This window comes from Lissotriton helveticus, chromosome 1_1 (genome assembly GCF_964261635.1).
Source record: "Lissotriton helveticus chromosome 1_1, aLisHel1.1, whole genome shotgun sequence".
Lineage (NCBI taxonomy): Eukaryota > Metazoa > Chordata > Amphibia > Caudata > Salamandridae > Lissotriton > Lissotriton helveticus.
The window spans coordinates 1,664,054,120-1,664,630,835 of NC_136057.1; the positions used below are offsets into that span (position 1 = coordinate 1,664,054,120).

Genomic DNA, 576,716 nt, shown 5'->3' on the forward strand with positions numbered 1-576,716 from the left:
CAAGCATTTACAATGCAATGGTTTTGCCTTTGTTAAAGTTCGAGCTATTGGCATTGCTCTTGACATTATTTTTATTTATGGTTTTTTTTTTTAACATAAATAAATGGCATTGTCATTTACAATGCCACTAGCTTTATCTCTCGCAAATGACACACACAAACACACACAGAGCCCCCCCACACACAGCCACACAGAGCCCCCACACACACAGCCACACAAAGCCCCCCACACACACAGCCACACAGAGCCCCCCACACACACAGCCACACAGAGCCCTCCACACACCCACACAGAGCCTTCCACACACACCCACACAGCACAAGCAGGCAAAAGGGGCACACGGAGGCACAAGCAGGCAACAGGGGCACACGGAGGCACAAGCAGGCAACAGGGGCACACGGAGGCACAAGCAGGCAACAGGGGCACGAAAACGGAGGCACAAGCAGGCAACAGGGGCACACGGAGGCACAAGCAGGCAACAGGGGCACACGGAGGCACAAGCAGGCGACAGGGGCACGAAAACTGAGGCACAAGCAGGCGACGGGCACGAAAACGGAGGCACAAGCAGGCAACAGGGGCACGAAAACGGAGGCACAAGCAGGCAACAGGGGCACACGGAGGCACAAGCAGGCAACAGGGGCACACGGAGGCACAAGCAGGCGACAGGGGCACGAAAACTGAGGCACAAGCAGGCGACAGGGGCACGAAAACGGAGGCACAAGCAGGCAACAGGGGCACGAAAACGGAGGCACAAGCAGGCAACAGGGGCACACGGAGGCACAAGCAGGCAACAGGGGCACACGGAGGCACAAGCAGGCAACAGGGTCACGAAAACAAGCACAAGCAGGCAAAAGGGTCACAAGCAGGAATTGTAATTTAGACGGGGCTGAAGTGGAGAACGGTCAGTAGGGAAGTAGTGCGGCTGGTGCAGTGGTACCAGGCCGAAAGGTGAGAGGGGCTGTCTGCACCTCAGTTTGGACAGTTTCCAATACCTAACAGGGATTCGTGGGAGGGGGCGTACTTCTTGCTTGCTTTAGGGCTGTTACTTCGGGGACGCAGTGCACGCTCTTGCCTGCTGCCTGCTGCCGCCGGGACACGACAACAGGCAGGGAGAGGACAGGCTGGGAGAGGGCAGGGAGAGGACAGGCTGGGAGAGGGCAGGGAGGGGACAGGCTGGGAGAGGGCAGGTTGGGAGAGGGCAGGCTGGGAGAGGGCAGGCTGGAAGTGGACAAGCTGGGAGAGGACAGGCTGGGAAAGGTCATGGAGGGGACAGGCTGGGAGAGGGCAGGCTGGAAGTGGACAGGCTGGAAGAGGACAGGCTGGGAAAGGGCAGGGAGGGGACGGGCTGGGGGGGCACAGGCTGGGAGAGGGCAGGCTGGGAGTGGGCAGGCCGGAAGAGGACAGGCTGCGAGAGGACAGGCTGCGAGAGGACAGGCTGCGAGAGGACAGGCTGCGAGAGGACAGGCTGCGAGAGGGCAGGCTGCGAGAGGGCAGGCTGGGAGTGGGCAGGCTGGGAGAGGACAGGCTGGGAGAGGACAGGCTGGGAGAGGACAGGCTGGGAGAGGACAGGCTGGGAGAGGGCAGGCTGGGAGAGGGCAGGCTGGGAGTGGGCAGGCTGGGAGTGGGCAGGCTAGGAGAGGACAGGGCAGTAAGGGGGAAGGACTGGGGGTGGGCAGTAAGATAAGATTGGGACAGGGGAAACAAGGTAGTGGGGGTGGTGCAGTAGGACTGGGAGTGGCGGCAGCCGGGACGGAATGGGGGTGGCTTGGTGCTGCATAGGTAGGGACCTGTGGCAGTCGGTATTAGCGTCCACCCCACCCCTCCCCCCAGAATAGGCCTTGGGTGTGAGACAGGCTCCCAGCCTGCCCGCGGGAGACAAGTCACTGCGGCTGTAATGTGAGCCACACACCTGGCAGGCAAACAAACACCAGGCCAGACCTGCAGAGCTATCAGAGGGCGGGGAGGGGTCACTACATCAACCCCCTCCCCACCCAACCCCGGTTTGAAGAAAAAAAACATGCCAGGCTGCCTGGGTTATCAGAGGGGGCGGGGAGGTACCTCTACATCTCCCCCCCCCCCCCACCCCGCCAAGTTTACACCACACATGCCCGGGATGTCTGGGTGATCACAGGGGGCTGATCACTACGCCCCCATCCCTACACGCACAGTTTACCATTCTCCACTCCCGCAGGAGCCACTTCCGTGCATTGTCACCACAACAATACACCTGGGAAGTGAGGCCACGCCCACCCTGGTGCCCTGGTGCGTGCAGGCCCGGGTGGGGCGCAGTGCCACGTTCATTACAGCTCAATGAAGCATCACCGGCGGGACTGGGCACCCCCGGATCACCACAGCCTGGCAGGGACCCCTCCCCCGAGGGCACCCCTGCCGAGGAGGGAGGGGCGGGCAGGTAGAGTGCACCGCGTGGAGCGGGAGGGCACAGAAGGAGGGGCAAGGGGAGGTGTGTGTAAAGAAGGGGGGGGGAGCAGGGAATCAAAAAAGTAAAGAAAACATGGTGAAGAGAAAATTACTACAGTGGGTAAAGAAGGCGGAAGCAGGTGGTGAAGGGGGGCTGGCCGGGGTAAGGAAGGATTAAGAAATTTTTTTAGGAATTATGGAAAGAAAGGCGAAAGAATGAGAAAGCAGAAAGGGGGGGCTAAGGAGCGTCGGGAGGAACTAAAAGCAGAAGACATAGGAGCAGAGGGAGTAGTAAGGGAAAATAAAAAGAAAGAGTGGATCTAGCAGACAGAGTAAAGGAACGAGTCAGAGGAGACGGTTCAAGGAGGGGTAAAGGGGTGTGAGCTTGGAGGGGATGGGTCGAGGTCAGACATTGGGTTAGGAGAGTACAGAAGATATAAACACAATGAGGGTGTAAGAGGTGGGTGTAAAGTGTGCTTCATAAGTTGACTGATTGAATGCTGGGGATAGAAAAGAAGCGTATCAAAGGGGTGAGTGTGAGTAATATTGTAGGGGCAGGGAGGAGTAAAGGTAACATTTGTAAAGCACATGTTCACCCCTGGGTATCTTGGCGCTGCCTAACAGATGCTTATTCTAATCCCACTCAACGGCGCTCATTGTAAGAATGTATTTGTATTTACTATATCACTGACATCACTGCGGGTATTCGAAGCGCTTTATATAGGCAGGTATGAAAAAAACACCAGGTGCAAGTCGACCATGAGTTGACTTAAGACATAAAAAGCACGTTTCCAATACATGGTCTTATACGAACACACGGGATTTGAGTTCAGTGATGTGTGTGTTGAGCAGTGAGGGCGGTGCAGTGTCTGATGAATTATAGAGGATGTATCGACATTGGGCGGCTGATAAGCCGAGCGGCCCCGCACGGATTTCAGCCTGTGGCCATGGGGTCTAACACAGATCCCCGCAGTCGGTACACGCATGACTTCGCCGAGCCATCAACCACGGGGGGGGGGGGGGTTAGAAGAAAGCATTAAAAAAAGGGTGATTGGATCGAGGGGGGGGCAGCAGAAAGGGGGGTGGGGTGCAGACGGCTGGGCAGAGGAAGAAGAGACGGGAGGGAGGAGAGGTGAGAGAGGTGCTGCAGTGGAAGGAAGCACGAAGAGAGATAGTTATTAGCCACCGGGGGGGGGGAATGACGGAGCTAAGAGAAGGGGATGGGGGAAGTCACAGTAATGACTGAAGGCGAGGAGTGACTGCCCTGGCATGAGAGGGGCAGTGTTAACCCCAGTTCACCCCATACCACGCAGGCATGGGGGTCTCTCCTGAGCCCACTCCCCAAAGTGACCCACTCTTTGGGGGAATTGTCACTTCCCCTGATCCCATTAACACTGTTGGACTACTCCAAGCACCCTGGCGCCTTATTCCCTTATGATTGGAGGGCTGGCAGGAGTGTGTGATTGAGTGAGTGAGTGAGTGAGTGTGTGACTGACTGAGTGTGTGTGTGTGTGTGAGTGAGTGTGTGTGTGAGTATGCGAGTGAATGAGTGAGTGAGAGTGTGTGTGAGTGAGTGAGTACTTTGCACCATAGCACGGCTCAAAATGGAATCACTAAAATAATGCGTTTTCTGCTTTTACACCCCGCCATTCCCTTAAACAACACACTGCAGCTTTATAGATAGGCCAGTGCAGCATAGTTTTCATTGAAAGGCATCAGTGCACATTACTTGAGCACCAGTTACAGTCATTGGGGTAGACAGATTCAGTTTAGGCACGAGAAGTGTCGGTGATGGTGCTTGAGCCTCCCGCCATACTCGAACCTGTTTCCTCAGCTTCGCGGTCGGCCGCTCTAGCCGTTGTGCCACATCCTCATTTTCTAGAGCAGCGGGCACACAGAACATGCTGCCTCTCCAGAAACTGTCAGTCTCAGCGTTCACCTGTCCAAAAATAATGCATTATTGTTCCTGAGGTTATGCCTCATTTCTGCCTGCTTCCGTTGTGGAGAGTAGTAAGCCTCTCATAGGGAGGAGGAGGGAATTTCAGTAGAGTTGCGAGAGAGAGTTGGAGAGCCTGAGGTGCTTTCTTTTGTACATTTGTAATGGAGAGTTTACATCTAGTAGTGGAGAGGGAAGAGTCCTTCTCGTGCCGGACAGAGGAGGGTGCACTTTCCGTCGAGGAGAGAGACGCACGCTGCTGGTGGGTGACAAAAAAATGCCCCTCCTGTAAGGGAATTAAATGCTTTGCTTATTGAGGAGAGGGGAGCTTAGGGAGGGAGGGGGGAGAGTTGCTTCTGGGTGGAGAAGAGAGAAGTGTGCTGCTGGAACGAGAGGGTCGGCACCTCTTGGGAAGGAGCGGGTATTTGTAGTGACAGAGTGGGGAGTGCACATTCCAGTTCAGGGAGCGTGCTTCTCTCTCAGCAGAGGCTGCTGCTAGTGGAGGGGGAGAGGTAGCATGTCTAATGGCGGGAGGGCGGCTCCTGCCAGCGGTTGAGAGAGGGGTGTGCCCGTCGCTCCTGCACGTGTGGAAGTTGTGGTGAGTTTCTTGTCAGCGCTGCAGCTCACTTGCAAACACTGTCTGGGCAAGGAATACTCGCAGGTATTCTGGAAGTGATAGGGAGTAGGGAACACAAAGAAAGGCTCCATGACAGCAAAGGAACCATGCACGGAGGCCAAATGTACCCATCTGCCCACAACCCCGAGCAGGAAGGCGGGTGCCGGCAATGCCGGACCAGACTCGGGGGCGTTCCCGAGAACAGGCTTTCGGCTGACGTCACCAAAAGGGAAAAATTCTCGGGAACGCCCCCGAATCTGGTCCGAGATTGACGGACAGAGCCTTCTCCCAATGGCTAGCCTCCATTTATGGAGCTAGCCAATGGGAGGAGGGGGCGAGTCCCTGTTCCCCACTGCAAAACATAAGATTTTGCTAGCGCATGCGTACTTCGTACGCATTGCCAAGCAAAACCTAACAAGCATTTACAATGCAATGGTTTCGCCTTTGGAAAAGTTAGAGTTATTGGCATTGTAAATGACAAAATTTGTATTTATGTGTTGGTTTTGAAAACAGATAAATAAATGGCATTGTCATTTACATTGCCATTAGCTTAATCTCTGCAGTCACTCTGCACTCTCTAGCACTCCCTACTCACTCTGCACTCTCTAGCACTCCCTACTCACTCTGCACTCTCTAGCACTCCCTAGAACTCCCTATGCACTCTGCACTCCCTATGCACTCTGCACTCTGCACTCCCTATGCACTCTGCACTCCCTATGCACTCTGCACTCCCTATGCACTCCCTGTGCACTCTGCACTCCCTGTGCACTCTGCACTCCCTGTGCACTCTGCACTCCCTGTGCACTCTGCACTCCCTGTGCACTCTACACTCCCTGTGCACTCGGCACTCCCTGTGCACTCTGCACTCCCTATGCACTTTCCCGAGCGCATTTCTGCATTTTCGCTTTTCTGTCTGACTTCCTTTCCTTTCCCTTGTCTTCGTTCTTTGCCTTTAACCACGGCCTATCACTCGAATGTGAGATATTAGAAAAGCAGCGCCCACCGCCCTCGAGCCCCGCAGAGAGCTGCGCCGGGGCCCGCTGGGCACGCCGAGGGCACCGTTTGTATCCTGCTGCTATTGGTGGTGACCGGGGCCGCAGAACCACGGTGGGCACCCTCTCCGGATATGCTTCTGTAAACAACGTGAGGCTTTTTTAAATTAAAAGAAACGGAGTATTTTATTGTACCTAATAATTGTTTTAATTAAAATTAAAACAATAATGTATTATACATCTCCCTACAGACGCTTTTCTTTGACGTTTCGTCTGTAAGTAGCGGACTAGTAGTGGTCGTCTGTAAATTTTAACAAAACTAACCCTTAGTAGCGCTTAGAAATGCCAGAAGAGCGGAACGAAGCGCTGTGGGGGTAGCCCTGGTTTAGTTCGTGCAGTTTGGATACAATAAGGGTTAAGTCTGTTTGGCACACGGAGGTGGTGTTGCTTGCACAGGTGCTCCCCTCCCTCGCACAGCCGCCACACCGGCAGAGGGCTGCCTCGCTGTATTTCATTAATAAGGCCAGACTCGCCCCTGCGGAGCGAAAAGCCCACCCGTGCTAAGAAATGAGGGGCATTTGCCAGGGGTGGGGCGGCGAACGCTTTCTTTAAGAGCCTTGTTTACTTCGCGCAACCCGGAGTCGGGGCTGATATTGTGTTGCAGGTACAACGTGTGTGTGCACAATGCGCAGTCACTGCAGCTAGTGACATCGGGGTTCTGAATCGTAGGCCCGGGTGGATTGCTTCGATGAGATCCCGGCTGCCGCTTGTGCACGCGTTGTGTGACTGCTCACAACGTGTCTGTGCGTCCCAATCCTGGAGTGCTCAGTGCTGCAACACAAAATGATGCCCCCGCCGAATGTAATGAAGTACCACTCAGTCTTCCATATCACAGAAATATTAATTGTCCAGGGGCTTATTAGGGCCCCTTGAGGTGCCGTGGGCCTGCAGGCCTGTACTGCGCCCAACAAATACATATTGGCATCTATGCGCACACCTCTCCCCTCGGTGGCATCGCATAATGTAAGCGTCGGATGTTCCCGCTTTATGTATTGAACTCTTACGTCGCCACTACACGCACCGTGTAGTTACTTCTGCTTGTTTCTCTCTCTCAGGGCCTCTAATGAATCAGGTCATTCATTCATTCATTCGCGAACAACTTCTGATTCGCCCGAATGGGTATTCATTCATTTATCTATTCACGTGCACCATACCTAGCGAAGAGGGTTAAAGACAGGGCGGTCCGTGGGCTCAGTCAACCCCTGCGGCCGCAGGTTCGAAACCCCCCAGGCTATCCTCATTCAGGGCAGCCTTTTATCCTTCATGAGTTAACCAATAAGCACAGTGTCCTTGTGTCATCGCCAGCTGCCTTTCATCCTTCTGATCCCGACTCGGGTGCTGTGTTCCTGCCCTTGGTGACAGTACAGTGTGCGTTGTGATATATTGTGTACATTGCCTATAGACACCAGGTGATGGTCGCGCGCTCAAAGGAGCCATGGGGATATTTCCCCTGACGATACTTCCGAGCCAGTTGTTTGTTGCTGCAGACATGTCTACACCTAATATAGCGCTTTAAAGCGGACACTAGGACAATAAATCATTCGGACATAGGGGTGATCAGGCTGCGGGGTCAGGTGGCAGGGAGCGTGGTATTGCTTTGCAATTTACTCCATTGGGCGGGTGCCCTGCGAAAAGACTGTTGCGACTGGACTGTTGTTTCGTTTATGGTGAAAGTGTTTCTACGCGCTTTTCTGAAATCGACGATTAAGTATTCTTTTTCTGAAAGGCTGATTTAGCATTTCGTGTTCCAAAGGTAGACATAATAAGTAACAATAAATTGTTCAATTCTATCACCGGTGGTTTTAAAGTGAATCGGCAAAGCGCTCTTACAAGCGCTATGTAAAACAACGTGTAGTCTTCGAGTAACATGGCTGGTCGCAATATACACCACCAGGCAGGAAACTCCGTACAGGAGGCACCCGACGTTCGATTGGCCGCACAAAGCGTTAGATTTGGGTGAATGAATGTGCGCCCAGTTATATCATAGAATGTAAAATGGATAAAAAAGAAACCGATTTAATAAACACATTAATGGGTACGTCATTGGTTAAGGATCGGCAGCACATCATCACATTTGCCATGACTGTTGTTTTAAAGCGCTTGGAAACGGCAGGACTCCACGAAACGCTATTAATAGCATCGCCGAGATATCGTCGTGCACAGACTTTGACAGTGCACTGCATGAACATCCAGCACACGTGCCTACACGTGCAAACGCATCCTCATCTGGTCACAACAGATGCACGTGCAAGCAGTGGGCACAACTGCCTGTGGAATGCCAGTCCGCGTGGCATGTGCCTCGCTGCCCCCCCCCCCTGAAAGTATCCATGTTCATAACATGAAACACACGTCTGAAGCTTGGCCCTGGGCCCTGGCGAGGGTCGGTGTATTGTGAGCGCACGTGCCTTAAACCTCGGCCGTGGGGCAGTTGGCGCTCCGTTTGTACCCTGTGGGTGTGCGTGACACAGACTCAACGTGTACTTCACAGCTCCTCACACTACCACACAGGTTATCAAGCACATGACACAGAGCTGTGCTGAGGTCACAGGGGCGGCTGCGGGCACGGCTTGCACTTGTGTGGCCCTGCACGATGACCCTCGAAGCACTTGCTTCCAGGGTTCGTTCACTTCATCTTTTCAGATAAAAACGCGGTTTCCGTTCTTTATATCGAAGCTCCACAGGTCGTGGGGATAATTGATGAATCGTGGCCTCCTTCTTTGCGTCGATTCGGCCTCCTGCGCAGCTCGCTGTCCATTCATCGATACATGTATCCATTCATCCAGTGCCTCGCCCAGTGCTGTGACCAGCTGTTGGTTCGTGATTCGAAGCATTAAGGTTGGAGAGGTTTGAGGCGAGGTGCAGCGCCGAGAGGCCGAGGCCTTGGCAGTCTGTGCGCTTTACACGTGCCTTGGGTGCGCTGCGCTCTCCCTGGGGGCTCTGTCACCCTACTGCCCCCAGTCTGGCAGCACCAGGCCCCCGTTCAGCCCCTCACCTGCCGTGGGGTGCGGCTGCCGTCTGTCCGCCCTCTGCTTCATTCGCCCCTATGCTCTCGCAGCCCACCCCAACTCCTGCCCTCGGTCTCTAGCCGGTTCACAGCCCCTCCTCCACTCTCACCTCTGCACGAACCCTGCCCCCTCTGCCGACCTTCACACACCCTCCTCCCCCCCACACTCCAGCACAGCGCCCTCTCCTACCTGCAGCCCCCGCTGCCTCCTCGGGCCCAGGTGCCCCTTCGCCGCCGGCACGCCGCCCCCTCTCGGCAGAGGCGTTGCACACCCCGGATCCACCTTCAACAAACGCATTTCTATCTTCGCCCTAATTTCAGTATCTCCTCATTCACCACTCTCCTGCCCATCACCCCTCTCGCACACGGAGGGGGGGACGGCGGGAGGGGGGACACGGAGGAAGGCAGGACCACACAGCTAAAGGAACGGACAGGAAAGGAACCACTCACCTGGACTTCCTCGGCCGGCGGTCGGCCGCCAAATGGCCCAAACAAACCTCAACCAGCCCAAAAAAAAGCCCCGCCCACCGCCGCATGACGTGGCCAAAAGAGAAAAATTCTCGGGAACGCCCCCGAATCTGGTCCGGCCTTGACGGACAGATCCGGCACCCAATGGCTAGCCTCCATTTATGGAGCTAGCCAATGAGAGCCGGGGGACGTTCCCGAAGTCCTTATTGTAAACAATGGATTTCACCTGCGCCGAAAAGCTGCGCAGAGCGCAGCCTTCGGCAGGCGAAACCCAAAAAAGTGTATATAAGGGGGAACACCTGCTGTTTAGCCTCAGGAAACAAAGCACGACACGACTACTAACATTGAAGACAGACTACACACTCAAGAAACAACAGAAAAAGGTTACTTGTTCAGGATACACAACACGAATAGGAAAGAGGTAGAGTAAAGGATGATGAACTAAAACAATTCTAATGTAAATGCGAGGGAAACTGAGAAAAAAATATATTCTCTTTAGCATTTTTTGTTTACATAGTTTTTTAAAGTCAGGGTGCCAAACATCATGGGCATCAGAGCCCTGTACAGCAGTAGCATACTACAAGTAGGTCGTATAGTAAACAGAACATTGCTGTACATGTTACTAAAATGGCACGAGTACTGTAATCGAGCAGAGTGCAATTTATTGACAGGAACTCAGCAACAAAGAGCTAATGTCAACTCCTTGAGGCGAGACTGATAATTTAGCTTCCTCCGACCTAATAATCCCTTCACTCTATTGCAGATTAATTAGATCAATTTAGTGTCCCTGGTTTGTGTTTCCAATTTTCTCAGGCATGGCACATTTTTGCTATATATTATAAAGGTGCAATACATATATATATAGGGATTCTATATAATACGTTGTTTTACGTAGTGCCACAAGGGAGTCTTATCATTTAATTTGTTCCTTACAGAAAACCAAATTTGCCAGGAGTCTGCCCACTGCAAGTACTCAATAAAAATGTCAGTGTTTATGCAGCATATGTGCTAGTTAGGTAGTAAAAATCAAATGTATAGTATTCATTATGCTGTTCTGCTGTAAAATAATACATTGTAAATAACATACAGCATTGTAGCCAACTGCCAGTCCCTAGACTACGTACAAAGAATAAGTGCAGTGTGGCGGAATCTTAAAAAAAACTGGCTGTGTGTTAACCAGGAAGTTCACCTTTCCCTTGTGATATTCTCTTAAGGGTTTGATCTCCCCTTGGAAGATGTTGATATTAGGTACCTTCCTAATTGAAAGGCACAGAGTTCCAGAGCTTTCGGGCAGTTTTGGAGAAGAACTGCTTCCATGGTTTGTTTTTAATACAACTTAGAAATATTATGTGGATTCCATTCTTCTGGACATGCATGCACCTCAATGACTTTAGTATTAGTAGTAAAATATTAACAGGTCCCAACCACCAAACGCCCTCGAGATATTTCTTAATGCCTTTTATATTTTTTTCAAAAAAATCCTTGCCCATTTTAGCTTGCTATGTTGTACTTCCAGCCAACAGATCCTGGATAATTTAATTACTCTTTCGTTTACTTGAAAGTTTATTTAAAAAATGTAAAAATATATCCCATCCATATTTGACCAAGCTAATGCTTTTATTTCACAATGTATATTTTGAATCATTGACCCACCTGGAAGATTTAACATTCTTGTACTGCTCTCAATTCGATCCAACGTATCTCTTTTTCCTACACAAAAAGTATCTGATCCACTAAGTGCTAAAGAAGGGAGTTTGTGCAAAAACACTTTTAAAAGAGGTGCAAGTGACAGATCTTATTTAACTGAATTAAATTTCGAACTTAACTGTAAAAGTCCTCTGGTATTTAATATTTTTGTGTATTCGTTCTTGATTACATTTTTAGAAAAAAGCAATCTTAAATATATAGAAAGTCTGACTTACTCTATTTTTAACGCATCTAAAAACCAACTAAAATGAACCACTTCTCCCTAAAACACTAAAAATTAAGTTTTTTCCATTTTTATCTTTAAAATGTTTTCTTTATAATATTCTGCTAGAATGTCCAATTTCACTCTGAAGTCCCCCAGACGTATAATCTAACAAAACAAGGTCATCAGCATACGTTAAACAGGGTATATGGATATTGTGGATATGTCCTACCTTAGGAGAAAAGGATCTTGTAGCATTTAATGCACTTGGTAAATCGGTCAGATATAGGCTGAAAAGAATCAGAGCTAATGCACACCCATGGCACAATACATTTGATATATATATATATATATATATATATATATATATATATATATATCTTTTTAGTTAGGCAACCAGAGCCAGAGGGGTCCATTTCTACTTGTATTCAGTTCGATATATATTCATTTTATATTAACATCAGTAAGCTGTGGGAGTCTTTCTAAGATCAGAATTTATTCCATAACTTCCCTCTTTCAACCACATCGAATGCTGTGCGAAAATTTACAAAGCAGCAACATAGCCTTTTATTTAGTTCAATAGACTTATTCACAATCAACCATAGAGCAAAGCAATAATCAGTTGTAGAATGGCCTGCTCAAAAACCTCCTTGTTCTAAAGGTAAACAACAATGAATAGACAGACACCCATTCCTTGATTTTGGAAAATCAATATTTTGGAGAAGATCTTCTCAGCGACATCTCAAAGTCTAATTAGACTATCATTTGTTGAGGTACACCCATCCTCTTTATTCAGTGTAAGTTTAATGTTAGACCCCTCCAAGTATCAGGGATTTCACCTATTTCACTATCCATTGAAATCAAAATTCAAAATTCGTTGCCCACCATTGTTTATTCACTTTAATTATACATAAAGGAACAATATAATGTCCTGCAGCTCTACTCAACTTGAGAAATGATATTGTTTCTTTTATGTTTTCCAAAGAACATAACACTTATGACTCAGTACGTTTTAAGGGACAGACCATAAACAGTTTGCAACTGAAGCACTCAATCATTTTCAGGTATCAAATGTGTTGCAGACCCAGCATGAGTACCAAATATGTTGTTTACCAGACCCCAAAATATTTTCTGTCCCCTAATTCTAATATGTTGCTTATATTGTCTTATAAGCTTCTGATGTGGTCTATGTATACAAGTCCCTACCCTCTTCTAGATGCGAGCTGTGTTTTCTGAAGCACATCCTTAAAATCCCTGCAGTCTTGATCAAGCCACCTTGATGAAGGGTTTCTTGCCTGGATACTCTTCCCATCATTGACAAATCTTATCTGTAATTGTATGCGTGCAAGCACATTAGCAAAAAGGGCTGCATACTAACCTAATTTATCTGTGTAGGAGAAAACTTTAAGTTCGGAAGCTGCCTTTCAACCAAACATGTTTTTATTCTTCTTGGAACATTCATATTTAACAATAGGACATTATCCACTACTTCCTTTAAATAAATCTACCTTGTAAAATACATCGTGATTGCTCCCTCTATGACTTGTTACATTAAAATAAAATAAAAAACTTCAAAACTTCAGAAGGAACAAGCATATGATCCATGGGGCAATGGTGAAACCCATACCATAAAGTTCATCCGCCGATGTATCCAATTCATATCAATCAATTTCTACCTCTCTAATCACACATAATTCTGGCATCTTCTGAAAAAGCACAGTGGGGAGTACTGCCCATGGGATATTATGTATTTCTAGTATGTCATACAAAACCTCATTGACCTTCTTCTGGTATTTTCTTTTGTATTCATTATTGAAATCATCTTCCAGGTGAATTTCAGGTTAAAATCACCTACTATAATCAAAATGCCATCTGGGTAATCTGACCTTACTTTACATAACTGAATTTTGAGTATCTCCAAGAACTCGATCAATCTTGCTTTTACCTCTTTACAGAGATATATATTTGCTAAAATTGTCTTACAATCTTTGTCTGTTATCTTCTAGAGATAATATTTGTAACCATTCACTTTCCACGTCAGTATGTTTTTGCACTACATATTTATCCTTTTGGAAATTTGTGTAAGAGGACACCCACGTAGTCTCCATTCTCCTCAAACATGACCCATTTTACAGAAGTAAACAAAACCATAAAAATTTGTGTTATCACGCAGTCAAGTTTCCTCCAGGAGAATAATATGGTATTCATTTAACTAATGCTCAAATTTGCCGACCCTGCACACTGCAAATATACACATATATTGTGCCTGAAAATTTTAGAATGCGATAATATTCAAAATCCTATGCAGAAAAGTCTGGATTCAGTCAGGTTTCAACATACTCATACTCATTCAAAACAGAATAATAATTGCTGGATTCATGCCAGTAACCAGCACCTGCATTTTGGTAAATATAATTTGCTAAAACAATATGCATATTCTCTCTATTTGTACTGCATCGTAGCGCCGATTTACCCTGATTATCACATTTATAGGAAAGATTTTTTGTTTCCAGTTATTGTTGTACACATACTTGGTTTTCCATTAACCCCTTGCATGCGCGGCGAATTTTCACGCTGTGTGGCCGTTTTAAAGAGTGGGCGGGATCATGACGGCCCCCAGGCGTCATCAGCACACGCCCACCGGCATGCCTGTACACGGGCAGGACGCCACGACAAGCAAATAGACCTTGGATTGGAAGGGATAATACGATTTGATCACAAATTATACATGATTTCACCTTTACTACTTGACGTCATATATGCCATATTGATATACCCGAGGCGTGCTGCCCCATTACATATGGTCGAACAGCCAGGGCAACACGGCATTCTTAAATACTTTCTGACTATTTGGAATAGTGCATACTTCAGAAGGGAAACATCGACGAGGAGTGATCTTGACATTGTGCAGCCTTGACGAAGCCGTAGGTGTCTCGAACCTAGGCGAAACGCGTTGGCGCAAGGAGTGGATTTCTGTGGAATAAAAAGATTTCTTTTGCAAAGAGCGTTGCTTTGGAGTGGAATTTTGGACTCACATATGTGGCGATTTTACTCAATTTCTGTGTGCTCCGAGATCTTGTGTCTCATGCCCACCGTGATGCATGACGGCCGGGGGCTGTCATCAGCATGGAAGGGGTTAAACCTCTGTGTTCCGATAGGACTTCTAATCCCTGGTTATTCAGTAGTTGCATTTCGGATACCTGACATCATTAACCCAAGGAGTTTAACTCATCCTCTGATTTTACATGTCAGATTAGCAATAACACATGATAATAACTCTACTTTGGTCACTTCCCTACTCTCTTCCATGGTCATAAATCCCACGGCTTTCAAATCTAAAGAAATTATATTCACTAAGCTAAGGAATTCATGTCTTAAGTTTTTGTCCAAGATATTTTGGGTGTTCAGATGAATGCTTTGTACTTAACACTTGCATGTTTATATTGACATCTTGCTTTAAGTGGAAGCCAAAAAAGTGATCTTTGCGGTTGCTTCATGCAATTAGTCCGTCAGTTGAATAAAGAATATTCCTTAGCACACCATTTTTAGTAAACAGGGGGACCGTGGGGAGATTAATTGATTAATCACGCATGATGATAGTGTGCGGAAGCTGGTGTTACAATATTTAGGTAAGTTCATTTTTCCGGTTCTTAAATACCTATTCATTCCGAATCGGTATTTATGAATCGGAAAACTGAATGTAGATAAAAAATCGGTAACATTCGGAATCCACACTCGGTAAATACCGATTCGGTAATCTCCGAATCGGTAATATCCGATTCGGTATCACCCATTCAACCCTATGGGCCTCCAGGCCCATAGGAATGAATGGGAGATACCGAATCGGATATTACAGAATCGTAGATTACCGAATCGGTATTTACCGAATCGGTAAAATCCGATCTCGAAAATTCGAATAGAAGACATGTGAGCCAGTTAACCAATCAGGGACACCCACCACACCCCACAACAAAGCAACTGAGAAATCAACCATTCAGATGCAAGTACCACACCCCAGTACCTGGAGGTGGCCACACCCATGCAGGTGCAGAGCTACAGAACTGTTTGGAGAGCTGGAGGGGAGACTGAGGAGCAGGCTGCACTGAGCCCAGCAGAGCATCACCATGGAGTCCCAGGAAGGCCAGAAGGATGGAGGTGATAGAAAAAGGAAGCTAAAATTCAGCACAACTGAGCTCCAGGTGCTGGTGGAGGAGGTAGTGCAGCATTACAGCCAGATTTTTGGGAGACAGTCCCTGCAAGTAGCAGAGTCTGTCAAAAGAAACACCTGGCTGGCGATCCAGAGCAAAGTAAATGCCCTAGGGGTCACACATCGGGAAATTGAAGATATCAAAAAAAGGTGTTATGATCTGAGGATCACCACCAAAAAGAATATTGCAACCCAGAGGAAAGAATCCTCAGCCACAGGTGGAGGAAAGGGCCGTGCACCAAACCTCACTGAATTGGAGCAGCTGGTGGAATCCACCATGGAGCCGGAGTGCATACACGGGATTGAGGATGCTGACAGCTCAGCCAGAGCTGCAAGAAAGAAAGGTAAGATGCATGGACATGAGTCCCCACCCATTCCCTGGCCCCTTCCCCAATGTGGGTGACTGAATCACAATCCAGAACACATGTCAGTACTCACCAGCAATGCATCATGGTAGTCGTAGTCATAGGAACATACATCAAAGCAGCCAACACGGAATTCAGCATGCCATGCCACACTCCCCATACACAAGCAGTTGAGGCTTAGGAAATTGTGTGATAGGAATGTGTTTATTGAAGACACACAGGTGATCATAGTCCATGTCTGCCCACAGGAGAGTCATCGCGCAGTGCAGCGCAGGGAGGGGAGGCGAGTGCACAAGCAACGGCTGCGAGGGAGAAGCCTTCAGACACATCAGGACCCAGCACAGTCCCTGAGGACACTTCCACAGCGCAGGCACCCACAGCATTGGAGGAAGACACCACAGCACAGCCACTGTCACCCCTGCTGTTTGTGACACAGACTCCGGAAGCACCTGCAGTTGCCACAACACCAACCTCAGGGTCCTCTGTGCATGTGAGGCCAAGGAGGCAGGATGTTCCACCACTCAGGATCCTAGAAAGCTCTGATAAGGAAGAGGTGGAGGTTCACACACCTAGCACTCCACCACTGGCTGGCAACGCAGGGCAACAGGGGTCATCGGGATCTGTGCGTGCAAGTGTCGGTGGTCGTAGGGCACTTGAGCGAGACGAGGGGCAGGATATGCAGGGGGTCTTTGCTGGTTTGGAAACCACTATGGTGAAGATCCAGCGCATGCAGGCCAAAGGGATCATGGCAGTGCACAGACAGGTGCGCATCCTGAACAGCAGGATGTCAAACATTGATCGGGGGATATGCTCCATGGCCCTAGGAATGGAGTCCATGGCAAAAGGAATGGAGTCCATGGCAGAGGGGGTGAGGGAAATGGGTGTGCGCATGGGTTGCCTCTGTGACATGCTGGAGAGTGACAAGACAGAAAGGCACAGGAATAGGCACAAACTTAAGCAGCAGAATAAGGCCATCAACCGGCTGGCAACTGCAACCACCCTGCTATGCCGCCGGTCAGTGAACATGCAGACTGACATTGTGCACTGCTGCAGTGACTTGTCCAGGGGGATGGGGAGAGTGACCTCTGCTATGGAGGTACTGCTGCAACAGCAGACAGCCACTGCTGGTAACACGTGTGTCGGGGACACAGAGGAGTCCACAAGCAGGAGTGGATCCAACACGCCTGTACAGGATGTTCGTCGGAGCAGCAGGCTCCATGCAGGAGACCCTGGAACCACTGCGCAAGTTGACCCCCTGCCCCGTAGCTCCCACACCATATTGCGTAAGCGCAGGCATTAACAAATAATCCTGAACACAGGACAGGTCACAGTGATGTGAACTTTGGCCACCCAGTGTGAAATGCGGATGTTGTTTGATTCATGTGGTCTGGTATATGTGAAGTGCAGTAGTGCATATTAAACTGAGTGCTTCAGGAAGTAAACATGCCTGTGTCTCCTAACTCTATTAGAAATATCTGGTTGTGATTTCTGCACGTCTCAGTCTGCCATCTGTTGCTGGCGCTGCTCCTGCTGCATTGTGAACGGCTTGTTCTGTCCCATCATCTATGTCCTCATGATATTTGATTTCTACCTCTGTGCCCTCCTTGGTGGCAAGATTGTGCAGCATGGCGCAGGTCGCAATAATTTTGCAACAGATCATTGGTGTGTACTGCCGTGCACCTCCACTATTATGGAGGCATCGAAATCTGCTTTTAAGCAGTCCAAAAGTGCGTTCCACCACGCAATGTGTTGTTCTGTGTGCCACGTTATAACGCCTTTCACTCCTGGTGGATGGATTCAGGGAGGGGGTGAGGACAAATGAACGCAGGGCATATGCACTGTCACCTGGGTGGAAAATGAAATAATGATTAGTCACATACTCATGATTGATCCTTCTGCATTAACTATCAGGGTGCCTCACAGTTATTTACCTAGCAGGTATCCATCCCCAAAATCACCAGCAACAAGGCGTGTGTATATCCCACTATTCTGGAAGATGTAGGGGTCGTGGGTACTCCCTGGAAATTTGGCAACAATGTCGGTAATGATGTTGGCAGCATTGCAGATCACCTGCACATTGATTGAATGCGTAGACGTCCGGTTTCTATAAATGTGTTCTGTTGCTGCAGGTGGGCATAGTGAGATGTGCGTGCCATCGGTACAGCCTATGATGTGCGGGAAGTGTGCAAGTTGGTAGAAATTGGTTTTGGTCTTTGCTAGTTCAGCAGGTGTGTCAGGGAACTCAATGTAGTGTCCCATCCTCTGCATCATGGCGTCAAGGAATTTCCTGAAGAAACGTGACAGGCAGCTCTGGGACACCCCACCTGCCACAGCAATCACATTCTGGTAGCTCCCAGAAGCAAGAAGGTGTAGGCAGCGCAGCACCTGCACATAGGGTGGGATGGCGTGTGCTCTTGGGGTTGTGTGTTCCAGATATGGGTGGAGGTCCCTGATCAAGTCCAGATTGTTCTGGGGTGCAGCCGGTACCTTTGCAGGATCTCTGGTTCAGTCAGTTGGAAGAGGGTGATCCTCTGCCTATACACCTGCTCCTCCCTTAGTCAGACCCTCTCTCCTGCTGCCTGTATCCGTAGCCGCCTTGTCATTATGTAGAAAGCCGCCATTGTGGTTGCACTGTTGCATTTTGGGGCCTTCTTTTATATCCTGCACCTGGTTTCCACCTGCTTTCATTCCGTGGTAAATACCGACTCTTAAATACCTATGGTATTCGGTATTTTTAGGGTTTCCTACATCTCGATATGCCATTTTTACCATTTCAGATTTACCGATTCGGTAAATAAGAATTCGGTATATTCCGAATGGTGAAATACCGAATCGGTATTTTACCGACTGGTTTTTACCGATTCGGACACTTTTTTTCCACATACATCTCGAAACTCTTATTCCGGTCGGTAAGGGCCGAAATTACCAAATTTCGGCCGTTACCGACCGGTATTTGGCTACCTACATCGGGCCCTGCGTAACCTAGATGTCAACACATTAGGTACAAGGCTACATCTCACGGGAGGTGAGGGAAGATCACTGCTTTCACTTTTCAAGCACTCGTGCTTGTGGCGGCATCCACCTTGCGGGAGCGAGCAGCGGCACGCCACGTTAATTACAAACAGCGCACCGCTGCTCCCTCCCGCAAGGTGGATGCCGCCACAAGCACGGGAGCGAGTGCTTGAAAAGTGAAGACCGATTGCTAAAGGCCCTCTCCTAGAGCAGCGCATGCGCGTTGCCTAGGCGAGACCTAAAAAATGGCTGTCAAATCCAGCACCTAAACTTGCTGTTGACCAGATCATCTCCAGTTTGCGAGCCGCACCCCAAAACTGGCACTTTATTCAGACATGATGTTCATTTTTCACCCTTTAGGGGTACCCAAGACCACTTTCCTTCGGTTTGGCCACCCAGGGCGATGTATAGCCGCGTCACGAGTTTAAAAATGGCTGAAAATCTTTTTTTATCCCTTACCTAGCCAATCAAATTGTGTTAAAATTTGAAAATGTGATTGATAGGATTGACTTCTCAGTTTTAACGGCATAGATCTACAAAAGTGTTTATGAGGAGTGAGAGATAAACTTACCTAGGGACAATGTTCCACAACAAACTCCCAATCCCAACGCAAGCAAAACAAGCCGTAAAGAAGAAAATGGAAACTTAGTGAGAAAAGAGGAACTTTCATGGAAGGACAAGGAAAGAAACGCAGGACTAGTTTCAGGAACGAAACAGATAGAAGAGAAACTGGAGAGTGCAAAGAAAGGGAGACACCATAGAAAGAGAGGACAGACTTTGCAAACTGTGCTACCAGGAGGACTGGACAGTTGGAGACAGGCACACAAGGACACCATCAGGAGAGGAAGTGCATGGAGAGGATGCTTCCATCAGGCTGAGCCTGGCTCTGCATTAATTTGTGCTTACCTTCAGTTATTTTCTCCTGAGGTCAACCCAGGGTGGAATGTTAGCCCATGAGTCTATCCTGGGACTGTGCACCTGAAAATACTCGAATGTGATTGTTTGAGGGAGCTTTTTTACCCGTTGGTAAATGTTGTACCCAGGTACTGGTCCTGCTGTACCAAAACCATCTGATTGAATGGCTGCAAAACTGGGGAAAATGTTGCGGCCTCCATTGCAGGACCCGGGGACTCAGTCCTTGGGTCCTTAAACAGATTTAATAAGGTCCCATAAGGGGACATAATGAGCACACCATGACCCCTAGTGCAGTTCATAGGGATGGCCTCCAAGTAAGTAAAGTAAAATAAATAGGCTGTGTTTGTCGCTGGTACCGTGTCACCCAGCTCGAACTTCCATCTGGCACAGCAGTATCATAGTCGTAGCACATTACTCAAAATAATAATTAAAAAGAAATTCCATGAGCACTAGGTGTTGATTGCTGCAATGTGGGTTGTGGAAGGGCCTTTGCTCATCCCCAGGCGTGAGTGTAGATTGCCCAAGGGGTTTTGCATATGCTTAACTTGTATATGATAATAAAAAACACAGAAATCTGCTGGGGAAAAAAACAAAAGTTAGTGATGTTTATAATTAGGTATGCTAATAAGATCTTAGCTTATATTAAAAAAAACTCCAGACATTGCCTGAAAAAACAAAGGTTACATTTATCCTTTAATTGACTGGTAAAATGAGACAAGAACTAACGTTAAAAAGTGATAAAAATCCAAATTTGCCAGTAGTGGTTTAGTGAACTAACTATAACTTAAACTAATTATAACATTTACTGCTTATGACCTTAAATGTTGCATCACCCATGACTTCTTAAATGACATAATTGATGACATCTCAAATGCAACTGATGACAGCACAACCATTGCAAACGTGTCCTACGGGCTTTCTTGTCTTCATGAACTTTAACAATCTACAACTGTGCCCAATTGTATATCACTAATCAAGTGATAGTGACCATAATCTTTGCCACATGTTGGACCGATAGGATATCTATCAACTCATCCACATTTATTTGATAGTACCTTCATTTTTGCTGGTATTCACCCCAGTAACAAGCCAAATGCTTCCATTGACTTCAATGGGATAACCCACTTTTTAAACCTTGAACAGCCTCCAAAAAGAGGTTGTTCCCCATTCCCCTTAATGGGATCAACCTATTAAAGACATCACTTGACCTGCAGTTTTAAATTAAGCGCTTAAATGGTATGCATTAGCCACTGATCCTGCACCTTCCGCTAGGCCCTACTGCACTCATTTCTGAGATGGACACAGTGGAATACAAACTTAGAGCCATGCTTACAACCAGCGTGTGAATTACATCTTCTCTAAGTGGGTCACCTTTACATTTTAAATTACTCCGTTATCTACAGCGCCTCAAAGTCATTAGCAACTAATTGCAAATAAACATCCTCTACACATAGAATTTGTCTGTAGCACCGCCTAATAAATTTTTTACTTGAGAACATGCTCAGACATCACCTGGTGGATATTGTGAACAGAATCTTTAACTTTTCTCACAGTTTCTTTTGTGACACACTGGTTTTAACCCGCAAACTACTTTAAACATGCCTTTGCAGCCCACATCAGGTATGCTCATCCTTTACTTTGTTTAAATTTTGTTAAAATGTTAACCTTGCTCCTACCACAAGCTTTACTGGTTAGTAAATCGTGCAGCATAAAACCTTCACTGTGCACAGCCACAGTTGCCTCCAGTTCTTATACTGTTTTCATTATATGCACCCACACATTTACACACCGTAATACTATACCTTATATAATTATAGACCTTTTATTACCAACTTTCTATTTTTAAAAGATTGGTTTATGGAGTAATATGGATAGTAGTTTCTTGGATGATGTCATCAGACAATTATCCAGTCCCCCATTTTGGAGTTACTTTCCATGAAATCCATTTCACAGTCACTGAATCCCAACACAGAGTGCCCTCCAGTTTTTGAATTTCAGTGAAAATGTATTTTGTCCTTTCCCAGTGTCTGTGTTCAACTGGCTGCTTATGTCTGATATATTTATAATGTCTAAGAAAATAAATGTTATGTACAATGAGATAATGGCACATTGTAAGAATATTTGAGACACTTGGGTGTAATATAGCTAAGTTATGCATGTTAAAAGAAGGAAGATGTCCAGTGATTTTATCAGTGATGAAATCAATGATGTGAACAATAGAAATGGATACTGTTCCTCTAAGGATAGTGTCTGAAAGGTTTGCTATGTGCAAGCCAAACACCAACTGGTCAGTGGTGGTGACAGTGTTATTGTTGAGAGCACTAGGAATAAGAGGGATGTGGGGATCCCGCTTTGGCGGAACTAGGGTCCTCACACACCCAGCAAGCTAGGTATCATACTTCATCATTTGGACCTGCTCCTCGTTGGGCCGGCGCTGCAATGCCCAACGGGCACCCGCGAAGTGGCTCTTTATCGGAGATCTGTTGTTCCTTTGCCGTATGATGAAGTGCGGGTATGTGGGCCAGGAAGGTGTAGATATAGTGGGGTGCAGTGAATGCGTTTAAAAAAGGGTTGGATATTCCAAATAATTTTTATTCCGGTTGGTAATCCACCTTATTAAAAAGTTTAGAGTGGCAATATCCTCAGGCAGAGGTGGTCAGTTGACCCTATGCTCAACTCTTACGGTCGACATGTTTCTTGCCTCGTGGTTGAAGATACCGTGGCAATTCTTCAGGACCTAAACTGTGACAAAGTGAGATGTGTGTGTATATATCTACACTGAATGGTGTTGCTCAATGTTAACTACCATCCAGGGGGCACTACCATAGTACTCTACTGTAGTGCCAGGCAGAAGACCTCCCTGTATTTAGCGAGGTGCCTCAGCTGGTGCGGGGAGTTTCACGGGCGCCTCCAACGTAGGTGCCCTTGCCGTTGGTGGAACTGAGAGTGCCGACAGATAGAGGGGCACACCATGTGCTCCCCTGCATGCACCGCGTGCACCGAGACACCAGGGGTCCCTGTAGGACCCCTAAGTTTCCTCAACTTCCACCCTTTTAATGGTGGACTCATTGCCATGAAAAGGAGCGCAGTGAGGAAACTCATAATATGCTTGCCGGTGCTGCAGCGACACCACCACACATATTGTGGCCTTGCCAAATAAACCCTCTCTTACAGAATTGCTCAGTTTATTTTTAAGTCACTATTCATAGCTACATTTACTTCAAACTGCACCCAGGGCCCTACACATGCACTTCACCTACGGCATTGGGACTAAAGGTTTCCGATAAGAAGCCTCTCTGAGGGTGCCCGTCTGGCATTGCAGCGACGGCCCGACGAGTAGCAAATAACACCCATTCGGGTGTGTGAGGGCCCTAGTTGCAAAAAGAAACCACCCCCCTGCCTTTGGTTCTTATATATCTGACCTGTTACCCCCTTCTGAGGAACTGCATACCATTATTTGTTACGAACAATATAGTGCAACACGTTATTAATGTTGCGCTCAGACAAAATCTCCCTTGCATGTCTTGATTTATCCGTTTCAAGTACATATGAAGAGTTAGGTTTTGGTTGTGTCAACAAGGAGTGGTTAAGGAGATGAAAAGTGTTCTCTGGGGTCTAGTGGCAACAGATTCTCTTACTTTGCTTATCCAAGGCAATGCCACAGTCTTTCTTTCTTTTGTTCACTGTGGGCCATGAGAGTGCATATTAAAACATACAGTAGTACATTAAAATTTGTTATTGGATAGTTCATAAATTAAGACTAAAAACACATTCATATATATACACCTATTTGCAAGAGATAAAACACTCGTGGCTAAAAATAGAATTAAATCATCCAAGTAGTTATCAAAGGGATTCAGTTAGGTATGTAGTCACAGTTTAGTTATAAAGGTTCTACGTTTTATCCACATTCCATTTAAAAAACGAGAAACAGAATACAATGGGGGGGGTGTCATATTTTAGTACTCTAAAGGCGTTTTCGCAATTACGATATCCCAAATTCCTGCAGATGGGTTTCACCCAGCGATTACGTGACAACTCATATTCTGAACAAAAAAAGAAAACATAGATTTCATTTTCCAATGGGTGTCTGCATGCAGGACACTCAGTGTTTTTGTTCGCGTCCCATTTGCTAGTAAATTACCTGAGTGGCAAACTACCCATTCTTAATTGCATATACAGCTTTCTTGCTTGAGCAGGGTAGATCAAATCAAGAAATTCCTCCTTCTTGTACTCTACTTTTATGTGGAGGAACTGCGATGTCAGTCTTCCAACTGATGAACTAGCATGAAGAATCATCAGATTGTGATATCTATGCTGATTTACCAGGTCAGCCCTAGCAAGGGCCAGACAAGATACCTCCGGTAATTTCCATAGCTCGGGAACGCCAATCCTGTCACAGAGGTCCTTGATGTGGGTTAACCATGGAATTTTCTTAGATTTGGTTGCTACCCACACCTCCTTAAACTCAGTACGATATGAGACCAGCTCCGGGACAGATCGAAGTCTTCTCCAATAGGTAAGTGGCCGTAAGGCCACCTCCTCCTCCACAGGAAGTAACCCTAGGTCGGACCTTAGTGGCACCAGCGGAGTACTGGCTGGTAGGCCAAACAAATTTCTCATGAATAAGTGTTCGACCCTAGCCAGACTCTTGGGCCTATAATGACCCCATAATTCCGCCCCGTATATGGAGGCTGCTCTTGCTTGTACCTTGTATATTTCTACAACGGGGCAGCGGGCTTGAAGGCTAATGTTCTGTACATTTTAGATAGACCACCCGCAGCCTGTGTCAATTTTAAGGCAGACTTGGCTAGCTGGGCATCCCACCCCAAGTGTTCCTCGAGAGTGATACCTAGGTATTCAAGGGGTATGCCCTTCAGAACTGGGTTTGGTCGCGTCTGCCTCGGATGGTTTAAAATCATGAATTTTGTTTTGGCTAGATTGATCTCCAGGCCACTTACCACACAAAAGTCTGCAAAACCATCCAGAATACGTTGGATACCTGTAGATGTTCGGGACAACAGTAAGGTGTTGTCCGCGAACATGAATGCGGGCACCCTGCCTGTAGCTAGTCTCCGGGCATCGGTGTCCTTTATGCCTCACAGATGCTTTATCAGCCCATTGATATAGAGACAGAAGAGAGTGGGAGCCAGCACACATCCCTGGCGCACCCCCCTTTGTACTGGGTATCGTGCTGACAGTTCTCCAGATTTCCCACATCTCACCTGGGCAAAGTTTCCTGAATGAAGCCTTCTCAACACTCCCAAAAGATAGGATGGGATACCAAGATCGTGGAGAACTCTCCACAATTTGTCCCTGGGGACCAGATCAAACGCGGCCCGCAGGTCCACGAAAATGAGGTAGAGGCTACCACCCTCCACACTCACTGATTTCCAATAAAGGACATGGAGTCGGAAAATCTGGTCAATGGTTGACGTACCTGTTCTAAAACCAGCCTGTAAGGTACTCAGGATCTCAATTTCCTCTTCCCAGGTCTGGATTCTTTCCAGGATTATTCGTCCCAATACCTTCTGTGCTATATCTATCAGGCTGATGGGCCTATAATTTGAGGGTTGCAGAGGGCAACCTTTTTTAAAAATGGGAACTATCTCTGCCCCACGCCAAGTCTCTGACGGGTCCATCCCCATTAAGATTGAAAAATCCATCTGATGCACCTTCCCTGGTGGGCGAGCGAATTCCAACTCTCCTATTCGCTGATGACACCCTGCTCATCTCCAAGTCCCCTGTGGGTCTCCAGAGCCTCCTAGACTCCTTCCAGTCCTTCTGTACTCGGAGAGGGCTTATATTTAATAATGACAAGACCAAGTATCTGGTGCTGATTCCCCCTAAAAAACTCGGCCAATCCCCAGTATTGAATTCTGTGTCCTTGGAAAGGGTCGCAGAATTTGCCTATCTGGGCATACGTATTTCTGACACAATGCAGTGGAATCCACACTTACAAAAGATGTTATTAAGCCACAAAAGGGTAGCGGGTGCACTCCTCAAGGAACAGCGCTCTTCTTCAACCAGACCCATTGCCCCGGTCATTGACATTTACAAGGCGAGAGGAGTCAGTTCGGCCCTATACGGGCCGGAGCTGTGGGGTACAAGTAACATAGAACAGCTATCAATATCCGAAAATAAATTTCTTAAGGATCAATGGCACTCCCACAGAGCACTCCTATGGTACCACTGCTACTCGATCTAGGGTGCCATTCGATCAAGGATCTGGCAAGGGTCCGACCGCTTCTACTATGGGCTCGGTTATGGCGTGTGCCAGAACTAGCAAAGTATGCGGAGGGTCTGGCGGAAGTAATGTCGATGTCGGGTTGGTACAAAATTAAGTGGCTCAAAGATGTTAAATCTTTGCTTGGCGAGTTGGGCCTTAGTGATGCCTGGGAAACCAGATCCGCTCACCCCATAGTCGCCCTGAAGAAACTTTACTGGAGATGGGTATCCAGTAAAATCAGCTCTGATCCCAAACTTGGCAGACTAACAGATGAATTCTTGAAGATCAAGGACTTGCCATTCTGGGAACCCTACTTTGATATTATTTTGAAGCCCGTTGATAGGGCTTTGTATTTTAAATTTAGGTTTGGAACTCTCCCAGTTCGCGAACTGACTGCCCGCTGGAAAGTTCCATTCCAAACGTCTCCCTTTTGTCCTATCTGTGAGTCCAGAGTAGAATCTGTTGCACATATCTTGTTTGCATGCCCGGCATACAAATCACAGAGGAACTGCTGATTAAAACCGCTATGCAAAGAATTGGGAACCAGGCATCACATTGTAGCATTGCGTATTTTGATGTCAGATACTCGGTTGTTGTATGTTTGTGGACTGTCGAAATTTTTAAGATGGACATGGTCCATCAGATCCAAAAGGCACCTTGATAGTATCTAATCTGTGATTTTATACCCAAGCTTATGGAGTCTTTTAACCTTTCCTTTTTGTATAGTATTTTTTTATTCTATTTTGCAATATGTATATCTAATTATCTTTTGTGATGTTAAATTATTGTATAATGCCATGCTTTTAAGATATGCTTTTATCGAATAAAGCCTACTACTACATTAAGATTGAATTAAACAGGACACAGAGATAGGGGGCCCATATTGTCGGTTCTGACCGAAATAAATCCCCGGGATTTTGTCAAGCCCAGGCGCTTTATTTGGCAGTAACTTGGCAATGGCAGATTCTACTTCTAATATCGATATCTCCTGTGCCCCCCCCCCCCAAGTCGATACTCATGGAGGAGGCACGGGGACATCGATGCAGAATCGCCATTGCTCGGCTGAGCATATAGACTACCAAAGTGATCTTCCCATACTGCTGGAGCTATATTGGGGCTTACTGCGTTCTTCTCTTCCCTCCCATCATTACTGACAATTGCCCAGAAGGATTTCAGGTCTCTTTGCTGTAGGGCTGACCTCAGTTCTTCCCACTTGTCCGCCTCCCAGGACTTTCTTTCCCTCTCAATCACTTGCTTATACTGTACCCGAAGTACCTTAGTCCTAAATTTGTCCATGGCCTTAATCGCTTTAGTCAGGTCCCTTTTCTTTTTGCGACAATTTGCATTGTACCATGGGTGAGTCTTGACTGTTTTTTCCTTAAGTCTTTTTGGGAAAAAATACCTCTAACATTTTGAAGGCTAGTTGGTTATGGATTTCAATAGGCCTGTTGTCCCTCCCAGCTTCAGGACCCAATGACCCTACCTTAGCCATTTCGCTAAGGTAAGGTAGAATCTGAAGGTATATTTGGGACTGCCTATTAGGAAAGCCCATTATATGGGGCCATTTTACTCTCCGTCTATTGTTGTGGAGAAGGAGAGGTTGTTGGACATGATTCGGCTCAATCTGATTATTGGACAGACCCCAGCTCCCTGGCTTTAAAGTCATGACCAGGGCATTGTGGTCACTGTCCATCCGTTGATGAATCCAAAAATCCAGGACCTTATCCCACGATCTAGATTCAATCATGATATAATCTATAATCGATGTTTGCCCTTCTCTGTTAAAGGTCGCATGGCCAGGTCTATCCGATTTTAATCGTCCGTTGCAAGACCTCACAGATAAGGACAAGGTAAGGGAAGTGATTTGTAGGACCAGCGGGGTCCATGCTTTGACTGGTGGAATTAAAGATTCCGGGATGTTCCAATACTGGTTCTCCTCGTCAGGGTCATCTAGGCCCATATTACTAAGGCGTTCAAACTGACAGTTAAAGTCACCCCCAATGATTATACCATACTCTGGGTCAAGAGTCAGTATAAATTCACTCAATTGTTCGATGACCTTTGACTCTTGCCCACTCTGGGTTGGCCTAGAATAGATATTTATTAGGGCAATGTGTTTATTCCCTGGCAGGGTTAACAAAACACATTGGATATCAGGGGAGTTTGCTGACAACTGTTTAGCTTTGGCTCCCAGATGAGTAGCTACCCAGATGCTTAGCTCACCTGACGGTCTTCCCCTGCCTCCTTTTGTTGCAAGAATATTAAATGTGGCAAATCCACACCGCTGGTTGTTGTCCAGGGCCCACGTCTCCTGCATAAGGCAAATGTCATGTTTATCCATGAACAGGCCCCAGTCTTCGGATATCAATTTGTTTTTTAATCCTGCCACATTCCAGGAGAGTATATTGATGATCCCATTTGCCTCCCTATACATGAGGCTCGCGTTTAGACCACAGTTAATTGGTCTTAGCAATGGGTCGCCCGTTAGCACAGTTTCCCCCCCCCCCCCAAATTACACTACTGGCCCCACCAGTCCCAAATACTCCATAAGTCCTCCTACCGCCTTTATTTGTATTTTTGGGGACCCACCACTCCAGCTAACTGGATCGCCACATTGTTGGCCTCTTTTGTCCCCTAATTTGCATTCATCCCCCAAGAGGCCGTCCTGGATGATAGTACACTTCATCTCAACAAAGCTAGCCTTAACTCCTAGTAGGTTCATGCTATCCGCTACGCAGGGTGGGGATTTCTTAGTCCTCAGCAGTCAGTCCACAGATTCCAGGGTACTGTATCTGTTGTTGTGGTGGAACATGTCAGGTAACAAAGGGCAATTTTGGGGTCCATTCCAGTTGGCATTTCCCAAAAAGGGATTGCCTCCCTGGATTTTCTTAACGCCCAGGTCCTCCCTCCCCTATTGGGTGCTGAATATACATTACAATGAGCACCCGGATAGAAATAGGTTAATAGAAGGGATTTTATTAGTGTTTCTGGGCTACCTGTCCCCAGGTTACATATGTGCTTGACTGTCCAACTATTCCTAAAATTGATCACAACACAGTCACCTTCTATATTTTTCCCCCGAAGCCCCACCCAATCTACTTGTCTGACAAATAGGATTTCACTTGATCCCCGGTTTGGAAGAGGTTTATTGTAATTCAACCAGTGGATACATTTATTTTTGAGGTCACTGTAGTCCTCCATCTTTCCCTGGCTCAAGGAGGGGACCCCAGCAAGAACCACCACATTGGGTATAGATTCTGGGGGCAGATCTAGGCGAGGTAGCGGGGGCCTATTAGTGCCCAGGGTTCTCAACCTATTTCCCGTATTTAGTGTTTGATTAGAGCTTCGAGCCCCCATATCCCCCTTCCCCCCCCCAATCCTTGTAGTTACTGGGGCATCAGGTATGACTGGGTCAGGCTGCAAGGTTGGGTGATTACCCATTGTACCTAGTTGGACTGGTATGACTCTTTCTGCATTTGTAGCCAACAAAATTGTACTCTGGAGGCCTACTTGATTAAGACCAAGGGGACCCCGACCTTTGCTCACAGACTCCACAACCCGCATAGCCTCCCCACCCTGTTTTGGAAAGCACAATGATTCCAAACGAGATAGTCTTTGCTCAATAGAGTTCAGTCTTTCATGGATGGGGAGGCAGGACTCTGTAAATATCTGCTCCATTTTGGCCCAAAAGTCACCCCCACTCTCGGGAGGGGTCATGTCTTCATTAGCTTCAATGGTCAAAGACTCGTTTACTACAGGCTGCGGTCCATCAAGGACAACTACAGTTGGGTCACTCTCTGTATTAACACGTTTCTCCATTTTCGTTTTCCTATTCGTGAGTGCAGTTCCTCCATGCTTTCTTCTAACTACTTGATCGGGCACTTTGCTAATAGCCCCTGAATTAGTGTCCAAGGCCGACCGGATCGACAAACCCAATCTAGTAGTTCCCGGACTTTGGGGGAGTGTAGGTGGATCAATTACTACTGGTGCCACATTGGCTGGAGAACTGTGCAGGCTACCAGCTGCTTCAGCAAGTTGATTACCCTCACCAGCGGGTCCAACAGGTGCAATATCAGCCACTATTTGCATTACGGGCAATTGCATCTGAGGCAAAGTTACAAGCACCGGGGATTGGGCCTTGGCCAGTTTACCCAATGAGGACCTCTTATCAAAGATTGGATCCATGGATAGCCTTTTCTCAGTAAGTTCTATTTCACGCTGTAACATGGACGTAGCCCTAGTTAAAAATTGATCTATTGTCCCAACAACACTTCCAGTAGTTGGCTTTCTCCCCTTCCCCGTACCACTTGAAGCCATATCCTCGTTTAATTAGAACACAGTGTCTCCAGGACTCTATAGCCCGAACAGATTTAGCCAGCAACAGTGCGGTACACTAAGAGCCTTTATGATGTAATGCAAAAAACTAACCTTACTATGCGATTCTGCAAAGAAAATCAAAGAGGGGGGTCCCGTCCCGTCCTCGTTCGTGCTAAGACGGGTCCGCCCTTGGCCCGGGCTTCGCCCGCGCGTGTCCTGCGGTGCGTGAGTGCCTCCCGGTTTTTGTCAGCCCTCCTGCGCTGCGGTGACGCGATCACCGAGCGTCACCCAGCGCCTGCTGGGAGTTGAGGTCTTCTGCACGGCGTGGCCCGGTATTGGCTATCCTGTTCTGCCGTTCCCCTCACGGCTTGGTTGTCACCAGGAATGTCCGAGTATGAGAGCCGTTCCCCTCACGGCTGTATAGACAGGGATTATCAGGTAAAAGTGCCCCCAGTCAAATGTGGAATGAAGCATCTGTTAAACTTTCCCAAACCCAAGTACTATTCGCGGTTCCTGCTCTCCCACGCTCTTCCTCCTAGAGGCAAACCTTTTATTCCTCTTTCTATAATGTGCCCTTTAGTAAAAGTCCATCTATGCTTTTGTTGGTATTATACTCACTTGCTGCAACTTTACTTTACTTTATCTTTTGCAACTTGCAAAGGTTTTTTTAAATCATGCAATAAAATAAAGTAAAGTACTCACTTGCTGCAAACTGTAGTTGCGTTGCCTGATTTTATGCTTCCAAGTCTGGCATCCTTAGTCCTTCCTGTTTGTAAGGGCACTGCAATACATCCATCTTTACTTCCTTTTTTGCCCCAAACAATATTATACACTGCAGACTTTAACTTTCAGAGGTAGTGTGTGAAATTGGATACGTGGCACACTGAAATATATACAAGCACCTAGGTAGAACCAACATTTTTGTTTACAGCTATTCTGTCCGCCATTGACCAGTGCAGCACAGTCCAATAATTTGCATTCTTCTGTATATATTATAGAAGTGCCCCAGAGTTGCACTTTTCACACCCCCAGGGAACTTTGGTATTACAGAAGGGGCCACAGACACTTGTGCGGCCCCTTCTGTAACACCGACAGCACTGGTGCATGCTATCTTCAGAGGGTGTTCCCTCTTTTCCTCTGCACCCGTGCCATATTACAGACATGGCGCAGAGGCAAAGAAGCTCTCAGGATGTGTACTGACAGTGTGCCACCTAAAAGATAGTGCACCGTCAGTGCTCCCCTGATGGCAGTTGTCTGGAGAAGGAGAAAGGGGGTGCCATGGACGCCCCAGACATTCCCTTGCAGGCGAGTGCAGATCTTTATTCTCAACTTAGAAGTGCAGGCGGGTTGACGACTGCACTCTGAAAACACAGAGTGGCTTCAAAGAAGCCTTTTCGTTTTTGCTGCCCTGGGGGCAGAGTATTCATCATAATACGCTGTATTTTCCTTCATAACACCGGGTGCACCTATTAAAAAGTGCGCACAGTGCAATGAAGGAAAATGCGCCCCATGTATAATATGGCCCCTGGAAGTCAATCAAAAGAAAACAAAGATTCTCATTCTGGGTTAGAAAAATAATTAGGTGGGCAGCTGGTATTGTAATGGCAACAAATCTCCAAAGAACAGACATATAAATATCATGGAGTTACAACTGCTGCAAGGTGCTCCCTTGTACACCATAGGGAGGCTGTAGAATCAAACGCCTTAACCCCCTCCCCCCGTCTTCCTTCTTGAAACTGTCCAGAGTGTTGTGGGGGATGAGCCTCGATCCACTTCTGAAGGTAATGAGGGCTAAAATCATCCCAACCTTGGTCTATGGCAGTGAGATCCTGTTAGGGACGGAAGATACGCTTCTACATAATTTGGTCACCAGGATTTACAAGTTTACTCTTCCCTTCCCAAGATCTTCATCAGCCATGCAGATACGATTGGAAATCTGCCTCTTTGATCAACAGATGGGTTTTTAAATATTTGCCACAAATTCCGACTCACCAGGGCTCGAAGTTTGGAAGCCTTATTATGGAATGAAATTCAGTCAGGTTGGGTCAGACATCAGCACTCCCTATACTTGGAGGAATGTTGCAATCAGTTGAATGCCAGAACGCTCTGGTCCTCACACGTGTCCCAAAACACCTTCAAGCAAAACATCAGAAGGCGAGTATGACTTCACTCACGCTAGCTTAATATGGATATTCTGGCAAAGCGCAGGCAGTCTTGGACAGTCATTAACTCTTATCAGCTGAGGCATCAACAACCCCATTTGGCCTGCCAGTACTCTAAATACTGAAAATTAAAGCTCATGGCTCTTAGGCTAGGAGACTGGGCGTTCCTGAAACTAGGTGGTGCAGGCATTCAGAAGCAATAACATGCAGGGGCTGTAGTGTGCACTAGGAATTGTTCCAACACATCATTTGCAGCTGCCCTGCCCTTTTAGACAAACAGAAAGAACTCTTAAGGCCAGAATGGAACAAACTAGCCACTCGCATATGTCGGCATCAATGAACTTAACCTAGAGAATCTGCTATGAACATCCTGCTGGTCAAGTTTGTGATCTTAGCTGTTAATAAGCTAAGCAGGGAGGACACAACCTATAGTGTGGCATCAACCATATGTCCAAACATCTTACACAACGGCGCGTAAAAAAGTGGAATTTGTCTGAGAAAAATCAGTTTTAAAGTTTTATGAGTTTTTAGGTATTTATTTAAGGCATATTGAGCCAAAGTCTGTTTTAGTTTTAAATTAAATAATTGGTTTCTGCAACCAATTCCCATTGAAACAAGTTTTCTGCTATTTTCCTTTGCACCTCGAGCTTTGAACAACACTGTCTGAACGGGGTAGTTTTACAAACTTTAAAAATATAGTTACCACTTCTTTTCCTTAATCCAACTATTGCACTTGGAGTTGTTTGCTTGGTGGCTTGGTACCTGATTCCTTACAGTTGAGGTAAAATTACTTAACTAGTGATGGAGCAGCATTGATAAATTTGAATGCCCCAAAGTTTTTATTTATGTAATTTTAATGTCTTGTTCATGCTGTTTTAGTTTGTAACGGTACCTCGTTCTCTGTATTTCATTTCTGTGCATGCAAACAGTTTTAATAGTCCAAGAATGTCCTGTTCATCTGCTCTTATGTACTGACTATACAGACTTGCTCATCTCTAACTGCTGAGATGTTAACAGAGACTTCTCCTGCATCAGTATTTAGGCCAGCATGATGCCTGCCTTGTCGCCTTCCCTATGTATTATCTGCCTACATTGTATTCTGTAGTACAGCATCTCATTCCTCCCTTTCAAATATTAACACGTAACCTCAGAGGTAGGCCCTATTACCCATAGGGTAAGGTGTATGGTATTTGAAGGTAGACAATGTAGAAGTTTAATAATATACATGCCCTTACAGTGAAAAAATATAAAAGCTATTTTCTTCGTAGCAAAGCTGCCTACTTACTTAGGAACCCACTAAATTACACATCCAATTTAAGTGTAAAGTCGAATTTTGTCTAACTATTACAGAAACATTACTTTAGAGAAGTTACCTTTTACCTGCCTTATGCCTCTGGAGACCTTTCTGTAAGTATTCAACTGTCACTTGACATATTGATGACTCCCCCCTGGTGAGGTGTGAACTCCCAGGACAGGGGCAATGAGCCTTGGGTGTGGGGAGGTTTTGTCCCTACCCCTCCCCCGCTTGACAGGATGTCCTTGGGGCTATGTACATATCTTTGGTGAACTCCAAAATACCTCTCCTGGCACATGCAGCTGTAGCTCACACCTGGGCCTGCCACCCCTTTTGTCCCTCTAATCAGCCAGGCACCAACCCCTGTGGGAGGGAGAGCTGCTCCAGAACTGATTTAGAGTGACCACAGGGGTGGGGCAGGGAGCCTCCACTTTGGCATTAGGGTGTGAAATTCTGCTTGAATGTCACATCCTGTTTGACAGGTCTGCTGGGGTTTTACATAAAATACAATAATACTCTTTTTTCTGAAAGCTCAGCTTTGATTTTCCCAGATTTCTGTGTCTGAGTTTGTTGGGGGTACAGGGACGTCCTAAAATTGGACTTTAGTGTTAGATGTAGGAGGACACGAGATTACCACAGTACACTCCAAGCACACTCTCAGCCCTCGTAGAATGTGGTTGAAGGATTCCTTGCGATAGTTGCAAAGAATATGGTTTGCGAAGGTAGATGTAGGACTCCAGGCACCTTCAAACTATTTTCAGGTGAATACATAATAAACTGAACCTTAACATCATTTGTTTTGTTAGTTCCTCTAAATTCAAAGTCAATAAACTGCTGGTTCAGCTGGAAAGACTGAGAATGTGGTTGAAGGATTCCTTGCGATAGTTGCAAAGAATATGGTTTGGGAAGGTAGATGTAGGACTCAAGGCTCCTTCAAACTATTTTCAGGTGAATACATAATAAACTGAACCTTAACATCATTTGTTTTGTTAGTTCCTCTAAATTTAAAGTCAATAAACTGCTGGTTCAGCTGGAAATAAGATTCCATGAGAAGCTCAGAGTGTTTGTATCGCAATGCTTTTGGTAATTTTCTTAAGCAAAGGACTCCTGAAGTCTTTCCCTGATAACTCTTTTACAGTTTGAATCTGCAATTTGCAGAAGGTCCTGTATGAATGGCAAGTTATGATCCTGGAGAAAGTATTCATTTCATCACAAGGGACACAAGTTAGACACAGGGTTACGTGTCAACTCTTGATATATCAGCCCTCGCAAGGAATGTCCTTTTGCAGAGGCACAATCACAAAAATAGTTGATTTTCTGAGTCCAGTGAACTGCCTCGATTTATGAAAGACATAATTTGAGACTGATCAATGCATGTGGAGTAGAACTTCGTAAATTGAAGAGAGAGCAAGCGTTTTGGATAAACATTGTGCCTATTTTGGCAATCTTTTTATTTAGTACTATTAAAGCGTAGGTCAGAAGAAGGATTAGTTTGGCCCTCAAGCTGTATTAGTTGATCTGATCGCATGCCCTCTGTAAACAATGTCAAAGCTTTTGTAACATTGATGGCCTTTGTATTTAGTGAATTTAAGTGTTGTGCTGCAATAAAGTGTTTGTCCAGATGGAAACTCGGATAGATGTATGAAGTTTCTGACTACACCATATTGTTTTCTAACTTCCATTTGAATTTGTGTGGACCCCCCCTCCCAAGCAAAATTATTTTTGTTTTACTGATATCAGCAAATAGACCAGAGGTTCCGAAACTTATATGGCCTACTGCCCCCTTTTCAGAAAATAAACTACTCAGCTCCGCCCCTGGAAATCAAATATGCTTTGACCAATTTGCGTTCTTTTATGTTTTTATATTTCTACCTATTTCTTATTTGCAACATCTTTCTTTACTATGTCTTACAACATAGTAAAGAAAGATGTTGTTGTAAATGAGACACCTTGAATCTTGAAATGATAAAATTATTTATTAAAAATCAACCTTTGTTACATTAGAATTACACACAGAAAATTAAGATAACGAAGCATAATAGAATAAATATTACAAATAAAAGTAAAATTAATCGAATGCGAAGGATGCTCGTTGCTATCAATTTATTAATGTTCAACTCTATTTTTGTCTTTAGCATTCTTAAATCACTGTGATTAGCTACTTGCAGTCGGTTTCTTTTTTTAGTTAACAGATTTGTGACCACACTTGACTCACTTTCCACTAAATATGATGAAGGAAATGGAATTAAAAACTTTTGTACCATAGTCCATAATCCAGGATAAAGTGTAGGTTTCTGCTTTTGCAGACGGATCTGACGTATTTGAATTTAAATTTGAATTCCTCATTTGCTGTTACTTCTATCAGTTCTTCCTGTAATTTTTGAAGATCCTTCTTTGTTTGTTCTTAAAAAAGAGTCAAAAACCCAATCGGGTATGTTCATTTTTAGAATATCTTCAAATCGTTGATTGAAGTCAGAATGGAGAGTCTCCAACAGCTGACACTAGGTAAGCAAGTCTTCTTTTAGCAATCAGTAATGAAATGTAAGAAGCACGCAACCCATCGTCATCTTGTGTGGATGCTGTTGAAAAGAGTTATGCCAATGTCGGTTGTTTAAAAAATATATATATTTAAGTGCTTAAAAATAAGATAAATCCTTATCTTTTTTATCAGCATGAACTTTTGTCAAATGTTCATGTAGTCTTGAAGGCTTCATAACTTCATTTGATAAAACTTTTTGGCAAATCAGGCACGTCTGTAATGTATTGTTTGTAGATGACTGAATAAAAGCCATAGTTAAAATATTTTCAATACTATGTTGTCTACATTTTTCCTAGGTTCAGCCATGATATTAGCTGTAAAAAAACAAAAACATTTATATAATTCGAAAAAGTGCAATTTATCGTGCCAGAACCAATTTTTTTTTTTTTTGCAATAGTGAATAGCTCCATGACCTAAGGTATAGCATACAGTGGTTTTGCGTAAGACTGTAAAAGACAAACAAACTAAAATACTAATGAAACTAATAAACTGGGTTTTGTTCTTTGCTCAGCATTAGATACTGCCTGAAACAAAACGACAGGCATTCCCGAAAACCATTGTTCCTTCTAGATGTGTACTTTATTTCTTTCCAAGGAAGCTTTACCAAATTTTCAATCGTTTTGAAGAAAAATTCAATTACATTTTTTCACAAAATCAGTCACTTTCAACCTTAAATCAGCTGATTCAGACGCAAATTACTATGATTTAAACTCACAAATTGTGTCTAGTTTGGTGAGTAGGAACGTAAGTGATACATCGGTGAGTTTGATTTAGAACAAATTCCAATAGGGGCGGGGCTTGCACAGAGGCATTTCTTTCAATTACCAATTATTTCACTCAGTTTTCCGAAAACTTGTATCAAGGCATGAAGTGGGCATGACCTTTGTCACGTTGACGTATCGTTCGCTAATCCCGGCTATTCAAGTTTGCAAATTTTGTTGACCTACTTGTGTCTATCTAATCATTTTTGTACTTTTTTGCGACAGTGAAATTTTTCTTTAGTGCAATTAGTGTTAAGTGTTTACGATAGTGGCCAGTGGTGGCTGGTAGGTAACGGTGGAGGGGGGCTTTAGAAAAGAAAAAGACTACCTTGTCATTGCCGGTGGCCAGCCCCCACCTCTCCGACGCAGGAACAGAAAGCACCCAGGCTCCTAGACTCTCTTAGCTAATCACAATGCTGCTTTACAGCGGCTTTGTGATTGATTTGAGTGCCATGGTTCGGCACTCAGACGGAGACTATGAGCCTGTGCATGTTCTCCACCCAGGCTGTACAATTGTAGCCGGTGGAGAACATGCCAAGTGCACATGACGGTTTGGCTGGCCCAAAACGGCCGGCCAAACCAACATGCACACTTGAGGTGCAGCAGCAACCACTACTCCTCCCTCTCCCAGGCTGTGACAAGCCCAGCCCTGCCCCAACCTGCTGTTTACTTCAATGTACAAATGTTCATTTTGTTTTCCAAAAATAAAGCACAGATACTAGAATGGTTACAAATAATATAATATGTTGTTTTTGGGAATGTCAGTTGTGTTGTTCCACGCAGTATATGTATTTGATGTTAAAGTGTCAAATAACAAACTAAATGTATCAAGAAATAATTAATTTAAAAAATACATCAATATGCAATATCAGTTAATAGTTTTAATTTAGTTTGCACTTATTTAAATAATTGTTCCTTATTAACACACGCCTTATTGACCATTTAATACAGATGGTTCAACAAATAGAAATAAATGATAATGGTTAACAGTTTTTTGCGATTTCATTCCCCTATTTTCGACAAATATATTGACTATATACTTAAAATAGTATTGTACGAACACAAGCTGCTACGATTTTATTATTAGTAAGCCATCATCATCAACAAAGCTTAGTAAGCATTAGACTAGAAGGTACAGAAACATACTGTAGACTTGTTGGACAAGGTATAAAAAGACTCACATCTAATTTGCTGTTTTATTGAAACAACAATAATACAGTTTGCTTTGAATGTGATCCGTAATCCATAAAGTTCGAAGATATTGAATATGAATTAAAAATTGTAAATCTTGATTGCACTTGCACTTTTGTTAGCTGCTTGTTACACAATTCAGAAACAATCTAAATTAGATTTCATACATGTTGCATATTTTTAGTATCGTATTGTAAACAAGTCATGATTACACGCACATATTCCTGCCGATGCTGACTGGACTTCCTGACAATGCGCGACAGGCTTGCATGCCAACTCTTGCTTGTTAAGACCTGCCAGCGGATTTGACTGCCGATCGGTACCGTTACTTGTTTTGTTTGTTTATTTGGAAAATAAAGTAATCCCTACGACTCTAACTCTATGTTACACAACAGATGAAACATGTACGAACTATTTTTCAAACTTTACTTCTCTTATCTACTCTTCTTTATTCTTCCACTGCCCCCATATTTTTATTCACCTCCCCCCAATTGCACCAGAGACTACTACCGACCCCCTGGATTGTTCCAGTGCCCACTAGAGGGCAGTATCGCCCACTTTGGGAACCACTGAGATAGACCATTGATCTGGTTATTAATTGAGAGCTGAGAGCTGGCATTGTACCATTCGGTGATTACAGTTAAAATCAAGAACCCATTTTGTAACCTGACATCTAAATAGACTTTTATTTTTTAATTGACTTCTAATGTTTGATTGGCCATTTTTTATTTTTCCTAAGATGAATTTCTTCTGTTTGGATTTTTACAACCTGTGATTTTTGAGAGACTGTAATTGAATCTGAGCAACACTGAGAACTTCAACAAAGCAGAGCTGAAGAAGCTGTGTAAGGATAGAGGGGTGAATATGGCATAAGGAACCAAGATAGTGGAGTACCAGATATCTCTGAGAGCTTGGGAGGAGGTCCATCTGCTGCAGGCCCACATACAGGAGTACGAGAGTGATGGAGCAAAGGATGAGGATGAGGACCAAGAGTGAAAGAATATGGCCTGGCACTGGCCCCTGCAGAGGCTCCTGCCAGGAGAGGATGAACCTACAGAAGCCTGACCTCCTGCCTTGTCCAGAGCAGTGTGTCTTCTCGCATCCTGACCATGGCTGAGATGGAGGACAGACAAGCAGAGAGGGTTCTGAATTTACAACTGGCAATGCTTTCCCAGGAAGAAAAGTTGCTGGCTGCAGAAGAAAAGAAAGCATCTATGGCAGCTCTGGGCACTGGAGTAAAAAAGATTGTTCTTTGGAGGAGAAAAAAAGCCTTTCTGGCCCCAGACAGGGGCCGGAGAAAACTGGACCTGAGAGCCAAGAAGATCTCTGAGTCTAATGAGGATAATGGCAATGCCAATGAAGTGACCAGAGGATGCAAAATAGTCCACATCCCCAAAGACCTGGTGGCTAGCTTTGTGGTGGAGCCTAGGCAAAATGGTCTGCAGCCTATGAGGTAGCCTTGTGCATGCATAGAGTCCTGGAAGAGGAATGAGGGGCAAACCTGTGGATGCCTATGTCCACCACGGTGAGATATGCCCCCATGAAGAAAGCCCTTGCTGTAAAGTTTGGTTTAACTCCTAGAAAGGTTTTGCCTGAAGTTCAGGATTAGCCAGAAGCAGTCCTATCAGTAATGGGTTGTTTTTTCTGGATTAATCCGGTAAGGCACTGGATGGTTCGGTGCAGGGATGAAAAGTAAATGATTATGATGGGCTTTACAATTTAATACTGAAGGAGCACATGATCATTAATTGTTTTGCGGAGTTGCGCCATCACCGTATTTATTTATTTATTTTTGAGTTTTATAGAGCGTGAACTTGACCCATTAGGGTATCAGAGCCCTTTACAGGAATCAGCAGCAGTATACCAAAACTTGGAGGGGGAGGGGGCGGGAGGCTGGGAACAAAGTGAGAAAAAAAGGGACAAAGTAACAGTTTCATTTACAGTTCACAGGGAAACAAGGGTTCAAAGTCAATGGTGGGAAGCCCAGAGGAGCCGGGAGGATAGCGCCTGTGCACTCCCGGGGATGCATAGCAAGGAGATGGGGCAAGATCTCATCTCTTGGTGAGATAACAGGCAGAGTTTAGGCAAGCAATTTGCCCATTAGGAAGGTTTTGGCCTCTTTTTTTGAAGCAAGCCAACAACGGGATTCTTCTGAAGGCGGGCGGAAGTGAGTTCCATGTTCTTGGTGGGCTTCAGAGAAGGGCCAGTTGTAAGTTTTCTTTTTCCTAAAACGTGCAGGTTGGAGTAGGAGGTTTCTGGAGGACCGCGTGTTTCTGGTCCCTCCGGATAGCACAAGTTTCTGGGCAAGATATGCAGGGGAGTTTGTGTATAATGCCTTGTGCGTGATACATGCCATTTTGAGTTCGAGTCTGGCCTGTAGAGGAAGCCAGTTCAGCGCTTTCAAATGTGGTGATGTATGGTCAAACTTCCTTGAGCCTGTTAGAAGCCTGGCGACCACGTTGAGGCAGGCTTTTAAAGGTGCCAGCAAGATCTTGGGTAAATCCGAGAGGGTAGAGCAGCCATATTCCAGACTTGAGATGGCTAATGCCTGAACAGCCATTTTCAAGTCGGGAGTGTCGAGGAAGGGTTTCAGTTTCCTTAGGTTGCTCAGGTGGAATCTGGCTGATTTAGCCATCGAGTTGATGTGGTCCCGCATGTTCAAGTTGCCATCCAGGGTTATTCCGAGGGATTTGGCCGAGTCCACAATGGTTGGAGGGCAGTTTAAGGCTGAGATGGCCATAATCCATATCTGAAGCTCAGGGTTGGTTTTAGGTGGGGATATTAGAAGAAATTCTGTCTTTGCGTTGAGTTTCACTTGGTTGGATGAGAGCCATTGCACATTTTTTTTCAAGGCTTCATTCATGGAGAGAATCTCCTCGATAGAGGTGATCTTGATGTAAATCTGTCATCAGTGTACTTGTGGAACGAGATGTTTGCGGTGTGTAGTACTTCGACAAGCGGTTCTAGGTAAAGGTTGAAGAGGGTGGGGGACAGTGTTGAACCTTGTGGGACTCCAGCAGTGACCGGGGAAGGGGCAGACAAATTGCCGTTAATCAGGAATCTCTGCGTTCGGTTGTGTAGGAAGGACGTAAACCATTCCAGGACAGAGCCACCAATTCCCATCCTGATTTTGAGGTGTTCGAGAAGTTTCTCATGGCTGACCATGTCAAAGGCCGAGGAGAGATCTAGGAGGATTAGGAGACAGGTTTTGTCTTGGTCCAGGGCATGGAGGGCATCATCCACAATGTGGACAAAGGTCGTTTCCGTGCTGTGTCCGGGCCTGAAACCGGATTGGAAGTCATCTAATAGGTGGAAATTGATGATGTGTTGGCTCAACTGCTGTTGCACACACTTCTCCAGAACTTTAGCTAAGAGTGTGATGTTAGGGGTGGAGCTTGCTCGCGACCAAGATGGCCGCTTGAACCCAGAGCTCCGTCTAGTCGTGCAAATATTCAACAATTATCCTGCATCATTTGAAGTTCTATTGGCTCTACGTCCCGGATAAAGTGACAGGAAGCTGAGCGACTCAGGCAGGTGAAACTTTGAGTGAATTCGGCTGTGGCAACACTGAGAACATGCGGAGAGAAGCAGGCGCGGCTCCCGGGCCGCAAAGCCATGGACTGGAGTAGGAGGCGAAACGGAGCTGAGCCACTGGACTCGCGGCGGCGTCTGGCTATGGACTCCGGTGCCCTGGAGAAACGGCGAGTGCCAGAGGGGAGGAGAAGCCGTGGCGGTTGACCCCCTCGGAGCAGGAGTCTGCGGGCACAGTGAGGGGGAGCCTGTGGTGGGTTTGGAGGCCCCCGGAGGAAGGAGAGGCTGCGGCGATTGCCCCCATGGTGCAGGTGTCATTGTGCTCGGAGAGCTGATGTAAGCGGAGAGATCGGAGGCGCCCCCGCGCCGCTGAAGAGACGAGCGGTAAAGCCCAAGGAGTGCACCTGGCAGCCGTGATAACGGAGCGAATGCGGTGAGGCATATTGGTGCGGGGAGCGCAAAGAGGCGGCAAGCTCCCCCGTCCCCCCCGTGCAGCAGACGGTGATTGCATGAGCTGCGGGTGAGGCGGGGTCTGGAGAGGACCTGGCTATGGGAGCAGTAGCTGGACTGGCGGAGCTGTGGGCAGATTGAAACCGGCGGCAGAGGTGTGCCTCCTTAACCCGAATACCGCAATTTGAGAACAGCGGGAGCCGCCCATCCCCTATACACACAGGTGGGAAGCAGTTCCACGAAGGAGACAGGCCCTCATAGGCGCAGCGACTCGGACTGGAGAGCGCGGCGCGGGCCGCACATACCTAACTCGGGGCGCCCCCTCGGTATACCAGGGAAGGGAAGTGCACCAGACGAAGGTAGACCTGCGGTGCAGAGTGGAGAATCGCCCCCTACCGTACCGCGGATCACGGCCCACGGCGGCGCAGATAGTCCGAGAGTGCTACTGCACGTACGCAGGACGGACCCCGCAGTGGGTGGTGGAGGATAAGCTGAGGCTAACCATGGGGGCGAGTGTCCTGCGCCACGAAGAGGCGGAGAAAAGTACCAGGAACAGAACGTTCCCGGTGCCAACTAGAACTGGCCAGCACGTACTAGTTATCCTCCTGAGAAAGTCGCTGAGGGGTGCTGTCCCCCCCACCAACTGCCTTTGTGCGGTGCGGGCAGTCCACGGACGAGACTGGGATAGGGGATCCACGTGCGGGCCCCGTGGACCTCGGGGCAACATGGGAAGAGGAGATAAGACACAGGCTAAACTGTCGTTTGAACAAAAACGCTTGCAATCCCACGACGCAGCTGAAGCAGATGCCGTGAGAATGCCTGCAGCAGAGAGCGAACCCGCCGGCACGGACATACCCAGTTTTCTTTTATCTTTGGAAAAAAAGTTTACAGAGCGGGATAGCGTCGCTGGGCGCGAAAATGGACGCCCTGACCTATAGAATGGCGGAAAGAATGGAAAAGCCCGCAGAAAGACTGGACATGTCGGACAGACGGATCACAAAGGTGGAGGAGGCGCAGACCATAAGAAACTGGGGAAACTCATGCAAACCTTGCAGGATAAGACTGAGGATCTGGAGGCCCGCTCGCAGCGCTGCAACCTGAGAATCACTGGCCTGCCGAACACGCCCCCCAAAGGGAATATGGAACTGTTTGTAGAGAAGCTGTTGGTCACGCTGCTTGGAGAGGGAGTTTTCTCTGCGATGTTCGTAGTGGAACGAGCACATCGATCCCTCGGCCCCCGACCTCGACTGGATGCCCCGCCGCGTCCCATAATTGCAAAACTGCTCAATTATAGGGATAGGGATGCAGCGTTGCGCATGGCACGGGAGAAGAAGTCACTGAGGTTTGAGGGTTCGGATATTGCGATCTATCCAGACTTTACAGTAAGGGTGCAGGAAGCACGTAAATACTTCGCACCAATGAAGAGGCAACTGCGAGACCTGGGTATCGCCTATGCTATGCTGTACCCTGCAAAGTTAAGAGTGAACCGGCAGGGGCGATCCCATACATTCACAGACCCGAAGGCCTTACAGCAGGCACTAAAGGGGTGGTCGAAAGAACAACGCAAAGTCCCGGAGCAGCAGGTGGTTGATGAAGCAACTGGTGGCTCGATGGAGGAGCAGGACTGATAATGCAGAACATCGATCGGGGGGGCCGTGGCCCTGTGATGACTGGTCCCGCTCCCTGCCGGCTGGGGGGGACAGATGGGTGGCACAGTGAAGTGCTAAAATGACGGCGGGCCGTGGCCCCAGTCATAGTTATGGATGGGAGGGAGTAGAGAGCCGCTTATAGCCAACAGTGTGAGCCTGTTGTGGTCCGGACCAGATACAACACTGCCCCCCTCCTAAGGGGTGGAGGGACTCACAAGTGATAGAAAGCGCACTGGTAGGCACCAGGCGTGCATGAGAATTTCTAGTATCAAATGATGCAGATGGGGTGGCAAGACAATGGGGTGTAATGGCACTAGGCAAAGGAAGATAAAACTACATTCTCTGTACATGGAGCGACCTCTGCCCACGCGTGCTAAGCACCCCAAGAACCTGTTGCAGGGTATGTTTGGGTGGAGTGTTAAGGGGCGGGTAGGGTGGGTCTTGGGACACTGTGTGACCATGTTGGGGGAGGTCAACTGTGGGAGGGGATATGGGCAGGACGAGATGCGAAAGGCGATTGGAGAATGTTCAGAGGGATTGTTTTGGTTTTTGCATACAGAGCACAATTTAAGTACGCACAGCACTTTAGAACCTACTATATACTGTGACCTACTCTCAGTCAAATTCTGCAAGCAAGACACAACTAGCTCATTGGAACAAACATTAACAACATGGCGAACAGCAGAAACCGCCCAGTTAATACTATCCTTTAGAGAGAGGTTCGATTCATGGGGCATAAGACTTTCCAGGCCGGTAAAACCACGCTACCCAGGCCCTCTTGAAGCTCGTCCGGCGACAAAAGGGAAAAAAGAAAATCGGATAGAAAGAAAGGAGCAGGCAATTTCAGTACTACGGAACGCTAGAGGGAACAGCCCTTCATCGACAACCCATCCCCTAACTACAACAGGTAACCAAATAAACTCCAAGGATGACGCCGCCTACTGGCGCTGGCTAACAGACACATTAAACAAACAGAAAAATAATTGACCTCCCAAAAAACCTCAAAAGGATAGCACCCAGGAAATCTTCCACCTATTGTCCTGGAATATAGCCGGAGCAAGGAAATGGATGGAAGAAGGCTTGCCCCCTCACAATTGGACAGCATGCGATATCATTGCCCTCCAAGAAACATGGGCATTGGAGGAGCTACCTCTTGTTGGGTACACCCACTTCATTATACCAGCAAGGAAAAATTTCCTCTACGGTCGACCAAAAGGGGGATTATCAGTTTATATCGCGTCGGACATCAAGATTAACTCAGAACAAATAGCCCCTTATGGGCCAAACATGCAATTGATAAAACTAACTATGCCAGGCAGACCAACTCCGACACTACTGGTTAACCTCTATGCACCTCCAAAGGCGAAAGAGAAACAAGCCACATTGGATCAGTTAGTATCCATAATCAGGGATACTCGAAACAATAATCCACCCTGGGAAATCATAGTAACAGGTGATTTTAATTCAAATTTAATCTATACGCCTGAGGATGATGAGATTATAGCAGCTGACAACGAATTTTGGAATGTCAAACCTCAAACTCAGCTGCAAACAGAGCGATTTGAACCAATTGGTCGAAAACTGGTAACTAGCCTGGAATTCCTAGGGCTGCGGTTCCTTAACGGAAGAACCAAAGGTGACAATCCACCACAGTTCACCCATTTAGGAACCTTGACGACATCAAGGCTCGATTATACAGCAGTCTCTCTTCCACTATTGCCATTCGTCCAGCAATTTTCAATAGAACACACCTCAAAAAGTGATCATTCATATCAGCATATTTATTTCAATTTAAAACTGTCCAAATATCATAGTTGCAATACAGTGGGAGATAACCTCCCGACCACTAACTTAAAACGACTTAACTGGACAACGGCCAACATCGATGAGCTGCAGGCAAATGTGCAGAGACTAAAAATAGAAGGGGAGGGAACAACAGGTACCCAAATACAAAAATGGGAGAGCTTTACGGGAAAATTACCAGCAAGTACGTCCGTTCCAAATAAAGCACAGCCTCCAACTAACAAAATTCCTCTGCCAAAGAACCTGGCAAAATTCAAAATAGAGATAAGGAGAAACGCCAGAGCATTAAAAAAGACAACTACATCATCCAAAGACTGTGTCCAAAGACAAAACCTCAAGAAAGAATATAAAAAGAAAATGTGGGAACACAAAAGATCTCCGAAAGATGACTTCTGGGCAAAATTACTCTGCACCGCCAAGAACACCAACTCAAACGCATTTTGGAGGATTATTAACAGCTTAAATCACCCCTCGAACCCAACATCATCCAATGTCCAAGAAGCGGACTGGGTCGCGTTTTTTAACAGAGAGGTTCGCAGAGATAACACTAGACCAGCCTAACTCGGGAGCAATCCAACAAACTACCAATGAAGTGGCCCAAAAAAGAAAAGGAAGTATCACTCCCAGCGGTGGAATTAGAACCTCCTGCATGCAAACATCAAACAATAAGGATGAACGCAGAAAAAATCCATCACCAGACGGGGATCTCTTGGTAACCAGGCCTTACCGTGACGTGGTTAGCCCACGGGAGAAGAAGGACGCAACAAATGAGGTCAAACAAGCAAGGTACAGCGAAGAGGACATAAGAAGAATCATAAGGAAGTCACGTGGCAACGGAGCTCCAGGGCCGAATGGGATCCCTCCAATAGTCTACAAAACTGATCCGGACTTTTGGTGCAGGAAATTAAAAAAATTATTTGAAGAGATAACAACTGTAAACGAAATACCGTCAAGTTGGCAGGGCTCCATAATCTCACCAATCTTTAAAGGAGGAGACAGAACATCCCCAGCTAATTACAGACTGATCGCCCTCCTAGACGTGGAGGCGAAGTACTTTGAATCCCTCGTCCTGGAAGATCTAATAAACTGGTCCGACGACACAAAGAGAATACCGTTGAACCAAACAGGCTTCAGGAAAGGAACTGGGACACTGACAAATATTATGTCTCTCTCAGTGCTAGCCGATAAATATCTTCGAAGAAAACAGCCCCTTCACCTATGTTTTATCGACCTAAAGGCAGCATTCGACAGTGTACATCGGAACATCTTATGGAGGAAATTGCGCAGTTGGCACATCCCGGATAAAATCCTGAGAGGGATCTTACTCCTTTATTCCAACACTTGGATGGCAGTTAAATTGGGGAATGGAACACGGCTCTCAAGGAAAATTCATACCAGCAACGGTCTAAAGCAGGGCTGTGTCCTAGCCCCCCATCTTTTTAATCTTTTTATGGCAGACCTAACACCAAGTCTGAATAAGATCCCATCCCATCCACCTAAACTTGGCTCCTTTCCGCTAACTCATCTATCCTATGCGGACGACGTGGTACTGTTGAACCTAACGAAGATTGGCATCCAAAGGTTATTAGCAGGGCTGGCAGAATTCATAATAAACAACAACCTGGAGATAAACACAACAAAAACAATGCTCATCACCAGGCGGCGGACAGCCAGCGCATACATCTACCTGGAGGGAACAAAGCTAGAGGCCGTGTCCAACTTCAAGTACTTGGGCTTCTACTTTGATAACCGACAAAGCCACCAGCAGCAAATGTCGTACATCACTCAGAGATCAAACTCACTCTCATTTGCTTTTAGATCTTTGGCTAAAAAGCTCTCGGGCCATCATATAAACCTCTACTGGCAACAATAAAAGCAAAAGTTCTTCCAACCCTGTCATATGGCAGTGTAGGATTGCATGGGAAAGACGCAGATCTGCTCAACAAAATGCAGACAGCCATCTTCAAATCCACCTTCCAAATACATCAGGGAGCCTCACCAACTCAGACGAGGTTAGAATTTGGAATAATAAACGAGACACTGGGAAGAAAGTATGCAAGCATTAAGTACTGGTATACACTGAAACAGAACACGTCAGCCTCGGAATTGCACCAAGCACTATGGGAAGAAATAAGATCTGATGTTAATTCCCCATACAATCAGTATCTTGAAAAGGCCATAACTGAGACTGGAACAAGAAAACTTTGGGAACTCAACCTGCCTTATTCGGCGTTCAAACATGCTATAAACAAGTCGACAAAATTCCACTCCCTCTTACTCGATAAAGCCACGTTTATTACCAGAAAACACGCATGGATGGTCATATCAAACTACAAAACACTCGTGGCAGCCCCATATCTAACAATCACATTCCCAGCTCACAGAAAACAGAAATTGATGGGACTCCGTTTGGGGAAATTTCCATCGACTATGGACCAACCAATCTGGGTGCACGACGGACCCAAAATCTGTAGACTATGCGGGAGGAGTAATGAGGACTTCATTCATCTTGTCTGTATCTGCCCGAATCTAGCTCAAGCTCGAAGCTCTCTTTTAAAAAAGTCTATGAACGAGCGGGGCATAAGAACTTGCAGATCTGCAATTATGGCAACCTTGAACCCAGCAGACACGCGATTGAACTGCCTACTACTAAAGTTCCTTGCAGCCCACTCCCAAGCGCTAAAGCACACCCTGGTACCCTGTCCACAAAAGGATAACATAACTGTGGTAGCTCGGGGAGAGAGCTCTCTGGAACTTAAAAGAGAAAAAACCCAAGAACTTCTGCACTAAGTTAAACAGACTGTATTTTAATTACACTTTATTCTATTTTAAATAACAAACTCAGTATTAGACTGAGAATGCTCTAGAACATATCAACAGAGATCGCACTCATATATTAAGAAATTTTAAACATATTAGTCGATTCTTTTTTTAAAATGTATTGTTGTGGTTTTAATTAACTGAAACAATAAAATTTTTCATTCATTCTGTGATGGCACAGATGGCAAGACAGGTGGAGGCGGATAGCGCTCGCAGGGCAGATAGTATAACAGCGCTGACGTGGAATGTCAGGGGGCTCAACGACCACCGCAAGCTGCGCAAAGTTTTGAGCTACCTGCACAGGCAGAATATCGGCGTAGCCATGCTCCAGGAGACCCACCTCCCGCAGGCGAATGCGATGCTGTGCAGCAGGTGACTTGCAGGCAATATAACCTCGGCATCACTACACATGCCAGGGGCGTGCTGACATGGGTGAACCCCAGGACAGCGTACTCACTAGAATTGCTGAGAGCAGATTCGGAAGGGCGTTTTGTAATATCTCGATGTACGAGACGGGGTATTGACTTGGTGTTAGTGAACGGATACGGTCCTGACTATGATTGCGCAGAGTTTTACGCAACAATGGCAACAGCCACTCGTAGATACCACACAGCACAGTTTTTATGGGGTGGGGATTTCAACCTGGTGAGGGACCCGGGCCTGGACAGATCGGCGGGCCCCACACGGAGGCCAGCTGCGGCTGCGAAAATGCTAGACAGCATGATGGTCAGTATGGACCTCGTGGACGTGTGGAGAATACGCAATCCGGAACAGGGAGGATACACGCACTACTCGGCCTTCCACAACATACACACCCGCATAGATTACTGGTTAGCCTCCACGTCGCTGCTAGGCCACACCCGAGAATGTACGAACACTCTCAGACCATTCACTGTTACTGCTAGCTCTCACTACCCCTAAGAAAAGAATACAACCATTTACATGGAATTTTCCGCCCCCTTTCACTCTTGAACGTGGACACCAAGATCTATGCGAACATTTTGGCTAATCGACTAGAATTTCCTGGCTCCGCAGCTAGTGGCCCCGGAACAGGCAGGATTTATTCCGAGTAGAAACCTTAAATATAACATTCGAACGGTTTTCGGGACAATGCAGCATGTAAGGCAGGACACTAAGGCAATAGCGGTATTCTTAGACGGATGTATGACGTTATAACGCATACTTTTACTCCGCAGACCATTACAACGCGACTTTTACACCGCATACCGTTACAACGCATAGCGCCTTGGGGCGCTGGATAGTGGTAAGTATAATTTACTATTCTAACTCCAGTCCCCGTGGACCCTAGGGAAGGTGTTGGATAGTAAATTATACTTATTACCTATCCTAGAGCGCCCCCCAGCGCAATGCGTTGTAATGGTATGCGGAGTAATGGTCGCGTTGTAATGGGTCTGCGGAGTAAAAGATCCGTTGTAACGGGTGTATACCTTCTTAGACATGGAGAAGGCCTTTGACTCCGTGGAGTGGCCGTTCATGAGGCAGGTACTGACGAGGATGGGATTAGGGCCGGTATTCTTGCAAATGATTGGCACCTTGTATAACAGTCCCAGGGCGAGAGTTAGAGTGGGCAATTTAGTAACTGAACCCTTTGCCATAACCAGAGGGACTAGACAGGGCTGTCCTCTGCCGTCCTTGCTGTATGCCCTAGTGGCGGAGCCACTGGCATGTGCGCTCAGAAAATATCTTGGGAACGAGGGCATAGGCTTCCCTACATACAAAATCGTAGTGTCCACTTATGCTGATGATACGCTGCTATATGTACGCGACCCTGAGAATAACTTGCCAGCGGTACTTAGAGAAGTAGTACACTTTGGAGCACTCTCAGGCTTAAGAGTTAACTGGGCGAAGTCCGTAGCTTTCCCTCTCACATCAAACACAAAGGAATTTGAGACGGAGTTCCCTCTGCAGTGGTCTGTGGATCCCGTTAGATATTTGGGAATCCAACTACATACAGACTCGGAGATAGTGCTCCGAGAGAACTATGGTGTGGCCATTAGCAGATTGGAGGATGACGTAGAGGCCTGGTGTCGAGTCCCACTGTCATTGATGGGGCGCATTTCAATCATGAAGATGGTGGTGTTACCTAGGCTGCTGTTCTTGTTCATAAATATCCTCATGGTGCTTCCACGAGTCTTTTTTCAGAGATTGAAACAATCCATGCTTAAGCTCGCCTGGGCGGGCAAACAGGCACGGGTCCAATGGCAAGTCCTTACGCTACCGTACAGTATGGGAGGTCTGGTCACTCCAGACTTTGAGCTGTATTAGAGTCGCACAGGGGCCACATATGCACACCTGGATCCATGGAGACTCGAATATCCCGCATGTCAGAATGGAAAGATTATTTGCAGACACTCTCCCCTTAGCAGCGACAATAGTCAAACCGGTCGACCGTAGAACTGGGATATTAGATTCTATAACTACCACTAATCATGCATGACATTGCCCACTGCAGCAACAGGGAGGAGCACTGCTGTATTCCCCGTCCATGCCGTGGGAGTGGGCCCTCTGGTTGACCCCCTGTAAAGACAAGGGATTGATAAACGCACTTCACGAACTGAACATTCGGACGGCAGGGGACATGTTCCAAGACGGGAAGGTAAAGACCTGGGAACAGGCAAAGAGGATGGCCGGAGCGGGTACCGCATTACAGCAATTCCAATTCTACAGAGTGCCCAGGGCCCTGTTGGGACAGTTAGGTGAGGACCTAGATGAGCCACCGGAGGTGCCGGAACTTACCTATGTGATTAAGGCAAACTCGCCGCTTCAGATGGTAACCAATATCTATAAAATAGCAATGACCCATAGGGAGAACCGATATACAGCAGCGAGGCTTGTATGTCAAAGAGATCTGCAAGTAACGATAGATGATGATATGTGGCGATACTGCTGCACGAACACTAGAAGAATCTCGCTTCATGTTAGGCACTGACTCATACACTTAAAGTACATAAATAGGGTATACTACACCCCGGAGCATCTATGTAGGTATGGGCTACGGGAGGAAGCGACATGCGAGAGATGCTGTGCTCCAACAGCAGACTTCCTACATTTGGCGTGGCTATGCCCGGGAATATACGCATACTGGGTAGATATATTCAGGGAACTGAGTAGAATAGTTGAGGTGACGCTGGACCCGGACCCCGCGGTGGCACTCCTGGGATACTCCAAAAAGCTACCTAGGGTGACGCGCAGACTGGTGGACATGGGCACGCTCATAGCAGAACAAGTGGTGGCACAGTGCTGGATGAGGGGGCCAACACCTACAATTAAGCGTTGGTTGCATGATGTGCTGTACTGCTGCACGCAGTCGGAAAACTATAATGAACTGCTGCTGCCACGTAGCCATCCCAAAAATGTATGGGGTCTATTTGTGGCACAGATACACAGTGGGGAGGAGGAGTCGGAGCCTGCGAGGGAGGACCGTCAAGGTGAGGCTGGAAAGCAACGCCGTGGCACACCCTGAGACTGAGGGGCATTTAGAATGTGAACTAGGGACATAGAGCTGACTTGGGAGATTCTGCCTATTGGTAAGAGTGTACTACGCCTCCTGCCCCCTGCTGGGTTGTTGGCACTAAGGCTGTGTACTTTTTGGGTAAGAGGAGTACTGTTCGCGGCCCCCGGCCATGTCTTTGTGTATGCCTGTCTGCTTTTTATGGTTTTGTGTTATAAAACCTAATAAAACAAATTTAAAAAAATTTAAAAAAAAGAGTGGGATGTTAGAGATGGGTCTAAAGTTGTCAGGGGAGGCAGGATCCAGCAACGTTTTTTTTAGGATGGGGAGGACTTGGCCGGCTTTCAGCGAATCTGGTACGGATCCCTGAAAAAGGGAGGCGTTTATTATTGCAATCCAGCTAGGAATGATAGACTGGGCGGCAGCAGCTAGGCAGTTAGAGGGGAGTGGGTCATTGAAGTGGTTGTTCGGGTGTAAGTTGAAAAGGATTTCTGAGACGGCGTGTTCGCCATAACTTTTGAAGTCGGTCAAGTGTGCTTGTTTCTTGGGAGAAGCCTGTGGAGGCAGCGTGGAGGGGGGAGGCAGATCCGGAAGGGGTTGAGAGTAAATGGCAGATCTAAGTTCGTTTCCTAAGGCTCTGGTTTTGTCAGAAAAGAAGTAGGATAACTCCTCAGAGGATATTAGTGATTTGGGCGTTTCTTTCGATGTTTTGGCCAGCTTGTCTGATTGGTGTATGACCAGTTCAAATAGATTGCGGGGTCTGTTCTTGGCGTTCCCCAGTTTAGAAGAATTCTTTTTTTGAGTTAAGAATGTTTCTGTTATGGGTATTTCTGGCCTGGCGGAGAAGGTTTAGATGTGCGGCAGAGGGGTGCTGTCTCCAGATTCTTTCTGACTGCCAAATGGATATCGTCTTGCTGTTAAGGGACCCATTGAACCAGGGGTTTCTGTCTTTGGTGTGGATTCTTTTTTGTTTTAGCGGAGTGAGGTCAGCAAGAATGTTAGTTATAGTTACCGAGTAATGAACATTAAGGTCACAGACCGATGTGATGTGAGGGGGGGCATCGAGCTACCAGTTTACTGGGATCCAAGTACTTGGTGTCTCTAACCCAGCGTTTGGGAATCACCTGTTGCGGTGCTCTGGTCGTCCGGGTGTCGGGTAGTAGGAAGGTGATAGCGTGGTGGTCAGACCAGTCACAGGGGTCTATAGTTTGACTGTTGGTTCCTTAGCAATGATCCAGTCTAAGGTGGCGCCTTTCGATTGAGTGGGGAGTGAGCAGACTTGGGTTAGGGCCTGTGCGCCTAGGAAATCTTTGATAGCGTTGACATGCGGATCCTTGGGGTAGTTCCAGTGCAGATTGAAATCACCAAGGAAAATGTCTTTGGAGTTGGCGGAGACTTTGGCTGTGATGAGTTCCTTTAGGTGGTCTGTGAAGGCGTCATTAGTGCCTGGGGGTGGTAAAGGATGTGCAGATTGCACAGTTGAGCAGAGTTGTTGCATATGGAGAGTGCTAGGTATTCACAGCAGTCTATGGAATCTGCCAGGAGTTACATGACACAGAGGTAAGAGCAATAAATGCAGGCAATGCCTCTTCCTTTTTTGCTAGATTGCTTATCCAGTCTTGCAATTTTGTTATTGGGAGAGACTAGGAGGTCCAGGCATGGAGATGAGGATTTGTTGTGCCACTATTCGATCAGGATTGCTAAGTCCAGGTTTTGGCTCAGTATGATATCTGCAAATTCTGCGGCATGTTTAACTGCAGAGCGGCAGTTGATTAGGAGGCCAGACAATGGGGGGGTCGGGTAAGCGACGTGCGATGGGGCGGAAAGGAGTACAGGCGCAAGGTTGCTATCAGTCACACTTCTGTTGCGGCGGGTAGCTGATCTGTTGGAGTTGATTGTGACCGTGTATATGGCATGTTCGACCTCCACGACTGGTGGCCTAGGGGCTGCTGGGGCCGGGTTATAGGAGGGAATTTCCTCATCAGTAAGGTCTGGCGGACTCGGGTTGGCAAGGGTGGAGTTGTAGGAAAGGAGGAGGGCTAGAGTATCGCCCTCGGAGAGGTGGCATGGTTGCTTGAGAGGGCGATGATGTCTTGAAGATAACGCTAGAGGGTGAGAAGTGGGCTCTGTGGTAAGGAAGGTGGTTCCACGTGGGCTTGAGCTTAGAGAAGGCGAGTTCAGTGAGGTGAAGGGGGTTAATTAGATCTAGAATGGAATTATGGATGCTTTGCGTTAATTTGGCTGCTCTGAGGTGCAGGGTTTCGATATCCAAATAGGTGGGAGGCGCTTGAGGGCCGGGGAGCAGTGGTTTGGTAGCTGTTCTATTGACAAGCTTTGGGGGCAGGGTAGAGGGGCTGGGTCGACTTGTGTCGTAGGCCAATGGCGGAGTTTCAATCTCAGTGTCGGGGGGAGGAGCTAGCGAGGAGGAGATCAACGATCTGGGGACGAGTCTGTTGCTAGGCCCTTGACGAATAGCGTTGTGGGCCAAAGGAAGCGATTCTGACTCAAGGTCGGAGGGAGGAACTAGCGGGGAAGAGACCAAGGGTCTGGGAGCGATACTGTTGGTTGGCCTAGGTATACTTGTGTCGTAGGCCAAAGGAGGAGTTTCAGACTGAAGGCTGGAGGGAGAGGCTGACGAGGGGGAGTCTAAAGGTCTGGGAGCAATACTAGTTGTGAGCCCAGATAGGGTGCTAAAAGGGTTTGTTGACTTGAGTTGCTGTAGGACAGAGGGTGAGTAGCACACTCAAGTCAGAGGGAGGAGCTTTGGGGGACGAGACCGAGGGTCTGGGAACAGTACTAGTTGTGAGCCCAGGTGGGGCTGTAGAAGGGTTAGATGGAGGTGAGTGGTCGTAGGCCAAAGAAGACAGAAGGAGGAGCTGGCAGGGAGGGGACTGAGGGTCTGGGGACAATCCTGTTGGTAGGCCCATGTCGATATGTGTTGCAGGACAAACAAGGGGTTTTAGACTCGAGGCCAAAGGGGGAGCTGGCGGGGAGGAGACTAAAGGTCTGGGAGTGGTTCTGGTTCTAGACCCAAGTGGGATAATAGAGGAGTTAGGTTGAACTAAATTGTGAGCACTTAGAGGGGTGATTTGTGGGTGGCTGGGCATGCTAGTCGGGGCGAGTGTATGTTAGCCTGCAAGTGTCGTGCACATGGTTTTTGAGGAGGGAGAAAAGGTCCGCAAATTTATTGAGGTTTCTGGTGGTCGCTTGGATCAGGACTATGCCATTTTTGTAAATGGTGATGGTGAAGTCAGCTTGCAGGATTGCAGAGGGCACTATTGTGAGCTTGGTCCCGTACGGTATGGACCTGGTTCCAGGTACATTGTGGAGGTGCACAATGGTTTTGCTCCAAGAGGCTGTTCTTCTGGAATAGAAGATGAGGTCATTTATGATTGTGCCGTTGTCAGCGCTGTATCGTTGATCAGATGAGATTTCAGGATGGAGACTTCACAGCAGTTTTGGGGAGGTTGGGAGGGTACACAAGGGTATAATAATTTTCCCCAGTGGTGGTCAGGCCAGATCCTGCCATGCTGGCTAGGGTGGGGCTGTATCTGGTCAAGGAAGGGTCAGTAAGCGGCAGGAGGGTGAGGTGGAATAGCTCCAGAGAAGCGTCCAAATTCAGTTGTCCGCGCGGGGAAGGTTACTAAGATGTCTCTGGTATTGTCGATGCGTTCATCAGATTGGCTAAGCAGCGAGTCTAGTAGGAGCAGCGTGCCACAGTTTCAGCTAAGGCACATAAGGAACCAGAGGGTTACGCCCATGCTTAAGCGCACAGCCGACAGAGGGAAGTCTGGTGTTGTCAAAGACGGTCATCAAATTGGTTAAGCAGCGAGTCTAGGAAAGGAGCTGCGTGCCACAGTTTCCGCTAAGGCACCTATGGAACCGGAGGATTGGGCCCACGCTTAATCACAGTAACTGCACCCAGGGGCCCCTCTGGCGGACGCAGGGCCCAGCTGACTTGGGAGCGGTTGGGCAGTGGCAGGGGACGAGACTCACCGGTAATGAGGGGAGGTATTCCACGAGCTGTCGCTGCACTTGAGGCCAGTCACGGGCAGCGCAGGACATCGGGAGAGGTTATGCGGGGCGCCATGCTTGGAAGGACCTCTACTGGCGTTGGGGGGCCTCGAGACGCTCACGGCAGCTCGGCAGGCGTCGGGTCCGGATAGGCTCTTATGAGGCAGCCGGTCTCCAGGCGGGTCAGGTCTAGGCGGGTCAGGCCCTGCAGCGCGGGGGCCTAAGGACACTCAAGGCAGCCTGTGCACCGGGTTTGATTAGGTCTCCAGTACGCAAACGGCCTCCAGGCGGGTCGGGCGCGGCAAGTGGAGAAACCCCAGGAAGGCGACTTATCTCCGTCTCTAAACTCGCTGTACCCAGAGAGCTTGGGCATGAAGCAGACCTCTGGACTAACACCTGAGTGTCCAAAAAGATACATTGGAGTACCCCCAAGAAAGGTGGTACAGGTCCTTCTCAACACAGGAATGAGGGAAGCTGGGATGAAACATAGAAGTTCCCCAAAGGGCCCCAAAAGAATTTGAAAGGAACAGCCCTATACCCCTTTTGAACATAAGAGGGGGGTTCAGATTGGCAGAAACCCAGTTCCCCCCTTTTTTTCCTCCCAAGTTTTATGACAGCTAACAGTTAGGGCACAAGCATGGGACCTTGTCTGTACCAAGAAACAATCCTCAGGTGGGTACTCCACAGGGATGTGCAATGTCGCTTTGGGGGGCAGTTGTCCCAAGGGAGATGGGGTAGAGCTTGCCCTAGTGTGCCTTTGTTACGAAAGTGGACCCAGAAGGTAAGCTATGGTACCTGAGGGTGGGAGAACTCACTGCACTGAGGTCTAGGTGTGCCAGCCAGACTATGGTGGTAGGAAATCTGCTTTTCCCAATGCAGTATTTGCCGGAACGGGTATTTAGGGTACCGTTGGCCCATGGGCAGGACTTTTTCATTCCTATGGCTCTGATACCTCTGTAATGGTAAGCTAAGTGGCCCAGAGGAGACTTATTGTCAGTCCCCAGATAGAAATTGGCTGCATTCTTGGCAATAAATTCAATGAACCTCCATCAGTGAGAAAAGAGCTGAGTGGGGCGGTTGCCCAGGGGGCCCCCAAAAAACATACATTTCTGGGGATACTGTCTCCAGACAAAGATGGAAAGTAAGGGTTAGGAGATGGCGGCAATCCACAGTGGGAGGAGCAGTTGGCCAGGTGTTACCTGTTCTGAAGAGAAGAGCACCCCAAGACTGACCATGCTGAGGCGACTTCTTACCTGTAAGTGCTGCTGGTGCTGTCATAGAGAAAAAGAACAGGAAACCTGCCCTAGACAGAACACTGCACAATATAGAGTGTGTCACCCTTGAGGTGGACTGTTGTTGCCCCATGGAAATCCTGCACTGCCAGGAATGCGTTCAGTTTCAGATTACAAGCATGTGGCTGAGATGCCAGCCTCAGGATACTACTGCTAAGATGGCAAGAGTGAGAGTGGAAGGAGGGTTTCTATCACCTGAGGGTGTAGCCACACACTGAGAAACATAAGAGGCCAGATAAACCTCAGAAGCAAGTGAGGGACTCCTTGCAAGCCCCAATGCTGGAAGTGAGGTCTGCTCAGGGCACCCTCTTGGAGCCTCCACCTGCCAGGGTCCTGGCTCTTGACACTGCTAGCTGCCAGAGATTTCCTCGGGTGGGCCAGAATGGACCGCGTCAGCTGTTACCATGGTGGTACTGTCTGCCTACTGGGATGCTTCTTTCATCTGTGAGTAAGCGAAGGTTAGGACTGTCACAGACGGGGAGAAGGTTTCCCCATGGGCCAGTATGGTGGGCTAGGAGGTTGTTAACAGAAGGATACAGAACTGTTCTTCAACATTGGATCTTTTATTGATTCACATGCTTGAATCATTAACCGTCATCAGGTTGGGAATCCCCTGGTGCATTACAATAGTAGTATACAGTATAACATGGCTATAAGCCTGCAACATTTTGTAGAATATCATTTGAAAGCACCCAAACGTCAGCCAATGAGTTGGAAGCTTAATGTCTCCTACTCCCCACAGAGGCCACCATAGATCAGATTTCTACTGCACGTCATGTGTGAGGGAGTCCCCTGGCAGAGCTCTGCTCTGACCTGTCACTGAACCTTAAATATGTTACATTCTTGATCTGCCCTGGATGTGAACCAGCCCTAGTGTCAGCTAAAGTACTGCGAGGTGATGGCAATTTTATCTACTTCTGGACACAGGAGATCTTTATAAATGGCAGCTAACGCTCACCATTGCTGACCGAGAGGAGAAATAACTTTTCAAACCCTGTTCATCATGTGACCTTAAAAACATATACATTAATGATCCTCATTTTCAGTCTATATACTGTCCTCATCCAAATCATAAGGCATCTAAATATGACATTTATAGGAGTTTTTTAACTAAGACTCTTAAGGACGATATCGTCGTCTACGAGACCATCGATGGTGAGTCCATCAGCATTAACTGCGACACCTCAGTCAATGGCAATCCCATCGATGATGACGACAGTGACTTTGCTGTTGGTGAAGATGCCGATGACGTGATCACTACGCCGTCTTTGGTAGCACCGTTGACTTCGATACCATTGAGAGTGGAGGCTGCTGTCACCGACGTCTGTACCGTCCGCTTCAGTGCCGTCAACGATTATACTATCAACGACGACATCATCAAATTCAATTTTGGAACCTCTGTTTACACCATTGAAGGTATCAGTGTTGCCACCAGCTCAGCTTTTACAATCTGATCAATAAGAGGAGGCAAGTGACTATGTTTTGCAAACTATGCAAAGCCAACACAAATGAATGTGAAATATGTTGTGGATTTTGGGGTGGACGCAGAGGAAAACTAATAGTATCCAGACTATGATTACCAACAGGATTATATTCCACTTAGTTCAAGGTCTTGCATACCACCTAGACAACACAGGTAGCCTGAAGTAGTTCATGTGCCTAATGTGAGAAAGTGTCATCTTTCTTGTATTGGTATGCCCACACTTTTTTCTGACTGATGATGTGCTTGACGGAGTGTGCCCTGGGCAGGGAGGTCAACATTACGAACTCCACAGCACCATAATGGCTACACTGAAGACGGACAAGTTTGGTATCAAATTCTCAGCACATTAAATCCACACTGATGCCATTGTGGGATTTAATGAGAAATTCAGCACAGAGGGCATCTTAGAGATGCCCCCTGAAACCTAACCACAATCCACGTCTGGGCTGAGTGGCTGCAGAGGCTGCCACACTGCAGACATGTTGCTGAACCCCTGGGTGGAGAGCCCCCGCTCTCCTGGGCCTGCAACAATCCACATCCTGGGCGAGGTGCTAGGCCTCCTCCCCCAGGATGGGCCGGAGGAAGCTTCAAAGGCATCCCGCCTCTGTGAGCTTCTCCAGACCATTTGCTGTACCCAGCAACTGGCCCCCACCAGTCCTGACCCCCACTCTGGCGGGAAGACTAGCGGGAAAAACTACGTCAGGAAGGGGGGGGGGGGCAGCCGGTGCCAACCCCACCCCTCAGGTGGGGGAGACGAGGTGAAGCACGTCCCCGGGCTCCGGCCATCTTGAAGATGGGGAGCCCTGCCCAGTCACAGCTAGGCTCCTGCCCCCTCCCACAGGAGAGGAGCAGGCTAGGGGGTGTACCCACCCCGGGACAGGGATCTATTGGTCCCTGCCCTTGCCCTACCTGTAACGCCCCTAAAATCAGTATTTTGGGCCTCCCTGTACCTTCCTTCCTTAGATCCCAATAAGAAAAGAAGAAAGAAGATCAAGAGGAAGAAGACCCGCAGTGCAGCGGCTAACTACAGGACGACAACAAGTGACTTGGCCCCAGCCCTACCGGCCTGTCGATCCTGGAACCAACTCCTGCCTAATTCCGGTGACCCCTGCTGACAGCAACCTTGGGACACCCAGAGGACCTGCCTGCCTTGACCCTCTTAAAGCCTGGGACTCCCATCAGCAGAAGCTCTGCTGCAACAACACCCCTGGTGCCGGCCAGGAAGCTCCGGACCAACCCACTCTGCACCCGCCGAGCCCAGCCCGTGCCCGAGTGATCCAGGACCACGAGGACATCCCCCCGGCGACTGGGACCCAAAGTCTAGTGCCCAAAGACCCTCCTTGACGACCCTGACGACACCTACAGCCTCAGGACAGAGGAACTCTCCGACCGCGACCAGCAGGGGGTAAAATTTCCCGACCTCAAAAGACACCCCTGCACCCGGCGCCCCACGGCCGCCTGTGCCCAACTCCTAGGTGCCTACCTATCCTCCAAGACCCCAACTTACCCCTCGAAGTGTTGGTCGCTCCAGAAGATCCTTCGTCCCCGAGCCTGCAGCCTTTGTTCCCTTTTCCAGTTCCTCATTGAATAACATTGAGCGCCCGACGGCTCAAAAGCTCCTGCAACCAGCCGCCCGAGTGCCCCTGGCAGTGCAACCTGTGCCCTATCCTACTTCCCCATTTGCCCTGAGCAAGTGACCAGGAGCCCAGTTCCCACAGCCGCGTGGCCTGTTAGCCAGCAGCCACCAACCGGAGGCCCCCTTTCTCTCATTGGATAACATTGGGCCTAACTACCTCTGCACCCGGCCGCCCCTGTGCCGCTTGGGGTGAAACAACTGTACTTACCTGACCCAGGGGGACCCCTGAGTCTATGCCCAGAACCCTAACTTCACCAGCCAAGTACTCACCTGGAAACCGATAACTCACTCACCTGCCATTGGATAACATTGACTGGATTGACTCAAAAAATCTTTTAAATGTAAAGTTTTGGAAACTAAAAATATTCATATAAAATCACCCGAATTCCGAAGTACTCACCTGTGATCAGGAGAAAAGCCAGTACTGTACCTTGTAGCCCAGTACTGAACCGCAAAAGTAATCCTTACCAGTAACTTGTATTTTCTCCATAGGAATCCATTGTCTGCTTTTCTATTAAATTTCTTCTTTCTACTTTTGAAAACTAGAAATATTCTTTAAAAATCAAATGAAATACTGAAACGTAATTACTTACCTGTTTTGAGTTGAGACCCGAGTGCTGACCCCAGGAGACCAGTACTGGATTACCAAAGTAACAAGAACGTACTTTACCTGCAAACTGAATTTTCTCCCATAACATTGCCATGTTTCAGTTGAAAAGTTCCTAAGTGTGAACTTTTAAAATATCTTTTTATTCCTGAAAAATCACTACAATACCTAAAACGTTTTTGCTAAACTGCTTTCAGCTTAGACCCCAGGACTGAACCTAGGACCCAGTCCTGGAATTACCAAAGTAATCTACAAAGTAATCAATTGTGTTTATATAAGGAAATCCATTGAGCTCAATGCTAAATTGTGTGTAGAATTGTGTTGCCTACTGCAACCCCTGTACCTATTGTCTTTACAAAGTTTATTGCCTTTCTACAAAGTACTCATCTGAGACCTCTCATATTGAGAACAGTATATTTTTTTTGATATCTGTTGCTTCTAGAATTAAAACATCTATATCTTTTGATATAAAAACAATTGGCCTGGAGTTCAGTCTTTGAGTGTGTGAAACCTTTTGCTGACTGAGTGTGTACAACAAATGCTTTACACTGTCCTCTGGTACTGCCTTACTGCTCGACCAAGCTACCACTTTAGAGAGTAAGGTCATACCTGGCTTTAACCTCTGTTATACCTCTGGGGTTTGTGGACTCTATACACCGTGTACCCTATTCTGGTCCAGTATATATAGAGCCACTTTCTCACACCTAAGGGTTTTTGAACTACATCACAACAAATGATGGAAACTTGGCAAAACTTATTGGCCCAACAACCAGCTAACAATCAACAACAGCGTAATCCTTTAATACTGTGGTTCCCAAACTGTGCGCCGCGGCGCCATGGTGCGCCGTTATCAGGAGCCAGGGGCGCCGCGCAGATGTGGGAGAGGAAGTGTGAAAGTCACACTAGGAATGTGTCACTTTCGCCCCCCCTCGCCTCCGTGATGAATAGGTTGCTCTGCCCCTAGTCTCTGCATTTCTGAAGCAGAGCATCACGACGGCGGGGGGTGCACAAACAGCGCACACAGGACTCGGCTACAGACATAGCTGTGAGGCCCGCCTGCCAATGAAGATCCAGGCACTTCTTACTTAAAGGCAAAAGATGATGCCCATAATCCCGCATTTTGGCGCCTGGCAGTTCTAACCATTAAATAGGCAATCAACTCTTTCAGCTGCTGATGAGCTGTGAAAGAGATGCCGGTCAGTGGCAGAAAGGAAGGTGTTGCAGCACAGGAGGCGGTCATGCTCCTTGTGGAGTCATGAGCACCTTTGGTTATTTAGATGCAAATAGCATTGAAAGAGTAAATGAAACTAATTTTTTCATTTTTTTCCCCTCAATTTTTCTATAGAGCAAACCCAACCCAAACATATTGGAGTGCTTTACATGAGCAGCAATGACATTTTATAAGGACATGTTCCTTTTTTAGATACGGAGAGATTAAGTGATTTGCCCAGGATCACAGGATGTTGAGCCAAAACCAGAATCAAACTTGATTCCTCAGTTCCAAAGTGGGTAGCTCTGACCTCAATCTCCATCTTCTCCCCTCCTCTACCCATGCTCAGGACCTGTCCAGGGAGTACACTCTTAATATCTATGTCATATATCTGTGGTTATGCGTAATCAAGAGAGAGAGAGAGGACCAGAAAGCTAGTCCTTATCCCCGGGGTTATATATGATTTAATCAAAAAGAGACTAGCTCATGTTTTACGAAATTTACAAAAAGTAAAAGACTCGAGTATGTTTCGTCATGGGGTGGGAACACCTGGTGAGTGTGTTCATAAAGCCCTCACCCACCAACCTAGTTGGTGGCATGCTTCATCATCGGGCCCACCCAGTGACACCTAGCGTGTCCCGGGTGTGCTTCAACGCCTGATTGCTGCGGAGCAGGTATGTTGCTGAGTGTGCAGTGAAGAGTGTTATGAAAGTGATGTTAAAACGGCTTGGCAGGGGTCCCAGTACCCAAGGGTAAATTAGACTTTAATACCTGGGCCTCCGTCAGCGGTTAAAAATAAGGCTGTTGGATGTTAGAGGCGAGTTACGACCTCCCACATCCGGTGGGTCAACATGTTTCAGCCAGTGCCTTATGTATATGCTGGCTTTCTTCAGGACCTATATTAAAATGAGTGTAATTAAGCTAGTGGGTGTGTAATTCAGACTATGTGTCTACACGCCCTAAAGTGTTTATCTATGTGTGAGAGGGGGGATTCCCTTCTCAAAACACCTGTACATGTAACATATATGGACAGAGACAAAACATACAGGGGAAAAAAGAGTCACTCGGATGTATGGTATTAGACACATCTGGTTGCCGTCACTAAAGCGGGTGGGGTGTAGGCTATAGGCGGCTATGGTGTAATGGTATTGGTGGTACCATTAAGTGAGAATCGCACTTTTAGTTCGGGAGTGGAGTGGCTAAAACACGGATATCACATACACTGTGCATATGTGTCAAGCGGCGCATGAGCTAATTCTTACGCTAGTTTTAGCAGTTTCGGACCTCAAGGTTGAGAGGTGGCAGGGGGTTGACCCTATGGGGAATAAAGGTTTGGCCACACCGATTAAGGAGACCTGTAGGGAAGAAAGATAGCGCTTACCAGAGGTAGTGGTGGTTGTTCTCATACTCACAGCTTTTCTGGGCAGAGCCTGCTCTGGACCTGTAGTGCCTCCTTCGCATACCGGTGAGTAATGGCCGGTTTCGCTGGGTGTTATATACTGTGGTCAATTGGATAACCATGTGCACCTGCATATGTAGAGGTAAGAGTAGAAAGACTCGAAGAGTCGAGTCATTGTGCCTGAGGGAGCCGTTCCGCGATGTGTGCGCATCCGCAGTACCCGTGGGTATAGATGCGCATGCGCGGGGCGGTAGTGTTCCATCCGCGCGTGCACGTCAATTTGTGACTGCGAGGCTCAGGGGTGCATGCGCGGGGCGATAGTGTTCTATCCGCGCGCATGCGTCACTGTGTGACTGCGGTGCTCGGGGGTACAGTGACCATTATTAGTGAGGCAAAGGCCGAGTTATACCTACGCATGCGCAATGGTAGGAACATAGTAGATATGTATGTTGGGCCACAGAGGGTGCGTTATAGATCATAACTTGGGAATGGCACAAGTATGGTTGGGGTAAAAGGGGACATCAGGTTTCAAAATGCTCAGAACTCAGGGGCTCTATCTCGCAGAGAGATATGTTGTCGGGGGAAAGGTAACACGCCCAGTAGGGTGTGACCAACAGAGATGGGTCACGGTGCTGGTATGTGTACTGCAGTTAGGGATATGTCAAGGAATTCCATGGGATGGCATCGTTGAGGCCCTGGGTTGCTGTTGAAAGGCGATATATCCATCGCTGTTCTATACTCAGTAGTTTTTTGTCATTGTCCATTGTGCTTTCTGGAACCTGTTCAATGACCGTCCAGGTTAGGTCGTTGGGTGTGTGGCAGTGGGTAATGAAATGGTTGATGAGCCTGCTGATGTTTTTCCTGCATCTTATAGTACTTCTATGTTCTGTTATTCTCGTCTTGATTTTGCGTGTCGTCTTTCCGACATAGCGGAGACCGCATGTGCATGTGAGTAGGTATATCAAGTTGCGGGAGTTACAATTGGTGTGGCTACGTTGAGTCCAGACCTTGTTCGGCTCCAAGTCCAGGGTTTTGGTGTGTGTCGTGAGGTGACATATGCTGCAATCATTGCAGGGGTAATGTCCAGCGACCTTTGGGAGGCCCCATGCGTTCAAAATAGTATTGGTAGATTGTTTTGGTTGTGGTCTGGGGCGGGTGCTGACCAGGCGATCTTTCAGGTTGTTGCATCGTTTGTACGCAAATCTCGGGGTGTCCCATTTCCTCTGTCCGGAATTGATTATTTTCCAATGTTTTCTGATGATTTTGGTTACTTCATTGGACGCCGTGCTATAGGTGGTAACACAAGTGATGGGTTGGTCGTCTTGGTCTTTAATGACAGTCTCCAGTAAGGCTTCACGGTTCTGGTTCCTTGCCCTTTTCTGTGTTTTTCTGATGATGGCTTTAGGGTAGCCACGGTGTTCCAGTTTGGTAGCCAATTCCGTGGATTGTTTTTTGTAATCGGTAATATAGGTACAGTTTCTACGTATGCGTAAAAACTGTCCGTAGGGCAGGTTCTCTCGAAGTGGGCGGGGGAGGAAGCTCGTGAAATGAAGCAGTGAGTTCCTCGCAGTTGGCTTATAGTAGGTAGTCGTGACCAGGGTCCCGTCCTTGACTGTGATGTCCAGGTCTAGGAAGGGTAGCTGATTGTTGCTAGCCGTGCTAGTAAATTTAAGGTATGGGTCCCTGTTGTTGAGCCAGGTCATGAATCTGTCTAGGTCAGTCTGGGATCCCTGCCAGACCACCAAAATGTCATCTATGTACCTGCGCCAGTTCAGGATATGATGGTTGAAAGGGTTGGTATCTGTCGCTATGTGGGACTGTTCAAAATGGTGGACATACAGTCCAGCTATGCTAGGGGCGAAAACGCTGCCCATGGACGTCCCATTTGTTTGTAAGTAAAGGGTGCCATCATATTCAAAGTAATTTTCTTTGAGAGCTAGGGTTGCACAAGCCATCACGAAATCCCTCGGGGTATGGTATGGCCAGGGGGCTTCCATGAGGATGTCATGGAGTACAGTCAAGGTGGCATCTTGTGGGAGGCTCGGGTACAGACTCTCCACGTCCAATCCTACCAGTAGTTGTGTGTTGGGATTGAACTCCTTATTGCTTATGACCTGTAGGAGATGCTTGGTGTCTTTGATATATGTAGGTGTTCTTTGCACTAGAGGGTTCAAGAAGAAGTCACAGTACCGTGACAGTGGTTCCAGTAAGGAGTTTATGCCTGACACGATGGGTCTGCCAGGAGGGGGGTTAATGCCCTTATGTACTTTCGGTACTGTATAAAAGTACGGGATCCTGGTGTGCTGGGGGCATAGGTAGTCTGCTTCCTGTTTGGAAATGTGCTCAGCATCTGCTGCCCTTTTGACTAGTGCGTGGATCGTGGTCCGTAGTTCTTCTGTTGGGTCATGTTCCAATCTTCGATAATTTCTGTTGTCACTCAGTAATCTGAGGCACTCTATGTCGTAGTCTTGTTTGTCTTGTAAGACGATGCCTCCCCCTTTATCTGCCGGTTTAATGACAATCGTGGGGTTGTCTTGTAGGCGTTGTATGGTCTTCCTATCTTCCCAGGATAGATTGTTGAAGTGGTTGGTAGGATTGAGTTTCTCTATGTCATTGTACACGGCCTGTTCAAATGTCGTGATTTCAGATGGAATGGTAGAGGGAGGTGGCACGAACGTGGATTTTGATCGGAAGCCCGTGACATTGGGGTTTTCATTGACTGGGTCAGTTTCGGGGGTCGGTTTCTCAAAGAAGGATTTGAGTTTGAGTTTTCTGAAGAATTGGGCCAATTCTACATGTAGTTTGAATTTGTCGAGTTTCGTGGTGGGGACAAACGACAAGCCTTTTTCCAGTACCGACTGTTCTTTAATGGTTAGGGGTGTGCTGGATAGGTTAAATACCAATGAGGGTAGGTCATTAGGCCTCATTGTTTGCTGGTTCCTGGTGTTGCCTCTTTCGTCTTCTGGCGTGTGTTCGAGCTCACTGGGTTCTCTTCCCCGCCCCAGTGGACTTGTGGTTGTTGTGGGTTTGATCTTCTTCTGCCCCGTGCTCTTCGGCCCTGTCCTAAAAAAGGAATATGTGGCCCTTGGTTGCCTGCGAATAGTGGCATGGGTCCCGGGGGATACATGGGGGGCAAACCGTAATAGGGATTTTGCATATGACCGAAATTTGGTGGGAAACCGTGGAAGTGTCCTTGTTGTCCTCCTTGCCAAGTGTTTGGCCAGCGTTGTCCGCGTCTCCCTCTTCCTCCCCGTTTGTGTGAGCCAGTGCTGGAATCACTAGAGACAGAACTGTCATCCCCTGAGGAGTTGGACATGTTGGTGTTCTTGGTCTGTGGGGTGTAATCATCTTCCGAGTACGGGTATACTTTGGCATAACTGAATTTTTTAAGGTCTTTGTCGAATTTCTTTATTTTGGCCTGGGTCAAGTATTCCTTGTATTCATTTATGTCTTTATTCTGGTCGTCCAGTTTCTTTTTGTATGAAGTTATGGTGGCCTTAAAGTGGCTTTCTGTGGCTTGGATTTCGATCAGAAACGCCTCTGATAGTCGCTTAGCTGTTTTTATGATAAGAATCATCCAGTCCCTGGTGCAGTGCCAGGCGATCTGGGCCCAGTCCTTCCTGAAGGTGAGGTCATCGAGGAAGATCCTGGGTGCGTTGGTCACTAGAAGTCCCCTAGGAGCCGTATTGGTTCTGAGATATTGAGTCAGGATTGTCCCATGAAGGATAGTGCGTATCCTGTTGCGCTTTTTTTCTGTTAGGCTCTCCCAATCGTTGGTCTGTGCGATGGTGCTTGCGATGTTGAAGTCTGCTGGGAACGATGGGTCAGAGAGGATGTCTGCCACGTCGTTTTCATCAAAGGTCAGACCATGGTGCTGGGATTGCTCTCACAGCTGTGCGCTGCCTATGAGAATGCGTAATCAAGAGAGAGAGAGAGGACCAGAAAGCTAGTCCTTATCCCCGGGGTTATATATGATTTAATCAAAAAGAGACTAGCTCATGTTTTACGAAATTTACAAAAAGTAAAAGACTCGAGTATGTTTCGTCATGGGGTGGGAACACCTGGTGAGTGTGTTCATAAAGCCCTCACCCACCAACCTAGTTGGTGGCATGCTTCATCATCGGGCCCACCCAGTGACACCTAGCGTGTCCCGGGTGTGCTTCAACGCCTGATTGCAGTGGAGCAGGTATGTTGCTGAGTGTGCAGTGAAGAGTGTTATGAAAGTGATGTTAAAACGGCTTGGCGGGGGTCCCAGTACCCAAGGGTAAATTAGACTTTAATACCTGGGCCTCCGTCAGCGGTTAAAAATAAGGCTGTTGGATGTTAGAGGCGAGTTACGACCTCCCACATCCGGTGGGTCAACATGTTTCAGCCAGTGCCTTATGTATATGCTGGCTTTCTTCAGGACCTATATTAAAATGAGAGTAATTAAGCTAGTGGGTGTGTAATTCAGACTATGTGTCTACACGCCCTAAAGTGTTTATCTATGTGTGAGAGGGGGGATTCCCTTCTCAAAACACCTGTACATGTAACATATATGGACAGAGACAAAACATACAGAGAAAAAAAGAGTCACTCGGATGTATATCTGTGGTTCCCAAAGTGTGCGCTGCGGCACCCTGGTGCGCCGTAAAGGGAATCAAGGGGCGCCGCGCCGCTGTGCAGGATGTGGGTCTGAAAATTTTTTATAATTATCCTCAAAATGTAGTGAACCTGCGAGCTGCCAATTTTGGAGCTGGGGAACCGGGTTCGACCCTCGATGTCCGCTCAGAAACCTGTGTCATTCTGGGCAAATCACTTTCCCAGCGCCTACAAAAACAGAATACATGATACATGTATCCTTGTGTAACGTGACTGGTGCTCTTCGGGTTGGGTGCAGGGTCAGGGGTCTGGTGGAGAGCGTTGGGTGGGTGGGTGCGGGGTCAGGGGCCTGGTGGAGAACGTTGGGTGGTTGGGTGCAGGGTCAGGGTCCTGGTGGAGAACATTGGGTGGGTGGGTGCAGGGTCAGGGTCCTGGTGGAGAGCGTTGGGTGGGTAGGTGCAGGGTTAGGGGCCTGGTGGAGAGCGTAGGGTGGGTGGGTGCGGGGTTAGGGGCCTTGTGGAGAACGTTGGGTGGGTGGGTGCAGGGTGGGGGGCCTGGTGGAGAGCAGGGTGGGTGCAGGGTCAGGGGCCTGGTCGAGAGCGTTGGGTGGGTGGGTGGGTGCGGGGTCAGGGGCCTGGTGGAGAGCATTGGGTGGGTGGGTGCAGGGTGGGGGGCCTGGTGGAGAGCGTTGGGTGGGTGGGTGCAGGGTTAGGGGCCTGGTGGAGAGCGTTGGGTGGGTGGGTGCAGGGCCTGGTAGAGAGCGTTGAGTGGGTGGGTGCGGGGTCAGGGGCCTGGTGGAGAGCGTTGGGTGGGTGGGTGCAGGGTGGGGGGCCTGGTGGAGAGCGTAGGGTGGGTGCAGTGTTAGGGGCCTGGTGGAGAGCGTTGGATGGGTGGGTGCAGGGTTAGGGGCCTGGTGGAGAGCGTTGGGTGGGTGGGTGCAGGGTGGGGGGCCTGGTGGGGAGCGTTGGGTGGGTGGGTGCGGGGTCAGGTGCCTGGTGGAGAGCGTTGGGTGGGTGGGTGCAGGGTGGGGGGCCTGGTGGAGAGCGTTGGGTGGGTGCAGGTTCAGGGGCCTGATGGAGAGCATTGGGTGCGTGCAGGGTGAGAGGCCTGGTGGAGAGCGTTGGGTGGGCGCCTTATGCCCTGATGCAGCCGCACTCTGCCAGCTTCTGTCTTTGCCTCACTCCTCGTTGAGGGGTCGTCACTCGTGACTGCTGCATGTTGGAGAGAGTGAGGGGAGAAGGGTGCAAGGCAGAGGGGAGAAGGGTGCATGGCAGAGGGCAGAAGGGTGCAAGGCAGAGGGGAGAAGGGTGCAGGGCAGAGAGGAGAAGGGTGCAAGGCAGAGGGGAGAAGGGTGCAAGGCAAGTTCAAGTTCAAGAATTTATATAGCGCACTACTCACCCATAGGGTCTCAAGGCGCTTGGGGAGGGGGATCATTATTTATCAAATATCCAAGTTTTAAGTTCTTTTCTGAAGGAGATGTGGTTCTGTGTAAGGCGGAGGTGAGTGGGGAGAGAGTTCCAGGTCTTGGCTGCCAAGTAGGAGAAGGATCTACCTCCCATGGTGGATCTTTGGATACACGGAATTGTGGCGAGGCCTTGACTGGAGGATCTTAGTTGGCGGGTGGGTGTGTAGAAGGATAGTCGAGTGTTGAGGCATTCGGGCCCTAGTTTGTAGAGGGCCTTGTGTGCATGGGTGAGGAGACGGAATGTTATTCTTTTGTTGACGGGTAGCCAGTGGAGGTCTTTCAGATGGCCGGTAATGTGATCTTGGCGAGGGATGTCCAAAATGAGTCTCGCTGATGCGTTTTGGATGCGTTGGAGTTTTTTCTGTAATTTGGCTGTCATTCCGGCGTAGAGGGTGTTTCTGTAGTCTAGTCGACTCGTAACCAGTGCGTGGGTGACGGTCTTTCTTGTCTCGGTGGGGATCCAGTGAAAGATTTTTTTGAGCATACGGAGTACGTTGAAACAGGAGGATGAGACGGCGTTGACTTGTTTGGTCATCGAGAGTGAGGAGTCTAGGATAAAGCCATGGTTGCGTGCGTGGTCTGTGGGTATGGGTGCTGAGCCCAGATCCGATGGCCACCATGAGTCGTCACAGGCAGAGGGGGATGATCCTAGGATGAGTCCCTCCCCACCCCCCTTTTTTTTCTCTTTTCCCTGTTTACATGTTCATATTACGGAGCACATGAGACAGCATTGACACTCCTGAGGCCACACTGCGAATTGCTGAGTGGCGGTGAGGAACACTGTACGCAGCGCGCCGCGACATTGCCTACCTCCTTGTGATTAGCACCAAGTGGGTCATGTTTTCACTTTTTTCCTCCCCAGACGTCATTGACACGTGCTGACTAGACTTGAACTGACCCGAGCTACACCCACCATGACCTTCAGTGGTGCCCTTCCCATATGACACCCCACTAGCCGTGCACTTGAGACTTGCGAAGAACAACACTCACATTCACACGCAACTGTACCGCTGCCTCGAACTTCGGAGGCTTTCATTGCCCTGGTGGAAGGTCAAAGATGGAAATAGACGCGGGCGAATCATACTGGGGGGACGTACGGAGGAGGTCTGTAATGTGTCCTGGATGGGCCTCGAGAAATTGGTACCATGCAATGTTCCCACTGTATTTGTTCCTCGCTGTGATTCATATCAATGATTGTTGTCTCGACCTATACCGTGCATAGCTCTGTATTGTTACTGTATGTTGGAATAACAATAAAAACATTCAAACAAAAAAAAAAATGATCCTAGGATGAGCACTTCCGTTTTGTCTGAGTTAAGTTTTAGGCGGCTGTGTTTCATCCATACGGCTACTTCTTTCATGCCTTCGTGAAGATTGGTTTTGGCGGTCTTGGGGTCTTTGGTGAGGGAAAGGATCAGCTGGGTGTCGTCAGCGTAGGAGATGATGTTAAGGTTGTGTTGACGTGCGATGGAAGCGAGAGGACTCATGTAAACATTGAAGAGGGTGGGACTGAGTGATGATCCTTGTGGTACACCGCAGATGACTTCGGTGGCCTCTGATTTGAAAGGGGGAAGTCGGACTCTCTGAGTTCTCCCAGCTAGGAACGAGATGATCCAGTCCAAGGCTTTTCCTCTTATGCCGATGTTGCTGAGGCGTTGTATGAGGGTGCTGTGACAGACAGTGTCGAAGGCGGCGGAGAGGTCGAGTAGAATGAGGGCCACTGTTTCTCCGTTGTCCAGTAGTGTTCGGATGTCGTCTGTTGCTGCGATGAGGGCGGTCTCGGTGCTGTGTTTAGCTCGAAATCCGGACTGTGAGGGATCGAGGGAGTTGTTGGATTCGAGGAAGGCGGCGAGTTGGCTATTAACGGCTTTCTCGATGACTTTGGCCGGGAATGGGAGGAGGGATATGGGTCGGTAGTTTTTAAGTTCAGAGGGGTCTGCTGTGGGTTTCTTCAGGAGGGCGCTGACTTCGGCATGTTTCCAGCTTTCTGGGAAGGTAGCAGAGTTGAAGGAGCAGTTGATGACATCACGGAGATGGGGTGCGATGATGGAGATTGCTTTGTTGAGGATGTGGTGGGGACAGGGGTCGGTTGGCGAGCCAGAGTGGATGGAATTCATTAGGCGGATAGTGTCTTCAGTGTTGATTGGGTTCCAGGCGCTGAGGTTGTTAGAGGGCGGTTTAGGTTCAGAGGGGGGTGGAGAGGATTGTTCGTTGGAACTGTTTTCGAAGCTGTTATGTATGTCGGCGATTTTGTTGTAGAAGAAGGAGGATAACGAGTCGCAGAGGTCTTGGGAGAGGGTGATGTCGTTTGAGGCTGCGGTGGGGTTGGTGAATTCTTTGACGATGTTGAATAGTTCCTTGCTGTTATGTGCGTTGTTGTCGAGTCGATTCTTGAATGCTGATTTCTTGGTGGATCGAATCAACTGGTGGTGTTTGCGGGTGGCTGTCTTGAAGGTGGTCATGTTGTCAGTGGTTGGGTTTTTTCTCCATGTTTTCTCAAGAGTACGGCATAGCTTTTTGGATTTCTTAAGGTCATCGTTGAACCAGGGGGCCTTTTTGCTGTCTTGTTTGGTGTGAAGGTTTTTCAGGGGTGCTAATTCGTCAGCGCTGTGAGTGATCCATTGTTTGAATTTGATGGCAGCTTGGTTTGGGTCCGATGAGGGGGCGGGTGGGTTTTGGTTGAGCGATGAGAGGAGTTGGTCGGTGGTGATTTTGTTCCATTTTCTTCAGGGAATAGGTTGTGGGGGGTTGTGGGTCAAGATGGTTTTGTAGCTGAAGTGAACGCAGCTGTGGTCCGTCCAATGGAGAGCTGTGGTGCGGTCGAAGGAGATGCGTTTGCTCGAGGTGAAGATTGGGTCGAGCGTGTGACCGGCTACATGGGTGGGGGTGTCAACAAGTTGTTTGAGGCCGAGATTGGCCAGGTTGTCAAGAAGGGTGGTGGTGTTGTTGTCCTTTTTCTTTTCCAGGTGGAAGTTGAGGTCTCCTAGTAGAATGTAGTTCTCGGAGGCGAGGGCATGTGGACTGATGAAGTCAGCGATGTCTTCGCTGAATTGTTTACGGGTTCCTGGAGGTCTGTAGATGAGGGAGCCTCTGAGTGTGGTCCTAGGGTCGGTGTGGATCTAGAAGTGAAGGTGTTCGGTGTTTGCAAGGTTATCATCGGAGCTGGTCGTGATTTTGATGGAGTTCTTATGGACGATGGCGATTCCTCCTCCTGTTTGGACGGTGCGGTCTTTTCGGATGATCTTGTAATTGTTCGGGATGGCTATGGCGATGTTGGGTGTTAATGATGCGTTCATCCATGTTTCAGTAAGGAAGGCGACGTCCGGTGATGTAGTGTCGAGTAGATCCCAGAGTTCGGTGGCGTGTCTGTGGATCGAGCGGGTGTTAAGCAGGATGCACTTCAGGTGGTTAGAGTCGGAGTTGTGTTTGGGGTTGGTGGATGTGGTATGGGTCTTGATGCTGGTAAATTTGCAGGAGCGGCAGGCGAAGGGACTGTGGGTACGTCCTGGGACAGCTTCGTAGCATTGTGATGTGCGTCCGGTGTTAAGGGGTAGGAGGGTGGCGGCGTCATACGTTAAGCGGGATGAGTGAGGTTTGCGGGGGCCAGGGGGTCTGGCGCTGGGCGCGGTCCAGGTGCGGACGGGCGTAGATGGGCAGAGGGCAGAAGGGTGCAAGGTAGAGGGGAGAAGGGTGCAAGGCAGAGGGGAGAAGGGTGCAAGGCAGAGGGGAGAAGGGTGCAAGGCAGAGGGGAGAAGGGTGCAAGGCAGAGAGGAGAAGGGTGCAAGGCAGAGGGGAGAAGGGTGTAAGGCAGAGGGGAGAAGGGTGCAAGGCAGAGGGTAGAAGGGTGCAAGGCAGAGGGGAGAAGGGTGCAAGGCAGAGGGTAGAAGGGTGCAAGGCAGAGGGTAGAAGGGTGCAAGGCAGAGGGGAGAAGGGTGCTAGGCAGAGATGAGATGGGTGCAAGGCAGAGGGGAGAAGGGTGCAAGGCAGAGGGGAGAAGGGTGCAAGGCAGAGGGGAGAAGGGTGCAAGGCAGAGGGGAGAAGGGTGCAAGGCAGAGGGGAGAAGGGTGCAACGCAGAGGGGAGAAGGGTGCAAGGCAGAGGGGAGAAGGGTGCAAGGCAGAGGGGAGAAGGGTGCAAGGCAGAGGGGAGAAGGGTGCAAGGTAGAAAAGGGTGCAAGGCTGAGGTGAAGTAGGGTACAAGGGGAAGGGGGAGAAGGGTGCAAGGTGGAGGGGGAGAAGGGTGTAATGCAGAGGGGGAAAGGGTGCAAGGGGGATGGTGATGAAGTTAAAAATGTGCCCCCCCCCCGAAAACATTTCAGCGGATACCCATGATCAGAGCCCACCTCACATAAACTTCTTGTAACGCCACAGAGCTCCTTGAGCCTTTCTCTAGCCTGGTTACTTTTAGTGGGAGTGCTTTATACTACTCTATGTATGCATTGAGATGTACTTTATAAGATCTTTGTGATTGCAAATAAAGTTTTATGACAGTGATGGCTACTCTCTGAATCCTTCATCACGTCTAGGCTTGATTCTTCATGTAAACCAGTGGTTCCCAAAGGGTGCGCGGGTAAAAAAATGGTGGGGAGCCACGGCCATCTGCCAATTAGGTCAAGGGAGCCACGGGTCAAAAAAGTTTGGGAACCACTGCTTTAATAGCTAATCCTCCTCCACAGCAGTCAATACTGCCCCCTCCATCACCTCCAGGAGAACCATCACCGAGAGTTGTTTAAATACCAGTGGTCCCACCAACCTAAAGATGTGGATGACGATGAATTCACTCACTCCATATATTCTGATGTGGGTGAGGAAGAGGGTGAACTTCCACAAGATAATGGCTGTCAAGATGATATAGCTTATGCTGTATTGATTCCAAGAGCGGTACCTGCAAACACAACAATGATGGACAGAATGTGGATCAATGTCACACATTCACCCCAGTCCAAAGATCTGGGCCCAAATCCATCGTTTTTCCACTCCACACCACCCTGGGTTAGACAATGGCGATATGCAAATCAGCGCTGACCCTGTGCCCCATGGGAACAGTCCAGTCCGAACTACAAAAGCCATGTCCTTCCCAGAACGGAAACAAGCATCCGAGGACCGGCCCGGTTTCGAGGTAACACCTCTCATCAGCCCGGCTAGCTTGATTCCAGTGGTGTGGAGTGCCTGGGACTCACGTCTGAGCATCCCCAGTACACTTAGAGCGGTACCTGCAAACACAACAATGATGGACAGAATGTGGATCAATGTCACACATTCACCCCAGTCCAAAGATCTGGGCCCAAATCCATCGTTTTTCCACTCCACACCACCCTGGGTTAGACAATGGCGATATGCAAATCAGCGCTGACCCTGTGCCCCAAGGGAATGGGATAACGCACTTGTGCCATTAGATCCTTTGGATGGTATTTCAAGATTTCATTCTCTAATCAAAAGAGTTGCCAATAAGTTCAATCTTCCTATGCAGTCCACATACCAGCAATGTTTCCTTTATGACTTTCAGGAGCAACCACGAAAACCTGTATGAGCGATACCTATGTTAAATTTTATTTGGTTGGAGGCATCCGGTAAATGAAGACTCAGCTACGGTTCTTGCAGTGATACCTCGCCTGCAGAAGAAGTATAAAACACTAAAAACCAGTTCAGCATGACTCACCTGGCATACTTAGCCATATTCAATTATTTTCTCAGTAGCTCAAAGAAGATTCAATAATCCAATTACACCATACTCTGGTCGGCCAAACAGAGATAGTTGACATATAGACATATTGACATATAGACAATTTAGGCAAAATAATCTCTCGTATGGCAACGACCTCTATCAAGTCACCCAACTCTTTGGCATTCTTAGAGCATTATGTTCACCAGATGTGGCATGGTGTTCCTCCATTGCTTGAACTCGGCCTGGAGGTTAAGAGGGATACAAAAAGAGCTATCGTTAAGGATGGAGAACTCACTTCCTCTTTCGTTATTGAGGCAGCAATTAATTTCTCGAATACCGTTTTTTGTCATCTTCCAGGAGGAGCGATGTTACGAAGGAAAGGTGCAATCAAAGATTTTGGACATGACCTTGGATGGCCTTACTCTTTTCGACCAACATGTGGATGAGGCTCTTCAGGGTCTTAATACAGATACTAATACTGCCAAGGCTTTGGGTCTCATACATTTCTTTTTTGTTTAAACGTTTTTATTAAAGTTTTTAATGAAGAAAGAGTGTACAAGCATAAACAACTTCATTTTTTTTTCATAAACTTTTTTATTGGATTTCATTCTTATACATGTCATACATTAGGCATACCCATGTGTGGAAATCAGTTAGGCCTGTGATTCCTGGGCCTCTGTTTTCCCGAGGTTCCGATGTGCCGTCCAGCGAGATATCCACTGCAGTTGCGCCGCTAAGAAATAGGCAAAAAACACAGTTGATGGACAGAATGTAGAACAATGTCATACATTCACCCCAGTACAAGGATCTGGGCCTAAATCCATCGTTTTTTTGCACTCCACACCACCCTGGGTTAGACACTGGCTATATGCAAATCAGCTCTGACCCTGTGCCTCATGGGAACAGTCCAGTCCGAACTACCAAGCCATGTCTTTCCCAGACCGGAATCAAGCATCCAAGGACCGGTTTCTGGCTATCAGCCTTCATCAGCCTGGATAGCTTGACTCCAGTGGTGTGGAGAGCCTGGGACTCACATCTGAGCATACCCAGCCCACTCGGGGTGAAAATTGCAAAAAACACAGTTGATGGACAGAATGTAGAACAATGTCATACATTCACCCCAGTACAAGGATCTGGGCCTAAATCCATCGTTTTTTTGCACTCCACACCACCCTGGGTTAGACACTGGCTATATGCAAATCAGCTCTGACCCTGTGCCTCATGGGAACAGTCCAGTCCGAACTACCAAGCCATGTCTTTCCCAGACGGAATCAAGCATCCAAGGACCGGTTTCTGGCTATCAGCCTTCATCAGCCTGGATAGCTGGACTCCAGTGGTGTGGAGAGCCTGGGACTCACATCTGAGCATACCCAGCCCACTCGGGGTGAAAATTGCAAAAAACACAGTTGATGGACAGAATGTAGAACAATGTCATACATTCACCCCAGTACAAGGATCTGGGCCTAAATCCATCGTTTTTTTGCACTCCACACCACCCTGGGTTAGACACTGGCTATATGCAAATCAGCTCTGACCCTGTGCCTCATGGGAACAGTCCAGTCCGAACTACCAAGCCATGTCTTTCCCAGACCGGAATCAAGCATCCAAGGACCGGTTTCTGGCTATCAGCCTTCATCAGCCTGGATAGCTTGACTCCAGTGGTGAGTAAGAGTAAGAAATAGGCTTCAAATGACTGGGCGCCCATCCCCCCCCTTATTGCGATGCAGCTGTAAGGTGGATAGGGCGACTCTGCAACAGCCTCTACCCCAGATCAGGGAAATTAGTAATGAATTTAGCTCTTAGAAGAAGGACCGCGGCGGGCTAACCGGGATATTAGCAAAGTAGTAAAGAAGCCGGGGCACCATTATCATTTTGGATAAGGCTACCCTCCCGATGGGAGCCAAAGGTAGGGTCCACCAGAAACTAACTTGACTTTTAAGTCCACGGAGGGCTCTCTAGTGGTTGCCTTCCAGGAGGTCCCGGGGTTCATGGTAGAGTCTGATACCCAAGTAGCGCGGGGCGTCGCCCGTCCATGCCAGTGAGGTTTCTCCTATTCAAATTTCCTTTTGTGGGGTATTCAGGTGTAGGGGATAGATAGAGGATTTCTCCCAATTCACACGTAACCCTGCTGCCCTCTCAAAGTCTGTGAGCGTGGACCAGAAGGTGGTGAGGTCTGCCGCAATATCTCTAACGTAGATGAGGAGATCATACGCATAAAGGGAGACACAATGAGTGCGACCTCCCAGTGGGATGCCCCAATGTACGCTCACCTCCTGCAGCCGTGCTGACAGTGGCTCCATGCGATGGCAAATATGACTGGGGACAGGGGCCACCCCTGGCGTGTGCCGTGCATGATCGGGATGGGAGAGGATATATAACGGCCTGTCCTAACCCTTGTGGTAATGTCGGTGTATAATAGCCGGGTGTACGCTATAAATTGGGGCCCGATGCCCACCCTCCGAAGGGTCTCAAAAAGGTATTGCCACACTAGGGTGTCAAATGCTTTCTCAAGATCCAGTACGAGGCACGCTGCGCGAGGGAATCTGTCCCAGACCCCGTCCTGGACCTGAAACAGTAGACGTATATTTTGGGAGGTGTTTCTCCCGGGGACAAACCCACTCTGGTCCACGTGTACCAGTCTGGGTAGTATCTCTGTGAGTCTATCTGCCAGGATCCTCCCCAGAATTTTGCAATCCGACGTCAGGAGGGTGATAGGGCGGTAGGAAGTTCAGAGTAGAGGATCCAGATCAGGTTTTGGGAACGTTACAAGCACGGATTCCCGCATTGATTGAGAGAGTAGTCCCACTTCCAACGCCTCCCGAAAGATTATGTCCAGCTGCGGGACTAGCTGCTGAGAGAATGCGGAATACAGTTCTATCGGGAACCGCCATGTCCCGAAGCTTTGTTTTTGGCTAAGCAGCGAATGGCGGATTTGATCTCCGCTAGTGTGAAAGGATCATCTAATGTTGTGCGTTCCTCATTCGTGATTTGGACTATAGTGTCTGTGGTTAGCATGTTCTGAATGTGTTCCCCCCGGTCCTGGGTCGGTTCCTTGTAAAGCTCGGAGTAATAGTCATGGAAGGCTGATAAAATGTCAGCCTGCGCGTATACCACTTCCCCCACGGCATAGCGAATGCCGGTAATCGGTTGTGTTTGCGTATCCTGGCGAATAAACCAAGCTAGCAGGGTGGCGGCGCGATTCCCTTCCTTGTGGACTCTAGTGGTGTATGTACGAAAATTATAACGCTGTAGGTCAGTACATTTATTTATAAATTATTTATTATTTTAGTTATTTATTATTATTTATATTATTTATAAATCTTATAGAGCGCACTGTCGCCTTGCAGACATCCTGGCGCTGAGGCTCCATGAAAGGTGGGAAGAAGGGTGTCATAAAGGTACTAAAGAACTCGGACCTTAGGGAACGGCCAGGTTTTCACGCATTTTCTGAACGGGAGAAGTTCCTCAATTTGTCTAATCTCCCAAGGTAGACTGTTCCAAAGTTTGGCCGCTGCCACCCCAAAAGATCATCCCCCTGCCCTGACTTTCTTGAATCTAGATACTCTCACCAACCGGGCCGATGAGGAGCGAAGCACCCTGGTGGGAGTGTACCAGGCAAATTTAGATTGCATTGATCTAGGGCCTAGCCCATGAAGGGCTTTAAAAACAAGGCAGAGAGACTTAAATTGTACTCTCTGCCTGAGGGGAAGCCAGTGAAGTTCGGCCAGAGCTGCAGATTAGATGCTCTTCTAGGCCATCCCAAAGCCATTCTAGCAGCCGCTGATTGGATTCTTTGAAGTCTATCTAACAGAAAGCTGGGGGACTCAAGTAGGAGGGCGTTACAATAATCAAGTCTACTCAAGATTGTACATCTAGCCACTAAAGCACGAGCATAGGTGGGTAATAATGGCATGATCTTTCGAAGGGACCTAATCAGGGCAAAACAGCTAGACACAGTTTTCGCAACCTGAGCCTCCATGGTCAGCTTGTTATCTAGCATGATGCCTAGGTTACGGACAGTTTTAACTGGTAGAACCTTAATCGATGTTTCTGGAGGCCAGAAATTGTCAGGAAAGGGATGCGGGATCCTGTTCCCCGCATAGAAAAGCACCTCGGTTTTGCCAACTTTAAATTGAAGGGAATTATCCTGTAGCCAACCGGCAGTATCTCGCAGACACTCATGAAACACCTCCACCGGTGTCGAGTCCTCACCCTCAAAGGAGAGGATCAATTGAGTGTCGTCTGCATAGTTAATCGTATTGATCTTATATGATTTGATCAATGTTATCAAGGGTTTTAAATAAAGGTTGAACAAAATAGGGCTAATTGCCGAACCCTGAGGAACCCCGTGCGGCACAGCGAAAAACGCAGATTGGAAAGGGGGAAGGGACACAGCCTGCTGTCTGTCCTCCAGAAAAGACCGAAACCAACGCAAGGCACATCCTCTCACCCCAGCCTCACTCAGTCTACTCAGGAGGGTCTCATGGTTGACCGTATCAAATGCGGCAGACAGGTCGAGCAGAATCAGAGCTGCTGCCTGTCCCCTGTCTGCACGTCTTTGAAGCTCATCCATGGCAGTAAACAGGGCCGTCTCCGTCCCATGGGCAGGGCGAAAGCCAAATTGCATTTCCTCGAGCTGCTGATGTTGGTCCAGATGTTTAGAGATATGATGAACTGACCCTGCGTTCAACAATCTTTGCAGGAAAAGGGAGCAGTCCTAATGCCTCCTCGTATGTGGTTTTGGTCTCCACTAGTTGCGTAGGGGGAACTCCTGTTGATCTACCGTTTTAGATAACTGTGCTGCTTGTTGTTCTGCTCTGAGTACCGCCCTTTCTAGTGTTTGTTTCACTCCTGTAATTTGCCTTATGCACGATCCCCTCAGGATCACTTTAAAAGCGTCCCATTCTAGGGCCCTAGTGGGTGTAGTGCTTGCGTTTTCAACAAAATAGTTTTGAATGGTGTCTGATTGCTCGCGGTGGAACACTGGATCCAGAAGGCAGTCCCTGGGGAGGCGCCATGTAGGGATCGGTGGTACGGGTGGCCGCCATTTGAGTGACACTACATGTGCGTCATGATCTGAAATGACCCTGCCCAAGTAATCCGAGTGTCTGATGCGTGGAAGGAGAGACTGTGTGCACATGAAGCGATCCAAACGGACTGGTAAGTTGTGAAAGGAATATATTTTGGTGGTCGGGTGTGTGTGGTGCCAAGCGTCCGCTAGGGACCAGTGGGTAGTCCAGGCGCGGAATGATGCAGTGTGCGAGTGGGCTGGGGAGTAGATGGTGGGGGAGTGGGATCTATCCAATGCGAGGTCTAGGGAGCAATTATAGTCCCCTCCCAGTATCCATGGGTAATGTGTGAATCCCGCCAAGGTATTCGTTAGGGTCTCCCAAAATGGTGTCTGATCTATTTTAGGGGCGTAGATGCTGCCTAAGAGGATGGGCTGCACATCCAATAACCCTTCTAGGAATGCGAAACGACCCTCTGGGTCCACACCTCTACCGGTCTCGCGAAAGGGCCCTCCGGGTTGGATCCAAATCAGTGCTCCCCTCGCGAAGGCGGAATAGGTCGTGGCGCATAAAAGGCCGCGCCATTTTTTCTGAAGTTTACATAATTCCTCTTTGGTGAGGTGGGTCTCCTGAAGGGATATGATCTGTGCCTGCTGCCTCCTAAGATACGCATATATATCGCATAACGTTTCCTGGCTGTGTGCATCCCCCGTACATTTTGGGTTAAAAACTGGAAGTCTGCATGTGCCATGTTGTATACGACATTGTGCCCTCACAGCTCTGGGCCACTGGGGGAGCGGCGTCTCTCATATCGAGCTGATGGATATCACGTGTGAAGCTGTTTGGAGTTGTCGGTGTGCGCCCCTGCCCTCTGAATGGGAGGTAATAAGCGATCATGGTATATGGGGTGGATGAACTAAGAACTGAGGTCGGGAAGCAGTCCCAATACTGGGGAGCGATACGTCCGTACTGGCTCTCTGGAGAAAGGAGAGCGTGAGCAAGCAGGGTGGCGGTGTGTGTATGCGAGGATGTTCCTAGGGCGGGTCTGTGAAGGATCAGGGTGTGTCATCCTGTCCCCGGTCCAGACGGAACATTGTTACTTGTGTAGCAAGGGAGGACTGCAGTTGCAGAGGGGGTCTCGACCAGCCACCAATGGGGCTACTTTGCATCTGTGTGTTGTGAAAGCCTGAGGATAGTGTTTCCATGATAGTCCCCGTTGCGTCACCTTACTCGGTCTCTAACTGATGAGATCTGCTGTCTGGGGGTGACTTGTGGTAGGGTGATCGAGTCTCCCTAAGATGATGTTTCGTCGCTATCGTCTTCGTCCACTGAGGAGAACAGGCACAGGGCTCTGTCGATGTCATCTGAGGGCGGTGAGGCTTGTTATGCTGTCACGGCCAGTAGAGGGTCTCGGCATTCCTGCATGATTTGCTTCAGATCCGGGGAGCCTTGCGCGGGGCTCCGCGCTATATCGTTCTTGCCATTGCGCCCCTTGTTTGGATTACGTTTCCTGGGTCGTGGCACCCTGTGTCTCTGTCTTCGCTCGGTTCCTGACCCGGGTAGCTGTGGGCAGTGCAGGTCCGCCCAGTCCCTGGCTTCCTCCACGCATGTAAAAAATAGAGTAGAGTTGTTGTAGATAATTCTGAGTCTGGCGGGGAATAGTAGGGAATATTGAATGTCATTTGCTCTGAGCCGCCGCTTCACTTCCAGGAAGAGCATTCTCTGCTCTGCTGATAGTCTGGAAAGACCATCACCTGCTTGTCCTCGACCCGGAGGGGGCCCGATCGTACTGCATCCCGGTCTCTGAAGTGGAGGAATTTAGCTAGCATCGGTCGGGGGGGGGGGGGGCTCCTGGCTGGGGTCTTCACCCCGGGACTCTATGGGCACGCTCGATGGAGAAGAAGGCCGACCGGTCGGCAGCTGGAGTAAAGGATTTCACCCATGTTTCCATGTGTCCCACTGGATCTTACCCTTCAGTTCCCTCTGGCAGTCCTAGCACCCGAATGTCGCAGCGTCTTGAGCGTCCCTCTAAGTCAACCATTCGTTCCTCCATGGTGGACAGGCGGGACAGGACATCGCGGATCGTCTTTTGTTGGTGTTTGAATGTGGGTTGCAGGTCCGCCACGATCTTTTCCCCTTCATTGACCTTGTCGGGCAGCTTTTGGTGGTCATCTTTGATGAGGCTGATGTCGGTCGTTAGTGTGCTCAGCCTCTCCTCCATAGATGCCCTGGAGAGTTCGATGGCTGCCAATACTCGGTCTAGTTTGACCGAGATGGACAGGTCGGGCGGGGTCGCTGTCAACTTGGTCCCCGTCTTGGGCCGAGGCATATTTTCCGGCGCCGTCTCTGGCACCACGGTGGGTTGCTTGCCCCTGGGCTTCCCCATCGTGCCTCCTGGGGCGTCTCGCCGCTCTCGGGTCCTGATGTTGTGGTGCTGGGGTCAACGGACCAGTATGCAGGGCCCGTCCTCCTTTGACGCTGTATCGGGGTGAGCTCTGACCCCTGTCTGCGCTGCTGGGCTAGGTAGGTGCTCCAGGCAACCAATTTGGGGGTGGTTCCCCTAGACCGCGCACTGTGGTGTGCACCGTGGGCGTCACTTAGTGGTGCCCTGCCGCCATGGACGCTGGAATCTCCCCCCCACCCTGTTTGCTGTCTTTGTTAGTAGGTGGCCTGTGCAACTAGAGGGGCCCAGATCGGTGTGGTTCCCTAATGTCCTGTGGGACCGATGGGGAAGGTACTGTGTCCCCCTCTCTGTGGTCCGTTGGCTGGTGAGGGCTAAGCACAGCACTGTTTTCCAAGCGGCCCAGTAATCCGACATCTTAGGGTCAGGCAAGTGTCAGATAGAGTTTCGGTGGTGGGGGGGTATCCCACACACTCCCCGGTATCAGGCTACCCCGAGGGGGGGGGGGTTCCCCCCACCACTCACTGTCTTGAATGCTGCGTGGCTCGGACCCAGGCGGTTCAGATCACTGCTCTCTCTCCCGGGAGGATCTGTGGTTGTGTTCACCAGGCGCCATATTGAAGTCAGACAGCCTCGGTAGCAGCGGTGCTCCGTGGTTGATGGCCCGGGGGAGTGACTCAATCTGGTGCCCCCAGTCTGTATCTGCTCTTCCTCCTCACGGTCTCCGCCAGCTGTGGCAATCCGGTAAGTCCGTTCGCCCCCATCCGCTGAGGCTTGCGCGTTGGGGGCTCGGTGACCTGCTTGGTATGCGGGGGGGGGGGTTTCTACGGCGCCTTAGGTGACAAGTGCTGCTTTCGGGCACACAGGCTGCCCCGATGTTTCACAGCCCGGTCTTCCCAGTCTCACTCGCGTGAAGCCTCATGGAAGGCAGACAAAAGCGCGGGCGGCCGCCATCTTACCGCCCAGCGCCTGGTATCTCAAAGGCTTTGCTCTGCTCGCCGAACTGGTCCGTTTCAGCAGGGGTCCAAACACCAGTAGATGCCCTGTGCGTTTTGGTGGCTGAAGGTCCGTTTCTACGACGGGGCTGACACTGTGAAGGAGTTGAAAAGTCCGCACGCCGTGGAGCCTCAGCAAGGCACGACCACCATCGTAGCCCGCTTGGCCACCCAAGCATAAACAACTTCATATGCAGTTTTTCATCATTTAGATACATTAAATTGCCATTATGGTAAACAAGTGGGAATGTAAAGTGTTTGGGTGTGTTTGTTGTCCTCCATACGCGCCTTGCGTGTGACTGGGTGATTTGATCTACAGTGACACTTATGGTTGTTAGACTCTCGTCAGAGTAAGTCCGGCGCAGTTGTGAAAGTATGCTAGTATAGTTTTTAGTACATCAACTAGGGGGGGTAACGTGGGGCGGTGGAATCAGGGAAGGGGAAGAATGGGGTGCAGGGCTGTACCTACGGGTGTTCTTCTGTGGTCTGTGGTTCACCAGTAGTCGCTTCCTCAACATGGCTCATGTGGGCGGCGTATGGATGGGGGGGGGTTGGCTCCTTCCGGGTATTTGTGCGTTGGATATGGGGGGTTAAGGGATATATGACGTCTGGGTGGTTGACTGGGATATCGCGGGTGTCTTGCATGTTTGAACTCGTGTAGGAGGGCTGCCCATTCCATGGAAATAGGGTTGAGACGCATCACCTTTACCTCTTCTAGTCTGATCGCTTCCTCTTCTGGTGCACCCCATTTTATGGTCGCCCCCTCCATGCTTCTATCGGGGAACCCGTGGGAGATCGCCAGTGCTTTGTGATGCTGCGTTTTGCTAGAAGTATAGCTAATACTGCAAATTGTTTCTATTTTTGGCTTTTTCTGGCGTTTAAATATTCCCAGGGCGCACACTTCCCATGTGTTAAAGTTTGTCAGGCCTGTGATTGTCTGTAACGTGGTGTGTATTTCGGTCCAGTAGGGCTGTAGGTCAGGGCATGTCCAAATCATATGCATAAATGTAGCGCTGGGCTGGTGGCAACGGGGATATTCGAATTGCTCTGTAGGATAATGTGAGAAAGTGGCTCTATATATACTGGACAATAATGAAGTACAGTGTGTATAGAGTCCACAAACCCCAAAGGTATAACAGAGGGTAAAGCCTTACTCTCAAAAGTGGTAGCTTGGTCGAGCAGTAAGGCAGTACCAGAGGGCAGTGCAAAGCATTTGTGGTACACACTCAGTCAGCAAAGGATTTCACACACTCAAAGACTGAACTCCAGGCCAATGGTTTTTATATCCAAAGATATGGTTGTTTTATTTTTAGAACCAACAGGCATAGAAATATACTTTGCTAGATATGAGGACTCTCATGTAATTACTTTGCAAGGAAGCAATACCGTTGGTGAACACAATAGGTACAGGCGTTGCTGAAGGCAACTCAAGTCTGGACACACTTTAGCATTGAGTTCAATGAATTGTTACCTTAAAAGTACAGTTGCTTACAGTTCAGATTACTTTAGTAGTCCCAGAAGTAGATCCTAGATTCAGTCCTGGGGTCTAAGCTGAAACCAGATTAGCAAAAACGTTTTAGTTACTGTGGTGAATTTTCATGAATATAAAGCTGTTTTAAAAGTCCACACTTAGAAACTTTTCAATGACAATCTGCCAATGTTATTCAATGGGAGAAAATTCAGGTTGTGGGTAAAGTATGATCGCGTTACTTTTGTAACCCAGTACTGGGCTTCTAGGGCCAGCACTGGGATCTGAACTTAAAACAAGTAGGTAATTGCGTTTCAGTATTTCGTATGGTTTTTAAAGAGTATTTCAAGTTTTCAAAAGTAGACACTTTTCACAGAAAAGCAGACAATGGGTTCCTATGGAGAAAATACAGATTACTAGTAGACCCGGTAAGGATTACTTTTGCGGTTCAGTACTGGGCTGCAAGGTACAGTACTGGCTTCTCCCTTACTTGCAGGGGAGTACTTCAGAATTTGGACTTCGGCTGATTTTATGTGAATATTTGTAGTTTTCAAAACTTCACACAGAAAATTTTCGAGTCAAAATGGGTCAATGTTATCCAATGACAGGTAAGTGAGTTACCGGTTTCCAGGTGAGTACTTGGCTGGTGAAGTTAAGGTTCTGGGTATAGACTCAGGGGTCACCAGGGTAAGGTAAGTACAGTCGGTTCCGCCCCAGCAGCGCAGGTGCGGCTGGGTGCAGAGGTAGGTAGGCCCAATGATATCCAATGGGGGAAAGGGGGTCTTCGGTTGGTGGCTGCTGGCTAGCAGGCCACGCGGCTGTGGGAGCTGGGCTCCTGGTCACTTGCTCAGGGCAAGGGGGGAAGTAGGGTAGGACAAACGTGGCACAACCAGCGGCACTCGGGCGGCTGGGTGCAGGGTGCTCTTGAGCCCTTGGGCGCTCAATGTTATCCAATGGGAAAGGTCAAAAAGGAACAAAGGCTGCAGGCTCGGGGACGGAGATTCTCAAGGGGCGACCAGCACTTCGAGAGGTAAGTTGGAATCTTGGAGCACAGGTAGGTACCCCAAAGGGAGGCACAGGGGGCTGTTGGGCCCTGGGTGCAGGGGTGTCTTTGGGTGTCGAAAAACTTTACACTTGGCTGGTCGTGGTTGGGGGGGCCCTGGTTCTGTGTCTGCAGGCGTCGGCTGGTTCGTCGAGGAGGGTCTTTGGGCACTGGATTTTGGGTCCCAGTCGCCGGGGGGACGTCCTTGTGGTCTTGGTTCGGTTGGGCCCGGCACGGGCTCGGCGGGTGCAGAGTGGGCTGGTCCGGAGCTTCCTGGTTGGCACCAGGTGGGTTGTTGCAGCAGAGCCTCTGCTGATGGGAGTCCCAGTCTTAAAGAGGGTCAAGGCAGGCAGGTCCTCTGGGTGTCCCAAGGTTGCTGTCCGCAGGAGTCGCCGGGATTAGGCAGGAGCAGGTTCCAGGATCGACAGGCCAGTAGGGCTGGGGCCAAGTCAGTTGTCGTCCTGTTGTTAGCAGCTGCATGGCGGGTCTTCTTCTTCTTGATCTTCTTTCTTCTTTTGGGATCGGGATCTGAGGAAGGAAGGTTCAGGGAGCCCCTAAATACTGAATTTAGGGGCGTTACAGGTAGGGCAAGGACAGGGACCAATGGGTCCATGTCCTGGGGTGAGTACACCCCCTGGCCTGCTCCTCTCCTATGGGAGGGGGGCAGGAGCCTAGCTGGGATTGGGCAGGGCTCCCCATCTACAAGATGGCCGGAGCCCGGGGTCGTGCTTCACCTCATTTCCCCCGCCTGAGGAGTGGGGTTGACACAGGCTGCCACACCGCCCTTCCTGACGTAGTTTTTCCCGCTAGTCTTCCCGCCAGAGTGGGGGTAGAACGGGTGGGGGGGGGCAGTTGCAGGGTAGAGCAAATGGTCTGGAGAAGCTCACAGAGGCGGCATGCCTTTGAAGCTTCCCCCTGCCCATCCTAGGGGAGGAGACCTAGCACCTCGCCCAGTATGTGCATTGTTGCAGGCCCAGGAGAGCGGGGGCTCTCCACCCAGGGGTCCAGCAACATGTCTGCTGTGTGGCAGCCTCCGCAGCCACTCAGCCCAGACGTGGATTGTAGGTTAGTGTCATGCTTTGGGAAACCCCTACGCTGCCCCTTTAAGAAACCTGGTATGTAAGGAACCAGGAAACAGGGAACGACGCTTCACGTTCCTGCGTCAAGCTTCCCTTGTTTCCGGTTCCGTTCCTGTTTCCTTGAATTCGTTGTTCTTGGATCTGTTTTGCTGTTGACCGCTTGTAGCGTTCCCCTGTACCAACAGATAGCGGGCTCGCATACGCTCTTGATTTACAGTGCCTTTCTGTCTCTGGCGTACTCTGCGTGGTGCTCCGCCCGGCGGCCGGGCTTTGCTCCGCCATCCGGCCGGGCACTGCTCTGTTCGTACGTGCTCCTAGCTCTCCTCTCCCCTACTCCTTGTGCCTCGCCCGGCGGCCGGGCCTCGCTCCGCCATCCGGCCGGGCACTGCTCCGTTCTCTGCTTTGTGGAGAACGCGTTCACGGCTTAAATTGTGAACTTCTGATTTTTGCGCTGTCACTCAGTTCCACCCGGCGGCCGGGCTTAGCTCCGCCATCCGGTGGGACTTGTTTCCCTTTTTGCTTCCCAGTATTTCTTTTTACGCCTGACAGCCGGGTTTGTGCTCCGCTGTCTGGTGTGGTGTTTTCCCCATTTCCTCTTTACTTAGTTAGTCAGTTAGGTTCTCCTTATTATTTTCCTGTCCTCGTTCTATCCCCACCTTACCTGCAAGGTCCCTATTTCCAGGAGCTTCCACCATCTGTTTCCATTCTTTACTGGAAACCCTGTCCTTAGTGTTTCGTGGCACTCTTGCGTGGATCTGGGTGGGTGCCTCTATTCCTCACTACAGGGAATCACGGTAAGAGCGTTCATGCGCTACCAATCTTTTACCTTATTGTTGTTACAGGTGCATAGATTGTATAGATGTTGTTTGGTTCTCATAGATGGTGATACTTCATAAAGACATCTGCAGAAGAATTAAATGGAAGGCTCTGTGTGTACCAGACGTTATTGAAGGAGTCTTCAAAGGCTGTTCCAAAATAGTCGAAGTAGGAGAGGGGTTGATTAGAGTGCTATCGAACATTCAAAATCTAGACTATAGTACTCCTTTCAATAACTGTGTCATCCTTATTATAGCTCCTGACGCTGTACCTTACTTCCACCTTCATCTGCTAAATCAGAGTCATATTAAGAACCTGGGGTACGTGATATGTTTATGTACATGTATAATCAATATCCCGTTTAATTGGAGTAGAGCTAGAGTGTTTTGTTTCCTCTTGTCATTTCAGCCTTCCTGTTTTCCTGTTACCTTCATTGAAGTACCCCATATTCACTACAAGAGAGTTCCATCAGCCATCATTGTCTTCCCCCTTCTTTCCTTGTTTTGTTTCCCTGTTTTCCCCTGGCGTGTCTCTCGTACTCTAGTGCTTGATAGAGTCGGGAGACCGTAGGGGAAGGCTGCGGACTACTCTTCGGATTCCTGACGCTCCTGTGGAACCAGCCTGCAATCCTTACAGAACGTGAAGCCCAAGTGGTACGTTCTGCCCGAGCGTCATGGATCTCGAAGCAGTGACCCTAGCAGACCTAGCTGGAATGTTAGGTAATCTACAAGTAGAAACGCAAACCCTAATGGCAAGGATGGACGCCCTCCAGAGACAGCAGCCCTCGGGAGCCTCTGGAGGGGGTACATCAGTAGTACAAGTGACTACCCCCCCTGTCATTCCTCTGGCACCACCTGAGAGGTTTACAGGAGACGCAAAACGATGCGCTGCCTTCCTTAGCCAGTGTCAGTTACACTTTTCTTGCAAAGCAGCTTGTTTTCCCTCTGATCAGGCCAAGGTAGCCTTTGTGATTTCTTATCTTAGCGGGTCAGCTGCAGATTGGGCAATTCCGTTAGTTGACAGGGATGATCCTTTGTTACGCAGTTACACGGCTTTTAGGCGAGAGTTCCGCAAATTATTCGACAGACACATGTACACACATTCTGCTGATACCGAGTTACTAGACCTCAAACAAGGTACTCAGGATTTGGTATCTTACATAACCAGGTTTCGTAGTTTGGTGGTCGAATCTGAATGGCCTGAAGCAAAACAGTGTACCATGTTTTATAGGGGTTTGCGAGAGGAATTAAAGGACGCTCTCTCTCAAATAGTAGACCTTCCCACCTCTTGTCCAGATTTGATAGATTTGGTGGTTAAGATTGATCATCGCTGCCAAGAAAGAAGAAAGGAGAGAGGGAAACACGAATACCGATATGCTAGCACTAAAGAGAAGAAGAGTACCCCTGAGAAGGCTGGAGAAGACTGCGAACCTATGCAGATAGGTGTAGTCAGAGGGCCTTTAACTGTAGAAGAGAGACAGAGGAGAAGAGCTCTTAGACTATGTCTTTATTGTGGTAAAGCAGGGCATTTTTTGCGGGAATGCCCGGTGAAACCCAAAGCCACACAATCCAAGGTACAGGGAAACTAGCAAGCCTGGGTTCTTGTGAGACAAGGAACCCAGGTAGGTCTGGTCTTACAGTCTCTTCTTCCGAAATTAACACCACTCCCACGAACCATCTATATATTGCAGTACATATGACTCAGGGGGCGCTTGGTCTACATGTATTGGTGATGATCGATTCGGGGGCGTCTGGAAATTACATGGATCAAGATTGGGCAAAAGAAAATCTGGTAGCCTATACTACAAGAGAGACACCCAGTATAGTTACCACAATAGACGGTAGTCCGCTTAATTCCGGCCCCGTAACCCAATGTACCAGTCCTATTCACATGACTATCGATCCCGATCATCAGGAAGAAGTGGTGTTCGATTTAATTTGTTCACCTCAGTTCCCAGTATTACTAGGTATCCCATGGTTGAGAACCCAAAACCCTGTAATTAATTGGGAAACGTCCACAGTCACCTTTCCTTCTGTTGTATCCTCACCCGTAGCAGGGGCAGTTATAGAAGGCTTGAGTATGAACCACGACAGTCAGGAGCCTAGTACTCCCTTACCACTATGTTACCGGGATCTACAGGCAGTCTTTGATGCTAAGGAAGCTGAGGTTCTTCCCCCACACAGAGTCTATGACTGCCGCATAGATTTAGAGGCAGGAGCTAGGATTCCTTGTAGCAGAGTTTACGCCCTTACGGAAAAGGAGAATGTGTATCTACGGGATTATCTGGATTCCATGCTTCAGAAAGGGTTCATTCGGCAATCACGGTCCCCGGCCTCTTCTTCTTTATTCTTTATTCCGAAACGTGAAGGGGGTCTGCGATGCTGCATAGATTATCGGAAGTTGAATGATGTCACAATCAAGAACCGTTACCCCCTGCCTCTCATCGCCTCCCTCCTTGACAAGATACGCAATGCCCAATATTTCACCAAGTTAGATCTACGTGGTGCTTACCATCTTGTGCGTGTCAAGGAGGGTGACGAATGGAAAACAGCCTTTTGCACCAAGTATGGTCTTTATGAATATCTCGTGATGCCCTTTGGGCTATGCAATGCCCCTGCGGCGTTTCAATTTTTTATCAACGAGGTGTTGAAGGACATGCTTGAGATCTATGTAATTGCCTACATAGATGATTTGTTGATCTTTTCCTGTAACCTAACAGATCACAAACAACATGTTCGCAACGTGTTGGAACGATTGTTTGACAACCGATTATATTGCAAACTGGAAAAGTGTACCTTTCACACTAAAGAAGTACCCTTTTTGGGATATGTCGTATCCCCTAGAGGCCTTAGCATGGATATCTCCAAGGTAGAGGCAGTGTTGGCATGGCCAGCTCCTCGGTCAGTAAAGGAAATTCAAAGCTTTCTGGGCCTAGCGAACTTTTATCGACGGTTTATCCGTGACTTCTCCACCTTAATATCACCTGTCACTGCACTGTTGAGGAAGGGCGTTCCCTTTGTGTGGTCCGATGAAGCAGACAGTTCTTTTCGTCTGCTGAAGAAGGCGTTTACAAGCGCTCCTGTCTTGCGCTATCCAGACCCTGCGTTGCCCTTTGTAGTGGAAGTGGATGCTTCTCAAGTGGCGGTGGGTGGTGTACTGTCGCAAGCGGATGCGGTGACTGGCGAATGCCATCCGGTCGCTTTCTTCTCACATAAGTTCACCCCTGCTGAATATAATTATGCCATAGGAGATAAGGAATTGTTGGCCATTAAGAAAGCGTTTGAGGAGTGGAGACAGTATCTCTTGGGGGCTAGGTATCCTGCTGTAGTATATACAGACCACAGAAACCTCCAGTACCTCAAATCTGCTAAAGCCCTATCCATGAGACAGTTACGCTGGTCCCAATACTTTAGTGAATTTGACTTCACCGTCCAATACAGACCTGGGAGAAAAAACGGCAAGGCGGATGCCCTGTCTAGGTTGGGTTTTGATATTCCTGCAGACCCCATAGAGCAAGTCAACATCATACCCCGAGCTAACATCATAGGACTTGTACAAAATGAGGATATGTTCCTATCACAGGTTAGAGCAAGTCAAGTAGCAGCAGACATGATGCAAGTGGTGGGAGCTCAAGAAATGTCGCTGCGAAAAGGACTGGTACGGGTACAAGGGGGAGTGGTGTTACCGTCGGGAGAGCTACAGGAACAGGTCCTGAAGTGGTATCATTCCCATCCAGTAGCAGGTCATCCCGGTATCAAGAGAACGATTGCAGTAGTGCGTGACCGTTTTTGGTGGCCTACAATGTTGAAAGACATCGAACAGTATGTGAAGACATGTTGTGTGTGTGCTCAGACTAAGGTGTCACGTCTCAATCCGGTGGGCCTTCTTATGCCCTTACCTTCACCTGCAGGCCCATGGCATACCGTGTCTCTTGATTTCATAGTAGAACTACCACTCACAAAACTGAAGAACAATACACTGTTAGTGGTAGTAGATCTGTTCACTAAGACGGCTCATTTTGTGCCTTTAAAGGGCCTGCCCACAGCTGTAGAGTTGGCATCCATATTCATGCAGCACATAGTCCGTCTACACGGTTTTCCCTCTGTCCTTGTGTCCGACAGAGGGGCACAATTTGTGTCACGTTTCTGGAGAAGTCTATGTTCCCTTCTCCACATTGATCTCCGTTTGTCGTCCAGTCACCATCCGCAGTCAGACGGACAAACGGAGAGGGTTAACCAGTGTTTCGAGCAGTACATACGGAATCAGACATTGCAAACCTTGGATGAATGGGATGAATTGGTCTGGTTGGCTGAAATCTCTTACAACCAAAGCACACACTCCTCCACCAAATTCTCACCTTTCTTTTGTTCTTATGGTTATCACCCCAGGTTATTGCCCGCAGAAATCCCTACTGATTGTCCAACCCCGGCTGCCTCAGACAGGGTGGAACACCTACACGTAGTACAGAAGAGAGCACTAGAGAATCTAGAAATGGCAAAGGTGAGATACACAGAGGGGGCAAACTTACACAGGAGACTAGAACCCATTTATACACCAGGAGATGAGGTCTGGCTCTCCACTAAACATCTTTCTTTGGGAGGTCCACGCAAGTTTAGCCCTAAATACATAGGCCCTTACAAGGTGGAGAAGGTGATCAATCCTGTAGCCATCAAGATCATCCTGCCTCCCTCCTTTAAGATCCATCCGGTTTTCCATGTGTCGCTACTCAAACCGGTTGAACCGGGGACTAGGGTTCCTGTACGACCAGCTCCTGTTATCCTGCATGATTCAGAGGAGTTTGAAGTTGGGGCCATCATAGATTCCCGGGTGGTTAGGAAAGCCGTGCAATACCTGGTCCATTGGAAAGGGTATGGCATAGAAGAACGCACATGGGAACCTGCGGCCAATGTTCATGCCCCTCGATTATTGAGGGAGTTTCACCGGAGATACCCTGACAAGCCCAAACAGGGTGGGGAGCATTGTGGGGGGAGTGTACTGTCATGCTTTGGGAAACCCCTACGCTGCCCCTTTAAGAAACCTGGTATGTAAGGAACCAGGAAACAGGGAACGACGCTTCACGTTCCTGCGTCAAGCTTCCCTTGTTTCCGGTTCCGTTCCTGTTTCCTTGAATTCGTTGTTCTTGGATCTGTTTTGCTGTTGACCGCGTGTAGCGTTCCCCTGTACCAACAGATAGCGGGCTCGCATACGCTCTTGATTTACAGTGCCTTTCTGTCTCTGGCGTACTCTGCGTGGTGCTCCGCCCGGCGGCCGGGCTTTGCTCCGCCATCCGGCCGGGCACTGCTCTGTTCGTACGTGCTCCTAGCTCTCCTCTCCCTTACTCCTTGTGCCTCGCCCGGCGGCCGGGCCTCGCTCCGCCATCCGGCCGGGCACTGCTCCGTTCTCTGCTTTGTGGAGAACGCGTTCACGGCTTAAATTGTGAACTTCTGATTTTTGCGCTGTCACTCAGTTCCACCCGGCGGCCGGGCTTAGCTCCGCCATCCGGTGGGACTTGTTTCCCTTTTTGCTTCCCAGTATTTCTTTTTACGCCTGACAGCCGGGTTTGTGCTCCGCTGTCTGGTGTGGTGTTTTCCCCATTTCCTCTTTACTTAGTTAGTCAGTTAGGTTCTCCTTATTATTTTCCTGTCCTCGTTCTATCCCCACCTTACCTGCAAGGTCCCTATTTCCAGGAGCTTCCACCATCTGTTTCCATTCTTTACTGGAAACCCTGTCCTTAGTGTTTCGTGGCACTCTTGCGTGGATCTGGGTGGGTGCCTCTATTCCTCACTACAGGGAATCACGGTAAGAGCGTTCATGCGCTACCAATCTTTTACCTTATTGTTGTTACAGGTGCATAGATTGTATAGATGTTGTTTGGTTCTCATAGATGGTGATACTTCATAAAGACATCTGCAGAAGAATTAAATGGAAGGCTCTGTGTGTACCAGACGTTATTGAAGGAGTCTTCAAAGGCTGTTCCAAAATAGTCGAAGTAAGAGAGGGGTTGATTAGAGTGCTATCGAACATTCAAAATCTAGACTATAGTACTCCTTTCAATAACTGTGTCATCCTTATTATAGCTCCTGACGCTGTACCTTACTTCCACCTTCATCTGCTAAATCAGAGTCATATTAAGAACCTGGGGTACGTGATATGTTTATGTACATGTATAATCAATATCCCGTTTAATTGGAGTAGAGCTAGAGTGTTTTGTTTCCTCTTGTCATTTCAGCCTTCCTGTTTTCCTGTTACCTTCATTGAAGTACCCCATATTCACTACAAGAGAGTTCCATCAGCCATCATTGTCTTCCCCCTTCTTTCCTTGTTTTGTTTCCCTGTTTTCCCCTGGCGTGTCTCTCGTACTCTAGTGCTTGATAGAGTCGGGAGACCGTAGGGGAAGGCTGCGGACTACTCTTCGGATTCCTGACGCTCCTGTGGAACCAGCCTGCAATCCTTACAGTTAGGTTTTCAGAGGGCATCTCTAAGATGCCCTCTGGTGCATTGTACATTAAATCCCACACTGGCATCAGTGCGGGTTTAAGGTGCTGAGAAGTTTGGTACCAAACTTGCCAGTCTTCAGTGTAGCCATCATGGTACTGTGGAGTTCGTGACAACCTCCCAGCACCATATACTCCTAATGGCATCACTGCACTTACAGTGCCCAGGAATGGCCCTGGGTACTGTAGGGGCACAGGGCTCCTGCACCTATGCCCACACCTCTGGCATAGGGCACCCAGCTAGAGGGGTGACAGAAGTATGCTAGGGCAGTGGGTTCTGTGGGCATGACACACAAGGATGTGGGCCATGTCGACTCTTGGTTTAGTTCTGTACTTAGGCACTCAGCCTGCAAAGGCAGTGTGTGGGTGCCAGGGTACAGGGCCCTGTAGAAGAGGAACAGGGCCCTGAGAAGACCCCTGAGGGCGATGCAGCCCTCAGGGTCTTCTCTGGTCACCATGCCCTGGGTACCTAGGGTACCATTTACCAGGGGCTGACAGGTGGCCAGAGATGCCAATTGGGTTTTTAGTTTCAGCACAGTTTTAAGGAAGGAACACAGGCCTTGGGTACCTGGTTGGCAGGAACCCAGGGCACACTCAGTTAAAGCACATCAGCAGTTCAGAAAAAAGTGGAGGCATACCAAGGCAAGAAAGATGGGACTTTCTCACACAACCCCCCACCACCCCCCACCCAAACGAAAGGTGATGACTCGACTAACCTTGCCATAGGGAGTCTTCATTGTCTAAGTGGAAGAACCTGGAAAGTCCATCTGCATTGGCATGGGCAGACCCTGGTCGGTGTTCCACTTCAAAGTCCATACCCTGTAGGGTGAGGGACCATCTCAGTAGTGTTGGATTTTCCCCATTCATCTGCATTAGCCATCGGAGAGGTCTGTGGTCAGTTTGAACCAGGAAGTGAGTTCCAAACAAGTAGGGCCTCAACTTCTTCAGGGACCAAACCACAGCAAAGGCCTCCCTCTGAATGGCACTCCAATGCTGCTCTCTGGGGAGTAGCCTCCTGCTTATAAAAGCAAGAGGTTTGTCTTGGCCTTCCTTATTGGAGAGGACCACTCCTATACCCAGCTCTGAGGCATCAGTCTGCACTATGAACTGCTTGGAGTAGTCTGGTGCTTTTAGAATGGGTGCTGAACACATTGCTTCTTTCAGGGTGTCAAAAGCCTTTTGGCAGCTAACAGTCCAGTTCACTTTCTTGGGTATTTTGTTGGATGTGAGTTCTGTGAGGGGAGTCACAATGGACCCATATTCCTTCACACACTTTCTGTAGTACCCAGTCAAGCCAAGGAATGCCCTGACTTGGGTCTGGGTGGTTGGAGCTGCACAGTCCAGGATGCTCTGGATCTTGGGCTGTAAGGGTTGGACCTGGCCTCCACCAACAAGGTGGCCCAAGTAAACCACAGTGTCCTGCCCTATCTGCCATTTGGATGTCTTGATAGTCAGTCCTGCAGATTGCAGGGCTTGTAGAACCTTCCCAAGGTGGATCAAGTGATCCTGCAAGGTGGAGCTAAAGACAGCAATATCATCAGGATAAGCTGCACTAAAGGACTCCAATCCGGTCAGGACTTGGTTCACCAACCTCTGGAAGGTGGCAGAGACATTCTTTAACCCAAAAGACATTACAGTGAAGTGATCGTGCCCATCAGGGGTAGGGAATGCTGTCTTTTCTTTGGCACCTGGGGCCATGCTAATCTGCCAGTACCCTTCATTTAAGTCAAAAGTGCTGAGGAATTTTGCTGCCCCTAGCTTGTCTATCAACTCATCTGCTCTTGGAATGGGGTGCGATACAAAAAGGGATGATGGACGGAGCGTTTGAACAAATCAAACACTCACCCCCAGTCAACTGATCTGGGTTTAATCCATCACCATTCTTTAGTTCACTCAGCCACCCCAGTTCAGACATGGCTATATGCAAATCAGTCTGACCCTGTGCCTCATGGGAACAGTCCAGCCCGAACTGCCAAGCCATGTCTTCCAAGGACCGGAAACAAGCATCCTGGGACTGGTTTCGGATTCATAATCCTCATCAGCCAGGCTATCTTGAATCCAGTGGCCAAGTGAACAAGGGACTCACGTCTGAGCATACCCTGCCACACTTAGGGCGAACAAAGCGATACAAAAAGGGATGATGGACGGAGCGTTTGAACAAATCAAACACTCACCCCCAGTCAACTGATCTGGGTTTAATCCATCACCATTCTTTAGTTCACTCAGCCACCCCAGTTCAGACATGGCTATATGCAAATCAGTCTGACCCTGTGCCTCATGGGCACAGTCCAGCCCGAACTGCCAAGCCATGTCTTCTCTGGACCGGAAACAAGCATCCTGGGACCGGTTTCGGATTCATAATCCTCATCAGCCAGGCTATCTTGAATCCAGTGAACAAGGGACTCAAGTCTGAGCATACCCTGCCACACTTAGGGCGAACAAAGCGATACAAAAAGGGATGATGGGCGGAGGCACAGGGTCAGACTGATTTGCATATAGCCATGTCTGAACTGGGGTGGCAGAGTGTGCTAAAGAACGGTGATGGATTAAACCCAGATCTTTTGACTGGGTGTGAGTGTTTGATTGATTCAGATGCTCCGTCCATCACCACCCCCTTTTGGACCACTTATGGCTACCATAAGTGTGGCAGGGTATGCTCAGACGTGAGTCCCTTGCTCACTTTGCCACTGGATTCAAGCAAGCCGGGCTGAGGACGGCTGGAATGCCAGAAACCGGTCCTCGGAAGCTTGTTTCCAGTCCAGGGAAGACATGGCTTGGCAGTACGGGCTGGACTGTTCCTATGAGGCACAGGGTCAGACTGATTTGCATATAGCCATGTCTGAACTGGGGTGGCAGAGTGTGCCAAAGAACGGTGATGGATTAAACCCAGATCTTTTGACTGGGTGTGAGTGTTTGATTGATTCAGATGCTCCGTCCATCACCACCCCCTTTTGTACCGCTTTTGGCCACCATAAGTGTGGCAGGGTATGCTCAGACGCGAGTCCCTTGCTCACTTTGCCACTGGATTCAAGCAAGCCGGGCTGAGGACGGCTGGAATGCCAGAAACCGGTACTCGGAAGCTTGTTTCCGGTCCAGGGAAGACATTGCTTGGCAGTTCGGGCTGGACTGTTCCCATGAGGCACAGGGTCAGACTGATTTGCATATAGCCATGTCTGAACTGGGGTGGCAGAGTGTGCTAAAGAACGGTGATGGATTAAACCCCGATCTTTTGACTGGGTGTGAGTGTTTGATTGATTCAGATGCTCCGTCCATCACCACCCCCTTTTGTACCGCTTTTGGCCACCATAAGTGTGGCAGGGTATGCTCAGACGTGAGTCCCTTGCTCACTTTGCCACTGGATTCAAGCAAGCCGGGCTGAGGACGGCTGGAATGCCAGAAACCGGTCCTCGGAAGCTTGTTTCCGGTCCAGGGAAGACATGGCTTGGCAGTTCGGGCTGGACTGTTCCCATGAGGCACAGGGTCAGACTGATTTGCATATAGCCATGTCTGAACTGGGGTGGCAGAGTGTGCTAAAGAACGGTGATGGATTAAACCCAGATCTTTTGACTGGGTGTGAGTGTTTGATTGATTCAGATGGTCCGTCCATCACCACCCCCTTTTGTATCACTTGGAATGGGGTGAGCATCTGTCTTAATGACAGAGTTGAGCCCTCCATAGTCCACACAGAACCTCATCTCTCTCTTTCCACCCTGTTGATGAGGTTTGGGGACCAGAACCACTGGGCTAGCCCAGGGGCTGTCAGAGGGTTCAATCACCCCTAGCTCCAGCATCTTGCTGACTTCAGCTCTGATGCTTTCCTTGACTTGGTCTGATTGTCGATAGATTTTGTTTTTGACAGGGTTACTGTCACCAGTGTCCACATCATGGGTACACCAGCTGGTCAGACCAGGGGTCAAGGAAACGATGCTAGCAAACTGTTGCAAGACTTGCTTGCAGTCAGTCTGTTGTTGTGGAGAGAGGGTGTCTGAAAAGACCACTCCATCCACTGACCCATCTGTTGGACTGGAAAGGAGGAGATCAGGGAGAGGTTCGCTCTCTGCTTACTGTTCCTCATCAGTCACCATCAGCATGGTGAGGTCAGCACTGTCATTGTAAAGTTTCAGGCAGTTCACATGGATAACCCTTTTGGGTGTCCTGCTGGTGCCCAGGTCCACTAAGTAAGTGACCTCACTCTTTTTCTCCAGGATAGGGTAAGGGCCACTCCATCTGTCTTGGAGAGCCCTTGGTGCCACTCGCTCCAAAACCCACACCTGTTGTCCAGGATGTAATTCAACCATGGCAGCTTTTTGGTCATACCAGTGCTTCTGCAGCTCCTGGCTGGCCTCAAGATTCTTGGATGCCTTGTCCATGTACTCAGCCATTCTGGACCTTAGGCCAAGCACATAGTCCACAATGTCTTGTTTGGGTTCTTGGAGAGGCCTCTCCCAACCCTCTTTCACCAGACAAAGTGGCCCCCTTACAGGATGACCAAACAGAAGTTCAAAGGGTGAAAACCCCACTCCCTTCTGTGGCACTTCTCTATAAGCGAAAGGCAGGCATGGCAACAGGACATCACATCTCCTTTTGAGTTTTTCAGGGAGTCCCATGATCATACCTTTCAATGTCTTGTGGAACCTCTCTACAAGACCATTGGTTTGTGGGTAGTATGGGGTAGCGAACTTGTACTGCACCCCACACTCCTTCCACATGTGTTTCAGGAAAGCAGACAAGAAGTTGGTACCTCTGTCTGAAACCACCTCCTTAGGAAACCCTATCCTGGTGAAGACACCCAGGAGGGCCTTGGCTACTTCAGGAGCTGTAGTAACACTAAGGGGAATTGCTTCAGGATACCTAGTAGCATGATCCACTACTACTAGAATGAATTTGTTCCCTGAGGCTGTGGGAGGCTCAAGTGGACCCACAATGTCCACACCTACCCTTTCTAAGGGTATCCCCACCACTGTCAGTGGTATCAGGGGGGCCTTTGGTTTGCCACCTGTCTTGCCATTGGCCTGACAGGTAACACAGGAGCTCACAAACTCCTTCACCCTTTGGTTCATCTGGGGCCAGTAGAAGTGGCTAACTAGCCTTTCCCAAGTTTTGGTTTTCCCCAGGTGTCTAGCTATGGGGGATGTCATGAGCTAAAGTTAGGAGGAACTCCCTGTACTTCTGTGGCACTACCACCCTCCTGGTAGCTCCAGGATTTGGGGTTTCCTGCCTCAGCATACAGTAATCCCTCTTCCTAATAAGCTCTGTGGGTACCACTGACATTTCCCTTTGCTTCTGCAGCAGCTTGATGCCTCGGGCTTTCAAGAGTGGGGCAGTCTCGCTGACCCTGGCACAGCTCTTCCCTAGTAGGTCTCCCTGGGCCCAGGAGTCCAGCCTGGTAAGGCTCAAGCTCCATGGGCTCAGTTCCCTCTAGGGTTTCCAAGTCCTCTCCCTGAGGAGAGGGTCCTGAGAGGCTGGCTGTGTAGAAGCTGGTTCCCCAGTCTCCTTGGTTTTTCTCTTGGTTGGTTGGGCCATACTTTCAGGCTCCAAACCTACTTGTTCACCCTTCGTTTTGCTATGTGCTCTGGTTTGCACACACACCAGTCTAGGGATAGCCAGCATGGCTGCATGGGTTACTTGCTCAACCTCAGCCCAGGCTGAGGTTTCCAGGTCATTTCCAAGCAGACCATCAGCTGGCAATTGTGGAGAGACCACTACCAGTGTCAGGCCATTAACCTCCCCTCACCCTAATGTGACCATAGCCAGAGGGCGTTGGGTGGTAATGCTGTCAGCATTGGTGACTGGGTAAGTTTTCCCAACCAGGTATTGCTCTGGGGAAACCAGCTTTTCCTTTACCATATTGATGCTGGCACCTATATCCCTCAGGGCTTCTAGTCTAGTTCCATTAATGGAGGGGTATTTCAGATACTTGTTACAGTTGGGTGGCCAACCAGCTACATTGGCAACCTCCATTTCCCCCAAGGAGACTAGACTAGCTTGAGTGTATTCGCATATTTCCTCTGGGCACTCCTCTGATCCCATCTGTAGATTTACTGTCCCTGGAGTAGCTGTATTGGGTGCCTTAGGGGCTTTATTGTAGTGGCAGTTTCTGTCTACAGTTAAATGCCCCAACATTTTACAGTTGTTAGAGTAGGCCTTGTTAGGATCAAAGTTTCTTCCCCTATAGGGCTGAGGCACATAGGGAGTCGTTTGGGACCCACCCACCTGTACAGGTTTTTGAGGCCCTTTGGAACACTCAGACTTTTTATCTGGGGGATTTTCACCACCTTTCCCCTGGAGAGGTTTTGTGAACACCTTCTTTTAGTCAACCCAGTGGCTGTCCTTGTCACCCTAGTCTTGACCCAGTGGTCTGCCTTCTTTCCCAATTCTTGGGGAGAAATTAGACGTAGGTCTACCAAATGCTGCAACTTTTCATTTGTGCAATTACTCAAAATGTGCTCCTTCATAAACAAATTATAAAGTCCAGTAAAATCATGCACATGTGTCCAGTTAGCCAACCATCCAGTGTCTTTACTGAGTAGTCTACAAAATCTATCCAGGATTGGGTCTGGGTTTTGTGAGCCCCCCTGAACCTAACTCTGTGCTCCTCACTAAAAACCCAATTGGCATCTCTGGCCACTTGTCAGCCCCTAATAAATGGTACCCTAGGTACCCAGGCCATGGTGACCAGAGAAGACCCCTGACGGCTGCAGCACTTATTATGCCACCCTCAGGGGCCCTGTACCCTGGCACCCACACACTGCCTTTGCAGGCTGAGTGCCTAAGTACAGAACTAAACCAAGAGTCGACATGGCACACATCCCTGTGTGCCATGCCCATAGAACCCACTGCCCTAGCATACTTCAGTCACCCCTCTAGCTGGGTGCCCTATGCCAGAGGTGTGGGCACAGGTGCAGGAGCCCTGTGCCTCTACAGTACCCAGGGCCATTCACGGGCATTGTCAGTGCAGTGATGCCATTAAGAGTATATGGTGCTGGGAGGTTGTCATTACGAACTTCACGGCACCATAATGGCTACACTGAAGACTGACAAGTTTGGTACCAAACTTCTGAGCACCTTAAACCCGCACTGATGCCAGTGTGGGATTTAATGTACAATGCACCAGAGGGCATCTTAGAGATGCCCTCTGAAAACCTAACCTACAATCCACGTCTGGGCTGAGTGGCTGCGGAGGCTGCTACACAGCAGACATGTTGCTGGATCCCTGGGTGGATAGTCCCCGCTCTCCTGGGCCTGCAACAATGCACATCCTGGGCGAGGTGCTAGGTCTCCTCCCCCAGGATGGGCAGGGGAAGCTTCAAAGACATGCTGCCTCTGTGAGCTTCTCCAGTCCATTTGCTGTACCCAGCAACTGGCCCGCACCGGTTCTAACCCCCACTCTGGCGGGAAAAACTACGTCAGGAAGGGGGGTGTGCCAGCCTGTGCCAACCCCACCCCTCAGGTGGGGGAGACGAGGTGAAACACGACCCCGGGCTCCGGCCATCTTGTAGATACCAGCTAGGCTCCTGCCCCCCTCCCGCAGGGGATGAGCAGGCCAGGGGGTGTACTCACCCCAGGACAGGGACCCATTGTTCCCTGACCTTGTCCTACCTGTAACACCCCTAAATTCAGAATTTAGGGCCCCCCTGAACCTTCCTTCCTCAGATCCCGATACGAAAAGAAGATCATGAAGAAAAAGACCCGCCGTGCAGCTGCTAACAACAGGACGACAACAACTGACTTGGCCCCAGCCCTACAGGCCTGTCGATCCTGGAACCTGCTCCTGCCTAATCCCGGCGACTCCTGCGGACAGCAACCTTGGGACACCCAGAGGACCTGCCTGCCTTGACCCTCTTAAAGACTGGGACTCCCATTAGCAGAGGCTCTGCTGCAACAACCCACCTGGTGCCAACCAGTAAGCTCCGGACCAGCCCACTCTGCACCCGCCGAGCCCGGGCTGGGCCCAACCGAACCAAGACCAGGAGGACGTCCCCCCGGCGACTGGGACCCGAAGTCCAATGCCCAAAGACCCTCCTCGACGAACCAGCCAACGCCTGCAGACTCAGAACCAGGGGCCCCCACCAACCACGACCAGCCGAGGGTAAGCTTTTTCGACACCCAAAGACACCCCGGCGCCCTACAGCCCCCTGTGCCTCCCTTTGGGGTACCTACCTGTGCTCCAAGATCCCAACTTACCTCTCGAAGTGCTGGTCGCCCCTGGAGAGTCTCCGTCCCCGAGCCTGCAGGCTTTGTTCCTTTTTGACCTTTCCCATAGGATAACATTGAGTGCCCGACGGCTCAAGAGCACCCTGCACCCAGCCGCCCGAGTGCCGCTGGCTGTGCCACCTTTGTCCTACCCTACTTCCCCCCCTTGCCCTGAGCAAGTGACCAGGAGCCCAGCTCCCACAGCCGCGTGGCCTGCTAGCCAACAGCCACCAACCGAAGGCCCCCGTTTTCGTAGTCTGCAATGAGCCTCCTATGTAGGAGAAATTGTCCCGGGGGGAGCCCACTTCCTTCTGTTAGACCCTCAAAGGTGGCCAGTTCACCCTCCGTAAATAGTAACTCAACTTCTGTGAGTGCGTATTCTGTCCAGACCTGCATGCCTCGGAAAGTGTAATGGTCGCGCTCCTTGGGTAGCCCTGCTTGTGGCAGCAGTGGGGAGTATAGTGGTTAAGCGCGGGAGAGGCGGTTGAGTCTGAGCATACAAGACATCACTTCTTTCACCAGGATCGGATGGGTCGGATTCGGTTTAGTGCCCGGAAGTAAAATTCTATGTACTGCGGGGATCGTCAGGGGACCCGCCTGCGTGTCAGTCTCTTCGATCAGATGCCCCACCGCCCAACGTGATAGCCATTGTAATTGCACTTTCTAGGTTTGGGCTGCCAGACCACCTTGGTCGCGTGGGAGTTGTAGAGTCGCCAGGACAACCCAACGGCATCCTCTCCCCCATATCAGTGATATCAGCAGGGAGTTCAGCTCCCTAAAGAAGGATTACAGGTGGAAAATCGGGACGTTCACGAAGTAATAGAGGAGGCATGGTACCACCACCACCTTTGATAGGGCTACTTTCCCAATGGGGGCTAGGAGTAGTGTGCGCCAGAAGTCAACCTGGGTTTTAACAATCTCTGTAGTGGTTGACCTCAAGGAGATCACTCGGGTGTGATACAGCCTGATGCCAAGGTATCTTGGGCCTCCCTATTCCACACTCAATCAATCAATCAAAGACATTTATAGAGCGCACTACCTACCCATTGGGTCTCGAGGCGCTTGGGGGGGGGGGGCGGTGCCGCTACTGCTCGAACAGCCATGTCTTGAGCTTCTTCCTGAAGGCGAGGTGGTACTGGGTCAGGCGCAGGTTGGCCGGGAGGGAGTTCCAGGTCTTGGCGGCCAGGTAGGAGAAGGACCTTCCTCCTGTGGTGGCTCTGCGGATGCGTGGGACGGCGGCGAGGGCGTGGCTGGCAGATCGGAGGTGGCATTTGGGAGCGTAGAAGTTGATGCGGTTGTTGAGGTAGCTCGGGCCTTGATCGTGGAGAGCTTTGTGTGCGTGGGTAAGGAGGCGGAAGGTGATTCTCTTGTTGACCGGGAGCCAGTGCAGGTCTCTCAGGTGTCCGGAGATGTGGCTGTGTCGTGGGATGTCGAGGATGAGTCTGGCTGAGGCGTTCTGGATGCGCTGAAGTCTCTTCTGGATCTTGGCGGTGGTTCCGGCGTAGAGTGCGTTGCCGTAGTCCAGTCGGCTGGTGACGAGGGCCTGGGTGACGGTCTTCCTGGTCTCTGTGGGGATCCACCAGGAGATCTTCCGAAGCATGCCTAGGATGTTGAAGCATGATGAGGAGACGGCGTTGACTTGTCTGGTCATGGAGAGGGAGGAGTCCAGGATGAAGCCCAGGTTGCGTGCGTGGTCCGTCGGTTTGGGTGCGGTGCCCAGGGCGGGGGGCCACCAGGAGTCGTCCCAGGCGGAGGGCGAGGAGCCCAGGATGAGGACCTCCGTCTTGTCTGAGTTCAGTTTCAGTCGGCTGGTCGTCATCCACTCGGCTACCTCTTTCATCCCTTCGTGCAGGTTGGCTCTGGCGGCGGCGGGGTCGTTGGTCAGGGAGAGGATCAGCTGGGTGTCGTCAGCGTAGGAGATTATGTTGAGGTTGTGTTGGCGTGCGATGGCCGCGAGGGGGCTCATGTAGACGTTGAAGAGAGTAGGGCTCAGCGAGGATCCTTGGGGGACGCCGCAGATGACTTCGGTGGCCTCTGACTTGTACGGTGGTAGGCGGACTCTTTGTGTTCTTCCGTCGAGGAAGGAGACGATCCATTCCAGTGCCTTTTCCTGGATTCCGACGTTGCTGAGGCGCTGCACTAGGGTGCGGTGGCAGACGGTGTCGAAGGCCGCGGAGAGGTCTAGGAGGATGAGGGCCGCTGTTTCTCCGTTGTCCATCAGGGCTCGGATGTCGTCAGTGGCGGCGATGAGGGCGGTCTCGGTGCTGTGGTTGGCACGGAATCCGGACTGCGAAGGGTCGAGGGATCCATTCGTCTCGAGAAAGGCGGCCATCTGTTTGTTGACGGTCTTTTCGATGACTTTGGCTGGAAACGAGAGGAGCGAGATGGGGCGGTAATTCTTGAGTTCGGTGGGGTCTGCTGTAGGTTTCTTGAGTAGAGCGCTGAGTTCGGCGTGCTTCCAGCTCTCGGGGAAGGTGGCGGTTTCGAATGAGGTGTTGATGATGTCCCGCAGGTGGGGTGCGATGACAGCGTCGGCTTTGTTGAAGACGTGGTGAGGGCAGGGGTCGGTCGGAGATCCGGAGTGGATGGAGTTCATCATGTGGACGGTGTCTTCGGTGTTGACCGGGGTCCAGGCGCGGAGGGTGGCGGTGGGTGGTGTTGCCGCGGTCGTGGCGTGCGTCGGTTGCGTGCTGAAGCTGTTGTGTATGTCCGCGATCTTGTTGTGGAAGTGGGAGGCGAGGGAGTTGCAGAGGTCTTGCGATGGGGTGATGTCGTTGTTTCCGGCGTTGGGGTTGGAGAGCTCTTTCACGATGTTGAAGAGTTCCTTGCAGTTGTGTGCGTTGTTGTCTAGTCGGTTCTTGAATTCAGTTTTCTTGGCGGTGCGGATCAGTTGGTGGTGTTTCCGGGTGGCGAGCTTGAGGATGGTCCTGTTGTCCGGCGTGGGTTCCTTTCTCCAGGCTTTCTCGAGGGCTCGGCAGTTCTTCTTGGAGCTCCTGAGTTCGTCGGTGAACCATGGGGCTCTCTTATTGCCGGGTCTGCTGGGCGGGATCCTCATAGGGGCGAGTTCGTCTGCGCATTTGCTGATCCACTTCGAGAGGTTGTCGGCGGCCTGGCTGGGGTTCGCTGAGCTGGCCGGAGGGAGCTGGCTCAGGGAAGCGGCGAGCTGGTCGGCTGTGATTTTGTTCCAGCTTCTTCGGGCAACCTGTTGCTGGTGGTGGTGGATCGTCGTTCTTCTGAAGGTGAAGTGGATGCATCTGTGGTCCGTCCAGTGGAGTTCTGTGGCGTGGCTGAAGGCGATGTCTTTGCTGGATGAGAAGACTGCGTCGAGTGTGTGTCCGGCGAGGTGGGTGGGGGTGGACACCAGCTGCTTGAGTCCAAGGTTGGCGAGGTTGTCGAGCAGGGTGCTGGTGTTGCCGTCGTTGTTGTTCTCCAGGTGGAAGTTGAAGTCCCCCAGGAGGATGTAGTCAGTGGAGGGGAGGGCGTGTGGGCTGACGAAGTCGGCGATGTCCTCGCTGAATTGAGTGCGTGGTCCCGGAGGTCGGTAGATCAGGGTGCCTCTGAGGGTGGTCTTCGGGTCGGTGTGAATCTGGAAATGCAGGTGTTCGGCGGAGGGTGGGGTGTTGTCGGTGCTGGTCGTGATGCGGATGGTGTTCTTGTGGATGATGGCGATGCCTCCTCCCACCTGGTTGGCGTTGCGGTCCCTCCGGGTGATCTTGTAGCCCTCTGGGATGGCGATGGCGATGTCAGGCGCTGAGGAGGCGTTCATCCAGGTCTCCGTGATGAAGGCAACGTCAGGGGCTGTGGCGTCTAGGAGGTTCCAGAGTTCGATGGCGTGTCTGTGGACGGAGCGGGTGTTCAGCAGGATGCACTTGAGGTGGTTGCTGCTGGTGTTCGGCTTGGTGGGTGCAGGGAAGGTCCGGGTGCAGGTGAACTTGCAGGCGTGGCAGCTGAAGGGTCCGTGGGTGTGCTTCGGGGTGGCACGGTGACATCCCGGGATGCCGCCGGTGTTGAGTGCGATGAGGTCGGCGGCGTTGTAGGTTCGTCGGGTCGGCTTCCGTCGGTGGGGGCCAGGGGTCCTGGCACTGGGCGCGGTCCAGGCGCGGACGGGCGCAGACGGGCTTACCTTTTGCGCGCCTTCGGCGCACAATCGGCGCGCCCGCTGCGCGTCAACGCTGCGCGTTCGCACGGTCGCCATATATGGCGAAGTGCGCGGGTGGGCGGAGCAGCTGGGAGGCAGGAGCGGGGAGGGAACAGAAGGAAAGAAGGGGCGGGGTCAGCGGTGGAGGCGGGAAGCGGGGAGCGGGGAGGGCGGCAACAGGCGGGAAAAAACAGTCAATACGGCGGAACAAAACACCAATGAACACAAATACAATTCAACAGGAAAAACGGCGGAAATACAACAATAAGCACAAGTAAGCACAAATGCAAGTCTGCACAGTGAACCAGGGGCACAGGGAGAGGAGCGCTGAACACGGAGCACGCCGCTCGAAGGAGGGGGCGTGGTCACGAGCCGGCAGTCGGGCAGCGAGGCACCAGGAGGGGGGAGCACACGCAGCAGCTGGTGGCCGTGCGGCGCGGGGGTGTCCTAAAGCTAGGTCACACTCACCTGCGTCGCACGGTCGCCATATATGGCCAAGTGCGCGGGTGGGCGGAGCAGCTGGGAGGCGGGAGCGGGGAGGGAACAGAAGGAAAGAAGGGGCGGGGTCAGCGGTGGAGGCGGGAAGCGGGGAGCGGGGAGGGCGGCAACAGGCGGGAAAAAACAGTCAATACGGCGGAACAAAACACCAATGAACACAAATACAATTCAACAGGAAAAACGGCGGAAATACAACAATAAGCACAAGTAAGCACAAATGCAAGTCTGCACAGTGAACCAGGGGCACAGGGAGAGGAGCGCTGAACACGGAGCACGCCGCTCGAAGGAGGGGGCGTGGTCACGAGCCGGCAGTCGGGCAGCGAGGCACCAGGAGGGGGGAGCACACGCAGCAGCTGGTGGCCGTGCGGCGCGGGGGTGTCCTAAAGCTAGGTCACACTAGCCTGACCGTCCCGCCACATATTTTTCTGGTGGGGAGCATCCGGGTGGAGGGGGTAAATCATCGACTTTCCCCAGTTTACGTTTTGTCCCGCTGCCTTTTGGAACTCCTCCAGCGTGGCCTAGAGCGGAGAGAAGTCCATTGTTAAATCCCTAATATAGATAGGGAGGTCATCTGCATATAGTGATAATCTATGAATGCGTCCCTGCAGTGGTATCCCCCAATGTTCCCCTCCCTCTCGCATTCTGATTGCCAGTGGCTCCATTGCGAGAGCGAATAAGAGAGGGGGTAATGGACATCCCTGATGCGTTCTCTGGTCACTTGGAAAGAGAGCGATAGGCATCAGCCTATGCTAACCCGGTAGCGAGGTCTGTGCACAGTAATTTAATAGTACCACTAGGTTGGGGCCGATTCCCACCCGCCGTAGGACCGCAAATAGGTATTACCATGCTAGGGTGTCAAAGGCCTTCTCGTGGTCTAGCACGAGGCGCGCGGCCTGTGGTAAACGGTTCCGCACCCCATCCTGGACGTGGAAGAGCCTGCGGATGTTCTGGGAAGTATTCCTCCTGGGCACAAACCGCAGTGGTCAGGGTGTACCTGGTTGGGAAGCACCTCAGTGAGATCTTGCCTAATATTGTACAGTCCATTGTAAGTAAATTGATCGGCCTGTACGATGATCTATCTAGTGGGGTCCCTGTTTGGTTTGGGGAACTTCACCAGTATGGACTCGCGCATGGATATGGGGAGTGTTCCGGTTTCAAGTGCTGTTCTTTACACTATATCTAGTCTCGGGGCCAATTGGGAGGAAAAAGTGCTGTAATATTCTAATGGAAAGCCATCATGTCCTGGGGCTTTATTTTTGGCACTAGATGGCGGATCGCTCCGTTCATCTAGAGCTGTCCTGTCAGCTGCAGCTAGCTGTGTTATGGTAATCGAGTGCATGATTTCATCTATGTGTTCCCCTCTCTCTGGCTGTGGTTCCCTGTATAATTCCTCATAGTACTCGTGGAAAGATTGTGTGATCTCTGATTGTGTATAAGTGACTGCACCCACTGAGTTCCTAAGGCTGGTAATAGGTTGCATATCTGTATTTTGCCTTATTAGCCACACTAACAGGGGCCCAGCTCGATTCCCTTCTCTATAGCGGTGTAAGCACAGAAAGGCTTTGTGTCTCATACATTATCACAGATTTGGAATCTGCTAATTTTCATGCCTCGCAAAGGTCACAAAGTTTTAGGGGACGATTCAACAAATATGGAAGTCAACAGTCATATTATCCTCAAAGACATTCCAAATATGAACAAGGATACTTCTTTAACCTTAGTCAAAGTCTGCCCTACGGCACATCATCAGGAAGAAAAAGAAGTTCTCCTCAATCACGCATCAAAGATTTATTTATTTTTATTTATTTATTTATGCGATTTTATATAGCGCGAACTTTACCCGAAGGTGTCAGAGCGCTTTACATAGGACCCAGTTTCAAACATAAGGACTGACGGTACAAAAAGAATTTGCAAATTTCTGACTTACATAAGAACCAGTTGAAAACATACGGATTTAGGATTACATGCGTTATAAAAAGGTACAAACAGAGAAAAATTGCAAATGTACAAGAGATAAAGTCACACAAGGAGGAGATACAAATCGATACACTCTAGGCATATACTAGTGAAATCTCTATCTACTTAGGGAGGGGATACACATGGATATACTCTAAGAGTCACATAGGAATGGTAGAGAGCAGAGCGGACTCCTGCATAAACTAGTGATTAGAGTTATCTCTATATACATAGGGAGGGGATATGACTGGATATACAGTCACAGCACCAAGGGAGGGACAGAGAAGGGCAGGAAAGTGAGACAAACCAGAGAGGGAAGCAGATAGTAACAAGTAAGACAGCGAGGACTGTGGGGGGCGGAGCTAGCAGCCGCGGAAAATGGCCGCATAGTCCCGGAGCTCCGTCGACACCATCGTACTATCCTTCAATATCCTGCTGTTACCCACGATCCACGTCTCCCCTTCCCTCCCTCAGTGTCGCGGAACATCAGGGGACTTGATTGCCCGACGCGGAACGGATTCATCCAACCCCGGCGGAGCGGGCGGGCTGCCTCCGCTGGGATCCCTGGAAGGCCTGCAATCCACGGCCTCAAGTGGTTACGTGCCCGCGTTGCGTGCTGCGACGTGCGGCAGAGTCTGAGCAGCAGCGCCGCCGGCTGTCGGGACCCTCTGCCGGGCTCGGAGAGGTGGCAGAAGCGTAGACGGAGGGTGCGCGGCCATCATCGCCTACACAGCGGACCCGACCTTCGCCATCCCCTACGGTGAGGAGTCGGGTGGGGACGGAGTGCAGGCGCGGCCTACCCTGTTCCGGGGGCGCCAGGGACTCGCACAGCGGACTTTGCGGACTTTGTTTGCGGAGGGAGGAGAGTGTAACTCGCTTTCTCCCCCCCCCTCCTCCTACCAATCCAAGGCGCCCTGGCCGGCTCACTCAACCCGAAATCGGCCCCTCGCCTTGGGCCCGCGCACCTCCCCCGCTCTCCCGCGGCTCCTTCACCGCGAGGCCTGGGCCTCGCAGCATTACTGGCGGCGGCTGTACTGTCTGGTGGTTGCTGACCTGCCGCTTTGGCCTCTCTCCTGAAACTCCCTGAAGGACTGCTCCAGTGGCTTACAGACGGCGGCCTTTGGATCGGCTGCCACCATCCCCCTCGCGCAAAGGCGGGAGCATTGCAGGAACCTGCACACCATGGGGAAGGGAGACAGGACCCAGAGCAAACTCCCCTTCTCACAACGGAGAGTCCAGGTGCTGAGCCCTCAGGCACACCAGGATGAGGTTCCGCCTGCAGGTGAACGCCCAGAGGACAACTCGGAGATCAAAACAATGCTCCGCTCCATGGAACTGAATATTCAGACGAATATTGCGGCGCTGGGGACCAAAATGGACGCCATGTCATACAGGATGGACCGCATGGCGGAGCGCCTCGACAAACACACCGAGAGGCACGACATGGCGGAAAGGCGCATCACGGAGGTGGAGGAGGCCCAGACAGATTTGGATACCGCGAGACGCCGGGCGGATGAGTTGATCAAGACCCTTCAAGACAAGACGGAGGATTTGGAGGCACGGACACGTCGCTGCAACCTTCGCATCCTTGGCCTGCCGGAGACCACTCAGACTGGGAGAATGGAACTGTTTGTGGAAAACCTGCTAACTAACCTGCTCGGAGAGGGAGTGTTCTCTTCCATGTTTGTGGTCGAACGTGCTCATAGGTCGCTAGCCCCACGTCCTAACCCGGGTCTTCCTCCGCGGCCAATTATTGCGAAGCTGTTGAATTACAGAGACAGGGACACGGCACTTCGGTTGTCACGGTCCAAGGGAGTTCTACAATACGAGGGCTCGACGATTTCCATCTTCCCTGACTTCACGGCCCGGGTTCAGGAGGCGCGCAAACACTTTGCGCCACACAAGAAACGACTCAGGGACATGGGCCTGGATTATGCCATGCTGTACCCGGCCAAGCTGCGTGTGAATAGGCAGGGACACTCGCACATCTTTACGGACCCTGCAGAGCTGCAAAAGGCGTTGAAGAAATGGGCTCGGGACAAGCCGGCAGAGCAGGTAGACGTTCAGGAAGAAGACGATCAGCAACGTGGAGACAACCAGGAGTAGCCCGGCTATGTCCGCACTATGGTACTGTGCTCTGCCATCTGATCCTTTTTTGAGGTAGAGTTGACTCGGGGTGATCCTGATTTGGTGACACTATACACTGCCGAGATGCTGCGGATAAGAGGGTGTGGGCGGCGGGCACGATTATGGCTCACTGTTGTGGCTGGACTGCACCCAATGTGACTGTTGCTCTCTCTGCTCATTATTTCTGGATGGGTGCTGGTTGCGACACTGGGGGTGTGGGTGGGGGGGGGGGGAGGTGTCCCTTGCATTGCTGGGGATATGTAGAATGTATATCATTGATTTGACGGGGTTACCCATACTTGATGGTGTACGGCGGGGGGTGGGGACTCAGGTTAACAGAGTTGGGTCTTCCTAGACAAGCCTGTAGTGGCTAGCTACCTTTCGCCCACGAGCCGAAGGCTATGGGGTTTCTGGACTTGTGGTTGGGGAGGGGCGGGTGGGATGGGGACCTGAGTGACCGAGTTGGGGGGGGTCAGCTGTGGGAGGAGGGTGGATTGTTGGGGTTTGTTTTTGTCTTTGTATGGTTCTTTTTGTTTTCGATTGAACATGTGCTTTGCCATTCTGTGCGGGAACCTCCCTATATGCACGCGGATATTGCTCCCCTTCCATTTCTCCTGCTTGATTGTATAGCTGCAGTTACTGCTAATCTATTCTGTGACTTTATTATCTTCTGCCATGGCGGGTGGGACTGACACTTCCGAGCTCACGGCAATGAGCGAGCCGGAACCTGCACACCTAAGAGTCTTAACTTGGAATGTACGGGGCCTAAATGATTTCAGGAAGCTTCGTAAAGTCCTCAGTTACCTGCGCAGACATCATATAGATCTTGCATTGTTACAGGAAACACACTTGCCTTTGACTAGCAAAATGCTTCTTCATAAGGGTCTTGTGGATTGCAGTGTAGCTTCTGGGTTCACAACTCACTCGAGGGGGACTCTTATCTGGGCTAACCCATGCTCCAAACTAACACTGACACCCCTGGAAGTTGACACCGAGGGCAGGTATGTCCTCTGCAGATGCAAGGGCAGGGGCCTTGATTGTATGGTAGTTAATGTGTATGGCCCTAACTTTGACTCCCCAGAGTTCTACACGACTCTGGTACAGAAATGCGAGCAGTATGAATGCACAGGGATGCTCTGGGGTGGGGATTTCAATCTGGTTCTTGACCCGATGTTAGACAGGTCTGCGGGACCACATAGAAACCCGTCGGCAGCGGCAGGGGTGCTGCAGACTGCAATGACGCGCCTGGATTTACTTGATGTATGGCGGCATAGGCACCATTCCAGAGGGGGTTACACGCACTATTCCTCGTACCACGAAATACATACAAGAATTGATTACTGGCTAGCGTCGCGTCCTCTGGCTTGCAGGGTAAGGGACTGTCTGATTCTGCCCCGCTCACTTTCGGATCACTCTCCTCTCCTCATGACTCTCGAACTGCCGACGCCCCGTCTCCCCCCGTTCACGTGGCGCTTTCCCCCCTATTCTTTACTAGACGAAGTTTTTCGGGGTGAACTCGCAGAGGAGATCCAAAACTTCTTCGACATCAACTTGGGCTCCGTGGATGACTTCCAAACGCTGTGGGAGACATTCAAGGTATATGTGCGCGGTGTTGCCATGGCCAAACACTCCAGCGTCCTAAAATCCATCAGGCAGCGGCTCCAACTCCTGGAAACACACCTGGCAGAGCTGGAGCAGAGGCTGCAGGCCAGCCCTGACGAGGAAACACTAGTCTCTATTAAAAAGCTAGTAACGGAATACAATGAGGAAGCCGATAGGGAGGTCAAACACTTGGGCAAATATGCTACTGCTCGCGCGTATGGCGAGGGTGGGAGACCCGGATCCCTTCTGGCCAACATGGTTCGCAGCGAAAGGCGACAGCTTGCAGTTGGCGAGTTGCTGTCAAGTACGGGTGAGCTCCTGACTGACGAAGAGGAGATTCTGGAAGAGTTTCGTCTGTTCTATTCAGCTCTTTATGAGGCTAAAACCACCGGCATGGATGGGGCAATTGATGACTATTTAGACTTTATCGAAATGCCACAGCTATCAAACACACAGAGAGAGTTTCTGATGATGCCTATTCAGAGAGAAGAGATCGTTGATGCCCTGAATAGCATGAGCACGGGCAGTGCTCCGGGAGCCGATGGGCTTACGGTCGGCTTCTACAAGGCCTTCGGGGACCTTTTGGTTCCCTACCTGTCGACTTTGTTCGACGGCATATGTCAGGACGGCTGTATGCCGCCGACCATGCGAGAGGCTCTCATTATTACCCTCCTTAAACCGGGAAAGCCCCCGACAGAACGGAGCTCATACCGCCCGCTCTCGTTGATCAACGTCGATGCCAAGCTATACGCCAAAGTCCTGGCGACACGTCTTGCTCTCTTAATCCCGGAACTAGTTGCTCCTGAGCAGGCTGGCTTCATCCCCACCAGGAGTCTTACCTACAACATACGCACTGTACTAGGGACAATGCAACATGTAAAACCGGAGAGTAGGGCGCTAGCTGTATTTCTTGACATGGAAAAGGCGTTCGACTCTGTTGAGTGGCCCTTCATGGTCAGGGTGCTGCGGAAGCTGGGACTGGGAGAACCCTTCCTGCAGATGATAGGTGCGTTATATTATGAACCATCGGCTAGAATTCGCCTAGGCAACAGAGTGTCGGACGCCTTCGCAATACGCAGAGGCACCAGGCAGGGCTGCCCTTTATCACCACTGCTGTATGCACTAGTGGCTGAACCTCTAGCGTGCGCACTGAGGGAATACCATAGTCTCGAGGGAATCAGTTTCCCAACGTACAAGATCTGCATATCCACGTATGCTGACGATACCCTCCTCTATGTTAGGGACCCAGAGCTCAATCTTTCTTCAGTGTTGCGGGAGGTAGTCCAGTTCGGAGCGTTATCGGGGCTGAAAGTTAACTGGAGCAAATCCGTCGCGTTTCCGCTGACCCCGGCGACGAGTAGGTTCGAGATGGAATATCCGCTACAGTGGTCGGAGGATCCGGTTCGGTATCTGGGCATACAGTTGCACCCGGACCCAGACGTACTAGTGAGGGAAAACTATGGGGTGGCCTATTCCAAACTGTCTGACGATATCGATAGGTGGTGCAAATTACCGTTCTCCCTCTCGGATCGCATCGCCCTGATGAAAATGATAGTGCTGCCCCGGTTCCTGTTTTTGTTCAACACCATCCCGGTGACTTTACCGAAGGTATTCTTTAAGACGCTGACCCAAGCTCTCACGCGATTAGCGTGGGGGGGCAAGCAACCGAGGGTACAGTGGCAAATCCTAACACTCCCATTTGAACAAGGAGGGTTAGGTGCGCCTGACCTAGAGAGATACTATAGGGTTGCGCAAGCAACACATTTGCACACATGGACTCACGGGGATCGTAACATCCCCCACGTGATACTTGAAACCCTTTTCGCCGCCCCTCTCCCCACTCCGGCCACAGTGTTTGAACCGACCTCGCGCCGGGTTGGTGCATTGGATTCAATAACAGCGACTAATCATGCGTGGCACTCTTTGGCTCGGAGCCACGGACAGGACCTTTTGTATTCCCCACTGGTCCCAATTGACTGGGCCGTGTGGCTCTCACCTCTACGGGAGAAGGGGGTCCTATGCGCGCTTCGACAATTGGGCATCCTTAAACTGGGAGACCTTTTCAAAGAGGGCACAGCGATCACCTGGACACAGCTGGCGCAGTCAAGGCCGCCTGCCACGCTACTGCAGCGATTCCATTTCCACAGACTCCGCGCGGCATTGCGAGAAGTGTTGGGCGCGACCATGCAGGAGCCTCCGGAAACCCCGGAACTGACGTACGTTATCAAGACGCCATCCCCTAGTCACCTGGTGTCCAGGCTGTATCGAATGGGCCAGCGTAGCGGCCAACACGATACCTCCAAAGCCCGATCGGCATGGCAACGGGACCTGCAGGCAGAAATAAGCGACTCTATGTGGGAATACTGCTGCCGCAATACCAGAAAGGTTTCCATGAACGCACGACATAGACTTATTCATTTTAAATTCCTCCAAAGAGTGTATTACACCCCTGAACGCCTACACAGGTATGGCCTCCGGCAATCAGCGGAGTGCGAGCGCTGTCACTCCCCAGTTGCGGATTTCATGCATCTTGCGTGGACATGCCCGGGCATCAACAGATTCTGGGCTGACGTTTTTGGGGAGCTGTGCACCATACTGGAGACTGAGTTACCGGTAGACCCGGCGCTGGCGCTCCTGGGACATTCTAAAATTCTCCCACCGGCGATGCGCCGCCTTGCAGACCTGGGACTCATAATGGCCCGTCGGCTGGTGGCGAGATGTTGGATGCGAGGTCCTCTCCCGACCAAAGATGGATGGTCCAGGGATATGCTATACGGGTGCACTCAATCACAGCTTTATAGCGAGCTTCTACCCCCTCGCAACAGACCGAAAAATTTCTGGGACCAGTACCTAACATATTCTAACAAAAAGTCTGACGCGGAATCGGGGCATGAGGAGGAGGAGAATCCGATGGGAGAGGAGGACACTGAGGCTCAGGGCTCTATACTTAGTGTTTGAGTGCTTAGTGGAGACCTGGACAAGTAGCCGGCTGACTTTCCGGGGGCGATGGGAAGAACTTCCTAGTGTGTCCTTTCACCGCTGTTTCCAGTGTGTTACCTACAGGGCGGGTTGCCACAGTACACAGGGAGCTCAGAGGTTTGGAGCGGGGGGAGGGTATGTCACGTTTGGGAGGGCGGGTAGGGTGGAGGTATAGGTTTGGAACTCACGCAGAGGCAAGCACTGGGGTAGTTAGGGGGGGTTGGGGGTAAGTTCAGGAGGGGTGGTTGCGAGAGAAGTTATACGCTAGTTTTCAGGGGACGGACATACATTCCATGCCAACACACATATCACACAATGGGATTGGGTGGGCTCCAAAAGAGGGGGCGAGGTCAGGGAGGGTAGGTCATGGAACTTAGGGTGTGTGTGCTCAAACAGTGGAGAAGGGGCAGGGTGTCCATTGTTCTCTGTAGAGCTCCTGCTCCGTTGACCTGCCGATTCCACCATGATGATCTTGTATTTTTCTTACATTGCTGCCGGCCTCCGGGTTGTAGGCATGGAGCTGTGTGTATGTACCGTCACTGAATAAAAGTTTATAACCCAAAAAAAAAAAAAAAAAAAAAAAAAAAAAGACAGCGAGGACTGTGTCAGAGGCATCAGGAGAGACAATAGAGAGGTCACTAGGACAGAGGGGGGAGGTCAGAGATCGCTAAAAAGGCGGAGGAGAAAGGTAGAAGAAGAAGTGAGTCATAAAAAGAAAATGGCGGGGAACACAGAGGTCCAGGTCTGAAAGTCCAGGAAGAGTGCTGCCATAGCCAGCAAGTCCGGGGGGAGAAAGGCAGTCCGCAGCAACGGTTGGGTGTTTACCATCGTGTGTTTATTATGTCCTTGCTGCAGAGAGAGAAATTCCCTTTAGGTTTGTCCCTGGAAGCGCGTGGTCCGCTGCTCACCTCTGTCCCGATGGTGTTGTACACCCCCAGGAGTCTCCAGATATTCAGGATCGGCTCCGTCTGCCGTTTTCAACACTGGACGCCATTTTGGAGTCAGGCGATTGTTGCCGATCGGGGGCTATTTCGTGCTTCAATGCGGTGTTGGGGGCGGCAATCGACTCTCCAGCTCAGATCGCCGCCGATGGATGGGTGGCGTCACTACCATGCTCGGTGTGATCGCGGGGCTGTGGAGCGACGAGGCAGAGACCAGGACAGCCAAAATGGCGGGCCATCACCGATCGCCGCCACCTGCCTCCGTGTGTGCCCTCCAGAACTCGCGTCAGGGAATGGCACTGTCGGAGTGCCGCCACTCCTCCGCTGCGGCCGTATACAAGTGCCCTTGTGCTGCTCCTGGTGCATAGCTCGAGGCACCGGTCTGGACTCCCAGAGCCCCAGCGGGCGCCATCTTGCCACCGGGAGCATGCAGTCCAATTCTCCCCATTCTGTTGTTGGGAGCGCACCCAGGCATGACTTCGCGGCATCTCCCAGCGCTGCATGCGCTCCGTCACCCGGCCGATGTCAGTACAGGTCGGGGCGACGCTAGGAAGCGGGCAGCATGAGAGCCCGATCGCAGAGCCTCAGCAGGACACGTCTGCCTGCTGAGGCTCCTCCTCCTCCTGTAGTAGTAAAGACAACCAGAAGAGAGTTTGAGTCTCTGCCTTTGCCACCTTTCCAGTTTCCTACACTGCAGTTAGAGGTGGGGAGAATTTCCCTGTTTACTCCTGCTTGGGAGGCTATAACCTCAGACAAATGGGTGATGCAAATTGTTATTTCAGGCCATATATTGGAGTTCATTCAGAGACCCCCTGTGAATCCACCCACGAAACAGCATCATCTACATTTGAAGGAGCTTCAAGCTATAGAGACTGTCCACATATTACACAGAAACCAGGGGGTTGACTCCAGTTTTCTGATAAATAAGAAAACGGGTCAGTGGAGAACAATCTTAGATCTCATAAAACTGAACATAGTTCTGAAGAAACAATCTTTTCGGATAGTTACCCATCAGGAAGTCCTGATGACGCATAGAGATTTTATTACCTCCCTGGACCTTCGGGATGTGTATTTAAACGCACGCATTCCTTCAAAGACTGAAAAAATATCTCTGATTCCTGTTAGCGGGATAACATTATCAATTCAAGGTGCTTCCCTTTGGACTCAAATCAGCCCCTCAGGTTTTTACCAAATGCCATGCTCCAGGAGCTGCCTTACTCAGACGAGACTGTCATCAGATGTTCCCATACCTCGACGAGTGGCTCATCAAGGTACCATCAAAGGAAAAGACAAGAAGGCCTATGACAACCTGTATCAAAATGTTAAAGAAACTAGGAAATATCTTCATTGGAGTATCAAACAAAAATCTAGTTCCTGGGTGAATTACATTACACAACCCGGAAAGCCATTTTCACCATGCAAAGAAGTTGCTAATTGTATCAAGGAACATCTCTATAAAACAGCCGATAACAGTGAGACAGTGACAGTCCCTCCTGGGCTTAATGGCATCAAGCAGTGGCCTTGTTACTTTTTGCAGGCTTCGCATGAGGCATGTTCAGTAGGAGCTAGACTCTGAAGGGAAGCAAGTTGAAGGGTCTTGTAAAGATGCAGTACAAGGTACAAGGAGGCTAAAACGGGCATTGTTGTAGTTGATGCTTCCAATAAATCTCACTGCAAGGCTGTCTTTCCTACCTGTATCAAACAAGATGATACTTACAAAAGATGCACCCATGGGTGGATGGGGAGTTCACCAGCAGGAACTCTCAACCAGAGGCCTATGGTCAGTTATGGAAAATACACTTTACATCAAAGTGTTGAACTCTGCGCCATATGTCTAGGCCTGCAAGCATTCCTACTGAGGCTAATAGGTCAACCAGTCCTAGTCAGAATGGACAACACAACGTCCATATTCTATATAGCCAAGTAAAGAGGAACACAATCCAAATCCCTCTGAGACGAAGCTCAGCTGTTGTGGAATTGGGCCATTTCTCACAAGAGTTACAGCACCGTGGAAAACCTGTCAGGTTGCCAGAAGGTTCAAGCGGATGCACTAATTTGACAAAAGTTGAATTGTCGCTAGTGGGAACTATTACAGAAGTGGGTGAATTACATTTTGGATTAATGGGTTCACCCCATGATCGATCTGTTTGCCACTTCGAACAACAGAAAATGCCCGTGCTTTGCAGGAGGTAGTCTACCCCACCTTTTGGTTGGAGCAAAGGGTTACTTAAAATGTGCCCCTTTCTGCGGGGTCACCATATTTTTTTTTGCCCTTTTTGCTGAACCCTATTTTTGCTGGTTGCAGAACTTTACCCCTGCTATCAGTAATAAAGTGATTGCACTCCTTGTAGGAGGCTGGCTTAGTACATTGTGCACACTTATTCAAGTGAAGCATCTTGTACTAATCCAGACAACTCTTATGGTGGTTTCAGTGGTCTTAGACAACCTTAGAAAGCTCTCTATGTGGTAGCTGTGGAAAGCAGAATGTAGGCTTAGTCCAGAAGCAGTGTTAAGCAGCATGTTTTAGCAGTTCTAATCATGTTGTGTAGGTTAAACGAAAAAGAACCACACAGTGTAGTTATAAAAATATGTCTATTTATTACACAACACTCACAAATACATTGGTATATCTTCTACCCGGAGATATCGACATAAATACACAATATTTCAATTGCAAGAGGTAAGTAAGAACAGTACACAGTGGTCTCCAGGGAGAGACCAAACCATATACTAAGAAAGTGGAATGAGACCTGCAAGTGAAGTTGGGACTTGGACCAGGAGACTCATATTAGCTGGGGACACAAGGAACCACCCAAGGTAAGTACCCAGGAATCCCACGGTGGCTGTGTGCAGAGTGGAAAAACAGCTGTGTACTCAATAGGAGTCAACAGGAAAGTCGTGGTTGCCGTTTTGAAGAAGATGGACCCTTCAGAGTGGACCCCGAAGAAACGGAGTGAAAGATAGAATGTTGGAGAGCCACCCCACCCGTGGATAGCCTAGGAACCAGGATACCTACAGCAGGGAAGCCGGGAGCATAGGAGCGAAGTAACGTCTGAAACCGCAGTAGAACAACAATGGAGGACTTCAGTAAAGCGTCACTGGTGAAGGCTGTGCAAGAGTCCGGTGGAATCCAAGTGTGGATTTTTGAAGAGAAGAACCTGCAAGCAGAAGGGATAGAGTCTATGCCACTCAGAGGTGACTAGGAGGCACAGACGATCAATGCCCTCCAATGACAGAAGATGCAGGAGTGACGATGGTCACCTTGTTGCTGCAGCTGTGAGGACCAGGTGATGCTGAGGAAGACCGGGAGCTGTGCACAAGCTGTCCCACTTAGGAAGTAGGGAACCGGGGAATCAGTGTCGAAGAAGATTTTCAGAACAGCGAGACCAGGAGCAGCAGGAGTCTTTCTTGATGCAGTCTCAGTTCTAGGGAAAGTCCAAGAGTTCCGACGGTTTCAGACTTAAGTCTTGTCCCGCGACGAAGCTGAGGATCCACCCACAGGTACGCCTTTCTGTACCCTAAGAAAGGGGTAGGACGACCTAGGGGCCCCTCTCAGAAGATGAGCTGGACAGAGTGGAGGATACTCCCATTTCCTTTGTCCAGTTTCGGGCTAAAGCGGGAGCTAGGGCTCCCTGAACTGGCTCAAACCAAAGTATGCAAGGAGGGCATCAAATGCAGTCAGGTGGCACTGGCAAGTGCCCCCACCCCAGCCCAGTACTCTTAAGTGCTGTCTGCGAGGTGGTTACACCTCCCTGTGACAGTAAACCTATTCTAACTTCCCCTGCTCGAGCTCAGCTCAGCAGCAGGAGAGCAGAATCGTGTCCGTGGTCAGCAGCAGCACTAGCTTGCTAGCAGACCCTGAAAGGCTGTTACCATGAGTACTGGAGTCTTCGTGAAGGAGCACCCTAGTGCATGGAATCATACCTCCAGCACCAGTAACAGTGTTGGAGTATGATTCCAACATGTTTTATACCAAACATGGCCAGGTTCAGCACAGCCACTATATAGTTAGCCATTGCGTAATGACGGATGGCCACTATATATATCAAAGTGACTGACCGCACTTACAAAGCCTGGAGTATCGACTCTGGGATTTGTAGAGGTATCCTGTTCATTTAGGGGCACTGAACACTTATAACCCAGCCCACTGCTTCAGGAGTGAAAGGCCTGCCTTAGGGGTGACTTGTAGGTTTTAAGTATAGTGACCTCAGATATAAATAAACGTTTATCTGCCATAAGTGGTGCTTGCACCAGCTTACACTGGCTGCAATGGCAGGCCTGTAGTCACAATTTTGGTGGTCTCCCATGGGTGGCACAATACATGCTCCAGCCCGTGCGAGACCTCTGGTGTACTTATGCCCTGGGTACCTTGGTACCATATACTAGGAACTTATAGGGGTACACCAACTGTAGAGGTACAAAAGTACTTACCATGACAATATAGGGAGGAAGTATAGGGTCCTAATTAGCAGGATCCCAGTCAGACTAGTCAAAAAACATACTGACACCAGCAAAAGGTTGGGGTAACCATGAAAGCAGATCCCACTTTCCTATACTCTTCCTTTCAGTAATGAACATAAAACAAACGCCCTTGGTCTGGAATAAAAAACTACAAAAAAATCATAAAATGGGCCGGAGATTATTTAGAAAACCCATCACAAGGACAGGGAGTTAAGAGAGAACCACAAGCCCTGCCTAGGATGGGCTACCAGGAAATACAAAGTACCTAATCTAAAATGGGTCATATAAAATCTGCTTTCCAAATTTGTAATCCAAGTAAAGTGCCCTTCCTGGCCGTCAGTCTGTTTTAATGAAAATAAAACAAACGCCCTTGGTCTGGAATAAAAAACTACAAAAAAAATAAAATGGGCAAGAGATTATTTAGAAAACCCATCACAAGGACAGGGAGTTAGGAGAGAACCACGAGCACTGCTTAGGATGGGCTACCAGGAAATACAAAGTACCCAATCTAAAATGGGTCACATAAAATCTGCTTTCCAAATTTGTAATCCAAGTAAAGTACCCTTCCTGGCCCTCAGTCTACTTCAGATCTAAATAACAAGCATCTGAGGTCATGGACTAATGTTTTACAAGCCTGGAATGTGATCTATGGGAAGTGAAAAAGGATTTTACCAATTTTTTCGAGCTTCCAAGTAAAGCATGTCTCCAGACCTATCACTGTAGCCTGGCTTGCAATTTATAACTGCCAATAATCTGACTTGTCAAAATAAACCCATTTTGACAGGCCTAAACCTTAATTTTAAATATCAATAGGTCACCCTAAAGGTTGGCCTTAGTGACCAAAGGGTAGGGTGCATGGTATGTAAAAGTAAAACATGTAATAGTTTAATATTCCACATGTCCTTAATGTAAACAACGTAAAAGCTATTCTCTTTGCATCAAACCTGGCTGCTTCCATAGGGAAACACTGGATTACATTAGAACATGTTATATTTCTAATTTCTGATTGGTAAATACTAGAGAAATAATTCAAGGACACTTTTTAAAAGTTCATCAAAATCCAATTTAATGGTAAACTTGAATTTTGTCTAGCTATTATAGAACAAGCATTTGCAATGCAGTAGGTCTTGCATTACTGAAAGTTTGAGCTGTTGGTGTTGCATTATTATTTGCAATGCCAATAGATCAAAATGTCAGTAATGCGAGACCTATTGCATTGCAAAATGCTTATTTAATCTTGATCTTACCTTTGGGATCCCATGACATTCTTCAGCAGGCCACTGGCCTGTAGAAACATGGCCAAAAGGTTCCCCTTCCAGATAACGACATGGATGGACGCTGCATTTGAGTGTAACGGAAGGGGGAGAGAGGGTGTGTGAGCTGGCCAACCAAAAGAATCAGTTAATGATGTCTGCTGGTAGGGAACCAAGCACCAAAAGGTGGGACAGATGCACAATATTAACGAACCGGAGAAAAGGAATTTGTAAAAGCAACCCAACTTACCAACCAAAACCGGTGGGCGTGTTTTAATTCCCTGAATGCCCATATACTGAATACAGCATGCCTCGCAACGCATGTACTGCCCATGCTCGACCTAAAAAGTACTTTAGAAATGTTAACCTTTGTCTTCCAAAATCCTTTTGGAGTCCTTTGTGTAAGTATTCAACCATCACCTGGCAGCTTTATCGCTCCCTTGTGGTGAGGTATGAACTGCTCCCAGGACCGGGCCAATCGGCTTGGGGAATGGAAAGGTTTTGTGCTCCCCTCCACAGGTCCACCTGGGGGCTCTGCCCATACCCTTATTGCCCTTCAATGGGGTCTTCCCTGTCACAGTCCGATGTATTTCAAACCTGGGCCTGCCTCCCCTTTTGTCCCTCTAGTCCAGACATCTACCCCTGTAGGACGAAGAGCTGCCCCAGAACTGGCTTAGAGTGACTACCGGGGTGGAGCTGTGAGCATCCTCTTTGACATTAGATTGTTAAATGCTGCTTGTATGTCATATCCTTCTTGACAGGTCTGCTGGGGTTTAATATAACATTTGGGGGGCATGTCAAAGGAGGGAACCCGAATGCCAAAACACTTTGTGTGTTGTGTGTATCTACTATCTGGGTGCTGAAAGTTCAGCTTTGAATTTTCCAGACTTCTGTCTCTGGACTTGTTGGGTGTACATGGACTGCCTAAAATTGGACTTTAGTGTTAGATTTGGGAGGACACTAGGAATACCACAGGACACCTCCCCCCCACATATCCCTAGCCCTCAGAACACAAGATTAGTGTGTTGCTGGGGCCTTCAGCCATCTAGCAAAATGTCCAAAGAGGGTTGGATTACCCCTTGAAAACTTTAGCCCATTGGTTAGGGCACCACCAGGGGTCATTCTCATCCACTAGCTAGTTGCAGGCATAAATGTGGCAACTCTAGGCACCCACTTAAGAATACTGCTGGACCTGTGAAGGATCAGAAAAGGTCTGAAACTGTCGATGGAGACCTGAGAAAAGCCCAGAAGACTGGACCTGCTTTCCGTCTCGTACCCAGGATAAAGATGTGAACTCCATGCTGCCCAGGCTCGACCTAAAAAGTACTTTAGAAATGTTACCCTTGCCTTCCAAAATCATTTTGGAGTCCTTTGTGTAAGTATTCAACCATCACCTGCCAGCTTTATCACTCCCCTGTGGTGAGGTATGAACTGCTCCCAGGACCGGGACAATCGGCCTGGGGTATGGAGAGGTTTTGCAATCCCCTCCACAGGTCCACCTTGGGGCTCTGCCCATACCCATATTGCCCTTCAATGGGGTCTTCCCTGTCACAGTCCGATGTATTTCAAACCTGGGCCTGCCTCCCCTTTTGTCCTTCTAGTCCAGGCACCTACCCCAGTAGGACAAAGAGCTGCCCCAGAACTGGCTTAGAGTGACTACCGGGGTTGAGTTGTGAGCATCCTCTTTGACATTAGATTGTTAAATCCTGCTTTATTGTCATATCCTTCTTGACAGGTCTGCTGGGGTTTAATATAACATTTGGGGTGCACTTCAAAGGAGGGAACCCGAATGCCTAAACACTTTGTGTGGTGTTATGTGTATCTACTATCTGGGTGCTGAAAGTTCAGCTTTGAATTTTCCAGACTTCTGTCTCTAAGCTTGTTGGGTGTACATGGACTGCCTAAAATTGGACTTTAGTGTTAGATTGGGAGGACACTAGGAATAACACAGGACACCTCCCGCCACATATCCCTTGCCCTCAGAACGCAAGTTTAGTGTGTTGCTGGGGCCTTCAGCCATCTTGAAAAATGCCCAAAGAGGGTTGGATTACCCCTTGAAAACGTTAGCCCATTGGTTAGGGCACCACCAGGGGTCATTCCCACCCACTAGCTAGTTGCAGGCATAAATGTGGCAACTCTAGACACCGACTTAAGAATACTGCTGGACTTGTGAAGGATCAGAAAAGGACTGAAACTGTTGACGGAGACCTGAGAAAAGCCCAGAAGACAGGACCTGCTTTCCGTCTTGTACCCTGGACAAAGAAGTGAACTCCAAAAGTCTTTAGTCTGACCTCCTATTCAAGCTACATGGAACCAACACACTCCAAGAGACCTTTCATGCAAATGCTCAGCTGATCTGTGGCAACTATACCTAGACTTCAATCTGCCTGCCACCCTGAGAGCTTCTAAGTGCCTGAGGTCATTTGTGGCTTTAGAAGTTATTCTGTGGTGGCTTGGGACTTAAAGGGCTAAAGTCGCTATCAGCTTCAAATTGCACCTAGGTCCTGTTCTACCCCGACCGTTAACTATCACTTGGCACTTTGGTCTTTTCTGCACTATTTCTATTTACAACTTTAAAAGTAATATCTGCCATTCCCCTTATTAGATTTGTGTTGTTTTTATGTAATTTTTATGTCTTACTTAAGAGCACGCATGCGCTGTTGCTGCAAGGGGTATTGTATACAGTACATGGCTTGGAGCCCCCAATACTTACCATTCGCTGGCTTGATAGTCATTCTTATTAACTGCCACCTAATTGGCCACCATACACCGCACGTTACTTTTATTTCTTTTGAGGTATGGACCAAATACTAATTGATTTCATCATCATCAGATTTATTAGGTTTTTCAAACCATAAAAGCACAAAAGACAATATATAAAATACAATAAGGATATGTAAAAAAATACACACACATACATGTAATACATATAAATCCACAAAATTAGAAGGTATTAAACAATATACAATAAAACAATATGATTAAAAAAAACTGACAAATAAAATCATTTAATCTAATAAATGCATCCAGCATAATCGCATGTTAATAACCCAGAGAGTTTCATTTCTGGCTTGACTAAAAAAACCAAAAGGTATTCCTCATTCTTTCCAGACTTCAAGCCGGAGGTGGCCTTGGACTTTGTCTTATGGCCCAGCTCCATTGAAGAGATTTAGCTACTGCGCAAACTACCACTTCCCTTGTCTCCGTGCACAATAGTCTGAGCACCCGGAGAAAATTTCCGCCACCAAGCTGTCTGTAAATATGGGTATAATACAGGAAAGCCTAGGTCAGGCATAGCCAATGCAAAAGAAGATAAAATGTAAAAGAGTCTCTTCTGCCAACTCACATATCAGACAGATGATTCTGCTAGCAGTGTTGCTCTTCCATTTGGCACAAAAGGAACGCACAGGTAGAGTGCCGCATCTTAAATTTTGAAATAACTTTCTGGAAGCTGGGAGAATTAGATAGTGAAAAATTGGTTCAAATTCCACCTGGGGCTTGATGTCTATATTAATGTTTCTAGTTTCCTGTTCTCATTTTTGTCCCTTGAAGGTTTCTTTAAGCTTCACTGGGCCAGGACTCCCCCAGACCTAGCTCATTAGTTTATGTCTTATGTACTTCATCCACCTAATCTTGTGGAATTTGTCTAATTTTGGCATCTCTAGGAAGGCTTTGTTGTAGCTATCAAGGGCCCATGTCGTATTAAGTCTTAGCCAATGCAACAATGACCTTAGCAGAGTTTTTGAAGCCTTGGGCAGAACTCTCACATCATGCTGTAGGGGTAGCAATGTGTACTCTTAGGGAGATCCACCAGTGCTCTAAAGAAGTTGTTTTCCGTTGAGCTAAGCTTAGTTAGACATGTGTGGTCCCAGTGGTCCGCCCCATATAGGGCACTACTCTCAGCCTTCACTCTATACATTTTTAGGGCAGGAGAAATGCACCTACATTTAGAGGATTTATACAGCCTTATGACTGCTGTGGCTTGTGTTAATTTCAAAGATCTGTTGCCCACTTGACAACAAAGACATATCTTTGGAAAATGTTAAACCCAAGTAGTTGAACTTGTTTACCCTTTCCAGGGGGTTTCCCTCTAACATGATGGAACCACTGCAATGCCTGTGTGGGCTAATTGCCATGAATCTAGTTTTTTGATGATTGAATATAAATCGGTCTACCAAGATTTTTAGGCCTGCCTGGGTCTTAGACATAATTAAAGTACCATCTGCAAACAATAACAAGAGTATCTTACCACCAGTCAGCCTAGGAGAGTTGTTTTCACAGTTTTCAAGGTGGGCAACCACATTGTGTAGATATAAAGAAAACTATGTGAGCGCAAAAACGCATCCCTGCGAACATCTTTGTGGACATCAATCTTCTCACTTCGTCCCAGCCCGCCCCAGCGGACCTGGGCATATGTATCCTGATGAAGTTGAATACGTATATCCAACAAGTCTAATGGCATCTTACTGTTCTTCAATGTCTCCCATAGTTTAGAACATGAGACTAGGTCAAACGCGGATTTGAGGTCAACAAACACCAGGTACAAGTGGGATTTTTCATGGAAAACAGTTTTCCAGTAGATGGTCATAAACTGGAAAATCTGATCCACTTTCCTAACCTGGCTTCTGAAGCCCACCTGAAGATGCAACAGAGCACCTTGTTCCTCTATCCAATGGTCGAGATGATCCAATATCTGTCTGCCAAAGAGCTTTTGGGTCAAATTAATGAAACTAATTCATGGGGGAATCCCATGGGCCCTTTTTGTGTACAGGAACAATCTCTGCAGCTTTCTAACTAGGTGGGGTGGCCATTCCTTTTATAATTAAGTTGCTCAGCATGTTCATACAGGCAGCCCAATTGTTTGGGTCAGAAACAAAGAGATCGCCAGGTACTGGGGCCAGCGTCTTTACCTGCCGTCACAGCCTTCATGGCACACAGGGTATCTTTGAAATCAATAACTAAATCACATTGGGGTGTCTGGTCTATAGTTTTTAATTTGGTGCTGCCTTTTACAACACCAAACAAATGGAACAGACTATTAAAGGAGTTTGTGACTATGTTTTATAGTATTGTGCTTCCTTTTATATCACCAAACAAATGGCACTGAATAGTGACTTTGTAAAGTCCCTTAATTTTGGGCAGTAGTGCAGTTAATCTGTTTCCCCTTAAAACCTGTGCCTCGGTTTCCTATGTATTGTGCCTCCTCTCTGTGCATGCAAAGTATGTATCTGTTCAAAGTGGTTCAGTTTAGTGCAGTGCAGCAACTACTCAATTTCTCCTTAAAACCTGTGCCTAAATTATCCTTCTCATACGTATTCCACCGAAAGGGCTTTTAGGCGCCCTATATTCATATGCACTTAGGTGCAAGAGGTGTAGCCTAAAGGCCACAGCAACAGTTCACTCGACTCTAATCTACCCTTCTCAAGTCTGCCCCACTCCACTCCAATCTACTCTACTCCACTCCACTCCAATCTAACCATCTCCTGTCTACCCCACTCCACTCCATTCTACTCCACTCCAAACTACTACTCTCCAGTCTACCTCACCCCAGTCTACCCAATCCAATCTACCCCACTCCATCCCAATCTACCTCACTCCAACCTACCCCCCTCCACTCCAATCTGCTCCGTGCCACTGCAATCTACCCCACTCCACTCTATCCCAATCTACCCCACTCCACTCTACCCCAATCCTCCCTACTCCACTCCACCCTAATCTACCCAACTCCACACCACCCCAATATACCCAACTCCACTCACCCCAATCTACCCAACTCCACTCTACCCCAGTCTACACCAATTAAATCCACTCCACCCTACCCCAATCCACCCGACTCCACTCCAATCTAGCCAGTCAAATCCTCACCACCCCAATCTACCCATTGCACCCCAATCTGCCCCACTACACTTCAGTTTACCCCACTCCACTCCAATTTCCACCACACCACTTTACTCCAATCTACCCCATTTCACTGCAGTCCAACCTACCGCACTCCAACCTAGGCCACTCCACTCCACTCCAGTCTACCCCACTCTACTCCAATCTATCCCACTCCACTCTACCCCACCCCACTCTACCCGATTCTTCCCCTCTCCACTCCACCCAATCTACCCAACTCCACTTGAATCAACCCTACTCCAATCAACCCACCACACTCTACTCCAAGCAACACCCCTCCACTCTACCCCAGTTCACCCCACTCAAATATTCCCCAGCCTGTCTCAATCCATTGTACATCACTCCACTCCAATTTACCCCATCTACTCCACACCACTACAGTCTACCCCACTCCACTCCGATCTAAACCACTCCCATACACTCCACTCTATCTTATTCCACCCCACTCTACTCCAATATACCCCACTCCATTCCACTCCAATCTAGCCCAATAAACTCCACTCCACCTAATTTAAACCACACACTCCAATGTACCCCACTCCACTTTAATCCACCCCACTTCAATCCATCCCCAGTTAACTCAAATCTGTCCTAGTCTATCCCAATCAAATCTACCCAACTCCACCCCAACTCCACCCCAATCTCCCCATTCCACTCCAATATACTCCCCTCCAATATACCCCGCTCCAGTCTACCCGCTCCAGTCTACCCACTCCATTCCAGTCACCACAATCTATGCCACTCCACTCAATCTTCCCCAATCCACTCCACCCGAATCCACCGACTCCACTCCAGTCTAACCCACTCCACTCCAATCTAGCCTTGCCTAGCCCACTCCACTCAACCCCAATCTACCCCAATCCACAACAATCTACCCCAACCTGCTCCAATCTACACTACTCCACACCAGTCTATCCCACTCCACACCAATCTCTCGTATTCCACTCTACCCCAGTCTACACCATTTCACAGCACTGAAATCTATCATGCTTAACTCCAATCTACTCCACTCCTCTCCAGCCCACTCCACTCTAGTCTACCCCACTCCAATATAACCCAATCTACCCCACTCCAATCTGTCTCACTCTACTCCAATCTACTCAACTCCAATCTACTCAACTCCAGTCTACCCCCACTCCACTCTACCCAACCCCACTCTACCCCAATCTTCCCCACTCAACTCCACTCTACTCTACCCCACTCCTCTCCAATCTACACCAATCCACCCACTTTATTCCAGTACACCTCACTCTACTCCCAATTCACACTCTTCCACTCTACCCCTGCCCATCCCACTCAAATCTGCCTCAGTCTATCCCACTGCAATCTACACCACTCCACTCCAGTTTATCCCATCTCCCCCACACCAGTCCAGTCTATCCCACTCCACTCAAATCACCCCAATGTACAACACTCCTGTCTGCCCGATCTACCCCACCCCACTCCACTCTACTCCAATCTACCGCACCCCAATCTACCTCAATCCACACCACTCTACCCCAATCCATTCCACTCCAATCCACTCAATCTACCCCACTCACTCCAATCTACCCCAATCTTTCACACCTCACCCAATCTACCCCACTCTACTCTACCCCACTTTACTCCACTCCAGTCTGCCCCCTCCACTTCAATCTACCCCACTCTACTTCAATCCACCCCACTCCATTCCAATCCACCCCACTCCATTCCAATCCACCCCAATCTTCCCCACTCCACTCTACCCCAATCCACACCCTCTACTCTACCCCAGTCCACTCAAATCTGTCCCAATCAAAGGTCTTACATCGGGCATACCTCACAGGAACAACCCTTGCTCGGATAGGCTCCAGAGCTAGTGCTGCATGTCTTAGAGGGTGTCAGCAAGATGCCTCTTTCTATCATATGATATGGGAATGCCCAGGAGTGAGACCTCTCTGGGAGGGGTCCACGGAAAAAATGCTTGAAGCGCTGGAGAAAACAAATACCCTTACTCCTCAGCTGGGCCTCCTCAATATATGGGAGCTGACAGACCTAACAGAAACTGAACAACAATTTATGACACTGGATTACACACTGGTCAAGAGGGAGATAGCAAGGAGGAAGGGAGTGGCAGATAATCCCTCCCTTCGGCTATGGACCAGGGATTTTGATAAGTGTATGATTGCCGAAAAAGAGGTGTTTAAAATCAGAGGGTGCCCCAGAAAATGGGATAGAAAGTGGGACAAATGGAATGTATATCAAGGAGATTTGTGTGTGTCCCCAACAATAGAATTGGAAATGCACCGGACAAACCGGAGACGGCAAGTTGCACCCTGATCGTGCTAAATGTATTGCATAATTGTATTGTGATGTTTGATGAAATATGCCAAGTATCTGTTAAATATAAACGTGATTTGTTATTGTTTGAATTCAATAAAAAGATTTATAAAAAAAATCTGTCCCAATCTATCCCACTCCACTCTACCCCACTTCACTCAAGTTTACCCCAGTCTGCCCCACTCCACTCCAGTATACCGCACTCCACCCCAATCTATCACATTCAGCTCCAATTCACTGCATCCCAGTCACCCTACTTTTCACCACTCCAATCTACCCCACTCCAATCTAGTCCACTCCACACCAATCTAGCCAAGTCTACCCAGTGCACCACAATCTACCCCACTCCAGTCTGTCCCAGTCCACAATAATCTACTCCACCCTACCCCTCCTCAGTCTGCCCCAAGCCACTGTGCCCCAATCTACCCCATTTCACAGCACTGAAATCTATCCCACTCCACTCAAGTCCATTCCAGTCTACCTCACTCCAATATAACCCAATTTACCCCACTCTACTTCACTCTACTCAGCGCCAACCTACCCCACTCCAATCTACCACACTCCACTCTACCCCAATCTTCTCCACACAATCTACCCCACTCCACTCTACCCTACTCCACTCCAATCTAGTCCAATCCACCCACTCCAATCCAAGTCATACCCCTCCACTCTACCTCAGTCTGCCCCACTCAAATCTGCCCCGGTCTATCCCACTGCAATCTGCACCACTCCACTCCAATTCACCCCATCTATCCCACACCACTCTAGTCTATCCTTCTCCAATCACACCAATCTACACCTCTCCAATTCACCCCAATCTACCACCTCCTACTCTACCTCATTCTACTCCAATCTACCTCACTCCAATCTACCCCAATCCACTCCACTGTACTCCAATCTACCCCACCCCAATATACCCCACTCCATTCTGCTCCAATTTAGACAAATTTACCCCAATGCACTCCACCCATTCTACCCCACTCAGCCGAATCTACCTCACTTAATTCTACAGACAATGCAATCAAATCAACCCCACCCTATCCAATCTATCCCACTTCACTCCAGTGTGCCCCTCTCCATTCCAATCTAGCCCAATCTACTTCACTCCACCCCAATCAAAACCACTCACCCAGATCTACTCCAATCCATTCTACCCCAATCCACTCTACCCCACTTCAATCTACCTCAATCACCCCCTTCCAGTATACACCAATCTACCACATACCAATTTACCCCACTCTACCCCAATCCACTCAAATCTACCCCACTCCAGCCTACACTAATCCACCCCACCCCACTCCACCCCAATCTGCCCCACTCAACTCCAGTCTGCCCCACTCTAATCTACACAACTCTACTCCACTCTTAACACACTCTTCCCTACTCCACTCAACCGCAGTCTACCCCATTCCAGTCTTCCCCAATCTACGACACTCCACCCTACCCCACTCCACTCCAGTCCAACACAATGTACCCCACTCCACTGTGTCCCAATTCACCCCCTCCACTCTATCCTGATCTATCTCAATCCACTCCAACCTACCCAGTCTACCCCACTTCACTCCAGTCCATCCCACTCCAGTCACCGCAATCTACATAACTCTAATCTACCCTACTAACCTCAACACCTGTCTACCCCACTAACCTCAACACCTGTCTACCCCACTCCACTCCTCCCCAATCTACAGCACTCCATTCCTCCCCAATCTACTGTACTCCACTCTACCCTACTCCACCCCACTCTACCCCAATCCACCCTACTCCACTCCAGTCTACCTCACTCCACCCCAATGCACTCCACTCCACTCCAGTTTATCCCACTCACACACTTTTTGCCTGGTACTTGATGCACCTTTGACCAAAGTGTACTGGGTTCCTGCTAACCAGGTTCCCAGTAACCAGTGTTCTTTCCTTAAAACTGTACAATTGTTTCCCCAATTGGATAAACCTGTAGTACCCTCTGTAAGTCCCTAGTCAATGGTACCCATGGTATCTAGGGCCTATGGTAATAAAGAGAGTCCCTAAAGCCATCAGCACTGATTGTGCCACCCTAAGGGACCCCTCACCAAGCACATGCAAGGCCGCCATTGCAGGCTGTGTCTTGATGCAGACAAAAGTGAAAACACGACATGTCACACATCCCTGTGTGCCATGCCCCTAACACTGCATGTGATATTTGTAAGTTGACTGCACTCATGCCCACCTCAGAATGCCTGAACACCATGTCACGTGAACGCCGTCAAACTGCGCCGTAGCAGGAAGGCCTGAGCCTCAGATCGTAGTCCAAGGATCTGGAGGCATTGATTGCTGGCATGACTGAGGGAGTTGGTGAGGGTAATGGCGGCATTTCACGCATACAACACCGCAGCCGGGTGAGCTCTGTGGCATAGCGCAGTAACTGTGTTGGTCCACCTCGGGGAGCCAAGGCAGCATGCGGCATACGGCTGTGTGGCCAGTGCCTCCAGGGCATTGCTGGCATCCTGTGTTTGCCGTTCCGGTGCTATTGCTCCTGAGCCATGGTGGTGGTGGTGTGGGGAGCACTCAACTGACCCCCTCATCATTGCGTAAAACAGTGAAAAAACTGTGAAAGGCAACAAATTCGTTCCTAAGGAGCCTAAAAAGGTGGTGTGCTGAGCAGCTGATTCATTAATTTCCCTTATAATGAGCAAGATTGGACTATTTTAAAGTTGATACTGTGGTGTTTCTGTGGTGGTGGTGGCGTTCTGTTAAGCAGTAAGAATGTTTCTACCTAGATACCTTGTATCCTGAAAAGGGCTACACTCGGTCTCTACAACTGATCGGAAACAAGTGGGCTATCTGGAAAATCGAGATAGTAATGATGTCACAAAAATTCTGCTGTACTCAGGTTTGTTAAAGACAACCTTCTCAAAGCGGAAAACGGGATAAAATTCCAGGGGGTGAAAATATCCAAGACACATTGCACCCTTAAATCGGGGTTTTCTGAAATGCCATGGAGGCCTTGGGGCAAACGAATTTAAATGGGGTCTGCAGGAGGATTATATCCGGCATAGACACATAAAGGAAAAGCAGTGAAGGTAGACTTCAAGTTATTTTGCCCCAAGAGCAAAGATATAAATCTAGGAGCATTCCCTTGCAACAAAATAGGTATGACTGCCCAGACTGGGAAGAGGCCATGGGTGAATGGGCCAATCTAAGTAATGTGGATCAGGGATGTGTTTCACTGCACATCATCAGCTTGGTTTCGCAAGTCTCATGGGTTAAACAACATAATGCGTTGCTGCATGTGTTTAGAGAAATAACAGAGCAGTACTCAATTCTGTGTTTCCAGGAGACATGGATGTGCAGAGAACCCCCAGATAGATGTTTTCTTGGGGGTCAATCGGAAGGCAGTAGGTAATGCTTCAGGACGACCCTCCGGGGGACTGTTAACATTGGTAGCCACTAACATTTCCTCTAGGATATAGGAAGTTAAGAAACAAAGCAATTGAATTCTCTCTTGTGGTATGAAATTAGCAAATGCAAGTAAGGAAAGGAATTTATCATTATTTTGAACATCTATATGCTTGCAAGAAGTATTTCCAACTATAATGGAAGTATAGAATTGTTCAAAGAAGAAGTGCTTAATATAGGTGCACTGTATCCCCGATACCGGATTCTTTTAATGGGGGACTTTATCCCCTTTCCAAGATTGTGGATGAAAAATATAAGCATTATTTAGCTGCTTTTAATATACAACGTGTTTGCTTGTCGTCAAACAAGGCCTCAGGAAAGGATGTAGATTTGTTAGACTTCCTTACATCAAATGGCCTTGTGAGCCTAAGTGGTCGAGTGTCTGCAGACCAGGAAATCATTCCAGTATGACAATCGGAATTGCCCAATTGATTACGTGTTTGAATCGTTATAGGCTTTTGAATTAATTGGAAAAATTGAGGTTCTCCAGCTGTAGGGGACAGATCATTACCCCTTTAATACAACCCTTAATTTGGATATGGTACCTATACAGAAGATCGATTTCCGTATAAAGGTTGAATGTTCAAAGCTTTTAAGAACAAGAATCTCAAAGAAGCATCTAAGCTTATTGAAGGTCCTTCACAAATATGGGGGATTAATATCCAGAAATGTACCCCTGGAGCTTCTACCTCGCTATGATGAAATAATTTTAGAAAGTAGTTTCTTAACTAAAAATAGAAGTGACGGCTTTCAACACCACTCAAAACAAAATTAAGTCCATGAAGAAGGCCAGGAGTAACTGATTTGATAAAGAATTTAGAATTTTAAAACCTAATATTCCGAAGCTTGAAAGACACACAAGATACTCAAGAAATAAAATTGGGGGTCTTCACCTTCTAAGTTTAAAGAAAGAATTTACAAATCTGGGCGCTAGGAAGAAGCGGAAATCAAATGTAAAATGTTGGGAAGTAATGATGGAAAACAGAGACTAAAAATCTGAGGACATTTTGGAGGTTGGTACAGAGTGGGATATCAATTTCCCAGAGACAATGGTCAGGCTTGGTGGGTGAGGATTCTTGGGTAAAATTCCTAGAGGAGGCCTATAATAATGATGCCACATGTATTCAGTGCCTTATAAAAGTCCTTATAAAGGAGGAGACAAAGGAGAGGTTCACTGAGTTAACGATCAAGAACACAATTAAAATGCTAAAACTTACAAGGGCTGCAGATCCTGATAATCTATTGGCGGTAATAATAAATACAAATACTGCATGGTGGACAAGCTTTTTTCATATCCTCTTCCAGGAAATTCTCTTGACAGGAAGATTGCTGGATAGTTAGAAGGGAGCGGTAATCAAACCTATAAATAAATAAAAAAGGCGAGTGTGCCCTCCCAGGAAACTACCGGCAAATAAACCTGTTGGATGTGAGTGACAAGGTCTTTTCAAAAATCCTCTTGGGAATGTTAAAGGAGTGGACAGAAGCAAATTGAATTATCCTGCATGAACAGGGTGATTTTAAGGAGGGTCACTCCATGATTGACCACTGTTTTTAGTTTATTGGCCATTGCTAAGAAATTTATAGATCAGTGTGGGCACAGTCCTGTTTTGTTGATTTTGCTTGTGCATTTGATTCGAGTCTTGTTATGGGAAGCTTTAAAGAAATATGGAATCCTCAAAGACTTCCGTTTAATCTTCCAGAAACTTCACTTGGATAATTGGGCTCAAGTAGAACTGGACAGTGGGGGATCCCTTTCTAAGAGAATTCCTATAAAAATGGACTAAGACAAGAGTGTGTATTGGCACCAACATTATTTTCCCTGGTCTTGGCTGATCTCCCTAAAGTTCTAAGCCAGTTGAATACGTTTAGCCCAAAATTGAATGGCATGCATGTTATCTGTCTTTAATATACAGACAATTTGGTGATTTTTGATTTGACAGGAACTGGTCTTTAGGGAAATTAAGATATATTAGCTGATTACTGCAAAAAGATTTTTTTTAAATAAATATGGAAAAGACCAAAGTGCTCCTGCTATGAAAGTTGAGGAAAAGCTTGGCTTAGGCAGTAGATAAAGTAAAAATAGAGAGAGATAACAAATATAAGTATTTAGGGTGTGGTTCTCCCATGATTTAGGCTGGAAGGATCACCTTGCCTCGACACAAGCCTAGGCACTCTCATTGGTAGGAGACTGAAGAAATTTGACAATCACTATAGGGGGCCGTCCCTGCGGCCATTGCTGGCGGCCTATCAGGCCACAGTTTCAGTATGATGTTGAGGTAGTTGGCATAGGGGGCAAAAAGAGTTGGGACCTTGAAGAAGGAAAGTGCATAAAAAGACTACTCTCACTCTCATCTTCTATAGTTCAGGCAGTTAGATTGGAAATTGGCTTGATGGGGTAGAAACACTTAGCACATGTGGAGATAATAATATTTTGGATACAAATGCATTGTGTGGAAATCTCTCAAATCTCTGCAATGTAAAAGGGGGATATTGCAAAGTGAGCTAACCTAGGCCTGTGGAGTTAGAGGGAGGATCTTAACTTGTTGCAGGGATTTAAAAATAAAAATAGAAGATATTATTCATCAGATAGGGTTGAGTAAGGAGGAGTTGAATAGAACAACAAAGCAGGTCTCCAGGGAGGAGGATCTTATATATGTAAAGAAGGAACAATCTATCTCCCACTTGACAACTTCATGGATGGGAGGTGAGACCTTTCCCTATCTGGAGAGACTTCCCAATATCAAGATGCTTTAAAGTCTCTTGAGATTTAGATGTAGGTTAAATCAAGTTCTGATGTCAGAAAGGCACGGTATTCTGCTAATTGAAGGAAAAATTTGTAATTTTGACCTCAAGACGCAAGGGGATTTAATTCATACCCTTGTGGATTGTCTGTGGTTTTTAGCTTAATGGAAGTCCTTTTGTAACACCTATTTTTTTTAAATAGGATATTAAGGCTGGGGGCAAGCGATTATATTATTGGTTGAAATGAGCTAAGGTGTGATTTTTGCTGTCTATGGATACATTTTTACTGTCCAATTGAGATATTTTTATTCAACTGAGTGAAGTTTTTTTTAATTCTCTGTGATACTTAAGGAGGTGTAGATTTGTATGTGATTGGATGAATTGTGTATTAACTGTATGTTATATTTTGTTTTCTATTGAATGTTTCCTACGAGTCTTATTCGCTACTTGTGCTTTTAAGAATCTTTGTTTAAAAGACTAAGGTCTAAATAAATATATGTGTTGACTGACTCATATTTGTAAGTCACCCCTACAACAGGCCTGATAGCCCTAAGGCAGGGTGCTGAATAGTACATGTGAGGGCATACCTGCGCAAGCAGATATGCCCCTGTGCTGGTTGATAACTGCAAGTAACCAGGGGAGCCATTTTAAAACATGCTTTTGACACTTGTGAAAACGAGTTCTCCAGCTACATGATGGCTTCACTAAAGATAGGCATGTTTGGTTTCAAACATCTCGAACTGATAAATCCACACTCATTCCAGTGATGGATTTACCAATACATGCACCCAAAGGGCACCTTAGCGGTACCCCCGGAAAACCTACCAGCTTCTGATGTGCTCCCTGACTGGCTTCTGCCATCTTGCCACCCAAGACACCGTTCTGACCTCCAAGAGTGAGAGGCTTTGCTTTCAGGAGATCCAGAACAAATTCCTGTTCGGGAATCGGGTGTAACACCCCCTCCCTTAGGATGACCTGCTGATTAGACTTCCTAGGCCGGCAAGCATCAAAGAGCTGCTGCCTTTGAAGTGCGAAAATCTGGCTTCCCCTTACAGGAGAGGAAGCCGACCCCTTTGACACCTGAACAGGTGGGAAAATTAGCTAGTCAGGTAGGCATGCCACCCCCAGGCTAGTACCTCACCTAACGTGGGCTACACTTAGGTGGACACAGTTTTTCATAAGGAGCCATCTTTGTGTGGCATACGTAGGAATTCTGGGACAGGGTTAGGCCCACTTAGCACAGGAATGGTCATATATGGGACGTAGGGGCCCCAAGGATCAGTAGCTCATTGGCTACTACCCTACGCTCCCCTAATGCCCTTAAATTCAGTATTTAGGGGAGTCCCTGGCACCAGAGAAGCAGATCCTGATGACCTAGGAAGAGAGAGGACACAGAAGAGCCGCAAAATCAGAGAGGAGTGAAGAAGCAGCTGACCTGGTCCCAGCCCCACTGACCTGTCTGCATCCCTCATCAAAACTGTGCCAAAGTTGAATCATCCTGCAGCTTTTAACTCCAGAAACTCAGGAGAACTGCCTGCCTTTGATAAAGAACTAAGACCTGCCATGTGATAACAGACCTGTCACCTGCATCTTGCAGCAACTCCAAAAGAAAGGAGTCTGAGGTGTCCGAAACTGCTAAAACCCAACACCTGAAGCCACCACTGCACCCGTTGCGCCAAGCCCGAGTCGAAATGGGCCAGCGGTGCCAACAAGGTCCTCCAGGGCCCTGAGCCATTGTGGTTTCAACCCTCGTGGCCCCTGCGACATCGCCTGCAGCCTCTGCACGCAGGCCCCCTCTACAGTGACTGCTCCATTAAGGAAAAATCCAACACGTAAGGAGATCTCTACACCTGTCATCCCTGAACCGTAGAGGAGAGGACCAAAGGTGTCCCCCATATCAGACCATCAGGAGGTCCAGCCTGACGCTCCTAGCCGGAGCATGCAGCTTCTTTTCACAGAGACTGATCTCAATAGAATAACATTGGAAGTGGCGGCTCCTCCATTGAGGCGTGGGGCGTCGCCTCACTGCTTTCTTGCAGTGCGAGAAGCAAAAACATTTTATGTTTCTGCTTCTCGCACTGCAAAGCAGAAGGAACACCGAGACCCGGCCAGGAACAGAGGCGGCATGGGACCCGGCAGTAAGGTAAGTTTTTATTTTTTTATATTTATTCCTGCACCCCCCCTCCCTCCACCGAGCATGCCGGCCTCGGCTGGGGACAGGCCGGGTCCACACTTAACAAACCCATAAAGAAATGCATACACCAATATGTGTTAAAAGGCTGCTCTCAAACAGACCACCTCCTTTAAATAGGTGTCATTTCAAGCGGAAGCTCCTATAGCACACGTTTTGACAAGAACAAAGCTCTTACATTGCAGGCTGTTTATTTGTATTAATTGATTTCTGCCAATTATATATCCTGGTCCAGGTCATGACGACAGCAAAGCAATTTACAACGAGGGGACAGTTCCCCTAAGAGTGGTTCTTAGAAAGGGATTGTTCTTACTACAGGGGCCATAGGAGATATAGGTTTCAATAAAAGTCTCTTAGTGCATGTTTTTATAAAAAGAGATATTTGAATGAGACCTTCTTTGGAAGGATATGGGCGAATTATTCCGCTCTGAGATCCAGAGTCTTAGTAAATGGGGTTGCTTCAGAACCTTTTAACCTTTCCCGGGGAACCAGGCAGGGGTGCCCATTGCCCCCCCTGCTCTTTGCGCTCAGCATCGAACCTCTCGCGGAGCGCATTCGGTCCAATCCAAAAATAGGGGGGAGGTTCCGTTTGGCATGGATGAACAAAAGATCTCTCCTTTTGCAGACGATGTGTTACTCCCAGTCACGAAGCCGCAATATTCTTTCCCAACAATTCAATCTGAGCTTGCCTCATATGAACAGGCCTCGGGGTTTTAGGTGAAAGTCTCGAAATCCTTCCTTCTTAACCTAACTGTGCCTAAGGTGTCCATGCGGACTATTGAAAGAGCGTCACCTTTTCAGAGTGTGCACAGAGACATCACATATCTTGGTATCAAACTCACCCCCAAGCTAGAGCATCTTTACAGAGCTAACTAGCCGCCCTTGCTGCGCCAGCTTAAAGCTGATCTGTCTAGGTAGAGGACTGCCTATCTCTATAGGATAGGGCGAGTTATTGCCATCAAAATGAACGTTCTCCCTCGCCTGCTATATCTCTTCCAGGGCTTCCCTCTTCCAGTGGATAAGGCACTTTCTTTCTGAGCTGAAAACAATGATTACCAAATGTATTTGGCAAGGGCGGAGAGCGCAACTTTCTAATCGAGTGCTAACCAGGTCGAGAGAAGAGGGGGGGTTTGGCCCTAGCAGACTTATTGGGGTATTATAGAGCAGCTCAACTTAGAGTGATTACGGAATGGTCTCTTCAAGAATCGGAAAAACTTTGGCTTCACATGGACTGACAAATAGTGGGTAGGACTATCTGGGACCTCTTGTGGAAGCAGAAACCCAATCGCCCACGCAATGCCTATATTAGTACCCCTACGGCTACCACCTTAAGGGTCTGGGATTAGCTAGCAAGATCCTCACCCATTACCGCCTTCCCTTCCCCCTACACGCCCATCTACTTCAACCCCGAGTTTCCTCCGGCGCTGCGGGAGGGGTCATTCGAGTCATGGCAGGAGGGTGGCTGTCTCATGCTCTCTCATCTGTTTGAACGGGGCAAATTGATGACCTTTGCGGAATGTGTTAAGGCTTTTCACCTTCAGCCCTCAGAAGAATATCACTACATGCAACTTAAGCATTGGGTTCTACAACCACAGATAATGCAGGCAGCCACTAGGGATGGGATCTACTGCCAATCAAAAAGTTTGAGCAGTCAGGAGCTTCTACGAGGGGGACCATCTCTTTCTTTTATTAACTCATACGGTCTCTGGGACCGCACCACATCCCTAGACACCAAAGGTTCTGGGATTCGATCTTAGCCACCCCACTAGAAAAGAAACAATGGACCTCACTGTATAGGGACATTCCCAAGTATAGTCACTCCGTGTTTTTGAGGGAGGCTCATTATAAAATTATGTATGAATGGTACCTGCACCCTCAGAGGCTACAAACTATCTTCCCTAACTCCTCCGATAGGTGCATGAGGGGCTGTGGGCTACTGGGGGACTTCAAACATATCTGGTGAGACTGCCCGCGCATCAAGCCCTTCTGGAAGGAGGTACCTTCCTAAATTAAACTGATTCTGGGATATTCAATTCCGGACACACTAGAACACACTCTCCTGGGGATTAGGGATCCCAACCTGAAGCGCCAAACACAGATGGAGTGCTCTGTGATGTGGCTCTGCTTCGGGCTGCTAAGATGGCTGTGGCGGCTGCATGGAAGAAAGTGGAGGCCCCCTCTCTTACCCAATGGCATGCCAGGTTATGGCGTGCACTGGCAATGGAAAGAATGGCAGACATTGTGGAAGATTCAAGGAAGGGGTTTGACTATGTGTGGGCTCCCCTGGTGGAATATCTATCAGAGGGGCTGCCCCTGTTTGCATGTCGACCACGGCTGCGAGTTCTCCATCTCTTCCACATCTAGAGCTGCCGTTGGTTCCCCTGATTTGCCGAAGGGGATTCCGGGGGGCATGCTGACCCCCTTTCCTCATAGCCCTGCCTCCACCCGCAATAACATCTGATCCTTTTTTTTTCTTTTTGACCGTGACACCATATTTCGTGTTTTAGTGTTTTTTGTTTAGTTGGGGGGGGGGGGGGGGGGGGGGGGGGTTGGGGGGAGGGGTAGAGATGGATGAAAGCCAATGACTTTGCTTACCTTATTTCACTTCGAGGCGCTATGGAACATGGTTTAATGTAGGCATCAAGTTGCTGATGCACTCGGGTTCCAAACTGCACAGAAAAAAACGTTGCTAGGCAAGCCTAAATAAACATTTGTGCCAGTGTAGAAGCTGGAAAGGGCACCGACAGGGTGCCCTTTCTAGAGTATGTCCAAGGCTCCCCCTGGGCGTCCTTTTGGCACTCCCATTAGTGGTTTAATCACCTTCCATCTGCACCAAGCGCTACATTAGGCATTTTTATTGCACCTTATGCCATCCTAAGGTTGCCTTCGAGTGTTGAAGGGTCATTGTTACCTCTGTCCAGTGCAGCTGAGGCTGACTGTTGCGCTCCCCCTGGGCCCAGTGAAAGGCCCAGGTGTGTGCAAAGGGCAGCACCGAGATACTGCCGTTTTGTAGCAAAAACCGAGGAGCTTGTTCTTTCCCACGGAAACCATCTGGCACGAAGGGCGCCCATTATCGCAACATTGTATTTCACTATATATTCCCACACATTTCTGACTTTTCTGTAGAGTATAACTTGGTTCATGGTAAAACAAGTATTTCTGCCCACCACTCCACGAGTAGGCCTTTTAAAGTGCAGTAGGACTGGGTCTGTAAACATTCTTAACACGCACAGCTGAAACTACTGTAAGTGCTCCTCTGCTTTCCACAACCTTATAATAAATTCATTGCTTGGTGTGCCAAATTAACTGAGAATGTGTTCTCTGATTACATTGTTCTATTTGTAAGTATTTTGATTTTTAGATATTTGATTAATTTCTCCAGACTTAACTAAACAGAATTTTTTTAATACCGTTTTCCTGACATTTATTTTTAATGTGGGAGACTATTCTATATCAGTGACATTTTGCAGAGAAATGTTAGTTTACATATCATGCAACAGCCTTAAAAAAGTTACTTTTAGATCAAAACAGTACCTCACCCACATATGGGAAATGGGGAGGAATCACAGAGATTATTTGCATTAATATTAGTGAGCTGCTGTTGTGTTGCAATATTGAAAACACGTGTCATCACTATCCATGAATATTAAAGATGTAAACACATTTAGAATTTTGGAGGAATGGCTGTGCACTTTCAGTGCCCTGGTTAAAGAGGGCATGAAAGAGCTGAAACAGGACCATATATTCAAAGCTGTTCCTAACGGGCCAGAGGCCCCCTAAATATGTTTGGCCCAGGGCCCCCAAAACCCTTAAGATATCCCAGTTTGCGTGCTCTTTTTCCAAAAAATTCTCGGGGAGAGAACCCCACCCCTCCGACCCCGCCTTAGGCTGTTCCGACTCGCTCACTTGCTGCAGTGCATTCCCACACAATTTTTTATGCCTCTCCACTTTCAAATGCCACCAGCCGCCACTGAGCATTGGGCTCCCAACGCTGTTTTGCACCCTGCTCCCGCCTGCCCTCCTGCTGCTGGTGGCGTACTGTTGGTGCTGCCTTGGACCTTGTCTACCACTCACCTTAACTCCTGGAGATTGGCCCTGTAAGTCGCTGTACTATACCTGTTTGCAGAACTTGTTCTTCCTTCCATAGGATAACATTGCAGAACTCAAAAATTGCATGATGTCCACTTTTTTAACAGAAAATTGTTTATATTTAAAAACGTACTTACTTGAACGATTTCTCTCTGATGCCTAAACATATATAAAGATACTTGCTATTTTTAGTTCTCACGCCTAGTGTAGCAGTGCGCAGCACTGCTCGCGCAGCGAGAGACTTCTTGGAGGGGGTTTGAAAACGGGCCTAGGAATCGCACATGCTTGTGTATGTGCTTTTCCTTTCGTGCCAGGCTATTGGCCTTTGCGTGCGTCTTTTTTATAAAAGACAGCACGCAATTGGCCAAAAGTGGGCGCATTGCTCCGCCCACGGCCTATTGGAGTCTATTACGTGCACCGGCCGTCATGTGGTTTCAATTATCGTGTCCAGACACGGGAACGATAATTGAAACCACATGGCTTGCTGTGGCGCGTGCACCACCCGTTATTAGAAAGAATCTGATAGCACAAAATGCTGTTCTGAGAAACAGATGATGTCTGGCAGCTGAGCAGCAGACTTTGGAACCAGGTGTCCCGGGAATGTGGGCAAATCTGCAACCTCTATTTGCCAAAAAATGTATATATGAAATACCTTTGTAAATATGTTCACACTAGTACAATCGTGTGAAGCTGTAGATTCACCTGTTGATGCATGCCGTCTCGTTTCCTTTCCCGTAATGTGCAGATAAACTCCATTACTATTTTTTTTTAAAACTGTGACCTTCTTAGAGCATGAACGCACAGGTGAATTATTCTCGTCACACATGTTAATGTTTAATCAGAGTGAAGCCGCGCTGTGCTGAGAGGCTGGCAGCAGCTGCGCGGGAGAGGCGTGTTCTAGAGTAGCATGGCTGTCGCTATGCGCGCAGATTGACAGCAGTGGGCGCCAAGCGAACGCACAGACCAGAAAGGTCACCAGCCTGCCACCGAGGAAAGCAAGTGTGCACAGCTCACAAGAGGCGGTAAGGATGCGCACTGTCTGCCACACTGCTAACACAGTCTCAAAAGCTGTGCTGTCGTACGCCTACGGTGCTGTCCTGCCTTTTGGCACAGACCCAATGGACCTTCCAGACGTTCCGGTGATAAGAACTATTTCTAGAGTGCGTGGAAGAGTGAAGGGAGTTGGTCCTAAGCACTTCTATTGGGGTGAGTTTTAGTGCTGTGTGAGGGCAAAATCCATAACCGACGTCGATGTGCACAACACGGTGCACGTAGCTCCTGACATCAATAACAGAGGCACAGGTGTGCACAGCACTGTACACTCAGCGACACAAGTGTGCACAGCATTGTACACTCGGCTCCCGACATCAATAACAGGAACATGGGTGTGCACAACACTGAGTACACAGCTCCTGACGTCAATGACCAGGACATAGGTGTGCACAGCACTGTGCACTCGGCTCCCAACATCAAAAACAGGTACACGGGTGTGCACAGCACCGTGCACACAGCTTCTGTCATCAATAACGGGGAGACAAGTGGAAATCACTGTGCACAGCACTGTGCACACAGCTGCTTACATCAATAAGCGGGACACAGGTGTGCACAGCACTTTGCACACAACGTCTGACATCAATAAGCAGGCACAGGTGTGCACAGCACTGTACACACAGCTCCTGTCATCAATAGCAGGGACACAGGTGTGCACAGCAATGTGCACACAACTTCTGACATCAATAAACGGGACACAGGTGTGCACAGCAGTGTGCACACACAAGCCAGTTCTAGTTTTTTTTTTTTAGCTGTGCTTTTAGTTTCATGGCGTCCGTGCGCCTTTGTTTACATGTGGCTAACCAAATTTACTTTAACAAAGTATTTTTTTTGTAAAGCGACCCATGCCGCGCTTTCACTTTAATGGCTTTAATAAAAGTTTTGTGAAGAGCTGCTCTTCATGCGAACGCTCGCTCCCTGGGCTGTAGCTGCCACCTCCTCCCTCCTGCTTGTGTCAGTTACAGTCCAACTTTCTGCATCAGGCCACTGTTCCCCCTCACTCCCCCATCTATGCCCCTCGTGTCATGTGCTTTGTTGGGTTTTTTTTACCAGGCGCGGTGTCCGCTTCATGGTGTTCACATGTTTTTTTCCCATATTGGGGCAGCCCTCACCCACCCTTAATCTGTACTCCACCTCTACAGTACACATGCCTCTACCGCAATGCCGGTTGCAGCAGTAGGGTTTTCCAATCTTGTGCAGCTAGGAACGAAAAGGAGTGGCCTTCAGTTGTCGTAACATCCTGTATTTCATTTAGATACTTGTAATTTATTGTCAATGTTGGCACATGATTAAAAGTGCTCCCACAACTTACATTGAGGCAAGTAGTATTATCAAGTTAAAAATAAATAAATCACTAAGTGCTATTTAAATTGTTGCTTGTGTAATTACTCAAACACAAAAGTTAAACTTAGAGCTGTTGGCGTTAAAAATGACAATGTTTTTTACTTTTGTTTTTTGATACCAATGGCAATAGCACTATGCAAATATAATTACTACACTGCAAAAAAAGTAAAAAACATTGTCATTTTCAACACCAACAGCTCTAACTTTAACAAATGCAAGACCTATTGCATTGCAAATTCTTGTTATAAATTGGTGTGGATCTCCTTCTTGAGTCATGTGTCACTTATTGATCATGTGTATTTGCAGATGTCTTGCACTGCTCTCTTTTAAGGCTGCTCAACCACACAGTACCCCAAATATAGCTCCTTAGGATTGCTAGATCAAGCACCTGTCCACTTATAAGAGAACTCCTGGACTCGCTAGATGGTATATCAGATTATTGATATATATAAAGAGCCATCTTACTACACCACTCCACTCCACTCTACCCTATTCCACTGCGCTCCAGTCTACCCCCCTCCACTGCAATCCACCTCACTCCACTCCAATCTACCCCACTTCAACTTTCCTTAGTCTACCCTACTCCAGTATACCCAAATCTACCCAATCTATCCCACTCTACTGCAATCTCCCCACTCCAGTCTCTACCCTACTCCACTCTAATAATATAGTCAGGCTGAACAGCAGCTACACTAGCGTAAAACGCATTGCCAAAGCCAATAGCTCTTGCATAGCCGAGACTATAGGCTTTGCCAATGCTTTTTGTTTATTACATTTTACTCTATTTCACTAATTCGTTTCTGGATATTTAATACTGTGCATTTTGACTTTGTTACTGTTTTGGTATTGCGTAAATACTATACACGTAGCCTCTAAGTTAACCTCTCTGCCCTGCACCATAGCTACCAGCGGCTTGAGCTCAGGTTTAATTAATTTCTTCAGTGGTTCACCCTGACAAGGATTATGATTATTACTTGAGGTAGGTACTTAGCCCATCAACTAATTATCCAGTTTCTTGCAGTGACGTAACACATTGTATATTACCATACCAATTTTCACATTGCTCATGTAAAGTTAGGGTGTGGCTTCAAAGTTTGCAGATTGCCCCTGTAAAGCATGTACTGTCATGGTAAAATATGCATTGTCCATGTATAGCACATTGTTTCATGCCAGTTTTTACACATCGATGGGAAAGCACATATTGCATGCTCAGTCTAGGTAGATCACATATACTGCTATAGATTAGTTTTCTCCATGGGAGAGGATGTGGCCTGACAGCTAGAGCATTGACTTCTGAGCTGGAGAACCGGTTCGAGTCTCAGCAGGGACGCTCAAAATCCTGTGATTCTGAGCAAATCTCCCAGTACCTAACAAAACAAGCATTTGCAATATAAAAGGTATCACATTTGCGGCAGTTTAAGCTATTGGCATTGTAAATGAAAATGCCTATTATTTATGTTTTAAAAAGCAACACATAAATAAAAGGCATTGTCATTTACAATGCCAATAGCTCAAACTCTCACAAATGAGAGACCTATTGCATTGCAATCGCTTTTTAGGTCTCGGCCTATGCAGCACGCATGCGCTGCATAGGAGGAGACCTAATGCCATCGGTCTCCTTTTTAAACCGCAACAGTGCACGCGTTCCATTGCTTTCAATGGCAACGCGTCCACGTGTGGCGATTCCCTTGCGGGCTCGAGCGTCGACACCATATGTTTGTATTTAAATTGCAAACATATGGTGTCAGCGCTCGTTCCCGTAAGGTAGGCAGGCGGAGGTCCCTTCCTCTCTCTCTCTCTCCACCCAGCTGCCAGCGCGAGGCGGTTACCTAGCGGGAGCAGCATCTCTACGGATGCCTCCGCTCGTCCTCCCCACCCCTGCACCCGCCCGCTCCCGGGCTCCCAGTCCATCCGGCATGCGCCGCCGGCCGCTCGTGCGCCTCTGAAGGGCAGATTAAATATTTAACCAAGCCACAGAATGGGTTTATTTTCGCATCGCCATTTGGTGTTCAATGGGGGTGAACATGCTGTTTTAACAACTTCGAATTACTTGTATTTTGGGGTGTACTGGTCTAGCCAAGAATGCCTGGAGCAATATTGACCAGTCACTTGACGGTGTGGTGCGTAGCTAGCATATGTTCCATGCCCAGGCGCAGCTGCGGTACCGCATGGCACCCACTCCCCCTCATCGCCCGCACGCATTGCCATTTACAATGCAATATGTCTCGCATAAATGCGAGTCCTATTGAATTGCCATTGCTTGTTTTTACAGCATCCAGCTCCAGAGACGCGGGAGCTGCTCCCTCCTTCCTCCCGTGCCCGCAGATGGCCGCGCACCCTGCAGCCCGACTACAGAGAAGAGGAGGAGGCTGCAGGGGATAAACACAGCTCGCGATAACCTTTTTAATCCCGCTCGTGCAGGCAGGCACTCCAGATCTCCGGCAATGGCGAATGTTTCATTGTTTCCCGAGGGGTACACTCCGATAAAAGCTCCTCCGTGTGCCTCGCATTGAAGCGTGCCTCTGATGGAAGAGAGGACTCTGTGCCGGGATAAAACCCTAAATCTGCCAGGGCAGTCTCCTCCGCCCCCACTCCTGCGACTCTCGAACAAAGTTTCTTTAGTTTTACTTAAATACAGCTTTTTGAGTGCATGTCTCCCTAGGGTTAGCAGTGTTTTGTTTAGTGCAATTTCTGTCCCAGAATGGAGTCATTCATTAAAATAAGGGGAAAATGAAAGCCACGGAAAGCTGGCTGGGAGTTCAATATGACTGACTCAGGCTGCTACAATGTTATGGGTTCGATGCGCGAGTGTTTAGTTATTCATTTATTTGTGGCTGTTTACCTAAAGCAAGTAAGTCGCCTTTTCCATTTTAGAGCTATAAGAAATGACGTACATTATTGCAAAGGGACAGCAACATTTAGAAAATACAGGCTGTCGCTGCAAACAGCCTGCGTTTCCTACTCAAGGGGTTCAGCTGGGACGTATACTGAACATGGTCTGGGGGAGGGACACTTAGAGGCGTTCCCGATTCTCACATATTTAAATGTAGGATGAATACTATACTATTCACGCCAAAAATGTAACTTTTAAAGCAAAACATCAATCTTTCGATTGGGTCTTTATTAAGTTAATGCAGGTTTTTGGCGCTCATCTTTAAAGCTCTCATAGGTCCTTTCCAGAGGGAAGCTCAAACAATTTCATGGCTAGCATCAGGCTCATAGCACTCTTCCTACGCCACTGCTACTTTGTAAAGAGCCGGATGAACTAGGACGGTCTTTGCGTACTGGTCTAGCATCGCAGGCATGAATAACAGCTTTTATCTTTCGCTGCTATGTCCTTGTTTACTGACAAACTTAAAGGCAACGGCGTAATGACCGGTAAATCTTCAAACGTTTCTAGAGCGTGAAGGGCAAAGAGAGGAGTTTGTGGCCCCAGGAAGGTGTAAGTTTGATGGTGTTCACAAACTTCTAATGAATTCTTGTCCTGGAATGACTATCCCCACCCCCACCACCACACTAAAAGCAGAGGAGTCACTCGCACATAACCCCTCAGTGTGACTATCACATGTGGCAAGTAAAGTGATTTCAAAAGTAGCTTTGAACCCCCAAAAAATAAGCCATTTGTGAATGTAAGTTACATTTACATGCACATGTCGGGCTGTGAGTCAAGGCCCCCTGTCCTTTACATAGTTCCAAACGCTGAAAATTATAAGTGACAGACACGTAAAATAGATTACCGCTGACATTATATTACAGAGACATACATAGCTTTGCTCGGCCTCCAATAATTATAGCCAGTTAACACAAGCAGTTTTCAAGGACTTCAGTCAATGGAACAGATCAATTAAAGGGCTTTGTAATTGGGGTACCAAGTTAAAGCATTGCTAGCAGACGTCTGGGTGAATGAAACATCGCTGGACAGAAATGCTTACCCATAATTATTCTCTCTGGCTGAATTATAACGAACTTTCCCTGTGACCGAAAGTTACAATGGCAAAATAAATTCCTACCCTCTGAATTGTCTTATTGTTGAAACTAATCTTACCTCACAACCCAAGTTACAAAAAAGTTTGCGAAATGGTACCTTAAGAGGAAAACTTGGTTTCCACTGTGGGGTTCTAGTAAACAGTCAAGCAGGACTCAGTCACAGGTCATTTCAAATTTGTGGTATCTCTATCCAGAAACCAGTCTGATGGACGTTTTCTACTTTCATTACTTGATGTGACTAAAAAATAGTACCATCTAGACCAGGCTTCTCCAACGAGTAGCTCGTGAGCTACTGGTAGCTCTCCAGCTAAGTGTATGTAGCTTGCCTGTGTCCAGTCCTACCTATTACATTGGAAGCTTTTGCTTGAGTGAATTAATATATATATATATTCCGAAATTGAGTGTGTATATTTGAGACACAAATGTGTTTATTTTCCGAACTCATAACCCAATGAAAAATTACTGAATTTCTAAAATAGTATTGAAAGCTGAGTTCTAGTTGTTGTGAATTTTGAAAATCTGGAGCCATTCCATATTGACAAAGTCTTTTTAACATTAATTCAGGTAACAATTCCTGATGCACTAACGTGATCACTGCAAGTAATCTTGCATATAGTGACCACTGATGTTATCTTGTCTGATGTGGCCACTAAAAATCATCAAATACAATACAGCGATAAAAAAACTCAGTGTGCAAAAAGCTTTATAGTCAGCCCCATGGAGGCATTATCTAGAAGCAAGAGAATAGCCTAGATCTAACATTAGGGGAAGAAGGGGGGTGCTCTGGGGTAGCATCCCTAAACCTCTTAAGTACTTCAAGTCGAGGATACTTAGCTGCTCTACACAATCCAGGCCCCATAATTCTGCACCGAACGTCACATAGCTTACCACTTTAGCATCATATACTTGGAGTGCAGGGCCAATTGGGTAGCTATGGAACAATCAATGCTCTCTCCCAACAACCCCAACAGCTGTTTCTGCTACAAAACCACCTTACTAATATGGGGTTCCAAGACAGCCTTAGACAGCCCCGAAAGGATTTGGGAGGATTCAGGGCCATAAATTTAGTTTTTGCTCTGTTGATTATTAAGCTTTTGTCATCGCAAAATTCTTGAAACATATCTAGTAACTGTTTGAGCCCTCCAGTTGTTTTAGAAACCAAGCTTCACTTCAAAGGTGTGGGAGGAGTGTGGCTTTGGGAACAGATGGCGATTTGATGATGTGCACGCGCATTTTAGGTCAATGCGCTTGCGCATTGACCTAAAAGCGCACGGGCACAGCACCAAATCGCCACAGTTAGTTAAACTTTGTTTAAAGCCCTATAGTCTCGCTTCTCTCAATGCGCATGCGCATTGATAGGTCACGAGACCTAAAAAACACACCGAGATGTGTGCAATACTAAACATACAATCTGTAGCATTTGCAACACCAATTACTCCATATGATTATTTGTGCGAGTTTATATAGTATAAACTCGACCCAAAGGTATCAGAGCACTTTACATGAGTACGAGTTGAGTTACAGATGGACACTTTCATTATGTTAGGCACACGGAGATTAAGTGATTAGCCCAGAGTCACAGGATGTTGAGCGTCGCTGCCAAAGACTCGAACCCAGTTCAACAGCTTCGAGGTTGACAGCTCTAGTCCTTAGGCAACATCCTCTCTTTTTTTCCCCCTCATATCACCAAAGAGCGTCTGCAATAATCAATAAACCGCACAGTCAAACTATCCGCTCAACGGTCACTGCATTCGCCCAGGCCCTTTTTCCATACTGGACCATCACCTTTGCCAGTGACTAGGTGTAATCATTGAAACGGATAACCAACACCCAGGGATCTGTACTAAATTAGGAAGTCAGTCCATATAGTCGGACTAGGGCTCTTTGCCGTACCCTGATCCAACCGGCAGACCCTGATAGCCGTCCTAACCCAATCTTCCACCCTCAGGGGCAAAGGTTCCCTCCATTGTCAACAGATTTCTCTTCTGGCAATAAGGATCAAGTAGGAGAACAAACTTCTATGAAACCGCCTCAGCAACATGCTTACTATTTCACCATCTCCTAGGAGGACAAGCATTGCATTCAATTTGACCTCTCAACACAAGATACCTTTTAGTGCAAATTCTGTTCCACTCCAAAATTCATTCAGGCACAAGCATTTGACAAAAGTATGGACATCATTAGCTCCTAAACAGCCACACCTTACACACTTAGGGGGAGGTCGAGGGGCAAACATGGATATATTACATGGAGTCCAATAAAAGTGGTTTATGGTGAAGGTTAGCAGGTTTGGCTGTAGAGTACAGAGTCTTCAAGAAAATACAGTATTGATATCTCCCGCAAGAGGTGTTCCACTCCACACTGAATTAGGGGGTGGTAGCCCTCTGCTACCAAGAGTCTCTCATACCACCTTGTGACCTCCTTACTCTTAGATCTAATGTCCTGGAGCGAAGACTCCACCTCACAATGGCCCAATCTCCATTTTGGATGCCACAAACCAAGAGGATAGTTGAATAAACCTAAATCTGGGCAGCTCATTACCAGTTTTAGATTGTAATACTTCCCAATTATAAACTCCCTCCGGTGACAACAGATCTGACCATGATGTAACCTCCGCCCTCGTAAGTGGAAGACTTAAAGCATCATTCAGGCATACCACGGTTCTGGGGGAGTCCCAAACTGGAGGTAAGTCTGAATAATAACCAATGTCCCACCTCCTCCTGACGCTATACAATGGGTTTAAGGAAGATCTTAAAACTTTTAATTGGACTTTCAAGAAAGGTAATCCAAGCAGACACCCAGTTGCGCCCTGCATCAAGCTACCAAATACTGAAATTAGAGTAAAACTGCAATTAAGGCATTAGGGGCATGTGCATTATTTATTAAAGAAATTGCTGTTGGAAATGAAGCAAGGGAGACCAGGCTAAATGTTTGTTTCTATCTTCTCACTGCGAAACAAAGTATCCTAAAAGTCCCTGAAATCTGCATTTTTTACCCCAGAGCTTTCTGCGTGGCACAGCAAAGCTTCTTGAGCAGTGTTTAAAGGTCGAGCATACAAGACCTCTTCAATATACTTTAGTATATACTTATATGCGTATGTACTTTGAGGGCTCTGGAGATCAGCCCTAGGACTTGTCTGCTTCCGCTTATGGACTTTGTTTTCTGTTTAACTGCCTCTATTTAACTGTCTTGATAGAAAATGACCAGTAGAGGTCCGTAAAATACCAGAATTGCTTTCTGCTGAGGGACTTTCTTTTTTTAGGGCTACGCCCAGGCGAAAGCTATTGTTTACATTATGGGGACTTGAATCCGCCCCTTCTTCCATCAATCAATCAATCAATCAATCATAGGCATTTATACCGCGCACTACTCACCCGGAGGGTCTCAAGGCGCTAGGGGGGGGGGGTGTCCGCTACTGCTCGAACAGCCAGGTCTTGAGCTTCTTCCTGAAGGAGAGGTGGTCTTGGGTCAAGCGTAGGTCGGTCGGGAGGGAGTTCCAGGTCTTGGCGGCCAGGTGGGAGAAGGACCTTCCACCTGTTGTCGCTCTTCGGATGCGGGGGACGGCGGCGAGGGCGTGACTGGTCGAGCGGAGATGGCGTTTGGGAGCGTAGAAGTTTAGGCGGCTGTTGAGGTAAGTCGGGCCTTGGTTGTGTAGGGCTTTGTGTGCGTGGGTGAGGAGCCGGAAGGTGATTCTCATGTTGATCGGGAGCCAGTGCAGGTCTCTCAGGTGTCTGGAGATGTGGCTTCGTCTGGGGACGTCGAGGATGAGTCTCGCCGAGGCGTTCTGGATACGCTGGAGTCTCTTCTGGAGCTTGGCGGTGGTTCCGGCGTAGAGGGCGTTGCCGTAGTCCAGACGGCTGGTGACGAGGGCCTGGGTGACCGTCTTCCTGGTCTCGGTGGGGATCCACCGGAAGATCTTACGTAGCATGCGCAGGATGTTGAAACAGGACGAGGAGACGGCGTTGACTTGTCTGGTCATGGAGAGGGAGGAGTCCAGGATGAAGCCCAGGTTGCGTGCGTGGTCTGTCGGTTTGGGTGCGTTGCCCAGGGCGGGGGGCCACCAGGAGTCGTCCCATGCGGAGGGTGAGGAGCCCAGGATGAGGACTTCCGTCTTGTCTGTGTTCAGTTTCAGGCGGCTGGTCGTCATCCACTCGGCCACGTCTTTCATCCCTTCGTGTAGGTTGGCTCTGGCGGTGGCGGGGTCGTTGGTCAGGGAGAGGATCAGCTGGGTGTCATCGGCGTAGGAGATGATGTTCAGGTTGTGTTGGCGTGCGATGGCCGCAAGGGGGCTCATGTAGACATTGAAGAGGGTGGGGCTGAGCGAGGAGCCCTGAGGGACGCCGCAGATGACTTCCGTGGCTTCTGATCTGAACGGGGGAGGCGGACTCTCTGTGTCCTTCCGGCGAGGAAGGAGATGATCCATTCCAGTGCCTTCTCCTTGATTCCGACGTTGCTGAGGCGCTGCACTAGGGTGCGGTGGCAGACAGTGTCGAATGCCGCGGAGAGGTCCAGGAGGATGAGGGCCGCTGTTTCTCCGTTGTCCAGCAGGGTTCGGATGTCGTCAGTGGCAGCGATGAGGGCGGTCTCGGTGCTGTGGTTGGCCCGGAAGCCTGACTGAGATGGGTCGAGGGATCCAGTCGCCTCGAGAAAGGCTGCCAGTTGCTTGTTGACGGTCTTCTCGATGACTTTGGCTGGAAACGGGAGGAGCGAGATGGGGCAGTAGTTCTTGAGTTCGGTGGGGTCCGCCGTTGGTTTCTTTAGTAGAGCGCTGAGTTCGGCGTGCTTCCAGCTCTCAGGGAAGGTGGCGGTGTCGAAGGAGGTGTTGATGATGTCCCGCAGGTGGGGTGCGATGACAGCGTCGGCCTTGTTGAAGACGTGGTGAGGGCAGGGGTCGGTTGGAGATCCGGAGTGGATGGAGTTCATCGTGCTGATGGTGTCTTCGAGGTTGATCGGTGTCCAGGCGTTGAGGGTGGTGGTGGGGGCGTTGGTGTGGTCGTGGGGAGCGTTGTTTGTGTGTTGAAGCTGTTGTGTATGTCAGCGATCTTGTTGTGGAAGTAGGAGGCGAGGGAGTTGCAGAGGTCTTGCGATGGGGTGATGTCGTTGGTTCCGGCGTTGGGGTTGGAGAGCTCTCTCACGATGTTGAAGAGTTCCTTGCTGTTGTGTGCGTTGTTGTCCAGCCGGTCCTTGAATGCTGTTTTCTTGGTGGCGTGGATCAGATGGTGGTGCTTTCGGGTGGCGAGCTTGAGGGTCGTCATGTTGTCCGGTGTAGGGTCTTTTCTCCAGGCTTTCTCGAGGGCACGGCAGTTCTTCTTGGAGCTCTTGAGTTCGTCGGTGAACCACGGGGCCTTCTTGCTTCCTGGTCTGCTGGGCGGGGTTCTCAGAGGAGCGAGTTCGTCCGCGCAGGTGCAGATCCATTTCGTGAGGTTGTCGGCGGCTTGGCTGGGGTTCGCTGAGCTGGAGCTGGAGGCTAGCCATTGGAAGACAGCGTTGTCAATCAGTCTTTCCCAGTGAGAACGCGATTCGGGGGCGTTTCTGGGTCTTTTTTTAAGCCCCGCCCTCTCCTCTTCCCATTGGCTGGAATGTTACCTTCCAGCCAATGGGAAGGGGAGAGCACGAAAAACACGCCCCCGAATCACTACACGCACTCCCATCCCACCCCCGTCCATTCATTCCCATGTCCTCGCCCTCCCTCTCTCCCTTGGCCTTGTTTTTTTAGCCGTCTCTCTCCCGCCCGCCCACTGTCCGTGCCTCCTCCCTCCCGCCCACCCACTGTCCGTGTTCGATGCCTTCGGGTAAAGTCCGCTATATAAATATGCATAAATAAAAGAAATAAATAAAATCCCCCTCCCTCCCGTTGTCCTGCCTTCTCCCTCCCGCCCACTGTCCGTGCCTCCTCCCTCCCACTGTCCGTGTTCGATGCCTTCGGGTAAAGTCCGCGCTATATAAATATGCATAAATAAAAGAAATAAATAAAATCCCCCTCCCTCCCATTGTCCTGCCTTCTCCCTCCCGCCCACTGTCCGTGCCTCCTCCCTCCCGCCCGCCCACTGTCCGTGTTCGATGCCTTCGGGTAAAGTCCACGCTATATAAATATGCATAAATAAAATAAATAAATAAAATACCCCTCCCTCCCGTTGTCCTGCCTTCTCCCTCCCGCCCACTGTCCGTGCCTCCTCCCTCCCGCCCGCCCACTGTCTGTGATGCTGTGAGGAGAGGGGAAGGTTTGTGGGAGGGGCAGGCGCGAGACGGCGCGTGCCGTGCCTGGAAAGAGGAGCGTGGTGCGCGAGACCGGGGGACATGCACTTCTCCATCCCAGAGACCGAGACCCGCAGCGGGGAGGGCGGGTCCTCCTACGTGGTGAGTGATTGGGTCCCTGAGGGCGCCCCGCGCCTCTCACCCCTCTGCTTTACTCTGCCCTTCTCACCCCACCTACCTCTGGCTGTCCCGCTGTCTGTCTCGCTGTCTGTCTGCGGGTGTTGTCACCCTCTCCTCCTGTGTCCAGCTGGCGGTGCTCCTTTTGATTATCCTGCATCTCTCGTGCCTGTCACCCCTCTTCTTACCCCGCCCCCCATCATGCCGGTACATGAGCATCCTCCTGTCTGTACCCCCACCCCCCCTCTGCAGGGCCAGTCTCCCCTTCTGCCTACAATAGACTAGAGTCGACTCTGCACTGGTTTGCTGCACATTATCCACGATGCTGAGCAGCGTGACTAAAGAAAAGAAAACATGTTTCTGGGTGCAAACACCATGCATGTACTCGCCTACAAAATGACACAATCACTTTCTATTTCTTTAGTTCCGGATCCAAGTTGGGTCGGTCACTAAAAAAAACAAAAACGCATAAAATCAAGATTTGAGTTTGGAGTTTGGGAGGCTGAAGCAGTGAAGGTGACGGCAACACTGGGGACAGGAGGAGAGGCAATAACACAAGGGGCAAGCCTCATGGGGCGGTGGGGGTGCAGGGAGGCAAAACGGAGGGCGCAGTGTGAATAAGCAAAGTAGAGGGCGCGGGCGGGGAGGACAGCACAAGATACGTTGAGAGCAAAGTGGAGCATCTGAGAGTAAACCGGGGAAAGAACAGCATTGAGTGGGTATGAGAGAAGCACACGGGCAAGACTGCAAAGGGGGGGGAGGTACAGAAGGCTTGTACATCATGGAGTGGGCGGCGTTAAGCACATGGGTGACAGAGAGCAACACCAAGTGCAAGAAGAGAGAAGCACATGAGTGAGACAGCTGGGAAATACACGCATTCTCATGGAGTGTGAAACTCAAATCAAACAAGCGTTTGTAATGCAAAAGGTATCGCATTTACGCGAGTTTAAGCTATTGGTATTGTAAATGGCAATGCCTTTTATTTAGGTTTTAAAACAAAAACAAAAATGAAAGGCATTATTTGCAATGTCAATAGCGCAAACTCGCGTAAATACGAAACCTATTGCATTGCAGATGCTTGTTTAATATTTCTGGCAACTGCCTCTATTTAACTTTCTGGATCGAAAACGACCAGTAGAGGTCAGTAAAATACCAGAGTCACTTTATCACTCTCTAGATTCCAGTCCATGGAAATTGTCTTCCATGAACACCCGTAGACAATGATATTTTTTTCAAATCTTGTATTTTCAGTGATATAACCACAGAAGGCCCTGATTTTATATTAAAAACAGAGCTTTGGACTATACCATTTCCCGCTGAAAGGCAATATTTCTCTCCATGTGTTTGGTGCTTGCTTTCCCTCCATGTCAAAGAACAGTAGATGTTTCAGCACCCATGCTAATGGGCTGCATAGTTAAGTACATATAAGGTCCCAAAGTTGAGACCGATTGCATTGCAAATGCTTGTTGTACTTCCGTCTGCTGCCTGCCTCTCTCCTCTGCCTCAGCTGCTCCTGAGGTTTCAGAGCTTAGTGCGATTGCGAGGAGGGTTGGGGCTGAGCCTTCTTCCATTGCACGCCTCTCCTTGAGTCCTGCTCCCTCTCCCTCCGGGTCTTTGCCCGCCTACCCCGATAGCAGCTTGCATCTTCTACCTCCAGGCTTCCTCTACGCCAGTCGACCGCAGCCACCCCTGCTGGCGAGGAGGAGCGCATAAACATTTTAAAATATAAAGGGATGTTTCACATTTGCAGCGCCCCGACGCGCGGGCTTTAAAATAATTTACGACCTCAGAGATGGGCGTGGAATAACCCGGCGTGAGATAACATCTCCCCCAGAGCCCTAGCCTTTTATGCGAGTGCCGGTAATGAGTGACTCGACTATGTATGGGGTACTCACTGAAGGGAAACCAGAGGGAGAGTCTGTGGTTCAGCAGTCAGAGCTGTCGCCTCAGGAGCTGGGGACCAGTGTTCGAGCCTCGGCTCCACATTCTGTAATTATTAGAAAATCATTTAATCTCCTGCCCGGGATCTAAGCAATTTAAATTAAAAATAAATAAATAAACAGCGATCTTGGAGGGGCGTCAAGCAGTGTTGTGGGGAGGGACAAATAAAAAATGTAAAAACACGGTTGGGGTGGATAAGCAGTGAAGCATCTGAAACAAATGGTGCAGTGTGCCGGAGCAATTCACAGTAAACAAGCCAGCCACAAAGTAAACATAACAACAGAGGGGGAAGTGCAGGAACAGATGTCCTTGGAACGCATCTGATGACTGATTACTAGGAAATCAAGTAATGCAAATGCCAAGTCTGTTCAGCAGGAAGCGGACGCCATTGCTGAAGCTGGCATCCCATGAATGTTGTGTACATTAATTAAGTAAATAGTTCTCAGAACTGCTAATGAAAGCTCCAGAGTAAGGACACATGTACGAGGGCCAGTCGTCATGGGCGGAAACAACATAAGACCGGGAGGTACTAAGGAGGGACTAATAACCCTATTAACAAATCAGAAGCCAACATTTACAAAGGACAATGACACAAGCCAATGAAAAATATAGGCGGAGAGTGGGCGGAGCTTCAAGTCCATACCTAAATACAGCATGTCTCGAAGAGACAGCGCAAGCGCTGCCTAGGCGAGATCTAAAAATTAATGTGTCTGTAAAGCAACTGGTGCTCATGTAAAGCGCTCTGATACCTTCGGGTCTAGTTTGCACTTTATAAAACTCCACCAAAAAAAAATGGAAGATTTCAAGTTGATTAGTTTGACATGACTTTAGCCTTGAAGCCACGTTGAATGGATCATGTAGTCCGAGGTTTTCAACATATTTGACCATTTTTAGGTCTCGCCTGTCGATGCGCATGCGCATCCGCATCGAGCTTGCGAGACTATGGGGGCTTAAACAGTCTTTAACCAACTTGCAAGGAATCGTGGCGATTCCTTGCAGTGCCCGTGAAATTCAAGCTCAATGCGCATGCGCATTGAGCTTAAAAGCGCGTGCACATGCCCCCAGCCGCCTGCCTTGCATGTATTTTCCCTCAGGCGCACTCCTCCCACACCCCCGCTCCACCCCCTCCCCTGCCTGCCGTGTCGCATTTCTTAAGTTCCCTCAGCTGCACTCCAGACCCCTGCTGCTTTCACACCCTCTCCCTGCTCCGCCCCCTCCCCTGCCCGCCGTGTCGCATTTCTCCTCCCCCCTCCCCTTCTCTGCCTTCCCTCCGTCTTGTTTTTTTTTTTTACCCGCTCCGCCCCCTCCCTTTTCCCCGGAGTCACTTATTCCTCTGAAGAAATGACACAATGCTTTTAACAATCTCACAATTTGCACTCGTGTACCACTACCCCCTCTCTTCTCCCCCTTCCTCTCTCTCACTACCCCTCCCTTCTTTGTGTGCGCACGCACCACGTGAAATCCCAGCGAAAAGTTAGCAGCGCTGAAACCCTCCCAATCTCAGCCCGCCAGAATCGCTCTGGATGAAGGCAAAGCTTCTAGTGGCTCCCTAAGCTGTTTTCCTCTTACATACTCGGCTCAATCAGCGCTGCCGCAGGGAAGCATTTTTTTCCATTTATTCCTCTCCGCTCCGCCCCCTCCCTTTTCCCCGGAGTCACTTATTCCTCTGAAGAAATGACACAATGCTTTTAACAATCTCACAATTTGCACTCGTGTACCACTACCCCCTCTCTTCTCCCCCTTCCTCTCTCTCACTACCCCTCCCTTCTTTGTGTGCGCACGCACCACGTGAAATCCCAGCGAAAAGTTAGCAGCGCTGAAACCCTCCCAATCTCAGCCCGCCAGAATCGCTCTGGATGAAGGCAAAGCTTCTAGTGGCTCCCTAAGCTGTTTTCCTCTTACATACTCGGCTCAATCAGCGCTGCCGCACGGAAGCATTTTTTCCATTTATTCCTCTGAAGGAATGACACAATGCATTTCCCGATCTCACAATTTGCACGTGTGTAGTTGAAGTTGATCCCAAAACATGCCCTTTCACGTGAAAACCGTTTCTTCTCCCTTTTTCACAAGCGAGGGATCATCCCAGGTAGGAGGGACCAGAGGGAGAAAGAGAACCGCAACGCCTCATTCTTTTCTCGAACCCTCACTCTCTCTCTGCCTGCATTGCTCAGGTTTCCCTCTCGTCTTTTGTCTAGATCATTTCCATCTGCCCCTTTGCAAAGCTGGTTCCGTCTCTTTTTTGCTTTCCTTTTCACCCGTCTCTTTTCTGTCATTCTGTATTTTCTGTTTGCCTCTCTCAACTACAAAGAATTTGACAACTATAAAATTCACACACAAACATATAAGCCCCTTCATACAGACTCATGAACACTTTCACAGAACAGATGCACCCCCCTCCCCCACCACAAAGCGCGTCCGCTTCATTACTTCATGCGCGGCCTCTCCTTAACCTAATCTACCTCACCATCTATTCTGTGTTGTCAGACTGGAAGGCACCTTCGATGCATCTGCTACTATTTGCTTGACGTCCTGCGCGCTCCTCTCATCCTGTGTCCTACAAGTCCCTTCTTTTATTTTAATTAAATACCGGACCATTTACTTGCAAAAAAAATACAGACTGCAAGGCGCCTTCAGTGCATCTGCTACTATTTGCTTTAACACAAACTAACACTTTACCATACTGCACTTCCTGCTTTCTCCCTCCCTACCTCCCTTTTTCTTGAGTCCCTTCTGCTTTAGCTACATGCCACTACAATTTGCTTGCCATCTTTCGTGCTCTTAACCCTCCCTTTCTCCATTAAGCCCTTATTGTTTTTTTATAATACATCATACCATTTGCACACAATACTACCTTACTCTTACGCAACTGCTACTATCTTCTTCTCTCCCTCCCTGTCTCTACCTACTACAGCATCCATTTTAATATAACAATTTGGAGCTGTACTGCAACTTTTGTATTTCTACTACTTCTCATTATTGTTTACTTGTTTTTATATGTTATTACAATGCTACAATTGTTAGTTATTTCTGTTAAATAACACGACAACACACAAAAACAATTTAGTTCGCCTCTACAAATATGCTCACATTCCTTTTGCCTTCCATAACTTTACTATCAACAAGTTGCTGCTCTTATATCTTTTGCCCCCCACTCTTCCTTATCCATACTCTGCCATTCACCCATACAATCTTCCTTCACACACACAATACTTTTGAAATAACTTTCTCGCATATTACCTTTTAGCACTCCATACTAACAAGCATTTTTGCTGCCTACTCCCACAGTCCCCCGCAGCCCAAACTCACACGTTGCACAAAACTCCATATTGTATTAAAATAGCGTGCCACTTGCCAGCCGCAATTAACCTCCTGGTCCAAGTACGCCCACCCCTCCCCTGGAGGGTTTGAATGCGCATTGTTTGTGTTGAGGAAGGTCACGTGAGCACTCTCTGCAACAGCCCACCCCCAAAAGGCACGTGCTCATCTCCCAGCTGGCTGCTGCTTTGACACAGGCCGACACTTCCTGCCGTGCGTTCCTTGCCCCCACCCCGAAAGAATTTGAGATGGCATGTTTGACCTCCGACCTTGCTTATCCATCCCAGTCCTCTTCTGTTCTTAATTTCAGCTTCTATACCCCTGCACACCAACTGTTTGAAAACCACGTAGGGTATACTTATACTGGGTTAGACTTTGGCACGTCTGTAAAAACTAGGGTCGGGGACAATCGATTATTGCCCGGCAGTATCGCCTCTTTAACCCACGAAATATTAATCAATGAAGAGGCAGGCGCTGGAGACTGGAAAGCAGGAAACAAGGTTTTATTCTCTCCGGAGGAGAACACAGCAAAACAGACAGCAGGTATCGTTCTGAGGTGCTCTAACTACATTTCTGAGGCCTGGCCTCTTATACACTGTTTTATGACTTTATTGCAGATTACATATTCAAGGCAGTGCTTTGATGTACGGAAAGACATTCTCGGAATCTCCCCTTTGGGCCCGTTCCCACACACATTTACAGTTGAGGTCCCCACCCTAGTCACAACAGGTGATGAGTATCGCGCAGCTGGATATTCCGCCTGTTCACGGAATGTGGGGGGGTTTGATCGGATCTCATAGGGTGGGTGCTTTGATCAATTTGGGGGTCCTTTGATGGGGGGAAGCTCCCTACTGTACGGGGAGGGGCAATAAACAGTATCGGCAGAGCTAGGTGTCGGCATGGGAACGAGGGAGGCAAACGGGCACAGGAAGAAAGGGGGGTTTTGCATCGAAAGGGCCGGGGACTATGAAAGGAATGAAGGGAGGTGTCGCGCTGGGAACAGGATGGGGTTCTGAGTCGGGGCTGCGCTGAAGAGGGGTTTATGACTCAAAGCATGTGCGTGCGGGGGGGGTGGGTCAGCGTGCAGGCTTGGTGAGGGCGAAGGGCTATGCCGGGGGGCCAGTGGCATGCAGAAAGGGCTGTTCTGTTCAAGGCACCTAAAATGGCGGGGCGCGCACGACAGAAAGTGTGGCATCAGGGGAAAAGGCAAGATGGCGCAGATAATGTTCACCAAACCGTACTAATTTTCCACAGTCCTCCCTTTAACATATTCAAGACATCTTGCTGGTTCATTTTCTATTCGGGTCTATTATGGTGGGCAGAGGGAAAGCAGTAGGAACCCAGATGAAGGAGTCGTAAACATTTAAGATTTCTAGTCTTAGGAGGCGGGCCTATTGATAAACTTTGATAAACTTGTTTGCAGGAAAGTCATAGAAATGCAATATAAAAACGATTCTGTAATGTGAACTGATAGGTTATTACATATATCAGATTTGGATTGGAGCATAATCAATACAATGGTGGCTGGGAGAGAAATGAGGCGTAGCAGAAACGGTGTTTGAGGATGTCAAAATGTTCGAAGTTCTCAGTATTCTTTGTTGTCTTTCGTTGGCGCTGTGGAGCACCGGCGGTGGAGCTACGGGTCCAGCTCTATTCTAGGTCTCGCGTTGCAGGGCACGACCTTTCCCTCGCATTCCTGGTCGGAAAGGTCCTTTTCGCCCTGTGTCCTTTGAGGTGATTGTCAAAAAGTTCAGATGGAAGAAGGGTGCGTGTGAGCAGTCCTTTTGGGTAGGTCGGCGAAAAAAAGGGGGATGGAGCAGGGCCAGATCGGGTACAGACTAGGGGGACGGCGAATTTCAGATAGGCAGGCTCATGACCGAATTCAGAGAGCGGGGACTTGTCGGCAAACACTGGACTTCGAGCAGGGGCATCAGGTCGGCCCTTTCTTCTCATTTTGTCGAAAACAGTGCCTCGTCCTGCAGCTCTTTTCTGTCGCGGTCTCGCCTTGGCCAATGTCGCAGGTGTTCCATAGTCTGCAGTCAGGCCTCGTGCTCCCACATCCGGTCCTTCTCTCTCCCGACAGCCATACCCTTAAACGAGTTTGAAAAGACAGTCTTTAGAGAATTAGCAGAGGAAGGTAATCACAAAAGTCTATTTCTCTCCCAGCTCCAGGCAAAAAATAAAAACGTCCGTTATATTAGTGCTCACAACTGACATATGAATGACCGATGACGGGTCTGTTGGATTTACTATGACTTTCCTTCACAATTATTTATTACAGTTACGACAGTTCATCTGATGGAGACCCACCTTCGTAAGACGAGCTTGACAAAGATATGCCGTTCTCTAGGGTTTTATATTTACCAAGGGTACTGTGAGCTATCGACATGGTACTAAACAGGTATTTTGCTGAGGGACGAACATAGGCTAAACATTTTATTTTCTATCAATGCCTCCTGCTTTTCAACTAAACATTTTCGCTTTCGACATGGTTCAGTTCTTCACTAGGGTTCATTGCAATGATTTCTTCACCTTTGTCTAGTCTTTTAACTTTGTAAAACATCATTCTGGTTCCTACGTAGCCTCCTACGGCCTGATTACTTAATTAAACAACTATGGACAAAGAAAACTTGTGGCAAGGGCGCAAATTGACCCATCTCTCACAACCGGGAACGTGGGACAGTTTCATAATTCCCGTCTGGAGCAGCTGATACGGGGACAGGGGCGTTCATGGACCATGAGGATGTTTCGATCACCTTTACTGTTAGGGTGTTGCAACAATTCGGGTCGGGGAAGGTCGCGTTTATCTGAGGCGTCTTTTTATAACATAGGAGCCGCTGACATGTAGTTCCCTTATTACGGGTCAGATTAGGGAACCTCAGTCGTCTTACCTGTCCTTTCCCTTACGGTCTAACCTCGGTTTCATCGACTTTTTAGCAGAAAAGGAGAGGTAATGACACGGTCTCAGGGTGATTGTGTTAAAGACAAGTTTTGTGCAAATACTGGCGGTATTTGAAGCCAATTGGGTGGTGTGCTAGGGGTGGCGGTTTGCCAATTTTGGTGCTAGTCCGTTAGGAGAGTGAGAGTGTGGGGGGGGAGAGAGAGAGAGAGAGAGAGAGAGAGAGAAAGAGAGAGAGAGAGAGAGAGAGAGAGAGAGAGAGAGGGAGAGAGAGAGAGAGAGAGTAACAATAGGTTTAGACAGTACACGTGCAACATAGGGAGCGGCCATGCATTTAAGGTAGATTCTATTCAGCGCATTACTCGATACAAGACATTGCGGGTCTGTGTTAGTATTTTGTAAGCATGCGGTACAGGACGGGCGAGTATTAGGTCGGGTACGGTGGGCATGCATTGGAAAAAAGGAAAAGGGGGGGCACCATCGTGTCGCCCTCCTTGCATTCTTGGTCCTTTGACCAGTTGAGTCAGCGCCTCAGTTACACACAAACGTTCTCTCATAGTTTCATTAACACGCGACTTGTGTCCATTCACGCATCATGGGTTAAGGGTGATCATTATTCATCGAGTCATCCCATTTGCTGGTTTGTCTGTTACATTAGTAGTTCGTGGGTGTGCTTAGGTGCCACCTTGCGACGCTAGTCTGCTTCGTGTACCAGACATGGCAAGGCTTCAGGACTTCGCCACGCCTTAGCTGTGATCTCTGATGTAACCTGCAGAGGGAGGGAAAAGAGGGGAAGGGGACAACATACGGGCATATTAAAAGTGTAGATACGAAAGCTTTTTACTTACCTCATACTCGTCTTATCTCCTTGGGATAGAATCCTGGGGGTATGGTTTCTGGGATCGGGGGGGGGGGGGGGCAGTGTGCCCTTATAGGCTGTGAGTAGGAAAAACGTTAAGAAGAAAACCAAAGATACTTAGTGCGAGGTGTCTTGGTTGGTAGGTGTATCTAGCTATCGGGGTCCTTAAATCTCCCTTAACGCTGTGACATTCTAAGGTTCATTAGTTCTTCGATCAACTCTGTTCCCCAGTATCTTCGAGTGTTGTACTTCATAGCATTTACATCGTTTCATATTACCCATCGTTTACACTACGCCATTTCGTTTTTACCCATCCCCAGAAGTCGGGGTCTTTCTCCATGCGCGAGTCCCGGAGTCAGTCGTATTTTTGACGGCGGGGTGTCGTGTCTCAGATTTCGATCCTCCATCCGGGGATGGGCAGCCATCTTCTTTCAACCTTAAAGAGAGAGCAGAGTAGGGTGCACAGAAAAGAATTCTCCCGCCGATCCCACATTTTCTTAAAGTAAAGCATGCAATACCCGTTCATAGTTTCGAAAACCTTTATTTTGCAAAATCATTTCAGCACGTGGATTATGAGGGTGCGGTCATATTTGGCCGGACACGGCAATGGCTAAAGTGCGTACAGTGGGGGGTGTCGTTTTGCAGCAATAAAAACATTAGAAAGTTTTATTCATTCATTTGTAAGAAACTAAAACGTCTATTAATTGGTCGGGGGTTCGGGGGCATTTATTTCATAATTTAGAAGCATAGTCAGAATAGTTGCAATCAGATTTCCTATATGCATACCGTATGCGTGCGTCATAAATGAGGTTATACATCAGCTATAAAAATATAATACACCGTACATTTGTAATCAACATTTTTAACGGGATCCTTTTACAATGTTCGTCGAGTGAGCTCTCCTTGTCTTTTCTAGCCAAGTGTACAAAGGATCATATATGTCTCAGAACATCAAGTTTGTGTTAGTGCGAAGGAACACCACGAGGTGTTCGTAAGTTCCTATTGATACCAGCGCCATTTTGGGCGGGGCCGGTTCAGTCCGGAAGTAGCATCAGGGGGAAATGTTTCCTATACTGGCAGTTGGACCAGAGTCCTTTTCGGCAGTTCAAGAATTCATGCTAACAGAAGGAGTGGCAATGTCATGCCTGTTTCGTTAGTGATCAAGGCAGTCGTCCCTTACCGGAAGCCTGCAGGGGCCGAAGGCTCCGCCGGGGACTTTTGTAGAATCTTCAAGGCTGTGGAGATGCTGTCGGAGATGGGGGCTCGTGCTCCGGTGGGCGAGCGACCGAGTTACATTGCTGTTCAAAGTTACTCTAGCGGCCGAGACCCGCCTTCCAGCAGGCCCAGACGCCATTTTGAGGTCCTGCAGCAGTCACCCTTCGTCGAGTCTGTAAGAGTGGAAGAGGCCCTTCGGAGTGAAAGGAAAAAGGGCTCTGTTTTGTGAAAGCGGGACGTTCGGCTGGGGTGCAGCTGTGGTGCCCTCTCCTGGGAGCGCGAGGGAGGCCCGTTCGCGCCATCTCCCACTCCCGGCGCATCCCAAGCTGCACTCTTTCATGGGCCTGCACGGAAGTCTCTCCACATCCTGTGCTCCACGAGTCTCGTGCTCAGTGCCGTGGGAGTATGGCCACCTGCGGTGCACATTCGGTGCTGCACAAGTATCGGTGCAGCCAGTGTATGTTCGGTGCTGCGCAAGTATTGGCGCAGTCATTGCATATTCGGTGCTCCGAAAATATGGGCACCATTACACGTTCGGTGCTGCGCAAATATTGGGGCACCATCACCTGGCTGGAGGAGTTCGGTGTTGGGCTGGGGCTGGGAAGCCTCCTATCTGTGGAGGTGGGAGAGGCTCGTCCGCGTCGCCTCTCCCTCCCAGCCCCGCTTGGACTAAATCCCATGGAGGTATGAACAGGACATTCCGCCGCCCAGAGTTGCTGCGGCTGTCACGGAAGGGAAAAGAAAAAGGTGTCCCGTCCTTCTCTGGGCCGGGCCTCCTTAGGTTATCGGCTGCAGCCGGACTCAGTTGGCCCCGGTCCCTGGCCATTTGGCGGCCGGGCCGGGGGACATGTGGCGGGACTGCCTGAAACTCCCATGCGCCACCAAGGCCAGGCCGGGAAGGCATGTGGCGGGACTGCCTGCAACTATCCAGGGCCGCTGCGGCCGGACTCCGCGGGCTCCTGCCTCTCCTCCGGCTCCCCCATATGTTAAGATTTCCTGACCAAGAGTTGGCAGCAGGGCCCGCCTTATATGGGTTGTCGCTGGTTGGGCGTAGCCGTAACCCTGCCCTACTTTGGAAGGTTCCAGAATGTGGGGGGGGGGGCGAGTGTTCTGTTGACTTTCATTTTTCTACATTTTTACCGTTCTTGTTCTTAGCATTATTGTTCCTGGTTTGTTATGTAAAAATAAAAGTTCGTGTTTATCAGTGGTTTACTGATTTCGTTTCCTATTTCTTTCTTTCCAGGTTATTTCATGCTAACATTTCTACTAACAGAGTTTAAGTAACACGGAAACACATATAGGGGAATGACATAGATTCATACATCACGTACACACAAACTCAGACGGGGGGCAGTACAAGTACGACATACAAAGACCCAAGACAAATATAAAACAGTGATTATTTGGCCAAAATTATCTTTTTCCATCTGTTAATTTAGAGCTAGGCTGGGTTCCCGTTTTTATATTGTCCGACCTAGGAAAACTCGAACATGCCGCTGAAATCGTTCTGGCGGAACCTGTGCCATCGGGCATAATCAAACGTGGTGGTTCTATCTGGTCTGTCCGTGCGAGTCGGATTTTTCTTTGTTTCGCGCTTTTTCTCATTCTGCCGGCCTGTCATTCCTGTCGGCCCTTTGCCCTTACTCACGCTCAGTAGAGTCGGGCATTGGGCTTTCCAGTGTCCGACATATCTACAAAAAGCGCATTGGTCTTGCCCTAAGTCTGGCCGTCTTTTTCGTAGTGTCGGGGGATAACCTTTGGGTCGTGGTGTCCCGGGGTTGTCCTGTCGGTATATTTCTCTACCTGGTTTGTCCTCGTCTTTTCTCTGTCGTTGCATAGCCTCTCTGCGCCACATACCGAGACTGTCGAGCATAATAGGCGTTGTCTTATTATTGCGAAGGGCTATTTCCAACGTTTCTATTTTATCAAGGTCAAAGGATCCTGCCAGTGGCCACTGTTTGTCTTGACTTTCTTTGGTATACCTGTGCCACAATTTATTATAGGCTATGGTAACTAATCCATAGTTTATGAACATGTCCTTATTAGGGGTGCCTTCTAGTGGAGCTATATGGTCCACCTCTAATACACGGTCCGGGCTGAACCAATTATCAATCAGTGGGGAGAAGACAGACATGACGGCTCGTAACGAGGGACTAAAAAGTCAGCACTGCCTATCTTATCACTAGGTGCAAAGACTAGACAGAATATTCCTATTCTACGTTGTTTGCAGGCAGTGAATACCTCATGAACAAAAAGTAACCAATAACGAGGAACAATCAAACAATCAATAAATAAATAAATAAGATAGAGCAGGATCAATGGGGAGAGTGAGTAGGGCGCAAAAGTCTGCGTCCTCTACCCTTTCACTATCCGCAAAGAGGAATCTGTTGTTTCCGGTTTGCAGACAGAGAATCTCCAGAAGACAATCTGTGAACAGTAGTTCGGGGTCAAAGAACCCAGTTAATCAGTGAGGGAGAGGGAGTCTCCCAAAAACCGTTTAAGAAATAATAGACAACAAGGGGTGGTGATGGACAGAGTCTCTGAATTAAGCAGAGTACTCTCACCCAGTCAAGAGATCAGGGCTAGATCCAACACCGTTTTTTAGCTCATTGCACCATCCCAGTTTCAGAACCTGGCTGTATGCAAATTAGTCTGTCCCTGGCCCAGTGCATCATGGGAACAGGGCAGACCAGACTACAAAAGCCAATTCTTACACTGGGAAGGAAACAAGCTTCCGGTCCCTTTCTCACTGCTCCATCAGGATTCAAGCAAGCCGGGCCGAAGAGGCTGAAATGCCAGAAACCGGTCCCCGGTAGCTTGTCTCCTTTCTGGTGAAGAATTGGCTTGGTAGTTTGGTCTGCCCTGTTCCCATGATGCACTGGGCCAGGGACAGACTGATTTGCATATAGCCAGGTTCTGAGCTGGGATGGGGCAGTGAGATAAATAACGGTGATGGATCAAGCCCTGATCTTTGGACTGGGTAAGAGTGGTCTGCTTAATTCAGACACTCTGTTCATCACCACCCCCTTTTCTGTATCGTTTTTGGCCACTATAGGTGTGGCAGGGTATACTCAGACATGAGTCCCTTTCTCACTGCTCCATCAGGATTCAAGCAAGCCGGGCCGAAGAGGCTGAAATGCCAGAAACCGGTCCCCGGTAGCTTGTCTCCTTTCTGGTGAAGAATTGGCTTGGTAGTTTGGTCTGCCCTGTTCCCATGATGCACTGGGCCAGGGACAGACTGATTTGCATATAGCCAGGTTCTGAGCTGGGATGGGGCAGTGAGATAAATAACGGTGATGGATCAAGCCCTGATCTTTGGACTGGGTAAGAGTGGTCTGCTTAATTCAGACACTCTGTTCATCACCACCCCCTTTTCTGTATCGTTTTTGGCCACTATAGGTGTGGCAGGGTATACTCAGACATGAGTCCCTTTCTCACTGCTCCATCAGGATTCAAGCAAGCCGGGCCGAAGAGGCTGAAATGCCAGAAACCGGTCCCCGGTAGCTTGTCTCCTTTCTGGTGAAGAATTGGCTTGGTAGTTTGGTCTGCCCTGTTCCCATGATGCACTGGGCCAGGGACAGACTGATTTGCATATAGCCAGGTTCTGAGCTGGGATGGGGCAGTGAGATAAATAACGGTGATGGATCAAGCCCTGATCTTTGGACTGGGTAAGAGTGGTCTGCTTAATTCAGACACTCTGTTCATCACCACCCCCTTTTCTGTATCGTTTTTGGCCACTATAGGTGTGGCAGGGTATACTCAGACATGAGTCCCTTTCTCACTGCTCCATCAGGATTCAAGCAAGCCGGGCCGAAGAGGCTGAAATGCCAGAAACCGGTCCCCGGTAGCTTGTCTCCTTTCTGGTGAAGAATTGGCTTGGTAGTTTGGTCTGCCCTGTTCCCATGATGCACTGGGCCAGGGACAGACTGATTTGCATATAGCCAGGTTCTGAGCTGGGATGGGGCAGTGAGATAAATAACGGTGATGGATCAAGCCCTGATCTTTGGACTGGGTAAGAGTGGTCTGCTTAATTCAGACACTCTGTTCATCACCACCCCCTTTTCTGTATCGTAAGAAATAATAGAGTCAGTGGGGGAGAAAGATAGGCGCGACGGTTGCGTTACCTATCCTTCACTGTTTGCAGAAGGGAAAGAGCCTACTGTTTCTCCGCGTGCAGACAGTGAATCTCCAAATAAGTTAACAAAGAGCAATACTAGTATATTTTTTTTGTAAACAATCAAGCAATCAATTATTTTCGCAATCCGTCGTGTTTACACGACCTTACCCGGACCGCGTGGACGGTTTCTTGTCTTCCGAAGCCAGCGCCCGTTCGTCCTCTTTTTCTCGTATTCCTCGTGGCACTCCTAATGGTTCCCAGTCAGGACCGTAGATCACTCGAGAGAGGTCTGTTCGGAACTAGTGAAGTTCGGATGATCGGCTGCCAGACGAGGGTCTATTGGGCAAGAGCTCTCCCGATCGTTGCAGTCGTTCACTCTGTCGTCGGGACCTCTCCCACTGGATCCACGAGTCGCTGATGGGCCCCACGCTTGGGACGCCAATTGTAAAAACTAGGGTCGGGGACAATCGATTATTGCCCGGCAGTATCGCCTCTTTAACCCACGAAATATTAATCAATGAAGAGGCAGGCGCTGGAGACTGGAAAGCAGGAAACAAGGTTTTATTCTCTCCGGAGGAGAACACAGCAAAACAGACAGCAGGTATCGTTCTGAGGTGCTCTAACTACATTTCTGAGGCCTGGCCTCTTATACACTGTTTTATGACTTTATTGCAGATTACATATTCAAGGCAGTGCTTTGATGTACGGAAAGACATTCTCGGAATCTCCCCTTTGGGCCCGTTCCCACACACATTTACAGTTGAGGTCCCCACCCTAGTCACAACAGGTGATGAGTATCGCGCAGCTGGATATTCCGCCTGTTCACGGAATGTGGGGGGGTTTGATCGGATCTCATAGGGTGGGTGCTTTGATCAATTCGGGGGTCCTTTGATGGGGGGAAGCTCCCTACTGTACGGGGAGGGGCAATAAACAGTATCGGCAGAGCTAGGTGTCGGCCTGGGAACGAGGGAGGCAAACGGGCACAGGAAGAAAGGGGGGTTTTGCATCGAAAGGGCCGGGGACTATGAAAGGAATGAAGGGAGGTGTCGCGCTGGGAACAGGATGGGGTTCTGAGTCGGGGCTGCGCTGAAGAGGGGTTTATGACTCAAAGCATGTGCGTGCGGGGGGGGGTGGGTCAGCGTGCAGGCTTGGTGAGGGCGAAGGGCTATGCCGGGGGGCCAGTGGCATGCAGAAAGGGCTGTTCTGTTCAAGGCACCTAAAATGGCGGGGCGCGCACGACAGAAAGTGTGGCATCAGGGGAAAAGGCAAGATGGCGCAGATAATGTTCACCAAACCGTACTAATTTTCCACATGTCAGTAATGGGTTTATGTGGTCAGCGGAATCTTTTTGGTTGTGGAAATAGGGGAAGAGGGTGTTATGCCAGGCACCCTTTGAGGCCTTATTGCCTCCTTGTGCTTTCACCAACACATCCACCATCACCTCCACATCCACCACCACCACATCCACCACCACCACATCCACCACCACCACATCCACCACCACCGCATCCACCACCACCACCACACCCACCACCACTACATCCACCACCACATCCACTACAACCACCACCCCATCCACCACTACCACCACCACCCCATCCACCACCACCGCCGCATCCACCACATCCACCACCACCACATCCACCGCATCCACCACCACCACATCCACCGCATCCATCACCACCACATCCACCATCACATCCACCACCACATCCACCACCACATCCACCACCACATCCACCATGACATCCAACGCCACATCCACCACCACATCCACCACATCCACCACCACTTTACCACCGCATCCACCACCACATCCACCACTCATCCACGCAACGCCACTCACACACGCAACGGCACTCGCACACGCAACGCCACTCACACATGCAACGCCACTCACACACGCCACTCATCCACGCAACGCCACTCATCCACGCAACGCCACTCATCCACGCAACGCCACTCATCCATTTGCAAAACGAAAAAGGTCAAACTCTTCTATTGCGAGACCTATTGCATTTTCAATGCTTGTTGCCTTTTCTTGTGGTTGATTTTCACAGTCACCACAATTTCAAGTTTTGAAAAACTGCATCTTCTGATTTACACGTGCATCTTATTGTTTCCTATTTCCTATTCATGATTGCAACTCTTCTTACATTGACAATAACGTCATTGGACCAGATCGTTTGTCCAAATTTGGTCTGCCTATCCCGTTGTAATTATGCTCACAGGCAAACCAGAGTTATCCTTAGTTCATGCTTTTTCAACAGTGGATTATGGTTTAACGATAATGGCAATCTAACTGCCTTTATTGTAATAGGGCAGTTAGGAAACCGCCACTGCTGCACCCGCCACAAGGCTGGCAGTCCGTGGACCACCAGACTTATAATTGATCCCTTAGAGGGTCTTTGAGTCCGGCCTTCTCATGAGTTGGTCTGGTCTGTTCGACTTTCGTTCACTTTTTGCTTCTGCCTAACACAGTATACAGCATGCGGGAACGGAGCAGCTGACTTCAGCCATTGACTTTCTTGCACTGTGTGGGAGGTATATTTACCCGATTCCATGTGCACATTTGCCTAAGAAGTACGCTTTGTACTTGGGCCTTTGTGCCATCCCTCCATGTCCATTTTGTGTGTTCATCTGTCCTTTATTTTTACTTCTGCACAACATGTCACACAGGGCGGGGCATCTGGTCAGCTCACTTCAACCTTTGGTTCTTTTCCTCTACGAGCAAAATGTCTTACATGATCATAAATGCAAATCCACCTAAACAATAAATACATTTTGTGCTAGGTCTGATGGGCTAATACTTTGCCAGCGCTGTTATATTTCCATTTTTTCCTTTTTTATAGTCACCCTTGTGTGCTTAAACTATGTCTTCTGGTTACGGTATTTTAAAGCTAACCTATCTTTTTGTGGTGATAATAATTATATTTGTTGTGATGAACTTTGAAACTTCACCTGCTGCTAGGAAGCACCCGTGCTGTTCTGTTATAATTATACACGATGGTTAATTTATTTTTAAATTATACATTTTTATTGCAAGCATCTGGTTACGGTGTGAAGATGGCGGAATGTTTTTTTCTTCTTACATGTTATTATGAGCTTGTACTATTAATTCAAACAGTTAACCATAGCTTCAGTCTGCCGTGTTCAGACATTTTAGCTTTGCCGATGCTTGTTATATCATGCTTTCAAGTGTGCCCCTACGAAAGGAAGACTAATATTTTAAAAAGCTCTGGGTTACGAATCAGTCACATGATAGTTGTATTGAATAAACTCTAATTGTACTGATGAATGAATGAATGAAATGCGCACTAACCCAGTCATCTGCCATTTAAAGTTGACCTTTCAAATATAAGGTCGCCCTGTCTGCCATCCAATCTGAAGGCTCTGCTCCCACCAGCTGCTGCAAGTCTGTTGAACTAATATCTATAAATATCAGGGGAGAAAGGCAGTGACTTCTGGTTATGTGGGCATCGCTCGGTCTCTTTACAGTGTGGGCTAAACTTTTCATTACAATATCTCTTTCTTTTGCGTTTTTTTGCATCGTCTCTGTCTTCCGGGTTCGCGGGAAGAAACCCCCACCTGTTACAGGTGAGTTTTTTCTAGCTTCTTTTGTAGCATAACTTTAATTGCAGAAAGAGCAATTCATTTCTGTGGTGTGTTTTTTTAGCTGTTGTCTGAAATCTGTTTGCCCTTACTCGTACGCCAGGAAAATAGTTCAGCGTGTTAAGTGCTCGCTGCTGACATCTGTAGGTTACCTGAAGGTCCGCGGTTTGGTGTCTCTCGCAGTCCGTATCCTTCCATCCCATAGTTTCAAACAAACGTGTACAATTGCTTTGGGAACACACGAACGGTTACCTTTTTTGTAACATGTAACATGCTTTTGTAAAACCATGTTCGCCATTTACGTTGCTAAATTCTTAGTCTGCACAGAAAACACAGGCACTGAATATAGGTCAGTATGACAGAGCGCTCTCATTGGACATCTGCTGGACAAATATGATTACCCTGGTGTGCCTGGCTCGGCCTTTCATCCATTTTGAGGTTCTGAGGTCGATGAAATTGGCACCCCTGAGTTTTGTGCTCTCACACCTTCATCAGAACTCTGGGAATTTGGAGATTTGCCATTGTATACATGGTCAGCTATCATTTTCATGAGTTTGAATATCAACAATTAACGGACTCGTAGAGGACTTTCAAACCTATGTGGTGAGCATGTATAAAATACGGTCTGGTTGATATGCTGTTGGCTCTGGGTCCATGAGGGAGGGCTGGTGCTACCTTAAAGAGGCTTCAGCAACAGCCCTGTAACCTCACCGTGAATGGCCTCAAGAGGGCGTCATATTGAAACAAATGCCTCAAATAAAGGCTTCTTCCTAGGGCAAACGGTGCACTTGAATGTGAAAATGCCATTTTCTCTCTGAAAATCTTTTCACCAGAACTGCCAAGAGGCTGAGTTCTAATGCCAGACTTTCCATATGACAAAAATGTGTAATCCTGCCCAAGTCGATTCATTGACCTGTGCATGTAAAACAAATTGGAAGTCCTAAGTAATGGCTAACTTCAACTTTAAATGTATACACAGAATAGTGAACAATCAATCAATCAATCAGGGGTTTGTATAGCGCAAGGGTACCTCAGGGCTCAAGTTTGAGCCCAACACTTTTCAATCTTTACATGGTCCCCCTGATTAAGTTAATTTCTTCCTTTGATATCAGCACGATTGCGTACGCTGATGATACGCAGTTGGTTCTAGTCCTTGATAAAGACATGGCGAATGCAGAACAAAACCTTAAAAACTGTCTAGCAGCGACATTCACATGGATGAAAAACAACCACCTGAAGTGCAATTCCGCTAAAACGGAAATTCTGCCATTTGGACATAATAACCCATTCTCTCCTCAGAAATGGTGGCCAGAGAATGTGCAAGCTCCTCCTAGCACTATTAGTGCAGCACGAAATTTAGGGATTACATTTGATGATACCCTCTCATTTAAACAGCAAGCAGGGGCAGTAGCAGGCTCCTGCTTTAACATCATAAAGGGTCTAAGGAAATTTTTCGACCTGCTTCCCTTGGAAGTCAGGCGCACGGTGGCAGTGGCATTAATTACATCAAGACTGGACTACTACTGTAACAGCTTATATGCAGGGTCAAATAAAGCGGCCCTTCACAGGCTTCAGATGGTCCAGCATGCGACCGCCCGCCTGGTACTTAGATGGCCCAGAAAGTCCTCTGCTTCGGCTGCACTGGATGCCCTTCACTGGCTCCCCATCCACAAATGTATTCTGTTTAAGGTACTAATCCTCACCTATAGAGCCTTTCATATGCAGGGTCCGATATACCTCTGCAAACGCTTTACACAATATCATCCCTCCCGTAATCTTAGGTCCGCCACAGCCAACCTGCTCGTTGTTCCCAAATTCAGACTTTCTACGAAGGGAGGAAAATCCCTGGCAGTGATGGGCGCTAGGGCTACGAACAAACTCCCTCACTATTTGCGCCAGATCACCTCCGAACAAGGTTTCAGGAAATCGCTTGAGACCTGGATTTACAGCCTCTCGGATCCAGTATGCAAATCATTAGTGTAAGGTCTATTCCCTCTGTGGACAGGACGGCTGCAATCCATCTTTCGGCTGGTTTGAGTAACATCACCAAGATGCTCCTTGGAGTGATAGTGCGCTATATAAATGTCACATCACATCACATCACATCACATCACATCACACAAATACTCACCCGCGAGGGTCTCGGCGCTGGGCGGGTTGAGGGGGGGTTTCTCAGAAGGGTGCTGTGGTCATCTGAAGAGTCTTGAAGTCTCTCCTGCACTGGAGCAGTGTAGGGCTTTGCCGGAGGGGGAGGTTGTTCCTGGTCTTGGTCTTAGCTGCGAGGGAGGAGAAGCACCTTCCCCCCCATTCTGGTCTTATAGATGCGTGGCATGGTGGCCATAGAGAGGTCGGCTGATTGGAGGTTTCTCTTGGGGGTGTGAAAGAAGAGGCGGTTGTTTAGGTATGCTGGTCCAATGTTGTGGAGGGCCTTGTATGCGTGTGTGAGGAGCTTGACGGTTATTCCAATTTCAATGGCGAGACAGTGGAGGTCGCTGAGGTGTTGGGTGATGTGGTTGCAGATGGGGTTGTCTAGGATCAATCTGGCTGCGGCATTCTGGAGCTTTCAAAGGAGTTTTTTGTTGAATCTCGCATAGAGGGCATTGCGGTAGTCCAGTCTGTTAGTGAAGAGGTCATGCATGACAGTTTTCCTGGATTTGGAGTGGATCCATCTGAATGTTTTCCGGAGTATGCGGAGGTTGTTGACGCAGGCTGAGGATACGGCGTTGATCTGGCAGTTCATGGTGAGTGATGAGTCCAGTATTATGCCAAGGTTTCGTGCATGGTCTGTCAGGGTAGGGGGGTTCCAAGGGCGGGGGGCCACCAGATGTCATCATATGCTGAGTGGGTGGAGCCAAGGATGAGGACTTCTGTTTTCTCTGAGTTGAGTTTTAGGCAGCTGTGCTTTATCCACATGGTGACAGTTTCCATCCCTTCTTGGAAGTTGTGCCTGCTGATGTTGGGTTCCTTGGTGAGGGAGAGGATGAGCTGGGTGTCGTTGGCATAGGAGACTATGTTGAGCCTGTGGTTTCTGACGATGGTTGCGAGGTGGGCCATGTAGGTGTTGAAGAGGGTGGAGCTGAGGGAGGATTCCTGGGGTACTACACATCGGGTCTTTGTTGGTACTGAGAGGTCAGGCGGTAGTCTGACTCGCTGAGTTTTGCCTGTGAGAAATGACCATATCCAGTCTAGGGCCTTTCCTTGGATGCCAGCGTCATGGAGGCTGGTGGCTAGTATGCTGTGGGAGAAGGCAGCTGAGAGGTCCAGGAGGACGAGGGCTGCCATTTGGCCATGGTTGAGGAGGACGCTAGTATCGTTGGTTTCGGCATGTAGGGCAGTCTTGGTGCTGTGGTTGCTGCGGAATCCGGATTGGAATATGTGCCGAACATAGTTGGTTTCAATGAAGTTTGCTAGCTGAATGTTGACGGCCGTTTCGATGACTTTGGTTGCAAATGGTAGCAGTAAGATGGGCCTGAAATTCTTGAAGTCCGTTGGGTCTATGGAGGGTTTCTTCAGGAGGGGGTTGACTACAGCGTGTTTCCAGTTGTCAGGGAATGTGGCGGTCTCGAGGTAGCAGTTGATGGTCCGGCATAGTTCGGGTGCGATGACTGGTGACTCTGTGGAAGATGTGGGGGGGACAGGGGTCTGAGGGAGTGGATGCTCTTCATGATGTTCAAGGTGTCTTCTGTCGTAAGCACTAACAACAGAAGACACCTAAACCCTAACACTACAATGATATTTGTAGTGTTATGGTTTAGGAGATATAGTGGCCAGAAGGGCACACAATCTTACAGTTTTGAAGACTTTCCAGTACAGATGGATTTCACACAGGGTTTGTCAGCTACTTGGCAAGAACCCTGGTAATTGCAATCCGATTGTGCTTTTCAGAGATCAAGTGGGACTTGAGAAGTGGACGTAAGAAATGGTTACTGGGAATGACCCATTTACTATTTTGAAAATGTAGTTGGGTGGGAAATGACTAATCAGGATAGGAGTACTGGGATGCATGGCTCTGAAGACCTGAAGACTTTGTCTCAGATGTACATGGAAGCAGCCTCTAGCATATCAAAGTACTTCCTGGTAGTACAGGAAGTATGCTTTTGAAATTACCACCCATCTTACACCTGTCAATGAAACATTGCTTCACCTACTATGTGTCTCCCAGGCCCTTCTAAATCACAGGCAAAAACTATTATGCCCATCTCTAAGATCCTTGCAACTCAGGTCATGTCGTCTAGCCGTAATAGCTTTATTAAGAGGGGACCCAGTACAACTATCACACAAGGCAGTGAGGTTCCTTCAGATCTCCTCCAAGAAGCTGGAAGAGTATAGTACTTGATCCGACAGTTCCCCTTCATCTTGATTTACCAGGAGAGAGCTTCTTTCAGCACAACTCCAACACTGCCCAGTATTAAGAGTTCTACAAAAGGGGACCTGGTGCAAACATTATGCCACGCTGCAAGGTCTCTCAAGCAAGTCTGAACATTGCCGAGTAGTAACAGGTCTGCAAAGAGGGAGCCCGGCGCAACCATTAGGCCAAGCTGCGAGGTCCCACAAGCCAGCCCTTGAGATGCTGGAAAATCCAGCACTAATATTTGAAGGGTTCCTCCAACTTGACCGGCCATCTGAGGGACTATTTTTAGCAGAACTTTAACATCGCTCTGGCAGCAACTCAGCCCAGCTTTAACTAGGCCTGGGCGGTGAATTCTGTTCCGCTTGCGGAATTTGGGTAATTTCGCGATCCGCGGAGAACGCGGAATTGCAAAAACTCTGCGATCCGCAGCTTTGCAGAATTTTTTGCTTGTTTGCACTTTCAAAATACGTGTTCACAAGATATTTCCCCGTGATCACGCAAACAGCGTTCGCAAACAGGTAAAAAGCATCGCACACGGGCGGAACCAGCAATTCCGCGTATTCGTGGAACTCTGCGTGCTCGCAGAGATTTTTTACCGTTTTGCGGAGCTTTGCGTAGCGCGACTACACAAATTCCGCCCACCCCTAGCTTTAACCTGTCTGCGAGATGGCTCCGCCAAATTGCTGGACTGACCGACACTATCATATTAAGGCATAAAACACCATGCACTTTTTCTACAGGTTTAGCACTTCCAAACCCTGGTTTTCATCCTTCACTGAGGAAGGATGGATGTTTTCATTTTTAGATTATTGTCTGTCCATATTCGTGAATTGATGCCTCATTTCCTAGAATGGTATACATTTGTGAAGTCATACTGATGACTGAGCTTTAAGTTGTCCTGGTGCGGCTCCAGCACTCATTGCCTTACAAACGCTTCTATCAATTTATTGTTTTTTGGATCATGTATATTGAAAAGATTTTAATTAATCTATCAATAAAGAATTACTTATACCTTTCAATGCTCCATCTGTTTCATGTTACTGCCCATACACTTTTTCCCTGTCATTACACGGTGCCAAATTGCTCTGAAGTGCCTATGAGCCAGCTTGTGTTCATTATTTATATAACCTAAACATACAGATTGTAAGAGTCCAGGTTAAGTGAAGTGTGTAAACAAATATTTGAAGAAATATTAAAATAGCACATAAATGAATAGTGAGTTTTTTGGATTAAATGAGTGTGGAGGAAGTGAAAGTAGATGGTGGACTTGTGATTGCATTGTCAATCAATCAATCTGTCTTTATTTCGGTTCAAGGAACCATAAAAGAACTTCATCCAGGTGTTTGTTTGTAGTGGGTAACTTGGAACGTAGAACCAGTATTGACAAGATTGAGAGCATAAAGCACCAGAAGAAAAGTGGATTTGCCAACAAAAAGTGAGGCAGTTGTAGGGCAAAGAGGCCAGATGCTGCGCCGGATATGTTCAGGTGATTTTAAACCCAGAAGGTTGCGGAAAGGTAGCCGGTGTTTAGGCTAGGGTTGAGGTGGGTTTGCAATGGAAGTGAGCATCACTTGCATTTTGAAATCAGGCTGGTCACCCCTGATTCATGAAAATGGTTTCCAGCTTCTAGCTTGTTTCCAGCCTCGGCATTAAGCATACTGGGGGTGTAATGCTAGTACTTATTGTAAGAACAACATCTGACTCTATAAATAGTAGCTGCGCTTTCTTCATTTTCCTGTAAGGTCCCCTGTGGTTCAACATTCCCTCTGTGGACTTTGAATCTCAGAAACCACCATGGGGATGGGCAATTGCAATTGTTTTGGGTTTTTTATATTTTGTGCATTGATATTAACAATTAATAGGCTTTTTGCACATGCTTTTACTTAAATAAATGGAATTAACATAATTACAATTGAAACAACAGGCACATGCATCAATATTGAATTTTGCGATTCCTTAATTGCGAAAAATAAGGAATCGCAATTAAGGAATTGCAAAACGCAATGCATCAAGAAATTGCTAAAAAAAATTGCGATTTCTTAATATTCCTTAATTGCGACTCCCAATTTGAGAGTCGCAATTAAGGAATACCTCCCCATTCATTCCTATGGGCCTAGATGCCCATAGGAATGAATGGGAAGACATTCTCAATTTGCGATTAGCAATTAGCGAATCGCAAATTGAGAATGCGATTTCAAGGGTGCAGGGGTGTCCAAAGGACACCCTGTTGCAACCCTGAAATCAATCTGTGCACATATGTTGTGCACTCACATGCCCTTAGGGCATGTGTGTGCACAACATGAAACTTTGAAAAATGCACAAAAGTGCATTTTTCAAAGTTTTCGCAAATTACCATGAGGTTCAACCTCATGGTAATTTGCTCCCCCTAATTGCGAAATCGCAATTTTTTAAAGTTTCATGCATTGCATTTAAGAAATCGCAAAATGCGATTTCTTGAATGCAAACGCAATTTGAGAATTCGCAAATATTTGCGAATTCTCAAATTGTGAGGGCCTTCACCCTTCATGCATTCCAAAAGCAGATTTTGCGATCGCAAACGGCCGATTTTTGTGATTCGCACCGTTTGCGATCGCAAAATCCTTTGATGCATGTGACTATTGGTTCTTAAGGTATGTAGAAATATTATTTTGTTTTAGTTATAGAAACATTTTTCTGCAAAACACCATTTTAGACAAAATGGATGCCATCCCTGTCACTCTCTCCTGCTCCCTTGTGCGCATTTTCTCCCCACAGGCTCCACAGAACCCAGTCAATCTGATGTAGGGTAGTTTATGTCCATTGTTATGATTACATTGCTTTCATTTAATTTCTCACTGTTCCCAGTATCTTATGTTGTTTGTCAGGTTTATTCCACTGAGATCACTAGTCTTTTCATTCACTAAAAGTTTTTGTTGTTTAATGTGTCATATTTGTGTGACCATCTCCGGATGACATTAGCATAGAGATTGTTGAAAAGTTTTTTAAAGAATTGGGACTGTGCTTTTGTATTTAGATACTGACATATAGTATTCCTATTTCCTGATTTACTAAATAATTTATATTTTTGCTCACACCAAGAACATTTTGTCATTTTTCTCGTTTTCTGTGTAAGAATTGTGTATAAGAACCTCTTGATTTTGGGGGTAAGAGAGAGATTTTAGAAGACTTTCCCTTTGTACTAAGGACGCTGTCCGACAATTATCCTGATTTTGCTTCTCGTTGGGGGCTTAGAACATTTCTGAGTTTACATACTCTGTATAAGTTTGTGCCTGATAGTCTTCATGGTAATTACCCTGTACCGCTTAATGTCTGAATTTTGTTAATAAAATCCTTTAACTTTTCATTGATCTAGAACTTCATTATTGAGCAGGCCTCGTTACATTTTTTCATTGTTTTACTCTGCAAATATGATGTTTGAAGAGGAACCTTGATGTGCAAACTAAAATTGTGGGAGAACAAATTGGGTACATTTTGGGGTGTCTACATTTCGGGGTGTCTACATTTTGGGGTATGGTTTCACTCCCACAGGGACCTACTCTAGTGCTCATCAAAATGGCTACAGGCTGCTACTGCCTAGTGCTCACCTACTTTGAGTATAACCATCATCTAGTTATGGTTGGTGGCAGTTTATTGAGTCTTTGGGCACAGTTTTTTTTACTGTAATAAGATCTACCAAATCCCATAAATAACCTTGTATTGTCTCATAACTGCACAGTCTCTTCACCTTCTAGTGATTACAATACAGATACTTTCCTTCAATCCCTATGTGAAGAGTGAGTGAATGCATTTAATGGTTGGGGCCAGTACTGCAGTTGGGCCCTCTTGTTTCTTTATGCCATTACCTGCATCCCTTGAACTTATAAGGAGATGAATGGTAGCTGCCTGGTTCTGGGATGCAATATACATAGCTTTCCTTCCATCCAATTTCCATTTAGTTTTCATGAGACAAGCTGTCCTTCGAAAGCGGCTGGTCTCCTAACATTTGATCCTCTCTTGGAGTTATATACCTGTCCAGTTCCATTGCACTTCTTGATGAGTACTGGGAGTACTTTATATAGTAACACCCCAGCGTTTTCTGTTGACCTGACATAGAGGTGTGTGTGCCTTTTCCCCGTCAGCTGGAACTAAACTGGATGAATTTCTTCTTCTGGATCTTGACCTGAAGCAGGCTGATTTCCTCAGATGTTTGTCAGAGGACTGGAAGCACTCCTTAGTGTACCAAGCATCGTCCCAAGATAAGCCTGCCTGCCCTCCTGAATCCATGATAGTTTCCCAAGATCTGGAACAGCAGATCTGTGGTGTCATGTTGGAAGGCTTCCCAGGGGTGGCATAATACATGCTCCACCCCCTGGTAGGCCTCTGGGGTACCTATGCCCTTGGTACCTAAGGTACCATATACTAGGGACTCACAAGGGTAACCCAGTAACCAATCTGGAGTGTACCTAATGTACATGCAATCAATTTCAAAAGGGAAACAGATAGGCTGGGAACCTGGATAGCAGGATCCCAGCCAAACTAAGTCAAAAACCATCAAAACACTAGGCAAAAAGTGAGGGTAACCATGCAGCCGGGTTCCACCTTCCTAAAGGGATGAGGAGTGTTGGAGTTTGAGGACAAACTGCTGCAGATTGAGGCAGACTATGTGGCTGCCCCCACTAGAGATCGGGTACATAGGATTGAAGAAGTCAGGCGGGAATGCATTGCCCTGGAGCGACAAACAAGAGGTGAGAGGTCAATTTCCAGCTACTCGGGTCGGATCTATGAGGTAGGCAATAATGCCGGCAAACTCCTTGCATGGCTGGCCAGAAAGGAGGACGGGCAGAGCTGAGTTGGGGGCATTTAGACGGCAGAGAGGGAGCTAAGGATGACCCCCCTTGAGTACTGCACTAAAATTTGCAAAAGTATCTAGAATGGCTCTATCAGAGTCAGACTACCACTGGTCAGGGTGACTTGGAGGCCTTTGTGGGGGACCTTCCGGCCCCTTGCCTGGATCTTGACCAGGCTGAGGCGCTTAAGGAGAAGATAACGGAGGGTGAGGTGACTACAGCTATTTCGCAATTGAACAATGGTAATACTCCCGGAACCGATGGCTTCCCGGTAGAATTCTACAAAGGTGTCATATCAAAAGTCACGAAGCTGATGCTTTCCATGTTCAATATGACTATTGAAGTGGGCGTCCTGCCACCCGACCTCCGGGAAGTGACAATTGTTTTGATCCATAAAGTGGGAAAGGTGGGCAAGATTGTGCCTCTTATAGGCTAATCTCCCTTATCAATACTGAAATGAAAATTCTAGCCAAGATTCTAGCAGACCACCTAACACCGGTGATTGACCTCCTGGTCGATCCCAATCAGTCCAAATTCATGCCATATAGGGCCACAAGGCATAACCTGAGAAAGTTGATGGGCTGCTTGGCGCACAGCAAATGCCTGCATTAACTGGGGGTCCTCTTGGTCTTGGTCGCAGAGTAGGCTTCTGACTCCCTGAATGGCTTTACATGATAACTGTCGTTCGAGAAATGGGCTTCGGCCCATATTTCCTATCTTGGATCAGCCTACTATATAAAGACCCTTTAGAGAGGGTCCGGGTTAAATGGGGGCTGTCAAATCGCTTTGGCCTATCCAGGGGCATCAGGCAGAACTGCCTGTTTTGCCCCTATTATTTGTGGTTGCTCTTGAACCTCTGGCGTCATGTATCCTGCTGGATGCACAAATCAGGGGCCTCCGCTGGGACCCGGGATGGGAGTACTTTGTCTCTATTTTATGCTGATAGCATCCTACTATTCCTTGCAAACTCATTGCGTTCAGTACCAAGAATCCTGGACATCCTGGTAATTTTTGGGTCCTATGCGGGGTTCCGTAACAATTTGTGCAAGCCAATGGCTTTCCCTGTGGTAGTGAACCAAGGGTTCCCCTATCTCGGTAATTTTATCACAGCTGACCAAGCCATATACATGCAGGAAAACCTGGAGAGAGTCCTAGAGGCCTACCGCAGGGACGTTGAGAGATGGCAGAAACTACCGCTTTCATTCCTTGGCCGAGCTGCCTTCTGTAAGATGATCTGCCTTCCCAAATTCCTGTACATCCTACAGAATAACCCAAAGGCAGTCCCGGATGCCTTTTTTCATAGGGTGGACAGTGTAATGGGAGTGTTACTCTGAGATGACGACATACCAAGAATAGCCCTTTCACTACTGAGCATACGCCAGGCAAAGGAGCCATTGCCCTCTCGAGACTTCAACTTAACTACTGGGATTTTTGGTCCCAGCAGGAACCTTCCCTGCGAGCAGACCACACCTCTATGGCCCCGGAGGGATACCTCTGTCGACTTAACAGAGGCGGCGGGCTGCCTCTCCTCCCCATCCCGACACAGGTGGTAGTCACTATTTGGCAGATGGGGGCATGTGCACTGGGCTGTGGGGCAGGATGACATTGCAGACCCCTTTTTGGGACTCGGACCTATATCCTAAGCTGCGGGACATTGAGGGTCATCAAAAATGGGACCTGCTGGGGATCTCCCAGTTGGGAGACTTATGGAGGGATGGAGCAATACTCCCATTTAGTGACCTGCAAACTGAATACGAACTGTCGGGGTGTCAGAATTGCGATTCTCATATTACCATGACTAGAGCATCTGGATTTCATTAAAGACACGGAGGCTGACATTATGCATTATTCCTTTAATGCAGTCCAAGCAACTGCTTACATCACAATATTAAAAAGGTTCCAGAATAGAACAATAGCAACACATGAAAGGCATGAGCCATCAACAATCTGCCTCTTTTAAATTTTGAGGAAAATAAGTTCATGAACCTTGAAACATCAAAACGATCTTCTGATGAGCAGGATGAAGGAGAAGGAAGAACGAAGGTAAAACCAAAGGCCAGATGACACACAGTTAAGGAGTGTTACCTGAAAAGAGAAAGAAGTAAATATCTCTTGAATGCAAAAAATAATGTCAAGCTTATCAAGCTAAAAGGAACAAAATATGAAACAAGTATTATTAATAAAAAAGTACAGTAATAAACTGTAACAAAAACAGCATTAAATCATTGTAAGACCACCAAGGGGTGGGATGGGAGGGATAATATCAGCCTCTGTGTCTTTAATGAAATCAAGATTCTCTAGTCGTGGTAATATGAGAATCACAATTCCATTACAAGAACGGAGGCTACATTATGCATGTTGGTAGCTTTGTAAAACAATATCAGACATATGTTCAATAGGCTTGCAATAATGACGTGCAAAGGTGCTAGCATTTGACCAGTCAGCAGCTTTGAAAATGTCGTCCAATTTACCTCCAGACCAGAGAGATTGACTTGCCATAGCATCCCTCTAAGGTAGTGAGCTTGAAATTTCTTTAAGTCAATACCTGCTAAACTCATAACAGTCTTAACCCATCTAGCAATAGAGGTCCAGGTTATGCCTTTGTGGGGTTTAATAAAGGATATAAGTAATTGGTTAACATCCTGAGGGCGAAGAGCAAACATTCTGCGATCATACTCTGTCATGCAGTCCACAACGCAAAGTTTTGGACATAAATCAAAATGTGGGTAAAAGATTGAATCAGACATAGTCTTTGTTCTTCTATAAATCTCAAATTTGACTCCAAACATGTTATAAGATATATTCGTAATCTCCAGGGCTTTGACGTCAGATACCCTTCTGCATGAGATTAGGCATAGTAGAGTAATGGAAACTTTTTTTCTATTGAGGAGAGTATTAACAGGCCAGTTATTGAAAAGATCAAGGATTAGTTTGACATCCCAAAGACTTTCATAATTAGGTTTAGGAGGTCTTCTTAAACGAATCCTTTTCATCACTCTACAAATAATTACATTTTTACCTACCCTCTTACCATTGACACGGACATGACCAGCAGAAATAGCCGATCTATAGCAATTGACAGTTCTATAGCTGAGGCCTTTATCAAATTGTTTAACAAGGAAGTTAACTATGTCAACAATAGGTGCTTCCAAGGAATCCAGGTTCTTTTCCAGGCAGAAACGTACCCAGATTCTCCATATGTTGTTATATCTGTAGTGAGTGCCTGGGGCCCAAGACTCTCTGAGGAGAGTTGCAGCCATCGCCGAAAGTCCTGAGATTTCATTGGATCTCCTGACACTCTCCAGGCAAGAAGGGTTAAACTCCCGTTCTGAATTAGGGGGTGAACTCCTCCGTCTATGTCTTCAAGAAGATTCTCTAGGGTAGGAATTCAGAAGGGGGGATGCAAGCTAGTTCTAGAGTGCTAGGGATGACCAAAAGGGAGTTATTAGGACAAGGAAGCACTGATCCTGTCTCACTATCTGAATAACTTTCTGAATCATGGCAAAGGGAGGGAATGCGTACACCTTAGCTCCTTTCCAAGATTGTAGTAAGGCGTTGACTGCTAGAGCACCCGGGTCGGGCATCCAGCAGAAGTTGTTCTCCAGTTGAAAGGTTAGTCTGCTCGCAAATAAGTCTATCTCTAGAGGGCCCCAGATCTTGTTTAGGGTACTGAACACGGAAACATTCAGTTTCCAATTGCTGTGATCTAACAGGAATCTTGAGTTCCAGTCTGCAGAGATGTTCGATTTCCCAGGAAGGTATTCCGCTTTGAGGGGTCCGCAGATTTGGTGCCTCCCAGATGATTTATATAGGCTACCACTGACATGTTGTCCATCTTTAGAATGACTGACCTCCCCTGGAGAGATTGTTTGAAGCTCATGAGGGTGTTAAGCCCAGCTGTTAGTTCTAAATAATGTATGTGGTGAGATGATTCCCCTTGTGACCAGATGCCACCAATGTTCTGATTGAGAAGGCAAGCTCCCCAGCAATGAAGGCTCGCATCTGATTCTAAAACAAACTCTGGTTTTGAACCAAAGATTGCTATTCTGTTCCACGCGTCTAGGTTCTCGAGCCACCAGGCTAGTTCCAATTTGGCTTCTTGATCCAGATAGATCCGATCTCCGTACCAGAGGCCAGATCTTAGGGCTCTCACCATTACCCTTTGGAGGGCCTGATAGTTGAGGAGACCGAGAAAGATGGCTTGAATGGAGGAGGAGAGGAGACCCAGAAGTCTGGCTAACTCAGAGATAGGTCTTGCTGTTTCAGGATGTGTTTTATTTCCTTCCTGATTTTGGTAATCTTTTTGGAAAGTAGTAAAAGGAGACATTTCAATGTGTCTACTGTGAAACCTAGGAACTCCAGAGATCTGGAAGGGGACAGAATTGATTTTTCTTTGTTTATGATGAATTCTAAACTTTCTAGGAGATCCATCACAGTCTTCAGGTCTTTGGCTAATTATGAAGGATCTTGAGACATTATAAAAATGTCGTCTAAGTAAATGATTAAACAAATGCCCCTTATTCTTAGAGATGAGGAAACAGCTCTCATGACATTGGTGAAGCACCAATGGGGCAGAGGAGAGTCCGAAGGGGAGAGCCTGAAATTGGTGAAGTTAATTTTTCCAGACAAATTGAAGAAAGGGTTGGTGGGATTCGGCCATAGGGATGGTGAAGTAAGCATCCTTTAGGTCCAGTTTGACTAGCCAGTCTCCCTCTAGAAGTAAATCCCTCAAGAGATGGATGCCCTCCATCTTGAAATGTCTGTAAAACAAATATTTGTTTAGTTCTCTTAAGTTTATGACAGGGCTCCAACCTTTGTCTTTCCTTTTTACAAGAAAGAGTGTGCTTAAAAATCTTAACGTTTCTAATGGGACCTCTATTATGGCTCCTTTCTGAAGCATAGAGGAGATCTCCTCTATTATTTTTTGTTGCTCTGGAGAGAGAGGCATGTCTGTCGGAAAAGAAGTTTGTAAAGGTATGTGAGTGAAATATATCATAAACCCATTGACAGTGTTTAAGAACAAAGGATCTTGAGTGATCAATCTCCAATTGTGCAGTCAGTTTTTTAGTGTCCTAACCTCTTTTTGGGAAAAAGAAGGAGAAGGGAGAAGGGAGAGAGTTCTCACTTGCAGGGTTGTTTGAGATGAAGGTTCCACGGGATCTAAATCCTCTGATGCATAGGCCTCTAATTCTCTGGGGGTAAAATTGAGACACATTGTACTGCTGATTCCCTCTTCCGAAACCACAGGATCTTGGAAATGGCCTTTGATTGCAGCTGCTGGAAGAGAGGCCCCGCCTTCTGGCCCACCCAAAAAGGTTAGGATTGAAAACTGCGCATATTTTGCTGTGCTTTGTCTAGGGCGGTGAAAGTGGAGACGTATTTCACCAAGGATTTAATGAGGTCTTCTCCAAAGAGTAAACCTTTTGGGTTTTGTGAGGGTTCTTTATCCGCCATGTCAGATAGCTTTGGATTTATTTTAGTCAGAACAACTATTTGTCTTTCTGCATTAATGCTAGCGTTGGCATTGCCACCCTTATGATTATATCTTTTTATATTGAACCAAAAAAAAGATAAAGATAACTAATAAATACACTTTTTTATATTTTTCTAATTTTTTAGTGTCACTAATGTTTGTTCTTCTCCTCATAATGGTTTGAGGGATTTAATGGTCTGAAGTAGCCCTAGAGTATTTACATTAATGTATTTTCCCTGTCTAGGTGTACTTCTCATCAGTATCAGGGGGCCCCTTTACTTTGCAATTGAAAGTGAAGAATAATCGTTTACACAAAAAACAAAATATTAAGGTTCGATTAAACATCTAAAAATCTTTAAATATATTCATACATTAGAAATAGTACATAAGCTGAAAGAAAAGGCAGGTTAATCTGGTCAGTCATGCAAGGATGGGACTAGGGAAGGGGGTGTAGGGAGATCTCCGTAAATTGGAGATCGGTATAGAGACAGTTGGAACGGGGGGTGGGGTTAAGCCACACCAAGGGAACTTCAAAATAGAAATAAAATTGAATAATGGTAATGAAGGAAAATTAACTTATCTGCTTGGAGCCGCTTTTAAAAGAGGCAGATTGTTGATGGCTCATGCCTTTCATGTGTTGCTATTGTTCTATTCTGAAACCTTTTAATATTGTGATGTAAGCGGCTGCTTGGACTGCATTAAAGGAATAATGCATAATGTAGCCTCTGTTCTTGTAATGAAATTTGAGGTATAACCAGATGAGTTTTCTCCTAGATAGATGTGGGGTGTTGCTGACCAAGATAGTGGAGAAATCCCCACTAGAATATAGGACGTTGAGGTCCCCCCTGACAGACCATGCAGTGTCTCTGATGTACTGTACACTCTTACCAGTCTTCCCTCCCTGGACTCTTTGAGTGAACAGTGGGAGAGAGACCTGGGTAGACTATAAGATGACTGAGGTCAGGCGTGTGGGTATCCCGGAGCAGTTGCGATCCGGGCTGGCTCGACTGATCCAACTTAAGTAACTACATAGGGCAAGCTACCCTCGGAGTCGTACCCGTCTTTTTGGTATGGGTAGCGCTGCCAATGAATGATGCCTATGTGGCTCCCGTTTGCGGGGCACCCTCACTCATACGCTGTGGGGATGTCCACAGATAGGGGCCTATGGATGCAGGTGGGTGATGCGATATCAGAAACCCTGGGTGATAAAGTGCGGTTTACATCTCAATTGGTTTCATTGGGAATTTGGTGCGAACAAACCCTGGACCGATACACCCTACTGTTCTGTAACTTGGTCCTGATGGTGGCCTGCAGAGACATTCTGAAACACTGGGGGGTGCCCACTCTGCCCACCATGCGAGAATAGGAGGAGGGCTTGGATTGGTACATGGGGGCAGAAAAATGAGTGTACCAGAAGAGAGGTTGCCCTCACAAGTTTGAAAAAATCTGGGGCCCTTGGAGGGAGGGGAAAGAGGATGGCTAGGGAACGCCGTAGGATAATTACTTTAATGTTGGGCGAACTAAGCATCGAACACAAGCTGAAAGAGAGGGGCCCCCAAGCCTGATGTGATAACTAGAGGACAGTCATGTTTGCTGCGCTGTTGTCCCGCTCTAGCCTCGGTCCCCGGAATATTTAATGTACTACTGTTTGTGTATTTGCCTAGGTGTTTGCGAATGTTGGGGGGTGTATTACGTTGTTTGTTTATCTCAGCAAAACTTAATAAAGAGATATTGTAAAAAAAAAAAACTCCCACTGGTCTTTTTAATATGATTTGCATAAATAACCATTTTAAGTTGGAAGCGATGTGCTGGGCTTGTAAGGTTTTATACTTTTTTTCAAATAGTTGCCCCTGTCTCGGCGCCTATGGGAAATTCCCTTTTGAATAGACTGTATGAGCATAGCGGATTAGGGGGTCTGCAGTGATGGCATATTGCCTTGTCAAGCATGAAGAGGCTCCGGCCGCGCGCGGATAGGATGTCGCGCGAGCAGCGCCTGTGGGAGAGGGGAGCGCGCGAGCAACAGCAGCAGGTGCCCAACTTGTGCTCTTTCTCCACTCTGCAGACAAGATGTCGCACTCGTCGGATCAGCACCCCGAGGCCCAGACTCTGGGGGTCGGCAAAGCCATCGCCGTGCTCACTTCAGGAGGAGATGCTCAGGGTAAGGCACCGTTCATTCACACTTTTCGTATTGTGGCAACACTTCACCGTTAACTAAGGCCTGGGTAATTTTAATGGCAAAATAATGCAATGAGTGGCAGCGTATCTGGGTGAAAACATTTGTCATTTTGTTGAAATTGCATCATATTGCGGGGGCAGCTTCTTTCCCCTTAATATATTTATTTTACATTACGTACAGTTGAAAGAATACGCCCAGAGCCAGACTATGTACATTTTACAATCTTTTTTTGTGTACATATTTTGCACTAGATGGTATATCTTTGTCTCTGAAGGGAGAATGTTTTCAAGGTGTTTCAGAGTTCGCCCTGTAGAAATTGATGTTCAGTTATTATATAAATGAATGTAGTTTTTTTTTCTGTAGTGTTGGTGAATCTGCAGTGCCCCCATTCAGCAATGCTGCATGTTTCAATCACTGGATCAGTTGTTAACATAGGAAAAATATCCTTTTGATGTTATAGTTTTATTCCATTTTTTCAAACCTTTCGTCCTATATTACAGTCACAGTTTGATGTATCTCTCCTGGCTTTGTATTATGACAGACGTTATTCTGAACGTTTGGCTGAAATATTTGAAGCTAATACATTTCAAGTTCCTCTTTTTAAAATACCTTACCCACGCGTTATTCCTGTTCCCTGATTCAGGGGTAGGTCCCAAAAATAAAGGGCCACAGAAAGAGACTATATATCTTTCCCACTTCTCTTTGCATATCACGTTAAATACATATTTCATTTTCTTACTCATACCACCCTTTCAGACTTTGTATGCGTATATAGAATTTTATTTTCAGCCAGCTTGACCTTTATCAGCGTAGACTACACTTGACCTTGTGACTAGGCGAGTTATGTGACACTTGGACGGTTCAAAGAAGCAGCCAAAAATACTTTGGAAGATGAGATAACACAACTCCCTGCGAGCTCTGACAGACCAGGACAAGCCAGATCATTTCCGCTAGAACGGTTTCAAACAATTTCTAAATGTTAACGTAGGCAGCAACCTTTTGTGATTTTAAGCGACGAGGAAAAAGACCAATTTTCACTAGTTTTTACTTAAGCGGCATTTGTCGAGCGAGTAAACAAACTGAAAGAAATTGTGCCACTTTTTTAAAGTGTTAGGTTTTCTTTTTCTTCCCCCCAACCCCCCGCCCCCCCCCCCCAGTTTTCGAGCGTGCAAAAACAACTTTTCAAGGCAAAGGCACTCTATTTCAAAACCGTGGGGGCTTTTTTTACTACAAACGTTAGGATGTCACGTGACACCCTCTGTAGAGCTTCCAAGCAGGTTCCTGGAGTTAAGAGGTTCCAGTTGCTGTACATAGTTGATCTCTGTCCAAACAAATGCCACCGCATTGATTTAGAGCCTTGAGGGGCTCTCTCCAAGTCGAGTGTAGTAACTTTGCCGAGTCACGTTTGCCAACTTGCGAAAAGCGAGGCACGAGTTTTTCAACATGTCACTTTAAAGGGATCAAGCCAATTGCTGGTATGGGAAAAGAGAAAAAGAAACGCAATCGATAGTTATTTTGGGGGGTTTGTATGGCAAGTACTTCTCTACTTTTGCTGACAAGAGACGTGTGGCTGTAGGCAGAGTGTAGATGAAGGGTAGGAAGTCTCCTGTCTCTGGCCTGATCCAGTATCTCTCGTTAAACAGTAGCATGATTTCCAAATCTCGCCCATATCCTGGTTCCTCTCAGTGTCACCCCTCACCTTCTGGCTTGTTTCAAAATTCCATTAGCTCCTGACTTGACCTCACCCGTTACCTTCCTACCTTGCCCGCACGCTCATTCACCTTGTGCTGATCTGTTGCCTAAGATCGGCTGCCGCAATGACCACCTGGATCTTCTCATTCCTTCTATTCTCTCCCCTCCTTTCTTGTCTCCCTGTCGTACTTTTCCATCTCTCCTGGCCTCGCCTTGGCTTTGAGAAGATCCCCACAAGGATTAGGGTGCTATACAAATAACCAGCAGAACTAACTTCACTGCAATTTGAGATGTATAGGTAGAAAGATAGGCACACATCAGCAGTCAGACATAAAAATGGAACTATACATTGGCAGACAGATTGGATTATGGATATTTATTTTAATTGTGATCCCGTAAGCTTCGGAGACCTTCAAGGCAGATCCTTGTTGAAAAGAAAATACGATTGAAAGATAGTGGACTTAGATGCAGAAAGAATGGAAAAAACTAAAACAGAGCAAGATTTACACATACCAAGGGATGTTTCTTTGTTGTTTTCTTTAGCATGGATCAGGCCCAGTAGGCGTTGGGGTGCTTTACAGAGGGGATAGAGTTAAATATAGCAGAAAAGAGGTGCATAAACACCATTACTCATAAGGCAGAAGCTTACATACATAGCATAACAAATTAGGGGGCTGAGTTCATAGCGATTCGTGGATAAAAGAGGCTTTTTTCGTCAAACAAGAACTAAAATGGCTCTTTGGAAACTGACTGCAAACAGACGATCTGATTGGAAATGTCCCTAAACATGGATGGTCAATAACTCATCAGGTCAAATGCCTTATTCAGAGTAAAGCCCTATCATAGATACCTAGCTATCAGAAATGTGTGTTATGTTAGTGAATACAAATTGCCTTGATGAGGCCTGCTACCCTCATACCTGATTGATGAAGCAGGAATACCCTACATAGTGTTGCTTCTGCTTCATGGACATTATGAGGGGCACCTCCCTGTCATCAAACTTTAGTCAATGATCAGTGGAGGCTGTCCATAGTTGTCTTTTCCTCCTTTTCTTTCCTAAGTGAAGTAGGACAACAACGTTGAAAGCTGGTGGTTGTATGGCTTATTAAAAAAATAATGATTATTATTACTGCATAATTAATTAGTCGTTACGGAAAATATCTTGTGCTGTAATAGCCTCTGCCTTCTATGACCAAAACTGGGCAATTGAAGGTATACACTGGCTAAGATTAAAATCCAGCCTATGTCACTTACCCAATGAAAACAATTTGACTATCTTAATCCCTGTTCGCAGTGCCTGGCCTCTTCAGGCTCTTATTTGTCTCGTTATCAGTCTCAGTTGAGAGGTAATTTAAGGGATTGACCCTCCATTCTCAAGACATGGGCTTAAATAGGTAGCAGTCAGTGAGACAACATCTGGAGCATAGAATAAAATGTGGACCAAGATAATTCCCTGCTTTAAAGCCAAAAGTAGTCCTTTTCAGTGCCAAAAATACATAGCCATCTAGGGACTGATTGATAGTCTTTTGAAGTGCTCTTGAGGTTATCTAAGGTTCTGAGACCATGAGGTACATCAGCCTTACAGCAGGCTTTGGTTCCAGTTGGCCATGGTTTCTGGCCCTGGTGTGATCAACACCAGAACACCATCCAAATTTCTTGATTGTTGTCCAACTTGGCGAGGACTCATCTGAAAACTGGATGTATCACGTTGGTAGGGAGAGACTACAGACTACTATTACCTGCACCACCGCATCTCGGGCAAAATAAGGGGCAGAGTCTGCGCTTCAGCACACTTGGGGCCAGTTTGCTTGCAAGTCTCGAAGGGGCACGTCTCCCAGAAATCCCAATCCTTGAAGTAGGCATTCCAGCATTGCTCCTTTTGGGCTCTGCCTGTGGCAGATTTTCAGATTATCCCCATGAGACAAATGTACATACAGCGAAAAATTGTGAATTATTTACATAGTCAATTATCCTGAACATTTGCTGCCCATGAGGTCATTTGGGTATAGCTGTTGTTTGGAGATAGCGGGAGTGTCTTTGGACCCATCTCACTGTCACTCATTCTCAAGTCCTTCTTCTGCCCAGGGAACAATTTGTATTTTATATCACAAATAAAGACCACTTCTAGAAATTAACCAAGTAAATGTGGATTGCCAAGCAGTACTGTGGGCATCTCACAAAAAGTGATGGACTGGCATCACACACCACCAGGTGTCATGCTTCATCATCTGCCAGTCCTCGCCCTCCAGAAACCCCGTTTGGTGGAGGACGGGCATGCACCTGACGACAGGGATGCACTTTCTAAAGTGAGTGGGGGCCCTAAGGGTGTAGTGAGTTAAAAAGCCATCAAGAGTTCCCCAATGAAACTTTATTTAGTGAGGGAGCCATGTGGGATTTGAAAACAGAAGTGCGGTGAATAAGAAAGCAATTATCCAATCACCGCTGTGTGAGTTTTTAAAAAAAAAGGTCAACATGTTTCAGCCATACTGTCCCAAAGGTACATGGCTTTCATCAGGACCGGGATGGGGGCTCCAATCTTACCATGCTGTGTAGGTAATGCCACTCTGTGGATATGACCTATAGTCCTTATCCACTTCTCTCCAGCAATTTGTATTTTCCATTGAGAACATAGGGCAGTTGTCCGGGTCCTATTTTTGAGAGTATTGGGTGATGGAAGGCACAATCTTAAGAATCATTCTGTGACCCTGTGCATGCGGCCTGCTCTCCCTTTGTATTCTTCTAAAAAAAATATCAGATACCTTTTACATGCCAACTGATAATTTTTCTCTGTCAACCATCCTGACCATCAACACTTGCTCACTCCCTACTTTCGCCTCTTTGATGTTTGAAGCATCCTTAAGGTGAAAGCCATGCAGAAAAAACCTATAGCCTCTTTCCTTGCTTGATTCCCCTTTCTCTCGGTTGTGCAACGGTGCAACGCAGTCAGTTACTTTGCATGCCTTTGCCACGCATTTATTAGCACGCATGTTTTTACTGCGAATATGTATTTACAATGCATGGCAATACCACGCATTCTTTTTAGATTTAAAAACAATGTATTTGTGGGGGGAGACCCCCCAACTTACCGTAAATGTGTGGTATTGGCATGCATTGTAAATACATATTCACGGTAAAAATATGCGTGCTAAAAATGCATGGTAAAGGCACAACGAGGTAAAAACCTTGTTGTAAAGGCTGTTTCCCGTTTCTCTGCTATGTTATGTGTATTTGTAGAACAGGCTAATCACCTGAGAGGGTATCCATGCGCTTTGCAGGTGGCGGGCAGCTGTCTCCTGGTGAGGTTACTCAAAGAGCCAGGTCTTCAGCTTGTTGTGGACCTCGAGAAGCAATGAAGGGTTTCTCTGATGTGATGAAAAAAGTTGTTTCATGTTTTGGGGACAGATTAAAGAAGACGCAGACTCCAGCTGTGGCTTTGTGGATGCAGGGTATGCGTGCTAGTGAGATTCAAGCTGAGCGGGGTTGCCTGCTAGGTGTTTAGAAGTGTATGCAGCTTTTAAAGTATGCAGGGCCGGTGTTGTGTAGTTCTCTTATGTGCTTATGAGCAGTTTGAATTGGGTGTGCTTGTGGATTGGGAGCAAGTGCAGTTCTCTGAGGTGTGGGGTGGTATGGATGCAATGAGGTAGATTGAGTATGGGTCTTGCTGCGGCATTCTGAATGGTCTGGAACCGGTTCAGGAGTTTCTTAGTGATTCCAGCATGGAGTCTGTTGTAATTGAGTCTGCTAGTGATCAAGGCCTGTGTGAACATTTTCTGGTGTCCTCAGGAAACCATTTGAAGATTTTACGTAGCATACTGAGGTTGTGGAAGCATTTTCTTGAGCTGTCATGATGAGCTTCTCATCCATGGTGATTCCAAAATGTATTGCATTAGTGGTGGGGGTGGGTTAGGGTATGAGGTTGGTTGGCCACCAGGTGGGGTCCCAGCCGGATGCTTTCCTTCCAAAAATTGCTACTTCAGTTTGTCTGTGTTCAGTTTGAGGCAGTTGCTTTTCATTGATGTGGTTACTGTGGTCATGCATGTTGCAAAGTTGTTTTTTTGTAGTTAGTGTCTTGTCTGACAGGGAGAGTATCATTTGGGTATTGTCTGCATAGGAGAGTATGTTGATGTTGTAAGATTTGATTAGGTCTGCTAGCTGAGTTATGTAGATGTTGAATAACGGGCCTAGGGAAGATCCTTGGGCGACTCAGCATACAAGGTTCTTTGACTTTGATGTGTAAGGTGGCAGGTTGATTATTTGTGTTCTTCCTGTGAGGAAGGAACAAATCCAGTTGAGGGCTGGTCCTTGTATGCCTGTCTTGTATAGTCTTTTGATTTGGGTAGTGTGGGAGACTGTGTCGAAGGCTGCGGAGAGGCCGAGTAGTTCAAGAGCTACTGTGGCTCCACAGTCTTCCTGATGTTATTGGCTGTTGCAATGAGGGCGGTCTCAATGCTATGGTTCAGCCGGAAACCTGACTGCGTGTTGCCCAGGAGTTGTTGCACTGAGGTAGTGGGAGAGTTGTTTGCTTATGGCTTTTTCTATTACTTTGGCTAGGTAGAGCAGAAGGAAAATCGGGGTGGTAGTTTGCTAGATGTATGGAATCTGCTGATGGTTTCTTTAACAGTGCGTTGACCATCACTTGATTCTAGAGATCCAGGAATATCTCAGAAGTGACAGAAGTGTTCATGATGCGGGTGAGGACTTTGCTGAGTGGTGCGACTCCCATGTTGTAGATGTGGTGGAGGCAGGGGTCTGTCGGTTCCCCAGAGTGGATAGTACACCTAATACTGGCTGTTTCCTACATGGTGAATGTTTCCGAACCCATCACAATATTTTCGTGGGTATTTGAGGGTAGGCTGGAAGCAGTGGTGTATATGTTCAGTTGCAGGTCGAAACTGTTGTATATGGTTTTGATTTTGCTGCTGAAGAATTCCGAGAGGTTGTCACATAGTTCTTGCGAGGGGATGATGCAGTTATTGGTGGCGACTGGTGAAGTAAAGTCTTTGAGGGCTGCAAAGATGTTTTTGCTGCTGTTAGAGCTGTTTGTATTTGCTTAGCTAGGGCCTTCTTTATTTCTTTGATATGTTGGTAGTAGTGTCTTAGGACTGTCTTGTATGTAATTTTGCAGTTTTCTAGATGGTTTGTTCTCCATTTTCTTTAACCGCATGCGTGCGGGCGGAATTCCCCCCGCACGCTGAGATTTATGGATTCGCATGTTACGTGACGAGCTGGGCTCGTCATCAGCGTAGCAGGAGGCTACCTCATGACGAGCCCAGCTCGTCATCAGCGTCGAAGGGGTTAAAGTTGCTTGCAGTGTTTTGTTGCATGGAGTTCCTCGGTGTACCAACTGGTCTGCTTCTGTGTTCTCTGTGCGGTGTTATACCACCCCCCTTTTTTCCTCTTCTACCTCATAGTGCTTTGGAGCAGCATAAAAACAGTCTACTCTTTAGATAAACATGACATAAAAATTGTAATAGCACTCAAGTGCAGATGCTTTCATGGTAGGTCAAGATGTCTGGGGAGGACTATTTGACAGAGGAACTAGGATTGTTTCTGCACATTGACCTTCTCTCATGTGAAAAAATTTAGCCAACTTGTGGTAAGCTACATGTCAGGGACTGTCCGGGACTATGTGGGGAACACAGTCAGGGACTTGGGCAAGGACTGGGAACTGGGTAGAAAATGTACACAGAAAGAGGAGTACAGCGCTGCCCAGGATCAAACAGGGAGTCAGAGGAGAAAAAGGGATCCAAAGGTGAAGCGTGTAAAAGAGAACAAGATGGGTAAGACTTAGAAAGGAAGGGCACTCACGAGGCAATTTAGCATTCAGACTAACTACACCCAGGACAGACGTGCAAGACATATATATAATATAATTTTACCAATAAAGGGGAGTGTGGAATAAAGCACTCAGGAGCTCCACACGGTAAGACTGAAGCTCAGTACGTTTTTCACCCACAATTGCTGTTACAGATACTGACTGCAAATACCCACATTTAAGATATGCTTGCAAAGGTAGGGTATGTTGAGTTTATACCTATGGTGATGTTATAAATGTAACTCAAAGACAATGCTCACAGTGAACAAGATTATTTACAACAAGGGGTGGTGATGGACAGAGTCTCTGAATTAAGCAGAGTACTCTCACCCAGTCAAGAGATCAGGGCTAGATCCAACACCGTTTTTTAGCTCATTGCACCATCCCAGTTTCAGAACCTGGCTGTATGCAAATTAGTCTGTCCCTGGCCCAGTGCATCATGGGAACAGGGCAGACCAGACTACAAAAGCCAATTCTTACACTGGGAAGGAAACAAGCTTCCGGGGACCGGTTTCTGGCATTTCAGCCGTCTTCGGCCCGGCTTGCTTGAATCCTGATGGTGCAATGAGCAAGGGACTCACATCTGAGTATACCCTTCCACGCTTAGGGTGGACAAAATTATTTACAACAAGGGGTGGTGATGGACAGAGTCTCTGAATTAAGCAGAGTACTCTCACCCAGTCAAGAGATCAGGGCTAGATCCAACACCGTTTTTTAGCTCATTGCACCATCCCAGTTTCAGAACCTGGCTGTATGCAAATTAGTCTGTACCTGGCCCAGTGCATCATGGGAACAGGGCAGACCAGACTACAAAAGCCAATTCTTACACTGGGAAGGAAACAAGCTTCCGGGGACCGGTTTCTGGCATTTCAGCCGTCTTCGGCCCGGCTTGCTTGAATCCTGATGGTGCAATGAGCAAGGGACTCAGAGGCTGAAATGCTAGAAACCGGTCCCCGGTAGCTTGTCTCCTTTCTGGTGAAGAATTGGCTTGGTAGTTTGGTCTGCCCAGTTCCCATGATGCACTGGGCCAGGGACAGACTAATTTGCATATAGCCAGGTTCTGAGCTGGGATGGGGCAGTGAGATAAATAACGGTGATGGATCAAGCCCTGATCTTTGGACTGGGTAAGAGTGGTCTGCTTAATTCAGACACTCTGTTCATCACCACCCCCTTTTCTGTATCGTTTTTGGCCACTATAGGTGTGGCAGGGTATACTCAGACATGAGTCCCTTTCTCACTGCTCCATCAGGATTCAAGCAAGCCGGGCCGAAGAGGCTGAAATGCCAGAAACCGGTCCCCGGTAGCTTGTCTCCTTTCTGGTGAAGAATTGGCTTGGTAGTTTGGTCTGCCCTGTTCCCATGATGCACTGGGCCAGGGACAGACTAATTTGCATATAGCCAGGTTCTGAGCTGGGATGGGGCAGTGAGATAAATAACGGTGATGGATCAAGCCCTGATCTTTGGACTGGGTAAGAGTGGTCTGCTTAATTCAGACACTCTGTTCATCACCACCCCCTTTTCTGTATCGTTTTTGGCCACTATAGGTGTGGCAGGGTATACTCAGACATGAGTCCCTTTCTCACTGCTCCATCAGGATTCAAGCAAGCCGGGCCGAAGAGGCTGAAATGCCAGAAACCGGTCCCCGGTAGCTTGTCTCCTTTCTGGTGAAGAATTGGCTTGGTAGTTTGGTCTGCCCTGTTCCCATGATGCACTGGGCCAGGGACAGACTAATTTGCATATAGCCAGGTTCTGAGCTGGGATGGGGCAGTGAGATAAATAACGGTGATGGATCAAGCCCTGATCTTTGGACTGGGTAAGAGTGGTCTGCTTAATTCAGACACTCTGTTCATCACCACCCCCTTTTCTGTATCGTTTTTGGCCACTATAGGTGTGGCAGGGTATACTCAGACATGAGTCCCTTTCTCACTGCTCCATCAGGATTCAAGCAAGCCGGGCCAAAGAGGCTGAAATGCCAGAAACCGGTCCCCGGTAGCTTGTCTCCTTTCTGGTGAAGAATTGGCTTGGTAGTTTGGTCTGCCCTGTTCCCATGATGCACTGGGCCAGGGACAGACTAATTTGCATATAGCCAGGTTCTGAGCTGGGATGGGGCAGTGAGATAAATAACGGTGATGGATCAAGCCCTGATCTTTAGACTGGGTAAGAGTGGTCTGCTTAATTCAGACACTCTGTTCATCACCACCCCCTTTTCTGTATCACAGTGAACAAGAAACACCACCTAGGTAGTCAGCCGTGCCCACGGATTCTGGCGATCGAACAGGAACACGCAAGGCAGTAACAGCAAGAGGGAAGAACTAAACACAAGCACAAAAGACAAGGAGCTAGCAAGGAGGAGTGCTTAACAGGAAAGGAAGGAAATGACAGGGTACACTTGGCAGAAAGCAGGTAACACACATACAAGGCAAAAGAAGCATGACAGCAGAATAGAAAGACGGCAAACTAGGAACTGGAACCAAGGAATTGGGAAGAAAAGCAGGGACTGGAAAGGGATATATAGAAGGTGAGGCTACAAAGGGTATACTAGAATAGTGCAGGTTAAGGAAGCAAGAAAACAAAGTAGCATTGAAGGCACTGCTGGGACAGGAACAAGAATTGAGCTAAAGCTCAGGAGTCTAGGTAGCACTGCAGGCAGTGCTAGTACAGGAATAGGGAATTACTAAGGATTTAGGAGTCAAGGTAGCACTGCAGGCAGTGCTAGTTCAGGAACAGGGAATTAGCTACAGCTCAGGAAACAAGGAGTCAAGAGAGCACTGCAAGCAATGCCAATCAGGAACAAGAAATAGCTGAAGCCCAGGAACAGGAACAAAGAATAACTAAAGTTCAGGAACTCCGGAAACAAGAGCACTGCAGGCAGTGCTAATTCAGGTACAAGGAATAGCCACAGCTCAGGAACTCAGGAAACAAGATAGCACTGCAAGCAGTGCTAATTCAGGAGAAGGGAAACTGCTGTAGTTCAGGATCAAGGAATACTAAGGCTCAGGGGTCAAGGTAGCACTGCAGGCAGTGCTAATTCAGGAACAAGGAAAACAGCAGCAGATTAGGAACAAGGCATAACTAAAGCTCAGGAAACACTGGAAACAAGGATAGCAAAAGCTCAGGGAACACTGGAAACAAGAATCGGTCTCACCGGTAAACAGCTACAATGACCAATCTTGGCCTGAAGGGAGCCGGGGCTTATAAGAGCTCACCGTAATCACATGCAGCAGGTGTGAGCAGACTAGCAGCAGCCAGCCACAGGTGAGCTGCATTCCTCCACCCATGCTTGGCCTGCAGGGGTGGAGACAAAGCAGTGAGCAGGGAATTATGGGTAATGGAGTTTCAGGCAGGAGTAGGCTGGCTTCAAGTATAAGCAGGTTGTCTTTCACAAAACCCGGCATGGATTGGGAATGGATGCCAGTTCCCAATAAGTGTCCAAATGTCTGGAAGTTCGGATATGCATGCAGGGGAGGGTCTGGAAGCTTATTAGAAGACTGGAAAGTCCCAATATGTGGCCCCCTGGTGGTGTGTACGAGAGAACAGGGAGCAAATCGTGACACTACACTTTTTATGCCCATGATGTTCATATACGTGCCAGGATATGCCGAATAGGTACTGTAAGAGCTGGCTTGGGAGCTGGCTTCACTTTAACTGTGACTTGCCAACTGCTTGTCCAATGAAAAGACTTCACTGAGCTAATATAGGAACAGCACCTAGTTACATTGCTTGACCATCATTTCGACATGTGTTTACATTTTGGCGCCCAACCATAGGAGTGGATCAAAGGGTGAAGTTGAGTGATTTCCAGATGGTAGAGCTAAGAACAAAAACATCTTTCCACCTAATCTGGATCCACGCAAAGGTTTGACAAGCCAAGTGGCAGAAGAGTGTTAGACCTGGCCCTCTCTGCAGGGTCCCTTTGCTTTCCATCCCTTACTTTGCTGAACTCGTTTTTTTGGCTTTAGGACTCTGTGCACTTTGTAACTGCTAACCAGTGCTAAAGGGATTGTGCTCTCTCCTCAAAACATTGTAAAATTGACCTTGTAAGACCATGCTGATCCCAATTAAAAAAAAAAAAGGCATAGGTCCCAACCGTCATGTTACCACCCCATTTCGCTTATTGACTCTATCGTAAATATTCTGGGTTGGGTTCTATTGGCCTCCTCTAGAAGATTAGGCCTCAGCAAACAATGTCTTATCTGAGGCCCAGTTTGGTATTAGACCTGGTTTAGGACAATTGAACAATGTTTAAATCTTTATTTAATCTTGGGGCCAAAAATGAATCAGTCCAGTTGACCTTCATTGATCTATCCAGCGCATTCGATCTTGTGAATCGTGATAAGTTATGGGTTCATATGGGAGGGATGGGTGTGGAACCCGAACTTCTAACTCTTTTACTCTGGCTCCATCAAGACCTTACTGTAAGGGTGCATTAAGGACCCTCCAGCGAATGATCCTCATATATTAAGTCCACCTGGGACCTGGGACGTTAGGCAGGGATGCATCTTATCCCCCTTTATTTTCCTGTTATATATACATGGGTTAAATACTTTTTTGAGGTAGAATGGGAAGTTTGTCCCGCGATTAGGGAACAAACCGGTGCACATCGTGCTGTACATGGGTGACGCGGTATTGAGCACCTGCACAGCTAATGGGCTCCAGATTCTTTTAGATTTTCTTTTTTTTGGGGGGGGGGTGGTTTTATATAGCTCGAACTCAACCCAAAGGTATCAGAACACTTTACATGAGCATCAGTTGCGTTACAGACGGACACATTAATTTTTGTTAGGTATGGGGAGATTAAGTGATTTGCCCAGAATCACTGGATGTTAAGCGTCCCTGCCCAGATTCGATCCCTGTTCCCCAGCTTCGAGGTCGACCACTCTAGCCGTTAGGCCACATCCTCACCCCTGTTTACTTAGATTGGCCGAATAAAGTTTTATTTGACTGACTGACCTTGTAAGTCTCTAGTAAATGATACTACATGTACTCAGGGCCTGCAAATCAAATGGTACTAGTGGGCCTGCAATACTCATTGTGCCATCCATTAAAACAGCACTTTAGAAACATGTCTCAGGCCTGACATTGCTGCCTGTAGTGCAGTTTTAAAATGCCATTTAGATCTTGCAAAATACATTTTTTGTCAGGATAAGTTTGGCTCAAGGCTCTAGATCAGTGGTTCCCAAACTGTTTAGAACCATGACCCATTTTTTAGAATGACAAACGTTTGCGACGCATCTACCTTTAATGGATACGAAGAGGGGCGATTTTTTAATGTAACTACAGCTTCGTGTGGTAATGCATATTCACAGACAGCACATTTTCCATTAGAATGGTCACTAACTTTGCACAGGTATGCAGTTTTACTGATAGAAGTACATCGCACACATATGATAATGTGTGAAGGCCGGGTGTCTGCGAGCATTTATCATTTGTGCATCACCAAGTAAAGTGTCTTGATTTGTTTTGATCCTATTAAAATCTCTGTATCCAGCACACTTTAGGATTACAAAAAAAGTTGCTTTATTTTGCTTTCCTAACTGCTGAGCGCATACAGTTCATTTACGGGTATTTACATTTTGTTGTGCTTTGCAAAAACACAACATCCCAGAGCCTCTCCTTTCACATTCCCTGAACTCCAGCAAGATTGTCACATAATTCACTTTAATAACTCCTCTCACTTTGTAGTCAGAGAAAGAAAAGTAACATCGATCCTGCCCCAATTTACCAGAAGACATAGCTTGATTTTGACCTCTGTCGTTGAATCACAGGCAAACACGACAAGTTAAACACAGAATTTAATGGCATTTTTATTTATTGCTCCCACTTTCCTGACTCACCAAAAATCAGCTTGAATCATTACTCACGGTTTGGGAAACCCTGCTCTACATACATGTTAAAGCAGTACTGTGATAGGAAAGATCCCCAAGGGACACCACAGTTCAAAGGAATAGGGGTTGCACTGTAAAAAGTCATTAAGGTGAAAGCTTGTAACCAATTTGATAAGAAACATATGAACCAGGAATGATCAAGTCTCTTATTTAGGCCCTACTTGTGGTGTAACAGGACAGAGTGGTGGATAGCGTTGTTATCTTTTTTTTTTTAAATTTTTTTTATTGAAAGTTCATGCCAATTTAATATACATCAAAGCATAAAAGTACAGGAACACAGAATGCATATATATTAATAAATATATAAATATACATAAACATACAATAAAGGCAGGCGGTGCTTAAAATATCGGAAAAAGAGGATGTTGCATGTAAAAAACAGAGATTTGGAAAAGCGATGATCGTTAAACATGAGACAATCAGGAGAGCATCACCTTTAAAGGGCCCCCAATCTTGACAACCGCCAAGTAGCCACTGGAGCCCAGACTTGCTTGCTTCTCTGGATTTAAACCCCTTCACGGCATACAGTTCTGACTCGATATTGTGGATCCCTAGCATCCTACAGATCCACATTTGAAACGTTGGGACCTCTGCATCCTTCCAAGCAGCGGCAATTAAAATTCTCAAGACCGCTGCTGCTATAAAAATAAGCGCCTCACACTCTATAGTAAAACCCAGTTTAGCATCACAATTATTAAAAGTGTCGGGGATAGGTCTATTTTGACAGCTAGCAGCCCCTCTAAAAAAGCTGCGATTTCCTTCTTGATTGGACCTAGTTTCCCACAGCTTGAAAACATATGTACCACATCGGCTGGCCCGTTCCCACACCTTGGGCAGTTATTATCCAACCTTTTGCCCCAATCAAATAATTTCGCCGGTGTGTAGTATAAGTTAAAAAGCGTCTTAAAATGCTGTGCTCTTAAGTTTGAGGATCGCAAAAATCTTTTATCCATAAGTAGGGCTTTATCCAGATCTATATCCGGATCCCCTAATTTAGAGGCCCAGGCTGTCTCCGTCTTAACCATGTCATCAGGGAGTTCTTGCAAAAGTAACCTGTATATTTCCCTGATTCTGCGGCCACCCCCCTTCATATAATCTAGTAATGCACATCTTTTGGATAAATTTATACAGGGTCTTTTTAATTTTATTGTATTAACCAACTGTATATATTTGAACTCTTGGCACCCCTGAAGTGAGTAACGTGACCTCAGGAGTTCCAGGGGCCTACATACATCCTTTATCATTACTTGGCCTAATGTAGTGATTCCCTGCTTTTCCCAATGTCTCCATGAGCCATCACTGCTTAGATGCGGGAATAGTCCTGAATTCCAGATTGGAGTATATTGATTGTATCTTGGGATCCCTTGATTTTTCTGTACAGAAGACCAAAGCCCCCAGGCATCTTCCAGTATTTTATAGCCTGAAGTCTTAAAGAAACGTTTGTCATATCTCCTTAGCAATACCCCGTACGTTTCCCTTCCTAGGGCCAGCTGAAAGAAGGAAGGGATATCTCCCTGAGTATACGTAATATCGTTGGGGAAGAAAAGTAAGGCCATATCTGTCAGCAAACAGGACCAGCTATAAAACCTCAGATTTGGTATTCCGAGCCCACCCCTTTCCTGAGGAAGAGACATGAGTTTACTTGATCTCCTCACTTTGCCATATTGCCAAATAAAATTCATAAATACTGCCTCCATTTCCTTGATCCATGAATCGTCTATCTTGAATGGGATGGACCTAAACTTATATAACATTTTTGGGAACATCGTCATTTTGATAACGTTGGCCCTGCCTATTATTGACAAACGCAACGTATCTATCCTTTTTAAATCTTGTTTCATTTTTGCCAGTAGCGGTGTAAAGTTGTCTTTAATGATATCTCTTGGGTGAGCATTGATTATTATTCCCAGATAGACTACTGAGTCGACAAATCTATCATCGCGCTTTACTATATTTCGAGAACAGAGTACTTGCGTTTTTGCCACATTTAGGCGATATCCAGATAGTTTTCCAAAGTTGGAGGTGATACTGACTATTTCCCTCATGGCGCTGTCTGGGTCCGTGGTAGTTACGGCTAAGTCGTCCGCATATGCAAGGACTTTAGTGTGGTATCCATTGATGGTAATTGGCTTGATTCTGTTATTATTCATTATAAGGGTTATTAAGGGGTCTATATACAGTGCGAAGAGAATAGGTGAGCACGGACACCCTTGTCTCGTGCCCCTTGTTATTTGGATCTGTCCTGAACTCTCGCCCATAAGCTGGATACTTGCAGTGGGATTAAGATACATGGCCTGAATTCCCTGTAAAAATCTGGGACCAAATCCTCTATCTTCCATCACTCTCCACAAGAAGCTCCACCTAACCCGGTCGAAGGCTTTTTCAGCGTCGAGGAGGACCATTGCGGCCCCCCCCTCCCCGGCAGCATGGATGTCAAATAATGTGATTGCTCTTTTTATATGGTCAGTTGTGCCCCTACCTGGAACAAAGCCATGCTGCCAGGGAGATACTAGGGTCCCAATGATCCTCCCCAGACGCGTTGCAACAATTTTTGCGTATAATTTATTGTCGCTATTTATTAACGATATTGGCCTATAAGAGCCTGGGATCTGTTCCGGTTTACCTTTCTTGTGGAATATCACAATATTAGTTTTGGTCCAAGATTCTGGTATAACTCCTGTGTTGATAACCCCATTAAATAGATCGAGAAGAAGAGGTGCCGTTTCTTTTTTCAGATATTTATATACCTCCAAGGGTATAGCATCTGGCCCTGCTGCCTTACCCGCTGCTAGATCTTGTAATGCTTCTAACAATTCGTCCATGGTAATTCCCTGTTCTAGGGTTTCCCTTTCTATAGAAGTGAGTTTAACACCACTTTCCGGCCAAATTACACCCGGTCCCCCAGTATCCAATGTTTCCTTATACAGATCTTGGTAGAATCTTCTAAAGACATCAAGGATTTCAGCTGGCTTGTTATAGGTTTTATCCCCCTCTTTGATTTCAGTGATAGTATTCTTAGATGTGGCCTGCCTTATACGTAAAGCCAATTCCCTACCTGCCTTTTCCCCGGTTTCATACACCCTTGCTCTTTGGGTTTGATATTCTGCGGCAGCTTTCTTGGCTAATTGCCTCTGTATTTCGGCCTTTAAGCTGTTGAGCCGATCCAAGCTTTGGATACCAGAGTTCCCCTGGCACACATCCTTCCTATGTTCTTCCTCTGCTTCTGCTAATTCTCCCAGGAAGCGTTTCCTTTCTTCCTTCACTTCTTTCCACTTTCGGGCGTTGTAACTGATTGTCTCCCCCCTAAAGCCTGCTTTGAAACTATCCCAGACAGCAATACGGGAGGCACTGTACCTATTTTCATCGAAAAAGGACTGGGACCAATTCTTTACATGCGCTATATAGTTGCTATCAGCTAATAGCTTTCTATCAAACGTCCAAGGTCTAGCTTTTTTTGTATACATATTAATAGCGATTGATAAAACTAGCGGGTTATGGTCTGATATTAACCTTGGAAGCATTTCAATCTCTACATTAGGGAGATAGGTAGCCGATACCAGAAAATAATCCAACTTTGTGTGCTTATTGTGTGGATATGAGAAATACGTATGCCCTGGATCATCTTTTTTTAAGCATCCCCATACATCCCTCAGCCCATGGGACTGGATTATGGAAGACACTGATCTGAATACCCGGGGTTTACGACCTGTATAAGGAGTGTTACTAGCAAAGTTTGCTGAGATATTGAAATCGCCCGATAATATTATCGGGGCTGGCCAGTTAATTAATTCCCTCTCTATATGATCCATCACCCCCGGGTCATCCAGATTAGAGCCGTATATCGAGCAAACAGTTATGCCTAAATTTAATTTGCATACTGCCCATCTTCCAAATGCGTCGGCCTTACTACTTTTTGCCCCCCCTAAACCAGTCCTGCCAATGATTGCTACCCCTTTTATCATTGAAGTCTGTGAAGAGCAGGACAGGATTTCGAACCCCCTTAGATTAAGCCAATGCCTCTTCCAAGGTAAGTGGGTTTCCTGTAGGCATACAATATCAGCACCTATTATTTTGATATACTCTTCTAGTCTACCCCTCTTTTTCCAATTATTCAGACCCCCTATATTCAGGCTTACCACCCTAAGCTTAGACATTACCCTGAGGGAATTTTGACCACCATGCTAGCCAGTCGAATGCCCTCCCAAGAATATCATAGATGTTCTGGTTTCCTTCAAGCTTTTTAATTGCATTAATGTATGTATTCATTGCACGAACTTTCTTTTCTTTTGCTTTCCCCCCCCCCTGCCTTATCCACCCACACACACCAAGCGAACCCCCCCCTGAACCCCTCCCAAAACCCCACCCTTGTGGAGCGCGCAGACTAAGTCTGTGCGTGTGATGGATGCAGACGAGCGGTGGACTTACTGCATACTTTGGTGAACCCTACCTTTAAACAAACCTTGTGCCCACAATATACCACCCCCCAAGAAGAACACGAAAATCAGAGATAAAAAAAAAAAAAAAAAATAGGACAGAAATAAGCTACCAGCAGAATTCCTGCGTTGCCCTCATAGCCTGTGCTTTGCCTCACATGAATTACATCATTCTTTTAGACAGAACATGGAACGGCTGAGATAGAAAAGGGGACAACAATGCTTGCCTTATGAGTTGAGTTGAGTCAGATTCTATACTGTGTCCAGAAAATCTCGGGCTTTAATTTCAGAGGAAAAAAATATTGTTTTACCAAGATGGACTACCTTTAGCTGAGCTGGATTTATAAGATACACCTGTATTCTTTTGTCTTGAAAGGGCTTGATTAGCTGTCTCAATCTCCAGCGCCTTTCAACGGTGGTATGGCAAAAATCGGGCCTTACAAAGAAGAAGCCTCCCTCAAAAGCTCTTTTGGTATTCGGTCTTGCCTTCTCTGCGATGGATTGTCTCAGCAGAAAGTTCCCTATGTAAATCAAAATTGCTCTGGGCTTGTCTTCCGGTCTGGCATTCTGTCTTATTTTAAACGGTGTCCGATGAGCCCTCTGTATTTCGGTTGTCCAATTCCATCCGGCAATATCTGGAAAGGCTTTCTCGAACATTTTGACGATAAAGGCTTTAACATCTTGCCCTTCGCACCCTTCCGGTATTCCGAGGACTCTAAGGTTATTCCTCCTTGACCTGTTCTCCAGATCTTCCAGCTTCCACTGGACATCCTGTGCTTGCGCTCCGAGGGATTCTACTCTGGAGGTGGCAGCCGCCGCCTCTGCTTCAGTGGCAACTATCCTCTCTTCCAGGTTTGAGACCCTGTCTCCTACTGTCACGCAAGCCTTTGAGAGTTTCCTGATCACTCCTTTCATTCTTCTCATAGCTGCTTGAGCCTTGAGATTATCTGATCTTGTCTCTTCCCGGTGTGCTGTGACCCCTTGATGAATTGATTCCATCATTGTCATCATCTGCGCTAATGAGACTTGTGTGGTCTCCTGGCTCTGTACCTCTCTCATCCCCAGGTTTGATTCCTCTTGTAGCGATGCTGTTGGAGAATGGTCCCATGTTAATACGGCTTGATTTTTATGAGCTGCAGCTTTGATAGCCGTTGATGGTAGACCCGATTCCGGGTCGCTATCTGTCTCTGGATTGCTGGCATCAATATCAGAGCTATGTTGATCATCGTCCTCCGACCAATCCGCCTCTTCTGCTACGGAGAAGAAGCTTTCGCTAGGGGTGTTTTCCTTCTCCTTCTCCTTTTCCTGCTCACTCATGCCCCTCAGACTAGCATTTGTTATTGACTTTGCTTGCTCCACTGACGTCACAATAGCCACAGCAGAGTCCTCCGTGAGATCCCCTGGAGCAGAGAGGGTAGAGCCTTCTTTACATCCTCCTGCAGTATCCCCTCCTTGGTTAGACTGATCCTTTTCTGAGATAATATTTACAGTGGTAGAACCAACTGCCTCGACTGGCTCGACTCCCGAGGATACAGTCGAGTTGTTATCTTATGTTATGTTATAAACCTTTTATAAAGCGCACGTACACCGGTTGGCTTCATGGCGCTGAGTCTAGAATTAGCCGAACCCAATGGAAAGATTATTCATAAGCCTGCACAAACAACCATGTCTTAAGACTTTTACTGAAACGCATAAGGTCAGTGCATGACCTGATCTCTAGAGGGAAAGAGTTCCACAATCTAGGAGCTAAGGAGGCAAACCTGCATCCCCCGTGTCGCTTTAGTTTGAAAGCGGGGGTTGTCAGTAGCTGGAGATGGGCTGAGCGCAGGTTATGCGAAGGGGTGTACCTTGATATGAGGCTATCTGTGTATTTGGGCTCCGACCATGTAGGAATTTAAAAAGTAGGCATCCTGTTTTAAAGGCGCTGCATTGGGGAATTGGACGCCAGTGTAGGTTTCTTAAAAGGGGGGGTGGCAGATTGCCACCTGGGTTGCTGGTGAATCAGTCTGGCCGCCTGGTTCTGAACCATTTGTAGCCGCTTGGTTAGACAAAGTGGCATACCCAGATACACTGAGTTAGCATAGTCTAGTTGTGAGACCACCGTGGCTATCACGACCTGTATCAGTGCCCCTTGTGTGAGTAATCGGCTGATCTTTCGCAGCTGGTAGAAGCAGGATGAAATCACCAATCCGACTTGCGATCTTGGATTTGGATTTGGATTTGGATGAGGATTTATAGAGCGCATAGCTACCCTTGGGCATCCCAGCGCTGAGAAAACCAAGTTTATTTCAAGTGGGGTCGGTGCAGGAAAATGTTTAGGGAAAGAGCCAGGTTTTTAATTTTTTTCGGAATGATAGTAAGTTCTGTTCACTCCTCATGGGTAGTGGAAGGGAATTCCACAGTTTAGGCGCGTTATAGGCGAACCTGCGGCCGCCCGATCTTGCCTTTTTTATTCTCGGGATGGAGGCCAGTGCCAGTGAATCAGATCTTAAGTGACGGCTAGCTTTGTGAGGTTTCATCAGGGATCTGAGTATAGGGGGGCCTTTATCCCGTAGGATTTTGTGCGCTATGCAGAGCGTTTTGAACGTGTCATTATTTATAGTGACACCAAGGCTCTTGGCAGAGGAAGAGGGGGTTGGGGGGGTCTGAATTCCCTAGGCCAGTAGTGTGGGACCCAGAAATTGTGGCTGCCCCCTGTCCGAACTAATTCAGTCTTGCCTGGATTGAGCTTTAAGTGGTTGTGGTCCATCCAGTGACGGATGAACAACATAGTAACCTGAAATTCAGAGACTGATTTAGGTGAGTTGCAGTGGCGGCTGGTATTAAGGGGCGAAAGGGGCATTGGCCTACTAGCTTCAGGGAGAATAGAGAGAGAATTTACACCAGCTTCACAAGCTCACTGCTTCGTGCAAATTCTACTTTTTTTTTTGGTAGGGGTGAGGTCAGGGACGAGTCCTCCTGCGCATGTGCTGGGCAAGGGCTATTGCTTGCCCACGAGGCCCACACACGGAGAGTGATGTCAGAACGATGGGAGTGGCCGGAGGAAGCAGCAATGATTATCTTTTAATTTAGGGCGCTTATATTGTAACCCAGGCGTTTTCAGCGGAGCACCGTCCAACTAAATGCTAAGGGGCAGGGCTGGCCTACATTGACACGGTTAAGTGGGTGTCAACAACTGAAACACCCCCTTCATGTTTGCGCCACTGTTTAAGCCTCCTGATTGGACAATGGAACCTGGGGGAGTGGGCTGTTGAAGACTTTGTCTACGCAGCACTAATTTCATTTGCGTGATAATGAGCATGCAGCATGTGTTCGTGTGTTGGCTGTTTACAGTTCAGGAGGGAAACCAGCATAAAATGGTATGGAGCGAGACTCCGGAATTCAGGTACAGGATGCATCGTATTTCTCACCCCCACATAAATGCCAGTTTTCGTTTGACAAATGCTTTACAGTGTATTTATAACATTAACCAATCTGTGCACTGTATGTCAGTTTTCTAGTCACCAACCGCCTCTGTCGCCCAATAGATGTTACAAGGAGTTTACTTGTTGTACACCATTTACACGTTTGGAGGTCTACTGGAAAGTCACTCGAGTGCAAACGTGAGGTGTGCAGTGGGGCTTGCAGACGGAGCCAGAGCTTAGCGGGTAGCGCCGTAGTAGCGGGCTACTGAGCCTCCGACAGCGCGCCCATGAACACGTGAAAGCGGTGAAGCAGTGAAGGGAAAAGCTCCCTTTAGCAGAAGCTGCAAGCTAGCCACAGTCTTAGTTTGCAGGGAATCCACTGGGCGGAAGGAGCTCTAGGTACAGTAGCAACAGGTGATCAACAAGTCCCAGATAGTGTGGCGAGCAGCAGAGCGCCATCTGGAGAGTGTAAGGAACAAATGGGGGGGCCTACAGAGACCCTCTGTGAGGGGAGACAGAGAGTACGTGACTGTGGGCAGAAAGAGAGAGAGAGGCAGAGAATCAGAGGGGGGAGTAGGAGAGGAGTGAGGTTGAAAAAGCACGTGAGAGAGGTGTGAACCCCTGAAGACGAGGAAAAACAAAAGATGGGGCTAGGGTTGCAGGGTGTTCTGGGGATATCCGGGGGTGAGGGGTCTCTATGGTGCAAAGTTGAAACTGCATAGCTGTGTGTGTGCAGGAGGAGGTTGAAGTGGAGGGAGAAGTATGGAGTAAGAGGTAGAGCATCAGATCCATGGGATAATGGAGAAGGGGGAATGAGAAACAGAGGAGAGACCCAAGAGGATAGGGGACGACGAGGTTAAAGGACTCTCAGTATGGTAAAACATAGAGTACCTGGAACAAGTTGGACTGCATTTTCCCAAGACGGACTGCTGCTGTTCTACGTGCCTAGAAAGTCCCCGCTGCAGCCCATGAATCCATAAAGAGACACCAATACTTTGAAAGGGCACTCATGCTATGACTAAGTCTAGGCTATCACTGCTCTGGCCAACTGCTCCACTCCATATTTTACCTGCAGTTCCTGGCTATGGTGCTTATGAAGCTACCTCTTTGAAAGCTCGCTATCAGAAGTGTGTGCCCATCAAGGAACAATGAATAGGCCTCACCTGGGACGAAAAGGGGTTCTGTGGAACTTGTAAAGATCAGATGGGACTGGTAATTTATTTAAAAGGAGGTGGATTAGGGTTTGTGAGTTCATTTGTTTGGCAAGTTCTTGTTAGGTGGTGTGAGGTGAGAGGTTGTTTCATTTATGTTTCTCAGTCTTATAGGACATTTGTGCGCAGTGCATTATATCTGCTTGCTTCTCTTTATGGAGTTCTTTTTCCACTGCTTTTGTTTTTAATGTTTGCTTAACCCTGTTCTCTCTTTTATGGTACATTGCTCCTGATTTTAGTCTGTTTGTACCTAGGCAAATTGGTGTTTAACACCATCGATGCTGGTGACGGAACCACTCCGTCACCAGCCATGGACGCGCTGTGCTGGTGACGGAGTGGCTCCGTCAAGGCCCGGCCGCCGCGCCTGCGCGGCGCTGATTTCGCGCCTGCGCGGCGCGTTCTATTGAGCGGGCGGGGCCGTGACGGAAACACTCCGTCACAAGCACAGCGCACCCGAGGCTCGAGCATGGCGGCGCCGCGCGGCCCCCCTAGCGCTGCGGCGGAATTACCACTGCAGCCAAGGGGTTAATCATCGAATGGCTGTTAAAATCATGTTTACTGATGTGCCCATTGCTCTGTGTAACTGTCATCATCATTAATGCCCCACCACTTTCAAAAGTCACCAGGCACCCCTGGTGAGTTGTCAATGGTAGACATTTATTGTAAATCATCGGCATAGTTGAAGGTGGTCGCTTTCCTTTCCTTCAGGGACTGGATCAGGGGGAGGAGGTAAAGATTAAATAAGTGGGGGCATAGCGAGGATCCCTGTGGGACCCCACATGTTGTTCTACTCTTAGGTACCGTACACTGGGCAATGTGGACCGACTGGGAGCGATCTTCAAGGAAGGAGCTGATCCAGCTAGAGGCTGATCCCCGGATGCCGGCCTTCCTGACACGGTCCCTCAGTATACCATAGTCGACCGTGTCAGAGGCCTCAGAGAGATCTAATAGTACCAGGGCCTGTGGGGGTCTCTCTATCAGCTTTGTCTCGAAGTGTGTCCAAGATCGCCAATATCACAGTCTCCGTAGAGTGGGCGGGACGAAATCCCTCTTGGTGTGAGTCTAGATAGTTGGATTGTTCCATAAAGTTGGACAAGCACTTCGCCACTTGAGCCTCCAGTACCTTAGCCAGGTACGGGAGCAAATAAATCGGGCGATAGTTTACCAAACTCTGGGGGTCTGCTCCTGGTATTTTCAGAAGGGGGATCACAATTGCTTCTTTGAAGGCTTTGGGAACGCGGCCCTGGGAAAGAGACTCATTCAGAAGAGCCAGGGCTGTGCTCGGGAGAAAGGAGAGGGCATCTTTTAGGACATGTGGTGGACAGCAGTCCGGGGGGATCCACATTTTACTTTGGACAGCAGTTCCTGAAAGCCCAGGGTACTGATGGCCGGGAAATTTTCATGAATGGATGGGATCCTATGTGCAACGGGAGGTGTGTCGATGGAGCTGTTATGGGAATACTAGCTTTAATAGTGGAGATCTTTTCAATAAAGTAGTTGCTCAATGAGTCACAAAGTGCTTGCGTAGGTGTGGGTTTGGTTAGGACTCTATCTGATTTAGATAGTCATTGACGATTGAGAAGATTTCCTTCGATCTGTTAAGGATTCTGGAGGCGAAATGGACGGCTTTTGCCTTTATAATAGCCTTTTTATATTCTTTCAGTGCTGCCAGGTAGAGGTATTTCCCTTATGGAGAGTAATTCTGTCTCCACTTACTTTCCTGCGTTGAATGTTGCTGATAGATTTAGAAGCATCACAGTAACCTGAAAATGATCTGCAGTGCTTGGCTTTGGAGCATGAGTCTTGGTGTGAATAGTAATAAGAGTTCATTTCGGTAACCCGGTTAGATAAATAACCACTCATGGATGTTAACTAACAGAACCCTCTTATTTTTAAGTAAGTATTACATGTCCTTTCCCTGTACCACCCTTTCATTTGACAAAGCTTTGCTTCTTCATAGTTTATTTTTTTTTTAATACAAACTTTATTGAGTACTGGGATGGTACATACACATGTATGATTAAACGCAGATGCTTTGTTTACATTTTCCTATAACAAGATGGTAATAGTCGCATACATGTACTTAATTTTCATTATTCAGAACTGTTATCCACTTAATATGAGGTGTGGACGCATTGCATAGATTTTGCTGCTTTATAGTTATTCTTTTACTATAAATACACATATTTACATATATACATATGCCTAGAGCCTGGCCACCCTATCTCTGAGGGGAGCAAAATAACTAACTGCATTTATAAAGTGCCTTGTAATAAACAATGAGTTTCCATGCGATAGAGGTGGTAATGGTTGGTCAAATAGCTGGCCTTCCCAACTCTAATAGCCAATTAACGCCATCTCTTTTCTAGCATCCTGATGCTACTTCCCACTCCCCTCTTCAGAATATTGATGTTCCCTTTGATAGCGATCGTGGGTCACCCGACCAACAATTTCACCATATAGGTTTTGGGCCCATAGGTTTCAAATCACCATATACATTAATCAGGTGACCTCACAAACCTACCATCAGCAACCCTGATTCCTTCCTATTGTATTCTAACGTACCCGACTTACCATCCACCGTCACGGGTACCTAATGACCATGATAGATCAGGGAGCTAGCTGTAAAAGAAAGGCAGGCAAAATACAAACCCAACTTTAAATACCTTTGATATTCATTAAATGACCACAGACAACTGAGAAGTTTTAAAGGTTTTATCTAGAAATCAGTTTCTGAGAGCATTAGGCTTACAGTTAAAAGGCAATCGATAATCAAGATAACAAAAAGAACATAACCATACAAGAAAAATGTAAGGGCAATCATTTAAATTTAGTGTGACAGGGAACACGCTAAGTAGACTTAAAACTGAAACTCAAGGATAGACATCTATAAATGAGCAAACTTATTACATGTACTAGAATTATACTATTGGGACGTACTTTATGAAAACGAGTGGAAAATGTGGAATCCTATACATCTATCGAAAGGGTGAGAAGTGGAACACGCTATAATTCTAATATTATTATTTCAAGAATAGAATTCAGGAAAAACTATGAACCACATCTAAATTCATAAACAGTATGGAGAGAATTGTGCTCTAAAAGGTAGGGTAACATAGGAACATGCTATGGAAAATGCAATGATCATTCAGATTGCGAAAAACATGGAAATTATAACATGTGCAAAGGTATGTCTTTATTGAAGCAAAGACAAAAATAGAAAGGTGCAGTATAGAGTTCTCAGCCCTATCTATATATTTACCTAGAATGGTGTGAAAACCAACCCTGGCCACGGATCAGTCAAGGACAGGAAATACCCCAAGGAATAGCAGTCATCAATGGGACAGCAGGTGCAGAATGGACACCCCAGGACAGGACAGGAAACCCAGATTAGGATCAGGACAGGACCACCAAGGCACGACCAGCACCCGCAGTTTGGAAGCAACGCCTGCGCTCCACCCTCTCTGCAGCTATCAGTCAGAACCCCGATTGGGTTAGCGAACTCCCCAGCAAAGTGCTCCGCCAGCACTTAAGGTTTAGTAAAACCTTAGAGTCTATGGTCAAATTCGGACAGAGTGCTCCGCAGCGCTCTGTAAATTTAGTCACCTATTGAGTGCGTTGGGCCAGTGACAGGTCAGCTATTCAGACAAGTCGGACAATTTCTCTAGCTGAACCTAGGCTAGATATACTGTTTTGGGGTCAGTGTACCACCCCCCAATGTTGCAAAGTGTCAGAATCCACAATTTCGATTGGTCCCAAAGTAGGCTAGGTTAACACACCAATCAGAACAGACTATTGTAAGCCCAAATTTACATTCTAGGGATCCGCCTAGCAGGATTGGGGTTCCCACGAAAAGTTTCACAGAATACAATGAAGAATTACAATTGTTACAAACGAAGAACAAATTCTGCTCCATCCTCCTAGGTCAGAGGTGGCTTTCGCAGGAGCATCTTGACTGTGGCTGCCAGCTGGCTGAGTTCCACTGCTCAAGGACATTTCTCCCTGGCTGCGTGACATGCGCAGAAGGGACCGTCAGAATGGTTCTCGTCACAGTCAGACCCCCCAGTTATCGTGGTACATGAAAAGTAAGCGAAAACAAATTAAAACATAGAAATAAATTAATATACTACACATCATGATTGTATACTTATGGTTTATCACTATAAAAATATACTATGCGGGTTTATATTAGTGCAATACACAATAACACGAGAGCATCTGCACAAGCTTCACCATGTTAATACATAAGCAGCCATCTTGTGGCTATTACGCATGCGCACCCTTTCCCTCCAGAATTACAACTACGTCACGTCACGTGAGTGTAACTAACGCATGCGCAGAAGCAATATTCCAAACGGCGGCCATTTTAAGGACACAGATTAATCGTATTAGTAAAACACATAGGCAAGCATCACTAAGATACACGCGCATTCAAGAAATAAAGGAAAATTAGTACAACATACAATTTTGTTACCGGGTTATAACAGATTCGAGGTTCATGACTCAAGCAAGTCGCGAATGCGAAATCTTGCTCTATCAATCCCCTCTTTGATGATATTTACTATCATCACAAAAATGGAACCAGATGCCAACTTTTCTCACACCTTATGCATCTCAATCTCTTCCAACAAGCGATTCAATTTCTCTTTCACATCTTTATCAGGGTGAGAATTTTTCACTTTTTTGTAAATCTGATTATTCATTTCTTCCAATTCAAGCTCATCCACACTCCGTTTCACACCTCTTCTATTCACAGTGTATTTTTTTGTGTGTTTGCGACATTTGCAACAGACAAATATGAGAAAGATTAGGATACCTATCACTCCAATTGGCATCAGTACCTTGAACAATAAACTTCTACCTAAATTAGCAAACCAATGACCTACATTGGAGAGACCATCAACAAGTCTCTTCCAGGCACTGTCAACCTCCAGTGGTTTGAGTTCCTTTTCCATATTAGTAATGTTTTTCACATATTTTTTGATTTGTACACTTTTGTCCGGTATGTAAGTGCAACAATGTTGCGCCTTCAGCATCCGGCAGACTCCGCCCTCTTTTGCTAATAAGGTGTCTAGCGCAAGTCTGTTCTGCAAAACCATTGATCTGATCGCAACCATTTCGGTATTGACCAGCAAGAATCCATGAGCTGTGTCAGTAGACAACATATCCACTATGGTGGATAATTAGCAAATTCTGTGTGTGTTCAGAACCACTCCCACTCCAGGTATCAGTGCACTAAAAATACTACCCATTATTTCACCTACGCTTTCTCTTTTACTACGCATTAAGCCATTAGTGTTTTCATTGCTTCCAGCAATTTCTTTCACATGGTATATTTTCGGGAAAACAATGCCAAAGTAGCAGCTTCCATACCAGTGATCAGGCAATTTGAAATAAGCCTTGTTTCCACATATATAATAAATTCCGGGAAACACAGGTTCTGACCCATTTTTGAAACCCCAACCTCCAATTACCTTGTAATTGTGTTCACATTGACTGGAACCAATGAAAATGTTATTATAATAACTAGTCTTCTCGCGGTGAAGACAGAGTTTCCCTTTCTTTTCGAAATCCAGCAGCAAAGCAGGACCACTCCCACCATTTGAGGTGCCTTCCATGTTTTCAGCCCATTTAGGAGTTTTCTGTCTCTTATCATTTGCCTTTCTTGGAAACTCTCCCTTCTTTTCTCTGCCATGTTTAAAAATATTTTTTCTTGTTCATGTAATGAACAGGTCAAGTTATCTCTGTGTGCTTCATTTAAGTCTATAGTACCTATTGTCAGAAAGTATTCTCCCATATAACGTGTAACGTCACTTTTAGTATGTACAGGATTCAGATTTCCACGTATAGGAAGTTCAGAAAATATTACGTCTGAATTAGAATAGTAATACTGTGACGGTCCTCTTTTGTAAAATAAACTAGCTAAAATGCTACAGGAGATCCCATAGGTCAAAGGTAGGTGATGATAAGTCACGCCTTCAGCTACAGAAGTAGGTAGCTTCATGCAGACATAGCAGTCTTCTATTTCCATAGTTTCTACATAGTGCACTAAAAGATTAGCAAAAACATTTAACTGTGTCTGGTTTCTAACTCCATGATAATGTAGTCCTTCCTCATCTGATGCTTCTAAGTCTCGTTTTGTTTGTCTGAGTGCTTTTTCACGTCTTTCTACACTTCGCGTTGTCAGTTCTTCAGTGTCAGTAGTGTCAGTCTGAGTAGGGTCAATATTAGTATTTTTGCTTACCATATAAGGAATGAAAACTGTTAGTCCTATCCAAATTATTATCACTAATATTATGCTACATATACATACTCGGCAGAATGTTTTGCAACAACTGCGTCTAGGCCTTCCATTCACGTTTGAATCAGACATTTTCGTTCAGAAGAAGATTTTCTCAACCCCTCTTTGTAACTTTGCACAGTTTGCTTACTCTGCGCAACTTCAGGTTAATTCGTCTTCCTCTTCTGTAGACTGATCAGCAATCGGTTCTCCGTCACTTTCATCAGTTATATCAAGATTCTCAAAATCCTCCAAAATTAAAAATGTCCATTCAGGATCTTGGTATTTTTCGTTCAGTCTTTTTATTCGATCACTCCTTCTTTTGGAACTTTCTCCAGTTTGTTCCGCAATTCGAGGACTTTTCCTTCTTTCTGCAAGTTTTTCTTCTACTGTTTTTATTCTCAGTCTCAATCTTTTAATGTATCTTGGTTCAATATGTTTCTTTTTCTTGAGTCTTTTAGTTGGCACTGTGGTCTGGCTTTCTTCTAATACTCTTTTATTTTCGTTTGTTTGTGGCACTTCTATCTCTCTTTCTTCCCTTCCTGTCTGACTAGTTCCAGGTCTTATATCTGTTTCTTCTGCCTGTTCACTAAGCTGGCCTGGTTCAGGTGAATTTTGGGTTTGGCTTTCGAGTGTCTCTGTTTCTGAGTCCTGAACACGTTCTTCTAATTCTATCTGATCCTGTTCAAGCACTTCGATCTCTTGATTTTCTTCTGCTCGAACGTTTACACTAGTTCTAGTCTGACCCTTTCCAATTTCAGGAGTTAGTGGAGGTGTGTCAATCACCTGTTCTGTCCCTGTCTGACCTTCCTCTTCTTCCTCAGATTTGACGTGAATCTCAATAATCTGAGGGTCTTCACCTGTGCCTATCTTTTCCTCTCTATTCCACTCTCTATCTTCTTGGGTTCGCTCTCTTGTTCTGATTGGGTCTTCGGTCAAGTCGATTAAGGGTATCCAATCATCTGGACTGGTGCTCGGCTGTTCGTCATCAGCTACGTCAGGACCGGCGTCTGCAGACCCCTCAGCTGGACAACCTTCAGCTCCAGGTTCCTTGTCTGGAATCACTTTCTGTGTATGGCTGGCATGGATCCACTTGGGAACGCCTGCACACTTCACTGCTGTCGTGGTCACCAGTATTATTTGGCGCTTTTCTCCCCACCTCGGTGCAAGGCAACTCGAACGAGTATGCTTCTTGATTCTAACCCAGTCACCAGGAACCAACTTGTGGACTGGAGTTGTCGGGTTGGCGACGGCGTCTTCTCCAATCTGGCGAGAGATAGAACGCACTTGGTCACCCAGTTGCTTGCAGTACTCAAGTACCAAATCATCAGTAATGCTTAACAGTTTGTATCCTGGTACCCATGCTTGTCTCATCACTCTTCCCATCAGGATCTCATGGGAGCTTAGGCCTGTTTTCCGGTCTGGAATACTTCTGAGTCCCATCAGCACAAGAGGCAAGGCAATTATCCAGTTCATGCCAGTAGAGTCACACATTTTTGCTAATCTCGATTTTATAGTGCCATTTATTTGTTCTACTACTCCAGAAGCCTCTGGACGATATGCACAGTGCAGCTTTTGTGTGATTCCAAATGCTTTACAGAGCTGATCAATTACCTCATTCTGAAAATGTTTTCCTCTATCTGATTCAATAGTGACTGGAACCCCGAACCTAGGTATTAGTTCTCGTAGTAACATTTTGGCTACAGTTATGGCATCATTCTGTGTGGCAGGGTAAGCTTCCACCCATTTTGAAAACAGGCAGACAATGACAAGGACATACCTTTTTCCCTCACAACGAGGCATGGTAATGAAGTCAATCTGTATTCTCACAAAGGGACCCCCTGATTTTCCAATTTTCCCCAGTTCAACTACTGTTCTTTTACCAGGGTTGAACTGCTGACATGTTAAGCACCTCTGGCAGAGTAATTCCGCTACCTTCCTAAACTTCGGATTATACCAGGTCTGCTGAAACACCAGAACCATGGCATCCCTACCAGTGTGTGAATTTCCATGTATCAATCTGGCCATAGAGGCAAGCAGGTGTCTAGGTAACACAGGCATACCATTTGGGCCCACAATGACACCATCCTCACTTCTTGGTCGACAACCAAGTTTTCTCCACCTTTCTTGCTCTTTCAATGGCGTAGCATGCTGCCAATCTCTCACCTCATCCCAGGTAGGCACTTCTTCAAACACCATAAGTTGGCAGCTGTTTCCAGTCCCTCCCAGTTTGATATTTATGGACATGCGATCTTTAGCACACTGTTTTGCCACTTGATCAGCAAAATCATTTCCCAAAGATACAGCGTCAAGGCCTTTTTTATGGGCAACACATTTGACCACTGCTAATTCCTTTGGTAATTGCATTGCTTCCAGTAAATTTTGTACAACCCTCCCATTCCGAATGGGGGTACCTGATGAAGTCAGGAATTCTCTTTGTAGCCATAATTGGCCAAAGTCATGCACAACCCCATAACAGTACTGACTGTCAGTATACACTGTTATTCTTTTGTCTTTTCCCAATTTGCAAGCCCTTATCAATGCTATCAATTCGGCTACTTGTGCAGACTTTACTCCAAATAAACATGATGCTTCTTTAATGCTGTCTAAAGAGACTACAGCATAAGCAGCGCTTAGGCCTACAAGTTCGTGTCTCATACATGAGCCATCCACAAAAAACTCCTCATCATGTACAGGCAACGGTGTTTCCTTAATGTCTGGGCGGGGTTTAGTACTGAATTCTGTCAGGTCAATGCAGTCATGCTCATTCTCTCCTTCATCTTCTACAATCATTGAGTAAGGGAGTAGGGTGGCTGGGTTCAGGATATTACACCGAGTAATAACTACATTTGCAGCACCCACAAGAATCCTCTCGTATTTAGTCAGCCGACTAAGGGTGAGATACTGAGTCTTCGTTCGGGTCAGTAAAATTACAACTGCATGTGGAACATACACAGTTACAGGATGTCCCATTACAATGGATTCACTCTGCTCTAAGCTCGTGCAAGTGGCAGCTACCGCCTTCAGACACCCAGGTAATCCAGCAGCCACTGGATCCAAAGTGGCAGAATAATATGCCACTGGGCGTCTAGTCAAGCCATGCTCCTGGGTTAAGACTGACAATGCACAATTGTCTCGTGTGTCACAGAACAGGGCAAACTCCTTAGAATAGTCAGGCATGCCTAAAGCAGGGGCTGTACACAGACAATCTCGTAATTTAGTAAATGCTGTTAAGCTTTCATCATCCCATTCAACTGGGTCCTTTGCTCCTTTCTTGGTTATTTTTATCAAAGGCTTTGCCAGGACTGCGAATCCCACAATCCATTGCCTACAGTAACCTACAACTCCAAGGAACATTCTGACTTCTTTCTGAGTGCGGGGTAACTGCATCTTTTGAATTATTCTGACTCTCTCTGAAGTGACTTTTCTGATGCCTTTTTCTATCTGGTGCCCCAGATATTTCACTGACTTTGAACAGAACTGCAATTTTTCAGGGGCCACTTTATGTCCCTTTTCACCTAGGTGATTCAGCAAGGCAATGGTGTCAATCACACAATCTTTATGACTTTTAGACGCCACCAAGAGGTCGTCTATATATTGCACCAAAACAGACTTTCCAGGTAAGACTAAGGATTCAAGGCACTTTTTCAGGATCTGATTAAAGATAGAGGGGCTTTCTGTGTACCCCTGGGGGACACGATTCCAAACATACACGTGACTGTTGAAAGCAAATGAGAAAAGAAATTTGCTGTCTGGATGCAATGGGATCGAAAAGAATGCGTGACATAGGTCTATCACGGTAAACCACTCAACATCCCAGGGAATCTGATATAAGATCACTGCGGGGTTGGGAACAATAGGACAACAAGGGACCACTATTTTGTTTACCTTTCTCAGGTCCTGCACTACCCTGTACTTGCCACTAGGTTTCTTGATTCCAATTATGGGTGAGTTACACGGACTACTCATCACTTCTTGTATGATGTTTGCTTCTAGCAACTTTTGTATTTCAATGGCAACTCCTGCTCTCACTTCGGCACTCATTCTATAAGGCTTGGTATTGGGGTAAACTGCATTTTCTTTCATGGCTATTTGTATGGGATCTACATTTGCCATTAGTCCTACATCCTTTCCAGTAAAGTCCCATACTTCTGGTTTCACTGTCTGTTGAAGTTCTTCAGGTAAGTCTTGTATAGTCATTCTTTTAATTTCTGAGTCAGGTCTGATTAACATTAACTTGTAGATGCCATCTTCGTCTGGGGTCTGAATTTCGACGCCCTTTGGTGTGCAAAAGATAGTACAGTTCATTTTGCACAACAAATCACGTCCCAGTAAGTTCACTGGACTAGTGTCACAAACGACAAATCTATGCATTTCTTTAAAGTTCCCTATTGTAATCTCCATGGGCTCAGTAACTGGGGTACTAATCAATTGATTAGATACACCTACTACCTGGATTTCTTCTCCCGAGAGGGGTAGGTTTGGAACGTCCGCTGTTCTCACAGTAGAACGGGTAGCACCAGTGTCCAACAGAAAGGTGACATCATTTCCATCAGCCTTTCCTTCAATGTATGGTCCTGACTGGTCTACCGGCAAGGAGGCGCCAAGTACACACTCCCCGTCCTCCCCTCTCAGGCCCCGTCAGTACTGGTCGTCACAGAGAAAAGTGTCATTTAATAAATACTGCGAAGTTGCTGCATTTCTGTTCTCATTACCTCCCCAGATTTCTATGTCGTCACCCTGCGGTGATTTTCCCTTAATATTCGGTTTTGGCGCTCGGGGCACTTGGATTGTTTTTACCTGCTGCTGGGTCTTTCTTGGTTTTTCATTCTGCGTCTTTGGAATTAAATCAGGGGTTTGGGTGTTATCATGCTGTAAATACGGACACTCGTCTCGCCAATGTCCAATTTCCCCGCACTGGTGGCAGGGAAATTTCTTTTTAGCTTCTTCTCTGCTCATTTTTACTTTGGGCTTTCCCCCACCCCCTGGGCCTTGATTTTGGGTACTTTTACTCAATTTACTTAATTGCCTTTCCTGCTGTTCTGCGAGCTTTACTTGTGCCCACATCACTTTTTCCTTGAGTGCTTTTTTCTTATCTGCCATCTCGTCCTCACAGTATTTTGCATACTGTAGGACCTCATCTATTTTCTTGGACTGCCAACATATTTTATTATCTTTGATCCACTGACAAATTTCAGGTCTTAAACCATTTACAAACCTGTAAATGAAGTGAGTCATATCCTTCATCTCGATGTTATCTATACCGCTGTATGTTTTAAACACCTGTAACAGTCTTTCATAAAAGGAGTGCACAGTCTCGTCCCTTTCCTGCGTGGTTCTATCTATTTTTGTCCAATCAGTTTCCTTTGCGGGCACTTTTAGCTTCAAATGTTGAATTACTTGTTCATATTTTCTCATCACTTCTTTAGAGGGTTCCCCTGTTCTAGAGTCCCTCGGGTACTCCTCACTAGGCCAAGCTATGGCTATTTTACACTCGGTCCATAAGTCTACCGGAACCACAATATCAAAGAACCCATCCAAATCTTTCCACAGGCATTTTTGAACCTTTACAAACCTTTCCACCTGCCTGTACCAGTCCACAGGCTTCTCTCGTAATTTTGGGAAATCATTTGTAAAGGACACAATATCCTGTCTGGACCATGGAACATGTACGTATTTTCCACCTGGCACTTCACGCATAGGACATAACTGTTCCGGTTTATCAGCTTCCTTTAGAACGAATTGAGGAGTCACTTGTTTAGATCTAGCCTCCTCTTTCTTTTTGGCCCACCTAGCTTTCCACCTGTCCACATCTCCCCATTTCTGTAATACTGTCAATAACTCTTTGACCTGTGCCTTTTTCCCTGACATGTTCAGGTTTTCCAAATCCTTGTCTGAGAAATCTGCTCTGTACGGTTTTTGCAAAGGTTTTGATTTTGAGATATCTATTCCCATACTAGCTGCAGTTTCAGTTAGTTTTTCATGGAGTACCCTGGCATTTCGAGTAAGGCTCTTGCAGATGAATAACAGCTCATCTTCTGAGTAGGTATTTAATCGATCTAATCCTACATTTCCTGCCATAAGTTCTTCTATTTCTACTCTTAGTTTGTAGAGATCTAGAGGTTTCGACTGAAGAGTTTGTTTTTCTAATTCTCGACTCCATCTCTCAATTTCTTCAGGAGTTACTACTGTGACACTCTTAGTTGATTCCATTTGAATCTCCCTCGCATTGAAAGGATTATGTCTTTTCTGCATCCTTTTTCCTGGTTCCCTAATGGGCAGATCCATTAGCGACACTTCAGACTCACATTCACTTGTTAAGTCATCTACAATTAAGGGCTCTGATCTCGGTTGGCCTACAACTGGGGGAATAACTGGAGTTCTTGGACTTCCCTGTCGATCCCCATACAATGGAACCACTGGTCCAATAGTAACCGGGATTGTTAAAGACTCAGGACTTGCATTTAACTGAGAAATCCTCTGAATTATTTCAGCTCTCTGCTTAGCTAGTGCCTCTCGTTCTCTGTCCTCCAATATCCTTTCGACTGAATTGTCATGTAATACTTGTGGGGTTAAAGTTGGAGCACAACTCGGGGCAGTGGGAAGTGTCTCTCTGGGTCCTTCATCATTACTAGGTCTTGGGGGCAAAGTACCTGTGCCTAGGGATCTTGGTTCTTCCTCATATGGAGGGTTTAGGAACGGCATTCCTGAACTGGATGATCTTGCCTCACCTTCGTAGGGAGATCTAGAGCAAAAGTCTCTTTCACGGGAGTATCTTGCGTTCCCGCTAGCTGGCATTCTTGGATAAATATCCCTGGCATCTACGGGACCTAAACTCTCGGTATAGGGAGGTATGAAGCAACCCCCTCCCACACTGGCAGATCTGGCCTCTTCCTGGAGAGGAGGTCTTCGAGAATTATCCCCCTCACTGGAAGGTCTATTTCTTTCATTGTAAGGAGGCGGACTTCTCATAAACAGGTCATCTAATAATTCATCATCCGACTCTCCAATAGGTACCCAATGTTTGCACTTTTCTGTCTTCTTTTCCCCCCCAGGAGGACCACCCACCGGCATCATTGGAAACAGTCATTCTACTATCATATTCTGTCTCCATTGTTTCATCTTTTTGTCTCGAGTCTCCTGTTTTAACTTCGGATAAAATTTAGTTAATCCTTTATCCATTCGGGGCTTATCTCTTTCGAAAGCCTCGATCTCCCATTCTTCTAAAGCTTCGTACTGCGTTAATCTAGGTCTGGGATGTAAATCATTCATTCGGGTTCTTAAATTGAATAGAATTCTGCCGTTAAATGTACCCTCTAACGGAAAAGCCAATACTCCGTCATCTTTCGTGTACTCCACCCAATTTTCCAACCATACACACGAGTGGTACCCTTTATCGAACATCATGAAAGATGCGGGAGTATTCGGCGGCGGAATGACAACACCTTCTCTGGTTCTAATTGGTTTGTCCTTTTTGAAGTAATTCTTTACCTTATTTACAAGGGACAATTTTCTTTTATTTCCGTACATAATGTCGTTTTTAACACCTTTCCACCGATCGTTCTCAAACCCCAAATGTCGTGGATCAGGTCTAGTATGCGGTCTATACGAATGCCACATACGATTTCTGCGAGTGACTTTGTTTACAAAATCACTTCCAATCCAAATGCGTCTTTTATTTTCGTGCGACTAATTAAATGCACGAATCCAAATAATCTCAACCAATGTGTGCGCGGCCTTTCATGAGACAGTTCTCACGCTTCGGCACTCACCCCTTCTTTACAATTCCAGCTCCGCTACACACCCGCTGCGTCTACCAATCCCAGCGCGGCACGGAGTGACGTCAGAGCAGCTTCGCGACTGACTCCCTCCTTCACAAGGTAACGGAAACTTTATTTCTTTCTAAAGTGCTAGTGCTTGGTTATTTAACAACGAATACACATTCGCCACTGTACTCAAGTGTCTAGCCTGGAAAGATTTGTTTCACTGCAAGTAAACTCCTTCCGTCTACTTTTCACACACTACGGATAGATCTCTTCTGCCTACCCTTCACACAAGCATTGGAGAACCTGCTACTTCCCTAGACTCATCCACCTTTCCGGGATATATCCAAGTCTAAAGTTTCACCAGTGAACCCCTTTTGCTTTCACCCAAGCTCCGATGAACCTGCTACTTTTCCGGTGTGACCCTCACTAGGTTATGCCACAATAGGAATTTTGCCAATGAACCTCGTTGCTAACATTTATTCAAACATACATTTAGAAAACCCTAGTTAGTGCTTCCAGTTCTACCTAACCTGCACCAACTTTCCTTAGAGCCAGTGACCTCAAAGCAAGTGGATTCTCTTCACCACTCGCTATTCAATTCCCCGGGGATTCCAGACAAAACACAAAACAGTTTACTTAACGAGTGGGTTAATACATATATCAGTACAATAATAAAAAAAACCAATTTAAAACATTTCATAATTTTTCAAAGCAAACATTTCACGTGAGTGATCAGTCCACGAGAAAGTTTACTTTTAGCAGCCATAAAATGTTATCATAAACTTAGCGGCATCCAGCCTATCTTAGCTTAACTAGTCCTACCTAACTTTAACTAGTCCCTAACCATTACCTCTGCTACCAGAAAATTACTGATAGCGATCGTGGGTCACCCGACCAACAATTTCACCATATAGGTTTCGGGCCCATAGATTTCAAATCACCATATACATTAATCAGGTGACTTCACAAACCTACCATCAGCAACCCTGATTCCTTCCTATTGTATTCTAACGTACCCGACTTACCATCCACCGTCACGGGTACCTAATGACCATGATAGATCAGGGAGCTAGCTGTAAAAGAAAGGCAGGCAAAATACAAACCCAACTTTAAATACCTTTGATATTCATTAAATGACCACGGACAATGAGAAGTTTTACAGGTTTTATCTAGAAATCAGTTTCTGAGAGCATTAGGCTTACAGTTAAAAGGCAATCGATAATCAAGATAACAAAAAGAACATAACCATACAAGAAAAATGTAAGGGCAATCATTTAAATTTAGTGCGACAGGGAACACGCTAAGTAGACTTAAAACTGAAACTCAAGGATAGACATCTATAAATGAGCAAACTTATTGCATGTACTAGAATTATACTATTGGGACGTACTTTATGAAAACGAGTGGAAAATTTGGAATCCTATACATCTATCGAAAGGGTGAGAAGTGGAACACGCTATAATTCTAATATTATTATTTCAAGAATAGAATTCAGGAAAAACTATGAACCACATCTAAATTCATAAACAGTATGGAGAGAATTGTGCTCTAAAAGGTAGGGTAACATAGGAACATGCTATGGAAAATGCAATGATCATTCAGATTGCGAAAAACATGGAAATTATAACATGTGCAAAGGTATGTCTTTATTGAAGCAAAGACAGAAAATAGAAAGGTGCAGTATAGAGTTCTCAGCCCTATCTATATATTTACCTAGAATGGTGTGAAAACCAACCTTGGCCACGGATCAGTCAAGGACAGGAAATACCCCAAGGAATAGCAGTCATCAATGGGACAGCAGGTGCAGAATGGACACCCCAGGACAGGACAGGAAACCCAGATTAGGATCAGGACAGGACCACCAAGGCACGACCAGCACCCGCAGTTTGGAAGCAACGCCTGCGCTCCACCCTCTCTGCAGCTATCAGTCAGAACCCCGATTGGGTTAGCGAACTCCCCAGCAAAGTGCTCCGCCAGCACTTAAGGTTTAGTAAAACCTTAGAGTCTATGGTCAAATTCGGACAGAGTGCTCCGCAGTGCTCTGTAAATTTAGTCACCTATTGAGTGCGTTGGGTCAGTGACAGGTCAGCTATTCAGACAAGTCGGACAATTTCTCTAGCTGAACCTAGGCTAGATATACTGTTTTGGGGTCAGTGTACCACCCCCCAATGTTGCAAAGTGTCAGAATCCACAATTTCGATTGGTCCCAAAGTAGGCTAGGTTAACACACCAATCAGAACAGACTATTGTAAGCCCAAATTTACATTCTAGGGATCCGCCTAGCAGGATTGGGGTTCCCACGAAAAGTTTCACGGAATACAATGAAGAATTACAATTGTTACAAACGAAGAACAAATTCTGCTCCATCCTCCTAGGTCAGAGGTGGCTTTCGCAGGAGCATCTTGACTGTGGCTGCCAGCTGGCTGAGTTCCACTGCTCAAGGACATTTCTCCCTGGCTGCGTGACATGCGCAGAAGGGACCGTCAGAATGGTTCTCGTCACAGTCAGACCCCCCAGTTATCGTGGTACATGAAAAGTAAGCGAAAACAAATTAAAACATAGAAATAAATGAATATACTACACATCATGATTGTATACTTATGGTTTATCACTATAAAAATATACTATGCGGGTTTATATTAGTGCAATACACAATAACACGAGAGCATCTGCACAAGCTTCACCATGTTAATACATAAGCAGTCATCTTGTGGCTATTACGCATGCACACCCTTTCCCTCCAGAATTACAACTATGTCACGTCACGTGAGTGTAACTAACGCATGCGCAGAAGCAATATTCCAAACGGCGGCCATTTTAAGGACACAGATTAATCGTATTAGTAAAACACATAGGCAAGCATCACTAAGATACACGCGCATTCAAGAAATAAAGGAAAATTAGTACAACATACAATTTTGTTACCGGGTTATAACAAATTCGAGGTTCATGACTCAAGCAAGTCGCGAATGCGAAATCTTGCTCTATCACCTTCTCCACGCACCTTCAATATCTTAAAAATCCCAATTTTTAGAATCTTACTGCTGCTATTCCTTCTTACTTTTTGCCCCAATTCAAAATGTTGATGCCTAGAAACCCACTTCAACTCTAATGCCCACACCTCCTCTTAGCATCTTTATACTCTATCACCCCTCATTCTGCATCATGGCATACTATACATGTCTGTTATCTTTCCCCTCATGCCTCCATACTCTCCATGAACACCATGATTGTCGTTTATGTGTGGCGCCGCGGCCAGGGCGACTGACGCTGGAATCTGGGGACCACGGTTCGATCCCCGGCTCCGGCGGCAGGTTAGCCCAGCACCATGTGACTCTGGGCAATAGCTCGCTTAATCTTCCCGACGGCCCCCAGCGCCTAGAGACCCTTACGGGTGATTGTGCGCTTTACAAATGTGGAGTTTACTTTACATGATGTCCTGAAAGTCCATCAAATATCTGTTAAAAATGCATTTTCAATGCGTGGCCTTGGGCTGCAGGTTGTGGTTTGACACCAGTTCATCATACATGAACTGCAGCCACCGATCATAGCAGGTGTATTCAGGGACGTCAGAACTAGTCTGAATATTCTGGTTCCGTGCCTAAACTACTGAACTTTGATCTTGGAGGCATAAAATACTGAGCTCAGCAAATGATACAAAAATGTTAATTATAATATTAGTTCTGCAACCTGAAATATAATGATATGAAATAGGTCTCTCTTTCACTTGCTAGAACTACACACTTGCTTAAAAAAATATATTTAAAATGTTCCCCAATCTCCGTGATCACTACAGAGTCAAACACATTGATAACATTCAAACACAAATTAGACCACTTGTTTATGAGTGCACTCACATTCAAATTGCTCCATAATCCATCATTTAATTATTCTTCAAATATTTTACGTTAACATCCAAATCAATTAGATTAGGCTATATCTTCTATACATCATGGGGACAGTAACTCAATACATTTTGTGCATTTCCCTTCATTTGAATAATCCTTGAATAAAACTACCATCTAAATTAGGTGGGTGGAGAGGTTTCACCACAATGCAGGTGGAGTAATCTTCGCCATCGTCAAACTATGGCACACCTGAATCAAATTCTGGCGGACTGACCATAATCTTGGTGGGGAGGGAACTCCGTCACAGTGGCGATGGAGTATCCTCTCTGCCAACATTTAAATTGGTTCCTTCGTTTGTCATATTCCCTGCGCACATCGGCTTACCACCCGAATGAGTGCGCAGTCTAACAGACTGTGCTGCTAGATCCATACCTACACCTTTCATGATTTACACTGTTAATCTTTTATTTTGACAGACAATATTATTGAAGGCACATACTGCTGTCCCTATTGCTATATACCCCCTGTCTTTTTTGGGAGAGTCCGATTTCTGGCACCTAAATATAGAACGACTTTGTCTGCTGTGCCAAGTGATCAAGCTGGGGCTCAGGTATTTCTACAAGATCCTGCAAGGCTGAGGATTTTGAGATATGGGCATATTTGTTTCTATTTATTGAAAGAGGAATCTACTGATATTTTAAAACAACAGGCAAATATCCAAGATAACCTCTCTGAACATAAGCAGGCGAGTAATACTAGTGATTTTGATTCGTTGTATGATCAATATAATTATGTGGTCATATGGATACTGTTTCATCGCGAGGAGTGGTTTAAGGTTTACTGGGCAAAGTAGTTACATAAGTGTTTGGTGTCAAGGGTCGGTCGGGAGGAGCTGGGCACAAGTGGTTGCCTATACCAGCCTGCAGCTAAATGGAATGATTTTTCCTTATGAGCTTGGGTGGAGGTCAGTGACAGAAGGAGGAAAAGGGGACAAGGGTTGATGAGAATGGGGATCTACAGGGTTGTAGAACTGCACCGCTGGAAAAGGAGAGATGAAGATAATTAATAAGCAAACATGTTTAAAAGGTCAAATGAGTTTGAAATGAAGGTATTGATTGAGAAATGAAGCAAGAATTGGAGTGTTATAGCTCTTCTAAGCTTAATATGTTAAAACATATGTGGTTTAAATAGCTCACTTAAACTGCAGCTAGTAAAAGACGAATTGAGAATGTTTAAGCTTACAATTATGTCTTGTTGAGCTACCCATTGCTTTTAAAGACCACGCTGAATTACGGCAGGTAAATTATGAGTTGATTGCCTACTCAACTCAGCAAGACTCCATAAAGAGAGTAGACATACTTAATTAGAGGTCACGCCCAGTGAGAGCATTTAAAACCAGCGAGGACCAGTTTATGAGATGGGTGATTGCCCAATAGAGATACGCCAAGTATTCTATTGCCTGTGTCCAGTTAATGGTCCTAATTTGGATGACCCTCAAATGTTTAATACAATAGCTGTTGAATTACCTGTTTGGACTGGGGAGATAGTAGTAGTTGGAGATTTTAATTGTGTGCTGAATTATAGAAAGGACTCCACAAATTATAAAGTTTCCCTCAGGATGCCAAAAATTCATAATTTTATTCAAAATTTGATGATAGCCGATGGCCTTTAGAAGGTATGGCGAACTGTAAAAAAGTAACAGCCAGGTTACAAATATTTTTCTTTTGCTCACCAGCATTATTCTCATGTTGACCTGATCTTGGCTGCATATAAATTAATACCTAATATAAATATTGACATTGTTCTAAATTATGATCTGATCGGAATACTTTTTTAATAATGATAGTTATTAAGGACAAACCTTCATATATGAGCTCTCAAAGATTTCCATTTAGGCTCCATGAGGCCGGGTTTAAAAAGGTAATGGCAGTTTCTCTACACAATGTTTTGCTGATAAATCTAGGAACAGTCCTGGACAATTCTCTGGATTCTTTCCACGCATATATAACAGTAGGGGCAATAAAGTTCTTTGTCAATTGAAATAGAGCATAGTGTGCCATAGAGAGACACATATTTACTGATTTAGTGACTGTAGAAACAAAGCTTTCTTGCCCAATTTGTAATAAGGAGTGTAGAAGTAAGATCAGGCGTGTACTTAGAGAAAACAACTGCCCTTTATAGACATGGAAAGCGACTGAACTATGAATATGATGAACCTATTGGTAAAGTTGTAGCTTATAAAGTTAAAGAGATGCAACAACATTATTACACTAAGGACATTGGGGGTGCAGTATAGACCAGCCAAAGGAGATAATGCAGCAATTTGGTTTTTAAAGAATTATATAATGATGGTATTACATACTCTATACTTGCCATAGAGACATATCTAAAGGCAGTAAACCTGAGACAGAGGACCATTTTCTGTATGCCAGAATCTCACTAAAGGATAGCATATAGTATCTTTAACATCTGGTAAAGCTGCAGGGGAGGATGATCTTCCTCTTGCTTTATATAAACCATTCAATCATACACTAGCACCTTTGTTCTGCAAACAATTCTAGGTATAGACCATGGCCATGCTGTACCTACAACGTGAAACATTACCAACATTGCCAAAAAAAGGTAAAATTGTGAAGTGAGGATCATACTGTTCCATTTAGCTAGTAAATACAAATGGTAAAATATAGTTTAAAATTGCACAATACTTCTTGCGTCCATCATTGACACTCTTATTTGTGAGCAGTAAAACGGTTTCATACCTGGGCTCGCTACCACTATGCACACAAACACTGTAATTTCAATATTTGATTTTGGCAATACTGCACATGAACCGGCCGATATGATCATCATAGATATCGAGAAGGTATTCAATAGAGTATCCTGGCCTTTATGTGTGGGCCACCAGGAGAAGGATGGATATAGGCTGAAAGGTCCTGCATAGAGTTCAATACTCTACAGAAATCCTGAAGCTAGAATTGTTATTGATTATCAGATTTTCTAAAGTTTTCTTATTAGTACTGAAACCCACCAGGAATGCCCGATATCTCTTATGTTGTTCTCAATATATTTAAAGCCTTAGCTACAGCATATATTAGACAATAAGTGCATCATTCTGAAGGAGCTTAAATATATAGAGGTGGAAATCACTGCCCATGGTAATGAACGGCTGTGTGCTCCCCAGACGCAATGCAAGCCATTTCCTATATTGAAACTGCGATATTAAGCGTTGGGGAAATTCCTGGCTATAAATTGAATATTAATAAAACACAGTTAATACTGAATTAGATGTCTGAGAATAGGAATACAGAGTCATGGAGTTTGCAGCCTGCGTATCCTCCCTAAGCAAACATGTAATGAAGAAACGAGGAGAAGGATCAGAGGAAACCGGTATAAACAACATTTATTATTCCTGGCCCTGACCATAGCTAAGCGGGATATTGCGCTACTGTGGAAGGGAACCTCCCCCCGACAATAGGGAAATGGCGAACAGAACTGGATAGATGCATGGGAGCAGAGATTGCGGTCTTCCAAGCGAGAGGTTGTACCTTTAAACATTTCATTTTATTTATTTTATTTGTTTACAAAGTTTTATATAGCGCTGGCTAGACCCGAAGGTATCAGAGCGCTTTACATGAGGTTCAGCAAGTTACAGGATACATAGTTATATCAGTTGAATTAGCGAATTACAGGTTACACAGTTACAACCGTTTGAATCAAAGAATCACAGAGGGAGGGGGAGTGAAGTAGACACGAACAGGGAGAAGAGGAAAACAATGTCAGATGACCGGCTGGGTAGGTGACTGCCAAGGGGCCGGACTCCTCTAAAGCTGCATATGACAGCTCCACCGGGCATCGGCCAAGGTTACTCGGTCTCCGCGGTAGGTACAAACAGATTTGGTATCCGTCCAGGGGGCGTCGTCATTGCTCCTTCGAAGGGAGAGAGGAGACACATAACGGGGAGACGAGGAAAAACAATGTCAGATGACCGGCTGGGTAGGTGACGGCCAAGGGGTCAAACTCCTCTATAGCTGCATAGGACAGCTCCACCGGGCATCCGCCAAGGTTGCTCAGGCTCCGTGGTAGGTACAAATAGTTTTGTAATTTACATCAGTTGAATCAGCGAGTTACGGGTTATATAGCTACATCAGTTTGAATCAAAGGATCAAAAGAAGGAGGAGGAGGGGCAGGGAAGGAGACACATACGGGGAGAGGAGGAAAAGATTGTCAGAAGGCCAGCTGTGCAGGTGACGGCCAAATAGGTGCTGGAGAATAGTTACATGAGTTACAAAAGCATAGCATAAACATAAGGTGGAGGGGGTGAGAAATACAACAGGGAGACGAGGAAAAACAGTGTCTGACGTCCGGCTGGGTAGGTGACGGCCGAGGGGTGAACCCAAGCCAAACTCCTCTTAGCTGCATAGGGCAGCTACACCGGTCATCGTCCAAAGGTTGCTCGGGCACTGCAGTACATACAGAGGGTTCTAGATTCTGCCTACGGGGGCATCGTTAAAAAGTTCCATCATGGGTGCCGGTCATGGCGCGGCTCTTGCCTGAACTTAATAGGTGGCATCTGAAGTGCCATACTTGGAGCCGGTGGAGTCTCGCAGTCAAAGATGACCTGCTGGGGCTTCTGCTGCTTTCTCCTGGACATCTCCCACCCGTGGGATTCGGCGCTCGTCACACCCAGGGGGCCCCCCGAATGCAGTGGGAGCTACCTGAGGCGTCAGATTGCGTTCAGTGTGCTCCGCACCTATCCCCCCGGCTTCAGCGCCCTCCTGTCAGAGTCCGCACAAGGCTATATGGCTGAAAAGGGATGGGGATTAACAATAAGCATCTAGTAGTGCCTGTAATGGAAGACCCCTGGAGGTAATAATGTCACACGGCGGCCATCTTAAGCTCAGGCAGTGGGTATGTGCTCCTGTGTATCACTGATCCTTAGTCTTCATTCCCAACTGTCCACGACAAACCAGGTAGCTGTAATTCAGTTCTACGTACCCTCAAGGGACTACAGGGAAGCCTCCTGCACTCCTCCTGTGTGAAGGGATGTAATGTCGCCCGCCATTTTGGGGTCAGGTGGGCCGAGATGTTTGTATTCCTCCTTTACTGTGGCTGAGTTGTAGAATCCCCCGCATCTGCTGCACGAAGCCCACAGTACTATCTCTCCATCTTATGCTACCAACAGGACAGCTCTTTGTGTTGGCGCTCGTATTCCAGACCTTCAAGGTGCTGTGTGGCGGCGGTGAACTCCAGCGAATTGCAGTTGCCATGCAGTGCTGTGCAGACACTCTCCTGTGCAGGGTGCTATGTGGGTGCAGTGGAGCTCGGGGTGTTATTGGGTGTAGGATGCACTACACTGGATGGGGGCCGGTGGTTGCAATGCACAGGGTCCTTAGATTCAGCGCCGAGGCACCCAGGGTGCAGGGCAGGGAGCGCTAGAGTGCAGTACCGGGGGCAGGAGGTTGCAGGACAGGGGGACCTGATTTGCAGTGTGTGGGGCCGACGAGCTGGTCTCCGACTCCATGTTTCTGGTGTGAAGGTCCTGGCAGCCCGGCTCGGGCTTCTCTCGACGTTCTCCCGGGCTCCAGTGCTACCGATCCTGCGGCTCCTCCTGTGGACAGTGCTCATGGCGCCGGTACTCCCGTTCCCGTGCTCCCGATCCCAGCGCTCCTGCTCCCGGTGCTGTGTTCCTGCTCCCGCTGCGGTGCCCCTGACCCCTGGGATATAGTGTCAGAGCAGTCCCAACTGGTCAAGTGGGTTTTATCTGCCATTGGCGCTTTTTAGGTTTCGCTGGAGGGCGGAGCTCTTAGCTCCGCCTCCAGAGAAATCTCTTGATTCCAGTAAGGAAAATGGAAAACGCCCCCCTGTCCCATTGGCTAGCTCCATAAATGGAGGCTAGCCATTGGAACAGACATCTGTCCGTCAAGGCCGGACCAGATTCGGGGGCGTTCCCGAGATTTTTTCCCAGGGCGGAGTTACGTTTTTTCCCGTTCCCTCCCCTTTCACTGATGCGCTGTCCATTTCCGCCCCCCCCTCGCTGTCCTGTGCACGTTTCCCGCCGTCCGTGCCCTCTCCCGCCCCCTCCCGCCGTCCGTGTCCTCTCCCGCCCCCTCCCGCCGTCCGTGTCCACTCCCGCCCCCTCCCGCCGTCCGTGTCCACTCCCGCCCCGATTAATGGTTATCTAAAGCCGGTGCCCACCCGGCATTTGCCCGTAAAAATCAGCCCCCGCCTGCCTACCTAAGGAGAAGGGCCGCTGCGCTGCCTGCAGCGACCCGGAAGTGGTTGGCCGGCCGGCCAATCCCAGCGCGGCCGGCCGGAAGTGCCCGCCCCCGCAGCCCGGGGGGAAGAAAGAAGAAGCATGGCGGCCGGTTTGCAGGGCTCCCGTGATGCGAGGGAGCCCTGCTGCATCTAGGAGAGCCCAGGAGGAGAGGAACCCCGCCCGCGGCCAGCAGGCCCATGTGGCCAGTGCGACAGCTATCCCTTGCATGTCATATTTCTTCCGAGGTAAGTGCTTTGTTTTGATGATTTGGAGCTTTGTTTTCACTAGACGCACTGTAGTTGTAGAGTTCCAAAAATGTTAGGTTTACAAAAAAATAGTACTTTGCGAATATGCTCCAACTCAGCATGGGTTCTTGGGCATATTTTATTTGTAGTTTCATTGCGTCTTGCGATATTTTCAGAGATTTTGGCTTCATTTGTCAAACATGGGTACTTGGAGGGTCTTGTTGTAGTCATTGGAAGGATTAACCTTCTCCGCTCCCCCTGCATCCTTGTCTTCGGATATCTCCGTGGGGGCGGCTCAGCTTTCCTGCGAGCTTTCCAGGAAACCTCCTGTGTGGTGGACATACTTTACTCCACGTGGTCGGGAGACCATGCTGACGTCAGAGGGTTGCGGTTTCATGTGTGCAGGCCTCTGCCAAGAATAGCCTGTGTGACCTGTGAGCCGAGCCTTGCCCGTGCAATCAATGGATCAACAGTGCCATGTTGCACTCCCATGCTCACTTGAGAGGCAAACTGATGCCAGAAAAGGGTCAAGATCACATGATAAAGTCAAGTAAGGAAGGTGGCAGACTTCAGCCCAACCCACCCCTAGCACCCGCATGCACAGCTGAAAACGTCACTGCTTCTTCGCCCAGTCTGTGTCCAGAGGCTTTTAATTCCATGGTGGGTGCTGTACTCGTGACATACTCTCTTGCCTGTCACACTGCGCTCGTGGTGACCTTCCACTGCACCACTCTGCCAAGAATGCCTACCGCTGCATCACACCAGCACACGCTGTTTGCTGTGGGCATTGCACTGACCCAGTAGTTATTATAACTCGTTCAGGGTTAGCAGGCAAGTGTACTTCTCCAAAGCCGGTTCATGTACTCAGAGCTCTGGAAGTACTTCTAGGCACAGTCAAATACATCTTAAGAATTTAAACTGTGTGCACCAAAAGACGCATGCCTACCAGGTAGTATTGCATCATGGAATACTACCTTGTGTAAGTGGTGTGCTCTCCGTAACTGGTGCCAGGTCACTTGATCGCTCAGGAATAGTCTCGCTGGCAAGCACAGCTTTACCAACCACAAAAACCATTACTGAAATGAACTAAATTAATCAATACTGCAATGTATGTAAATGTGGTATTCTATATTTAGTGCACAAATAAAAAAGACAAAATGTACTCTGTGGAAGCAAATTATTGGTGCCCATGCGCTACACAAGCACTTAAAAATGCACTATGAAATAAGCAAAAAAAAATGTAAGTGGACTGTTTAATCCCCACTGAACAGTTCAGCACCTGGATATCCTGCTCTTATCGATTGATGGGTGGGGTCTTGAGAAGGCAGTGCTGGGTTCGTGGTTATAATTATGAAACAACCCAGCTGCCTATTAACTTTTATTTTTAAGTCTGCTGTCTGGTACGGATGCTTGGGAGTAGACAATAGATGGATGGAGTGAATTATAAATAGCAATGTGGTTATATCTGCTGTTAAGTGAGTTGGTGTATGAAGGTCAAAAACTGGAAGGACAGACAAACTGAATGCAGTAAAAACTATGCCCAGGGGATCAGCGTCAACAGATCAAGCATGTATTCCTGAATCAGACTGCATGACCCAGTGTATAGTAATTGTATAGCACTTCAATCCCTGGCGGCACAGCACCCAGGATAATGTGCTGCACGGCTAAACACTTATAAGGTCCTAAAAGCGAAACCTATTGGCTATGCCAATGCTTGTTTCTAGTTGGCGCTGCAGTGCCGCGATGCGTCCGAGTTCTAACCGTGCATCTGCCGCGCTTTTTCTATTTTTTTCCTCTTTTGCGGTATGACGCTGTATTCCCTGTTTCTCTAATGCGTCTCTGGTGGAGCCGATTTGTGATGTTACTGTGGAGAACTGACAAGTTATACGCAGTGCTATAGTGGCGCCGAATCACACCTCTGAGTTAGTATTAATTGTTTTTAACTACTGGTTACTTCCGACATGGCCGCCATTGTCATTCCGCCGAGTGCTAAGTATAGTGCAATGAGCTCGCCGGTATACTTGTCGCATATGGCAGGTCCAGGGGCGCCCTCCAGCAAATGGCAGTATAGCCGCACTCTACATCACTTAAGCGCACTCACCCACTGTCCAGACTGCATTCGGGTCTCCGGTCCGCGAGTTTCAGCACCAACTCGCAGTCAGAGGAATAGGAAAATATGGTCCTGATGGGCAGATTACAGGGGCATAGATCTTCCCCCCCTTCCCTCCCAAACCCCTGATGCATGTGTTTTCCCGTTCGCCCCAAGCCACAACACGACGCATTCATTACCATACCTCAGGCGACACAAAAATGTCAACATTTTTACCAAATTGTATGAGTGATGGAATGGTCCGCGCAAAGTTTTTATTGTTATATCTGTTATTGGCGCTAATTTTGTATGCAAAATTTGGTACTCTTGATTTATCTGATGTGTATATGCAGGGCTGCTGCCCAGATGGTACCATATAAACTCAACAAAATATGTTTTAAAAAAAAGAAGAGAGGAGAAGGAATGAAGATGCATTGTGAATGATTTGAGTTGTGGGTGCAAGAAGGCTGGGAGGAGGAGGGTGTGAGTTAGCAATAGTTCAAAGGAGGTTGTGAAGGGATACTGTAGTTAAGAGAAGCAGGGTGGGAGATACTGTAGGTAAGGGAATAAGAGTACAAAACAGAGTCAGAGATTCAGCTAGGGTTATTGAGTGAGTTTGGAAGTGAATTGTATGGTAGGATGGTGGATTTGCGATGGTATTGTACGAGCGTGTGAGTGTACAGTAGAAGGTTTTAGGAGGATAGTGTTGAAGAATGGTAATATGAGGTTGCAAATGGGCGTGGCATAGCCGTAAGGGCTTAAATGGCAGACACTCAAATGCAGTGCTCCTCTGCTAAAGCACGTTATTCTACACAATTGTATGAGTAACGACTCCACTGGGCCAGACCTGCTCTGGAACAAAGACAGGAGGAGCACCTGGGGGGAGGGGGTTTACTGCAGCGATTGGTAAGCTTCCACTGCGCAAGAGGGGCCTACAGCCTACTGGAGCCTTTGCAGTGCAGCTGCGCCTAAAGACAGCACTGGTCTGTGCCTTACCAGCACTGCCCTGACTTCAAACCTGCCTGACCCTGGCTTGCGATACCTGATGGGACACTTGGCACCTCACAGGCAGCCAACTCAGCAGACAAAGCAGTCTTAGCCACGGAGGGCATTGGGAGGTGAGATTCGCCTGTCTCCACCCTGCAAGTTTCCTCAAATTCTGTAATGGCCGTGCAGGCTCCCTAACTAGCGGGCTCCTTTAGAGTGCCAGTATTGCAACAGTGGCCTCCTTGATCCCCCCCCCTTGTAACATTATAGGTCAGGGACCAGAGGCTGTGCTAAAGTACTTCTGGGACTTGTGGGGCTAAGACCTGTGGAGCGGGAGCCGCTGGGGGATGGGTGTGGGTGCAGCGGATTGGTACATGGTAGTCACCAAAGTGAGAGGGTGATTAAAAGACAATGCTATTGAAGCTTAACCGGATCCATTACCAGAGGGAGCCCCTCTGACCACAGACCAACCTGTGCAATAGCTCTATGGCCCACAACAGTGCTTTGCCACTAGTTGCCTGCACAACTAGGAGGAAATCCCTACTAACAACACTTTCTTTTTCATGGTACTGCCTGCAACATTGAGTGGTATCTTAGCCCAGGCCCGCCTCTGTGCGTGGATTTCTTCTCTGGGTTGGTGTGGGCTGGGCGTGCTGTGGTGGTGGGATTTTTGGAGCTGCTCTCTTGCAATACCACTGGTGCACCACCGCAAGCGGGCCTGCACCCTGCATCCGTTGACTACACCTGCATCATGTGTTGACCTCTCTGCCCGCATCCAGTATCCATTCCACATTGGGGCGACCTCGGGCAACATTGCAAACCCAACCTACCAAGGAACTGACTCGCTCTCCTCACTCGGCCATTAAGGGCAGGGGTAGGCCTTAGGCATGTGCAAGCTGCGCACCTGCACAGGGCCCCCAAACCCCAGGGGCCACCATGCCAATATATATCCTTAATATAATAATCCTCTGAGGATGGATACATATTTGTGTGGTAGCCCCTGGCAGGGATTTGGCGGCCTCCTGCTCTGTTCCACTTCCAAACACCCTGACCCCCCCACCGCCTCTTCACTGGCCTCCGCGCTCCCTGACCCCCTCTTCCGGGGCCCCCTACCTACGCTCCCTGCCCAGGGCCGCCATGAGCCTAGAGCCGCCCCTGCTAAGGGGAGTGCACCACCTCTACCATTGTCCCGTGAAACACCCAACAAGCTGGACCCCATACAGAAAACAATTGAAAGCCTGTGGGTCTGCCTAGGGAATAAAAACAATGTGGGTGAACTGAGTCTTTTCACAACAATCACAGGTAGCTGGCCGAATGTATATCTCAGATGGAGCGTTCACTTCAAGCACTGCAACCACAAGCAAAAGATGCTCAAAACAACTGTTGGACCAGATTAGATACCTAAAGGGGAGTGTGAAAAACGCCAATGGTCATGTCTGCAGGAGCAACATCATGACCGAGAAGCCCGGAATACCTGTGTGCTCGAATGCGAGAACGGAATTGTTTGCTGCGTTTGGACCAACAAAGCCATCAAAAGTATTTAATAGTCGCCCTGTGAATAGCACAGGGTTCGCGATAGCGGTATTTTAATACAACCTGTATTCAGGGAATTTTGTTTTTATCATACTGAAACGCCACTTACTTGCACGTTAAAAATGTTAAACTCACACGCTGCTTAGCGGACTTTCACCCCGATCTCAGAGACATAGAGAGGGTACTTTGGGGCAGCCATCTTGGTTGACAGTCTAGTTGCTGACCAGCTGCACTAGACCGCCTATTTAAATCGGCTTTCGCAGACGCGCGGCACATTAGACAGAGAAGCCCGGAATACCTGTGTGCTCGATTGCGAGAACGGAATAGTTTGCTGCGTTTGGACCAACAAAGCCATCAAAAGTATTTAATAGTCGCGCTGTGAATAGCACAGGGTTCGCGATAGCGATATTTTAATACAACCTGTATTCAGGGGATTTTGTTTTTATCATACTGAAACGCCAGTTACTTGCACTTTAAAAAATTTAAACTCACACGCTGCTTAGCGGACTTTCACCCCGATCTCAGGGACATAGAGAGGGTACTTTAGGGCAGCCATCTTGGTTGACAGTCTAGTTGCTGACCAGCTGCACTAGACCGCCTACTTAAGATAGCCAATGCAGGCGCGCAGCGGATGCGCGCAGCGGGCGTGCCAGAGGCAAGCCTGTCTGCGCCCGTCCGCGACCTGACCGGGCCCAGTGCCGGTCCTGCTGTCCAAATTTCCCAGAACTCGGGCACCCAGGGTACCCTATCCCTCCAACGGCGACTTTTCTATTCTCGTGAAGAGTTGCTGATTATAGACAATCGGGAGACCACCCCGATGAACTTGTTAACAGGTTACGGCAAGCACTTAAACTGTGGCCTAATTAATTGCAGGTCACTCATTAAACACCACCTCGAGATATCCTGTGTGGTCGAAGATTCGGATCTCGACATACTGTTTATAACGGAGACCTGGACCAATGATAACTCCTCACTTGAACTAGGATTGGCGTGCCCATCTGGCTATAAATCACTGCACAGCCCTAGATTGACGGGCAGAGGGGGAGGCGTGGGGATGATTTTTAAGGAGAAATGGAATTGTGTACCCCTAGTGTTGGGTGAAATCAGCGGAATTGAACTGATGGGATTTACTATTCAAGGAACTAAGGGAAACTTACTTTCAGGAATACTGTGTTATAGGCCCCCGGGACAATCTACAAATTACCAGCGCCTATTTGAGAGCATTACGAACTTCGCTCTGACTCACACTAGAGTAATTATACTGGGGGACTTTAATCTCCGGGAGACTGGAAATCTGGCGAAGCACCAGAAAGACTTACAACAGACATGTGTGAATTTGAATTTGCAACAGCTGGTACATCAGAGCACACACCAAGGGGGACACACACTAGATTTAGTATTTGCCAGTGAGAATGGAACATTAATACAAGATATTTTACCCCAAACATGGACTGATCACTATCTGGTCCTTTTCACAACTAGGGTAGGGGCTCAACAGGAAGGAGAAAGGGCCGCAAATACATACAGATTGGACAGGAAGTGGGCCAGACTAGATAGTGACATGGTGCAAGCCCTGATTGTGGAAAATGATCACCCGACCTCCACTGATTCGGTGGAGGAGAGTTATCAAAAGTATTGCAGCGCTATGGTCAGGAATCTAGATCGCCTACTCCCAAAGGGTAAAATTAAAAATAAGGAAAAAAATTCAGCCCCATGGTTTAATGCGGAGCTAAACGAACTCCGCCTTCTTCGTAGAAAGGCAGAAAAGAGCTGGAGGAGACAGTACGAGGATGCAGGTAGGAACCTTTTTAAGCTAGCCCAACTCAAGTATAAAACAGCTATTGCCAAAGCAAAAGCCAATTTCTGTGCCACTACAATCTTGAACTCCACAAATAGTACCAAAACTCTTTTTAGGATTCTTAAGGACATTACTTTGCCCCCAAGTCAATGTAACAAGACAACTGCTTCACAACAGCTTTGTGATGATATTGCAAGTCACTTTCAGGAGAAAATTAATAATATTGTCGGGAATTTAGCACCTCATAATACCCAGCCTCTAGATACTGAACAGAATGAGCTAAGAATCAAGTTAAATGACAATTCTTTATTAACTTCGTTTCAATTATTTACGGAGGATTCTTTTGCCAACATGGCTCTTAGTGTTACATCAGGTTCCCCGGCTTACCCTATTCCTCACAGATTTTGGAAACTATTTGGCAAAGCGCTGTTTCCACAGCTTCGTATAATCTGCAATCAGTCCTTGGAAGAAGGTGTAGTCCCAGCTGCATGGAAGCAAGCAATGGTTTTTCCGTTGCTAAAAAAGCCATCGCTGGATCCTACACTACCTGCCAGCTTCAGGTCGATCTCCCTCCTCCCTTTCCCAATAAAGATCTTGGAAAAGACAGTCAGCGGAACCCTATCTAAACATCTAGAGGACAATCAGTTGCTGAACGCATTCCAATTCGGGTTTCGTCCAGCACATGGGACTGAAACGGCACTGACCACAGTGATGGACAATCTTCGATTGCGCGCCGACAGAGGGGATGCGTCGATCCTCGTCCTTCTGGATATGTCGGCGGCTTTCGATACCGTGAGTCACACCGTGCTGCTACAAAGACTGTGGAACAATGGAGTGAGAGGAAGAGCCTTTGAGTGATTACAGTCCGACCTCCTGGACCGCCAACAGACGGTGACTCTAGGCCAGTTTTCATCAGAAGTCTCTCCTGTCCTTCACGGAGTCCCACAGGGTCTTCAGTTAGTCCCATTTTATTTAATGTGTACCTGGAACCCCTGTTGTCCATCATTAAATCTTTTGATATCAGCATCATAAATTACGCGGATAATACTCAATTGATTTTTTCCTTGGAAGGCAAGCAGGAGACCTCTCTAGAGGCCTTCCAGGAGTGTATGCGGAAAACTGCGGACTGGCTCAGGGCTAACTCGCTACAACTGAATGGAGGGGAAACGGAGGTGATGTATTGCTCAGCCGCAAAAATCTTAAAGCACCCTATGACAAACTTTAGGCTCTCCCCAGAAGAAGATTCTCTGAATATGACGAATACCGTACGAAATCTGGGAGTGCAAATGGACGCCAATCTTCAAATGGTGTCACAGGCCAACAAAACCATCCAAACTGGCTTTAATCTAATCCGCATGCTGAGAAAGCTCCTCCCGTTACTACCAGCTGACTCTCGAGCCCTGGTAGCGAGGAGTTTAGTGCTAAGCAGGCTGGATTACTGCAATGCCCTGTACCTGGGGGCCCCACAGTACATCTTTCAAGGGCTCCAAAGGGTGCAGTCGGCAGCAGCTAAGGTGGCTTTGAACAGACCATGGAGCTCCTCAACATCATTGGCCTTGAGAGACCTCCACTGGCTACCAATAGAAGAACGGGTCAGCTTTAAATCACTGTGCATCGTCTTTAGGGCGGTTCATGGACAGGGACCTTTACCATTACAGGACAAATTCAACTGGTACGAACCCCCTAGACAGTTACGGTCTGCTAACACTGGCCTAATCCTGGTCCCCTGATTTACACGGTCTAGAATGGGTGGCAGGGCTTTTAGCGTGGCATTTGGACAATTATGGAACGAGCTGCCACAGTATCTTAGGGTAGCCAACTGCCTGCCGGAATTCAGAAAGGGTTTGAAGACCCTATTGTTCCCTAGGGGCTAGCTCTCTGCTTCAATCTGCTTCATTCTGGAACTGCAGGTATAACCGTCACTTCCTGTCTGAGCGCCAAGATGCCCGTAGGGTGATAGTAGCGCTATATAAGAATACAATACATACATACATACATACATACATGATAGTGAGCCTCCCAGAGGGAACGAAGGGCCTGACCCAGTGTCCTACCTTTGAACATGGCTTAACAACTCATGCTTCCGCAAACCTGACTCTCTTTTTCCCCACAGAGTGTGCGCATACAGTCCTGGGACGACGACCTCCTCCAGAATCTGCACCACAATCATAAATGATCGATTATTTGTAAAGCTTCTCCACAGCAAAGATCTTGAAGCAATTCTGCAGCATGCAAACCAGAGCTGGCGGAGGTAGCTAAAAGTAATGGGGTCCCCAGACAACACTTTGACAGTGCACCCACAACACATATCTTTTGCTGGTGCGAAATGTGAACTACATGAACTAGGCCTCAAGTATTTCCTATTATTCCAAGCAAAGATCCGGTTCACTGTTCAGGACAAATCTCACTTCCTGAGGATTCATCTGCTGCATGGACTGGGCAAAGCAGTTTCCCTCCTCTTCCCCCTCGCGGGCAACTGAAGGTTGGGAGCACAATCTGTGGGCGCACACGCAAACCATGTTGGCGCCAGCCCAGAGCAACGACTCTTAGTGACACGGCCTCATCTGAGAGTGAAGCGGAAGAAAGCCAGCATTCAGCCCTTATCGCTGCAGCAACGTTTCACAAATGTGTCACACCGCATGACTTTCCACAAACTGGTCCTCCAGTGACTCTGAGTACTCATGTTCACAGCTATCAATCATTGAACTGTGGGGTGCTCCGGACATGACTGCAGATGAACTATTGAAATGTGGGGTTGCGAACTATTGGGTTACCTATAGTCATTATTTTACTCACTGATGCCTACTTAGGTGCAGGGTGATCCTCCTCTTGATGCTAATCTTTATCCCTGCATTTTTTTATTTTTTATTTTACAGAGTTTTATATATCGCAAACTTGACCCGAATCGGGTATCAGAGTGCTTTACATAGCACCTGTTGCAGCATTACATTAGGACACATTCATTTTTTTTTGTTAGGCTCGGGGATATTAAGTGATTTGCCCAGAATCACAGGATGTTCAGCGTCATTGCCGAGACTCGAACCCAGCTCCCTAGTTTTGAGGTCGACCTCCCTAGCCGTTAGGCCAACTCCTCTCCCATGGTTGCGACCTGCACTGTGTCGCCACTTACCTGCAGCACTGCACCTTAATGACAATCGTCGGACCGTTAAACCCCACCCTGTCCCTGGCACTCATCCTAAAAAATAAAGCACTTACCTGTACTTCCGGCTGCCGCCTCTTCTTTCTCCATCCTTTATTCTCCTTCCACAGGAGGCACACAGCCTCCGAGAATCCCGGACTAATCCCAACGCTGCCTTAGTAGCGTTGCGATTGGTCTGATTGTTGAGGTTCGGCACTCAGGCAGGGGCTGGCAGGCTGTGCATGTTCTCCACGCAGTCTGTAATACGACCCGAGATGGCCGGCCAAACCATCATGCGCACTTTAGGTGCTGCCACCACTCCTCCCCCTGTGACAGGGGGAGCCCAGCCTCGCCCTCCTGGCTTTAGCTGCAAGCTGAATACTGAAAACAAAATGATAATAACAAACGTTATTATAATTTTATTTTATGTATTTAGCTTGCAGTTCAAGCAGAGGAGCGATGCTCCTCCACCTTAGCGGAGGAGCCGTTTCTTACAGCAACGCTAATATCAGGGTCTAATGCTTCCTCTCTCCACCTCTTGGTCTTCCCGTATGTTCGGATACATTCTTATACTCCTCCTCCTTATGCCCTTTGTTCACCCCTGTGAACTACTTAGGCCGCACTATATAAGATCACAATCTCTTGCACACGAGATTGAATTCAGGGCTTGTATACCCCCTATCCCTACATGGCACATGCAACCTACAATTCATGAGGACGCTGCCTTTTGTTCCCTAATGAGGATAAAATAGCTGTCTTCTTTTACCTGAACAAGGTCACCATTTCCTCCAGTGTTGTGCAGCGGGAAGCATTTAAGGTGTTCATCCGTGGGCACTATTTTGGCTCCGCGGTGGGCGTGAGATGCACTCTTGGAACAGCTTGCAGTGGGTAAGGATTACTGCACCCGCTAGAAAACAAATGAGTCGCCCAAGCTCATGTCAATGGCTCTCAAGTCGCACTTTGTGCTAAATATGCAGAGCTTCTTGAACGCCTTTGTTCCGTGAATTGTAAAGCGCAAAACATGAAATCCATAAAGCCTTCTCGGAATATTTCCAGACACTTTACTCATCTCTGAAAATAGCGGAATATTTTGTCGGAATCTGGTTGCCGCAGATCTCCCCAGAGCAAAGGATGGAGTTAGAGGTGCCCATCACTTTGGCAGAAATAAAAGGGGCAATTTGCTCATTAGCCATTGGCAAAAACCCAGGCTCGACAGAATTCCCCTAGAGTTTAACTGCTCCTATGCTGCCCTCCTTGCCCCTCAACTAAATAAGCTGTACAACACTCCAGCCCCTAAAGAGCCTTTGCCTCCATCCATGCAGGAAGCTTTGCTGGATTTTGTCCCGAAGCCAGGGCGGGAAGTAATTGAGTTGGGGAGCTATCGCCAGTTTACAATCCTCAACACGGATTACAAGATCCTGAGCAGAATACTATAAAACAGGTTGCTCCCTTTACTCCATCAACTCGTTCACCCCAATCAAAATGGTTTCGTAATAGGTAGGAGCACATCTATGCATCTTCGCTGCCTATATCGAATTGTGGAATATGCTCCACAAGACTTCCCCAGATTAGCTTGCAAGCTTGCATGGTACTTGATTTTAAGAAGGCATTCAGTTCCCTCAGCTGTATTACCTCTTCAAATTACTACATCAAGTGGGGATGCGTAGATGCCTACTCACACTCATTTAATAACTTTAAACTCAGCCTTTCATGTGGGTTCATGTAGGGTAGTGTATTTTGGATGCCATGGAAGTCTGCCTGGGCACTAGACAGGGATGCCTACTTCCCCCTCCTTTTTGCCCTCACCATGGAGGCACTCTCTATCTGGCTGCCCAGCAAAGGGGAAATAGTGGGTATTCCTCTGGAGGATAGAACGTATGTCATCGTATTCTATGCAGATGATATATTGCTTTATTTAGAGGATGTAACTAGTGACCACTCTGACATAACAGCTGCGTTCAAGGCGTTCTGAAACGTGTCTGGTAAACAACTAAACTGGCAGAAATGTTGCCTTTCCCTCTCTCTCCTACGGTTCCAGAGACTGAATTAAATATTGGCGACGGTGCGTTCCAGTGGCAGCCACAATTCCTTCCTTCCCTAGGCATTCACATCTACCATGATGATCAAGACTTGCTTGACTGCAACTTGACGCAAGCTGTTACCACTCTCTGGAGCTAAGTGTCTTTTTGTAGGGCGTTGCCACTATCGGTCATAGGCAGAATTGCTCTTTCTAAGTTGATAACGCTCCCTTGCCTACTTCTTTATTTCATCAGTCTGCCAGCATACCTGGCTACTATCAATCAATATATACTTTATTCGACATAAAACACAATACCATAAAAGAGCAATATATAATAAAAGACAAATATTACAATATCAAAAAACCAAGCCAAAATACATGTGCAATCCGTTCGCAGGTGGAGCCACTTCTCTTATGTCATTCTTATATAAGGTCATAGATAAATAGTCCAGGAGTCGAACAGGTCGAAGTAAATTATTAAGGGGGTAACATATAAAATCGGCAACATAAGATGCACAATTAATTAATCCCTTTATACTTAAAAATACCCTCACCCGCCCAATTCATTGCTAGGACCTTTAACAGGCCAATGCTGCAACCATGTTTATTCACTCCTCATCTTGTATTTCTGAGTCTCATTGGAGACCTTAAAAAGTTTACAGTACAGAAAAGTGTTAAAACCTCTGTGGACAACTTCAGAAACAGTAGGGCCACCTTTGCCTGCTTGAAACTAGCATTCTTTAGAATACTTTTTAAAAATAGCTTCCTAGGGCGCGCAAAGTAGGGACACAATAAAACAAAGTGAAGGGTATTCTGCGGAGACCGGTGGTCGCAGCCGCACGGTCCCTTCAAGTATGTAAATATTGTGTAACCTGCCGGCACCACTAAACTGTGATGTAATAGGTTTAGCCTGAAGTCTGTCATTAAAAATCTGTCTTGGGCATTGTGAAAAAAAGACAAGTAAGGCTTAATACCCAGACAAGATTTGGTCAGAAGGTTTGCTCTCACAGAGGGTTTAATCCGCTCCCTGTCTTCCCTACGGGATAGCACAAGCTTCTGGAATTCCACCTTAACATGCGCCTATCCCGGGGTAACAGTTTTATAGGATGATTTGATTGATTGATTTCTACCTGGCTACTAAATTTATTAGATCCTTAGACACCCTTTTAGGTGACCTGATCTGGCACACCGGGTGACGGAGGATGGAACTTGCTAAACTCGTCTGTCCCGCGGATAAAGGTGGAATAGGAGCACCAAATTGTGAACACTATTACCTCACTTCCTAACTCCAGTGGCTCTGTACTGTATCTAAAGTGCTCCAGCATTTCAATCCAGTGGGTCATGCTGCCTGGACTTCTCCTGGCCACTAATGGTCATTCACCAGTGTTATTGCACAGAACTTCATCTTACTACTTGGATGCTCTCAAATTCACCAGTGGTTCCTCTATCAAGCCTGCTCCACGCAAGAAGTGCATTCGCTTTTATCAATCTCACGCAGTCATGATCTTGGAATGGACACCTTGGAAGGTCTCTTGCAAGAGGGACACATACTATTTTTTTTTACCCTTCTCAGGTTACACCAAATTAATATGTTTTCAAATCCCTACTCACATTTGAAGCATCCACAACACGAAAATGATATAATGCTTGTCTTGTGAAATGACTGTATGTACCATTGCTATAACGTCCTAACACCTGAAGCTTCTGTCTTAATTGTCTGCATTTGTATTCAGTTATGTAGACATCTTAAGAGCTGGTATATACATAACTGTATAAGAGTGAAAGTAAAAAACATTTTTTTTAAATGAGGTTGCAAATGGGCATTGGATGGGTGGCTAATTAGAGGATTAGGGAATAAAAAATGTATGAGGGGAGTAAAGATCTTTGCCCTATTTGGGATTCATAGTGATTCATAGTGATTGGGTGTTCCCCTTTATCTCCAATTTGTTTCTAAAGGCACCATGTATATGTTCACCTACTTGATGCTACTGGAAGTCTAGAGCAGCGGCAGCTGGCAACTAGGAAAGGGAGGGAGGCAGGCGGGCAAAATGGGTGGTGCATGCATGCACGGTGAGTAGCCACTCAAAAATAAATAAATAGCCACTTACCTTGCTTGCTGCAGGACGTCCACACTCCGGTCTTCTGCTCTGTCTCCTCCATGCTCCAGCAAATTTCCCTAACCTACCCTTGCGCTGCTCTCATGCTGGTAACCAGCATGAGAGCAGCGCTAAGATTTGAAGGAGTGGCCTCTCTTTGGGTTCTCAAAAGCACTGGAGGCCTGTGTCTAAGACAGGTGGGTTAGAGAGGTTTCAAATGCGCATGTCTGGCAGGCCGTCATAAGACGGCTAGCCAAAGAGACATGCACACTTTTAACAGTGCGCAGTCAGCCCACCACTTCTCCCTTCTGCTGCTGTCACAGGCCCGCCCCGTCCTGACACAAGGTTCAGGATGAGTGTATTAAAAATAAAATGGTAATTAATTAACTTCCATACCATTTTATTTTTTTTCTCTGCTTTTCTGGGGGCACTTAAGTGGGGCTTCATTCCTGACTCTCATCGAAGAGTCACCCCTTGTCGAGAGAGCAACAATGAAATTGTTTTTTGACTAAATTTGGGAATTGTTCAGGACAAATGATTGGATTGGTACACTTTTCCAAAGATTAACATCCTTGCCTAAAATGTGCCCTTAAAAAAGATGTACTAAGAAATATACAAAATGGGGCATCTTTGAAACAATATGGCTCTCTCTAATTTACAGCAAATAATAAAATTGCAAGTTCAATTTCAAGAATACAGAATCTTCATTTCACTTTTTTTCGAGGCTCAGCTTCTTATCAACTGCATTTACAATCAAGATTGACACTTAGGGCCCTATTATGATGGCGTCCGTCCGCCACCCCTGAGTAAGAGGGACCGTCCGCATGGGCAGCGGCGGTCTCTCCATGGCAATTAGGATGTGACCGCCACCCTGGCGGTCACATCCTGTATTTTTTACATTGCGGCGGGTGCTGCTTGAAGCAGCACCCACCGCAATGTAAAAAATGAAAGCAGTGCATTTGCATGCACAAAGCGCCAGGCACCGCGCGGTGCCTGCCGCTTCGTGCACACAAAGGCAGGGGGGTACCATAGGTACCCCCCATGTGCACCCCCCACCCCCCCTTCACCCAGGGGGCCCGCAACGGGCCCCCGAAGTGAATGTCCGTATGCTTTTCCACGGCGGAAAAGCCGCAGCGGAAAAGCATGTGATTCCCTCCATCCTAATATGGCTGGCGGTGTCTGAAAGACACCGCCAGCCATGTTAGTGCTTTTCTGCCGCGGTCGGAAGGCGACCGCGGCGGAAAAGCTGCGGACAGAATTCAACACCCACCAGCCATCCTAATTTGGCGGTGGGTCTTTGGAGGCTCCGCAGCGGTTTTCCCGCATCCTCCAGGCCGGCGGTGGCTTCCGCCGGCCCGGAGGATGCGGGAAAACCGCGATCATAATCGGCCCCTCAGTTCCTGAGCATTCTATTTTTCCCAACACTTAGAAGATGGTTCTCCCTCTGATTTTAAAACAGTTTCAGTAAATGATTGGCAACCCTTTTTCATAAAGAGTGAAGTCAAGATTGTACCTGTTGACTAAAACTAAAATCAAGATTGAACCTAAACCAGAGAGGCTCCATTGACGATTCAAGGTTTCCGCGTGGACATCAAATCTATCTCAAGAAGAACAAATGCAGGGCACCAAACGTGAATCAGTGCATTTCACGAACACAGCACACACTGCTGCATAACCTTCTGATTCTGAGCTAGAATTGATGCAAAACTAATGTTCCTTGCATTTCTGTATTTTATTAGGTATGAATGCAGCAGTTCGAGCTGTGGTCAGAGTGGGGATCTACACTGGTGCCAAGGTCTACTTTGTACATGAGGTCTGTCTGTCTGCCTGTTGATATCTGCACTGGAGTGTATCCCAAAAATGTGTACCGTATTCGAAAAAAATGTGTATATTAATTATTTGATTTTGCAAACATCAAGTTCTTACTTCTAATAAATGAACAGAAAACTGTAATGATTTGGTGCCTCCAGTGTTCCCTTTTTGAACCTCAGTATCCTATTCAATTACCTTAGTTATTCTAGTGTTACTTAGTTGAAGGCGTACAAAAAGTCTACATAAAGTAGAACAAATGTGCAGTGTTGTAGAGTGTTTATAGCTGTGTTCGTTTTGTACTTCATATTTGAACAGTTTACAGTCACAGCTGACATTTGTACATTCTGTTACAGCATGACAGAGGACAAAGGACACTTTTAGAATTCTTATCATAGGACTTTTAAGTGTTGACATATCTCGTGTTTTTAACCCGGGCTGCAAATTCTGTAAATTGTTAATGTGTGTTACTTTTTTAACTCATATCGCATGGCTTTGAACAATGAAATGATGCTAACTGTTTTAAAGTGCTTTGAGTACTATATTTTTGTTGTTAATTCCACATGCAGGGCTACCAAGGACTAGTTGATGGCGGGGACAATATCAGAGTGGCAACATGGGAGAGTGTTTCAATGATGCTTCAGTTGGTAAGTAGGGATGGTCTTAATTTAGCTTGCACCAATGAGCTTTTGTTACGTTTACAAAGTTCAGTTGGATGGGTTACTCCATCAAAAACTTAACGGATATCCCTTCAGCCTTATTATGAGTGCATTATGTCCAGCGGCACTTGTAATAAAGCGGGCGGCACTTGTAATAAAGCAGGCGGGATATCCAACACATTTGACGAAGCAACCCGTTTGTCACATTTTAAATAAAGCCCTTGGTGATTCCTGAAGGTTGCAAAGCTTTGAAACTTAGCAAAACTAAGCTTTCTGGGGAAATGTCTTGTAAAGGAAGTATTTGCAGAATAATTTTCTGCCAAAATATGTGTGTGAGGAAATGTTCCCTCTAAAAGCAAATTGTTGCTGATTTCTGCAACTGCGAAACCAACTTTTGCAGTTTTTTGTTATCACAATTCAGAGTTTGCAACAGTCAGATAAGTTCAGGAGTTTGCCATGTTTGATAGGGATTTGAGGAAAAAAACTTGCAAGTCTTGAGGAAGGAAGACTTATTTATTTTCTGAAATTATATTATGCCACACAATCACAGTACTAAACCATGTTCTCACCTGTGTGTGCGTTATATTGTCTAATTATTGTTATTATACATTTTCAAGCATTGGCAAAGCCAAAAGATCTAGTTTGCAATTGAGCCCCACTAAACCAGACTCCGGCAATTATTAAAAACAAAACACAACAAATAATGCTTTCTGTATACAACCCATCTACGGGATACATTTTAATTTATGATAATTTAGTTTACCGTTGACATGAAAACTAGTCCATCATGCGTTGCAGTGCAAGTAATCCATAGGCGGCAGAACGATAAACCAAGCCGCTGATAGTATGTGGTCTTAGGGTAATACTCCTCTCGGTAGAGCCAATGCCCAATGTGGTTACATTCTAAAGAATTGATAATAATACCTCTTGCAGGAAGCTGTTGTGTCAAGTCAGACCTAAAGAAAACAGCAAAGCTGGTGAAGGAAAGTACATCTTTGCTTTTTGAGTGGCAATACAAATGAACTGTTGAAATACCTGTAAAAAGCCCTGTTTAATGTGCTACTCACTTGTGCCATATGTAGATGTAACCTGCAACCACCTATAAAGTTCCACATTAGGAATTTGGAGTTACAACATGTTAAAATCAGAATGTGATGTGACCAACCACTACCCCACGAGTTTCCATTGTAGGTGCAGGACCCCATCCACTTTGCACATACGGTTCATCTACATTAAACTCATTTACCCAGTAGCTTTCATGAAAGCCTTTTGTGCATCCAGCCCTCTTAAGCCCTTGTAGTTTAACTTCCCCGGGTCCTTTTTGCAATTTAGATGTGTGCAACAAAAACAAGCATGTACAACATACCTTACGATTGGATAGTCTAGAATAAACAAACATGGTCCTGAAAAAGTTAGGGTGTGAATTTTAATGTAGCAAGGATTCAGCTCAATAAAATGCATAATTGATTTGCTTTTGTTGCAAAAAGTGTTACAATTAATTAATTTTACTATTACCTAAATTTAATGATTCTCCGTTTACCAAACTTAGAAAGGGTGTAAGGCGGACTCAGCCTTGCGCAGATTAAAATGCTTGACCCCAGCTTGTGTCCACCTCAAGTAATTAAGACACTGAGCCATGTTGATCACTGCTCTTGGGTGGAGTAGGCAGGGCAGCCCCACACCTTTGTCAGTACACAAAGCTCATTGATCAGTGAGTGAATATTCGCAGCCCCACAGGGCCTCTTGACACGTTTGTGCATTGAGATTCTACCTCAGTGCGCACATTTCACCTCTTCTCCGTTTTTACCGTGTAATGACCACTCAGCAGTTTTATGTGTCGCATCAATGTAAGGGCACATTTTGTCTTGAGTTTGCAGCTTCCTCTCTCCTTTGGTGCTGGTTTCATTGTTATCATGGCGTTAAGTTTCCAAATTCGATTGTGTTTTGCACTAATGACCATTGCAAAAATTACTCTTTCCTTATATCAACCATGCTTCGATGCAACTGTGCAGCACAAGAAGCAGAACATACTTGTTCATCATATATCTTGCGTATATTTTGCAGTCCATATGAAAACGGACTGACAAACATCATCTCAAAAATGCAGACAAATACAGTCTCAAACGTACATAAAAATCACCCTAAAGATATCTCAACCTGCTTTAAATTCAATTCCTAAATCCAGTCATACACACCTCCCACCTATTGTAGGACTGTGTTAATTGACTGTTCAAACTCCAGTCCAAGTATATTTGACTGTAATTGTCTGTTCACTATTCTAAGTGTAAGTTTAATTTGATATAGACTATAAAGGGATTTACTGCTCTGCAGCCCATGGATATTTTAAGTCGACTTCCATCTGCTAACGTAAGAGCGCTTTGAAGCAGGGGGCTCTACATGTCGCTCCTTGGCTCAACACAAGTGCAGAAACAGTGTTCACACACCCAGATTGTTGAACATCCCCAGCCATGAAAAAGGGCATCGAGTAAAGGCATAACCTTGCAACCACCTTGACCTTTCACTGGGGATCATTGCCATAGAGGGGTAGTCTTGAGTGTAACAGGATCCTGTGTTTGGAGACCATGTGACTGTCTAAAAAACTTAAAATAGCAGAGGGCTGTATCTAAGAGATGCACATGTAAAGGTTCCAGGCTGATATTTCAAACCTAGGGCTAAGTAGGGACAGTAACACGAATTTCTGCTTTTAATTGTGTAATTATGAGTTATAGCCATGTATAAATATGTATCTACGTAAGGAAACACGCTAAGCCGCAACATTCCTGTTGCGTTAGTCAGTGCGGACTTGTATATATTTGGTGTTTGTGTTTAAGTAACGCTGTGAGTCAAATTAGAGACACAAGGACCCCCTTGAGCTTACTCCCTACTTCAATAGCAGCTACTTAGTATTGGACCAGCTGGGGCAAACTCGTCAAAAGGGGACCACACATACTAACTACCTTTGCAGGATCCTGTTCCACGTTTATGAATTGCTAGAGATGAAATGAATAAGTAACGAATTGCTAGTGAGTTGAATGAGCAAGTAGCTACCTTTAGGCAGGGCAAGACCTTCACAATGTATGACAGCCTGCACCAAAGTTTCTCTTCCACTCTTTTACATGAGGGAGGCAGGGAGCACAGCTTAAGTGGTGGCAGTTAGCCAAGGGGAAGTACCTTCTTGCTTAATGTTTACCTACTACCATGTGGTAATATCTTTTTTACACAGAAGATACACTTTAGATTGTAGTACTCACTCTATTTAGACCCAAGTCAGACATTGTAGATACGTAGCATGAATGAACATGACTTCTTAATCGACAGAATCACTTAAAGGTACGCCATTGGTAATTTCTTAAAGGGAAATTTGGCAAAACACTTTTTAAGGTCGAAGCCTACAAGGCGGTGCAGCTATCTTGTTGCGAAAAGACTTCTTAAGGTCATTCTTAAAGCTTCCCAGGGAATGCATTCCACCCATTGTTTACCATTGACTTTGTGGTTTCCAACTAACTCACATTTGCTAGCATTCTGTTTGCTGGCGTTGTTTGTTTTAGGCTGTCTAGCATGTCTTTGGCTCTCCCATGGAGTGTAGCCTATTTGCCATCGCTCCTTGTATTCTTCCACGAGTGCTGTCTGTCTGTAAACAGACCTTTACTTTTTGATCTTATCTTGCCACATTTCCTGTGCATTCAAAGACAGATATCAAATCTCAGGCTGTGTCTTCCAAGCAAGCTTGGTGTTTACTTTTCTTTCGCTGACTTAAATTGAGAGGATTTATGTGACAATCTTGCTGGGGTGGGAAAGGAAAAGGTTTTTTCTAGCACAACAAACTTTAAATGTCTGTAACGGAACTGTGCAAATATTTCAGAATACATCAGAATTAAGAAAGATCAAATGAAGCCCATTTTTTGTAACTCTACAGAGTGTTGGAAACATATTTTAATACGAATAAACCAAATCAATATGCTAGGTGATGTAATTTCCTCACATTATTGTAAAACAGTATGTGCAAATGTAATGGTAATTTCATTTGAAAATGTATTGTGTGTAATGGCAGTGCGTTACCACACCATGCATACTCCACTTTACGCCATTCCACTTTATGACACTCCACTCTACGCCCCTCCACTCTACTCTACTCCTCTCTACACTACTCTGCGCCACTCTATGCCACTTCACTCTAGGCCACTCTACTCCACTCTACGTCATACCACTCTATGCCGTTCCACTCTATGACACTCCACGACACTGTACGCCACTCCACTCTATGACATTTCACACTACCACAGTCCACACTAGGACACTCCACACCACCTTACTCCACTCCATGCTATGCCATTCCACTCTATAACACTTTACTCTATGCTACGCCAGTCCTCTCTGCTCCACTCAACTGTATAACACTTTCCTCCACTCTACGCCCCTTCAGTCTGACACTCTTCTGCGCTCCACTCTATGACCCTGTACTCGACTCTATGCTACTACTCTCTAGGCCGCTGTACTCCACTCTACGCCCTCCACTCTACAGCCCTTCACTCTACAATACTCTAATCCACTGTATGCCACTCCACAACACTCAAATCCACTCTTCGCTACTCCAATCTACGACACCCTACTTCACTCTACACCACTCCGTGCCACCGTATTTCACTCCACGAAACTCCACTTCACTCTCCTCCACTCTCCTCCACTCTACTCCACTCTCCTCCACTCTCCCCCACTCTACTCCACTCCACTCTACACCACTTTGACACACTATGTCATTTTACTCTACAACACTCTGTTCTACCATACTCTACTCCACCTTACACCCCTCCTTTCTATGCTCCTCCACTCTACGACATTGTACTCCGCTCTGGGTCACTACACCCCACTTCACTTTATGCCACTCTACTCTGACAATTTACTCCACTCTAAGCTATGCCACTCTTCTCTACAACACTTCACTCCACACCACTCTGCTCTACAACTTTCCACCTCACACCACTCTATGCCACTCCACTCTATGCCACTCCACTCTATGCCACTCCACTCTACGACACTCCACTCTACGACACTCTACTCTACGACACTCTACTCCACAACACTCTACTCCACTCTATGCCAGTCTAGGATATTCTGCGCCTCTTCAGTGTACAACACTCTACTCCACTCTACACAACTCCCTCTATTCCACTTCCACTCTGTGCTACTCCATTCTGTGACACTCCACTCTACTCTACGACACACTACTCCACTATTGCACTCCCACCACTTCGCTGTACGCCACTCTATGCCACTGTGCTCCACTCCACTTTGACACTGTAGTCCACTCTACGCCACTCTACTTCACTGCACTGCACTCTACTCCACTCCATTACACTCCACTCTAAAATACTCTACTCCACTCTGTGCCCCGCCACTCTACTCCACTGCACTGCACTCTACTCCACTCCACAAAACTCTGCTCCACTCTACAATACTCTACTCTACGCCCCTCCACTCTACGCCACTCTACTCCGCTCCACTCTACACCACTCTACTCCACTGTACTCTACTCCACTAGACGACACACCATTCTAAAATACTCTACACCACTTTACAGCATTCCCTCTATGCCCCTAACTTTTAGCCATGCTGAATAGCAGCCACGCTGGTGTCCAACGTGGCTAAAAGACATTGACAAAGCAAAACAGCTCTTGCATTGGTAAGACCTATTGGCTTTGCCAATGCTTCTTTGTAAAAGGAGTTGATTAATTGAATACTGACAACGTGAGCACTTCTTTCTACTACCTACATTGAGTGTACAGCCACGTGGAGGATTTCAAACCAACACCTTTTATAACCTTTTTAAGGACGGCAATTCTAATTTTGCAAAGAGTGCATTCCTCATTCTCAAGGGCAAGGGAGTTTCGGACCAAAAAGCTGAATTCAGGAGAGTGGTGGACAGTCAGGATGATGCCCATGAGCTCTGGGAGGTGTCCGCTGCCAGCGAGGGTTGCAGGGTTGTTGAATGTTTAAAAAGGTAAAGCCGTGGGGGGAACCAGCATTTATTTTTGGGGACCTACACTTCTTTTTCCTCATCAGGTATTGACCACGAGCAAGAGAGAGGAAGCACACAAATGGGATAGAAGGAGGAAGAGAAAGAGGGAAAAACTGGCACAAAGGGAGAAAGCAGGGACCGGCTGGAAATGAGTAAAGGGGCGGGAGTGTCTGGTAGTGGATTAAAAAGGCATGAGATGGAGTCCGCACTTCGCAGCCTTGCGATTCCTCAAGCTGAATTTTGAGACCTCCGCCGGAAAAGAGTTCTGGGCACTGGCACTCTTTCTTTTACAAATCAAACACAGACTAAGGACTGCATAGATCTCTTACCACCGAGGCATGGGAGCCATTAAAGACGACTGAAATCAGGAAATTGCAGGATCAAAAAGGCCTCTGCTCCCTTGTGATGATGGTGATTGTTCTTTGGTTGCAGGAAGCGTGGAATATACTTGCACACTGAAGGTACTGGTACTCAGACCAAGCCAAAGGTCATCTGTTTCTTAGTGAAAAATCAAGACTGGAATACCAAAAGTACCCACACATACGTTTTTGTGATAAGTGCTTTCCAGACCCAGTCTTCTTAAAGCAAGAGGCTTAAAAGGCACATTCACTGTTCGCACACTAAGCTAGTATGACCAATTCCCTCCGGGTCATTATGGACAGGTTCCAATCTTGGAATTTTGTATAATAAGCCTAATGCCTTGTGGCTGTTTCAATCTTGTTTTGCTTACTTTTATAATTAGACTAACACATCTGAAATCACTGATTTGTTGGGGAAAAGATCAGGACTGGAAAAACTGTCGAAAATGACCTGGAGAGAAGTGCCCACTCTACTCCGAGCTGCAAAGAAGCTTCCCCTCGAGGGCTTGACCCTTTTCTCCTTGTGGTCCACCTTCCTCAGCCAAAGAGACTTCCTGGTGAATAGAGGATGCTCCTGTGCATGCTCGAATGTCCGCTCCAATCCTTGATCCTAGGTATGGACAGGTTATCATCTTCAATGCCTCATTGGACTGCAGTGCAATTGTGAGCCATGGCATGGGCTTGCATATCCGTCTTTACTGGTTCACCTACCGCTGTTCTCCAAGTTCCCCCTATTTACCTCAGCATAATTCCTGGTGACTGCAGGATTTTGTGGGAACTCCATGTCTTAGAAACTCTGTGCTTGCTCAGGCGTCAGCTCCCACTCTTGAACCCAGGGATGGGCAGGGCAATAATCTTTGAACATCTCACCAGGCTGCCCAGCAAGTGAGAGCCATGATCTGCATCCCTTGTGGGTCTGTTTCCATGTCCCTCTTGTCCTCGTTGTATTCCCTGTCCCATCAAGCTGCCTGGTCAAGTCAAATATGGTAGACAAAGTACCAGCGTTTGGCTATTTGCGGTGAGGTTCTCAGATAACCTTGACCGGAAAATTCAAACTGGGAACACAGCTGTCTCTCTATGTAAGAATTCAAATGCAATAGGATTTTAAGGCCAAGTAGGAGTTGAACAAGCATTAAAGGTCGTTCGATCTGCATCATATGGAGTAGGTCTGTGATGTCACAGCCGTAAATGGTGGGTGTGAATAATTTTCTTAGGCAACTTGTGCATTTAAATCAATTAACGCCACTGATTCGGCTGCTTCTTTAGGTTTATTTTCCCTTTACTATTAGGGCTTGCACTGATTTCGTAGGTTTTAAAAAAACAGCTCAAAATGTGGCTGTTGTAATGACTGCTCCTGACTTTTCTGTTGCTTCAATGCCAAGATGCCCCTTTGGGGACGAGTCGTGCACTATACCAAGTATTAATTAACATAGCAGTTCGACAGAAAACAAGCAGAGAATACGCTCAGTTTTGCTATGCATTAGGCTATGGTTCAATCTTAGAGGATTTAGGTACAGACATTATATGGTTGATAGAATGGTGCAACCGGGATGTCGTGCCTTACCATGCATTAGTTATGTTAAGGTTACACTCTGTGAGTTGGAATTCTGGGCAATGTAGACCAACCAGAATTAAATCATGGCATGTCAAGTTGAATTGTAATGAGTAGTCCTAAAGATTGGATATTGCTAAAGACTATTGTGGAAATTATATACCTATCTTAGCCATTATCTGCAAAATAAGCCTTATATCAGTTAGGAGTAATACCTTAGCTTAGATAATCCTGTAGAACTTTGAATGTTGGCATTCCAGTTTCGATCGGAAGTGTTAACCCTTGCAACTTCGTCTTGATTATAAGTTGCACGATATTGATCAGGTGCAAACTCTGCACCCAAAATTAATGGCACAGCGCGGCCACAACACACCAGTACTCTGCAATTACGAGTTAACCCTGCAGAACAATTCGTATTTTTAAAGTGCAAACATATCAACCCCTCAAGGGTTTCAAGGCGCTGGAGGCAATCGGGGCGATTAAGAGAGCTATTGCCCAGAGTCCCATGATGTTGAGGTGAGCTGCCACTGGCGCCGGGGATCAAACCGCGAGCCCAACGCGCTAGTCAGCCGCTCTGGTCGCTGCACCACACCTTTCCAGAATGGGAAACAACTGAACTGACCAAGATTTTGCAGATCGCATTACACAGTATTCCCTAGTACGGTGGGGTTTAAAACTCACTTTGCTCAGGTGTAGGGTGGTGGTGTTGAAGGGAGGGGAGAGCAGAGGAGGGGAGAATGTTGGCTGGCACAGGGATGTGCATTGTCTGTGGGATGGACAGGGGCCTTTGAAAAGGTACAGGCTGTACAGTAGTCCTTTCTCAAGATTACCTTACCAGCCAGATATTCCGTGTGTACCATTGTTCCCGCATCCAGTAAGACCAGGTGAAGGAACAGCAGACCCTTTATAATTGTGCAGAGTGTAGTGCCACACTCCATAGGGGAAGTAATCAGATGTTATGCGCTCCTACCGCTCCACCTTACATGCAGCGTTCAGTGGCCAGATTATACTTGGGCTACATGGAGAGTAAGGAGAAACAAAAAAGAGATGCTTATTAAATGTCTAAAACTAAGTATGGCATATTTATGCTGATGGGTGACTTCAATAGGGGTCAGGAATGTTTTAAGATGTGACTGTAGCTTTATAAATTATATGGTATTCTTTTTAAATTTTGTACTTAAATTAGATAGTGATGAGATGAACAATTGTAATTTTTTCTATGTGTGTTATCTTCATGTAATACACTTTTGTGGCTGGGTTTTAACAGTACAACTGTCAAACAGACCCATTGTTGACTTTCTTAGACCAGCCTCTTTCTGCCATTGGCTTGAGTCGTTGTCATTACATTTTGGCTCAGGGTGGAGTATTCATCTCCTACCTAATGATATCGGCCTTTTGGTTGTATCCTTTGTCTTCTAAGTGAATGCTTGCATTGAAATGAATGAGGGACTACTATACAACTATAGAAGTTTCTGTCCGCATCTGCTGGCTCCCTCCTGTGTGTCTCGCTCTAACATGCTAATGCTACACGCTTCAGCAGGTTAAACCCATACCTTTGGGGTTTGTCAGTGCTTGTTATGTACTGTTGTGATTTGCCTTGAGTACTTTTTAATGCAATAAATACCTTTAGAAGATCATGTAAACATTGAAAAACACCTAGGATTGTGGAAAGTGCAACTATTTTACAATAGGTGGCTCTGTTAGCATCTCCTGAAAAAAATATGCTCCCAAGTTTTGGGGGAGGTGCTTTAAGAGCTAAGAGCGGGTCTTTCTGTCTAGGCAAATCTCTTTGTCTTGGGTTGGACCATCAGAAAAGCAATATTTCTTAAAAGGTTGATTGAACCATTTACACTGATATTCTCTCTAGGGCGGCACAGTCATCGGAAGTGCTAGGTGCCAGGATTTCCGGGCACGAGAAGGTCGCCTCAAGGCTGCATGCAATCTGGTAAAGAAGGGAATAACCAACCTTTGTGTAATTGGTGGTGATGGCAGCTTAACTGGAGCAGATACCTTTCGTGCTGAGTGGAGTGGCTTACTGGCTGATTTACTTAAAGCAGGTAACAGGAAAATTATCCTTGTCTTTACCTGTCTCTAACATGCTGACTTTTTGCATAGTCGTCCTATTGATCAGCTGTCTATGCTCATTGTTGTTCTCATGTTTTCTTGCGTCTGATATGCTGATTTTCCTCACCATTGTCCTTGTGTACCTTTTTCTAATATGGTAGCTTTCCTCTTCCCTGTCTTTCCTCACAGCTGTCCTTGGGATTGCCTGTCCTTAACATACTGACATTCTTTATAGAAACTGATCTTGTGTTTGTCATCAAATCACTGTCTCCTCTTATAGATGTGCTTGGGGTTGCCTGTCCCTGTTCAGAAGTGCATCTGGAACTTTGCCTTTGGAGAAAATCTTCTTTTATTTATCTGCTGCATGAATTCCACTCCACTGACCTTCCCTCCTCCTGTTACCCTCCTTTCTCTCTCAGTGTGTAAACCCATCCTTCTCTCCATCTGTTCACCCTTCTCTTTATCATCCTTCTCACCATCCTTCCATATGTCCATTCATCATCAATCTCCATAATTCCCTCCATCCATCCATTCAATCAATCAATGGGTGGATTTATATAGCGCAACTAGTCACCCGTGAGGTTATCCAGGCGCTTGAGGGTCAGGATGATTCAGGTGACTCAATCAGACAGCCAGATCTTAAGTGCTCTCCGGAATTCCAGTAGCAAGGTGGAGGTCCATAGTTGCAGAGGGAGGTTGGTCCGTGTTTTCACTGTGAGATAGGCGAAGGAGCATCCTCCGCTGCTGCTTCGGTGGATGCAACCCTCTGCCTGCATCCATTCATCATTAATTCATACACCCACCTGCCCATCGATCCATCCTCCTTGCCACCCTCCCATCTTTATCTCCATCCTCCTACCCATATCTCCCTCCATTCCTTTTTTCTTTCATGATTCCTTGTTTTCATTGTTTCCTCATCCCACAGCTCCCTCATACAAATTACCTTGCAGTAATATCTATGACGCTTAACCCCTTCCAGGCTGATGATGAGCTCAGCTCGTCATGAGCGTTACCTGCCGTGCGCTCATGACGAGCTAAGCTCGTCATGAACCGCTGGTTTTTTAAAACCGCCACGCACAGCGGGAAAAGCCGCCGCAGCGATGCGGTTAAAGGAGACTTTAAGAATATTTTAACAGTTTTAGGTTATACATGCTGCCCAATGGCACCCCCAGCCATTTTTTCAAGCAGCTAATTGCATGGATCATAATAACATGCCAGTACATTTTAGCTCCCCAATTATTGCCTGGATGTGAACAAGTAGGAATTCAATGGCTGCCGCAGTCTATGAGGCTAATTAGAATATTGGAATCTTGCGGTCAATGCCACAGACTACAATGGGGCAGTTGACTTATTATGGTTGTAGGGACCAGGTGCCTCAAAGTCGTGATCCTCCTCTCTGTCCGCACCGTCCTCATTGGTGGATTTTGCTATCAATGATGGGATCTTTTAACAGCATGTTAGCCCTTCTGTCAAGGGCTGGCTGGATCTTTGTATGCTCCGCCCACCTTATTATAGCCCTTGTCTGCGACTCTAGGCCATTTGTATGGCCTCAGCTGACTTATTACATGCACACGATTGACAGTGTCGGCACAAAGGGGTAGCAATAGGTCACACATATGGATAGCATCGCTGTGGCAGTTATTGGTGCTTTAGTTTTAGGGCAGTGAACGGTTTAGGTCTACATTCAAGACATTTTGTGGGTTTTTATAAATGCTACATGTGTTCTATAAAAAGAGCTATGGATAACTATTGAGGAATATGTTGTGACTTAACCTCTCCATTCAAGGGCAAGCAGGAACCATTACACTCCTAGCCCCTTTATGCCCTTCATAACCTTTTTATTGTGACTTCTTTATCACATTTCTATGCTAATTTATTTAGTTAATTTACATTTTTCTAGACCTCAAAAGGCAACAAACGTGCTCATAATAATAAAACAGGATGCAGTGACTGCAGCTGTTAGAAAATGTGGGGCTTTGTGGTGCAAATTGGCATTTGACTGACAGGCCAACTTTGTTTTATTTGTTTCCACTCTCCTCTTAGGAAGAATCACAAGTGAAGAAGCCAAAGCCTCTAGCTACCTGAACATCGTTGGCATGGTGGGCTCTATCGACAATGACTTTTGTGGGACGGACATGACGATCGGTACCGACTCAGCTCTTCATCGCATCATGGAGATTGTGGATGCCATTACAACTACTGCCCAGAGGTGCACACTTGTATTATTAGACTTTACCGTAGAGAAAATAAAAGAAACAATCAAGAAGCTGAATCTATCTCGTGCAGCAGGTCCCGATAATCTCCCCGCCATCTTAATTAAAACTCAAATAGATTGGTGGGCAGGATTTTTATCTCATATGTTTGTCGCCATTCTGGACTCAGGGTATATTCCCAAATCTTGGAGAGGGGCCATAATTAGACCCTTACATGAAAAGGGGGAAAGTAAGGATCCAAGGAACTATAGATTAATCAATTTATTGGACATTGGAGAAAAGGTTTTCCCAAAAATAATCCTTGGTAGATTAAAGGAGTTGGTGGAGCGGCGGTCGATAGTCCCAATAGAGCAGGGAGGCTTTAAGGAAGGACATTCTACTATCGATCACTGCTTCGCTCTGTGGGCTGTGGCGCAGAAGTCCATGGAGCTGCAGGGCAAGTTGTATTGCTGCTTTGTGGACTTTCGCGCAGCTTTTGATTTGGTGGATAGGGAGTGTTTGTGGGAGACTATGAGAAATGATGAGGTTCCTGCTGATCTTTTGTTGGTAATCCAGGAACTGCACAGCCAAAACTGGGCACAGGTAATCAAAGATACCTCTGGCGGCCTAACACCTGAGATAGCGATAATTAATGGACTGAGGCAAGGTTGTGTCTTGGCCCTGCTTCTCTTTGCCATATTCTTAGCTGACCTACCCCTTCTCTTGGGCTCTGCCAGAGGTGCAAGCCCAAAACTAAATGGAAGGCATTTGTCCTGTTTTCTGTATGCCGACGACTGGGTAATATTGGGCCAAACCGAGGTGGGTCTTCAAAGGAAGCTGAATATATTCAGCGAATACTGCACCGCAAAACGACTTACAGTAAACATGGACAAAACAAAAATGTTGTGCTTTGGGAAGAAGAATACGAAGTTTAGTTGGTATTTGGGCCAAATTAAACTAGATATTGTAAGGAATACAAATACCTCGGAATATGGCTCAAAAGTTCCCTGAAGTGGGGCATGCATTTGGAGGCACAGAAATTAAAAGCACATCTAGCGATATGTGGACTGAAAAGATTCAACCTCAGTTATGGTGATATGTCCCATAAACCTCTATGGACGGCCTATAAAGCTATGATTCCCGCGCAACTCCAATATGGGTCGGAAGTCTTTTGTATTGATGGTAAAAGCTCCTGGGATTAAGATGAGGGGAAATGTTTAAAATCTTTACTGTCACTCCCCAGCTCGGCAATGATCCAGGCAATCAGACTGGAACTAAGCCTAACCGCATGGAATGTTCAGGTGCAATTAAGTCTCCTCAGATTCTGGAATCGTTGGGTCTTGGGGAGGTCACAAAGGTGTCTCAATGGTGCATGCAAAAAATCCAAGCCAGTGAGTTAAAGTGGGCCAAAACCACAAGAAGTAAACTTCAGGCCATTTGTGACCACCTGAATGTGAAAATAGACCTGAAGACACTACAAATTAATGTAATAAAGAGTGTTCTTGAAATGCAGGGTAAAGACATTTCTAGAGCAATAGACCATGAGTACTTGAGTAAGAAAGATTCTGTAAAATGTATGAGTACCAGTTGGGAGAAAGACATACGCTTTCCTTACATTGACATATTACCAAACCGCTGGTTAAGAATGGAAGCTAAGAATTGGTATTAATCCGGTCATTATAAATAGTGCAATAAAAGCTGTTTTAATGCAACCAGATGGCAAATGCTTGTGTAAGATAGGGATAAACATGTAATATTTTGCACATTTTTATTGGACTGTCAAATATTTTTAAATTTACGTAAATTGTTCCTTCACCCGATATTCTTAAAATATGATGTAAGGGCGCGTTTACAAGCACAGGAGCTTCTTGTTGATATGGAAAATGTAGATATTGCAATAGCCATTGGGAAATATATGCAGGGCGTATATAAGTTCCCTGTCTTATTAGAGGCTTTAAGAGTAGCAATGTGTTTTGTAATTTCAAAAATAAATTATCTGTTTTAAATTGCTATAAATAAAGGTTTAAGGATAATATGACTTTTATTGTTTAAGAATATGATTTTGTGATGTGTAGACTTTTAAAAGATAACGTATGAGCTGTGGTTTATAGATCAAATGGTCTAAATAAACTTTATTTTTGATTGATTGATATTAGATTTTTCTCACTCACACTGATAAAACCCTCTGTGAGGCCCTAGGGTGGCTGAATTGGTCAGTGTATCAGATGCGAGATCTGTATGAATCTCAGGATCACCGCTTTGAATCCCAGAACGAAATTCAGCTATGGAACAATATTTAAACATAAAATCACCAATGGTGTTTTGGCTAGAAGTGCTACAGATGAACAAAATTGACATTATTATGTCCTGTGTCATGCACCGTTCTGATTGTGAAGCTCCTACCACTTTCAGGAGTGCTCTCATGCCTTCGGCTCAGCCTTTGGCATCTGTCGCAGTGGGACTGAATCGTCCATTGCGCACTCTTTTGATTAGCCATCTGTAGAGGTGTTTCTTCAGGGCTGAAGAAGAAACTTTTTCGTGAACGCAATAGCTAGAAAGTGTAGTGAAATGCCACATGCCATTTTTCAGGGTGCCAGCCCCAGGCATTCTGGAGACAGCTTTCCTCCCTTGAAGCGCAATGCTAACAACGTTCTGTGTTGGAGCTCTAAAAACAGACTTTTGCTCTCAAAGCATATGCCACTGTGCTGATAAAGTGCAGCAGAGTCCCTCAAAACTGGAAATAGGTTATTAAACCATAACATTCAAATTCCAGGTAGCTTACTGGGATTGGGGAAACTTCCACAGGTTTGAATAAATGAAAAGTAAATGCTTAGGGCTCACAACCTATAGGATAATAAGCATTGGTTTATCTCACTCGTTTGGAGAGTTTCACAGGATGCCAGGACCCCAGGGAGGGAGAAATATCTACTGGGGACAGATCACATGTTTAAGTAATAGTCTGCGGGGATAATAAAGGGACAACCCCCTGAACTTGGGTTACTGTAGGAAAATGGGTCCAAGTCAATGTGAAATCTTGCTCAATTTTATATTCTGGAGTGGTACTCAGTTGCTAGTATATTTTCCTAGCTGCAGCAGCCTGTGCCATTTAGGCAGATATTAAGCATCTCTCCATACGTATGATGTTCTCTTATACATCCTTCTCTTGTCTCCTGCAAGGACAGACTAGGACGTTTTTCCTCTCCTGAAGTCCTTACCAAGCATCTTCAGGCGAAGTCACTGTTAATAAGCGCATTTTCCTTCGGCGCTGCTAGAGACAGCCACATGGTGAAATATCTCAGTAGCAGGATATCTGAACAAGAATTTTGCATATGATGGATTTTTGACACACTCGATGCTTCATAGTATCATCCAGGCTGGAAATAATACCTTGAAGAAGCTTTGTGCTGATTGTTTGCTGCGAAAGTGCCGAAGCAGCCACAAAACTAGTTCAACGTGCTTGCTGCTAAAGTAAGACATGAAGGAAGGAATGCCACACACATTAATGAGGAACATGAGCAATGAACCACCAACTTCGTAACACAAGCTTACTACCAGAGTTTAGTGGTGTTGCAGCATTGTGAGTGGCATGCATTATTATTACCCACATTCATGATAGCCTTTCCTCAGAAAAAGGAGATATAGTAATGGGCCACACTCATATGGCCTGCAGGTTGAAAAGCTTGGCACAGAAGGTGCATAAGACCAGTGATACACATTTATAATGTTGGAGCACCTTATATGTGAAAAACCTGCAGGTTTAAACCTCAGAAGGATTTCCGTAGGGTTTGATTTTATTGTGATTTGTACGCACTGCCTTTTAATGTGGGGTACATGAGTGGACGGAGACAATATTCGGTCAATACTATGATATTTTGATGGCGTTTTATAATCACTGAATTCTAATGTTTAAAGTGACACAGAGCGTGATCTGGTGCTTTGGATTATATCTACTTATACTTTTCAGTCATGGACAAGTAAAACTGTTGTTCATTTAAAGTTCTCTAATCTCGCTTCCTTCCATGGGTGTGACCACAATACCTCAACCTTTGGTTGTTTGAAAACATTGCATCAATTACAAACCATGCTTGCAGACTATAATCACATCTCATATGACCACAGAGGCATTTGCTCCACCACAAAGATGAATTGTTGCCTAAATACTTAGATTAACTGTTCCAGCCGCAGACCCCCAGATAAAGCAGAGATGGCCCCAAAGCTCTTTACTGCCACCAACCAGAGTATATCCTTATTGTCAAGGGTGGCTGTGCTGTTGAGTAGGTTGCAATTCCGCTTCATTCCTTTGTTCTGCTCAAGCAAAGCAAAGCACCTCAACTTCCAAGGATGTATGCAATTCAGCCTTTGCTTCCGAGCTGATCTCTTTTTTCCTGTCTTCATTAGCGGACTGCCTCACATAGATTTTCACTGGAGTAAACCCAGAGCTGCCCGTGAGCTTTTCAAATTCTCTCCTTCTGTCTGATGCCCTATTGACAATTTTGCACTGGATGAGGCATGCAGATTGCTGAGCTTCTGTGAGTTGCCCATGGGCAAATGGAATTAACAGAGATTTTGTATGGGGATCTCTGTTTTTGCTCCAGTCCATACCCGTGCATCATACATGGTGAATGGTGTAAATCCGATGCATTCACAAGCTCAGTTCAGTTCAATTACTTTATTTCGACAACAAGTCATAAAAGTTTGCTTACAATATGCCAAAAATATTGGAGTGATACAATAAAGTGTGAGTCTTAATCAGAAGCCTGGTAAAAATTTACAACAATATGGTAAATTATGCCAATTCTACATCCTCTTTTGGCAATCTTATGACAATTTGTGCATCAACCTAATAAGCCATTTAAATCGATGGCAGCAATATTCGGTTGGTAGCCTTAGAAAAAGTACGTAATCGTGTAATAATTTACAATTAAATACAATCAATGATTGTTCACTTTTGCTTCTTCTCTCCAATACTATCCGGTAATTTGCAGTATAAAAAAGCAGGAATATTAGATGCAATATGAAAATGATAAAGCCATGGTAGAGTGCATCAGTGTACAGAATTCATCAAATGCAATAAAACAGTGATAAAACCAGAATAAAAACATCGAAATACAGAGGATACAAAATACATCTTGTACAACCACAAATGCCACCTTTTTTATAAGTTTGATAAACTAAAACCTTCACTTAATATTCGCCCTCTGAACCCTGCCTCTAATACCCCAAATTTGGCCCAAGAATGTTGCCACCACACAAGCAAACAGTGTCCTGGCATCGGACTTTAAGATTCTCAGAGCGATTCTATAATTGTCAGTTCCCAGTAGCTTGCAGATTGGAGTAAGCAAATGTTTCCTCGGCATCAGGTATAATGGGCAGGCAAACAGTATGTGGGCTAGGGTCTTTTGAGGATTTTTACTGCCAGGGCAGCTCAGAACAGCCTTGTTCCTACAATTCCATTTGCTAGTGAAATCCTTGAGGAGCTAGGTACCAAACCTGAACTGAATATACAATTTTCTATACCCCGGGTGTTCTATGGAATCAAGGTAGCCTTCCAAGGAGCAATCTATTTGATGAGACATGAAGTCTAGAGTGAGCTTCCCCCAAGCCCTGCTGCTCATTTCCTCCTGGGTTACTCACCCCCACCCCCAGTAAGTATCCTTCACATCATATTTCCGGGGGAGCAAGGTGGGATCATTGGCTACACATAAGTCACCCATCCCAATTGCTGTAAGTAAGTTCTTAACACCTCTCAGCCAGCTGATTTTGTTTGTTCTATCCCTGCGTTTTACATCCTCCAACGCACGTGCATATGGTATAAGTTCAGGGGTCGTGTTGACCCTCAGCCAAAACTGCAAGGGGCACAATCTAGCTTTAGAGACATAAGACTGCCTGTCCATGCCTAACATGAGTGGAAGAAGAGGAGTACTCTGGGGTAGCATCCCTAGACTTCTTACATTTTTTAAATCAAGGTGACTAAGCTCCTCTACATATTCCAAGCCCCATAATTCAGCACCATACATCACAGAGATCATCACTTTAGCATAGTATACCTGCAAGGCTGACCCAGTCGGTTTGGTATAAGATCATCAATGTTCTCTCTCTAAAGCCCCAGAAACCTGTGTGTGTGCTTCAGGACCTTCTTGTTAATATGGGGTTTTCATGACATATTCTCTGCTAGCTTTAGGCCTAGATAGTCAAAGGCGCTGACCCTCTCGAGCTGTATGCTCTGACAAGCATCTTCTAACCTGGTCACGATGTGCCTCACTTCTGAGATATAAAAAGGCTGACATCGCTCTGGGATTGTTGGTGTCCCTGAAAAGAGAGGATATGGCATAGCAGTTCTGGCTGAACTCTACTATTTGAACTGGTGTCAAGAGTGATTTGCAAGTGGTTTGTCCTTGTCTATAACAGGACAGTGAGCAAATAGAAACATGTTGCAATTAACTGTATAGTGATTACATATCAGAAGTTGAAACTAATTAAATCGTTCTATCGTTTATTTGGTCTGGCTTGACAGCGCAGGTGTCGACAGACGATTATGTGAGCATCACTCAGCCCACATGTTGGGAGCCAGGAGTTCATCTTTTGATTGGGCAGAAGTTGTGTGCTTCCACAAAATGAATGAGTGAGCTTTTTGCCTCTGTTGTTGCCGAGCCACCAGACGCCAGGGACAAATGAGTGAGTGTTGGCTGGGGTTAAGCGCGGACCGGAATAACAGGCGTGGAGGCCGTATGTAGTTCGCTATGGTAGCTGGTTTTATTTAAAGTTTGTGATCCGGGTAGCAAAGAAAGGGTGATGAGATCCGGCGTTGCTGATCCCTCGGTAATGTCAGCTGGTTAGGAGGTCTTCGGGCGTCCTCTGGTCACCAGGGGGATCCGGGTGTAGCCTCGGAGGGAACAGAGAGACAGGGCAGTTAGTCCTTAGGCATGGACTGTCAGAGTACCAACACCAACACCCGGGTCGTGAGGGAACAACGCAGACCGTGAGGGCGGGGATGGTAAGGGAGGAATCAGAGGTGTGGGAAAAGCCAAAAAGGGGGGGGGGGAGAAAGTGTCCAGGTGAGGGAGGGGTGGTAGGGTCTATGGTACAACGTGATGTGCAATGACTATCCTAACTATAATACAGTGCTTCAGTGCTCTATCAGTGCGTTTCTATTACTTTACAGATATTTACAACTACCTACAAAGGGCATGGAGAAAAGGTGATAGTGTACTCACGTGCCCCGCCGCAACTCTCCGGTGAGTCACGGCCGCTCTCCAGCCACCTCCTGAGGACTCCACCACTCCTCGGTCCAGACGTCCTCAGCTTCCTCCTCTTCGCTTCTCACACTCCTTCCGCTTTCCGCCTCCAGTTCTCCACGCGCCGTCTCCTGCCACGAGTCCGCTGCTTGGGAGAGTCTCCTCCTGTTGTTGCCGGCTTTTCTGTCTCTCGGGCTGCTCTTGGGGGCGGGACTTCCGGGTACACAGGAGGTCACTTCCGGTTCCGGCCTTCCGGGTCCTCTGGGGTCGTAGGGATCCGTTTCCGGGTCAGTGCACGACCCTGCCGGTCTGTCGGCTTCCTGCAGGGGGAAAAAGAAAGGAGAAGTCCTGGTCATCAGGGACGCAGGAGTGTTAGCGTGTATCGAGTCCCTGCTCGGGCGCCGCCCGGTCGAGGTGAGTGGCGCTTCCCTTCCACAGTGAGCTTTTTGCCTCTGTTGTTGTTTCCGAGCCGCCAGACGCCAGCAACGTGTGAGGAGAGTTGAGAGCCGAAAGGGGTGGACCAGTGAGGATGTGCGCAGCCCCGGTAGCAGATCACAGAGCTACCAGCGCGGAGCGTTTTGGAGACCAAGTACAGCAGCGAAACGGCTGCAGTAAAGCGGAAAACTCGGAAGAAGCCCGTGAGAAGCCCACGAAGAGCAAACCCCCTCTAGCCCCCAAGAGCGTCCGGAGCCCCAGTGCCTGCCTGGAACCGCCTGCATCGCCTGAGCTAACGAGCCCAGCATATCGGTTCGGGCGGCAGGGGGGGGAGAAGCAGACGCGCTACAGTTGCAAGGTAGCTGCTAAGCAGTGGGCATATAAACTGTAATCACGCCCGGGGTAATAAAACCCCTCAGAACTGTAGGCCAGCAGCCTTGCACCCCGTATAAGCGCACGAAGGAATAAAGAATCTAAAGGTACAGCTGGGAGCCAGGGAGTTGGCCACATAAGGGGAAGGGAAGGAAAGCAGACCCCGAGTGGCTGACCCACCCCAGTCTGAAAGAAGAGCAAAGAGTGATTACTTGGCCAGAGTCCAGTAAAAGTGTCTCAAAAGTGCGGCAAACCTGGCTGGCGGGCAAACGGAAAACGGCACAACAGAGGTAAGTGAATGTATGAGTAAAAGAATTACCACATTTATAGTAATCCACCACCCTGTTTAATTATAAACAAACTGCGAACTGGGAGTATACAGGGGATAACTGCACTAATACCTGAGACAAAAATAGCCCTAAATCAAAGGAAGATGGCCCCGAAAAGAAAGCTAAAACTACGCAAGGAAGCTTTGGAAGAAAGTCTGGGGAGGAATGAGCTAATGGAGGGTTCAAGGAAATTGGAAGAGAGCCAGGAAAGCCAGGTCTCCCCCGAGGAGAACAGTAAGGGACGACGAAAGAAGAGGAATGATAAAAGGGCCACAAAACAAGTCCCACAAGCCACGAAGGGTGGCACTTCAACTTCTATCAGGAAAGATAGCACGGTAGCTTCTAAATCAATAAAGGACTTTGTAGGGAAACACTATAAAGTTACAGAGTCGCTTGTAATAAATTTGGAAACTGAGGAGGAGCACCAGGCCGAGAACGAAAAAAACTCGGGGGCAAAGGAGGTGAATCAGATGGAGAAAGATATGGGGGATCCCCTGCTAATAAACCTCTCCCTCCTGTCCCAAAACCAACAAATAGCAGCACCACGCCTTTCATCTTCCCCAAAACTTTTCTCCCTACAAATCTCAGAGAATGTAGGGCAATTGGGAAACGAAAGTCAGAGCACAAGTTTTGTTTGGGGGCTTCAAGTAACCAAGAACTGCAACACTTAAATGGGCAAAATGACAGAATCCAGCAGGTCGTTACTAGAACAGGAATTCAAGCCACCGCGGAGGCACACTACGCCCAGGACTCGGACCTATCTGCTGCACCCACATCCTCCATAATGGACTTACTATTGATGTTACAGAAAACCCTCCAGGGAATCTTAGAAGTAACATTGATGAATAATGGTGTTTTAAAATCACAAAAATTGTCCTTAAAAAAGATTGAAGATGTGCTGGTGGGAATTAAGGGTCAAATGCCGCACATGCTTAGTCCATTGGTTACTCCCCAGCCCACAGAACAAAGCATAGTGAGTGAATCTGCAGAGGCATTGGATAATGTATATATATATATCCAAACGCCCAATGCTGATAAAAAGGCGGTGTAAATTTGTAAGGGCCCATACAAAAAGCAGGCCATGCAAGAAGCGGACCCCTAAAACATCTCCTAAAACATCACATAAGGGAAAAAGGGAGGATACGGAGGCGGAGGAACAGCTAAGCCTAAATGCCTCGCCCAGACCTATGTACCCACGAGACCACTGCAAGTAGAGAGTAAAAGAAACACCCTAAATGTACATAGGAAGAGCTAGAGTTGTAAGGGATTAAATGAGAAACCTCCAAAAATCAAATGTATAAATCTGAGAGCAAACCATCCCTCAGGGGGACAAACCCAAAACCACCAGAGGCAGAGTAACTCTGATGAATCATCACAACTTCAAGAGATAGTAGGAGGGGAAAGCATAATGAGGCCCCCAGGGTGGGTAAAGGGCAGACAGTTAAAATCAGAAACCCCCAAGACAGTATTAAAGGTGGATAATAACAAATGGGTGTACCTGGAACCAGTGCAATCGGGCCAAAGGGGAAAGAAGCTGAGGAAAATTAACCCTCTAAATAGGGCACAGATTTTGACTTCCTTTTCAAAATGCACAAGTCTGGTGGGATTGGCACAAAAGACCTGAGACAGGTGGGCTTCATAGAAAAAACAATTGGCAAGGAAATAACAAAAGTACTACTTCACTCGAACCTGGTAAAAATGGCAATTATAAAAGCAGCTGATGAGATATCCCAAGTGGGAATAAGGGTAATCCCAGAGAGGGAAGTAATGGGAAAAATACACTTGGGAAGTAGTTTCCTAAAATGCCATGCAGGTCTAGGGAGGAGACAGGTGAAGCTACTAAGAGATAATGAAGAAGATGGTAGCCGCCTGAACATAGTGGTAAATAATACAGTAAATGATGACTCTTGGGGTAATTGGAGCCAAAGAAGCTACCCGGGAGAACTTTCCGAGAAGTACATGGAGGGAAGGGCTGAGGATGGCGGTCTAAGTGAGGTAGAATAGGATGGTGGGGTGTCGCACAGTCTAAGTCTCTTATCACGGAATGTAAATGGCTTAGGCAATGAGATAAAACAAGAGTATATAAAGAAGATAGTAAATACAGTGGAAATTGCCTGCCTACAAGAGACCTGGATGTGCGACGACACCCCAACCATCGAGGGTTACCTGCAACTAAATCGACCGGCCAGGAAAAAAAGATTTGGCCGCCCTTCGGGGGGAATAATGACTCTGGTTTCAACAAAAGTATTAAGAGATGTAACTCCCCTAAAGGTGAAATGTAAATGGCTATTGGCTTGTAGTTTAGACCTACTGATCTTAGATAAGAAATACGAAATGGTGACTGTTATAAATGTATATATGCAGTGGGATAATGTGGCAGAGTATGTAACTGAGATGGGGAATTTCAAAGAAGACATAGATTCCTTACTAGAAAAATATGCTACAGATGTACTGCTAATTATGGGGGATTTCAACCATAAGCTATACCCAAAGAAGGTAGATCTCTGGAATAGAGAACTGTTGGATGCATACGGAATTAATCATGCCACCTTCCCAGCATGTGATCCCTCGAGACAGGATATGGAACTAGTAAACTTTTTAGGGGGAGGGGTCTCTTTTGCCTAAATGGCAGAGTTAAAACTGATTGCCCGGCAGAGAAGACATTCAAAATAGGTTTACAAAACTGTCCAATTGATTACGTCTTTATGTTAGCCTGGAATTTCCCTCTAGTACGGGACTTCAAGCTACACCAAAGTGAAACTAGTGATCACAAGCCACTGCAATTAACGATAGACGGGGGAAGAAGGGAGCCCAGAGAGAAAGTGATCCCACAAGAAGTGGAATACCCCAAACGTGCGACGACAAGATTAACAGAGGAGTACCTGGGAAAATTAAAGTCCTTTCAACTTAAGGTCGAACTAGGAGACCTCGGAAGTAAAAACTTGGAATGGTTTTTGGAGAAGATAACCCAAGTAGCTCAGTGCCTCAGGATAGATCTTAAAAATGATAAAAGAAAGGGTACAAGAACCCCAGTAAACCGACTGAAATGGTTCTCTATCGACTACCAATCTAAAAAAAGGGAGATACGGTCAGCATCAAGAAGCCAAAGGAAAAATTTCAACCAAGAGAGACAAAAACACTTAATTAAGCTGAAAGTTGAGTTAAAAAAAATGGTTACTGATGCAAAAAGGTCATACAAAGAGAAATGTTGGGCAAATTTGTTAGAATCAATTAAAGATAAAAACTTAAGACAATTCTGGAAACTGGTAAAAGCAGCTTCCGCCCCAACAGACTGAGAAATGAAATGTGTCGTTAGTGAGGCAGCTTGGGAGAAATACTTGAGGGATTTGTATGAGGCTCGAGCTCCCCAAGGAGTTATAGGGCCCCATCTGTGGCAGGAAATATCAGAAGAACTCAAATTAGATTTCAACGAACTGCAAGTAGAAAAAACAATAAAGAAATTGAAGCTAACTCGTGCGGCAGGGCCGGACAATCTGCCTGCATTAATACTAAAGTCAAAGTTAAAGTGGTGGGCAAGATTCCTCTCTCAGATGTTCCAAATAATATTAGTAGAAGGCACAATGCCATTGAATTGGAAGGGCGCTGTAATCAGGCCAATCCATAAAAACGGTAGTATGGATGCACCTCAAAATTACAGATTGATTAACCTCCTAGATATAGGAGAGGTTTTCTCAAAAATTGAGTTGAATAGATTAAATGCTTGGGCCGACAAGTTTTCAATCATACCCGTAGAACAGGGAGGATTCAGAGAGGGTCTTTACACGATAGACCACTGCTTTGCACTATGGGCAATGGCGAGGAAGTCAACAGAACAAAATCGCAAGCTTTGCTGTTGCTTCGTTGACTTCCGGGCAGCGTTCGATTCAGTGGACCGGGATTGCCTATGGGAAACTCTAATTAAGAAAAATATACCAAAAGACCTGCTGGTTATAATAAAAGAATTACACCAAGGTAATTGGGCTCAGGTAATTAGGGATACTGAGGGGTCATTAACGCCAAAAATACCTATCGCAAATGGCCTGAGACAGGGCTGCGTCCTTGCCCCACAGTTATTCTCTATATTTTGGCTGATCTCCCTGCCTGTTGAGGGCAGTGCAAGCCCAAAAATGGATGGAAAAAAGGTGCCTTGTCTACTATATGCGGACGATCTGGTTATAGTAGACCAGACTGAGTCAGGCCTCCAAAGAAAGTGGAAATCTTTTAGCGATTACTGTGCAAGGAAATGTTTAACAGTAAACTTAGACAAGACAAAGATTTTATGTTTTGGGAAAAGCCCATTGAGTTCAATTGGTTCTTAGGGGATCTTAAATTGGAATCGGTTAACGAATACCGTTACCTAGGGATGTGGTTCGATAAGACACTAAATTGGCACACTCACCTGGAACCCCAAAAAGCGAAAGCACACACATCAATTGCTGGTTTAAAAATGTTTAACCAGGACTACGGGGATATGTCTCACCGTCCGTTACTAAAGGCTTTCAGTGCAATGATACCCCCGCAAGTCCTCTATGGCGTAGAAATCCTTTATTTGAGCGGTAAGGGAGTCTGGGACCTGGAGGAAGGGAAATGCCTGAAAACCCTTTTATCCCTCCCACCATCATCAATGGTCCAAGCAATTTGAACTGAATTAGGAACAAAGTCCTGGGGGGTATAAGTACAAACGGCAGTGATCAGATTCTGGAAACGCTTGGAAGATGTAAAAAGCCAAAAAGAGGCACAATGGTGTAGGAAAGAGATCCAATTTAGTAACTTGAAATGGGCAAAAACATGTAAGAAAAAAATGGTACAGGCTTGTGAGGGCCTAAAGGTGGAGATGTGCGACGAATCGCAACAATTAGTTTGTACTAAGAGCGTCCTGAAATATAATGGGCAAGAAATCTCTAGAAGTTCCGATATGGAATACCTGGCTAAGAAAAAATCTGTAGATTTTATGATGTACTCTTGGTCAAAAGAAAACTGGTTTCCTTATTAGGATATCTTACCAAATCGCTGGTATAGACAGGAGATTCTAAGGATGCGGATTGGGATTAATCCATGGGTGATAAATAAAGAAACTAAATTGAAAATGTTAGACTACAAAGGGTGCTGCAAGTGCAGCTTGGGCACTAAAGGGGATCTAGTGCACATCCTGTTGGACTGTCTAAATATATTAGAACAGCGTAAATTATGGCTGCGCCCAATATTTTTAAAATACGCTATAAGGACACGGGCTCAGGCGCTCCAACTTCTCACGGAAATGCCTTCCATCGAAATTGCAATTGCTCTAGGGAGTTATATGAAGGTAGTACAGAGATCCCAATATGAGAGGAGTACATTTTAGAAATTTTAAAATAATGAATTATATAGCTTGTCTAAGAGAAATGGTTGTTTTAATGTATTAATAATTAAGGATTATTCTAAGAAAGCGATATTTTATTGGTATTTGTTTTTAAGAAATGTACCCAGCGTGTGGAAGATTTTAAATTTATTGTGTAAGATTTGTATCTGTATTTACTTTTTTCGGTTTCGTTGTAGAATATTTTAAAGCAGTAACTATCCCTTTGCACTTGTTTAAAGATTATGATCTAAATAAACATACTTTTTGACTGACTGGCTTCCACAAAATAAGTGCTTGTCCTCCAAACAGCTGTGATCATTTTGCTTATTTATCCAGCTACCTGAGCTTAAACTAGCAGGGGCACACACATGACATTGTGATGCTTAAAATGTCTTAAACGAGATAATTTAAGGCGTTTTTCTCTGGCAGCAGCATAGATGGGAGGAGGGCAGTCATTAACCTATATGGAGTTTTAGGTCTGGCTTGACAGTGCAATTGTCATTTAACCTTTTAATCCACACCTGTATTTTTCTACAATTTTTTGCTTCCACACACATGCATATGCATTATCATGCTATCTATCTGCAATGCTTCACATTACCATACAACATTCCTTTAAAGCCAGGCCTATTGACATTGCCATTGTTTGTTTGTTTTGTTGTTATACTGCACAAAGACTGATTACGCTGGGTTTTCCGGGTACTTCTGAAATTGGTATGTATGACTGATGACGCATGTTCTCCATACTGCCTCTAAACATTTGTGCCCTGTTGTGATCTTTGCAGCCACCAGAGGACATTTGTGCTGGAGGTGATGGGTCGTCACTGCGGGTAGGTGATACTTTTCCTTCATTATTAGTTATTTATACTCTGGATTTTTCTGAACTGGAGTCGTTTGGCACTGACAGGATCATGATTATCCTGATGATGTTCTGTTTTTTGTGTTTCACTTAATTCTGTTGTTCAGGCTGTTTCTAATCTCTCACAATATTATTCTAGGTATGAAACAGAGGTACTGTCAGATAAAGCTAACAGCCTTGGATCTGAAAACTTGCTTTAAATCTAGGATGAGGCCTTGTCTTTCTTGGTTTTCTGGTTGGTAAAAGTTTGTGTTCGAGGCATATGAGCTGCAGATCACACACTATTATGCATAGATCGCCATCTGGTGTTGGGCCCGGATGCTTGCAGTTTGTTATTGTCCTGGAACAAGTCTTTGGAAGTCACGAGATAGGTGACTCCTCCTTTGGACAATAGCGCACATGGGCATCGACTCCATCCTCAGATTGTTTTTTTCCGCCATCTGGCTCGGATGTGTTTGACGCGTTCCAGTTCAGTATCGTTACCGATTTAACTTTTGACGCGCAATCCTTACCCTTCTTCGGTATTATTTTCGATCGTGTTTTCCCTTTTGACGCGCATCTCTACAAGCTTCTACTTCGGTTCCCGTCGTCGAAGCAGGCCTTTGGGCCTAACTGCACCATTAGGCCTTCTTGGCTCATGGAAAGGACTCCCTTCAAAAAGTATCCTCAATGTGGATCCAAGATTCCACACGCCGATCTTCATGAGGTGTGTAACTTCTCCCTTTCACCTCAGCACGAGGCCAAAGACTGTCCCGCTTGTGCCTCTTTCCGCTCCAAGAAAACCATCAGAGATCGTCAAGCTTGAAGAAGCATGGCTCGATCATCGACATCGATACCAGACGACATCTTCCAGGAAGGCATCGATGTGCCGGAGTAGGAGTGGATGGAAGAAGGCACCTTCAGCACCTCCGAAGCCGAGGAATCCGACGTCGAAGACATCACCCCGGGTCGTAAATACTGACGTCGACCCCTCCCCCCCACCCACCCATTCAAAGGCTTTGGTAACACCTTCACCGTCGGGCCTAGGTGCACACCGGGATCAAACTTCCCACGCCCGCCTTCGGGCCCGGCAAAGAAGTCTACACATAAGCCTTCAGGCCATTCGGGATAGAGCCAGCCTGCCGTCGGTGCCAAAACCACATCCTTGGCACTGACAAAAGAGCAACAGAAACCATTGTCTTCGTCCTCGCCGAAACCTGGTTCCACATCGGCGTATTCGGCACCGAAACCAAAAGACACTGAACCTTCGGGTCCGAAAAAATCCTCGGAACCAAGGAAGCCATTGGTTCTGAAAACCACTAATCAACCTTCGGATCCTAACAAACGGTCAAAACCAAAAAAACAACCAGTTTCAAAAACATCTGGCACACACTCCTCCGATCCGAAAAAATCATCGGAGCCGACCAAGCAACCGGTTCCAAAAACTCCAACCAAACCTTCGGAACCCACCAAAGCTCCTGATTCCAACCCAAAGGAGCATAAAACAACTCCAAAAACTGTGCCACACAAGCATTCGGACACCATACTTCAGAGGAGGAGCTTTTTTGACCAGATCCTACACAAAAAACTCTGGAAATAGACCCAGAAACAGGTCATTTTAGGATTAGTCCCTCCAACAAAAGGAAAATGGACAAACCTATACCACCTCCAGTTCCTGCTAAGAAGAAAGACATTGCTACTTCCCCTTTAAGGGTTCCTTCTACACCTCCTCCTCCACAATACATTTCTCCTGTTCCATCTCCAGTACCAACAGAATCTCCTCCACCTCCAGATGATGATAATACCACTGGTGACGAAGGGGATAATGAACCTCTAGGGAAACCTAGTCATTACATCCCAAATGAACCATGGCAAAATAGTGGCACACCAGATGTTCCTAATGTACCACAAGAGGATGTCTACCCATCTAGACCATCCCCTCCAGAGGACACTATAGGTTTCACTGAACTAATACACAGGGCTGCACAATACCACGGGGTAAATTTACATACAGACCCCATAGAAGAAGACTTCCTCATGGACCCTTTTGCAACATCTCAAAGGTCCACCTCCATTCTACCAATTTTAAAAGGGGTAATTAAACATGCTCCTGAAGTCTTTAAAGACCCCGTAAGGGCTAGAGTCATTAATCCTAGAATAGAAAAGAAATACAAGGCTGCCCCAACTGCCTCTGCATACATTAAGTGACAGCTTCCCTTGGATTCCTTGGTTGTTTCAAACGCCAGAAAAAGGGCACACTCTCAAACCTCAAGCGATGCTCCACCACCTGACAAAGAGTCAAAACTCTTGGACGCACCTGCCAAAAGAACAGCGTCACAAGCAGCCAACATATGGAGGATTGCTAACACCCAAGCTTAACTGGCTAGGTACCATAGGGCGCACTATGACGAGCCAGAGACCCTACTACAACACCTTCCAGATAAATATAAAACAAGAGCCCCTGATCTCATACAGGAAGGTAAACTAGTAACCAATACTTCCATTCGGTGTGCTCTAGATGCCGCAGATACTGCCTCCTGAGCCATAAATTCCAGTGTCCTTTTACGCAGACATGCCTGGCTAAGGATATCAGGGTTTAAACCTGAAGTTCAGACTACCATACTGAACCAACCCTTTGACTAAGAACACTTATTTGGACCTACAGTGGATTCATCTTTAGAGAAGATGAAAAAAGATACTGATACCGCCAAATCAATGTGAGCCTTGCAATCACAAGCTCCCAGAAGTTCCTTTCGCGCTCCTCTTATAGGGGCATCTCTAGAGGCTTTTACACCGATAATGCCTCGACTTCATATAAAAGTCCCACACCAACCTCCTCTACCAGAGGTTGTTACAGAGGAGGCTACAGGGGCAATACAGCAAAGGTAGAGGCAAGACTACCAATACCCATACTGCCACCACCTCCAAACAATGATTTACCGCCGCTCCCCCGGACTATCAGACTCCAGTCGGGGGAAGATTAACCCAGTTCCTACCTGTCTGCAACAATATCACCACGGACAGGTCGGTGAGACAAATCATCCAATGCGGTTATTGCCTGGAGCTCACTGCCACTCCCCCCAACATACCACCCAAACAGCGTCCAAAGTCAACAGAACATTTAACGCTTCTAAAAAAAGAGGTGCTTTTCCTACTGCACAAACATGCAATAGAACCAGTTCCCCTTCACCATCAAAACACAGGAGCTTACTCCCTGTACTTTCTGATCCTAAAGAAGGATGGAACCCTGAGGCCCATCTTAGACCTCAGACCATTAAACCTATACATACAATCAGACCATTTTCACATGGTCACTCTTCAATAGGTCCTTCCCCTACTCAAACAAGGTGATTTCCTTGCCACTTTAGATCTCAAGGACGCCTACTTCCACATTCCCATTCACCCTGCTCACAGGAAATATCTTCAGTTTGTAGTGGACGGTCAGCATTATCAATTCAAAGTTCTCCCATTCGGAGGTACCACAGCACCCAGAGTAGTCACAAAATGTCTGACAGTGGGAGCAACCCACTTAAGAAGACAACAGATTCATGTCTTCCCAATACTTGGATGACTGGCTCATAAAAGCTAGGTCACATGCCCAGTGTGTAAATCACACACACACCACAATCCAACTACTTCACGACTTAGGGTTTACAATAAATCTCGGGAAGTCTCAGCTCCAACCATCCCACATCCAACAATATCTAGGTGCCACAATAGACACCTCAAGAGGCCTTGCATATCCCAATCCAGCCAGGATAGAGAGTATGCAGGCGCTTATAACAAAATTCCAACCGCAACACTCACTGCCAGCTCTAGTGTTTATACAACTAATAGGGATGATAGGGCCTCTTGCATATTCATAGTACCTTACGCAAGACTGCAAATGCGCCGCTTACAGGAATGCTTAACACCTCAGTGGAACCAAGCTCACGGTCAGTTAACAGATCTGGTGTTGGTGGACGGCCGCACACATCACTCTCTGCAGTGGTGGAACACCATAAACCTTTCCAAAGGGCGACCATTCCTAGAGCCGGTTCCACAAATCGTGTTAAAAGCAGACACATCGCTCACCTGCTGGGGAGCTCATCTACTACATCACACCATACAGGGCAGGTGGACACCACAGCAATCATTTGGAGTTACTAGCAATATTTCTGGCATTAAAAACATTCCAGAAACACGTATCAAACAAAGATGTTTTAGTCCGGGCGAACAACATAACAGCGATGTATTATCTACAAAAACAAGGGGGGAACGCATCCTCTGCAGATCTCTCAACTAGCACAGAGCACATGGAGATGGGCAATTCCTCAAAACATATTCCTTTTAGCCCAACATCTTCCAGGAATACAGAATCAGATGGCAGATCTGTTAAGTCATCAGGCACAACAGATTCACGAGTGGGAATTTGATCCACAAGTCCTCCAACCATTTTTTAAATGTGGGGACATCCAGAGATAGATCTCTTCGCCACACATTTAAACACAAAATGCCAAAGCTTTGCCGTCAGATATCCACACCCATTGTCTGAAGGCAATGCGATATGGATGAATTGGTCAGGCAGATTTGCATATGCTTTTACGCCTCTCCCACTCATTCCACTAGTGGTATGCAAGCTGCAACAACAGTCACTAACACTGATCTTAGTTGCTTCAACATGGGCCAGACAACCTTGGTACACAACCTTGCTGGAACTATCAGTAGTCCTGCACCAAAAACTACATCTCTCCCCACAACTCTTAACACAGAACCATGGAGAGATCAGACACCCAGATCCAGCAAAGCTCAACCTGGTGATCTGCCTCCTGAAGTCCTAGAATTTGGTTATCTGAATCTTCCACCTGATTGTATGAATGTCATCAAAGAAGCTAGACGTCCCACCACTAAAATCTGCTATGCAGCCAAGTGCTAAAGATTTGTAATATACTGTACCAATAACACAATCGATCCTCTAGATGCATCTATTCAACACATCATATGTTACCTACTACATCTTCAAAGATGTAATCTAGCATACACATCAATCAGATTACATATTGCTGCCATAGTAGCTTATCTGCAAAATAGACAGCATCTATCATTATTCAGGGTACCTGCCGTTAAAGCATTTATGGAAGGCCTCAAAAGAATAATTCCTGCCAGAGTACCATCCTCTCCAGTGTGGAATCTAAACATCGTCCTCACTAGGTTAATGGCTCCTCCATTTGAACCTCTCCATAAATGTGAGCTACAATTTCTTACATGGAAAGTCGCTTTCCTTGTCGCTTTCACATCGCTCGGAAGAGTCAGTGAGCTACAGGCACTAAATATTCAAGAACCATTTTTACAACTTTATCATAACAAAGTGGTTCTCAGAACAAATCCCAAATTCCTTCCAAAAGTTATTGCTCCCTTCCATCTCAACCATTCTGTAGAGTTGCCAGTATTCTTCTCGCAACCACAAACAGTTGCAGAAAGAGTTCTTCATACACTAGACGTAAAACGAGCACTTCTCTACTACATTGATGGAACAAAACCTTATCGCAAAACAAAACAACTTTTTGTTTCCTTCTCACCACCACATAGAGGCAATCCCATATCAAAGTCTGGAATTGCAAGGTGGATCGTCAAATGTATACAGATTTTCTATCACAAAGTAAAACGTACACTTTCTATTCCCATAAAGCTCATTCCATTCGCAAAATAGGGGCTTCCATGGCTTTTCTAAGAAACATTCCATTAGATGATATCTGCAAAGCAGCTATATGGTCTACACTGCACATATTCACAAAACACTATTGTGTACATGTGCAAGCAAAACAACAATCTAGTGTGGGCCAGGCTGTACTCAAAACACTATTTCAGACTACTACTACAGGTACTGGTGGTCGCCGCTAAAGGGACAGTACTGCTATGCAATCTATGCACAGTGTGTGATCTGCAGTTCATATGCCTCGAATGGAAAATGCTACTTACCAGTATGCATCTGTTCTTGGCATGTAGAGCTGCAGATTCACACCCGCCCGCCCATCCCTCCCGGCTACCTTTATCTGTTCCAGTATTATCTTAATTAGATACAACATACATGGACATCTCTTTCTGTTCTCACGAAACTCCATCATTTCCCTTCTTGACGAAAAAACAATCTGAAGATGGAGTCGATGCCCATGCGCACTATTGTCCAAAGGAGGAGTCACCTTTCTCATGACTTCCAAAGAGTTGTTCCAAGACAATAACAAACTGCAAACATCCGGGCCCAAAACCAGATGGCGATCTATGCATAGTGTGTGAATCTGCAGCTCTACATGCCAAGAACAGATGCATACTGGTAAGAAGCATTTTCCTTTCTAAGCTTGATATTTGTAGAGCAGCTCTAAGGACTTCATCACATGCCTGTCTTTTTCAGAGACCAACTGGCATTTATGCTGTGGTTGAGATACATTAACTGTAATACCATCTTTGGTTGTGATTAGTGCAGAAAATCCAAATATTTCCCGGCGATGCATGTAGATTTAGTAGCATTTTTGATTCTAAATTTCAGGTTTCATTTGAATTCCTAACATCAGGCAATACAACTATAGGACCAGCTACCTTCATTTAATTGTAAGTTTCAGCAACCAAAGATGTGCATTCTGTTTTACATGACAGTGTCATAATTAGGGACGTGCACAGCTTTGGTCAGTGAATTCATAAACTTTGCAAGCTTTACAGGTTGTATGACACACACAAATATTCCAGACCTATGTATCTATTTCTATTAAGGCTCATCAGGGTTCTGAGAAGCTTGGAAATGGACACACCCCAATCAACCAATTTCCAATTTCAATTCTAATGTGAGATTCAGAAAGGAAGTTAATACAAGCTTGATGTGGAAGTGGTCAGTCCAAATTCATTCCATGTATCTTTTACTTCTGTCAGGGTATCCGAGCTATAGATCAAGGAGAGCATGTGGTCTGCTCTTTGTGTATAGCTAGAGACACACTGAGTTTGATCCACAGACTTCAAATAATTGAAAGAAAGTGTAGTAGAATTTTCTGCACACTCTTTTCTAGATATTTACATTTTTGAAGACAAAGGGCCAGATGTACAACCCTTTCATTTAGCGCCTCGCAATTTGCGACTCATTGCAAGTCGCAAATTGCGAGGCACTAAATGAAATGTAAAACAATGTTATTACACTGTTTTGCGATTCCTAATGGGGTCGCAAATTGCGAGGCTCATTAAAATTAATGAGCCTCTCGCAATTTGTGAGCCCATTGGGAATGCCAGCCCTCCCAGGGATGGTGGCCTGCTGGGGTCAGTAGATCACCATGTCTGGAACTGCTTTTTTAATAAAGCAGTATTTTAAATGCAGACCGTTTTCCTTAAAGGAAAACGGGATGCATTTAAAAAAGGAAAATAAAACTTTTCAGTTTCATTTTTTTAAGGGCAGACAGTGGTCCCATAACTCACAAAACTTGAAGTAGGTGGTAAACTGCGAGTATTTTGTGGACGCAAATGCGGCCGCAAAGCATTGGTACATAGCATGTTGACTCACAATTAGGAAGGGATGGCCCTTCCTAATTACGAGAGTCGCAAATGCTATTTTGTAAGTCAGTAACTCGCAAAATAGCATTTGTACATGCTGTTATCCTTTTTGTGTCTGCAAACGGGAGGATCTCCCGTTTGCGGCCGCAAAAACAGGTCGTACATCTGGCCCCAATACTCGGTTTTAGAACATTTGTGCAATCATTGCTTGTTGTTCTACCACTCAAAATAATGTAAGCCCAAGAAGGAGAACAGTAAGTTAAAATGCAATCAGTGAGTATAATAATATAACTGACGTGAAGAACATACTTTGTATTCCTTGCAAAAAAAGCCCCCAGACGATATGCCCTGTCTCATTTCTTTGTTCATTGACTGCACTGAGTGCTGAACTTCCCTCTGTCATGTGTGGACAGAACTCTGGGATACTCAGTTGTGTTTGCGTCAAAGATGAGTAGGGATCTAGTCTTCCAAACAACCCAGTGGATGAGGAAGCTGGCATCACTGCTGGAGCATTTCTGTTCACTTTCACCACCCTATGCCAGATGACAAACCCAGATTGTGGCCACCAGATAGCCATTCAACCTTGCAATGACATTAATCCATGATGGAAGAGAGCAGAAGTAGAGAGTTATGCAGAGAGACAGAGTTGACAATGGTAGTGTGCTGGACCTTATTGGCTTTCAGAGGCTCCTCATTTGAGGTATTCTCTTGAAATCCCTTGCTAACATATTCTGCACCTTTACTTTTTAGACCTATAATCCAGAATTTAATCAATAGAATCCCATAGCTTGTTGTGAAGGAAAATAAACTCATGTGGTGTTGTGTGTCATATTTGAGCCTCTCTTTAGTGACATGAATCTGTTTTGAATGTGGCACTGTTTCATATTTGCAGATATTTAGCTCTGGTGACAGCTCTGGCCTGTGGAGCCGATTGGGTTTTCATTCCTGAATCTCCACCTGAAGTAGAGTGGGAGGAACACTTGTGCCGAAGGCTTCTTGAGGTATCAATGCATATTATTAAATGTGATCATTGTATCTGTACTCCTAGTATGACATTTCCATTATTGTCTCTGTAACATTGTGATGAAGTAAATGTGTACATTAATTGCTATTCAGGGCTGGAGAAGGGATATCATGTGTCAAATAAACAACTTATGTAAAAAGAAATTAAAGCAAAGACCTTTATAAAAAATATGATAACGTTGGTTCCTTGGGCTTAAAAGGAAGATCTTCAAATTGTATTCATTCTGAATGGGCGGTGTAATAATCCTGCAGCGAAGAATGGCTAAATTAACTGCTTACACACACTGGACCAAAACCCTCCTTAGCAACGTCGGTTGGGTTCCTAAAAAGTCAGGACTCTCTGAAAATGTATATAAATCTCAGTATGAAACTGTCTTTCACCTTCATATGGCTCACGTCTTTAAACAAGCCATAGTAAGTAATAGCTCTAATGTGACCTTGCAACGACTGGGGTTATGTACCTCATTCTGAAGTGATATGATCTACAATTTCTATCATTAGTTTGGAAACTGATTTTCATCTGATTCTAATTAGGGGCTATCAGGTGGAAGTTGCCCATTGCAATTCATTGGAGGCACGCCCTACTCCCCTAAAAGACAACTGGCAGAGGGATATGACTTATTGTCAGGAACAACTCACCGCATATTGGGACTTGGGGCCTCAGTGTTCCCGGCCTGTTGATATCTGGCCCCCCCTTTGTCTCCTGCATGGCATCACTCACAACGATGGCTGATACTCGAGATAACCCCAGTCCCCAATCATAAGAGGAACTACCCTTAATGTGATCACCATCCACACAGAGTCAATCACGTGCCACTTAGCTGGGGCTTGCCCCAGTAGCCAAATGCTCTGTAGGACATTGAGATGCATTCTGCCCTGTTCCCAGCGCCCCTTGCATGTATGATTGGGAGAACCATACTTCTGCTGTATTGTGTGACATGATTGCTAGTAAGCTTGTCTTATTTCACACCACCTTTCAGCATTAATAGCTTTGCTTATGTGGTGCTCTGCTTGTTTTGTCTCTATACTCAGCTATCAAGGTGTGCAAAACATCTTGAGTCAAGCATTGTTGTAGTCTTACTAGACCATTATATAATTGTACTAGCTGATTAGCATTGAGATTTTGTAAATTAGAGAATGGTGTATAACCAGCCAGCGCTGGCCAGGTGGCACCTTAATTACTAAGGGGACCCGTGCGTACATGACTAAATACGTGTATTAGGGCACCTCGGAACCAATTTTAATGTTGCCAATGAGAAAGTGGAATGTCTAAGAGCTGATACACTCTGTATTGTTGTGGTAGTGCAACGTTAGTGTATTTATGAAATGCTCCTGTTTTAGCATCGACATCTGGCAAATTGACACAAGAACAAAATAATTCAAAGCGATAGGCATCGTGGGCTTCAACTATGAAGATTATGTCACCACCTGCATTGCCAAGGCTATGTTAATTTAAATATGCATGGACAGTAGGTCTGCAATTGTCAGCGATAGTTATAGGCTGCGGTACCGCCATTTGTAAAACAGTAATGGAAACAGAGTGCAAACACTAATATGGGTAATCCTTTTAAAGGTTCAAACTTGAACAACCAGCAGAAACAATGAGGTGCTTCCTAAAATATTGTGGAGGATTATTTCCAAACACCATGTAGGTCTCCGGAGGAGTTGTAAGGGTACTATGAGCACAGAAAAGCACTACTTTTCAGGCTCTTCACAATTGCGCATTGCGCTTGCATCAAGACGCATTAGCGTTTTTAACTTACCCGTTTTGTCTGTGAATTTGGTTTTACTTTAGCTCACAGTTCTCCCCTGTTCTTATTCACCGCCCGCATTGCCGCACTGTAATTGTGCCCTCACCGCTATTTGGGCGGCCCTGACCTTCGCTCTCTGGAATTGGTGGGCGCCATCTTGGGTGGGTGTTAGGGAAGCGTTGCACTACTCCGCGCTCTAGCAGTCCACCTGCGCTCTAGCAGTCAGGTGGACTGGCTAGAGGCAGTTCCTGGCATTCTCTTTAAAGCAAGGCTTGAGGTAGGATCGTATTTTCAGGCTCTTCACAATTGCGCATTGCGCTCGCATCAAGACGCATTAGCGTTTTTAACTTACCCGTTTTGTCTGTTAATTTGGTTTTACTTTAGCTCACAGTTCTCCCCTGTTCTTATTCACCGCCCGCATTGCCGCACTGTAATTGTGCCCTCACCGCTATTTGGGCAGCCCTGACCCTCGCGCTCTGGAATTGGTGGGCGCCATCTTTGGTGGGTGTTAGGGAAGCGTTGCACTACTCCGCGCTCTAGCAGTCAGGTGGACTCGCTAGAGCCCTATTTGAATCAGACATCATGGTGCGCAGCGTGTGCGCGCTGCGTGTGCACCGCAGTGACGCCGGAGTCACGCCAGAGTCCAGCCCGTCTGTGCCCGTCCGCGCTGAGGACGGGCGGGACGGCAGGACGTCTGGTTTTGATGAGGTTGACCCTTCGTCCTTTAGGTATTTGTTACAGGAGTTGTTTAGGCTTAAACCTCATGGACTTTCGTGTTCTCACAAAAGTTCCCCGGACGATTTTTTAGTATCTCTATGCTGTGGATGCTCTTTGGCAGGTCCAGGGGGCTCTGGCTTTCCTCCACCTACTCATTTACGAGAACACCATATTGACTCAGGAGTCAGCGCGCTGAGAGAAGATTGCATTCTCATCAATGCTCGTTCGTTGATTAAAAACAATATTGCTTTCAAGGAACTTGTACTCGACAGGAAACCCTCGTGGGTCTTTGTTACGGAAACGTGGCCAAAGGACTCCTCTGGTCCAGACCTTGTTGAAGCAGTCCCTGATGGGTACTGCCTGGCCCGGCAGGACAGAATGGGCCGTGTAGGAGGAGGGTTAGCGATTCTTTATAAGGACAGCTTCCACTGCCACACTATACCAGACTCTGATCCCAAGGACATTTTCCAAGCCTTGTATTTCTCTCTAACAGGCGTCCACAAGACCTCATTCAATGGGATCCTGGTCTATCGTCCACCAGGCCCTAGAGCGGATTTTGGACAACAGTTGCTCCATGTCCTGGAACCTTATTTTGGTCGCGAAAACCTAACTGTTCTGGGAGATTTCAATTATCATCTGGAGTTGCTGGAGGCCAATGATACTCTCTCCTTGCTGGATGTTATGTCAGCATGTGGACTTACTCAATTGGTGAGAGGGGCCACCCATCGAGCGGGTCATACGCTAGACGGGATCTTCTCAAATGATGAGAGGCTGACGGTAAAAGACCCCTTTTTCCTCTCATGGTCAGATCACTTGGCCGTTCCATTCGATGTGTCCTGTCCGACCTTTGATAGGACTGAAAAAATTTCGAGTAAAATGGAATTACGCAGGAATTTAAAGAATATCACGAAAAGTTCCTTCGTCCCCTGGACTTCTAGTCTGTCCATATCCCAGGAGGACAGCGTCCAGTTGGCGGTCTTACAGTACGAAAAGACCGTTACCGAGGCACTGGAAGAACTGGCTCCCATTCGGTTGCGTTATTCAGCTAGGAAAAGGCCATCAGCCCCGTGGTTCTCGGAGCATCTAAGACTCCTTAGACAGGAAGTTAGGAGACGGGAGCGTTGATGGCACACTAGCTGGGATGTAAGGGACAAGGAAGCCCACAAGATCTTGATAAAGAAATATAAGATGGAAGTAATAAGGGTTAAACAAGAATATTTCACGGCCCTCACCACCTCACTCTCCTCTCCAAAAGAGCTTTTTAGGATAGTGGATTCCCTTATAACCCTCCAGACCCCGGATCCTGTCATTGCCTCACAGGAGCTCTGTAATGGTATAGCCTCCTTTTTGCAGACAAAAATCTCGGATATTTATTCCGCCTTGGAGTTGCAGAGATCTCTTACCAGTGAGCCCCCAGTCCCTGTGGATTTGGATCCTGTTCTTATGGAGAAATTCTCGCCGGGATGTTTGGAATCCTTCCCTCCTCTCTCCTTACAGGATTTAGAGATTCTCCTTAACAAAACCAAATCCGGCTCCCCTCTAGATGCTTGCCCGCTCAAGATCCTTAAGCAGTGTAGAGAATCCCTCCTGCCCCCCCTTGTTGACATCATGAACAGGGCCTTGAGGGAGGGTATTTTTCCTTCTCAATGGAAAAATGCTGTAGTAAAACCTTTAGTCAAGAAATCCTCTCTTGACCCTGGGGTATTCAAGAACACCCGCCCCATCTCACTGCTCCCGGCTCCTGCGAAGATGTTAGAAACACACTTGAATAAACATCTCGCTGCCTTCGTGGAAAGCTCGGGCTGTCTGGACCACTCCCAGCATGGCTTCAGGAGGGAACATAGCACCGAGTCGGCCCTCACCATAGTGCTGGATAATATCCGCACGCGAGTTGATGGGGGACAGACCTCCCTCCTGATCCTTTTAGACCTTACGGCTGCCTTCGACACCCTTTCTCCCTCAGTTTTAACATCTCGCCTGAAGGAGATCGGGGTCCAGGGGGCGGCTTTGGGGCTACTCACCTCTTTCCTCGATCAACGAGAGCAAAGAGTGAAGCTGGGTAAATTCCTATCTCCATCCCTGTCTGTGCAATGTGGGGTCCCTCAGGGGTCGGCGTTAAGCCCGACCCTGTTTAACATATATGTGACCCCACTTGCCAGACTGATTAGATCTTTTGGGATGGAGGTAGTCTCCTATGCGGATGACACGCAGATCCTCGTCTCTCTCTCCCAGTCAGTTACTTCGACTGCCTCCAATTTTAGATCTTGTATGGAGGCAGTCGGTCAATGGATGATCTATAATTCATTGAAACTGAATGGGGAGAAGACGGAGGTGTTGGTGTTTGGAGGAAAGGAGGAGGTATGGTCAGCCGATTGGTGGCCGGACTCATTGGGAGCTTGTCCTGTTCCTGCTCCTTCTGCCAAAAATCTTGGGGTCGTGATCGATTCCACCCTCAGTATGTGTCAACAGGTTAACAGAACTGTATCTACCTGTTGGGGTATCATTCACATACTGAGGAAGATTAGGCATTATCTTTCACAGCAGGCAAGGAAACAACTTGCTGTTGCCCTCATCGGCTCTCGGCTGGACTACTGCAATGCGCTGTATGCGGGACTGAATAAAGGTCTGCTGCAGCGCTTGCAGGTGGTCCAGAACGCAGCGGCCAGGTTTGTTCTGGATCTACCCTGGCGCACTTCGGCTACCTCTGCCAGAAAATTGCTTCACTGGCTTCCCATAGAGGACCGTATATTTTTTAAGACCATGTGTATGACCTACAGGGCCTTAGCAAAAAGTAGTCCTACTGGAATTGGATCCATTTTGTCCAGTTATAGTCCCTCTAGGAACCTTCGTTCCTCTAACAGACTCCTTTTATCAGTCCCTCGCCGTCGGAGAACCAAATGGGGTGGTAAGGCCTTTTCCATCCTGGCACCTAAGTGGTGGAACGCCCTCCCACTGGAACTAAGGTCTCTTCCCACCCTTCAGTTATTTAGAAATGCCCTGAAAACTCGTCTTTTTGTGCGGACATATTTGTAGTTGTGCTTTGCCTTATTTTTTCTGATCTGTTTTGGTAGGCGCCTTGATGCCTTCGGGTTTTAGTCGCGCAATACAAATTGTTTTTTTACTCAGGAGGCCTGTTAAATAAGTAGTTGACCAATCGTTGGTGGCGCCATGTCACAGTGATTCTGTTGGTAAGCATAACTGTGCCTTGGGATGACAGGACGTAGAATCTCTCTACATCAGTATCTCTTGTCCCAAATCCTGGCTAGCTCACAGTGCCTCACCTGAACTCCCAACCTTCCCAGAGTGGCAGGTGATTTCGGCCAACCAGAACATGACCCTCTAGTCCTCAAGGGAACCATGGAAACAGATCCTCACCTTTTGTCTCTCACTCATGCATGCCTTTTGTGAATAAGAGAAAGACATGAAAAAAGTTTACAGTACATTTATTGCAACTATTGCAGACTATTATGAAGTGAATGTGCTGCGATCATTAGGCAGATAAAACTAACAAAGTAAATATAATTACTGTCAGCCTGTTTAAAATAAACATCCCCACCATGGCAAATTACCTATCTGTCCAGGCCTACCCTTACTGTGAGCACACAAGGATATGTAAGTGATCTCTGGGATTGGCAACAGACCCCATACATGATGTATATAGTTAGGTGGTCTGCATCATGAGTGTAAATTCTATTTACGCAAGGCTGCATGTCAGGCTCTGTGGGCGTTCGTTCCAGAACTGATCTCTCTGACGGATTTCTCCTTTTTGCCCTCAACGGTACGAGACACAGTTTATATGATAAAACAGCTGTGTTGGAAAGCTGCAGCTGTGCTACGATGTTATGTTTAAAATGTTAGGAACCGTTGCCGACTCGAACAAAGGAAACAGTTCACCATGTTGTTATGTATTCCAAGCAACCTTGTACAAAATGTGCAGACTGACTCCTGAGAAGAATCACTAAATAACAAATAAAATGTTCAGCCTATTCCTAAAATAATGTCCAGAAAACAAATAAGTTATTTGTGGCTGTGCAAAGAAGAACCAGCCTAAAACATCTAATATGCAAAACTAAGGGAGAACCAAAGTGGTCCCAAAAGGGCAATCACTACAGGTGTTTGCAGTGGAGTTCCAGTTCTTGTCAGTGATGCAGTTGCAGGTTTGGCAGGCTGGTCCGGCGTTGGTGCATGTGCATTGAACTGGGATGGGGATGATGAACTTTATGAGTGTGTAGTCTACCTAGGGGACTGGTGTGGGATTGTTCACTCTGATGTTGCCAGAGGTGGTGAAAATAGAGTCCATGATGTGTCTAGCAGTGTGGGTAGGTCCCTTTACTTGTTGGGTGAGGGCTAGGCTTTCAAGGTCTTCAATTACTATTTTCAAGTTGGGTTTGGTGTGGTCTTCCATGTGGAAGTTCTGGGCTACATGTAGCACATAATTGCTAGAGTCGGGCTTCTGATGCAGCAAAGTCTGTGATGGAGTCAATGAACTAAGTGCATGGTCCTGATGGTCTGTAGATGAGACTGCTGCTTAGGGTGAAGTTGGCTGTGGGGTGGAGCTTGAATGACAAGTGTTTCATTTTGAAGGAAGAATTGACTGTGGAGGTGGCATTTTTGTGGATGATGGTGAATCTGCCTCTGGGCTTGTGAAGTCTGTCTTGCTTTGTGATCTTGTAGCCGGGGTGGATGGCTGTGGCAGTCATGTGCTGATGCGGGGTTTAGCCAGGTTTCAGTAAGGAAAAGTGGTTCCGGGGCTGCAGGTCCCTTATCTCTATGGCATGTTTGGTGAGTGAGAGGGTGTTGAGGTGCATGTGGAGTATTGTGTGGATGGTTGCAGGACTGCATGAGAGTTAGAGAGTGGTGTGTTCGGTGCTGTCATTGAGGGTGCAATGTGCATTTGGTGTGGGAAAATGCATGAAAATGTGCAGGAAGGACAAGGGAAGGCTCCCTTGGTGTTGTGTGGTGCGGTAAGGCGGCAGCATGTAGAGCGGTGGCTGGGGTTAGGGGTGTGGATGGTCACAGCAGGTGTAGGAAAGTGACCCTTTTTGACGGTTGTATGACGATCCATCGGAAACAAAGACCGCGCGGGAGTTTTCATCGCGGTCATAACATCGCAACGGCAGTCACATCGGCAATTTCCTCATCGCACGTTGTTGCGACGCAAATGCGGGCATTTAATTAGTTAGCTTGTCACATCGGCGACTTTACATCGCGCGCCATGACAACGCGATGTTTGAGCCCACACACCACAGCCCAGCACGAATATACACGCACAAACCAATAAAACAACGAAATGTTTGAGCACACAGTTAAATGAACGTGTGAGGTGTGTGCACTGATATAGCTCAGTAGGTTGAGCACCTGCATATGTTTCTGGTTAACATATCAGCGGGGCAAGCTCAATGTTATCCTTCCTAAGTTAACTATATCTATCCGAGTACCACGTATTGTGTGTGGTGGAGCCTCTCTTTATTTCTAGCTAAGATCCGCCCAGAAGTGTTATAAAAAAAATGCATAGTTATGTGACATCCTATCACAGAAAAGCCGGATGGAGCGAAATAAAGAACTACACTTCATAGCGCAGGCCAGTTGTGTCAAAGGACCTTTCAAATTGAGAACTTGAAAAGACCTTTGAAGGCACATTTTCAATTTACAGTGTGCTCTTAAGCTCCATTTTTGCTCGTTAGTGTTTTTAAATTGAATTTTGAAACGCAGGCGTCTGCTTTCATGGTGACTGGTGCACACGTGACGCTTGCCTCTTATGAGTTAAAATATTTTTTTTTGTGGCTCTGATACGTCCTCACTATTATAGTTGCACTTCGATATCCTGGACGCATGAACCATTCTGAATATCCAGTTGTACGCACACACTGTCAACATTATGACAGGTCCTGCTAAAGTCCTTGTTGAATTTAATCTAAAGCTTGACAGCTTGCTCATATTTCCTCAAAATGTGATGTACTCTCCCGTTTTTATGAGTGTTAGGCTATGTGGTGTTCGGAGCAATGGTCACCATCTTAAAACAATGTTTTGCCCAACTTTCAGTAGGGCAGACCGTCAGGGGCATAGCTGCCAGTAGTGCATCTGGTGCAGTGGCACCAGGCCCCAGGACTGTTAGGCGCCAACTTTACGCCAGTTAGTGTTTCCACCAAATCAGGGGATATTGGCCCCAATGCCATTACTTGCATTAAGGCACATATCATCGTTGCTCCGCCCCTGAAGGCCACATTTGTGTATTATATACCTGACATCAGTCAAGTCGGTTCTTGCCCCCTATAGCCTTAGTTTTGCGTTACGCCACGGCACAGAGCTGTATAGATCCCAGTGCTGAAGTAGAGGGTGTTGTAGGTTGTAGGTCGAGTTGGTGTGCATCAGTACAGTTCGGTGGGTCTCAGTACAGAGGTAGCAGGTGGCACTGCCTCTGAGGTACAGCTGCATGTGACTTCCAGCATTAGAGTTTCTGGGGGGATTCAGTCCATGATTGAGGTACAGGCATTTCCACAAGATGGCAGAAAAAGGCAAAATGAATTAAACATCAAGTAAAACCTGACGGGCAGTTATATCTAAATGCAATGGAAAACATTTTCTTTAGACAATTGGAAAACAAAGGTGACCCGCGGAATCCACATGGTAAAATACATTTAACAGCCACTAAATGATACATTAGTTCTGCTGCACACAAAAGTCTGAATGTATGTAGTTTTGATATGATTTCCTATGTCCACAAACGTATTAAAAACACACATTTCTACTATTCCAATCCATTCAAGACCCCTGTTTATTGTGATGGCTTTGTGCAAATAAGCCTTTAAGCAAATCATATTGTTGGCAAATGTCATAAATGTACCCAGAAACAGACAGTAAACCCGCCCCTATAGAACATAATCAAATGTTTATGGTGTCATTCTTCCCTATGAACTAGATGTTCTATGAGAGAGCCTGTATTATTTCTCTTTAACCACCTATGGAGATCCAAATCCAAATTCATAAAAAAAAAACAGATGTGTGCGGTCCCCGCAATGAAAAAAAAGCGTCCCTACAACAGGGAAGGGACACCTCTATCAAGGAACTATCCCCATAATACGTTGGGCGAGAGGGCACAGCACAAACGACTGACAACTTTATGTGTGGGAAAGGCCACTTTAACGCAACAGTTTCACATCACATTATTGAAACCTAGGCAAATGCCTTTACACATCTTATCTCCTCACAATACATTAATGATTACCTACCCCTAATAAAACCCTCTACAATACCCCCAACCCACACTGCCAGTAACTATATTTAAAAGTGTTTAAACCTAAATTAACTTAACTTTCTCTAACACCCACCCATGCATCCATGCATCCATCCATCCGCCAGCACCCATTCACCCATTCACCCATCCATCCGCCAGCACCCATCCACCCATCCATCCATCAGCACCCACCCATGCATCCATCCACCCATCCACCCATACACCCATCCATCCGCCAGCACCCATCCATGCATCCATCCACCCATCCATCCCCATGCACCCACGCCAGCACCCATCCATCCATGCATCCATCCACCCATCCATCCCCATGCACCCACGCCAGCACCCATCCATCCATGCATCCATCCACCCATACACCCATACACCCATCCATCCGCCAGCAGCCACCCATGCATCCATCCACCCATCCATCCCCATGCATCCACGCCAGCACCCATCCATGCATCCATCCACCCATCCACCCATCCATCCGCCAGCAGCCACCCATGCATCCATGCATCCATTAATCCATCCGCCAGCAGCACCCACCCATGCATCCATCCATCAGCACCCACCCATGCATCCATCCACCCATACACCCATACACTCATCCATCCATCCGCCAGCACCCATCCATGCATCCATCCACCCATCCATCCCCATGCACCCACGCCAGCACCCATCCATTAATATTGCCATTTTAACATTGCATTTTAATTTAATCCGATACATTTCTGTTGGAAAAGCACGTTTAAAAGACAGCTGTGTTTGCATTTGTTTTGCGTGACACTGTTTATGCATAAATCCTTGATTTTTCTTTATGAAAAGCCCGTTTCTGCAGCCACCTTAACATCGCATGCGTTGTAATTGCATGCGATGTTAATGTCCTCGCGCGGTCGTAGCATGCGTAGTAATAGCATGCGATGTGAACGACCATGCGATGTTTTGACCCCGATGTGTTGGGTGTTTCCCCTTTTTGACATGGTCACCCCAATTTTCTGCGTGGTATTTGATGCACCTTTGACTGAAGTGCACTGGGTTCCTGCTAACCAGGTCCCTGTGCCAGTGTTTGTTCCCAAAAACAAGGTAACTGTGCAATTGTTCCACAACTGACAAGACCTTTAGCACCTCTGTAGGTCTCTAGTAAATGGTACCTCTGATACCTAGAGCATGGGCACTAAAGAGGGGCCCTAAGGGCTGCAGCATGTATTGCACCACTTTAAGGTCAACACCACCAAACTCATGCAGACTGCCATTGCAGGCTGCCTGGAACAGTGCACACAAAAGTGAAAACATGACATGGCACACACCCTGTGTGCCATGCCCACTGACCCTGAATGCAATATTTGTAAGTCACTACAGCAGGCATTACAGCCCTAAGGCAGAGTGCATATTACATATGAAGACATACCTGCATGAGCATATATTCCCCTGTGCTATCTAGTCCAATTGCTAGATAGTACAAGTGAACAGGGAAGCTATTTTGAGTACATGTACTGACTGGGCACTGGTCATTAGGAGTTCCCCTGCTACATGATGGTTTCACTGAAACCTATCGTGTTTGGTATCAAGCACCTTCTCTTAATACATCCTTACTGATGCCAGTTGTGGCTTTAGTAAGACATGCACCCAGAGGCCACCTTAAAGGTGGCCCCTGAAAACCTACCTTCCTGTAGTGTGCTTTCTAACTGGTATTGACCAGCCTTAAACCACAGTCGCATTTCTGACCCCTGGAAGTGGGAGCCCCTGCTTTTGATGTCAGAAAAAATGCCTGCTCTGGCCAGAGGTGTTGTCACCTCCTCCAAGCATGATGGCTAGTAATCAGCATATCAAGGTAAGAGGCTTCAAAAGCCACTGCTGGCTTGATGTGCGACCTCAGCTTCCCCCAGACAGGGGAAAAAATGCCACCCCCTGCCCAGGGCCCATTTGGTACAAGGACAGGTGAGAAAATTAGCTAGTCAGGAGGCGTGTTCACTGTCAGGCCAGTTACACCCCTAAGGTGGCTACCGGAAGTGAACTCGGAAAGTAGAATTCAACCGTATTGGTTTTTGGTGAATTTAGATACACTGAGTCAGGGCTACTCCCCACAGTCTTTTCTTAATAATCTTTATTCAGTTTTATAGATAAATTCACAAAAGACAAATCATTTCATTTAAAAACAACATATGGAACTCCCCACAGGAAAAGGTCATATAGAGGGTGTAGGTACCCCAAAGATAAGTAGCCCATTGGCTACTACTTTACACTCCCCTTAACGCCCTAAATTGAGTATTTAGCTGGCACCCCTGACACCAGGAACTCAGATTTGATGGATAAAAGAAGAAGAGGACAAAGAAGATCAAGAAGATCGAAGAAGCGAGAACTGAGGACCAGCTGTGGACTTTCTGGCGCCAAACTCTGACTGCCTGCACCTATCCCGACAATCGTGACAAACTGACTCGACCTGCCACTGTGAATCTGCCAAGAACCCTGACAGACTGCCAGCCCTCTGCAAATTGCCGCCAGCAATCTCGCTTGGAATAGAGGAGCTCCTCACCTGCAGCGTGCTGGCACCAACCAGCAAAGTCCGGTCTGCTGCTCTGCTACCCCCCCCCCCCCCCCCCTCACCCCCACCCCCACCCCACCCCAGTTCCACCGACGCAGCTCCCACCCAGAAAGCGGCCTTCATGCTCCAGAAGATCAGATCCATCTCTCCAAAAAGTGAAAAGACTACAGGAAACACCAGAGCCGCCATTTATCAATATCCAGAGTACCGGACCCCTTGTAGCAACCAAAGCCTTTTTGAGTCCAATCCAAACTCTGATTAGAAGATCGAGCAGCTGTCGAGGGACGTCAGCACTGCAGAGACCCACTTCGAGAGTGGCCCAGCTGTCCTGTTTTTGTTGTCCCCTCAACCAGAAACACCAACAATTGTGAGTACATGTGGTGCAGAAGCCCCTCCAACCTAACCACTTCATACCCAAGTGCCCCAGCCCGGGTTCCCAAGGCCCTCACAAACCAAGCTTCCCATTGGGAGATCTTGGACTTGGCCCCAAGTCCCCCCTCTGCAGCCTGTTTCTAGGTGCCCCCCCCCCCTTTGGTGTAGCACGTAAAGCTACCAACTCGAACAGCATCTCTGTATCCGGACGCTCCAGGGCAGGTAAAAACAAACTGCTGGTGGTTCTTTGAACCTTGGCCTCTACCACCTTAAGTCCTGAAGAAGACCCTCGGTAACCTAATGCAATATATGCTTTTTTCCCCATAGGAAAGCATTGCGGTGTAAAGACTTGTTTAAGTGAACATTTTATATACCTGTAAAAATCAACAACTCCAAAAGTACTTACTTGATCACGAATTTCGTGATGTTGAAATTTATATAAAAATACATGTTAATTTTCTTCATTAGTCTCCTATTTATTCTTGAGTTGTCTCTGTGAGTACAACAAATGCTTAGCACTACCCTCTGATAAGCCTAAACTGCTTGTCCACACTACCACAAAAGAGAGTATTTGGGATTACTACTTGCGCCTCTGTAAACCAATAAGGGTTACCTGGACTCTCTGCACAGTGTACCTCATTTTGGGGCTCTATATAGAGAGACAGATTCCTACAGTGGGGAAGCAGCTCAAGGGGGTAGGATCACGGTTCCTGGCCCTGGGTACAGACTGGCTTTCCTTCGGCATGCCAACTGTGCTTCTGCCATTAATTTGGTCTTGGGAAGAGTGTTGTATGTCGATTTAGATTCCGTATGAATTTCCCGATTCATGCCCTTATATGGGTACAATTTGCATTGTCCATATATAGGCATAGAAATCAAGCCCTTATTTAGGCATAGCTCATGCTGTCCTAATACAGGCATGGCTACTTCCATCCATTCATCTACGTAACAATGATTTCTTGGAAATCCAGACTCTTAAGCCGTTAGGGACTTCCTCTTGCTTGAATATTTAATTCTCCAAGAACTCAGCTATTATCCTTGAACATCTATTCCTTAGGGGTTCATTCATGACGCTCATATGCCTGACTTTGCGTCAAAGCTGGCATTCCTAAACACCTTCAAGGTATAAATATACCTTCACTTGCTATAACAAAGCACGGTGTGGTTCGGTGCAGTTCGACTACCTAGTTGCACGACTCAGCTTGGTACAGCAAGTGCTGAAGGAAGCCAACTCTCCAGCTGACGCACTGATCAGAAGCTGTCATACTCTGCCGAGAAATCCAGCTCCAGTGTTTCTGACTCCCCTTGCGGGGTGTTGGGAAATTGAGTCTGTGAAAAAGATACCAACCTCTCTCATTCTAAGGTATGGAGCTGATTAGAACCTAGAGAAACCTTTGGCAATTCTTGGCAAAACTAAACCTATGCTAAAGCCAAACACCTACTTCTTCCCTCGTACTAGACCTAGGTTAGGTACACTGGGGTAGGCGTATTTTAGAAGCACCAGTTGAGTATTTTAGCTTGTGTTATTTATGTATGTATTTTTACATGTCATAGCAACAAACAATGCTATTACAGTAGTATTTATATTACTGTTTACGCTGTACGCATTATACTTAGCATTCTGTCTAACGATTGTAGCAGTTCACCTCTCTTGCATGAGAAAGAAGACTGTTCAATAAACCCCTTTTTATTGAAACGCCCGTCTCTCTATTTCTATGCAAATCTGTAGCAACAAAGCATGCACGATTAACTGAGTAAAATAGTTATCTATTGTTTCCACGACTCTGAAGATATGTTTCGATTCTTGAGGAAACAAAGTTGTTATGTTTATGCAGTTGTCAGAAACTAATACCTTCTTGTTTATTCGAGAAAGTTTCTAGTGACCTCTGAGTTAGCTGTCACTCACAATTAAGTTTAGTGTACTCGATAGAGACATACTGACCTCAGTCCTATGTCAAATCTATAGTGTATATTATTCCAATGCGCAGAGCCTATTGGGAATATAGGAACTACACTACAAGAGGGGCGAGTGATATCACTCCCTGCCCTAGGTGGATGATGAAAAGTTCAGTGATGTCAAGCACTGCGCAGATGGATGATGGGAATCTAGGGATGTCACTTCCTGTCCAGATGGATGATGGAAAATCCAGTGATGTAATTTCCTGTGTAGATAGATGATGGAAATGAGTCCTATTTCTTGTCTTCTTCTTTTAAAGACCGTTTTAGTGGGAAACCAGTGATGTCCCTTCCTGAGCAGACGGATAATGGAAAATCTAGTGATTTTACTTCATGTAAAGACAGATAATTGGAAGCAAATAAGTCCAGGTCCTTGCCCAAATTGCCAGCATGGCCAAAAGACTCACAAATTTGGCATGTATGACAACACCTTTCTGTAGCCTCTATACCTGGTTGGGTGTAGTGGTCCCCCTGGGCACCGATTTGTGCTGTGTTCCAGCTAAATGTTTCATAAACTTTCCAATTTTAGCTGGTTAAACCAAGATACTTTTTTTTCAAAATAAATCAATTGTTCCGTTATTTGTTTGCATTTCATTTATTTTCCTTAGATTCCAATGCATTTCGGCAGAGCTTGCTGCCTTCGTCAGGGAAATAATTTAATCTGTGAACAATCAAAGAAAACACAATCTAAGAATACATTCAAAACAATTGCTTCATTTAAACTTTCAATCAGTTTACCAATTCATTTATTAAATACTATTGTTGTGATTTAACTTCGATCTATACCACATCATAACTTTACTGTTCGATGTCTCTTTAAACCTAACTTCAGGTCGCTTTCTGTTATCGGGTGGGGCTCAACTTAATCTCAAGGCGGTGGTTATTTCCCGCGCTTGCCGTTAAACTAACGTTTTACTCGAGCTTTAACCTTTCGCTTGTTCGCGCTAACTGCTTTTCGTATGTTGTCATTATAACTGAAAACTAAATCTTTTTACGCGCTTATAAATCAACCAATATTCTTTCGGTCGCTCACCTCGGCGTTTTAGTGCCGCTCCTCAATTTCACGTTCTGATTCTGCTTGCTTCCGGTATTTCGAGATACGCGCATGCGCACTGCTTAGCCTATAAGCTGCCACTTTTTTTTCTTTTTTTCTAGCTTTATTGTTATCGCTATGCGTGACGCTCGCTACTACATGAATTAAATATCACTGTGTATATTTTGGTACAATTAAGGATACGCTATTTACATAAATGGTGAATTATAGACATGACTTATTTACAGATAACACAGAAATTCTGTCCGTTCGTTTAATCCGCCTGGCTTCAGGCTTCCCAGGTTATAAATCCAATAGTTTTCTTGTTTCAATAACCTCGTTTTGTTTGTGGCTCCTTCTGTTTTAGATAATGTTTCTAAAACGCACACTCTCAGTTGACTCACATTGTGTTGCATTTTGGTGATTAAATTATTTCCCTGACGAAGGCAGCAAGCTCTGCCGAAATGCATTGGAATCTAAGGAAAATAAATGAAATGCAAACAAATAACGGAACAATTGATTTATTTTGAAAAAAAAGTATCTTGGTTTAACCAGCTAAAATTGGAAAGTTTATGAAACATATAGCTGGAACACAGCACAAATCGGTGCCCAGGGGGACCACTACACCCAACCAGGTATAGAGGCTACAGAAAGGTTCATTACGTATCACTCCAGACGGGGAGTGAGCCCTGGAGCACGAAAAACGCATACTAACAACGATAAAAGCGGTGCACAATCCTACATACACAGAAATGTATGACAACACAACATCCCGGCAAACTCATCACATACATAAAGTGCCAAAGACAACCTCCTTCAACATTAGATCAATATCTGCTACATCACGATCTCTAACATTTCTTAAAACACACACACACACACACAAAACCATACAACACTGCCATTCTCATTGATATAATATTATGGGTTTCTTTTATTGAGTGTTGGCGTGGAATTCAAGAATTTGCCTTACGTTACGGGCTTTCTGAGAGAAGAAGCTTTGGATTTAATCTTGACGCTGCAGTAAAATCAGTTGGCCATGGGTATTATGTAGTTTGCCAGCAGCAAGGGCAGTTTAATGTCACAGGTATCATATCACAACCGGGTTATCCCTCACCCATCAAAGTAAAGAAAGTTCAATGTTGAACATAAGTATCCTTGATCTAGCTCTACATAATGAACTATCCAGCATGGTATTCCCTGGGCACTGCCAGTATGCTATTGAACAACACCTGGGAGTATTCCATATTATTCCCAGGAGTTTTAAAGTGAAGTCAATATCATTCAGCTGCTTCTTGCATTCACCTTTACTGCTCTTGCCATTTGACTTGTGTTTTGGTCAGATGGCCTTTTCTCTGATAGGCCTTCCTTTCTTCCCTGTCCACAAATGATTGTTCTTTGTGGCTCCAGTGAGTGGTTTGATATGATCTGGTAATCCTCTCTTAAACTGGCTGGAATCTGATGGTGCCCTTCTGTGTATCTGCCCATCACTCTCTCTAGCTGGTTCAGGGAAGATAAGCTCTTTACTATAGTACATGGATGAAGTAAAATGAAATATCTGCTCCCTCTGTGGTGCAGCACTTGGACCTCTCACATTGGACCAGTTCCTTCCTTGGTGATAACCTAATGATCTGTTAAATACGCATGCCAGGTGTTGTTGTGCTTGCATATCTCTTCCAGCCATTCGTATGTTGCCAAACCTCTGGTAATGTGCAGGTCACTGCCAGTTCTGATGGCCTCCGCTTGTCTTTTTTCAACTTGGCTGCCTCGCCACTCTAGTTTAGCCTCTGATTTAGGAATGACTTCCTTGTCATTATCCTGGGGACCTACTGGAGGATGCATGGCATGGTCAAAGTGGAGAGGTGCATATTCCATGTTGTATTCTTCAGTGACGGAAGGCACAGCCATTGCGGCTTTAAGTAACATTCATGTGAATTCCATTCCATTACATATGATCTGTTAAGCCAGCAAGGTGGCTCAGCAAAGCCTGCTAGTCTCAAGCTCAAATCCTAGCATGACCAGCCAGCCAAGCTTGTGTACTTTCTAGATTAGGAATTGTATTCAGTTCAATTGGGTGATAAAATCGATTATTTACAGCAATTAAATAGAGCAAGACTTCGGTCTTAAACACTGTAGTGGAAAGAAGTTATTATTATTGTTGTTATTAATGTTAAACATAATTGTCTTTTTTCAGACCAGAGGCCGAGGATCTAGATTGAATATCATCATTGTCGCCGAGGGAGCCATTGATTTACAAGGGAACCCCATCACCTCTGAAGATGTTAAAAATGTGAGTTTGAATTGTTCGCCATCTTGTTAACCTGTTGTTAGCAGCCTTCCATTGTTTTAAGTTGTAATCAGTAGTACACAGATTGCTGCATGATCAAATCCTGATAAGGCTAAGATGTCTTTCAGTCTCCACAGTTTCCTTTAGAGCGGCATTGTATTACGGAGAATGACTGGAAACACTTCACTAGCTGTGTCGTGTGATTGGCGCAACCAGGCACTACCCTGTTGTTACCATGTACTTAGTATTACAAGGTATTCAGACTGTAAACACTGCACTAAGTCTATCATGTGGTTGATGTTCAGCCAGCAGCACTCTGCATGCTGGGAAGAGACTTTTAAGAACCTATGTCCTGATTTAGATCTCGGCGGATGGGTTACTCCGTCACAATGGTGACAGATACCCTGTCCGCTGAAACATAAATCCCATGGGATATAATGGGATTTATATTTCGTCAGACAGGATATCCTTCATCATTGTGACGGGGTTACCAGGCTTAAACTGCGACTCTGATGCTGGAAACCAGGGTTCGAGCCACAAGGTCACGTCCACATCCTGTGATTCTGGGAAATTCACTTAATCTCCCCGTGCCTGAATGTGTAAAGTAAATACGGTGCTCACGTAAAGCGCTCCAATACCTTTGGGTCGAGTTGCGCTATATAAAATATGCACACAAAAAAGATCTAAATCAGGCCCATAGTCTTGTGAGAAGCTCAAAACTTCAGCACAACGAGATTTTGTGCATTGGGTCTAAAGGTCTCCTCTTTATTGGCACTCTATGTGCAATGATGGGCTTGTCTCAGCCAATCCCAATGCTTAAATGCTGGCATTAACTACTACAGACTAGGTTCAGTGAGAGAATGAGGCAGGGCTTTACAGCAGGCAGGTATTGTTGGCCTATTGGTCTGCCTCTGTTTGACATTAGAAAGGGCAGTGTGCTTTCCATGTATCCATTGAATTCAGTTCAGGATAAGATTTGCCCATTCTAAATTCTCTCTAAAGTATGGATATTGGTTTATCTCACCCTACAAGTGCAAGCGGTTCTTTTACTTTGGTGGAGTCTGACGGCTTATTGGGAAAATCGACCCATCTTTCTTGTGGCATAATTTCACGTCTCTTGTATAACACTGGATACACCTAAAATAACAGTTCCAATGTTCCTGTTGTCATGAGGATTCCCGGTGCTGGCATCTCCAGAGTCTGTTCTGCATGAAGGCAGATGGCCTTCTAGATGTTGTGCAAGCACACAAGAGAGCATAAGCAGCTAGAAGAGTTAGATGTGCCACTAGCATTCTAAACAGTTAGCATTGAGGATTATCTAAATGCCTTAACTACAGCGAAATATAGAAGACAGTAGGAAAGGGAACTATAAAGCTTGTGCATAGGACAGATGTCAGGTCTAGCAAAACATATTGTTAATCCTATGGTGCACTGACGAAATGAATGAATGATCAGGGTTCGGTATTTAGTAAAGTCTTGTGCGTGTGATATATTTAATCCTGTTTTAACATATTAATTCTTAAAATTGTAAATAGGTATTTATATTCTTACCAAATTTCTCGGACAGTTTTTATGGTGTTTTAACGGTTGAATTTTGTTGTAATATGTAATTATTTAACTGTCCCGTCTTTTAAGATGAGAAATCGCAATACAGACTTTTTTAATTGAATTGAATGAATGAAACAACATTAATATTGTTTAGATCCAAGGGAAAGGCATGTTCACAAAAGTTCACCCCAGCCAATCTAGAACTAAGCTGTGAGATACCCAAATCGACTTTTCTTGAAGGCATCATTGATTTTCTGCTGAGAAGAAATTACATTTCCAGATGTTGGCCCAAGACCCTTCTTTTGGAATGTTTGTAGAGCTTCTCTTTAGTATTACCCGTGACACATAGGGGGTTTGAAGCAATACATTTCTGGCACCATTTTTCAGAAAGAGAAACTGTTCTCTGAGGAAAAACTCCCTCTTCCCACACTGTTATAGACAGACTGAGATTCGATCCACGCAATAAAGAAAATATATGAAAATATTAGACTACATATAGTCTAACCTTCACTCTATTTTCTTTACTTAAATTGAAGCAGTTCTTAGCAGCCCGTCTTGTTTTAAGAGTTAAATATCAGGTTATTATCGGCAATGGTGCATTTTTTTTAAACTGAATGTATACGGAATCCATTGAATTTTGTATCTGTTGGTAAGCTTTACTTATTTTAGTAATACTACAAAATGAATACGGGGAGAGTCTGACCTTTAAATGTGGCAAACATCTAAGAAAGGAAGGTTAATTAATATAATTGCTGGCTTAGTGAGTCTCCGTGAGTGGGATACGTACATCCTCTGTTCACAATACAGCCAGGGTTCAAGTTGTATGTTACTGATATATTACTGATAAAGTCCAAAAAGACTGAAAGCCTTCTGGGTTACGTCTGTTTCTATGCAGAAGAAAGAAAGCCACATATTTCAGGCTGGACTGTAATATTTGGAGTTGGCCTATGCTGTTCTGCATTTTTTTCACCCTTTCTGTCCTAACACCTGTAAGCTAAAAACAGTGGCAGGGAATGTTGTTCTGAGGACAGTGATCACAAAGCCTTTGATCAAGCATGGCCGTCCATCATTTTTAATATCTTATCAATATTAAGAGAAATTAAAAACAGTGCCTGTATATTTGCTCTCCGTCCTTTTCTCCAAGAGCTTTGACTTGTTGGGTGCTTGTATATATATTGGCGGGTCTTGTTCCCAGGTGCTGTTGCTGGTGGGGAATCTGTATATCTGATTTTAAGTTTTAAAGAAAAATGTATTCAGCTTAAGATGGCATACAATAAAATAAGACAAAGCAATTCAACAAGAGTTACAGTGAAGGCAAGATAAACAAAAGGAGAAAATAGAAGAAAGGAATATACAATGCATAAAAACACAACAATACAGTCTGATCATTTGTCAAGTTTATAAACTTGAGATAATATAAAGAGACGTTTGATAATAACCAGTCTTAAAGATTTTTGTTGGGAAGTCAGGGAGGTTTTAAAACTTCCTGAAGAAGAGGTGGGGGAGCAAAAGTTGTAATGGCAGAATAATCCAAAAATTGAGTGACAGGTGTCCATAAGGCCTTTTGTTTTAACACAAGAGATAAAGGATGCATGTATGCAGTTTCCAATCGATGATTATGACAAACGGCAGACCACCACGCTCTAAAAGACAATTGTGTAAAGTCTTTCCAATTGTGGGTTATTTGTTGGACAGCAAGGGCTAATAACAAATCTAGCATCGGCATATAAAAAGGAGCATTAGCCCAATCTTCAGATACACTTACTAAAAACTCATTGGAAATAGAAAAAGAGACATTGCTTTGTGAAATATGGTAATAAATTGCCGCCAAACTTGTAACCAGAAAGCAGAAACTAGGGGGCAAGTGAAAAGTAAGTGCATCAAGTCAGCTTGTGGTGCAGAGCACGTCCAACAGGTGTCAGGGATATCTTGGTTAATCCTGTGCAGAGTATGAGGTGTAATAAAAAGTCTGTTGTAAATGAAAAAAGTGTTTGTGTAGTGTTAGCAGCACAGGAGGATTTCCTAATTTTAATCCATATTCCTTTCTAGGAATGTATGGCTAATGTGATAGAAAGATCATCTTCCCACTTAAGTTCTGTCTCAGTTTTGGATCTCAAAACAAGGGATACAAGTAAATGAGATAAGATGAAGGATGCCATGAGGCATGTGGGTAGAATATCAGATAATTTTGTAAATGATGGAGAATCTATGGATGAGGTGGATTTTAAATAATTATAAGCTTGAACCATAACCTCCTGTAGAATAAGAAATTTAGTCATGACAGTAGACTGGAGGTTATAAAGATTATGTACTTGAGGAAAAGTAAGAAAATAATCTTGGTCAAATAATTGATGAACCCAGACCAACCACCTAAATTCTCCTAGAATGCCAATTAACAGGATGTCCTTTCACCTTAATAAGATCTGTGGGTGAAAAATGAAATACAAAGGATAAAAATGTGCAAGTATTATTGATAATAGGATTAGCCATTTTCCGAGGTTTCCTTACAAAAGATAAGAATTCTGAAAAAGAATACAGTGACAAGAAAGCTTGTTCTAAATCAACCCATAGCGGAGTATATAGCAAAGAGGGTGCAATCCAATGAGAAGATTGATGCAAAAGGAAGGACTTATGATAGTTTAGAAAATCGGGGCAGTGTACTCCACCATCAGCTTTAGGTTGCTTCCGCTGTGCTAGAGGCATATGCGGTTTCTTGTTACTCCAAAGAAAGCAGATAATATTTAATTCATTTTTTTATAGTATTTAAGAGGAGCACTTAATGGAATATTAGAAATAGTGAAGAGAATCACAGAGACCAACATCATCTTAATTGTGTCCAGTCGGCCCCACATAGACAGATAAAGAGGATGCCATTTACTAGTTAAAGAAGTGATTGTCTGAAAACAATTGTCCATAATAATTGAAATGCAGGACGTGATAGAGGAAGAGAATTGAAGACTGAGATATTTAAGTTGTTTGTGTTGCCATGTAAACTGAGAGGAAGAAAAGTCGGGACATAAAGTAAATTTATTAAGAGGTAGAATCTCGCACTTGTCAGTGTTTAGCTTATAGCCGGAGACAGATGAATAAGAAGCAACTTCTGATGTGAAAGCGGGGAGCGAGGACTTAGGTTGAGAAATTAATAATAAAATGTCATCAGCATATGCAGACAATTTAACCTGATCTAAGAAATGGATGAAACCATGAATGTTAACATTCTGACAGATCCGAGATAAAAATGGTTCCAATGCTAGATTAAAAAGGAAGGGGGAGAGAGGACAACCTTGTTGAACCCCTCTATGTAGGTTAAAAAAAGAAGATATGAGTCCATTACCGCAAATAGCTGCCTTAGGGGAAGAGTAGAGAAGAGAAATGAGAGTCATGTACTTCGGCCCACAACCAAACCAAGTTAGAGTTTGAAAGATGAAGGACCAAATGACACGATCAAAAGCCTTCTCTGCATCTAAAGCAATAGCCGATAGAGAATTGGGTAAGTTTGCAGATCTAGAAATAATATAGGAAAATAAGCGAATATTATCCGACAAAAATCTACCTTTGACAAAACCAGACTGTTCTATGCCTAAAAGATGAGTAAGAAGGATTTCTAGTCTCAAGGCCAAAGCCTTGGAGAAGATTTTATAATCTAAATTAACTAAGGAGATGGGACGATAATTCTTGCAAAAATGTGGATCTTTACCTGCTTTTTGAATTAAACATATATAGGCATCTAAAAAGGAGCCAGAGGATGTAGTAAAGTTGAGAAAAGAATTAATTAAAAACCAACGTTTAGGAAGAAGCAGTTTGGATAAATATGTATAAAACTCAGCTGTAAAACCGTCAGGTCCAGGTACCTTGTCTTTTCTAAGGGAAAGTAATGTAAGTTGAAGTTCTGTTTGGGTAATATCAGTCTCTAAGGAAGAGAAATCAACTTGGACAATAATCCGGCTTTGAAATAAAGGATAAATAACTTAAAATTGGAGTATCTGACGGTTTGTGCTCCGGTGTGTAAAGATCTGTATAACATTGTTGAAATTTAATTAAAATATATTGGTCTTGGTGATGAGAGGAGCCATTATCATCAATAATTGAGTAAATGAATAGTTTATTTTGTTTAATTTTCAGAAAGCTAGCCATAGGTTTTTCAGCTCTATTTTTACCTCCATACTACTTAACACTAGATTTGAGAAGATATGAAGCCACATTATCAGTGGAACTTTATTAAAATGTATTTTGGCTTTAATTAACTGTTATCAGAATTTGTTGGGAATTGGATGTATAGTAAGGATGTTCTGAGAGATTTATTTCATTGAGAAGTAGTTTAAATTAGGATTGTGACAGACATCTTTTTTTTTTTTTAAACAAAGTTCATTATAAAGTCTTGAGCCGAGGCCTTAAATGAATCCCAAACCGTATGAAAATGCATGCCTTCCGTTTGATAGAGGGGGAACAATTCCTGATTAAAAGCAATGAAGGAGGAGGTGAAAGAGGAGTCCAGTAGTAAGGAATTATTATATCTCCTTCTTTTAGGGAAAGTAGATTTAGGTATGATGTCTAAGTGTACAGAAAATGGGGCATGATTGGATATCAGAATAGAGCAACATCCACTAAATGCAAGAATTGAGTGAGATGACGTGATACAAAAACATAATCAATTTGAGATTGTGTATGGTGTACTGGAGAGAAAAAATCGTATTCCCCTAGAATTGGGTTACACAACGGGCACGCATCAGTTAGATTACATCTCAAGATAGCTTGAGTGAAAGTTTTCTATGATTTCTTTGGAACGTATTGCGATGCTAAATGTCTGTCTAAAAAAGGATCAACAGGTAGATGGCAATCTCCAGCAAGAACTAGACTGTCATCTTGGTATTGCAAAAGCTTATGAGAAATTATAGTCCAAAATTTACAATCAGGTGCATTGGGCATGTACATTAAAAAAAAAATTGATGTTTTATCACATTGCATTTTAAGTATTAACCATCTCCCCGCGTCATCCTTTTCCTGAGAAATCAACTGGATTTTCAAAGACTTATGTCAAAGTATTGCAACTCCATGTTTTTTCCTCAGTGCAATTTTGTATTTTCAATATCTGATAAATGAGTCTCCTGCAGGAAAACTAAATGTGCATTAAGTTTTACTAAATGAGTGAGAACACGTTGTCTTTTAACTGGGAATTTAAACCCCGGACGTTCCAGGGAACCATTGTTAAGACCATTGAGAGCAAACAAAATGTAAAAAACAATCAGACCTTGATTGAAAAAGAGCATAGCTAAGCCTGAGAAGAGAAACGAGAGAGTATGTATTACAAAGAATAAGATAAGTTAGAAAATTTGATATAAGAGAGCAACGAAAAAGATATAAAAGAAGAAAAAAGGAGACAAAAGACCACATGGTTAGCAAGAGAATACATTGAACATTAATAACGCGAACTGGGTAAGCAGACAAACAATAAGAATACATACCTACAAAAACCTTGTGAAGCTGGGGAAGGGACCACACGAGGAAGACATCACATCCGGTCCAGAGGGAGTGACATGATGTGGAAAGGGAGGGGATGCGACAGATCATGGGGAACAAGGGTGTCCACGACAAATAGACATCACCTACAGGTTATCAAAAGAACATTTGAAAATATTAATCAGAGAAAAAAAAATATTAGGTAATTATACTGAAACAAGGAAAACTCATCAGCTTCAAAAATACCTTAGTAAATTATAAAAAGCAATGCAAGCAACAATTAAGCTTACCAACTAAAGCAGTCATTTTGTAGACACTGAGGGAACGACGTCCATAACATCAGCTCTGCAGGACGTAATAAAGTCCTGCAAACAAGAAGGATCCTCATATATTGTTTTGTTATCATGAGTACTTTGAAAAAGCATGGGTGAAAAAGACCAAACTAGGCTCCTACGGAGTGAAGTGCAGGTCTCATTCTCAGACAGTCTCTTCTTCTGTCTGCTGTGGCTTTGGTATAATCTTGAGAAAAATATAAAACATTACCAGACCATATGATTTTCTGAATGCGACGCATGGCCGAAATAACCTGCATTAAATTTCGATACTCTAAGAAGTAGAGGATGATGCCTCTTGGTCTCTTGGAGGGTGAAGCAGCCGAAGGAGGACGACGCAGTCTATGAGCTCTCTGGATGTTAAGTTGCTAATTCTCTGGTAACTGTAGGATCTGGGGTAAAAAAGAGTTGAAGAAAGAAATACCATCTGCCCCTTCCATGCCTTCGGGAAGACCATAAATGTGTAGGTTATTACGTCAATTTCGAGGTGTTCGACTTGTCTCTGCAGTGAAGAGACTTGTACCTGCAAGGAATTTACTTTAAGGTATGCTTCATTGAGATATGAGATTTGTTGCTCCACCGAAGACAATCACTCTTCCATGAGTGACCAACTTTCAGTTAAAGTTTGCAATTTAGCATTGGTGTCCTCAATAAAAGGGCGCAGAGCCTTAATTTCTTCCAAAAGTGTGTCAAGGGAGGCTGCCGGAGCAGTTTTTGTAGGGGAAGGTGGGTCTTTCTTGAGCCGTTTAACTTGTGATTTATTGGCTTGAGTTTGAGATGACCCTGCAAGTAAATTATGAGAAGGGGTCATGTTTGACCCTGCACTTGAGGTGAGGTTTTCAATTGCGGTAGAGATGGTTGAGGCTGGCAAATGTCTTCGTAACTTTCCTAATGAGGCCTGAGTTGTAGAAAGAAGAACTTAAGATATGCCCGTGTAATAAAGTCACACACAAAAAGGAAGAAAAATTTGCCAAAATATAAATCCAATGTAAGGAAATGAATATTTTTCCCCAAATAAGTCAACAGCTGATGCAGCAGTTAGAGACTTCATAAACGAGCATGCCATTCAAGAAAAAAGGAAAAGAAAAGCATAGCCTAAAGAGAAAGTCTCCGCAAAAAAGTTTTCAGTAAGCTAGAAACCTGTTAATGTTGATGCAGTAATACAATTCCGTCATCAGCTTGGAGAAGAAAGAACGTCATTTAAAACTTGTCAAAAAGTCCAGGATGTAAAGAAACAATCCTTGCAGGAGCAATGTCTTTAAGAAATTAGGAAACTCCAATGTAGCCATTACCTTTAACGAATAAGAACAGCCTTCAAGGGAGGAGCTTGCCAAATCATTTCCTCACAGAACAGGCTGGTTCCTCTCATGGGTAAAATGGCGGTTGGCTGTGAGGGAGAAAGAAAAAACCCTTCATCCTGGTTTTTGGGCCCCCTTGCGACTTAAAAAGTATAAAATATGTAGCCGCTGTGCATGCCCTATGCAAAATGGGCCACACAGTGGGAAATTAAGTGTGGGAGCTACCCTCGTGCCTCCGACATCTGCGCCGACCTCCTGAGCCTTATGAAGACGCGCCAATCTTCGCCGCGAGGTAAACCACACCCCCCAAATCTGTATATTTGATGTCCAGCATTTTCTTCCTGGTGCTGTGGCTAGTGTGCTGTGGCTGGTAGGGTGGACTGGGAGGTACAAGTGATGGTACAGCCTTTTGTCCTTCGTCCAGTTCCCTCGTTACTTTTGCTTACAGAGGGTAGATAACACTCTCTTAGTTTCCTTAACTCTCCGGTGGTAGCGAGGGGAGAACAATTACGTTTTACTCAGTGGAGGTGGTCAGAAGCGTATCTAAGGTACAAGAGCACACATGTTATTAAATACCTACCAAAATATACTACACATTTACACACAAAAACACAACTTTGGGCAGAAGAGGTCAGTGTTTCTGACGGCACTAATGCCTCAGTGGTCTAAGTTAAAACGTAGCTTATTCACCTGTTCCATAACCAGAACAACAGACTCGTCCCTGGTCACTGATGTGATGACTGACCTTACGGCCCAGCATCTTAAGTCATGAAGTAGAGAAGGGGTTTAAAGTACCAGCTTGGAAAGAATGAGAAGAGGCAGAAGTTATGGACGTAGGCCCTGCGTGGCTCTGGAATGTCCAGTCAAGAATAATGCCATTTACCTTTCTGTCACTCAGATGAACACTCAGGCAAGGCATCCTTGGAGGAAATGCTAAACACAAAGGGTGAGCCTGCTACAGACTTTGTCACGGGCAAGCCTCAGGAAAGAGCCCTGTATAGGTATTGCACAATAAGATTTACTGGATAAAATCAATATGACTATCCAAATGAAACAAGGATGACATGATTTAAAGTGACAAATTGTAGACAGCACTGTACAATTGCTATCAATTTCACAAGAGAGAAACAAGTACTACCTGGAGAGTGTTCACACTTCTCACAAGTCTACCAGCAACAAAGGTTTAGTGAAATGGCACACACTCTCTCAAGTTACCCTCACCTGCTCAGAAGCATCCGTACAATATCATGCCTGGAAAAAGCTCAAGCTCACTGTCCTCTTCCAGATCTTGGACAACAAAAACCTTGTGCATATCTATGTGAAGGTGGCACAGCTCAAAGTGAGGTGCTCCAAAGAGACTAGCCAAAGAGGCGATAAGAGGGCTGTACACCATTAATGGCACCTCCCCTATGGGCAAACAGTGTACATGGCAAGAGGACGTACCAAGCACTTATTCTATGGCCAAGCATCTTTTTAGTGTACTTAACTAATTCATTGGTCCACATAAGAACAACACAAAGAACACATATATAACTTTGCGTTCTCTCTGCATTACCTTCATGTCCATGGATATGAAGAGGTTTTGGTTCAGATATTATCTCACTGTTTTACAGAATCTGAAAACAAAATTGATGTGCTGGTTATATAAAGCATTAGCCTTATTTCTTTCTGATTCTGTGAGATACTCTGAGACCCAAGTTGATGTGTGATGTTCGGACACATCGAAAGCAAACTGTTAATAAGGGGATTTTTGATATACCTTATTCTTATGGCAGATGGTATTATATTCCTTATAGATCACATATTTAATCAGAACTGCTCTTAAAAAGTTGCCACAGACTAAAGCCACCTCCTGGACAGGCTAATGTCTGCACATTTTTTAGTACGGTGCACTTTATTCCTCTAAGGTGGCAGGTCCCTGGCAGGTTATAAGGTGGAGCACAACAAGGGCCACTATACATTAACTAATTAGTCTAGTTTACTTATTTTCGACTAATAGAACAATCAATAGGCCAAGAGGGGATAGCAAACAGCGCTTTAAATCAGCACTCTCTACACTTTATCCTTTTTAACACACAGTAGATCCCTACCAGGCGCAGACGACCTGGACTGCAAGGACCTTATTGTCCATCTGTTTATTCAATCTTGGTTAGCAAGTCCCAGCTCACTCAGAAGTCCTTAGAACGAGCTAGGCCTTTTATAGGGTGGCATAGTACAGGCTCAACATGAAGTAACTTGCCTTATTTTTTGATATACAACCAACTGTATAGGAGGAGTTGACATCACCTGCAGTCGACGTTTTATCCACCTGCAAGCACATATAACTTTGACTCAAGAGCTCATGAGGGCCAGGGGGACATTGCTGCTCCAAGGACTCAATAGAATGGAGGGTGTGGGGGGGGGGGGCAAGGGGGCTACCTCATTGCACATTTTCCTGTAACGATTTTAATTAATCAAATGTAACATTATTTTTTTTAACTTTATTTTCAATTCTATACATAACTTTTACATTTTTCTTACTTTAGTTGGGTTTTTAATAAATCGTAAAAACAATTTTAACTTAAAATACATTTGAAATAATTAAATATTTAATTTAAAATTAAGTTAGTCGTACTGTGGCTTTTTTTGTTTCACATTTCAAATAAATAAATGTATATGAATTTACCTTACTATTTAATGTAATAATATTTTACTATTTTTCATAAAGTTTATAAAACTTTTTAACTTTTCCCTACAATTTACTATAGAGGGATCTCTGCCCCGGTGGCACAGATGTCCGCCTACGTGTGAAAAGTTACTAGTAATAACTTTGCACTCGTAAATATGGCTCCACACACTGATTTCTGGGGGTGGGGACAGGTAGCCCTAAACTGTTTCTTAAATTTAGACTTTCAGATGACGAATAGCCTTAAGTAATAAATGTACTACAAAGTGTAAGAGTAAACGTACATATGTATATTTACTCACGTGCAAGTTTATGTTTGTGAATAGCCTCCTTTATTTGTATGGTGAATCATGCTGTTTTTGAGCTGCTATTTAAACACAAGATTTAACATTTGTTTTGTGTGTTTTCTTTAATTTGTCTTGACAGCTCGTAGTGAAACGACTTGGTTACGACACAAGAGTGACCGTTCTTGGTCATGTCCAGCGTGGTGGGACCCCATCCGCTTTTGACAGAATTCTGGTAAGACATACTGCTTGTACTGTTGAAAAACGTGTTTGTCCAGTGCAGGTGATAGCCCAACCTAATTTGTTTCTCGCTATGCATAATGTGGCATATGGCAAAGAAATCCCCCATATGCTCCCATGTAGCAAGTTACTCCTTGTTAGCATTGCCCACTTCCTATTTCACTTTTCACCTATGCTGAGTACATTTTTAATTATTTTAGAAAAGGAATTGTATTTGTGTGCACCATTCATCATGTCTATTTTGCTTACTCTTATCAGGGAAGTAGAATGGGTGTTGAAGCTGTGATGGCCTTGTTGGAAGCAACACCTGATACACCGGCTTGTGTTGTAAGTCTCTCTGGGAACCATGCGATCCGCCTCCCTCTCATGGAGTGTGTACAAGTGGTGAGTAACAAAGCCAGGCTCCCTGTTTTATTTCAATATATGTCATACCGATTTTAGAACAATAAGCTTTAACCTTGTCCCCTGTGCACTGGTCCGGGTGCTACACCTAACTCTTAATGGTGGTTGTTGAATGACAACACTACTGCAAAATTATATGTTTCCAATGACTTTATCCTCGGTTTGTTTACAATCCTCCAGGGTGACTAAGCCCTGTAAAAGTTTCACTTCAACTCTGACCATGAGGAACCTGTAGTGGACATGTGAGTGTTAGCATGGATCCCTGAGAGGGTTAAATTAGTGAAATCCAGAAACCTTTACATATATATGTAATCTGCTAGCACATGGAAACAGTTGTCCATGTGTTAGCCCAGGCCTAATGTTCCTGCACACTGTGTGGAAAAGTGCCACCTAAGTGCAGCTTAAAAGATATGTGCCCGTGAGGGATAGTGAAATCTTTTGATTTAGTACTGACCCAAACGCTTCTGAATTGGAGAATCGTTAAAATAAGAGAATGGTGAAACGGCCAGATCCCGTTACCATGCTACAGGGAGGAGCCGTGTGGAACACAAGATGAGGTTGAGTAGGACCCGGTCTGGTGAGGCAGCATGGCAACATATAACTGTAACAGCAGTTTTATGACTGAGACCGTTAGAGTGCAAATGAGAAGCAGTACACACTGGAGAGGTTTGAGAATCCTTACCATATATGCCACAGGGAGTGGGAGTAAATTCTTGTACTCTTTAACTCATAATGACATCACCGGGTTGAAGCTTGCCCCACCCTTTGCTCCTCAGCAACCTTCTATTTGTTGACAAGGTGTGAAGGCAAGGACAAGGAGTGGAAACTGCAGCGAGTAAATATTTATCTTATATCTTTGCTTATTTTCTATTCCTGCCACTGTCTTTATGGCCTTTGCGACCAGGGATTAGAATGTAACACCAGGGTTATCCACGAGCAAGGTGCCCTGATTAATGTCTTGTACCCTAGGATCTGATTACAACCTATGTGGTGTGTTGTACCCTGGTTGTACACACGCCTCCTAATTATAACTAGCTCCCTGTTCCCATACCTGTATTCCCGAGGTGCTTTAGCACAGAGCTATAAATCGCTTGAGGCATAGGCCTACTGGACCCTCTCCCCAAAGAAGCACCGAACACCCCTTTCCACACACCAGTGTCCCCTATTGCCCTTCAGCCCCGGCTCGTGCACCAAACTCTTTCCCACAAAAAAAGCAAGTATCCGTGGTTAGTCCTCATTCTGTTGGAATTAACTCGTACTAGCTAGTGCTAGGTGTGGGAATACAAAACGTTATTTCTGGTGACACAGTATCCCTTCCCCTAAACCTGACTGACTTTTAATTAGGGCCTATGTAGGGAGTACTCGGCGAAAAGGTAACCTGCTTTGTGGAATTCAATCAGAGTTCTTACTACTTGTTGGATCTTTTAAACTTCATCTCGGTGAGACAGTAAATGCATATATTAAGTCTCAGCTAGAGGAACAGTGTGTCAGTCAGTCAGTCAATACCACTTTATTCGATTAATAAAAATCATAAAAGTATACTATAAAATACATCCATGATTACAATTTTATAAAACTCCTATATACAAAACAACTTTCTTTCAAAAACATACAATTTCATTATAATATAATATAATAAATAGCCTCTAAAATTCATAATTCTATCATTCCTGTGTTTCTTAATTTCTTGATCCGAACGGCCAATACAAAAAAAATTGCAATATAAAAGATGTTCCGTGGATTATCCAGTAATTGTAGTTTGCTTATGTTATCTAGGTATCACAAATGTTTTATACACATACTCACTCCTTCCCCTAATAATCTTGTCAGCAGTATCCTCTGTTGTAGTCTGCTGCTATGGGTTGCTTGTACGCTACTCAAAAGGAATTCAAATTATATTTGTAGAAGTTATTCCTTAGCTACCAAGTTCCAAGAAAAACATTATTGTTTTCTTGTGGCATAAACTATGACACATTTTAAAAACACATTTAGTGATAGTGGATGCTAAATACAATTTGACATGGAGAGATTCTTGACATTCAAAGGTGATCTTGCATAATGAAACCCAGTTCTGGTGGTCCCAAGTAGAGTACTGTATATAGTTTTAGAAGCCTGATATGGAATTGTGTATATAGTTCTGGAGTCCTCATCAGTATTATTGTGTCCGGTTCTGCATCCATAGTAGTAGTATGCATTATTGTGCCAATTCTGCCGGGTCACATCTGGATTATTATATCCATTTCTGGAGGCCATAAAGACAATAGTGATTCTAGTTCTGGAGGACATGTGAAGTATTATTCAGAGAGCTAGAGGCCTCACTGAAAGTTCCATGGCCGGCTCCGGGGACACTACTCGTAGAGTTGTGCCCAGTTCTGAAACTGTCACCTGGAGGTCCCATCAGAACATTGTTATTGTTACCAGTTCTTTAAGGACATAACTAGAACATTGAGTCTATTTACAGGTACCTCATCTGGAGCAGGGGTGTCCATTGTTGGTGCATGAGCACTAGGCCCACGCCGGAAACTCAGCATGCCTGCTGATAAAGTATATTATTCAATTTAGATCCATTATATAGGTTTATATATTATGTGGATATTCTGACTGTGGCCTTCATTAGCAAGGTTGAACACACATGATTAAGAGTATAGTGTTCTCTTTGGAGACTTATTTAGAGTGTTGTGTTTGCTGCTGGAGGTGAAAACACCACATGGGCAGTGACAGGTGTAGGACAGCCCAAAAAGGGGTACCGCTTTGGGGCAAGTAGTACACCAGGTTTTTCCTGCTGAAAACTGTGCAGGGAAAGATCCTCGTAAGGGTAGCTCTTCCACATGAATTACAAACATGATTCAACCATGTTTGAATCATGACTCAGGATTTAATGAGAGTCTCGTTAGGAAGAGCCATGGTATTTAGCTAGACGAGGCTAGAGACTTAATAGGATTAGTTTTTATCTTTCATCTTACTTCTGTTATGGTAGCTGGAACTCAAGGTCCTTCTGCACCCTTACTCATCTCCTGTTTTCCTTTTCTTGCATCCCTGACTTTATAAAGGGTGGTTGCAGCTTTTAGTCCAAGGACACAAGACAAGTGACACAGTCAAGGTGTATTAAACCCAGAGCTGATTTGACCTCTGAGATGCACTCTGGAGTTAAGGACTGAATGCCTCACAGATTACCTCTCATCTTAGCTTCATTGTATGTCCACTTAAGTGAGGAAGCGATCTCACCTAGAGTAACGCATGGTTTATCAACATGGCGCACCACAGTCCAACTACAGGGGTGACAAATGATAGGCCACAAGTGGGGGATGGTGGCCAGGTTTTTTGGAAATTCACATTGAATGTACTTATATACTGTGATACTTAGTGGCAGTTATTTACTTGATGGTTATCCTGAGAATTTTACATGATCAGACCCACTCAGACCTACTTATGGCACATATGATCATTGTCAGTGTAAGTATTGGTAAATCAAAGTAAATTAAATATCTACACTGCTAAATATTGACAAGTTTATACATTGCCAGTTTCAGCACAATATCTGAGTTAATTCCTATGTTGAAAGCTGCAATTATGTTTTTATGCTTTTAATTCCCTTTTGCACAAAGCCAAAAATGTAATGGTGCGGTTAATTCAAATTTACATGCTTGTATAGGCCTCTGCATCATATGTGGGCTACATGTTGTAGAGAAGGAATGATTCCAAATGTTCTGTTAAGTACACACAAACCCCTTCATGGTTTACCTTATGCATATCTGATCCATAGCACCTCTAATTTAGTCCCTACTGGGCTATTCAGATCCTTTAGCCAAAGGAAGTGCCCATGTTTGCCAATCATATGTTCAATATGCTCACTTCATTGTCCACCTACTTCTGGAGCAATCCCATGATATAAGATCCTTGTGAAACTGATGAAATGTAATCTTTTTAACTTTTGAGAAAAAGACCATCGACTGAAGCCCTCCTTCTGAGGAACCTTTGACTCTATAGTCGACTGGAATTAGAGTTTGCAACTGAATCAGAAAGTACAGAAGATGTGTTGTACTTCCACATTAGCAGTCTTTCATTTTTAGGTCAAGCCTAGAGCAGCGCATGCGCTGCTCTAGTAAAACGACCTCTTGGAATCGCTCTGGACTTTTCACACATGCTTGTGCGTGTGAAAAGGCCTACGGCTTGCGGTTACAAGCAGCAGCGCGCAGTGTGCAATCTGTCATATTTCACGCGCGCGCAGCTGCTTTTACTTCACGGTCGCTTTAACTTAGGTTGTTTCATCAGGATGTTTTCTCACTTTAGCTAGCATATTATTTTAAGTTTCTAAAGTTGTGTTTCAGTTCACATAACACGCTGGATATCTTGGTGTGGTTTTACTCATTTCAAATGTTCCCATAAAAGTTGCAACCACTCACACACCACGCTTCTGGCTTGCAGAAGGTGTTGCAGTTAAGACACGGAGCTAGACCTCTGTTCCTTCCTGTGGGTGGCTTCTTTTCTCCGACCCCCTTTCTGATACAATTAAATTTTTTATTTTTTTGTTGAGTTGCGGATGCTATATTTCGTTGAGGGTCACAGGATTTCTTTTTCTATACCCCCATAAGTTCCTCGCTTTATCCCACCACCTTCCTTCCTATGCATACACTTATTCAGTCATCCAGCTTTAAGCCACATGCTTGGTGGCTGTAACAGTTTCATTGTCTTCTGCTGCCATTCATCTCTTTCTCCATCTAGCCTGAACACCAATCCATAATGGTATGAGAGCAGTCACAAGTTCTTGTTATGGTGTTTTTATTTTTCTGGGCACCATCCTATCACCACTCAATCTGTCACCCACCATCCTTCACCCCCACCCAGAACCTTCCTGCACACCATGGTGCGTTGTTGTCACAAGGTGTTTCTTCCTGTGCCTCCCTTCGCCACACCTCTCCTTGTATGACTTCTGCTACCCTGGAAACTCCACATACGTTGTACTTCCCCCTGCACACCACAATAGCCATGCTGCACCAAATGCTTTAGGTAGTTTTGTTTTTTTAGATGGACCGTCCATAGCTTCATTAATTGCTGTCCCTTTGTTCCGTTCCTGCTTCTTCTGAGCGATCATCCTGATGATGATTTCCAGGCTCATGAGCGCCTCTGTTACTGTGTATTTCTGCTTCATCTGGTTGCAGTAACATGATGATGATGGTAATAATTATCTTTCCTCCTCTGTGGTTCAATAATGTCTCTTTTCTCCCCCATCCCCCTCACTCTTTTTCATTTCTTTGCCTCTTCGTGCCTGTAATGAGGAGTTATCCTGAAGCACTGCACTGTACTCAATGCAACATAAATACAGCCTACATAATACCACTCAGTGCCACATACGTATATGCTACATACTTATACTGCAATCAATGCAACATACACTCCAAAAAATACCACTCAATGCCACATAATTACATGCCATATATTACACTCTACTGAATGCAACATGCACTCCACATAATACCACTCAGTGCCATGCAATTACACGCCACACAATTACACTATACTCAATGCAACATAAATACACTTCACAAAATACCACTCAGTGCCACATAACAACACGCCACATAATTACACTCTACTCAGTGCAACATAAATACACTCCAAGTAATGCCACTCAGGACCACATAACTACACTTCACATATTTATACTCTATTCAATGCAACATAAATACACTCCACATAATAACACTGTGCCACATAATTAAATGCCACAGAATTACACTCTACTCAATGCAACATAAATACATTCCACATAATACTACTCAGTGTGACATAGTTACACACCACATAATTACACTCAACTCAATGCAACATAAATACATCCCACATACCACTCAGTACCACATAATTACATGCCACATAATTACACTCTACTCAATGCAACATAAATACACTCCATATAATACCACTCAGTGCCACATAATTGCACACCACATATTTACACTCTACTCAATGCAACATAAATACACTCAACATAATACCACTCAATACCACATAATTACACGTCACATCATTGCACTCTATTCAATGCAACATAAATACAGTCCACATACCACTGTGCCACATAATTACACACCACATCATTACACTCTACTCAATGCAACATAAACACACTCCACAAAATACCACTCAGTACGACATAGTTACATGCCACATAATTACACTCTACTCAATGCAACATAAATACACTCCACATACCACTCAGTACCATATAATTACACGCTACATAATTACACTCTACTCAATGCAACATAAATACACTCCACATACCACTCAGTGCCACATAATTACACGCCACATAATTGCACTCTACTCAATACAACATAAATTCACTCCCCATAAATGCACTCTATGCCACACACCACCAATCAACATAAATGCACTCCACACCATGACACAATTTCACTAAGCATAATTTCACTCAATACTACAGTTCCAGGCCACACAATTCAACTCTACACATTTCCAATACACACCACATAATTACACACCAAACAACATATTTCAACTCCACTACTCCACAACGAACCTCCAATCCACACCATATAGTGGCATCACCTGAGCACTAAACATCACTCACCACCACCTTTTTGCGTCAGCATCAGGTCAGTCTGCCTTTGGTATCTGGCATCTATTGATTCTCCCCTAGTTTCCGTCCGCTGCTCGTGTTCTAATTAAATTACTGTTTTACAACCTCCACTTGACACTCCTGAGGCACAGCCGGGAGCAAATGTTTGTTGTATTTTAAAAAAAGTAACTTTGAAACTTTGAATTGATTTTAAAACTTATTCCTACCTGCTTCTTGCATTTCTGGGCACTTACTCCCACTTAGCTACCCCCGCACAGCGGAGGTTAACGCTGCCGCGGGCGAGGGAAATCCTTCCTCGGCGCCATCATCGGACCTGACTACAGGCCACGCCCACTCACACGAGGCCACGCCCCCCGCCTTCTTAAGCCGGGCTGAATAAGAGCCCGAGCCTAGGACCTTGACACTCCTGAGGCACAGCCGGGAGCAAATGTTTATTGTATTTTTAAAAAAGTAACTTTGAAACTTTGAATTGATTTTAAAACGTATTCCTACCTGCTTCTTGCATTTCTGGGCACTTACTCCCACTTAGCTACCCCCACGCAGCAGAGGTTAACGCTGCCTCGGGCGAGGGAAATCCTTCCTCCGCGCCATCATCGGACCTGACTACAGGCCACGCCCACTCACATGAGGCCACGCCCCCGCCTTCTTAAGCCGGGCTGAATACGTGCCCGAGCCTAGGACCTTGACACTCCTGAGGCACAGCCGGGAGCAAATGTATGTTGTATTTTTATAAAAGTAACTTTGAAACTTTGAATTGATTTTAAAACTTATTCCTACCTGCTTCTTGCATTTCTGGGCACTTACTCCCACTTAGCTACCCCCGCGCAGCGTAGGTTAACGCTGCCGCGGGTGAGGGAAATCCTTCCTCGGCGCCATCATTGGACCTGACTACAGGCCACGCCCACTCACACGAGGCCACGCCCCTACCACTTCCTATAAAAATGTGTTTCCCTCGGACTCGCAGAGGTCGGGCGAAGCGGGCGCGCCGTTTGCGCACCTAAGGCACGCCCATCTGTGCCCGTCCGGGCACAGCCAGCCCAGGCCCAGCCTCTATACCCAATTCTTCCAAGAATCATCTCACCTACACCCAAGGAAAGCTCCTCTCACTTAACCCTATGAAAAACAGAAATTGCAATTACACCTATAAAGGAGAGAAACCCTTTGCCAACTGCGACCTCTGCAATCCAGCCCTCACCGAGGCAGGATGCCACGGCGTACAGCTCGGCCTCCTTAACTGTAGGTCCCTTCCTAAACATTCCCTTGAGATAAACCTCCTCATATAGGATCTTTCTATCGACATTCTGTTCCTTACGGAAACTTGGCTCACCCCCAACTCCGAATCCGATATCGTTAATGCTCTCCCTCTAGGCTACCAAATCCACTCGCAGAACAGACCCCTCGGCAGAGGAGGTGGCCTGGCAATAATACATAGGGAGCACTTCGCCTGCAGAGCAAATAACGGCAATATCGAAGACTGCGAAAGCTGCCACTTCACCTTACAAATCTCACCTATAATCTCCCTCTCTGGGCTACTCATATATCGCCCACTGGGACCCCCCACCAAGTTCTCCAGCGCCCTTGTCGAAACTGTCACCTTAATGGCAACGACATCCCCAACTTTTTAATCCTGGGAGACCTCAATCTCCATCTACTAGACCCCAAGGACCTAACTGCCTCCGACCTCCTTCTCGACCTCACCTCTTACGACCTTCGACTAGTGAATTCAGAGGCCACTCATGACAAAGGGCATCTTCTGGACCCCATCTTTACCAATATCAACGACCTCAAAACCGCTACCCCCCTCCCACTGCCATGGACCGACCACTTCTTGGTCCCCATTGACTGGCATCTCAACGTTCCGCCACCCCAAGTTCCCAAAACCCGGGTCACTGATAGACGCTGGCCCAAATTCTCGTTTGAAGAATTGGCCTCCAAGCTCACGGAATCCCTTCCCTCCCCAGCTCTAGACCCACTCACTGCCGATGCGCAATTTAACTCCTGGCTCACCCAATCACTCTAATCTCTTCTCCCCAAAACAAGCACCTTGAAACGAGCCAAAAGAGTCAACCCTGCCCCTTGGTACACCCCTGAGCTCAAACTGCTACGAAAGGAGTGGAAAAAGACAGAGCGCACCTGGAGGAAGGACGGATCCATATCCAAAAAAGACGCCTTCCGCTCCTCCATAAGAATTTATAAATCCGCCCTACGCAACACCAAAAGCCAATTCTTTGATGAAAGAATAAAAAAGTCTTCTTGCTCTGCCAGAGAAACTTTTATCATCATGAAAGAATTACTCAAAGTCCCAGACCCTCCCCCAGCTCCTAACACCTCCGAGGATAAATGCCATAAGTTGGCAAAATACTTCGACGAGAAAATCCACAAGATCCTCGCCACTCTACCCCAAGTCAACCTCAGAGCAGACGATAATGGTCTTCCCATATCTGTCCTAGACCCAAACCTTCACCCGGAAATCCCTGACATCTACCTAGATACATTCGGCCCGGTATCAGTAGAAGAGGTCCTGACAACGCTCGCCACAATTAAAAGTGGTTCGCCCAGTGACCCGGTGCCTATGCGCATCCTCAAAAAAGTGGCATCCACAATCGCCCCCCTCCCCTAGCTGACCTCATCAACTCTTCACTGTGTCAAGGAATGGTCCCTCCCAACTGGAAGGCTGCTGTCGTCAAAGCCCTTCTCAAAAAACCTCTGCTGGACCCGTCGGACCTGGCCAACTATAGGCCAATCTCCCTCCTTCCCGTAATCAGTAAAATTACCGAAAAAATAGTGAACAAAAACCTCTCCCATTTTCTGGAGTCCAATAATCTCCTCAGGAACTCCCAGGCTGGATTCCGCCCTGGTCAGGGCACGGACACCGCACTACTGGCAGTGGCTGGCAGTGGTGGAGGAGACCAGATGCATTCTGGATGCAGGAGGATCAGTGGCAGTGATCCTCCTGGACCTCAGTGCGGCCTTCGACACTGTCAACCACCAGGTACTAATCCAACGACTCAGAGACATCAGGGTGGAAGGTACCGCTCTAGCATGGCTCACGTCATTCCTAAACCACCGCTCCTTCCAGGTCTGGGAGAATAACACCCGCTCCTCAGCGATCCCCCTCCAGTGCGGAGTACCGCAGGGTTCTTCGCTTAGCCCTACATTATTTAATGTCTACATGTCCCCACTGGAGGAGGTGGTCATCCCGTTCGGAGTGAAAATCATTAGCTACGCCGACGATACCCAACTGGTAGTATCCCCATCCCATCCAGGAACCGTCCAATCTTCACACCTGCCTTTCCGAAATCTTTTTATGGATGAACAATTCAGCTCTGAAACTCAACGGGTCCAAAACTGAAATCATGCTCCTCGGACAAAAGGGGCCTACCTTTCCCCCAAACATCTGGCCTACATGCCTGGGAGAACCCCCGGTCCCCAAAGAAGAGATCAAGAGCTTAGGAATCTGGATAGAGAAGGACTTGTCCTTCAAAACCCAAGCTAAAAAAACCGCTGGGATTTGTTTCGGTCTTCTCAGATCAGTAAGGAAAATTCTGCCCCTGCTCCCACAAACCTCCCGGAAACTGCTTATCCAAGGCCTGATTCTTTCCAGGTTGGATTATAGCAACGCCATCTACCTGGGAGCACCTGAAGCCACCCTTAACAAACTACAAAGAATTCAGAACGCCGCGGCCCGGCTTCTTACCAACACCCCGGCCAGATCCTCGGCTAAACCAGCTCTGAAACTCCTGCACTGGCTCCCAATAAGAGAAAGAGTAAAATTCAAGGCCCTCTGTCTGGCCCACAAACTCTTACAGGACAAGGGCCCCCCATCCTCAAAAACTTTATCACGTCCTATAAAGCGACAAGGTCCCTCCGTTCGGATCACAAACGCCTCATTACAGTCCACAGAGTGAAAAAGGCTCGCACAGGAGGCCGGCGATTCTCGGTGAACACGGCTAAGCTATGGAACCCCCTCCCTCTCAAACTCAGGACGGAATCCAATCACTCCCGTTTCAGGAAACTACTGAAAACGCACCTCTTCCCCTGATTCATTCCTCCCCTCTCTCCTTGGCACTTCACTGACTCTGCTGTCTTGGTTTTAGCGCTGGGATGCTTCCGGGTTACTATGCGCTCTATAAAACCCACATTCATTCATTCATTCATTCACTCCCCCATTATTTATGTCCCACTCCCCCATAACAAAACAAAAATAACAAACAAGCGTGACAACAGACAGGAAGAAGTTGCTAGCAGTGCAAATACAAAAAAACTAGAAGACATTTTTTATGTTAAACTCTTTTTTTAATCAGGTTGTTCAGTTGTATATAATGTTGTCTTGGTTTGTATAAAGGTAACAAAAATGCTTAACACTTTTGTTATAACTTTTCAACATGATACATTGTAGCAATGCTTTACAACATAGCCAAAAGTACTGGCTAAACACTTAAGGTCCCAAAGGCAAGACCTATTGGCTATGCCAATTCTTGTTTATAAAAGCACCCACAAGGGACAATCTTGTGTTTCCAGCATCCCAAAATGATTGATATCACAGTATTGATATTTTTGGAGGAGGTAATACCAGATCATTGTTCCTGGCACCCATATAGTTGAAATCTTTGTATTGACTTTAAAAAAGGTTATCACAAACGCCTAGCTACATCCACTGGCCGGTGGGACATGACTTTTGTAAAATGCTTTTTTTAATTAACATGAACAACGTAATGAACCCATCAACAACCCCCACCATCCTCCCACACCTCATCCGATCTGAGTATTGAGAATGTGCTAATTTTGTCACATCCCACTCTTAAATTTTATGCCAAGCAACCGTCTCTTCAAGTGACTTGTAGTGTGGACCCCTCTCTGTAGGAGTCTGCAAATATTTGCAAGCAGTTGCTTATCATTCTGTTTTGTGAAGAGCCTTTTTTCACCGGGCACTCTTATAATGAGGTCTTAAGGATGCAAATTAGTTGAACTGTCCATTTCCACCCCATCCAAAATGCTAATCGCACTTCTCAGAAACGCTTGATGTGATCAAGACCGGGGTAACCCGGTCGAAACGCGTCATGTTGGTGAGGAGAAAATAAATCTGCACTTTATTTGAACTAACCTGAGCTGTGGTCCGTTCCTGATTTGAAAACGCCGTTGTTGATGTGCTACAGCTTAGTGGTGTTTCACAGGACTTTGGAGTTTTATATATATATATATATATATATATATATATATTCACTGAAAAAACCATAGGTTTCAGGCCTTATATAGTTAGGAATTAGCATTTAAAAAAAACTTTGAAATTCACTGAAAAAACCATAGGTTTCAGGAGTTATATAGTTAGGAATTAGCTTTTACAAAACCTTTGAAATTCACTCAAAAAACTATAAGTTTTAGTGGTGTTATAGTTAGCTGGGCTTTTTACTCATACAAAACCATTGAAATTGCTCTTATATAGTTAGTTGTACTAAGTATATATCGCGCACCCGCAATCCACTGCTGATGATGTCACATATTAGATCATTCATGACATGGTCAGTGACATCACTGATGACATCTCAAATGACATCACTGATGACATCACTGATGACATCATCCAGTGAATGTGGTTTGCTTCGTTATTTAAATATGCATTATATATATAGCAATTTGCATTGAAGAATGAGTGGATATATATAAATAAATATTTGGATGGAGGATTTAGTAGCAGTGTAATTGACTGTTTACTTGACCAATATATAATGTCTCACTAAATATAGTGGATAGTGACTAAACTGTGTGAATATCTGTATCACTTTGTCAGTTGTTTTGTAAACTGATTCTACAGTTGGTTACTAGCTATGTGAAAGTCTATATTAGTTATTGATTAGTTAACTGAGTATTTGTATGGGAATGTGAAAGTGTGTGTGGTTCGGTGGAGGGTGTGTGACTGTCCAAAGATGTGTGAATAGTTTATTCAGTAGATATATGAAGTTAAAACTACATGTTCTAACAGTTTGGGTGAGGGAATCTCTTTATGGGTGTGGTGATGAGCAAATATATTTCTCAAAGGTACAGGTCCAACAAACTAGAAAAATAAAAGGCAGTGTATGTGTCAGTTGTTGTATATAAATAAGTATACATAAGACACAATGATTGTGTGAGTGACTGTATGGATAACTGTATACTTGTAATAATGATTTTATAATTCACTAAGTATGACTTACTATCTAAATGAATAGAAGAAGTGGTGTTTGTATAAGTGTTTTGCTAAGTAAATATGTAAGTATGATCCATTGTTTGCATAAGTGAGTAGGATGACTTCATATGTGAATAGGATGCGTGCTGTTGTTTAATGTCGATATACATGTATAAGTATTTTTGATAGTGTACTATTGTTCATTGACAGCATGTATGAGTGAATCCATAGGTAAGGGATTAGATGTCTGTATACATGTATGAATCACTGAGTGGATTTTTAGATACTTGTATTGCTGTGACGATGGATTTAAATATGATACTCTGTATTTTACAAAGAGTGATGAAAAATTGTAATAGTGTATGAAAAGGTGTATGTGATTGTCACGTGGATGATGTCATCAGTGATGTCATCAGTGATGTCATTTGAGATGTCATCAGTGATGTCACTGACCATGTCATGAATGATCTAATATGTGACATCATCAGCAGTGGATTGCGGGTGCGCGATATATACTTAGTACAACTAACTATATAGGAGCAATTTCAATGGTTTTGTATGAGTAAAATGTCCAGCTAAAAATAACACCACTAAAACTTATAGTTTTTTGAGTGAATTTCAAAGGTTTTGTAAAAGCTAATTCCTAACCATATAACTCCTGAAACCTATGGTTTTTTCAGTGAATTTCAAAGGTTTTTTTAAATGCTAATTCCTAACTATATAAGGCCTTAAACCTATGGTTTTTTCAGTGAATTTCAAAGGTTTTTTAAAATGCAAATTCCTAACTATATAAGGCCTGAAACCTATGGTTTTTTCAGTGAATTTCAAAGGTTTTTTAAATGCTAATTCCTAACTATATAAGGCCTGAAACCTATGGTTCTTTCAGTGAATTTCAAAGGTTTTTTAAATGCTAATTCTATTAGCGGATAACGTTTAAATATATTAATATCCTAGTGGGACCACCTGAGCAGCCCTAGGGGGTCAGGGTGTTTGGATGTATGACGTTACAACACAGGCTATTACAACGCCTGCCTTTACAACGCGGTTTTTACATCGCATACCATTACAACGCATAATGCTTCTGGGTGCTGGATAGTGAATAGTTTAATTTACTATTCCAACTCCAGTCCCCGTGGACACTAGGGAAGGTTATTGGATAGTAAATTAACCTATTCCCTATCCTAAAGCGCCCCCCAGAGCAATGCGTTGTAATAGTTTGCGTTGTAATGGTTGCGTTGTAATGGTAGTGCGTTGTAAAAGTTTCGTTGTAAGTGATGTTTCCCGGGTGTTTCTACCCTGCCCCCTTTTTGTGTTCTATACGTTTGTTTTTCTGCTTTCTTGTGCCTAATTCCTAACTATATAAGGCCTGAAACCTATGGTTTTTTCAGTGAATTTGCAAGGTTTTTTTAAATGCTAATTCCTAACTATATAAGGCCTGAAACCTATGGTTTTTCCAGTGAATTTCTAAGGTTTTTTAAATGCTAATTCCTAACTATATAAGGCCTGAAACCTATTTTTTTCAGTGAATTTCAAAGTTTTTTTTAATGCTAATTCCTAACTATATAAGACCTGAAAGCCCACCAGGAATCTCCAGTATGCACCAGGGGACTGCATTGCAGAGAGGTGTAATTAAGCCACGGCCCTTTTTACACCTCTCTGCAACGCAGCCCCCGTGCATGTTTGAAGAGGGGGAACTCATTCCCCCTGCATACTGGGGGCCCCTGGGGGCCAACTAGCCCATCTGGAACCTCCAGTATGCGCCAGGGGGCTGCATTGCAGAGGTGTAATGAGGCTATGCCCCTTGTTACACCTCTCTGCAACACAGCTGCCTGGCGCGTTTGCAGAGGGGGAACTAATTCCCCTTGCATAATGGGGGTCCCTGGGGGCCAACTAGCCCACCAGGAGCCTCCAGTATGCGCCAGATGGCTGCATTCCATAGAGGTGTAATGAGGCCACACCCTTTTTTACACTTCTCTGCAATGCAGCCCCCGTGCATGTTTGAAGAGGGGGAACTAATTCCCCTTGCATACTGGGTGTCCCTGGCAGCCATCTTGTGCCTTGTTAGAACCAAGGCACAAGAAAGCAGTGAAACAAAGGTGTGAAACTCGCAAAGGGGCCAGAGTAGAAACACCCTCACCCCCTAGGCCTGCTCAGGGGGTCCCACAAGGACCCCCAAGGCAAACAAAATAATATTTTTTTTTTTAAAGTCGCGGGGTACAAAAAAAAATAAAAAAATATAAAACAACAATAAGAATAAGAAAACAGTTATTTTCAGAACTACCTCCAATTTATATAAAAATGCTAAATTTTTAAAAAACTCTGTCTTCCTTTTTTTTCTCCAGGGTACGCGTACCGGTACGTGTACCGATACGTGTACCGGGGCGCGCACCCCCTCAAAAAAATAAAATAAAATAATGAGTGTGTGCATGTGTGTGGTGTGTGTGTGTGTGTGGGGGGGTGGGTGTGGGGTGTGTGTGTGTGGGGGGTATGTGTGTGGGGGGGGTGTAGGATGTGTTGGTGTGGGTGTGTGTGTGGGTGTGTGGGTGTGGGGGGTGTGTGTGGGTGTGTGGGGGGGGTGAGAAATGTGTGTGTGTGTGTGTGAGGTGTGTGTGTGGGGTGTGTGTGTGTGTGTGTGTGTGTGTGCATGGGGTGTGTGTCAGAGGTGTGTGTGTGGGGGGTGTCTGTGGTGTGTGTGTGTGTGTGGGGGGAGTGAGGTGTGTGTGGGTGGGGGTGTGTGGGTGTATGGTGTGTGTGTGGGTGTGGGGGTGTGGGGTGTTTGGGTGTGGGTGGAGGTGTGGGTGTATGAGGTATGGTGGGGGGGATGTGTGGGGGGGTGGGTGTGTGTGTGGGGGGTATGTGTGTGGGGCACCCCCTCAAAAAAATAAAAAAAATAATGAGTGTGTGTGTGTGGTGTGTGTGTGTGGGGGGTATGTGTGTGGGGGGTGTGTGTGTAGGATGTGTGTGGGTGTGTGTGTGGGGTGTGTGTGTGGGGGGGGGTGTGGGTGTGTGTGTGTGAGAGGAGTGTGTGTGGGGGGGGTGTAGGATGTGTTGGTGTGGGTGTGTGTGTGGGTGTGTGGGTGTGGGGGGTGTGTGTGGGTGTGTGGGGGGGGTGAGAAATGTGTGTGTGTGTGTGTGAGGTGTGTGTGTGGGGTGTGTGTGTGTGTGTGTGTGTGTGTGCATGGGGTGTGTGTCAGAGGTGTGTGTGTGGGGGGTGTCTGTGGTGTGTGTGTGTGTGTGGGGGGAGTGAGGTGTGTGTGGGTGGGGGTGTGTGGGTGTAGGTGGGGGTGTGGGGGTGTATGGTGTGTGTGTGGGTGTGGGGGTGTGGGGTGTTTGGGTGTGGGTGGAGGTGTGGGTGTATGAGGTATGGTGGGGGGGATGTGTGGGGGGGTGGGTGTGTGTGTGGGGGGTATGTGTGTGGGGCACCCCCTCAAAAAAAGAAAAAAAATAATGAGTGTGTGTGTGTGGTGTGTGTGTGTGGGGGGTATGTGTGTGGGGGGTGTGTGTGTAGGATGTGTGTGGGTGTGTGTGTGGGGTGTGTGTGTGGGGGGGGGTGTGGGTGTGTGTGTGTGAGAGGAGTGTGTGTGTGTGTGTGTGTGAGGTGTGTGTGTGTGTGTGTGTGTGAGGTGTGTGTCAGAGGTGTGTGTGTGTGTGGGGAAGGGGTGAGGTGTGTGGGGGATGTGTGGGGTGTGTCTGTGAGGTGTGTGGGGAGGAGTGAGGTGTGTGTGGGTGGGGGTGTGTGGGGTGTGTGGGTGTAGGTGGGGGTTTGGGTGTGTAAGGTGTGGGTGTGTGGGGTGTTTGGGTGTGGGTGTATGAGGTATGTGTGGGGGGTGTATGTGGGGGGTGGGTGTGGGGTGTGTGTGTGTGGGGGGGTATGTGTGTGGGGCACCCCCTCAAAAAAGAAAAAATAATAATAAGTGTGTGTGTGTGTGTGTGGTGTGTGTGTGTGTGTATTGGGGATGGGGGTGTGTGTGTGTGTGTAGGATGTGTGGGTGTGTGTGTGGGGTGTGTGTGTGTGTGTGGGTGTGTGTGTAGGGGTGTGTGTGTGTGTGAGGAGTGTGTGTGTGTGGGTGTGTGTGTGTGAGAGGTGTGTGTGTGTGTGTGTGTGTGAGGTGTGTGTCAGAGGTGTGTGTAAGTGGGGGAGGGGTGAGGTGTGTGTGGGGGATGTGTGGGGTGTGTCTGTGAGGTGTGTGTGTGTGTGGGGGGAGTGAGGTGTGTGTGGGTAGGGGTGTGTGGGGTGTGTGGGTGTAGGTGCGGGTGTGGGTGTGTAAGGTGTGTGTGTGGGTTTGGGTGTGTGGGGTGTTTGGGTGTGGGTGGAGGTGTGGGTGTGTGAGGTATGTGTGGGGGTGTGTGTGGGAGGGGTGGGTGTGGGGTGTTTGTATGTGGGGGTATGTGTGTGGGGTGTGTGTGTGTATGAGTAAAATGTTCAGCTAACTATAACTGGTGTCAAACCTATGGTTTTCTCAGTGAATTTAATAGGTTTTTTAAATGCTAATTCCTAACTATAACTGGTGTGAAACCTATGGTTTTTTCAGAGAATTTCATAGGTTTTTTTAATGCTAATTCCTAACTATAACTGGTGTGAAACCTATGTTTTTTCAGTGAATTTCAAAGGTTTTTTAAATGCTAATTCCTAACTATATAAGGCCTGAAACCTTTGTTTTTTAAATGCTAATTCTATTAGCGGATAACATTTATATATGTTAATATCCGTACGGGACCACCTGAACCGCCCTAGGGGGGTCAGAGTGTTTCTACAAGGCCCCCAAATCTTTTTTTTGTTCTTGTAAAAAAATGAGGTTCGCGCACCGCGTACCGTAAGCGTACCCCGCGATTTTCCGAATTTTTAATTTATTTTTTTTGGGCCTTGGGGGTCCTTGTGGGACCCCCTGAGCAGGCCTAGGGGGTCAGGATGCTTCTACCCTGCCCCCTTTTTGAGTTCTACACGTTTGTTTTTCTGCTTTCCTGTGCCTCAGTCTACCGAGGCACAAGATGGCTGCCAACAGTTTCTGTTTTGGAGTGTTGACAGACATTGGCAGCCAATCAGAATGCAGCTCGCGCACTAGAGGTACGTGTACGGTACGCGTACGTGCGCGTACCGTAAGCGTACGGGTAAGCTCACGGGTAAGCTGCCATAGATATATAAATTTTTTTGAACCTAAATTACTCAAAAACCACTGGAGCATATATCTTGAGACATAGCAAAGGCACATCGGGCTACCAGTCCCTACAATTTTGCCAAGTTTGGTGGTAAACCATTCAGCCGTTCGAGCTAAAAGTGAGTCCGACCGCCCTATGGAAATTAACATGGGGAAAACACGTTTTGGGACCCCCCTTTTATCTCGGCCCCCGCTTGACGAATCCCCCCCAAACTTTCAGGGAAGGACCGGAGCGCCGCGAGGCAAAGTTAAGGAAAAATTCAGGAAGATTCCTCAACCGGCGCCAAAGTTATTCCCAATAGAATGTTGCGATTTCCCTATGGAAAACAATCCTAACTATTTATACCTACTGGCGACCGCCAGTAGGTAATATATAATATATATATATATATATATATATATAAAATATATATATACACACACACACTAGGAAAAATTCATAAATTACTTTGGAATAAGCAAAATTAGTTTCATTCAGCTTGTAATTTGTTTGAATTGTTTTTCATTTCTTACAGACTAAAGATGTCACGAAAGCCATGACTGAGAAACGATTTGTAGATGCTGTGAATCTGAGAGGCAGGTAAGATTTAACGGAATCTGAACTTACCCTTGGTCTTTACAGGCAATTATCACAATATCTTTTTCAGAAAGGGAAGCTTCTGTTTGTGGAGAAAAATGAGTCCCTTTCTATTTTTATGTCACTAAATGACATAAAATAGTACACATCACGCTTAAAAGGCATGATTCTGAAAATCTGTGCCTTAGAATACACTAGTAATCCAGATGAATACATTGTGGCTCAGGAGTTTTTCACCCAGACTCTACACGAACTCAAGCGGGTGAAATTGTAGGGTGAAAACTGCACAGAAAAGCTGAACAACATGCATGAGTTATTCCCCCACCTTGGAGTTACAGATACCGAAGTTACTAGTGATCACTGGCTGCAGGAATCGTGGCCCGATTACTATGCCACTGGTAATCAGCCCCATTGCAAACTGTATAGGATTCAGGTGTCAGGGCAACTTCTAGATAACATTCACCTTCAAGACCCCATAACCTGTGTTGAAGATAGCCACAAGAGATGCATAAATGACTCTTGTAAGCATTGCCTCCTTGTTGCCAGTGCTGCAAATCTGCGTTTCAGGTGCCAGAACTGGAGAGTTCCATTTTGGTGTTAGGGCTTGAAAGCACCATTCAATTATAGGAACAGTGGCAGTAAAGCTCAGCTTCTGATACCATAACAAGAAAGCTGTGTAGCTTGCATTTTATGCAGCTAGGCAACTCATTCAGGCACACATACAAAATTTCAATTCCTACTTCTCTCTGGGCTTATTAAAAGCCAGAATTGATATGAATGTGGCCTGAATCACCCATAAACACCACGTCTTAGCCTCCTCAGCTACCTCAAAGACAAGCTGCACACCTCAGAGGGTGAGGGAAAAACTAAAAAGACAAAGACACTGAAAAAGACATGGTAGTAGCAAGTGTTGCTGTAGATACACATGCTCTCCATTCTCCTGCAATATAGTGTTGTGCTCCGAAGTTTGCAGGGTGGTTTTCTTGGAAGAAAGGCGTTGGAGTCAGGAGATGGAGTATGACCTCACCCCTAGTTGGCAATGCGTGTGGCATCTAACTTCATATTAGATAGATTTTTTTCAGCCTTCAGATTCAGAAGTGTACCAACAGGTCTTGATGCTTGACATGTTCCTCTTTTTTCTTTGAGACCCACACAGTTAAAGTTGTGACCCATAACTGGGGAAAACATTTGTCGTCTGCACTCTTCTTCTTGGCACCCTTTGAAAACCGATGCCATTGATCAACTTGCAGCCCCAGAGTCTTGCTCCCTCTTCGGTGCCAGATGTCTCTTCAGTTAGATTATTTCTTTTGGGAGTTCCCCAGTGCCACAAGAAGAAAATGTGGTCCGACCGGCACAATGTCTGTAACTTCTGCCTCTCCACTGACAGTGCCACATGCAAGCCTGCCTCACCTTTCAGTTGAAGAATATCATACAGTACCGATGGGAGAGGCGTTACGCCAAGCAGAAAATGCATCAACAATTCCCCGGCGATGCACTCAATATTTTCGGAGAACAGGCCCCTCTCAGCTTCGAGGAAGGTGAAAGCACCAGCCCTTCAAGCATTTAGCTCTACCAATCATTGGCCAGTCCAGAGGTAGTGAAATCAGGTGACTCTGACCAGGAGGAATAAGAGGAGGTACCCTCGTCCTCCACAAGTGGCCCTCGAACAAAATTCTACACCAGGGTCATAAGTATGACTGGGGACGACCCCCGCTAAGCCTCTTAAGTGGCCCCACACCGAGGTAGAGCACTTCCTGTTGGGGCTGGGCATTCAGCCTTGTGCTGAAATCATCACAGCTGGTAGGGCATCTGCCGTCTTCAGCTTAAGTCAGCACCTAATAAAGGCCTTGGAGATGACAAATCTCCTGTCCAAGAGCATTGACCCTTTGTGACCATCGAGCTGGAAGATCCTGTATGCTCCGCGACTCCACTATAAGCGGAAGCCCCTTCGATGCTGAGGATCAAGTAATCTTCCACTCCAAGGCCACCATCGACATCAAAGACCCCAGCGACGAACGGGCTCTGATGACTCAGAGCAGCCAATCCTCCAAAGACTGCAGAAGGAGCTGGACATGAGACAGAAAAGACACTTTTTTCACACCTGACTGGGAAGATTGCAGCTAAGCCATATTAAGTTGGCAGAACGTAAACCCTAATGACTTATCTGTCCTCAGTAACGATTCCCTGACTCCCCAGGTGGACATGGTGGATGTGCATGACCTTACAGAGCACTACAATAGCTCCATCTTGAACATTCTTGACTCGATTGCCCCCTACAACTAAAAAACATATCCATCAAAGTCTCTAAACCGAGTTTTCTATAGGTCGGGGAACGAGACAGGGTTGCCCCCTGTCTCCGTATCTATTTGCATTTGCAATGGAGCAGCGTGGGTGCGTATGGGCGCGCAGGTTCAGGTCTATGAATGGGCTCAGGGGTTTTCGGATAGGATCTCCCTGTATGTGGACCTTGTCCTATTCTTCCTCACAGAGGAGGATAGAACGGGCCACGGCTCCTACGTATTATGCAGATATTTGGGGAAACCTCTGGACTATAGATGAATCCCCACAAATCTACTATGTAGTTGCTTGGAGGTCGGTGTGATCTGGGCGGCTAGGCATCGTCGATCGAGATGGCGATGGGAGGACTGAATACTTGGGTGTTTTTATAAAGCATATGCCTGCAGTCGCCTGGGAGCATAATCTATTTCAGGTCTGGGAGCAAGTACGTGATGATATTAAGATCTGGTCCCGTATTCCATTGACCATCTATGGCAGATCAGCCATATTCAAGATGGTGGCCCTCCCTCATCTCACCTATCAGTTGCAGAACCACCCGTATCCGATTCCCCCCTTATTGGTTCGGCAAGTCAACGCGGCCCTCGGGCAGTTCTTGTGGGAGGGGGCAAGGTGCGTGTGGCCCTGTGGACGTGCTTTTTATCTACCTATAGTGGAAAACTAGCATTGTCCGATATCCTGTCCTTTTATCAAGCATCTCACTTACTTGTATTGAACGAATGGTGGTAGGGCAGTCGGAAGGACCCGACATACGCGGTGGAACGGCGGCCTATGGGTGATCACTCGCTGCATGCGGTATTATAATCAGCACCGCTGCGGAGACCATTGCCCCTGGCAACAAAGGTTGTGTTCCCGGTATGGAGGCAGGCACTGCGTAGAATGGGGTGGTGGAATAAGCTGACGCAGGAGACCCCCTTTGGGATAATGGGCGCTTGCCGCAATTAGCTGCTCTGCAAGGTTTCAGAGGGTGGGATCTTATAGGGTTCTCCGTCTTGAGGGATGTTATGAAGGGTCTGGCACTGAAATTGTTCCAGGACCTTCAGGCGGAATTCCATATGCCACGGTCCCAATTTTTCCAAATACCTTCAGTTCCGGCACGCTTTGTCGTCCAGTCTGGTGGGGTTGGAGTCAGTGCCTGAGTTCAGCCCCCTGGAAGCAAAGGTTTTTATGGGGGAACGCCAGGACTGCAAGATATCCAGGATATATCAAACTCTTGTTATTCGCTGCTCCTCCACGGTGCAGAAACTTCGGGAGGATTGTGAGGGGGATTTAGGACATTTGGAGGAGGAAGATTGGGTGGAGGCCCTAGCAGCCCCACCATAGCGGTGCGTCTACGCCTGGTCCAGTTTAAATATTTGCATAGGGTCTATTGCACACAAATGCGATTGGGGAGGGCGGGTTTGGTTGCCTCCCTGATGTGTCTCTGATGTCACAGGGAGGATGGTACGCTGATGCATACAGTCTGGCAGTGTCTTTCTCTGGATCGGTTTTGGAGGGGGGTCTTCACTTGCTTATTGGAGGTTTTGGGCTGGAATCTTCCCCGCTCACCGAAACTAGCACTATTACACGGTCTGGAGGGGATAGGAGGCAATGTCTATAAACACCATCTATTACTGTTAGGTCTTACATTGGCAAAGAGGGATATAGCAAGGGCTTGGAAGGCTCCGAGGCCCCCTGCAGTGGCCGCACGGAAGAATGGTCTGGACTTTTGAATGGGCCTTGAGAAACCTATCTTCATTTCTAGGGGATGCCCCCTAAAACATTTCAAAATATTTAAACGGTGGGCAGACTATCGGGGATTGCTCCTAGACCCGGGTCCTGTAGAATGGGACCAGCGCTTATAAAATTCAGGCTGCTTGGCGGAGACTCTGGGAACGGGGTGGGACCCTGGTGGATAATATAATTATCAATATTTGTGCAGATCTGGTTAGGGTGGATATATAGTGCAATCGGGGGGGGCGTTGGATTTATGTTGTATTTCCTTTAATTGGATACAGTCGCGGAAAATGTCAAAGTCAATTCTATATGTTATGGTTGTGCAGATGTCACTGGGTTACAGGACTCTGCTGTACATGTGCCGCTTGACCAATAAAATGTGTTTAAAAAAAAAAAGAGCGGGGACGTGAGAGGATATGTTAGGTTTGTCCTGCACAACAAGAATTACAACACAAAATGAGAATCCAGCTATATCAAGGAGACTAAACCTTCCCTGGATAAAACAAATGTTCCTTGTGAAACCCTCACTCACTAGGGTTACCGCTTTGTGGCATACTTCTTCATCGCATCTATCCAGTTCCGCTACTGAGCGGAACGTGCAGCGACCTATGGAATATGCGGCAACACTTAAGTGACTATCCAATGATAAAGGGGATGGTGTTAAAAAATAGGAGTGGGGGTTTGTTCTGGAGTGTATCTTAAAAATATCTGGCTAGTAGGTGTATCTTATTTATTCTGGCATCTAGTTAATATGATTAAAAAGGGGGGACTAGGAGAGAAGGATGTTATGCACCTGCTTACCATGCTTGGTAAACGCCTATCTGTGGCTAAGTTTACCAACCTCCTCCCTTTCCCCCTCAGTCCTAAGTACACCCCCAACCTCCTAGAAACTATCCCGAACCACTCCCACCCCTGAAGAAGAACACAAAGTCCTCCCAACTCCTAAAAACTAACTCGAGCCCCCACACCCCTAAAAACAAACACAAACCACCTCACCCCCTAAAAACTAACACAAACTTCCCAAATGCCTAGAAACTACCCCGAACTCCTCCCACCCCCTAAAAACTAAGACGAACTTCTCTCACCGCCTAAAAACGAACACAAACCCCCTCAACCTCCTAGAAACTAACCTGAACCCCTCCACCCCCTAAAAACTAACCTGAACCCCTCCCACCCCCTAAAAACTAACCTGAACCCCTCCCACCCCCTAAAAACTAAAATGAGGCCCCACACACCCTAAAAACAACACAAACCACCTAAAAACGAACACAAATCCTTCAGTCCTAAGTATACCCCAACCTCCTAGAAACTACCCTGAACCACTTCCACCCCTAAAACCTAACCTGAACCCCTCCCAAACCCTAAAAACTAATTGAACCCCACCCCCTAAAAACTATCACAAACCCCCACCTCCTAAAAACTAACCAGAACCCCTCCCATCCCCTAAAAACTAACACAAAGCCCTCCCACCCCCTAAAAACGAACACAAGACCCCCAAACTCCTAGAAACTACTCCGAACCCCTCCCACCCCCTAAAAACGAACACAAATCTCTCCCACCCCCTAAAAGCGAACACGGACCTCTTCAACATCCTAGAAACTACCCCGAACCCCTCCCACCCCCTAAAAATTAACACAAACCCCCCCACCCCCTCAAAACTAACACAAACCCCCACCCCCTAAAAACTTACCCAAACACTCCCCACCCCCTAAAAATTCATCCAAACCCCGCACCCCTTAAAACTCCCCGAAACCCTCTTACCTGTCCTAATCCTGTCCGACACTCCTCTCACCTCAGCCCATCCCGAACACTAGACCAACTTAGCCTTAACCACGCACATGCATGGTTAAGGCTAAGTCGTTGTTCGGGCAAGTCGTTGTTCGGCTTGCGTGACTCTGGAACTCGTTGTTCCGGAGTCGTTGTCCCCTCCGGAGGATGGGGTAGCCTGTAGTCACACTCACTCCAAGGCTCCACCTCTGCCTTGCTACCTACTTGTTGCACTGCCTGTGACAGCATACTCACCTTATGTAAGAATTTCAGTGGCCATGCATTTTGCGATCTAAATTCACAATTCTTCACCTTTTGTCAATTTCTGTTGCAATGCAGTACCATGACTCGGCAGGTTTATTGTATAACAACGACAGCATGAGATAGATGAATTCCAGGGCGACAATGGAGTCATACTTTTTAAATCATATTTTATTAAAGATTTTCACACAATTCAGTACAAGTAACTGCCCACAAGGGTGACATTTCATTTACAGTGTACACAGTGATTTATGATTGTTTGATAGTGAACAAACACATATATCTGCATTCTACCTTCTCCCTCCCCGGTTTGACAATTGCTAATGAGCTGAGGGACCCATGTCCCAGTTCTCTTTCTCAATTCACTTCATATACTGTGTATCTCTGTGCCCTGTACTGTGAGGCAGATCAGCTTACTCTCAGGTGTATCCTCAGGTTTCTTCATTAATGCCTCTACAATAGTCAGGGTCACTAGAATTATGCGATTAAGCAATCACAGCTTTTTTCTCATTATTATAGATTTGCCACATAAATCATCATCTGCCGCAGCATCTGCAATTTAAAAAAATATATTTCGAGCTTAAACAGGTCGAAAGTTACTAAAACATGGTGATATGTTTTTCCGCGCAGTGGAAGACCCTTCGCAGAGGTTACCTGGTCATCTTTCCTTTCACTTACTTAGTTCTGTATTTGGTTGTTAAACTGGTGCTAATGCAGTGAAATTGTTTCTCAGATAGTATTACCATGTTTAGAAAATGATAAAATAATGAAGTAATCCAATCAAAAAATGTGCAACATTACGCTGCATACTTTCTGTTTTCTTGCTGCATAATTTAGTCAACCCTACAGCCTGATTTGCTGCTCCCCTGCCGCATAATACCAGTGGCCCTGGCTTTAGTTCAGTCTCATTCATGTAGCTGTTTTCTAGGCTACAGAACATGGTACTGCTATCTCTGCTGCCACCCTCTCAACCACACCAGAGCTCCATAGTGACTTAGAGAGAGCATCTGGAGATTTCAAGCTCCCTGCTACTCTACAGTTGGCTAATTCTAGTGCTAGATCTATACAGTCACTGTTACACCTCCCCTTTCCTCCATGTGGTAACACCCATAGGAAACATGACTCAAGGGACAACATCACTGGCGTGTCTCCAGGTCCAGTGTCTCTGCAACTATTTTGAATAAATTCTTGTGTATAAGTGGGCAGTCCCTTATCATGTGGTAATCTGAGCCAATCTGAACCCGTCCCGAATATAATGCTTACTCTGATTGTCAATATAGTCCCTGTGTAGAAAGTTAAGTTTGTATAATTTTAAGCCTATTGTTACTGAAAACATGTGCTGCATATACCATATTTCGGACATTGACGTCATCCTTAACTTGCCATTTAAAGTCTGTGGTCCATATTTGAGGTTCACTGACATAAAGTGCAGTTAAAATTTAGAGTTTTGAAGATGCAGGACATCCCCCGAAAAGTGAACTGATGTCAAGTGGCGCTCTCAATACAGCGAGTTGGACATCTGTCACTTTTTTGGAGGTGTCCCCTCTGTCAAACTATAAATGAGGCCGTCTGAGCTCCAGTATGCAAGCTGCCCCTAAAGAATGTATGTGAAAACCTCATATATACCCAGTTTCCTAGACAATACAGTGTTGGCTCTACAGTTAAAAACTGAAAACACACTTGTTTTTTCGGTGGCCTACTTTAGAGGAACTTTCGAAAGCATGAGTGGAAATATATTGCTGTTTTCCCCTGCGTGTAGCATTGCATGAGAGGAGAAGACTGCCTGTGTGATATCACTTCGCTAGGCAAGCACCAACAAAAAAATCCTGGCATTGAAACTGGGTCGTTACAGGCACAACACCCTGTTTGAAGAAGACATTGTTTGCAGTCCGTATGGTTAGACATTTGAGACAGACTTTTATGAGAACATGTCTCTAAGGTATACAGTTTCTTTAATACAGTCGCGATGTGGCATCTTCCAGAGTGAACGCACAAGATGGTGTGTCTCAGTGGCGGCCGCCGCACAATGAAAATGGGGGAGCTGGGAAAGGACGGGGGCGGGAATTGAGGGGAAAAAATAAAAAAAAATAAACGTACCTGCCGCTGCCCTAGCGGCTGCCTTGGTGCTTGACTCCGCAGTCTCTGGGATGGCACAGACTCCTCATCCAATCCAGATGCTGCTCTCATGCTATGAGAGCAGCACCAGGATTGGTCTGAGCGGCCTGCTCTCCACTCAGACACTGCCTGGGAGCCTGCAGCTTTTCTCCAACCTGGCTGTGATGGCAGCTGGGTTAGAGAAATAGAAGTGCCCATGTCTGTTTGGCCGGCCAAACCTACATGTGCACTTCTAAGTGCCCACCACTCCTGCCTGTTATGGCCCAGCCCACCCCTCATGCTCGCACCATCAGCCAGAACCCTTCACAGAAAAATAAAATAATATTATTAATTTTATATAATTTTATTTTTCTGAGACTGACTCTGACCAGTGGGGCGACTCTCCTCTGTCATTTCGGTGAAGCCTCCCCTGGTAGGTCTGCATTTTGGAATTTAAAAAAGATTGATGTTTAGCATTATTGGTCAGATTAGAGTTCCTTGTTTTTTATTCTCTATGTCACTTCAGACAAGGGTCAACCATTTGCAAATCCTCTGGGTCTTGCTCCAATAGGGATGGTCTAGTTTCCTGACCACCCTCTAGCCTGTGGCAATCTGAATGTCTTGTAACAGCACATGGGTTCACTGGGGTTTGCCGGCATGGCCTCACATGAAGCTATCCTATGCCTCTTAAGTTGCAATATGATATTATCCAATGGTGTGTAGGAAACCTCCTCACCCCTACACAACCAGAAAGGAGTTCAATAATTGCAGTTTTATGAAGGACACAAGAAACTTTATAACCCAAGTAAACAGATTGAAGTTATGAACAATCATATCACAAAATATTATTATATTAAGTTATGTATATGATATAATCACTTTTATGCTTACATTTATATGATTATATTTGTATGTAATTTAGACTATTAAATCGGCAGATTATGTATGCTTTTGTTGTATATGAGAAATGTTACTCCTGACAGAAAGTATTAAATGACTAAATCTTTGTTTTTGTTAACCGACAGTCCACAGTTGATAAAGTATTTTCCATATTTTGCCCTAAAGTACAGGAATTATTCATTGTTTACCTTTTTTGCAGGAGTTTTCAGAATAACTGGAACGTTTACAAGGTCCTGGCTCATTTGCATCCACCATCTACTAAGGTATGCCAAGCAAGACATTCTTCCGATTGAAAAGGCACTATTGAAATGGTATTTGGAATCATCTTTTCCTGTTTGTATTGGAACATTTTGGGAATTGTTTGTAATGGAAGGTATTTGGTTTCTGGCAATTTGATTATTGACTAATTTTCTGTGGGATACATCAACCTTTCATTTTTCATAGATATCTATAAATATAAGTTGTTACTGTTGAGTGCTGTAATGGTAATAATAATAATAATTATTATTATTATTAATAATGGTAAGCAGTAGGCTGTGGTACTGAGACCCCTGTTCCATTCCCTGCTTCCCCATTTCACCACATAGTGTGATCCTAAATTACACGGCTATGCCTCACATTTCTCATCTACATTGATTGAAACAATTTACAGACTATACGCCACAAAGAAAATTAAATGTTTACTGAATGGGTCTCTGATCAGCCACACTATTTTAAATTTAATATAAACGCTCAAAACATTTTAGTGTATTTTCTCTCTTTGGCAACAAATTCCGTAAGCCACGCTTCTAAATGGCTTGAGGTCGTTTTTTGACCGTCAAGAACAGATCTACCAAGATGGTTGAATCCAGAGGCGTGAGGGGATAGTTCTTCAAACTGCATAGTCTCATGAAAAAGCAATCAGGGGGAAAATTACATTTAAATCCCTTTTGGGTATAAAAATGATAGATCTGCAGTACATATTCCAGCAGAGGTGAACGTTTTTAACAAGTACTCATACTGGCTGGTGAGGTTCTGGAGTTTGAGAAAAAAAGTTTGTCATATAAATGCATGCAACTGCCTTCCTGCAGTAGTGAAAAGTGGGTAAAATAGGTGGGTAAATTCAAAATGCATGGGGCATGAAAACAGCTGCAAGGCCAAAGTAAAAGATGAAGACAGAGTGGGTCCAGTGGATTTACAGTGGTGGTGCAGGCAAACTAGTGGGACCTGGCAGAGCTTTCCTGCCTATTTTTATTTTTACTTAATTATTTTTGCTTTGTCATAACATGAAAAGGGATCATACATCATAAGCTCACCAACCAGTAGTCACAAGCTTCATCCCTATGCTAAAGGATAGTCCCAATTTCCCTTTACCTGTGTAGGTGGGCATGTAGGTGTAATTAGTGTTAAACATTGCTGAGGCATCTTATCAAAAAGAGCGCATCATCACCTTCAATGATTCAGAAACTTTACCTAACTCCATTATAAACCCCAATAGAGATGTGGTCACATGATAAATAACTTTCACATCCTTGGCTGAGTGATTCAGCTTATTGCACTATTTGTGGCATATATGTCTCTGACTGTATATCTGGAACAGATCATTAACGCATCATCGCTTATCTAATGGGTGTTTATCCTCTCCACTCCTCGATTCTGCTGATAGATATTGTTGCAGGGGGTTCCAAATATCCCTCGGATATGAGTTAATTGTTAGAGTTTCAGTGTATGTTTCCACAGCATCATTACCAAAAATGTAGGGCTTGATTTATAACTTGGCGGAGAGGGAACCCCACTGTACGGCGATGGAGTTTCCTCCCTGCCAAGACTACGATGCATCCGCCCAATTTAAATTTGGGTGGACTACTCCATTCTTCACTGTGGTCAATCTCTCTTGATGGCCCAACGGAATAAGGGCCTTTGGAGGTTTGGCTATATGTCCACCTGCCTAATTTAGATGAGTGGACATAGAGCTGTTTTTCTTATATCTGTCGACATATGGCTCCATCATATTTGATGAAGCAGCCCAGCAAAGTTAAAATGCATTGGCAGGAACTGCTGTAATGGCGGTTCCTGTTAAAGCTTGAAATGCCCGCTGGGCCTGTGGACATTTCATGTTTTGGAAGACAGCACCTCTGTCAGGGCAATTGAGTAATTTACTCCATTGCCCTGACAGAGGATGGGCCCTCCTCCAAATTACAAATTAGGTTGTGAGTCCTTTAACCCATCTGATATTGTGGTAAGAGGGCCTCTACCCCATCTAATGGTTACTCTTTGCTTTGCTAACAAGCAGACACAGTGTTTCCCTGGTTTAGGTATATCTTTGGCATATCCCATTAGTGTCAACACTGGTAAAGCCTCGGCTTGCCAAGTTATCATCTTTGTGAGCATTTCAAACACATGCAACCACCAAAAATCGGCTATTTGTCTGCAAGTCCAGGCTAAACATAGAAAGTCTGCATTAGGATGTCGTTACCTGAGACTGTGTGGCTTAACATCAACGGCAATTGTATGTGACCGATCAGAGTGTAATATATTTGGTGTAGAAATTTGTAATACATTAATCTAATGTATGTCTTCTATTTAATGGTGCCTCACTTGTATGTAGGCAGCAGTAGAGCTACATCGAATTAGCAATGTTCCCTCCTATATCTATTTACCATCTGGACTTTTCCTTCGCGTCTGGCAGCATTCTTACCTCAGACATAAGCTTATAGATTTTTGTTATATGACCTTGTGAAGTATTGGTAATAATAACATTCCCAAGTGCCATCAATATGGGTGGCTCATTGGAAAATCAGGGACTATATAGCATGTCTCAGGTGAATTCCGACCTTTTCCTTTGAATTGTTCAATTGACACGAATACCCAATCAATGTACAAGATATCCCATTTTCACCGGGACCGTATGTCATAACTGTTTCTTAGCCTTCGGCTCTAGGGTTTCTGTCAGTTTTTGGTCATCAAGCAAGAGGAAATTGGGTGAATACATTTTACTCAATCAAGCCATTTGCGTCAATTTATGCATGGCATAGCTGGTATTACATACAATGTCATGTCAGAAAAGAACAAGTTACTTACCTTCGGTAATGCTTTTTCTGGTAGATACTATATCTGCCTGTGGATTCCTCACCTTGTGAATATCCCCCTTGCGTCAGCAACGTTCGGAATTTTTTCTTCGTAGCACGTCGGCGTGGACGACGTCATAGGAGCACGGCATCGCGCGCGACTCCGTCTGACGTCACCGACTCCTTATTAGGCCCACGTCGGCGTGATGACGTCAGTTCCGCCCTTTTTCCGTGCCTTCGAGGCACACGGACGGACCAACGACAGCAAATATGCATATATACAATGTACACAGTACATACAAACCATCATAGCACACAGTGCATAGCAATGGTATCAAAACCCAAAATATATACAAACAATAAAACCAGGTATAGCAGAGTGGACAACGGGGAGGCGGGTGGGCATGTGAGGAATCCACAGGCAGATATAGTATCTACCAGAAAAAGCGTTACCGAAGGTAAGTAACTTGTTCTTCTGATAGATACATCTGCCGTGTGGATTCCTCACCTTGTGAATAGAGTCCCACAGCAGTCCCCACTCCCGGAGGAGGGTGACCACTCTGCTATACCAGGAAATCTTGGAGAACAGAGCGCGCAAAGTGGCCGTCCCTCCTCACCTCGGTATCCAAGCAGTAGTGCTTCGCGAAAGTGTGGAGGGAGGCCCAAGTCGCGGCTCTGCAAATGTCCTCAACAGGTACACCTCTAGACAAAGCAGATGTTGCAGACTTTGCTCTAGTTGAATGTGCTCTAATACCCTCAGGAGGGTCCTTACCCGCAAGGGAGTAGCAGATCTTGATGCACAGGATTATCCACCTGGAAAGTGTGCGCTTGTGCACCGCTCTGCCCTTCCGACAGCCAGCAAAACCAACAAACAGCTGGTCGTCCACCCGGAAGTTCTTAGTCCTGTCCAGATAGAAAGACACCGCCCTCTTAGGGTCCAGACGGTGCAGTCTCTCTTCCTCCTTAGAAGGGTGAGGGGGAGGATAGAAGGTAGGAAGGGTAATGGACTGTCCAAGATGGAAGAGAGTAACCACCTTAGGCAGAAAAGCAGCCCTGGTCCTGAGAACCATCCTTTCAGCATGAATGGTCAGGAATGGGGGCTTGGAACTAAGACCCTTAAGCTCACTTACCCTCCTTGCCGAGGTGATTGCAACGAGGAAGATCGTTTTAAAAGAAAGAAACCTCAATGGACACTTGTGCAAAGGTTCAAAGGGAGAACCCATTAAGAAGGTCAGCACAAGATTCAAATCCCAATGAGGAACAACAAAAGGAGTAGGAGGGAACATATTTGTTAGACCCCTCAAAAACCTTAAAACCACCGGAGATTTAAAAAGAGAGGGCTGATCCGGCAAACAGAGAAATGCCGATAAGGCCGAAAGATACCCCTTGACCGTGGCCACAGCAAAACCTTGCTGCGCCAGAGAAAGAGCAAATTGTAAAATGACAGATAAACGAGCCTTCAAAGGGTCAACATCCTTCTCCCTGCACCAAGAAACAAATTTAGACCACCTATAGGAATAAATGGACTTAGTGGTGTCACGCCTGGCAGAAAGAATGACATCCACCACATCGTGAGGGAGAGAAAAAGAACTCAAGTTGCCCCGTTCAATCTCCAGGCATGAAGGTGTAATGTCTGGAGGTGGGGGTGTAGAACCTGCCCCTCCATCTGAGAGAGGAGGTCTGCCCTGTGAGGGAGACGGAGCGGCGGGTGAGAGGAGAGGTGGAGAAGGTCTGTGTACCACACCCTTCTTGGCCAATCCGGGGCGATCAATATGACTTGGGCCCGGTCTTGGCGAATCTTCCTCAGAACCCGAGGAATCAAGGGTATGGGAGGAAACGCGTAAAGGAGTTGATTTCCCCAACTCAACTGAAACGCGTCCCCCAAGGCTCCTTGCAACGGATACTGGAGACTGCAGAATGACGGGCAGTGAGCATTCTCGCAAGTGGCAAACAGGTCCACCCGAGGAGCACCCTACATCTGAAAGATGTCGTGAACCACCTCCGGGTGAAGCCTCCACTCGTGGTCGGCAGAGAACTGCCGACTGAGACTGTCTGCACGAACGTTCGGAACCCCGGCCAGATGATTTGCCATCAGACAAATCTGATGGTCCTGAACCCAGGACCAGAGACGCAGAGCCTCTCTGCAGAGACACTGCAACCCTACTCCTCCCTGCTTGTTGATGTACCACATCGCGGTCGTGTTGTCCGTCCGGACTTGAACCGACTGAGCGTGAAGGGAAGGGAGGAAGGCCTTCAGCGCCAAACGTATCGCCCGTAATTCCAGAAGGTTGATGTGAAGCAACCTTTCTTCTGGTGACCAAAGGCCCTTGACCTCCAGGTCCCCCAGATGAGCACCCCACCCGAGAGTGGATGCATCCGTTATCACTGTGGCCACTGATGGAGGCAGTTGAAAAGGCTTTCCTTGAGACAGATTGCCTTCCACGCCCCACCAAGACAGATCCGCCGCAGCTTCTCTGGAGATCCTCACTGACTCCCTGAGATCTCCGTTGTGTTGATACCACTGCCTGCGGAGGCACCACTGGAGTGCCCTCATGTGCCAGCGTGCATGACTGACCAACAGAATGCAAGAAGCCATCAGACCGAGCAGACGAAGGACCTTCAGGACTGGAACAACCGCTCCATTGTAGAATAAAGGAATCATCTCCTGTATGTCGTGAATCCTTTGAGGTGGAGGGAATGCACGACATACAGTAGTGTCCAGTACCACACCTATGAACAGGTTGCGCTGGGAGGGCACCAGGTGAGACTTGGGTACATTGATTGAAAAACCCAACCTGTGCAACAACTGAGTTGTCTCCTGCAGATGATGGAGCACCTTCTCCGGCGACTCCGCTTTGATCAGCCAGTCGTCCAGATAGGGGAACACAGGTATCCCCGATCTCCTGAGATGCGCAGCCACCACTGCCATCACCTTGGTGAAAACTCGAGGCGCAGTAGTAAGTCCAAACGGAAGGACCGCAAATTGGTAGTGCTGCGATCCCACCGTAAAACGGAGATACTTTCTGTGCGACTTCAGAATGGGGATGTGAAAATACGCATCCTGCAAGTCGATCGACACCATCCAGTCTTCTTCCATCAGCGCTTGAAGAACCTGAGCAAGGGTGAGCATTTTGAACTTCTCCTGTTTGAGATAGAGGTTCAAAATCCTGAGATCCAGGATTGACCGAAGCCTGCCATCCTTCTTGGGTATCAAGAAATACTGGGAGTAGCACCCTTGACCCCTCTCCTGCTCTGGAACCACCTCTATTGCACCCTTTCGGAACAGAGCCAGGACTTCTTCCTGCAGGAGCAGCAGGTGGTCCTCCGAACAATAACCTTGGCATGGAGGGTAATTGGGAGGGAACTCCTAAAAGGGAAGTGCATACCCATTTTCCACGAGATTGAGAACCCAAAGATCTGATGTAACCGATTCCCAATCTCGTAGAAAATGAGTAAGCCGACCCCCTACTGGCCCCACATGATCCAGAATGGTGGATCTAGGGCTGCTTTGCTGATGCGAGTGGGGGTTGGGTATTATTGGAGAAAGTGGAGGAAGAGGAGTATTGACGCCCACGTCCACGACCCTTCTGTCTACCTCTATAGGACTTATACAGAGGGTTCTGCTGTTGCTGCTGTTGTTGTTGGCCTTGTCTGAAGGGACGAAAAGAGGATCTACCAAAGCCTCTAAACTTTCTAGTTGTCGACCCTCTCATCTGGAGACCCAAGGATCTTGCAGTAGCACGGCTATCTTTAAACCTTTCCAAGGCGTCATCCGCTTTTTTACCAAAAAGGCCAGTCCCTTCAAAAGGCAAGTCCAGCAACGTAGATTGCACATCCGCAGAGAAATCAGAGGATTTTAACCACGCGGCCCTCCTGGTCAGAATAGAAGAGCCCATAATCCTGGCAACAGAATCAACCGTGTCCATGCCACTCTGAATAACCATGCGTGCAGCAGCCTGAGTGTCTGAGACCACCTCATTAAAGTTCTTTCTATCCTCCTCAGGAAGCTTAGATGATAACTGCTTCACAGAATCCATCAATGCATGGACATATCTTCCTAAAAGACAAGTAGCATTGGTGGATTTAAGAGCCATGCTCCCTGAAGAGAAAGTCTTCTTTGCAGACTGATCCAACTTTTTTGAGTCTTTGTCCGCTGGCACTTGAGGGAAAGAGCCTGCAGCCCTGTTAGAACATGCCGCCTGCACTACAAGACTTTCAGGAGAGGGGTGCGAAGAAAGAAACTCAGGGTCACCAGGAGCCACCCTGTAGCGCTTTGCAACAGATCTTGAAACCGCAGGAGCAGATAATGGTCTCTTCCAGATCTCTTTTATTGGATCTGATAAGGTATCAGTGAACGGTAACGTAGGTTCAACAATAGAAGAGGGAGAGTGCAAAACTTCAGTAAGTATGTTGGGCTTGTACTCAACCGTGGGCAGTTTCAAGTTGAGAAGATCTGCAGCCTTCCTAATAACGACGTGATAGGGTGCCACGTCCCTAGAAGGAGCATCAGAAGCTGAAGGTAAACCCCACTCAGGAGAGAGCTCCAGACCACTAGCATCACGTAGGTCTTCAAAGTCATCATCATGATCAAGAAGTTCACCCTCTTCCACATCTGAATCTTCATCTCCCTTTTCTTCCAGAAGACGCTGAGCCCTTCGTCTCGACCACTCTATTCGAATCGAAGTCGACGGATTCGGTAACGACTCCGACGGAGCCGGATTCGACGTCGAGCGAGGAGTCGGGGCAACCGGAGGACGAGACTCATGGACAGGTGTGGAACTTCGATCCAAACTACGAGGTCGATCCGGAGTCGGCAAAGCCACATGCGGAGTCGAAGACCTCGGTGGAGCCGTACCGAGCCAAGGTGTAAGAGGCGCCGGCATAAAAGGCATAAATGGAGCTGGAGCGTATGACTGAGGAATGCCCAAATTGTATGATAATGGACCCATGGGACCAACAGGTGCTCCAGTGGGGTACATCGCTCTGGAATACACCCCAAACATCGCATTGAGAAAATGCGAGGGGTCCTGACCAGGACCAGGAAAGGGAGGGTACGAACCTACCGGATGCTCTAAAGGAGGTCGATCCGACACAGGTTCATTCTGACCCTCTTGGTCCACAGGAGTCTCCATCGGAGTCGGAGTTTTAGGAACTACCTCTTCTTCTTCCTCATGTTCCGAAGAATGTAAAGATACCGGATCCGGTTCCGGTTCCGGAGTCGGGGAACCTCCGATGGACTGAGCAGGAGAAGGAGAAACGAAGTCCTTATGGTGTTTGTGAGACTTCTTCTTCGAATCTGAAGATTCCTTCTCCGAATGATGCTTTGAGCTGTGCTTCCTCCTCTTGTGCTTTCTCTTCGAGGAGCCCGAAGCGTGACCCGAAGTTGACTTCGATCTCGATCTTGATCTCTCTCTGGACCTCGACCTCGCTTTGGATCTCGACTCCGCTCTAGACCTCGACGCCGACCTCGACTTCGATCGAGACTTTTGTTTCGATCTCGAGCGTCTCGACGTCGACCTCGAAGATCTCCCAGCATCTCTTCCCTTTACCTTCGCGAGAAGTAGTTTTGCTTCACGCTCTCGAAGCGCCTTTGGGTTCATCTTAAAACAAGATCGACAGTTCTTGACGTCGTGGTCTGAACCCAGACACCACAAACATTCGCTATGTGGGTCGGTGATTGACATCATGCGGGCACAAGACCCACATTGTTTAAATCCTGTCTTCCTCGACGACATCCTCGATGAAGAAACAAATCGCAAAGGAGAAACAGTAAAGATTAAATAATAGCCAGATACTAAGTATCGAGAAGATCCCGAAAACCGTTAGCGTCGGAGACGCGGAAAAAAGGGAACTGACGTCATCACGCCGACGTGGGCCTAATAAGGAGTCGGTGACGTCAGACGGAGTCGCGCGCGATGCCATGCTCCTAGGACGTCGTCCACGCCGGCATGCTAAGAAGAAAAAATTCCGAACGTTGCTGACGCAAGGGGGATATTCACAAGGTGAGGAATCCACACGGCAGATGTATCTATCAGAATAGTACAGTACTTTGAGCATATTTTTCATTCATAATACAAAGCAGAGACTCAGTAGCAATTGAAACAAGCATTTCCAATGCAATAGGTCTTGCATTTGCGAGAGTTTGAGCCATTGGCATTGTAAATGACAATGCCTTTTTATTTAATTGTTTTGAAAACCTGTGAGCGGTGTGTAAATGTGCACTTTGTCCTTATAGTCGTTGCTTATGAGAAGCAAGGCTGGCAGTTAGAGGCGCAGTTACTGCCATACAATGTTAACACAAACAGCACATTGTGACAGCTTCTGCAGCTACAAAGAACCCATTAATTAAGTAAATACTCCTTACGAACTGTTAATAAATGCTGCCGGGTAACAACACAAGTAAAAGGTTCAGTCCTAATGGGAGGATACAAATGCAGACAAGGCGGTACTAAGGAGGGACTAACAAGCCTAGTCATGAATAAAAAGCAAGCATTTAGAAAGGACAGTAACAGGAGCCAATTGAAAAGATGGGTGGGGAAATGGGCGAAGCTTCTGTTCCATACCTCAATACAGCATGCCTCGCAGAGCAGCGAATGCGCTGCCCAGGCTCAACCTAAAAATATAGGAGACAATGGGCATCCTTGTCTTGTGTCGCTGATAATATTTAATATAGGTGTCAGTTGCCAATTCTAATTCCTCCCATCAGATTATTGTATAATAGAGCTAGTCAGCCAACAATCCCCTCTGCCAACCCCATCCTTCTCAGCATTGCAAACAGATAGTACCAATCAAGAGACTCAAATATATTATGAGCATCCAGCAGTGTAGGCACCGTTTGAAGAGATTGGGTTATATGATGTTTATAGAGCTGAAGGTCCGTAGGTTGTCATAAATCCAGGATGAAGAACAAATCCTGATTATTTTAGGGCTACCAGTCCTCTCATGCGAGGATGTAATTAATTCACTCTAGGTTTGGCAAGAATTAAATTAATCAGAGAGATAGGTCTGTAGGAAACACAATCAGAAGGATTTGTATCTGGTTTTAGGAGAACAGAAATAGTAGCTTCTCAAAGGGAGCAGGACACAGAGCTCATCACCCTTGCCTCTCCGGTCACCTCAAGAAGATGAAGACCCAGTATGTCAGTGTACTCTTTATAGAGTTCTGTGGTCAACACCTCAGATCCCATCGATTTCTTTTCCCCAGTAGTGTTTTTTTAGTCACCTCTTTCATCTCTTCAACAAATAATGGTTCATTCGCTGGTTCTCTTTTGAAGGCTTCCATCCATGCCAGAGTTGTGTAAAAAAGTTAATTTTGCAAGTGTTCACCTCCACAATCCATTTTGGCCATTTATAAAGCTCAGCATAGAATTTTGTAAATTGGTAGAGGCTATCTTTCAAGTGAATGGCACGCGCGCCATGCTCATCGTCTACTTCAAGTACCTTCATTGCTGTCCATCTAGTAATTAATAATCGGGCCAGCGTTCTGCTTAGCCTTTTCCCTTCCCCATAGAGTCTTGCCACTGTGTGTTTCCCTAAAAATCTAACCTCTCTCTGTTTACCTACTGCTCCACCTATGTGTGTGAATATACGACTCCCATCCTCTTAGAATCCCTCTCTATGGTAGATAACGTATTTTTTATATTTCTCAAAACTCCTGTCTGCTTGGAAATACAAAGGCCCCTGATGTATACCTTAGAGGCTTCCCAAACAGTATAGTATTTTGAAACTGAGCTAAGCAATACTTGTGTTGTCTTTGGCTAGGGTACATGTGGCGCCAAAAGTCTACTAGAGAGTTTCCATTATGTTACTCAAGCTTTCAGTACCTTATGAACGGGGTCGTTGTTGATCTGTCCTTTTGCATGTCCAGTATCGTTTTGAAGTATACCCCCATATTACACTTTCTTAGGATTGTTCAGACTCCGTATGTTTCAGGTTTTTAATTTTATTTTCATCGGATCCCTAATCATATACTAGATTCAGTCAACAAGGTCATGTCCATGTGTAGCATCTGAATAATTCCCTGTTTTGCAAATATGCACCCTATTTGTAAGTGTTGCCAATCTGTGCATATTTCCTCTAGTTTCATTCCATTTAATTGACCTGTTTTGGGTGAGTAACGTCCTATTTTTGGTACCCATCCTCCACCCACACCGAATCCCCTTCAATCAGTGATAGACCCCAATATCCCCTCAAATGAAAACTCCCATGAACTTCAAGGGCAACTGCTCAAACCAAAGTGGTATTGTTGCATGTCATGCTCCAGAGTAACAGGTGGCCTACCAGTACGAGGAAATATCCCCAACAATCTCTCCAGCTCCATGAGCACGTCTTACTCCCCTTAACAAATTATGATCTATTGTGTGTATGTAACATACCCTATCTCAAGGGGCATACATTTCTAGTGTCATATCTACTGTTGAGTCGTATCTAATAAGTCTCACATTCTGCTATGAGTGTTAGAAGAGCAATCAGAACTATGCAATCATGTGAGGAGATATCTTATACATCCTTAAAGAGTAGTGAATATCAGCTCTAGCTGCTTTTTTTTATCTAGTTGCATCCATAGGTATCATTTGTTGCTATTGTTCACTGCGTGCTACATCAGAGACGATCAAGGATTACCTCATTCCTACAGTGAGGATTGTTGAACCTTATTCTCTACAAAGGTCACTGTTGCCTTAAGGTTGATGAAAGGATGGGTTTGTTGTTGTGAGTGACCTTCAGTCCGAGTGGGTACAGCATTGCGTACTCCAAGCCACGCCACTGTAATTGGTTTTTACTTGAGTGAATGCCCCAAGAGCCTTTTGGACAGCAATCATGGCATCAGGATATAGCAGTAACGAAGACCCTCCATTGTTTAAGAACTCTTTTCGCCCAGGACAGCTTCAGGGCTGTATTCCAGGTTCTGCAGTTTTTCTATTAGTGATCTAGGAGGTGACCCAAGTAGAGGCTGGGTGCCAGAAAACAGTGAGCATGCTCAACTATATGAAATGGTGAAAAGTTCCTGACACAAACAGTCATCAGCATGATTTCAATGAATGGTGCCAAGGCTCCAATATTTGCAGTTTCTGGTAACCTTATTATGCGCAGATTATTCCTCCTTGAACACACCTCTAGATCTTCATTTTTTGCATGAGTACAGTCCAGCTCTTTCTCCAGTTTTTGTATTTTGTTTTATTCACTTACGTTTCTTTTCAGTTTCTGATATTTTTCACTCTCCAATATTTAGGTGTTTGCTGTGCTTGTCAATTATTTCTTTCATTTTGTCCATCCAGGCGGAAAGGGTATCAATCTTCTTGACTGTAGTTTGTCAGCTTTCCTTCATTTCAAGCAGGACTGTTTTGACATCAGTGACTATTGTGTCACTAGTCTCCCATCACAGAATCAGATGTTGACTTATCCTACCTTCTCGAGGAGGCCACCTCAAAGAATAGTTTTGCTTGCTTCGCCCATCATTAAATGTGTGCTGCCCAGCTGTAGGACTGTTTGTCCACCTCTCCACACTTGCACGTGCAGCACCTTGTCTCTGCTTTGTGTGAGTAGCTATTCTTATTTCTCACTACAATCAGAACCGGTGAGGGAGGTATCTGAACACAGAAACCCTGCTCACCATGATGTCAGAAGCAGACCATGCCAGCACAAGGAGTTGCGTACTTAGCTATTATCACGCCATGGTGAAAGAACCATGTTTTCAGTACACAGTGTTGGTAGCTCAGCACCCTGACCCAGAATACTCTATTGCCTCAGTCTCCTGGCACCTCGCTGTGATTTATTTGCCAGGAACCATGCCCTCTGGCTTTCTCTTAGTTACAGCAGTTCTTTCGGGGGGCGGCTATTTGTCTCCATGTCATCCAGTCGTGGCCTGCTGCACTCCTCCCCAATCTCCTCCTTGATGTGCCAGGCATCCCGCACTCAGTCCTAGCACCCACCGCCCTTCTTTAGGGTGCTACTTCCAGGCTTACTTTCAGCGTGTAGTCATGGTATCGCTAGACCTAAATCGCCCCTACAGGGCCCTGCCCGGGCTTGCCAATCTGCATTTCCATTCTCCCGCCTCACTTTGACAACTTAGTAGTTTCCCCAGACCTCACTGTTTCTCACTTCTCTGGCCTCCATTGTATTGAGTAGCGACCCAATGTGCAGTGGTGCTGTATGCCCAGATCATGTCCAGTTGAAGCTGCCATCCACCAGTAGACTGAGGCCATGCCCATAGGCCTCAACTCTCTTTATTGTCACTCTCTTGTCTGACCTGATAATAGAAGTGCCTCAGTTGGGGTCTATAGTGGAACTGGACCACCTCCTACGACCACTGTGGTTCGATGAGAGTTGTATAGAATTGTTTTCATTGGAAGTGTGGGCATGGGGCACAGAGATGCTCTTTCAAGCAGCCATCATGTTGAACAGATCCCTGGTGTCCCCCTTTTTCGTCTTTCAAGGTATATAAGTTTGTCTAATAGTGAAAATAACTTTGTACAGAGTACACTATTAGACACATTGTCTCCTTGTGCTTGGATAAAATGTATACGTTCTAATTCCTTAAGGCAGTGGTTCTTAACCTTTTGACTTCTGTGGACAGCCACTTAATGATTACCGGAATCCTAGGACAATGACTGAATCATCATTGGAATCAGGGGACCCCCACTGAGTCATTACTGAAAGCTCTGGGCCCTAAATCAAACAAATTCGATAATTTGAACTCCAGTTCACAAAAATAATCAATCAATCAAGGGGTTTGTTAAGCGCAACTACTCACCCGTAAGGGTCTCAATATACCGAAACAAACATTCATCAGACAAATACACAAATGACAAAAAAATTGTATTTAATTTATAAAAAAATATACATTTTCATTTGAATGGGAAGGTTGGGGCTTTTCAGTATTCAACTAAGGCTACCCATCATCCATACTACATACCTTTGGATGCATTTGCACCACTCAATCTGAGGACATCGGCTTATTTTTTTGCCTCCCATAGCAAATGCCTTCAAATTTACATAACAGGTTAACATAGTCAATTTTGCTTCTTTATTTAAATACACTTTATCAATCTGTTGCGGACCCCCTGAATAAGCATAGCAGACCCCAAGGGTCCCAAGACAACAAGTTAAGAACCGCTGCCCCTAAGGCCTATCCTTAGTCTATTGATGCCAACAGTTACAAATTGTGACCGTAGCCCATGGATTCACGGTAGTATTTAATGCTCTGTATATGCTGCAAACACATCATTAGGCACACAGAATACTCGATCCTCATACAAAGCTTCCGTTATGCCATGGTGTTCCAAATAAACAACATCCTTCCGCATTGGCCGCAATGGAGCAGTTATTAGATAATATGTTGAGCAAATAGATTGGTTTACTCTGTTCACCTAGTTTTCCCATGTATTTGTACAGAGTGGCCACACCCTCGCCATCTTGAATGTTGGCGCGCCTGCTGCTGGGATGAACGCCGCGGTGAGGGCAGCCGTAAGGATTGGGATGATAAATGGACACAGGATGCTTGCAGTGCAAGATGGCTTTGATGGCCTTGCCAAAGGAAAGGTATGGTGTCGGTTTTTGAACTCAGTCCAAATACTGATTATCTTTAACTGTAGACTTCTCACTGAGGATAAGGGTAAGCGTAATTTTGCTCTGATATTAACTGCAGTCATTGCCAGAAGAAAAATGCTTTCTATCCAGGTCATCTAGCTTGAGACCATAAAAAACATTCTCCTTAGAAATACTCTTTGTGGCTGTTAATAAAATAAAACTCCTTATGTGTTTATCACTATCACTTTCCTCAGGCATACTCTGAGGGGATAACAACAACTTCTCCCCTCATTGACTAGCGTTCTACCAAGACGCTGCCTGCCCTATATTAATATTTCTATTTTGTGAATGGTGTCATGTCTGTAGTATGTTTATGCTCCCCACACACCTGCACTTCTGCATTTGACGGTAGACTTAAAGTATTCGATATATGTAGTCTTCTAATTAACTGTTTAGTTTATTTGGAAGAAAGAAGGCTTGATATGATGTAAAAAATTACCTCATCAGCTGTGACTCTCTCCCTTGTACATGCATTCCCAGGTCACCAATGTTGGTACTACTTAAAAATTGGTGCAGGATCTCAAATGTTGGCCCATCCTGGAGAAAGCAGACATTGCCCATCTAGTCAGAGGTCTTAAAGTGCTGCCGTTAACTACCGCTGCTTTCACGCAGACTCAAGCGCTGAGGAACCTAAATCTTCCTAAGGCTGTAACAGTGACCCTTGGTTACATGTAGTTCCTATTTATCGCTTCTTCCTTCATCTCCTTGGTGCCTGGAGCTTAGGATCAGGTCTGGCTTTCTCAGTGCAGATATGTCTATCAAAAAACGTGCGCGCTAAGTTTAATTTTGCTCCTTTCTGTTTTTCCTAACAGATTGAGGAGATCGGATGGAGTGGAGTAGGTGGCTGGGTAGGACAAGGCGGCTCCAGACTTGGAACAAAGAGGTAACCATGTGATAGTGCGTTCAATGAAACTGGCCAATAGAAACAGCCTTGTTGGTGTTTACAGCTTGTAAGGTCTGCTACTTAGTTATTTAGTAGGATGCATTAAAGGGCTTCATGCCTCTTTCCTATTTCAGTATAGTGCCAAATGTTAAAGCACATAGTTAGTAATGCAGGTTGGCTCTGTGTGACTGGTTAAGCTGTCTGACTTGATTTCCACATATTATGGAAAAGTCGAATGGGAAAGCCTTGTGCTGGGCAGATCCCAGCAAGCCCACTCCGCTAACCAGAGAAAGGCAGGCATCGGGCTGGTCTTGGGCATCTGACTGAGTGGAATAGTTTATTGTTGGTGCTGTGTTACAAGAAAGAAGTGGGTTTTAACGCTTCTGCTGTATTTGAGAAGTTGCTTTCAGTATCAAGTGAGTTTTGAGGGCTAGAGCCAATGGCCATTTGGGTAGGGCTACTAATTTAACCCAAGACCTGCCAGGCAGCCAGGTGCGCTGCTTAGCACTCAACAAACCACACAGGGCCAACCTCCTACACCGACAGAGCGCCTATAGAGCCTGGGTTATTGGTCTACAACTATGTTCCACCCCACTCCTCTGCTGATGTCTAACACCATGGCACGACCAACTCATCCTGCCGCACCCACTCCACACTCTCCCAGTGGAAATAAGCAAAGCATAATAGGGTTATGTGAGTGCACTGAACTTCACACTCCAAGGGTGCAAGACAGGAAACTGATGGCTATACTATTCACAGCACACTGCAACTAAACTGAAGTTATATCTTCTGATAATTGCATTAATATCTGATTTCATTCAGGGTCCTACCCAAGAAATACTTTGAAGAAATCAGCAAAAACATAAGCGATCACAACATCCAGGGCCTGATAATCATCGGGGGATTTGAGGTGCGTTGCTCGTGGCTGTGTTCTGTTTTGTTCTATTTTCAGAAAAAGCATCGTCAGCATATGTCCTGTTGCTATAAATCATAGCGCTGTCAAAGAGGGAGAGAGCCATTTCTAGTTCCCGGGAGTGTTTTGTATCAGTACTTTAGTTGCACGCTTTGTATAACTTCTTATCTTGTTCATGTGCTAATGGTATTTTATCAGAGGGTTTTTTTTTTGCTTATCAAGAACATGCTTGGAATGGTAGTGGCAAGGGCAATGAGAGCAGAAGACTGGTACACGTGTGTTTATCTCGCATAGTAATACACTGTGCCATTTTCTTCACAGCATCTGATGTGCAGATAAAGTCTGCACTTAGTATTCATGTTAATCAAACAAAAATGTTAGTTGAAAGTCATGCAAAGAGTCAGGGTGTGTAGGAAGGTCCAAACAGGGACAGACCCCCTTCAATTAATGTTTTCCACAATGTTTAATACCACAGTCTCTGAAATCTAAACAAATCCTTTACATGAAAATGTATTAGCTCATAACATACTATTTGCAAAATATGTTTTTGAATGTACTTTTAGAGCATGTGTGTTTTTTCTCTAGTATGTTTAAACCTGTGAGATGCTAAAATGACTATGGGGCATATGTATCAAGCCCTTTTCCCGTTCGCAAACGGGCTGATTCTCAGAATCGGCCCATTTGCATCGCAAATTAGAGAATCGCATAATTTTCGGTCCTGTATTCTGCGATTGCATTTAAGGAATCGCAAATTGCAATTCCTTAACCCCTTCTGCGCAGATGACGAGCTCAGCTCGTCATGAGCTTTACCTGTCGTACGCTCATGACGAGCTGAGCTCGTCATGAACCGCGGGGTTTTAAAAACTTCAGCGCGCAGCAGGAAAAACCGCTGCGCGCATGTGGTTAAATGCAATGTAGGAAGCACAGAAAAATTTCGATTTGGCCTTAAGGAATCGCAAATTACCACCAACTTCAAGTTGGTGGTAATTTGCGATTTCTTAGAAAAATTCACTTTTGTGCATTTTTCAAAGTGCCATGTGGCGCACATACATGCCCCTGTATGTGCGCCACATGTGCACACATCCATGTTTCAGGGGTGAAACTGGCTGTCCTTTGGGCACCCTTGCAACCTTGAAATTGCATTCTCAATTTGCGATTCTCTAATTGGTAATCGCAAATTGAGAATGTCTTCCCATTCATTCCTATTGTCCTCTTAGCCCATAGGAATGAATGGGAAGGTATTCCTTATTTACGAATCTCAATTTGCGATTCGCAAACAAGGAATATGTAGGATTCGCAAAATATTTAGCGAATCCTACATACATTGCATTTTACGATTCTCTAATAGCGATTCCCTAAAAATCGCAATTTGAGAATAGCAAAAATCTTTTTTGATACATATGCCCATAATCAATTCTGTGCTTCCCATCCTCTCCATATTAAATGGGTTTTTCTCACTATGAAATACCCTACGTCATTTTGGCATCTCTTCAGGGATTGATAATGCACAAAGTGTGCGCAGAAAAAGACCACCTTGCCTTCACTGTATATTCTTACCTTTCATGTACCCTGGAGAATCGCCGTATCCGCCCGCTTAGCTTAATTCAACTGCTGTTACCTTCCATGCCTCAAATTGTACATGTGTATATTAAAATGTAAACATTTGTAACTCTATGACATGGAAATGTGTGATGCACTCAATATAACATCTCCCTACTATTGCCCCGTTTACTTTTGCCCACCACTTCATCTCCCCAGCACATTATGATTTCTGTAATTTGGTTCAAACCAGAACCCAAATGCACAATCCTGTTTTATCTACAGTCTATCTTCCCTGAGATGCTCTGAAACATTGTGCTCCGTGGAGCTAGCTGCACTATATTTATAAGCACGGAAGAAAAATACAATAAAAGTGTTTTGGAATCTCCCACATCCCCTTATCAATACTGCTCACTGTGAAAACCCTCTGAGTTCACAGCTCTGATATAATGTAGAGAAAGCATTTGGAAGCATGGTGGATGCTCAAACAGCTGGGATCTGTCTCACTCAGGCTTTCTCTGGAGGTCTGGAGATGATCGAAGGGCGGTCCAGGTATGAGGAGCTTTGCATCCCGCTGGTCGTTATTCCTGCCACCGTGTCCAACAACGTCCCTGGGTCTGATTTCAGCATCGGGGCTGACACCGCACTCAACACCATCTCTAATGTGAGTATCTCCCTCTCCCTGAAATCAAAACAAACCCAGCACAAGGCTGTGGAGGCAAGGGTTGGGGATGTGTTCATCTTCAAGAACCCTATCTGTCAAAATGAATTTAATATCCAGATGGATCTTGCCTTTGTTAAGGCTGGGGGGATGGAGGCAATGTCGACCTGCCTTTTTATATTTACAGCTATTGGATAATGATTATTGCATTGAAGTAATGGCTGGCTTTTTAAAAAGTATATTGAGAGCAAGAAAAAGTATCAATGTCTAACCTCCTTAGAAAGTAGATCAGAATGTATTACATTCTGTAGGACAGCTCTATTTGCAATGTCTACCCCCCCAATATAATATGTTTTGCATTAAGTCTGCTTGTAAATGAATGGACTCTGGAATTGTGTACATCAGTATTTTAGAACATTTTTGCAATGTGTTTATTTGATTGCTTTTGTGATTTTATATGACTAAAATCGAATAACGCTCTTTTTGATTTTATTTGAATTTAAAATCAGTCACTGACGATGTTTACAATAATTGAAATAAGATATACTGTATTGTGAAGAAGTTATGGAAAGACTATGAAGTCAGAACAATTTCAAAGGGGTCCCTGGTCCTGGTGTGTACCAACCAGTTAGCAAAGCTGTAATATTTATTTTCATATTGGCAGCTGGTTTTGAACAAACCGAAGTGGTATCAACATCCATAATTCATGAGAGATGCCTATTCCCATGGAATGATTTCCAGAATTCATGGGAACTACATCATGTCCTTTATATGTGGACACGCATTAAAATATTACAGTTTGACTCACGGTCCTTATGTAGCAGAGGACTTGGGGTGCTATTGATGTGTGTATATTGGTCTGTCGTGGCACACACAACAGTTGCTCCAAAAAACCCATTTGACACGAATTTAGTCAAATCTGAGGGCCATTTGCCACCATTCACACAGTGATGACGTCGTTATTTTCACTTACACCATTGAGGCAAAAAGAGCCTCGGAAATTAGATACCCAGTGAGAATTCTTGAATATTATATAGTCAGTGTTTTCTGAACATGGTACTCCATTTGAATGATTAAACTAAGCTATCCAACGTACAATCAGAGAAGTACAAATACAAATGTACGATGAAAAATGTAAATAAAGCAAGCACTTCAGTTGCAGTGAAAATATACTTGAGGATGCTAAGCACCAAATTCCTGGAGACTTACTCTCCCTTATATAGGTACACTGACTATCTGACCCCAGAATGCTCCTTCAGAGTCCGACTTCAGGCAGGACCATCCTTCCACCTGCCTAAATGGATACTTTTCCAGTCCACACTGGGAGCTAGGCTGTTTCCATGCAGGCCATTAAGCTGCTTTCCTGTGGTTAATCGAAGCCTGCAGCTATTATGTCCCCTCCCCACTAAGCTTTATCCTTCTGAATGATACTTCTGGTTGCAGATGACTCACCTTGTGGATGTTCCAAGACTTTCAGACATCTAGAAACTCTTACAATTACTTCTGCACACCACCAGTTGGCACCTTTGAATTCAGCGGTGACTTCTACATTCCTCAAGACATGACGATATGGAGCCGAATACATGTGCCACCTAGGCAATACAAATAGCAAATAACATAACACACAGGCCCCTGTGACCGCACTAAGAGTTTGTTACACATGACTTAGGCCGGTATCATAAGAGCATGCATCACAAATTAGACACACCTGTAGTTTATGAATAGTGTTAGCTGAATATAGTGTCCACTATTCATTGTGTATTCCTCTGAGAACACTTTGTGCTGCTCATACACATATCAGGCACAGAAAACAGTGTAAGATCCGCGGTATTGGTCAATGCAATCAGGCGGAGTGTAGATTAACTGCTTATTCTGCTTTCCAATAAAATGGTAAATTCTGTTGAAATCTAATAGGGTTATGGGTGTTTGATCTGTACTGCAGTATATTAAGCACTTGACTGCTGTTTTAATTTTGCATGGCAGTATGATCATGGTGCTGTGGTTAATTAAAATTGGGTGCTTACTGGCCTTTTATGGTTTACCTTCATTATTCAAATTACCAGTTATGGTACATTTCTTAACAGGTCTTTCATGTATCCCCTTACTCCCTTCACTATGCTGCCCTGGGACCTCAGTTTGGTTCTAATATTTTGAATGTGTACTGCCTACTAGCCACTTCATAGTTATACTTCAAGACTCTTGAATTTGAAGACCGTATTTCTAATTAAATCTGAACGTTATTTCAGCCAACTTCAGATTTTTGCAATTCAGACTTTGTATACTAACTTCTATGACAACAGGTGCTTAGGACTCCCCCATCCTTTCTCCCAAACGTGATATTGACTATCCATGAGGTGTGGACCAAAACGCATTCTTTTCTCCGCCACATTCATCCAAAGAAGAAGAAAGACTACACCGGTTGGATCCAAGATGTAATAGCTTTTACATTGGTAGGACTAAAGAGTACCATGTAGATGATCAGCCGTATGTCAGGTTAGCTGGTTTTAAGAAAGTAAGGTGGGTTAGAAAAGGACCATAACCCAATGATTTATCCTAGTATCAAGGTGTGTTGACCAAGGGGGCGTGGCTTGACTGCCGAGCGGAATGGCTGCCTGAAAGCGCAGCTCCGCTGATCGAGTAAATAAATCCGCCATCTATCCGTTCTAAACCGACTCTGGGGCTCGGGTCTAGGGTCCCGGACACGGGCGGAGCGACCCCGCTACATCCGTGAGAGACTGCCGGAGCTGCGCCCGACATATCGGTGTGACTCGCCTCCCTGATCCTCCGGCGCTGAAAGGCCTGCGGTAGCGTGTGAAGCCGGGGACTTGCGCTAGAGCTGACCGGCCGGAAGTGGCTAGAGGCCCGGCTACGCACCTGTTGAATACACCGCTGGGGCCGGCGGCTGAGGGCCCGGCTGCGCCCTCTGATTGTCGGACGGCTGGTGGCGGCGACTGGAGGCGGCGACAACTGCACACGCCTTCGCCCCGGACGCTGGTGAGAGGGCGCCTACCAGAAAAAGAGGTGCTGGTCGGCGCCAAGAGTGGTGCGGGCCGCGAGGCCGAGACGAAGAGCGAGGCTGAGACGCATCAGCAGCGGTGAGGAGCGGGTGGGATACCCGGTGTGCATACTCCCGCTGGGCGGACTGGGACTCTGATGCACGTGCCGCCCTTAGACCCCTTCTCTTTGTGGACGTAATTGTGGGGCGCAAGTTGAGGGTGAAGGAGTGCGTACCTCCATTTTGTCCTGGTGTGTGAGCCCTGACGTCGCGGCACTAGAAGTGGGTGCCGTAAGTGGGTCACTGTCTATGGTTTGCCTCCGTGTGTGCTACCATTGTACTACATCGACATATGAACTGCAGAGACTTGTGATTGCCCATGCAGGGACCTTGCATGCAGCGCGAGCAACTATCTTGATGTACCATTGGCTGCCATATCTGCCGACCAGTGCCGCTGACGTTGGGGCCGAGCCACGTTGCTGAGAGCTGGCCCTGGCGCGGGCCACACTAGGCTCGCAAGCGGACGCCGCTGTACATACAGTCGCCTGGGCTGAACGACATCGAGGGTGGAGGGGGGATCCCCGCTGGCCCTAACGGAGCGCGACACAACCAGACGTCGCCATGGGCAAACCAGACACGCGGCAGCCCAAAATAATGTTCGACAAAACGACCAAGAAACCGCCGAACCAGGAACCACCGGATCAGGAGCCTTCAGGGGCGGCCCAGCCTGTACTACCGGCAGACGACATCAAGGCAATGTTTCAGGATTTAAAATCGAGTCTGCAGGGCATAGATGGTAAAATGGACGCACTGGCTGCACGGATGGACGGCATGTGAAGGAGAATGGACAAGCAAGAGGGTGTAGTCGGGGTGCTGGAAACACGTGTGACGGAAACGGAGGAATGCCAATCGGACCTTGACGAGAAACTACGGGGAATGGACAAAGTGCTCTCCCTAATCCAATTGAAGAACGAAGATTTGGAAGCGAGGTCCAGAAGAAATAACGTGCGCATCACGGGAGTGGCAGAATCGACAGATATTGCGAATATGGAACGCTATATAGAGCAGATGATGAAGGACCTATTTGGGGAGAATCTCTCCCCAATGTTTCTGGTGGAAAGGGCGCACCGCTCATTAGGTCCGGTGCCCAAGCCTGGAGCTTCACCTAGAACAATCCTTGCCCGCGTGCTGAACTATAGGGACAGGGACACAATACTGCGGCTGGCACGAAATATGGTGGATTTGCAGTACAAGGGGAATCATATTGCTATGTATCCAGATTTCACGCTTCAGGTGCAAACTGCACGGCGGGAATTTTTGCCCGCAAAAAAAGTGTTCCAGCAAACCGGCACACAATACTCTTTGATTTACCCGGCAAAACTGAGGGTACAGGGACCAGGTAAACCACCTTCTTCACGGACGCAAAGGCGGCATTGAAATTTGCCAAACAGCTTGCTAAAGACCAGAAGGGACAGTCGGAGGCCGGACACCAAGGGGACACTGACCAGCTAAGTGATATTGAATAATGTCCTATATTGTTGGGCGCGACGCCGCTGGGGCCTGTATATTACGGGAGGGAAGATGTAGCACTGCAACTGGACCTGATGGGGCGCTCACTGCTTAACTGAGAATGTATCGTACCTATTATTACATAATCCAGACAGCTCTTATTAGATTGTTGGTGCTTCGCTTGGTTCGGGGGCCGGTGGGCCCTGCAGCGCACGGAGTCGGGCTGCGCTCGATCGCCCTGTCAAAAGTACAGGGTTAGAAGGCACACACCTGCGCACCCCAAGGGATGTCTCCCACTTCCTGTTTCGACCATCTAATGCTGTTGTTATTTGGTTTTGTTGGGCTGATACGGGGGGGATGAATGCACAACCTAATTGGGGGGTTGGAGCGGGTGGGAAGGGTGGACTGGGGTTTAGTTCTGCTGTGTTGGTTCTATTAACCTATGAAAAATCTGTGTTGAATATGTCACTGAAGATCTCCTGTATAGTGGTCACTGGCACTAATGTGAGGAACTGGGGATGGAGCCTGACACGGCCGTGTTTCCGATTGCCCGTAAGGTTGGGGCTTCTAAGCTGCAGTTACAATGTCTCAAGCACTATGCAAATCCGCTTGCCCATTCCTGTTTTAGTATCGTGATGGCCACTGGAAAAGGCTTAGAGAATGGAATGCCCAATAGCTCGACTGGACACGCCGAGTTGAAGTCCATAACATGCTTATCTTGGAATGTAAGAGGTATGAATGACAGGAGGAAGGCGAGATTGGTACATGCCTATTTGTCGAGGAAACAGGTAGATATTTGCATGCTGCAGGAAACACATCTAAATACCACAGATGCCCCGCAACTCAAACACACCAGATGGGGAGAAGTGATACATGCGCCATACTCGAATTATGCCAGGGGGGTGGCGGTCTTGGTCCGCAGGGGCCTACATTGGGTGACACAACGAGTGCTGAAGGATGGAGAAGGGAGGTACACATTGATTCTGGGAGTGCTGTGCGGAATCCAGTTGTTGCTGGTGAATGTTTATGGCCCGAATGATGATAATCCTGATTTTTATGAGAAACTATGGGAGAAAATGCGTCCCTTTAGCGATGCTGCGATCCTGTGGGCGGGTGATTTCAATGTAGTGCTGTCTGACGTATTAGATCGACGGGGCGCTGCCCGCGAACACCACCCGAGGGCGGCTGAGGCACTGGGAAGCATTATCATGGAGGCGTCCCTGGTGGACTCCTGGAGACAATTGAACCCCCACGCGCGGGCGGGTACTTGCATGACGGCTCATAGGGCCGCGTGGTCGAGACTGGATTACTGGCTGCTATCCAGGGACCTACATGCCTCGGTTTTGACGGCAGTGCACTTACCGAGATCGCTATCGGACCATGCGCCCGTGGGTGTGACACTGGCCACTCCCGCTCAGTACGCACAACCATTCAGCTGGCGATTCCCGTCACAGGCCTTACTAGACCAGGTGTTTAAAGAAGAACTAAGAGAGAAACTGGAAGAATTCTTTGAGTTAAACGAAGGGACTGTGGACTCGCCTGGCACGCTTTGGGAAGCCTGCAAGGTGGTGACTAGGGGACACTGTATGGCTCTAAAAACGGGAGTACTCAGGTCCATCAGGAACACATTGGACACGCTGGAGAGGGAGTTGGCGGCTCTAGAGGCTGAGATTACTGGGTCGCCCACTGCTAGTAATAGGGCGGCGTTCAGGACCAAACTCACGCAGTATCAGGAGGAAGCTGAAAGGGAGGTGAAATACTTGCATAAATATGCTCAGGCCCGGAGATATGGAGAGGGGGACCGTCCTGGGAAGACGCTGGCCGCTATGCTTCGTAAGCCCAGAGGTGCGGAATATATTTTGGAACTCGTCACTGACACTGGCGAATCTGTCAGGACTCCGGATGATATCTTGCACACTATGCCCACCTATTACGAGGACTTATACACCTCCAAAATACAACCGAAAGATGAGGTGATAACGGAGTACCGGACACAAATGCACTAGCTTGGTTCAACAACGGTGCACGTGAATATATGGACTTGCCATTAACACAGGATGACATACGAATGACAATAGCCGGCATGCCTTCCGGTAAGGCGCCGGGACCCGATGGTCTTACGGCGTCATTCTATAAAGAGTACACTGACAGCATTGTCCCTAGGCTGCATAGGATGTACATGGAAGCAATTGACACTGGGTGCCTTCCCCCGTCGCTCCGAGAGGCCATGATAATAACGCTCCTAAAGCCAAACAAGGATCCCACGAGGCCAGATTCCTATAGGGCACTCTCACTGATAAATCTAGATGCCAAAATTTATGCTAAACTACTGGCGGAACGCCTGACGCCGATGCTGCCCCAGATAGCGCTATCTGATCAATGGGGATTTGTGGCAGGTAGATCTACCTCGCACAACTTACGCACATTATTTGGACTACTTCATTACCTAGACCCCAAAGTCCAGGCAACTGCTGCCTTGTTAGATGCCACCAAGGCATTTGACTCCCTCGAATGGAAATTCCTACAAGCTCTGTTCACCAGAATGGGATTCAGTAAACTATTTATTCAGAAAATATGCATCCTCTACAACTGTCCTATGGCACGAGTAAAAGTCAATGGAAAGATCTCGCAGCCTATACATATCACTAGAGGGACCAGGCAGGGCTGCCCATTGTCGCCATTACTGTTCGCCATTGCCATAGAACCGCTCGCGGCGAGACTCAGGCAACACCACACCCAGCGAAGTATAGGCTTCACCTCCAGAGGATTATTGGTGTCCTTATATGCAGATGACATGACGATCTTTATGCAAAACCCGGCCGACAATTTTGACCCCCTCATGGGGGAACTAGTGCGATATGGTGGCCTGACTGGCATTACCATAAATTGGACTAAGTCCTCGATGCTTCCGTTGACGGACGGAACGGCGGAATGCTCTACCGAATTCCCCATTACCTGGGTAGAGGAGGAGGTAACATACTTGGGTGTCCACATTAGCTGCTCGGTTCAAGAATTATGGCTACTGAATTACGGCAAGGCAGTGGACTGGCTAGAGACCAAGGTGAGGAAATGGGTCACCTTACCGCTGTCAATGACGGGCCGCATAGCCATAACCAAAATGGTTGTACTGCCCAAATTCCTATACTTATTTGCAAACATACCCTTGCCACTAACCTTATCCTTCTTCAAACGCGTGCGATCTGCGCTTTTGGATCTGGTATGGGCGGGAAAACAGCCGAGAGTGCAGTGGAAGGTATTGACGCTGCCTTTTCGACAAGGTGGACTGGCGGCCCCGGACATTGTGCTATATGCGTATTGCGCTCAGGCCCAATACCTGCACTTCTGGCAACACCCGGTCCCATATCAACCACATGTGGCAATTGAAAAGGACGTTTCGGCACCCACTCCTTTGAACACAACGGTCTACCAAAATTATAAACGCACATCGGAAGATGTGAACACCGTGGAGACAGTTAGATGGGCGTGGCAAAACATAGCAAAACGGGCGAACGTCACTGAACTATATGCGCCGTCTATGCCACTGGGCGGTAACCCGTTACTAGGCCCTTTGCAGGACGCGGCGATAACCGAAAGGGCGCGCCAGTGCGGACTTCTGGTCGCGAGTGACTTATACCCGGACGACACATTTGTGGAACTGGGTGACATCTGTGTTTCGGACACGCCTACAGCATCTGAGTTGCTACTCTATTATCAACTTCGAGCGGCATGCAAGGCGAGATACCCGACGTTCCCAGCGGCGCCGCCAGCGCTCTCAGCACTGGAAGAGGTGCTAGTGAACAAATCCCCGAACAAACTGATTACCAGGATCTATAGGGCAACACAGAACACGGCGCCATGGACGCGACCCGGTTCAAAAACGCAGTGGGAAACGGAGATGGGTCTAAGCATAACAGATAACCAATGGACGTTCTGCTGCAGCCAACTTGAAAATCTATCGCCCAATTACAGGCTGAGACTAATACACTTTAATTTTCTGCACAGAACTTATCGCACGCCAGCGCAGCTCTTCAAAATGGGGTTGTTGGCCGAGTCCCGGTGTTGGCGCTGTGGTGCTATAGATGCAACCTTCTTTCACATCACATGGACGTGTCCTCCCGTGCAGCAATACTGGGTAGAGGTGTTCATGAAACTGGGACACATAATAGAAGAACAGTTGCCTCCTGATCCACTGGTGGCTCTGCTGGGATTGGTGGCCGCTATACCCCGAGCCTCACGGAAATTGGCCGCTATGTTGCTCCTCTTGGCGAAGAGGCAGATTGCACTACATTGGAAACAAGGGGCAGCTCCAGGGGTGAAGGGCTGGATTAACTCTGCCCTATATTGTCGTGATCAATTAACTACATATGGGGAACTTCTACCGCTGCGATCTAGGCCTACTGATATTTGGCAACCCTTGACAGCCTGGTTGACTGTTGTAGACGAGGATGGGTAGATACGGTCATGAGGTAGGCATGAAAGTACTACGATAGACTGGAGCTGAAACGTGGGAGACTGCCTGATGTGACCAGGTGCTTAGTGAACTGGGGATTGACTGGCGAGGTGATTGAATGAGAATAACTCTGTTGGACACGGCCTCGTGGCGTGGTCCGACCCCTTCCGCATGGAGGGCCCAGGACGACATCGGCCCTCCATTTACCTACTATCGACCCCCCTGACACGCACATTCACGAAACCATCGGCGAGAGCAGCCTCCCCGGCCATCTACAACCCCTCCCTGGTACCCCGGCGGAACCTGCTCGCCAACGCTGCCAGCCTGGCAACCTGACCAGGCCACCCTTTCCGGCCGACTCCATCTCGGGGCCATCACGACCTGAAACACGTGGCCGCAGCCATCCCCGGCCCCAGCAAAGCCCCGACATTGAGGCACCAAGATCCTCCTAGGTGGTAAAGTGGCCACTCGACAAGATCCCGGAGAAGGAGAGTTTCGATGGGCCTCCAGCCGCCCCCGGACGCCTGGTATCAATCGCCCTCCAGCCTCCCTGGGCGCTGGCTCCACCCCCCTGCTGGGTGTCTGGACACCTTCCTCCCGGCCCCTCTGACCCCCAGGCGCGAGGGTCCGGACATCAAAGCCCTCCAGTCCTATATCTGGGCCAGCCCTGGATTAGGACGGGAGTTGTATCTGGAGTCGAAGCCCTGCTGACCTCGTAGCGGCTGATCCTGATCCGAACTCTTGCACCTGGAACCTTCGAGGCCCTGCTGACGCTGTCGCGGCCTGACCAAGCTGAACCACCTTCGAGGCCCTGCTGACGCTGTCGCGGCTTGACCAAGCTGAACCACCTTCGAGGCCCTGCTGACGCTGTCGCGGCCTGACCAAGCTGAACCACCTTCGAGGCCCTGCTGACGCTGTCGCGGCCTGACCAAGCTGAACCACCTTCGAGGCCCTGCTGACGCTGTCGCAGCCTGACCAAGCTGAACCACCTTCGAGGCCCTGCTGACGCTGTCGCGGCCTGACCAAGCTGAACTATCTTCGAGGCCCTGCTGACGCTGTCGCGGCCTGACCACGCTGAACTATCTTCGAGGCCCTGCTGACGCTGTCGCGGCCTGACCAAGCTGAACCACCCTCGAGGCCCTGCTGACGCTGTCGTGGCCTGACCCCTTGAACTATCCACGCACCAGTGGGTGCCAAGACTGTCCCGCTACCCCCTTTCCCCGAGACCACGACTTTACGGATCCCTCGATCCTTGCCCGCTATCCTGCCATGAACTTGCTTTGATTACTTATATAAAGATTCTTGTGAATATCCTTCCTGTGTGGCGTCTATCTGTAAGTAGTGTGATTGCTCGGCTGTTACGATTGTAGGAGAGCAGCCTCGCCAAGGAGGCCTCCCTACGGCGCTCGGCCTGTTCCAAAAAGAGAGGTGGGTCTCGGGGCGGACAGTCAGACAACTTCTGTCTCCCCTGGGGTCGCCTTTCCAACATTGGTGGCAAGCGACGGGATCCGAGCCCGCGCAAATCGTACAGCGAGTAACACGTCACTACTGACAGAGACCCACAGCCACGATGACTACTAAGGAAGCCGGAACCACTGCAGAATTCCAGAAAGACCTGTTAGACGAGTATACCCATAAAGAACTTAAACAATTTTGCAAAGACTTGGGTATCGCTACCACCGGACTAAGCACAAAGGACGATTTCAAAGAAGCGCTGCAAACCTGGGTGGAGACCAGAGAGACCCCACCCCAAACGAACGATGACATTGTCCGAGAAGTACCCGTGAGTACCGTCATAGCCCCCATAGAGGAAAGAACCGCCAACAGGGACCCGGGCCTCTCCCAAGAAGACGCCCGGGAGCGAGAGAGGAGTCGGCTCCATGAACTAGAGCTCGCCCGACTCCGGCTGGACGGAGAACTCCAATTAGCAGAAAAGAAAATGGCCCTTGAACAACTGCGATTAGAGGGAGATCTGGAAGAAAGGCGGCGGCAAAGAGAATTGGAAGAAAAAAAACTCGCATACGAACACGAGCGTGGCCTCAAAGAACTAGAGATCAAAGCCAAACTCGAGGAGGCTGGCGCCGCGGTAGCCCGGAACCCTCCACCTCCTACCGACCCAAAGGTCCACATCCCGAAGGATATCGTCAAGGAGTACTACAAGAATGACGATATCCAGCAATGGTTCAAGGCGTACGAAGTTGCCATGACCGCGCACCGCATTCCGCGAAAAGACTGGGGTGCCGGCTTATGGGGGAGATTCGTCAGCGAAGGAAGAGACACCCTGCTGGAGCTGGCCGACGACGTAATGTCCTCCTATGACCACATGAAGGATGCCCTGCTCGTCCGGTATGGCCTCACCCCCGAGATGTACCGGCAGAGATTCAGAGACTGCAAGAAAATCCCCGGTACCACGTGGGTCGAGTACGTGAACTTTTATAGCAGGGCCCTGGAAGGATGGATAAAGGGCAGCAAAGTATCCACCTACGAGCAGCTGTTCGACCTCATCGTTTGGGAGCACCTCTCCAACAACTGCTTTGTGGAGCTCAGACAGCATCTACTCGACAGCAAGCTAACCGAGCTCCGGAAACTCGCCGTCGAGGCGGATCGATGGGTAAGCACCCGGGTCCCCCGAACACCGATAGGAGAAACAGGACCGGGCGGCCGGGGGCACCCCCGCCAGCGTGGAGGCGGAGGAGGACAGAACCAGAGCCGAAGCTTCCCGCCGGCCCCGGGCCGGGGCCCCCCTCAGGGGTCCCCCCCGAATAACACTTCGCCGTCCCTGATCAGAGGAGGGACCCCCCCAGCACGGCCGGGGCCCCACCCGAACATTACTTGCCACAGATGCCAGCGGACCAGTCACTATGCCAATGACCCCCTCTGCCCCATGAACCAGCGCCCTGGCCCCACTGGGCCTCCGACCCGCCAGTTCGCGGCTGCAGCCCTGGGAGAGGAGGGAGAAGAAGACGTAGAGGTCTACGAGGAAGATCAAACCGAGTATGAACCGGCCGCCATGGCCCTAGCCTGCCTGGGCAATAGAGACCTGGTCCCCCAGACCCCGCTACCGAGCAACACTCGAAAATACCGATAGTGGGTACACATCAATGGACGACGGACCGAAGCCCTCGGAGACACGGGAGCCAGTGTGACGGCCGTCCGCTGCCACTTGGTGACCCCCGAACAGATCATCCCGAACGTACGATGCCCCGTGAGGGCCGCCGACAACTCTGAAACTCTATGCCAGATGGCCCGAATCCCCTTCGAATGGGGGGGAGTGTCGGGCACCCTCAAGGTGACCGTCCGGGACGACGCCCCCGTGGACTGCCTCCTTGGGAACGACCTCGAGAGCTCTCCCTGGGCCCAAGTCGAGCGGAGAGAGCACCTAGGAATGATGGGACTACCCGAGTGGGTCTGTGCGACGACCCGATCTATGGCGGCCCGAGCCCCGGCAGCGACCGAGGCCGCCCCGACCGAAGAGCCGGAGTGGCCCGAGCCACCACCCCCTGCCATCCATGAAGAATGTGACTCCGAGACCAGGCCATCGGAGCCCGGAGACCACCATGAGCTCAGCGACATCCCCGAACTCGCCCAATGGCGCCAAGAGGGTGATCCCACCCGAGAACAGTTTCGGCAGGAACAGAAGACCTGCCCTTCCCTCGAGGGGACCCGCCAACAAGCCGCTGCCCAAGCTACCGGGGACACCTCAGGGTCCCACTGGGTCTACTGGGACCACGACCTCCTATACAGTGAACAGAAAATTGCCGAGCTGGGGGCCAGCCGAGTGCTAGTGGTTCCCCTACGATTCAGAGACTTCCTTTTGAACCTGGCGCACGATGTGCCCCTCGCCGGGCACCTGGGGCAGGTCAAAACTTACAGCCGCCTGGTGACCCATTTTTACTGGCCCAAAATGCGCAACGATGTACACAACCACTGCCGCACCTGCCCGACATGCCAAGCCAGCGGAAAGAGCGGGGGGAAGGTGAAGGCCCCGCTCCAACCTTTTCCAGTAGTGACCACCCCCTTCGAGCGAGTGGGAATAGACATTGTGGGGCCCCTGGACCCTCAAACCTCGCAAGGGCATCGCTTCATACTTGTCCTGGTGGACCACGCCACCCGCTATCCTGAGGCCATCCCCCTCAGAACCATCACCGCTCCCGTGGTGGGGCGAGCCCTGATGGGGATCTTCTCCCGAGTAGGATTCCCCCGAGAGGTCGTGAGCGATCGGGGCACCAACTTTATATCGAAGTATATGCGGTCCCTGTGGCAACAGTGCGGGGTCACATATAAGTTCACCACCCCGTATCATCCCCAAGGGAATGGACTTGTGGAGCGGTTCAACCGGACTCTCAAGGGGATCATCCAGGGCCTAGAAGAGCCACTGCGACGCAAATGGGATGTCCTGCTGCCCTGCCTCCTGTTTGCCTATAGGGAGGTACCCCAGAAATCCCTGGGGTTCAGCCCCTTTGAACTCTTGTACGGACACCCTGTCCGAGGTCCGCTCAGCCTGGTCAAAGAAGGCTGGGAAAATACAGTCCAAGACGCACCACCTGATGTCTACCGGTACCTCCTGACCCTCCGAAACCAGACTCGGAAGTTCCGGGCCCTTGCGGAGGCCTACCTGGAGGCCAGTCAGGAGGACATGAAACGCTGGTATGACCAGAACTCCTCCTCCATCGAGTTCGAGCCAGGCCAGCGGGTCTGGGTCATGTCCCCGGTCGTACCCTGTGCCCTCCAGGACAAATGGTCGGGGCCCTTCAAGGTGATCAAGCGCAAGAGCCCCGTCACGTACCTCGTGGACATGGAGTCTCCTCGGAACCCCCTCCGGGTTCTGCACGCCAACCGGCTCAAACCTCATTTCGCCCGCACAGAACTGAGCCTGCTGCTAGCTACCGACGATGGGATCGAAGACGACTCCGAGCCCTTGCCCGACCTCCTAAAGTGCACTGAGAAGGACGGCTCCGTCGAAGGGATCTCTCTCTCTCCCGACCTGACCCCCGCACAGCGCCGAGACTGCCAAGAACTGTTGGGACAATTCACAGATCTGTTCTCCCTCACCTCCGGGGTTACACAATGGTGTGTCCACGATGTCGACACCGGGGACAATCAGCCAGTACGACACCGGGCCTACCGGGTCCCCGACCGAGTTCGGGCCTGCATCCAGACGGAAGTTACCAAGATGCTGGCCCTGGGGGTGGTCGAACCCTCCGACAGTCCCTGGGCCAGCCCAGTTGTCCTGGTCCCCAAGGCCGCCGCATCTGGTACCCCGCCAGAACTCCGGTTTTGCGTCGACTACCGGGGACTGAATGCTGTTACAAGAACCGACGCACATCCCATCCCCCGGGCCGATGAACTGATCGACCGCCTGGGGGTCGCCAAGTACCTCAGTACCTTCGACCTCACCGCCGGGTATTGGCAGATCGGCCTCACCCCTGGCGCCCAGGAGCGATCAGCCTTCTCCACACCCGACGGCCACTTCCAGTTCAAAGTGATGCCCTTCGGCATGAAAAACGCCCCGGCCACCTTCCAGAGACTAGTAAACAAAGTACTGGCGGGGCTAGAAGACTTCAGTGCCGCCTACCTAGACGACATTGCGGTCTACAGCCTCCACTGGGCCGAGCACCTGAAACACCTCTGGGAAGTCCTGACAGCCCTCCGCCGGGCCGGGCTAACTGTGAAGGCCAGCAAATGCCAGATAGGCCAAGGGTCCGTGACCTATCTGGGACACCAAGTGGGGAGCGGCCAAGTGGCTCCCCTCCAACCCAAGATCGACGCCATCGTAGCCTGGGAGCCCCCGGTCAACCAGACCGCCGTCCGGGCCTTCCTGGGGCTCACTGGGTACTATCGGCGTTTTATCAAGAACTATGGGAGCATTGTTGGGCCCCTCACGGAACTGACCTCGAAGAACCGGCCCCAGAAAGTGCAGTGGACACCCGCGTGTCAGCGCGCCTTCGAGACCTTGAAAGCAGCCATGTGTACCGCCCCTGTGCTCCAGGCCCCCGACTACAGCCGAGAGTTTGTGGTCCAGACCGACGCCTCGGAACACAGCATCGGGGCGGTCCTGTCGCAAATTGACTCCGAGGGAACTGACCATCCTGTGGCCTTCATCAGCCGGCGGCTGCTGGCCCGAGAACAGCGATGGAGCACCATCGAGAGAGAGGCCTTCGCGGTCGTGTGGGCCCTCAAGAAACTCAGGCCCTACCTCTTCGGCACCCACTTCCGGGTGCAGACTGACCACCGGCCCTTAAGGTGGCTGATGCAGATGCGTGGCGAAAATCCGAAACTGTTGCGATGGTCCATCTCCCTCCAAGGCATGGATTTCACTGTGGAGCATCGCCCTGGCAGCGACCACGCCAACGCTGATGGCCTGTCCCGGTTTTTCCGCCTCGACGAAGAGAGCCCCCAGGAAGATGGGTGACTCTCCCCGCCTTCAGCTGGAGGGGACGTGTGTTGGACACGGCCTCGTGGCGTGGTCCGACCCCTTCCGCATGGAGGGCCCAGGACGACATCGGCCCTCCATTTACCTACTATCGACCCCCCTGACACGCACATTCACGAAACCATCGGCGAGAGCAGCCTCCCCGGCCATCTACAACCCCTCCCTGGTACCCCGGCGGAACCTGCTCGCCAACGCTGCCAGCCTGGCAACCTGACCAGGCCACCCTTTCCGGCCGACTCCATCTCGGGGCCATCACGACCCGAACACGTGGCCGCAGCCATCCCCGGCCCCGGCCCCAGCAAAGCCCCGACATTGAGGCACCAAGAACCTCCTAGGTGGTAAAGTGGCCACTCGACAAGATCCCGGAGGAGGAGAGTTTCGATGGGCCTCCAGCCGCCCCCGGACGCCTGGTATCAATCGCCCTCCAGCCTCCCTGGGCGCTGGCTCCACCCCCCTGCTGGGTGTCTGGACACCTTCATCCCGGCCCCTCTGACCCCCAGGCGCGAGGGTCCGGACATCAAAGCCCTCCAGTCCTATATCTGGGCCAGCCCTGGATTAGGACGGTAGTTGTATCTGGAGTCGAAGCCCTGCTGACCTCGTAGCGGCTGATCCTGATCCGAACTCTTGCACCTGGAACCTTCGAGGCCCTGCTGACGCTGTCGCGGCCTGACCAAGCTGAACCACCTTCGAGGCCCTGCTGACGCTGTCGCGGCCTGACCAAGCTGAACCACCTTCGAGGCCCTGCTGACGCTGTCGCGGCCTGACCAAGCTGAACCACCTTCGAGGCCCTGCTGACGCTGTCGCGGCCTGACCAAGCTGAACCACCTTCGAGGCCCTGCTGACGCTGTCGCGGCCTGACCAAGCTGAACTATCTTCGAGGCCCTGCTGACGCTGTCGCGGCCTGACCACGCTGAACTATCTTCGAGGCCCTGCTGACGCTGTCGCGGCCTGACCAAGCTGAACCACCCTCGAGGCCCTGCTGACGCTGTCGCGGCCTGACCCCTTGAACTATCCACGCACCAGTGGGTGCCAAGACTGTCCCGCTACCCCCTTTCCCCGAGACCACGACTTTACGGATCCCTCGATCCTTGCCCGCTATCCTGCCATGAACTTGCTTTGATTACTTATATAAAGATTCTTGTGAATATCCTTCCTGTGTGGCGTCTATCTGTAAGTAGTGTGATTGCTCGGCTGTTACGATTGTAGGAGAGCAGCCTCGCCAAGGAGGCCTCCCTACGGCGCTCGGCCTGTTCCAAAAAGAGAGGTGGGTCTCGGGGCGGACAGTCAGACACCTTCTGTCTCCCCTGGGGTCGCCTTTCCAACAAACTCCTAGCAATGTGACCACTTATGGACGTATGGATGAGAGGCCAGGTGTGGCTTGCCCATTGAGATGGCTCCCCTTCCCCCCCACCTCCCCAACCCTTACCTTGCTGCGACCTACCAGACTCACTCCGGTAAAGGTGACAAGACACTGCAAGTACGAAACAATTAGACGTACCACAACACAGAACTATGTTGGTTTAGTTATGAATGTTTGTTTTATAGTTTTTCTTCTCTATTATTATAATGCACAAAGCCGTATTGGAAGTTATGTACAAATGTATGACCACATAATGAGGTCGAATTGAAAATACAGATGCTGCCTGCCTCCGGGTTGTTGGCTAAATAGCGGTGTACTGACTTGTAAATCTGAATAAAAGTCTTTAATCCAAAAAAAAAAAAATAAAAATAAAAATAAAAAGGTGTGTTGACCAAAGAGGATCCTTCTGCGGGCCTTTGAGCTCATTCCACCAGAGCAAAAGCCATGACTTCTGCCCTGGCTAAGGCATTTTGGTTTTGTATATCTCCCAATCATTCACTGTCCTTACTTTCATCAGGCAGTACTCCATAGATTGACAAGTCTGTAGGGAGGATCATGTTGCCCACTCAATTCTGCAAAACTTTCCTCAGAGCCATCTCAATGCAGAAGTGTTTGCTCTGGTTTCGATACACATGGCGAAGAATTTGCATCCAGAAATAAACATCAGAAGAATAAGTTACTTACCGTCAGTAATGCTCTTTCGGTGGATACTCCCTGTCCTGTTAAATGGTCTTTCAGGATTTAATAAGGCTCTACGTTAGATTTAGCACACTGCCAGTTGCAATTATTACTATCGGCTACACTCCATGTCTCTGCAGAAATAAATAAGAATTAAACTGGTGTCAGTGCGCAGGAAGTGCATCTTTATGCAGCTTCGTGTTGTCGTGTACAGAGGTGTGCGTCTCAAAGGAAGCCAGTAATACGTTGTTTTGGTGCACAGGAGCTAGTGCAAGAGTTTTCAAATCCACTCTGGTGCCTGGAGAGAATCACAGGGTGAGAAATCTGCATTTAAACAGATTATACACTAGCAAGAGCATTACCAAGAGTAACTAACGTAGTTCTCTCTGCATCTAAAGGAAGCATAGAGAAGCATACACATGGGACATTCACGTCATATTAATGAGGCAATGCATGTGACCCATCTAAGTCCTCAACTGAACACGCCCAGTGGAGTGAACACTTTTATAAGTATCGCAGACTATCCGCAAGCGAGTTGAAAGTGATTTTTCGTGAGAAATCTTTACTTCCCTGTACTTCCTATAAAATTGTGGAATACTGGTGCAATTCCATCCTTTTACTCTCGCACATTTATGTGGGGCGGGGTCAACAAATAAATGGGACCTCCTATAGGTGTCCAAGTTTACAGAAAATGTTTAGCAAAGTATAGGTAGTGAGTCCAGAAACATCACTGACTCATTTAGTGGTATTGCTCATGTTAGCATTGTCATAATTGATAATCAGGGCAGGCTTTCTATTTAAACCCATATATAAACTTAGCATGAGCACAGGGACCTGAAAAAGCATAAGGTGCGGGGAATAGCGGCCCCTCGGCCGCCCGCATCTGATAACCCTGCTGTTACTGCACATCAGGAGCATTAAAGTATGAATTTGGAGTTCCATATTAGTGTGGAACATGCATTTTAAATCTTTGCGAATATTCACGTGTGGGTGCCATTTATTTACAAAATGACCAGCTAGGGGAATCATTTTGTACACATACGTGACAACCCAAGATGTAAAACTGGCTTTGTGAGTCGCCCATCAGTTCTGAATACAGTTTGACTTTTGATCACGGTAGGCAGAAAAATCATTGTAAATTGGCCAATATTGAATATGCCCAACTACACCGATTAGCTTTGTTCTTGACAAACCAATGAAAATCAAGGACAGAGGAAAGATGAGGAACTGGACAGTAATGTATAGTTTCCCTTGGTTCGGATTAGTACAAGGGATTTGACTTGTATCATATAGGATCGAACTTTGGGTTGAAGACAGAAATGGGGATGTGGAAAAAGTAATGTATTAGCACTTAGTCTCAAATAAGCAATCATGAAGTGATTATTAGGGGAGAATAAATAAGGCATCAAAATGCAAAAAAAGTATTAGAAACTTGACGAGAATTTAATTTTTCCGGCCTGTGTTTTTGTCAGACCTGTGACCGCATCAAGCAGTCTGCAGCCGGCACCAAGCGGAGAGTGTTCATAATCGAGACGATGGGAGGGTACTGTGGGTACCTTGCCACCATGGCTGGCCTGTCTGCTGGAGCCGACGCGGCGTATATCTACGAAGACCCATTTACCATCCATGACTTACAGGTAGGACACAGACCTGCAGCTGCACTAGCTTCACACAGCTGTAGCCAGTCAGGTCCCAATATAGGGGGTTGCCTATAAGTCTAAAATGTGTGTAACTGATATTTTAAATATTACAAGTAATTAAATTGCTAAATGATGGGGTACTTTGTGTTATAAAAAGAAATGTTGCAATAAGTTCTTAATATGTTTCCCTTTCTTTTTGCATGCTTTCGTGGAGAGTGTAAAGAATAACCCGTTTTAAAAGAATCAAACAATTAAAAATTTATATATGATACCAATGTACAGCACTAGCGGTAAAGGTAGGATTTTTTCATTGATTGTTTTGTAGTTTTACAATGAATTCTAAGCCATCCGATGCGCATGCCTAGCTTTTCTTTTCTGCATACCAACAGATTGTTAAGAAATACCATCAGCATCAGGACAAGTGCTTGCTTCAAAAGTCATGCATTGGTGGGGCTGGAGTATGTTTGGGTGGTGTACACGGGTAAGCCAATAATTTGGCAAACTTTGGTGTTTTTTAGCAGCTGTGTCCACAAGAAGTGTCCCTCCTTTGTCCAATAATGGAGAGTTTCTACTGTTAATAAAGTGAAAAAAAGGTGATCCATCACAGTGGATTGTTCAGTCTTGTGTGGTAGAATTCCAGCAGCCTGACAGGTATTTGAGGACGATTTGAAGAAAAATGATTGTCATCTTCTGACACACAGTATCGACTGTATGAGAACAACATCTTTATTGGCGGTTGCTGAAAATTGTCAAATGACAGCACTCCCCTGGAAACGGCAAGGCAGCAGTCCTTGTGTAGGCCAGTCACTTCACAATGGAAATATTTAATGGCACTGCAAATACAGCATAGTTAAAGATCACACAATCCATCATTTGGCCCTAATCAGACATTATGTAAAAAAAAGTGTAATTTCTTTGTCAACCGACTCAGAAGAGTCAAACGTGTCTACCAGGTAATTCCCAAAATGATTTAGCTGGGCATCCAGTGCTTAATTTGAGCCGGTGGTTGCATGTGGGGGCGGGCACCTCCTTTTCCTCATGAGACTTTGATCCTGACCAAGAGAGAGTAAAATACACAATGGGGAAGGAAGTGTTAAGAAAAAGACAGAAAAACTGTGATAAAAGGAGAAAGCAGGAATGAAAACGAATCTGTAAGAGTGAGATAAAAAGGCAAAGACTATCTGGTGGTGAATTAAAGAGACATGAGATGCAATCAAGACTACGCAGCCATGGTATTTGCACTTCAACCGGCGATAACTCTAGCCGCGGGCTTCCGAGCAAAACTGGGGCCCAGCACTCTGTAGTGTTCCAGGTCAGCAATAAATATTCAGGAACTTAAGTTAGTTGAAGAGTAGGTTTATTAATAACCTCAGCCACAGGTTAACAACATTAACTGACAACAGGAACTCCCCACATATTCTAGAATCCCACACGAGATTAGAATATAAGGAGAGGACATTCCAGCATATTAAAGATGCAGTAACAAAAACAGATAAACACCATTACACACTCATTCTTTTACAACCTAAGCACTGGTCGGGACAATATTTAAAATCTTTTAATTTGTGTTCAATTTGTGATCAGTTTATTGTCCTATTTGAAAAAGAGTTCCAAAACACATTTTGATGTGAAAACTTTTGATGGATTGATATATCCAAACTGTAGACTCTGACTTTTTCTCGACATCCATTCAGTTTAGTGGAGCGATACGATAAGGGATGTAGAGAAGGTATCCTGCGGAAACTAGCCTTCAGAAAGCAGCAAGAGCCATGAAGCACAGGTTGGCAAAGGTATTTTCATGAGATAACCAACCAACAAAACCTCCACATATAAGAAGAGAACTGATCTGCATGATATTTCAACTAATGAGACATTTACATAGCCTAGATTAATTGGATATATTAATAACCCAAAAGGTTTGTTGTATTTTGAGAGAAGATCAGCGCCTATTATTATGGATCAATTTTTTTAAAAATAGCCTGGAAGGCAAGCGGTAATGGATTACAAAGGGGTAAATGAATCGTAATTGCAGGAGGTAGGGCACATTTAAGATGTGCTGATGAAAATATCAAATATTAGAAACAATTTTATTTTTGATCACAGATACTGACATTCTAATAAATGCATTACACATCTTGTAGAACAGTAATATCTTTTTTACAGCAGGAAATGACACAATACCGTGGTACTAACATGACTACTGAGAACTGGCACTCTTACTTCCGCCTGTAACTTCACAATAGACACCCAAGCACAACACAATTCCACATCATGAAAGGTCAACATGCTGTCACTACTTCAACCACTTACAATTCAACAACAAAGTACAACTCCTAACACCAAATACCACAAAAGGGAAAGAAAATGTGTAGCTACATGGTGTTAGAGGAGATAGATTAATTGTTTCATATCCTCTTTCAGTTTTTATTATAGAATTCTCAGATGCCTCTAAGTATTCACAGTGAACTATACATAAACAAGTAAAAAGAATAGGACATTTCCCATCTAGTTTGAAAGCAGGACTCTTATTACACGTGGACTCAACTATGATAGAGCTGGCAACTGCATCAGAATTATGAGATTGGAAGCGCTTCCACGTATCTGTTCATTTTGGAATGCCGATTTCAGCTGCCAAAAGCAGCTGAAATCTCCATATGAAAATCTGTGTGGAATGAAGGCTTACCTGTGAATTCACACGAGAAATTATGGATTCCCCAGTAATTCCTAATTTCTAAGGATCCCCATTCTCAGGAAAAACCCTGGCCATCTTCCGGCCTATTCTTAAGGCGAGCCTATTACCTAACTTACTGTTTGTATGACAAAATTGATCCACTCGTTCCACAGAAATTACCAATGTGTAGCACCTAATTATTGTGTGTGTGCCTCAAAAATGACTGTTGTGCATCACATTAATTCTCTTGTCGGTACCACCGAAAGTATCAGATGGTGCTGCATTATTCATCTATCCTGGACACATAAATTGTCACTGCATGGGTCATAAATCTGTTTGTACTAGCGAAATTGCAACTGTGTGGTTCATAATTCTAGCGTCCCACTATATATTCTGCAAATAGGATTAAATGCCACTTAATGTGTTAAACCCCTGTTTCAACTGGGCCATGCTGGACCACAGGTTTCTTTGAAGATTATAGCTGAATTAGTAGCATTTGCTTGATATTTTTGCTATTTAGTTCTTGTTGTTTCGTTCATTAACACTTCTTTGACTGAAGGAATTATTCTGACATATTTTAAAATAGTGGTACGTTTTTTCCTGTCTTAAACCTGAATTAAATATTTGTAACAAAGAATCATATTTCTTCAGACTTTTAAGCCAATGACAATTCTTTGTAAACCAGGCCTTAAATTTGGAGCATCAAAGGATTAATCTGTCTGAGCTTTCTTTGCACTGTGTTTCTTGAAGCATAGATGGTGTTGGTGTGGAAGCCAAGGGACACTGGGATATTTGTGTGAAAGAGTCTTTCATGTTTGCGTTTGTGAGTCATGATTGGTTGTACTGGTGGTGGTGCTGTCTCCGATGCGCATTAATTCTATTTTTGTGTAATGGTGCATGTCGTTGACTGACCATACCTGCTGGTGGTGTTGTGTATCATTGACCTATTTGATGCCTGTCAAGAAATCATCCATTGAGGTATCCAATTCGAGAATGGATCCCTAAGCATTGTTGAGAATGATGGATGGCAGTGAGCAGCCGAAACCTCGCATTCGAGCACATATATGGTCAGCTGTTTAAAAATCTTGCAATCTGTTTGAGTGCCCAATCCTATTTGTCCATGCCCGTGGTGAGGACATTAAGTGTCTGTTGGTCAGTGTTGACAAGTCTTGGAGTAATTGTAGGCTGCAACCTCTGTTTTCAAAGATGCATTAGGGCCTGAAGTCAGTTTAGCAAGTATACTTTTGCATCATATTTTCTTTTTCTACATTACCATTTTAAAATGAATCCCACCATTGTTTTGGGGTGATTAAGTTAGTTAAAAGCCATGTTGGAAAAAAGTGCAATCGGAGTGTAGCACTTTGTTCTGCATGGTGCTTTGACATGCACATGGGTCCGAGCCGTCAAATCCGCATTCCGCTAAGACGGTCATATCTTTTTTGTTTGACACGTATTTTGTGTAACATTCTAAAATGGTTACTGTGTTCCCTGACTCCTAGGGGAATGTTGAACATCTCACAGAGAAGATGAAGACCACAGTGAAGAGAGGCCTGGTGCTGAGGTGAGATAGTCCTCTCTTTTCTTTGGAAATCAATAAAGGCGTAATTGGGAGCCCATTTTAGAAAATCACAGGACAAGGTCTGTTACAGTCTTAAATTGTAATAAGTGTGAGTAATCATTAAAAGAAGTACTTCAAGGAACGAGTGCAAACTGTTGTAAGTGCGGGTACATTGCGGTAGAGCAAAATTTATAAATCTGGACATCCCAATCAAGCTTGTTTGATAAAGTCTAAAGTGATGACCGACTGTTTATGGCTGGCACTCACATACTATTTCAGGCTGCAAGAGTACTAAATAGCATCAACCTTGGGCACTGGTGGTGGACCTCTCTCATCCTAATAGAAGGTAAATGGGATGATGAAGATGTATATCCGGGTCAAAGCACTGTTCTTTTTTTTTTTTTTTCACAACAAAGTTTATTGAATAAATCAAGCAAGGTAGTCAACGTGGCACCCCACAATCAGGAGAAACCACCAAGCATTTGGATACATTACATATTGCAGGATCTGAATCCGATCTAGAATCATTGCAAATCATATATATTAGAAACTACCCCCCACCCCTTCCCCACCCCAACGCCCACCACCCACAACCTATCCCACCCCGTGGTCCCTCCCTAACCCTGTGCACGTGTGAAGAAGAAACCGCATTATGTGAGTACAGTGTGGCCGGCATGGCGCTAGACGCGGGCCCATGCAAAGGAGGAAGTATAGAGCTCCTCCTCAGGTTCAACCGGGGGGTCCAGTGGCAAGTCGCTATAATCAGCCCACTTCTTCCATATCTTAAAGTGCTTGCGGGGGCATCCTCGCGCCTCAAATATCGGTCGCTCCAGACCCATACAAAAATCTAATCCTGCTTTCCATGCACACAGAGGAGGGGCCCGTTCATCTTTCCAAGCCCGTGCCAGGTCTCTCTTGGCTAGGACAAGCCCCAGTAGCAGTAGATGGCGCTTATAAATATTCCCCCCCACACCGTCAAGAACGTGAAGCAATCCTAACCGATGGGTGCGGGGCAGGTCCCAGTGCAGCACTTCAGACAGGCAGTTCCACACACCTCTCCAAAAGCCAGCTATTCTTGGACACAGCCATACAGTATGAAGCAGCGAGCCCACCTCTACCCCACAACGCAGGCATTCCGGCGATGCAATCAGTCCAGCTTTCCACAGTCGCTCGCGGGTAAAATAAGCCCTGTGGAGGATTTTAAATTGAATGAACCTGAGCCTCATTGCGATGGCAGTCCCCCGCGGGGATTCTAGAGCCTCCCGCCAATCATCCTCATCCATGGGACCAACATCCACCTCCCAAGCCGTCCGCAGAGGAAGGAGGTCGGAAGCGCAGTGAGTGACCACCGTTTGGTATATTCGGGATACTTTTTTGTCGCCGAGATCGCCCATGAACAATTTCGCCTCAATAGGGCTGAACTCGGGGAGTGAGTCCAAGTCGGCAATGTATGGTGTTAGTGCATGCCGGAGCTGCAGATAGCGGAAAAACTGGGTCCGTGGCATGTGGAACTCCGTGCTGAGTTCCTGGAAGGACTTGAGAGCAACTACAGACATCACATAACCCAGCGACGAGATCCCGATCGCGTCCCATCCACTGAAGCCCGACAGGGAGGCCAGCGCAGGCAGTCGACCGTTACGCCACAGCGGTGTTTCCGCAGTCAGCTTGCCCCACCAGCCCCTACGTCGCAACGCCTAACGCCAAACGACGAAGACAGTTTTCGTAACTCTAGGCAACTCCCGCCGTAGCCGAGCAGAGTAGAGGAGCATGTGAAGCGTATTGTCACCCATTAGTGTGCGTTCCAACGCATAGGCCGGGTCACCCCTATCACCATACCACCAGTCATTCAGGATGAGCAGGTGAGCAGCTTGGTAGTAGGACATGAGGTCCGAGGTGGCGAGTCCTCCACAGTATGTAGATAAGAAGCACGTAAAGCACTGTTCTTTTGATTACGACGTGTTAACATGATTAAGATGTATTAACGTGAATACATGACCATAGGATGATTTAGAGTTGGACAGTAACCATAAATTCAACGACTGGTGGAGGTAATGATAAGTTCTCTGCTGGAGGATTTTCCGCTGGGAGAGAATCCACTGGTGGAATCCCTCCTCGATATCGAGCGGAGTATGTGAGCTCAACCATCTCTAATGCGCAGAATAGCTCAAAAATCCTGTTTAAGCTAGTTAAAGAATTGTCAGGTGCAACTAGTCAAACTGCCCCCTTCTCCCTCCCCTCCCGGTGCTCACTGAATCACAATGCGAGGATCTTGCTAAGTTTTTCCTTAGTAAAGTCGAAAAAATACACTCTGCATTGAATGTGAAGCAAGTCAATGCAACACAGCAAAGTAAGAACTGGATGGTCACATCAAGAAACACTGTACAACTGGATTACCAGAATACCAAATCCATTAATAAATTAGAAAACTGGTCACCTCTAGACATGACATCTTTCAAACGGCTTCTAGACAGATCTTCTCCCTGTTACTGTGAATGAATGAATAAGGTATTTATTGAGCACACGGTGGCCAAGCGGCTTCCTGGCGCTGAGAGCTCTACTGATCAGAACAGAACTGTGCTGCAGAAATTAGAACTGTCGTCACTGAACTTAATTATGGAGCTACTTAATGCTTCCTTACAAGAAGCAACGGTTCCAGAATGGAAGCATGCCATGGTTCTCCCACTTTTGAAAAAAGCTAATGCGGACCTGGCACAACCATCCAACTTTCGGCCTATTTCCTTACTGCCTGTTTTTTCCAAGATTCTGGAAAAACATATTAACCTACAATTAACTCACTTAGTGGATTCTCAAATGTTTCTGCACCCTTCACAGTCTGGATTCAGAGCAGGGTATTCGACAGAAACTACTCTTCTTGGAGAGACTGAAATGATGCACAACCATTTGGATGCGGGATAGACAGTGGCCCTTATATTGCTTGACTCAAGTGCCTCTTTCGACACAATATCTAATTCCGTATTATTGAAAGCCCTACAGTCCATAGGTGTTAGTAGCCCGGCACTTAGTTGGCTGGCTGACTTTCTGTCAGATCGCACGTTCCAAGTCTTTTCTCCCAAGGCTAGCTCCACAACTCATATATCACCTTATGGGGTCCCGCAGAGCTCGATCCTTAGCCCTTTATTGTTCAATATCTATGTCAGGCCTTTGGCTGATATTGCAGAGGAACCTGGGTTGTCTATCTTTTCCTACGCTGATGACACCCAGATTATTTTTTCCCTCTGTGCGGAACGGGTCTCTAAATCATCTCCTCTTCAGACTGGATTAAGGAATATTGCAGGCTGGATGCAAGCCAACCTGCTAAAGCTTAATGGGGAAAAGCCTGGAGTGCTAATTCTGGGGAAGAACAAGGATCTCTGGAGTTCTCAACATAGGCCCACTGAAATGGGTCCACAACCCCCGCCCACACATCAGGTCCGCAACCTAGACTTTATCATTGATGAACATCTATCAATGAAGCAGCAGGTGGTGAAAGTGGCCTCAACATGCTTCACTATCCTTAAATGGCTCAGAAAAATCATTTGGATGTTGCCTGGTCCCACTCAAAGAACTATAGTCCAAGCTCTTGTCACCTCAAGGCTTGATTATGGCAACATCCTGTATCTGGGAGTCCACAAGGATGTGCTACGCAAACTGCACGTGGTTCAGAATGCGGCCGCAAGATTGCTTTGCCAGGTCCCCAATTCGGCTTCCATCTCAGGATATCTTCGGGACTTCCACTCGCTCAGGGTGGAGAATCGAATTAAATTCAAAGTCCTGAGCTATATGTTTAAGATAAAAACTGGCAAAGCACCACAGTACCTGAATGCCTTAGCTCTTCCTTACTTACCCACTCGTCTGCTCCGCTCCTCCACTCAGGCTAAATTCACGGTCCCTAGGATCAGACTGTTGCAAATGGGTGGTCGGTCCTTTTCTTGCCTAGACCCCTCTTTGTGGAATTCCCTTCCGTTGTCACTTCGAATTGAAACAGTTTATGAAAACTTCCAAAAGGGAGTAAAAACTTGGCTGTTTATTCAATAAATCTATTTTTTTTTCCCTTTTCTCTTGTTCCTGTCAGGCGGCGCCGGAAACCTCCGGGTAGATGTGCGCCTTACAAGTTTAAAATAATAATAATAATCGGCAATGCTCCGCCAGAGGAGAATCCTAGAACACTTGCTACTTCTGCCTGCTCTAAATAAAGCCCTCTTGCCCCAGCAGGTAGAACTTTTTTGCTATTAGGAAACCTTTTTCTCTGATTAAGTTGGATCGGCTTAGCTTGTTCCTGTCTTTGTGCTCGTTTTAAGGAAGGCATTTAGTCTTTAAAGGCCAGTTAGGGAGAGATGTTGTGGGCCGAGCATTTCCTCAATTTTTGTTGACACAAAAACCAGGCCACAGCAGACCCTCAAGCATTAAACAGGCTTTGCATACTTTAGGTGAAACCCTCCCACCTTATTAAATGTTGCTACTTCAACCTGTCTCTCTTTGTTCGCTTCTTAGTGGACCCATGTGTCTGTAGCTTACTTATACATTGATGATTTGTATTAGCAGTAATCTGAAAACAACGCTTTTATTGTATTGATTTACTGTCAGCTGCACACATGACCCTACGCTGAAAGTTTCCTTTAATCATTCCTTTAACAAAGCTGGCACACCTTTCCTCTGCAGCAGTTTCTGTCAAAAGATTATTCCATTCATTGAATATGTCGCTATTCATCTGATCCCAGTGTCTCAGGATCCCACTTCAGGTCAGTGTCAGGACAACAATCTCGATTTGGCAGTCTGCCTCTGACTCAGAGCCAAGAAACCTGCCCTATCCAGATACTAACCAGGCCCAGCCCTACACAGCTTCTGAGATCGGATGAGAACAAGAAGAGGCCAGAGAGGCCAACTCATCTCTTCTCTCCATTCTAAACTGAAGTTTTGAGTCAATTTTTTATAACATTTATAAGTATTAATTGTACATGGAAGGGCAGGCCCGTGTTTTGTACGCTCGATGCTTCGATCTTTCCTGCAGCATGTTGATGACTATCATGTTTATCTTCTGTGCCCCGGTAGGGTAGTAGATGATCGAAGAAGTGTGAGAACCGTCCAGGACCAAGAACGCTGTATCATGAGGGTCTTTTTTGGTAAAGGCCTTACAGTACTCATGGAATAAATGATACAACTTTCAAGACATCTGGATACCTTAAAAGACCAAGTTCTTGTATTTAGCTGTCTGTCTTTTCCATTTCAGCTTCAGGAGCCTGTTACAATGTAACCTCAGATAGTCCCTCAAAAAAAAAAAAAAAGGAATAAATGGGAAAATAAAGCTCTCACCACCCACCACCAATGACCGTGATTGAGACGTGCTTAGCCTTTATATTATATGCATTCAGGCAAGTACCCTTGAACCCCAGAGGGGTGCTTCTGTGAATATACAAAATATACATTGTATGAGTCCCCTGGTATCAGGATTGATTTTAGCTGGAGTGCTCGACTCACTCAAGGACCCCAGCATATTTGCAGGACTTTCCTTGTGTTGTAGTCTGTACCTCAGACCATGGTGCCCTGGGGCATATTACTCACCTCACTCTGCCAGGCTGCTTTCAGCTAGGCACTGTTTGCCAGTCCTCTGCTCCCTCCATTCATTGATGGAATCTCGGTGGCAGCCAACTTCCAAATGGGAATGATGGCAATAAGCTCCTGGATGTCATCCAACTGTCTTAAACTCAATTCTGATAAGACAGAAGTGATGACATTCGGGAGGCTTCAACCCACCTGGTCCCCACAATGGTGGCCTCACCAGATGGGACAACCACCAGAACCTGTAACGAAGGTACGCAACCTGGGCGTTATCTTCGATAACAAGCTGTCATTTCAGCAACATGCTAATGCAGTGGTTTCTTCTTCCTTTTACACACTAAAAAGGATAAAAAAATTAATCCCATACCTTCCTCCTCATGCAGGCAAAACCCTGGTCAGTACTCTGGTATTCTCCAAAACTGACTACTGCAACGCACTGTTTCTCAATGCACAACAAAAGGTCCTCAATAAACTGCAAACAGTGCAGAATGCAGCAGCCAGGACACTGCTATCCATCCCGAAGTTTGCATCGGTCTCCCCCTACATCCGACAGCTGCACTGGCTGCCGGTGAGGAGCCGTATCAAATTTAAAGCATTATGCATAGCATATAAGGCTATCCATGATCACGGACCCCTATTCTTAAGAAGAGCCTTTCGACCGCTTGAACACACAAGAACCTTGCGGTCATCCTCAGCACATTTACTTATGGTCCCCTGTACAAGAAGGGCCAACTGGGGCGACAAACGCTTCTCAGTGGCAACAGCCATTTTGTGGAACACACTCCCTCTACACATCAAGTGTGCTCCGACCCTTCTTAAATTCAGAAAGAAACTAAAAACCTGGCTGTTCCCTGCCTAAACCTCCCTACCCCCTCCCCATGAGAGTTCTGCATCTACAGCGCCGAGACACCCAAGGGTATTTGCGCGCTCTAAAAATTGCCAAAATAAATAAATAAATAAATAAATTGTTTGGCTCACTTATCTTTGATTAGTGGTTCCTCTTCTCTTCTTTCTTGAACGTTGGTATTCCTTGTCTCTTCCTCTCCTCCCTAAACACGTACTATGTTGGTCCCTCATCAAACTTATTGTTAGAAATGAGGGTCTCTAGTTGGCAGAGGTAGGTACCTTTGTCCGAGTAAGGGTCCTTCTTTACAGTCAGGCTAAGGGGGATACTCTTCTAAAATAACCCCTGCTCACCCCCTTGGTAGCTTGGCACAAGCAGATAGGCTGATCTCAGTGGCAGTGTGTAAAGCATTTGTGAACACATATAGTAATACAGTGAAAACACTATAAATGGACACCACACCAGTTTAGAACAATAAGTAATCTTTATCTAAACCAAAACAAGACCAAACGATAAAAGTCCACAACACAGCTTTCCAGATATCCTTAAAGAATAGGTTATTCACTCAAATAAATTTTGTAGCAACAAATACCTCCACCTAGAGTTATAAAGATGTCGTGACAAATGAAAATCCCAAAGTACGGCGCCGACTGCGAAGTGCATGGCGCCAGGCGTGGAGTCAAGCAGTCCCCCACAGAACAGTACCTTGGAAACAGTGAAAGCAAAGACGGTGCACGGCGTCAGGGAGGTGATGCTTTGTTAGCGCCAGGCGGCGTCGGTGCCTTGCTGCGATGCAGGGAAGGTGAGACGTCGGTTCCTTACTGTGTTGGGGAGCTGATGTCACGGTGGCGGCGAGGCGTCAGTTCCTTACAACTGTGCAGGTGAAAGGAAATCTCCTCTTCCTACTGTAAATGCAGCCCAGGTCTATTCAGCCCAGCCCTGAGTCATCAGACTCTTTGGAGCCACTGCACCTCCCCAGCCCCTGACACTCCAAACCGAGACAGTCAATCCACATCCCAACAGAGGCACACTGGATGGCTAAGCAAGAAAATACCTACTTTCTAAAAGTGATATTTTCAAACACAGAATGTAAAAATTACCCTCACTAAAAGATGCATTTTGACATTCTGAGTTCAGGCATACTAAGCTTTATTTTCCTACTTTGTTCCCAGGGGTAGTTAGGATTATTAGATGTTATAAGTAAACTCCCCATTCAATCCTTGCAATAGCGAAAAATGAAATTGGCAGTATTTCACTATCAGGACATGCCACACACAGCAGGGCATGTCCTTTGTTAGCAACAATAATTAATAAGAGGTATATAGTCAAGAAGAATGCGTGCTGTTCTGAAATCAAGTTGCGGTCAAGATCGTGGATCAAAAAGCAAAGAAATTACACTAGGCTGAAAAACTCCCATCAGCCACCATTGTGGCGGAATTTCATCATGTGGGATACAAATGGTTAATCCAAATCTCGCCCAACCTATCCGATGATGGTGCAGAGACGGATGACCGAGGTAACCTTCTAGCCACAGTGTATTTTAAAGTGGTGCTGATAGATGTGCAGTGCTCAGTGAAAATATGTGTAATATAAAAATAACTACTAGGACAGAAAATGTGTTTAATAGGCACTGTTCTAGTGTTAAGATTAAAAATGTGCCTAATAGTTTGGAAATATAACTATAGGGTGGCACAGTGCAGTGTGGTCAACATGTTTCAGCTGTTAGGAATGAAGTATCCAGCTTTCGTCAGGACCGTGATGGAATGGCAACTGCAGAATAAGTGATTTGTACAATATAAATTCAAACAACAAATATATTCCTACCAGGAACTTGGAGCCCCAATGTTAGCTGGCGGAAAATTGGATAAATCGTCCTTTTCCCAGCGTTATGTGGGAAATACCCTCACCTCACCCGGCACCCGCTCGGGATAGAATGAGGCCCAGCTCTGTCCGTCGGTACCTCTGGCCAGCTGTCCTTTGTTACACACACACTGCATCCTGCCCACAGGGGTACCTTAAGCCTACCTTAGGGGTGACTAACATGTAAGAAAAGGGAAGGGTAGGGCCTGGTAAGTGGGTGCACTTGCCAAGTTGACATGGTAGTACTAGACTGCTCACAGATACTGCAGTGGCAGATCAGTCACATTTACAGGCTGCTTATGTGGGTGTCACAATCAGTGCTGCAGGCCCACTAGCAGCATTTGATTTACAGGCCCTGGGCACACACAGTGCACTGGACTAGGGACAGACTATTAAATCAAATATGCCACTTTGGCACTAAACAGCAGTGGCAAAGTGCCCAAAGCATCTAGACCAGCAAAACGGAGTCCAACACACAGCAAAAACACAGGAGTTCAAGGCGCAAAATACAGGAGAAACCCACGCCAATGATGCCAGGTCTAACACTTATCATAACTCCTTGGGACGAGCCTCCTCGGGCTTCCTGATCCCATGTCACATCAGCGGGTCTAGAACTTGGCAGTTTCTGAGACTTCAATCTTGGAGCTGTATCTGCCAGAGGTGAACACGAAGGGACAGAATCATTACAGCGACAGCATCCAGCATCCTGTCAGAGTGCTTTACAGATGAATAAAAAGCACAATATTATACAATCTCATCATTGCTGCTGTAAAATATAAATAAAATCATAAAAATACAGCTGGCTTATGTCAGAGTACCTAAACAAATGTATTACCAGAACTTTTTTTGAAAATGTAACACTTGGGGTATCCAAACCTTCTCCACTCAGTCGTTCATTACCTTTGTGCCCAACTAGAAAAGGCCTAGATGTGAACCTCCAGAAATAGGACTTTGGCAATTTAAAGTAGGCTCCATTTTAGTTCTCCAAATGAAAACTAGTAGGTAGGTTTACTGAAAAATGGTAAAAACGTACTTTTTAAAAGTGGTCTTATCGCCCCCTTAGTGTATCGCACAAAATACTGCATTTTCGAAAACTCAGAAAAACGATTTACCCTCTCATTTGGATGCGCGGAGCAACTGTAGTTAAATAAAGAACTTTTTGTTACAGTTAGTTTCTGTTTTTGAAAGTTACCACTAAGTTTGGTAGTTCCTGCATCGAGTCTTGCGAGCTCCAGTCGATATTCTCCAGTGACATAGAACAAACCAGCGCTTTTTGGGGTGGACGCAGAATGAAGTGGAATTTCCAAGTTGCTCATTTTCAAGAAACAGCAAGGGATTCAAAAACATCTTTTTTTCTATGAACCGCTTTATTTGCATATACAATAATCGTGAAAGTTTCAGAGAAAGTATATGTGCACCACCTCAGAGTGATAGAAGATACGGTGCTTCGTGACCATGTGTATATCAGTAACATGCAGTTATGAGATAGAAGGTGAAAGGAGGAGTAGTCTTCCTGTTATTGGCGATCCTGAGGGTGAACCAGATGATTTAATGTGATTTAATGTGGCAATAAAACACCCCATGACTACTGCGGCAGCCCCTTACACGCTAGATGGACAGGCTTCCATAATCAAGCATTGACTTGCTGTTTTTTTGTGTTACTTTGCAGGAATGAGAAGTGCAACGATAACTACACCACAGATTTTATATTTAATTTGTACTCGGAAGAGGGCAAAGGAATCTTTGACTGCAGGAAGAATGTCCTTGGACACATGCAGCAGGTAAATATGACGGGACATAGACACTTTTTGAGGATGGAATATTCCTCCTTTTAGGCAAACGGATGAATAGGGTTACATTGTGATTTACACGGGATCCCAGAATTTGGTGAAGTGGGAGAGCTGGTATGTTCTGATTTCATCCTCAGCAACCAACACAGTAAACTACATTACCAGCGAGAACACAAACATGCATATTTCCTTATTTGTTGTTCTTATAATAATCCAAAACCACCAAAATAGGGAATCACTGGATCAATCTCAGAATTTTACCATAAACACATATCTATGTAAATCATGAATTACCGAAGTATGTCTTTGAAAACCAGATCCATGCCAGATTTTCAGGATACCCACTTAAGCTAACTTGTATATGAAAAGAACCTAAGTGAAAATTCTCTTTGTATTCGGTGGGCCTTGAAATTCAGGCACAGATCTGGACACTGCGGATATAAACAATTGCCATGTAGATTTCGTAGATAAAAATCTATACCATGTTAATCGCCTCACGAGTCAGCATGTGCCTTAGTGGACCAAGAAAAATAATTCCGGGTTAAAAAACATATTTAAGATGGGAAGCGGATCTCTCCAGGAAGCAAGCCAGCTGTGTACCTGTCTTATCATTTTGGGGACTATCATCGATAGTGGTGACCCTATGTCTTACTATATTTGGACCTCGCTTTCTCAAGGAAGGATGTAGAAACCCAAGCTAAGTTCTAGTTCTTTATATTGGTGTTGGAAGAGATCATTACAGATCACAAAAGGAAACCGCATTCTGCAACCCTAGTGTGGACATGTGAGACAGTCTTTGGTTTGATACGACATGCTGTCCTCCAAGTAGTTGGGGAACTCAGTTTTTTTCCAGGTTCAGGTTACACAAGATTACACACAAAAGGACACGCCTCGTCCAAAAGTGGTGCAGTGGTCTGTGTTAATGGATCTTAACCCCTTCTGCGCTCATGACGAGCTGAGCTCGTCATGAGTTGTGCCGCTCGCACGCTGATGACGAGCTCAGCTCGTCATGTAACACGGCTTTTTGAAAAAAGCCGCGCAGCGCAAAAATAGCGGCCGCACGCATGCGGTTAAAGATCTTTAACGAATACCAGCACAGTTTAGGCACTGGCGCCCCACATCCACTATAACACTGTGCCCGTCTCAAATTCTAGATATGGGGAGATGGTCCGAGGTAGTTTCAACTTGTGTTGAACTTAAAATAGCCAGTATCCCTAAATCTATGATGTTTAGTTCCCATTGTTAGATCTGTTCTGGGCAGAGCTTCTAGTAGGAAGGAGAGGTGTGGCACAGCGGCCAGAGCGGCTGACTTGGGAGCACGGGTACGAGGTTCGATCCCCTGCGGCAGCTCAGCTCAGCATCACGTGACTCTGGGCAATAGCTCACTAATTCTCCCTGACAGCCCCCAAGCGCCTGGATACCCTTAGGGAGATAAGTTAGCACATTACAAAATGTGGAATTATAACATAGCAGGAAAGAACAATGTAAATTGTACTGTCTAGAAATTATATGTGTTCCTCTACATCAATCAATCAATCAATCACTGGATTTGTAAAGTGCACTACTTACCCGTGAGGGTCTCAAGGCGCTGTGGGGGGGGGGGTGCTGCTACTGCTCGAAGAGCCAGGTCTTAAGGAGCTTCCTGAAGGTTAGCAAGTCCTGGGTCCGCCGCAGATGGATGGGGAGGGTGTTCCAGGTCTTGGTGGCGAGGAAGGAGAAGGATCTGCCGCCGGATGTTGTTAGATGGATGCGCGGGACGGTGGCGAGGGCAAGGCTAGCGGAGCGAGCTGGCGGGCGGGGGTGTAGAAGTTGAGTCTGTTGTTCAGGTAGGCTGGTACGGTGTTGTGAAGTGCTTTGTGTGCGTGGGTGAGGAGCTTGAAGATGATTCTCTTGTTGACGGGGAGCCAGTGCAGGTCTCCTAGGTGGGGGGTGATGTGGCTGCGTCGAGGGATATTGAGGATCAGGCGCGCGGAGGCGTTCTGGATGCGTTGCAGCCGTTGTAGGTTTTTGGTCGGGATTCCTGCGTAGAGTGCGTTGCCGAAGTCCAGCCTGCTGCTGACGAGGGCTTGGGTCACTGTTCCTCTGGTTTCGGATGGGATCCACTTGTAGATCCTGCGGAACATGCGGAGGGTGTTGTAGCAGGAGGAGGAGACGGCGTTGACCTGTTTTGACATGGAGAGGGAGGAGTCGAGGATGAATCCTAGGTTGCGTGCGTGGTCCGTGGGTGTCGGTGCTGTTCCCAGTGATGTCGGCCACCAGGAGTTGTCCCAGGCAGAGGAGATGGGGCCGAGGATGAGGACTTCCGTCTTGTCTGAGTTCAGTTTCAGGCGGCTGCTCCTCATCCACTCGGCGACGGCCTTCATTCCCTCGTGGAAGTTGGTTTTGGCAGTGTGCGGGTCCTTGGTGAGGGAAGAGGATGAGTTGGGTGTCGGCGTAGGAGATGATGTTCAGGTCATGCTGGCGGGCCACTTGTGCGAGGGGGGCCATGTAGACGTTGAACAGGGTCGGGCTGAGGGATGAGCCTTGGGGTACGCCGCAGGTAATGTTGGTGGCTTCGGATCGGAAGGGTGGGAGGCGGACTCTCTGGGTTCTGTCGGAGAGGAAGGATGTGGTCCAGTCCAGGGCCTTCTTCTGGATTCCGGCCTCTTGGAGGCGTGTTCTTAGTGTGCCGTGGCAGACCGCGTCGAAGGCGGCTGATAGGTCCAGGAGGATGAGGGCTGAAGTTTCGCCGTTGTCGAGTTGGCGCCTGATGTCGTATGTGGCGGTGATGAGGGCTGTCTCTGTGCTGTGGTTTCTTCTGAATCCGGACTGGGATGGGTCTGAGATGTTGTTGTCCTCGAGGTGGCGGGTCAGCTGTATGTTGGCAATTTTCTCGATGACCTTCGCCGGGAAAGGGAGCAGGGAGATGGGCCGGAAGTTCTTGAGGTCGTTGGGGTCCGCCTTGGGCTTCTTGAGGAGGGCGTTGACTTCGGCGTGCTTCCAGCTTTCCGGGAATGTTGCTGTGTTGAAGGAGATGTTGATGACCTACCGTAGTTGGGGTGCAATGGTTGCGTCTGCATTGTTGAAAACATGGTGCGGGCAGGGGTCGGATGGAGATCCTGAGTGGGTGGAGTTCATGACCTTGCGTGTCTCGTCGTCGTTGACGTGGGCCCAGGAGGTCAGCTGGTTGGTGCAGGTGGCGATCGGGGTGGGGTCTGTTGTGGTCGGAGCGGACGGGGTGTTGAGGCTGTCGTGGATGTCGACGATCTTTCGATGGAAGAAGGTGGCCAGTGAGTCTCACAGATCTTGCGTGGGCGAGATGTCGTTGGTGTTGGCGCTGGGGTTGGAGAGTTCCTTCACTATGTTGAAGAGCTCTTTGCTGTTGTGTGTGTTGTTATTCAGGCGTGCTATGAAGGAAGATCTCATGGCTGTTCTGATGAGGTGGTGATGTCTGCGGAGGGCGTCTTTCTGGGTTGCGTGGCTGTCAGGTGTGCGGTCGTGAAGCCATTTCTTCTCCTGCTTCCGGCATGTCCGTTTGGAGGTCTGGAGTTCTTCGGTGAACCAGGCGGCTTTCTTGCTGTGGTGGTTGAAGGAGGGTTTCCTGAGAGGGGCGAGAGCGTTGGCGCAGTCGTCGATCCACTGTCTGAAGTTACGGGCGGCGGCGGCTGGGTCGGTGGGATCGGCGGGTGGGCTCCTGGCGAGGGTGGAGGTCAGCTGGGCCTCAGTGACCTTGCTCCAGCAGCGGCGGGGCAGCTGCTGGGTGCGGTGGTGCGTGGTTGGCTTCCTGAAGGTGAAATGGATGCAGTGGTGGTCGGTCTAGTGGAGTTCGGTGGTGCTGTTGAAGGAGACGTGGGTGCTTGTGGCGAAGACGGGGTCGAGCGTGCGGCCGGCACCTTGTGTGGGTTCGGTGACAAGCTGTTTGAGACCGAGGTTGTTGATCAGGGTGGCGGAGTTGGCGTCGTTGTTGTTCTCAAGGTGGAAGTTCAGGTCCCCGAAGAGGATGTAGTCCGTGGAGTCGAGTGCGTGGGTGCTGGCGAGGTCGGCGATGGAGTCGCTGAACAGGGCCCGTGGTCCAGGGGGTCTGTAGACGAGTGTTCCTCTGAGGGTGGTGTTGGGGTCGGTGTGGATCCGGAAGTGGAGGTGTTCGGCGGAGTTGAGGGAGTCGTCTGCGAGGGTGTGGACCTGGAGGGTGGACTTGTGGACGATGGCTATTCCTCCTCCGATTCTGTTGGTGCGTCGGTCTCTGCGGGAGATCTTGTAGCCGTCCGGGATGGCTATGGCAATGTCCGGTGCCGAGGAGTCGTTCCATCAGGTCTCGGTCAGGAAGGTGACGTCTGGGGCAGAGGAGTCGTGTAGGTCGCAGAGCTCGATGGCGTGTTTGCGTGTGGAGTGGGTGTTGAGGAGTATGCAGCGGAGGTGGTTGGGTCCAGTTCTTGGAGGCTTGGTGGTTCTGTCACAGGTGAAGTTGCAGGTGTGGCAGGAGAAGGGTCCGTGGGTGCTCTTCGGGGTGGCTTGGAAGCAGCGGTTGTCTCGGCCGTTGTTGAGAGCGTGGAGGGTGTTGGCGTCGTATCGGATTCTGGCGTCGTGGCGTGCGCGGGGTCCAGGGGTTCTGTCGCTGGGCGCGGTCCAGGCGCGGACGGGTGCAGACGGGCTTGCCTTTGGCGCGCCTACGGCGCGCAATCGGCACGTCCGCTGCACGTCTGGGCAGCGCCCGCCATATGAGCGGAGAGGGAGGGAGGAGCAGCTGGGAGGCGGGAGTGGGGCGGCGAGGCGGCGTGGCCGCAGGAGGCAGCGGCGGGGAAAAACTAGGGAACAGGAAGGCAAAAGGGGGTGGGGGGGGTTGCGAGCTGGCGAAACAGGGGTTTGTAGAGGCAGAAAAATAAACAAAATACCCAACTGGCACAAGGCAGGCAGAATCAGGCAAATGAGCAAAGGCTGGCGATCTGGGCCGGAGTAGCGGTCTCAGGCGGCCGCGAACTCGCGCTGGAAAGGCCGCAGCGAGACGGCGGTCAAGGTGGAGTTGAGTGGCGGCAGGGGGGCGATCCGGGCGACATCGGACCTTTCGCCACCTGCACTGCAGGTATACCACCACAGCAGGAGCAGACAGGGAGATGCCTGTCTCACATCAACCGTCTACACATAATAAGGATTACATGACTACTACCAGATTGGTGCTTACAAGTTTGTGTTATGTGACAATTTGGGCATATCATTAATATAAGATTAAACCTTTTTTACTTTTTATTTTACACAGCAGCTCCACTTCACCAATTCAAACAACGATTAGCTAAAATGTTTTCCACTCTTATTTCATGAATTTCACTGTTTCCAAGAAAAGAAGGTATTTTGATTTTCATTCGGTTGTCCGCAGATTTTTCACTATGTTTTTAAATAACTACCACATTATTTCGATTTGCATTGCTATTTTTGGTTAAAGTAAGCACTTGAAGAAAGAGAAAGTAGTTTCAAGAAATTGTTTATGTTGTGTCTTTATTCTGATTTAGTAGTAATTCCCAATACTGGTCTAAAGTTTTTAAATAAAATATTCAAATGATAGCGAAATACTGAAAGCTTTTGGCACATTTAAACAGGTGAACTGCAGTGTTGTCAAACAAGAAGTGTGCTTGTATGTAACAGCAAAAGCAAAAGCAAATGAATGAATTAAATGGAGCTTATAACGCGCGACACCTGCTCCGCAGCCGCAGAGTGCCCGCCGCTAAAGACCCATGAGTGATGAACAGTAATGAAATCTGAGTAAAAAGCCAAGCCTTAAGCCTATTCCTAAACTAAGGTTCCGAGGCCAGAGAACGATGGTCATAAGCGAGCTTATTCCAAGCTCTAGCTGCTGACTAAAAAGAACAGGAGCAGCCACCTTTTCTGGTTAGCAACACCCGCAGAATCTTAAAACCTCATTAGAGGAACATCTCCCTGCCAGGAGTGAAAGGAAGTGTTCTGGCAGCATGATTTTGAGATCCGGAGTGAGACAAAGTTCTATAAGTCAATACTAAAGAACCATCTTCTAGACAGGAATCCAATGGAGAGACCTCAGATAAGGCGAGACTGAAGTTCTAAAAGGTGTCTTAAGAGTGAGATGCTTAACCACATTCTGCACAATCTGGAGTCTCTTGACTAGATGATCCGGGATCCTCAAATACACGATATTGGCATAGTCCAGTCTAGAGGTGATCAAGGCATGGCCAACTCCTTTCCTGGCGACAGTGGAAGAAAGTGCAGGAATTTCGTGAGTGCTCGAAGCAGGCCAAAACAGGTTCTTCCCACTGCCGCCACTTGGGGCAGAAGGTAGAACTTGTTGTCAAATGTTGACCCCCAGATTTTTCAAGATTTCCGCCTGAAAAGACGGAGAAGGGGCTGTAGTGGGCCAGCAAGCAGCCCATCTGTCAGGAGAAAATGATCCAAATAGAAGGATTTCTGTTTCATCCATATTGCACATCATGTGATTGAGCCACATCCAGTCAAATACGCTGTTAAACATGACTAAAGTTGGCCTGTGTTGAGATCCTCCCCCTTATTAAAGGAAAAGGGAGCTGTGTGTCATCCTCATGTGAAACTACCTTGGCTCCAAAAGACTCAACTAACTTCGCCAAATGTGATGGAACGTTAAAAGTAGTAAGGTTCAGTGTTGATCCCTGTGGTACACTCGAGGCAGAGACTTGTAACCCAATGAGAAACTAGCCATCCTGAATGCTTGACCTCTGTTCTCCAAGAAAAATGTAATCAGGGCACAGTATCGTCGCCCCTCCGCTGTGAGTGCAGAAAACGTGAAAAACAAAATGGTAATCAAACAAATGTATTACCATTTTCATTTCAAAATGCTTTATTCGGTTTGTACAGGTACAACCATATAGCAACATACATAAGTACAGTTTCAAATCATATTTATGTAAGTTTGAAAATGAAGCAATTAAAATTACATCAATATCCATGCCAATCTTATTTAAGTCAATAAGATGTTTCACTTGAGTACAAAAGTCAGGTCGCCAATGTAAAGTGCAAAATCTAAAAGACCTATTATATGCATAAAGTGCTATTGACATGTGCAAATATGCAAAATTAGAGGTAAAGTGCAACGTCTGTTAGGTCACTTTAACATTTTAGCAGCAATTTGTTTGCAATAAAGGTTTGTGCAAAACGCCAGTGCAAAAATGCAAAACCGAAAGGCAATCATTACCATAGGTGCTTTCGGTAGATGTAAATATGCAGAATAAATATAGAAGTGCATATGAATAAATACACATACAAACAGTGTAACTCAAATGATAAGTCATGGATAAAATAAGACACATTCGTAACATAAAATGTAGCAGCCAGGGGGTAAACGAGGGTAAACGGGGGAGGGAAAAGTCATATAATGATTGATTTCCTATGCCAGATACATTTTAGGATATAGGTGGCCACACGATAACACACATCCGGGGAAGCCAGATCAAACAACAATTGCATTGCAGCTCTTGTATTGCACATATTATGTTCTAAAAATAATTGCTTCAGATAAAACTTTCTAAAACCAATATAAAAATTACAAAAAAAGTAAAAAGTGGCAGATGCTCTGCTTAGATTTCCCATCACATGGACACAGACATGTCCCGGGTTTTTTTACAGTAGGGAAGGCCACCAAATGGTGGACTATTCCCAGCCTCAGGCGAGCTAGGACAAAGCGATGGGAATTAATGCTAACAAATGTAAGATAGGAGGGGAGACCTGAGCTAAGATTGTACTCCATATATAATTTAAACGTACTTTGCATTGCATACTCCTTCATTCTGGTCCCTTTTGCATGGTCCAAGTAAAAAGATTTGAGATCACGCTTTGTTAAAACTGATTCGGATAATATATCTTTAAAAATGTCCTGACCAAAGAGGGTCTTATACCAGGAATGAATGTGTTTTAGCCAGGGGATTTTCGAGTGTTGGTCGAGTTTAATACAGTCCATAATTACTTCCTGGGTAAACCTGGTTTCTTCTTTGCCCATATGGACCGCCATAGGGACAGGGGACGCAATGCAATCAAATCTGTAACATGATTTATGCCTAACTCTCTGTGAGTAATCTCATTTGAGGCAGAAACAGGGAGGCATAATAGTCGTTTCAAATACTTGTTTTCCTCCCGCTGGATGGACAGGGCAATCTGAGGATTATATCCCCATATCCCTGCTCCATACAGGGCAGAGGACATACATCTTGAATTGTAGATGGAGATCATCTCTCGGATTCTACGGCCCCCCAATTTAGAGGCAAATCTGAAGATGCAATTTACATTTCTGGTCATCTTCAGACCAACACAGGATTGCTCGTTTACCCATCTCCCATCTCCTGAAAAAATAATGCCTAAGTAGCAAAAATGTTGGACAGCCTCGAGTTTATCCCCATCTAGAAAGAAGGACACTTTGACAAACCTGCCTTGCTGTTTGGTTCGCCCGTGGATTCTTGCATCTCCACCAACGCCTCACGGAACCCGCTGCGCGGGTCCCACTTCGCAGAGGGGCGCTCTCCTTCGTGGGCTGTTAGCTGCTGCTGGGGTAAGACAGGGGCTAAGGGCTGCGAGCAAGAGGGCTGGGACTACATTTCCCAGGAGTCCCAGTAACCCCGCCCGTTCCACCTGGGCTGCTCTCCCTCCCCGCCCCCAACGACCGGGTGATTTAATACCGGCTTGGACTGCACTTCGTGGGACACTTTGACAAACCTGCCTTGCTGTTTGGTTCGCCCGTGGATTCTTGCATCTCCACCAACGCCTCGCGGAACCCGCTGCGCGGGTCCCGCTTCGCAGAGGGGCGCTCTCCTTCGTGGGCTGTTAGCTGCTGCTGGGGTAAGACAGGGGCTGAGGGCTGCGAGCAAGAGGGCTGGGACTACATTTCCCAGGAGTCCCAGTAACCCCGCCCGTTCCACCTGGGCTGCTCTCCCTCCCCGCCCCCAACGACCGGGTGATTTAATACCGGCTTGGACTGCACTTCGTGGGACACTTTGACAAACCTGCCTTGCTGTTTGGTTCGCCCGTGGATTCTTGCATCTCCACCAACGCCTCGCGGAACCCGCTGCGCGGGTCCCGCTTCGCAGAGGGGCGCTCTCCTTCGTGGGCTGTTAGCTGCTGCTGGGGTAAGACAGGGGCTGAGGGCTGCAAGCAAGAGGGCTGGGACTACATTTCCCAGGAGTCCCAGTAACCCCGCCCGTTCCACCTGGGCTGCTCTCCCTCCCCGCCCCCAACGACCGGGTGATTTAATACCGGCTTGGACTGCACTTCGTGGGACACTTTGACAAACCTGCCTTGCTGTTTGGTTCGCCCGTGGATTCTTGCATCTCCACCAACGCCTCGCGGAACCCGCTGCGCGGGTCCCGCTTCGCAGAGGGGCGCTCTCCTTCGTGGGCTGTTAGCTGCTGCTGGGGTAAGACAGGGGCTGAGGGCTGCGAGCAAGAGGGCTGGGACTACATTTCCCAGGAGTCCCAGTAACCCCGCCCGTTCCACCTGGGCTGCTCTCCCTCCCCGCCCCCAACGACCGGGTGATCATCGTAATAGCTATATTTTAACGTGTGAATACCGCTGCGCGGGAGCGCGCGGGAGTTCGCCGGGAGAAGCCCGGGACAAGGGCGGGACCGTCTGTGGCCGTCCGGGGCCGAAGGAGGCCGGGCTGGGCCGCCCCCCTTGGTTCACGCACTTGACCCAAGGTACCTGTTTGCTACAATCTGCGGCGAAATATATCGTTGCACTTGAATGATGCCGTCTCCGGCCAAGGAGAGCACACCGTTGAAGCCGGGAGGAGCTAAAAGCAGGACCTTAGAGAATTATTTCTCACGGGCCGGGGGGGAGGGGGACAAAGAGTGTAACCTGTCTCGGCTAAGAGCAGAAAGGAGACGCTCAATAGACAATCTGAAAAATACCCCTCTCGGAGAACAATCTACTACGCCCAGGGAGGAGTTGTCTTTTATAGATGATGTCCCACTTCTGTTGAGGGATCACATGAATACTACACCAGCAGAAGCTATGATCATAGCCCCAGTTACTAGTCCTAGTCCCACCAGAGTGACCATAGACCTAGTCTCCCAACCATTGCGGGACCCCAAGGCCAACACAAACCCACCTATATCAGTAAGCGTGCAAAGATCTCATGGGCCCCCCCCTAACAAACGTAGAAGGAAGTCGAAGGGCGTACAGGGAAGGAACAAATCTAAAAATTCCCGTCTGGACTTTGGGAAGTCTGCTGTCAAACCGCCTGTAGTAGTGGCAAAGTCACAGGCTGATTCTCACTCTAAACCTGTTGACCAGGATAACCCAGCCCCCGCCCCGACAATAAAGGTGGGAACTAATATTGCTAACCTCCCCCTATCTGTTGTTCCCCTGGGGAATCTGGAATTTTTGTTAAGGTCTCTATTATTACCAATCAGCGAGAGTTTAAAAAAGATCGAGACTAGACTAACCGCACTGGAGACCGCAGTAGGTAGTTTGAAAATCCCGGCTGAGCACCAGGAAAGGAATGTAGCACCCAGCTCTATTAACGTAGCCACCGAACAGCCTGTACATAGAGCCTTAAATACACTCCCGTTACATGCAGTAAATACGGTGGGTTCACAACAGCCCGCAAAAATTAACTCCGTACCAACCAGGCCTTCTAACTTTAACATCCCTATTCCCCCGTCTGGCCCGGTCAATTTGGTACAGCAGGCAGACAGTACCACACTGATCCCCCTAATGAAGCTTCCCCCAAGACCACGTAGGCCCAATCTACCCCCCGAGACCAACGATTTTACTGTTGTCTTGGCAGGAGTTCCCCCACTTGAAGCAGGGGAAACTGAGGACTTCTGTGCCTTGAAAAGTAGGGTCATTAAGTGGCTAAACATAAATAGACCTCTCCCACTACACCTTAATAATGAAATCATAATGGTAAGAAGGGTGCCATGGGTGGGGAGAACCCAGAAATCTATTGTTGGGGATTGCATACTGACAAGTTTTAGGGATACAGATACAGTGACCCATATTTGCCAAGGGGAAAACAGATCTAGGGAATCCACAATTCATACCCTTCGGGTGTCTTTCTTTTTTCCTATTAGCCCAGCCCCACTGCAGTTGCAACAAAAGCAAAACAACTGGGAGAGGGTTGGCAGGAGGGGGAGACACCAGGACTCTAATCATAGATCATCATTTGGCCATCAGGAACCTCCTTTTCACACCTATAATCGGTTCAATGGTCTGAATGATTTAGAGGGGGTTGATTGACAGATGGATAATGCCCCTCAGGGTCATATGGAAGAGAGTGCCCAGGTAGAGGTGGTGGGTGAACGGAGCCCTAACGTTCAACTAATTGTAATGTCTGACGTAGGAAATCCAGGGTATGATGAACCGAAAGTTACATTAATAGAATGTTCAGGAGGGGGGTACGGGCTGGCCACGCAAGGTCCGACACAGGAGACTCTATTACACCAACAGGAGGGTTTAAAAGTGCGAGGGGAAGGTATGAAACTGATTTCCTGGAATGTTGCGGGGATAGCGGGCAAATTCTCCAACAAGGATTGGGTCGATTACATTAGAAACTTTCATGTTATATGTCTCCAGGAGACATGGGCGTTGGCAAGTGATCACCACCTACAGGGTTATAAGTGTTTTTTTGTTTCCGCCCGAAAATCTAGATCGGGGAGAGCAATGGGTGGGTTGTCCATCTACGTAGATTTAGACCTCCCAGGCACCTGGTCTTCTCCAGATTGGAGTCTACATGGGATCCAGGTAGCTCGGTTTTTTGGGAAGGGGCTAAGATTCTCTGTCTTTAACATCTATAACTCAGAGTCAGTAAATAATTGTATCCCCCTACTTGCGGATTTAGACCAGAGGCTGGAATCAGAAACAATATCCCAAAAGAAGGGGCAGCCCTGCGGGTTATTATTAACGGGAGATTTTAATTGCCATCTCTGCCCAGCACTGGTCAAGGCAAACTCAGACTGGTCACAATGCCCATTGAAAAAGGGGCCGCACTTCTCTCACACACCAACTGGATCGGCTCTGGACCTCCTACTGCTTAAGTATGACTTAGAACATACTATTAATATGATTAACCCTCAGTCAGATGGCACACTCCCCCCAACTTTTAAGGGTAGGGGCTGCGCGTCCATTATAGATTATATTTTGGTCTCGAGATCCCTGATAAATAAAATAAGCAGGGTAGGGATAGAATGGAGCAGTTTTAGCGATCACAACCCGCTTGTATTGGTGCTCTCGTATAGGGTGGGGGCCGGCACTAACCCCCGTGGTACAATTGAGGAGAAGGCAACGGACCAAGGCAGGCGGCTGAAATGGTCCAAAATAGATGGGGCAAAGTTCTTTAAAACCCTGGGTGACAAGGGTTTACATGCCATTAACGATTGCCTAGATTTAGAAGTTCAGGGAGCAACGTTACTGGATGCATTTGAGCAGATTGCCAATTTGATTGATGGCCTACTTAAGTCCGGTGCACCCTCACGTATCCTGGTCAACCCACGGTGGTTTGACAAAGACTGCTCCAAGGCACTAAGGGAGCTGAAATGCTGCCTGAAGCAAAAACCGAGGGACTCCCAAAAAGTTAGGGCGTGCAGAGTGAATTATAATAATGAAATTAAAAGGAGGAAACTTGCACTGCAGGCTGAAGCGTGGGCAGATTTAAGAGAAGCAGGGGAAAGAAAGGATCTCGCTGGTTTCTGGAGAATTATTAATAACCCGACCTTCCAAGAGAAGGATTCCCCAGATATTGGGGCTAACATCCTCCCTGAACAGTGGACAACATATTTTAGAGGCTTATATAATTATGAGTCTGGTACCTCTGCAGAACCATCGGTATCTATAAGTCAGATTTCCCCGGTGGTATTTTCCCTCAAAGAGATCATAGTAGGGATGGAGGGTTTGACTAAGAATAAAGCTCCGGGTCCGGACGGGATCCCCCCTGACCTATTCCTCAGTAACATAGACTTATGGGCCCCTTTAATGACCAGGGTCATAAATACTGCCATCTCTTGTGACCTTCCGCCATCGTGGTCAAAAGCAATTATTGTGCCAATTTTTAAAAAGGGCAATAGGGACGACCCTAAGTGTTACCGGCCAATCTCCCTTATTGACGTATCGGCCAAACTTCTGGGTAGGGCAATCCTGAATAGATTGTTGGAGTGGACCGACGAGAATAACATCTTCTCGGATACCCAATACGGGTTCAGGACAGGGAGGTCCACTAGCGATCAATGCCTGAACCTTTACATGCTGACTGCCAAATACACTCTGGCCAGTGAAGAACCTATTTATATGGGTTTCATGGACCTGGCAGCAGCATTTGACCATGTCAACAGAGGGAAGTTATGGGACCTGATGTCAAGCATGGGGATTGAGAGTGGTTTAATCGCCATATTAAGGGAACTACACAGTGACACCACGGCCAGGGTCCGATTTAACAGGGAGGGAGGTCTGACTGACTCCTTTCCATGTAAGAGTGGAGTCAGACAAGGCTGTATCCTCGCCCCTTTTTTGTTTTCCCTTTATATTAATAATTTGGAGCAGTTTCTTTTGGGTTTAAAAGCTGATTGCCCTAGGGTTGGCCAGAGACATATTCCTGTCCTGCTTTACGCGGACGACGCGGTTTTGATCGCGCGCACTCCACGAAGTCTACAAATTCTGATAGACGGGTTCGTCAAGTTCATGAGCACCTTGGACTTATTTGTCAACCTGAGTAAATCTTATGTGCTCCTGGCCGGTAAAAAACCGTCCTCTAAGTTCACCTATACAATTGGTACTCATATTATAGAGGAGGTTAAAACGTTCTCCTACCTGGGAGTGACTTTTGATGGTGCTTTGCAGTTTAACTCCCTTGTGACAGAACGCTGTAGTAAAATGATTGCCTCTAACGGGGCAATAGCAGGCTATGGCAGGAGATTAGGTCGTTGGAGCCCGGAACAGGTAATGAACTTGTACCGCTCCGTAACATGCTCAAAAGTAATTTACGGGGCAGAAGTATGGGGATTTGTGAACACCACCAGAATCCAACAGGAAGAAAATAAATACTTGAAATCTGTTCTGAGGGTACCATCCAGCACTGCTGGATTTATAGCACATAGGGAGTTTGGGAGGCCTTATCTGGAGGACCTGTTAAAACTCAGGCCAATTGTGGCCTGGTTAAAAATATGGGCTAACCCAGAAGCGCACTTAAGTAGAGAAATCTTACTGGATTGCTTAGACAGGACCAATTGTATGCGCATCCCCTGGCTCAAATACGTGAAAAAATCCCTAGAAGATTTAGGCTTCGGAAACCTCTTCACGAACCCAACAACAATCTTAGCCCAGCATAAAAAACAAATAGGGGAATTTTTTCTAGAGCGGAAAACCCGAGAAAGAGCTGAGGCAGAAATACTTAAAAAGACTGTGAGGGCACATAACCTGGTGAAGAGTGTGGAGGGTATGGAGCCTTACCTGTACCTAATGCATAACGCACAGGACAGATTCCTAATGTGTCGTTTTAGATTAAATTTATTGTCTTTTGTGTTGGCTTCACCAGCAGGCTTTTCTATGTCAATTGAGCAGAAGGGACCCTGCGGCTGCGACAACAGGTCTCCGCAGGACTCGCTTCATTTTGTTTTGCTCTGTCCATACTACTCTATGCCCAGGCGCAGTTTCCTTGTAAATATTTTAAAAAATGCCCATCAGGAACATGCTAGGGATGCACTAGTCTTCTTGCAAAAAGCCTCCGATCCACTTACCTTGTGTTGTGTAATGAATTTTATTAAGGTTGCGGTCCGATTAAGGATGACCAGGGGCTAGTTATGAAAGTTTTTTACCATCAAATGTATGTTTATGTACTTGTACACAGATATTTTTATCTATGTTAATTTTGTACAAGGATCTTGTTCAATGTTTAATAACTTTTTAAACAATGTATATATGCTTGTGCTTTTATGGTGTTTTTTAACCACCGAATAAAGATTCTTGAAATGAAAAATGACTTGTTTTTCTTCGTTTTCTTTCCACAGGTCATAGTCATTGTCTTGCCCTTGTTGATTTTGAGCTTTCTACCCTGGATAAAAGTATGGAACTTATTAATTAACTTTTGCAGCCCATTCGCGGTCCTGGAAATCAGGACCGCGTCGTCCGCGTATAAAAGGACGGGTATTTGCTTTCCATTAATGATGGGGGCATCAGCATAAGATTCTTGTAAAAATTGGTCAACCTGATTTATAAAAAGGGAGAATAAAAGGGGGGCAAGCACGCACCCTTGTCGGATCCCTCTGCCGATTTTAAAAAAGGGGGTACATTCACCGTCTGTTCCAAATCTAACCTTACTAGAAAGACTACTGTACATTCTGGCCAGGAGGTGAATGATTTCAGGTGGTGCACCCATGGCAAGTAGTGTTGGCCAGAGCAGTGCGTGTTCCACCAAATCAAATGCCGAACTTAGATCGGCAAAGCACATGAACAGGTTCCCTTCCTTAGCTTTTGTGTACTTGCCGATAATAAGTTCCAGGTTCACGCACTGCTCCATAGTTCCTAAACCCCTACGGAACCCGTACTGGATGGGCGAAAGAATATTGTTATCTTCTGCCCAGGACTCTAGTCTCACCAGGAGTACACAACTTAAGATCTTTAATGATGAGTCCAAAAGTGAAATTGGGCGATAATTTCGTGCTTCTGCCCTAGAGCCCTTTTTAAAAAGCGGCACTATGATAGATTGACCCCATGAAGTTGGTAACTTGTCTTCAATAGCAGCATTAAAGTAACGGGTCAAAATGGGGGCCCATAGGGTAATCTCGAATTTATAAAAGTCCACAGGGACCCCATCCGGTCCCGGGGCTTTCCCCCCCTTACTCTTCTCAATTGCGTCAATCACCTCGCTTGATGTCACAGAAAACAGTAATTTCTCCCATTTAAAACAGGTTGGTGTGGCAGTTAAAACATTTGAATTAGAAACAGAAATAAAACCAGAGATAAAATCAGAGTTAAAAATCCCTGTGAAGTGTGCTATCCAAGCCTGACAACTGACATGCGAAGTTAATTCAGGAATATTGTCGTTCTTCAAGAACGGGCTATTTACAGTGTCCCAGAAAAAATTATGATCTTTAGTATCTGCGGCCAGATCTAATTTCGCCCAAGCCTCATCCTGCAATTCCTTCTTCCTTGTGGAGAGGGCAGTTTTGTAGTTATGGCGCTCTTCCCTGATCTTACTCGCGTCTCTTGGAGTGGCATCAAGTGATGTTTTCAGCCTTTTTAATGACTAGGCACAATAGTCATCAAACCACACCGCCATAACCTTCCTTGATTTCCGGGCTTTATGCGTCAGGGATTTCTCAATAGTTTTTGTTATAGTTAGGAAGTTGAATAACAAGGTTCGTGGGCATGGTTTCGAGGTCAGGCAATACTCAACTTCTCTACAACAGTTTGTGATCACGTTGGCAACAAATTGAGTGGGGTCAACTTTAATCCATTTCACCCTCATCCCATTTGGTCTTTCTGCTGCAATGTCCTGGATTGGTTGACCATAGATGTTCTTTTTGGTTCCCCAGCCCAGTAATTCAACGGTTACACTGTTATGATCACTGACCGATTGTTCAATCACCCAGACGTTGATATAAGCTACGGAGCAAGATATCATAATATGATCAATGAATGATTGACAGTTTCTCCCATGAAATGTCGGACACTTGACATTGTTCGAATTCTTGTTGCATTCTAGGAGGTCCAGGTCATATTTAGCAAGTAGGTTATTTAAAGCACTGCCATAGTTATTGTGCGGGAAATGATTATATACACTTGTTTCCCTTCCTGAGTACTCCTCCCTGTGGCCACATGCCCCCTTGAGGGCATAAATACATGTTTTGATGTTGAAGTCTCCTACCCATAGGATAACAGCTGGTTTGGATGTACTTGATAAGATCAACTTCAATGGCCCGCTCTATGTCATAAATAAACATTCCCCGTTTGTGCCCCGCAATGTTGTTATAAAAGTTCACTACTATTAAATCTCTATTTCTGCTGTGGGCCATGCGCAGAACGGAGGCGTGTTCTCCTAGGACAACATGATCACTAACACGAAACTCAGTCAGTGCGGTGGATATCAGGGTCACAAGTCCGCCCTTGGCTCTACCAGCCTGGGATGCCACAGCCTGTACACTAAAAGAAGTATAACCCTCAACATGTACTTCTTCCCTGTCCCAAGTTTCTTGCAGGCAGATTATGTCATAACCCTGTTTAATAAAATCGGCCCATATGGGGATGTTTACCTTAGAGGCTATCCCAGCTTTATTCCACGTAATAGCCCTCAGGTTCTCTTCTACAGCTACTTGGGGTGGATCGATAACTGTTGTGGCTGGTGATGTTATCTGGTTCTCCGGGTGATTTTCACCAGTGCATATGGTAGCATCTATCAAAGTTGGATCGTTAGATTTTGCTACAATGGTGTCTGTTGGTGATTCCTCAACTGTTTTAGCGGCCATCAACCTAAGTTCCTCAGTTATAGATGACTCGTCAGCAAGAGTATCCCCGAGTCAATCATTTTCATCTAAGGAATTAAATATCTGGAATCTATTGGATGTTGGGACTGCATATTGACCATAGATGCTCGTTTCCGGCCCAGGGAAATTAAGGTTATTGAAGTAGTTGGAATTTGATGTTCTGAATAAGTTCAATGGTTGCTGTGGTGTATGTTGGTTATATGGGTCATAAGGAATCAAAGGGTGCCTGATTGATTGCGCTGGTGCCTGCTGTACAGGTGGATGAGGCATATTTATTGCCCTAGGGTGTTTGAAATTCAGCACGGGAATTTTAGATCCCGCCTGATTTCTGTAAAAGTAGTCTAGTGGGAACAGGGTGGTGTTGTAATCATTATCTGAGGGGATTGGCGCGTTCAAGATGGAATCTCTTGCCCATTCAGTCGTTTTGTAGTTTATGATTACACAGTCCCCACTTATTTCCTTTTTACTGTGGCCCACCCACCCTACCCTTTGGGTTGAGAGAATCTGACTTGCCCCTCTTAGGGGGAATCCACAATTGTGGGCAAGCCAATGCAAAATTTTGTTTTTAAGTGTTTCGCTGTTTTCGGGTTGGGAGGGTTTCAATTTCGGGACATTGGCAAGAATTGCCACATATGGTCTTCTTTCTGGGGGAAGATTAATCACTGCAGGAATGATGTTATTATAGCAGCTGCGTGCTGGTGGATTCCCGTTTACTGAGGTGTGACCCGTTGGCACTCCACCTCTTATCCCAGAGGGCCCACTTGTGGTGTTACCTGGGGTATTGATGTATAAGTTAGTGGGCTTACCGAGGGCAGCCGTGGGGACCCCATTTCTAGCGGAAGGAACCTGTGAATTAGTTGTACTAGTAACAGTCATGTTGACCTTATTCCCAAAGGGTGCATGCGAAGGAATTGGAGTGACATGTGGACCCAAATGTTCAAGGATGTCTAATTTAGCTAGACCTAATTTCTCCAAATTTTCCACCTTTTTACAGATCTGTTCAAGTTTGTCATTTAGGGGGGCAATGAGGAGTTTCATAGCATCCACAATGTGACACATTATAGACTCCCCATTGAGTGTGGTGGGGTTGATATTGCCATTTAGTCCCAAATATTGGCTTGACTGCGGTCTGTCTTCCGTTAGCCTGTTCTAATAATGATGAAGTTGCCTTCTTTCTTCTGCCCCTTTGTTTCGCGCACCCCCTACACGGGGCCAGTAATTTTCTATTGCGTGTGCGTCTGGGTCTGGATCTGCGGTGAACAGAACTGTTGCCAGTCGTGGTATCTACACAGCTATTATTGAGTGAGTCAATTGGGGGGATGGGATCATCATTATCACAGGAAATCAGAATTGCGCTGGTCTCAGGCGCATTACTGGGCCCCAGTTCCTTGGGTGGTGTAACATTAATCTGTAAATTGGGAGTTAAGGACAACCGACTATCCCTATCTTGAAACACTACAGGAAGGGTGAAAGGATCTTCCACGTGAGTTGATACAGCCCCTGGGAGACCCGTGTAAGATTGCATTAATATGGAATTGTTTGATAGTGATGTCACATTTATGTTATTTACATTACAATCCTCGGGTTGTGATATCTGCTGGGTTAAACAGGTACTTGGTGGTAGCGACAGTCGTCTCTCGGTATTTTCAATGGCGTTTGCTACCACAACAATTGTCTGTTGAAGCATGCGGTCAATTGCAGTTAACGTTGGTAGCGGTGTTTTAGTTGGGACAGTGTTCTTTGTGACAGAGCGTGTGTGAATGGGCGTTTTTTTAACCGTGTTCTTGGCATTTGACTTGGGCTCCATGGGTGCCATTACAGTGAACTTTATAGATTAAATGTGTAAATACCTTTGCAATAGGCGGCGAAACGGCCAGGGGGTATTGCCCAGCCCAGACTCTGCAGGCCTCTGAGGGCCACAGAGGGCCCGCCCTTTGCCCGGGCTTACCCCGGGCACGGCCCCGCGCGCGGTCCCGCGACGCGGGAAGGCCAGCCCCTTTTACGGCGCCTCTGGGCGCTAAGCCTCTACGCGACTTCCGGGCCAGTCGCGGAGGCTTCTGGGGGCTGTAGTCTGTACTCCCCCGCTCGGCGGCAGTCCCGGTGTTGAAGGGCTGCGGCGGGGGGAGGAGACAGCAGGTGCGGTGTACTGGCAGTAGTTTTCCCTCAACAGGTCGCTCGAGACCCCAGGCAGACGGGGCTGAAGGCAGGTCGGGGTCCCTGGGTGGCAGGCAGCGTGCAGGTAGGCACACACACGGAACTCGGAACTCCGCTGGCTTAGGCGCTATCACACCCGCTCCACCGCAAGTAAGCATGGGCGGATTTTGCGGATCCACGATTCACGGATTTGCGGATTCACGGATCGTGGATCCGCAAAATCCGCGGATTTAGCGGATTTGCGGATTTGGGGCGGGGCTTCCTCGAGTGTGTGGGCGGGGCCAAACGGACGGGGCTTCCATGCGAGCGCACATGCCTCTTGTGTATATTAAAGGTCAGAGATCGATCAGAGCAGCAGATTAAGAGACAGAAGCCCCCTGGTCACAGGAACAGCACGGGGGTTGCGCTCGTGAAAGTCAAAGATGCAAATGCATCTGGCCAGCATCACAGCGGATTTTCGATGGTATATTTGTGAAGAAGGCACATCTGCCCAGCCTCCCAACGCTCACAATTTTTTTTGGGCTGATGAATGAGTCACTGCATTTGCACTTCAACTAGTTCCAGCGACCAAGTGTGTGTTACTATGCAATCGCGCCGAAGTGCGCAGGGGTCCCTGGAGTGAAATGGCCATCATAGTGGGTAAATGGCGGGAAGACGGTGCACACCTCGAGTGTGTGGGCGGGGCCAAACGGACGGGGGCGCTCACGATTATTTTTGGGCTGATGAATGAGTCACTGAATTTAAGCTTCAACTAGGGCACAAGCGTTATTGATATCTGCAAGTGTTTCCTTTTGAGGTTTTTTTTTTTGTGCCAGGACCGTCGTGCCAGAATGAACCCTGCCCTTCATATTTATTCAAGAAGAAGACACCATGTAAATACTTTACGATGGCGCCGGCAAGCTGCCAGCGCCATCCTGCAAAAGTTACTTAATTAGCTTCAACAGGAAGCTCCAACTGATAAAAGCTGTTAGAGCTTCCTGTCAAAGCTAATTAAGTAACCATTTGAGGATGGCGCTGGCAGCTTGCCGGCGCCATCGTAAATTATTTACATGGGGCTTGAACTTTTGACCGCAAAATCCGCTCCGATCGCGGATTGCGGATTCTCGGTAAATCCGCGAGAGTTCGCGGATCGCGGATTTACCGAAAATCCGAAAAATCCGCGATCGGAGCGGATTTTGCGCTCATGCTTAACCGCAAGGCCAGCCCCTTTTACGGCGCCTCCGGGCGCTAAGCCTCTACGCGACTTCCGGGCCAGTCGCGGAGGCTTCTGGGGGCTGTAGTCTGTACTCCCCCGCTCGGCGGCAGTCCCGGTGTTGAAGGGCTGCGGCGGGGGGGAGGAGACAGCAGGTGCGGTGTACTGGCAGTAGTTTTCCCTCAACAGGTCGCTCGAGACCCCAGGCAGACGGGGCTGAAGGCAGGTCGGGGTCCCTGGGTGGCAGGCAGCGTGCAGGTAGGCACACACACGGAACTCGGAACTCCGCTGGCTTAGGCGCTATCACACCCGCTCCACCGCAAGGCCAGCCCCTTTTACGGCACCTCCGGGCGCTAAGCCTCTACGCGACTTCCGGGCCAGTCGCGGAGGCTTCTGGGGGCTGTAGTCTGTACTCCCCCGCTCGGCGGCAGTCCCGGTGTTGAAGGGCTGCGGCGGGGGGAGGAGACAGCAGGTGCGGTGTACTGGCAGTAGTTTTCCCTCAACAGGTCGCTCGAGACCCCAGGCAGACGGGGCTGAAGGCAGGTCGGGGTCCCTGGGTGGCAGGCAGCGTGCAGGTAGGCACACACACGGAACTCGGAACTCCGCTGGCTTAGGCGCTATCACACCCGCTCCACCGCAAGGCCAGCCCCTTTTACGGCGCCTCCGGGCGCTAAGCCTCTACGCGACTTCCGGGCCAGTCGCGGAGGCTTCTGGGGGCTGTAGTCTGTACTCCCCCGCTCGGCGGCAGTCCCGGTGTTGAAGGGCTGCGGCGGGGGGAGGAGACAGCAGGTGCGGTGTACTGGCAGTAGTTTTCCCTCAACCAAACAAATGTATTACCATTTTATTTTCCCGCAGCTGAGTATGAGGGCAGGGTCAGCAGCAGGGAGGCACAGTGTGCACTTCCCTTTAAAGTGTGCATGTCATTTTGCTCAGCTGTCGTACCACGCTAGCCTGATGTGCACTTTAAACACTCCTACATGAGCTATCTTAGACAGCTGAGTGGAGAGCAAGCACAGGCCCCCAGTGCTGGAAGGAGCATTGAACCAGCATACTCCAGCCAATCCTCTTGATTCTCTTATGTTGCCTGAGCAGGATGAGAGCAGCGCCTGGATTGGTAGAGGGGAGTTGAATGAGGCTCTGGGAGCCTGTGCTCCAGCCACCAACTGCTGAGGCGAAAAGTACTGAGCATGAGGCAATGGGTAATTGTAATTGCATTTATATAGCGCCTACCACCCTTGATGAGGTGTTAAATCGCTTTTTTAGCGAGTAGCACCCTACTCCGGAACCCAAAAGGGATTAGTGGTGAATTAGCATAGGGAGGTGTTAAATTATTTAGAGCGGTGGACATGTGAATTTTTAATTTGGATTGAAAAAGGATAGAGGAGGGATAGAAGAGGGAAGGGTTTGAATTTATATATCGCTTGCTACCCCTGATGAGGTGTTGAAGTCAGTCGCGGCTGCTGTCTGGGCCAAATGGCGGGGGAGGGTGGGACAAAAATAAAAACATTTAAAAAAAACAATAACTTACCTGACTCCTGCCACATCGCCCCTCTTCTGGCTCACATGCACGCAGGCACAGGCTCCCAAACTGCCCTGCGGCCAATCCTGTCACAGCATGAGGGCAGCATCAGGATTGGCCTGAGCACCCTCAATTTGCACTCCCAGGGAGACTGAGAGCTTGAGCCTACCACCTCCAGCCTGACAATGTAGCTCGGGTTTGGAGATAGCTTTTCTTATTTATTTATTTTTTTACGTTGTAAGAGGGTTAAAATATTCGCCCCTCCATTTTAATTTGCTGCTGGCCGCTAGTGGATTTAATCCAATCCAGTGCAAGCCTTTCCCCTCCCCCGACCAATACGCTGCAGGGTTGAAGAAGAAGGATGTGAGACACAGTGTCAAACCCTGCAGAGAGTTCCAACAAGATGAGCGCCAGCTTTCCCCGCTGATCCAATGAGCGTTTAATACATTCCGATACCTCCAACTTAGAACGAAATTTGAACTGACTGGGCTGCAAACACTCATTGGTCTCCAAATAATTGGAGAGCTGTTAATTATTGGCTTTCTCCAAAATTTTAGAAAAAAGCAGACCATAACGAAATAGGCCTAAAATTGGCCAAGACACTGGGCTCAGTCTAAGGCTTTTTCGAAAGGGGGAGTAGCTCAGCCTGCTTCCAATTTAAGGGCGCAGCGATAATAGAAACGTTAAGCAGCTTATTTACAATTGGATTAATCACGTCTACAGCTGTAATGAGCAAATCAATACGACAAGGGTCAGTAGGTGAGCGTGACTTCAGATCACAAATAGACTTGGATTCGTCCAAGGAGATCTGATTAAAGGAAAACCGGTAGCATTCTCCGCCGGCTATGATCACATCCTCGCCCTATTTCAACTAATGCTGCTGCTGAGGACAGATCATCCTGGGAAAAGAAAACTTTTCACAAAATCCCAGAGAAGGAGGGATACCCGTAATATTTTTGGAATTTTTTTAAGATTTCACAAGGTTTATTGGAGGTCGCCTAGATTTTCATGTCAAAATAAAAAAAACATTTTAGAAGACTTGATTGCCCCATGAAATGTTCTTGATGCTGCCCTATAGGTCTCTTTATTTTCCTCCTTATAATGGGCCTGCCATCGTCCCTCGGCCCTTTTACAACTTTTGTTTTTGGTCGCAAAGGCTTGAGCGAACCAGGGGGCTGAGGGGTCCCTTCTGCGAGTCTTACTGTTACAGTTAGTAAGGGGCGCGAAATTATCAGTTGCCTTGGCAAACCAGCTGTTAATTTCAGGATCATACTAGATTATTCCTGTGTCATTTGTGAGCAACAGGTTTTGTACACTACACGTTAGGCTTAAGTACATCCATAATCAGTAAACCTGGGATGGGGTATTGCAGTGACACATACATGGGTCCCTCGGTCCCGAATGCAGTCTTTTACTATATGTCTGAATACCGCTTTAGAGGAAATGAGGGATACAAAAAAAAGTCAGAATTCATCCGAATGATACCTCTTTTGCCAGATTTGGCTATTCAACACCTTTATTGCAAAAAACAGGGTTTCCGCACATTTTCAGACCCCTTCCTGCACCCCTAAAAATATACACTTGAAAAATAGTGCAATGGAAGACCCAAAATCCCCTACTTTGTCTTCCAAAATGTTCACATTTTTAAATTTAAGAGACACAGGAAGATGTAGTCTGTGAATACAGCTACTGAAATAGAACGATTGACTTATTTAGTCAATAAAGCATTTCGCAGTCTTGTTGCCTTCAACTTTCTTTATTCTCTCAGTAATGGACGGTTACATTTAGGAACATACCAACAGGGCCGATGTGGGAGTTTCCTCTGGAAGGCTGGAATGGTGGGGGCCGGTTTTGCGCAGTGCTACAATATCGACCCCCAGTAACAAAAGCAGCAGAGCTGGGGGCCAGTTTAGTTGGGCAGCAGTGCTTCACGCTTGCATCCTCGCCCACCCACTTAAGTACCCCATCCTCCCCGGGGGGCAATCAAATTGCCAGGGCTGGTTTGTGTTCCTAATCCGGCCCTGCATACCAAGCACATGGTTCTAGTGCACATTAGTAGGCCGCATGCCTGGGTACAAGGCCACACTGTTTATAAAGACGTGTAGGGACACCTTATCCTGTTTGTCACCAGGCTGAGCCAGTAATAACACTGGCTGCCTGCTGCAGGCATGTCTGGCCTCTAACAGTGTGGGCGAAGCTGAGGGCAGTGGCTGTGTAAAATGATGGAACACAAATGAAGCTTGTCTCTCTGAATGTGGTCAGTTGTAACCCATGCATGATTGGTCTGCAGTCTCCCGTTGTCGCCATGGACTTCCATCCCATTGCGATAGAATACTGTATGAAACCAGGAGACCCAGGCTTGGTTGATCATCCGGGGATCCTCCTTGTAGCCGGCTTCACCCCATGAGCCTTCTCGCTCACTCTGCTTAAGTGCTGAAATAATGAGGCCAGTACATGAAACTGGTGTTCCCTCATGTGCCCTAAATCTATTTGGGAGACACCAAGCTTTCCTAGCCACAAAGCGACTCGACATCGAAGTCCTCATCCATCGCAAGGTTGCTCCCCGAAGAGGTCTCTTGAGAGAACAGCATCACCAAGGATCATCATTATCCTGACAACAAACACAAGAAAAGGGCCACAAAAAAGCAGCTGACTCTTAGAGCCAATCCCTGCAGTTCAGATAGTGTTGTCTGACCCAGGTTCTTCCACACTTGTGGCCTGCTGGATTTCCATAGAGATGCTACAGTCATATGTGACCTGCAGGTCTCATCGAGGATGAGGCACAACATTATCAGCACTTCTCAGTGGGATTTTACCGGGATCTCCAGCAACTCCCTAGCTCTGGAATCCGCAGCAGCTCGTGTGGCCTTGTGTCTGTGCCTAGAAATGTCATTTATAGTGGCAAAAAGCTAGAACCAAAAAATAAAGTAGAAAACTGGGACTCGATTAACTACCCATGTGTGACCCAGGTCTGACATGTGACACATTGAGAACCCTGCACTTCTCAACAGGGCATCCGTACAGCGGTGTCCAACATTGGCGCATACGTTGCTGGAGCCACTCCAGATTTTACGGATCTTTACATTTGCAGTATCCGTCCCGGTTATAGTGCATGGTTAGTACAATCCCTGAAGCAGGCGTTTTTAGCTCATGTCAAAGTTATTTTTATGTAGTTTTGTTAGTTTGTATGTCTGTTGGAACTTCACAAGATTTACATTATTCTAAACCAACGGGTCAAACGAGCTGTGCATGAAGCAAAGGGGCAATTGCTGAGGGTGTGGGGCCAGACACGATTCAACAGAAGGATAGCTCTTAAAGCACAGTAAACACCCCTGGCCAGTAAAGCAGGACCTTGTGATGCTTGGTTGTAGTTCATGGGTTAAGGGACCCTTTCTGGTGTTATTAGCAAGAAGGAAGCCGTAGCACGTGCAGCTCTCATTCTGCTTAAGGAGTCTGTGTGTCCTTGCATATGTACCATACACCTTTTACCATATCAGCTTGCATATAAGAAATACAAATAATCCTTTCTTTTGTCTCTCACAGGGTGGAACGCCCACTCCATTTGACCGAAACTTTGGCACCAAAATGGGTGCAAAAGCGATAACTTGGATTACAGGAAAAATTAAGGAGTGCTCCAGACACGGTAAGAATGCAATGTCCTCGAGTGTCTTCGCAGAAGCATCAGAGCACAGTATCGATTTTCTGTCACACTGACATCTATCTTTCAGGCCGGATATTCGCCAATACCTCCGACTCAGCTTGCCTGCTCGGAATGCGGAAACGAAGCATGGTTTTCCAGCCGCTGACTGAACTCAGGGATCAGACTGATTTTGAGTAAGTATTGTGCCACGCTGCACTGCACCACTGCCTTACTGCACCACTGCCTTACTGCTGACGGGGGAGGGGGCCCTCAAAAATAGGCAATCACATCACAAAAGCCCTCCCCGCAGGCGATAAACAAACTCCAATGTAAACATACATTTTTACTACTGCAAAACATCACTGCACAAATGACTGGCACATTATCACAAACAACAAACTACGTGAAAATATATAAATTAGAACATCAGTGCAAATGAATATAGATCACAAGGAACAGAACCACCCCAGACATGTCTTCCCTCAGTCTTGTTTGGTTGGTGAGTGGGGAGCAAGCATGGAGGGCAATTCATCAAAATCCGTAGTTTAGCGAAAGGGACATCTAATGCCCTTGGGCCTGATGACATTACAGAAAATGAGGTCAAATGATCTTTTATCCTGATTACACTATAGGAAGAGACACCACTAAAGGCGTAAAAAATCTTCAAGTGGAGGAATAATGACATAGCAAGAAGGTTACTAAAGCAGATAAAAAGTTATTTTACCACCTATTTCCCATCAGCCCCTCTCTGTTTCACTTCCCTCAGCTCTTTCTTTCCTAAATGTCATTAAAATGCTGAAGCACCATAAATAGTGTCTGATGGTGAGTTATGCTGTGTGGGTCCTGTGAGAAAGTGGATTATTAGTTGGGGTTGTTGGTACTCCACCACAAGTAATAATGTCACTATTCTAGTTAAGTCCAGTAAAGGTTTCAGTAATTTAAATCTGAGGTTAAACCCAGGTAGCTACGGCACAGAGCAGACAGGCTTACCTTCAGAAAATGTGTAAAGCATTTATAAAAATGGAGAATATGTTAATAAGCAAAATGACAAAAATCCAACAAGGGCAACCAGAGATATACATTTTTAAATAAAAATAGCATCAAAAAGTGCAATGCGCTAACTGCCGACTACTGGTCGTCCTGGACTGGGACAAAGGTAAGTTTAAGGCTAACCGCTGTGGAGCGTGGGTCAGATACAAGTTTCTCCCAGTCAAAGAGTTACCTTCAGACTTGGAAACGTTTATGGAGGAAAAGGTGGTCGTCAACGAGTTGCCGATAAGGTGAGCTGGATACGAAGCAGGGTTCCACAATGGTGGGTTGCTGAAGAGCAGGGTTCCATTGTGTTAATCGATGAAGTTGGGAAAGCTCCGAGCTGCCGAAATCTGTACCCAGGTAGGCCTGTGCGTCAATCAGGTGCTGCTCAGTGTCAGTCCCCGTGAAGCCCTCTACGCTCAGTCGTAGAAACTTTTCTGGAAGCCGGATTTCTTCCAGTGGGTCAAACCAGCAAGTTAAGTCTGATCGAAGATTCAACGTAGATGGCTTCGATCCCTGTGTCTGTCAGATTTCCAGGCAGAAAATTGGCAAACATGTTTTAAGTCCCATCTTTTGCAGTTAAGGCAGGGCAAGTACAGTCTAACACCAGCCAGGGGTTCCAGTACCTCAGAAACAGCACGTGGGGGTCAGAGCTTACTACAACATAATCTAGGGCTGGTCCTACCCACTTTTTCACCTACCCACATTTGCAGCACTTTTGATATCTTTTATTGTAAACTATCCCACAGTTCCCCTCTTTACCTAGTACCAAGATATCATAACCATTACTCCCTTGTACAAGGATCCTATGCCCACTCTAGGCACCCTCTCCTGTAGTCACTCAAAACCAGTCTGGAGGCAGGTCCTCTCCCCCTGAGAGTGGTGCCTGTCTGGCTAGCAGAAAAAGAGAGGAGGCAGGCCTGGGTGTGAGTGTCATCTGTCAGTGACAGGCTAGGCATCCTTTGAAGGCCATGATGGCCATCCTGTCAATTGAAGATCAACCCCTCTGCCTTTGTCTCAGCTTTCGTAGCCACTGCACACCTAATTAAGGAGCCATTTTTCTCTTGGGTGACAGTGAACATTGGCAGAAAGGCACATTTGGCTCAGGCAAGGAAATGATAACTTTATAAAAGTCTAATCAAAACAGTAATATATTTAAATGACTAATAAAATGAGTCCTTGAATCATTTTTCTAGCGACTCCCAAACTGAAGTTAGGCATTGTAAGGTGATATAACATAAAACAGTACTTTCATATGGCATATGGGAGACCCAATCCTGTCACACTGAAAACGACTTTAGAGGTTTTTCACTGCCAGGACATGTAAAAGACAAAAATATACATGCCCTACTTTTTAAATACCATGCTCCCTGCCCTATGGGAATCTAAGGCCTGCCTATGGCGGCGGGGTTGACTAATAAGTATTTAGAAGGAAGGTTGAGGACTCACAAAAGGTTTAAAACTGTACACCCAGCCTGGCAGGTTAGGCCTGGAGATATGCTTTAAAATGTCACTTTTGTATGAACACAATAGGTGTTGCAGTCCACTAGGAACCTCTAACTTGCAGGCAGGCCCTGGATAGACTTGGTATCATATACTAAGGACTTGTAGGTAATTTAAATTGGCCAATTAGGAGTATAGTCAAATTTGACACCTTTTAGGGTTCAGAGCACATGCACTGGGGCCTGGTTATCAGAGTCCGAGTGCACAGAGTCAAAAACCAATAGCATCAGACCAAACAAATTGCGGGTTACTATGCTAAAAGGATGCATTTTCCTACAGGTCCCAAAATAAGGGCAGGAAAAAAAGATGAATCCTCTGTAGCATGCCAAATACCTTGAGGCAAGTCATTCAGAAATTGGCCTCCACTGGCTCCCACAACCCCAAAGAAATACCCATTGGATAAATGGCCAATGCAGCCCTGTTGCCTGCCCTTTATTGCCCTCCCATCCGCACCCCTCCTTAATTTAAGCCATTCATTCTCACTTTTAGTTCTTGGTCCTAAAGTACTCGGGTGCACTGTCACTCGTTTCACAATATATAAATCCCCATAGATGCAGTCATTACATGCAGCTCCTAAAATAATTAAATTTCCATTGAGGATGACTTAATTCTTCATCCATTTGGTGTTAGTGACTCAGCTTCTCTAAAATGAATATTATAAAGGTATTATATGAGCAGTAGAACCACCAAAATTGTGGTAGCAAGAATTATCCTCAGCCTTTTCCTTTTCACCCTCCCCAGGCCTCCCTCTACACGTCATCCATTTTGTCTAAGTTGTTAGGCCTTATTTATTTATTTTAAAATATTTCTAAAACGTGCAATTGCCCGCTGCTGGAAAGAGAACTCACAACCATTTTTATCTACAGAGTGAAAAGCTAGGTCTTAATTCTGCCTGGGCGAAACTGAAATGACACTCATTTAATTTACGTAATGTCAGGAATTTGGCATTATGCTTGTTACCCAAATTTCCCAAAAGTATGGCATTTCTCATAATTAAACACCATTTGTGGTGAGAATTTATCTCAACCGTGCTATTCACTGTGCACATTTTCTGAAAACACAATGGAAGAACAGAACGTGAGAGGCAGTTGTTGTTCTCAAATCAAATTTTGACAAAAAAAGCTCTGTGGACACTTTTCATGTTGAATATAGTATGAATTGATGGATCCGCATTTTGTCTAACTTTGCCATAAAGGCAAATTATGTGAATTTCGCACACCCCTAGTCTTAACTTGCTTCCTGAAACTGAAGGTGTTAGATGAGGGAAAGTACCACCTGCTAGCTGCCTAATTGGCAAATGATCAGCCTGCTTGTCAAGCTTTCTTTGTGTTCTCATTCCTATCCGTCCCCTTGTGCCTTGTACTGTCAATCCTTCATTCATCAGTTCTTCCTGTCTCCAACTCTTTTTCCTTCTTTCATCTCTTCTCCATGTTTTCTCTTTTCAATTCTTCACACCCTCTTTCCTTCTGTCAACCAGTTTCCTCTCTCCTTCCTCAATGTTATTTCATTTCCCTCCTTTGGACCTCTACTTTCATATTCTTCTCTCATTTTCTTCCCTACCGTCCGCTCTCCTTTTTCTGGCCTCTGCCTTTCCATTTCTTCTCCACGGTTGTATCCCACCCTTTTCTCCCCTTAGTTCTTCTTTCTCCTTTCCAACCTACTTGCTGTTCTGGAAACAAAGGCTGAACTGCCCCCCTGTTGCACTCCATACACACATCGTGCTTTTCGTCTTTTGCTTCTGTCCCCATAGCTAGTGGTGGCTCCTCTGCTAAGGCGGAGGAGCGTAGCCCCACTGCCAAGTGCAGCAAAGAAAGGATAAAAATGATAATAACTGAATATTATTATAATTTTATTTTTTCCTCCTGCTGCGGCAGTGCGTGAAGGGGTGGGGCAGGGTGGGGCGGGGCTGCAGGCCACCCAAAACAGCCATGCGCACTCCCCTGTTCTCCATGCAGGCTGCATTAGACCACAATTCTCAGACCACTCGCATTTGAGGATTGTGATTGCCTTAGGGGTGAGAACCTGGCTGCCTGCTTCTTGTTCCGAGCTAGAGTCGGAGATAGGTGAGCAGGAGAGAAGACACGGGACCCGGCCGTGGCAAGGTAAGTGTTTTAAAAATTATTATTATTTTTAAAGCAGCCCGCTCGCTCCCCCCCCCCCACCCGCACCCATGCCAGCCGCCCCTGCCCGTAGCCTGTACCTGTGAATCGACTTCTTGGCACAGTCATGAGTGAGGAGAATGGCCAGGATTTGCCAACCCTCCAAGCTCATGCCCGACCCAACTACTTCCATTCACCTGCAGCTCAGGCTTTTTTTCTCAGGCCTGAAGTTTGAACTCGAGGCTAATCTGCTATAATGTTTCATCTATTAGGAGTGGAAGGGAGATTTTTAAAGTAATAGCTGCCAACAAGTTACTTTTGAGAATGTGCACTCAGCAGTTTCTCCATTCACTGGGAGCATGCATCTGCTTTCTAAAATTTAAGAGGATGAGATGCATGGGCACTGAAAGACAAATAGGGCTCTGGCGCCTTGTTTTTCTCTACTCCTAGTGTTGCCCCAGCAGTTGTTAAGGCAAGGCTCGAAAGGGCATTGCCACAGGTCAAAGGGGCAAAACAGAGATAGCAGCTTCTACCTATTGAGATCCATAAATGACGCCCATCGTGGTGGCATACGCTACGCAAGATATGTATTATTAAAGTGTTTGTTGAACTTGGAAAGGAGTAATGCGAATAAAAAGGTTAGAAAAGTAAGCAGGTCATTTGATAGAGCAGCTTTCGTGGAGAGTATGATGGGAAAAAAGTGATTTCCGTCAAAAGTTCAGTAGAAAAATGATAGTTGTACCCTGACGAATAAGGCATCAAACTTTTTCGGTACTCCAATAAGATCTGATGTAAGGTCATAATTAACCGTGGGCGGAGAACTCCACTCTGCCCAAGGAGTGTGCAGAGATTTGCCTACTCCGCGGAGAATGCGAAGTAGTCAAATATCTGCACACTCCGCAGTGAAGCGGAGTTGACCAGCCCACCCCCCCTATTAAGAATTAATTAAAAGTACATGGAAGATTAAAGATAAAAGACTTACCTCTTCTTTGCCATCTCAGGGTGATCTGCGCATGCACATGCGCAGATCACCCTGAAACAGCAAAGAAAAGGAGGAAGGCAGCCCTGGGACGCTGCAGTGTAGGTAAGTCATTTTTCTTTAATCTTTCATGTACTTTTAATTAATTCTTAATAGGGGGTGGCGGCGGGTGGCGGAACGGAGCTGAGTTTGTCCCCAACTCCGTGGACCTCCGCATAGTCCCACTCTGCCAACTCCGCCCAGGGTTATAATACAAAGAGGAATAGAAAAGTGTGATTCTTATTAAGGTTATTCACTCACAGATCCATACGTCAATAGCATTGTCATGTTGGTCAACATGTGAATAGAGTAGCAGACATTGACCCTCCGCAGTGTCGTAGCGAATATACGTTGATTGAAGGATTCACACCATTACTAACATCGATCCGATTGATTATACTCTTAAAGGCTCTTTATGGTGTTCAGGATTACTCCAAGAGAAGCATCAAATTCAGAGGGACATATTCCAACACCCACACAATATCGGGTCTCCAGCAACACAATTCAGGGATGTCAAGGCCACAAGTACAGCTAAGGGCCTCCATTTGTTTCTCAAGGTGCCTTCATGTGTTTTATAGATATTTAGAAAATTGCAATGATTAGAAAAATGGAGCAAATGATGAACATTAAAAGCTAAAGGTTGCAGAAAGGATGACCTATGAGGGGAGTGTGCAGATATTTTTTGGTATCTGAGCTGGCAGATGGTTCTCCCTTCTAGGTGCAGGGATAGGTCAGGTGGGAAACATGACAAAAACAACACAATCACAATCTCTCTTGTTCTCTTCTGATCTCTCCTTAGCTCTCCCATCTCTTTCTCTCTATAGCCCTCTCTCTTTTTGTATGCTGGTCTTGCTTGTGGTCCAGCAGGACTGGTTCTTTACCAAAGGATGCCCATGTAAACACCTATGCCTATTCCAGAAGGGGTTAAAGTGGCCTCCATAAGCAGCAAATGTTGCTTTAATGTTGGTGAAGTCGATGGGAGGGTTAAAGTATAATTTTAGAAAAGTGACAACATTCTTGCTACAGCGCTGTTTTATGTAAATGTGGTGGGACCGTTTAGGGGGATTGTAAATCTAAAGGAAGCTCATAGTGCATGTTGGAAGTCACCATGACAGAAAGTGGGATAGCCTGTCTTCATGCTTTCTTTATGTAGTCAGATTTCCTGTGTTAAAATGATAGTGAAGGGTTTTGGAGAATTGTCCACACATCACACTATTTATCTGAAAGAAATAGTTAGTTATAGATTCCTTACCTTAGAATTTTCCCCGGGCGTCAGACTGGATCTGAAGAATTTTTCTTAGTTGTACCCCTGCGCGTCAGTAGGTGGCGTCGATCAACTCTGTGTCCATCGTGGTTGCCGGAATGACGTCGCGGTGTCTACTTAGACGCCGCCCCTGTGCGCTGACGTCAGTTCTTTCCATGCCAGCCTAGCGCAGATCCGAGAGATCTACCCCTTTAGTCACTTTTTTACTAAACTTTTTTCGGCATCTTGTTGACTTTTTTCCGAGTTTTTGATTTCTAGTGTGCGAGGGATTTCGCATTGTTGGACCGGCTTCAAGCCTTGCGGGCCCTGTCACAGGCTGCAGTCAGTGACAGACCCGCAGTTCCTGTGCCTTTGGTGTCTGGAGCGCGACCACTAAGTTGTGCTCCAACTGCTGGGCCATGAATCCTAAGTCTTTGCTGGAGCTGTCCCAAAAACTCTTGGATGCCTGGCGGTCGGCTCCGCGTTGTTCCCGATCTCGTTCGAGGGGAAGGTCTCGAGACCGGTCACAGAACCCCCACACCTCTTCCCATTCCAAGTCTTCGAACTCCTCGGGTAAGTCGAAGCACAAGAACGTAAAGAAGCACCGGCACTCTTCGCCTTCTCCCCGTCGCTCGGCTGACATGTCACGGAATCCGAAGCGTTGTCACTCTTAAGGCTCCATCTCCGGTGCCTGATTCAGAGACGACTCCACGCCTCCCCCCGTTTCCGGGAGCCATGGCGTCCCCTGCCCAACTTCATACATTTTACGAAGCTTTTCACTGTATCTTTGGGCTGCCCGACTCTGCCGGCGCACCGTCAGGCCCCATGGAGTCAGATGGGGGCCCTTAGCCTTCAATGCCGGCTGCTCCGGCCCGACACCTGAAGGCCCCCGTAGATACAGGCCTGGATCCAGATCGATGCTGGTCGATCTTACTCGACCTTCCCCAGCGACGATCCTGGCATCAGCCGCGCACCTGGCCGACGCAGTCCCATCCTTATCCCCGAGATGGGCCTGGAGCCAGAACAATGTCGAACCAGTCGCCGGAGGGTACTTTTGTTCCCTTGTTTATCCCTGGTGTTCCGTATTGCCCAGACGATAGTGATGAGGACTTGGAGGGGTCATCAGACCCTTTAGCAGACCAGCTTGAAGAGCCGCACCAGAGAGAGGACCTGGGTGACGCCAGTGACACCCCTCCAGACCTTGGCATGCTTTCTCCCCCTACCTTGACTCCTGCCCTTCAACGAAGACCTCACTGACGTCCTTGTGGGCACCTGGTCCAAGCCCAGCACAGGGGCTCCTGTGGAAAGGACGATTGCCTGCCGCCACCACCTGGCCCCGGGCAACCCAGTTTTCCTCACCTAACACCCTTTTCCCGAGAAGTGGTCCAAGCCTCTTCTTCCAAAGGTGCATTCCCTTCTATTCCCTCAGACGGGGAATCTAAGAAGCTGGATCATCTTGGGAAGCGCATGTTCTCTTCCTCCAGCTTGGCACTGCGCTCCGTGAATACTGCATGCCTCTTGGGCCGATACTCCCATACAATCTGGGATACTGTTGCTCAAGTGCTGTCTCGTTGCCCGGAGGAGGCCCGGGCCGTTCTCTCCCAAGCTGTGGCAGTTGGGAGAGACGCAGCTAAATTCACGATTCGATGTGGTCTGGATACCACTGACTCACTGGGCAGAATGATTGCCACTTCGGTAGGCCTTCGGCGCTATGCTTGGTTGAGGACATCAGGCTTTTCGGGGGATTTCCAGTCAACCTTGCTGGACATGCCCTTCGATGGCCATCACCTTTTTGGTGACAAGGCAGACTCTGTGCTAGAGCGCTTCAAGGATTCTCGAGCTACGGCCAGATCCTTGGGCCTCGCTGCATCTTCCCGTCCACCACAGTCTGCTTTTCGCCCCTTTTGTGGCTACGGAAGGGGCACCCCAGCACGCGCGGCCCAGTTTAGCCACCAGTTCACACAAGCTGCCCAGCCTCTGCGTGGTCTCGGATGTTGGACACAGCGACCTCGTGGGTCCGGAATCCAGCAGGCGGGCCAGTCCACCCTTCCCCCCCCCTGCAGCAGCCTACAAACCCTTCTAGTCCAACCCTTCTGGGTCACCCCCGGCAAGTGGCTGGCAGGATTCACCATCACCTCCCTCACTGGCAATCCATCACGTCTGACAGGTGGGTTTTGCAGATAGTCCGAAGGGGCTACTTCCTCCCCTTCAAAACTACCCCTCCCTCCATGCCACTGTCTTTCGATCGCATGCGGGATGATCATTTGGTGCTTCTTGGGCAGGAAGTTTCAGCTCTCTTGGCCATTGGAGCTATCGAAAGGGTCCCTGTGCCAGAAGTGGGTCATGGTTGCTATTCCCGCTACTTTCTGATGCCCAAGAAAGACAAAGGCCTGCATCCTATCGTAGACCTCAGGCCCTCAGCCACTTCGTCCGGAAGGAGAAGTTCAGAATGCTCACGTTGGCTCACGTCCTGTCTGCCCTCGAGCCTGGAGACTGGATGGTGGCGTTGAACTTGCAGGACACCTTTTTCCATATCCCTGTCCTGCCAGCCCGCAGACTCTACCTACGATTCACAGTAGGCCCGAGCATTTTCAGTTCACTGTGCACCCCTTCGGCCTTACCAGTGCCTCTCAGGTGTTCACGAAAAGTAATGGCGGTGGGCGCAGCTCATCTGCGCAGATCAGGGGTTCCAGTCTTCCCCTATCTCGACGATTGGCTGTTGAAGGCGGGCTCGCTCCAGGCTGTCGTCTCCCACCTCCAGCACTTGCTGGGGTTCAACATAAACGTGCCGAAGTCACACCTGACTGCCTCTCAATCGCTCCTTTTCATTGGAGCTGTTCTGGACACAGTGCAGTTTTGGGCCTGTCCTCTCGAACAGCGAGTCTGGGAAATTCGGGCTATGATACCAATGTTTCAGCCTCTATCCCGTATTTTTGTGAGAATCACCCTGCGGCTACTGGGCCTTTTTCACCTCCTGCATCATGCTGGTAGATAACGCCAGGTGGCATAAGTGGGCTCTGCAAAGGGACCTGAAGTTCCAGTGGGCACAGCATCGGGGGGAATCTTTCCGACTGCGTCCAGATCTTGGAGGGAACTGCTCATCAACTGCAGTGGTGGTTAACGGACCAGGATTGGGTCAGAGGCAGACCCCTCTCCCTTCCCCTACCAGCACTAACAGTGGTGACCGATGCGTCACTCCTGGGATGGGGCGGCATATGAGAGAGGTGGAGATCAGAGGAGTCTGGGCTTCATATCAACCTGTTGGAGCTCTGGTCGATCCGCCTGGCACTGAAGGCATTCCTTCCCTCCATCAAGGGGAAGGCAGTGCAGGTGTTCACGGACAACTCCTCCGCCATGTGGTACTGCAGCAAAAAGAGCGGGGTGGGGTCGTGGACCCGATGTCAGGAGGCTCTTTGCCTTTGGACATGTCTGGAACCTCAGGGCATGACCTTGGTGGTTCAACACCTGCAGGTTCTCTGAACGCCAGGGCAGACAAACTCAGCCGTCGGTGCCTGGTAGATCACGAATGGCGTATTCACTCAGAGGTGGTGCAAGATCTCTTTCAGCGGTAGAGAGAACCTTGGTTAGATCTATTTGCCACCTAAGAGAATGCAAAATGTCAGCAGTTTGGCGCGTTGGAGTTTCCAAGGCTTCACTCGCTCAGCGACGCTTTTCGTCACGAGTGGAACTACAGCCTCCTGTACGCCTTTCCACCTGTACCACTTCTGCCCCGAGTGCTGAAGAAGATCAAGCGTGACAGAGCTCAAGTCATTCTTGTGGCTCCGGACTGGGCACAAAGAATCTAGTGCCATGAGCATGGCCATCGATCCTCCGATCAGACTGCCCCTACGTGAGGATCTGTCACAGCAACAAGGGACGGTCCTCGACCCGAACCTGTCCATCCTCCACCTCCTTACGTGGAGATTGAGCAGCAACAGTTGACAGCTTATGACCTTCTGCCCAAAGTCTCTAACGTCTACTTAGCAGCCACGAGTCCCTCCACTAAGACTTATGCAACGGTCGATGGAACACGTTTGTGACATGGTGCACAGCAAATGCTGTGGATCCCCTCCCTGTCCCTCTTTCTGAGGTTCTGTTGTTCATTCTTTCTTTAGCCCAGCAGGGCTTTGCTCTGGGAACTCTAAAAGGCTATCTTGCAGCCATTTCCAATTTCCTTCAGCTAGCAGATCAGCCCTCTTTACTCAAGTCCCCTATTGTGAATAGATTCTTTAAGGGCATTATTCATCTTTTTCCTCCATCTCCTTTCATAATGCCCCAGTGGGACTTGAACTTTGTCTTGACTTCTCTTATGTGCGCTCCTTTTGAGCCTCTTCGCAACTGTTCTCTTAGGCTCCTCACTCTGAAGACTGCCTTTCTTGTTGCCATCACCTCTGCTCGCAGAGTGAGTGAGCTTCCGGCTCTTTCTTCTAAGCCCCCTTTCTTCTCTGAGCATCTGGACAAAGTGGTGCTTAGGACGAGACCCTGGTTCCTTCCTAAAGTAGTTACACCTTTTCACGTAGGACAAACTATCACTCTGCCCACCTTTTTCCCACCTCCGCACCCTTCCAAGGAGGAGGAGAGACGCCACCATCTTGACCCAAAACGTGCGCTGTACTTCTACCTTGACCGCACTAAAGATTTCCGGGTGGACGATCAACTCTTCGTTGGCTATGTGGGTGCCAAGAAAGGTCGGGCTGCCCAGAAGTGTACCATCTCCCGAAGGGTTGTCCTTTGTATAAAAATATGTTACGCTTTTGCGAAACAGGAACCTCCATTGGAGCTGCGTGCTCATTCCACTAGGGCTATGGCAGCAACTACTGCATTGTCACATGGAGTCCCACTCCTTGACATATGCCAGGCGGCAACACAGGCATATATGCACACGTTCACCACACATTACTGCCTGGACAGTCAAGTCCAGAGGGATGGCTATTTTGCTGGTTCTGTCCTCCAGAACTTTCTGGTGTGAACTTGGCTCGAAGAGCCTCCTCCGGGGTTGGTATTGCTGGGGTATCTACTCTAAGGTAAGGTATCTAAACTAACGGGAAACGTCGTTTACAACGCAGTCGCTACATCGCAATGCCATTACATCACGGTTTTTAAAACGCAAGTCGTTACAACGACTTGCGCTGGATGGCGCTCCAGGACAAGGAATAGTATAATTTACTATCCAACACCTTCCCTACTGTATGTAGACTGGAGTTGGAATAGTAAATTATACTACTCCTAAGTCCAGCGCCCTCCAACGCAAGTCGTTGTAACGACTTGCTTTGTAAAAACCGCGATGTAATGGCATGCAATGTATTAGCATGCGTTGTAATGTCATACAACCATAACTAACTGTCTCTTTCAGATGAACATGTTATTTACCTTCGGTAATGATGTATTCGTAAGAGATGGTTAACGGACCAGGATGTGGTCAGGTTAGTTATAGAGTCCCTACCGCCCCACCCATCCTCCCTGCTCTGCGAACTGACTTCTAGGGATAGGGAATCTCTTACAGGGCCCTAATTGTGGTATACCAGTAGTCCGTGTCTTTCATGGCGCTGCGCTTCTGGCATGGAAAGTCATATCAGAACTGACGTCAGCATGCAGGGGCGGAGTCTAAGTAGACACCGCAACGTCAACCCTGCAACCTCGATGACTGGTGCGGAGTTGACCAATGCCACCTATCAACGCGCAGGGGTACTGCTAAGAAAAATTCTCCAGATCCAGTCTGACACCTGGTGGAAATTCCGAGGTAAGGAATCTATAACTAACATATGTCTCTTACAGTTACATCGTTACCGAAGGTAAGTAACTTTTTCTTTAAGGTCCATATACAAAATTAATTGTGTCTATGCGCTCCCAGTCGAAAACTAATTAATTAAAATTAATCGCATGTTGTGCACCTCAGTAAACAATTTCATTTGTACAATCTCTAGGTCATTGAGTAAGAATGTTTGTTCGACTCTTCTAAAGCCTAGGAAAGCAAGATCATAATTTTCCAGATTTGATGCCCCAATCAAGAATGTCAGACGTTTTTGAGGGTCCCAAGACAACAAGCTCAAAGCACCTGACGCCTTTTACTGGTATTAGCTTTGTTAGATGTTTTGTCATTAATAAATAGCACATGCTTGTTTTACAAGCTCTAAAGAATTATGAGGGGGGTGGCTAAAAATAATTTGGGCATGAGGAATAATGACCACTCTCCGTACCCACCTTCTGAAGGGCCTGGTGCCAAAATAGAGAACCTTCTATCTCCTTGTCAGTGCAGTTTGATTGGAGTTATATTTAGAAGCATCCTGTTGTCAAACTACAAAGCAAGCGATGAATGATAATGTTAAAGTTTGCTCTTTAACTAGGGAGGGATATTGCCTTTTAAGCATTTCAACAGGAAGCAGCTGCCAGCTTGAAATTGATGCAGTTGGCTCCTGGAAGCAGTGAAGACTGCTTATTAGTCCTCGGATGCTGTCTAGTTTCGTGAGTTTGAGCACCAGTAAGATTGTTATAGTTGGGACAGTTTGCAGCCTTTTATTCTGGCCCTGGGGTTCCCTCCCAAAGTCCCGTTAGCCTAATTCAATTTATCGTTAAGGAGAAAGCTCCCAATTATTGTGTGATTAACTTAGTTTGGGCAGTGTCTGTTGTGGTTGTCAGAGACAGAAGAACACAGACTACTGAGGCTATAAGGAATTCAGAATCGAGATGGGAATCCAAGTCTCTCTTATATGGTTTGCTGTTTTCACAAAAGTAGTAGTTAATTTCTGAGGGCTCGTGCCAGTGGCGCGAAGCTTGCGACTAGAGCTCATTCATTGAACCTCTGGTTTGGTAAATTGAACTTTAGACCACTGAAGTCCATCCATTGGGCTGTGTCATTCAGACCTCTTTTCAGAGCCACAAAATGTTTCATTGGGACCTTTCATATCCAGTTTAATCTGCAGTGAAATTGCAATAGGACAACAACCAAAGGCCATTGGCCTCAACAGTAGAAATTAAAACGCTTGTTGAAGATATTGTACAGCGGGGGGAAGTGGAGAAGGCTTAGCATCCCTCACCACATCCATCACTCTACAGATAATATAAGGCCTAGCTAAACCCTTGACAAATCCCACCACTAAGGGAAAATTGTAACCATCTTATTGCTTAGGCCAACACAGCAGCCTCAGACCTAAGACTTGATATTATAAAGTTGTCCACCGTGTTAAATATTGCAGCCAAATCCAGAAGTGCAAGCAGCGACATATTGTTTTAATGGGCAGCTACTACTTTCTGATCAAGTAGTGCTATGAGGAATGTCACTGTACCATGGTGAGTTCCATATCCTGACTGCTGAGGAGCAAACATTTGGTGCGATTTCAGAAAGACTTGGAGTTGTGTACTCACTCCCGTTGATTGTGCGTCGCACCTTTCTTACCTTATTCTACTTTAGGGAAAAGGAGTGATAAGGGCGACAACCTCTGGCTGCCACACCACCGTTCTCCACTGTGTCTGACTGGACATTGATATGCTGATATGGCAGAAGTGGCACTAAAAATGTACTCGCTCAAATGATGGAAGGCTGATACCCTAGAGGGAAAGGTAAAAGAACCAGGGCATAAAACCCCACTCAAGAGAAAATAATATCAAATAGCACATCATATCATTAAAACGCATTAGATCACAAAACTCCAAGTAACTTAAAGAGAAGGGACATGACAAAGACGATCATCAAATGTTGTGATGCAGTAAAAACCAAAAACAAATCCATTAAGTTGCTTCATATGGAAGTTTGCAGTCACAGACCTGGAAACAGCTTCCCTCTATCTTGTTTTTGCTTTTTCCATAATAATGAATGCTAATTTATGTTACACTTTGGACATGTACTTTGGTCCTCCAGCTGCTAGAGATGTTATTCCAGACTCCACAAATGCCTCTCATTCTCCTCTGTTTCTGGTTCAACCTTTTGCCTCCAAAAATCATAGTCTGAAAAAAATATGAACCCTTCGTATCTATAACACTGTTTGGCAAATGAGGAGTGAGGGTGAAGACTAGGCTGGCAAGCATGCAAACCAGTTTATGAAGTGCAATCTTACACTTTTGAGCAGGTGCCTGCACAGGGAGAGCAATGATCACGAGTCTGGATAATATCATGCCTACAGGTATGTGTAGTGGCACAACTTGAATGCGGCTGGGTGAGGCATGTGTGGGGCTATCCACCAGTGCTTAAAATGCAACAAAAAAAGCGCACATTCCCAAAATGTTTCTTAGCAGCTGCCTAACATTTTCAGCTCTTTTCCAGCCCATGGCCTGCATGGACACCCCAAAACTTCTGCCACTCTCTCTACCCTGCTGGCTGTTCAGTTGTGAGTTGAGGGAGTGGGATCCTGGTTGTGTTTAAAAAGGTGCTTCAATCTGTAAATTGTGTCTGAATTATGGCAAGCAAGCCAAACCTTCCTTAAACAGAGTGGGATATGTTCTATCTTAAGAAAGGTTTGAGAAAAGGTGCCAAATAGTGATATTTCAAGCACAAGGTTCGCATAAAAGATCTAACAATTTGGAGGTTCTGAATGGTAAATAATAAAATATTCTAATAATTCTGTAGTCTGCCAGGTAAGCTTTACCGTCCTCAGGATTTACTCAGGCTTACCTTTCCTAAAATATCTTTAAAAAATGATTGGAAAACACTAAACTTTTCAACACATTGGATAACTATCTGTATGCTTTATAGGCTGTAAAACAAAAATCTCACTATGTGATTTGACATGACGTATCATTTGTCAAAATGCATATAGCAAATTTCTTGAGTCAAGAAGGGACATAAACCTTCTAAAATGTTGAAACCATGAAGATTTATAAAATAATTAAAGTGCAATACAGAAGGCACAAAATAATAGTCAAAATGTTTTGTAAATCAGTTTAAGGATTTAGCATAAGGCTGAACCAGATGCAGCAAAGTGTCTGACATGAAGTAAATTCTCAAAGCGAACATTTTCTAAGCCCAAATCAAGATACCGACTGACATAGTTCTGCTCTCATAGTGTGGGGAAACAAGACTGGCTTACCTCCAATTTTAGGATCTTATGTAGTGAAATGCACAGGGAAATTCGCTTTGTCAGCATCAGGTGATCGCACATCATTTTATAGATTGAGAAATCAGAACACAAAATGTAATGCAGCATCAACGAACACCATCCCAACATCATTCTCTAATTTAAATTATTACAACCCGTTTGCCTTGTCATTGGAAATGTTGGTACAAATCTAGTTAAACTTAAAACAATGACAGTCTCCTTTATGAATAGACCTACAGTAGCCTTGAATATTGCAAATATTGCAAAAAGCTTTGATCCAAAGTTCTTCAAGAGCAGCATGTCAACAAAGAGCATTTCATAGGTGCACATCTTGAATGAGCACTATTAGGTCTCGCCCTGGCGATTACAGCGCGAAGCGCTGTCTCGCCGCGAGACCTATAGTCAACGCCTGTGCTTCCCAGGAGACAAGAGATGGGCACGCGCAGCATGCCGGAATCGGATCAGGTCACGCGCTTGAACACGCGCTCCGATTCCAGCATGCTGTTCCGTCACAATAGATCAGGATGCGCGCATGCACGCACACACAGACAGACACACGCGCACACAGACACACACACACAGACAGACACACGCACACACAGACACTCGCGCACAAACAGACACACGCACACACACACACACACACACACGCGCGCGCGCGCACCCTCCCCCCCCTCCCCTCACCGGGCTCTTTCCGCGTGTCCCTCTCTCCCTCGGCAGCGGGTCAGTCTCAGCAACAGGCAGGGCTCTCCACGAGCACGGGAGCCCCGCTAGCTCACACGCTCACTTCCGGCTGACTTCACGGGCACAGGAGCGCGAGGTGGGCTCCCGTCTGCTTCCTGTCTTTTTGCGGCCCCGTCCCAACACAGGTTGCCTGGCTTCCTGTGCAAGCCGGGCTGCGGCGGTGAGTTTTTCAATACGTGACTTATTTTTTACGTCTCGTTAAGTCTGGCACTGGTTCTAGTTTTAAGGTGCTAACGATCTTGCAGCCATCATGGAAACCTTTGCTAGCTGCAAAGTTTGTTAAACAACTTTATAGCTGTTTTTACTTCTGTTTGTTAATCTCTGCTCATAAACGCTATGCAGCGGTAGTTGCATGTTTGTTTTCATCAGTTGAAACCCTTTATAAGTCGATAATCGGTGTGATCGATTACATGGCATCATTTCCAGGTACAGTGCATGCGTGCCACGATAGTTAAAAGAACGGAGGATGTAAATCTGTTTTTCCCGGGGGCAACAAAAGGCAGAGTAGTCGTGTTTTTTTTTTTGTTACTTCAGTTTAGCGTGGCTGTTGGTGCTGCCGCAAAAGTAAGTTGCCTTTGCAGGAGCGTTTCCATTTCAGAAGCGGCAATGCATTTATAGCAGTAGTAGTATTACTGCCCAGTTATAATTCCACAACAGGAGAATGGTCTTCCCATTTGTACCGCAGCTGTCTGTCTGTGTCCGCATTGGGACAGGATGTGGGGTAACAACATCTGCCAACTGTGGAACTGGGTTCAAGTATCGCTGTTGGCTCAACTTCCTGTGATTAGGGCCAAATCACTGATTCGCCACGTCCATAAAAAAAGAATTTGCATAATGCAACTAGTGCTCATGTAAAATACTCCAATACCTTTTGCTCGAGTTCGCGCAATATAAACCCGCAAAAAATGGCCCTGGTCATGCCACTGTGCAGTTATCGCAGTGGAAGATGTATGGCAGCATCCACACTGGCTGCAGCAAGATCAATAGTCCCCAGATTCAAGCAGAAATAATTTTCAGCCCCACGAGCCTTCTCTTACATTAGTTCACGTCATGTCTTTAAGCTATAGACAGTATAACTTGTAACAGACCTGTAAGCCCCAATGTCACTGCGGGAGCCCTCTCCATAGCAAGAAAACAAATAAGCTGGAACTGTGAAGAAGGATTTGAGTCTGGTGCAGACATGGCATGGCATATCACAAATTCCACAGCACATATTACCAGAGATGCCTTTTCCGATCAGGTGGTTTTGAAGACTCGCTAGAACATTTACTTGAAGAATACAACAGGGGACCTGCACTAGTGCGAGAGAGCAAGCATGTATATAGAGCACATGCATTAAGGCATCCCTAAATATGGGTAGTACGGCCAGTAAATAAAAGACAACAGACTTTCTGTCTTGCTATGACCCATTTCGTCAAGTGACGAAGATACCTTGGAAAGTTTTAAAAAGTATTCAGAAACAACAACATTGGTAGTCTGTGTGCAAAAAATTAACTCATTTTGTATTGGATATCCCTTCTGAGCACAGATTTCAGGGCAGCAATACTTTGGTATTCCAGCCTACAAACACCAGCAATAGCCTAGTTTCTTTAAATTATCACTGCACTTACAAAACATAACTGAAAAACATTGCCATTTACAATGTCAAGAGCTCCAACTCCAACAAATGCGAGACCTATTGCATTGCAAATGCTTGTTACATCATGTAAAGATAATCTCCTTAGATTCGTATTGTTTTTGATTCCACTAATGAATAAACGGTTGACACCCTCAAGAGATTTTTTTAAACGTTGTATGGTGACCCTCGGACTGTTAGGCAATGTTATGGGTTCTAACAGTAAAGGCTCTACATACAATACAGGGAACCTTGAGTTTTATTTTGCACTTTACAAGGTGCCCGTCTACTGGGAGTATCACCGGCCATTCCCTAGTGTACTGAAGGACAGCAGTGGAACTTTTTAACTTTCTGATGTATTGTTTTAAAAGTTGACGATCGCATTGGCAGGCTTTCCTCTGTGGCGATTATGAGATATCTGGAGCATCTTTGATTTACACCTTCCATTTTATTCTCCATCCCCAATTTCTTTCAGTGGTGTGTATCTGGAGCATCTTGAAGGTGCATTGGTACAGTACAGTTCATATAGCACTTTATATCCCTAAAATGCTGCAAATCGCTCCCTCAGTTATCTGGTTCCTTGGAAGCCTTTAGTAGTGCTTAGTTTAGAGAGTATAGGGTGGTAACAGGCCTACCTGTAAGGTACTGGGTATGGGGTTTAGCTGTGCTTACGCGTTAAGTGTTGCAGAAAGGTTTGAGTGTGGGTGCGGCCGGGTACGAAGTATGGATGAACTGTGAACTCTATTTCAGCCATCTCAGCAGGGCCCCAGGAAAGTCAGACTTCATCCAGGTCCAGACTTATGAGTCTAAAATGGCGGGTGTAAATAGGCTCTTGTAATCCCAGTTTGCTCCAGAATAAACATCTAGGACTTGGTCCCTTTTATGTTGCTATGGAGTGCCAGACAAAATTAATACAACTTTTGTTTGTGCAAATGTCCCAGTGTCCTTTAAACGAGAGTTTTAACCCCAGGGTTAACCCCAGCACTTGGGCATGTAGGGCTTATTCACACGCCCATCGCGCTGTGCGCGCGCCATTTTTTTGCCCATATTTACAAAGCCACGTAAAGTCACCCTGTGTCACTTTTCAAGGTCTTGTAAATATGGACCTCTTTCATGCATCACTCTGTGTGAAAGGGGCTTTACATGGCTGTTGCTGTGGGTGTTCCCACTGCAAAATCCATGGAACTTGACGCATTCCCAGATTTACAACATTTTGTAAAACTGGATATGCGTCAGAATCCTACGCCTCCCCAGGGTAGGCATGGGAATGGCAGAAGGAAAAATGCTTTCATTTCTCCTCGTTTTTTTTCCTCTTTCTATGTGTGCTCTATTCTGCAGCATTAATGGAATGAGGAAAATGCTATTAATTATTGTTTTTGTGCAGGAAGGTGTCACTTCCTGCACAAACACAATCATCCCTCAGTGCATGCACCCTTGCAAAATTACGCAGGGGTGCCTGCACTGGCGCATGGCAGCCAATTGTGCGCCACCGCATGGGAAATCACAGGGGGATGCGTCGTATTGTTGTTAATAAGACAGATCCCTGTGCTTTGAAAATGACGCAGCACAATGCATCTAAATGGCTTGCGGCACTGCGTCATTTTCTTGTAGATGAGGCCCAAAGTTTTTAATGGCAACTCTTGTAGCACATTTGGGTATATTAATTTTCTATGCCGGTCCCTTGGATGTGCTTTTTTGTAAAACTCCACACGTACACTATATATTTGAAAATTAGAATGCTAGTCATTGTTTTTTTTAGATAGCGCTTGATGCCACACTTCCGTGGTTTCTAACCCCTGTAAATAACTGAAGTTTTTATTATCAATTTTAACGGTATTCAGTCTATCAACGTCGGAACAATGGAAAGCAGTGCCGTTTTTCTTGTATTCGAAATTGTGGCCTTCAGATAACCGCATTATTCAGTAGTATTCAAACCATTGAGCCCTTCAGCCATCTTGAAAACAGGCAAAAGAAGGGTAATTTTTCAGATGTAGTTGAAAAAAGATTGTCAACGTATTCTTTTACTTATGTATTTCAGGCACCGTCTTCCCAAAGAGCAGTGGTGGCTTAAACTTGTCCCGATTTTAAAGATCTTGGCAAAATACAACATCAGCTTGGATACCTCCGAGAAGGCGCAGATGGAGCACATCAAACAGAAGAGGGCATCCGTCGAGTCGCATATATAACCCCGGCAGAGGAGGGGAAATCTGCGCTGAATATCACCAATGGAAGGAGTTTTAGGCCTCTAAGGACCTCAGTATGCATATCTTAAGGGACTATTGCGGCCCATTTAGTTTGACACTCCAAGTATTACTTAGGGCCTAAAGTGTTACGATGAAGTCGGAGTATGTGTTCCCGATGTACGAGATTATATTAGCCATATTGCCATTTGTGTTGTGGAAAATTGTTACTTTGAAAATACACCTTAAAACAAATGCTTGTGTGCAGAATTTAGTATTTCTTCTTATTCCTGCTTTCTGCTGAAGAAAAGGGCATCTCTAGTAAAAGCATGTTTCCTTATGCTGAGCATACCTTGACACTGCCCTCACTCCTGCATTCTGAACTGATTTCAGTGCAGCTGTGAGTTGATTAATAGTCTAGGTCGGATTGGGCTCACAATTCGGCCGAGCACCCCCAAAAAAGTGGCCCACCTTCCCAGATCTATGAAGCAGCACTTGGCTAGTCCAATTGACCTCAGTTTTAGAGAAATATTTGATAAATGATGTACTTTAAAGCTCATAGAGCCAGAAACATTGGTGAAAACCAGAACCACTACATTTAGGTTGGGCAGGCGAGGTGAAATAAAGTAGCCCAAAGGCCACAACTCCTGATGTGGCTATGTTTGCCACCTGCTTGTTTTTTCTAACCAAGCTTACCAGTATTTTAATGTCCTGGCCGTTACGAAAATGAAGAAAATCACTTAAAGCCTTCAATCAATATGTACTTAAATAGTTACCATAAGGTGAATGCAGTTTAAAATGTCGTCTAAGGCTGCTTTAATGATCTGTGACAGATAGTTAAAACTAAACAAGCATTTGCAATGCAGTAGGTCTTGCATTTGTGAGAGTTAGAGCTATTGGCGTTGTAAATGGCCAAACCTTTTACCTATGTGTTTTGATTTGGAGTGTAGTGATTGTATGATCAGTGATGTAGGTGCAGCACTGCCTAGAGGACTGCGAATAGGGAATTACCACTGGGAACAGAGACACAGCTACAGCCCTGCCTAGAGGACTTAGCATGAGGAATTACTCACTGGACCAGAGTAGTAGCTAGCAGCGCTGCCTAGAGGACTTAGAATGATAAATTACAGATGCGACTAAAGAAGTAGCTAGCAGCACTGCACAAAAAGGTACCATAACAAAGGGAGCGGCCGTTGGAGCCAGGACTGAATTATGCAGCTATGGCAGGCAATACGATTCAGGTCCAGCAAGAAGATGTAGAGGAACTGGAAAAGCTAGGACACAGAATGGCCAGCAGCAGAGGCCAACATTATATAGGCCCAGAACGCAAACTAAGAAGAATCTTGTAGGAGGCAGAAGAGGCGAGTACCAGCAGCTGGCTGCTGACATCATCTGAGTCCTGTGGGTAGAGATGATAGAGGCATCCCCTGTCCCAGCAGCTGTGACGTATTGGGCACTCTGGACAAGATTAAGGATAGGCGATTTTTGCAAACAGAAAGGAACGTCAGCTACAAGCTGCGATATAATACGCATTAGCACAGCTTTTTGATCATAAACAGCTTATTCGAGCCGTGGATGTTTCACCGCAAGGCTGCAGGGAGTGAGCTCCGCCAAGCAGGAAATTAACAAAACAAGTAGTGTGTGACACTAACGTATATGGCCCATCATGAAATAATGCATGTAACTGGGGCAATCTCCAGGGCGTGACCAAACCGGCAAAAAGTAGAGACAAATATAAGCTATAAACCAATGAAAACAACCGATTTTTGAAAAGTACATGAAGGAGCCAATCAAAAGGTATGGGCATGCTAAATGCCCATACACTGGATACAGCATGCGCTCTGCTAGGCGTGACCTAAAAAGGCAGAAAAGCCATGTAAAGAAGGAATACAGATGGTTTTATTATTGTATAAAGAATCCTCTTTCATTTTTATGTTCCAGCCTTTGCAGACTCTTCAAACATGATCAAACAGGTTATGTTTTATTCTAGTTTTGTATAGTGTGAACTCGGACCAAGGGCCGCGACTATATGAGCACCAGTCACATTACGGAAATCAAATTCATTTTTAGGTCTCGCCTGATCCAGTGCATACGCATACAAATTGGTATCGGGCCTAATTTAATTGCTCCCAACACGCAACTTGCATGGATTACAGTACGCACACACACACAACCACACACAACCAACCACACAAAACCACACATGAAACCACACCCACAAACAAAACCACACCCACAACCACACACAAAACCACACCCACACACACAACCACACACACAAAACAACACACACAATCTCACACCCACACATACACCATACCACACACCCAACCCCACACACAACCACACACACACACAACCACATGCACAAAACCACACACACAGCCACGGACAACCACACCCACAAAAACACCCACACACATAACTACACACACACCACACACACACAACCACACACAAAACCACACACAACCAAACAAAACCACACACACAACCACAGACAATCACACACACAATGCCCTCAACCACACATACACCCAACCACACACACACCACACACACAACCACGCACACAGCCACAGACAACCACACCCACACCCACAGCAACAACACCCACACACACAACCACACACAATCACACAAAACCACACACACACAACCACAGACAATCACACCCACAACCATACCCACACTCACAACCAGACCCACACACAATCACACACACACAACCACACACACACAACCCCACACACACAACCCCACACACAACCACACACGGCCACACACAACCAAACACACACAACCACAAACAACCAAACACACACAACCAAACACACACAACCACACACACAACCACACAAAACCACAGACAACCACAGACAACCAAACCCACAACCACACCACACACACAACCACACACACACAACCACACACACAACCGCACACACAACCACACCCAACCACATACACAACCACACACACACACACACAACCACACACAGCCACACACACAACCACACACACAACCACAAACATCCACAGACACAACCACACAGACACAACCACACACACAACCACACACACAACCACACAAACACAACCTCACACACACAACCACACACACAGCCACACACACACACAACCACACATGCACAAAACCACACACACACACAACCACACACACAACTACACACACAACCACACCCAACCACACACACAACCACACACACAACCACACACACACATCCACACACACACAACCACACCCACACACAACCACAACCACACACACGACTACACACCGAACCACACACACCACACCCACACACAACCAGACACACACCCAACCACACACACACATACAACCACACACACAACCACAACCACACACACAACCACACACACACAACCACACAGACACAACCTCACACACACACAACCACCCACACACACACAACCACCCACACAACCACACACATAGAACCACACACACAACCACACACACAACCACACAACCAGCCACACACACAACCACACACACACACAACCACAGACAATCACACACACAATGCACTCAACCACACACACATACACCCAACCACACACATACAATCACACACACAACCACAACCACACACACAACCACACACACAACCACACCCACACACACACAACCACAACCACACAGACACAACCTCACACACACACAACCACCCACACACACAACCACACACAACCACACACACAACCAATCACACAACCACACACACACAACCACACACACACAACCACACACACAACCACACACACAACCACACACAACCACACCCACAACCACACACAACCACAACCACACCCACAAAACCACACCCACAACCACACACACAAACCCACACCCACAACCACACACACACACACAACCACCCACAAAGGCACACAGCCACACACAACCACAACCACACACACAACCGCAACAAAAAGTTTTATAAAAAATGGACTCTTTTAAAAATTCTGATTCCACCAGAATCCGAGTCCTCCACAACACCCTGTTTTTGTTGGCTATCAGCTGTGAAAAGGAGACCAATATTGCACCCATTTTTAATATTCTGTATCCCCGGTTCAATTCTGGGGTGCTTTTTTAACTTGTCTCTAATTCATTGCTAATATTACCGTTACTAATTCAAATTGTGTTAGCTTTGGCTTATTTGCAATGCAAACTTTATCTCAATAAGTTGCTGTAACAAGCTGCAAGTCCGCTACGAAAGCCCATTCATTTGCTAATTATTTGCCACATAAGGTTGCAAGACCATAAAGTGGAGTATTCAGGATTTTGAATAGTTTCTTGTTTTAAGATGTTACTCTCTCCTGCGCACCCCACCCCTGTACTAAGGTTACGAGTGATCTGGCACCTGCCTTTCAGAGTTTCTGGCATCCACCCAAGTCTGGCCTGGCACTGGTGCATCCCAGCCTGGCAAACACCGGGTGATGATCTCCACACCTCCTTCTAGACCCCAGCTCACTACTGTTTACAGTCTGTCACTCACCCCTCACCTCCCTGGCACTCACCCTTCACCCCTCAGGCCTGGCAGTCACTCCTCGTACCTGGCACTCACCCTTCTCCCTCTCTGGCACTCAGCATTGACTCTGCGTGACACTCAACTGTCACCTCCCTGACACTCACCCATGTCCCTCCTGGCATTCACTACTCTCCCCCTTGGCACTCACCCTTCACCTCCATGGCACAAGCCCTTCATCCCCCTGGCCTGGTAGCTACCCTTCACCCCTTGCACTCCCCCTTCCCCTCCCTGGCACTCACCCTTGACCCTCCTGACTCTTACGTCTCACATGCATGGCACTCAACCTTCATCTCCCTGGCATTCATCCTTCATCCACCTGACCTGGCACTCGACCTTCACCTTCTTGGCACTAGTCCTTCGCCCCCCTGGCCTGGCAGCTAAACCTCACCCCTGGCACTCATACTTCCCCCTTCTCTACACTCACCCTTCCCCTCCCTGGCACTCAACCTTGACCCTCCTGACTCTTACGTCTCATCTCCCTGGCACTCACTCCTCACCTCTCTGGCACTCCCCCTTCACCCCCATGGCCTGACAGTCACCCTTGTCCCTCTTGGCATTCACTCCTCACCTCCCTGCCACTCACCGTTGACCCTCCTGGCACTAGCCCGGTTTCCCCCAAGAACAAAAAAAAAAAAACATTGGCATAGCCAATAGGTCTCGCCTTTTGGGACCTTATAAGTGTTTAGCCATGCAACAGTTGATGTTGTTGCACCAAGGATATTGTGCTGCATAACTAAATACTTAGAAGGTCCCACAAGCGAGACCTATTGGCTATGCCAATGCTTGTTATTTTAGGCCTTGGGCAATTATGTCACTTGCCTAAAATGATAGGATGTTGAGCTGAGGCTGGGACTCGAACCTATTTCCATAGTTACGAACTCTGACCCTAACATTACATCATGTCAACTTTCCTCTCCGGGAAAGGGAGCTCACAGCGAGGCCTGTGCAAACATACACTCCCCTCTATCAAGCTGGAGCAGAGGTGTCAACAACTGGCCCTCATTGAGGCCACGTCACTTACTCTTCCCCCTTCCCAGTCAAATATAGCCTCAGGGTGATGGCCTGGCAGGGAAGCGGTGAAGAAAAACACAGAGCTGCTGCTGCTCCAGGGGAGCTGAGGTGATGATGGCCCAACGAACACATAACCTGCCCCTAACCAGGCGCCTCAATTTAATAGTACAGCAGGGCAATTGAATACTGCTTCTGGGCATCTGCGCCGGATCCACGGGGAGTGGGTGGGCCGGGGGTGGCAAGCTAAAGTCTGCAGCAGCCAGAACAATACTGGCCTTGCGATGTTGCTGCAAGCTACCTCCTTCAAGCTTGCATGTTCATGATGGTGACCCCGTAAGGCACAAACCCAAGGTGTTGGGTCTGGGACCTAGTTTGTGAACATAGGCTACTGGTCACTATGGTCAGACAACTGCCAAAGAGGAAAGAAAAATGTCTTTCTTGATTCCCCTCACTCACCAGGGTTTCCCCATGGTGACATGCTTCATCATTGGGGCCGTGCTGTAAAAACACGGGTTAACCCAAAAAGTCACTGGGACCTGGGTGAATAGTTGATACAAACAATGTGGTCCCAGATATTAGAACAAATAAATCAAAGGTAAAGTGACTTGAATAAATGCAAGAGAAATTATAACAGCATTGTTTTTAATCACAACGTGAATCGTAAAAACTTCATTCATAAAATAGATACATAGTAAATCACATATAATGCCCCTAAACGGTGGGAGGGAAGGGTGGTGATGGGATAGTGAAGGTATGGGAATTGTAGCAATGGTCACTAAGACCTGAATACACCAGAAATAATAATGGATTAACACAATGGAAAATACAATTCATCAAATAATTCAGTAATCATGCCTCGAATAAAACAGAATCACAAATTATAAGTCAGGGAAGAGGCTGAACACAAGAGGAAGTGTCGACGTTTCGACCCAACAGATGCAGGCGTAGGGTAAACCTTGCTAGAGGGTCTTCATCAGGACAAGGGACGCTGAACGTGGGGCAATGAATCTTAAGTTATTGGGAAAGCGCAGCACATGGGGTCCTATTGCAATGGCTCTCGACAATACTGCACTGTGGCTGCGTCTGATGTAAGTGTACCGGTATGCTATAGACGACGTATCTGGGTGACGGGGTATCAACTGGAGTACCGCTTCTTGAACCGACGCTGCATAGGATGTCGAGGTCAGAGAGCCATACGTGTAATTAAAATCTGTTTTAAGGGAGAGTCATGACCTTAGGCGGGGGTTCCGATGCAATTACTGTCGATGTCAGAAGTCAGACGCCGTCGAGGTGAGACGGGGAGATTTACTCAGAGGTCGTGGTTTAAATGCTGCATCAAGAGTCAGGATCTATAAAGAATGCAGTCAAAGGCTTCTAACGGGATTCAATGGAGCAGCATTCACACCATGATTCACACACACCATGATTCACACCATGCACCATCACCTATTTTTCTATGCACACTCACTGGAACGCTGAGAGCCTGCTCGCACCAATATGGAGCAATCCACCCATATTGATATGCATTTTGGAGGAATAATGTGTACCCCCATTCAAAGGAGGGGGGTTTTATTTCTAATTTCTTTCCATTTATTTTTTCAGATATACTACGAGAAATAGGAATCGTATGTATTTAGACGCATGCTTTTATTAGTAGCAGCGTTCTTCATTATTATTTCAACTGCTTGTTTGTTTGTTTTCCTATTAGGTTAAATTAGGAGTGGCATACACAGGGCTGGCCCCTGTGTGGTCCTGAGGAAGAGCTGGGGAAGCTCAAAACATGTCGACCATACACTGATTCCCTTCTCATCATAGATTGGTACACAGTGTCTACCCCACTTTTAACCATACCCACCTAGGAGCAGGAATAAAAATTAGTTTAGGCCCACTAGAACGGTATTTGTAATCACCAACACCCACTCCACTTCACATTGCACAACACATAGTCCTTCAAAAAGTGCTCCTACGTAACTTCGCAAGTCGTAGCATGCACCAGTTCGTAGAGAGCTGTGATGGCCCCAATGATGAAGCATGTCACCATGGGGAAACCCTGGTGAGTGAGGGGACTCAAGAAAGACATTTTTCTTTCCTGTTTGGCAGTTGTCTGACCATAGTGGCCAGTAGCCTATAATCACGAACTAGGTCCCAGAACTCAACACCTTGGGTTTGTGTCTTACTATACGTTCTGGGAGGGCGACCTAGTCCTTATCCTCCTTCTCCCCCCAATTTTTCTGTACATGATGGTGACCCCACATAACAAAGTCCTTCTGGGGAAGAGACAGTAAGGCTAAAAAGAGGTCTATCATCAGGCCCACAGTAAAGATCTACTAATAAAAAATGCCCTACAAGTGACCTTTAGGCACCAGCCCATCGCCAAAATCCTCGGCTTCCCGCCAATGCTGTTTATAGTGGAGCATGGACTACTGAATGTATTTGATAAGACATTAGATCTGCTGCCATTTTTAAAACAGGGCTTGAAGAAGACCAATACTAGACTCAATGGTTCCATTGAAGATTTAGTCAAATGCTAAATAATACACTGATTGGTGAACAATTATTGTGCTTATCCCATTAGTCCTTTCATGTCTGTTGTGGTGGTGTTCCCAGCCTATTTCTCTAACATGATTTTCCTGCCTCCTGCTCTCATTGTCTGAAGTTGCTCTATTATTGTTAGAGAGAGACAAGAGACCACCACCAAAGGTCTGAATTAGTGTTGTATAGAATCAGTATCACCATTTTAGTGCTCCATTTTATTTTAACATCCTAAAGCTTACATGCCCTCTTCGAGTTATTTCTGTACAACAGACTTTCATATTTCTTCCATACCACTGATGTGCTGTTTTCATTGTTGTGCCATACCACAGACTTGGTTCACTTCTTAGCATGTAGCTACAGACAGCAGTAGATGTCTATTGGTAGCGCTATTGAATTCTACTCTACTAGAGCTGTATCATTGAGCAGATGTTTACATTGTGCAGGTGGAAATAATATCATAGGTCAAGTGGATAGAGTCATCTTTTTTGCTACACACTTTTGCGCGCATGAAATAATGTTATCTTGTACCTATAGTGTGTATACCGGCAAGCCAGACTTGTTGGATTTGCTACTGCTTGTTACTTTATTCTGCCATCACACTAACATTCTTTGTTTAATTTTTTTATACTACTCGTGTGTTTTTAGGACTCACCTTAGATGGCGCATGTGGTGCCTGTTGCAAGACATTTTGTTAGCTTACAGTGGGAATAAAGCCTGCTCATCGTTTACCATTGATTGACCTCCCTGTCACTCTTATTTGCCTGCTTCTTATTTGATGGCCTTTTGAGGGCTTTACTTTTGTGTCCTGAGTTTGTCTCTCCCCTGGAGCATGGACGCATTACTGTGTCCTTACATTGCCTTTTTTTGTGCTACTTTTTTTCTTTTTAGTAAAGCATTCTAAAAGAGTGTGTGTGTTTTCCAGCTTTCACCCTCGTGTGCTTCACTGCCCCGTCGCAACGTTGCTCTGTGTCGGCACGTGCTTCTGTGTCCCCCATCTCTGTGTTGCTTTGTGTCGCCATGTGCTTCTGTACTTCCCCGATCCCTCCCTGTCTTACTGTTGCTCTGTCTTGCCATGCAACTATGTGCTCATCCCGTGCCCATGCGCGTGTATTCCCTCTTGTTGCTTTGTCTCGCTGAGTACTTCTCCGCTCCTGTTTTGTTTCTGTCCTCTGTTGCTCCCCCCTCTGCTCTTGATTGCCATTTTGCTTCCCTTCCCATCCGCATCCTCGTTTTGCTTATGCGCCCCTCCCTGGCATGTTTTTAGGTTTCGCCTGGCGATCAGCTGCGCAGCAGCGTTCGCGCAGGCGAAATCTTTTGAGAACAGTCTGGGGCTTTGTCCCGCCTCTCTGTTCCATTGGCTAGCTCCATAAATGGAGGCTAGCCTTTGGAACAGAGATGCGTCACTCATTCCCCGAGCAGATTCGTGGGCGTTCCGGAGATTTTTACTCATCCCGCCCCCTTTTAGAACGTCATGCGGCGGTGGGCGGTTGTTTTTTTTTGTTTTTTTTTGCCAAGGTTTGTTTTTGTTATTCCTCTGAAGATGGCAGCCGGGCAGTAGCTTACTTGTTATAGCTGGCGCCCCCCCTCATGTAAACCCTCTAGAATCAGCTTGGGTATTGCAAACTGCTACTCTGTCTGAGTTATAGGAAGCATATCAGTGCTAGACAACCGTTTTCTGGACCCCATTTATCATTAAAACATAGTCGTTTAATAGACTGGCCCAAACACACAGCCCCAATCCCACCCTGGAAGAACAACGAAAGGCAACTGCTGGAAGCTGCAAGAGACAGCTCCCGCTCGGACACACTGACTGCAGGTGACGGCGGGAGCGCGGCGGGAGCACCCCACATCCTATGGCCACCATTTTTATGAGGCTGTCACAATCCTCTTTTTCACGTCCCCCTCTTCTACATATTTCTCATTCCTGCCTTCTACATCCCCCTCTCATTTCTCCTTAAATGCTCTCCTCTGTATTCTTTTCCTCTCCTCTCTTTCCTTCCGTTATTCGTGCCATTTCTTTCCTTCCGCCTTCACATCCTCTCTTCTCTCCCTGTCTTTCTCCCCCCTCCATGCCCCTTCCGTCTCTAAGTGCTTGCCCTCGCCCCTCCACCCCCACACCTGTCCGAACAGGTTCTGCCAGGAAGGCTGGAGCTGGCAAGGGGCGGGTCAGTGGCGGGTGACCCGCCCTCTGCCCTTGTGCCCTTTAGCCCCGCCCCCCGGTCTCAGCAGATATTGCCCGGCCTCCGTGGACTCTACTCTCACGGCCTCACGATGGAGATGCTCGCCCTCCTGTGCCTCGTGGCCGTCGCTGGGCTAGGGTCGGCGGTGCCCTTCGCCTCGCTAACCACCCTCCGTAAGTACTCTTACAATCATTTGCTTCTGTAATAGAAAGGGCCAGGCAGCCCCGCTCGACAGTGGTAGTAAACAGGGAATGAGCAGGGGCGCCTATAAGTGAAGAGACACAACTTATGTAACGGTTATACCACATAATATATAGCTATTAATCTCGGCACATCATAAGATTCCGTGTTTATAACATGATGTACAGGTAGGCGACAGTAAACAACCTATCCGGGTGAGGGGAGCGTGCGCTGCTTAACTGTGTATATGAATTCTGGCAGGGTTCGCTCTGCATTTCATCCTTCCGAGTTATTTCCTCATCCAAGAATAGGCGTGAAGTGAAAGTATTGTTAAGTGGGCGTGCTCACTGCGGTTTACTTATTGCCACATATTTAATTGTACATTGCAGCTGCAAGGGATTCTTCCAATAACAGCATCCGAGCAGTGCACAGAAACGCCCTGTGCTTAGTCAAGCACTGGGCCGGGCCGTGCTTTGAATCCTGGTGCAAGTGTAGTGTCCTGCTGGTATCAGTCCCCCCCACCCCTCGCTCTTCCTGGTTGTGCTAGTGTCCGCCCACCCCCGCTCTTGTTCGTTGTGCTGGTGTCCGTTACCCCCCACCCCCGCTCTTCCTAGTTGTACTGGTGTCTGTTACCCCCACCCCCGCTCTTCCTGGTTGTGCTGGGCAGCAGTGTGGAGATGGCTTCCCAGCAGAACAATGGCCGCTTGTGCACTGTCCTTCAGTCGGTCACACTGCTCTTAAAACTTCAGGCCCCCTTCGTGTAAAAGATGTTTGTCATAATGCTGCCCTTATCTAATGTAAGAGAATTTGAGCCCCCCCCCCGCAAAGAATTTACTCATAGCCTCCCCCTAGGTAAGAAAACTTGGTGAATGTGTTAATCAGTAAATATTGCAAGCAAGTTAAACCTCGACAAAATGCTGTTTGATTCTAGGCACCACTGAAGTGGTTTCTTGAGGTGACCTCAGTCGTTGCCTGATGTCACCAGACTATCCCTCCATGGCCCCCTCCCTACCCACTTCCTACAGTGGGAGCCCCCCCCCCGCAGCTGAAGACCACTGATGTACCAGAGCACTACAGAATGATTCATCCAGAGCCATTATTGAAAAACCATGTGTCTGTTTTATTTACAGTCTAAGTCCACTGTAAACAGTAGAGGGAAGTTTAAATTGAGCAGAGTTTGGGGTATGTTGTTCCTGAGCGCAGAACACTAAACGCTGATGCAGAGAACGAAAGGGACAGTGATTTTGTTCCCTTGCTGTGCCCTATGAATGAGATATGAATGAGAGATGTAAGGCTCTGTGTGCAGGGACCTTGCAGACCATCTTACAGCCAACCACGACAGTCACCTCAGCTATCGTCTCTCTAGGTCATGCAGCTGCTCCACACTGCTAGCAAAGCAGCAAAAGGTCAACATATTGTCCCACGTAGAGCTATATCTTCAAGAATCTATCACCTCATAGCCCAAGCTAAAAAGTACACTATTTCCGGTGGCTGGAGTCACACCTTCATCCAGGTCCCCCCCCACCCCCACTCTTCTTGGTTGTGCTGGTGTCCCTCCCCCCCACTCTGTGTGAGGGTGGCTCTGTCTGTGAGAGGGTGGCTCTGTGTAGGTGGCTGTGTGTGTGAGGGTGGCTCTGTGTAGGTGGCTCTGTGTGCGGGTGGCTCTATGTGAATGACTCTGTGGGTGGCTGTGTGTGTGTGTGTGTGGCTCTGTCTGTGTGGCTCTGTCTGTGTGTGTGTGTGTGTGTGTGTGGCTCTGTGTGTGTGTTTGTGCTCTGTGTGTGTGTGCAAATGCAATAGGTCTCGCATTTGTGAGAGATTAAGCTATTGGCATTGTAAATGACAATGCCATTTATTTATCTGTTTTCAAAACCAACACATAAATACAAAATTTGTCATTTACAATGCCAATAACTCTAACTTTTACAAAGGCGAAACCGTTGCATTGTAAATGCTTGTTCTTTTTAGATGCCGATTCAACTCTGATCAGTAACTTAGAATAAAAAACTGGTATGTCGATTATGTGGAATCGCACATACGTCATGCACACCTACAAAATGATGTAGCCTTATGCATGAACATTTTTTAAAAAATTCTTTAGCTATATTGCATAGTATCAGGGATGCTATTGAGCATGGCCAAAACCCTCTGGCAAAAGCCATCACAAAGACGAGACTTAGTAGCTAAGCCAATGCTTATTTTCATTCTTTTGGCTTACTACTGACATACATTATTTTCTTTTAACACCTTACCTATTGTTTGTCTTCCTATTAGACCATCATATTTCCTTTTACCCGGCACCCATGCCACTTGTATGTTACTGTACTCCTAAAGTTCTGTTATAGTCATGGGTTTGGCATATTTTTTCATTTGTTTTTTTCTTATTGCCCGTCCTGTTACATGCATGAGTTGGTTTATACTACTAAGTCGCTGGCCCTCTTAACAAGAAGGCTGGGATATCCCGGTAAGTGCGGTAACATTACTGATGCTCCACTAACTTCTCATTCACTCTACCACCTTATCACTGGCACTTTTTTTACACCATATATTAACGAGTTATTCTTTCTTTTTCAGTAGCCTAGGTCTGACACGCATGCATTTATTTCACTGCAATATATCTTGCAAACTATTTTATGTAACTGCCATATTTCTGACGGAATTGTTTATATTTCTGCCTTTCCACTGCTTTGTTTTCTTTGTATTGTTCACATGCCACTAACGTTTTCCTTCATATTACGCCATATTACTTTTTGCTCTTTTTAGGATAATACTTTTTCATGCCTTCTTTCAAATTGCTTGTCTGATTTAGTCAAAATGCTGACAGGCTTTCTTTTATAGCGGTACTATTCTAGATATGACTACTTCCTGTATGCTTGCATATAACCTATCTGTGTTGTTAGGTATCAGTGCCATGCTTCTGTGGTCAGGTTGCCTCCAAACCCTTGTCATGTTATTTTGCTATGCCATAACATAGTGTTTAAGAATGCTTTTCATAATACCTATATGCCACCATCAATCACCCTTAAGAATCGTGTCTAGAAAACTTTGTTGATAGTGTAGTGTATCCCTCGTGCGGGGAAAGAAGCTCATCACTCCGGTTGCGCCTGGGATAGTGCTTTATTCATTTATCAAGGGAGAGCGCCGGGGTCACTCCCGCACATAGAGCCCCCGGTGCAGAAATGGCTGCCACCGCTCCCGGCATGCCTCAGGCTGTCACGTGGTCTGGAGCACTAGAGCGCTACACCACATATCTCCCCCCTTTAATAATACCATAACAACATGAACTGTAATAATAATAATAATCCACATTTGTAAAGCGCACAATCAACCCCGTAAGGGTCTCTAGACGCTGGGGGCCGTCGGGAAGATTAAGCAAGCTATTGCCCAGATTCACATGGTGCTGGACTAATCTGCCGGCGGTGCCCAGATTCCGGAGTCAGTCGCCCTAGCCGCGGCGCCACACCTCTTCCTCCCATCGATGTAACCCATCGACAGAGTGCCAGGAGGTTCTAGTCAGGCCACTCATACCATAACATATGTCAATAAACTTCTGAGCGGGGCGGGGGGGGGTGGGGGGGGGAAGGGACAGGGGGGGTGAGATGGGGGCACAGCACAACATACAGGGAATTACATATCATATTTTCAATGTGTTTTGGTAATACCACTGCCCTGCCTGTGCGGGAGCGTGTAGTGGGAACTTGTGTCGTGTGTGTCCCTCGTGCGTGCTCTGGTGTCTTCTGTACTCCTCTGCTGGTTGCTATTGAGAGCTGCGGAGGTTTGTCGTATGATGTCTAATTCCCGGACATTCTGGCATTCTTGAGGCTTAAGTTGACGTGTGGCCTCAGGACTCCTCTGTTCTTGTGTGTTGTCATTATCACCTTCATTATCTCTTGTTGTTCCGTTTCTCTGTGTGTCTTGCTCTGGTCCGTCCTCCTCAGTATCCGACTACCAGCTGGTGTTTCCGGTGCTTGTTGATGGGACCTCCTTGTCCCATCCGATCACTTTGGTGCACTTGGCCATTCTGCTGTGGGACCATACTTTGCATTCACTTAATAAGGCGGATCGCGAGTAGGTTTCTTGGACTTGCAAAGGTTCGCTGAACTTGCTGTCGCCTTTCCTACGTAGTTGTGCCAACTTCACTGGACCCAATCCCCTTTTTCCAACAAGACTTCTCTCACCCTGTGCTTCTTGTTGTAGTGGTCCGTGTAAATTTTCTGGGCCTTCTCCAAATTGCTTCGGACCACAGCTGGGGACCACTTGCTCTGTAGCGGCAGGTTCAGCCAAACCCTGTTGTCTCGTGTGAACGGGTCAAGGACACGTAAAATCTTAAACGAACTGTATCCCGTCGTTGTGGGAGTTATGCGATAAGCCCATACAGTATGTCTGATTTCCGTCTCCCAATTCTTTCCAGCACTGATGGCTGCTTGCACGGACCCCTGATCACACGGTTGAACCTCTCCGCGAGGCTGTTCCCGGCCGGGTGGTACACCGGGGTATGTTTGGTGATAATGCTATTCTGTTTCATGAAGGTTGTCCATTTATCAGATGTGAACTGGGGGCCGTTGTCACACTTGATGGACTTCGGAATTCCCTATCTCACGAATGTGGATGTGAGGAAGGCTACAATCCTGTCTGTGTCCGCTTTCTCACACAGTTCCACTTCCGGCTACTTTGAGTATCGATCCATTAAAACGATAGCATACTTGGGTTCACCCCACGAGTCGAGAATGGGGGCCAGAACGTCGACCGACAACTCTTCCCATGAGCTTATGGGAGCGGTGAACTTCCCCAGAGGCGGTCACAGCATGGTCTGTGATTTGTCTGCGTTGCTGCACTGCTCGCAGGCCCTCACATGCTTCTCCACCTGGCTGTCGAGTGCAGACCACCAATAAGAGTGTTTGACGGGGGCGTGGCCACGACGCTGCCGAGCATGGACGCCTGAGCCCTGAGCTCCGGGTCGGTTCCGGAGATTATCCTGTTGAGAGACCCCCCCGGCGGCGCCACCACTCGGGCTTGATCTCTGGAAGTTACGGGACGCCCTGGCGCCGATCGGGAGTGCGCTGGGTCCCGTGGTTGCAGGGGACTGCGCTCCTCGGTGGGAACTGCGGAGGCGGCTGCCGGCCATTTTGCCTGGGCCTAACACTCGCGGCCGATCCCCGGCCTAGATTTCTGTGGGGCCGCCGGAGATTGACCTGCTGCAGGAGGCCGGAGGCCGGCGCTGGCGGGCGCCCTGACCCTGAGTGCGGGTGGTCACCTCCTGGGAGCCCGACAACCAGGATCCGACGGGCCAGGCACCGGAGCGAGGAGTGCCGGGACGCTGGTGCTGTGGAGGGGTTTGGAGCAAGCGGCGGTGCCCGGCGGTGGTGGGCGGCGCTGTGGCCGACTGGCGCTTTGAACCTGCGGCGTCTTCGGCGGGGCGCCGCCGGCCTGGTGCCCGGGGTGCCGATTCAGCTGTGGAGCTGTTGGGCAATGGCGGCATTGTGACTGGACTGGTGGCCGCGAGGATTGTGGGGGCCTGGGTTTGCCTGGAGGGGCCCCTCGTGACCCGCGACGGACCTTAGCGGCAGCGACCCTGACACTGCAGATTCCATGGGGCGGCCATCTGGCCCTGGGGGGAGCCTGGATCCACTCTGCACCCATCCTGGATCTTTGCATTGGGAATTGCCGGCGGGGAGAGCCCGGGAGCGACGTGGGATTACTGGCGGCTTTGGCTGTTGGCTGCGGGGACCCGGAGTGGAGGTAGTCCCATTGGGGGTAGCGGGAGCCGGGATCTGGCTGTGCCTGCTGGCTGCCCTCCCCCCTTTCTCTTCCCTTCACCGTGCTGGACCCTGCCATCCCGTCAGGCTTGCCGGTGGGCTAACGACTTTGGCCCTCTTTGAAGAACACGTTGTGGTGGCCCTGCAGTGTTTGGCATCGACGCGGTCGCCGGCTGGCCTCCATGGGGAAGCCACGGAAGGGGGCGGGCGCAGCGCCGCCGGACCAGGTTGAGGACTCCCTTGACGCCCTTGACCAGCAGCAGTCGGGCGATCGGTCGGCAGGGCTGCAGCAGCAACAGATGGACCAAATTCTTAAAGCCATAGGGGACACGAGGGAGGCGCTGCGCCAGGACATCGCCCAGGTCTCCACGAGCCTTGGCCTTTTGAAGGCGGACCATGGCAAGCTCGCGGACCGTGTCAAGGCCGCTGAACTGGCGATAGAGACACTGGAACCGGCCCAGAAGGCGTCGGACGTCGCACTGGAGGACTTAACTCGTAGGGCAGCAGTTGGAACGGAGAGCGGCTGACGCAGAAGGGCGCAACAGACGCAACAATATCCGCGTGGTGGGCCTACCCGAAAATATTGAGGGGGACGACATGGTTGCGTACCTGGAGAACTGGCTGCGGGACGTAGTGGTCCCTGAGGGCTTGACGCACTTCTACACCTTGGAAAGGGCTCACAGGGTCCCGGCTCGTCCCCTAGCCCCGGGTCGCCCTCCCCGGCCGGTGATAGCTCGGCTGCTCCACTTCAGGGACCGGGACCTTATACTGCGGCAGGCCAGACTGGCTGGTCCTTACAAGGTGGACAACGCATCTGTGTCGATCTTTCCAGACTACTCCCAGGAGGTCCAGCGCAGCCGTTTTTCCTTCGTTGCCGTCAAGAGAGCTCTCCGAGATGAGGGGGTGCAATACTCTCTGCTGTTTCCGGCCCGCCTGAAGGTGCTGGTGGACGGAGTGGCGACGTTCTGTGATTCCCCGGACGACGCTTGGCAATGGTTGGAGCGGTATCGAGCGGGCAAGGATGGCTCGGGTGCCTGGACGGGGAACGCTGAGGCCCGGCCGAGACCGCGCAGGAGCAGGCGTAATCGGAGGAGAGAACAGGGCAGGAGGTCCCCCTCGGCCTCACAGACTGCGCAGGAGAGGAGAGATGCCCTACGGGCGGTGTCGGACATCTCCGGAGCAGCGCCTGAGACTCAGGTGGTGGACTCGGGCTCCAGATTGGGATCGGATGAGGCGGAACCGGGAGGCTCGGATGAGGCTTCGGACAAGGAAACAGGGGGGCTGCCTCAGATCACACCGCAGACAGCTGATGGCCTACTAGATGAGTGACTACGGGACGCTGAGTAATGGACAGTAAGGGGATCTGCTGGCCCAGTGGGGTGGACACATTATAGGCGGATGGGGCCCTGCTCTCTGGGCGGATTGAACTGTGGCTGTGCTCCCTGTGGGGGGTGCTGGGTCCTGGGCCCTGTTGGTGGGGGGTGGTGCTGCAGGGGGGGGGTGGGGGAGATCTACTCTTAGTCGGGATCGACCTCTCCTGGTGGGTCGGGTTTTGGCTGTCCGGAAGGCTGGTGGGTGGTCACCTCCTCGATCTCACGTAATTTGTGAGTCTCTGGTATTTACCAGAGTTTCCCTCGTACTCGGGGGTTGGGTTTGGATGGGTGACAACTGTTTGATGCCTGTTCTGGGGGTGGGTGGGATGGGAGTTGGTTGGGGATGTTTTGGGATTGTTGAGTTCCTGGGTATTGTCAGTGTGCCGAAGAGACTGTGGGGGATTGGACTCTGCTATGTGCCCATTGATGACGGCTAGATTGGAACTGAAGTGCATTACCTGGAATGTGCGGGGGCTCAACTCCATGAGGAAGAGGTATAAAGTACATGCATATTTAGTCCGGAGGGGGGTCCAGGTGGCTTTCTTACAGGAGACGCACTTAACTTTAGCAGAAGTGCAGGCGCTGCAGCGGCGTTGGAGAGGGCAACTCTTCTATACTACTTATTCTGCGCATGCAAGGGGGGTGCTAATCTGGGTGCGGGCGGGTGTCCCCTTTCAGCCATTGACCACTAGAGTGGATCCGGAAGGGAGGTTTGTGGCAGTGTTGGGGAGGCTAGATGGCTGGGATGTTGCGTTTTGCTGTGTGTACGCCCCTAACTTTGATCAGGCTGCGTTTTTATCTGTGTTGTCAAGCCGGCTGCCGGATGTGCTCGCGAGCACGGTGTACATGGGAGGGGATTTTAACTCGGTGGCAGATGTTGAGATGGACCGTTCTCACCCGCCGCTTGCTCAGTCGGTGGTGTGTAGAGTGGACAAGGCTCGGAGGGACTGGCAGGACCGCTGGAGACTCCAGGACGCGTGGCGGACGTGTCACCCCACAGATAGGGATTATTCGTTCTACTCAGTACCGCATGATTTGCATGTGCGTCTCGACACTTTCCTCTGCTCAAGTGGGGCTCAGGAGCTTACGCATGATTGCGAGTACCTGGCGCGGACCATATCGGACCATAACCCTTGCCTGCTCACGGTCCTCTGGACCAGGCAGCGGCAGCCGGTTCCCACATGGCGGCTGAACCCGCTGACGCTGGAGGACCCAGTTTTCCACGCTGAAATGCAGGACTGCATTGAGCGTTACTTCCTTGAGAACTCGGGAACTGCGTCCACTCGAGCAATTGAGTGGGACGCCTTCAAGGTGGTGGTGCGGGGCGCGTGCCTCTCGTCCTCGTCGGGGGTTCGCCGGACGTTGTTGGCTGATGTCACGCGGGAGGAGACCGCTCTGCGGCAGGCGGAGCAGGACAGCCGTGAGGCGGGCGGCAATAGAGAAGAAGTGCTAGAGGCTCGAGAGCGGGTGGCCGCCCAGGTGGAGAGGCTCCGCTGCCATGACTACCGGGAATACATGGTCCGAGCGCATGCGGAACGGGATCGGGTCGGCTCGCTGCTGGCATGGTTGGCTAATCCTGACACTAGGGGCACGCCGATTTTGTCACTGGCTACGTCGGCTGGGGGCATGGTCCATTCGCAGCTGGAGATTAACACTCAGTTCCGGGATTATTATGCGGAACTTTATCGGAGCCGGATGGCGGTGTGCCCTGCGGCACTGGATGCCTTCCTTGAAGAGGCTCAGCTGCCGCGGCTCGATCCAGAGCAGGGAGCCTCACTTGGGGCGGCTATTACACAGGGGGAGATTAGGGCGGCGATTAAGCATATGGCCAGGAAGAAAACACCAGGGGGGGACGGCCTCCCGGTGGAGTTTTATGCGGCATATGTGGATCTCCTGGCACCTCGCCTACACCAGGTCTATGGGGAGGCCTGGGAGCAAGGTAAACTGCCGGCATCGGCGCGTGAGGCGATTGTAATCCCGCTGTTGAAAAAGGGCGGCCTCCCCACGGCTAGAACGGCGTATCGTCCGCTATCGATGCTCACGGTGGACTACAAGGTGTTGAGCAGGATCTTAGCGACGAGGCTGACTGCCCATATGTGTTCGCTGGTACACCCGGACCAGTTGGGCTTTATCCCCACTAGGAACACCTCGACGTGCATACGGCGTCTGATAAGGGTCATGGATGTTGAGGGGGAGGGCCCCGCGGGGGCGGCCGTGCTGTCGGTGGACATTGAAAAGGCATTCGACAGTGTGGAATGGCCTTATTTGTTCTGCGTACTCCTTCGGTTCGGGTTGGGGGATGGCTTTGTCCGTTGGACGAGGTTGCTATATGAGTCGGCTACTGCTAGGGTCCGAACGGGCCGCACCATATCCGCGGCATGCTTGGTCGGTCGGGGCACCAGACAGGGTTGCTCCTTATCTCCGCTCCTTTTCGCTTTGGCGATTGAGCCGCTGGCGGCGCGGGCCCGGCAGGGTCGGTCCTTTGACAGGGTACTGTCCCGCGGCGACTTGCATTATATCTCCTTGTATGCCGACGACCTCTTGTTATTCCTGGCGGATGTGGATGCGTCCGTGACGGGGGCACGGGCCTTGCTTCAGGAATTCGGGACCCTGTCGGGCCTTCGGGTTAATTGGTCTAAGACCCGCCTCTTCCCCTTGACTTCCCGCTGCGCTCAGCCCGAGGTGCTGGATGGCCTGCGCTGGGAACCTGATTGTCTGCAGTACCTTGGAGTCCATATATATCACACCCATTCGCTCCTTTACGAGGGGAATGTGGGTAGGGCCATGAGGGGCATTAGAGGTAGCATGAGGTTTTGGCGCGTCCTTCCGTTATCTATGGCAGGGCGGATAGCTTTGTTGAAAATGGTGGTCCTACCGCGATTACTTTACTTTTTCCGCACGCTACCGGTGTGGATCCCACCCTCTTTCTTCCGAACTTTGCGGTCCGTGGTGATAGGCTTTATCTGGGGTACTGGCAGGCGACGCATTGCCCTGAATACTTTACTTAGGTCCCGAGAGGAGGGCGGCCTAGCCGTGCCTGACTTCGAATGGTATTATTTGGCTGCTCAACTTCAGTGGCTCACGCAGGCGGTGGCGCGGGAATTTAGAGGACCGGACGGACCGCAGGGTCGGATTGTGAAGCGCCACGTTCTGTCCTTTATTGTGCTCCAACAGGAGCTTCGCTTAGAGCCGCTGACTCTTGAAGAGCGTACCCTTCGTAGGTGTTGGCTGCGTAGCCACAGGCGGGTGAGGTGTCGGGCACCATATGCACCGGAGATACCCTTGGGTATGTGTACTGCCATCCCGCATGGCGGGGATTGGTCGGCGCTTGCCTGCTGGGAGGACCTCGGGGTTCACATGCTTGGGGATTTATACCAGGATGGTGCCTTGATGCCGTTCGGTGTCCTGCGGGAGGCCTTCGGTCTGCCGAGGGGTGACTTCCTGTTACATGTGGCTTTGGTTACTGGGATTCAGAGGCGCTGGAAGATGGGGCTGGTGGAACCTCCCACGTCACTGGGCTGCCAGTATGTTGTGATGGCGGCTGGCACTTATAATGCCATCACATGCCTGTACAGGAGGCTGGCGCTGGCTGATCCTCCCCCCCTTGACGGACTGCGGGAGCGCTGGGAAGCTGACCTTGGTCGACAGATACCGGAGACGACCTGGCCTCCACTGGTACGTAGGGCCTGGAAGGGCACCCGTAATGTTCGGTTTCAATTGGTTCAGTATTACACACTCCATAGGGCGTACTGGACTCCTGCCCGAATCCGACGGATCTTCGGAGGTGCACAATCGTTATGTCCGCGCTGCGCCGCGGAGGATGCTGATTTTCAGCATATGTTCTGGTCGTGCACAGGGCTTGGCACATATTGGATTGATGTTTGCGCTTGCCTGAACGCGGTTACGGGCCGTCAGGTTGATGCAGACGCGGGAGCGTGCCTGCTACTCTGGTTTCCCCATACCCCTGCCACCAAAATTACTAGCAAATTCTATGATTTGGGGTTCATACTGGCTAAGAGGGAACTTACTCTACATGGGAAGTCTAGAGGGGGGCCTAACTTTCTGAGGTGGCGGAGGTGCTTCCTGCAATGGGCTATGTGCGAAGGCTCTCTCAGACTGCAATTAGCTAGGCGTACGGCCGCCAACAAGGCACTAGATACTGCCAGGGCATGGAGCGCGCTTGTGATGGATCTGCAGTCACTTTTGGAGGCTGATGAGGGCGAAGAGGCTGGCGAACCGGCGACTCCGGAAGGGGGCGCGGGGCGAGGGGAGGTGGAGGTGGGTGAGGTGGAGGTGGGGAGTTAGACAGTGCACCCGGGGTGCGGAGGGGATAGATTACGTGGGTCCCATGAGCCCGGAGATGGAGTGGAGGTCTTACGCAACATTGGCTCCTGCCTGGCCTTCTCTGCGGATAAGTGACCTGAGGGGAGTACCTTCCGCCGATTATTGGATGGGTTTGACAACAGTAACGAGGGAAGGGAGGCACACTGACATGGGGGGGGTGGGGGTAGAGGGGGAGGCGGGATGTTTTGGATAGGGACTGTTGCTGGGGATTGTAAGGCAGTGATATGATTGTGTGTGCTCCGTACGGACTGTTATGTGAACCAAGATTGTTTGCTGTGTGCACAAAATCAATAAAAAGTTTATAAAAAAAAAAAAAAGAGTGTTTGACTCGACCCTTTATCTTCATGATTCATAAGTGGCCCTCATGCAGGATCATGAGTAGGTGTTCCACCAATTGATGCGGAGGAACCACCTTGTCCCCTCGTAAGAGGAATATGGCATTCTCACTGATAGACAGTTCCTCCCGCACTTCCCAAAATTTCAGAGGTCGGCGTCCAAGTGTCTCTTCTCAGACCACCCCTGCATGACATACTTTTTCATGCTCTCCAGATGGAGGTCTGTCTCGTACGCTGCCTGCCGTTCTTGCGCGCTTATGACCTCTTCCTGATCATCTGTGAACGCTATCGTGTACGCGTCCCAGTCCAAGTGGGTCGGCGCTCCTTCCATTGTCGCCGATTTGCTGAGGTAGTCTGCTACTTTTTTCTTGTTGCCTGGTAAGTATTCAACATCATATACGTAATCCAACAATCTGAGTGTCATTTTTGCAATCCGCGATGTGGCGCTGGCATGGCCGCTGGAAGTAAGAACTTTAACTAGCGGCTTGTGGTCCGTCCTGAGGGGGATTTTGGAACCCCAGAGAAATTGCCGGAATTTTTCCATTCCCCAGACGGCCACCAGCATCTCCTTCTCTATGACGCTGAACTTCTCGTTGGGGGCTAGGGAGCGGGACACGAAACTGATGGTGGTCAAGACGGCTTCCAGACCCTTGTCGCTGGCATCCGTGGTGAGGATGGAGAGGGCCGATTGGTCGAATCCGTGTAGAGGCACGGCATCGCAAATATCGTTTTTGTTTTGTAAGAATTACCCATTGGAGTCGGCCGACCAGCTGAAAGCATTTCTGTCCTTAAGTAACTGACGCAGATGGTGTGTCTTGGTGGCAAAGTTTTTCACAAATTTGCTGTAGAACTTGGCCAATCCTAGGAATGAACAAACTTCTTCTTTGTTCTGAGGAGTGGGTGCAGCCTTGATTGCCTCAACATTGGCTCTCTTGGGACAGATCCCTTTGTCGCTTATTTCGTGGCCCAAGTATGTGACGGAGTGAAGGCCAAACTTGCATTTGTCCCACTCTGCCGTGAGCCTGTTCTGCAATAGAATCCGTAGTGCTGTAGCGAGTTTCTCATCATGGTCATGATTGGTTGTCCCCATGATCAGGATGTCGTCCTGGAAGTATTGCACACCACTGATGTCTTTGAATAGCCTGTGCATAAGTTTCTGAAACACGGCTGCAGCGGATACCAGGCCAAATGGCATCCTCCGGAACCTGTAGCATCCAAATGCTGTGATGAAAGATGTTAGTTTCCTACTTGAGGGGGTGCAGTGAAATTTTGTGATACGCAGCAGTGAGGTCGATGGTCGAAAACCATTTGATTCCCTTGGTCTGGGCCAACATTTCGTTAATTTTGGGCAACGGAATTTTGTCCACTATAATGTTTTTGTTCAGTTCCCTGAGGTCTATGCAGAAGCGCACTTTCCCGTTGGGCTTGCGTGCGACTACCACGGGCGCCAACCATTCGGCGCTCTCAACTGGCTCAATCACACCATTGTCTTCCAGGCGCTGTAGTTCCATCTGCACTGCCTCCCTGCAATTAAACGGGATGTTCCGTACTTTGTGGCATACTGATGTGGCCCCTTCCTTTAGGCAAATTCTTTGCGTAACTTTGGTGAGCGTGCCTATGGTACCATGAAAACAGATGGAAAGTCGTCCTTCAGTGTTCCTTCCTCCGGTGTTGGTGGGTTGTCTGTCATGAGGACTTGGGTTGTGCCTCCTGGATTAAGTTGAATCCCTAATGCCCCTTGGTCCACCCTAAAACAGAGGGTCCCTTTTCTGCCACATACAGTTTCCCAACTGCGGTCCTTCCCTTGAACTCAAAGCAGAGAGGGCGGAAGCCTACCATAGGGATCTTCTCACCTGTGAAGGTGACAGAATGGACGTCCGTGGGGTGTAGGTGAGTACCTAAGGTGTGCATGAAGTCCCTCTCCCAAATGTTGCGTTGAATGATGGTATAGGGGAACCCTGAGTCTGCCACAATGGACACCTGTATTCCCCCTATGGACAAGCAAGAGGGTTTCTTAGTACAGTAGCAATCAATACCTAGAACCTGTTCATCTATGCATAGAATACTATCCTCGTTTGCTTCTCCCTCCAGCCCTTCAGTGTCAGAATCCTGCATAACACATTTGACTGAGGTGTTGCTAGGTTTAAGTCTACACACTTTCCCAAAATGGCCCATCACCCCACAAAAGGAGCATTTAACATGAAATGCTGGACACCGTCTATCATTGTCTATGTGGGCTTGACTGCCACACCTGTAGTACCTAGACTTGTGGTCGCCAGGTGCTTTGTAGGGTTCTACTACTTTGGACATGGGCTTACTGTCGTACTTCGCCCCAACCGGGGGTGGGGTTTTGGCATTGTGGGCTTTGGTGTCAGTCACTCTGTATACTGTGGATTTACTTTCACTATCCTTTTTTGCCGCAGTTGCGCATCTTTTAGATAGTCCGCTTTCTTCACCATGGCAATGATCTCATTGAGAGGGGCATCTCCGCTAACCCACAACATCTCCTGTATATGCGTGTTGACGGTGTGCATTATGATCTGGTCACGTACTGGATCATTGTGGAGGTGGCCGCTAACCACTTCAGCGCAGCTACGTAATCTTCCACAGACTCAGTATCCGTTTGTTTCTGTTGGAAGAAATTATAGCTGTCTATAGCGGTGCAGACTACCGGTTGGTAGTGACTGTCTAAATCTTCCAACGCATGTTGAAATACATCATCGTCGTTGGGGGGTCTAGTCTTTTTCACCATGTCCTTATATACCCTAAGACCCTCCGGCCCCAGATTATGCAAAAGGATATTTATCCTGCATTTGCTGGAAAATGCCTTTTCCCCTTCGTCTTCCAGAGCAGACCAATAATTTAGAAAATAACCCTTCCAGTCCTCCCACTTCATGGCAGGCTTTCCTTGTTTCAGCAGGAAGGGGACTGGGTTGGTGAGAGAAAATGTCTGCGCACATATGCTGGCTGGATGATGGGGTCAGGGTCTGCGGGGCGTATAACAGTGGATGCAGGACAGTGGCTAGCCGGATTGATGGACCGAACAAGCCTGATGCTCTAGGTCGTCGACTGTGTGTAACCCTGGCTCCTCTGCTCCAGGGGGCTGGGGTTGGATTGGCGGGGACACGTCACTCCTCGACCCCGTGTGTGCCCCTCAGGATGCTCAGGGGATTTGCAATGCTTGGGTGTGGCTGAAATAGGCAATCTGCTACCTGGGCCCGCACTGGAGGACAGTCTGCTGGGGCTGCAGTGGGCTGCTAGGCGTAATGCTGGAAGGGATGGGGTCCCCGTGGAGTAGCCACTCACAGAACAGTTCGACGAGCCCACACTGGCACTTACTGTGGTTGTGCAGGTCTACAAAGGCCCGAATTGCAGGGCTGCTGGGCTCTGTATTCACGGTGCTCAGCACTCTGTCAGATGTCCTACTCACGGACATGGGTGCTCTGGGGCACAGTAGGGGATGTCTCGCATGCCCCGTGTCCCTCTGCCACGCTCTCCCTCTGCTCTGAAGGTGCGCGCTGAGCGTGGCGGCACAATTCCCCGTGCATGCGAAGTCAGCGCTGAACAACGCGGCACGCTCACCAGCCTCGTTGCCAATTTGTAGTGTATCCCTCGTGCAGGGAAAGAAGACTCTTCACTCCGTTGCGCCTGGAATAGTGCTTTATTCATTTATCGAGGGAGAGCGCTGGGGTCACTCCCACACTTAGAGCCCTCCGTGCAGAAATGGTTGCCGCCGCTCCCAGGATGCCTCAGGCTGTCACATAGTGTGGATCACTAGAGCGCTACACCACAGATAGTACTTTAGGTCAGCATTAATAACAAGAAAAGAGGATTCTTTTTCAATGTGTCGTATTTTAAAAAGTGCAGGCGCACATTTCAGCCAATGGAGTGAAGGAAGGAGACAGGGGATTAAAATTATATGGTTAAAAATTTTAAACATTTTGTGAATTTTCAGATTCACAAAGTAGCACAACATGTGGCCTCTGAATGAAAAAGGGTGAAGCAATAAGAAATTGGAGATACATGTCAGAATTTATTCGGTAAGAAGTGAAAAAGCACACTAGCACACCTTGCCAGGGGTGCACGAAAATGCAAATTTGAAAAAAGAAGCGTGTAAAGTGAAAAAGTGAGCGTGTAAAGTGAAAAAGTGATGGGAGACAGACCATAACAAACAAGCATTGAAAATGCAATAGGTCTCGCCCTCGTTTAAGTTAAAGCAATTCTGTTTGTAATTAGGTGGCTTTTTAGCTTTGCCTTTAGTAGTGTTTTTCAAACTTTCATGTAAATAACATGCCAATAGAGAAAGAAAAGAACCCTGCCGTGGATACAAGGGCCCAGAGTTAGGGTCCCGTGTGTATAAATACCTTTTTAGGAGCAGAGCCAACATTAGACAATTACAACATTTGTATAGAGTCCATTTATCTCTTTATCATATTATTTTTGTAGTTAGGTTCACACAAAGTGTAATTGGTATAGTCTTGGTTAAATAGATTCAGCAATTTGATCATAAAGGGTAACAATTCATAAATATTAATACTTCACTGTGAAGTCCCACACAGCACCACCCATACCTCATCGATCCTCATTCAAGACTCAATCATACAATATCACTCATACTTATGACTAAAGTTAAAAACCACATCATGGTACATAGAAGCCTGAATGGAAGGTCAGATGGAAATACTCTTCGGCTATGAAGAGATTGAATTCAATAGAAAGCCGGGTGGAAAAAGGGGGCAAGTCCAACAGATGGTTAAGGATCAATATCTTCAAGACTTTAGACGCCTACGCGCGTTTCGGTGCAGCGGCCAAGTTGGGCCACACCTTCATCAGGGCCAAGAGGTACCGTGGAGGGGGGAACAACACAATAGGATGAAGGGTGCCAGGTGGAGTAGATTAGGAATCCCAGCAACAACTAGCGGTCATTTATTTGTATGTTCGAATTCGTTTGGGTGTTCTTCCATCATTCAGACATTTCTCTGATAAACGCCCTGGGTAATTTCTAGGGCAGCTGGGCTACGGCAGGTCGGAGGTTTTTCCTCTCAAGTTTTATCGGTACGAGGAGGGAAGTATGTTCATTTCACATAGGTCATTCCTGTTTGGATGAATGCCCACTAAGCGTCCTCGAGGTTCAGGGAGGCTGAGTCCGGGGTCCAGATAAGGGACAGGATGACGATCTTCTATTTCTAGCTATATTAGTGTTTTTAACCGTCGTTCCTCTTGGTATGATTATCCTAGCCGAGGCGCGAAATCATATCGGGGTCACGGATCAAATTCTTTATATAATCGCCAGGGCCAGAGCTCCGATCTCAGGGGGATGTCATGCCGGGCCGCCGCCTCTTTCAAAAATGCCGGCATATATGTATATGTATGCATGCATTTATATTTGTATTTATATAGATATGCAGATGTACATATATATCTGATAAAGACTACTAGCCGCAGATTCCTTCACGTAGAATTATCCCCAGGTGTGAGACTGGATCCGGAACACCTTTGCCACAGCATCCCTGCGCGCCGGGGGTGGGACGACATCACGCGCCTCCGCCCAGGCGTCGTCTGCGCACGTAATGTCAGAAAGGTCACATAAGACCCGCATCGGCATGCCTATGTCAGATTTTTCCTTTTCCGCGTGCAACGCGGATCCGGTCCTTGCTACGGGCCTGTGTGTCGGGCCCCTTTTTTTCTTCATTCTTTTGGTGGAACATTGTGCGAATGATTTTGGGCTTCAAAACTTGTATGTTTTGTGGGCGTCTTATGTCGGCGACGTACCCACACCTCATTTGTATGTGGTGTTTGGGGGAGGATAACGGCACCACCGACTGCGAGGCCTGTCAGCAGTTGAAGCCGAAGTCGCGGTGGGAGTGCTGCATAAAACTTCTCTCGGCGCGTCTCTCCAGGTTGACATCCTCCCCTCGGTCTGCTTCGGCGGACGGCTTCAGGTTCGGTGGTGGTCGTTGTCCGCGCCCTTCTCCGATGTCACGTGAGCGACGCTCCTCGGTGGGTAAGTGTCGCAGTTTGTCCCCGGGGGCTGGGTTCTGTCCTTCCGGGGGCAGGGACTCTCTGCAGGTGATGCGGCCCACGTGTCATCCTATCCACCGTTCTCCGGTGTTGGGGCGTCGAGAGTCCAGATGGAGACATACGTGACGGCTTTGCAGGCCTTGCTGGCATCTCCCCCTCCTTCACCTCCTGGGGCGTCAGCAGACCCCTCGCTTGGCGCAGGGCACTCCACGGCACTGCAGGTGGCTCCGGCCTGGCGCCGACTGGTTCAGATCCAGGCTTGGAGGATGTGGTGCTGTTGTGGTGTGGCTCCTCTGGGGCACCTCTTTCAGGCCACAGCGTCTGCCTCACTGCAAACTCCTGCGGGAGTCCCTGTGGTGTCGCAGGAGGTCGCCGGGGCTCGGGTCGCATCCCCGAGCCCTTCTCGGTCCTTTGACAAGGTGGATCTGTCTAAGGCCGAGGTGACGACACTACGGCGCCGGCAGCAGCTGACCCATGCGGAGCCACAGGGGTCGGTGCACCCTCCTCATCCCGCTCCTGGTCGTGGCCGGGTGCAGACCCCTCGCCCCTCTCATCCCTCCCCACAGGCAGCTGCCTCGACGGAGGGCGAGTTGGAGGTTGAATCATCCCTGGCACCGCCTCATGGGTTGCCGAGTGATATACGCCTCATTATGGGCCATGCCTGGCGAAAGGCTTTGTGCCACTCCCAAGCCTGTCTCGATCCCCCGTGCAGGTGGCTACCTTGACAGGGGTCGGGTCGGCGCTGGTCCGTCGCTGCCCCTGGGCCAGTTCGACTCCAGCTCCGCTCCGGTCTCCGATGCGGGGTGACTTTAAGGAACCTTGTCCGGCGACGCCGGATGGTGCCGACAACCTGCCTCAGGCTGCAGACTCTATGGCTCCACGCAGGGGTCATACCGCTGATTCGTCTTTGGACGCTCCTTCTTCTCCGGAGGCGGCCTGTATTTTGGTGTCATCCTCCCCGGAGACTGGTTGCCGTGTGGTGTCTTTTTCACCGGCGTCGAAGGGCGGCTTCCCGCCCTTCCTGAGGCAGAGGTGTTCGTCGGAAGAGTGGCAGATCCCTCATTCTTCAGCTCCTTTTGACTTTCAGATCTGGCCCTTGCCCATTCCGCTTGGCTTCAGGGATGACCGCCTTAGTTTGCAGCCATCGCCCACGGAGGAGCTGCTTTACCCACAGTGGGGCCCTACGGAGGCCGGTGCAGCCTTCGCTCATGCAGTGTCCACGGCTGTGGGCATCCTGCGTATGGGTGACCCGGCAGCTCACTTACCGGTGGACCATCTATTGGAGGTCCTCCACCAGGGCTCTGGTGGGAGGGAAATCTTGCTTCCCTTTGAAGGTTCCCTCATTTCTTCCTTGACGGGGGCTTGGAGGCGTCCTGCCTCAGGGGACACAATGCCTCAACATCTTCTGCACCGGCATCTCCCGGCGCCGCGTGATCTGGCGTGGCTTTACCTCCACCCCTCTGCCTCCAGTCCTCTTTTGCGGACTGCTTTTCCCTCCCTGCCACCGCTGTTGCCCCATGTGAGTAGAGGGACTATACAGCCCCTAAGCCAAATGCACAGCTTTGTGCCGCTTTTTAGCGTGCACTTTAAATTCACATTCATTTATCAATTCTTAAATTTGTAAACCATTTTTATCCATATTTTAACTCCTTTTAAACATTTATTTCACTGATTTATCTTCAGTCCACCAATCGGGTTCAGGTGCCAATTTTCAATTTTCTGACATTCGAACTGTGCCATTCCAGGCCTCTTTGAAAGAATGCGATAAATGCAAGAAGTCCTTCGCAAGTAGTCATTTATTGTGCAGTTAAAAAACCCAATGCATTTCGGGCCTCCATGTGCCCTTCTTCGGGGGTCACTACAAATAACAATACAAACAAATTATTAACACTTTGTATCTTAAAAGCGCCACGTCACAACGTAATTTCATCTCTAGATATTAAATCATAATAATCGTAACATTACCCACTGAAGCACTACTTTCATGTGGCTATCATTTTTTTACCTAAATCATCATGCGTCTAATCATTAGTATACAGGGTGTACGTCCTAATATCCAACATCGTCTGTTCTCCTACAACTCGTTCCAGTTTTCTTCCCTCCCATCCAGCGTAAACACAAGCCGTGCCTTTAACACTCTGTGTTCAAAACGATACCTTCGTTGATCAAACCTCACGCGCTGCTTTATATTTGAGCTGTTCAACATGTGCTATACTCGCTATAAATATTATGTTTGAAAATACAAAACATGCTTTCCCTCTTACACATTTACAGATTGCTAAACAGACGTGTACTCCTTCCGCCCTGTCGCTTACCTAATTCAATGATCTACAAGCGTCTCCCGTCCTCATCCTGATTATTCGAGCCGGTATGGCGGGCCATTTCCCACCCACACTTTTTAAAGCCATCCACCCTAGTATACTCCCTCCCAATTCGCCCAAAGTCCAAACGCCTCCTAATACGTCATAATCTTGAGTTCTAGGTAAACCACATTTCCCAGAGTGCATCACTTGAGGAACTGACACTGTCCATAAACTTACAGTTTTTTTTAAAAAAAACACTTTTTTACATGTCAGTACAATTCTACGATCTAGCAAAATAGATACATATAGTTGGTTGTCTTGCGAGGGACTCCGATGTTTGCTCCGATTATGTGAATCATTAAACAATCCTCTTTCACTTCGTATGTTTGTTCCTTTGTGCGGGTGCAATCCCTGGGTAGGGCTTGAGTTATGAAAATTCTTTAAGAGTGGATGGATGCACACCAGTTTTAACCAACGTCTCTTCATTCATCAAATTAATCCACCTTCGATTTGAATTGCGTGCAAATGAGATTATTGAGGCATGCCCTACTGCCACTGGTTAAGAAACATGTGAGTAGAGGGACTATACAGCCCCTAAGCCAAATGCACAGCTTTGTGCCGCTTTTTAGCGTGCACTTTAAATTCACATTCACATTGTTTACGCTGGATGGGAGGGAAGAAAACTGGAACGAGTTGTAGGAGAACAGACGATGTTGGATATTAGGACGTACACCCTGTATACTAATGATTAGACGCATGATGATTTAGGTAAAAAAATGATAGCCACATGAAAGTAGTGCTTCAGTGGGTAATGTTACGATTATTATGATTTAATATCTAGAGATGAAATTACGTTGTGACGTGGCGCTTTTAAGATACAAAGTGTTAATAATTTGTTTGTATTGTTATTTGTAGTGACCCCCGAAGAAGGGCACATGGAGGCCCGAAATGCATTGGGTTTTTTAACTGCACAATAAATGACTACTTGCGAAGGACTTCTTGCATTTATCGCATTCTTTCAAAGAGGCCTGGAATGGCACAGTTCGAATGTCAGAAAATTGAAAATTGGCACCTGAACCCGATTGGTGGACTGAAGATAAATCAGTGAAATAAATGTTTAAAAGGAGTTAAAATATGGATAAAAATGGTTTACAAATTTAAGAATTGATAAATGAATGTGAATTTAAAGTGCACGCTAAAAAGCGGCACAAAGCTGTGCATTTGGCTTAGGGGCTGTATAGTCCCTCTACTCACATGTTTCTTAACCAGTGGCAGTAGGGCATGCCTCAATAATCTCATTTGCACGCAATTCAAATCGAAGGTGGATTAATTTGATGAATGAAGAGACGTTGGTTAAAACTGGTGTGCATCCCTCCACTCTTAAAGAATTTTCGTAACTCAAGCCCTACCCAGGGATTGCACCCGCACAAAGGAACAAACATACGAAGTGAAAGAGGATTGTTTAATGATTCACATAATCGGAGCAAACATCGGAGTCCCTCGCAAGACAACCAACTATATGTATCTATTTTGCTAGATCGTAGAATTGTACTGACATGTAAAAAAGTGTTTTTTTTTAAAAACTGTAAGTTTATGGACAGTGTCACTTCCTCAAGTGATGCACTCTGGGAAATGTGGTTTACCTAGAACTCAAGATTATGACGTATTAGGAGGCGTTTGGACTTTGGGCGAATTGGGAGGGAGTATACTAGGGTGGATGGCTTTAAAAAGTGTGGGTGGGAAATGGCCCGCCATACCGGCTCGAATAATCAGGATTAGGACGGGAGACGCTTGTAGATCATTGAATTAGGTAAGCGACAGGGCGGAAGGAGTACACGTCTGTTTAGCAATCTGTAAATGTGTAAGAGGGAAAGCATGTTTTGTATTTTCAAACATAATATTTATAGCGAGTATAGCACATGTTGAACAGCTCAAATATAAAGCAGCGCGTGAGGTTTGATCAACGAAGGTATCGTTTTGAACACAGAGTGTTAAAGGGACGGCTTGTGTTTACGCTGGATGGGAGGGAAGAAAACTGGAACGAGTTGTAGGAGAACAGACGATGTTGGATATTAGGACGTACACCCTGTATACTAATGATTAGACGCATGATGATTTAGGTAAAAAAATGATAGCCACATGAAAGTAGTGCTTCAGTGGGTAATGTTACGATTATTATGATTTAATATCTAGAGATGAAATTACGTTGTGACGTGGCGCTTTTAAGATACAAAGTGTTAATAATTTGTTTGTATTGTTATTTGTAGTGACCCCCGAAGAAGGGCACATGGAGGCCCGAAATGCATTGGGTTTTTTAACTGCACAATAAATGACTACTTGTGAAGGACTTATTGCATTTATCGCATTCTTTCGAAGAGGCCTGGAATGGCACAGTTCGAATGTCAGAAAATTGAAAATTGGCACCTGAACCCGATTGGTGGACTGAAGATAAATCAGTGAAATAAATGTTTAAAAGGAGTTAAAATATGGATAAAAATGGTTTACAAATTTAAGAATTGATAAATGAATGTGAATTTAAAGTGCACGCTAAAAAGCGGCACAAAGCTGTGCATTTGGCTTAGGGGCTGTATAGTCCCTCTACTCACATGTTTCTTAACCAGTGGCAGTAGGGCATGCCTCAATAATCTCATTTGCACGCAATTCAAATCGAAGGTGGATTAATTTGATGAATGAAGAGACGTTCGTTAAAACTGGTGTGCATCCCTCCACTCTTAAAGAATTTTCGTAACCGCTGTTGCCCCGCCATCCCGTAAGGCTCGATGGCTGGACTCTTGGGGGCGTAACATCTTCGCCTCGACCAGCGCTGCCCTGCGGGCCCTGAACACCTTGTGTGTGCTGGCTTGGGCCTCCTCCTGTTGATGGGATTCGGCTGAGTCTTTGGGATCCGCAGCGTCCCAGGAGGGGGGTCAGGTGGACTCAAGGCATCATGCATTGGATGGCCCGGACCGTGCGGCGTTTATTCTCCGCTCCGCTCCGGACATCTCAGAGGTGCTGGGCCGGGCCATGGCTTCATCAGTCGCTCTCCGTCGCCATGCTTGGCTTCGGGATGGGGTTTTCCCTAAAAATATTTGGGAGCGACTCATGGACCTTCCATTTGATGGCAGCCTGTAGTTCCATGCCCCGGCCGACTCCGCCATCCAGAGGCTCTTGGCAGGGCTCCGTCCTCCTCCTCCGCCTTATCCTCCTCCTCCTCCGTCCCCTCCTCAGTCACTCCTGGGTCGAGTTGATTCTGGGCCTTCTTAGGCCGGTTGTTCTGGCTGTGGAGTGTGTTTCTGGCCATTTGCGTCCTTCCTTGGGACTTTGGCATTATTGTCTGCTGGACTGCCCTTTTGTTGATTATGTGTGTTGGAATTGTTGCGCAGACTTCGCCCTGAGATTAGGCCTTCTGCTTGCTCGGGCTGCTTGCCAAGCGTTTCATGATGTGTTTTTCTTCCCGTGGCTCTTTGTTTTTCCTCTGCCGCAAAAGTTTTTCCAAAGAGGGTTCCCATATTTTGGGACTTATCGTACCCTAGGTGGGGTAGTGGTAGCTATCATATGGCTTGCACTCTGCTGGAGGGTTCTAGTCGCCTTCGGGTGCCTGTACTCCATGGCGTTGTGTAGGTTGCTTTTGCTCCTTGAGGTCGTGTAAACGGCCACTCGTAGTAGTGTGCCCGGGCACCTCCTCTCCCTACTCCTGCCTTGAGGTCTGGGATGATCCTATGTTCTGCCTTGCCAGGCGCCGCCTACTCGGCCTTCCTGGGGCCTTGGGCTGTTCTTCTTGCTTCTGTCAGCTTTGAGTGCCTGCGCTGTTCTGGCTGGCAGGTTGTTCTCCACCTTAAGTGGGTTCGCCTTCTTTTCCCTCGCTTCCTTGGGTCTTCTAGGCTTCTTCTTCCTACCTTCCTTTCTTGGCATTGGGTGGAAGCTGTGTTGCCTTGTGAGGCGGTGGGGTGCTTCGGCCCCTCCGCCCTTGCCCTTGGTTCCTCTTCAGCCTTCTCTCCCTCCTACATCCTTTTGGGGTCGGTGGGGGTCAGCTTGAGGGGGGGGGGGTTCCCTTGCCTGGCAGGGACGAGGTTCTACCTAGTCCACAGATCTGGTTCCCTGTTGGGTCCTCTGTTCTGTATTGGCTGGTGGGTTCCTTTCGAAGACCCTCCTTCCCAGGAGTATTGCTAGGGTATCTATTCTATGTGAAGGAATCTGTGGCTCTTAGTCTTTAGCAGATGTACGAGTTACTTACCTTCGGTAATGATGTATCTGGTAGAGACGATTCTATCCGCAGATTCCTACACGGCCCGCCCATCCTCCCCTATTCTGCGAGGACCCTTAGGTTGGTCTTCGGTACTTGCCACCCGGTGGGGGGCTGTATCTCCTGTAAGTGTCTTCTTTGTTTTTGAAGGGTGGCTCTATCTGGGGGCGGTTCATTCCTCCTTGGTTCTTTGGAGGATGAAGTCCCGGTGTTTTGGTGCCCTGCTGCTCTGGCTACTCCAGGTTTGGGGGGATTGCCTTCTATATCTGTCCTCCCTCTCCTCACTTCCTTCCATTGCTATCCTCTGATTAAGGGTCATTTGGCTATGTCTCGCCCTTGTCCCTTGTGGGTGGTTGCCCTTTCTGTTGGGGTGGCTTTGAGGTTTGTTGTCCCGGTCTGTGTTGGGACTGCTCCCCTTCCTTGCTCAGGATGGGGGTGAAGGGTTCCTATGTGTACCAAGTCCTTATGCATGTTCCTAACCTCCTGGGCACAGGGGTGGGAGGCTGTCTATGTGTTGGCAGGGTGGTTGTGCAGGGCTCTGCATGTTTCTTCTTCTTCTTTCCCTGCTTTTGGTTCTACGGTGTGACACTACTGTGGGTGGTGTTGTTGGTCACCATTTCTTTCCAAATTTTCTGCTTTCGCTCACTGTTCCCATGCTTCCACAGTTTTTTATCTGGTGGTTCCGTGTTGTGGTGCGGAAAAGTTCTCCGAAGAAAACTGACGTAGGCGCGCCAGGGCGGGCCTTATGTGACCTCGCTGACGTCACGTGCTGGGACAACGCCTGGGTGGAGTTGCATGATGTCGTTCCGTCCTCAGCGCACAGGGATGCTGTGGCAAAAGTTTTCCGGATCCAGTCTCACGCCTGGGAATAATTCTACGTGAAGGAATCTGCGGCTAGAATCGTTTCTACCAGATACATTGTTACCGAAGGTAAGTAACTCATACGTTTACATATGTATGTTTATATATATATATATATATATATATATATTTATATATACACATACATATATAAATGCATATGCATATATATACATGTATATACATATATATATATATATATATATATAAAATACACGTTGGTTGACGACGTCGGACTGCTTTCAGGGAGTGGATTCGTGGCGGAAGCAACCACCTTCCGCGGAGTAGATGCACCAAATAGCCAGACTGCAAATCCAGTTCCCAAGAACGGAACAGACGACCAAACGAATCCAATATAAGGCAAAAAAGATTTTATTGAGGCAAACTGATCCGTTCTTGGGAACTGGATTTGCAGTCTGGCTATTTGGTGCATATATATATATATATATATATATATATATATATATATATATATATATATATTATTGTATTATAATTGCATTTATATAGCGCTTACTACCCCTAACGAGGAGTCAAACCGCTTTTTCGGCGAGTAGCACGCTACTCCGGGACCCATAGAGGATTAGTGTTGAATTAGTATAGTGAAACATGCAAGTACATTTTAAGTGGTGGATAGGTTAGTCAGTTATTTGGATTTGGAATGATAGCAGAAGGATAGAGGAGGAAAAAAAGGTTGTATTTATATAGTGCTTGTTACCCCTGATGGGGTGTTGAAGCACGCTATTCAGGAAGCCCAGAAAGGATTAGTGGTAAATTAATATGGTGAAATATGAACGTAATTTCAGTGGTGGATATTAGTCAGTTATTTGTAGTGAGAAGGATAGTGAAGGGATAAAAGGGGAAGAAAGGTTTGCATTCATATAGCACTTGTTACCCCTGATGGGTTTTGAAGCATTTTTCTGACGAGAAGCACACTACTCCGGAACCCACAAAGGAATAGTGTTGAAAATTTGTAAAGTGAAATATGAAGTAATTTGAGTAGTGGACATGTTAGTCAGTTATTTGGGTAGAGAAGGGTAGGTGGTGGGATAGAAGAGGGAAAGAGGTTTGTATTTATATAGCGCTTGCTACCCCTGATGGGGATTTGAAGCGCAAGTAGCACGCTAGTCTGGAACCCATAAGGATTAGTGTTGTGTACACGTAGAGAGGTAGAGAGAGGTAGAGGGAGGTAGAGAGAGGTAGAGGTAGAGGTAGAGGTAGAGAGTAGTAGAGAGAGAGGTAGAGAGTGAGTAGTAGAGAGTGAATAGTAGAGAGTGAATAGTAGAGAGGAAATAGTAGTAGAGAGTAGTACAGTAGTAGAGAGTGAGTAGTAGAGCGTAGTAGAGAGAGAGTAGTAGAGTGAGTAGTAGAGAGAGAGTAGTAGAAAGTGAGTAGTAGAAAGTGAGTAGTAGAGAGTGAGTAGTAGAGAGTGAGTAATAGAGGGAAGAGTAGTAGAGAATAGTAGAGAGTAGTAGAGAGCGAGTAGAGTGAGTAGTAGAGAGTGCGTAGTAGAGAGTAGGTAGTAGAGAGTAGTAGAGAGTGAGTAGTAGAGAGTAGTAGAGAGAGTGAATAGTAGAGAGTAATTGAGAGTGAGTAGTAGAGAGTGAGTAGTTGAGTAGTAGACAGAGCTTTGAATGCACAGGTGTGACTTCATGAAAGATCCGAGTTCACTCGAGTGACAACACAAGAGTTTCTAATCTATTCGCACTGAAAAGCTTTTACTTCATAGGCGGGGGACAAAATGATTTAAATTCACGTGTTTTCAAAAATATTTTCAGTTTACTTGGCGGTATCAGCAAAATTTCAAATTCACATGTATAACGAGAGCTGCTTCAATTAAGCAGGTGTTGCTGAATATCAACCACCAATACATCATTTCACTAGAGTATCACGGATAACGATTGCTGTTCTCAAGGGTGACACCAGTTTAGTTACCCACATTCAATGACATCACCAACGCTTGCAGTTCACCGGCAGAAAATCTAAAAAGCTTATAACGCTAGATAAGCTCACCACAACCTCCAAACCTCTCAAGAACACAGGAATGACAACAACAACATCGGACCAGAAGAGAGACGTCATTAATATTCCCAATTCACAGCTGTGATAAAAGCCTTCCAGCCCCAACAACGGCTATTTACAAGATTTTATGACAGAAGCTTTTATTAAATTATATTTTTCAATCCAGTGAAGGGCCTACCAGTCCCAGAATGCACAATGCTATTTGCTAATGGCCTTTGGGCAGCATGGCGACATTGTTTTACCGAGAGCTAAATGCTTCATTTATTTTTGCTGTTAATTGTGCCTTTTTGAGAAATGAAACCTCAATCGCTAGAGACTGCAGAAACAATGTTCTAGACGGAGATTTAAATAGAACCCACTGAGCATTTTTTTGGGGGGAGGGGTATAATGTTTGTTTTTTTTTAATCAAAAGGTACATGACATTAGGAAATGGGAGATGAGAGACGGAGGCGCGTAAGTGGGAGGAAGAGGCGGGGGTCTTTTTATGTGGAAACAACACAGCCTTGCAGTGGCTAGACTGTGGCATGTTTGGCATTTCAGTAAATAAAATAATAAACACAATTTATTAGTGCTTGGAATTTTTTAGAATGCAACCAGTGATTAGCGTTTATCCGTCTCCATCTCGTTTCCATCGTTTGCTGCACAGTGCGCCTAGAGAAAATGTATTGTGCAGCGGGTGCTAAATAAACTCCTCCCCATCTTCCCCACGCATCAATGCACAAACGCTATAACTCACAGGAAAACATTAAAATCCCCCCTCACCAACAAATATTCATGACTTGCTGCCTCTATGATACGAACGCAGAAAGCAAAAGGGTTAAGATCTCAGCTCTAGCCCCAGTGACACTCGGTGTGATCTTAGTGCACTGGCAGATGGTTTATTTGCTGCGCCGTGGTAGATGCTAGCATAGTGCCACACAGATGCTGCGGTGGGGGAGGCGCATTTGATTTTAATTAAATATTTATCTACTCTTTAGATCTAAAAATGGTTTCGTTTAAACACTCCACTGACTTGCGGGTAACAGTCAGCGCACTGGGAGATGGTGTTACATCGATGCAAGGCAGGGTGGTAAAGCCTTTATATTGATTTATAACAAATTACTTTTGAGTTCGCTGCAAAGGCGCGATTTCCAATGTCTGTCATTGAAATAAGGGACCGTGGCTCATAATACAAATGGATCTGAGTCAATGCGTTCAAATGGTTATTGCTAAAGTTTATAGCTGGGAAAACACGGTGTGGCTGTGCTACTGGCCTCGGCAGTAAACAAATTAAACATACAATGGGGCACGTAAAAACAGATTGGCCAGGCAGAATCCAAACAGATTGGCCAGGCAGCTGCTGTAAACAAGCTGCTGTGTCTCAGAGAGACAGACGGAAGGGGAAACAAATAGTGCTTCCCCAGTAAATAAAGGCACTAGTGTAATACCGCAGGTAAAAGATCCAATCCCGCAGGGCGTAGACAAAAGGAGACAGGGTGGCAACAATAAGGGAGTGACATGCCTTCAGTGCAATCATTGCGCTGCCTTTGGCATAATTCGTGATGCAAAACAACGCGCACAAATCAAAAGTTAAGGAGGAACTGGGACGAGGCTTATGGAAACGTATCGATTCCAAGAAGCCTCGTATGACGAGGCAGCGCATGCGCTGCCTACGTCTACGTCAGGCCGAGACCTAAAGACGGAATACAATAAATGATATGCAAAAACTTGAAAGTTAAAAAGAATTGAAAAAAGAATGCTTCATCCGGTGCCTCAGCAAAGTTTAGCTGATGCATTCTAACCCTATTTTGGCCACCATTTTCTTCCACACTCCTAAAGGTAATATATAACTAGTCTAACAGCAGCGGGTAACGATTGTACTGACCCTTGCCAGTGTAAAACTAAGGAGCCTAGTTAAAGCAAATAATGGGGTAAATATTTGTAAGTGAAACAGAATATTACCCCGTATTACCAGGGTTGTGCGAAGTGTCCATGGGGGCAGGAACCATGGCAGATTTTCGGGATGTGCACACGAGATATATTTTCATATTTAAATGGCCACGCCCATAACCTGATTTCAATGAAAATCGCCAACTATGTAAATGATGTATAATATGATTCCCAGTTTGCTAATTGTTATACCATGGATACATACAGTTCGGGTTAGTTAGCAGTATGCAAACAAACTGCATAGAGAATGTTTATCTTTGCCACGCCTTTACTTTTTAGGTCTCAGCTAGGCAGCGCGCATGCGCTGTCTCTCTGAGAAATTTAGTCATCTATATGGGTGCAGAAACTTTGCTTATTGCTGGATAATATCTCCCTGTTTGCCATTGGTTAACTTTTCTCTTATTTTTGTTAGCCTGCTTACTATTGGGTTTTGATCCGATATGTAACTTCTGTTTAAAACGGAAGCAGCATAGCCTAACTACAATCTCGTCACGCTAATTGTTTTTTAAAAGAAATAGTGCGCAGTAACAGAAGCACGCTAACTTACGTTATACGCATGCGGCAAAAGTATCACACTATGCAAAACAGGAAGTGATGTGCACACACCACTCTTCCGTTTGTTTGTCTCTGGTGATCTTCCTGCTGGCGCGCACTCACGCCATGGGGACGAAGGTCGCTGTAACAATATTGTCGGCTGCTTCTTGGTTTTTCCTCCAGACATCTTGCCTTACCTTGGGTCTTAACTGCTGCTTTCACTGGAATTATCCAAGCAGAGGACACACCAAGCGTTCCAAATTTACATGTACTTACCGCGCCTTTTAGCCGGTAATACAGGAAGCTCCCGGTGCCTTGCTGAATGGAATATGAATTGCTGTGTTTTCCTTCAGTTAGACCCGCAGTCACACCGGCCAGTATACTTAAAAGAGGTGCTAAGCCAATGAATTGGCTTCTTGAATCAAAACAGAAGCTGAGTCTCACATGCGCCGCACTCTGAATAAAACAAATATATGAAATGAAACATGGTTGCGACTGTGCTGAAGAAACGCCAGGATATTCTCCCAAGTTCGGCTGGTCTGTATTCATGGGCAGAGCACTCAGTTCTTGAGCTCCTGTGGCTTCCATTGGCCTTGCCCTGGGGTGCATTACTCAGTCAGCACAGCACACAGGCCCCCGTTGGAATACTGATGGGGGTTTACTCGGATGGAGACAGGCTTCCCGGGCCCTTCCTCAAACATGGACACGCGGTGCGCCTGACATGGACCGGAAGCTACCTCCCCCTCCAGCATAGCTTTGATGACATTTGGCTTGTGTGACAGGCCTATTGAAAATATGTGCCTCAGTAATCGAGCGGGTGGCTTTTATATGGCTCGTGGTAGTGATACGCATTCTGGACTGGCACACCAAGGCATGTCACAGATCGTTTCCATACTGAAATATCCATTATGTTATAGTTTCATACACTGCTCTGGGTATCGGTTAACCTTCACTACCCTTTTTAGGTCTCGGCTAGGCAGCGAGCATGCGCTGTCTCGCAGAGAAATGTTGTAATCTATATGGGTGCAGAAACTTTGCCTATTGCCGGATAACATCTCCCCGCTTGCCATTGGTTAACTTTTCTCTTTTTTTTGTTAGCCTGCTTACTATTGGGTTTTGATCCGATATGTAACTTCCTTTAAAATGGAAGCAGCATAGCCTAACAACAATCTCGTCACGATAATTGTTTTTTAAAAGAAATAGTGCGCAGTAACATAAGTGCGCTAACTTACGTTATATGCATGCGCCAAAAGTATCACACTATGCAAAACAGGAAGTGATGTGCACACACCACTCTTCTGTTTGTCTGTCTGTCTCTGGTGATCTTCCTGCTGGCGCGCACTCACGCCATTGGGACGAAGGCCACTGTAACAATATTGTCGACCGCTTCTCGGTTTTTCCTCCAACATGTACACTCTGGTGTCCCTTGTGCGCCCCTCTTCGCCTCCTGCCTCCGCTCATTAATCCTTTCATTAATGTCTTCAAGGGAGATTCCTGAAATAACTGCCCGCTCTGGTAAACACTTGTTGCCATCTAAATTCTGTTCCTGCCAGCCCCAGCAGCAGCCCGGAGCCTTCTGTTTGTGCACTGCACCCAGGAAGGCAGACCCCGCTCCTAGTGGGTCTCTCACTTTGATGCTGTTAATTGTCCACAAGCTTTACTGTGGCAGGCTGAGAGCTGCAGCTAACCCTTTAAACATGGGATTCAGGGGTGTAACCTAGGCCCTGCCATAATCCAAGGTGAGCTCCCGCAATGTGTGTGAGCCCCTCTTACCCCCCCACCCTGTCACACAATGCAATTGTATTTTAGTTATATAGCGCTAACTACCTCTGACGAGGTGTAGTACCGCTTTTTCAGCGAGTCCGAGAGGATTTCCTTTCATTTTGCGGTATTATACTATGACGCACAAAGGACCACAGAGATCTTTATAGTATTTAGATGTGAGTTGCACATTTTCACAAATCCTTGTTTTACCCTAAATACCTAATGTTTCTGAATAAAGAGTTGGGACGCTCCACGTGAAGTGGCTGCCATGAAATAAGCAGGCTAGTGTCTCTGAACGTTGCAAACAAAGGTCTGTAATCTGAATCCACTCTGTACTTCTGATCCAGGATATGCAGCGATCCCTTGTCCCACCTGATTCAGGGGTGTAACCTAGGGTCTGCCATAATCCAAGGCGAGCAGCCACAATATGTGTGAGCCACTCTACCCACGTCACTCAACGTAATTGCAATTGCATTTATGTAGGCTCACTGCCTCTGATTTCCTTTTGTTTTGCGGTTTTACATTATGACAATGCACACTGAGATCTTTAGAGTATTTAGATATGTGAGATGCGCATTTTCAGACGATTCCGTAGTTTCCTCTAAATACATGATGTTATCCGAATACAGGGTTGGGAAACACCATGTGAAGGGGCTGCCATGAGATAAGCAGGGTTGATGCCTCTAAACTATCTAAACAAAGGTCTGTAATCTGAATCCCCTCTGTACTTCTGATCCACGCAGAAAAAAAAACTGACTTAGTTGGACACTCTTTAAACACATTCCCTCACACGATCACCTCATTTAAATAGACGCATACCAGCTGACTCTATGCTACCTGAACCGCCCTTGAGGTTTCCATATGCAAACATTGTAACGTGGAACTTCGGTGTAGTTTTATTCATATAGGTGGATCAGGACTACAGCTCCCAAACGGCTCTTGGTTGTTCATACAAGGTTTGCTATATGGTGTCTCAGTGAGCCAGATGGAGCAATTTGTAAATCTAGAATACCATAGAAATAGTAAAATGTTGTTATTCATGCTTTTGTCCTTCGGGGAGATCTCACAATATGACTGAATTATCTAACACTCAGTGGTGCCAAATTCAGTCTGATAAAGTAATACCTAATTTGGTAAATACCGCACACACAGTGCCAGCATTTACCATGTGTGATATAACTGAGTACGAAATTAGTGCACATAATTGTGTTCATTTTAATATCAGACCTTAAATGTTGTGTTAAAACTCAGCACAGTTGACAATGTGCCACAAAGCTGTACCGCCTGATTTAAAAGTAAATGATGATAAGAGACATAAAGTTGTCGCCGATTTCCATTTTTAAACTGGTAACTTTAGGAGTGAACCCTCGGGGACAAAAAGCAAGTAAGGGCATGTGCATGACCAGCAATTGTGGCCCAGTGACGCTACTTCTAGCAGCAAGCCACATGTGTGGTGATAGGTCTGCTTTCTCTTCACAGCAACAATAGCTGCCGACTTTGGAGCTGGGGCAACAGGTTGGCTCAACATCCTGTGATTCTGGGCAAATCATTTAATCTCCCCGGGCCTACCAAAATTAATGTGTCCTTATGTAATGTAACTGGTGCTTATGTAAATCGCTCCAATAACTTTGGGTCGAGTTCGCGCTTTGTAAAACTGCAGAAAAAGGGTGAATGATGGGTGCTGAAGATTGGGCTAGTTGGGGGCATGATTGTTGTTTTCCACAAAGGGTAGTTCTTTGCAATGCAATGTATCGCATTTGTGAGAGTATGAGCTATTGACATTGTAAATACCAATACCTTTTATTTGTGTAGTTTAAAAAACCTGCAAGAGGTACGTAAACATGCACTTTGTACTTGCAGTCATTCCTTGCGAGAAGCAACTCTGGCAGTAACTAGGCCTCTTTTACTGCCCGTCTTCCTTTTCGTAAGCAAGGACTATAAGTACAAAGGGCGTGTTAATGCACCGCATGCAGCTTTTCCAAACACATAAATAAAAGGCATTGTCATTTACAATGGCAATAACTCCAACTCTCGCAAATGCGAGACCCATTGCATTGCAAATGCTTGTTTTAACATGCCGCACATCGGTCAGTAAAGGTCTTAAGCTGAAAACAAGCTGCCTGCCAGCATATTTTTCCCAAACATATATTAAAACGCACGAAATAGGGACTCGAAATATGACACGAAACAGAATGACGTTTTTGCGTCTGACATTTTCAAATAAAGTTTACAGGATATTGCACCAGCGATAAACATCTGAAAGCGAGAGAACAAAACGCTCAAACAGAAACAAGATGGGCAAAGAAGATATTCCCACTGGAACTGCTTTCTCTTTTGTTGGTTTTATTTAATGGGCCTGCTTACTGTCTTTTCCTGCGTTTGATGTTTATCTTTATGTGGCAAGAATTACTTAATGGCTTTCCGAGCACACCTTTAATCTTGCCGTATTTGGAAAGTGGCACATTTCTAAGTAGGCCATGGCCTTTGAAATGCCTGTGACATGACTGAGGCATTCAGAAGCTTGTCAGACTGCTTACCAGGCATACTACTAACTACCCCACAATCATGAACGTAAATTCATCAAAATGCCTGGGGTAGCGGAAGTGACATCACACACCATTTGACCTTTAATTTGACTCACACACATGCTTACGCATACTAACACATTCACACACACTCACGCACATAAACACACTCTAACCCGCACGCATGCATACAGCACACATTTAACAGCATTTTTTCCTTACCTTTGCTGCCAGATAGGCTCATATTTCAGCTGATGTACTCCATTTTGTATTACACTAATAGTGAATAATATTATTCCCTATTTATAGCATAAAAATGGACAGAAACCAGGCAAGTGGAACTCCAACCAGCCTCCATTAGGGAGAGCTGCCCCTGTGTTCCAGGCACTGATTGTGCCACCTCTGAGGTGAGGGGTCGCAAAAGCAGTGCCAGGGGTACCAACAGGTCCGGTTCAAGAGGATGGGCCAGGTGGGCCAGGCCCGCCCAAGGAATACCCTGGCCCACCTAAGGGCATTCAGAACTCGAAAGCAAGCGTTTTCCACCTTAATGTTTCACAGGGGTGTGCAGCCCTGTAGGCTTTCCCTTATCATATTTTTCATTTAAGTCTTTTTTATTAATGAGAAAACAGAAGAATACTGATCGTGGACACAGCATGTCGCCTACAACCCTTTAATGAGCCGGACGCGTAGAGCAAATAATCAATCCAGAAGCAAAAGGAATATACTAAGCCAGGCATCATGATAAAAGGGTTACACAGCAAGTCGCCTACAACCCATTTCAGGCCGGCTGCGTAATAAGGCAATCGCAGATTTAAATCTGAATTAGGAGAGAGAAAAAAAAACAATAGGGAACAATAAGAGAAAGAGAGAGGAAGAAATAGGAAGAAGACAAAGAGAAGTAATAGACAAGGGGAGAGAGGTAAGAGAGGTGGGGATACGATCCAATCAGGTCGAAAGGCATGACCTATAACACTAATAACGGCGAGAGGGGGGTGCAGGCGGGTGCAGTGACAAGCTCGCCCTTTGAAATGAGTGGGCGACGCGTCAAGGGAGGTCAGTTGGATTTGTATAGAAAGCCTCTCAAATTCTGGGGGGTGTACAACGTCATCAAAGAGGCGTAGAGCTTGAAGCTTCGGAGGTTGGAGGCAGGCATGTTCCATTTTACAGAGATGAGTGACAAGCTGTTGCCATAGTTAAGTGAAGTGAATCACAGATTGCAAGCGCGCAATGAGCAATTCCATGGTCATAGTGTGCCATAGGCGCGCGAACCAAACACTGATTGGGGGAGGGTCTCTGCTTTCTTCCAATATGGGCAATAAGTTATTTAGCAGCGCCTAACATGTGGAGGGAGATATGCCACTCTTTGCGTGTGAGTGCGCGCAGGTTGTCAGGTTTAAGGCCTAGGATTATTGTAGCTGGAGTCTCAGGCAGCCAAACACCATTTTTAGGGCTCGCCTGCTGTGCGCATGCGCATAGCTGGCGAAGCTCTAGAGGGGCTTAAACAGCGTTTAACCAAGCACGATTACACTGGCGATTCCACGGAGTGCATGTGCTTTTTAGGTCATTGCGCAAGCGCAAGCCCTAAAAAGCGCGTGCACAATGCCACCAGCCGCCTGCCTGCCTGCCTCGCATTACCACATCAAAGGCAGCCCTCCCAGCGCATTTCTCACCCCCTAATTATTCACGGCCGGCCGGCCGTACTTTCAGTTTCACGGCCGCAGGCCATGTCTCCTTTTATGCTTTTCTCTTCGTCTTTTTTCTGTCTCTGATTCTCCATTTCTCTGTGCCTTTATGTTCTCCTCTCTCTCTCTGTCTGCTTTTCTTTTTCTTGCAGCCTCTCTCACTGTCCAGCTTTCTCCCTCAATGTCAGTGTAAGTCCATAATTGTGCGGTAAACACAGCAGTCACAGAATCTTCTAAATCCAATCACCTCACCATTTTTCAATTACCAATTTATTAAAGGAGAGTTAAAAGAAGCTTAAACATTATATATAATTCCAATCAAATCCCAGTGCCAACTTCACTTTTTAGAAAACTGCTTTTTCAAGCTAACTTTCCCAAACTTAATGTATACCATTTAAAATACACAATGGGTACCATGCGTACATAATATGGCCCTACATTGCCATCTTAGGGTTCCTGTGACATTTATAAACCACTCTGCCTCGTCACCTTGTGGTTCATGATATTACTAGAACCCCCTCATGGCAATATCGGGCCACATTACCCAGTTACATGCTATGTTCTCTCTCTCTGATTTTCTCTTTCTTACCGCCTCTCTCACTGGCCAGCTTTCTCTCTCATCGTCTCGCTATCTTCCTCCCTCTCTTTGGCTCGTTTGTCTCTGATTTCTGCATTTCCCACCTCGACCATATATGTCTCTCTTTTCGAGCCCTGGACCTGTTTTTCAGTGCTACTCTCTCGGTGCCTCTCTAAATCACGTCTCCAGCCTCAGTCTGTCTCTCTCTTCTTTGTGATTCTCCCCCCCTCCCTCTATTTCAGGTTTTCAGTCTTTCTCTCCATCTTTCTCTCTGGCTTCCGCTGTTCCCGTATTCTTCTCTCGTCGTCACTCTCGTTCCCTCACTCATTTTCATACCTGTCCATTTTATTTCCCCCTCTTCATCCTTTCCGCTTATCTCCACTTCATTGTTTTCCTCTTTTCCTCCCTCTTTTCATTTTCCCCTCCAATTTTCCTCCTTCCTCTCCCAGTTCATCCTTACTGCTAACCCTTCACCCCAACTAATTCTCCTCCCACCTATCTTCGTTCTCATTATCACTTTCTCATACTTACTCATCTCTCACTCTCCTCACTACAGCACTGCCTCTCTGTCCCCCATCGTCTCTCCCACTCTCACTTTCTTTTCGCAGTCTCTTAAAATCTCTAATGCTCTTTTGCCTTCTCACTTCCTTCCCACACCCACGCACCTGTACTCTAATCTATTGAATTAACTCCCCACACACTCTTTTTGTATCCCTCTCCTGTTTTCTCCTCACCCTCTGGCTTCTCTCTACCCCAGCCCGTCTCCCTCGCTCACTTTTAAAGTTCCCCGCGAGCCTTCTCTTTGGCTGCGGCCAGTGCCTCGCAGCACCCCTTCTCGGCGCTCTCTGGAGCCACCGTCACACCGCTGTGTGGCTCATGGCTGCCGGCGCAGCTGTTAAAAATAGGAATATGTATGTACATAAGCGGCGTTCATTTATGTTCACAGTACCCCTTGGTGTAAACAGAATGGATATCGTTAAAACTCTGACTGTGTTGTCCCACTAGCATAGACCCATGCACACACGTACACGACAGCCACTTTGAGCACGATGGTCACTCAGTTTGCGGTCGATCGCCAGCGCCCCTTCCTTGACCCTGCAAGCTTCCCCCATGCACCCTGGCTGCCCCCTCTCCCACATGCGCGAGTCATGAGCCCACCCCTCCCGCATGACTCTGTCCCTCAGAATCGTATCCCGCGCCTGACCAACACCTCCTGTCCCTCCATGAATACTCCTCCTTTGATGACCTCTTCCTCTGAGCCTGAATGTCAGCCCTGACCACTGGTCATCCCTTAGCCTGAGGATACAGTTTATTGCCCACTACTTTATGCACTCGCCTCTCCTGAAAGAGGCCACTATTGATCATGGCCACCCCACCCCCTGAGACTCGATCAGGCACACACATTCCAATGGAATCAGCAGAACACTCAGCTGCATGACAGCCCCCTCCTATTGCATGGAGGATAAGGGCCCTACTGTAGCCACGTGTTGGAATACCTCCATACTATACAAAGTGTTGATTGTAATAAAAGATGCCTGTGTGCCACAAACCTGTGTATAAAAGACGAAGCCTCAGAGAAACTTGTTAGAGCACCTCCCGAAGACACTATGCGAGTGTCCCAAAGGACAGGCTCTCCTCATGAGTAATAAACCCTGTTCTTGTTTTCCTACTTCCAGTGCCCGTCTCTTTATTTGGCAATTATTCAAGATGGAAACGAAGAGTCGCCCTGCGCCAGCAGCCTGGGCATCCGGGGCGTTATGGGCTGACTTTTCTACACAGCCTTACTACCCATTAGCCGCCTGGCGCAGTCATTCTTGCACTCATGGGCCACGTATAATTGTCCGTCTCGGCTACAAATTGCCTCTCCCCGCAGGCCCATTCGCATAAATCCTGCAAGCTCGTCCAAACCTGCTCCAGAGTGCACGAGAGCGCCGCACGCGCGCCAAGAGCCAATAATGGGTAAATCTCCACTAAATGCTTCCTTCAATTAAGGCAGGGAAAAAAATAATAATCTCCCGGTTTTATGTCACAAAACATTAGCAAATGCAGAATCATTTGGGGGGAGCGGAATGGGGGGTCTTTTGGCAGGGACGCCGTGTTACGTCATGACGCCAGAATGCAGGCTCGTGAAATTCATAGAGGGTTAGTGCACGTTTTGGTGATTCTCCTCCCCCCAGTGTACTTTTTTTAAAAACTTGTTTAATCACATTAACCTTTAACATTTCTCCCCGTTTGGTGCCCTCCCTCTTAACACCAAAATCTACACTCCTCCCACCCCCACTTCCGGGTTAAGTAGAGTGCCCTTCGTCATCGGCCGCCCGGGGTCAGCCTCTCCCGGATCCCCTCTATAGCCGCAGGGGCCACGGTGATCAGCCCACCTCTCCTCCTCCCCTGCAGCAGCTGATCTATCACTGCAGTTCACACCGCTCTGCAGGTAAAGCCCTTTAATGCCTTTGTGCATTTAGAGGTGACTCATTGGTTATGCAGCATTTTCCATTGTTGAGAAAACCAGCCTGAATGCTGTCCTTTTGACCACCAAAAACCCACCCAATAACAACGATTAAGCTGTTAAAAACATTGTTTGCGCTTTGAAGGTGCTCTCCAGCATGTTCAAGAACTATGAATTCATAAAGATTATTAACACCAGAAGGATCACTTCTGACATTTGATTGGTTTTTGCACTTCACTTTACTCATTCAGTACGGCTGTTGGATAGATTTTTAGGTCTCGCCTATCCCACTCACCCTCACACCCCCTCACTCACCCTCACACACCATCACAGCCCCCTCACACTCGCACCCCCTCACTCATCCTCACCCTCACACCCCCTCACACCCCTCACCCCCCCTCACTCACCCTCACACCCCCTCACTCACCCTCACACCCCCTCAGCCTCACAACCCTCTCACCCTCACACCCTCTCACCCTCACAACCCTCTCACCCCTCACCCTCACCAGCATTGCATAACAAAACATAGCATAGCATAGCATAACAAAACACAGCATAGCATAGCATAAGAAAACACTGCATAGCATAACAAAAAAAAAGCATAGGATAGCAAAACATAGCATAGCATAACAAAACAAAGCATAGGATAGCAAAACAAAGCATAGCAAAACAAAACAGAGCAAAGCAAAACACAACACAACATAGCATAGCATAACAAAACAACAAAACATAGCAAAACACAACAAAACATAGCATAACAAAGCATAGCATAACCAAACATAGCAAAACAAAACATAGCAAAACAAAACATAGCAAAACAAAACATAGCAAAACAAAACATAGCAAAACAAAACAAAATATAGTATAGCATAACAAAACCCAACAAAACATAGCATACATAACAAAACATAGCAAATGACAAAGCTATTAATTTAGCTATTTTAAAGAATAACACATAAATAAAAAAACTTTGATTTATAAGACCAATAGCTCAAACTTTCCTAATGCGAGCCCTATTGCATTTTCAATGCTTGTTATATGACTAAGGATCTCGTTCCAATATGAGGTCAAGAGTGGGCAGGACCACCAGATATGGAGAAAGTCACCCGGAGAGCTCGAGCATCTCCAGCAGATAGGGGAAGTTGTGGGAAACATCTTATGCAATCTAAGGGGGTGTAATTCAATTGAGTCATAACCTTATAAGCTGTTTCCCGCTGGGGAATGCAGAGATATACTTTCGGGATGTCGCGCCACAGGCGATCCCACTGGGCGGGAGCGATTTCAGAGGAGCTGTCTGATTGGTAGGTCGCTTCCCACACCGCACAGCACCGCTTGGGTGCCCGTGCCTTAGCCCAGCTGCCGCTGCTGCTGTCAGGGGTTCGAGGCCCTCCCTGCTCTTGCTCGTGTTATGGTATTTTTATTTTATTGTAATTTGTATTGTTTGTAAGTTCACTGTGTGTCTATTGCCCTTGATTCCCCCTTCCCATCTGTGCCGTTACTGAGCCATTTTCCTTTCTGTATCCCTCGCCGTTCTTCTCTCCCGTTCCCGCTGCTGCATCCCCTGCGGCCCCGCCCCCCACTCTCCCATTCACCCGCTCCCACCTCCCAGCTGCTGCTCCCTCCCACCTCCCCTCCTTATGGCGGCCGCTGGGCGGTAGTGAGAGCGACCCTTGACCCTTGGTAGGTCGCTCCCCATACCGCACAGCACCGCCTGTGTGCCCAGCTGCCACCGCTGCTGCTGTCAGGGGTTAGAGTCCCTCCCTGCTCTTGCTCGTGTTCTGGTATTTTTATTTTATTGTAGTTTGTAAGTTCACTGTGTGTCTATTGCCCTTGTTTCCCCCTTCCCATCTGTGCCATTACTGTGACCTTTTCTTTTCTGTATCCCTCGCCGTTCTTCTCTCCCGTTCTCTCAGCTGCGGCCCGCCCCCCACTCTCCCATTCGCCAGCTCCCACCTACCAGCTGCTCCTCCCTCCCACCTCCCATTCTTATGGCGGCAGCTGCGCGGTAGTGAGAGCGACCCTTGACCCTTGGTAACTCGCTCCCCACACCCCACAGCATTGCCTGTGTGCCCCTGCCTTAGCCAAGCTGCCGCTGCTGCTGTCAGAGGTTCGAGGCCCTCCCTGCTCTTGCTTGTGTTATGGTATTTTTATTTTATTGTAATTTGTATTTTTTGTAAGTTCACTGTGTGTCTATTGCCCTTGTTTCCCCCTTCACATCTATACCATTACTGCGCCCTTTTCTTTTCTGTATCACTCGCCGTTCTTCTCTCCCATTCCCGCCGCTGCGGCCCGCCCCCCGCTCTCCCATTCGCCCGCTCCCACCTCTCAGCTGCTCCTCCCTCCCACCTCCCCTTGTTATGATGGCTGCTGTGCGGCTGCGTGCAGTGGGTGCGCCGCTGGCGCGCCAAAGGAAAGCCTGTCTGCGCCCGTCCGTGCCTGGACCACGCCCAGCACCAGAACCCCTGGCCCCCACGATTCCCAACACCGCTACGACACCAACATCCTCCACGCACTCAACACTGGACGAGAACACGCATGCTGCCTGGCCGCCCGAAGTGCATCCAAGGACCCTTCTCCTGCTGGAACTGCCGCTTCACCAGCATTCAACCTGCCAACCCACCGACCAGGATAGAACCCAACCACCTCAGATGCATCCTTCTCAACACCCGCTCCGACCGCAAACACGCCGTTGAACTCTGGGACCTCCTCGACTCAACTTCCCCAGATGTCGCCTTCCTGACAGAGACCTGGCTGAACCCCTCCTCGGCACCCGACATCGCCATAGCTATTCGGGACGGCTACAAGATCACGGGCAGGGACCGCACCAACGGAGCAGGGGGAGGAATCCCCATGATCCACAGGAACACCCTCAGAGTCTCAACCAACACTAACGACACCCTCAGCACCACCGAATAACTGAACTTCAGGATCCACACCGAACCCAACACTACCCTCAGAGCAACCCTCATCTACAGATCCCCCGGAACCTGACCACAGTTCAGCGACTCCATAGCCGACATCGTCAGCACAAATGCCCTCGCCTCCACGGACTACATCCTCCTCGGGGACCTGAACTTCTACCTCGAGAACAACAACGACACCAACTCCACCACCCTGATCGACAACCTCGCCAACCTCAGTCTCAGACAACTCGTCACAACACCCACCCACTCCGCCGGCCACAAGCTTGACCCCATCTTCTCCGCAAGCCCCCACATCTCCTTCAACTACACCACCAAACTCCACTGGACCGACCACCGCTGCATTCACTTAACCTTCCGGAAACCCACCATGCACCACTGCACCCAACAGATGCCGCTGCTGGAGCAAAGTCCCCGAAGACCAGCTAACCACCACCCTCGCCCAGAGCCCACCCGCCGACCCCACCGACCCTGACACCGCCGCCTGCAACCTCAAACAGTGGATCAAAGACTGCGACAACACCCTCGTCCCACTTAAGAAACCCTCCAACAGTCACACCAGCAAGAAAGCCAGCTGGTTCACTGAAGACCGGCTATCAGGACCCTGCTAGACAACGGAGAAACCGCGGCCCTCATCCTCCTGGACCTGTCAGCTGCCTTCGTCACGGTCTGCCACTGCACACTACGAACACGCCTCCACGACGCCGGGATCCAAGAGAAGGCCCTGGACTGGACCACCTCCTTCCTCTCTGGCAGAACACAGAGCGTCTGCCTCCCCCCCTTCTACTCCGAAGCCACAGAGATCATCTGCGGTGTAGCCCAGGGCTCATCCCTCAGCCCAACACTGTTTAACATCTACATGGCACCGCTCACCCACGTCGCTCGACAGCACAACCTCAACATCATCTCCTATGCCGATGACACCCAGCTGATCCTCTCCCTCACCAAGGACCCCCACAACGCCAAAACCAACCTCCACAAAGGAATGAAGGCCGTCACCGAATGGATGAGGAACAGCCGACTAAAGCTGAACTCGGACAAGATAGAGGTCCTCATCCTCGGATCCACCCCCTCGGCCTGGGACAACTCCTGGTGGCCAACCGCACTGGGAACAGCTCCAACACCCACCAACCACGCATGCAACCTAGGGATCATCCTTGACTTCACCCTCTCCATGACTAAACAGGTCAACGCCTTCTCTTCCTCCTGCTTCAACACCCTCCGCAAGATCTACAAGTGGATCCCCACTGAAACGAGAAAAACAGTCACCCACGCCCTCATCAGCAGCAGACTGGACCACGGAAACTCCCTCTACGCAGGAGCCTCTGCCAAACTCCTGAAACGGCTTCAACGCATCCAGAACACTTCTGCGCGCCTGATCCTCGACATCCCTCGCTGCAGCCACATCACACCCCACCTGAGAGACCTGCACTGGCTCCCCATCAACAAGAGGATCACCTTCAAACTCCTCACCAACGCACACAAGGCACTTCACAACACGGGACTAATGTACCTCAACAGATGACTCAGCTTCTACACCCCCACCCGCCAGCTCTGCTCCGCCGACCTCACCTTCGCCACAGTCCCCCGCATCCGAAGAACAACCTCCGGCGGCAGATCTTTCTCCCACCTCGCCACCAAGACATGGAACACCCTCCCCTACGGCAGACCCAAGACCCGCTGACCTTTAGAAGATTCCTCAAGACCTGGCTTTTCGAGCAGTAGCGGCATTCCCCCCACCTACCACCTCCCATCGCCTTGAGACCCTCATGGGTAAGTAGTGCGCTTTACAAATGCTATGATTGATTGATTGATTGATTGCCACCGACGCTGATACGGGGGGAGAGAGTGACTAGCGGGGGATGCTGTAGAACATGGTAAGTGCTGGATATTAGCCCTTTAGAGTCATCTAAGGAGTGCACTATGCGCTCAAAAGGGTTAAATGTCCGGGTGGTTGCCTGCGCCATGGAGGATGTGTGTACCCAATGTCGGAGTTGTATATATTGTAGTCTAGCCCTCTCCAAGAGTTGGAATTCTTCTCTGCACTGGTCGAAGGATTTAAATATGCCACCCAGGAAAAGATCTCTAATCATCCGACATCCACCACCAGTCAAAAAACGCTTGGGGATTTACAGCAGGCAGGAAGTGTAGATTCCCAGCGATGGGGGTATGAGGGGATGGGAAGGTGGTGAGGCCCGTGGGGATGGCTACCTTGTCCCAGACATCAAGCACTGTCCTAGTGGGAAGAGCTATGTAGGCACTACGAGAGCGTGAGGCCCCAAATGGTTCTCCCAGTCACCACCCTGTCCATATGGAATCTCGCTCTCCCTTGCCGTCCATTCTGATATAAAGTAAACATGAGAGGCCCAGTAATACTCCAGCAAGTTAGGACAAGACAATCCGCCCCTATCGAGGTAACATGAGGATTTTGTTGGAAAAGCGCGGCCAGCGCCCTCTCCAGATAAACTCGGTGATTTCGTGTTTGAGGCTTCGGATCTGATGTTGCGGGATGGGAGTAGGAAGGGATTGAAAAAGGTATAAGACTTTGGGGAGTACCGACATTTTTATTGCGTGCAGGCGACCCAGCCAGGAGAGAGTAAGGGGTTTCCAAGTTCTCAGATCCTCTAGGAACGCCTTCTTACAGTCCTGCCAATTAATCTGAGATCAAATGGTGAGGGTAGAGGTTAACTAAAGCCTGAGGTTGCGGATAGAAAAGGAAGACCATTGGTAAGGGACAAGAGACTGGAGTGCAGGGATCTCTTCCTTAGGAATCGTAAGGTTGAGGGCCCAGTATTTCTCGTGATTAATTTTAAGATCAGATGCCAATTCAAAGGACCGTAGTAGGGTCAGGAGGGCCGGGAGGGAGGTGTGTGGGAGAGGTAGTGTGAGGAGAAGATCATCTGCAAAGAGGGCCACTTTATGGTGCTGGCCTCCAAGGGGGATGGCATGATTATCAGGAGTTTGACAAATCAAAATGACAAGGGGTTCCACAACGAGAGCGAGTAGCAGGGGGGAGAGAGGGCATCCCTGCCGTGTGCCTCTATGTATCAAGATGGGATTAGTGAGTTGACCCAAACCCGAGCCATTGGTGAAAGATATGGGGCCATGATTCGAGCTATCATTAAGGGGCCCAGCCCGATTTGGTGTAAAACTGCCTGAAGAAAGGTCCAATCCACTCGGTTGAACGCTTTCTCTGCGTCAAGCGACAGCAGACACGTGGGTATGTTCAAGTGGTGGGCCTTCCCTACCAGGTGCGCGATACGACGTACTTTGTCCGCACCCTGACGATGGCGAGTGAAACCAACTTGGTCAGGTTCAATGAGGCCAGGTAGATGTGGGCCAAGCCATTTAGTTAGTATTTTAGTGTAAATATTAAGATCCGCATTGAGAAGAGCTATGGGGTGGAATGACAAGCAAAGTGTAGGGTCCTTCCCTGGTTTAGGGATTAGGGCAATTTCTGCCATCCCCCTGGAGGGCGATGGCCTGGCATTAGCAGTGAAGGAGTTAAAAAGGCGGATAAGTTGGGTCTGAAGCTGTGGTAAAAACATGCGATTAAAGGATAGGGGGAGGCCATCCGGTCCTGGGGACTTTCCGAGGCGGAGGTAATTCAAGGCAACCGTGAGTTCCTCTTGGGTAATTGGATCTTCCAGTTGTTGGGCATAATGCTGACTATTCGGGTCCAAGGGCAGGCCTCCAGCAGAGTCTGCATCTGGTCTAGGTAGGGCGCTGCTTTGGCATACAGGGCCGAGTAATATGTGTGGAAACCCTTGCATTTGGACGCCTCTGTAGTAGCAAGCGTGCCATGGCCACTTTGGATATTAGCTATGTAGGCCATGGCCGCCCATGCCCGCAGACGCCGAGCCAGGACCCTGCCCACCTTGCCCCCCCCTCGTAGTAACGCTGCTTCAACGCCAGAAGGTCCCGCTCAGCTTTGTTAGTTCTGTGAGCCCGCAGTTGGAATCTCTGACAAAATATCGTTTACAAAAATATCTACCTACAAAAATATCGCAACAAAAATATTGATTACAAAAATATCGACATGCTATCTCTAACAACGTAAGTACAAAAATATAGAAAAAAAATATTGATGTCAAAAATATAGTTATTAAAAAAAGATTGTTTTTTAATTATTTTTTTACTATAAATAAAATAATACTTATAAATGTAATAAACATAGCTAAAAATATGTTATGATATTTAAAATTAATAACTAATACATAATTTAATTTAAAGAAATAAAATTAATAATATAAATATAATACATAGTATATACTTCCTTGATACTAACTTTTAATAACTTATAAATACTAAAACTATTATAAATTACAAATAAATGTATACACATAAAATAATAATACAAATAAAAGTTAATAAAAATGTAAAACAAATTTAAAAAAGTACGTAAATGTTGGATAGTTTAGGGGTAACAATTACTATTCCCACTCCAGAAAGTGCAACAGTAGGGAACGTGTTGGATAGCGTAGGGGTAAAAATTACTATTCCCACTCCAGAGAGTGCAACAGTAGAGAAAGTGTTGGATAGCGTAGGGGTAAAAATTACTATTCCAACTCCAGAGAGTGCAACAGTAGGGAAAGTGTTGGACAGCGTAGGAGTAAACATTACTATTCCCACTCCAGAGAGTGCAACAGTAGAGAAAGTGTTGGATAGCGGAGGGGTAAAAATGACTATTCCCACTCCAGAGAGTGCAACAGTAGGGAAAGTGTTGGATAGCGTAGGGGTGAAATTTACTATTCCCACTCCAGAGAGTGCAACAGTAGAAAAAGTGTTGGATAGCGTAAAAGGTAAAAATAACATACTTATGAATAAATTAATAATTTCAAATAATACAAAAATTAATTATTAAATAAATATAAACTATTTACAAATACCAATACATAATTATTAAAAACATGATTAGCAATAAATATTTAAGTAAAAATAAATTAATAAATACCAGTTAATAATAATAAATTACAAATGAATAATTAATTAACAATAATATAATTAACAAAACAATGAATTATAATAAATTATTACTTAATTACATTTAAATTACTTTCCACCCTATTCCCCTATAAACCCATAACCCGCTAAAGAACATAATTATCAATTAATCAATTAATTAAAATTAATTACCAATTAATAAAAATGAAATACCAATTAATTAGAATTAATTTATATTTCCTAACAATTAATAATTAATTTAGTATAATTAAATTACTTCCCACCCTATTCCCCTATAAACCCATAACCCACTACAGAACATAATAATCAAGTAATCAAAATGAATTACCAATTAATAAAAAGTAATTACCAATGTATTAAAATTAATTTATAATACCTAAAAATTAATAATTAATTTAGTATAATTAAATTACTTCCCACCCTATTCCCATATAAACCCATAACCCGCTACAGAACATAATTATCAATTAATCAATTAATTAAAATTAATTACCAATTAATAAAAATGAAATACCAATTAATTAGAATTAATTTATATTTCCTAACAATTAATAATTAATTTAGTATAATTAAATTACTTCCCACCCTATTCCCCTATAAACCCAGAACCCACTACAGAACATAATAATCAATTAATCAAAATGAATTACCAATAATAAAAAGTAATTACCAATGTATTAAAATTAATTTGTAATACCTAAAAATTAATAATTAATTTACTATAATTAAATTACTTCCCACCCTATTTCACTATAAACCCAGAACCCACTACAGTACTAAAATACAAAATTTACTTAAATTACATAAATAAAAATTAAATACATAATAAATACATAATAATATACATACAAATCATACAAAAATCGATATTAGTAACATCGATATTACTAACATCGATATTAGTAACATCGATATTAGTAACATAGATATTACTAACATCGATATTAAACATATCGATATAACTTACCTTCTATATTTTGTCCCTTCGATATTTACACATCGACATTATTGTATGTCGATATTTAAAACTCAATATTTTGTCTGCCTACCCGCAGTTGACCTTGGAGAATGGCCAAACGTCGTTTATGGGTAGTTAAAGGGCGTTCCTGGTCAAGCTTTTCAAGGGCCTTTATATCTCTAGAGAGATTGTTTTCAAAGAGGTGTGCTTCTCAGGCCCGTGCAATCGCTACAGACGTGATATTACCACAAATTGTGGCCTTGAATGCGTCCCACAGAACCAGGAAGGGGATTTCAGGAATATCATTGATTTCAAATTAGGACCTACTGGCAGCTCGCAATTTTGCTACATCCACAGGGTCCCGGAGAATATGTGGAGGAAGACGCCAGCGGGGCGTATGGGGGGAGCGTGCAGACTGATCTTGCAGAAGGAGCTCAACGTGGGCGTGGTCAGAAACAGAGATGTCGGACATGGAGACGGATACTGTCTCTCCAATAAGGGCATGTGAGATAAAGATATGATCTATACGTGAGTATGAATGATGTACATATGAGTAGTAGCGTACATCGGGAGAATGGTAACGCCAAGAGTCAAGCAGGGTGAGGTCCTTCAATTGTCTTCACAAGGCGGAGGACATGGCCCCTGTCCCATGAAATGATCTGTTACTACGTTCCATGTCTGCATCCCACACCATATTGAAATCGCCCCCTAGGATGAGAGAAGAATCTGCCTGCGTTACGTGATCCCTCAAGAGAGCTCGATGATAGGGATCCTGTGCCTGATTAGGTGCATAGATATTGCATATAGTAAGAGACCAGTGCCCAATCTTGACTCCCACTTTAAGGAAGCGACAATCTTGGCTGCTGAATATTTTAGACTCCCCCAGCCGTATACCAGATCTACATGGTATTGCCATTCCGGCTGTTTTGGAAGAAGCCGAAGCCCAGTATTGGAGAGGATATCGGGGATAGGCCAGTCGAGGGACATCAGCCTTCATCAGATGGGTCTCCTGGATGAGGATGATATCAGGGTGTTGCTGCAACAGATAGCACCATATCTGGTGTCGCTTATTAGGGGAGTTGAGCCCTTTGACATTAAGGGAGAGGATTTTCAGGCAAAGGATAGTAGACATAACCAATTAAAAGTGTGTTGGAGCAATTGCGCCATAAGGGGAGGTGGGGCAACACATTGGCAGGGCAGGGACAAGAGGCTGCCACCTTCATGAGGATAGAATAGTAACCACAAAGAGCACCCCCACCCTTCACAGGGACGGAAAGAAAGAGAAGGAAAGAGAGATAGATAAAAGATGAAAAATAGAAGACACAAAAATAGAAAATGTAACATCCAACTGGGCCAGAGTGTCCTGTTCCAGTCCAGGGACGATCGAGGCCCAACGGCACATGTCAACCCACAGAAGTCACTCTCGAAGGAGCAGGGAGGGGGGCGGGTTTCCGTCCTTAGATTGCACCATCTTGGTGGGAGTTCTGGTGCCAACAACATGGCCTATGTGGAGCTGGGAGGATCCCAGCCTGGGGGATGAGATACCAACACATTAATTGCTGGTTTCCAGTGTGAGCGGCGAGGTAAACTGTCGTATGTGAAGAAGTGTAGCCATATTCTCAAGACGTAAGGGGCTGAGAGCTAGCTGAGAAATCACCATCCTCCATGGAGCGAATATGCTGTATAATATCATGCTTAGCTTGTGAGGAATACTGCTTTCCGGGGTGGGGTAGACGCCTATAGCGACGCACCTTGGGCCAAGATGGTTTTGCAGGTACTTGAGTCAGGGGGGGTAGGCGTGTGGGGGTGGGCAGTGGCGTGAGGGAATGGTGAAGCAGTTGCGCGGCCTCTTGGAATGATCGGATCATCTGGCGTTTGGATTCCCACTGAAAGATGAGCACAAAAGGGTGGCCCCATTGATATTGGATGTTCAAGCTTCTCAGTTTGTCCGTCACAGGTTTGAAGTCCCGACGTCGCTGAAGCGTAGTAGGTGCAAGGTCCTGGAATATCTGTATGGTGGTGCCCTTATATTGAAGCTCTGGCTTAGAACACACCGCTTTAAGGATGGCTTCTTTTTCAGTGAAGAAATGGACCCAGGTTAAAATGTCGGGAACAAAACCCGATCGATTGGAGGGACTCGACACACGATGAGCCAGATCTAGGGCCGGTGGGGAGGCATTGTCATCTCCTCAGAAGTCTTGTAGTAACTCAACGACAAAGGTCATGATGTCCGTTCCTTCAGCTCCCACAGGGACCCCTCTGAGGTGTAGGTTATTACGGCGAGTCCAATTTTCCAAATCCTCCTGTTTCAGCTGACGATCGATGTGCTGCTCTTCCAGGGGGCCAAGCACTACCATAATTGTTCCTGGTCTTCTATTTGTGCGTCCAAGGTCTTTTCGAGGCCGTCCACTCTCTCCCCAATCTTGGTGACTTCCTTTCTGAGCTCCCTGACACAGGAGTGGACCTCAGAGCATAAGGAGCCAAGTTCAGGCCTGAGTTTCTGCATAAAGGCGTCTATGTAGGATTGGGTGACCGATTCAGAGTCTCCCCCAGTCGAAGATGCCATCTCTCCAGAGGCGGCTGTGCCCAGTTTATTCCAGAGCACAGCAACAGGGTTGTTCTTTTGGGCTGCAGTCGTGTCTTTTAATGAATTGGTGCACGTCATCACCCCTCAAGGCCCAGCACTCCCCGGCGCAGAACAAAGCCGTGGAGCTAAGCATTAAGCCGTATAAGCTCTTTCAAGGGCACCAACTGCGCACAGCTGGATTCCAATGAGGGCAGAAAGCAGGAGTGCACCAAGGCCGCAATGGTCAAGATTCCGTAGTGAGTATGTTAGAGGAGTGAGCAGGCGTTGCTACAAGGTACTGTAGAGCCGCCGGCTCCACGTTGCTAGAATGCGTGCTTCCAGGGAGGTAGAGGCGTGATGGCCCAACCCTCTGAGATCTAAAAATTATAATCCCTTTGGGAAAAGATCATACCACACCACTCACTACTGATAGCCACAGAATTTGATACCACCTCACAAACATACATGGGGCAATCAATCAAGAAATACAAAAGTTTATTACTTATCCATAAAATATTAAAATCATGCTAAGAGCTATTCACTCTAATAAAATCAAAATCAATACAATATCTCACAATGTTTTTCTCAATTAGATTACAGTTGCTCTCTATTGCCAATAATGCAAACAGTAATGAAGTGCTATAAGGACAACATATTATTTTCTCATATTATGTTTGAGACATTCCATTATACACAAACATATACATAAAACACTTTATAAATAAAAGTTGACCAAGAAGCGATGCGTTTCGGTCGAAAAAACGGTCCAACCACCTTCTTCATGCACAATGATCACAATTTTTTTTTAAAACAAGTCCCAGCACTTTCAATCTATTAAAACAAGGGAGAGAATGTATTCAAATATCATGTCATTATACACTTTATCTCAGTAGTAATAAACAATTTTAATTTACGATTGTGGGCCTCACACTCGTTCTCAACCAGTGGTATACAACACACCATTTTGAGTTTACCCTTCAGGTCTAACCCCATTTTCAGCACATATCACAACCAGATCAACTACTGTTATATCGTAATACAAGTGGAACTGTGAGCACTCAATCACTCCCATTCGCTCACATAGAACGAGGCACCCAACTCCGCTGATTTATATGCTCATTAACTCCGGGGTATCACCTCCATCTGTGGCTTTTTGTACATTGGAGAAACTTACTGAGCTTGTGGAGTGTTTGGAGGTCCCTGTTCCCTTGGGACCTTGTTGCTGCTTCGTGAGCCTGAGCTGCGTGGCTGTAGAGGAGAGAGGAGCGGAGACCGGGACTGCGAGGACCAGCATTCTGTAGAAGACCCACAGCTGGTTCCTCTTCCCGGCCGTGCCGCGCCCCCTCTCAGAGCCGCGCCCCCTCTCACTGCCATATAACCTCGGCGGGTGCCGCTCGAGACTGCTTTTTGTACATTGGAGCAACTTACTGAGCTTGTGGAGTGTTTGGAGGTCCCTGTTCCCTTGGGACCCTGTTGCTGCTTCGTGAGCCTGAGCTGCGTGGCTGTAGAGGAGAGAGGAGCGGAGACCGGGACTGCGAGGACCAGCATTCTGTAGAAGACCCACAGCTGGTTCCTCTTCCCGGCCGTGCCGCGCCCGCTCTCAGAGCCGCGCCCCCTCTCACTGCCATATAACCTCGGCGGGTGCCGCTCGAGACTGCTTTTTGTACATTGGAGCAACTTACTGAGCTTGTGGAGTGTTTGGAGGTCCCTGTTCCCTTGGGACCCTGTTGCTGCTTCGTGAGCCTGAGCTGCGTGGCTGTAGAGGAGAGAGGAGCGGAGACCGGGACTGCGAGGACCAGCATTCTGTAGAAGACCCACTGCTGGTTCCTCTTCCCGGCCGTGCCGCGCCCCCTCTCAGAGCCACACCCCCCAATACGCATAAATTTGATTGGCCATTGCGCTACGCGGGACGCGCGCGGGACTCAGCCCGGGGCTAAGCCCGGGCAAAGGGCGGGCCCTCTGAGGCCCTCAGAGGCCCAAGTAGGCTGGGCTGAGCCCAGTTATTTTCATCTTTTTTTTATGGTATTGTCCCTTTAACGGTGTTTCACTTGGTTTTTGTTTCCTTGTCTGTCAGTTTTGGCTTTGCACATTTTTTAACTATAATCATGACAGCTAAAAAGCTTCGTTCAGGGAGGCTCTTGTTAGGAAGGTCTTGTGCAAAAACCAGGTCTAACCCACTCAGAAACAAGGAGATTCAAAATTTGCAACTCAAGGGCCAGAGTCATTTATTTCAATTATGGGAGAAGCCCAAAGATAAGAATACTCCCATGGATGTGGATGTAGTGAGCTCTCCTTGGGGGTTTCCTAAACCGGTCCTGGAGGGTCCACCAATAGAAAACAAAATAGACTTGAACTCACAGTCCTGTGTAGAAATTGATTCAACAAAACCCACTGCTTCCCCTATTACTAAATTTCCCTCTCCTAAAACTGAGTGTGCGCAGCAGCAAAACACTCTTACAATCCCCGGGGCCAACCTGATTCAAGAACTAATAGGAGAATCCCCCAAAGGGAAGTAGGAAATGAAGACTCCCAAATGTTGGATATTGACTTGGAACTTTGTGGGCGCTATCTAGTGGATGGATCTTTGAAATTATTCGAGGCCTCAAAAACCCCGCTTGGTTCCATCCCTTCGAGTCTTCGACTCTACACTAGCTCGCCTTCAATTGCATCTCAAGATATCTCCTCCCAGTCCAACATCTCAAAAAGCCCTGAGCTAAATATATCTGGTATTCATCCAACTATCTTCCCTCGCCCAGAGAATCTTGACAAACCTATCTCTGAGTCCCTGATCGCTTTAGAACATCTGCTGTCCTCTATATTACTGTTATTGGGTAAATTTGTGGGCAGTAACGATTGTGTTTTAGAAACAGTTACCCAGATATTGAAGGTCCTCTTAAATAATTCTCTAGAAAAGTTACCGGGTATAGTTCCCCAAGAAGATTTGTTAGGGCCTAAATCTGATGGAGATGTTCCATCAGGATTGGGGCAATTAGAATTCCCCAAATTTCAGCCCAGCACTCCTCGCCTGTTCCCATCAGAAATGAGTTTAAATCTATTGAGCTTTTATCTGTCCCTAAATCCTCTGCACACAACTGTATTGTGGACTTGGATTTTGCAGTTGCAGAAGATAGCGACAAAGTAGTCGACTCAAATTCCGTTAAAGAATTTTTTCCTATCTTCGCCCAAGAGACTAAGGAGAAGGGGGAAAAGGAAATATTGGAAAAGCCAAAAAAGTGTAGAGGAAAAAAGAGGAAAACCTTACGTCGAATTAAAAAAAAGAGACAGAGACAAATAATTTTTGATGAGGTTTTAGATCAATATGTTAAGAGTGATGATAATATTCTTTTGTTGGCTACTGTTGGGATTGAAGATGGTGATCTTAAGCAGGGCCCCAATGTGCCAAGTGAGAATGCTCTTTTTCCCCCTGTTGAGTATGACGATATCATTTCCAGCTGTATGCATCATAATCTTGGAAGCCCCTCATTCGAACCAGGGAAGTCAACAATCCCCTTTCCGCTAGTGAAGATAATAAAAAATGCCCCTGAATTAGCATCTACTCTTAATCCAACTGCCCCTCCCTTTTCTGCCTTGGTAAATGAGGCAGTATACCCTAATAAATCTTCGGTAACGGTAATGGAGGACAGCACTGACACGCTGACGTTGGATTTTCTCCCTCTCTTTGATACCGAACTAATAATGAATAGATCTTGGTTACTAATGTATTTCAAGGAGATGGAGAGTTTGAAGTTAATCCAAACCAGTGATATTGATCTGGTATCTATTTTGAGAGTGGAGGGAAGTTCTTGCACTAGGGTAAGGTTCTACTCTAAACTTATTGTGAACCTTATTCTGAAGCAGGCCGAGAGTTTTCAGAGCCGAGGGATTGATGTAATACCCTTTTTTTCCCTCTGTAGAGTTGATGCCTCTGATCGGAGGGCTCCAGGCTCGAGACAAGCCGGTTCTCCGTTTACCTTTGAGGATTTAAAGATCTCCCTCACTAAATCTAAACGTTTAGTAACACATATAATTCCTCCCTCTTTCCCCCTTAATGGAAACAAAGAAGAAGAGAGTCAGCAATGGAATTGGTTACCTGGCGTCTTATCAGGAAAAACTTCGGACAATCCCAAATTATTCTCTCATCTTTAGCAACAGTTTAAAAATTATTTCATGGAATGCTGCTGGAGCTAATAATTGCCCTGAAAAAACGCAATATCTTTATTCCTTGGGGGCTAACGTGATTTGTCTCCAAGAGACGTGGTGTGTGGACAAAATGATTGTGGGGAGGGATTATATCGCCCTAGAAGGAGGGGCTGTTGCTTCCAAGAGGGGACACGCCAAAGGGGGAATTGCATGCCTACTGTCTAATCGAATAAAGTGGAATTATTCCCACCACTTAGATTCGAGTAACCTCTTTCAGGCAGTGACACTATTTAGTCTTGATAACGTGGAAAAGAAACACCCCCTGGTAATAATAAATGCCTATATCCCCCCTGATGATTGTTTTAATGAAGTGTTAAAACTTGTTTTTGCCTTTATCAAACAAATTAAGGATGCTATCCCCTCCCCTCATGTAATCTTAATGGGCGATTTCAATTGTAAAGTCTCCAATTTAAGCTTGGACCTATTTAGAAATAAGCTCAAAGAGGAAAATTTCCAGATCCCACAAGCCCTTTTTCCAGAAAAAATCAGAACGAATAAGAGAGGGAAATTGCTCCTGCAAGAATTGTCCAAAACGGAGGGTATTATAGTTAACGGAAGTCTTCCCTCTGACACTCCCGCTTCTTTTACGCATAAATCCACTCTTAGTGAATCGATCTTGGATTATATAACTGTTGATTATTGCATTTTTCATCTTTTAAGGGATCTGGTGGTCTCACAGTCTGTTTATAGTGACCATAAGATAATTACTTTAACTCTTTTTATATCTCTGCCTCCCGCTGATCCCTGGTCTCTTAATGGTGATCGGGTCAATTTTGGAGCCAAAACCGGAAGGTGTTTCTGGAACTTTAGTGCCCTGAGGGGTCTGGAACATATTCTAGAAATGACACTAAAAGACCTCCACAATTGGCTAGGGGCTGAATCTATTTCCTTTGAGGGTTTCATGAAGGAGATCACATCAGTCGCAAGAAAATCCAACTCAATTATAAAAAAGTCCTCACTCCCCAGATCGATTATTTTTCTAAATAAGGAAATAAATAAACTGGTTAGGGAGCAATACTTGTCTAGATCCCCCGAAAGATATCGCAAAATAGCCCTTCTAAAAAGAAGGAGACGAAGGGCCAAGATTAAAATAAAAAAAGAAAAAGAGGACTCTTTCTGGATCAGGTTGCGAGAGGCCGCAGTAAATGGTCACGCTAGACTTTTCTGGTCTATAATTGGGGAAGGCTGTGGGACTAGAGTTAATCCCCGTCCTATTCCCATTCCGGAGCAAACTTGGATTAGTTACATTACTAATTTATATGCCAGTAATGGGCCAGCGGTTGAGAATGTGGTATCCTATATTGATAATGATCCTCTAATAGATTTTCCATCTGAAAAGACTATTGAATTAGCCATAAAAGAACTTCGCCTCTCAGGTGCAATGGGGCCTGACGAGCTCCCCATATCTGTCCTGAAGCAGGACCCTGTTTCCTGGAGCAAAATTTTATTCTCTATATTTAGATTTTGTTTTTTGACTAAATCTGTCCCCTCGTCTTGGAAGGGGAGCATAGTGGTGCCTTTGTTCAAGAAGGGTGACAGGAGTGAACCCAAGAACTATCGGCAAATTGCCCTTCTTGACGCTATCGGTAAAGTTTTTTCCAAATGTCTCCTATATTCTATTAACGATTGGGTTGAGAAGAGTCATATTTTGCCTTTAGAACAGACAGGTTTTCGTAAGGAATACGGCACTTTGGACAACCTCACCTCACTACAGATAATTTCTGATAAATATGTAAGGGTTCATGGAGGAAGTGTATATGCGGCGTTTATAGATTTCTCCACAGCATTCGACAAAGTGGATCGGCCGTTGCTGTGGAGAAAACTAGCCGCTCTAGGTATGCCCCCTCTCCTATTAGATTTGGTTAAAGCCCTCCATTCTGACACATGGTGCCAAGTCCTTCTAGGAGGGGAAAGGGGGTTATCCGGAACTATTCCCTCCATCAACCGATTAAAGCAGGGCTGTCTTTTGGCGCCTTTGCTTTTTTCCTTATATATTTCAGACCTTCCTACATCTTTATCCGCTTGTGATGGTATTGCGCCCTCACTGGGGGGAACTCCTATTTCCTGTTTGTTATATGCAGACGATATTCTTATTTTAGACTTAACGCCCAGAGGGTTAAATAATCGTCTACATGCTCTACACCTTTATGCGGAACTCCACTATTTAAAGATAAATATAACTAAAAGTAAAATTATGAGTATTTCAGGGAGGAAAAAAACAAAATATGAGAATTTTGGTTGGTCCGTAGGAGGTCATAGGCTGGAGGTGGTTAAGTCTTATGTCTTCCTGGGGAAAATAATATCTGATAATCTAAGCGACAAGGCTCACATTGATAATAACTCCATGAAGGCCCTTTCTCAAGGTAAAAGCTTGAGTGCTTTGTACTCGGCTACAGGAAGAAGACACTTCTCTTACCTGTTAGATGTTTTTAGGGCAACAATCCCATCATCCCTTCTGTATGGGACTGAAATAGTGGATATAGGGCAATGGGGTTTCTTACACGTTACAGAAGGAAAAATTGTACGGTTTCTCGCCTCCATTAACACTTCCTTCACAGTGGCGTCCCTAAGACTTGAATACGGTATCCGTAGTAGCTGGGTGCAGGGCTTGGCAGGGTTAGTGCGTTGGGTAGCTAGCTTGGCCAGAGGGGAAGTGGGGACTTTAAGACACCTAATGAAGTCAGAATTGTTGGGCACTTTTAGGGAATTTTCCTTGATCGTGAAGAATTTCAGGAGGGCTGTTATGCTCTTACAATTGGAGGAGAGCACTCTTTTTACTCTGTCTTCCTTACAGCTAAAATTACTTTTGAAACAGGCTTCTTGGGATCTTAGTTTCAGGTTGGACAGGAAATCTATCCTTGCAAAGAAGGGAATATCTCCTCTCACTGATTCTTTTGTATTAAAATGCAAGCAACCCTATGTAGCCTGGAACCTCTCTCACGCTATACGGCGCTTTTAGCTGCTTTTGAGGCATGATCTACTCCCCCTTAATAAGCTTAAGGCTAGGTGGTATGGATGTTCGGCAATCTGTAACTTTTGTAATCTGTCTACCCAGGACTTTATACATGTTCTTTTTATATGTCCTGTACTTCGTCCATTTCGTAGTAAGTGGTTAAGACATATTTGTTTAAAATGTAATATCCATACAGCCAATTCTTTCTTATTTGCTTTATATAATCCCCCTAATGAAATGTTCTGTTTTTGCATCTTTAATTTTTTTAAATGTTTCATTGATATCTATTAGAGGGTATTATTAATTGTGTTGCATTGTTTATTTTCGTACGTTGATAACATTGTGTTAATGCCTTTGTATATGTATGAATACTCTGTATTATGTATCTTTTTATGTGGATCTCTTCGGAGTTCCAAAACATAATAAATAAACTTGAAACTTGAAACTCCATCTGTGTCTTTCTAAATCATCAATGACTTCACTAAAAAATGCTGTTATTATGGGGCAATTGTCACCTACAGTATATCGTGCTGAATTTAGTTAGACGGGGCACCCACCTCTGCTGGTTTTTAACTTAATTAAATCAGAGGTATCACTTCCTTCTATATGTTTCTAGATCATCATGGGCTTGGTTAAATATGCTTTTGTTGATGGCAGAGCTCACCAACCCTCTGAGAGCCACGTGTCAGATGTGGAGCAAGCAAGATGAAAGGTGCCCAAATACTGGAGCCGACTCCAACTCCCAAAGCCAAAGGTGGCGCGATACACAGCACCGGCAGATGACTCAGGAGGCAAGGGGTGGGAGTGAGCCCAACTTAACCTACGCAGCCCCCAGAGGTCCAGAGAGAGGCAGGGATGTATCAGAGCCAACAGGACTAGCGGTGGGAAGACGTCCTTCGCTCAGATGCGGACAACTAAGAGGAACATCGAGCAAGGAGTGGAGAGATTGGTGGCGCGCACCAGCTAATCCTGGCAGAGAGGCCCAAGATGGTGGATGCAGAAGCCGGGAGCAAAGAGGGACCTCCCCAAGACACAGATGTCAGCAGTAGTGAACCCTCTCGATCCGGGTCTCACTCTCCCAGGCAAATGGTTTAGCAGCTGAGTGGCAATACTCCGGTGCAGTCGAGCGGGGCCCCAGGGATTCAGAAGGGCGGGCGTGTGGTCCACCAGTAGCAGGGGGCACAACAGTGGAGAGCAAATAGTAGACCTCAGGGGGGACCCCTAGCACTCTGCAGTGGTAGGCTGCAAAAAGGTCCCCGGTGCTCGCTTATCGTAGGCAGCCGGGAGGGAGCAGTTTTTAAAGGAAACGGTCAATGGCAGCAGGCCCGTTGTGTGAAGCTGGAGGGATCAACAGGCTGTGGAGATTGCCGCCGTGGTGCAGTCCCCCCCCAGGTGCCGTCACTGCAGGAACTCAGTTGGAGGGCGGGGTAAGGCTAGCAGGGGGAACAGCCGGCCCTCGCCCAGCAGCAGACTCACCAAACCGGGATACAGCCAAGCGGAGATCGTGTCGCAGCAGATGCGTGGCCGTTCCCTTCACATATGAAGCTCTTCCGACCACTTCTCAGGGCCGCTGTCGGCCACGTGGGATCACCAGGCGATCGCTTAGGAGTGAAGCCGGAGAGGCCCCTCGTCCCTTCGCCGGAGTCTCAGGAACGATGTCCGCTCACACTGGAAGTGGGCCCCCCATGAGGTAGCTTAGCAGGTGAGAGGGCCGGGGGAAGATGTAGAGCGATGCTCAGCCGCCAAGGGGCTCAAGGTCCGGAGCCAACAAGATGGCGGCCGCCGTGATCTGAGCCGGAGGACGAAGGCGGAGTGACCATCCCACCGTGGTCAAGGCACTAGAACAATCGACCGCTCGCCAGGAGGTGCCCCATCCACTCCGCCACCTATGCGCCCCAAATAATAGCGCTGATAGGGTCCCAGCTCCGCTATAGAGGCTTTAAAAGGTGGTGGCAGGCTGGAGCTCCAGTAACGTGCGTGTCACTCCAAACGTAGCGAGACCACGCCCCCCCTTATACATTTTTTAATGAATGGTCCTATTGATAAAGGGTACTTTCAAGCCTAGGGAGAGGTGTGAAGTCACCGTAGTTTAGTAGCTGATATGTTGCACAAATGTAAACAGCAGTAGGTACAAAGTTCCCTGGGGAATAGACAAGAAAGTGTGTATGTTATATAGAAGGAGAGCAAAGGCAGGGGACAAGAAGTTCCCTTGTTGGAACTAGAAGGCCTCACACACCCAGTGAGCTAGATGTCATGCTTCATCATTGGCCTTCTGCTCCTCGTCAGACTGGCGCCGCAATGTCTGACGGACGCCTAACAGGCGATCTTTGTTGGAGTTCTTTTGTTCCAGCCAATGGTTGAGTACGTGTGAGGGGTCAAGTGAAGGTGTAGTCGTGAGGGGATTGTGGTTAAAAAAGGTGAGTCAGTTCACAAGGCCATTTATTCACGTGGCTAAATCCCTTGATTAAAAGGGTGGGAGGGGAGATAGAGACTGTAAGGGGCACAGCGGACTACCTCGAACCCTCTGGTCAGGTCGACATGTTTCTTGCCCAACTGGCAATTCCTCAGGACCTCAAGTGCTCAGTACTACACAGTGATGAAAAAACAATAAAGAAAAAATAAAAGATACAACCTCTCTGGGTCAGTAAGGGGGCAGGCCAAGAGGTCCTGCAGTAGTGTGGTGACCCTAAGGGTGTCCCTAATGGGCGCCGCAGTCTGTTCCCGTGGGGCAGTACGGTAAGGTACGGTACCTCTAGTGCGTGCAGTCAGGGCTCGTAAACCTACCCACACGCATGGCGCTCCGACAGTAGCGCGGAACAGCTGTCCTTACTGACCCAGAGAGGTTGTATCTTTTATTTTTTTCTTTATTGTTTTTTCATCACTGTGTAGTACTGAGCACTTGAGGTCCTGAGGAATTGCCAGTTGGGCAAGAAACATGTCGACCTGACCAGAGGGTTCGAGGTAGTCCGCTGTGCCCCTTACAGTCTCTATCTCCCCTCCCACCATTTTAATCAAGGGAGTTAGCCACGTGAATAAATGTCCTTGTGAACTGACTCACCTTTTTTAACCACAATCCCCTCACGACTACACCTTCACTTGACCCCTCACACGCACTCAACCATTGGCAGGAACAAAAGAACTCCAACAAAGAGCGCCTCTTAGGCGCCCGTCAGACATTGCAGCACCACTCTGACGAGGAGCAGGAGGCCAATGATGAAGCATGACATCTAGCTCACTGAGTGTGTGAGGCCTTCTAGTTCCAACAAGGGAACTTCTTGTCCCCTGCCTTTGCTCTCCATTTATATAACATACACACTTTCTTGTCTATTCCCCGGGGAACTTTGTACCTTCTGCTGTTTATGGTTGACTGGACATGTACACTGGACCCCGTTAAATATCGTCCAGAATTGGTTCCCCTTTTTTGCATTGAATGTTGCACAAATGACCAGCACTGATATCCTGAAAAATGAATTATTATTCTGGACATATTCCATCGTATTTTTAAAAAATCGCAATGCTTTGCAAAGTAAATGCTTTGCAAAGAAACCGGTCCTAGGAAGCATGTTTCCGGTCCAGGGAAGGCATGGCTTGGCAGTTCGGGCTGGACTGTTCCCAAGAGACACAGGGTCAAACTGATTTGTATATGGCCATGTCTGAACTGGGGTGGCGGAGTGGGCTAAAGAACGATGATGGAATAAACCCAGATCTGTTGACTGGGTGTGAGTGTTTGATTGGTTCAGATGCTCCGTCCATCACCACCCCCTTTTGTACCGCTTTGTTCGCCATAAGTTGGCAGGGTATGCTCAGACGTGAGTCCCTTGCTCACTTTGCCACTGGGTTCAAGCAAGCCTGGCTGAAGACGGCTGGAATGCCAGAAACCGGTCCTAGGAAGCATGTTTCCAGGCCAGGGAAGGCATGGCTTGGCAGTTCGGGCTGGACTGTTTCCATGAGGCACAGGGTCAAACTGATTTGCATATGGGCATGTCTGAACTGGGGTGGCAGAGTGGGCTAAAGAACGGTGATGGGTTAAACCCAGATCTGTTGACTGGGTGTGAGTGTTTGATTGGTGCAGATGCTCCGTCCATCACCACCCCCTTTCGTACCGCTTTGTTCGCCATAAGTTGGCAGGGTATGCTCAGACGTGAGTCCCTTGCTCACTTTGCCATTGGATTCAAGCAAGCCTGGCTGAAGACGGCTGGAATGCCAGAAACCGGTCCTAGGAAGCATGTTTCCGGTCCAGGGAAGGCATGGCTTGGCAGTTCGGGCTGGACTGTTCCCATGAGGCACAGGGTCAAACTGATTTGCATATGGCCATGTCTGAACTGGGGTGGCAGAGTGGGCTAAAGAACGGTGATGGATTAAACCCAGATCTGTTGACTGGGTGTGAGTGTTTGATTGGTTCAGATGCTCCATCCAACACCACCCCCTTTGTACCGCTTTGTTTGCCATAAGTTGGCAGGGTATGCTCAGATGTGAGTCCCTTGCTCTCTTTGCCACTGGATTCAAGCAAGCCTGGCTGAAGACGGCTGGAATGCCAGTAACCGGTCCTAGGAAGCATGTTTCCGGTCCAGGGAAGGCATGGCTTGGCAGTTCGGGCTGGACTGTTCCCATGAGGCACAGGGTCAAACTGATTTGCATATGGCCATGTCTGAACTGGGGTGGCAGAGTGGGCTAAAGAACGGTGATGGATTAAACCCAGATCTGTTGACTGGGTATGAGTGTTTGATTGGTTCAGATGCTCCGTCCATCACCACCCCCTTTTGTACCGCTTTGTTCACCATAAGTTGGCAGGGTATGCTCAGACATGAGTCCCTTGCTCACTTTGCCACTGGATTCAAGCAAAGTGGCCCTGTATGTCGGCAGAAATTTTTTTGTTACTGCACTTGACCGGGAGCATGCTGCAATCTTAAAGGGCACACCAGAGAAAGCAAAGTATGTAGCACCTTGGATGCTGATTATTCTGTTAAAAATGTCAAAAGCAGACCGATGCCAATACTTAAAATATTCGATCGATTAAATACGGTGTTGTTTTTTGGCCAGTACCCATTCATCTTCATGGCCCACCCAAGCTTCTTTACGGCCCTCCCAAAGAAAAAATACTAGAACCGGGCCTGCGCACGAAGGGGCAAGTCAGGGGTCGCAGCTGCACCCCCTAAATGACGTCCATGCCCACAACCACCTGCAGTACTTAATCTATAAAAAAAGAATGAATAACAATAATGATAGGACAAGGTACACTGGTTTTAAGTAGGAGCTAACCCCTGGTCCGGCCAAATGCTTGGGTAGACCTTTACCAAAAAAAAAGGCATGAGAGTCATCAAGCCAGCGCTAATGACCCCTTCACACCAGTTACTATTGTGATGCAGTTCAATAGAAATATCCAAACAAATATATTAGGAGATAAAATATTAGTTTAGTATTTATAAATCTTCAGAATCTGTTCATAAATTCATGCAAGTCAAAAAGTTCCTTTAATCTTATTCCTTGATTGGATTACAGAGCCCTCCTAAATCTTTTCGATTCCACCACGTACAATTGTGATTTGTCATTCATATTGGCATAATGTACAGCAAGGGTCAATACGTGTTTCACATAAACCTACCTTCTTTAGGCTTATTATGTGATTATCAAAGAATTTGTATTCTTTTTTCATTTTAAAGTGCCTTAATATGAGGGTGGATGACTAAACGGGCGCGTTTAACAAATGTAGCTGTTTCGTCATTAACAGTTCAAAAGTGGATTTAAAACCATGTACAGAATCCAGATTGTTTCGAAATCACTCTGCATTTCCTTTCTAGTGACTATATGTTAGAAATTGTGCTCCTGGTTGGCTAGGGATTGCACCTAAGTCAGGCAGAACCTACCACTCTAGTCAGGGCAAGTCAGTTATACACCAAATATACCCTATGCTCACCCTCTGGTAGCTTGGCGCAGATAAGGCAGGCTCATCTTCAGGGGCAATGTGTAAAGCGTTTGTACAACACACTCACATAGCAACACAATGGATACACCACAAAAGAGACTCCACACAGGGTTATATAAAAATGGTAGAAATGGGGTTCCTGGTTGGCCAGGGTATGCCCCTAAGCCAGGCAAAACCCACAACTCTAGTTAGGGCAAGTAAGTTACACACCAGAGATAACCTGTGCTCTTCCCCTTGGTAGCTTGGCAAGAGCAGTCAGGCTTATTGTAAAGTGTTTGCACAACACACTCACACCAGTGACACTGAATATACCATAATAGAGACTCCACACAGAATTATTTAAAAATATACTGTATTGTATATAACACAAGACCAAAATGACACAAAACCAATAATTACTTTGTCCAACAGGCTATGGTCAAGCCTCACAATGAGTGCAAGATGTGAACAAAAAGCTTATGTGCTGCAAGAATCGTGGAAAAAATTACTGTGCATATTAGGCAGTCCCTGAAATAGTGCTCGTTATCCCGCCAGTGCAAGGTAAAACTACATCCATCCATATCAGAGCATGAATTGCAGTAGAGTATGAGACCATAACACATGCAGATCACGCACGAATTTGAAATACTGACACGGACTTGCCTGCTGCCTGTTGTCATCACCGGTACCAGCACCTCGCCGCACCCGCTTCGCGGGTGCCGCAGCGCCTGAGGGTGATAGGCGCCTCACACCAGACCGCGCCAGAAGGAGGCATCTACAGAACTTGCGGATAGGACTGCGGAGACCAGCGGGGCTGCGAGCGTAGCAGGGACTCCATTGCCCAGGAGTCCCTGCGTGACCTTCTGACACCTTCCGGTCCACTCTCCCTGCTGGCACGCCCACCGCCCACCAGAGGAATTTAAACTCTGTTTCCCATAGCTCCAGTGGGATCACTCACGAATTTGAAATACTGACACGGACTTGCCTGCTGCCTGTTGTCATCACCGGTACCAGCACCTCGCCGCACCCGCTTCGCGGGTGCCGCAGCGCCTGAGGGTGATAGGCGCCTCACACCAGACCGCGCCAGAAGGAGGCATCTACAGAACTTGCGGATAGGACTGCGGAGACCAGCGGGGCTGCGAGCGTAGCAGGGACTCCATTGCCCAGGAGTCCCTGCGTGACCTTCTGACACCTTCCGGTCCGCTCTCCCTGCTGGCACGCCCACCGCCCACCAGAGGAATTTAAACTCTGTTTCCCATAGCTCCAGTGGGATCACGCACAAATTTGAAATACTGACACGGACTTGCCTGCTGCCTGTTGTCATCACCGGTACCAGCACCTCGCCGCACCCGCTTCGTGGGTGCCGCAGCGCTTGAGGGTGATAGGCGCCTCACACCAGACCGCGCCAGAAGGAGGCATCTACAGAACTTGCGGATAGGACTGCGGAGACCAGCGGGGCTGCGAGCGTAGCAGGGACTCCATTGCCCAGGAGTCCCTGCGTGACCTTCTGACACCTTCCGGTCCGCTCTCCCTGCTGGCATGCCCACCGCCCACCAGAGGAATTTAAACTCTGTTTCCCATAGCTCCAGTGGGATCACGCACGAATTTGAAATACTGACACGGACTTGCCTGCTGCCTGTTGTCATCACCGGTACCAGCACCTCGCCGCACCCGCTTCGCGGGTGCCGCAGCGCCTGAGGGTGATAGGCGCCTCACACCAGACCGCGCCAGAAGGAGGCATCTACAGAACTTGCGGATAGGAATGCGGAGACCAGCGGGGCTGCGAGCGTAGCAGGGACTCCATTGCCCAGGAGTCCCTGCGTGACCTTCTGACACCTTCCGGTCCGCTCTCCCTGCTGGCACGCCCACCGCCCTATACGCCCCCTATATCCAGGGGTCACACTCCCGCAGCGCGGGACGCAGCTCGGGGCGAAGACCGGGCTAAGAGCAGGCCGTTTGAGGCCGTTCGAGTACGGTAGAGTCCGGTCCGGCCCACATCCCTTAGCACCAACTGACCGTATTGTGGGAATCGATCACTCATCATCTCTTACAGGTACCTACTCACAATATAATGTCTACACGAGAGTACAAAAGCAGAGCAGCAAAGGGGAAATTAAAAAATGGCACACTTGATGATTTTCTCCATAGAACAAACACGGCTATAGACTTAGAAATCAGTAAGATGCAGAAAAGGGTTTCCATTGAACTCGATGCTGCCAGAAGGCTTTCCCAGGAACTGGCTACTGCCAAGAAATCCTCGCTTGGGCATCTTGCTCACGCTAAAACACCGGAACGAACCTCTGGACCAGCATCGCTTCTAACACAGGCATTGATCCATCATCTATCAGCCTCACCTTTGATAGCCCCAGCTGCAAACGTAGGATCTTTATGCCAAGCAAACCCCACTTCTAACAAAATATTAGATAGGATGGGAGGGGAAGAGGGGTTTGTTTTATCACCATTAACAACACCAATTGCTGACCGTGAAGTTATGAGCACGAGTATCCCCTCAACCCAAACTAAGGGTTCCAATTATAAGCGGAAGCGTGAGACTACAAGGGCATACTTCAGAAAAAAGGCCAAGGTAGCGAATGCACATTTACTTTCCCAGGCTTTAGTCCACCCTCCCCCTCCTCCTCTGCTTGCAGAAAATAATTGCCCTTTAACAACTGAATCAAGTCCACTGAGGTCGATGGAGGAGCATGAGAGTTTGGTAATTGAAAGTAATAATGATGGGCTTCCACTTTGTATGATCAAAGGAAAGGATGTGGACTTTCTAACGATTGTGTGGGAAACACTGAGAAAACTACTTACCCCACTGGAAATCAGACTGTCTAGTATAGAAACTCAGCTTATGGAGACGGAAAAAAGTATCTTAAATCTGGCTACCCTGACACTTTCTGATAAAAAATCTACTAGTATACCAGCTGTAAGTCATACTTATACCTCAACAGCGGCTGATGTCACTATGCCATCCTCTTCGGTGGTAAAACCTGTCCCTAAACCCCGGCTAAAGGCCCCTGCAAGCACCACGAGTAATAATAATAAGGTATCTGGAGGCACAAATCAGATTCCGGCGCCTCCAGTTCCAGCTCCCGAAGTGCCGGCGCCTCCTGTGCCAGCTCCTAAAGTGCAGGCCCCCCAGAGGCAAAAAAATCGTAACACCTATAAAGCTACTCCACAGAGAGACAGATTTACTAATAATCACTATAGGGGTTATGTTGATCTCCCCCCTGACGTTAGACCCTATGTAACAATCCTCACGGGGGTACCAGAAATCTCACATCAACAGCAGGAGGACTCTGGGTCTTTAAAAAACAAGGTCATCCACTGGCTCAATGTGAACAGGCCATTGCCCAGTCACCTCAGAAGTAACATCCTTATGGTGCGTCGGGTCCCCTGGATAGGGACCACGCACAAATCAATCCCAGGTGACTGTGTAATTGTCTCGTTTGAAGATCCTAACACTGCACATCTTATCCACTCATGGAGCGGCCATGGTCCCTATTCATCCATACTAACCCGACCACTTACCTATTTGTATCCACCGCGGTCCCGCTCCCACATGGGGGCAAGCAAGAATTGGAATACGATCCCAGTACGCCAATCTGTGCAGGGTGGGCAATCCACTTATTGGCAAGATAACTATGGAGGGTGGAATGGGGCTCCCACTTATAACCGATTTGGATGCCTTGAGGATGTCGATTGACTCCACCATGTGGCTTCTGACGTTTCCTCCCTGACTGATTTAAACTATTCTTCTGTTTATCCCCCACCTTGTTTTCCCCTACCAATACTAATGTCAGACAGGGTTATTGAAACACCGGTACCATCTCCGTATCTCCCAAGTGACCATATACAATCCTTGGCGGAAGCTAAGCATCCAGAGAAACAGGTTGCTGACTATTCCATCGTTGAAACACCTACTCACCACAAAGAAGAAGTTGAGTCTACTACCCCCTGTGTACTTGATAACCCCCATGTAATTTCTCCGATGGCTTCAGAGGGTATGCATCTTCCCAAACACTGTCAGGATAGGGTAAACAAGCGTCCACTGTCCTCCAATTTTATCGAGGAAACCGGGATGCTAAGCATGCTCTCGATACTGTCCTGGAATGTGGCTGGCCTACGCAACAAATTTGACTCACCAGACTGGTTGGAGTTTGTTGAGGAATATGACATATGTCTATTCCAAGAAACATGGGCTAGAGAACAATACTCCCATACTGAGTTTGCTACTTTTGAGGTTGCGGCACAATGGACGGGGAGGGGTCGTCCGTCCGGTGGCCTGTCAATCTGGGTAAGCTCTCACCTTGGTTGCAAGGCAACAAATATGGTTACAAACTCACCGGTCCTCCAGTGTGTCGTCCTGGAGTGGGCCTCGGGTGCTAGAGTAGCATTAATCAATGTCTACTCCAGACCGGTTGGAATCACAGGCACATCAGGGACAATTGAGGAGCTGGCCGTGTTCCTTGATTGTACAACTCTCTGCCCCTCACTCATAATGGGGGGGGACTTTAACATCCAGTTTGAACCCCTCCCAGAATATCTGGACGGGGCATTTAACGAAGAAGACGAACTCTGGGAGATACCCGACTTAGCGGGTCCCCCGGTAAAATCATGGTCACCTTTGGCCACCCAAATATTGTCCCTAACTTTATCCCACTCTCTAAGGGCTTGTAACGGGCGGATTAAAGGCGATGTTCCACCACAGCATACCTTCAATAGATTGGGACACGAATCAAGGATCGATTATCTCCTGGTTCGAACCAGGGATTGGAATAAAGTCAGGGACTTCACTATACTGAGCAGGAATGACAGTGATCATAACGCACTGACAATGAGGTTCGCTGCACTGGGTACGCCAACTTTAATTACAGATAATAACTCGCTGCCCTCTGATGGCCTTGTTGCATCTAGCAACAGACGTAGGATTAGATGGGCCACACTTGTGCAGAACTCAATAAATACCCAGCGATTATATGAGTTAGTGGTCCCTGCCCTAGAAAAAGCAAGGGACTTTTTCCTTCAATTACCAACCCCTGACAATTATAGAGTGCTGGGGGATATCCATTCTGAACTCTGCACCAATCTGGCAGAAGTACTGAACCCAGTGGTTAGGAGGAAAAAGGGAAAGGAAAAGAGAGCCACATGGTTCAATGCTTCTTGTAGAAGTGCAAAGGCTGCCCTCCTAGAGTCTTTAAAAAATCGGGACACTTCTAGCCTTATCAGGTGCAAAAGGATGACTTACAAGCTAACCACCCGTAATGCTAAAATAGAGTGGGACCAGCATAATTGGTCGGAAATGACGGCTGCCTTGGCATCCCACGATGCCCGTAAATTTTGGCAGATCGTCAAGCATGGTTCAGCAGAACCTATAGCGGCAGTAGAGGCTAATATTGCTGCAACACTATGGGAAGAACATTTCAAATCTTTGTATAGTGTCACCGACTCTGGCCAACTAAGGACCCCACCTGACACACCAGGGTCCTATTATCAAGAAAGCCTATCTAAGATGGACGGGTTCACCTTGGGAGAACTTAATAGGGCAATTCTCGATCTCGCGCCCGAAAAGGCGCCTGGTCTGGACAAAATCCCGGGTGACCTCTATAAGCAGGAGGTCAAGATCTGGGCCCCCTATTTGAGGGAGCTCTTCAACGCAATCTTGAACGGCATGCCGATCCCCCCGACTTGGCTGGGGGCAGAGATAGTCCCTATATTTAAGAAGGGTTCGCCTCTGCTCCCAGCCAATTACAGGCCAATAAGCCTGATAGATGTTTCCCAGAAACTCTTTACCAGGCTGTTATTGGATCGTCTACTGGAATGGATGTCGGACCATGACATTCTGAGTCCATTCCAGGCGGGATTTAGAAAGAAGATCTCTACCATAGACCAGGTCTTCCGGCTTGCCCTCATATATTGGAAAACGGTACAGTTGGAGGGTGGCAGCCTCTATACTGTATTCGTGGACCTGAGGGCGGCCTTCGACCTGGTCCCCCGCAGAAAACTCTGGGAGGTGCTGACTAAATTGGGGGTACCCGGGGGACTGATGGAGATGATTATTCGTCTCCATACTACCAATTATGCCCAGGTGAGGTGTGGAAAGGTGGGGGGTTTGTCGAATCGGTTCCCCGTTGACAGGGGGGTCAGGCAGGGTTGTGTGCTTGCACCAACCCTGTTCTGCCTCTATGTCAACGGGGTAATCGCTCACCTCGAAGGGATTGCCAATCTAGATGCCCCAAAGCTGGCAGGCAGCAGGGTGCCGGCGATAATGTTCGCCGATGACACCCTGCTCCTCTCAAAATCCCCAATGGGGCTACAGCGTGTCCTAAATGGCTTTGTGGAATTCTGTGGGGAACACGGCTTAGAAATTAATACTTCAAAGACAAAATTTATGGTCTTTAATGCCCCACAAGGATTACGAACTCCCCCTACCATCGGCCAGACTAGACTAGAAAGGGTGCGTACTTTCGAGTATCTAGGGCTTCTGTTAAACGAGAGTATGACCTGGTGCACACATCAACAGAAAGCACTACTGAAACTGACCCAGTACTCGGGAGGGGTTTTGAGGCTCATGGGAAGTAACAGGTCATCTATTAAACCTGTTGGCCCACCACTCCAGATTTACAAGGCACAGGCAAGGGGGGCTGCTATGTATGGCTCTGAGCTCTGGGGGCATGTATCTTCGTCAGAACTACTAAAAGAGGAGAATAAGTTCATAAGGCAGGTGGTACAACTCCCGATTAGCACGCCTCTTGTGCCACTAAGATTAGATCTAGGGCTGCGCCCCTTAAGCGATGAACTGGCACTGCGTCCCCTTCTTTACTAGCGCAGGTTGTGGGCAGTTCCAGAACTGAGTAGTTATAGGCAGGGTCTACAAGAAGTTCTAGCTATGCCAAATGCTGGGAAAATTAAGTGGCTTAAACATATCAGAACTGAGTTGTATGGATTGGGCCTTCGGTCACTCTGGTCTGATCCCTTATCTGTATGTCCACTAATTTAAAAAAAGAGCCTCGCAAAGGCATATCATGATAATAAACTAGCAGTACTCTGCCAACAGGAAACTCTGGGAACACACACAGAGCTATTTTTATTTATTAAGGACAACTATAGATTTGAGCCAGTTTTGGATAAGATATATCCTCCACTTCTAAGAAAATTATATTTACAATGGAGGCACGGGACTCTTCCTACCAGAGCTTTAACTAGTAAGTGGAGTAAACCAACATCTAGTAAATGTCCGGCCTGCGGGGTGGACAACGAAACAGATCTCCACACAGTTTTTTTCTGCCCAGCTTATCACGCCTCCCGTAAGAAATGGATTGTTCCGGTATGCAGAAGTCTGGGCTTTGTGGAGTGCTTGACCGCGCTACGAGTTCTTAAATCGGATCTGACTGAATACATTGTTTTTGCCGTTGCCAAATACTTGGGAGCAATGTGGTACCTGAGAAGTAAACATCTAAAGCTGGACACTGATTATTAACTGACTGTAAATTTGTTCTTGGCTAATTACTATGCACCTGGATGGATTGTGATGTTTTATTATTTTATTTTTTAATACTTTGAAATGATCTATGTATATCTTTTATGGTGATACAATTACCGAAATAAAGATTTTTGATGATGATGACATGCAGTACCATACAGCCGCTGTCCATGTAGGTAAAAGAGGTGGGGCCGGGTAAGGGGGGATTTCGAGGGACAATGCTGAGGGAAAATTAATTATATATTTAATTTTCCCTCAGCATCGTCCCTCGAAATCCCCCCTTACTCAGCCCCACCTCTGTTAACTGCACGGACCGCAGCTGGTACCATGCATCACCATAATACCTAGGTGACAGCGCATCTGCGCACCTTTTAAGGGTTATACAGTAGCTAAACCCCGAACGTAGGGCACAGGAACACCTGCACACCTATGACAGTTATTATGATAATTTCTGGATGTCCATGTAGAGCAAGTTCCTAGGGGGGCCTCCGTCAAGTACTCACTCCTTACGGCTACCCAAAACTGCAAACAAGTGCCCCCAAGGTTTGTGCCAACCTAACTGCTTCTGTGGAGCAACCTCGCTGTGTCCCCCGCATGTACCATTCTATGGCGCCTGCCCGCTAGCACGCAGTGCATCTGCTATACAAAGCACTGTACCCTTCTCCTGGTTCAATCTGGGCAGTGTAAATACATATAGTGCGCAAAGAGCGGTGAGGCCGCCATGCTGGTCTGAGTACCCACAGTGGACCTTGCAGGCTTCCACCCATCAGCCCAGTGCCTTTTGTGGTTCCCTTTCTGGGCCCGAGGGTGCAGATCACATCAGAGACCTCATCTGGTCTCGGGTGGTCGTGCCGATTGAAAGCAAGACTTTAGCCAGCTGCAGATACGACTCCGGCAGTGCTTAATTTGAACCGGTGCTTTGTGCTTAATTTGAACCGGTGCTTTCCCGTGATCAGCACCAGCACGTAATTGCTTTCCGGTGCTCAGCACTGGCACCTAATTGTTAACACCATACTTAGAACAGTCGGCCCCATGGTGGTGCTGCTCATCTAATTTAGAGATGAGCAGAACAACGGTTGTTTATGAATAAAATATACATTAAAACAGTGTTAATACCTGCCTCCCCAGCCATTCATTTAGCTTAGGGGACATAGAATAATCTGAGCTGTCGCATTTACATGCAAGAGAGATGGTTAGTAGTTGTTTTGGTAGCGATGACAAGGGCGATGGGTAGTGCCAGCTGCAGTGGCCTCCTGGTCAGAGCCCTGGCACTTTAATATTTTACAAATTAAGCACTAGACACAAGACACCTCCCTCGGTGGAGTTAGGAGCGCACTACCTGCTGAAATGACAGCCGCGCTGCTTTCTCCTCGACAGCCACAGGGTCGTGGTACCCAGCAGCGCCAGGCTTCTTTCTTGGCTGCGGGGCGACGCACAACCAAAACGGGCTGGTCTCACAGCTCGGATGCTACAGCGATGATCGCTCGGCACGCACTGATTCTCCTTGACCAGAGCATTCACCACATGCTTCTCCTTAAGACAAATCACATGCCAAATTAAGCACTCACCATGTCTTAGTTGCAGGTGACTTGAGAGGCCGTACCCAGAGTCCCATGGCAAATTCTCGGCAGTTACCGATACCAGGAGAACAACTGTGGCACCAAAACAGGGAGCAGGAAGCAGGCCAGCACACTAGTTTCCTCAGCAAAGTGGCAGTCTCTCTAACAGGCAAGCTAGTCAGCACCACAAAGCAAGGTTATCCAAGTGGTGATCTTTCTGGCAGCACTGCAGTCCTCTGTGTAGTATGTAGAGCCAGCAGCATCTGGTTACTAGTCCCACGCATTATCTAAAATCATGGGGTCTGAGCTACTGTATTTATTCTCAAAATGTCTTTGATCTTGGGAGAACTTCAAAAGAACTTTTAGAAGTTCACAATACCCTTGTAAACTCTGCCCTGGTTCAGGAGGTAAATCAGCCCTTTGTGTGAGGGCAAGATGCAACTTATACAAATGTAAGTGTGCCCGCCTTCCTCTCCCAACCCAGGAAGACCATCAGTATGCAGATGAATGCAGAAGCAACCCTGTCACACCCATCCCTCCCTGTGTGATGGCTTTCTGGAAAGTATGCACAAAGTGCAACTGTCAACCAGGCCCAGACGACGATTGGAATCAGGCTGCAAAGCACAAGAGTCCTAAGCACAGAGAAATGCCCACTTTCTAAAAGTGGAATTTCTAAAATAGTAATGTAATACCCAACTATACCAGTAAGCAGGATTTGTCACCACTATTGCAAACATACCAAACATGGCCACGCCACTCCTTTCAGATCAGGAATTACCACTTAAGTACCTGTACGGGAATTCCCAATGCAAGCCTATGAGAGGAGTAGGCCTCACAACAGTGAGAAACCAAAGAGGCTGTATGTCACTACCAGGACATGCACAAAATAAAGGCACATGTCCTACCTTTTACCTACACAGTACCGTGACCATAGGGCTACCTAGGGTGTACCTGAAGGGGGACCTATATGTAGTAAAAGGGGAGTTTTAGGCTTGGCAAGTAACTGTATATATCAAACACAAAAAGATAATGGACGGAGTGTTGAAACCTTTCAACCACTCACCCCCAGTCAAGGGTCTAATCCAGTGGTTCCCAAACTTTTTTGACTTGTGGCTCCCTTGACCTAATTGGCAGTTGGCCGTGGCACCCCACCATTTTTTTACCGGTGGGGGGTGTAAGCCCGACGCCGGGAGTACTTCCAGTTTTCTCCCTAAAATTAATTGGGATGAAGGAATGTAAAAAATACAAACTACAAGCCCAAGAATGCACTATTCACAGCTAAAAAAAAGAGCCAAAGAGCAGCTATATATGTGCCTGTTCTGTGCATTAAAGGAAGCTTGCATTGGTGCAACCTTTGCTGTATCTGTTTTATGGTCAGTTAATGACGCTTTGTGAAACTTTCAATTATGATAAAGCCTGCTAAATGCATGTTCTATTGATTCCCTCGTCCGTTTAGTTCTTCTCCTGCTTTGCTTCACTTCCCCGTTTGATTCTTTCACACTTTGTTTTACCCAGTGTATTCCTTCTTCCACCTGCTGCTTGCCCTAGTTTTCTCAGACAAAGTCTTGGTGTCACTTTTAGTTTCCTGTATGTCTCGTCACTCTGCCGCACTCCTCTTCCCAGAAATAAAACACATGTGGCCCAATCTGGGGTGATTTAACAGCCTCTCTGATGCCCAGTTTGCTGCAGTCTGAGCTGATATCAGCGCTGCGATGTCTCATCCAAGGTAGAAAGGAAGCGCTAGCTAGTGTAAGAAATAGGGTAGTACTAGTTCCAGATAAGGTACTGATACTCATTTAATTTGGGAGGCCTCTTGTACCATACCTGCACCAAGAAGGTGTTGCAGTATAAGACTGCCACAAGAGAACTACTACTTTTTGCAACTATTTTAATATAAATGAATGTGCATGCAATATGTTAATCTTTTATGCTGCATGGCTAACAAGAAAGATCAATAACTATATATTGACATGAGTAGCACAATCGCTCTGAATAATGTATTGAACAGCTAATCAGAGTAAACAGCTTCAAGCATCACAGAGTTTTGAGATATAAAATAGAGATTTGAAGTTTCGCCTTCCTTAAGCAATGAAGGGGGAATAGAAAATAATGTTCTTTGACTGAAGATTTGCACAGAGGAGCAGTCTAGTTTTGGTGCTGGTGACTACAGTCTCCTAATGTCACTAATATGGAGAAATACACGAAGTGAAGAATGAGAAACTGACCGGTTATTTCAGTTTTATTACATGCTTCCTGTCCATCCTTGGAAGAGGATCAGACTGGGGCTGGGCAATTAATCATGGCTGCAATACGGCCCCCTATTTCCACAGCGAGTTTGCCCACTGGAATTTCTGGCTTATGAAATCCAGTGCTCGTTTCTTCAGATGAACGAAGTGCGAGAACAACAGCCAGCATAAATAACTAAAGTGCTGTGTGAAGTTGTATCTGTATCAGTTTTTGAAATCTCTCTCTGTACTGGAAATGTCACTTCTGTGTTTATCCCCCAACATAACTCTCGTTACTACACCAGAAATGTTATACATATGTACCGGTTTGCCTTTTTTGTTCTGCAAAGCGGTACAAAAGGGGGTGGTGATGGACGGAGCATCTGAACCAATCAAACACTCACACCCAATCAACAGATCTGGGTTTAATCCATCACCGTTCTTTAGCCCACTCTGCCACCCCAGCTCAGACATGGCCATATGCAAATCAGTCTGACCCTGTGCCTCATGGGAACAGTCCAGCCCAAACTGCCAAGCCATGCCTTCCCTGGACGGGAAACAAGCTTCCTAGGACCGGTTTCTGGCATTACAGCCGTCTTCAGCCAGGCTTGCTTGAATCCAGTGGCAAAGTGAACAAGGGACTCACGTCTGAGCATACCCTGCCAACTTATGGCGAACAAAGCGGTACAAAAGGGGGTGGTGATGGACGGAGCATCTGCAAGCCACCCTGTTCATTAAGGAATCTGTCCTGTATGGCGAGACTGCAGACCACTGCACATTGTCAAACAGTCACCGTTTATTTTTGTCCCTTTAAACTGGACATGTCAAAATCAATGGAGTCAATGAGAGAGCAGTGTCACTGTCAGCCCTCTTACCAACTTGTAGTGAAGAGGGTCCCCATAGGCGCGGCAGAACACGGGCAGAAATAATGCCAGTCAATCATAGCTGTGAATGTTGAAGCTACGTGAAAGCACGTACGCGCGTTTGGTGACAGTGCACTCCTAGGCTAAACCACGTTCCTAGATTATGAAGGAGGCATTTGTAACTCCACGCTGTTTTTTGCTGTGACTGGAATAAGCTTCACTTGCAGCTTTCATGCTGAAAGGTAGGGTGTTAAAAGATGCACACGTTTTTACGCGCCCACATTCTAAACAGCAAGATTCCAAGCTTCCTCAGCACACGTGGTATCTTTCCCACATTGTGCGCGGCGCCCCTGGCTGCTACTAACGGCGCACTGGGGCGCCACGGCGCACAGTTTGGGAACCACAGGTCTAATCCATTGTTCTTTTTCTCACTATGCCACCCCAGTTTGGACCCATCCATATGCAAATTAGTCTTGACTCTGCTTCTCATGGGAACAATCCTGGACTGGAAACAGGCATCCTGGGATTGGTTTCGGGATATCATCCCTCATCAGCCAGGCTAGCTTGAATCCAGTGGTACAGCAAGCAAAGGACCCATGTCCAGGCACACCCTTAGCCACTTAGGGCGTACATAGCAACATCACAATATAAAGTGATGGACCGAGTGTTGAAACTTTTCAAACACTCACCCCCAGACACAGATCTGGGTTTGATCCATCATTATTTTGCTCGCCACCTCACCCCAGTTTGTACCTACCATATGCAAATCAGTCTTGACCCTGCTACCAATGGGAACAGTCCAGCCTGATCTGCCAAGCCAGTTCCTCCCTAGTAGGGGGATGCAAGATTGAGGGGCGTGCGAGGGACCTCGCTCGGTTCCTCGCTTTCCTCTCTTAGGAACTGGCTGCCCATGAGCGTGCAGTGCAGACTTATCAACACAGAACCTTGCAGCGCCACGGGCTGACTGCCAAATGGCTGGGGTCCACGCCACAGAGCAGCAGCCTCTCGTGGTGCAGAACGTAAAAAGGCTGAGCTGCATGGAAAGCATGTGCGGCGGCTGGAGACACATGGGTTCAGACGGGCTGCCCTCCCTCGATCCATTACCACCCTGCAGGCACAGTGATTTTTTAGCAGGTTGCCCCATGCTGGTGCTAGAAATCCTCCCCACATAGGGAGGCGGTGTACTCTGGACTGCATCAGGCACCCTCAGCGAGCTGGGAAACGCTAGGGTCGTCCCTCAAGCTGGCAGGCACAGGGATTCCTGGACATCAGTGAAGTGCTCACCACCCTCTGAGTTGAAACCACAAGGAGCACAAGGAGCAAATAACATCACTCTCACCACGCACTGACTGATGTAATCACCAGCGCTCGCACTGCGCTGACTTGGAGCACAAGGAGCAATTGCCCACGACTCCTTTTGCAGAGCACACTGCTGCCAGATTTCCAGGAAATGAGTCTCATGGCAGAGATTCTCAGGGACAACCTTTCATGGTCTTGAGGTTGCTAAGAACAAGGGCCAAGCCAGCATGCCCTTGGAGAACACTGGGGACAAAGCGAGGATCAGGCAGGCTGGCCAGCACATAAAGTTTACTTTAGCAGAGTAGCACTCCCTCCAGCAGCCCAGCAGGAGGAAAAGCAAGTAGTTCAAATGGCGGTTTCTCCTGGCAGCACAGCAGTCCTCTGGCCATGTGCAGTCTGTAGAGCCAGCAGTGTTTGGGTCAGAGCCTCAGTACTTATACTAAAAATGTCTTTGATGTAGAGGTGACTTCAAAGGAACCCTTAGAAGTGTGCGGCAATCCCTTTCAAACCAACCCTGGCTCCAAACAATCAGTAGGGGTTAAATCAGACCTTTGTGTGAGGTTAGGACACAGCCTATACAAATGTAAAGTGTGAACTACCTCTCCCAGCCCAGGTAGACTATCAGTCTGCAGATGAATGCAGATGTATCCTCTGTCACACCCAGTCCATCCTGTGTTGTGGCTATCTAGAAAGTATGCACAAAGTCTAGCTGACACCCAGCCCAGACGTGTATTGGAGTCGGGGTGCAAAGCACAAAGAGTCATAAGCACAGAGAAATGCCCACTTTCTGTAAAATATAACTACACCGGTAAGCAGGCTTTATCACCACTATTCTAAACATACCAACACCACTCCTTTCTGATCAGGAATTACCACAGAAAATTAATAAGTGAATTCCCAATGCCTGCCTTTGAGGAGGGTAGGCCTCATAGCAGTGAAAAACGTAATAGGCGTTTTTCACTACCAGGATGCAAAATATAAACATATATGTCCTACCTTTTACTAACACAGCACCCCGCCCACAGGGCTACATGGGGCTTACCTTAGGAATGACCTATGTGTAATAAAAGGGGAATTTAAGGCCTGGCAATTAGTTTTAAATGCCAAGTTAAAGTGGCAGTAATCTGTGCACACAGAACCCTGTGGAGGCAGGCCTGAGACAGGTTTGAAAGTCTACTTCTTTGGGTGGCACAAACAGTGCTGCAGGACCACTAGTAGCATTTAATTTACAGGCCCTAAGAATATGGTATACCACTTTACAAGGGACTTATAAGTAAATAAAATATGCCAAATAGGTGTAAACCAATCATACCATGTTTAGAGAAAAGAGCACAGGCAATTTAACGCTGATTAGCAATGATAAAGTCAGAAAGCCAACAAAAAGAAGGTCAGAAAAATAGGCGTAGGAAGGCAAAAGGCTTGGGGATAACCCTGCAGAAAGGGCAATTTCCAACACTACACAACTGAAAATATGATTACACTCCACTTGGGTACTAAAATTACAGCTCTGACCCACAGAAGCAGAGGGATGACGACCAGGACATCCATCTAAAAGGCATCAGCCGATTCTCCTGGCTGGCTTAATTCCACCTGATTAGTTCCTTTACACAGGGGCCCAAATTTTTTACCAGATTTTAAAATGTGTGTTCAAGCAAATCACAAGGGTACTCATCAATGTGCATCATATTTGGGCAGGTCTTTGCTCTGTCTTTAAGAAAATCTTTAATTGTCTCAGCCTATTTGAGGTTTTCCTCAGTTGCAGCTGGTAGGAAACAGAGACGGTGGTGGGGGAAGGTGGGAGGGGTTAAGAAAGAAAAGCAAACTTACGTGGAGGTTGCCGTTGCAGCTGCCACTTCTCCTCCAGCAGGAAGCACCCAGCCTCCCAGAATCCACTGACCAATCACAACTTTGCCTTAAGCTCCAGTGGCATGGAGAGCACAGGACCCACGTCTGGGCATACCCGTCCCACTCGGAGTGACAAATGCAAAAGGAACAATTGATGGACAGAATGCAGAACAATGTCATACATTCACCCCAGTACAGAGATCTGGGCCTAAATCCATTGTTTTTTTGTTCACCATGCCATTCCAGTTTGGACACAGCCATATGCAAATCAGTCTTGACCCTGCGCCCAACGGGAACAGTCCATTCCGAACTGCCAGGCCAGATCCTCCCTGAACTGGAAACAAGCATCCTAGGACCGGTTTCGGGCTTTCAGCCCTCATCAGCCAGGATAGCTTGACTCCAGTGGCATGGAGAGCACGGGACCCACGTCTGGTCATACCCATCCCACTCGGGGTGACAAATGCAAAAGGAACAATTGATGGACAGAATGCAGAACAATGTCATACATTCACCCCAGTATAGAGATCTGGGACTAAATCCATTGTTTTTTTGCTCACCATGCCATTCCAGTTTGGACCCAGCCATATGCAAATCAGTCTTGACCCTGCGCCCAATGGGAATAGTCCAGCCCGAACTGCCAGGCCAGATCCTCCCTGGACTGGAAACAAGCATCCTAGGACCGGTTTTGGGCTTTCAGCCCTCATCAGCCAGGTTAGCTTGACTCCAGTGGCATGGAGAGCACGGGACCCACGTCTGGGCATACCCGTCCCACTCGGGGTGACAAATGCAAAAAGAACAATTGATGGACAGAATGCAGAACAATGTCATACATTCACCCCAGTACAGAGATCTGGGCCTAAATCCCTCGTTTTTTTGCTCACCATGCCATTCCAGTTTGGACCCAGCCATATGCAAATCAGTCTTGACCCTGCGACCAATGGGAACAGTCCAGCCCGAACTGCCAGGCCAGGTCCTCCCTGGACTGGAAACAAGCATCCTAGGACCAATTTCGGGCTTTCAGCCCTCATCAGCCAGGATAGCTTGACTCCAGTGGCATGAAACCGGTCCCAGGATGCTTGTTTTCGATCCAGGGAGGACCTGGCTTGGAATTTCGGTCTGGACTGTTCCCATGAGGCACAGGGTCAAGACTGATTTGCATATGGCTGGGTCCAAACTGGGGTAGCGTAGTGGGCAAAAGAACAATGGATTTAACCCAGATCTTTTGACTGGGGGAGAATGTTTGCATTGTCAGCATTCCTTCCATCATTTGTTTGCTGTAACACCTGTGTAACCTAGCAGCACCAGTAAGGGAGAAGCCTGTAACTGTAGTGATGTCATTTGTTCTAAAGCATGAAATACTTGTGCCAATATACCTGTATAGCGTCGCATTCCCACGCGAGATACAGGAAGTTTGTCGCTTCTATGCTGCACCTGTCGCATTTATCGTTCTTGCGCAGCTTGTACCTGTACATTTTGGCAGGGGTGTAGTAAGTGCGATGCAGGAATTTGTAATGTGTATTGCACAGGCGGCTGCTAGATGAGTGTCGGAAAGGACCCGATAGGGAGGCCACTAATACGGAACCCTTAACGTAGGATTACGGAGGAAATCACCTGGGTTAGGGACCCACCAGTCGGTCACACGGGTAACTCTTGGAACGGGTCCTCTCTTTTGCAGGAAAGCGGAGGCGGACCAAAAGGAACTGACCTGTTAGAAAGGCGAACCCGGGGGAGGCAGAAGGTGTCTGACTGACCACCCCTAGGTCTACCCCTCCTTCAGAGAAGGGACCGAGCGATGTCGAGAGGCCTCCGACGGGAGGGCCCTCTCCTAGAATCGTACAGCAGAGTAACCACACCGCTACAAATATACACCACACGTAGGTAGATTCTTCAATCTTTATCGGGCAATAAGTATCGTTTCAATATATACAGCAGATCCAGAGATCTGGAAAGTCTCGTGGCAAGGGGCAAGGTAGCGGGACAGTCTTATAGATGGTCGGTTGCAATGGGACCCTACGCACAGCTCTCAATCCTCGTGCTGGGGGGTTCCGGAAGGTTGGGCCGCGGCAGCGCCAGCAGGCTCTAGGATGGTTCAGCGAGCGTGGACCGCGGCAGCGCCAGCAGGCTCCAAGATGATTCAGCGAGTGTGGACCGCGGCAGCGCCAGCAGGCTCCAAGGTGATTCAGCGGGTGTGGACCGCGGCAGCGCCAGCAGGTTCCAAGATGGTTCAGCGAGGGTGGACCGCGGCAGCGCCAGCAGGTTCCGAGATGGTTCAACGAGTGTGGACCGCGGCAGCGCCAGCAGGTTCTCAGGTGGTTCAGCGAGTGTGGACCGCGGCAGCGCCAGCAGGTTCCCAGATGGTTCAGCGAGTGTGGACCGCGGCAGCGCCAGCAGGTTCCAAGATGGTTCAGCGAGTGTGGACCGCGGCAGCGCCAGCAGGTTCCCAGATGGTTCAGCGAGTGTGGACCGCGGCAGCGCCAGCAGGTTCCAAGATGGTTACAGCAAAGATGGACCGCGGCAGCGCCAGCAGTCTCCAGGTAGAACAGCAAGGTGAGTTCGTCTCAGGGTCAGCCGCGACAGCGTCAGCAGGGCTTCTCGACTCCGGGATACAACTCCCGTCCTACTCCGGGGCTGGCCCAGATATAGGTCTGGAGTCCTTTGATGTCCGGACCCTCTCGCCTGGGGGTCAGAGGGGCCGGGATGATGGTGTCCAGACACCCAGCAGGGGGGTGGAGCCGGAGCCCAGGGAGGCCGGAGGGTGATCGAAACCAGGCATGGTTGGAGAGCCATCGAAACTCCCCTCTCCTTGTCTCTGGTGGAGTGGCCACTCTACCACCCGGAGGGTTCTTGGTGCCTCGATGGCGGGCTCGCTGGGGCCGTGGCCGCGGCTGGTCCGGGACCACGTGTCTGTGACGTGATGGGCCCAAGATGGCGTCGGGCCTGGAATGAGGGTCCGGGGTGGGCACCGGACCGGTAATGCTGGGGCGGCCCGAGGGTGCCGTGTCAGTGGTTGTGGGCCGCCGGGTGGCGGATCTGGTGGTTTGGAGGGCGTGCAGAGGTGTGCCCGAGGCCGACCCGGGCTGGATGGAGGGCCGATGTCGTCCGGGGCCCGCCATGCGGGAGGGGTAGGACCACGCCACGAGGCCGGGTCCAACATGACCAATCCGGACGAGAGTGAAAAGAAGAAAAGGCGGATCAAGATGGTGAACGTTGTGACATCACGGAGTCCGGAAGAGAGGAGGAGAAGCTGCGAGGAATCGAGAAGACGGAACCACAGAAGATGCCGAGAGGAGCCGGGGGATTGGGAATTCTACTGAAGAAGCCGGAGACGCAGAGGAATGGTGTGAGGCATGGTGGACTCCTTTCCCCCAGGAGGACGCAAATGCCGACGTAACTCAGGAGAGTTACGACCCGGACAGTAAGTGACACCGTACACGGGGCACGACATTCTCATTGGGAGGGAGGGGGGGGGGGAGAAGACCACCGACGACTTCTAGGTGTGAAAAAGGCCGCTTTATTCGGAACAGGTGCACATTAGAATAATTAAACCTCGGCAATGCCTTACAAAACTAAACCTCACTAACTTTTACGTACTAACCCCGCCCCCCCTCCCCCGCCCCTAACTGGTCATTTGAGCCCCGCCCCAGCATTACAACATTAATAACATACAATATCATATCAACACAATACATATGCTTTATAAAACCAACATCTTTATTAACGCAAACACCCCTGCCTGCCTTTTCATCATTTACTAACCCCCAAAAACTGTAACTGCCCCAACCATAACACCGCTCAACAATCCCCGTCAAAGACCCCCTGTTAACCATCCCATCCTACTCTTTGCCAACCCTGGCCAAACTTCCGCCAAACTCCGCATACCCAACAACGATGCACCAGCTCCCAGCGACAAGACAGAAAAACTTCCCCTGTGCACCAGAACCAACAAAAACGGCCCCTGAAGGAAGGGGACGAATGAAAAATCCCAGAGGGATTAAAAAAAAAACCTTTACAGAGACCCAGGGCAAAAACCCCACCCCGCAGGGGGGGAGAATAACCCAAAATGGGAAAAAAGAGGGAGGGGAAAAACTAACTACGCTACACTCCCAGCCACCAGGTCACCAATGCCAAAATGGTGACCGGGAGTGGGCGCCCAGCGCCTTTAAGCGCTGGGCTGCCTTTGGGCTGCTTTTGGACTATGCCAAAAAACAGCCCAAATCCTAAAATGGCCGCCGTGGTCCCTAATCTCCGCCCCCCCCCGCCCCTCCCAAACAGCCAGGGGGGGGGGAGCCTCCCGGTGGTAGGCCGCCCCCCCCCCAAGCCCCCCTTGGGAGGGAGGGGTGGGGGGGGAAGAAGACCACCGACGACTTCTAGGTGTGAAAAAGGCCGCTTTATTCGGAACAGGTGCACATTACAATAATTAAACCTCGGCAATGCCTTACAAAACTAAACCTCACTAACTTTTACGTACTAACCCCGCCCCCCCTCCCCTAACTGGTCATTTGAGCCCCGCCCCGCCCCAGCATTACAACATTAATAACATACAATATCATATCAACACAATACATATGCTTTATAAAACCAACTTCTTTATTAACGCAAACACCCCTGCCTGCCTTTTCATCATTTACTAACCCCCAAAAACTGTAACTGCCCCAACCATAACACCGCTCAACAATCCCCGTCAAAGACCCCCTGCTAACCATCCCATCCAACTCTTTGCCAACCCTGGCCAAACTCCGCCACCCAGAAAGACAGGGGGGGGAGGTAACTAACCCCCTCTTTCTGCCCCCCAAAACCGGGAACAACCCGAAAATGCCTAACAGATGGCAACCCGGACCGTACCCCCACCTCAGGCCACCCTGTGGTGATCCCGCACCACCAAGCACCGTGACAGCACCTCTCTCAACTCGAGCAAGTAAAGCTCCATCCCCAACCGGGACAGATGAACCCCATCACCCCATAATAACTCCACCGCCTCGAACTTGATGTCCCTGTGACAAACCCTACCAAAACCCAGCTCCCGGCAACAACGAGAAACCTCCAAGTTGACCTTCTTGCGCGCCCGATCAATTGCTCTAGGATTGCGCGCCCCCCTCCAAACTCTCCGGGGCACCAATTCCGTCCACAGACATGGCAACCCGCCCACTGCTCCTTCAACAACGCCAGGTCCCTCTTAATGGCTCTCAGCAACACCACCCCCTTCACCCCACACAGGTCATTCTCGCCCAGGTGTAATAGCAAGACATCCGGGCATTGCCCCCCAACCAACCAGGAATTCAATGACTGAATCAGGTCCCTCCACAACATGCCCCCTTTCCCTCTCCACACAATGTTAAAAAAGCGAGCGTTGAAACCCAGCATCTGTCCAAAATAGCACTCCCGAGCTTGCACCTGAGCCCATTTCACAAAGGAATGCCCAACGATCCATATGTTCAATGCCGGGGAAAGGGGGCCCGCAACCGAACCTGAAACAAGAAAAACAATGTGAACATCATGAAGAGGAGGAAATCGCCAGCGCGTCATCTGCAGTGCTCCGAACGTAGCGCTGGAAACAGTTAGAAGACCATCGCCCCAGCCGCATAATCTCCCCCCTGGACCACCCTCGGTGACTTGCTTCCGTCGCCGCCCCAATCCTGAAAGAATGAGTCTCAAACTGGTCCCCATCCAACCCCAACTCCCGCAAAGCCTTCGGCATAACCATCCGAAGCTGGTAATCCGTCACCCTGCTCCCATCCGAGTGCAAAAACACCCGCCCACCCCCTGTACCCCCAGATACATTCTTCCAACGCCTCGCCCACCATAATGGGCACGTGCATCCCGCAGAAACTGCCTCCAACCAAATCCCTTTGCCCCGACACCTCTGATCGGTTTTTGAACCTGTCAGCCAAATGTGAACCCCCTGCTCCGCTAAGAAAACATCCTGCCACAACAAACCCCCCTTGGCTCTGCCCCCCAACAATTCCGACACCCTGAAAGCCCCAAAAAACATCCAAACCATAAGTGTGGAAAACAGGCAAGCTTCGAAACCGTCCTTGCCCACCGCCGGAAGAACCGCAAGCAACCGTGCCAACAACTGCCACGACACCGGCCTGCGCACCAGAGCCGCCCTGCCCCGTTCCCTGTCCCAACCTTCCAACATCCTTCTTCCCAGTTCTCCCGCCGACGGGGCATAACCCCACCACAACTTACCCATGAAGGCAATACCCGCTAACTTCCCTGCAATCGTCACCTTTGAAAGGCCCCTGTCCATCAATGCCAGCAAAAACTGCACCACGTCCTCCGAGCGTCTCCACTCCTCCACCCGCCTACGCGCACCTGATGCCAAAAAGTCCCCCCACGCCAAAGCATACGCCGCGCGAGTAGAAGCAGACAACGAACCTACCACCAGTTGTACAACCCTACGTTGCCTACATACCACAGATGTTCCGGCATTGGTGTTGGTGCCTCGTCCGCCTCCTTGGCCAGCCCACGGAATCTCTCCCACTGTGAACGAGACAAGGCATCCGCAATGTCATTGTCCACACCAGGAATATGCAGGGCCTTAAAAGCAACATCATGCCTCAAACAACCAAGCACAAACACCCGCAGCAGCTTCAACACCTGTTCGTCCCTGGCCGACTGCCTGTTGATGATTTGCACCACCGTCATGTTATCAATCCGAAACAACACTCTCTTATGTGCCAGATCCTCGCCCCACAAAGTCAAAGCCACCAAAACTGGAAACAACTCCAAAAACGCGATGCTCCGGCCACCATTCTTCCATTGCTCCGGCCAACTCTGCGCGCACCACTTCCCATGCCAATAGACTCCAAAACCATCACTGCCTGCCGCATCTGAGAAAATCTGAACATCCCATGGCAACTCCTCCTCCCTGACCAGTGGAATCCCATTGAACGAGCACAAAAATGTGCTCCACATTTGCATGTCTTCCTTCACACCCACCGTCAAACGCACATGGTGGTGAGGCAAATGGTGACCTGACAGCGCCCTCCCCAGACGTCTGCAAAAAGTCCTTCCTGCTCTAACCACCCAGCAAGCAAAATTGAGATGACCTAGCAAGACCTGTATGTCCCTCACCGTCACCTTGTCCTTAGACAGCATGACCCCCAGCAACAGCAGCATGACCTCTTTCTTCTCCGACGGCAAGCGCGCCTCCATCCCGACCGAGTCAAGCTCAATCCCTAGGAATGACATTGTAGTACAAGGCCCCATCGTCTTCTCCGGAGCTAAAGGCACCCCCAACTCCTTCATCAATGCCTGAAATTTGTCCAAGGCCCACTGACATTCCACCGTGCCCGGTGAACCCACAAAAAAGAAGTCGTCCAAGTAGTGTGTAATCAGCCCCAAACCAGTCTGATGCGTAAAATGCCACTGTAAAAAGGTGCTGAAACACTCAAACAACGCACAAGACATCGAACAGCCCATCGGTAATGCCTTGTCCACGTACCATTGCCCCTCAAACTGTATGCCCAACAGACTCCAGTCATCCGGATGTACGGGAAGCAAGCGAAATGCTGATTTAATGTCGCATTTCGCCATTTCCGCAGTTGCGCCCGCAGTCACCACTAGTGACATTGCAACGTCAACTGAGGAATAAGACACTGAGGCTGCCTCCCCATCAATAAAATCATTGACAGAAAACCCCTCAGGCCACGATAGGTACTGAATGAGCCTGTACTGACCAACTTCCTTCTTGGGCACCACCCCAATTGGTGAGACAATCAAGTCCTGCAACGGCCAATCCGGGAATGGGCCCGCCATCCTGCCTTCACGAACTTCTCTATCCAACTTGTCCTGTACCACTGCCGTGTGCTCGAATGCTGACTTCAAATTTTTGGCCCATCTCCTCTCCCTAGGCCCCTCGTACCCCAAATGGAAACCTTCTGCAAACCCCTCCAACAATACCTGCTTCGCTTCCAGATCGTCATAGTCCCGCATAGCAGCCCTCAGGGATGCCAGGTTAACCGGCGTAGGAGCCTTTAAGCCCAGCCCCTGGAGGTCCCTTATCCCCCCTATGTCCCTGTGCCTGCTGAGGAGGTCCTGCTGCATTACCCCCCACCGGGTGCCATTGCTGTCCTGCCTGCGGCCTGAGTCCCCAACATCTGGCCAGAGGGTGCTTCCTCCCGCTCTGCGAGCATTCATGCCGGAATCTACAATACTCTCGCGTGCACACTCCCTTATTGAACTCCCAGCAAGGACCCGATCCCCCCGGTGTGGCAGCTGCAGACCCCACCCCTCCCCGGGTGGGCTTCCCTGGAAAGGGCCGATAGACTAAGGGCAAGCCACTGGCTGTGAATAACGTCTTACCCCCGCCGACGCCCCCATGGTATGCTGCCACAAATCCGCATCCAGCTCACCCCACTTTGCTTCCTCGTCCCAAGCCCTCCTGGCTCTAAACTCCTCGTCATACTGGGCCCAGGAATACCCTCCCCCTGTGATCTGCACTTTCCTGATTACGTCCATATATTTAAATATGGACACACTACGCTCCAGGAACTTCTCGCAATACACACTAGCATACATTAAGAAGCCTGCCGTCCAGTTCTCAATAGTAAGCGGCACTTTTGGTCTTTTTGCCAGTTCGTACTCTTCCTCCTTTGACCCCCTCCTTGGACCTTACCTCCCTGTGCAATAACTTTAAGATCTCCACATACTTCCCCTTCCAAATCCTTTCCTTCGTGGCCAGCATCAAGTGAGCCCCCAGCGGTTTAGTCACCCCCATATACGGAAGCCTTTTAAACTTCAACTCCTTACTCGGCACCGGCTCTTTGCCTGCCACCTCCGGATCCGTATTCACCCCGGTTTCCACTTTCGATCCCGGCAATGCCGGACCCCCCGTCCCCACTGCCTGGTCCTTGACGTACTTTCCCTTGTGGAGCTTACCACCCAGCTCCTCCCCAACAACACAATCACCTCCAGTTCCCACCGACACCATCATTGGTCTGGCCCGTGGGATCGCCTGCTCACCTGCCTCGTGTCCCCCGTGTCCCCAATGGAGCCTACCACCCAGCTCCTCCCCGGCACAGTCCACTCCAGACCTTTTTGCCACCATCTTTGGCCTGGCCTTCGTAACGGCCCGCTCACCTGGCTCAAGTACAGGCGCTCGCCCTGGCGCCATTCTCCAAGCCGACCATCCGGGTGGGTCCGTAGTCCGAGGAGCCCCTGCTGCGGGGCCATATTCTCTCCGGGAGCCCAACGCCGCCGCCGGCTGACCAACCTGCGTGGCCTGTAACACAATAGAAGATAGATGAGAAGGCCCCCCACCCTCCTCATCCCCCCTCCACTCCCCTTCCTCGGGGCTGTCCTCATCGTAATCCAACACCACCACGTCCTCCAACTCTAGAGGCTCCTGCACATAATTCACATTCTGGGCCTTTATCAACCCAACATTGCTACACCCAGCAGAAAACCCTGCCACTGGGGGAGCCAGCTGTGCCCACTGATACTCCCCTTCGCGCTGCTTGAAGGAAAAAGAAACATCCACGGTGCCAGCCGCCCGTCGGGCCGTGCCGGTTGTTGGGGCCAGTGAAGTCGCGCCAGACTTTCGTGCACTGGCCGCGTCGGGATCCCCCGCCGGTACGGGTCGTGCCGCGCCAGGCTCCGCCCTCCCTTCTCCTCGGCGCTGTATGGCCGTACACCGCCCTACCGAGTCTGCTGACGCCCCCCAGACCCTATCCTGAAAGGAAAAACATTGGACTGGAGTGCTGGGAGTACGACCACCGCTAGCTGACCTGCTGCCCCTAACACCCCGCAACCCCCCCAACCCCGCCCCCCTTGGCCCTCCTCTGCCCCCCCAAAATGCACCACACGCCCCTGCGGTGGGAATGGAGGGAGGGGGACCCCTCCCTGCTCATCCTCATCGCCCTCCTGCCCCGAGAGGACCGCCAACCGCCCCCCTACCTCCCCCCGCCTCCCCCGCACCCCGCCCCGCTTCAGACCCCCCCTCCCGCGACCCAGCACACCCCCATCCCCCCAACTCTGAGCCGTGCCCCCCGCCCCCCCGTCTGCCCTCCCCACCTCCTCCCCCCCACCGCCCGCACCCCCTCCGCCCACGCTGGGAACACATCCAAGCCCTCCCATGCCTGCCCACCCCCCGCCGGGTCCAGCTCCCCCTCAGGCAAAACGCACACACCCTGGCTCTGCACCCCCACCGGGGACTGAAACCCCCCCACCCCCCCATCTGCGCCCACTCCCCTTCCCCCAGGGAACTGCCCCCCAAGGACCCCCACTGCTGCCTGTGTGGGGATGGTGAAGAAAACAACAGGGGGCTAACCGACCCCCCCCCCTCCAAGGCCTCCTCAACCATCCTGTCCGTTCTCGCCCCCTCCGCGTGTACCAGAGGCCTCCCCCCCTCCAGGAAAACACCGACATCCCCTGCCCACTCTTCCGCCCCCCTCCCAAGCCCACCCCCTGTGCCTCCAGGGACCCACTCGCCCGCCTGCCCACTTGCCGAAACGCCTCTCTGTCCTACTACGTGATTACCGCTCCCGGCCCCTCCCCCCCCTGCCATCCCACGCCCAACAAAGCTGGGGCCTCTGCCACCAAAACTGCCCCCCCCTGCGCCTCGCTCCGCACTTGAACCGCCCCCGGGCCCGGCCTCTCCACCCCCTGCCGCTCTTGCCAAGCATCTGCCTCACAGTCCGGGGCCCCCGGCAGCAACCCAGGCCCTCCCCCTCGCTCCCCTCCCAGACCTCCCGAAACCAACGGCAGCGCCACCGGGGCCGATCGCTTCCCTCCCCGGGGGCCCGCTCGCCTTCCCCACCTCCCCCGGCCCAGAAACGGCACGCCGCTCACCAGTCCCGGGGTCCGCCCGCCGCTTGCCAGGCGCCAAGTCCGCCGTGTCAAGCAACCACCCGCCCCCCCCTTCTCACGCCCACCAACCCCTTCCGCCCCCGACTCACCTCCACAAACGCCAGCGATGGGAACGCTGCCCCACGACTCGCCGCACCACGTCTCAGGGGGGCCGTCTTCCGCCCCGCGGGCGGCCCCGCTCCACCGCCGCCACCAGCTTCGGTCGCTTTGGCGACAGACAAGCCGCCACTGCGGCGGCTACTCTGGCCGACGCTTGCCGAGCCGGGCGCGATGGCCCGGGCAAGTCCCCCAGCACTAAGTCCAGCCTGCCCGCCTCGCTGAGCAGGCGATTCGCCTCAAGGACCCTCACGTCGTCCTCCGACATTCTCCCCCACCACGCTGCTGTCACAACCCGAAAACCTGCACAATCTGCCCGAGAGCCGCGGAAAACACCTGCCCTGATTCTACACAAAAAAGCTGCCTCCCAGCGACCTAACTGACAAACGGCCTAACTACCTGAAAAAACTAACTACGCTACACTCCCAGCAACCAGGTCACCAATGACAAAATGGTGACCGGGAGTGGGCGCCCAGCGCCTTTAAGCGCTGGGCTGCCTTTGGGCTGCTTTTGGGCTATGCCAAAAACCAGCCCAAATCCTAAAATGGCCGCCGTGGTCCCTAATCTCCGCCCCCCCCGCCCCTCCCAAACAGCCCGGGGGGGAGCCTCCCGGTGGTCGGCCGCCCCACCCCAAGCCCCCCATACAGTAAGCGGGAGGGACACTGAGGGAGGAAAGAAAGTGGGTTGGAAGGTACGGGCCAAGAGAAACGTGGGGCACTGTACATAGACCTCATTTAAGCACTGGCGTCTTTTGATTTCTCTACCACGACCCCCCCCCCCGGTTTTCACACATGCCTTATACTGCTCCGGTTTCCCTTCACTGTAGCACCGCGTATGGTCATAAAAGAAAGGGTTTAGTATCCACTCTAACTACTTATTGAGGGGGGCAGAGCTAGCTCGCGACCGAGATGGCCGCTTGAGCCCGGAGCTCCGCTGTGATCTTCAATAATCCTACGATTATCCTGCAGTGTTTACGCTCCTTCTTTACCCACAACGACGCCTGAGCTGTCGGAAGGAGAGCGGGTGCTGCCGACCTGCCTGAATCGGACATTAGACGCATGCTGTAGCAATTTTGGCATGGAACTGCGGAGAGGCTGGCAGGCCGCTGATCCCTGAACTGGCATGCGAGGGGCGGCCGCCCTGCATCGCTCTACGTGTGGCAGACTCCCAAGCCTTGTGGGGCCTACCGCGAAAGGCCGTTGCACCCGGGGACGGGACGATCGCTCTTTACTCGGGTGAACTGAGGTACATCGTGCGGCTAAAGTTGGGGGCCCAGTGGGGTGTCGGCGGACAGTGGAGAATGGAGGCACAGAGGACTTTGGCGGGGAAGAGGAGCGAGTTGTCCCTCTGCCGACTGCACACCCACGGACCACGCTTCATGGCCTGGGGCAAGATAGCGGAGCACAGCGACCCTGTGCAGCACACCGTCGTGGAGTAAGATCACCGATGTGGAGTGGGTTCCCTGGAGCTTGACGGGTGCTCGGGAGCCTCACCCAGCGGCCCAGGAGTGATTTGGGCGCCATACGTACGGCAGCAGCCGGTGGTGGGGCGAGCCCATCACCTGCCTCGTTGAAGCTGTATTCCAGCTCCGCTGAAGAGCGTGATCACCTGGTGTCCAGGCGGTCTGGCAGAGTGTGCAGTTGAGTGCACCAAGGTGAGGCTTATGTGGCCAGCGCGCTGAACGGAGCCCCCCCCACATGCAGACATAAGGCTTGGAGGGTTGGTCTGGTCTTCCCCCCCTTCCCCACCCCAGGCACTCCCGTTTCAGCCGCAGGGTACAGTGGCAACAAGTATTGGCGGCCCCCATTGCTGAGTGGGGTGTGGGGGTAACAGTGGATGCCAGTGTCACACCCGGTAGAGGCTGGAGTCTGATTCTTCATCCAACCAGCACATCATGGACTTCATCTGAGCAGGTGCCCACGGGGAGTGAACTGCGGGGCAAAGCTGGACCCGGGCCTATTACACTTGGCCCTCTGGAGGGGAGGGTTCGGCAGGCGGACAGATTCTTATAGAGGTGTACAGGAGTGGTAGTGGCGGAGCCGTCAGATAGTGTGCTCCCACTGGCGCGCTTCTGCCACAAGACCAGAGGTACGCAAGTCCCTGCCCTGCTGTTGAAGTCGCTGCATTACTGGCACCATGGGTAGGGGGGATAAAACGCAAACCAAGCTCTCCTTCGACCATAAGCGATCAAAGTCTCATGACGCCACCACGAGTGAAGACACTAGGATGCCGTCCCCCAGCGAGTGACGACTCGGACTTGGACATATGCAGTATCCTCAAGTCGATGGAAAAGTCCCTGCAGAGTGGCATCAACGCATTGGGCACAAAAATGGATGCCCTCACATATAGAATGGACAGAATGGCTGACCGACTCGACAAGCACACGGAAAGGCTCAATATGTCGGAAAGGGGGCTCACTACCTTAGACGCTGATCACAAACAACTTGGAAAGGTTCTACGTGTCTTACAGGATAAGACGGAGGACTTAGAGGCGCGAAACTACTCCCACGGGAAACATGGAGAAGTTCGTGGAGCTGCTGTTGGTGATACTTCTGGGAGAGGGGGTCTTCTCTGCGATGTTTGTGGTGGAGAGGGCGCACCGCTCCCTGGGCCCCGGACCCCCGGTGGGAGCCCCTCCACGGCCGATCATTGCGAAACTGCTTAACTACCACGACCGGGACGCAGCGCTCCGAGTGGCCAGGGAGAAGAAAATCTTGCGATGTGAGGGCTCCGAACTGTCGCTGTTCATGGACTTCACCACACGAGTTCAGGAAGCCCGCAGACATTTTGTACCGCTGAAGAGTCAGCTTCGAGACCTGGGGATTGACAATGCCATGCTATATCCGGCGAAGCTAAGGGTCAATAGGCAAGGTGTGTCTCATATCTTTACTAACCCCAAGGCTTTGCAACAGGCGATCTAAAACTGGTCTAAGGAACAGCGCAAGAGCCCGGAGAGACCGCTGCTGGATGAAGAAGTGGGTGGCACGCTTGACGAACAGGACTAAAGCTGAGAGTCAACGGCTACAAGGGGCGTAAGATGATTGGGAAGGGGGGGGGGGTGGATGTGGTTTGGGATACTGCCTGGTTGCCTGTAATGGACAATATGAAACTGGGAGACCTGAAGGGTATTGCAGGTTTATTGCGACAGGAATCGGGGCACTGAGTTAATTTGACTGCATTGGATGCAAGATTGGTCTAGTATTGCATGTGGTGACACTGTGGTATGAAAATCGGCAGACCGAGCGCCAAATAACTAGAGTGGGTAATGGATAACGAGAACAGAAGCCTGGAGAGGGGAAAAAACCCACAGGCAGTATATGTTTAATGGTAAACACTGAAAAATGTTGCAGAAGACGCACGTGCGGCTGGGCTGGATAGAGAGAATGCTGTTGAGCGATGAAGGTTGGCACAAGGAGCTGCCTCCGCCCACGTGTGCTTCCCACTGCTGTTGTAAGTTGGGGAGTCCATGGGAGGGAGGTGTGGGGGGGGGGTGCCTTTTGGGGCTACATGCGGCCAAGTTGGGGGGGTCTGCTGTGGGTGGTGGGTGGAGAAGAGGGGGAAGCTAGTTTTGTGTAAGGGATGTCGGGGAGGTTACTTTTCGTTTTTGCCTATGGTACACTACGCATGAGAATTCACTGAGACAGATTGCGCTATGAAGGCAGACCACAGTGATGGCATCACATAATGCACACGATTCCGGTGGCTCGATAGATTGTATGCGAGCTGTGTCCTGGAATGTCAGGGGACTTAACGATCACCATAAGCTCCGGAAAGCTGAGCCCTTTGCTGCGCAGTAGGGAACTGCTGGGTAACATCAACTCAGTGGGGTTCACCTCGCATGCTAGAGGGGTACTGACCTGGATTAATCCCAGAACACCAATCACTATCACGCAGCTGCATGCGGACGTTGATGGCCGATATGTCATATCTAGTTGCCAGGGCCGGCGCTTTGACTTGATAATAGTTAATGTGTATGGTCCCAACTACAACAGTCCTGAGTTTTTTGCAACGTTAGCTACTGTTACCAAACCATGTAGGAATGTACGGCTTCTGTGGGGTGGTGACTTTAATTTGGTACGTAACCCAGATTTAGACAGATCGGCAGGCCCTTCTAGAAAGCTGGTGGCGGCTGCGAGAATGTTGGACAGTGTTATGGTTAGTATGGACCTGCATGATGTGTGACGGGTTTGTAATAGCGAAAAAGGTGGCTTCACACATTACTCAGCATTTCACAATATACACATGCATATAGTTTATTGGTAGGCCTCTTCTTCATTACTTGACCAGGTACGCCAATGCGTAGTATTGCCTCGCACACTCTCTGACCACTCTCTGCTTCAGTTGGTGCTTGTCATGCCAAAGAAGACTTTGCCACCGTTCACGTGGCGTTTTCCCCCCTACTCCCTGTTGGAACCGCTGTTTAAGGATGAACTTGCAGAGGCCATAGAATTTTTTTTTGCTACCAACTTTGGCTCAGTAGATAACTTTCAGACAGTTTGGGAAACATTCAAAGTATATATTAGAGACATTGCGATGTCCAAACACTCGGGTGTGCTCAAGGTCATACGGAAAAGGTTATCGGATCTAGAACAAAAGCTGAAAGACCTGGAGCAGCAACAGGTTGCTGGGGGGGTGCGGCACTGGAAGCGGAGATCAAAATGCTGATAGAGGAGTATCAGACAGCGAAGCGAAACATATGGGAAGTACGCAACGGCCCGATCCTATGGTGAAGGAGACAAGCCGGGATTGGTATTGGCTCGAGTGATGAAGGCGAGGCGAGATAAGACGCAGATATCGCAGATTAGATCAATGACTGGGGCGCTTCTGACGGAGGAGGCGGAAATCGTGAATCGCTTTAAACAATTCTACTCTGACCTGTACACTTCCCGTTTAGATGGGGTTGATAAACAAATACTGGACTAGCTCGAGCACATTAGATTACCATCTCTCCCAGACACCCACAGAGAACTCCTAATGCACCCTATTAAGAAGGACGATGTCAGGATTTGGTGACGGTTTAGCGGAGCAGGTCCGTATTACGGAGCGAGCAGCCCAGGAACTACAATTCCCGGCATGCTTAGAGGCGCGTTACGTTTCCGACGTAGGAAGCGTGGCACGGACATTAAATACATTGCGGGACTTATCGGCACTGCCGATTATTTTGGACCAAACTTTGTGGATTGGCGAGCTGGGTGCTGTTTTACGGAATTAGTGGTCAGATTTATCAGGAGGGTGTGAGGAGCCTTTGAGAATCAACGAAGGAGGACGCAACAATGGTAAAGACGGTCTGTTTCTTACGCTTTTAGCGTGAGCTACCAGGAAACCGGACCGGAGCTTTCTCGGCTGAGTAAGCGGTTGCCCTCAAGGTTTTTAAGTTTTGAAACATAGAAGATAGACCTTAGTGAGGTACCTGGGATATTTCTATTACATTTCACTTTATAACATGAACTTATATTGATATCCCCAATTGAAATGGTACCCCTCTGTCATCTCCTATGTAAAAAGAAGAAGAAAAACAACTTGTGTTCAAATTATATCCGCAAAATAACAGTAACAGTTAATAGATGCTTAAGTTGAGTCTGTTAGAGAGCAATCTCTCTCTCTGACGTTTTGGAACAAATTGACCTTCTTTGTGAATGCCTATTAAGTCATAGATCCACCTCTGGATCCCAGTACATGGGATTATGATTCCACTCTCAATGTTTATTGTACTCACAGTACCCCAGGACTTTCTCACCGCCAGGTTCTCCTTCTCTCACGGACCTTAAATCCCTTGAGGGCAACCGCTTACTCAGCCGAGAAAGCTCCGGTCCGGTTTCCTGGTAGCTCACGCTAAAAGCGTAAGAAACGGACTGTCTTTACCGTTGTTGCGTCCTCCTTCGTTGATTCTCAAAGGCTCCTCACACCCTCCTGATAAACCTGACCACTAATTCCGTAAAACAGCACCCAGCTCGCCAATCCACAAAGTTTGGTCCAAAATAATCGGCAGTGCCGATAAGTCCCGCAATGTATTTAATGTCCGCGCCACGCTTCCTACGTCGGAAACGTAACGCGCCTCTAAGCATGCCGGGAATCGTAGTTCCTGGGCTGCTCGCTCCGTAGTACGGACCTGCTCCGCTAAACCGTCACCAAATCCTGACAGACGAGATCTCAGAGGCCCTGGCGGGTATGAGAACCAGTAGCGCCCCGGGGACCGACGGCCTAATGGTCACCTTCTATAAAACTTTTATAGATCTGCTGCTCCCGCATTTAGCTACCCTATTCGAAGATATGTGTGTTACGGGCACAATGCCTCGGACGATGAGGGAGGCTCTTTTGGTCGCCATTCCCAAACCGGGTAAGCCCCCTGAAGAGTGCAGCTCCTACCACCCCCTCTCTCTACTTAATGTGGATACCAGGATATCTTGGTATCCACATTAAGTAGAGAGATTAGCTCATAGACTTGCCCTTATGACAAATATTCTGGTTGCTCCGGAGCAGGCTGGAGTATACCTAATAGGAACCTTACATATAACATTTGCACTGTGTTGGGTACAATGCAGCATGTGAGACAGGAAAATAAGGCAATAGCGGTTTCCCTAGATATGGAAAAAGCCTTTAAATCGGTGGAATGGGCATTTATGAGACATGTACTGACAAGAATGGGACTGGGGTCGGTCTTCTTACAGCTGATAGGAATTTTATACTGCAGGCCTACGCACACGTCCGCCTGGGGGACATGATCACTGATCCATTCCCCATAACTAGGGGGACCAGGCAAGGTTGCCCTCTGTCTCCACTACCTAGCGCCCTGATGGCGGAACCATTGGCATGCGCGTTACAGGAGTACCATGGCAACGAGGGGATTGGATTTCCGACGTACAGGATAGTGGTGTCGACCTATGCGGATGATACACTATTGTATGTGCGGGACCCTGGAAACAACTTGTCCTCAGTTATTAGGGAGGTTGTCCACTTCGGAGAGTTGTCGGGCTGAAGGTTAACTGGGCAAAGTCGATAGTGTTCCCCCTCACTCCAGCTACGGTGGAATTTGAAATGGACTATCCACTGCAATGGTCTACGGACTATATTAGATATTTAGGTATTAAGCTGCACACGGACTCGGAGATTGCATTCCGGGAAAATTATGGGACAGCCATAGACAGGCTTGAGGACGATGTGGAGCTGTGGTCCCGCCTCCCCTTGTCACTAATGGGGAGAATTTCGATCATGAAAATGGTGGTTCTGCCACGGCTACTATTTTTATTTACGAACATACCAATAGTGTTGCCGCGTCCTTCATTCTAAGACTTCGTCATTCCATCATAAAGCAGGCTTGGGCTGGTAAGCAAGCGAGGGTACAGTAGAATGTCCTCATCCTGCCACATTATTTGGGTGGTCTTTTGGCGCCGGATTTCAAATTATATTATAGGGTAGCGCAGGCTGCTCATGTCCACGCCTGGATACATGGTGAGGTGGATATACCTTTCCCCCGTATGGAGAGACTGTTTGCAGAATCACTCCCCCTACCAGTTATGATATTTGAGCCTTTGGACCGTAGAACTGGCATCTTAGACTATAAATTCCACCAGACATGCCTGGTACAATATATTGCAGTAGCAAGCCGGAGCTCTATTGTATTCAACTGTAATGCCAAATGAGTGGACACGATGGCTGGGGCCATGTAGGGATAAGGGCGTGGTACAGGCGTTGCGCACTCTGTCGACTGAAGTGACTGGTGATCTCTTTCAAGTTGGGGTGGTTAAGACTTGGGAGCAGGTGGGGGGTACAGAGGGCGCAAACACCTTGTTGAGCAGATTCTAGTACCACAGGGTACGTGGGGCCTTACATGACAAGCTAGGGAAAGATTTGGCAGAACCCCCAGTGTGTGAACTTTCCTATGTGATCAAGACTAAATCCCCTCACAAAATGATAACTGCTATCTATAAATTAACCATAGCGCACAGGGAAAACAGATACACAGATAGGCTTGCTTGGCAGTGGGACTTGCAGACTATGATTCCACGTGGACTTACTGTTGTATGAACACCAGAAATATCTCGCTCCACGGACGGCATAGGCTCGTTCACTTCAAGTATCCTAATAGGACCTATTATACACCAGAGAGACTTTGCAGGTACGGCCTCCGGGCAGAGGCATCCTGCGAGAGATGCCAAGCACAGACGGCGGACTTTCTGAATTTAGCTTGGCACTGCCCAGGAATATATGCACATTGGGTGGAAATATTCAGAGAGTTGGGGAGAGTGGTGGAGACAGATTTCGTGCCTGATCCTATGGTGGCGCTACTGAGATACTCTAAGAAATTACCTAAGGCACTACGCAAGATGGTAGATATGGGGCTCCTTGTAGCCAAAGTGAGGGTGGCGATGTGTTGGATTAGGGGTCCAGTTCCGACACTCCGGCAATGGTCTCACGACATGCTGTACTGCTGTATGCAGTCGGAGCACTACAGCGAGCTTCTCCCGCCTAGGAGCAGACCGAAAACGTTTGGGGATTATATAATACCTATAGGCTTCACAGAGATGGTGTGATGGACAGTGAGGAAGAGGGAGTAGCCTGCGATGCGGAGACAGGTACTATGGATATCTCGAGCGGAACGCGTGGGTCTCTCAGACGGCGACTGTAGATGTCCTCTAGGGTGTAGCTATGACTTGTGTTTTTCCACAGGGCTGCAGGGAAGGGGGAAGCAGGGTGGGAGAAGGGAGCTGGGGGAACAGGGGCCTCTTGGGGAGGGTGTGGTGTATATCCCGGAATGCTGACATCTGAATGACACTCAAGGATAGCGGGGAACACAGTACACACACCTGTGAGGAGCCACTAGAAACACTTTGGTGAACGTCTGGTTGTGCGACACTGGGTCTTAATTATTATCGCCGCCTGCCCTCTTCGGGTTGTTGGCATGATGGCTGTGTAAAATATACATAGAATGTGTCTTGTTGGCCCTTGGGCCTTTTACGTGTAATGTAGTATCATGGCATGATGTTGTTTATTGCTGCAATAAAATGTAATTAAAAAAACTACTTATTGAGACCGGATACAGAGAGCCTGCTGGCTATTGGTGTCCATCTTGTGTTGTTATCCTATACACCGGGTGTGGTGACGGTCTTCCGCTTTACTCTACAATACCACATAAGTCAGAGTGCTTACCGTCCTCTTTGTTTCTTTCCCTCAGCCCGTGGGGGCCCACAGACACAACAAATCCTGCCTACATCCCGGAAGAAAAGAAGACAAGAAGACGCTACTCCCCATAAAAATATATCAGGTTCTCTTATATAGCGACCACCTACTACAATAAAAACCCATCATTGACAAACTACTAAAGCCTCCTAGCTTCTATTTCTGCCCATCCCTCCCACAGGTGGTGTCAGAGTGGGATCGGAGGAAATGGAGGCCGTTATGAAGAAAATGGCGGACAACCAGGAACAATTAGGGAGGATCATGGAAAAGTTGCTGGCGGTAGCCGAAGAGGACCGAGAAAAACTACACCGAACACCTACGGAGCAAAGTACTGCCCAAGAAACAGTAATAGGCAAATTAGCTAGGACGCTCTGCCAACCAAGGCCCCATACTACCCTTCCCTCGGTTGTAATGCAGAAATATGTAGCTGGTAAAAATCCGGATTTCTACTTCTCCAATTTCGAGCGGATGGCCAGGGCAGCAGCTTGGCCCCAGGACAAATGGGGACAATACTTTGGCCCATTACTTTCAGGTGATCTACAAGCTGCTTACTAAGCAGCCAATCCATTGGGTCTCACCCCTTACGAAGATGTAAAAAGAAGCATTGTGGAACGCATGGGAATTGACTCAGAAATGTACAGAATCCGTTTTCGACAGATCCGGGAAGGTCCTCAGGAAACACTGAGGGCAATATACTATAGGGTACGGAACTTAGCAGACCGCTGGTTACAACCCTCACATGCTACCAAAGATGAAATAATGGAAAAAGTGTACCTAGAGCAATACTTAACATCCCTACACCCTCCCATCCAAAAGTGGGTCCAACAACACACCCAATTTACGTTGGAAAATGCTGTAGAAATAGCCAACGCCTTTAGCAGGGCACAAGAAAGTCAGAAAGGGAGAGAAGACCCAGGAATGTTAGACCCCCACCCACCAAGAAACCAGACACCGCAGTTATTGGTCCCTCAGACATTCCGGGAGAAGGTCCTATTTTTAGCACATAGTCATCTCCTAGTGGACCACTTTGGAGGGGATAAAACAGAGAGTACTATACTGGCTCAGTTTTATTTGCCGGGTATATACCACCAAGTAAGAAAGTATTGTCAAGAGTGTCCCACATGCCAAAAGAACAGCAGATACAAATCCCCTCAGCACCCCTACGGCCTCTTCCCGTTATTGAAGAAAAACCTGATTGGTCCCCTGTTACCCTCTCGCAGTGGATGTCGGTATGTTCTAGTCATCGTTGACTATGTGACACTGTTTCCAGAAGCCCTTGCCTTATGCCAACCCAACACAACCCAAATAGCCAAAGGAATTATTTCTTTCTTCTCGAGGGTAGGTTTTCCGAAATAAATCATCACAGATTAGGGGCCGCCTTTCCTCTCCAGGATAATGAGACAGGTATGCCAACAGCTTAAAATAAAACAAATTCTTACAGCAGCTTACCATCCCCAAACAGATGGCCTCGCTGAGAGGTATAATACCACCCTTAAAACAACATTAAAAAACTGCTAGACTTAGAATATCATAAGTGGGAAGACATGTTGCCTCTCGCTGTTTTTGCCATAAGATGTCAACAGCAAAAAAGTACAGGGTACTCACCGTTCATACTCCTGTATGGAAGGCAACCCCGTACTCTGCTGGATATGGCTAGAGAGGAATGGGAAGAAGAAAGGAGCGGAGCCAAACCACTCCCGGAGTATGTTTGGAGCCTAAAAACCCATCTAGAACAAATCAGGAGCATAGTTAGAACTCACTTGGAACAAGTGCAGGAAAAGCAGAAGAGACAGTACGACAAAAAGGCTGCTGAGAGAACCTTGAATGTAGGTGACATGGTTCTACTAATGATGCCAAGCTCAGACCACAAGGTAATAGGTCAATGGCAAGGACCCTTTAGAATAACTGAGAAGATAACACCTGTCACATACCGCCTAGAACTTGACCCTCACAACAAAAAGAATACACAGGTATACCACGTTAATTTACTAAAGAAGTGGCAATGCCCCATACCCGCTGTGGTGGGGGTAGCAGAGAAACCCAACCCCTTATTCCATCAGAGTATAGATAGTGACCTCCCAATGCCTCTCAGGCAAGAACCCTGTACTAGGTTATCATACCTACAAGAAGTGTTTTCCATGAGTTCATGAAAGACCACCCTAGTACAACACAAAATACATACGTCCCAGGGAAAAAGGTACGGCTACATCCCTATCGTCTACCCGAGTAGCGAAGAGAGGCTATAGAGCAAGAGGTACAACAGGTGCTCGGTATGGGGATCATCGAACCCTCACACAGTGAGTAGAACTCACCTATAGTAATAGTACCTAAGCCTGACAGATTGATCCACTTCTGTATCGATTTCCACGAGGTCAATAAGATATCACTATTCGATGCCTAAGCCATACCCAGGGTTGATGAAATGGTAGAAAAATTAGGCAAAGCACAATATATCAGCACATTGGACCTATGCAAAGGTTATTGGCAGGTTCCCCTCTGAGAACAAGACAGGGAAAAAACTGCTTTTTCCACCCCTGGGGGCCTTACCACTTCCTGGTGCTGCCTTTCGGCTTACATGGGGCCCCTGCCACTTTTCAGAGGCTAATGAATCATACTCAGACCTTGCAGTAGCTTTGCAGCCACATACCTTGATGACATCATCATATATAGCGACTCATGGGAGGAACACATAGTACATTTAACCAAAGTAATTCGAGCCCTAAAGGAGGTGGGGTTAACCATTAATCCCTCTAAGAGCCATCTAGCCGGAAGGTCAGTCAAATACCTGGGGTATCTACTGGGAGAAGGATACATTAGACCACAGGAAGAAAAAGTAGCCACCATAGCCCAGTTAGCTTTTCCCGATTCAAAGAAGGATCTACAAGCCTTTTTCAGGATCATTGGGTACTACAGAAGAATAATTTCCTTGTTTTCCCAAACAGCAGCCCTCCTCACTGATCTCCTTAGAAAAGATCAAAAAACTGAAACAGAGCTTAAAACCCCTTCAGTCGCTATGCAGCCAGCGTTCCACAGCTTAAAGCAGGCCTTGATAACCAAACCTGTACTCCTCAGTCCAGATTACACTAAACCCTTCGTACTACAAACCGATGCATCGGAGTACGGATTGGGTGTTGTATTGGCGGAAAAGGATGCACAGGGACAGGAGAGACCAGTCATGCAGATAAGTCGAAAACTCTACCCCCGAGAAAGGAATTATGCAGTTATCGAGAAAGAGGCATTGGCTATCAAATCCTTAAGATATTACCTGGAAGGGCGAGAATTTACTCTGTTTACGGACCATGCACCCCTGGAGTGGCTTGCACGTAACAAAGGGCACAATGATCGGATCCTAAGGTGGTTCCTTGCATTACAACCATCAGACTCAAAACGTTACATCGAAAAGGACAGGCACAAACCAATGCTGACTTTCTCTATAGATATCCAAGCAAACCTTTTCTTGTAAACAAGAAAATAAGGCACAGGGGATGTCGGAAAGGACCCGATAGGGAGGCCACTAATATGGAACCCCTATGTAGGATTACGGAGGAATTCACCTGGGTTAGGTACCCACCAGTCGGTCACCCGGGTAACTCTTGGAACGGGTCCTCTCTATTGCAGGAAAGCCGGGGTGGACCAAAAGGAACTGACCAATCCGGACGAGAATGGAAAGACCCTTAATAAAACCAGACTGGTCAGGTTTAACAAGAAGAGGAATAGCATCTTCCAGTCGGGATGCTAGAATTTTGGCAAATATTTTACAATTCTAGTTAAAACACGAAATTGAACAATACTTTTTACAGAGAGTATTGTCCCTTGTCAAGTTTAGGGATCAGGACAAGAAGGGCTTCAAAAAGGAACCATTGACCATAGAATTCAATAAAAAAGTTACAAAGCTAAAGTAATTTAGAGGCAAAAAAGAAGAGAAGGAAGATATTGGTTCAATAAAGAAACTGTCTAGACCAGGAGCTTTGGCTTTCTTTAAAGACTTGATAGCGTCAATAACCTCTTGGAAAGTTATATTACTATCAAGAGCATTAAAAGTATCCGTCATAGAGGTGGGTTGGGAAGCACAACAAAAATATATGTTATGTCATGTTCTGAAGGAATGGTATCATTTGTATATAGTGATTCATAATAATTTTGAAATGCACTAGTAATATCTAGATCAGAGGGTACAGTACTATTGGTAAGGTAATTACGAATAGGTCCAATATTTTTCCATTCCCATTTAATTTTCAAATAATTGGCCAGCATTTTACCTGCCTGACATCCATTAAATTTAGATGTAACTTTCAGAAGGATATTATATGCATCATTAGTGGCAAGTTTATTGAGGGTAGGCTTTAATCAATTCCTGCAAAATGGAGGAGGATTTAGAAGTGAAGTAAGTATGCTCAAGAGTTTTAATATGTTGAAGAGTTGAAAGGTATTGGGAATGTGCCTTCTTTTTTATAGTAGCTGAGTAAGCAATAGTAGAGGCCCTAAAAGAAGCTTTAAAAGCACCCCTGTTGTTATGAATGAAAGTGTCTGTAGAATGGTTAAAATGGAAACATTCCTTAATAAAGGAAGTAGCTTCCATAATAAAATTGTGATCCGACAACAGGAAGTTATTAAATCTCCAGCAGGGTCAAAAATAAAAATAGAACCAATTTCTGATGATTGAATGGAAGGGAGTAAGGATTTAGAAACTGAAATATAATCAATTCTTGAAATAGTATGGTGAACATTAGAAAAAAAGTGCATTCATATATATCCGGTTTACAAAACAGATGACTGGTAAAAGCAGATTGGAATGCTTTATGGAATTTATCAGGTTTAAATTTTCATTTGGATTTCACATCTGTAAAGGGGTCTAACCACTGATTAGAATGAACAGCAACAATAATATTGGGATTGTCAATGGAAGCCAGTTTTATTTAAATGCTATGTCAGAATTCTGGGTGAGATTTTACAGGGCCAAGGATATTTAAAAAATGAATTTGTTTGTTGTATTTAATGGCATTATGCAATACCCATCATCCATTTGTGTCACATTCAGTTGATAGTATTTGTACATTTAACGACTTATGGCCCAAAATAGCAACACCACCCTTGCGATTAAAGCAGGAGAAAAAACAACATGGCTAACCCATTGACGCTTCAACCTCATTACAATGAGTTTCCTGTAAAAAAGCAATATGTGAGCCACATTTCAACAAATGACAAAGTACCTTTTGACGCTTGACAGGATGTCCCAGACCACAAAAGTTCCACAAGACATTAAACATTTTGGGGAGTAAAAATAGAGATACAGGAACGTGCAAAACCAAAAAGACGCAATATGTTAACAATAATGAGATACAGAAGTAATGTGAACAGAATAAAACACCCACATAATTGCAGGAAAAAAGCAAAAAGACGGAAAAAAGAATAGAGAATGGATAGAAAAGTAACGAGACAGATCAAAGCTAAGAATCCAGATCTGAGAAAATTAGTTTTTAAAATGATAAGCCAGCACCGAAGCAACAGCAACAGAGATATCAAAAGAGAAATAAGATATGGAAAAGAGGCCATACGAGTAAGAACTGTTGAAGAAACAAATCAGTCATGCGCAAAAAACAAATACTCAAGAACGTTGAATATTAGTAGCTGAAATATTCAGGAAAAAAATGTTTTTTATTTGACAGGGTTGTCAAAAGATCTTGTAGTGCATTCAAAGGTTATTTTACAGATACCGGGATGCAAGATACCACACTGAATATGTAATTGTCTTTGTTGAGGACGCAGTGTAAGACAATCTTTCTTTCTGGTATTGGTAGTGGTGGAATATCCTGTGAAATGTAAATGTTGTGACTGGACCAAGTAAGGTGCAAAAAGCATGGGACCCACTTCTGGGCATACCCGTACCACTCGGGGTAACAAATGCAAAAGGAACAATTGATGGACAGAATGCAGAACAATGCCATACATTCACCCAGTAAAGATATCTGGGCCTAAATCCATCATTTGTTTGCTCACCATGCCATTCCAGTTTGGACCCAGCCATATGCAAATCAGTCTTGACCCTGTGCCCAATGGGAACAGTCCAACTCGAACTGCCAGGCCAGGTCCTCCCTGGACTGGAAACAAGCATCCTAGGACCGGGTTCGGGATTTCACCCCCAAGATAGCTTGACTCCAGTGGCATGGAGAGCACGGGACCCATGTCTGGGTCCAAACTTGGGTGGTATGATGAGCAAAAGAATGATGGATTTAACCAAAATCCTTGTGACTGGGGGTGAATGTTTGCATTGTCCAGCATTCCGTCCATCAATTGTTTCTTTTCGATATGTCACCCTAAGTGGTTAAGGGTATGCCCAGACGTGGGTCGAGAGCTCACTACACCACTGGATTCAAGCTAGTCTTCTATTTATTGGAGTTTTCCATTGGTGGCAGGCATAAACGGCTTTAGATCCTTGTATCTCATTAAGAATAGTATCCAGAACTGGATTATAAGAGGACATGACAGGCTAGAGGGGGTCATGTTTAGCCTTTTTTGGTTGAGTGCCAGAGGTAGAAGACTTTGGCATAGTAAGCTGGTCACTGGCCATTTTGAAAATGTGCGTATAATAATAAGGAGATCTCTGATAACACCTAGTTCTGCCCATACAGTGAATAACAGTCAAAAACTTTGTCAAACATTGTGGCAATTTAAAAAAGATTTCAAAATAAAGTGATGTGGCCAAAATAAAGGAGATGCACAATCTCAGGGAGGAGTGATACCTCTTAAGCCATCAATAAAAGGTTTTTTTTTTTAATGAATGCACAGACATAATAAAGTCCTGAGAGAAAAAAGTGCAGTGAGGAATATTTGTGCAGGCTCACAGCAGTTGGGCCACAAAGGAGAAAGAAACCAGTAGAAGTTCAAATATAAATATATTGGTCCATTGAATAGACTCAGTGGTAGGCTTGAAAGCAGGGGCACAAGCAGCACATTAGGTAAATAGTGACAGTTGAAGCAACTTGCAAATTAGTGCAGCTGACGTGGCAAAAAAAGATGAAGAAACAAGTTCCAGGCATTAAACAATGTATTCCAGTATATGCATAGGCAGATGAAGTAGTAAAAGGCAAGTGTGGCAAACTGAAACGTGGAGGAAGGCTTATAATGCGAGCGCATGGTCAAGAAATGGCGGCCGCTTGTGTTTGACAGGAACTCACCGCCACGGCTCCTGGGCAGACAAAAAGGGCAGTAATCAGTATTACACGGACAGAAGTTGCAGCAAAGGCATCCAGGACCTGAAAAGCGGGTCGAGGCCCGGCACATGCAGGTCGAAGCAAGCAATAAAACACATTTATCTCCATGGCGTGATGGAGCTCAGGCTCATGCCGCCATCTTGCATGGTGCGGAAGCCACACCTCTCGAAATACAGAATCTGAAGACACTTTGACACATGGACAGCTGGAAAATCAGCTAGTCAGGGAGGCTTGCCCACCCCGGGCTAGTACCACATCTAAGGTGGGCTACCTGAAGTGGACATGACTTTTCACAGTTGGCCATCTTAATTATGGCAAACTTAGGAATTCTGGGACAGGGTTATGTCCACTTACCACAGGAAGTGATCATGTTGTAGTTCTAGCTAGGACCCTAAATTCGATAGTCCTGATTTATGCCCTTATGTGGTTATAATGAATAATATCCTTATAAAGGCATACGAATCATATCCATATTTAGTCATAGCCCATGCAGTCCAAATTAAGCAAGGCTACTTCCCCAGGCTCCTAGCAAGTACAACGAGTTCTGTAAACAAACCAAACCTCCAGCAACCTGGGAATTCCCCATTGCTTTTGTTTTGATTTCGTCCTAGAACTCCTGTGAGCACTCTAAGAACGGCCAGTTCTTGGTGACATCTTCATTGATGTCTTATGTCCAACCTTACGTCAAACCCGGCACCTTTCAGGTATAAATATACCAACGCTGACTTAAGCAAACACACGGTGGTGGTTTTGGAGCAGAGCGGCTATCTACTTGCCCGAGAGCCCACGGACGCCGCCCCTCCTCTTTGACGCACTGAGAGAGACGCTGTCTTTTCTCCTGCCTAGAAATCCAGCTCCGGTGTTTCCAGATACCCTCGCGGGTTACTGGGATATCGAGTCCTGAGTATGTATATATTTTATCTATTTTAAAGTATCTTATGGCTAAGAAACCATATCAATGCTTTTACAGTATTATTTCTTAATCCTCCTTTTACTGTACGCACTTTACTTTACTATGAGTATTGCAATTGTGGCAATTCATTTCTCTTGCATGAGAAAGAAGACTGCTCAATAAATAACAACCTTTTATTGAAAACGCCCGTCTCTCTTTTCTCTGCACTCTGGTGAAACTAAGTATGCACACTTGACTGAGTGAAATAGCTGTCTATTGTTTTCACACGACTCTAGAGATACACTCTTATTCTGAGGGAGCAAAGTTGTCATGTTATATGGTTGTCAGAAGCTAATCCCTTCTTGTCTATCCAGGGAGGTTAAACTCCTCCTCGTTTATTCGAGAAAGTTTCTAGTGACCTCTGAGCTAGCTGGCAAAACTTAAGTCTAATATAGTCAGTAGAGACCTAGTCGACCTCAGTCCTACGTCTACACTGCTGAATATATTATTCCAATGCGCAGAGCCTATTGGGAATATAGGAACTACACTACAAGGCGCCCAACGTTTGGTAAGGCGATAAATCTAACGCAAGACGTTAGAGTAACTCAGTCGTGCTTTTTCACACAGACCCCTTTTTCCCGTAAATACTCCAAAAGACGTCTGGAGTGGGTAAAAGGTTACAATCCGACGGAACTTAGTAGGAAGAGATTCCTATGTATAGTTTTTGGTTTAGTCAACGTTGAAGGATACAGTGTTCCAAAATCTTGTGCACCTAATCTTTGTTTCCTTGAAACTTGATCTGCAACAAAAACCTTTCTGTCAGTAAAAAATGTCAGAAAGTGAAGACGAAAGGGAGGCAGCTAGAATAGCAGCCCAACTCCTAGCGGATGACACAAGTCTCCGAGACAATGACCCCGAATGTTACACTCATTCCGGTCAACATAAGAAAAACTATAACTCTTAAACTTATAGAAAACGGACTGACATCACGAGGTGGTATAGTCATATTCGTGATAGAGGCCCATGAATATCGGCAGACAGAGGTATTCTATTCATGGATAAACTTTCCAGCAGCAAACGCTGTCACACACGAGTTCCACTATTACAAAATAGAGGAACCTCCAGAAGAGTACACCCCTTTCGAGGAGGTGGAAATCCCACTAAATTACCAAGAGCACCTTCTCTGGTTTAATGGCGCCCTAAAACATAACAATCACATCACAAGGCTCGGTCCACTAGGTAGACCAGGAGCAACGTGGCCGGTTCTAGCCAGCTACACACCACATCCAGACATTGAAAAAATGTCAGTACCAGAACTTTTAGCACAGCTAAAACACCTGATTAAAATACATAGACAATTAGTCCAATATGTAATGCGGACTACAACAGTCCAACCAGCAATTAACATTCCACAACTGACCCCTCATCAGGGGAACACAAACAAAATAACACCACAAAACATACAATCATGTCTTGGTAAAACACCCGCAAAACAGGAACAAATTCCATTCTGGTTGGCACAAAAAATAACTCAAATAGAGGCAGTATTTCCGGATACTACCCCTACTGAGAAACACAGAATTCTGACTATCTGTCTTCCAATGGGGATCGCACCACATGTGGAGGACTGTGACACTTGGGGCACAGTCTTTGCTTCCATTTACACAAAAACACATGGTGTTCCGTCCATGGCGGTAATACCAAATGTACTAAGACAGATTCAAAATGAATACGGTCCAGAACCTACTTTAACTCTGGGTATGAAACTACTGAAAGACTTCAAGCAGGTCTCGGTTATATTATTAGCCAACATAAAAGGAGAAGCAGCATCTGTGGCGATCCGCCAGAAATTGAAAGAAACAGATATAGCAGAACAGCCATTTGAACTTGCCAGAATAATAGAAAAGTCCTATGAAGAACTAGGTAGAGATAGTTTGGGTGGGAAACCAGTGAAACCCCAACTAACTGAAAATCCTGAAAAGATATTTATTAAAAATAATCTAAACACTCCAAAAAAGAACTGGGATGGAAATAAACAATCCAGTCCCAAAGAAAAAAGATTCCAGTCCAGAGGAAGGTCTCCTCGGCGGAGAGAAAGATCTCCGGACCAAGGACACAAGTCTCCCCAGAGGGAGCCCTCTGAGAAAAGATACAACCTTAGAAATAGGGATAATTTAAGAAAACCTGATAGATATCAAGATATTGATACACGTCCCTCTCGATCTTTTCAGACTTCCTCGCATAAATCGGAAAGAAGAGGACGGTCAGAACACAGGGAAGAGCACGTCAAGTCCAAAGACAAGGAACCTGCTCAACAAAGTAAAAAGTTACAATTTCCAAGAAAGGAGGTAGCCAGTATTAAAATAATTAAACATGCCAAGGATACTGAGAACACAAATGAAAAACGGAGAGTGGGCCCAGACAATGCTAGACAGCGCAGCAGAAGTGACAATAGCTCGCAAGATCCTAATGAATCTTCTGAAAACAGTGGACACGAATGAATACATTCAGGTGGAAACTGCAGATACCAGAGTTAGCAAACCTCATAAATTATATGAAATAACACTGCGTATAGAGGGAGATAAGACTAGGAAAGTAAGGGGTCTCTTTTGGGATAATCTTTCAAAAGGCTATGACATCCTTTTAGCTGAGAAAGACTGGCCACCAGAGTTTATCAGGGAGTGCCCTCATGGCGAAGAAATGATTATGCCTGCCTTCTCAAATCATATTCCAATTCATAGAAAATATACATATGCAAGAAAATGGGCAGTAGCCCAAGCTCCTGCATTATACAAAAATCATGTAGGATGGGATGAGGACTCTCCTCCTCACAAAATCCGGTTAAAATGTCAACCCACTGCACAAAGGCAGTACCCAATTAAACAAGAAGCTAAAAAGCAAGTCAGGGAGATCTTAGATCAACTCGAATACCAGGGGGTGATTGAAACATGCACCTCTCAAATGAACAATCCTTTGTTTCCTGTCTCGAATCCAGACGATTCATATCATCTAGTTTTGGACTACAGACATCTTAACTCATGTTGCAAGACATTTGCAGTACAAAACTCACACGGTGCAGCACTAATGAATAACTTCGTGCGCAAAAAGTACAAAACGACATTAGACATCTCTAATGGATTCTTTTGTCAAAATATTGCACCTGAAAGCAGGTATTTGACCGCTTTCTCAATAATGGGGTCACAGCAAAAATTTCTGTCGACTCCCACAGGGATTCAAGAATAGCCCAGGATTATTCTCAGCAAGAGTAACAGAGTTACTACAAATATATGATGATGAGGCATTATCTTATGTCGATGACATCTATCTCACAGATTATGACCTGGAGACTCACTTGAAAAGAGTAAACACCATAATACTTGGGTTTGCAGCTGAGGGTTACCAATTCAACTTTAAAAAGTCACGAATTGCCCATCTAACAGTCCTGTTTATGGATATGAATTATCAAGTGAAGGCAAAAGCCTAGCGGACAATTTCTTAGAGAAATGCGCAGTCCTCCAAGCACCAAAAACGCTGAAGAACTTACAATCAATACTAGGGTGCCTGAATTTCGGAAGAACGTACATTCTAAATTATGCAGAGAGGGTTAAACCTCTCTATGAATTAATAAAACCTGATTTCAAACCAATCAATTGGACTCAAAAACACACAGAAATTTTAAGATCATTGCAAACAGACATGTTAGCTAAAACTAAATTACAAACACGCGAAAACATACGCAACCTTGTAATCCGAGTCATCCCAGGAAGATGCGGATTCACGTACCTGACCTCTAATGAGGGAGAAAAGGTACCAGTAGCTTACAAATCACACTTGTACACACCAGCTGAAAAAACATTCAGTATTACAGAAAACATTGTAAACGCGGTTCAAACTGCTGTACCAAAAGAAAGGGCCCAAGCACAAGGCAAAGGAATAACTGTTTTAACAGCAGAATCAGCCTTTGAGGCATTAACAAGCGCACGCAATTTGACTAACGTGGCATTAGATCGAAAATGGATCGAATGGGTAAATTCTCTTGCTGCAGAAGACGTAAAATACTACTTTGACCAGGAAATGAAAAAATGAAAAAATCTAAAATATGAATTAGAATATCCTCTGCCAATCGAGATTCTGCCTCTACAACTTTACGCCTGTGTAATATATACAGACGGATCAGCACAACCCGCAGTTGGGGGTAAACACAATTACAGTGCTGCGTGCGCGGTTGTTAAATGCCGGTGGCACGAAGGAAAATTGAGACCATTGGTAACTATGACTCAATCTGTAAAAGATAGTTCGGATCAACGAACTGAACTGCTAGCTTTAAAGATGGCGCTCGATATTGCGGATCGCGAATTCCCCGCACTAATAGTGTGCGATTCACATTACTGCGTCAAATCTTACAATAATGACTTGCAGAACTGGGTTCAAAACGGTTTCAAAGATGCAAAAGGTGGCACAATCAAGCATAAAACGCTTTGGGAACAGGTAGTTCCTTTGCAGAAGGAACTACAAAAGACTCACGTGATACATACACTGAGTCATCAGCGTGATGGCGTTCACGCTGCAGGGAATTCATTGGCTCACCGAGCCACAGCGGAAGCAACTAATCCGGCTTTCGTAGCCACAAAAAAGCATTCAGAAAAATACATAGACGGGGAAACCATGCTGGCGGTAAAAACGTCTTCAAAGGGCGACTGTGCAGCATTACCCGTGAACTATTCACTCAATTATACATACGTAATAGATGCAAACTCCGTTCCTTTTGCTCGAATCCCTGGAGTGGGGGATAGAGTGATTCCAAACACGAACAGGAGAATCTTCTTGATTCAAGAAGCACATATGGGATTAGGTCTGAGGCACCAGGAGATCTTGACATCTCTGAAAGAATTACAATCAGAATACTGGTGGCCGGGGATGAGCCTGCATAACTACAAATTTGCAATGGGCTGTCCAAACTGCAACAGAGATTGCAGTGGCGAACCGGCCGGAGTAATGCCAGGACCCTTCTTTTAGAAAGCATAAGGCTATCTATACGCAGAAATCCAATAGGAGAAATGCATCCCATTTTTGTTTAAGACTAGATTCACTTATAATGTAGACACCAGCGCTAGGCTGACGCCAGAACTGTTATAAAAGATTTGCGAGTCCATATCGGCACATACGCAATTGGCATGCTACCTGCTTTGAGCTCTCGAGCTTATAAGGAGGCCATGACCAGCATGGGCATTGCATTGCGGTACTCTTGTCCCTTCCATCCTGAGGGAAATGGGATTGTGGAAAGAAAAAACCGGGACATAGAGCAATCTATAACGGCGAGGGTATTAGGTTCGGGTGATGGGTGGGTCAAACATTTAACAAGTGTCCAACGTAGTCTTAATAATCTGCCAAGAAATTCTCTAAAAGGTTTCAGTCCGTACGAACTATTGTTCAGGACTAGAATGTATATTCAGGACCTCGATAGTCAGACTTCAGTGGTAGAAGAAAAATGCTTTGATATCAAAGATCGTTTGGCTATTTTACAGGACTTAAATGAAACAAGAAAAGGCCTGAGCAACGTAAAGTTAAAACAGCAGCCAACAGCCACTGAAGATAAACCACCTGTCCCAGCAAGGCCTGCCTGGATTCCAAAGATTGGGGATCTGGTCAGAGAGAAGATCGCGGTAAAGAAGGAATTTGGGCCTTCTTACAGAAAAGCAGTACCTGTCTAAGCTATCAGCGGAACGAGATCAGTTGTACTACCGCCCCTTGCTGGTAAAAAGGAGAACCGAGTTGTATCCATCGACCTGGTAAAACCAAAATCATGTGGCCAATAATAAGTAGTAGGTCCAGTGGACTCCCAAGAAGTAGCAGAGTACCGAAACTTGCTACAATACAAGAGGTTCAAACTGAGAGACTAATCACATTTGATAAACCTGCAGTGAATAAAAAAAGACTATGCAACAATGCCATGGAACTTGTGCCTCTTGAAACCCAAATTGCAACAGTTCGTCAAGAAACACCTGTCTACAACGATGTAGCCTCAGACTATGCTAGTGAAACAAAGAAAAATCCAAAAGCAACTGAAAATTCGGAAGCAATTCCAACAATTGACAGAACTGCATCTGGCTACTTCATCAATTTCGATAACTTTTCTGAAGATCTAAGCGAACCTGAAGAAACGCCAGCAACAAAAACTTTTAAAGACAAAATAACTGAACTTCAACATCAACTCAAAGAAACCTATCTGATTTCTCAATGGATTGAATTTTGGATTGTGTTAGGTGTACTTTTCCTCCTACTTTGGCTCATCATGGTTCTTTGTTTGGGAAAATTCATTGAGGGAAAATACACTACAATGGACACAGCAAGTCAGAACATCAACTTGGTCCTAAAACCACACAAGTCATCTCACTTTGAGAAAAGAGAACTATCTTCAGTGAATGTCACAGCCAATCCAATACCCGGTGGGGTAGCATGGGACAAAACGGATTACGAAATCTGTGGCCCGGTCGAGCTCTTGAAATATCCACACCAGTTCAAGGTTTCATTAAGTGACTTTGTAAAACCGAGTACATTCTCTGATGATTGGGACTTTGAAAGTATTAATGATATGATGTCAGATTTAGTAATGCCAGGAAAATTTACAGAACATGATTACTTACAGGGTTCATCAAATTATGAAGAAATGTATTGTTATAATCACTTTACACATCACTATTTGCATAAATCTGCTCAGCCTAGAAATGTTTTTCATTATAATCAATGGGAACATTGTGCAACTCTACCTAAAAGCAGTTCGAAAACATTTTACGGGAAATTCCCATATTTTTCAGGATTTAACACAAGTGATGCAGAAACGTTTTATTTTCAAACTGTTAAATAAGACAGGGGTAAAAACAATGCTGACTAATACTAAATTGATCTATTTGGAAACATTTTATGAAAAAATGATTACATTTGGTTTTGATTTCTGGAAAAACAACATTGAAACAAAAACCATCTGGGGTACCAAAGATTGGCAGGTACAAGGTCTAGAAGCATTATTTAGAGCCTGCATGATCCCAGAACAAATAATATTCTTGAATGATACCATTCAACAGACAACCTGTCTTGGCCTAGCCAAGATAAAAGACTTAAACAAACCGTCTATTCCAAAGCCAACACCTGACAGTAATAGCACTACAGATGTTGAGATAGACGTATCCCATATTTTTAACCAAAACAGAACACATCCTGATTGGAAAAAATGGTTGATCTGGCCCACAGACACAAATAACTGTCAAGATAGATTCCTGAGTAACACACAGGGGTTAAGATTCCTGAGTAAAACACAGGGGTTAAAGATGACCAGGCCAGACCCAAGATACTCCCAGAGACAACGTCCAGGGATAGTCACAACATACAGTATAGGGAAACTCTGCCTCGAATGGCTACAAAAATCCACACTGGCTGAAATTAAGCAACACTTGACTTTACTTAAAGACGGTGCTGACTTGCGTGATTTCATAATGGGACCACGCAAACAGCGTCAAAAACGTTTCATAGCGGCCGGTATATACGCTGCATACAACGAAGCTTGGAAAGTGATGCAAATTGAAACAGCAGAAAAAATACGAGAAATTGATCGTATTAATTTGGAAAAATCATTTTCTGTTGTGGACAATGGGTTAATGACTCTGTCCTCCAGAATATATTCACTGGACAGTATTGTATCCTCTGCTATTGATATAATTGAGCAGGACTTACTAATGTTACAACACGGTCAGTCCCAATTACGTTCTATTGTACAGCTTGGCTGGACGTTGCAAAATCTGCGTTCAGGCTATGTGCCGTGGCGTTTAATCAACACAACGTCATTATTCTCTATCTTTAACCTTACTGATACACAAATCAGTTTGGCATAAAAAGGAGCATACTATACGATTCTGAGCATTGAAAAACTTGAGAGATTACCATTGACAATGTCAGAAAGACCTGTCATTGAATGGATAATACATGGAATAATCACAATTCCGATAACAACTTTCCAATTTAAATACTGTCAAGAGTATATACCAGCGGGCCTGTATGAAAGGTTGGGTAAAGGGTACATTAAGTCATCATGGAAATTACCTTATACACACACATGTTACAGTGAAAAGAAACAGAATGTATTTCTTAGTGGAAAGAATTGTAAACAATCACTAAGCGGTATACTTCTGTGTCAAGGTATTGACCTGCATCGGGCCTGTGAGGGGACTTCAAATAACCTTTCGTGTCACCAGCACGGCACACCTGCAACACAAATAGAGCCATTCTTTAGACGACTTTCTAACGGGAGTTACATTCTAATAGTGGACCACAGCTGTTGTGGCATGGTGCCAGGAAAAGCCTATCTTGTGAGCGTGAGTTCCATGGTCACTTGCTGTATGCAAGTATTGTATCCAAACAGCACTCCACATACGGAGGCAACAATTTGGCCTTCTTTGAATATCTCTTCTATTCGAATTGATAATTTAAGTAGAATAAAGTCTGTACTTTTACAGACAACTGTGCCCTTAACGTCATCAAAAGAAACGTATGATCTGCAAGTTGCAAGGACAACGGCAGAGATACATAGCCTTTTATCAACAAATTGCCCCGTGCATTTCGTAGAAATGCTAAGCCAAATTCTAAATATGTCTGATACCAGTGGTATCCCACATATATTTAAGACAATTTTTTTGGGACTGTTTACACCCTTCGAAACAGTTCTGGGCATTTTTCCTAATTTTGTCCATTCTGTGTTTGGCGGCCTACCACTTCTGTTGGGACTCGTAGCAGGCATTTTATTTTTGATCCTTCTGCTCCGATATGGCAAGCCAAGTCGCAGACAAGACTCCAGAAACAATGGAAGAAACGATCCTAGCTATACGCTATCGGGACAGCATAACAAAAGTCCTTGGATTAGCCCGGCTAAGAGATCTGAATATGACCTGGTTTCTTTCATTCAGACCCATCTGGCAGAATTGCATCTTACCTGTGCTTCGATGTATGCTATGCGGAGAAGAATGCGTGTTGGACGTCTGTCTTACACTGCCATCAGCAGTACCATTGGATACAGATACTTTGCTAAGTCCTGTAACTGCTCATGCATCGTGTTGTCCCCAGCGGCTACCCATTCTGATGACGGCATTCGTTGAGACTTCACCACTACGATTAGGGGGTAGTGAAGTACGAGGTGAGAGCAGCATCACCCAGGTACGACCTTCTGTGAGCATTGCTGATCCTGACATCGATTATAGCAATCATTTTCACGACTGCACTGTTGCGGCATTTTCGAACTTAGTCGAACTTTCACCTGAAGCCGTAGACCAATTTTTTGAGAGTCTGTCTGAAATGATGTTCTCCCCTGAACAGAAAAAATAACTTTTTAAGCAACGAGCACACAGCGTTTCCTGAACTCTGAATTCGACCTTCAGCTTTGATAAACAAAAGCTACTGAAAATATTTGGAACTATTTTTCCCCTGAAGCGAAATTTGTTTTTTTTTTCCACTTCCAAAATATTTACCTTTTTCTGGCACATGTACTCTGCTTAAAGTAGAACTATTCTTAGAGAACAGAGCTTCTATTTTTAGGAACTCTAGAGACAATATATTACCTCAACCTCTAGCACATGTACAAGAATTTGTATTATTATGTGATGGAATGGTCTCGACCTTCTTTTCTGTATTAAGAGCCATTTCATGTGTAAATTTTCGCAATTCATTCAGCTGATATATATATGCATTTTTTAACTGAATGATACCACTGCTTGAAAAACGTACAGTACCATTACTCATTCTCGTGTATTACCTTATACCATTTCAATATGCAACTTTATGTATTTTGGGGTGGGTTGGAAAACACATGCATCATTATATGTTTACTATTGCTAAGTTTTAAGTAATGAGGGACATTAGATCGTGGAGTGGGTGTTGTAGTTCTATCTAGGACCCTAAATTCGATAGTCCTGATTTATGCCTTTATGTGGTTATAATGAATAATATCCTTATAAAGGCATAAGAATCATATCCATATTTAGTCATAGCCCATGCTGTCCAAATTAAGCAAGGCTACTTCCCCAGGCTCCTAGCAAGTACAACGAGTTCTGTAAACAAACCAAACCTCCAGCAACCTGGGAATTCCCCATTGCTTTTGTTTTGATTTCGTCCTAGAACTCCTGTGAGCACTCTAAGAACGGCCAGTTCTTGGTGACATCTTCATTGACGTCTTATGTCCAACCTTACGTCAAACCCGGCACCTTTCAGGTATAAATATACCAACCCTGCCTTAAGCAAACACACAGTGGTGGTTTTGGAGCAGAGCGGCTATCTACTGGCCCGAGAGCCCACGGACGCCGCCCCTCCTCTTTGACGCACTGAGAGAGACGCTGTCTTTTCTCCTGCCGAGAAATCCAGCTCCGGTGTTTCCAGATACCCTCGCGGGTTACTGGGATATCGAGTCCTGAGAGAGAGATACAAGACCTCCTGCTTTCTAATACCCAGGTACGGAGCTGACTAAAACCTTAGAGAGAATTCTTGAGTCAGATTCATGGCAAAACCAACTTAACTTAAACTGCTACTTACTTACTCCTTCCCACGTATTAGGCTTAGGTCAGGTACACCGGGGTAGGCGTATTTAGAAGCACCAGTTGAGTACGTTAGTCAATGTATATAATTGATCTATTTTAGGTTTAAAGCATTTTATTGAGACATTTACAAAAACAAGAAACAGTTGTCACAAAGGATACGTGTTATGACACAGCCATTCAGGAGCGCATTTGGTGCGTAAAGTCTCTGCAAACTAAATACCCATCCGGTTTCGTCGTTCGATGCGCATACAGCGACAATAATACACAAATAAACAACCCCCTTTTCAAACTCCCCCCACCACTCCTACCTCCTCTGTCTCCTCCCTTCCCTCCCCCGTCCAGTGCCTAGTTCGCCCCCCTGCTTTACCCCTCCTTCGCCGCCTTCCCCTTTCGGCTAGTCCCATTCTAAGCCTCATCAATCAGCTGAGTCTGCAGGTGATGTTAATCTCAAAAGTCGAAGATACCGTGGACATGTGAGTTCTCTAAATTTCGTAACCAGCAGTGAATGAAACGGTTGCCACAGGTCGTTAAACTGCTCCACCTCTCCTGCCACTGTGAGCGACAACTTCTCCATGCCCAGGACATGCCATAATCTATGCAGCCAGCCCGTGATAGAGGGGAGTGTGGTGGTGCGCCAGTGTATGAGAATGTTTTGAACAGCCGAGCCCAGTGCTATTGCAATCTGCCTGCCTCTACGGGACTTTAGGGGGTACATCAACCGGTTGGGTAAGCCTAGCAGTACATACGCAGGGAAGCGTGGCAGTTCAATGTCAAAGTGTGTGTCAATCTCGTCTAAGATCTCTTTCCAGTAGGGGCGTAGCAAAGGGCAATCCCACAACACATGTGTAAGTGTGCCTACCTGTCCACAAGCCCGCCAGCACGTATCCTCGATACTATGATTCATTTTGTGCAATCTTTCTGGGGTGTAGTACCAGTAGGTGGTCACCTTAGTAAATGTTTCGGTAAGTCCCGTGTGGTATGCGGAATGTCGCGTCCGATATGAAATCTGGTCCCACTCTGCGTGACTCAATGTCCTCCCCAGTTCCCGTTACCAACGCTCCCTACCCGGGTCATAAAGATGAGAGGAAGGAGGCTGCAAAAATTTGTAGAGATCCGAGATCAGTTTTGCATCCGAAGTGCGTGTCACAAGCCACTTCTCATAAGGTAAAAGCCTTCTGTCCGCTGATTCACGCATCTGCGGTTGCAGCGCCCAGTGGCGCACCTGTAAATACCGCATTCTCTCCGTTTCAGGTAGTTGATAGTCGCGCTTGAAATCCTGAAATGGAATGATCTGGAGTGTACATATGGAACAGCGTCCTGCACCCCGCAGTCCGCCAGCGCTTAAAGGCACTCTGTTCCATCCCGGGGGTGAAATCCGGGTTCTCGACCAATGGTGTAAACGGTGAGGGGAACGTGGTGAGATCATGAACAACACTAGTGGCATCCCACACCTGCAGCGGGACTCGCGTGATGAAAGACGCGTACAGATTGGGGGGGGGCGGTGTGCCCTGCGTAGAAAGGGCACCTCCTGTAGAGGCCGGCCCGCTACTGCCTGGTCTTGGAAAAGCCAGTGTTTATCTGACTCCCATCTGCTCCACTCCACGAGATATCGCAGTTGTGCCGCTTGAAAATACTTGCGCAAATCCGGTATACCCAGACCCCCTGCCTCAGGGGCAAGCGTGGAGAGAGCCCTCTTCAGCCTAGGTTTGCGGCCCTGCCAGATGAAGCGTGCAAGGTCCGCCTGCGTCTGCTGAATCCACCCCTTGGGAGGTGGGAGCGGCAGGGCCCGGAACAAATATAGAACCTGTGGTAAGATCGTCATCTTAACCGCCGCTATCCTGCCGAGCCAGGACAGTGTGCCTTTGTTCCAGCGCCCCAGTTCCTCCTTAATTTTCTTTCCCAAGGCCGCATAGTTGGTGGTTACCATAGCGGTCAGGGTGGGCGCCAAAAGGATGCCCAAATAAGGTACAAGATCCGATGACCAGTGCATGGGGAAGAGGTTCTGGAGTTCAGTTCTCATGGCAGCGTTCAATGAGACATCAAGGGCTGCGGTCTTCCCCATATTCATTTTGAATCCCGCGACTGACGAGAAAGCCTCCAGCTCTGCAATACACGCTGGGAGCGCCATCCTCGGGTCAGCTAGCGTCAGTATAACGTCATCCGCATAGAGGCTAATCGTGTGGGTATATCTCCCCATCCTCACTCCTTTCGCGTTCGGGTTCTGACGTATCCTTTGAGCAAGAGGCTTCATATATAGAGCAAAAAGCAGCAGGGATAATGGGCACCCCTGCCTGGTGCCCCTCTCTATTGAAAACCTCCGGGAGCTGCAGCCATTCACCCGCACTACCGCCGATGGGAACCTGTAGCAATTGAACACTAGGGTGCGGAACTTCTCACCTATTCCCACGCTTGCCTGGACCTGCTCTAAATAAGGCCAATGTACCCGGTCGAACGCTTTCTCCACGTCTACGGCTAACAGCATTCTCTCCCTGGGAATCCGGGAGGCTTTCTCTAGGATGTGAACCACTCTCTTGGTGTTGTCCACCGTCTGCCTCCCTGGGACAAATCCTGCCTGGTCCGGGTCAACCAGTCCTGGCAGATGAAGTGCCAGCCGAGCCGCAAGGATCCCAGTGTACAGCTTGAGATCAATGTTCAGGAGAGAGATCGGTCTGTACGAGCTGCAATGAGCCCGGTCCTTCCCTGGTTTGGGGATGCCCGACACAGTTGCCTGGAGTAGATCAGGTGGGATAGCTCCAGGAGTGGAGAATAAGTTGAAGAGCCGGGTAAGGATAGGGGCCAGCACAGAGCAGAACGTTTTATAGAAGAGTGATGTATAGCCGTCCGGGCCCGGAGCCTTTCCATGCTTGAGTTTAGAGATGGCTGTAATCACCTCTTCAAGCCGAATGTCCCTTTCCAGGTACTCTGCTTGTTCCGGAGCTAAGGAAGGGAGGGCGACCGAGTCCAGATAGCCAGTCTCCGTATGTGGTGACGGGGGTTCACTGGCGTATAGTTCTGCATAGTATTGACGGAAAGTCTCCGCTATCTGGTCGTCCTCCGTAACTGTCTCGCCGTCGGAGCCCAATAGCTCCTTCACTAATTGGCGTTGATGCACCACTCGGAGTTTGTTCGCAAGCAGCCGGCCGCATCTGTCCCCCCCCGTGTAATAGGCATGTTTCAAACGCAACGCCGCATACTCCGCTCTGTCCGTATCCAAGGCCGACAGGAGTTTCCTCGCTGCCTTAAGTTGCCTCCATATCCTAAGGGCTCCCGTGCGCGGATGTACCTGCTCCAGTTTGCGTACTTTGTGTGTGAGTTCGTCTCGTTTGAGTTGTCGTTCTCTATTCTCCGCTGACGATATTGCTATAAATTCTCCTCTGAGCACTGCCTTTAAGGCTGCCCACTGCATCGCTAATGAAGTGTCGGTATTATCATTGTGGGTCTGATAATCGCGGACTGAGTCTGCAATGTGCTTCACTACTGTTTTTTTATGCAGTAGTGTATCCCTGAGGCGCCAAACCCCACGTGATGAGGACACCGGCGGTAAGCGAAAGGTGCCCGTAACGGGCGCATGGTCTGATAAGGAGAGAACCCCCATTTCAGATGCCGTAGCTAGGTCACAGACTGGCCCCGTGACAAAGAGGTGGTC

The 576,716-nt window shown here is 47.0% G+C and overlaps 1 protein-coding gene across 2 annotated transcripts; it reads left to right on the forward strand.

Moving 5' to 3' along the window:
* The first annotated feature begins 36,364 nt into the window (after positions 1–36,364).
* On the forward strand, positions 36,365–445,620 carry LOC144830473 (ATP-dependent 6-phosphofructokinase, muscle type-like). 2 transcript variants are annotated; one of them, XM_078688915.1, is made up of 23 exons: positions 36,365–36,409; positions 190,996–191,091; positions 253,345–253,418; positions 253,984–254,061; positions 263,868–264,057; positions 266,108–266,273; positions 280,751–280,795; positions 289,205–289,313; positions 307,138–307,233; positions 318,957–319,049; positions 319,313–319,438; positions 337,895–337,959; positions 347,189–347,252; positions 361,428–361,574; positions 362,435–362,505; positions 363,328–363,415; positions 365,469–365,621; positions 384,516–384,680; positions 388,854–388,915; positions 398,842–398,953; positions 424,806–424,905; positions 424,991–425,096; positions 445,224–445,620. In XM_078688915.1, the coding sequence occupies exons 1-23, from the start codon at positions 36,382–36,384 to the stop codon at positions 445,369–445,371; spliced, it is 2,382 nt and encodes a 793-aa protein (XP_078545041.1). In that variant the 5' UTR covers positions 36,365–36,381; the 3' UTR covers positions 445,372–445,620. The 2 variants fall into 2 exon arrangements, with proteins under 2 accessions (XP_078545041.1, XP_078545040.1); XM_078688914.1 differs by lacking the exon at positions 36,365–36,409 and adding an exon at positions 174,129–174,268.
* Positions 445,621–576,716: the final 131,096 nt, after the last annotated feature.

Bases quoted from the DNA above. Each gene is read 5' to 3' on its own strand.
- LOC144830473 (XM_078688914.1), top strand. From the start codon at position 174,142: ATGTGGGCATCGCTCGGTCTCTTTACAGTGTGGGCTAAACTTTTCATT. The intron at 254,062-263,867 runs GTAAGTAGGGAT...TATTCTCTCTAG, and splicing joins TTTCAATGATGCTTCAGTTG to GGCGGCACAGTCATCGGAAG. The intron at 337,960-347,188 runs GTAAGATTTAAC...CCTTTTTTGCAG, and splicing joins GCTGTGAATCTGAGAGGCAG to GAGTTTTCAGAATAACTGGA.